Here is a 507,339-nt window from a genome sequence, read left to right as displayed (position 1 = left end):
TGCCACACTTCCCATTTCATCTGTGGAAAGTGCATTTGATTTGGATCAATGGATGAGATAAAATAATGCTTTCTCTGATGAAGGTAGGGACCCTAAAGCGAAGATAATTAAAATTTATTATTATTGGCTGCATGCTGACAGTCCCATGCGGAAAAGCTATGTGGGTAGAGAAAGTGCAAATATCACAACTGTACAATGGTATGAATAGGTGACAGGGGCAACGTTGTGTTAGTGCACAAATAAGTAAAACAGAGTGAGCTTTATCCTAGTGCATGCTATAATGACCTCAGAATGTCTGATTTGGTTACTGGGTTCAAAGGGTGCAAGCAATATACTATCATTTTAATAATACACTTGAGGATGTCAGTAACCTGGGACTTTGTTTTACATGCGGCTTGGAGATCAATTTATAAACAGCTGGAGATGGAAATATCCAGGGCCACGTATAATTACATTGCTTAGCATAGTGATGGCTTGATGCAAACCAGTGAAAACAACCTGGTAGACTTATAATGTCAATTTATTGACAAATAAGAATAAATGCATTTTTTAATGTTACATAGAAATGATTTTGTAATGCATGTTGCCATTTGCTATATAAATGCTTGTAACATTTGGCACATCTATTTCATATAATACTTTTGTTATGCCATACCTTTAATGTAAAAACATTACAAGGCAGCTCACATACTGAGTTCCTTTTTCATATTGATTGGGATTGTAGTGCAGTGCTGTTTCCAGGCATCACCAGAATTACAAGCTGTTCTGATTTTGCATTACTTTTACTTTTCACCCAACAGATATATTTGGTTTTAGATTGAACTTGCACACCATCCACAACTCTCTGTTTATTGAGAGTGTTTACTGTACCTTGTATCCAGGCTAAATGCACTCAGCAAATGATTTATCTCTCATTTGAAATCAAGCAGATTTTAGTTTTAAACATAGACAGAAAGAACTTAATCACAAATGGTGCTGGTGACAGAATGAAGATATTAAATAACAATGCGAATCATGGGAAATGAGTAGATATTGGTCTGCTCACAGTGTAATTAGAAAAAGAGGCATTCACAGTCTCCCATCTCTATTTCTTCCGAATTACTGTTTAGGCAGAAACCACAACAAAGATAAGAGTGTCTGGCACAACATGGTAGAAAGATGGAGTTTTTAGAATGGAGGTGGTCCTTTCCCTCAGCACCCTGGTAAAGGAGTCCATTTAACAATGATAAATAATATCTTTCTCAGGGATGGCCTAGGCTACAATTTCTTCCAAAGCCTTCTAAAAGCTGGGGACAAGAACTTTTCTGGGGTTGAATATTACATAAAAAGTCCCCAAATAGGCATTTGCAATTAAAATAAACCATTAAAATACTAAAATATTACAATAAATTAAAATAAGTAAAGCATATGTGCATACCTGAAGCCAGAAACAAATAGCTCAATGGGTCAGACAGTTTTCATGGTGGGAGAGGAGCTGTGATGTTTTGGGTTGAGACCCTGTATCAGGATTCAGAGTGGAGACGGACAACAGCCAGGATAAAGAGGAAAGGGGAGAGGTGAGACAGGAGCCAATAGGCAATACCGCACGAGGAGTCCTTCTTCACACTTTAATTCCTACACCACCCTCCCCCACACCTAGCTCTATCCACCTTTTATTTTCGCCTTATCTGCTTCCACCTACCACCCACCTCCCTTTGGCTCCCAATTTAAACCCTGTCCCTCCAGGACCTGGCTCCTTCAGCTCTCCACCCTTTGCACTTCCATGGTTCACCTATTACTGACTAGCCTCTGGCTCACCTCTCCCTCTAACCTCTTCATAGCAGCTATCTTCCATCTCCACTCTCAGTCCTGGTAAAGGATCATAGCCCAAAATGTTGACCATTCCTCTCCCCTTACACATACTACCTGATCCTCTTAGCTCCTCCATTCAGTTTGATTTTTATTCATATACGTGTCTCCGATGTAAACTGCAATTCTGCTTGGAATTGGCCTTTCCAGCCCTTCAAGATGCACTGCCCAGCAATCCCCCAATTTAATCCAATCCTAATCGCAGGAAAATTTACAAGGACCAATTAACCTATCAACCAGTTTGTCTTTGGACTGTGGGAGGAGACCAGAGCACCTGGAGGAAACCCACAGTCACAGAGAGAACAGACAAACTCATTACAGGCAGAGGTGGGAATTGAACCCAGGTCACCTGTACCTTAAAGCGCTGTGCTTACTATTACACTACTGTGCTGTACTGGCCGAGATTGGATGCAAAGTGCCTCTGGACCCTCACATCATTGACATTTGACTTGCAGCCCGCATAAGGAAAATCAAATTCCGGAAAACCCACATGTTTGTTCTCACTGCTGCTTTCTCTCCAGGATGAATCAGGAAAATTTTGCTTTCCTAGAGTTCAAAACATCGGTGGCCTCCCTACAGCAGAAGTAAAGGAGTTCTGAGTGGGAATAAAGGAGATCCACACAGAGGCTGGTGCTTATCTAGAAACAACGGCCAGAGGCAGTGGTAGAAACAGAAATAATACAATGTCTAGATGTTATTAGTACAGGTGTGTAGATAGGGAAGGTGCAGAGAGATATGTCTAAATGTAGGCAAATGGAATGAGTGCAGATTGACAAGGTGGGTGAGCTGAAAGGACCCATTGCTGTGTTGTATGATTCTAAGACTCTGGTTGGCTGCAGGCTGGGAAGCGTTACAGCTGAAACATATTTCAGCATTGTACATGCTGGTAGCATGGATAACTAATGGTCACCTTGATCTCAGATTCACTAGCTGGTTCTGTTCTGGGTAGTTGTGAGTCCAGTAAGAGAAGACTGAGTTAACGCAGTGGTTAACTACCATGACTGCAGTGTAAAACGCTGCTAGTTCTAAAATGCTGGATCCTCACAGCAAGCTACCACAGGTACTCAGAATTTGCTGTTAAATGCCAGTAGTTTTAGGGATTTCCAGTATGCACAGCCACAGGCACTGAATCTTTCAAGGCACTCTTTGGTGGGGAAAAAAGGAAAAAGAAACACAAACTTGCTTTTTTTAAAAAATTATTTCACATAAGCAATAAAATCACTTAATTAAACATTTAAATATTTATGTTTACAACAGATTTTATAAGATGTGTTTTGATAGTGTGATAATTTCCTTTGCCAGCTTTTTGAGGCTTCTCAGTAGAGTCTAAGGTACTTCAAGCAAGAGAGGAAGAGAAGTCTCGCGGCCTGCATCTTATTCAGCTATGTGGTAACTGCAGGAGTCAATTACCAGCACCAGCTGAATAGTTAAATCAAACAGGGACATTAGTATCAAAATGTTGCGCATTGTAATCTGCCAATTTCATATGGCTTTCCAAATCGTAAGGGAACCAGCACACCAAGTACCTGAACATATGTGACTGATTTTGCATATCATCTCTAAGAACAAAACATATTCTTTGTGAAACAATTGCCCAAAGTCAACCAGCTGTAATAATTGCAGTACATTGTATCAATCTTCACAAGTGTTTTGCCCTTTGTAGTTGCAAGATTGCAGTCAATAGCAGGTTGCATTGGAACTGAAAGCCTCATTGTGGCTCCTCATCCATTTCAATTGGCCATTACTGCTACTTGCTCAGGGACAAAATTACAGTCAGCAAAATCTTTGATAGTTGGGATGATAGCAACTGTAAAGGTGATTTATTGGTGGCACAAAATCAATAATTTAAAATAAAACAAAAAAACAAGGGGGAACATTCCATTAAATTGCTACTGAACACTTTTCAGACTGTTTGCTGCACCATCAGATATTGTAGAGTTATTAAAAGCTATCAAGAACAATGTTTATAATGGCATCTGAAAAATCTATAAACCTGTGCAACCGTACAAACACAGAATTGTATTTTATAGCATTTTGCCACCAGGGTAGCTGGTATCAGTATAAAGAATTCAGATACGATAATGCTTCTTCTCTAATGTTTAATACCAGTGAAATTTCTAATTAAAAGAGAGTGGAGGCTAAACTAAACAATCCCTGAGAAATGGTAAAATGAACACAATGTAAATTCAACTGCACTCAGTGATACCTTGTGCTTCTCATTCATTACCAGGACTGCTGTGTATAAGGTGTATTCACTGTTGTCACTGGAATCAATCTCAGAAGGGAGTAGCATTGCTTAAAATCAGTTTAAGCTACTGAACCTGCTCAAGAGTAGAGGCTGGATGATGGCGATTGTTGTCACAGTTTAAGAAGACATAGGAATGGATAAAACAGTAGATCAGGCTGGAAGATTTGCCAACACTCACTGCTCTTCTTATTTCTCTCTCCACGGATGCCAGGCAAACTTGAGGCAATTCTACGAAGTCAATGGCCAAAGGAACTGCAGCAGTTTCATAATAGGTTCATTGATGTCACCTGATCTTCAGAAGGCTATTGGACAGTGAAGAGACAATTCTGGATAAAGTTGTAAATGAACATTTGACAGCTGTGGCAGGGTTCATGTGTGGACACCTCCTACAAGGCGAAGTTAAACAGCCTCGATAGCAATGATACATCAGGCACTGAATAACAATGCTTTTATGCATGCCTTGATGGGGAGACCAATGACAGTCTTGTGCAACTCCCCACAGCACCCAATGACCCAGTGATTACTGTCTCAGAGATTCTCAACAGAGCATCCTTTAGGAGTCATAAGGCATCGGGCTCTGAAGGTACAACTGGTTGAGTGCTCAAAACCTCTGCTGACCAACTGACTGGGGTGTTCACAGACATCTTCAACCTTTCAGTTCTGGAGGCTGATATTCCCATCTGCTTCAAGATAGGATCAGCTATAGTGGTAGCTAAGAAGACCAGGTTGACTTCTCTCAATGACTACCATCCAGTAGTGTTTGCCGTCATCATAATGAAGTGTTTAGAGTGCTTAGGTCTGATTCAAATCAGTTGCTGCCTCAGTAAGACATCTCCCTGCTCCAATTTGCCTGTCAGCACAATAGCTCTACAGCAGACACTACCTGCTGGCTCTCCACTCTGCTCTGAACCACATGAATAGTTGGGGCAGGTATGTTAGGCTGTTGTACGTTGACTACAGCTCAGTGTTCAACACCATCATTCCTTCAGAACTTATCGCAAGCTTCAAGACCTAGATGTCTGTATTTCCTTCTACAAATAGATCTCAGAACCTCAGCCTTGCCTTGCATTGTGCAGCTGGATCCTGGACTTCCTGTCAGATTGCTGGCAGGTGGTACGAGTGGGCTCCCTCACCTCTGCCCCTCTGACTCTCAACACAGGAGACCCTTAGGGCTGTGTACTAAGTCCCCTCCTTTACTCACTGTATACCCATGACTGTGTCGCCACCCACAGATCTAATCTGCTAATTAAATTTGCCAACAACACTAGATTGATTGGCCTAATCTCCAACAATAAGGGAAGAAGTCATCTCTCTGACATAGTGGTGTCAAGAAAACTACCTGTCCCTCAATGTCGCAAAAACAAAGGATCTGGTTGTGAATTACAGGAGGAATGGAGACAAGCTAACCCCTATTGACATCAATGGATCTGGGGTTGAGAGGATAAACAACTTTAAGTTCCTCGGTATCTACATCACTGAGGATCTCACATGGTCTGTAAGTACCAGCTGTGTGGTGAAAAAGGCATAACAGTGCCTCTTCCACCTCAGACAGTTGAAGAAGTTTGGTATGGGCCCATAAATCCTAAGAACTTTCTATAGGAGCACAATTGACAGCATCCTGACTAACTGCATCACTGCCTGGCATGGGAACTGTGCCTCCCTTAATCGCAGGATTCTTCAGAGAGTGGTGTGGATAGCACAGCGCATCTGTAGTTGAGAACTTCCGATAATTCAGGACATTTACAAAATCCGGTGTGAAAAATGGGGCCCAAAGGATCATTGCGGACCCGAATCACACCAACCACAGTCTATTCCAGCTGCTACCATCTGGGAAACGGTACCACAGCATAAAAGCCAGGACCAACAGACTCCGGGACAGCTTCTTCCACTAGGCTATCAGACTGATTAACTCTCACTGATATGATTGTATTTCTATGTTACATTGACTGTTCTATTTATTATAAGTTATTATAAATTACTATGATTGCACATTTAGATGGCGATGTAATGTAAAGATTTTTACTCCTCATGTATGTGAAAGATGTAAGTAACCAAGCAGTTCAATTCAATCATCAACTCCCTCACTGAGACACTACACCAGTACCAATCAGTAACCTCATCTCCACCTCACTGACTATCACCATAACTGATAACTCAACTCTGGGAAAAGATACTGGCTGTCTACTCACTAAGCTTTTCATAACCATATAAACCTCTGTCAGATCTCACTTCAGTCTCCATCGCTTCAATGAAAACAATCCCGTTTTGTTCAGCCTTAGCTCATAGCACATGTTCCCTAATTGAGGCAGCGTCCCGGAATACCTCTTCTGCACCTTCTCCAAAGCTGCCACATCCTTTTTGAAATGGAGCAACCTGGACTAAATACGATATTCTATATGCAGCCCAACTGGAGTCTTATAAAGCTGTAACAAAAATTCTCAGTTCTTGAATTCAATGCTGTGACTAATAAAGGCAACATTCCATGTGCCCTCTTTATTATCCAATTAACCTGACTAGTCACTTTCGGTGAGCTATTAACCTGCACCCCAAGATCCTTCCGTACATCAATGTAGTTAAGGGTCCTCTGTTAACAGTGTTCTGTGTCTTTACACTTAATCTCCCAAAATGCATTATTTTACATTTGGCCAGGTTAATCTCCATCTGTCATTTCCACCCCCACTACCCCCCATGAATGCAACTAATTTATATTCCACTGCGCCCTTTGCAATGCGAACACCGCCAATCTTCATCTCCTTTAAAGCTTATTAGCCCAAGTATGGATCTCTGCGGAGCACCACTAGTCACAGACCTCCATTCAGAATAAGTGAAATCAACTACTATTTTGTGTCTTCTCTGGTCAAACCAACTCTGAATCCAAACACTTAATTCATTGTGGATTCCATGCCTTAATTACCTCTTCAGAAAGCTCTGTCAAGTTAATACGATACAACCTTCCCTGCACAAAGCCCAAAGCCATGCTGACTGTCCCTCATTAGGCCATGGTTTTCTATCTGCTCATGAATTCTGTTCCTATGAATCCTCTGCAGTATTTCTCCCTACCACTAACATGATACTTGCAAGACTATAGTTTCCAAGATTATTCAATTTCACTTCCTGAATAATAGAACAACAATCTCTATTCACCAATCCTCCAGGACCTTGCCTGTTGACAGAGAGAACACAAAGATATCAGTTAATACTGTAGCAATCTAATCTTTTGCTTCTTACCATAAACTGAGGTATGTGCCAGCAGGTCCTGGGGACTTATCCACATTAATATTCTTTAAGAGACCCAACATGACCTCCTTCTTTATCTGAAAATGTCCTAGCAAATTAGTATACTCCATGTTGATATATCTAATCTTAATATTGATGCAAAGTACACATTTAGGACATCATGTATACCCTCTCTCTCCAAACACATACTCCCTTCTTTATCCTTGGGTGGTTCCACCCTCTCCCTAGTTATCCGCATTCTTTCTGTGTTATCCTTTTGCTCTTGCTGTATAGACAGAATGCCTTAAGATTCTTTTTAATCCTCCTTTCCAAGGACTTTCCGTGGCCCCTCCTGGCTTTCCTAATGCTTGCTTTTTTTGAGTTACTTTCTGTCTATTTTACAATCCACAAGTGCTCTGATTGGTTTCAGTATCAAACTTTGCATACACTTCTCTCTTCTTTACTAATTTTGCCTCCTCTCTCAACATCTGAGGTTCCCTTTCTTTGCTGTCTTTGTCCTTCTTTGTTATTGGAACATACTTGTCCTGTACTCTGTGCAGCTGGTTTTCAAACACCCTCCATATGTGAGATGTGGATTTTCCTCAAAACAGATGATCCCAATTAACTTTTATTAGTTTCTGCCTAATACACTAGAAATTTGCCCTGCTCCAATTAAATATTCACCCACAAGCTCCTTAATTATTCCTAGCAATAACTGTCTTAAAACTAAAGGAACTGTGATCTGTGTTCCTTAACTTTTCTCCCACTGAAAGGGTAGTCGCATGGCTAAGCTCTTTACCCAACACTAGATCCAGTGTGACTCCTCCTCTTGTTGGACTCTGTACAGTACAGGTTGATTTAAGAAACACTTTTGGATGCACCTAACGAAGCTTGCCCCAACAAAACATTCTGCATTAAGGAGGTGTCAGAACAGATTAGGAAAGTTGAAGTCACCCACTACAACAAACTTATTTTTACATCTGTCTGCATACTTGCTCTTCAATGTCCCAGTGGTTATTGGGCAGGGGGATCTATACTATAACTCCTTCAGAACAATTGCACCTTTCTTAATTTTGAGTTCTACCTATATAGACTAAGTGTTTAAACCCTCCATTGAGTCACACCTGAGTGCAGCTGTGATATTGCTAATAGTGCAACTCCCCCACCCTCACTTTACCTCCTCTATCTTTTCTAAACCATTGAAACCCTGGGGCATTAAGCATTCACTCCTGTCCCTCTCTCAGCCACATCTATGTTATGGCCACAACATCACAGCTCCAAGTACTGATCCATGCTCTAAGTTCATCACCTTTATCCATAATACTCCTAGCATTAAATGATTGAAAGAATGCAGAGAAAGTGTTCAAGGATGATGCCCGGACTTGAATACCTGAGCTGCAGGGACAGGTTGAATAGGTTAGGGCTTTATTCTGTGGAGTACAGGAAAATGAGGAGAGATTTGATAGAAATATACAAACTTCGGAGGGGTATAGATAGGATGAACGTGAGCAGGTTTTTCTCCCTGAGACTGGGTGAGACTACAGGCAGAAGTTAGAAGTTAAAAGAGAAAGATGAAATATTTAAGAGGAACCTGAGGGAGAACTTCACTCAGAGGGTGGTGAGAGTGTGGAACAACTGCCAGCAGAAGTGGGGAACATAGGTTCAATTGCAATATTCAAGAGGAGTTTAGATAAGTACATGGCTGGAGTATGGAGAATATCCATGACGAGAGTAGGTAGAATAAGAGTTCAGCACGAACTAGATGGGCTGAAGGGGCTTTTTCTGTGTTAAAGTACTCTAAGACTCTAAATTGAAAATATTCCTAATTGCTGATTTGAACTTGTTTAGTTGTTTTGTCATTCTCAGCACAAGAAAGCAAACCAGTCAGGAATCCACCAATAAAGAGTGTTTTGAAGAATGGTCAACAAGCTGAATATATGGTTATTCAGTTATGAGCAGGTTAAGACCTACAAGTATCTGGGAGTACAGTTAGACGAGAAGCTAGACTGGACTGCCAACACAGATGCCTTGTGCAGGAAGGCACAGAGTCGACTGTACTTCCTTAGAAGGTTGGCGTCATTCAATGTCTGTAGTGAGATGCTGAAGATGTTCTATAGGTCAGTTGTGGAGAGCGCCCTCTTCTTTGTGGTGGCGTGTTGGGGAGGCAGCATTAAGAAGAGGGACGCCTCACGTCTTAATAAGCTGGTAAGGAAGGCGGGCTCTGTCGTGGGCAAAGTACTGGAGAGTATAACATCGGTAGCTGAGCGAAGGGCGCTGAGTAGGCTACGGTCAATTATGGAAAACCCTGAACATCCTCTACATAGCACCATCCAGAGACAGAGAAGCAGTTTCAGCGACAGGTTGCTATCGATGCAATGCTCCTCAGACAGGATGAAGAGGTCAATACTCCCCAATGCCATTAGGCTTTACAATTCAACCGCCAGGAGTAAGATATGTTAAAGTGCCGGGGTTGATTGTATTTAATGTATTTAAGTAAACTACTTAAGAACTTTTTAAAAGCTATTATTAATGCTTTTTGAGAGAGTGATTTAGATGTATATCATATTTTTACTGAGTTAAGTATTGTATGTAATTAGTTTTGCTACAACAAGTGTATGGGACATTGGAAAAAATGTTGAATTTCCCCATGGGGATGAATAAAGTATCTATCTATCTATATGGTGGCATTTGCAGGCTGCCCCCAGTACATCTTTAGGTTTGCTAGTTGTTAATGCAAATGACACATTTCATGTACATTTCAATTTATACATGATAATTAAATCTGAATCTGAGTCTGGTATTTTCTCCAGTGATACTATCTAACTTACCAAGTGTTGCCAAGATTTTCTAGCATTAAAACACTTACACACTCATCTCACTGGGTCTCTCCATTCCCATCTAACCACAATATGTTCCTTAATTGGTTTCTCTTCACTTTTCTTTCTTATAATATTCCATAATTTGCAGTCTCTCGTTGCTTCCACCCAGCCTATATGGTTATTTCTATCCTTCTCACACCCCCACCAACCAACCAACCTCCATTGCCAATCAACCCCTTCTCACCTGGATCCACCTATCATTTGCCAGCTCTTGCCTTTCCCCTTTCCTCACCACTATGTACAGGCTATTTTCCCTCTACACTTTTAGTCCGGGTGTCCGTTCTTGACCTCATGCATCATCCGTCCATTTCCCTCCACAGATGTTGCTTGGCCTGCTGAGTTCCTCCAGCAGCTTATTTTTCACTTGCTCCAAATTACAGCACCTGCAATTTCTTGTATCTGATTTTACTTTAGTTATTCAGCATTATATATTCCATTTAAATGCCTATTTTGCACTTGTTATGTGGCTAGGCATCTTTGTGATTTTTCCAGCATTGTGAGGATGCCCCAAGGACTTGAGGGTTGAAGTTGTAGGGAGAAGTTCAGCAAATTAGGATTTCATTCCTTGGAATGTATGAGACTGAGGGGAGACCTTACAGAGAAGTATAAAAGCACGAGGCATATAGATAGGGTAAACACATATCATTTTTGTTCCACGGAAGGGCAACTATTAGAGAGAGGCATCAGGTGAGAGGTGAAAGATTTAAAAGGGACCCGATGGGCAACTTTCTCACACAGAGGTGTATATGGAATGAATTGCTGGAGGAAGTGCTTGTGGTGGGTAAGTACATAGAAAGGAAGGGTTTAGAAGGATATAGGCCAAATGTGGCAAACAGGGCTAACAGGCCCAACTATGGGAACTTGGATGGAACAATGAATTTTCAAAGTCTGATTTTTTAATTTAAATAACTTTCTATACATCTACACTTCCATTTGAAGTATGAACAGCTTGGCACGTATATAGGTAACTCTTCTTACCTGAACATAAACTGTTGAGGCTGCACATATCTCAGATCATTGTCCAAAACACAATCTCCAGCTACTTCCAAACAAAGTCGGTTCAGGATGCCCCTGTCACAGATGATCGATAGCTTCCAATTTTTTTTTAAAGTGTGTGCACGTGAAGTTTTTCTCTGATTAGGTTTGCACAGAAAAAGCAAAAAATAAAATGCCTTCTTATTTTTTAACTTTCATCTAATTGTATTTTAATAATTATCAAAGAGTTAAAAATAAAAACTTAGCAACAATTCTCTTTTAGAAGAAACCGTGCTTGAGAAGTGAAAATTTAACTAGTATCTGGGTCTATACGGCACTATACTGATGTTGTTCTGTGGATTAATGGCTATTTGATTCATATTGTGTCCTCACATAGCCCTGATATATTATGCTCATGGAAAGCTAGGCTGAATATTAGTGATTTCTTTCAATTAGACAAATGAGGAAAGGCGATCTAACTCAATGATATAACTTTAAAAGAGCTGCAAGAATTAAATGACCTGTGTGTATCTAGACTAGACCTTGAAGACAGCAAGAGAAGGTGAAAAGTCTGTCAAGAACGTAAGTCGAACATAATGGAAGGGAACTGTGGATTGGGACATTCTGACATCTCTTTCAATGAGGAATGATATAGGCCTGAAGAACCAAATAGGTTCTACCTAGGTTTTCTCATTTCCGTATTCCAAACTAAGCTTCTACTGAAACACCTCATTGCAGGTGGTTTCAAAAGCCAGAGACTTGAATGTTCCTTGGAGAGTCATTGCCATGAAAACAAGTTTAAAAACCAAAATATTATAAGCTCATTTGAGAATATGTAGCATGAAACTAATATCACATAAATGCTTCTATGTTTACTATACTGAATAGACTTTACTCCTCAACAATAATTGTACACTTACTTTACAATCTGAATGTACTTCTTGGTGATTTTATGGAATGGTGTTGGGGTTGATGATCACGAAGTTCTAAACTCAAATGAAGACTTTAAGCCCTATTGCATATAAATGAGCACAATACTCACTAAAGGGAGATTATACTATAGCTACCCAATCTTCAATGACTAATTTACTTCCCTGTTTATTCTTCATGGTGAAATTATCTTCCAAATACCCACTATTCGAGCCCTCTCCCTATTGAGAAGATACTTCCAGCTAATAATGCAATTTAAAACACAGCTCATTTATTTTCAGTGATACACATTTATATCCAAACAACACTCTTGAAACACATTTAAAACTCAAAGGATTCATATCTTAAATATTTCCAAATCACAAACCATTTCCTATACACAAAGCACAAAGGATTTCTTAAACTCAAAGGATAAAGCACAAAGGTTATCTTGAGCAAAAAAGATACAGCGCTTCTCAAGGGCAAATGATTTCCACAACATGGGTACGGTTCCTATAAACTAAAAAGACATATCCACAATGCAGAGAAATAAATTGTCTGTTGCAAAAATAAAGCTGGAGGATGGATTGTCTTTCAGCCTGTGTTGCTTTCATGTTTCTTTTTGAAATTCCTTATTAAGCCTGAACTGCTCTCTACATTTGATATATACAGTACATTTCCTCAGATATCCTTTTAACACAAATGGTCTAAAAGCAGTTTTTGGAGACATTGATCTCAACTAAGGCTGTAAAAGCTGTGAAATCTCTTCCTTGGGCACATAAAGCCTTTCAACTAAAAATACATCAGTTATTGATATGGTAAATAGTATTATCCATCTATTCTGCAAACTTCCTTGAATGAAACAACTTAAGAGTTAGCTTGTCTGTTTGAAACAACCCAATTTAAACAACCCAATGTCTTATACTGCACCTTGGGCAATAATAAAACAGGTGTAGCAGCTGCATCTACGAGACAGAGCATCAGCAAAATACAGAGCTTGCTTGCAAAGCTGTGCTTTTTTAAACTTCAAGCTGATTAATACTTTCCATTTACATGTTAAGAACTGAAGACAGACTTCCATTTACAAGCAGAAGTTAAGTAAACTGTTAGTAAGAAGTTTACTTACATCTGTTTCACCTTACAAGTGACAATTGCTATTTAGAAAGCAAGGTTAGCAAACATGAGATTTCCTGTCCCAGGACAGTGAATATCCATCACAGTACGAGTGAAGGCCTTCCAACTGGATAGCATAACAATATGGAAAATGAATGTTGATGAGAAACTGCACAAATATTAAGTCCTGATCTGGTCCAAAATCCTTAACTACAATTACTTTGTGTATTTTTATGTTGACTATGTGCACTCTGTGTTTCAAAGAACTGGTGACTCTGCATTTTGTATTGCATCCTCTGGTGTGGTACCTTTGGAGTCAGCTCTTTAGGCATGGCATCTGTTAAGGATCACTTGCAATACTTTGACTGTTGCTGATATTGATTGGTAACCCTACTTTCCTCAGATACTGCAGGTAGAGTTGCAGCTAAAAACATCGTGTAGCTAATAATACCTCATGTTGTAAAATGGATAAGGTATTACAGTGTAAGTGTGTTTTCTACAACATGGCTCAGCTTTAAGTATTTCCTGCTGTTTTTCTTCAGATTGATTGTCGAGGAAGATTAAACAGTCCTTGGCAGAAAAGATTTTCAAACTGACAATTTTCTCTGCAATCACAGTTTCCAGGTTCAAGCACAACACCGATGTTCACATCATGTGTCTTGGAAAACTAGTCATGTGCCAAACATCATTCGAGTGCTGTAACTTCTGTCACTGAAGATTAATGCCTCATTGAAATATTCCACTGGCTGACCTGTGGAGAAAAATAAACATAGGATGTATTAGATTTTCAGACCTAATATTTTATGCGATTTCCTAAAATAATACAGAAAACTTAAAAGTAGAATTTTAAATTTAAAAGGATCAAGTGTAGAATAAAAAATTTTAAAAACGTGCCAATCCATTGGGATTTGGATGGTATGACCGAGGCCAGTTCTGTAAATTAAACTTGTGTTTATTCTTCTGCAGTAAGAATCAACAGGTACATTTAATGTCAGAGAAATGTATACAATATACACCCTGAAATTATTTTTCTTTGCTAATATCCAAATAAACAGTGGAGTCCCCCAAAGAATGAATGACATTAAATGTTGGAACCCCAAAGCCCCCCCCATGCATAAGCAACTGCAAAGCCATGACCCCCCCCCCCCCCCACCGTGTACTCAAGTGTGCAGCAAAGCATCAATAAGGACACAGACTTGCAGTACCCCAAAGCCTATTCGTTCACCTGGTATTTGACCTACCTCAGGCTCTGTCCCCAAAAAGGGAATAAGGGGTGTCCCTGTGTCCCCGTTTCACAGTGAGAGGAGGGACATAAAAACACAACTCAGTGATAATGGCGTTAAAAGTCGCTTCTTCTGAGCTCTGTATCCAAAGAACTCGGGTCTCTGGGCTCACAGCCAGCACACTGCTTTCGACCTTCTATCTCCTTCAACACTCCAGTTTTCTGCGGCGGCACCAACCGAGTCTGCCTGCCTCCAGAGCCATGAAATCCTGGAACCCTGATGGTGCGCTAGTCTTCCAGGCCGCATCCTTGGCATTTCGAATAGTAGCCAGTTGTGAGACCCCGTGAGCGGGTCCCATTTCTGCAAAGAACTCAAATCAGCATGAATCTCCAGGTCAGGGTCTTCAAAGGAACCCTGAAAGGGAAAAATAGAGATATTAAAGATAGAAATAGTGCTGTTTCTGTAGATGCAAGCAAAGGGATCACTATCATCCTCCTAAGCTCCCTAATCATCTTCCTGTGTAACAACACTAGCAGTCTGTTCCTACGCTACCCCATAAAACAGGGTAAAACTGACACAAGACACAGAAAGAGATAACATTTGACTTTGCTGTTCCAGTATAATCGCATCCTAAATCAAACTTCAGTGGCACCTGTGGTGCTAGGCCAAGATGGAGTTAGGGAATGTCACAGGGCAGTTAACTCTAGCTTGGTCACAGAAATAAGTGACTCAGAGGAAGGGAGATTGGGAAAAAGACCAAGAGGTTAAGGAGAAAATGCTAGGCCTTAGGCAGCCAAAGTGTAAATCACAATTGAAGTGCAATGAATATCGGGGGGGGGGGGGGGGGGGATGTAGGAGAACCCAGTATTTGAGTGTACCTTCACTAATGGAGATTGCAGTAACCTGTTCTCATACACTTTACACCACCATGAATTGGATTTAACCAGTCCCAAAAACAGAGTCTAAAACTTAAGTTGCATTTGCAATACATATGTAGCGTTAGTGAAATTGTGCTCCGAATTTATCACGACTCTGTTGCGATTAATAATGCAAAATGGGTGTTCTCAGATCTGTCATCTGTTGTACACTATCTATCTGAAGTGAAAAGAATACATAATTGGAAGATCTTTCTATATATTTCCTGCTTTGAATTAATGCCAAAGAATATAAGAATTGTCTCTTAAGGCCCAAACCATCACAGAAACAAAGTGAAGTAAAAAAAAATCACTCAGATAGAATAATGCCATTTCACTTGCCATCACAGATTCTGACAACAGATTCAAATCACAACATCAATGCTGATTAACTAAATAGTTTCCTACAGGAATTGTATCCTTACTTGTAAGAACTGAATGTAATCACTTCTGACACAGAAGTGAGAGTGTTTTTGGCGGGCTCAATCCGAAAGGTTTCAGTCTTCCAATAAAGGATCTTTGAGAAATGCTGACTCTTTCTCTTCCCACAGGTGTGGCTTGATCTACCGAGTATTTCCAGAATGTTCTACTTTTATTTCATACTTACCCAGTTGTCTGCCAAGCTACGCCAATTCAGCCATTAAAACAAAGGAACTGAGATGCCTTCCCTTGAAATTTTCCTGAGATTCGTGAGAGGGAATGAAGGCCTGTGCTCAGAGTGCATATGTAATTATGTCGTTCAGACTAGGCACTCGTTAGAGGTGAGAGTTCTGTATCGATCCAGCAAACCAGTGCACCACTTCAACATGAAGCAGCAGGTAGGAGAGACAGTTAAAGTAAAAAAAAATCCAAAGTGTTCCATTTAGACATTATGTTCCGATGTAGAGATGTAGAGACAACTTCCTAAAGCAAGTTGTCAATTGATTATTGAATGGTATTGTTCATAATAACTAGTTACAATTATTACATTTTATGCTTTCAATTCTCTTGAAGGTCAGATGGTGTATAGAAAAACATCAGACTTTGTAAATGGTCAATGTCTATACAGCCAAACCAGAAGTATTCAAAATCACCCCCATGCACAATGAAATCTATCTTGGAATGATGCCAATTCCTGTAGATAGATTCTCTAAGTAACTCTCAAGCTTGAGCTATTCTGTCAAGAACCAGGAAGGCAATAACTACACTGGGATCGTCAGTACAGGAAACTCATTAAATTATGCCACGCGCAATTTGGGCATCTCTAATGCATTCATTCACCAGGGCCACTGATATCAGTAGTTTATATTGGATAAAAGAGTCTATATGCTTACCATGCACATGATTCCCCAGAATACAGGGACCTGTTGTTTACTTTCAGGGGTATTACAATGCAATGGATAAATCAATGGACTGTTAATCTATAAATGCAAGCTCATACAGTATACCACCATGGCTGCTGGCAGAATTAAAATCAAGTAACTAAGTAAATCTAGAGTTAACCATGAAGCAACTTAATCACTGTAAAGTCCACTGAGTTCACTTAAGTTCTTCTTGGAAAGAAATCTGTTTCAGATTCACTAATACAATTGAGACTTAACCTCCTTGCTTAAGGGCAATTCACAATAGATAACAAATGCTGGCATATCGGGCACACAAATACTTTTTAAAAAACTTGGGTGACTAAATGCAGTACCATCCACCACTTCTAGTCACCACACTATAGAATGGATGTGGTAGCATTAGAAATAGTGCAGAAGAGAAATATTAGGATGGTGCTTAGAATGGAGGGTTTTAGTTATATTCAATAGGCTGGGATTGTTCTCATTGAGGCTTAGGAGGATGAGGGGGTGACCGAATAGAGACTTATAAAATCATGAGCAACATAATAAGGGTAGATAGTCACAAACTTTTTCTAAAGTTAAGGGAATCTAAAATAAAAGATTTTAAGTGAGAAGGGAAACATCTAAAGGCATAGGTTCAACAGACAGAGGATGAAAGATGTCTGTGATTCTGTGTACCATCTGTTATAATTATAGAAATTCACCTTCACAGGATTCATAAATCACTACCCAAAATTTTGAGACATGGAATGAATTGGCTCTTGTAGAATTTATGTGAAAAATGTAAATGAGTAAACTTAAAACGTATTTTTTTCCAATGCATGTTTCTTGACACATCAAAGTTCAAAGTAAGATGTGTTATCAGAGTGCATACATGTCACCACATACAGCCCTGAGATACTTTTTCCTGCGGCAATACTTAGCAAATCTATGGAACGGTAACTGTAAGCAGGATCAATGAACAACAAACTGTGCAAATGCAAATTTAAATAAATAGCAATAAATAATGAGCATGAAGTAACAAGATAAAAAGTCCTTAAAGTGAGACCATTGGTTGTTGGGAAATCGGAAATAGAATGAGTATGGTTATTCCCTTGTGTTCAAGAGCGTGATGGTTGAGGGGTAGTAACTGTTCTTGAACCTGGTGGTTTGATTCCTGAGGCTCTTGTACCTTCTATCTGATGGCAGCAGTGAGAGAAGAGCATGGCCTGGGTAGTGTGAGGATCTTTGATGATGGATACTGCTTTTCTATGGCAATGTTTCATGTCGATGTGCTCAATGCTTGGAAGGTCTTTACTTGTGATGTATTGGGCCAAATTTTTTTTTTTGTAGGATTTTCTGTTCAAAAGCATTGATGTTTCCATACCAGGTTGTAATGTGGCCAGTCAGCATGCTTTCCAACACACATCTATAGAAGTTTGACAAGGTTTTTGATGACATGCCAAATCGCTGCAGACTCCTGAGGAAATAGAAGCACTGCTGTGCTTTCTTTGCAATTACATTTATATGATCAGTCCGGGACAGGTCCTCTGAGACAGTGGCATGTAGGAATTTAAAGTTACTGATCCTCTACACTTCATTAGTACTGGCTCATGGACCTTAGGTTTCCCTCTCCTGAAATCTACAACAAATTCCTTGGTGTTATTGACTTTAAGTGAGAGGTTGTTATTATACCACTCAGCCAAATTTTCACTCTTCCTCTTGTAGGCAGACTCAAACCACATTTAATAGAACCCACAACAGTGGCGTCATCAGCAAATTTGTATATGGTGTTGGAGCTCTACTTAGTCACACAGTCATAGGTGTAAAGTGAGTAGAGCAGGGAACTAAGCACACATCCCTAGAGTGCTCCTGGAGATTATGGAGATGATTTTGCCAATCCAAACTGCAAATGAAGAAATTCAGAATCCAATTACACAAGGGGGTCTTAGAGGCCAAGATCTTGGAGTTTAATGATTAGTTTTGAGTGGGTAATGGTATTAAATGCTGAGCTGTAATCAATAAAGAGCATCCTAATGTATGCATCTTTGCTGTGCATATGTACAAGGGTTGTGTGAAGAGCTAATGAGATGGCAACTGGTGTAGACCTGTTGCTTTGGTAGGCAAATTGGAGCACATCCAAGTCGCCACTGAGAAAGGAGCTCAGGCACCAGCCTCTCGAAACACTTCATCACTGTGGATGTAAGTGCCACCGGGCGATAGTCATTGAGGCAGGTTACCATGCTCTTCTGAGGTAGGTGGATACCACACACTGCCAGAGCGAGAGGTTGAAGATATCCATGAACACACCAGCCAGTCGGTCAGCATAGGACTTCAGTGCTCGGCTAGGCACACTGTCCTGACTGGATGTTTTCCTTGGATTCACGCCCATGGGGGTTGCATGATGATTCCTCCCCATTCTGGTGGTCAAAGTGAGCATAGAAGGCATTGAGCTGATCTGGAAGCAAAGCTCTTCTAGCCCCTATGCTGCAAGACTTAACTTTATAGGAGTTTACGGCATTCAAACCCTGCCACAGCTGTGGAGCATCCTTCGTTGATCGCGTCCAGAATCTCCACTTTAACCATGAGACAGCTTTCCAGAGAACATACCTGCACCTACTGTAGCCTTCTCGACTTCCAGACTTGAATGCCTCTGATCTGGTAAAGTCTAGGTCCATCCAGGGTTTCAGGTCGGGGTAAACCCTGAACAATTTCATGGGGACACACTTATTTACAGCTGTTTTAATAAAGTCTGTTCAGACCCTGATGTAGCCATTCAGGTCCTCAAGTGAGGACTTGACTCTGTTCTCTGACTCAAGGCTCCAGACATCAAATAGCAAAGCATGGCTGTGACGCCCGAGTTTTATCCTATGTTCGCTAATGGGAGCCAGGTGTGCTGGAATTAGTGGAAGTGGAAATGATTGGAAATCAGACGAGGGGATTAGGGCCCAATTAAGGAGGTAATAGCAAGATGGGGAATTGCCAGATGGGACCATGATAGTACCCCCTCCCCACCCCCTCAACGGGAGCCTCCAGGCGACTCTCCAGGCTTGTCCAGATGGTCCAGATGGACGTCTTGCATGAGGGAGGATGAAGGAGCGGGGAACCCAGGAACACTCCTCTGGGCCGTATCCTTCCCAGTCAACCAGGTATTGGAGGCCCCTGCCCCGACAACACACATCCAGTAGCTGCCAGATGGTGTATGCCGGATGGTTGTCGATGATTCCGGCGGGTGGAGGGGTTTCGGTCAGAGGACACAAGGGGCTGACGGAAACGGGTTTTATTTGGGAAACATGATATGTAGGGTGGATGTGCATAGATTTAGGTAGTTTAAGTTGGACTGCTGTGGGGCTGATAATACTTTCGACCTCGAAAGGTCCCAGGAAGCGAGGGACGAGTTTCTTAGGCTTGTTTTTGAGAGGGATGTCTTTGGATGAAAGCCACAGCATCTGCCTAGGTCGATACTCAGGTGCCGGAGTCCGATGATGATTGGCAATCATTCGGTTGCGATCGGCTGATCGGAGTAGGACCGTACATGTGTCCTCCTAAACCTTGCGGCACCAATCGATATGGGCCTGAACAGATGGCACCGCAATCTCCTCTTCTTAAACAGGAAACAGCAGGGGTTGGTACCCAAGGGAGCATTCAAAAGGTGATCTTCCAGTGGCAGTACTAACCAGAGAGTTGTGGGCGTACTCTACCCAAGTGAGGTGGTCACTCCAGGTAGATGGGTTGTTGATTGTTATGCAATGTAGCGCCGCCTCCATAACCTGGTTGACCCATTCCGTTTGTCCGTTCGTCTGAGGATGGAAGCCAGATGATAGGCTAACGGAGGCACCCAGGGCTTGACAAAAGAACTTCCATACCTGTAAGATGAATTGGCGACCCTGATTGGAGATGATATCTGCAGGAATTCCATGGAAGCAGATGACATGGTGGACGAGAAGGTCTGCGGTCTCCTGAGCAGAAAGGAGTTTAGGGAGGGCTATGAAGTGCACTGTCTTGGAGCACCGGTCTATCACGGTGAGTTTGGTGGAGTTTCCGTGTGAAGGGCCTACACCAGTGATAAAATCTAGGGTGATGTGCGACCAAGAACGACCCAGGACAGGTAGGTGATGAAGTAATCTGACAGGTGGCCGGTTGGAGGCTTTTCCATGGGCACAGCTGGAACATGCCGAGACATGGGAACGGGTATCTACATCCATGGAAGGCCACCAACAGTGTCTTTTCAGGAGAGACAGTATCCGATCACTCCCGGGGTGGCAGGCAAACCGGGACATGTGCCCACACTGGAGAACCTGAGACCTGAAGGAATTGGCCACAAAAAGGGCGATTGGCGGGTCCATTGCCGGGGTCAGGGTCATCCCGTTGGGCCTCATTTACAATTGTCTCGATTTCCCAAGTGAGGGCTGCCAACACACAGGATGGTGTGAGGACGGTCTCTGGCTGGAAATGTCCTCCTTGGAATTGTACTGGTGGGAGAGCGCATCAGGTTTTCCATTCTTGGACTCCAGACGGTAGGTGAGGGTAAACTTGAATCATCTAAGAAACAATGCCAAATGGGCTTGGCAGGAGTTCAAGCATTTGGCAGTCTGGATATGTCCGAGGTTCTTGTGATCGGTCCAGACAATAAACAGGTGTCAACCTTTACAATGAATTTACGGGAGGGGTCCAGTTGGACGAGGATGAAATGCCTCTTCGGGTCAGTGAATGCCGAATCAGCCTCGGAGTCCCAACAAAAAGGTGTTATAGGCGAGGTAAGTCGGGTAAGGGGGCGCTGCCACCCGACTGTAGTGCCTGATAAATTGGCGATCGAAATTAGCAAATCCCAGGAACCGCTGAAGTTGTTTGCAGGTCGTGGGTCTGGGCCAGTCTTCCACCGCCCGGATCTTCTCGGGGTCTGCCCTCACTTGTCCACTCTCGATCATGTAACCCAAGAAGCTGACCGAGAGGACGTGGAATTCACATTTCTCTGCCTTCACAAATAACTTGTTCACCCACAGTCTCTGCAGGACTTGACGGACATGCTGAATGTGTTTCTGGGGGCTGGTGGAGAATATTAAGATGTCATCTAGGTAGACAAATACAAAGCGGTTAATAAAGTCCCTTCGCAAATCATTGATTAGGGCTTGAAAACCCGCGGGGCATTGGTGAGGCCAATCTGCATGACCAAGTATTCAAAGTGGCCTAATGGTGTATTAAACACCGTCTCCCACTCGTCTCCCTCTCTTATCCTGACTAGATGGTAGGTGCTACGAAGATCCAACTTTGAGAAGATGGTGGCTCCGTGAAGTGGTTCAAATGCCGAGTTAATGAGGGGCAGGGGGCACTTGTTTTTGACAGTTATGTTGTTTAGGCCTCAGTAATCGATACAGGGATGAAGTGACCCATCCTTTCTCTCTACAAAGAGGAAACCGGCGCCCACCGGGGAAGATGAGGGTCAAATAATGCCCGCTGCGAGAGATTCACTAATATATTTCTCCATGGCCTCTTTTTCAGGTCAGGACAAGTTATATAGGCGACTGGTGGGTAGCGAAGCCCCGGGGAGAAGGTCGATAGTGCAGTCGTACAGGCGGTGTGGGAACAGGGAAAGAGCCCGTTGTTAGCTGAATACCTGTCCCAGGTCATGGTATTCTGAGGGAACTCTGGACAAGTCGAGGAGTTCCAAGACAGGCGGGGTCACAGTAGCCTCCCTAGGGGATGGAGCCGACCGCAGACAAGTGACGTGGCAAAACGGGCTTCAGCTGGCTATCCTCCCAGTAGACCAGTCGATTGTGGGGATTGTGGTGGTTCAACCAGGGGATCCTAGAACTATAGGGACTTGAGGTGAATGGGTGAGATTAAATCGTACCTTCTCTCAATGATTTCCGGACAGGATCAAGGTCGGGGTGGTGTACAGTGGGTGACCTGAGCCAGAGGTTTTCCGTCCAACACCCGGGCCTCCAGAGGGGTACTTAATAGTTCCCGAGGTATTCCAGCCCAGGAGGCTACGTCCTTGTCCAGCAGACTTCCCCCGGCACCGGAGTCCACCAAGGCGGAGAGAGGCAGGGACTGTTGGTGGTAATTCACGGTAGCCTGGATCTGCATCTGGGTTTGGGGGGCTGAAGGGAATGTCGTCTGACTCACCAGAATGGTCGGAGCAGGAGCTATGCTAGGAGCGGAAGGGAGAGAGAGGTTAGGGCTGGTTGAAGATGGTAAAGCAGACCATGGGATGACCCAAGGAGCAGGGCGTCTGGTCTTTTCTCTCAGACGCTCTTGAAGTCGATTATCTAGCCTGGCTGTCCATGTCATCCCTCGCTGCCAATTCATCTTTTATCTTATCTGAGAGGCCCGGTCGAAACACATCTCGTAGTCCCTCGTCATTCCACCCAGAGTTGGCCACTAATGTACGGAACTCGATGGAGTATTTTGCTACGCTTCACAAACCCTGACAGAGAATTAGCAAGCACTTAGCGGCATCCTTATCGCAAAAGGGCTGTTCCAAAACCTTCCTCATTTCGGAGACATAGGAGGAGAAGGAGGAACAGACCTCTGGTCGGTTGTCTCAGATCGCAGTGGCCCAAGCCAAGGCATCCCTTGTAACAGCCCCATGATGAATGGAATTTTTGAACTGTCCAAAGTGTACGTACACGGCCGTTGCTCGAAAACCAAGGAGCATTGTAGCAGGAAGGCTCGGCACTTCCCTAGGTCCCCAGCATAGGGTGCTGCTTCGGATATGTACGGCTCTCAAGGTGATGGTATTGCCGACCCAAGGGGCTTAGCCATCCCAGGCTGTGCGGTTTGGTCAGTCGGGGTTCTTGGAAGGGGCGGAGTAAGGGGAGCGGATACCCGGTCAACCTGCTCGCTGACCTTCTTTACATCCTTGGGCAGGGCACGAAGATCTCTCGTGACTACTCCAAGCAGTTGATCATGTACGCACAGTAGGGAGCCCTGGCTGACGAGGGCCTGTTGCACGGGGTCCGTGTCTGCTGGGTTCATTCTTGGCCAGCCCGTTCTGTTGCAAGGACGAGGTTGAGGACGATCTCGAGTGCAGGACACAGGCGCAGAGGCAGAGTCGTGAGGCGTTAGCACCATTGCGAATGGGGATCCGGTATCCAGGAGAGTCTTTACACGGAGACAAGGTTTACGTAGAGTATCCAGGAAATGATGCGGAGCTTAGAACTGACAGTCCTAGGGAATCGGGAAACGAGGTTTACTCACACAAGAGTTGACCAACGAACTGGAAAAGCATGGCTGTGATGCCCGAGCTTTATCCTGTGTTGGCTAATGGGAACCAGGTGTGCTGGAATTAGTGGAACTGGGAATGATTGGAAATCAGACGAGGGGATTAGGGCCCAATTAAGGAGGTAATAGCAAGATGGGGAATTGCCAGGTGGGACTATGATGAGAATTGACTAAAAAGCACACACCAAAACCTTTTTCCTTACTAGAATTCATAGTTTGATCCAATCTTACAATCATAAAACCTTCCAGCCATATAGCTACATATTTGCTGTTAACCAAGTTTCAATGCCAAACACAATTGAGATGTTCAAGACACATTCATCGATGGTACAGTTTCATATTACAGAAAGCCAAGATACAGACCATTTTCCAGGAACACAAACCCCTCTCTATAACATGGAGGTCATTGGAACAAGCTGCTGAAGGAGGTGATATAGGTAGATATAGTCAACATGACTACAAACAACATTTGAAGAGCTACATAAATAGGAAAGGAACAGAGATTCTTTGTTTAGCTTTTGGTCATAGACAGGAGCCAATCTTCAGATCTTAAGATGTAAATGGCAAGTTTGAAGTTGGAAAGACAGATTTGCAAACAAATGTACTGTCTATAGAACACAGGATGCTGCTTCACAGCACCTGGGGTAACTGCTGAAGAGGTGACAAAAAATAAGACAAAAGATTATATAATTGGACTTGTTTCAAAATAGGCAATACTGGCTAAGTTACCTAGATCAGACCAGATGGATAATATCACTTAGCATATTAATAGTTGATGTTTTAATGGTCAGCTTTGTCTCCAGAAGCTTTTAGACCAGTTTTGTAAAAAGGTATCTGAAAAAAAATAACAGATGTGTGTGAAGACACCCAAGTGATAAAGAAATAGTATAATTCAGGACAACAGTTCAGGTTTAGTAAGAATGGTCCAAGATCATCAAGAAGAATGACAGAATCATAGGGTGAACTAGAATTGCCTTTGACTTCTGCAACAGATGACTAGTTCAACTGTGGCTTATGGTATGTCTTTTTAGCTTGGAGGAATTGTACCTGTGTTTTGGAAATCCTTTCTATTTTAGAAATGGTTTGTAATTTGTGACTCTTTATAAGATAAAAATCTTCCGTGAGTTTTAAGTATATTACAAGAATGTTGTTTGAATGTAACATCTATCACTGAAAATAAATTAACTGTGCTTAAACAACCTAGTTAGCTGGAAGTATCTTCTCCTTAGGGAGAGGCACCCACAACTCAAATAGTGGATATTGGCAACTAAACTTAAAAAAGGAGGGAGAGAAAAACTGGGGAATTATAGACCGTGTTAGTCTGACATCGGTGGTGGGGAAAATACTAGAGTCGGTTATCAAAGATGTGATAACAGCACATTTGGAAAGAGGTGAAATCATCAGACAAAGTCAGCATGGATTTGTGAAAGGAAAATCATGTCTGACGAATCTTATAGAATTTTTTGAAGATGTAACTAGTAGAGTGGATAGGGGAGAGCCAGTAGATGTGGTATATTTAGATTTTCAAAAGGCTTTTGACAAGGTCCCACACAGGAGATCAGTGTGCAAACTTAAAGCACACGGTATTGGGGGTATGGTATTGATGTGGATAGAGAATTGGTTGGCAGACAGGAAGCAAAGAGTGGGAGTAAACGGGACCTTTTCAGAATGGCAGGCAGTGACTAGTGGGGTACCGCAAGGATCAGTGCTGGGACCCCAGTTGTTTACAATATATATTAATGATTTAGACGAGGGAATTAAATGCAGCATCTCCAAGTTTGCGGATGACACGAAGCTGGGCGGCAGTGTTAGCTGTGAGGAGGATGCTAAGAGGATGTAGGGTGACTTGGATAGGTTAGGTGAGTGGGCAAATTCATGGCAGATGCAATTTAATGTGGATAAATGTGAGGTTATCCACTTTGGTTGCAAGAACAGGAAAACAGATTATTATCTGAACTGTGGCGGATTTGGAAAAGGGGAGGTGCAACGATACCTGGGTGTCATTGTACACCAGTCATTGAAGGTGGGCATGCAGGTACAGCAGGCGGTGAAAAAGGCAAATGGTATGTTGGCATTCATAGCAAAAGGATTTGAGTACAGGAGCAGGGAGGTTCTACTGCAGTTGTACAAGGCCTTGGTGAGACCGCACCTAGAGTATTGTGTGCAGTTTTGGTCCCCTAATCTGAGGAAAGACATTCTTGCCATAGAGGGAGTACAAAGAAGGTTCACCAGATTGATTCCTGGGATGGCAGGACTTTCATATGAAGAAAGACTGGATTGACTAGGCTTATACTCGCTGGAATTTAGAAGATTGAGGGGGGATCTTATTGAAACGTATAAAATTCTAAAGGGATTGGACAGGCTAGATGCAGGAAGATTGTTTCTGATGTTGGGGAAGTCCAGAATGAGGGGTCACAGTTTAAGGATAAAGGGGAAGCCTTTTAGGACCGAGATGAGGAAAAACTTCTTCACACAGAGAGTGGTGAATCTGTGGAATTCTCTGCCACAGGAAACAGTTGAGGCCGGTTCATTGGCTATATTTAAGAGGAAGTTAGATATGGCCCTTGTGGCTAAAGGGATCAGGGGGTATGGAGAGAAAGCAGGTACAGGGTTGTGAGTTGGATGATCAGCCATGATCATACTGAATGGCGGTGCAGACTCGAAGGGCCGAATGGCCTACTCCTGCACCTACTTTCTATGTTTCTATGTTTCAATGTTTAAACTCACTGTGGAGGATAAATAGGAAAATTAAATAGTCTTTGAAGATTGGGCAACCTCCCTTTAGTGAGGGTACCTGTAGATAGATATATTGGATTGAGCTTCATGGTCAGCAACACAATACCATCACAATTTATCCATGGAAAACCTAGGGATTCAGCACCAGAAGGAAACACTAATGCCTACGCTATCCCACACATTCACATAAACACACCACACACATGTTTTTGGCTGGCAGAGACATGATTAACTGAAAACCAAAGGCTAATAACTTGATGCCAACCACGATCTAAATGAATGGTAGGTGTTTGTGGGGTTGAATGGCCTTTTCCTATTCATATTCCATTTTAAAACTTAGACATCCAACTCTTCCCAATATTAATATTGACAGTGCACATGTGATACTCAGACTGTGAGCCTAAAATTTTCTGCTCTGCTCTGACTCCAATCATCCTATAAATTAGCAGCCGGTGAATGTTCTGAAAATCTTTCCTGATAGTAGTTTCCACCACTGAGTTTACCAAATTAGCATTTCACTTAACATTAATTTCATGACATCTCTGCTACCAATCTGATCAATGTAAATCGAGTAATTGCCTACAATCATCAAAAGTGTGATTCTGATTTACTCCTGTCCCTGCAGAGCATCTCAAGCATCCTTTGGATTGTACGTTCCCACCTAAGCGATTGTGCTTCCTTTCTTCTTGCAAATGGTGCCATTGAAATCATAAATTCCATCTATCAAGTGAATTTTACTTAGCTCTGTACCTGTTAGAACTTCTTGTATTTCCTTGATGAAGCAGAGATATTGACAGCCCCGTGAATTATTTCAGTACCCACCTCAGCATTCCAGTTGAAACTTTCCCCCTAGAAATTTATAGAGTAATCAACAGCCTCAATATATCCTGCAGATAATCTGACCTATGAGGATGGAACATGACAAAGTAGCATTTTACTGACAATTGCAACACTCCTGTAAAAAAAAACTCTTCACGACTTCCATCTCTTCCAGAACATCAGAGTATCTGATCTTGTCATCCATGGTCTGGTCACCTCTACTGCAACAACTTTTTAAAACTAAAATTTCAGGGACAAAACCAAGAGTTAATGATATATGAATTCAGACAATTAGGATTAGTACTTTCCACATTTCTTGATAAGTTAAACAGATAATCTTAAAGAATGATAACTGATTGAAATAAAAATGATGTACATAAAATCAGAAAAAATAAAATAAAGAAGTACTGAAATTGTTTCCATGATTCTTTCTCCTAAATGTGTTTCAGGGAACATTTAGCCTGTCTTACTTATTTCATGCTGTGTTTGTTCTGGTATATTCAAGCGTTCTTTAAAAAAATATTGATAACATCTTCAGTTCTACCAAGTGTTCAATATTCATTGCTTTCAGAAAAGAATCAATAATGGCCAAATGTTATTTACTCTAACCAGCTTTCTGTGGTTTGTTATTTCACTAGTCAACCAGCAGACATTAAGTAGGCTGCCTAAACAGTACTGGACAAAGATTTTGATGCTGGTAAATCTAATGTAAGAAAAGTTCTGCATGTTAGCCATCCAGTACCCTGAAGGCTTTCTCAGCTTTTAAGGGAAGTCTCATAAGTACATGGATGGACAACTATGGTCCAAGTATGGGTCGATGGGATTAGAATTACTGTTCGGCACAGACTGGATGGGGTGTTGGGCCTGTTTCTGTGCTGCAGTGCTCTGTGACTCTGACTTAAAAAGTTATGTGACCTAAGTCATAGGGACAAATTACCAGTCTAAGATCCCAATTTATCCTTGCCAACTACCAACCAGTACCTAACAGACCCAGGGAAATTAATGGTCAATGTGAATAGGATAAATCTCTCTGTTCATGCACCTGGTTGTAAAGAAAACTGTTTTTGCATACAGTATGAGAAGAATCAGGCAGGAAGGAGCATATAAGTAGGTTTTTTTTCCGATGGCCCAATTGAATTTGCTGTGAGAGAAGAGTCAACTAACAGTCTATGAGTGAGATTTAAAAATGAGTCTTTGTGGGTTTTGGCATTTTCAGGTGACCCAATTAAAGAGCGATTCATTAGCTAGGGTAAATAAAAATAAGTTAAGGACAATCAGAGTGACTGTTATTGGAGTGGACCAGTGTTAGAGTGGGGAGGCTTTGGCTCATCAGGCTTCAGTGAGAACGGTACATATCTGAGAAGTTTCTTCTTTATTCTTCATTTTTCATTCTTTGTCTGTTGAAACATATTTAGAGCAGTGAGGATGGTCCCAGGTCCTGTGTTGTGCTCTTTGTATGAGAAGTAGGAAGTCTGGGAGACCTTCAGCCTCCTGGATAGCCACATCTGCATCAGGCGCACTGAGCTGCAGCTCCTCAGAAAATGAGTTAAGGAATTGGTGCTGCAGCTTGATGACCTTCAGCTCATACAGGAAACTGAAGAGATGATAGACAGGAGCTATAGAGAGGGAGTCACCCCTAAGTTGCAGGAAACAGCTACATGGTGACTGTCAGGAGAGGGAAAGGAAATGGGCTTAAGTGCAGAGTGCCCCTGTGGCCATGCCCTCAATAATAAATATACCATTTAGGGTATTATTGGGGGCAACCTTCCACAGGAAAGAGGCAGTGACAGGGTCGCTGGCACTGTGGCTCAGAAGGGAAGTGGGACGAAGAGGACTCCAGAAGAGATAGGGGAATCCATAGTCAGAGGAGTAGAAACAAGATTCTGTGGACATGGATGGTACATTAACTCTCAGATGCCAGGGTCATGGATGTCTCAGATCAGGTCCATGACATTCTAAAGGGGAAGGGTAAGCAGCCAGAAGTTTTGATACACATTGGCACCAATGAGATAGGTTGGAAAAGGGAGGAGTTCCTGAAGAGAGAATTTAGGGTGCTAGGTAGACAGCTGAAAAGCAGTACCTTTAGGGTAGAAATCTCTGGATTGCTGCCCGTGCCATGCGCTAGTGAGGGTAAGAATAGGATGATTTGGGAGATGAATGTGTGGCTGAAGAATTGGTACAGGGGGCAGGGTTTCAGATTTCTGGATCATTGGGATCTCCTCTCGGGAAGGTATGACCTGTACAAAAAGGGATGGGTTATTCCATATCCACACGTTATACAGAATAAAGTAGATAATCTTGTAGTGCAGTAAGAGATTGGCAGGTATGATCTTATGGACCACTGAGTCGTAGCTGAAAGAAGATTATAGTTGGGAGCTTAAAATCCAAGGATACTCATTGTATTGAAAGGTCAAACAAGAAGGCAGAAGGGCTGGCGTGGTTCTATTGGTAAAAAAATATAATGAACTCCTTAGAAAGAGGTAATATAGGGTCAAAAGATGTAGAATCATTGTGGGTAGAGTTAAGGAACTGCATGGGTAAAAAGGCACTGATGGGAGTTATACATGTAACATGCTGTAGGGTTTCACTGCTGTGTAACATGCTGTTTCACTGATAATGTAATGGTTTCTCTGTAGCAGCAATGTTTGGGTTATGACTAGAGATAACGGGGTTTTGAATGCTGTTGTTCTTTCTTGTGAGTCAGGAAAAGAGATTTTCGCGGTCATTTACCGGGGAGAGATGAGGAGAGAAGATGCAAATGGAGAGAGTTGGTAGACCGCAGGACAGGTTGGACTTGGAGCGAGGGTCCGAAGGGCGGTGACGATCGGAGGAGGCCGATGGTGGACAATTGGCTTATTGGTGAGCTCCAACATTGCACAATGGACTGTTTAATAAGATTGGGCCCTTTTTTTCTTTCTTTCTCGTTTCTTTACTAACCATATAGTCAAAGTAAAAATTATAAAGCTTAATCGTTTAATTGCATATTGTGAACTGTTTGTTATTTCGGGTACTGCTTTGTAATGGGGACACATCACGCAGCATCCACCCAAACGAGATTTCTGGGCCAGGGGCTATAACCCCCTGTATTAAGCCGCTAACCGAAGCGAGAGTTGCAATTGTGGGGGCTTGTCCAGGATTGATTCTGTTGGATGCTGTGTGATTACCCTAAGCAATGAACCAGTGGGGCAGTTCAAAAGGATGTCCCAGGGCATCTCAGGAGCTCCTACAACCTTCCATTGGGTCATGGAGAAGACGGTGGGGGATCTGAACTTGCCTGAGTTATTGGTATATCTGGATGACCTCATAGTATTTGGATCCACCTTGGAAGAACATGAAGCGAAGCTGCTGAAGGTGCTGGGCTACCCGAAAGTTGAAGGGTTAAAACCTTCCCTGGACAAGTACCAGTTCGGCCAAATGGCTGTTAGGTATGTTGGGCAGTTACAGACCCAGTTATGATCGAGGTGGTGACCACTTGGCCAAGACACCAGACTGTGAGAGCTCTGCGCTCGTTCCTTGGGTTCTGTGGTTACTATCAGAGGTTTGTGAAAGACTATGCGAAAGTGAGTCATCCTTTGAATCAGCTTCTGTGCAGTTACCCTCCCTTGGGGAAGAAAGGGAGGCAGAGAGTATCTTACCCCGTCGGAGCTCTTTGGACCAAGGTGGGATGCAAAATGTGAAGAGGCTTTTCAGTCACTGAAGGAGCTGCTGACCCAGGTGCCAGTGCTGGCTTTTGCGGACCCCCTATTACCGTATGTACTGCATATGGATGCTGGCCGAGAGGGCTTGGGGGGCATCCTGTATCAAGATCAGGGCACCGGGTTGAGACGCTTTGCGTTTATCAGCCAGAGCCTGTCGCCCTCCATGACAAACTAACCCATGCACAAGTTGGAATTTCTGACGTTGAAATGGGCGGTGGTGGATAAGCTGAGTGACTACCTCTACGGGGCCAAGTTTGAAATTATGACGGACAACAGCCCCCTAACGTATATCCTGAACTCAGCAGAACTGGATACCACAGGCCATCAGTGGTTGGCAGTGTTGTTTGCCTATGATTTCAGCCTGAAGTATCAGCCGGGAAGCAGGAACGTTGATGCTGATGCTTTGTCCTAACGGGCGCATGGGGGACTGATCAGGGACAAGGAGTGGGAGAACGTTCCTGCCCTGGGTGTTGAAGGCCCTGTGTCAGTTTGCCATCACCGTGAAGGCAGAGGAAAAGGAGGGGCAGGGGCGAATGGTGGATCAACTGGGGGCTTCTGATGATGCCATCCCCCAAGTTTACTGTAACCTGACTGCTCTGAGGACAAATCAGCTGCTGGAATTGAGTTCTGGGGAAGTGGCAGCTGCTCAGCGAGATGATCCGGGCATTGGTACCATTTGGTCAGCGATCGAAAAGGGAGACATGGCTCAGGCGGAGAGGACGAAATGCGCATCGGTGCCTCTATTACTGAGAGAATGGCCTCGGTTCTCAGTTGGAGTTGGGGGTCACATCACCCCAGGTCAACCCCGGTGTTGCCAGCTGGTTCTGTCTGAGAAGTATTGGAGGATGGTGTTGAAATCTTTTCATGATGGTTTGGACATTTGGGGATGGAAAAGACCTATGGATTGTTCAGAGACTGGTTTTACTGGCCCCAAATGAAGTTGGAAGTCGAAGAATACTGCAAGTCATGCATTCAATGCATACGGCAGAAGACACTGCCTACATGGGCAGCTCCCTTGTCCCACCTGCAGAACGCAGGGCCCCTGGACCTGGTGTGTATGGATTTCCTGTCAATAGAACCCGATGCCAGCAACATGGCGAATGTCTTAGTCATCACGGACCACTACACCAGATATGCTCAGGTTTTCCTACCAAGGACCAGAGGGTGTCTACGGGGGCAAATGTGTTATGGAAGAAGTATTTCATTTATTACGGCCTTCCCAGGTGAATACATAGTGATCAGGGATGAGATTTTGAGAGCAGATTCATCCGTGAGTTACTGGGCATGCTTGGAGTTGAGAAGTCAACGAGCAGCTCTATCACCCACAGGGTGATTCCCAGTTAGAGAGGTTTAATTGGACCTTGCTAGACATGCTTGGGTCCCTGAAGATCAGCAAGAAGAACAAGTGGAGCCAACATATTGGGCATCTGGTTCATAGTTATAATTGTACATGGAATGAAGCTACTGGGTACTCGCCATATTATCTGATATTTGGGCACGAGGCGAGGTTGCCCATTGACCTTTGTTTTGGGACTGACGAGGATGACTTACCACTGAAGACTTATCTTAAGTATGTGTCTGACATGAGAAGAGAGTTGGAAAGGGCTTATGAATTGGCTGCGGTCACGGCTGCCCCGCAGAATCAAGGGAATAAGAGAAGGTATGATCAAAAGGTGAGGTTCTCCCAACTCCTGCCAGGAGACAGAATCCTCATAAGGAATTTGGGGCTACCTGGAAAGCATAAATTGGCTGACCGCTGGGCGGCTACGCCCTGTGTGGCGGACAGTCAGATGCCAAACCTACCAGCTTTCCGGGTGAAACCAGAGGAGGGGAATAGGCCTGTCAAGATTATCCATCGGAACCACCTGTTGCCCCTGGGTCAAGAGGTGTAGGCAGACCCAGAGTCTGATTTGGAGCCTACACCTAGTAAAAGGACTCTTCGGAAACACAGGGTGACTACCGGGTCCCCAACAGGTGAGGTTAGGCCAGCCCCCACCCCTGAGAGGGATACTGATTCAGAGGATGAGGACCAGGATGCTGCCTTTCACTAACTGCCCAGTGACTGAGGAAGAGACTCCTGGCCCTTCTCCCATTGAGACAGGTGAAGTGGGGTGTGGGCTATCAGTGGGCAGCCTGGGTTGCAGCGGGACTCTGCAGGGGAGGAAGCGGGGTTCGATCACGGAAGAGAGGTGGGCACGAGTGATAGATCAGGTAAGGCCTTGCCAGGCAGACCGGAAGTATCCCCAGTAGTGTTGGAACCTGAAGAATTAGATGATGGGATGTGGAGGTCTCAGAGAATTAGGAGACCACTAGATTGGTTGGCCCAGGTAGCAACAGGGGAACAGAGTGTGACCCCTACAGTGCTGGGGAGCTATGTCACTGCCTTTTACACCTGGATTGGGCTTTGTGTTTTGCAGGAAGGGTTGGTGAATTACCTCATCGTCATGAGGACATGACTAAATTTGGTGGGGGTAGAGTGTAACATGCTGTAGGGTTTCACTGCTGTGTAACATATTGTATGGTTTCACTGAAAATGTAATGGTTTCTCTGTAGCAGCAGTGTCTGGGTTATGACTAGATATAACGGGATTTGTAATGCTGTTGTTCTTTCTTGTGAGTCAGTACGAGAGATTTTTGCAGTCTTTTGCTGGGGAGAGATGAGGAGAGAAAACGTGAATGGAGAGAGTTGGTAGACCGCCGGACGAGGTAGACTTGGAGCGAGGGTCCGAAGGGCAGTGACGATCGGAGGAGGCCAATGGTGGACGATTGGCTTATCGGTGAGCTCTAACATTGTGCAACAGACTGTTTAATAAGATTGGGCCCTTCTTTTCATTCTTTTTCGTTTCCTTACTAACCATATAGTAAAAGTAAGAATCATAAAACTTAACCGTTCAATCGCATATTGCGTACTGTTTGTTATTTCAGGGTACTGATTTGTAACAGGGACACATCGCGCAGCATCCACCCAAACGAGATTTCTTAAGTTTGGCTGGGCTGGGAGCCATCACCCCCTATATTAAGCTGCTAGCCGAAGCGAGAATTACATAGACAAGCCTCTGGACATTAGCCAGGATGTGAAATACTACAATGTGAAATAGATGTAATTACAATGTGAAATAGAAAAAATATGTAAAACAGGCAATGCTGCAATAGTTGGAGGTTTCCATTATGCAGATAGATTGGGGAAATCAAGTTGATGCTGATTTTGGATCCCAAAAAAGAGAATTTTCAGAATGTTTACCAGTTGGCTTTTTAGAGCAGCCTGTGGTTGATCAGCTATTCTGGATTAGGTGTTGTGTAGTGGACAGATTTAATTAGAGAGCTTAAGCTAAAGGAACAGTTAGGAGACAGTGATCATAATATGATAGAATTCATACTGGAATTTGAGAGGGAGAAGCTAAAGTCAAATGTATCCGTATTGGAGTGGAGTAAAAGGGAATTAGAGGCATGAGAAGGGTGCCAGCCAAAATGTTCATTGGAAGAGCAGTAATGACTGGAGTTTCTGGGAGCTGTTTGGAAGGCACAGGGTAGATAAAGAAAAGTATTCTAAAGGATTGGGAAGATTTTAAAAACCAACAGAAAGCAACTGAAAAAGCCATGAGGAGGGAAAAGATGAAATATGAAGGTAAAGAGTAAAAGAGAGGCGAAAGTAAATAATGGACAGCTGGAAAATTATGCTGGAATTGTAGTTATGGGGAACAAGGAAATGGCAGATGAATTGATAAAGTATGTGCATCAGTCTTTTCTATGGAAGATACTAGGAGTAAGGGCAAAGTTCGAGAGTGTCAGGGGGCAGAAGTAAGTGCAGTTGCTATTAGTAAGGAGAAGGTGGTGGGGAAGCTGAAAGGTCTGAATGTAGATAAGTCATCTAGACCAGATGGACTACACCCCAATGTTCTGAAAGAGGTAGCTGAAGAGATTATGGGAGCATTAGTAATGATCTTTCACGAGTCACTAAATTGCAGAAGGTTCAAAGGAGGCTCACAAAAATGATTCCAGGATTGAAAGGCTCATCATATGAGGAGCATTTGACGGTTCAGGGACTGTAGCCACTGGAATTTAGAAGAATGATGAGGAATCTTATTGAATCCTGCCCAAAGTTGAAAGGCCTGGATAGAGTGGATATGGAGCGGATGTTTCCTGTAGTGAGGAAATCTAGGACCAAAGGGCACAACCTCAAAATAGAGGGATGTCCATTTAGAATGGCAATGAGGAGGGATTTCTTTTGCCAGATGGTGGTGAATCTGTGGAATTCGTTGCCAGAGGCAGCTGTGGAAACCAGGTCACTGAGTGCATTTAAGACAGAGGTTGATAGATTCTTGAAAAGTTTACGTGTGAAAGGTTACAAGGAGAAGGCAGAAGAATGGAGTTGAGAGGGAAATTGATCAGCTATGTTTAAATGGTGTAGCAGACTCGATGGTCTTTTATAGATCCTAAGGATATTCTATATATATTTTGAAAACATTTTTGGAAAACAATTTTGAATATAACTACTTTGAGCAAAGTATAACTGATCTGGGAACAAGTTGCAGTACTAAATTTGTGTGAGGCATTACATGCAAGAGAAACAACTCAGTATTTCCTTTGTGGTGTGAAGCCCCATCTGGTGGCTGCAAAGGGTCAAATACACTCGGTGGCCACTTTATTAGGCATACTTGTACACCTGTTTGTTAATCCAGATATCTAATCCGCCGATCATGTGGCAGCAGCTCAATGCATATGGTCATAAGTATGCAGACATGGTCAAGAGATTCAGTTGTTGTCAGGTCAAATATCAGAATGGAGGTGAAATGTGATCTAAGCGACTTTGACCCTGAAATGATTGTTCGGGGTGGTTTGAGTGTCTCAGAAATTGCTGGGATTTTCATGCATGGCAGTTTCTAGAGTTTGCAGAGAATAGTACAAAATACAAAAGGAAAAAATTCAGTGAACATCAGTTCTGTCAGTTCTGTTGGCAAAAATGCCCTGTTAATGAGAGAGTTCAGAGAATCGCTGGACAGATTGAAGTTGACTGGAAGACGACAGTAACTCAAATGACCATGTGTTACAACAGTGGTGTGCAAAATGGCATCTCTAAATGTACAACACGCCAAAACTTGAAGTGGATGGGCTGCAGCAGCAGAAGACTAAGAAGATACAGAAAGACAGAATGGTCAATGTATTGTCATTTCATGAAGATTCAGATTGGTCACACAAGGGAAAAAACATAGCCAGAGTCATTTTAAGGAGAATGTTGAGAGGCAGAGAGTTAAGAATGTAATTCCAGAGCATAAAGCCTAAGTAACTGAATGGTGAGCCACAGTTCTATGACTCTCTTTGCACATGAGGCCAGTATTATAGGTATACCGAGTTCCCACAGTTATAGTTGACAGCAAGATGCAACCATACTCATGAATTTGAAAACGAGAACAAGAACTCTAGATCTACATTAGGAGCCAAAGAATGGATACAAAAGAGTGATGGATGAATAGAATTTACTGCCGTTCTGATATGCTGGCCAAATCTTAGGTTATTATAGGGTGGAAGTCAGGTGGATGGGTAAGAATAGTCAATTCTGTGTAATATTTTTGTATTTCCTGTATATACCATAGAATTATGAATAAAGTTTACTTAAATAAAATAAAACAATAGCATTCTACAGAGTTGAGTTTCTAAGAGAAACTTATTCCTAGATTGCAAGTAGAATCAAATTGTAAACTGAGAGTGGGCTCCCCATTAGAAGCCTAGAATCATGAAAATCAGAATCATTTAATATCACTGGCATACTGTATGTTTTGCAGCAGCAGTATGTTGCAATTCATAATAATAAAAAAACTATAAATCATAATAAGAAATGTATATAAAAATTAAATTAAGTAAGTGGTGCAAAAAGAGAGCAAAAAAAGGTGAGGTAGTGTTCATGGGTTCTTTGTTCATTCAGAAATCTGATTATGGTGGGTAAGAAGCTTTTCCTGTAATATTGAGCGTGTGTCTTCAGGTTCCTGTACCTCCTCCTTGATGGTAGCAATGAGAAGAGAGCATTTCCTGGGTGATGGAGGTCCTTAATGATGGATGCCACCTTCTTGAGGCATCGCACCTTGAAGGTGTCCTCGATGCAGGGCTGGTTAGTGCCCATGATGGAGCTGGCTGAGTTTACAACTTTCTGCAGCTTTTTCAAATCTTGAACAATGGCTCCTCCATAGGAGATGGTGATACAACCAGTTTGAATGCTCTGCACTGTACACCTGTAAAAAAAATTTGCAAGAGTGTTTGGTGACATACAAAGTCTCCTCAAACTCCTAATGAAAAATAGCCACTGTTGTGCCTTTTTTGTAATTGCATCAATATTGAACCCAGGATAGATCTTCAGAGATGTTAACACCCAGGAACTTGAAATTGCTCTCTTTCTGCAGCTGATCCCTCAATGAGGACTGGTATGTGCTCCCTCGACTTTCCCTTCCTGAAGTCCGCAATCAATTCCTTAGATTTACTGACACAGCTCAACCAGCTGATCTATCTCGCTCCTGTACGCCTCCTCCTCATTTGAAATTCTGTCAACAATAAAAACACAAAATGCTGGCAGAACTCAGCAGGCCAGACAGCATCTATGGGGGGAGGTAGTGACGACGTTTTGGGCCGAAACCCTTCATCAGGAGGGAAGTAACATGGGATGGTCAAGGGGGGATAAGAAGTGGGGTGGAGGGATAAAGTAGAGAGCTAGGAAGTGATAGGCTGGAGGGAAATGGGCTGGGGGAAGGTGGAGAATTATGAGAAATAAAAGAGAAAGAAAGGTAGGGCTGGGGGGAGATTATAGTGAGGGGGGAGAAAAGAGAGAGAAAGAGAACCAGACTAAAATAATAGATAGGGATGGGGGTAAGGGTGGGGGGCAGGGGTATCAATGGAGGTCTGTGAGTTGGATGTTCATGCCGGCAGGTAGGAGGCTACCTAGGCGGGAGATAAGGTATTGCTCCATCGACCTGCGTGTGGCCTCATCTTGATGGTAGAGGAGGCCATGGACAGACATGTCGGAGTGGGAGTGGTGTGTGGAATTGAAGTGTGTGGCCACAGGGAGATCCCGCCGCTGCTGGAGGACCGAGCACCGGTGTTCGGCGAAACGGTCTCCCAGTCTGCGGCAGGTCTCCCCAATGTATAAATGGCCACATTGGGAGCACCGGATACAGTATATCACCCCAGTTGACTCGCAGGTGAAGTGGTGCCTCACCTGAAAGGACTGTCTGGGGCCAAGTTTTATGCCTCATTTCTGACTTCTAAACAACCTTGGATTTAAACAACAAAATCCCTCAGGAATAAAAAATGGCAGATAACTTAATGTAAACTAATGTAAAACTACAGGGACAATGAAGGGGAGATAGAAATTAGCATAACTATGAAAGCATTGAGAAATTAAAGAACATTAATATCAGGAGCAGGAGCAGGCCACTTAAAACTTCAGGGCAGTTTTGCTATTTAGTTAACATGCATGATCTGATTGATCTCAACTCCATATTCCTGCCTTCCCTAATAATCTTTTACCCCCTTGACTAAAAGACATCTGTGTACCTCTGTCTTAAGAGTATTGAGAGGCTCGGCTTCCACCATCCTTTGAGGAAAGGAACTTCAAACATTTGTGATATTCTGAAAGAAATAAACACCTAATTTCTGTCATAAATAGGCAACCCCTTGTATTAAACAGAAACCCATATTCTAGAATCTGTCGATCGCAGGCAAATGGGATTAGTCTAAGTAGGCAAAACAGTTGGCATAGACATAGTCAGCTAAAGGACCCATTTTTGTGATGTGTGATTTTATGACTCTAACATGAAATATCCTCTCCAAACCCTTCTTGATAAGACCTTTCACAATGCTGTGTGTTTTGATCATTCCCACTCTCTACCTTCTAAACCAGAGATATAAATCTAGCTTGTCCAATCTTCCATCATAAGACAACCCACCTATCTAAGTATCTAGGGAATGATATATTACCATCTTACTTTATAAAACAAAATTAATCCTGTACTATACCATGAAACGAAAGCCCTGTAAATCCTCAAGTCATGAACACCTACATGCCAGTATTAGAAAGAAGTGGCTTTGGAAGTAATGGTGGTCACTTTCCAAAATTCCATAGATGTTAGAATGGATCTTCAGACTGGAAGGTAGTAGCAAATATCACCGATTGAGGAACAATGGAGAGAGAAAATGGGAAATTCAGGACTAATTAGACTGACATCAATATTTGAGAAAGTATAGAAAATCTTAAGTTACTATCAGCAGAGTACTTCAAAAAGATAATGATAAGCTGGAAACAATATGTATTTATTGAAGGGAAATATTGTTTCACGGGTTTGTGAAGAGGTTTTTTGAGGTTATAGCAGGATAAAGGTGATGAAGGATGTAGTGCATTTGGAACTTCAGAAAGCCTTCAGTAATATACTGGTTCCAATTGAAGATTGATTAATGGAGAGAAGACAGAGAGCAGGAGTAAACAAATTATTTTCAGATTGCCAAGCTATGACTAGTGAGGGTTCACTGACAGGCCCCAGCTGCTCACAATCTTTAACTTTTGGATGAAGGCCTTGCCTAATATATCATATTTATTGATGAAATGAAACTAAGTGACATTGTGAGAGGTGGGGAAGATGCTGAGGGGATTCAAGGAGATATCAGCCTCTAAGTGCATCTGGAATATATTATGGAAAAATTGTGGCCATTTTAGCTGGGGAAAAAAGAAAAGCAGAATAGTATTTAAATGGCTAGAAATTGAAGAGTACTGTTTTCTCAAAGGACTTGGGGAACATTGTACAAAAAGCACCAACAATTAGCATATGGGTCCAAAAAGTAAGCAGGGAGACAAATGCTATGTGTGCCTTTCTTGCAAGAAGATTTCAGTATAAGAGTAAATCTATCTTACTACCATTATAGTGGGTTTGTTGATATTGCACCTGTGCCCATCAGGTCTCCTTAGCCAAAGAAGAATGTATTTGCGTTTGAGGGAGTGCAATGAATATTTAGCAGATTGATTTCTGAGTTGGAGACTTTGGCCCATGAGGAGAGATTGAGGATTATACTCTCTAGACTTTAGAAGAATGAAAGGTGATCCCATTGACACATACAGAATAAAATTCTTAATGGGCATGACAGGGTAGATGCAAGCTTTTTTTTCACCTAGCTGGGATACCTGATACCAGGGACCACAGTCATGAAATAAAGGTCAGCCATTCTGGACTAAGATGAAAAACAAGTTCTTCAGCCAGAGGATAACAGATCTTAGGAATTCACTGTCCAAAAAAAACCTTATGGAGGTTTAGTCACAGAGTCTATTCAAGACTCAGATTTTTTTATTTTAGCAGGGATATAAGGTGATGCAAGAGGTAAAAGATCAGCCTTGGTCCATTTGATTAGTGGACTGGATATGAGGAGCCAAAAGGACAGCTTCTTTTATCTTGTGTTTGCATGTTTATTGTGAATATGAATTCTCTTGATTCATAAAGCCATGTCTTTACATTTTAACTTAACAATTAATACAAAAGCATTTTAAACTAGACATGGCATTATTTTTTTTCTCAATTACTTATGAGCAACATCACGGAGCATCAAACATTATATGATTCAATCTAGAATTCATGGGTTAGAAAATGTGTACCGATTAAGCAGAAAGAGAAATTGTACTTCATGTTGCTGGCAATCATACTGCTGCTTTTCAGTCAAAATGAAGAGATGAAATTCCATGTAATGGGAGAAATCTTATTGTGATTGAATGATAAGTTGAAATGATTACATTTGTATTCTTGTCCTGATTAATATTAAACTAAAATACAAGTAATACATCTTTGAAATCATACATTAGAATATCAATATTTAAGGTACATCCCATCTTATAGTTCCATCGATGATCGAGCTGATAGAGCATAGAACTATCCCTTCAGCCCATCCTATCCATACCAAACATTTTGCCCATCTATATTAATCTCATTTACCTGCATTAACATGTTTCTTTCTGTGCATTTTTTTTTAAGTACCTCTGTAAATGTCTCTTAAATACAATGCTTGCGTATAACTTCATCACATGCTCAGGAACCGCTCTCTGTGTAAAAAACTCTCCCTTGTCCCCTTTAAAACTTCTTCCTATCAACTTAAACCTATGCCCCCTTTTGTTCCTGATTCCTTCACATGAAAATGATTTTTCTTATTTATCTAAGCTCATTATAATTATATACTTTCATCAGTTCATCCCTCAGACTTCTTTCTCTGGGGAAAACCACCCTAGCCTATCCAATCTCCCTCTATTACTTAAGTCCTCTAACATTCTGGTGCACATCCTCTGCACTCTCTCCTTCCTACAGTGTGGCAAGCACTTACTGCTCTAAGTTTGGTCTTGGCAGTATTTTGTGAAGTTGCAATGTAACATTCCAATTTTTACATTCTATGCTGTGATGTATGAGATTAAGTATGTTGCATATCTCCTTCCCCACCCTATTATCCAATGACACTACTCTCGGAGAACTACGGAATTAAACCCTAAGATTCCCCAGTTCATCAGCATTTCTTAGTGCCCTACCACATATTGCAAAGGTGCCCTATCTAAGTTTCCAGAATGCATCATCTACCAATTCTTTTCCTAACATTCCAGCATGGACAGGCTTTCTTACTACCTCATTATGCACAACAGCCCCACTTTTTATGTTTTCCACTAACTTGCTAATCATCCCACTTATTTTTACTCCCAAACTGTTAATATTTTTCACAAGCATGGATCCCGGCACCAACTCTTTCAATTCACCACTGTTCACACATTCCTATCAGAAAACACCCTTCCAACTTACTAGCCTCTGTATCCTATCAGAAAGCCAATTAACTAGCTCAACTTGGATCCCATGAGCTTTGACATTTTCCACCAGCCTACCATGCAGGACCGTTATCAATCTTCTTAGTTACCATCTTCTGAATTAGTGAAGATTTTCCCTACATAAAGTCATCCCTAATCAGACACAGACTTTCCAAATTGATATAAATCTTATCCCTTTGGATTTTCCTGCCACTGATTTAAGGCTCATTGACCTTTAGTTACACGGCTTATCCCTGCAGCCCTTCATAAATATAGGAACAACATCAGCAAGCCACCAATTTTCTGTGGCTAACAAGGATGTAAAAATCTCTGAACAACACATGCAAAATGCTGGAGGAACTCAGCAGGCCAGGCAGCATCTATGGAAAAAAGTACAGCTGACGTTTCTGGCTAAGAGCCTTTGGCAAGACTGGGGGAAGAAAAGATAAGGAGTAGATTTAAAAGGTGGGGAGGGGAGGGTGAAACGCAAGGTGATAGGTGAAACCAGAAGGATGAAGTAAAGTGCTGGGAAGTTGATTGGTGAAAGAGATACGGGGCTGGAGAAGGGGGAGTCTGATAGGAGAGAACAGAAGGCCATGGGAGAAAGTAAAGGAGGGTGGAGGAGCACCAGAGGGAGGTGATGGGCAGGAAAGGAGATGGAGTGAGAGAGGGAAAAGGGGATGGGCAATAGTGAATTGGGGGGGGGGGGATCTACTGGAAGTTTGAAAAATCGATGTTCATGCCAACAGATTGGAGACTACCCAGGCAGAATATAAGGTGTTGTTCCTTCAACCTGAATGTGACCTCATCACGACAGTAGAGGAGGCCATGGATTGATATATTAGAATGGGAATGGGAATTGGAATTAAAGTGAGTGGCCACTGGGAGATTCCGCTTCTTCTGGCAGACGGAGTGTAGCTGCTCGGCGAAACAGTCTCCCCATCTACGTTGGGTCTCACTGATAAACAGGAGGCCACACCAGGAGCACGGGATACAGTATATGATCCCAACAGACTCACAGGTGAAGTGTCACCTCACCTGGAAAGACTGTTTGGGGCCCTGAATGGTAGTGATGGAGGAGGTGTAGGGGCAGGTGTAGCACTTGTTCTGCTTGCAAGGATAAGTGCCAGGAGGGAGATCAGCGGGGAAAGACGAATGGACAAGGGAGTTGTGTAGGTAGCGATCCCTGCAGAAAGCAGAAAGTGGCGGGGGGGGGGGGTGGGGAGGAAAGATGTGCTTGGTGGTGGGATCCCCCTGGAGATGTCTGAGGTTCCGGAGAATTATGTGCTGGACGCAGAGAGGGGTGGTAGGTGAGGACAGGAGGAATCCTATCCCTGTTAGGGTGATGGGAGAATGGGGTAAGAGCAGACATGCCTGAAATGGAAGAGATGCGGTTGAGAGCAGTGTAGATGGTGGAGGAAGGGAAGGCCCTTCTTTTCAAAATGGATATTTCCTTCATTCTAGAATGAAAAGCCTCATCCTGTGAGCAGATGCAGCAGCGACGGTGGAATTGGGAGAAGGGGATGGAGTTTTACAAGTAAACAGCGTGGGAAGAGGTTTCATCCAGGTGGCTGTGAGAGTCCGTGGGTTTATAATAAACATCAGTAGATAAGCTGTCTCCAGAGGTAGATACAGAGAGATTGAAAAAGGGGTGAGAGGTGTCGGAAATGGATCAGGCAAATTTGAGGGCAGGGTGGAAGTTGGAGGCAAAATTGATGAAGTCTTCAAGCTCGGCATGGGTGCAGGATGCAGCACCAATGCAGTCATCAAAGTAGTGTAGGAAAAGTGGGGGACAGACACCAATGTAGGCTTGGAACATAGACTGTTCCACATAGCTTACAAAAAGTCAGGCATAGCTGGGACCCATGCAAGTAACCATGGCTACACTTTTTGTTTGTAGGAAGTGGGAGGAGTAAAAGGAGAGATTATTAAGAGTGAGGACAAGTTCTGCTAGATGGAGGAGAGTGGTGGTGGAGGGGAACTGGTTGGGTCTGGTATCCAGAAAGAAATGGAGAGCTTTGAGGCCTTTCTGGTGGGGGATGGACGTGTACAGGGACTGGATATCTACTGTTAAAATAAGATGATGACAGCCTGGGAACTTGAAATCATTGAAAAAAATCTCCATTAGAACTCAAGCTATCCCCTAACTAGCTTATCATGGTAACCTGGAATAGATATCATACAGCCATATTACATGTTGCTCAGATTTCCAGCATCTGCAAGTTTTCTCTTGTTCATCATACAGCCCTGGAGAGTTATACATCCTTATGTGCTGCACAACATCTAATACATTCAAGTTCTTTGGGAGCCTTGCTATTTGCTTGCTTGGTGGTGGGCACTGATGAGTCCTGCTGGAACAAGTGTGGAGGGGTTGGGAAGGGGCTTGCTGCTTTGCTGCTGCTAGTGCTTGAAAGTGGTGGGGGGAGTTTAGGGGTCCTAATGTTTTTCTGCCATTCATTCTTTTGACTTTCTTCTGCTTCATGGATGTCTGCAAAGAATAAGAATTTCAGGTTGTATACCATATAAGTTTTCTGATAATAAATGGAACTAACTATTGCACTGTTGAGATTAGCATTGGTGCATGAAGCAGCAGCAATGCGGTCATCAATGCAGAGTAGGAAGAACTGGGGAGTGTTACCAGTGAAGGCTCGGACTTCAAAACAGTACTACCGAAAAGACATAGCAATAATCTGCCACCCCGCCGGCCTGCGAGTGCGCGCGTACGCGTGACGACCCATCCCCGGCCTGCGCGTGCGCGCGTACGCGTGACGACCCACCCCCGGCCTGCGCGTGCGCGCGTGCGCGTGACGACCCACCCCCGGCCTGCGCGTGCGCGCGTACGCGTGACGCACAGAGCTCCGAGCCGCCGTCGCTTACCAGCTCAGATCCCAGTCTGACGAGTTGGTGGAAGGGAACGTCATTTGATTGATGTCCGAGTGCTCCAATGAAGGGAAGGGCTCGTGGTCTAATCAATGAGAAAGCGGGAGGCGGAGTCGGCGCCGGTGCTGTAGGGGTAAGGCATTAGCGGATTATGGAGGCAGGTGAGGTGGGAGAAAGTTTTTTTGGGGCAGGGGGTCAAGTTTAAAGAGCTTTCTTGTTAATGCGATTCGGCGTGGGTTCCTGATTAGTGCCCTCCGATGGCCTTGAGGTTCACGACCGACAGGGGTAGAGAAGGAGGAGGCACACTGATCAGGCAATCGCGGAAATTTGTAGCATTGTGTACCTTGCTGATCTTGAAATTTAAACAGATGTTGCACTAATCCCAAATGATAGTCGGATAGATTTCAGTAGCTGGCAATCTGAAATAACAGGAAATGCCGGAAACACTCCTCAGGAGAAGACAGCACATGAGAATCCGAATCAGGTTTAATCACTGGCATATGTCGTGAAATCTGTGTTTTGCGGCAGAGGTCCATTGCAATACATAATGATAAAAACAATAAATTACAGTAAGAGCTGCATATATGAAATAAGAAAATTAAATATGTAGTGGGAAAAGGGGGGGGGGGGTTCATTGGAAATCTGATGGCAGAGGGGAGAAAGCTGTTCATGAAATGTTGAATGTGTGTCTTCAGTCAGTGTCCTGTACCATCTCCTTGATAGTAGCGATGATAAGAGGGTATGTGCAGGGTGATGGGGGTTCTTAATAACGGATGCTGCCTTTTTGTGGTATTGTCTTTTGAAGGTGTATGCTGTGGAGGCTAGTGTCCATGATGGAGCTGGCATGAATTTACAACTTTCTGCAGCTTTTTCTGATCCTGTGCATTGATCCCTCTACACCAGACGGTGATGCAACTAGTTAGAAGGCTCTGTAGAAATTCGGGAGTGTCTTTGGTGACATACCAATTCTCCTCAAATGGCTAATCAAGTAGAACTCCTGTTGTAAAAACACAAAATGCTGGCAGAACTCAGCAGGCCAGACAGCATCTATGGGAGGAGGTAGTGACGACGTTTCGGGCCAAAACCCTTAATCAGGTGAATCAGCATCTGCAGATTCACTCGTGTTGCCTTAGAGCTCCTGTTGTACCTTCTTTGTAATTACATTAATATTTTGGGTCCCAGATAGACCACCAGAGATCTTGACACCCAGGAACTTGAAGCTGCTCACCCTTTCCACTTGAGATCCCTCGATGAGGACTAGTGTGTGTCCCCTCAACTTCCCCTCCTTGAATCCACAATCAATTCCTTTGTGTTACTGACACACAAAAAGGTAGATGCTGATCTACCTCTCTCCTGTACGCCTCCTCATCATCATCATCTGAAATTCTGCCAATCATAATTGTATTGGTAAATATATAGATGGCATTTGAGCTGTGCTAGTCACACTTGTGGGTATAGAGAGAGTAGAGCTAAGCACACATCTTTGAGGTGCATCGTGCATAAAGATTAATTTTTTGGGTGGTAAAGAAAGGCCTTTGGCATGATTACCTTCATTGTTTGGGACATCTAGAAGTTTAAAATTTGGGAACTTTTGATGTAGCCATATAAAACTATGGTTGGATCACACTTAACTTCTGGTAACTATGTGATGGGAATGATACAGAGAGGGTGCAGAAACAGGTGATCAGCATGATGCCTAGATTAGAGGTATCAGCCTCTAATGAGATGTTGGATAAACTTGCATTCATTTTTCTGGAATGCTGAATAATGAGGGGTGACTTGATAGAAGTATTTATATATTCAAAAAGGTTAAAATAGCATAAATAGTTTATTTCCTCCAGAGTGGTAATGCTAAATGCAAGAAGGCAGAGATTTAAGGAGAGAAGGGGAAAGTATAAAGGAAATTTATGAAGCAAGTTTTTGATACACAGACGTAGGTGTTTAGCTCAGGAGCATGCTGCCAGGGAAAATGTTGGAAGCACATATGATAACAATGTTTTAAGAATGTTTTGATAAGCATGCGAACGGGAGGGATATAAGACCATAGGAGCAGACTTAGGGCATTTGGTCCATTTATCCCATGTAGTCCATGTGTCAGTGGATGGAATTAGTTTGGATAGGCATCAAGGTTTGGTACAAACGTTGTGGACTGACAGGTAGACTGGGAGCTTGTACTCTCTCGGCATCTGCTGCGGGCTTGTGTCCTTTTGTCGAAAGCACTTGGCAGTTGGTGCCATCTCAAAGGCTTCTCCTGTTTTCTGTGTTCTCCAGGTGCTCTGGTTTCCTCCCATATTACAAAGACATTAGGTTTGGGCTTACTATGTTGTGGGCTGTGGTGGAGTTGGATGCCAATGACACATTTCACTGTTGTGTTTTGACGTATATGTGACAAATAAGGCTAATCTTTAATCTTTAAATGGTTATAGACTTCATATTAACACCTTGGTGGGAACTTTGGAAATTTTCAAGGAGGTTTAGAACATATCCTTGAATCATTTTCTCCAACATCTGGAAATCTCTTGCCATGGTGAACTTGTGTTCGTGTTTGAGCTCTTGTTTCAGGAATATCTGATTTTTTTTCTCTCTGCACTTACACAGAATTAGGGGTTATGGGGAAAAGGCAGGAAGGTAGAGGTGAGTCCATGGCCAGATCAGCCATGATCTTATTGAATGGTGGAGCAGGCTCAACAGGTCAGATGGCCTTCTCCTGTTCCTATTTCTCATGTCTTATGCTCTGCTAATTGTTCTACCAAAAAACATAACCTTTGTCTCTCCTACCTGCCCTGCCTGCATGATTGACTACTCTCTCTGTTATGGAAAGTAAGTGTTTACTCTTATCCAGGTCAGGTATGTTATGTGCAAATCAAAATTAAAACTCTCCTCAGGCCCATTTGTTTCAACCAGAACAGAGTCAGGATAGAAAGTCTCTTCTCGGTACCAAATTTCCAGCCCTGGTGATGTCTCCAGTAATCTCTTCAAACCTTCCAATGTTCCTACATCTTTTATTTTTTGATGCTTTCAATATCACCTTCCTGCTTTTTATTCAATGCATCATCAAAGAAAATTGTCTTGAATGTTGTTATGGTCACAATTAAATATCTGTTCTTTCATCTTCAGGGATTTATGGATCTGTACTCCAAGGTTTCTCCGCACTTGTTAATATTATGCCATTTATTGTTATTCCTTTGTTTGTCACACCATTCTCTAGTGCATGGATCTCCGTTTATGAATTCCACATGTACCTACCTACCTGGCCTATTAATATGTTGTTTGTCTTTATTTTGTCTATTATCTTTTTTTATGCGTGAGAGGAAAAAATGTTGTGAAGCAGATTGTAGTCAAATTTATTTTGAAATATTGTCCTTATTGTAATTGAAATAAAGAATCCAGTCTAAGTACTGAACATCTCAAAAATTGTAACATAGTAATCATGCAACAGTTTATCTCTTCTGATGTTTATAAAGAGAGACATTGGCAAGGGCACCAGCAATAACTCACTAGCTCACCTTTTCTGGGTGAAAATATGGACTTGATTTAAAGACACGGTTGTGAAGAAGGTGAATGCAATGTTGACATTCATTTCCAGAGGTATAGAATATAAGGGCTAGGATGTAATGTTGAAGTTCTATAAGGCACTGGTGAGACCAAACTTGGAGTATTATGTGCAGTTTTGAGCTCCTTATTTTAGAAAGGATATACTGACATTGTAGAGGGTTTAGAGAAAATTCATGAGAATGATTCCAGGAATGAGAGGGTTACCGTATGAGGAATGTCTGGCAGCTCTTGGGCTGTATTCCCTGGAGTTCAGGAGAATGAGGGGGGATCTCATAGAAACATTCCGAATGTTAAAAGGCTGAACAGATTAGATATGGCAAAATTATTTCCCATGGTAGGGGATTCTAGGACAAGAGAGCACAACTTCAGGATTGAAGGATGTCCATTTAGAACTGAGATGCGGAGAAATTACTTTAGTCAGAGGGTGGTAAAATCTGTGGAATCTGTTGCCACAAGCATCTGCGGAGGCCATGTCATTGGGTGTATTTAAGGCAGAAATAGGTTCTTGAATAGCCAGGGCATCAAAGGGTATGGGGTGGAAGCAGGGGAGTGGGTTGACTGGATGAAGTGGATCAGCCCCTGATTGAATGGTGGGATAGACTCAATAGGCCGAATAGCCTACTTCTGCTCCTATATCTTATGGTCTTATGGACTTCTCAGAAAGGTAACATTGTCGACAGTAGCTGAATTATGTTTTTAAACATGTTTGGATTCCATCCAGGAAGAAGATTCTAAGAGAAGGCCAGTAATCTGTGTTTAATTAAATTTAAAGATAGTAAAACAATATAGTTACACAACAATGGATGGCAGGTCAAAAGTCAGACAAAATATGAAATACAGCAAACAGTGGTTAAAGGGAAGAAAACATTAAAGCTTGAGATAAAGGTAGCAAGGAATATAAAAACAGATGGTAAGATATATTAAGAGTTAACAATCAGTATTGATCCAATTAGAGTATCAGTGGAATTAATAATGGAAAATTGAGGATGACAAATGCATTTTTTGCATCTTCAAGTATTTTGTTGTAGTCTTCTCAATGAAAGATGAGTAACATCTTGTGTAACTCACTCAGTAAAGAACTGATTGTTGACTTCAGGAAGGAGAAGAAGGGTGAACATGCACCAGGCTACAATGGGGAATTGGATGAGTAGTGGATATAGTCAACAGTTTTAAATTCCTGGACATTAACATGCCGGATGATCTGTCAGGGCCCAACACATAGATGCACTCATAAGGAAGGTGTGCCAGCATCTTTACTTCCTTTGGAGTTGAGGAGGTTCGGCTTGTCATTGAACACTAACAAACCTCTACAGATATAATGTTGAAAATATCCAGTCTGGTTGAATTATGGTCTGGTATGGCAGTTCGAATGCAGAGGTGTGTAAGAAGTAGAAAGTAGTGGACACTGTCCATTACTTCACTGCCACATTACTTCTCACCATTGGTGCTGTCTACACTTCAAAGTTCGAAGTAAATTTATTATTGAAGTCTGTATACGTTGCCATATACTACCCTGACATTCATCTTCTAGCAGGCATTCACTGTAGAACGCAGAAATACAATAGCATCAATTAAAAAAAATCTACACACAAACTTCAACGAACTTATATAGATGTGTAATGGGGAGTATATTGACTGGCTGCATCACAGCCTGGTATGGTAACACCAATGCCCTTGAACGGAATATCCTATAAAAAAAATAGATACGGTCCAGTCCATATCAGGTAAAGCCTTCCCTATCGCTGAAGACAAATACACAAAATGTTGTTGCAGGAAAACAGCATCCATTATCAGGATCTCCCACCACTCAGCACATTCTGTCTTCTCACTGCTGCTATCAGTTCAGGAACAGTTATGATCCCTCAACCATCAGGCTCTTGAACCAGAAAAGATAACTTCACTCACTCCATCACTGAAATGCTCCCACGATCTATGGACTCATTTTCAAGGAAACTTCATCTTGTGTTCTTGATACTTAATGTTTATTATTATTATTATTATTATTATTATTATTATTATTATTATTATTATTATTTCTTTCTTTTTGTATTTACACAATTTACTGTCTTTTGCACACTGGTTGGTGTGCACAGTGTTCTTTCATTGATTCTATTGTTAATAGTCTATTATTTATTTATTGAGTATGCCCACAAGAAAATGAATTTCATTGTTGAATATGGTGACATACATATACTTTGATAATAAATTTACATTGAACTTTTAACTTTATATTGCCAAACAACCAATGTACAAACAAACCCTAAACTAGAAATAACCTGCTTCGTGCCTGAATTTGGTGCCTAGTATCTGACTGGTTTAATTATTTAACTTTTTTCAATCTGATGCCATCCTCTTAATAGAAAATTCATCTGTTAAACGTTGCTATATTTTGTTGCCTTGGGTTTGAGTTCCACTGTGCGGTTTTTATTGTCACTTGCCCAAATCAACATGAGCACAATCTCTTTCATGCTTTTCTTCCACAACACCTCACCCCAACTATTTTTGCTTTCCATCATCAAACATAGCTGCAGCACACCACAACATATTTAGTAATCAGCTCATTGTTAGCAATCAGATTTTCCCTTTCTGAGCAATTATTCTTGCTCTATGCATTCAGTGGCATGAGTTTCATCCTTTTATATGGGAAAAAGTATATATAATGTTTACTTCAGAGCAATGCTGAATTTCTTCCTACAATTTTGGTTTCACTGAAATGTATTTTTTTCATCATCCCACTCCTTTTAACCTATGACTGTGATTTAGGGCAGCATAGTTGGCACTAACTTGGGCATTATCACTTGTGCAGTAAAATAAACCTTGAGTTTGTTACAGATTTTGTGTTGCTCTGACATTTGTGTTATTTTCAGTGAATTTCAGGTTGTGAGATCAATGAATGGGCAGAAATGTTGTCCGTGTTCCCCAAAATTTCTCTCAAACCTGAGGTGGAGAAATACCTTAGAAGTGTTTTCAGGAATAAAGAGGTAAAAATTTTAAAACCTATTCTATTTTGAGCTAATTAGTCATTTTTATATTCATTGACACAAACAACTTTGTAAAAAGTTAGAGAAAATTCAAGAAGTATGTAGTTATACAAAATGCAATGAGAAGATCCAGAACACAAGCACAATGCTGGAGGAACTCAGCAGGCCAGGCAGCGTGTATGGAAAAGAGTACAGTCAACATTTCGGGCCGAGATCCTTTGTCAAGACTGGAGAAAAAAGGATGAGTAGATTTAAAAGGTGAATTTACAGCATTTGCAGATTTTCTCTTGTTTGTGAGAGGATCCAGAATGTTGTCTACTAAATAGTTTTTAATCTTAATTTTATTTCTGGAATTATATAGTTATGGATAACGCATTTAAAGAAAAAATGTTTAATATTCCTAGCTTGCTTAATTTGTATCGACTTAATATTTATTTTCAAGAATTAAGTTTCTTGAAAATAGTGGGTATGTTTTAACAATATTTATAATTCCATGGCTATTAAGGTTTGAAGTTGTTGATTTCATTCACTTAAAAGGTTTGACTTTATTGTAGTGTTTATTTCTTATCAACAGTCTTTTGTTTGTTTTGTTTTCAGCTTCTGTCTAGTTTGGGTGCTGAGGAGTGGAATGTCAAATTTGAAACTCTTTTAAGCTGTTTGTCCCATCCTCCAGCTTTCACAAGCGTCAGAGTCAATACTTGCTTGGTTTCGATTGATCGTGCTCAAAAGTTGCTTGCTGAAGAGATTCAGAAGGTTTGATTTTGTTCATGTTTTAAAGATGTTAAGTTCCAATGTGACTCTTCCCCTCCCCCCCCCCCCCCAATAACTGCCAATATTTGATTCTATGCAGAGTCCATGGTTTGGTGCTGGTTTGATAAAGTAGTTTGATACTTGATTTGTCATGAAATCCAGCAGGGGGAGTGCAATATTGTAGGAATTCCTCACAACGATACATGCATGCACATGCAAACCAGACTGCAAGGGACTAGGAAACACGGCAGTTAATGTAAATAAAATATGCTGCATGAACACAAGAGGATAGCCGTCATCTGTAGAAGGAGAAACAGATAATGCTTCAGGGTGAAGGTTTTTCATCAAACAAGTTTTTTTTAAAATTTGAGGACAAATGGAGTATCTCTGATAAGCTGAGGCAAGAATTGGGTGGTAATAAGCTTTAAAATAGCTTGTAGAGATAATAGGAGTTAGATATATAGAATCTGAACAAGAAGTATAGAGGTTATGGGATGAGCGCATTTAGAGACTCACAAAACACAGGAAAACTTAATAATTGCAAGATAGAGAGCTGTGGGATATCTGAGGTGGTCCATCTGTGCTAATGCACAAAGAAAATTGAGGCAATGTCACAGATTGGCTAGCCAGTTCAAATACAGACAGAAAGCAAATTAGCTGAAGTTGTAGAATTCAATATCAAGTCCAGAACTCTGCAGTGTGCTCAAATGGAAGATGAGGTACTTTTCCTCAAGAGCAAACACGAGGAAATCTGCAGATGCTGGAAATTCAAACAACACACACAAAATGCTGGTGGAACACAGCAGGCCAGGCAGCATCTATAAGAAGAAGCACTGTCGATGTTTCGGGCCGAGACCCTTCGTCAGGACGGTCAGAAGGGTCTCGGCCCAAAACGTCGACAGTGCTTCTCCTTATAGATGCTGCCTGGCCTGCTGTGTTCCACCAGCATTTTGTGTGTGTTGTTTTACTTTTCCCCTAGCTTGTGTTAGACCTTGTTCAAATACTACTGGAAACTATAGGTAGGTTGGAATGGAATGGAGAATTAATGTCTTTCCACAGATACTGATGGACCTGCTGAGAGCTTCCAGTAATAATTTTATTTTGCACTTTCAGCATCTGTAGCATTTGATTTCCATAGTTAATTCAAATTACTTTTAAATGTTTCAAAGTTTTTGCTTAAGTTTTTTTTTAATTTTTGAAATTTTCACTAGTTCCTAAATGATTCTGAGTTTCAAAGATAAGCCCTAATAGCTTTTTCAGACCTGTCATATAAATACTGTGGCTGCAAAAGCAGTCAGATGCTACTTCCATGGCTGTGAGTGACTCCCCTTCTTACCCCATCCCTGACATATTTAGTTGTTTGTTTTTTTTCTCTCTCTCTGCCCATCACTTTGCCTGTTCTCCATCTCCCTCTGGTGCTTTCCCCTCCCCCCCACCTCTTTCTCCAGGGGCCTCCCATCCCATGATTGTTTCCCTTCTCCAGCTCTGTATCACTTTCGCCAATCACCTTTCCAGCTCTTAGCTTCATCCCACCCCCTCCGGTCTTCTCCTATCATTTCGCATTTCCCCCTCCCCCCACTACTTTCAAATCTCTTACTATCTTTCCTTTCAGTTAGTCCTGACGAAGGGTCTTGGCCCGAAACGTCGACAGTGCTTCTCCTTATAGATGTTGCCTGGCCTGCTGTGTTCCACCAGCATTTTGTGTGTGTTGTTTAAATTTCCAGGATCTGCAGATTTCCTCGTGTTTGCACAATGAATTTCTTTTTTTACACAGAGTGGTTGGAGCCTTGAATGCCCTGCTAGTGGAGATAGTAGAAATGGATACAATAGAAATGTTTAAGAGGCAATTAGATAGACATGAGCAGACAGGGGAGAGACGGCTATGGACCGTGAGATGGTCCACAGGGTGGTGAGGTTAGTTAGACTGGAACTGTGCCAGAGCAGACATGGTGAAGTGAAGGCTCTGTTCCTGTGCTGTGCTGTGCTGTTCTATGTTCAGATTTATCTCCAAGTCACACGATATCCTGATTGGTATTGTTGTTGCTGATATTGCTGTTACTTCTGTGTCACCCTATGCAAAATCCTTTTAGGGTATCTTCTTTGGAAATACTGTACCAGTTCAAGAAGGTGACTCATCACCACTACTGCCACCACAAAAATAATTAGGTTCAGACAACAATATCTGGCCTGTCTGTGAGACTTTCACATTCCATTAAAGAATTAACACAAATTTTTGGCTATAGGAGTAGTGCACTTATGAGCTTGTACTTACTGCCTTTTCTAAGCCACTGTCTGGTCTGGACCAAGTCTATACTTGATTAATTAACTTAAAAGTTGTCCGGAGATTATTTTAACTGCAGTTGAATTATAAAATTTGCAGATGATGATCCTGTTTATCAAGTTCAGGTTTATCATCAATAAAACCCTATACATGTAAGGTAAGCAACACACACAACATGCTGGTGGAACACAGCAGGCCAGGCAGCATCTATAAGGAGAATCACTATCGTCCTGACGAAGTGTCTCGGCCTGAAACGTCTCCCTATAGATGCTGCCTGGCCTGCTGTGTTCCACCAGCATTTTGTGTATGTTGCTTGAATTTCCAGTATCTACAGATTTCCTCGTGTTGACACGTAAGGTAATATTACCACAAATAACTTAACAAATAATAAGGTGCATTTATAACCCAGGTCAAAAAGTAAACAGTATACATTATTGTTGTTTCATGTGTGATGTGACCTGGGTAGCGGCAGGGAATTCAGTAAGTCTCATGGCCTAGGGGAAGAAGCTGTTTTCCATTCCTGTTTAGTCCTTGTCCAAATACTATGGAACCTCTTGCCTGATGGTCCAGGAGCAAAGAGATTGCTAGACGGATGGGAGAAATCATTGACAGTGCTAAGGGCCCTGTGTACACGTCTCTCCAGATAGGTGGAAGAGAGACCCCAATGATCCTGTCAATAGTCCTTGCAATCCTTTGTTGGGTCTTGCAGTCATATACCTTGTGATTCCTGTAGCAGACAGTGATACAGCTGGTGAGGACACTCAATTGGTAAAAATTGGTTAGAATTGGCGGCAGGGAGGGGGAGAAGCTTTGCTGACCTCAATCTCCTTAGGAAGTGGAGGCTCTGCTTTGTTTTCCTGGCTAAAGAGGTGGTGTTGAGGCACCAGCTGAGATCAAAGTACCGCTAACATTTTACTTTATGTAAAATATTTTTTTTAAATTCCGTGAGAAGTAATTAAACTCCGAACTATTCTAAAAACTGTGGGAATTCACAACATTCCAAGTTCTTTCATTAAGGCTGGCTACTATTAATAAATGTCCCAGTAATTTCTGCTGGTTTACCAGAACACTACAGAGAAGTGAGCCACTGGCGTACATTGCCAAAAGATTGATTAATAAACGATGTCTGGTTACCCAAACAGGTGTCAGCCCAGCTGCACGCATTTTAATCATTTGTGAGCTCCAGAGGAAAGTGGAATCTCATTGTTGCAATAAATCTTGTTAGCAGTGTCAGACATTGAGAAATTGCCCATCAATGTTTTAGGAAATTAGTTGTGATTGAAAATTTATATGCTACAATAGAGTAGAATTTTCTGCCAGTACATTCTTTTGTTACAAATTTACTGCTTCTACCTGAATGTGGATATTATTGTAAAACAGCAATCAAAATCTCACACTTAGAATTACATGACATACATAGAAGTGCAGATGTAAAGAGAATACATTTGATTTTGTTTTAACTGTGAGTTGGACATTGTACTGTTAAGTCTTTTATTTGCAGATGTTTTCTCAAGTGAATTGTAAAATCATTATATTGCTTGAAACTTTCAAACTATATGTAAAAAGTACTTTTAATAAATATAAATATAATAAATAAATATAAGTATGGTAGAAAGCTATTCTCTTCATAGTAGCAAGAGCTTTCAAAAGTGTAGCTAATCACTTTGCCTCTGATATTTGTGTTTTGAAATTTTTTTGTTCTGCAACATTTTTTTCAAATAAATATAAAATTTCTACCATGAGAGCGACTGCAATGAGATGACAGGATAGAATAGATACACAAAGTACACTGCAGATGCTGTGGTCAAATCAATACATACAATCAAGCTGGATTAACTCAGCAGGTCGGGCAGAATCTGTTGAAATGAGCAATCAACGTTTCGGGCCAAGACCCTTTGTCAGGGTAGAATAGATGATGATCAATGGAATCCAGACCAATTTATATAACCTTTCCATATTTGCCTGTTAAAAATCATATTTTACTTAATCTTTTGTTTAAGGGTTCCGAGCATAATGCAAAGGAGTATTCTGCCAGAGCATTTCTTAAGGACTTTATTACAATGGTTGAGGAAATACTGCTTCTAGTTTGAAAATTGTATTGTTTTGAAATATGCCTTTTTTAACATTGTAAGGACAGTATAATGGAATAACGTGAATCAAATTGAATAATGACAGGCCATGTGTATGGACTGAACAGTGGTTTTTCATAGAGTGGTTATCCATTTTTCAATTGGAGTTCACTGTGGCAGGGTTGATATTGTGACTGCTGAATACAGGAATAGTGTAGTTGGTAATATGGGGAAAATCAAAAGACTTGGTGGGCTGAAGGATCTGTTTGTGCTAACATTCTGGGATTTTTTTGAAGAGCAAGATAAGTTAGTAGGAGGTCGTGGTCTATATGATCATTACTATTTATATGTATATATTCCAAAACATTTAAAATATTTGGTGCTTGGCAGTAAGTGCTACAATTTCTTAAAATGTCTTTTTTGCAGGAATTTAAAGGATGTCCTATGGATGATATTCCAATATTACAGCATCCAAACCTTCCAGATGTTATTTTAATTCCTAATATTGGTCCCAGGTGTGTAAATGTGATTATTTTAAAATGGTATTTGGTGTCCAGTATAAATTAGCATTGGTTTGTTACTTGTTTGACTGTCTTCACTCAATCTGTATTCCTTAATGGCTTATTGACTTCCAGGTAAGTAATATCTCACTTTTCAAAATTCTTGAAATTTCTCCATGATTTCTTCCTAACCTATTTTAGGACCTAAAGCCCTCTGAATTGTGAATCGTGGCCTCTTGATCACTCCCAATTCATCACATCTTTCCCATTGGTAACTGTACCAAGGCTAAAAAGTCTTCCTAACCTCCTCTCAGTCATTTTATTTTAAAATCCTCATACCCTGCTTTGCCTGGTCTTTTTTTTACATCCTTCCTGCCTCATCTCTTTCTCTTCCTTTCTTCTACATCGCTTCTCACGTCAGTATCTTCGTCTCCCATCACAACCAATCATCTCAGGAAATTCAACCTCCAATGTAAAATAATGGAAGTGTAGGAATGTGAACAAATGTTAATTAGTACACAGGATCTGAGGATGACTTTTACCATTTGGATGCTGTTGGTAATCTGGAATGCAATAAACGAGAAGGAAGTGAAGGTTAGTGGCTTCACAAATTCAAGAACTATCTGAATGAGTTTATGAATTACCAAGAATAGCAGGTTATGGGCCAAGTAACTGAGGGTGTAGACATACATGGTGGATTAATGGGCCTGTTGTTGTATAGGTATCAGTATGAACATTATTTGAAAACTGTTCTGCTACTATCTGAGAAACAGTACAGCAGCATTAAAGCCAGGACCAGCAGGCTCTGGGACAGCTTCTTCCACCAGACCATCAGACTGATAACTCATGCTGATACAATTGTATTTCTATGTGGTATTGACTATCCTGTTGTGCATACTATTATAAATTGCACATTGCATATTTAGACGGAGACATAACGTAAAGATTTTTACTCCTCATGTATATGAAGGATGTAAGTAATAAAGTCAAGTTAATTCAATTCAATTATTCAGGGAGAATCTGCAAAGACATTCCTTTGAAGTGATTGTGGGAGCTCAATGTGGGAATGCAGTACTCCGAGGAGCACATGTTTTTATTCCTGGCATTCTTTCAGTTCCAACATGTGAGTTGCTTTCTTTTTATTTCTCATTTTAATTCTACATGCTGAAGTGGTGGTAACTGGAATGTTGACATTTTTGAAGGGGGCATAATCTGGTTAAGGTGTTTATCCTGGCATGAGGAGGCATTCAATGGTAATTAAGTACCATGAGGCAATTTATGCGGTCTGAGGGCAATTAAAGCAATTTCCGTGATATCTCAAGCACTCTGAGTGATTTAGAGTAGTATTGACTAGATTAGGACTTTTACCCATAACTTTACTGGATTGCATTGCTCAATAATATATCCCAAACTCTATTTACTTATTTATCAAGAAATCAGGGATACTAGAAATAGTTATTGATCAGTATAAACTATTAATTTGTAGTATGGCATATTGTTAATCTGCAATACTTATTTCAACACAAGAAAATTGTGCTTGTTGTAAATTTTTGCAGCTTTGATGATGGTGTACAATTTATAATCAATTATTAATTGGAATTGTAAGGCAAAAGAACATCCTTTAAAGCAACGTATCCAATCAATTTATTTCTGTCACATTATATGGTGCTTTGCAACACTAGCAAGCTCCTAAAAATGTAAGTAACTCAAAATATCAAATTTTAATTGAATTCTGTCTCTCCCCCACCCCCACCCCCCAATTTCCTACTCCTTTTGTTCAAATCAAATATTATCCTATGTCCTGGGTGAATCCACTAAGGTTCTTTCTTTATATACATTTCCAAATACCAAAGATATTTTCACTGACATACTAATATTGCTAACAAAATGTGATTGCGGGAAAAAGGTGGTTCTGGTATCCCAGAGTTGGGTGGGTGGGATATCAGAGTGACTTCCAGTAATTTACAAAGATTAAATACTGCCCTCAAACATTGTAATTTTAGGTTAATATCATGAATTTCTGTATGATATAGAAATTTCATGATTATTGATAAATATTCTTTAACTGTATCCCTGTTTCCCAAATAAAGTGCAATACTGTTACTTGATGCTGGGTCTTAATTATATTTTCTGTTTATTTGACTGGACAATAGATAAAGAATATGAAATTAACATTTTTTGTATTTCAGTAATGAAAGCTGGTGATACTGTTTCGGTGTATTCTGATATTCATGGAAAATGCAAAAGGGGTGCAAAGGAATATAAAGGAGCAAAAGTATTTGTAGGGAATGGAATTGCTGAACTGAGCCGCAATGAAATATTTTGCTCAAGTTGTACTTTGAGGTAAGTATTTTACAAATATTATGTGATGTTGTTCTTTAATCTGAAGAAACATTTTTCAGTTTTAAACAAAAATTAAACCGTATACCTTGATGCTTATGAATGTGAGTGAGTACTCTCATAGCTAACTTCTATCAGGTTTGGCATATTTCCCTTCAATCCAATCCACGTGTTCATGTGGAGACAATCCACGCGTTCATGCGTATTCTGTGCAGTGCCTCCACGAACTGATCCTTTTGTACAGTTTATCTTATTGATTCAAAATGTAAGGCAGTTCTTCATCATCATATTTAAATGAACAATTCTTGTTACCAATGACCAAAAAAGTTGTCAATTTCATATAGTCTATAACTTGATCAATTTTTTAAATATATGCAGAGTCAAATCATTTTAATTGTATCAGTTAGCAATTGACACGTACTGCTGCCTTTCTTGTTATTTATCAAATATTTAATTTTTTGGCCCACGTCAATGGACTTGTGCACTCTTCTGGCCATCTTATTATTTGCTTCAGTGATGCTTGCACAAATATGGAAGGTGGAAAGCTAATACCTGGGAGTATGGCACTAAGTGACCATTTTGCCAAGTAAATCTGAAATAGGATATTCCATAAGTTGAAACATTGATCACACTGCATAAAATCCAAATGCAGTGCAACCTCGATATAATTCAGGTGTTACGCACAGCCATCACCATTGTTAAAAGCTGCCTGTGTTATGTCAAACTTAGTGTTGCCTGGCTTAGGACTGCACTGTGACATAGCTAGTAACGCTGCTACCTCAGTTCTAGGGACGCATCTCGGCCACATTATCGCTGTGACCAAGAGGGACTTACCCTGGTCCTCTGTTTTTCTCCCTCATCCCAAAGAAGTGGCGGTTGGTAGATTAATTGGCTACTGTAATTTTCCCTGTTATGTACATAAGCAACAGATTTGGTGGGAGTTGATTGAAAGGAGTGTGGAATGAATAAAATGAAATGAGTATAAATGGGCACTTGATCATCAGTATTGACTTGGTGGGCTGAAGGGCCTGTATCAATGCTGGATGACTTTGACTTGGGAACTCCTCTTCAAATATCTGCTTTGTTCCATTTACACACACACACACACACACACACACACACACACACACACACACACACACACACACACACACACACACACACACACACACACACACACACACACACACACACACACACACACACACACACACACACACACACACACACACACACACACACACACTTAAATATAAACAGCTTCTCTTGTATGTACTGCTGTCCCCTCCGTTCCATCTTCTATACTGTATTCCATAACAACAATTTATGGAATAGGTCCACAGAATAAGATTGCCAAAACTATTTCATTTCAGAATCATTTGCCCCCTTCTCAGTACTGCTATTGTTAGGTGGACTCTCACAAACATTTTGCTGGGCATATTACTGCCTCCCTGTGATTCAAGTATCTCAGTGCTATGTGCTAGTGACAGTAGGAGCAGAAAGTTGCAATTCTATAACGTAGGAGTACCGCAGTTGAGTGAGGTCATATCTACTGTAATAAAATCTGAATGGTCCATGAACCTTACTCCTTTTTATTGCAGTAGTTATGGATTTTGCTCCTGCAAAACAACAATTTCTATGTCATATAAGAGAGTGATAATAAACCTGATTCTAAACACAAGAGATTCTGCAGAAGCTGGAAATGCAGAATAACACACAAAATGCTGGAGGAACTCAGACAGCATTTATAGAATAAACAGTCAACATTTTGGGCTGAAACTCTTCATCAAGACCTTTTGTCCTGATGACATTTATACAGATTTGTGTTCAGTTCTGTTCACCTCATCATAGGAAGGTTATGGAGAATTGGAGATGACACAGAGGAGGTGCTGCCTTGTTTGGAGGACTTGTGCTATGAGAAGAGGTTGGACAAGCTGATCTGTTTTCTCTAGAGCAGTTGAGGTTGAGGGGAGATTTGATCAAAGTTTATAAAATTATGCAAGGTGTAGACAGAGGAGACATTTTTTCCATGATTGAAATGCCTATTACTGCAGAGCATGTATTTATGGCCAGAGGTGGAAAATACAAAGATGTGTGAGGCAAGTTGTTTACACAGTGGTGGAGATCTGGAATGCACTGCCAGAAGCATTGTAAGTATAAATATAAATATATATATATATAGAGCACATTCTACTCTGCAAAGTGTCTCAATAAAAATAATGTGTATTTATTTATATATATTTTAAATTTTATTTATTGGTTATTCATTTTCAGGGGTGTGGGAGTCAGAATGACTGAACCTGTCTATGTTACCCCATCATTTGACAACCTAATGAACAACTTCCTGTTTTTACAGGTATAAACTGTACTTATATCTATGCTTGTATAGATTTTGAAAAAGGCCTATGCTTCTAGGATTCTCTTCAGGAAATCCTTCTCTTCAGGATTTTCTGTAATGTTATTACAAATCTTTTTCAATCTTGTAATATTGCATTCCGTTCTAGTTTTGCTTTCTATGATTAAAGATGGCTTCTGGTTTGCTAGCAACTGTGTTTGTACTGCATCTGTCTATAATGAATTATAGCTTATTCAAAGTGGTATTCATTTTATTTTAAATGATTTTTACATTTTCTTAGAGTGGTGTGAAAAGTGCCTTTCAGTTCTTTTCTGATATAAATCATGGACTGCTTTGTTAGGGTTTGGAGATCCCTATTTTAAGGTACTTAAGAATATTATAATATATGGAGTGATGTGTTTTTCTTAATACTGTATTCAGAACTTGCCGTCAGTGGTAGTGAGCCACGTGTTGGGTCCTAAGCCTGGAGAGCGAATCTTAGATTTGTGTGCAGGTCCTGGTGGAAAAACTACTCATATTGCAGCATTAATGAAAGATAAGGTAAGGCAAAACAAATATTTGCCATGGTAGAATACAGTTTAGAAAAACTGATATATGCAATTTTAATGAAAAATGTACTCAATTAAGTCCAACCTATTGTGTGTAATTGTTTACTTTAAAACTTACTTTTGTATAATCATCGGCATAGGCAGGCAGTATTAGTAAAGTTTTCAATGGTCAAGTAAGACTTGACAGTTGAGTTTATAGTCCATGGTCTTCGGATCAGGTAGGTGAGATGGGCAATAACAATTGCGAACCTGGTAAGGATTGTTGCATTTAGCCTGGACTGTTGTGTATAACAAAAACCAGGTTTGGTGATTGGGAAGGAATTACCAGTGGTGAGCAGCAGTACAGACAGAACCAGAGTGGTCTTCAGCATATGGTCCTGAATAGGAAAAGCTTTGTATGTTCATGATTTAACATGCATGACTATATGCCTTTTGTTAGCCAATGCCTCTCATTCATTAAATAGGAGAATTATGTGTGTGCACTAGTTTTAACCCAGTCCAAACAGTGGACAGGCTTCTCGGTCCGAGAGCTGGGAAGTTTGTGAGAAGCTGACTGCTGAAGCATGTCCAGCACCTGCCCTCTCAGGCTGACAACAACATTCAAAACAGATCCTTTCGAGCCCTATTAGTTTGTGTATGAATTAAGCATGTTGACAGTGATCTGGCAAATACAGTACAATATGGGAAACACCCCACTAGTTAACAGTTTGTCAACCTGAAAATCACATTCTGTCACTAATCAGGAGCGGTGGCAGAAGCAGATATAATAGCAATGTTTAAGAGGCAATGAGACAGGCCAACAACAGGCTGTGAATAGAGGGATGCAGACCATATGCAGGCAAATGGGATTAATTAGATTGGCATCATGGTCAGATCAGACACGTGGACCCAAGGGATTGTTACCGTGCTGTTCTGTATAAACGTCAGCTATGTGCAGCTGAGAATTTTAATTTCACCATCAGGCCTCCAGCAAAATTGAGGTAGAATTGTGATAGATGTATTAAATTTTTATACTGTTGATTATGAACTATTTCCTAGGGATGGTTAAAGGAAAACTCTATCAAGGGTAGTGGCTTTACATCTCAGCTCTTCGGATGTAATGATCTTAAGTTAATATAGTTTGGTTTTGGATATTCATTTAAGTTATTTAGTAAATTTTTGCATGTTAAAATTTGTATTCCCTATGATTGGAATTGAACTTTGGTGCTGTGGTGAATTGTTCTTTGGAAAAAAATCATTCAAATTCCTATCCCCATTCCCATTCCAAAGTGTCAGACCATGGCCTCTTCTGCCGCAATGAGGCCAGTCTCAGTGTGGTGGAGCAAGCAACACCTCATACTCCATCTAGGAAATCTCAAACCCAGTGGCATGAACATGGATTTTTCCTTCCCCCTTTCATCTTCTTTCATTCCCCACTTGGCCTCTTACCTGCTCTCTTCACCTGCCTATCACATCCCCAGTGCCCCTTCTTCTTCCCTTTCTCCCATGGTGCACTCTCCTCTCCTATCAGATTCCTTCTTCTCCAGCCCTTTACCTTTCCCACCCACCTAGCTTCACCTACCACTTTCTAGCTTGTCCTCCTTCCCCTCCTTTTTATTCTGGTGTCTTCCCTCTTCCTTTTCAATCCTGATGAAGGGTCTCGGCTCGAAGCATCATTTTCATAAATGCTGCCTAACCTGCTGAGTTTCTTCAGCATTTTGTGTGTGGTGTTCTGGATTTCCAGCATCTGCAGAATCTCTTGTGTTTAGAAAAGAAATGTCACTTTGAACTTGAAATGCACTGGTAAAGTTAGGTGAAGCTTGGTTTACAGTGAGCTAACCACTGCAAAATTAAGTAGGATCAGGCCAAAGAGGTGTTAGAGCAGGGGAAAAGGATGTGGGGAAGATAATGAAATGGGTTAGTGATCAAAAAGGCTTTTAGTGGAAAGAAGAGGTCAGGGATCAATGGGATGGTGGCATTAGGGCTCATTAGTCAGAAGGATTAGGGAATTGGATAGCATGGGCAGCAGAAGATGGACAGTGGATAAATTGTTAGACCAGTAGGGTAAGCCGATTGGTAGAAGTGAGTTGTCATTGTGACAATTGTGTCCAAGTGAGAGATACCACAGGGCAAGTATAATACTTAAGGAAACCTGAGCATTCTCAGCATTTGATTCCATGGGAATGTCCCTTTCCGATAACATTGGAATAGACCCCTTGGGCAATCTAGAACCTGTTTCTGCATGATGGATCTTGATTGACAATGCTGAGCATTGCAAGGATATTGCTTTTTCATATACAGGTTTCCCCCATTATTCGAAGGTAGAACGTTCCTAGGAAACCGTTCATAAGCCGAAATGGTGTAAAACAAAGAAGCAATTACCACTAATTTATCTGGGAAAAATTCTTGAGCGTTCCCAGACCCAAAAGATAACCTACCAAATCATACCAAATAGCACATAAAACTTAAAATAACACTGACATATAGTAAAAGCAGGAATGGTATGATAAATACACCGCTATATAAAGTAGAAATAACATATGTACAGTGTAGTTTCACTTACCAGAATCAGGAAGATTGAGCCAAAACTGATTTGTAGTAAAAAAGTGATACGTACACGCACACACCTGCTCGCGCAAGGCTTCACCATCATGGTAGTCTTTCTCGGGGTAAACACAAGTTTAAAGCGGGCGTCTTTTTTTGTAAAAGCGAAAATCCTCTTTCGGTTAACGAAAACAGGTACTAATGTAAGTCTTTCGTAAAAGTGAAGTTGCGTAAAGCAAACGTTTGGAAAGCGGGGGACACCTGTACCTGGGTTTTTCTATGGTCAGCACTTATGAAGCAAAGAGAATATGACAAGAAAATCACAAACTCTAGGTTACTTGCATAGGTACCTGATTCTCCTACATACTAATTCATTATTCATTCAAATGAAATTGAATAATCCATATTGCAGCATTATATATTCCATTTTCTGGGTAAGGTTGTTAATTTAGTTGGTAGGGAAATATACCTTCACAAGTTAAACTCTTCTTTATCATGGGACCATTGTCAGATTGTCTATCAAAATTACACAAACATTTTGAAATTATTTACTCTTTCTTACTTTTATCATTTCCAAGAACTTAATATTTTTCCAAATTTAAGCGTCATCTTTCCACACTGGTCTGTGTTTGCAAAGCACTGTTCCTAATCCACACCTTTCAAGTCTTGCACTGATTTTCAATGAATTCTTTGATCAGTAGAAGAAATATAAAATTAGCTTTTAGTATTGGAAACCTGAAATTCAATTTAAATCTGTGTTATACTTGACACAGTATCTGAAGCTCTCCTTATGCCTTTTGGTTTTGTCCTTGAAATAATGAATACTGTATGAAAAAATATTAATATTTTACTAAAATTTGGAACAATTTTTCTACAGGGTGAAGTGATAGCAATTGATAAGATTGCAAATAAAGTAAGGAAAATAAAGCAGAACGCTGAGAACTTACAGTTGAAGAGTATACAAGTGTTTTGTTATGATGGTACTAAAGCCCTTGCAAAAGAAGGGATTTGGAATGAGCAAGGTATGAAATAAAATAATCACAGAGTAGTGTTGGAAAATGCTGAGAATGTGATTTATATATAAAGCTGTTTCATTCTCCAGAATACCTTTTGCAACTACAGGATTTGAAGAATGTGAATGAAAATTTATAGAACAGCCAAGTATGTGGCCAGTATTTAGTAGTTAATTTCAGTAAATCAGCCAGTTTGTAATTATATTGTCCTGCCTAAAATATACTGTATGAAAAAGAGGAATATGCAAGGAATTATGGTTGATAAAGTATCCCCTTTTTGCCTTGACTATTTATAAGACAGCTTGACAATGATGAGGAATCTCACAATTGAAGTGACTTTGAAAGCTGTAACCAACAGATGTCCATTTTAATTTAAAAGTTTAATAAAACTGCAGGTGCTGGATATTTGAAATAATTAATTTCTTGTGTTTTCTTTGGAGCATCTAAGCTTAACTGCAATTTGTGTTATTAAAGTTAAGAATTCAGTTAAATATTGATATTAAACAGTTGTGGGTATACAACTGTTTAATCTGTATATAAGCTATTGTATGCATTTACTGTGATTTTTAATTAGTATTTTTTTCTTTATCTTGCAGTAACACAAAATGCTGTTGGAATTCAGCAGGTCAGGCAGTGTCTAGGGAAGTGAATAAATAATCGATGCTTTGGGTTGAGAACTTCCTTCAAGGTGGAGGAGCAACAAGTCATATTCCATCTAGGATGTGTCTTAGCCTGAAGCATCAACTGTTTATTCCTTTCCATAGACGCTACCTGACCTGCTGAGCTCCTCCTGCATTTTGCGTGTGTTGCTCTGGATTTCTAGCAGCTGCAGAATCTGTTGTTTATCTTATTGTGCTGCACTGGAGCCAGAATAACAATTACTTCGCATTCCATTACACTTGTGTACTGGAAACAATCTTAATTCTTTCAATTAATTGCAGAGGGACCTCCATTCCCCCCAGAAACTTTTGATCGGGTACTTCTGGATGCCCCCTGCAGTGGGTTAGGTCAGAGGCCTAATATGGCCTGTGACTGGAGCTTAAAGGAAATCACTTCTTACCAGCCTCTGCAGCGAAAGCTATTTAGAGAGGTAAGTGCTGTCCTATTATTGAACTCTCTATACAGTATATAAGCATTTAATTGTATATGTTATCTGTAATTGCTAAAATTCACTAGTCAACCCTTTTTATACATTTTAATGCAAAAAGGCAAATCCATTTTTTTTTACATGTTGCCTCTTGGTGATTTTGCAGAAAGATCTATTGTTTTGAAATACCCAATTATAACTGACTAATAAATATGATTTTATTTTACCAAAGGTTCATTTATCCCATTTAATGTACGGCAAGTTAAAGTGGGACGTTATTACCTAGGTCATTATTTATCATAAAAGTTAATGAACTTGCAGTTCTGATCTGAATCAGTTACCTGAATCTCCAGTGCTCTCCTTTCATGATATCAACTGGAGCTCATCGAGGCGTGACTGCGCAGGCATGTGCCTGTCAGTAAGTGAGACCGGCAGGAAGAATTTAAAAGCAGTGAGTTTTTTCTTTAGCGGTTTGATTGAGGCATGACTGCGCTTGCACGTGGATGTCACCAAGTTAAGCTACTGGGGAGAATTTAAAAAGAAGATAGCTTTATAGAGCAGGCAACAGAGTAGAGGGAGTCAGAGCAGGAGAACTTTGTCTCAACGGAGCTTCAACGATGATGGGTCGAGCGAGGTAAATTACTTGTGAAGAATAGGAATAGGAAGTATGTCTGTGAGGCTGGTGTTCTGTACTGGGTGTCAGATGTGGGATGACCGTGTTAGGGAACTGGAGATGCAGCTCGATAACCTTCGTCTGGTCAGGCAAGGAGAGGAGGTGATAGAGAAGAGCTATAAGGAAGTAGTTACACTGGGGCCTCGGAAGACAGATAAGTGGGTAACATTCAGGAGAGGGAAGGGCAAGAGTCAGATACTAAAGAGTACCCCTGTGGCTGTTCCCCTTAACAATAAGTACTCCTGTTTGAGTACTGTTGGGGAGGGTGAGCGACCTACCTGGGGTAAGCAACAGTGGCTGCCTCTGGCACAGAGTCTGGCCTTGTTGCTCAGAAGAGTAGGGTAGGGAAGAGGATGGCAGTAGTGATAGGGGACTCTATAGTTAGGGGGGCAGATAGGCAATTCTTTGGATTCAGTAAAGAAACACGGATGGTAGTTTTTCTCCCAGGTGCCAGGGTCCGGGATGTTTCTGATCGCGTCCACACTATCCTGAAGTGGGAAGATGAACAACCAGAGGTCATGGTACATATTGGTACCAGCGACATAGCAAAAGGGAGGAGGTCCTGAAAACAGACTACAGGGAGTGAGGAAAGAATCTGAGAAGCAGAACCTCAAAGGTAGTAATCTCGGGATTACTGCCTGTGCCACACGACAGTGAGTATAGGAATACAGTGAGGTGGAGGATAAGTGTGTGGCTGAGGGATTGGAACAGGGGGCAGGGATTCAGATTTCTGGATCATTGGGACCTACACAAAAAGGACGGGTTGCACTTGAATCCAAGGGAGACCAATATTCTGGCGGGGAGGTTTGCTAAGGCTATTGGGGAGAGTTTAAACTAGAATTGCTGGGGGTTGGAACCAAACTGCAGAGACGGAGGAAGGGGTGGTTGGCTCACAAATGGAGAAAGTATGTGGGCAGTGTGAGAGGGAGGATAGGCAGGTGATAGAGAGGGAATGCACTCAGACATGGTTTGAGAAGTGTCAATTTTAATGCAAGGAGTATCATGAACAAAGCGGATGAGCTCAGAATGTGGATCAGTACTTGGAGCTATGATGTTGTGGCCATTGCCGAGATTTGGATGGCTCAGGGGCAGGAATGGCTACTTAGAGTGCCAGTCCTTTGATGTTTCTGAACGAACAAGGAGGGAGGCAAAAGAGGTGGGGGTGTGGCACTGCTGATCAGAAATAGTGTCATAGCCACAGAAAAGGAGGAAGTCATAGAGGGATTGTCTACTGAGTCTCTGTGGGTGGAAGTTAGAAATGGGAAGTGGTCAATAACTCTACTGGGTGTTTTTTATAGACCACCCAGTAGTAACAGGGACATCGAGGAGCAGATAGCAAGACAGATTCTGGAGCGGTGCAGTAATAATAGGGTTGTCATGATGGGGAATTTTAATTCCCCCAATATTGATTGGCATCTCCCTAGAGACAGGGGTTTAGATGGGGTGGAGTTTGTTGGTGTGCTCAGGAAGGATTCCTGACACAGTATGTAGATAAGCCTACAAGAGGAGAGGATGTACTTGATCTGGTATTGGGAAATGAACCTGGTCAGGTGTCATGTCTCTCAGTGGGAGAGCATTTTGGAGATAGTGATCACAATTCTATCTCCTTTACCATAGCATTGGTGAGAGATAGGAACAGACAAGTTAGGGAAATGTTTAATTGGAGTAAGGGGAATTATGAAGCTATCAGGCAGGAACACGGAAGCATAAATTGGGAAAAGATGTTCTCAGGGAAATGTATGACAGAAATGTGGCAAATGTTCAGGGGATATTTGTGTGGAGTTCTGCATAGGTATGTTCTGATGAGACAGGGAAAGGATGGTAGGGTACGGGAACCATCCTTGGTGTACAAAGGCTGTTGAAAATCTAATCAAGAAGAAAAGAAAAGCTTACGAAAGTTTCAAAAAACTAGGTAATGATAGAGATCTAGAAAATTATGGCTAGCAGGAAGGAGCTTAAGAATGAAATTAGAGGAGCCAGAAAGGTCCATGAGAAGGCCTTGGCGAGCAGGATTAAGGAAAATGCCAGGGACAAGTATGTGAAGAGCAAGAGGATAAGACATGAGAGAATAGGACCAATCAAGTATGACAGTGGAAAAGTTTGTATGGAAACGGAGGAGGTAGCAGAGGAACCTAATGAATACTTTGCTTCGGTATTCACTACAGAAAAGGACCTTGGCAATTGCAGGGATGATTTACTGCGGGACTAAAAAGCTTAAACATATAGACATTAAGAAAGGGGATGTGCTAGAGCTTTTGGAAAGCATCAAGTTGGATAAGTCTCCAGGACCAGACGAGATATACCCCAGGCTACTGTGGGAAGCGAGGAAGGAGATTGCTGAGCCTCTGGCAATGATCTTTGCATCATCAATGGGAACGGGGGAGGTTCTGGAGGATTGGAGGGTTTTAGATGTTGTTCCCTTATTCAAGAAAAGAAGTAGAGATAGCCCAGAAAATTACAGACTAGTGAGTCTTACTTCAGTGGTTGGTAAGTTCATGGAGAAAATCCTGAGAGGCAGGATTTATGAACATTTGGAGAGGAATAATTTGATCTAGGAATAGTCAGCATGGCTTTGTCAAAGGCAGGTCGTGTCTTTTGGCTAACACGAGAGGACACCAGTTTAAGGTGCTTGGAAGTAGGTACAGAGGAAATGTCAGGGGTAAGTTTTCCACATAAAGAGTGGTGAGTGCATGGAATGGGCTGCTGGCAACGGTGGTGGAGGCAGATACGATAAGGTCTTTTAAGAGACTCCCGGATAGGTACATGGAGCTTAGAAAAATAGAGGGCTATGGGTAACCCAAGATTATTTCAAAAGTAAGGACATGTTTGGCACAACTTTGTGGGCTGAAGGGCCTGTATGTGCTGTAGGCTTTCTATGTTTCTCTGTAGAGCAATTGATGTAGTGTATATCGATTTCAGCAAGGCATTTGATAAGGTATCGAATGCAAGGCAGATTGAGAAAGTAAGGAGGCATGGGATCCAAGGGGACCTTGCCTTATGGATCCAGAACTGGCCTGCACACAGAAGGCAAAGAATGGTTGTAGATGGGTCATATTCTGCATGGAGGTCTGTGACTGCTGGTGTGCCTCAGGGCTCTGTTCTGGGACCCCTACTCTTTGTGATTTTTATAAATGACTTGGATAAGGAAGTGGAGGGATGGTTAGTAAATTTGCTGATGATTCAAAGGTTGGGGGTGTTGTGGATAGTGTGGAGGGCTGTCAGAGGTTACAGCAGGACATTGATAGGATGCAAAGCTTGGCTGGGAAGTGGCAGATGGAGTTCAACTCAGATAAGTGTAAGGTGGTTCATTTTGGTAGGTCAAATATGATGGCAAAATATAGTATTAATGGTAAGACTCTTGGCAGTGTGGAGGATCAGAGTGATCTTGGGTTCTGAGTCCATACGATTCTCAAAGTTGCTGCGCGGGTTGACTGTATGGTTAAGAAAGCATATGGTGTATTGGCCTTCATCAACTGTGGGATTGAGTTCAAGAGCCAAGAGGTAATGCTATAGCTACATAGAACCCTGGTCAGATCCCACTTATAGTACTGTTCTCATTTCTGGTCACATCACAATAGGAAGGATGTGGAAACTATAGAAAGGGTTCAGAGGAGATTTACATGAATATTGCCTGGATTGGCCAGCATGCCTTATGAGAATAGGTTGAGTGAATATGGAGCGATGGAGGTCATGAGAGGTGACATGATAGAGGTGTATGGATAGTCAGAGGCTTTTTCCCAGGGCTGAAATGACTAACATGAGAGGACACAGTTTTAAGGTGCTTGGAAGTAGGTACAGAGGAGATTTCAGCGGTAAGTTTTTTACGCAGATTGTGGTGAGTGCGTGGAATAGGCTGCCGGCGATGGTGGTGGAGGTGGATACAAAAGGGTCTTAAGAGACTCCTGGATAGGTATGTGGAGAATAGAAAAATAGAGGGCTATGCGTTACTCAAAGTAATTTCTAAAGTAAGTACATTGTGGGTCGAAGGGCCTGTATTGTGTTGTAGGCTTTTCTATTTATTTTGTTTTTTCTATGAAAACCACTCGCAAGTCTAAGTTAAAAGATTGGTTCAAATCCCACTTCAGGAGCCTTAAGTTTAAAAAAAGCCAAGGCTGACACTCCAGTGCAGTCCTGGAAGAGTTCTACAGTCATCTGACTCTTTTGGAAGAGTCATCTGAGAGTGCAGTTTTCCTTGATGTCTCTGTTTGCTCCTCTGTCAACAGAATTTTAAAAAAATGTAAATGTTCTTTTCACTTTGCTGTTCAGTCATCTTCAAATACTGTTTCCATCAGTTTCTGTTTTTGTTACAATCCTAACTTTGGGATTATTTTGATGGAGATGATATTTGATTTGTTCACTAATTGAAGTATTTTCTTAGGCAGTCGAGTTACTAAAGCCTGGAGGCATCTTGGTCTATAGCACCTGTACAATAACATTGGCAGAAAATGAAGAACAAGTCGCTTGGGCACTAAGTACTTTTCCTTGCTTACGGCTCCATCAACAGGTATTATTTACAGTGTTTAGATACATTGCTTAATGCTGTTCAAAAAGTACACTAAGGGCCACTCTTTTAGGTACACCTGAACAAATACTCATTAAGCAAATATCTAACTATCCAATCATGTAGCAGCAACTGAATGCATAAAAGCATGCAGACATGGTGAGGAGGTTCAGGTTTAGTTAAGACCAAGCATCAGAATTGGGGAATAAATGTGGTCCGAGGGACTTTGACCATGAAATGATTGTTGGTGCCAGGCAAGGTGGTTTGAGTATCCTGGAAACTACTAATCCCTTGGGAGATTCACACACAAGAGTCACTAGAGTTTACAGAGTACAGTGCAAAAACCAAAAAAAAATCCTCTGAGTGTCAATTTAGTGGGTGAAAATGCCTTAATGAGAGAAGACAGAGGAGAATGGTCAGACTGACTGTAACTCAAATAACCACACATTACAACAGTGGTATATAGAGGAGCATCTCTGAACGCATACCAGATTGAACCTCGGTGGATGGGCCTGCAGAAGAGCCACTTTATTAGGTACAGGAGACAGCTAATAAAGCAGCCACTGAACATATAATAATGTTTATAGGCTGATCACTTTAGGGAGATAGAGAAATATCAGTATTGACTGTTGACATTTATTGTCCCTTTTTGTTATGACTTGCCTCAAGACACCAGGGAGTATTTTGAACTAGCCTGGCAGCAGTTACTCTGTAGCTGCTAGCAGCAGTGTTTATTTTTATCTGAAGATAGGTAAGTAATCATGTGGATAATCAGAGGCTTTTTCCCAGGGCTGAAATGGTTGCCACAAGAGGACACAGGTGCTGGGGAGAAGGTACAGAAGAGATGTCAGGGTTAAGTTTTTTACTTGGAGAGTGGTGAGTGTGTGGAATGGGCTGCTGGCAACGGTGGTAGAGACAGATATGATAGGGTCTTTTAAGAGACTCTTAGATAGGTACATGGAGCTTAGAAAAATAGAGGGTTATGGGTAAGCCTAGGAATTTCTAAGGTAGGGACGAGTTCAACACAAATTTGTGGGCCGAAGGGCCTATATTGTGCTCTAGGTTTTCTATGTTTCTATGTATGTCATTGTGGATGGCCATTTCGCTATTTTACAATTAGCTTCCTGGCCATCCAGCAGAGGATTCCAGTGCAGTATTGAGTTCTTTCTAGAAGTCAGGCTACTAGGGCAAACTTCAACCTCGACATTGACAGTTGGCATCCACTAAAAGTGATCCAGACTGTTGGAGGTTATCTATGACTTGTAGCAAATACAGGTGCAGAAAATTGATTTATTGCTTGGGCAGTCAGTGCATACCGGCACAAAAACTGAATGCTCTCTCAGTCACAAACTCTATTTCACTTTAGTGTGATGTTTTTAATTATTTATGCTAAACTGATTCTTTACCTCAGTGCTACTTTTCAGCACTCACTCCTTATCCCTTGTATATCTAAAAAATTTGAGATGTTTGAAAAATTTAAGAAATACTTTAAATTTTTCAATTGTGATAGTTTTGTTTGTGAATCTCAATGACATTTGAAAACTGTTCAAAGTAACCTTCAGAATTACAGCCAGCAAAGCTTGGGGGGTGGGGGGGGGGGGGGGTGGGAGAAAGTGCAGTCAATTGTCAGCATTTTTAGGGCTATTTAAGCACTTTCATTTTGAAGACCCAGACACTGCTCATACCACATAGTTCAGCTCTGGGATGCTTTGGACCAGCAAAATTTATTTCCTTTATCTGATCAGTTTAAAGTTCAAAGAAAATTTTATTATCGAAGTACCGGTACATATGTCTCCTGAGATTAATTTACTTGTGACTATACTCAACAAACCTATCGGGAAAAATAAGTATTGAGAGCATGAGATGAAGAGTCTTTGAAAGTGAGTCCAATGGTTGTGGGAACATTTCAACGATGGGTCAATTGAAATTGAGTGAAGTTATTCCCTTAGGTTCAAGAGCATGGTTGATGGGCAGTTAGTAACTGGTCTTGAACCTGATGGTGTGTGTCCTGAGGCTCCTGTACTTTCTTCCTGATGGCAGCAAGAAGACAGCATGTCCTGGGTGGCAGGGGGTCCCTGATGAAGGATGCTGCTTTCCTGCAACAGCATTTCATGTAGATGTGCTCAGTGGTTGGGAGGGCTTTACCCATGATGTACTGAGCTGTATCTTACTTTTTGTAGGATTTTCCATTCAAGGGCTTTGGTGTTTCCATACCAGGCTGTGATAGAGCCAGTCAATATACTCTCCACTACACATCTAGAGAAATTTGTCAAGGTTTTAGATGTCATGCAAATCTCTGCAAACTCGTAAGGAAGTAGAGGCACTGCTGTGCTTTCATCAGAATTGCACTTATATGCTGATCTCAGTACACGTCCTCCAAAATAATAACACCTAAGAATTTAAAGTGGCTAACCCTCTCCACCTCTGATCTTCCATTGAGGATTGAGTCATGGACCTCTGGTTTCCTTCTCCTGAAGTCTATAATCAGCTCTTTGGTCTTGCTGTCATTGAGTAAGTAGTTGTTATGACACCACTCAGCCAGATTCATTACCAATTTTGCCTTGGCCCATAACAGCGGTGTCATAAGTGTAAAGTGACCAGAGCAGGATGCTGAGCACCCAATTTTTTGGTGCACCTGTGTTCACGGAGATCGTAGAGCAGGTATTGCCAGTCTGAGCTGACAGATCTACAAGTGAGGAAATCTAAGTACAAGAATTGAATTGTTTGAGGACAAATGGGAGGTTCTGGGCAGTGATTCCAGATTGATAGTGTTAGCAGGATCTAAGCTGATGTTGATTTTCTATTTTGAGATGTTACACTTTGTGGGTCTATTTACTTTGGAGGTTTGGATACCTTAAAAAATTAAAAAGGTCTTAGTTGCATATTGATAATTAATCTCACCTGTTCTATTTAAAAAGTAATTCTTGTATCTATAAGGTTTTATTTTATCCTCAGTTTGCAATGTTACACTTGTTATTGCATAATAATAAATTTTGTATGATAATTAAATATTTTTTATAAAACTACTTAAAATTTCCTCATTAGCATTAATTGGCTTCTTCATATGCTTGACATTGATATTGCTTAAAAGGAACTGTTTTAAAATAGATTTTAAAGGTTTATATTTGGTGAGATGTTTTTCAATGACCATCTCTTCCCGCAGGAACCTCACCTGGGTGAAGGAGGTATGATGAGTATTGGACTTTCAGAAGATCAGTTGAAATTGCTGCAGAGATTTAATCCATCTAGTGTATCTGTAAAGGACACCTTTGATTATTCTTCACGTATGGATTTCAGTCAGATGACTGATTTAATTAACTTGGCAAATAAGGACACAATAGGCTTTTTTATTGCAAAATTTATTAAGTCACAGGATGCCTAACAGTTACCAGGACTGTGATAAAAATCTACAATTACTAGAGATGAGTATTAAATGAAGTATTTTTTAATGGCCATATTATTTTTATTGTAAAGAATTAAAACTGATTTCCTAATATTTCTGGTGCATAGTCATGTCATTTGTAATAATTCCCTATATGTTTTTATAAACTGATTAACAAAAGTTCAACTGACAGCATCATCAGTACATTATTCCTCTGACAGCAAACCAAAGGCATAGTTGCCATGGTAGCAATGGATTATGCCAGCTGTTGGTTGAGATCATATACCATGTGCTGACAAAGATCATTAGAGGCTTTTGCATTTCATTTAGAATCCGGATTACAACATTTATTTAAAACCTCTTTCTCTGTTTTTACTTGAAAACAGAAATGAAATGTTGAATAAATGTGAGATACATATGTCCTTTTTTCATTTACAGTTTATATACAAGGATAACTTAATATTTTAGTAATTAATTTAAAATGGATAAGTATATTTCAGTCTTTTATTTTATGGTTGTAATACATTTTGGATTTAAACCTTTTATGTGAAGTATTTCTTTGAAAGGACATTATTGAAATGAGCTGTAAAAGCATATCACCTTCCTATCAGTTTCTTCAGCCACTCTTGGTCTTACCATTATTTCAAATTTGCACTACTCAACCATGTATCTATCTTATCCTTAGTGTGTTTTTTTTTGCATATTGTCATTCTATTTTTCCTTCCACACATAATCTTCCAGCTTTTCATTCGCTCACAGTTATTTTGCAACCTAACTACTTCCTGCTTGACCTATTCGCTGATCAGACTATGGTTCCCACTTTCCCTAACTGGAGCTACACTGCAATACTGTTCCTTTCGCTAGGTTAGAAATGTGCACTTTTGTAAAGGCAGTATATCTCAGTTCTGCCATTTCTAGCTTCATAACCATAGCCCTCCCCTCCACCCCACTACCCATCTCCGCAGCTTTACTCGTAGCTTATTAGCAACCAGCTTACTTTTTCAGAAAACGTAACTGCAGACATTAAGAATCTGAAACAAAAACAGAAATGCTGGACGAACTCAGTTCTTAGGATGGCTCACTTAGCCAAAATGTTAACTGTTTTTTCTTTCCACTATGCTAATTAACTGTTTTTTGTGGGGTTACTGTTTTAGCTCTGCTTTTCTACAGTTCTTAATCTCCTAATAAAATTTGTTACTCGCATAGCATTACTTCTCTATTTTGGATCTCACTCCCAACTCTAAAGAGTTTGTGCAATTACCCCCCCCCCCCCCCCCCCCCCCCATGACTGCTTGGATATCCTCCAGGTGCTCCGGTTCCTTTCCACAGGCCAAAGATGTCCCAGTTGGTAGGTTAATTGGTCATTGTAAATGGGTGGTGCAGCTGGAAGGGCCTATTCTGCACTGTATGAATGAAATCTTTGGATGTAGGAGGAAACCCATATGTTCATAGGGAGAATGTATAAAATCAACACAGGCATCACCGGAGCCTAAGGATCTGCTGCTGCAAGGCCATAGCTCTACTAGCTGCAAAACTCTACTGCCGCATAAAATATAGGTATCTTCCCTTTCCCATTTTATGTATCTACCAAGAACAATTTTTTTTAAAAAGTAATGTATCAAAAGATCAGAAATACTGTTGAAGATCAAATTAATTACTATTTGATAATCTTGCTATTAAATCATTAAAATTTTCAGTGATTTTAGATGCAGTCAGTGCATTTGGAAATAACATGCTCGCTGACAATCAATACTGGTGCACCTCAACGATGTGTGCTTAGTCCACTGCTCCCTCTACACACGTGACAGTGGCTAGCCACAGCTCAAACACCATCTATAAATTTGCCAATGACATAACTATTGTTGGCAGAATTTCAGATGATGTTTAGGTGGTCTACAGGAATGAGCTGGATCAACCGGTTGAATGGTGCTCCAACTATAACCTTGCACTCAACGTCAGTAAAACCAAGGAATTGATTGCGAGTTTCAAGAAGGGAAAGTCAAGGGAACACACACCAGCCCTTATTGAAGGACCAGCCGTGGAAAGGATGATCAGTTTCATGTTCCTGGGTGACAATATCCTTTAAGATCTATCCTGGGCCCAACATATTGAAGCAATTACTCAGAGAGCACACCAGCAACTGCTTTTCATTAGGAGTTTGAGATGATTTGGTATGCCATGAAAGATTCTTGCAAGTTTCTAGATATACATGCAGAGCATTCTAACTGATTGCAAAATCATCTGGTATGGAGGGGCCACTGCACAGAATCAGCAAAAGCTGCAGAGTGTTGTAAACTCAGCCAGCTCCATCATGGGCACTAGCCTTGCCAGGACCAAAGGCATCTACAGATGGCAAAATCTGTCATTGAGGATCCCCACCACCCAAGCCATGCCTCTTTTACTACCATTAGAGAGAGGTGCTAGGACCTGAAGACCCACACCAACATTTTAGAAACACCTTCTCATCTGCCATTAGAATTCTGAATAGATTCTGAACCGATTAACACCTCACTATTTTGTTCTCTATTTGCGTATGTATTTCTCATATTTGATTTTATTCTGCTGAACATCCACAGCCCAAGGATAAAGATTAAGTTTTACAAGTCCCTGCATAAAGAAACGTCTTCTCATCTCAGTTGCTTGTTGTGGACTGTCCACAACCCAACTGTACAGTTTGCAAGTCTCAGTTGTGATTGCTTCTCATTGTCAACTCCATTGAGTGAGGGCCAGTCTTCCTAAAGCTTGTGAATGATCAGCGATGATCACATTGAATGGCGGTGCTGGCTCGAAGAGCCGAATAGCCTACTCCTACATCTATTGTTTCTTCATCTTTCAGTCCTCTCATCCCAACAATCAACTTTAGAAACATGCTACACTGAAACTAAGGCCTATTTCTAGTTGTCCCTATATTGAGTGCAAAGCTACACAGTATTCCAGGGTGAGGTACAATATCACAATGACTCTTACTTTTGTCTCTAACCTCCTTGCAAAATAACATTCAACATACTATTACACATATCTGCAGGTCTGCAACATGACTGAACCAGTACATCAAGATCCTTTCCCACTACTTTAATTTTCATTCTTCCTGCCAAAGTGAACAACTTAATATTTTCCCACTTACCTAGTTGTTGCTGATTTCTTGATTCTTTACATCTTCATCACAGCTCACTTTTCTGACTACCTCTATCTTTAACAAACTTGACTACAGAGTTGATAGAGTTATGTAACAAAAACAAAGCCTTTGGCCCAAGTCATCCATGCTAAATAAGGTGCACTCCTGAGCTAATCCCATTTGCCTGCTATGTAGCCCATATCCCTTTAAACCAGGAGTTCGTATCCTTTTTTAATACTATGGAGCCTTACCGTTAACCGAGGGGGTTTGTGGACTCCCAAGTTGGGAACCCCCTTTCTAAACCTTTCCTATTCCTGAACTTGTCAATATGAATTTTGAAGTATTGTAATTGCACACAAAACTCTCTCACTTCCTCTGACAACTCATTCCATGTACCTACCGTATTGTGAAAAATCTTGCCTTGTAGGCCCCTTTTAAATCTTTTCCTTCTCACCTTAAATGGATGCCGTCTAGTTTTAGACTCCCCTACTCTTGGATAAAGACAGTGACCGCCTGCCTTATCCATGTGCCTCATAATTTTATAAATCTCTAAAGGCATCACTCAGCCTCTCTCACTCTAGGGAAAGCAGTCTTAGACTATCTGATCTTTCCTCATAACTCAAGCACCACCACCCCCCCCCCCCCCCCCCAGGTCCAACAATATCCTTGTGAATTTTGGATGCCATGTAATCCCATCTTTTGCACCAGTCTTCCAGATGGGACCTTGTCAAAAGCCTTGCTTAAGTCTACGCAGACAGCATTTACCACCCAGATATCATCAATACACTCTTCAAAAATGATCAATTTATGAGACATGATATATTACCTTCAGTTTTTCCCTTGTCATTTACATACATTGCAAAATCATCAATCTGTTCAATTGCACAGATGCCTTTTTCCTGTCAATATTTGAGTTATCTGTTGTTCTTATTGCAATAGACACCATGTGCTCCTCTTCATTCCAGTCTCTTTGCTACTGCTATTTTCCTTCTTTATAGTATTTGTTATGTTTTAAATATTTCCATCACCAGGTTTGTTCATTTAATGAAAAGTTTTATCTGAGGAAGTGGCATCTGTAAGTGGTAAATACAAGTAAAAATTAAACTGTCTTTTGAGCCTGTCCTTAAGCAATGTGTACAATGCCTCATGATTGGATTCCTGAATGATTTTCCACTTCCAGATATAGTTGAGGGAGTTCCAGTGTTGTTCATCAGTTCATCCACTAATCAAAGATTCTGTTCAAATCAATTAAAGGATTGCAGAAAGCTTCATAAACGAGAACGTAAGATACTTTGAAACAAATGGACGTGCATTGGAAGTTGGATGAACTTTGAATATTTTTAAAAATTTGAGCATATGCATACAAAACAATAAAGGATAATTTTGTTCAAACATTAAAGTTCATTGGTTTTCAAAATATCATATTTCTGCAGGGTAGGCTGATGTGTTCCAGTAAACAAAACAGGAAGTTCAGTGTAATTTTAATATACCGTAGTTAAATTATTTCATACAACTAGCTTTTAGTCAAATGTGTTGTATACAGTAAACAAAATGCCTCAGTGCAGTAGTTGTTCAAAAATTTAATGGTCTTGCAATTAATATTGAGTTGATTGAATAGGGTGAGAATCGCTGTAAATTTGTTGTAGTTTGAAAATAGGCTTCAAACAGTGTGCAAACAAAATGCTAGAGGAATGCAGCAGGCCAGGCAGCATCTATGGAAAGGAATAAATGGTCGACATTTCTGGACGAAACCCATCATCAGGTCTGGGAAGGAAGGGAGAAGAAGCCAGATTAAAAAGGGAAGGGGAGAGGAAGGAGTACAAGCTATAAGGTGATAGGTGAAACCAGGTGGGTGGAGGAGGGGGATGGTGAGAAATTGGAAGGCAATTGATGGAAAAGGTAAAGTGCTGCAAAAGGAGGAATCTGATTGGAGAGGAAAGTGGACCATAGAACAGGGAGGTATTAGGCTGTGAGGAGAAGAGGAAAGAGGGCAGCCAGAATCCATAAAGAATGGAAGAAATGAGGGAAGGGGTAGGGATAAGAAATTACCAGACATTAGAGAAATCGATCTTCATGCCATCAGGTTGGAGGCTACCCAGATGGAATACAAGGTGTTACTCCTCCAACCAGAGTTTCTATAGGAGACCTCATCATTTCTATAGGAGGCCATGGAACAATCTGTTGGAATGGGAATCAGGATTGGAATTAAAATGGGAAATCCTGCTTGTTGAGACAAAATGTCTGAGCAACATGTTAACTACTATCCTGATCACCGAATTCTTCTATTGAAATTGACCTATTGCTAGATTATGTGCAGTAACTGAATGCATATTAGCTTCAAGAGATAGAGTTTGAAAAGTGAATTTAATTTTTCATTCTACAAGGTTCAACTCCATTAGGGTGTGGAGTTACTGGAAAAAAAAGTCAGCTGTCGTGCTCTGGAGGATGAAGAGGTAATCAGTGAGATTGTCTTTGAGCTTCATTTACTGTCTCAATGATTATGCAGATAGAAAGAACACTGGCAAACCTCTATCTTTGGTTGTAGATGCTGCTTCCTGGAGAGGAGGAAAGTTGGCGGGGTGTGGGGGAGGGTGGGAAGGGAGTTTGAAATTTATCTTTCTTACTAGAAAATAAAGTGAAAATACCTCATTAAAACTGAGTATGATAACGCTACACAAGAAGTTGCAGGACCATAAATTTGCAATCTTTAATTTACATCTTTTTAAATCACTTACACATTTAGTATTTACTTTTCAAGCTTCAGATTTGGTTATTCTAAGATCAGTATGATATAATGGTGAAGAACTTCAAACACCATTTCAGTGACTGGATGACAACATTGTTCTGTAATTCAATTTGATGGTTTTTAAGATAATACCAAAGCCCAAATTTAGAACCCTGTCTAATCATTGTTCACCAACTATCAAACAATTGAAATGTACCATTTATTGTTGTAAATCATGATGGATTTTCTCCCTCATGTCTTTAAGTTAAAATCTATGCAGTTAACTGTATAGTAGATGACCTACAGACATGTTGTCACATTGGAACATTTGCTTCAAAAAGTTGGAAATATGGGTTTAATTTTCCATTCTTTTTCAACTCCATCAGTGTGTGTAGGTACTGAGAAGAATGTTAGTTTTCCAGATGTGAAAGTGATTATGTTATGTTGGCTGTACCTTAACGCCCCGAAGATGGACTGGGTGATTGGACAGAGAACAGAATGTTTGCTTCATACATAATTCAGGAAAGTGAAAAAGCACCCATCAGTTCCACTGATACTTACACCATATCTATACCAAAAGCACATTCACAAAATGTTCTCTATTGTAACAAAAATTTGTATTAATCACTAAATTGCCAGACTGAGTTTTCTTGGACTCAGGAAATCTCAACAAATGAAGCATATATAGCCACAATTGTTTAGACTCCAGTGTTTTTGGACACTCAGTGTAAAGACAACTTCAGAAATAGCAACAGTAGTCAATGAGAAACAAGAGAAACTGCTGGAAATGCACATCTGTCCACAGCATCAGTGACCAGAAAAAGAGCTAATATTTAATATCAAAGATTTTAAACTGAACCTTTTGCCTTCTGTTAAATCGTCATTGCCTTGGAACAATCATCTTTTCTCCATTTCTGCTGCTTGATCTACTAAGTATTTTATTTTTATAATAAATAAGACTGGAATGATTCTTATCTGACTGTTCTCAAGTTTAATCTTTCTGTTTATAAAGGCACTGACGAATGCTGGGATAGGATTCCAAGAAAGCCCTCAGATACTTAACTTATTCATCCACTAAAAATAACAATGGGAATGATTCTAAGGAGTACTGACAAAATTACATTATTCACAGGCTAAAGGTGCTGTCTACATGCGTGCTCTTATATTGCATTGATTAGCCACGATGTTTGCCTTTGAAGGCTTTAGATGTGCAAAATCCAGAAGCTCCAAATACCAGTGTTCAGGGTTACCTCTTTGATCTGCACGTTTATTTTTTTTTTACGCATAAACCCCAAAGCACACTCTGGCAACAACTATATTTATGTCAGGTTTCCTACCAGAAAAGTAGGAAATTGGTAAAGTAGGGAAACAGTACTTTTTTCTTTTTTTTTGAAAATAACATCTGAAATTCAAGTGTAGTTCACATTGTTGTTTTGGGGAAAATACATGGCTTGGTATATTGGAGCAGAATATAAACATCTCACATGCTAGAACTTTACATTTTTTTTTATGATAAAGCAGCAACCTATTTCAGGCAAAAGTGATTGGAAGAAAGTACATGTGTGTGTGTGCACATGCATCTATACGTGTCTTTCTATCTATTCATTATATAACAGAAGCAATGAAACATTGTGTCTGTTAATGAAATGGCATTTCTATGTTAACATGTACAGCCAACATTTGTCCATTTAAATAAATAACAGTGCGGCAGAATCAACTACTGTCAACACCTACAAAGGCAAATATAACAATATATACAAATGCATATAAATTAGATTTCAAAAATAAATTCCACAAATGTGCAAATACAGTTATAGAACAGCTTTTCTTTTTGCCCATTAAGCAATAAATCAAAGCCATTTGCGAAAATAATTTAACTTTACGGGGGGGGGGGAAAGAAACACAGAACCCTCAAGAACCCTAAATCAAAGTAATTCCTGTGACTAACATACATAAATATTAAGTATTTGGTGTATAACCTAAACTGATTAAGTAAACTGGCCATTGCCTTACCAATTAAAACTATTAATTTTACAAAAACCTAAACAGCAAGTTTTTCTATGTATATCTGTATATATATATACTTTGCATTTTGAATTTCCCAGCCCATTCATTGATGAAATGTTAGATATGTGAAATGATTGAATTAACTACATTTTTTCTAAAATAGGCCAGTTGTAGTTGGCAATGGTAAAGGAGAGAAAGTACATAAAAACAATTTAGAAGCAGGTAAAATGGCTAATTATATTTGTGAATGATTTTCAAAGTTATAAGCATAAATAAAATGATACCATACAGTACATAGTACCAATACTTAAAAAATACTTTCCTTTTAATTATATCTGATGTATAAGGCAAGACTAGATTCCCCAAATGCACCCCAACTACAAGTATAAGCCAGAGTGATCTTTAAACATGAACAGATTTCTGCATGCAGAAATTAAACATTTGATGATAAAAAAAGTAAACAATGTGCTGATGCAACTTTTCCTGAATACTCAGGAATATTGAATTTCCCAACCCCCATCCCACACACTCACACTCACACACACCCACACATACACACACAGATATGTATATATAAAAATGTTGCTTAAGAACATTAACAGTAATTTCATAGTAAAAGTTATTGTTCAGCTGGCAGCCATCTAAACCAAACCAAACCAAAAACATGTACAAGTCTAGGAGATCTGCAATTGTACCATGGACTTAAGTAAATTATATTGATTCTATTTCCATGCTGGATCAGCAACAACTGTAAGAAGTCTCCAATGTACAATAACTTTTACAGCAGACATAGCAGGTAATGTGCATTTTTTCCTTTTACACACACAAAACTAAAAGGGATGAGGAGCCTTATAGACAAAGTTAATGGCGAATGTACACGTCCTGGTTCCACTCGCTTACATCATTTCTTTTTTTAGATGCAACATCCCCATCCCTTTCACAATGTCTATCCTTTGATTTATGGCGACTGCGCTGTTTGTTGCGTTCATTATGGTCCTGTTCTCGCTCTTGTTCCTTTGAACGATGCCGTGATTCTCTGTGCCTATGCGTGCAGTCACCTTGGACTTCTTCTGTATGGTTGTGATCTTGGTGCGAGGTGTAATGATCACCATGACTATCGGTATAATCATCCTTTGGTTCTATATACACAGAATCCCTGCTGTCTTCCATTTCTGAGTCAAATGTTTCCTGCCTCTCGAGGCCCCGGCTCACAGTACCCCTGTGATTGTGGTGCTTGGCAGAGGAAGAAGTTCGGTGTTGGGGCTTTTTTACTGGCTCTGGTTGCTTTTCTTCCTCCTGGGAAGCAGATCTCTCAGGTCCTGAATGCAGATGCTTTTGCTCTCCCTGTTTCTGTTCCTGGTTAGTGCCACACCATGCAACAATCCAGTTAGTGAAAATTCCATCTTCTAACAAACACTATCTTAGTCTGATTAATGTGCAGAGTTCCATACACAACCCATCTTTCACCCAAATGTAATAGTTTAAAATTAATGCTAATCTTTTTTGCATTAAGATACTTTAAATAGCCAAGCAATTACTGTCAAATATCTTAACACAAAAGAGCACAGATACTGAATTACATTAATATGGGAAACTAATTTTGATTAAAGAAAATTGCTAACAAAAGCTACATATTATAGTCTTACAGTTATTATTCAGTATCCACAAATATGACACCCCTTCTTCACCCATGTTAACCAGGTTACAATTGCTTTTTAAGTAAGCATGCAGCCTCTGTTTACATGTGTATGAAGGCTATTTCACATTGAAGACAAACTATTTATAAGAAAACAATAGATTAATCGGTTCATCCCTTAGTCACTAAATAATTCCTCATTAGCTTCACTACTATGATTAATCACAATCACCAGAACAAAGGTTAAGTGATTTTATCATGCAAAGCTACACAAAGATATTCTGCAACATTTTCCCCCATAGATCCTAACCAGAAACTGGAAGATAATTGCATGTTTCCATCTCTAGTGAAAAGCGATTTTCACAATTTGCAGTGTTTTTTCCATTGTCCACTGCATGCCAGAACTGAAGGTTAGGTTGGAGAGAAGCAAGAACTTGTACCTGCAAGTTGGAAACTGGTGCTGGGCTTGAAGGAAGAGCTGCACTAGCCATTGTACGGCTGAGGAGAGGATTGGGAGGGTTGCTGCTCGGAGGATGGGTAGCTCTCCAGTAAGCTTCTAGATAGTCAGACAGGTGTTCACAGGCATCTTCTAGCTGATTTTCATCAAGGATTACATCAAACAGTTCCTAAGGCAACAAAAAAACCTTTAAATTAATATTTACATGAACATTCAGCTTTTAATTGCAGGTTGCATTCTCACTGGACAAATAGTATGTAGGACGAATGAAATTACTTGGTATCATACAAATTATTGATATTAGTATTGGTTTATTATTGTCACATGCACCCAGATACTGTGTAAAGCTTGATCAAATCATTACACAGTGCATTCAGAAAGAACAAGGAAAAACAATAACATTGCAGAATGTGTAATAGCTACCAAAAAAATGCAGTGCAGGTACAACAATAGGTAGATTGAGAGGCCAATGAGAGAGGGGAGAAGAATGAACATCTGGGGTGAATGGGGTGTTTGATTATGCTGGCTGCATTGCTGATGCAGCAAGAGGTATAGACCAAGTCCTTAGAGGGGAAGCTGGTTCCCATGTTATTTTGTGAATGTTTGTGCTAGTATCAAATTAATTAATTCCTTCCTTTATTAAAACCACATTTTAAACTGTCTTGCCCAAGAGATGCTCAAACCTTGGCCCATGACTTCTGATACTCTACCACACACAAGGACCTGGCATTGAATAATAGGCCTACCATGAAGACCTCACATCTCTGCAGGGATCACAATGGATATGGTTTGAAAAGAGGTCAGAGAATCAATCACAGGAGGGATACTTTGGGCGGATGTTGTTGGAGGGGGCTGGTAAGGTTGATGATAGCGACAGTGACTGGGTAATTGAAGGGATGGTAGATGATGGGCTGAGAAGGCAGTGTGTACAGGATTGGAGGAGGCCATATACAAATATGATGGGCAGAAAATTAAGGAGAGATTGCTGGAGACTTCAGCAGGATGGTGGTGGGGAGAATGGAACACACAAGCCAACTGGATTGAAGGCACGTTAAGTATACTAAACTGGTTGAAGAAAAACTCCTCAGTATCTTTAACAGCCCCCCAGATAACATGGAAATAACATAAAAGTAAGTCTCAGGTTTGCAATTAAGACTGGGTTCAGTATTCAAAGTTCTCACTAACGAATTATGTGCTTGATGGAAGTTTACACTGTGGAACCAGACACTGATAATGAATGTTCTTTGAACTTTAATGCTCTGCATGTTTTTCCCTGTTTGATTAAGGAGACAATGATAAACCCCTGCACATGAATTCATGTTGTACAGTAATACAGGAAAAGGATTTGTATTCACCTTATAACACGTGGTGAAGTCTTGTAAGCATTTTTTTCTGGGTTTAAACAGACACAAAGTAGTTCCATGTATCAGTGGAACCGTACACATCTTTATTACAGTTTGTCCTGTAACTTTATTTTCTGCTTGTGTGCTGCATGAAATCCAATTCCAGTTGCAGAAACATGCAGCCACCCCAGCATTGTGTAATTAGTGTAACTCATTTTGTAATTTCTGTATGTAGAGGTGTTGGTTTTTCCCTAGTATTTAGGATAGTCAACAACATACAGAGAGGTCATTCAGACAACAATCCTCAAGAAAGTGAATGTTAAAGATATCAATTGGCTTTCAAGGATTAAGGGGAATAAATTGCAATAAATATTTTTATGAGTGTATGAAAAGGAAAAAGGATAAAAAGTACTCACTGGAGGGCACTGAGCCAGTTTGTCTGCTGCAACCATCTGTACATTCAGGTGTTTAGCCTGGGATTTTCCTCTTGATTTTATTAATCTTTGCAATACCTACATGCAAGATAAAATGGAAAGATTAGGAAGTTGGTACATAGAAAATAGTTAAGTAACCTTTGCAAATAATTCGCCTAATCAATACAAAGGATCTTTTGTTTCAGTATAATTGCAAGAATAAAACAATTTAAATGCAGAAGAGTGAACATGACAAATACTCTACCACAGGACAGGACAGAGTGTTTTTTTCCACATGTTCCACATTACTTGGATTGAAGCTAACTGAATTTAGTTCAATGCATTTTTGGGCTAAAATAAGCATTTTTGCTTGTACCAAGTTAAGGAAGAAAACATGTACAATGCTGAGAGAACTTTACAAGAGCAAAGGTGTTGGAGGTTCTCGGCTGTACACTCCTGACCACCTTGTAATCAAAGAAGAATTTGTCTGACAGAATGATGCTGGTTGTTTGTTTCTGTGTTTAAAGCCTAGAGATGCTGAATATGCTGGGTAATATTCAGCAGCCAGAAAATGATAGTGTCTTAAAGAAAATGTTTGCTCTTGGAGAGATGTATATTTTTAAAGAAATAACTAATTTATTTTGTAGCTGATAAACCTTGTGATATTATGTTCATAGTGAAAGAAACAATAGCTACTATAACGCATCTGAGTTAAAAGTAACAGCTTCTGTCCATTTACCTTTGGAGATGAAATCTTCACATAGACTATAACAGGAGCCAAAGAGGTTTTACCCAGCTGAGCTGGATGGTTGATCGTATCTGCATCAAGAACTACTAATTGCAACGTTCTTGCCAGTTCAAAGATCCGTTCTATTTCACATTGGACCTCAGCTACAAATGAAGAAACAAACACATGTTAAGAAATGTGGAGAATAAACAATCAGTTTTAACATTTGGTTCATTTAGATATATTCCCTGTAACTTCTGACTTCTAATCATCACAAGACAAACTATAGCGGTTATAGTTCTTTGCTCGTATGAGTGACCAAAAGGTAACAAGACCCGGGGTGGCTACAAAGACAGGAAGCTTTGGAGGTAACTGAAAAATGTGACTTTTAAAATCCACACCTTGTTGGAATGTAAATATTAACTGGAATGCACAGATAATAAAATGTGGGAGATATCCAGAAGATTTAAATGGTTGCAACCACTTGATAGCTGTGGCAATGGATGACGGTACAGCAGCAAATGGAAAAATTAATCAAATGTCATCATAAATGCAGAATTGGGCAAGGTATTTAGTCACAGGTCAATTCATAATATGAAAAGATAAAATAAAAGCAAAAAAAACCAGGGCTGAGCACAAGAGATTCTAAAACACAAATCACGGGGATGCGAACGTACAAAGGTGTGGACGAGTCACTGATCCCAGTCAGAAAATATTAAAAAGGACATCAAAACTTAAATGGGAAAAGTCAGCAAGCAAACCCCTTCTGGCCTTTCAACCGAATGCAATATGGAACCTTAGCAAGGAATAGCATGCAATATAGGAAAAATCTAAATAATCGTTAATACACTGAAAGGAAAAAGGGGTGAAATTGCTTCTAGATCTAAACACATTCCTGTAATACACTTTAAATTTGGCCACTAATAAAATAACAATTGATCAAAAAAGCCTAAGGACTGGATGACATTTTCTCTCTGCCCTGTCCATTAAAGTGACCATTTAAAATCATAAGCTGGGTATTACATTAGGAAATCCAGACAAGTGAAACCACCCTCAACTATCTGATCATGAAAATAATTTTATGTCCTGTAAAACAGAAACTAGGAAACAGCTACAAAAATCTTCACTACTACTAACTATATTGATGACTTGAAAATATTAAAAGTACAACTATGCAGTACAACTATGCTATGAGTGAAGAATTTAGCTTAATAGCCAATGTGGAGAATCAGCAGTCTATTTACTAGATAATCTAAAAATCCAGATTTAGGGTTCAAATCCCACCACTGTAGCTATAAAATTGCAATTTAGTAAATAAACTAGAATGAACAATAATGCTTATAAAACCACTGGACTGTTAAGAAAACGTCTGGTTCGCTAATGCCCTTCAAGGAGAAAATGCATTTTCCTTACTTGGTCTGGCCAACATGTAGCCAGATCAACTAATGTGGTTTACTCTTAAATGCTCTCTGAAAAAGCTTAGCAATTCAGTCAATCAGGGATGGGAAAGAAATGCTGGCCCTCTCAGCATTCCTATAATGAATAAATGAACAATGCATATCAGGCGTGAGGTCAAAATGGAAAGTCCTAATTTAATTGTAAATGCTATTTCATGTAAGATCTTGTAGCATCGTGCAGAATCTTAAACTAGAATCGCATGCAGCTCGTTTCAGTCTAAAAGTAGTGCAAAGAGCACAGAAGACAAGAAGCATTCTACTTTTGTCTAAAGGTGCCAGCAGCTCTTCTGTCAAGGTCATGCCTGACTAACAGGCCATGCCACAAATTTCACAGCATATCCAGTGATAATAGAACTGATTCACTTTGCAATCATACATCTTAAGACGTCATGAAGCATCTGTCAATTATCGACTGGAGACTTTGAAATGAATAATGAGAGATTTTGGAACTTCTTCCTTACTGCACCCTAATGGCAAACTAAACTGAACCAGAATATCAATCCCATCAAATTTAAATCAATTGTTAAGCTAGGCATTGGTGCTGAATTCTGTTGAGACCGCAAGATACCCACATCATCAAGTTCTTTGCCTGCAACACCATTTCTTCCAGTTACCCTTGAGATTGTTGGGCATTTTGTCTGCAGCTGTTACAATAGAGATTTTCTTTAAAGAAAGACTGGTGCTAGTCTCAGAGTGCAATGCCAAGTGAGACTCCCCTGCTGGGACATTGTCAGCTGTATACACACGCACACACCTCCGCTCATCATCAAGGTAATCCTGCAAGCATTTAGATTCATCACAGAGTCATGCCTCAACAGTGTGCTAAGTGTCATTGCTGTGATAGTCACAGTGGCATGCACCTCCTACTTCATGCTGTAGTACAAAAAAAATTGTGTTAAATCCAGATAATCAGGTGGTCACAAACTTGTGTCTGTCTGTTATATTGTGCATCTCCTACATTACCTCAACCCCATATAAAACGATAAAAGGAAAATCACCAGTTCACACCAGCACCTGAGCACAATTATTATATATCACAGAAATTCCATTCATACATTGTGAATAAAGCCCATCAGCCCACAATGTCCACACTGACTATGATGTAAATCTAACTAATCCCATTTGTCTGCACCTGGTCTATTTCACCACTCCCTGCTTGTAGATATGTCTGTCTAAATGCCTCTTCGATATCTGCTTCTACCATCTCCACTGATAACAGACCCAGTTCTTGTCCTTCTCTTGTCCTTGGCAGCTCCCTAGTGTTACTTTGGAACACTAAAGGTTTCATTCTTTGTACCACCATCAATAAGAAAAATGACACCAAAAATAGAGGGAAGCATGAGTGGTGAGATCTTGGGGAAATTAATAATAATGAAATTCAAATTCTGCGCAGCCAGGTGAGTGGTAGAAAGCCCAAACTAAACATTGATCCAATTTCTCACAAACATCATTTAAAACCAATTTATTACATATCTTGTGACTTTAAAATTACAATGCAACTAATAATAGGCGATAGAGGTGTTGCGCTCATTATAACACTTGGTGGCCTTTTCCTAAACTTTTCCACCTTCGTGGTGTTTAAGAGCTCCATCTTAATGACAAGAGAGTACAGGAAATTCATGTAAGTAATATTATATATTATGTAGTCAAATTCCTGCTGCATTTACATGTTTGACGGGACCCCCAGGCTTTACTTTTATCAGACCGATTTGCCAGCTCAATGCTCAACCCAGCACAATGGAAAGCCGGCTGGATTCGAACGCGGGAGCCTTCGCTCCGAAGTCCGGCACTGATGCCACAACACCACCAGCCGGCTATATATATTGAATGTTTATATCCCATTTAAATGATGGGATAATAATTTATGTACAATAGATTGTAAAGGCTGAAATCTGCCCTAATAGATAATCAGAAAGCACTAGCTTTTTACAAATACTAGAAGCTTAATTACTAGATGGATGCTTTTATTTTGTTATGGCAATTTGAATTGCTCTTTGTAAGACGGGTTTGCATGACTTCCATACAGATGATTACATCACATCAATGGATTGAGGTAGTACAAGGGAGGATCGGGCTGTCAGTAAGGCGAATAGAATTTAGATTTAAAAGAGTAAATGATTATTAGAAAGTAGTAAGTAGATCTGCAGAGAGCAACTTGCAATGAATAGCCACGTTCTGACACTTGCACCACGGTGAGTGGCTTCTCACCACGAATTGAACTTACTTTACTGCCTCTATGCAATCTTCTCCATTATGATATAGTGGAAACAAAGTCAAATCAGCAGAAAATAACAATGGAGAACTTTTTCTAAGCGCTTTATATTGAGCATGTTTATTCAGAGTCCTAATACTCAGAGTTATAATCATTCCCTTTACTCCACGTTTCGTTTCATTGGCTCTTCACTCAACCCTGAAACATCTGGGGAGTGAAAATGCAAATCAGGATGCTCTCCATTGACTATAGCTCTGCATTCAACATTATCATCCCCTCAAAAGTAACCAATAAGCCCGAACAGCCAGGCCTCAATACCTCCTTGTGCAACTGGATCTTTGATTTCTTCACTTGCAGACCCCAGTCAGTTAGGATTGCTAGCAATATTTCCTCCACAATCTCCATCAGCACAGGTGCATCACAAGGCTGTGTGCTTAGTTCTCTACTCTAATCACTTTACACTTATGACTTCGTGGCTAAGTGCAGCTCCAATGCCATTGTCATTGGCCAAATCAAAGGTGGTGATGAATCAGCATATAGGAGGGAGACTGAAAATCTGGCTGAATGATGCCATAACAACAACCTGTCACTCAATGTCAGCAAGACCAAAAAGCTGATTATTGATTTCTGGAGGAGGAAACAAGGTCCATGAGCCAGTCCTCATTGGGAAATCAGAGGTGGAGAATATTAACAACTTTAAACTCCTCAGTCTTACCATTTCAGGGGATTTGTCCTGGGTCCAGCATGCAAGTGTCATTACAAAGAAAGCACAGCAGTGCCTCTACTTAGAAGTTTACAAGGATTTGGCATGTCATCTTAAACTTTGACAAACTTCTATAGGTGTACAGTGGAGAGTATATTGACTGGTTGCATCACAACCAGGTATGGAAACACCAATGCCCTTGAACAAAAAGCCTACATTAAGTAGTGGATCTCATGTAAAGCCCAGCCTTCGATTGTCATAAGAAAGCAGTATCCACCATCAAGGATCTCCACCATCTAGGCCATGTTCTCTTCTCTTATGCTTCTTATGAGGGAAGCATAAGAAGCAGCTTCAGGACCCACACTCCTAGGTTCAGAAACAGTTGCTACCCCTCAATCCTCAAGCTCTTGAACCAGAGAGGATAACTACACTTGCCCCATCACTGAAACCTGTAGATTCACTTTCATGCACTCATTCTTCTAATTTTCTCAATACTTATTGCTTATTTATTTACTACTGTTACTTTTTTTCTTTTTTGTATTTGTACACTTTTGTTGTCCTTTGTACATGGGTTGTTTGTCCGTCCTGTTGGGCACAGTCTTTCATTGATTCTATCGTGTTTCTCATATTTTCTGTGTACAATTGCAAGAAAATGAATTTCAGGGTTGTATATGGTGACATGTCTGTACTTTGATAACAAATTTACTGTACTTTGAACTTTGACAGACTGGTGAACAATCCTCTTATACTATCAGTCTGCACACATAAACTTGTTTGAATGTACCTCACTAAAATACTGTATGACTATTTGTCCAACGATAACCAGTTATCTACGGTAGAACAAAGGACCCTACAGAAAATCCTGACAATTCTGGATGATGTTTCTCACACTCTGCATGCCAACCTGGCTGAACAGAGGAGCACTTTTGGTAATATTTGAGATCACTCTTACCCTCGGCCATTAGGCTCTATAATGAGTCAACCTATAGCCGGGGAAGTGATGACCCCCTCCTGTTAGGTTGTTTGTCATAACTTACTTTTTTATTCTTCCTGCATCTTCTAACATTTATATCTGTGCACTTGTAATGCTACTGTGACACTGTAATTTCCTTTGGGATCAATAAAGTATCTATCTTTACCAATGACCAGGGAGAAAACAACGCACAGCTTAGAAACAAATACATGACATTAAACAGCCAAAAGAATTAGTTGCCAATTTTCCATCGTTATACATACCCAAAGCATCTGCAAAAGGATGGCATTAATAAAGCAAAAGAATAAAAAAGCCAAGACAATCAGGTTTGTACAAAGCACAGAAAATGTGTTAAAAGCAAAGATATACATACACCAGAAACACACAAACAATTGATCATCTGTTCTTTATATAAAGTAACAGTGAAGACACAAGTAAGAAAGTGACTTTCTCAGTGAGGTTAGTACAATAAATGCACTATCTGATTCAGTATGAAGTGTTTTTACTGGATACACTGTTGGGGCTGAGTAGGAAAGTTTGAATTAGCAGCCCCTCAGGCTAGAAAGCGAAAGTGTTAAAATGTTCTTGCCTCACATAAAAAAGGTAAGGGAACCACATTCCGAAGCTGAAAATCATTCACTTGAATGAATGACCTGTTTTGGAAACTTGTTTGATTTTTATTCAGAACACTAATGATTCATGCCTAATTAAGCACTGTTTTTGACCAAGATGCCTTGAGTAATCAATTGATATTTGCCTTCAGTGTCTCATATGCAGAGGTTGGCATTGAGGTACCGAGTCACTGCAACAGGGCGTACTCAGCCAAGGAAATCTGTGATGGTTTCTACAGGCCAGTACAGTTACAAAGTGACCTTCATTGCTAAATGAGATTGGCAGAGATCTAAGATTGAGGTTAATACCCTGATTGTAGAGAACAGTAATTAGTGACTTCAAGTAAAAGCTATAGAAAGGAATAACAGTCATAGAAAGAAACCATTTTCAAAGTTCTTCCAATAGATTAAAAAATATTATAATAATATATCATGATCTGTTGTGAAACACCTCTGCTTTTTTCTGTTTTACTGGGTTTAATTGCAAAAGATTTACAGAAATGCTTTGCATTCTATTATTTTGATGTGTCAGAGTAAGTTAAGCTTGACTACCTTTTAAATCTAATTTAACAGTCCGTTGGCAAGTAAATTATTTTTTCCAGCTTTTGCTAGATAACAAGATGAAATGAAGCCACATGATGTACCATGCACATGGATGCATTTACTTACCTAAACTTGATCTTGTATTAGACCGTTCAATTATTGCATGTTTACTAGGATTATTTAACACTGAACGTTTGGCAAGGGAGATGTCAGCTGTAACCCGTGTAATTGATATTCTATGAATAATCAAAGTGGATGATTAGGAAATGAAAAACTGTAATTTCAATATTTTAAACCAAAATATTCTTATACACAGAGTATGATATTAACAAAAATGCAATCATAATACTTATTAAACATTTGTTTTTGATTTCTTGGCAAGGAGTTAACCCATTAGTTTCCCAACGGTAAACTGTAAATTGTTTAAATGATAAAGGTTAAATCAAAATATTTGTGTGGAATAACCAATAACTGATAACAAATTATTTTGTCAAGACCATACTGAATCTGTACTTAACAGGGAGAAGAGAAAATTCCTTACATTTATATAGCAACTTCTATGTATTTAGGACATCACAAAGTGCTTTACACTCAATGAAATCCTTTTGAGTTGTAGTTCACATGGGAAGTGCAGTAGCTAATATTTGCGTGGAAAAATAACAAGTACAACCCTGTAATAATGACCAAGTAGTTCATTTAAAATAATGCAAATCAAAGAAAAAACTTCAGATGGGACACTAAAGAAACTCATCTGTTTTCAGTTAGAACAGTATGGGATCTTTTGTGCCATCATTATGACTACCTCAGAGGGCAGACAGTTGCTTCAGTCTTGAGAACAAATCTGAAAGCACAACTTTGTGAATCTCCCTCTGGTGCTGGCCAGGAGAATCAGCTTTCGCCAGGATTCCCAAACTGGGTTCCACAAACCCCTCCATTAATGGTAGGGGTCCGTGGGATTAAAAAAAAGGTTGGGAATTCCTGGCCTAGAGCTTAGTCCAGAGATCGGGGAGGGAAAACAAAATTCTGATTCAAAAGCGAATGTGCCTAAAATCTGAACACATTTCAGTCAGTTCCACGGTCAATGTACCGTAAATTGTTCCCGTTTACTTCTGTAACACCCACTCCTTTTAGAGTCTCCTTTGAAAAGGTTTGCCGTATCTGGAAAGAAACCCATGGGTAGCAATAACCTTCTGCATTCATACACAAGATGGAGACATCACTCGCAAGGCCAGCATCTATTGCTGATCCCTGACTGTCCTCAAGGCGGCGCTGTTAGGGCACCTTCTTGAACCAGTCCTGTGGCTTTCAGTACAGATACATACACACAGTACTTTTAGGCACAGAGATCCAGGAGATGCGGAGATGATGAATTTCCAAGTCAGGATGGTGTAAGACTTTGAGAGGAATGTGCTAGTGTAGCTTCCATGCACCTGCCGCCCTTGTGTATCTTGGTGATGGAAATTCTAGGTTTGCAGGAGTAGTAGCCCACATGAGCATTTTGCATATGGTAGACACTACAGTGATGGTGTACTTGGAGTACACAGAATGAGAGCTTAGGCAGGTGAATGAAAGACCAGCCTCACTCACCAACCTAAGCACTGCTTATCCAGGATAAAGCAATGAGCTGCTTTATGCTGTATAGTGGCAAATCTCTCAAATGTTGCCAGAGCAGCACTTATCCAAGAAATAACAACCTTCTCTCGCACTCCTCCTGCCTTATGACTTACTTGGATTTATCAGGATTTGAACCACTTGCCACATCATTTCCCCTGCTTTTGTAACCAGATTATTCATGTGGCTGAGACACCAGAGAGTGCAGAAACCGGATGTTGGAATCTGGTGCAACAAACTCACTCTTGGGGGAACTCGGAGAATTGAGCACCATCTGCTGGGTGGGAGAGGGAACTGCTGATATTTTGGGTCAGAGCTACATCAGGACTGATTTGGCCAGTTAAGGTTTTAGTCAATGGTGATCCACACTATGGTCACCACTGAGGCAGGAGACTTATCAATGATAATGTTGTTGAATGCCTGTCAGAAGAAGTTGGACAAGAGGCTGTAAAAAAAAATTGGCTCAGAATAAAATACTGAACACATTTTAAAAAAGCCAAGTAACAATTCAGGGGTGGCGGGGGGGCAGGACATAAGAAAAACTTGAGGTCCAGAATACAACAATCAATAAAATAATGTGTGCTTTATGATCCTACTATCAGCGAGTAAAAACACTCAGCAGGTCAGGCTGCATCCATGGATAAGTAACCGTGATGACACCTCAAGTCAATGACCCTTTGTTAGAAACACATCAATTAATGATACTGAAATACAAAAGCTTTAATATACACAATTTCTCTACAGCTGGTATTATTTCCCAAGAGTCTTGTAGAACAATACATACCTTCCTTCAAATCTATGTTTCAGAAAGTCAAACAATGCTTTTTGCATCATGTCTGTCACCTAAAAAACAATATGGAATTAAATATTTACCTTCATTTAACAATATAAATGAAACCATATTTTGACCTGAAGTCTGTGAGTAAATATAAGTAACATTCCGCAGAGTTTCCCAGGCTTTAACAGGAACAAAATGGACTCATGTGATGCTGTGTTTGTCAGTGACAGCTCCATACTAAGTTTGGAACACAGGTAAATATGATCTTGAAAAGCTCACCTGATGATCCTAGACAAAATTGATCACTCTCTAAAGCAATGGCCTAATTCAGTGTTGAAGATTTTCAACATTTATGTTGCTACTAACTTCAATAAATGATTCCATAGGTTTTCCACAACATTTTGCTGCCTGGTTTCACTAGGATGGTGAAGCATACCTGCTTGTCACCAATTCAGAGGGCTAATTTGGCGTTCTTACTATTCTATGGGAAAAAGAATCCTTATAAAACAATCACATCTAACATCCCTCCAGTACTCATTTGTATTTTCAGTTTGAAGTCATCCTTTAAATATGGTAAATGTATGCAAGACAGGATTTCCACCATATACTTCACAGTAAGATTTATTCCATAACTTATTACTTAAAGAGATGTCTGAAAGTATTGGAATTGGTTTATTGTTGTCACATGCAAAGTGAAAAACTTGTTTTACCTACTGTTCACACAGATCAAATCATTACACTGTACACTGAGGTAGAACAAGGTAAAACAATAACAGAATGCAGAATCAAGTGCAACAGTTACAGAGAAAGTGCAATTTTGCCAACGTCTTATTTCATTTTTTTGTACTAGCAAAGTCACCCATTTCCAATACCAAACTGGATACAAAATTCAAATGACTTTGGTGGGGGTGGGGGCAGGGAGATAACTATAATGTTTCCATCTGGAAAACTGCAAGAGACACACTGAATACGCAGTTCACCGCTGGAATATTCAGTATTAGCCCTGCCATTTTAGTGATGAGCTGATTGTTGCTGGCTGACTGTGAAAACGAAGAACAGGGAAACTGCATAAAGAAATATCACTTACAAAATAATTTTGCAAACTAAAGTATAGCTTGTAAACCTAGCCAGATAAAATGAACATTGCTCATTATTCATTAACTTCTGAAGATTCAGGAGGATGTATAAAACATTCCATTTATTTTAAGGAATGTATTTGTGTTCATATCTAATGTACAAAGTATTATTAACTGCTTAGATATGCTATCTGCTCTCACCCTCATGCTTGGAGAGAGATAAAATCAAAAAAATGTTGAAAGTACATGAAAGTTCAGTTGAAACATTTCATAGCAATGTTCTTTTTATCAGAACTCAGATCTTACTGATGTGGAGTGTTAATTCAGCTCCTCTTTCCACAGAAGCTAATTTACTATTGATTATATCCAGTAATTTCTGATTCCATCTCTGAGGAAAGACCACTTTGATGCAATAGAATTTTAATTAAAGACTGACCTGAGATGCCTCTCTGTGCTGGAAAAAGAGAAAAATCTACAGATGCTGGAAATCCAAACAACACACGCAAAGTGCTGGAGGAACTCAACAGGTCAAGCAGCATCTATGGAAATACGTATGGTTGACGTGTCGAGCTGAGACCCTTCAGCAGGACCTGCTCTGCTGAACATCTTCGCTAGGAACTGACATTGGTACAATGGACCAAATAGCCTTCTTTGCATGAACTGTATTGTACATGGTTCTTGCCTTGGCCTGTCCACGTATCCTCTCATTTAAGTGGTCCAACTGAGACCACACTCTGACGTTAAGCCTTTCCTCTCACTCATCTCCCCCCACCCCACCCATCCTCTGACCTCCCCCATCCTCAGCCATAATCAGCCGTAAATCATCTTGAGGTCTGATTGTTAACATTCCTCCTCTTCACCACCCCAGTCCAGCAGTTTTCTGATCATCACTGCTCCCTCTCAAAGTTATTACGGTAGTTATTACAAGTGTTGTTTCTAGAATCCAGAGAATATTGCAGAACTATCCTGCATCTGCTTACCTCATATCCTTTCAGAGAAGGCCCCACTAGAACTACCGGTCGCATAGAAGGCACTACATCGTAGGGAGGGACGTGCTCAGTCTGCGTGAAAAAAACATATTCTTGGAACATTCTCAATTAAATAACATCCGGTTCACCCACCTTTCAGTAAATCATGACAAACGGCACTTGTTAATCCTTTCTGCCCATGATGTTAGAACTTCTTTCAAAATTATGCCAAGAGCTTTAACTTCCAATCAGGAAAGGATAACAAGCCAGACTTCGATCCTAATCGGCAGCTTAGTCACACCAAGATGTGAGTGGTGCAGTTGTGTAGCGGTGAGCGCACCGCTTTACAATGCCAATGGGTTGAAATCACACCACTGCCTGTAAGGAGCTTGTATGGTCTCCCCATGACTGCGTGGGTTTCCTCCGGGTGCTCCAGTTTCCTCCCACACTCTAAAGACGTATAGTTCAGTCGGCCAACTGGTCACGTGGGTGTAATTGTGTGGTGCGGGCTCGTTGGGAAGGAAAGGCCTGTTACCATGCTGCATCTCCAAATAATTATATAATAAATAACCTTCCAAATACAACTTTAATTACAAATACAATTTTAGAAAATAAATGAAATGATTATTTATGGATTTTAGTAGCAATTTTCCTTTGAATCATTATATAGTATTTCACTGAGAGTGGGGAAAGAGCTGCCAGCACCAGTGGTGGATGCAACTTTGATTTCAACGTTTAAGAGAAGTTTGCAGAGGTGCATGGATGGGAGGGGTATGTACAAACGTAGGTACATGGATGGGAGGGGTATGCAGAGCTATGGTCCAGGTGCAAGCTGATGGCTCTAGAGAGATTAAGTGGTTTGGTATGGACTAGATGGGCCAAAGGGCCTGTTTCAGAGCTGTAGTTTCCTATGATTCTAATAGCAAAATAAAAGGACAGACCTTCTTATATGTTGCTACGTTACTGATTACTTTGATGGCTAGTGAATGGTGCACAGTAACGGATGCCATGTCTATGCCTGGCAGCCTGTTGTATGAAACCTGGCATGTGAGGCCAATGAAATAGAGCTTACTGAAGGTTTACAAGGTTGAACCCTTACTAAAGGGCAACAATTGTGGAGTAATCAACAACAGGGTGTATTTGGTCCCCAGAGATAGTAGAGACATATGCTAACAAAGTAAATATTTAGACAGCTTAAAAACATAAGGCACTAGAGACTTTGAGTCGTATTTAAGCGCCAAGTTTTAAAGGCTGTCACCTCAGATTTGGACAGAAAGAATGCCAATCCTATAATCACAATTGTAACTTGGGGACCCATGATTCCTCCAGTTTAAAAAAAAATTGCCCTTTCAAATGAGAATGAAATTGCAGATGTTTAACGATCTTTAAACTTTAATATTCTGCTTTTCCTATTAAAATGGATTGCATTGCTAAATCATTACTCATGTAATTTTATCGTGTGATCCAAAATTCTAAGTTGTGGGGAGGCCTTGAAGATGAACAAAGAGATACAACCAAACTATAAAAGTCATATGTAATTATATGAAGCATTTTCATCCCCATTTGTTTCCATGTGTATTCCATTTGTGTTGTATGTGTCTTTTGTAGCTTATTCTTCTTTAGTTGGTCTCTCATAAATAGTTATACTTGGATTGAGATGGATGGTCTAATTTTTTCCATCAGGAACTCTGAGCATTAACATTTAGAGTATATTGTATAAATGTTGCCCACTCACCTAACATTTGTCAGGCCACTAAATATTTCAGCTGCACGGACTCAAGGGAAAACCTTTATTTTTCTGCTGATGAATTAGTTGATCATAAGCAGTAGCAAACTATACAAATACACTGGGGAATTACACTTTATTTTCACATCACTCTTGCTGACATTAACATAGGAGCTGTAATCAGGAATATTTTAATGGTGATGAAATATTCACAAAGGCAATGTTGCTTCTGGACATGACCTTTCAGTTTATGTTGAAATATAGGTATGTTTGAGCTCACATCAACCATTTCTTGATACATTGAGGAGGAACAGTCAATAATGGAAACCCGTTGCTCCGTGCAGAGATGGGGCCAGTCACGACTCAAAGGCAAACAGAGTGAATTTTGTTTAATCTGACGCAGGAAGCAAAAATGCTTTCATTCTGGAACATTCAGAACGGCCAGCGACTGGGATCAGCAGACATTCCCTCTTTGGAAATATTCTAAAGGGCACTGACCAGGAGATGGAAATAGGAACTGGAATGCCAGTGAACTGCTCATCACACAGTCAGCAGCATTTGATTCCCAAAGAGGCTGAGGGGATGCTGAAAGTAGGGTCTCCCACAACATCTACCTGAGCACAGAAGGTGCAGATGGTATAGACGGTCATCATGGACCAAGTGGGGGCTTTTTTTTCCTGTGCTTTTTGACACTGTGACAAAGCAAGACCTGCATTAATCTGGGTCAAGTATCTAGACCAGGGCCTAAATCCAGCCTTCAAAAGGATACAACACTGATTTTGTTCCTTTACATTCACCTTACAGCTGCAAATTAAATTTCATGCACTTTAGTGCATCAGTTGCTGATCACAGAAAAAAAAAACTTGCAAAATTGGGATGTACTTGCTTTAGGAATATTTTTGCATATTTTTTTCTTTAAGCAGCTTTAAAGAATGACTAGTGATTTCTGAATCATGTCTGCTGGAAAGCACGTGAGCACTATAAATGTGATTTCTTCTCAGCAGCCATGTGACTGAGGAAAATGGGAGAACATTGCATATTTCATTGAAAATGGCAAGGGAGATTGAGAAAATAGTTAATAACACTTATAAGATCCTGGGGAGTTGAATAAATAAACAAGGACTTATGAAGTGCATTTATAAAAGCTGGTTCAACTATGAGTCAGTTTCTATTTAGTTCAATTTTGAGCTTCCTGGCTCAGGTGGACAACTTGGTTGACATGGACAAGTTGGGCCTAAGTTCTGTGCTGCATAACGCCATGACTCTATGTCCATATTGGAGGGTATTAGTTCCAGTTCTCTGCTAGGAAATCACTAAAGGTTTTAGAAAGGATGCAGAAGAAATTTACTTAACTCATTCCAGGGGTGAGGCACTTTAGTTATATGGATAGAATGGTAAAAACGGTATTGTCAGCAGAACAGAATATGTATTTAAAATTCATGAAGGATATAAACAGCCAAAATAAATTGTTTCCCGTTCATGAAGAGCTCAAATATTAGGGGCCAAAGAATGCAGGTGGCTGGCGAAAGAATCGAAGGCAACAAGAGAAAATATTTCACTGGGTGAGTGGTTACAGTCTGGGATGCACTGCCAATGACAGCAAATTCAATGAGTGCATTCAAACTGGAGCTTGAAGGGAATGAATTTGCAGGATCACAAGCAGAGGGTGGAAAATGGGAGCAGCTAGCAGGACTAGTATGAACTGTGGGCACTAAATCACGACCTTCTATACTGTGACCTTTCTGTTATTCCCTAGCTTCATGAAGGAAAACACAGGCCTGTAACTGGGGTGGGTGGGGTGGGTAGGTGCTGGCAAAAGAAAACTAACAGCAGGTTGGGAGTGTGGAATTATGGGGAGTGGAAGAAATCATGATGGCGAAGGGACTCAACTCTGCAGTAAAAATGTGCAAAGCTATAATCAGACCCTATCATACCCAATCAGACCCAAACAGCCAGCTCCACTCCTGAGAAAATAACAAGATAAGAATGTAGTTCATACAGGTTCTCAAGGCGGAAGCCCTACCTGGCCATGGAGCAGCCTTTATGGAGGGTATTTCTAGTCCCCCGGGACCAGAACAGCACTGAAACCAGAGATCGAGGCGGCTGTGACCTGAGGATATTTGTGTTACAGATGTCGATCTCTGCTCAGTGCTGATGGCAATGAAATTTATGTAAAAACTCAAGTAATTGGGACAGTTTTATAAAATATAATTAAAAAACTATGTCCCAACATAGCTACCTCAAATCAGGAAGGATTTTCTACTTTCAAATTAATGCACACCATGTTGAAGTGTATGTTGAAGGTGGAAATTGTACCACTGGACAGGGGTTGCTTCTGACCTGGAAGTGGCCTGTGATGCGAGTTACCTGATGGTGGAGTTTCTCCTTCAGGAATGACCCCTGAAAAAACTGGCAAAGAATGCTGGGATATGGAGCCATCCCCGGAACTTTCTAACCATTTACTCCCTTGCAAATTTCGCACATTTCTATGTTTTAAACGTTTTTATCCACACATTTTACCCTAATAACCAAACACCACAGTGCTAGATTCATTTCCAAACAGGTGCTAAACATCCAAATGTAATTAAACATCATATATGTAATTTACATTACACAGTTCTCAAATTATTTCTTAAAATACAACATCCAAAACAGCAAAGCAGAAACACAAGCACCAAGGTGACAAGAACTGAACACACATCACAAAAAGATCAAATAAGCACAAGGACAGCAAGAAAATAAAGAGCCTGTTTGCTTTTCACTACTTAATTTCCAAATTTTATACATAGTCCTGGTAGCCAGCAGGAAATGTCTCAGCTATGTAATTAGCATTTCTGAAAATTTATAATTCATACTGTGTGACACACAATCAGAATTTGTTTCAGAACAAGTGACAGTAAACTTTATTCATGTTGTCACAAAAATAAGTCCTTTTGTTGCAACTGTTTAATAAGAAAAATATTTCCTGTTGGCTGATTTGAGGATTTCAATGCTAATTAGGCAGCTGGCAGGAGAAACACATAATAAAGTGACTTACCGATTTCTGCTTCTGTTTAGCTATAGAAATGTTAAAGAAGAGACAAAGAATAACAAAGCATGCGTGTTATTGACCATTCACAGGACACGAACAAATACAAGACTTGTTGAGTAACATACTGGCGTTGAGCACGTGCGATAGACCGGAGTTTAGGAAGTGTGGTTACCTTCTTAAAGAAGGGCATTCTTTTCTCTTTAGACTGGGGAGACGTTACAGTGTTTACACTGGTTATAGGGGACCGGTGGTTTGCTGGGGGATCAGTGTCTTCTGCATCTAAGCCACTTGCATCTAAATCAATAGCTATATATGTAAAAAGGTCCAGGTTATTGGGTGAGGGGAAGGAAGGAAAACAGGAGTTGAATGAATGGGAATAATCCCAACAAAAAGTACAGAGGTAAATACAAATCAAAGTATGGCAATGTACAAGCAGTAAAGAAACAAACTCAAAAGTTTACAGAGACAAACAGGTGAAAAAGGCTCATTAAATTATACCTTAAATACGCAAGTGACTTCAACTGTCAACCTTCCCAAAAGAAAGTAAATACATTTATATTCAAACAGCAGCATTGCGTAAACTTCAATCACTTTAATTACTGCAAGATAGACCTTCAAAATAGCAGGCTGGCTGGTAGTGACAAAAATTAAGAAGTTCTGAGATTTTTATTCCCTCCTAATGGATTTCCTTCTGCTGGCTTCAGAGTCGGACTGTAGAGATCAGTTTGATCCCAGGAACATGTTGGCCTTTGCTCTGTACAGTGTGTATAGCTGGTGAACAACTGCCATCCTCCTTTGTTAACTTACAAATAAAATCAAGAAAGTTTATGACATTCAAAGAAGGCCAATGACTGATCGCCCCATACTGGCCAAAGAAAGGGTTTAGTTGAATTAATATCGTTTCCCTGCTCTTGCTACATAGAGTTCTGACATGTCACTCTTCTTGTGTGTTTTAAATGCAGTGAGTGGTTTTGTCTCTACCACACTTTCAGACAGAGATCTCTGGACTAACCGAGAGTGAAAAAGAAAATCCAAGAATGAAAGATAAAAGTGGCAAGTTTTAAGGACCCTTGGATTACATAAGACATTGTAAACTGAATGACAATGAAAAAGGGAGTTTATGTAAAGCTTGCAAAACTATAATCTGACAAGCGCCTTAAGGAATACAAAGCAAGCAGGAGTAAAAAAACTGAAAGAGGGAATTAGGAGAGCTAAAAGAGGCCATGAGGAGGCATCTTTTGCAATTAGGATTATGGAGAACACCAGGTTATATTAAAAGCAAGAAGGGAAAATAAATAGATAGGCCATTCAAGGATAATGGAGGAACTGGGCAAGATGTAAAGAGTACAACACCATGGAAAATGACATGAATGAACAGTGGGCTAAATTGATATGTCAATATAAACAAGGGGTTGTTAAATGCTTTGAAACCTTAAAGCAGACAAGCCCCTAGGATCTGATGGAAAATATATCCCAGGATGCTGAGGGAGGTAAGAAAGGAGAACACTAGAAGTTTGAGAGAGATCTTTGTACCTTCTTGAACCACAGGTGAAGTCACAAGAAACCTGGGAAATAGCCAATGTTTTCCATTGTTAAGAAGAGCAACCATGGTAATCTCGGAAATTATTGGCTGGGAGTCTTTACATCTTCTGGTAGGGAATTATTGGAGAAGATTCTTAAGGATAGGACTCACATTTGGTAAATCATTGACTTATTAGGGATAGTCAGCATGGCTGTATGTGTGGCGGGGAGGGGAGGGAGCAATTTCATAAATTTGAATAAGATTCTTTGAGGTGGTGACCATGTTGATTGATGAGGGTAAGGCAGTGGATGTTGAATACATGGACTTTATTTAAGCACTTGAGAATAGCTCTCATGGTAGACTGGTCCAGAAAGTGAATCATATGTGTTTCACAGTGAGTTTGCAAGTAGGATACAATAGAGGGTAGTGATAGATAGGATTTTTCAACTGGAGATCTGTGACCAGCAGTGTACTTGGGTTACTTGAATTTTCTCTGGAGGCTGATGAGTGATCTGACAGAAATATATCAAACTACAGGCACAGTTTGGGTAGGTAGCTGGAGTCTTTCTCCAAGAGTAGAAATGTCAAGTACTGGAGGATGTATAAGGTGATAGGAGGGAAAGATCAGCACGCTGAGAATGGTAGGTGTCTGCAATGCACGACCAAGGAAGGTGGCAGAAACAAATACAATAGCAATAATTAGTAGGCATTTAAAGTCCTGCAAATTCTCAGTGTAAATAACCAACTCAACAACTTTCTGAATGAGAACAATATTCTAGTCAGGTTTTGGAGCAAATCACAGCATTGAGATGGCCCTCATCAACCTTAGACACAACACTGAGTCAAGCATAGTCTCAGTTTTAATTCTCCTAGAGCGAAGGGCTGCCTTCAACACAATTGACCACAACATTCTCTGAGATTGCCTTGAGAACTGAGTTGGCCTCTTTGGTAGCACTTATTAATTGGTTTCGCTCATGTATCTTAGAGAGAATTTTTTGTCTGTCTTTGAGACCAATTTTCTAAGAGATATGACGTATCTTTTGATACAGGGAAGCTGCATTGGTCTCCTACTTTTCGTCTTATATATGCTTCCCTTAGAAGACATCATCAGAGAGTATAAACACGATTTCCATATCTAAGCAGATGACACACAATTGTATAATCTTAGTCGAGCCTGATGATGATAACACTATCTTCTCTGACTTCTGATATGGCTGCAATAAACAAATAGATGAGCAATCATCTGCTAAAGCTAAACAAAGATAAAATTGAAATACTTTTGGCTGGTCCCAAAGCCAAAAGAGATAAACTTCTTGATAAACTTAGGAACTTGACTCCCCTTGTAAAATCAGAAAGTAACAAGACTGGGTGTTATCTATGATTCAGATTTGCATTTTAAGTCCCACAAGAATAAGTGACCAGAGCAGCATTTCTGCATTTGAGAAATATTACAAAGGTACGTCCATTTCTGTCATGTAATGATGCTGAAAAACTAATTCATGGCTTTATATTGAATAGATTAGATTGGATTACTGCAATGCGCTGTAATTCTGGCCTTCCAAAGCAATCTACTGACAAACTTCAACTCATTCCGAATGCCACTACTAAGCCTTTAACTAAAACTAGGATGAGGGAGCATATCACTCCCATTGTAGCTCCTCTGCTTTGGATTCCTCTATCTTTTAGAATTAATTTTAAAATTCTCCTACCTGTTTTTAAAGCTCTCAATGGTCTGGGACCTGAGTATATCACAGAATCGCTTTTGATTTATAATCCTGCTTGAGCTCTCAGGTCTAATGGCGGTCTCTTAAATTTAAACAGCCTCCCTCAAGATAACTGGCAGGTCATCTTCTTTGAACTACGCTCCTAAACTGAGGAATTCGATACCTAATTCAAGAAGGGATGCAGACTCAGTTGACACTTTTAAATACCAGCTCACAACCTATTTTTTTAATCCTGCTTTTAGCAAACACCTTTTTGTCTTTAATTTTCATGTTTACATTTTATCCAATTGTAAAGCATTTTGAACTACATGGTCTGTATGAGGTGCTCTATAAATATGTTACTATAATTATTATTATTATTATAGGTTGAGTACCCCTTATCCAAAATTCCAAAAACCTCTGAAACCCAATTTTTTTTTTAAAGCGCTGACCTGAAGTCACAAAAGTAAAATTCCACAAGATGCTAGGAAGGTTCCCAGGTGGTGTGCAGCTCTCTGCACAACACAGAGCTTTAAAAAGTGTCCTCACGTATGCAATGAACAGAAGTTAATGAAAAATAGTAAAACGCAACATAAAGTGAAAAATGAAGATCTCGACTGTGTATCATCAGCGTTGGAATTAACATCGGCTGCTTAACGGTGTGCTGATCATGAAACAAACAAAGATCTGCCGTGACAAACTGAAAATTGAAGGTAATTATGAATACCTTATATAGGCTGGTTGCAGAAATTTAAGAAAAGGCAAGGCATTAAATTTTTAAAGCATCTGCTGATCATGAAAATCTAGCACCACAACAAGGCTGAGTGTTTTTATACCTTACAAAAAATCTAAAAAAATTAAAATACAGTGTACTGTAACCTTTTAACCAAAACATGGTATTGTAGCTGGAGACTGAAAGCCTGTCTCTGTTTGTTGTTGATTCAGGTATTCTCCCGATGCTGCTGAGCCGCTTTTGTTACCCTGCACACATTGTATTTTCATTATATTAATGGTATGTAATAACTTTTAATGAAGTACATCTGTGTGTCAGACAAACACTACCTCCCAGAGTCAGAAATGATGGCAATCCCAAGCTTTCTCAATCTATATTACAAAACCCAAAAAAATCTAAAATCCTGAAGACTTTTGGATAAGGGGTACTCAACCTGTATTACATTTCCGTTATTAAAATTGTTAAGTAGCACCCTGCATGTTTTCCAAGCGAGCTAATTTTGAATCTAGTTAGCAATTTCCCATGGGTTTTCACTTCCCTGATTACTCTTCCTTGTAGATCTTGGTCAAAGGCTGAGCCAAAATCTATGTACAATAACATAAATGGAGGCTCCTTGTTGTCTCCTCAAGAAACTTCCATCAATTTAATCAGAGACTCCCTTCCAGTACTGTGTTGTGTTGTCTGCAGACGCTTTTTGTAAAAATTTGCCTTCCACTGATATCAGCCTGATTATCCTATCCATCAATTGATCTACCAGTGTAACTTGGTCAGTGATTGTCCTCAGGATCTGTCATTATGTATACATAACAGTCAGGGTCAACACCTACAGCAGGCTTCCTGAGTAGGTTGGATGCAGGACTCAAAGAGATTGAATATTGCAATACTCAATTCTGTGAGTATTTCCTGCATCATTCAATAGTAGGTTGAAAGCATCTACCTCAAATGCACAAGAATCCAGCTTGTATGGGCTGGATAATTGGAGACCAGTGTGGAATGCAGAATTAAACAAAGCAAATATAAATCAAAAGGTAAAAGACTTTATGGCAATAAGTTGAATCTGTCTCAATTTTGTAATCAATTACAATGGAAAAATGATCTTAAAAATATTTCAGTTGCATCAGAGAATGTGGCTTCATCGTTTTTTAATAATAGTTCATTTTATTTCTGAGGATGTCTAGATGGAAAACCAAGAGATACAGCCATGCTGTATCAATGTTTCAAACAGCATTTAATATTTCAGCATGCACTGTTGTGTCCATGGCAACATCAAACATTGAAGCACATTAGGTCAAATTTGAAAAATATAGATAATGACATTTACGATCTGCAGTAAACCCAACTGAATCTTGAGTGTATTCTTATTGTTATATATGTCTTCCAGGGAATTTGATAAACCGGAGAGAAGCCCACTGTGTATGAAACTGCATACACGTTGTTAGGATGGATTAATTTTCTCATCCCAGAATGTTGTTATGTACAAAATCATTCCCTGTCAGACGCAGCTATACTGTCAATTCGTGTCCGGTTGGATGATTTGTTCAATCATAATGAGCCATTTGTTTAGGAACTGCTTCACTGGCTGAGATTGGACTGTGCAACCCTGGCCAGATGTAATGGGCGTTTGAGGGCTACTCAGTACTCATGGGATTCAGCACAATTGTCACGTCTTTCAAAGTGAATTGTTCACTACCACCATCTGCGTTTCCGCCTTGTAACCACTTGGCAAGGCTAGTGGGCACAGATTTGAACATAATTTTTCAAAGAGACTTAAGACATAATTCTTCATAAATACCTCAGAATAGTAAAGAAAATGAGTAAAATTTGGGAAGTGTTGATAAAGGGGCAACAGGTAGAAGGGCAGGCTGAGGATATCTGCAATCTATAACGCTTTATATAGGTTGATAGCTTGGTTAAAAGACTTGATAATTGGAGTTTATTTTGGAACAGGTTCCAGGTGGCCTACTCCTATGTTCTTATGAGCTCTTATACAACATGGCATTTATGCAATTAGATAAGCCAACATCATATTGCAAGAGTGAATGGCACTGCCAAGATCAGGTTAATGAGCTTGGTTGATCTGCTTCATAACATAATGAACCTTGTTCAAATGTGGCTCTCACATATTCCTCAAGGCCAATATTAAAACATCCCAGGAGTTCGGGGGAATCAGTGAGATGGACGGAGAGAAATGAAAAATTAAAGGATGAAAAGTGGGGGGGCAAAGGAAAGAGGACGATGGAAGGATATTGGGAAGGTAATGCACATGAAAAGGATGGCTGTTGCTAAAGGAAACTGGAGGGAGGGGAGATTTGCTTGGGAGGGGATTGTAGGGCGAAGGTAGGAAGGGAAATTCAGAGCTAAGAGGACAGGAAGCAAGGGAGGCCTAGAAAGATGGGAAAGGGCTTGGATGTGGGAGGCTCAGAGAGAAGGAGAAAAGGAAGTTTGGAGAGAGTGAGTAAGTCAAGAAGAAATGGCAAGAGAGAGAAATGAGAAAGAGAGCAGTAAATGCGAGAGAGGAAAGAAAATGAACATGAGCTCCAAAGGAAGAATATGGATATCCCTGAGTCACTGCCTATAATGCAGTCGATTCATTTATAAAAAGTAACTCTGGGGACTCCAGAAATCTACTGAATATCAGAGCAATTTTTGTTGTGGATTTTTTTTTATGAGTTAACTTAAACATTTTGTTTCATTTCAGTATTAGTATAATCCCAAAACCCCTGGGTGAAGAGTAAAGCTTATCTTCAAATATAACTTGATTTCTTCCTCCTGTGGATGTCAGTATGTTAATTTATAGATTTATCTTTAACAAGAGATTCTGCAGATATTGGAAATCAAGAGCAACACACACAAAATGCTGGAAGAATTCAGCAGGTCAGCGAGCATCTGTGGAAATGATTAAACTGTCAATGTTTTGGGCCGAGACCCTTCATCAGGACCTGATGAAACATCGGCTATTTATTTACTTCCATAGATGCTGCCTGGCCTGTTGAGTTCCTCTGGCACAGTGTGCCTGATGCGTTATCTTTAGTGGCCCAAGATATTCCTTGCATAACAACCTCTCATTGATACTGACGATTAGCCTCATATTGACAGACAGCAAAGCACAGAGAAAGGGTTTATTCGCCAGATTATCCGTCTGTAATATTAGTGATCGCAGACCACTGAGAGGATCTCACCACTGCTTTCAGCCAGCATCCCATTCAGGTATATACATCCACTCAGACTTACATCTTCAACTAGAATTCACTTAATCGCAGGAGAACCCCTTACCCAGAAACAATAATAAAGAGAAGCCTGTAGTGTAACCAATCATTGTCGCACCTAAATGTGCAATTTCTCTGTGTTTCCTTTCATTCGTAGTGTTACTTTCTTAGGTAGAAAAATGAAATATTCTCATATACAGGTATTAACCACATATTATCAACTAAATAATGCGCCTCTCAACATAATCAGGGCATTCAAATATGTTCATATTATATCTACACATTCTGCAAGAAGGGATTGTGGTGGCCCACTCACCAGATGAGGGAGGAGTGGACCGTCTGGAACTAGGAACCACATCACCTAAACTGGAAGATGAATTTCCACCTGATTTACTAGGAGAGATTCAAATCAGAAAGTTCAGTTACAAATGTCATATAGTAACAGAAATTCAAAGTTCAAAATAAATTTGCTATCAAAGTATATACAGTATATGTTACCATGTACAACCCTGAGATTTGTTTTCTTGCAGGCATACTCAGTAAATTTAAGAACAATAATAGAACTATTGAAAGACTGCACCCAACCAGGCAAACAAACAACCAATGTGCAGAAGACAACAAACTTGGTAAATACAAAAAAGATAAAAATGTTATTAAGTAAGCAATAAATATGAAGAACATGAGATGAAGAGTCCTTGAAAATGAGTCCATAGGTTGTGGGAACAGTTCAGTGTTGGGGCAAGGTGAAATTGAATGAAGTCATTTATATTTGTACAGACTCTGGACTCTCTTCAGACATCTACACAGAATAACACAACACAGAAGTAAGCCCTTCTGTCCAATTCATCCATGCAGACCAAGTTGAATCAAGTTTAATTCAAATTAAAATTTATTACCCTTCAGTTTGAAACATCATAACATACTACAAATGATCCACTCCAAATCACTTTTGAATGATTTAAAAATAGGGCACTTACACAGAAGTACAAAAAAAATCACAATGTGGAATAATAGTTGTACACTTGGCAACAACCATGGAACAACGATGCCCATCAATAAAGATTCAATATTTTGCAGAACTTTTTTTATATAGAATAAAAACCTAAGAGGTAGCCTGATTGAAAATTCAAGAATATGAATGTGCTTGTTACGTTAGGCACAGTGGAGGTTCTGCTTTCCGAAATCAGAATTCGAGAGTATAAATCTATCATGGTTACTCATAAATTTAATCAGCAAGTTAGGAGAAATAACTTTCTCCCGGGAGTAGTTGGAAGGTTATTCTCATTTGCACTGAGAATTAAGGTGCAATGATGTGGTTAAAAGAGATGATGGATGCAGGTTTGAGAGATGAAAGCTCAGAAGGGGTGAGATGAAGAACAAGGATCTCAAATGCTGCAACAACATGGGCTTATTGCACTGAATGACCTGAATCAGTGTTGCATAGCTCAAATAATATTCTGCAACTTGAGAAATTTCTGCTGCCACCAAATTCATGGCATCTGGTATTCCCAGCCAGGCATCTGTATTACAGCTGCCAAGCTTTTTCTAATGCCATTTCTGACAGCTCCTCTACTTCAGGAAATTATTTTTCTTTTACAATGTGTGTTGAATCGCTTTATACTGTACTACATTTTCATCATTAAACTGAGTTATATGGAAATATTATTTTCTTATTTGGCTAAATGCAACAAATATGTGATTACAGCTATTTTTTCCATGTTAAATGTTGATTTTGATACTGTATAATAGCATATCCAGAAGTTTTATGTTACACTAAAGTGTAGTCAAATGACTGCATTCTGAAAGAGGACTACAGAAACTTGAGTTTTTCCACCGTCAAATGAGGCACCTCATAGGTTGTTCTTTAGAGGTGTAGAAGAGACTACACATTGTAGATAAGGTAAATTTGCAGTTAGAGTAAAGCTCCGATTGTTCAGAATACTCAGGACTTTAAAACAACCTGGCAGCAACATGGAGACAGAAGATTTAGGTTCCATTCCATGTATTAGTTCAGGTATCACCTGCCAACCGCTATCTTACAAATTCACCCTCCCTCATCCCCACATGGATTCATCTGCCCTTCATCTCTCTCCTCACCTGGATCTATTTATCACATGTCAGCCCAACTCACGTCCTCCCCCTCCACTCTGTATACTGGCTATCATCCTACAACACACCCACTCCTAACTCTCAACCTGAAATGTTGCCAATCCTTCTGCCTTCACAGATGCTGCCTGACCTTCATCCAGCAGTCTGATTTTTGCTCCAGGTTCCAGCATCTGCAGGCTCTTGTGACCCCCTCAGTACTTTGATGATGCTGCTGGACTAGCAGACTTTCAAGGCTATTTGTATTTTATTTCTATTAACACACCAAAATATTTTTAATTTACTTTTTCTAATAAATGCACATTGAGTTTAAAGGGTATGCTGAGCTTAAGGGGAACAATGGGGGTGAGCTGAGATTAAAGGAAGTGTGGAACCCAACGGATTCAAAATGAGAATGGAAAACTAGGTCCCAGTGGGTCTAAAAGCCTTATTAGTCACAGGAAACTGATGAATTCAACAGGAGGGCTTTGGTGAGTTTAAAAGCAATATGAAAAACAGAGTTTAACGTGAGGGAACAACAGAACATCTACATTGAATGAATGGCAGGCAAATAATAGCAATTGCTCAGTGGTAGGAATCTGAATTAATAAAAAAGATTGTGCAGAATGCTGAAAGCTGGAAGACAGATAGAAGAAGTGTAATGACATGCTCAGATTTTAGCAAAGCAGGTGTTAGCATTATCATCCATTTCCCAAGGATCTACAATTATTTTTAACATGGCATCTCAGCTGATTGGGCAGCTGCCTTGTACAACAAGGCAAAATTTCCTGGGTAAATTCTATTTCCTTTGATTTGACTGGAAGTGTCACACTCTGACTTTAAATGCCTTCCATGCCAAGAATTTCTTGTTCGGCTTACCTTGAATGATATCTTCCCTGCTTTGTTTTTTGGTCATTCTGCAGCCTCATATTTTCTAATTTGACTGGACTTGGGATGAATCCTATTTCGCAGCCTTCTTTTACCAGCCGTCCTATCCACCAGTCATTACTGAATTTCTAAATGTGGAAAATAAGTAACAGAAAATATATTAGCAATGCTTTACCGCCTGACTTTGCACTCAATGCTGCATCAATTAACAAACTTACTTCTTTGACATGTAGAAAATCCTTTGCTTCGAAAGAGATAGCCATGCCTGGAACGGGGACATCATTGTCCAGGGCTGCGCTGTAGCCAACATTTGTCCGGACGGCAAATGCAACAGGTTTAGTCTGTTGGGGAAAATAGAACATTCAGCTAATTAATTATTCCTGGTTGGCTGATACCCTGGACAACTTTAAGGATGCTTTTGAAGCATTTCAATACTTACAACGGGAAACATTTTAGTTTGATCATATCTTAGGTGTAAGAATTTATCATTATGCACAAAACATTTCATCTGATGCCCTGCGTGTTACATCTCTACTAATTCAATTAAAACATTGCTTTAAACTCATAGTTAAATTAAACAACAGTAGCACATATTATGTACAAAAATATTCAGGTATGGGATACTGTGCAATTCAGTTTTAACTCATAGACACAGAGATCAAGTAATTTAAATAAGATTAATTTATTGAATTGAATTGAATTCATTACTTACTTCCTTCATATAAATGAGGAGTAAAAATCTTTACGTTACGTCTCCATCAAAACAATTTATAATAAATTACAATAAACAGTATGTACAACAATATAACATTGAAATACAATTGTATCAGCATGAATTAATCTGTCTGATTGATTGGTGGAAGAAGCTGTCCCGGAGCCTATTGGTCCTGGCTTTTATGTTGCAGTACAGCTTCCTGGATGGTAGTGGTTGGAATAGATTGCGGGTGGGGTGGCTCAAGTCCCCAATGATCCTTCGGGCCTTTTTTTGTTTTACACATCTGTCTTTGTAAATGTCCTGAATAGTGGGGAAGTTCTCATCTACAGATGCACCGGGCTGTCCGCACCACTCTCTGCAGAGTCCTGCGATTGAGGGAAGTACAGTTCCCATAGCAGGCAGTGATGCAGCCAGTCAGGATGCTCTCAATTATAATCATATACATAATACAGTGTAGTCATATACACCAGGGTGAAATTAAATTTCTCGCTCATGTGAAGTGAGCATAAAGAGTACACATGGCAGTAGTAAATACAACAACATGTACAACAGCAGGCACTTAAAGAAATAGTGAAAACCTGAGCACGCTGAGGCAGTATAAATGAATGTTCAATAACGGACGAGGTAGAATCAAGGGAATGGGTATCACTAACTAGACCCTTAGTTCTCTGCTCCAAGGAAAACAATCTCAGCCAATACAGCACCTCCTCGAATCTGGGATCCTGCTGAATCTCTGCTTCACTCTCCCCACATCAGTTCTGTCCTTTCAAAGTCACGCAAAGAACCATGACAAATACAATGGGCCAATATGAAGTAGTTTTAAACTTCCTGTGCTGAGAAATTCATTTTAAACGCAGACTCACGTCACAGACCGCCAAACCAGGATGAAAACCAGTGTAAACACAATGTAGTTTGCAGAACCTTTACTACTTCATCACAATTGAATCTGGATAAATATACAGAGGGCTTGCCAAGAAAATGCTATCATCAGACCAGGATTCCTGTACATAAAACATAAAAATAGTGAATTGGCAAATCTTCATTGCAGAGGGTATCTAAATATTAATCAAACCATTCAGCTATGCAAGGAACAGCTGAAAACAATATATAAAAATAGTTTATCACAGAATGAATCATTCTGCTGTCTCCATGTTACACCACATAATCAAGCAAATAATCTTTTTTTCTGGGAAATTTGCTATACTGGGATCAGGAATGACACTAACAGACTAAATGGGAATAAGTTGCCAGAGTGCAATTGTGTGCACGAGTTGGGTAGTTGTTGATGTACAGATAACAGTAGAATGCATCTGGAAGATGATGACTTAAACTGTTTCAAATGATTAAAATTCCTGTGGCTTTGTAGCTCAATCACGTTCCACAATGAACAACTAATCTTCATATTTTAATATTTATGTACAGAAGTATTTTGGAGACCACCATTACCATCCTTAAAGTAGTAATGCAAACAGAATATTTAAAAAATGCATATGGCATGCTTGCCTTCACTGCTAGGATCATAGGGCACAAAAGTCAGGTGGTCACATTGCAGTTGTACAAGACTGGTTAGGCCAAACTCGGAGTACCACATGTAGTTCTAGTCCCCCAGGAGAGGAAAGGTTCTGATGCTCCCTGCATTAGAGGGTATTACCTACAAGAGGAATTACAGAGTAATCCACAATGGATCAACCGGCCCATACTGATCACAACATCCACCCTGCTAGTTCCAGTTGCCAGCATTCAGCCTAAAATCCTCATGTCCTTCCCCATTATGTACCTATCCCAGTGCCTCTTAAATATTACAATTGTACCCACCTCAGCACATCCTCCAGTAGCTCATTTCACTGCCCTCTGTGTAATGAATTTACCTCTCAGGTCTCTTGTGTTTCTCCCCTGTTGTATCTATGCTCTCCATTACTGATTCCAACCCTGAGGAAAAGACTTTGTCCGCTCATCTTATCCACACCCCTCATGATTTTACAAATTTCTGTGAGGTCTCCCCACCTTCTCCGATGCTCCAGGAAACAAATATTCAGTGTGGTCAACCTGTTCCTGTAACTTCTATTGTTCACACTGCAGAAGTTTTAAATTGGTGCTTCCCCACCCCTTTCTCAATGATGGATAATATTTGCTTTGCTTGCCAGAGGTTCATTGTGCTATGGAGTTGTGGGACTGGAGTCTGACAACATGGTTCTCATCCAAGCTGAGTTTCAGCTTCATCCCAGTAATGTATTTCCTGCCTTTCCAATGGCATCTATTCCTGGCACAACGGGATCCTGGAGTGAGATGGGGCCTGTTTTTAAAATGCACATGCTGCCCTTTTGTGACCAACAACATTCCTGTAAAACCACTACTGGTTTCCTGTCGTCAGCCTCTCGAGATGTTGACATGGTGAGATGCAGACCATGTGCAAATAATCAAGTGAAACATCCCAGAAAATGCTACAGATCTAAATAAAAATCAGAAGTTGCTGGAAATACTCAGCTGGTTGGGCTACAGTCATTTATGAGAAGAGAAATGTAGTCAATGCTTCAGGTCAGAACCCTTCATCAGAACTGGCAAGAAGATTAAAGAAACTTGTTAAGCTGCAGGGAGGCAGGGAAAGAGGATATTTCTGATGGGGGAAACCATGGGAATAGTTGCAGATAAGGTAATCTGTTCAATGAGTGAATGGGAGCAGTTACAAGGCGAGGATAGAGACAAAGGACCTTGGTAGAAGAATGCAACAGTTCTGAAATTCAGGGCAGGAAGACAATTCTGTCAGGTCAGGCTAGGTACATCTTCCAGAGGAAAAAGAAACAAAGGGAGAAAAGAAAAGACATGTTGCTTGAATATCACAGGTGGATGTCTAATAAAAGCACAGCAATCAAGATATAGAATTCAATATCAAATTCAGAAGGCTTCAGACAGAAAATGGGGTCCTATTCCTCAAACTTGTGTTGGCTCTCACTGCGACAGTACAGGAGCCCACAGACAGATAGGTCAGAGTGGCAGAGGGATTAAAATGTGGGGGTGGGGGGGGGGCAACAGGAAAACCAGGGTAGCCCATGCAGATTGATCACAGATGTTCTGCAATGTGGTCTGGTAATCTGCACTTGGCTACTCCGGTGTTGAGAAAAGCACATTGTGAACACTGAGTACTATACACTAGACTGGAGGAAATGCAAATGGATCACTGCTTCAGCTGGGAAGAGGGTCTGAGCCCCAAAAGACGATGGTGGAAGGACAAGCTCTGTGTCACCTGCTCATGCACAGTTGTTATAAGAAAAGGGTCGCTGGTGGGAATGGAAGTATGGATCAGAGAGTCACAAAAGTAATGTTGTGATGATCTATATAAACAAAGGGAATGATAAATGCTGAAAGAGAGGAGAATGAAGATGTGTCTTGTGTTGGAATTATTTTGAAGGCGGCAGAGATAGCAGAAAATGATACGTTCAATGCAGAGACTAGTGGATGGAACGTGAAAACTAGGATCCTCTACTTCTCTCCTGTCCCAGAGAAGAGTGGGTGAGGGCTGAGGCTCACAAAATGGATGAGATGATCAACTGTAAACAATGGTAGAGAGAAAGCCACCATTCAGGAAGGAGGCCACATTCAAGCAATCCGCAATGGAAGTCTCATTGTCGGGCCCAATACAACAGACTCGGAAGCACTGGCAGAACGGAAACAGCCAAGAAGTTGATGGAACAGAGAGTAGTTGAGCTGGCTGTGGAAGTCAATAGGTTTGTAATGCACATTAGCTGCTCGTCTATATCTTAAGATGGAGATCTAGAAATCTGGAAAAGGGAAGACAGAGGGCATCTTTCTAAGGCGAGTGGAGGAAGGTTTAGGGGAGATGACAGAGGAAGCTTTCTTCTTAAAGCAAAGAATTGTATGTGGTTGGAATGCACTGCCAGGGTGATGGTAGAGACTGATACAATAGGGATGTTGGTTCATAAGTGTCTGTACTGTGCTATGTTCAATGAGTCAGCGATTGATCATGTGAAGATAAGAACAGTTTGGAAATTAGCAGCAAAAGTAATGAAATGTTTGAGTTCAGCCACGATGGAAGCGCTGTTTCATGTACCAGGAAAGATGGAGGGTATAGAAGTAGGTAGGACTGAAACAAAGACTGTTCTGATGCTCAAACCTTCCACGTGGCTGGTGTTTTTAACCTCACCACTGCATCAGACCATCTGCTGAGGTCCGCTTGCTATATCCAAAACTGAATTTTTCATATTATCTTTGCCTCATTGACTGACATCATTACACGATCAATCCCTTCCAATTAAAGCGGCCAATCTCAATTTTAAATCCATCACAAAGTTGTCCTCCATGCTTCAGCTATTCCCTGTGGGACATCAAATTCTTAGTTTTAGTAAGATGCGTAGCTTAGAGGCAGCACAGAGCTGTACATTCCAAATCTTAAAATAACCATGTTTAACATGCTGCTATTCAGAAGTAATTTGGCTTGTTGCTTGCAAATGAAAAAGAAAATCTTTTGATTCTGTTCATATATGCACTGTGCCTTCATACATCGATAACATACAGAAAGAACCAACAGGTCATGACAAACCAATAAACCAGCAGCTACTATTTCAATACTATGCTGAGGTTTTGGTCTGAACCATTTCCTAGCCTGTGTAAGCTCCCAATCATTTTTAGAACACAAAGTTTAGACCATCGGACTATAGCAGCAGAATCAGGCCAATTGATCCATTGAGTCTGCTCCATCATTTTACTGTGGCTGATTTGTCAAACCCCCCTGTCTTCTCCCTGTAACCCTTGACATTCTTATACTGCACTTCAGCAGCACACAAGTTTGATTCTTCATTTTATGACTGCTGTTACAATGCTAAATTAAGGTCATCCCGATGACAACTACTAATTTCCTCCTAAAGCCTGACTAAGTGATGCTGGCAAAGACCGAAAAGCAGGTTAGCTGTCAGCCTTCCCATCCACACAAAGTGTGCAGCTGCCAAGTGGGAAAATGGCAAGTTACAGAAGGTTAACAAAAGAATCCATTTTGTCTAAATGCTCTCGAAGTTTCCAAAACCAGCAGCTGTTGCTATAAACTTAAAAGCTTAGGGAAAGCAAACAACACATTTCATATGAGAGATATTAAATTCCTTATCACATCAATCACAGAGGAAGATCAGAAAAAGGAATCAGAGTCAAATATCTTGCCCATCAAGCCTGTTCCACCATTCAATTTGATCTTGGCTGATCTGACCATGGACTCAACTCCATCTACCTCAAGACAAGTTCATTGTCATTTAACTATATACATATATATAATGTATATAACCATAGAATGTATAAAAGTTTTTCTGAATCAGTGTGTAAAGCACAGTACTTCACATAACACATGATAACTTAAGGAGGCAAGGATAAAAATCTACAGATGAATCACACAAATAAAAAACTGAAGTGCATTAATATTAAATATTGTATGGTACGTAAGACACTGAATAAGTGAATAAGACACTGAATAATTCAGTGACACTTTGAAGAAGAAGTGGCAGGGAGTTCAGAAGCCTACTAACCTGAGGGAAGAAACTATTTCCCATTCTGACTATTTTAGTTTTTAATGCATCGTAGTCTACTGCCCGATGGTAGAAAGTCAAAGAGGATGCTGGATGGATGAGTGGGATCCTTAATAATACTATAAGCTCTGTGTATGCAGCGCTCCTGATAAATGTCCCCGATGGATGATAGGGTGACCCGTACAATCCTCTCAGCTGTTCTCATAGTCCTTTGCCTATAACTCTGAATTACCTGGCTATGCAACAATCTATCTAGCTGTATCATAAATATATCTAATAAGGTAGTCTTTACTGCTTCCCTAGGCAGATTCACTACTCTCTGGACATTGCTATTCTAAATCTATTCACTCGAAGCTTGAGGGTATGCTCCCTTGTTCTAGTCTTATGCACCAGTGGAAACAACGTGACCACCTCTATCTTATCTGTCCCTTACACAATATTTCTAGAAGATCTCAAATTCTTCAAAATTCCAGTTAATTTCTTTATTCTCAGGTAACTCAATCCCTCATCATATGCTAACATCTCTGGAATCAACCTGGTGAACCTCCTCTGTACTGCCTCCAATGCCAGTATATCCTTCCTCAAGTAAGGAGACCAGATGTGTATGCAGGTGGATCCTCACTAGTTGCCCATATAATTGCAGCATAAACTCCCAGCTGTTAAATTCATTCCTATAGCAATGAAGGCCAACAATCCATTGGTTTTCTTGATAAATTATTGTGATTCATGCATGGAGTTGAAGGCTCCAGGCCTGTTTTATTATTGAGCATCAATATACTCACTGTTTTCTCCTGCTATAAAATCTGGACCAGGAGTAGTTCAGGAACGTCAAGTCTGGAGGTTAGAGTTAGGCATTGGTTATAGAAGTTAATTGTACAAAGTTTCTACTTTTAGGTCAGATGTTAACGTTCAAGTAGTTTCACTCTGCATCATAAGAAACCTTTGCCAAAAGGAACTGGAATTGTTCGCATCCTTCTGCTATTGCGTACGTCTTTGAATTTCTAAAGTGGAAGGTTCCGTTCGCACAGACATCTGTGTGTAAATCATGCCAGATGCAGTTTGAGCCAAGGCACTGACTGCCTCTTGAAACTCCGCAGAACAGGCAAACCAGCAAGCAGCACTGACCTGATACCACATGGACAGCTTGGCGTTCAAAACTCCAGCTTACATCTTTTCTTGGTTTTACATAACTGAGCATGTATTCAACAATGAGAAGTACCACAATACATGAATATTATTTACAGCAATTACTCAACATTTCAAACTTATCCAATCGACAACACTGGATGGGTAGACATTTCCGACATAAATATTATGAAACATTATCCATTCTTTAGTCAAAACTCTGACATTAGAGAAGGCTCAAAGCAGTTTCACGAAAATAATTCCAGGATTAAAAGGCTTATCATATGAAGAGCATTTGATGGCTCTGGGACTGTACCCACTGCAATTCAGAAGAACTGGGGGAGGGGCAATCTCATTAAAACCTATCAAATGCTGAAAAAGCTCGATAGAATGGACATGGAATGAATGTTTCCGAAAGTGGGGAAGTCTAGGACCAGAGGGCACAGCCTCAGAATAAAGGAATGTCCATTTAGAACAGACATGAGGAGGAATTTCTTTAGCCAGAGGTGGTGAATCTGTGGAATTTGTTGCCACAGGCATCTGTGGAGACCAGATCAGTGGGTGTATTTAAAGCAAAGGTTGACAGATTCTTGATTAGTCAGGGTATGAGAGGATACGAGGAGAAGGCAGGAGATTGGGGCTGAGTGCAAATGGATCAGCCATGATGAAATGACAGAGCAGATCTGATAGACCAAATGGCCTACTTCTGCTCCTGTATCTTATAATCTTAAGAACTCAAGCACTAACGCTAGTATCCAGTAGTTTGCGATCTGTTTCACATTTGATTTCAAAGTAACAATCTACTTGCTTCCACCTCTATTACATTTTTCCACTCCATCAAACTATGGCTGTTCTCCTGTTGGCAACCATTCTATGCCTTTTACCTCCAGAACCACTCCTGGTCCGGATTTTACAGAAGGATAAAACAGTGACTATATTGGTGCCCAATAATAACACAGGTCTGGAATCATCAACTCCACGCAAGTACGGTTAAATGGAGAAAGGAGGACTCTGCTGAGTTGCTCTGCCACTCTGAGAGGCCGGTACACCCATAACATGTTCTACTGCCTCCCAAAGACACACAGGATGGCATGAATGTGAAAAACACTTGGGACAACTATCCTTTATCATTCCAGTGAATTATCCTTATTTGAACATAATTTGCCATTATTTTAAGTAATATCCTCAGGCTAGCTAACTTAAATATTGCTTGGCTCAGTTACATCAAACTGGTCTTTTTGACATTTGTCATTAAAAATTCTTATACTGTGTATCTATTGGAGTGCATTACAATAGTGGAAAGTGTTGTAAAACAACTATAGAGGATAGTTTGACTGATGACATGAAGATCTCAGATGAAGTTTCTGACATACATGAAATGACCTTAAAGTGATTGTCACCAAAATTGATTTTCAATATCCTAACACTGATAAAGAACAGAAGAAATGTAGTGGATATGGTCCGGTGTATCCCAGTAAAGCCCTTTTTTAAATCCCAGTCTTTTGCAATTAGTCTTAAGAACTCAAGCACTTACTCTAGCACCCAGTGGTTTACGATCTGTTTCACATTTGATTTCAAAGTAAGCAATGGGTTAGCATCCATGTGCTTACTCAATCTACCTGTTTCCACCTCTGTTGCTCTGGTGAGTATGGTTTTGCATTGATTCTATTACAGATCTTAGATTTACTGAGTATGCCCACAAGAAAATGAATCTTAGGGTTGAAAATGGTGACATATATGTACTTCAATAATGAATTTACTTTCAACATTGAATCACACGTTTGTATTTCTGGGCAAACAACTTTTTGCATTGTTAAGGTATATCCCATATACACTACCATTGCAAGTTCCAGTGCAAAGGTTCACTGAAAGTTTGGATAAAGGCAAAGATTAGCTGTGGGGAAGGGTAATAATGACAAACAATGTCCATTTGCTTCTGACAACAAAAATCCTGGCTGTTAACTTAAGGTCAATTAATCGAAACATTGGCTAGTTTTGAGTGGTGAGGGAGTGAGTGCAATTGAGTTGGTTTCAACCAAAAATTACACGATAGTGTTCCCCAGTCCTTTAATGACAGCCTAGTTCACAGTGGGGAGAACTGATGAGAATAGGATTGAATAATCGATGTGAAAACTGCTGGGAATGCCTGAGTTGTCCAACTTTATGACTGCCGAGGAAAATCCCTGACAAAGTGCTTGCGATCACACAGAGAATACAACTTGAAAAGATATCATTCACAATCTACCCTCACTGACACAAAACTTCTTGCATTATTTCCAAATACTGTCTCATCTCACTGATGTAGTTCGTTGATTATGATGTCAGGTAAACAGTGGACAGTTATAAAAAGTAAGGCTGTGTAGTGCTGTAATTCTTGATATGTCTGATATCCTCTTTTTTGCATTCTGCAGGATGACTGATTTTTCGCAACCTTGTGTAGAAGGTGGCTTGCTTAGTGCCATCACGTTACATGTGCAGAATAGTGAGAAATCGCAAATTAATTTAATATTACAATTACCCTTTAAATCAAGTGATTCAAACAACAGAATTAGAACGTTACATCTGAAAATGTAATTATCAAGTTCTGAATCATCCAAATATTAAACAAGGTTGGATTACAAGTGACAGCTTCAAATTTTAAGTAAAATTAACCTGGTGTCTTTGAAAACATAAGAATGCAAAATAATATGATTCATTAAAGCAAATTCAAACTATGACTCACCATTCTTAACACCCAAATAGAAGTCAAGATAATAGTGATAGATTATCCACTTTTCAGGAACGGCAACAATCCTGTATTTTGTTTCGCAAAAAAATCTAATTAATTTCCCAAACCTGCTTTGTAAGCTGTTATTAAACGTAAAACAGCAGGAGGAGGTTGAAAAACTAAATGAAATAGCATCAACAGAACATCAATTGCTGCATTTGACATGGTGTTTGAACTCAGGTTTAGTGGAATACAAGGATAATTTGATATTGTAATATATACTCAGAGGTCACTTCATTATTTATTTAGTGTTTAGAGATGCAATGCGGAAACAGCCCTTAGGGCTCTTCAAGCTGCACCTCCCAACAATCCCTGACAACCCTGATTTAACTATAACCTAGTCAGAGGACAATGTACAATGACCAGTTAACCTGCCTGGTACATCTTTGGCCTGTGAGAGGGAACTGGAGCACCACAGGAAAAAACCCATGCACTCCACTGACTCCTCACAGAGCACATCAGGACTGAACTCCAAAGCCCCAAGCTGTAGTAGTGTGGCACTGCTGTAACTGCCTTGCAAGTGGCACCCAGAATGAGGTACACCTGCTTGGTAATGCAAATATCTAATCAGCCAACCACGTGGCAACAACTCAATGCAGGCGTAGTCAAGAGGTTCCGTTGCTGTTCAGATGAAATATCAGAATGGTGAAGAAATGTGATCTAAGTGACTTTGACCGTGAAATGATTGTTTGTGTCAGATGGGGAGGCTTGAGTATCTCAGAAACAGCTGATCTTTTTTTTTAATATACGCACCATAGTCTCTAGTTTACAAAGAGTGGTGCAAAATACCAAAACATCCACTGAGCAGCAGTCCCATGAATGAAAATGCCTTGTTAGTGATGGAGGTCAGAGGAGAATGGCCAGACTTGTTCAAGCTGACAGGAAGGCAATAGTAACTCAAATAACCCTGCATTACAAAAATGGTGGGCAGAAGTGCATCTCTGTATGCACATGTTAAAACTTGAAGTGGACGGGCTACAGCAGCAGCAGACCACAAACGTACAGTGGGTGTAAAATACAAGCAATAAACTCAACCACTGCGTGAGAAAGTGGTTGTGCATCGTGACATTGCAATGGTGAAGTAGGTTGAAATGGCCATACAACCTATGGCAAAACCTTTTCCTCTCCACTCTGTCTTGATGCAGGGTTTTACCTCAAAACATTGATAATTTCTCCACTCCCCCCCCCCCCAACAACACACACAGACGCAACTTGAGTTGCTGAGTTCCTTCTGCAGACGCTGGGCCACGCAACTTATTCCTTCACTTACTGCTTGCTCTTATTATATACGATATGCAAAATGTCATCACCAGGAATGACTGAATATAGGTGTTACTGTACACAAGGATGCGTTGATACCTCGAGTGATGAAATAGATTAAAAGATCGCATCTTTACGTGAGAGAGATGTGTGCTGTATACATTCAGCCAGGGTGATGTATGTACACTTGATGAGTTACAAGCCACAGCAAATGTTTATGATTATATTCCTGCCACACAATAACTAAATTACATGTGTCCCCGAATCTGCAGTCAGCTTTGGATATTCAGCATTCACCGCTCATTGTGTTTAAAGCTATCAACAGACTTTTCATTGAATTAAGAGAGCAAGTTATTGGTATCAGGAATCAGGTATAGAGCATCGTCTTCCATGGGACATCAGGGACTCATATGAACAGGCTAAGCAATAGTGTTTCTTCAATTAATCAAATTAAAGGATCGTTAGTAAATCATGTAGGGTGGAAACCAGAAATTGCTAATCTTAATATTTAATTCAATGTAACTTTGTATTGAAAACAATTGAGAGATTAACAAGAATAAAAAAGTGAAAATGTGACCCTAGTTCCCCATTATATCTGAAAATTTTCTTGTCTTTGACAGTGAAAGCAAATTCAGAACATCTATTCAATGTCTCAGTATTTACTTACTATTTGCTACTCAGTTTTTATATTGTTTCAGATTTTCCAACTATTTTCATATTTCTTGATAATTTACTACTCTGCTTGACAATATTACAAGCTGCTTTTATAAAAAAATCTATTATCCATCCCCCTTTTGTTTGTTGTGAGTGGATCACGAATCATAATCCACCTCACTAACTCAAAGTGCTAACCAGCCTCCTTCAAGCTTTATCTAGTATATTAAGCACTGTTTTGGTGCCATCTCCTGCATTCATGCAGAACTCAACAGTTTTATTATATTTGCTGCCAATTACCACCCTGCTATCACCTTCAAAAATCTTTTGACTTTTCTCTTCCTTTTCTGGATCTCTCAGCATTCATCTCAGGAAGTAGGCTAAGCTGCTAACATCATTTACAAGCCTATGGATTCCCTCAGAACTTCTATTTCACACTCACAGTTCTGTCTCCGTTGTATTTGCTCTGATGATGAGAGTTTCCACATAGATACCTTTGCTGTGCTGCCTTTTCTTCCTGAACCATGACTTCCTCCCTGTCACTGTTAGCATGACCCTTTACCACATCTTATTCATTTCCCAAACCTCTTCGGGACAGAACAAGGACAGATTTCCTGGGCTACACACTCCAATCGACCAATTTCTGCATTCAGAAGATTATTCCCCACAATTTCCACCCCAAGCTTGAAAGAGATTCCACTACCAGACTCATCTTCCCCTTTTCTCTCCTTTCAACATTTTGCAGGGACTATTCCCTTTCTGAATTCATACTCCCCTTTTCTATTCTAACCAGCTAACCCGTTTCTAGGGCACTTTCCCTTGTGACCACAAGTGATGCCACATTGTCCTTTCTCTTTACTTTCTTTCTCAATATTCAGAGCCCAGTCACAAACGAGAAAATCTTCAAATGCTGGAAATCCAAGCAACACACACAAAATACGGAATTTCTCCAGCATTTTGTGTGTGTGTGTGATTCAGAGACTGGACTGTCCTCCCAAGTGAAACAGCAATTCACCTGGAGTTCCTCCAATCATGTGTGCAACATTTGGTGCTCATAGAATGGTCTCTCCTACATTGGAAAAACCAAATACAGATTGTGTGATCACATTGGGAAAAGCTGCACAAGTGTGTAGAGTAGTGGTCGCCAACCCGTCGATCGCGATCGACTAGTCGATCTTTGAGACATTCCCAGTAGATCCCGAAAAAGAAAGATAAATAAATACACAAATAGCGTTGAGAGATTGCTTCCGGGTTGTGGGGTTTTAGTTCCGTTCTTTCTGCCCAGTGAGCATGCGTGTAGCTCCCCCACCACACACTACAGTGTACTTCAGTGGTCCCCAACCACCGGGTCGCAAGGAAATGATATGAGTCAGCTGCACCTTTCCTTATTTCCCGTCACGCCCACTGTTGAACTTGAACCCACGCGAGGTCATTACCCAAGCGCGTCAGGGATCACTGGTTGGCCTCGGGTAACTGGACGCCTCGTATGGCCGACGAGAATTGCCGACGCTACTGGCCCGGAGCGCGGACGATGGGCGCCACCTCTAAACCTGTTTACCACACCAAATGTTCGCGGGGAACCCGGTGCTAAAATATTCGCGGACAACCTAGTCCGGGCTCAGGGTTTCGTAAGTAGCAGAGCAGCTACCTCGCTGCGATCTACTGAAACAAACTTTTTTCCGCCGATAGATCCTACCGGGGGGGGGCCTCAGTCAGTCGGTTGCTCTCTCTGGTCTGCGACCCGGGAACCTCCAGCCCTGACCTTGTCCTCTCACCCCACCCACGACCAGCCACACCTGGCCAAGGCGTCTGACGGCGGGCGAGCGGGAGGCTGGAGTTCGGGCCTGGAAGCAATGAAGCCCTCAAAACTGCTTCGGTACTGTAAGTCCAAGTGTCTTGCACTTAAAGACAAACCCGTTGAGTCTTTTCAGCGGAAAAAAATGTGAGCAAGCAGGACAGAAGCTAAGTGCCGAGAGCCGTGAAAATTAAACTGCAGAATAGACTGGACATAAGGAACCTGCTTCGAGTATCGCTGTATTCCTGTCGTGTTTAACACCCTCCCCCCCCCCACCCCCCCCCAACCGTCGGCCAGTCCACAATAATATTGTCAATTAAACTGGTCCGCAGTGCAAAAAAAGGGGGTGGCGACTCTCTACTTCCAGGTTGCGGGGTTGTACTACCGGTTTTTTCTGCCCCGGTGCGCATGCGTGTAACTAATCGATTTGGAGTCTATATTACCTTTCACTAAGGCCGAGGTAGGGGACCTTGGGCTTAAAAAGGTTGGTGACCACTAGTGTAGAGTGACTGAGCTTCCTATCATCTACTACTTCAACTCCTCATCCTTTTCCACTCTCATCTAAATAAATAATACTGAGAAATGAGCTGTGAATCCTTGAAAATGAGTCCATAAGTTGTGGAATCAGTTCAGAGTTGAGGTGATTGAAGTTATCCATGCTGGTTCAGGAGCCTGATTTTTGAAGGGTAATAACTGTTCCTGAAGCTGGTGGATGGGATCCAAGGCTCCTCCTTGACAGTAGGGGTCCTCAGTGATGGATACTGCTTTCTTGAGTCAGTGCTCATTATAGATTTGCTCAATGGTGGGGAAAACATTTCCTGTGATGGACTGGGCTGTGACCACCACTTTTTGTGTCAGTTGTCTATTTCTGACATCGGCTCAATGTGCTTGTTTTCTTCCCCACCTGTTGAAAGTAGAGGATATGTCTAGCCTAACCTATTGTCTTCAACCTTCTGATTTCTATTTGAGAATTCCTACATCCAGTTGTCCAGGTTGTTTTGCATACGTTTTCAACCTCTAACTGTTTCCAGTCTTTAAAGGACCAGATAAGTTCAGAAAGGTGCAAAGTATTACATCATAAAAATTCAAATCAAGGTAGGAATTTTGCAGTGAAAGATAAGCGTCCTGGCACATGTTTTGGAACAGGGAATCCATGGAGTTCCGGAACATGGTTATCTAAAAGTGGATCACCACAGGTAACGAAGGCTTGTGGAGCACTGGCCTTCTACAGACAGGGCAATGGGTAAGAAACTGGGAGTTTAGATTGCAGTTGTAAAAGACATCGGTAAGACACACACGGTGTATTTCTGTCAACCCTGTAGGAAAGATATTCTACTGACAAGAGTGCAGAAATGATTTACAGGGGTGTATCACGGATTGAGCTTTTGGAAGAATTTGGGTTGACTGAGACTTCATTCCTTGTAGCACAGAAGATTGTGTGGGTGATCTTATAAATGTTTATAAGATCATAAAGGGCACAGAATGGATGAATGCCCTCAGGACTGAGGAATCAAGAACTATAAGATATCAGGTTTCGATGAGAGGGAAAAATTAATAAGAACCTGAAGCCCAAATTTTGTTTGTTACAATTACATAAGAGTGTGATGTGTACATGGAATGAAATGCCAGAGTAAGTGGTTGAGGCAGGTGTAGTAACTTGTAAAATACAGTTGGACAGGTACATGGATAGGAAAGGTTTAGAAAGGTACAAGGGAAAACATGACCAAATGGGACCACCTTGTATGGGTATCTTGGTCAGTGTGGACCAGTTTAGCCAGAATCTCTTCATATGCTGTAGGACTATGAAGCTACTCTCGTTTACAACTTATCCTCATGGCATCCTGGTTCTACCCTTTCAGAGAAAGACCCCCTCCTATCCCATACAGCAGCTTCTTAATTCTCCTTTTCAGTTCTTCCACACCTGAAACGTTGGCTTTGGTGTGGTCCTACCAACTAAATATTTCAGCATTTTCTGCTTTAGTTTTAGATTCATGGTTTATTTATGGTTTTCAATTAATAATTTGTTCAGACACAGTTTCAAACTTACAACCTTTTGGTCTTGCAACAAAGTAGCAATAACTGGCTTAGCTTCCAAGTAACGAGAGAATGCTTACGAACTGGCAAACAAATCAATCCCATTAACAGCACTAAATGCAAGAACTTAATTATGTGGTTGTCAGCAGATGTAATTAAGTCACAGTTAAATTCCAAACCAAAGGTCACCTCATAATGCTCAGTACAGTACAAGTTGTGGACACTCTGCTGAACACACTATTTATTGATTTAGTGATCCAGCACACAGTAGACCCCTTTAGCCCCTCGAGCCAAACCATCCCAGCAACCCCGCAACGCCGATTAACCCTAACCTAGTCACAGAATAATGACGGTACGTCTCTGAACTGTGGGAGGAATCTGGAGCTTCTGGGAAAAACCCATGCATTCCATGGGGAGGACGTAGAGAGACGCATCACAGAATGGCGTCGGGATTGAACTCTGGTCTGCCCTAAGCTGTAATAGCATTGCTCTTACCACTATGTTACCATAGCACCCAAAGTGAGTAAGAATCAGGCTTATCATCACTGATCTAAGTGTCATGAAAGTTGCTGTTTTGGGCAGCAGTACAGACCAAAGACGTAAGAAATACTATAAATTACAAGTAAACCGCGCAAAAATTAAACAGTACAAATAAGGTAGCATTCATTCTGAAAACTAATGGCGGAGGAGAAGTTGTTCCTAAATCACAGAGTGTGGGTCTTCAGGCTCCTGTACCTCCTCCCTGTTGGTCATAACTGAAGAGGGCATGTCCCAGTTGATGACAGTCCTTAATGATTAATACTACCATCCAGAGGCTCCACTTATTCCAATATCCTCATTGATGGGGAATTTAAACCTATGCCAGAGAGTGGTGACTCTGTGGAATTTGCAGCTGTGGAGGCCAAGTCTTTATGTATATTTAAGGCAGAGGTTGATAGATTCTTACCTGGTCAGGACATGAAGGGCTACGAGGAGAAGGCAGATGATTGGTGCTGCAAAGAAAAATGGACTGGCCATGATGAAATGGCAGAGCCGATGTGATGGGCCAAATGGCCTAATTCTGCTCCTATATCTTATGGTCTACGCCCTCTAGCTTCTGGTTACCTTTCTCTGGGAAAAAGACTGCCTTTATTAACTCTATCTATACCCTCATGATTTTATACAGCTCCACAACATCTTCACTCAGTGTCCTACATTTCAAGAAATAAATTCCCAGCTTGCCCAACCAATCCTGTAAATCATCTTTGCAATGTTTCCAGGATTATGACATCTTTCCTATAATTAGGTGAAAAAAACTCTGAACAGAACTCCAGGTGTGGCTTCACCAACATCATGTACAATTGCAACATGACTTCCTAACTTCTGTATCTAATGCCCCGACTGACTGCAAGCCTGGTGGAACTTTTAGCAGACAGGTTAATGAAGGTGTCAATGTTGCATTCTATTGTCACTGAGGACACTGAACAACTTTCTTCTGCAACAGTGCATTTTATACTTTTGATTGGTCTCGGCGGTTACTTGTCAGAGTTAAATTTAATTTGCCATTCTTTAAACCACTTTCCCAGTTGATCTGGATCTTGCTGTAATCTTAAGTAATCTTCTTCACCATCAACTATACCACCAATTTTGGTGTCATCCGCAAATTTACTAACCATGCAAACTACATTATTAATCCAAGTGATTAAGATGATCACAATTATGGTCTAGACAATTATGGTTCCAACACCAATCCCTGCAACTCATCACCAATTTGAAAAACAAACCTCTACTACCATCTTTCAACCAAGCCAGTTTTGTACTGTGGGACAATTTTGTTTTATTGTCATACTTTTGAAACCACTCGAACGTTGCATATTTCTGGATAGCAGAGATCCACTGGATGCTTGTTCTACATTAACATTGCACAAGCAGGAAAAAATCCCTAATTACTTAATTTCCCTATCAATGATAGACCCTCATCATCCAGTCTAAAAGCACTTGGCCATGTATGGTCAAAAACTTTGTGAATCACAGTCCTGTTGAAAGTTCCACCATTGCCTTTGCTTTGGATGAACAACAGCCCCTCCATGTCTATAATAAGAATGCAATGATTAATCTATCGCAGTATTATGTAAATGAGGCAAGTTCAAAACACATACAAATTTGTGTCTCTTTAGAATCCAGTATGAAAGGTTTCTTTAAGTGTATGCCATATGCTGCATTTTAACAGCTACTGTATCCAAAACTGGAAGCCAAGGTCTTGGCATCAGCCAGAAGATGATAAATCTTCTCCTGGTATAATGTTCTTTTTGATTATCTCTGAAAGCAATAACAAACTTCTATATTAATTCAGATCTTAAGGCTTTCTTCAAACTTTTAATTTCTATTTTAAAAAATAATATTGCAGAATGCTGGATGGTCTCCAAACTATGCATTTCCACCATGACCTTTAGAGTTAGGAGATTCAGCTGCTTTTCAGTAATGTTAATATTCATAACATCAAACGTCATGCAAAAATCAGAATGCATCAAAAGAAGTAAAACTGCATGTATTCAGTCTTGGACATCTCAATAATCTTTGATGCATTGAATTGCAGTTACAGTTACAATGCAATTACATCTAAAAGCTAACTTAAGCTATATATTATTCAGTACCCATTTAATGAGGCACATTGGGACATTGATTTCACCCATAAGACACAGGAGCAGAAATACAGTATGCCATTTGGCCCATCAAGTCTGCTCTGCCATTCAATCATAGGCTGATTCATATCCCTCTCAATCCAATTCTCCTGCCTTCTCCCTGTAACCTTTGATACCCTTAATAATCAAGAAACTATCAAACTCCACTTTAAATATACTCAATCACTTGGTCTCCATAGCCATTACTGATAATAATTTCCATCGATTCACCACTGTGAGGCTAGAAAAATTTAATTTGCCTTCCTTGCCACTGACTCAACCTACAAATTAACCTTTGGGGAATCAAGCACAAGAACTCCCAAGTACCTTTCAGTTCTGACTTCTCAGATTTGATCCCCTGTTTAGGAATTAGTCTATAAATTTATTCCTTACACCAAAGTGCATGATCATACACTTGCCTGCACTACATTCCACTTCTTTTCCCATTCTCGTAATTCATCTTCCTGCAGACTCCCATCTTCTTCAAAACCTCCTGTCCCTCCACCTCTCTTCATATTTTCCACAAACGGTCACAAAGCTATCAATTCTGTCTTTCAAATTATTAATATATAACGTGAAAAGAAGTGGTCCCAGAACCAATCCCTGCAGAACACCACTAGTCACCAGCCGCCAACCAGAAAAGGCTCCCTTTATTCCCACTCGTTACCTCCTGCCAGTCAGCCAGTCTTCTACCCATGCTATTACTTTTCCAGTATACCATGGGCTCTTATTTTGTTTAGCAGCCTCATGTAAGTCACCTTGTCAAAGGCCTCCTTTCCAACATCATTTTCCAGCAGTCTATTATCCACTCTCACCTCTCTTTTAATTCTTTACTCTTTTTCTATCTGAAAAAAAAAATTGTTATCCTCTTTTATATTATTGGCTAGATTACTTCATATTTAATCTTTTCTCTCTTTATTGCTTTTTAGTTGCCTCTTGTTTTTGTTTAAAGCTTCCAAATCCTCTAGCCTCCCAATAGTTTTTGCTATATTGCATGTCCTCGCTTTGCAATGCTCCTTTTATAACACATCCAAGTATCAACCTTGCTTGTGTGTCATACTTGAGGAAAAGGCTTTAACACAAGTACTTGCAACTCAAAGGGAAGAGTATCACCAACTGAGTCAAGTCAGTCAAGGAGCTGACTCAAAATGCACGCAGAGAACCGAAGTTAGGCTATGCAAGTGCATGTGAAAATAGGATGCTAATACAAACAGGTGGCTTAATAGAAAATGTGAAGCATGTGGAGCAATTGACAGGAAATTGAGAGAACACAAAAGTGACACAGACCACAGTGAGAAAAACACTGAAAAATGTGGCTTTTATTTTTGAAGATTTAAGCCTGAGAGAATGATTGTGGTAGTGGTTTTAAGAATGAATGACTGTGCAGAGTGTTATGGAAATAGACATTGATAGCACCAAGAGATAGAATAAATTGAGTCTGAGACTGGAATTGTAACTATGCTCGTCAACACTTGCTGACCTTTCTGACTGGACTACAACCAAGTTAGGGGAGCTCTCAAGATTTGTGTGAAACATTGTTCTGCTTATGTGAATCTTTTCTGCACCCTTTCTAGCATAATCATAGCCTTTCTATAGTATGACAACCAGAACTACATATACTCCAAATGTGTTCTAAACAATATTTTGCACAACTGTAACATGACAACTCTTGCCAGGGTAAATGAAGTCAATCACTCTCCACTATGGTGACCACTGAAAACTTGGCAAAGTGCAAGCCCCCTTCACTGCCATATTATTGTTAATCCCTGCATGAAAGACTCACAGTTTTGTGGTAACTCAATGAACAAAGGTAGCTATAAAAAAAATCTGTCACCAGTCGTTGAAATGTATCCTGGTTGAACTGTGACATCACTAGCTGCACTAATAATACTGGACAGGTGACAGTTGTACAAAGGGGGATCACATATTGAAGTACCCAGGCCGTTTTACCCATATCAATCTTGCACCAGTAAATCCATTTTCAAGAAGTACCATCATGTGATCAAAGTTATCAATTTCTGGTCAGCTCCTCAATTCGTGGGAATTGTCAAAATTTAAAGTCTTCAAAATGGACTTTAATAAACCATTCATGGAGCAAATTTACAGGAAAATGAAGTTCAAACATTACATTGCACAGAAGATTGGATGTTATTTGTATATGTACCGACTTGATTGATTTAAATTATTAGACTGGTGCTATGTAACATAAGATTATTGGATAACATTATAGATAATATGGATGCTCCAAAACATGTGAAGTGACCATAATTCTTACTTTAAATTTAGTGAAAAGAGACTCTGAAGTAACTGGTGACTTGAGTTGGAGGCCACCAGCGCAGTGTGTTCCCGGCACTGCACATCCTCTGCAGGTTCTTGGCTGCAAAGTCTGACAGCTGTGCTTCCCACTTCTTTCAGGAACCATACACTGAGACATGCACAAGTGACATTTTGCATTCAGCTCAGGCGACAGTTGATACAGAAATAACTCCATTGACGCACACAAAATTTCTCTGCTACAAATGCATTGCCTCTATTAGCATCTTGTGCCATCTGTTGCCCAGTCAACAGTGCTTGTCCTTTATTTATCATGCATATGATGGATTTGAGTTAGACATGAGGATCCTCCGGCTGGACACTGCAAAGTTGGTGAATGTATATTCGATCAGTATCATGTTGAATATTTACTAAGGTGTTGAGTACTAAGTTATCTACTCACTCCCCCACCCCCAGTGTCCATATCATTGGAAATATCTCAAAGGTTTAAAAAATCTAAAATATCTGCTACAGAATAAAATTCTTAACTGAAATATTTTGAGGATTAAGAGAATGAAAACTTTGAAGCATTATGAATATATTTTACACTGATATTCCTTCCCCTTTCCCCATTCTACCCTCCATATTCCTGATGACAGGATTTCATGCTGGAGTACTGGCGACACGAGCTCTCTAATGCTCCCATCATATTCCGTGCACGAGCAGAAGGGTGGCACCCATCAGTAAAGACCGCCATCACCCAGGACGTGCCTTCTTTGCATTGTTGTTGTCAGGTAGGAGGTACAGAAGCCTTAAGGCACACACTCAGTGGTGCAGCAACAGCCTCTTCCTCTCTGCCATCCAATTTCTAAATGGACATCCAATCCATGAACACTACCTCACTTTTATTTATATTATTTCTGTTTTTGCACTTTTTAAATTTTAATTTAACTATTTAAGATAAATATATTTACTGTTATTGATTTATTTATTTTTTCCTCTATGCCAAGTTAATAAATTGTATGACATACGCTAGTGATATTAAACCTGATTCTGATGAGCTTAAGATATAACTATTAACAGGTTTTAAGAATTTGGAGAGTTCAAATCTCAGTCCCAGTCACTCTTAAGTCAGCATCCACAGCAGGGATTATTGGACTTGGTCTTTAGGGATTGTATTTGATTTTTCCACTTGCTCAGCTGGGGTTTCTCGGCCGCTCTGGATCATCTTTCATCAATGCCCATAGTCAGCATGGGATAACTCGGGGAGACACTAGATTAGATTTGGTTCAGACTGTTTCTACATGGCTGAACAGCATTACAAACTGTCCAACAACCAATCGAGTTATTTGGGGACATTTTGAAAGAACTATTTTTGGATTCAAAAGCTAAACTTTGCACAATTTCAAAGTACTATTAAGTAAAGCATCTGAAATATTGCCATTTCCTGATAAGACCTGCACATTCTCAGCTCCTCTGTAAAAAAAAAGAAATCTGCAGCATTCCCTGGAATAAGTCCCTCACTTCACACCCAAAGACAATTTTTTTTTAAGAGAAATGAAATAAGTCATTCAACCCATTTTCAGAGTCCTATAGCAAGGAAGCAGGCCTTTGAACACAAATTGTCCATGCTAACCAAGGTATTTTTCTGAACAAAGAGAAAAAAATTGTGTCTCTAGTCCCTCTAAATTTTTCCTCTCAGGCTATCCGAGTTAAGTTCCTTCTGCCATTCCTTGACCAACTTTAGCAGTTGACCAAGGTCCGGTTGTGACCTTAGGCAAACGTTTTCACTGTCACCACACCACTGATTTTGGTGTCATCCACTAATTTACTGGTCATGGCATCTACATTCTCATCTAAATCTCTATTGTATAGACAAATAAGTACCTCTGCGAATGCCATTGGTCACACGCTACCAGTCTGAAGAACTACTTGCTATTACCACCTTCTGTCTCCTTCCAACAAGCCAAGGTGGCATGCTCACCTTGAATCCCATGTGATCTAATGTGTAAGGAAGATATTGTCAAAGCTTTTGTTCAAGGCCACACAGGTCAAATCTACCACCCTGCCTTCATCAGTCCTCTTGGTCAACTCTTCAAAAGGCTCTATCAAATTCATGAGTTTGACTATCCCTAATCAATCCTTGCCTTTCCAGATGCTGGAAGACCCTGTTTCTCAGAATACTCTTCAGTAATTTTCCCGCCAATTATGTCAGGCTTACCAATCTGTATCTCCTAAGTTTGTTCTTGCAGCTTGTTCTTAAATTTGGACAAAACATTAGCTACCTTCCAGTCTTCCACTACCTCACTCATGGCTACGGATGACATAAAAAATCTGCCAGGGCAGCAATTTCTTCTCATGTTTCCTACAATATCCTAGGGAACACCTGCATCAGCCCTGGGGATTTCCCTAACCTTAAGCACCTCAACACCACCAACACCTCCACTTTTGTAATGTTGATTTGCTTCGCTGTTCTTTTTCTCAATTTCCCTTGCTTCCGCAGCCTTCGCTACTGTACATACAAATAAGAATATCCATTTAAGACTTAGCACACTCCAAGCTCACAGACAGGTAACCACACTAATCATTTGGGGGATCTATTCCCTCCCTAGTTATTCTTGTGCTCAAATTAGACTTATCGACTATCACTACCAGGCTACTCACAAAGCAGACTCCCTGAAAAATCTATTAATGTCCAATACTCTTACCTTTCACTGCCCACTTTTGTTGAACAATTTATCCACTTTTCTCTTATTTATCATTATGGACTCTGATCCAGAGGCATTTCATATCCTGATAATCATTGTTCCACAAATGTTTTTATAGTGTACTCTCTTGTCAGTAACTAAAGAACCAACGGAATATCTTCTGTCTACTTTATCAAAGCACATCAAGGTTTTGAAAACCACTCTTAGAACTCTTAATCTTGGCTGTTCTGTTAACAAAATTGTTTCTCTTCTCAATATTTTCATATTTACTAAAGTCCATATTTGCTGACATCTTTGTGGATAAGTTATTTCCACTTTCTATAGCCTTGTTACACTGAAAGATGCAATGCCCAAAACTGGTGTTCCAGCTGTCACCCATCCAACGATTGCATTCCGATGTTTTGTTTTTTTAAGTTATTATCCCATCAGATCAAGCCTTCGTCTTGAGTTGTTCTTGCTTCTAAAGTTTTGTGTAATATCAAATGTTAGTACTATAGATAAATATATAAATTCAATTAATTGCCCATAGATGATTTTGGTTCTTATTGGTATTTTATATATATGGCATAATATTACAATCTATGTAAAATAGTGCTAGGCATAGCTCAAACACCATCTATAAATTTGCTGATGACACAGCTATTGTTAGCAGAATTTCAGATGGTGATGAGGAGGCGTACAGGAGCGAGATAGATCAGCTGGATGACCTGCAGCAGCAACCTTACACTCACTGTCAGTAAGACCAAGGAACTGATTGTGGTCTTCAGGAAGGGGAAGTCGAGGGAACACATATTAGTCCTCATTGAAGTAGAAAGGGTGAGCAGTTTCAGTTTCCTGGGTGTTAGCATTTCTCAGGATCTATCCTGGACCCAACATATTGGTGCAATTACAAAGAAGGCACAACATTGGCAAAACCTCATTAGGAGTTAGAGGATAAGCGGCATGTCACCAAGGACACTCCCAAATTTCTACAGACAGACAGTGGAGAGCGTTCTAACTGATTGTATCGCTGTCTGTTATGGTGAAGCCACTGCACAGGATTGGAAAAAGCTGCAGAAAGTCACAAACTCAGCCAGGCTCCATCATGGGCACTAGTTTTCCCAACATCAAGAACACCTCAGTGAAGCAGCATCCAACATTAAGGACCCACCACCCATCACCCAGGACATACTCTCTTCTCACTGCTACCATCAAGGAGGTAGGTGGTACAGGAGCCTAGAGACACACACTCAACTTATTTCCTTCCACCATCAGATTTCTGAATGGGTAATGAACTCGAGAACACTACCTCAGTAACTTTTTCCTCTCTTTTTGCATTTTTATTTAATTCAGTTTTCACTTTTATATAGACTTATTGTAGTTTATAGTTTTTATTATTATGTATTTCACTGCATTGCAGCTGCAAAACAACAAATTTCACAACATATGCCAGTGACATTAAACCTGATTCTGGACAGTTCTGAGCAGGACTCAGTGCAGCATATTAGGAATGCAGGCTAATTACTCCTTAAGAGCAAGTCCATTGGGTCTTCTCTAACTCTTGCTCAACTCAAATTGACCAAACTTCACTCAGCTCATCTGCATTTACCTGCTGATCCTCAATCACAATTCCCACCCCCACTCCAGAGGATGCTACGTCCAAAATGCACATCAGCTTGTTGCTGCAACATCTCCCAAAATCAGAGCCCTTGCACCAGCAATTTAGTCAGACACAATCTTCCCTTAAGTCCATTCTGATCAGCTTTATTGATCCGCACTGTCCCTTTGAATGATTCTAATAATTTACCTACACATGAAAGAAATTAAACCAAGTAGCCTATAAATTGCTTATATATTCTCTCTTTCCCCCCCACCCCCAAACAAAATTCACATTTATTTAAACCACTAGCACTGCTCACGTAGCCAGGTACAGTGAAAATCTTTGAACAGAGGCTCAGCAATTTGCCCTAATGTGTTAAGGACTTTCAAATACGCTAAAGTCTTTAATACTTCCTTTTTTATCTGTTATCTCATCTGATATTTTACATTCATCTATTTTAACTGGAACATCAATATTAACTCTCTTCTTTATATAAAAACAGGCACAAAAGTATTCATTAAAAACCACATCTTCATCCTCCACCTTCAACAACAGAATTCTTTCCTAGTTCTTAAAGGACCCCATTCTTCCCTTGGTCCTAAAAATTATGGACATTTTTCAATACAGGAGAAACATTGTGCGAATGCCTATACTTAAAGACGGACTCAGGAAAGGAACTCGTACGTAACCTGGGCACTGCCTGTACAGGAGAAACATTGTGCGAATCTTCTTTGATTTTACTTACTGACGTTTTTTCTGTCTTTCTTTGTTTTCCTAATTTATTGTGCCTGCATGGTTGTTTTCCCTAAAGCAGTGGAGGCTGAAGAATAGAGTTTATTAGATTATGAGAGGCATACTCTTTAAGATCATAAGATATAGGAGCAGAATTAGGCCATTCGGCCCATCAAGTCTGCTCCACTGTTCAATCATGGGCTGATCCAATTCTTCCAGTCATCCCCATTCCCCTGCCTTCTCCCCATATCCTTTGATGCCCTGGCTAATGAAGAACCTGTCTATCTCTGTCCGAAATACACTCAACGACTTGGCCTTCACAGCCACTCATGCCAACAACCTCCACAGATTTAACCACGCTCTGAGTAAAGTACCGTAGATTCCGGACTACAGAGCGCACCTGATTAAAAGCCGCTGGCTCTAATTTTAGAAAGAAAATCAATTTTTTACTTGTACAGGCCGCACCGGATTTTAGGCCGCACCGGATTTTCGGCCGCAGGTGTCCCACATTGTAATATGAGATATTTACACAGAAAGATATTACACGTGAGGATTTTTTAACTTTTAATTAAATCCATATGGTAACATAAACAAATACATATTGCAAATGCTTTTTTTCGAACCGTGCCTGTAACGCGGCTACTTTAAAATAGATAGATAGATAGATAGATAGATAGATACTTTATTCATCCCCATGGGGAAATTCAACTTTTTTCCAATGTCCCATATACTTGTTGTAGCAAAACTAATTACATACAATACTTAACTCAGTAAAAAATATGATATGCATCTAAATCACTATCTCAAAAAGCATTAATAATAGCTTTTAAAAAGTTCTTAAGTCCTGGCGGTAGAATTGTAAAGCCTAATGGCATTGGGGAGTATTGACCTCTTCATCCTGTCTGAGGAGCATTGTATCGATAGTAACCTGTCGCTGAAACTGCTTCTCTGTCTCTGGATGGTGCTATGTAGAGGATGTTCAGAGTTATCCATAATTGACCGTAGCCTACTCAGCGCCCTTCGCTCAGCTACCAATGTTAAACTCTCCAGTACTTTGCCCACGACAGAGCCCGCCTTCCTTACCAGCTTATTAAGACGTGAGGCGTCCCTCTTCTTAATGCTTCCTCCCCAACACGCCACCACAAAGAAGAGGGCGCTCTCCACAACTGACCTATAGAACATCTTCAGCATCTCACTACAGACATTGAATGACGCCAACCTTCTTAGGAAGTACAGTCGACTCTGTGCCTTCCTGCACAAGGCATCTGTGTTGGCAGTCCAGTCTAGCTTCTCGTCTAACTGTACTCCCAGATACTTGTAGGTCTTAACCTGCTCCACACATTCTCCATTAATGATCACTGGCTCCATATGAGGCCTAGATCTCCTAAAGTCCACCACCATCTCCTTGGTCTTGGTTGCGTATACTTTTTTACTGAACAACATTCCAATATCTCCTAACAACTGGTAAAAAATATATATACTGCAGCCTACCAGGAAAAGTTATTGATCGCCTTTAACTTAAAAGCAGCGTTCGCTCAGATCCAATGCCGCTCGCGTAATGCCGCTCGCCCCCCTCCTTCCCGTTTATCGCAAACTGGCATTTTTCCCACAAGACGCGGCGAAACCGGGTGTGACGTCATAGCATCCCGCGATGTAGTACAGAAAACAAATATAGTTAAAACACTTCTAACTTTAACTAGAAAATGAATTACTAAGCGAAAATATTATAAACTAAATAACTGCCATAAAGGCAGCACAATGCTTTTCTTCGAGTGTTTTCCATGTTGATGAGGGTGAGTACAAATGACTGATTTACAATAATTTAATTGTGAAAGTGCGCTTGATTTATCGTACAATTTCATTGGACCTCTGTGAACTACTCATCAATTTTATTGGTCTACTGTTACAAGGCAAAATGTTTTTGGCGGCATGAAAAAAGTCATGCATTAGCCGCACCGTATTAAAGGCCGCAGTGTTCAAAGCTGTTCAAAATGTGGGAAAAAAGTAGCGGCTTATAATCCGACATCTACGGTAATTTGTCTGCATCTTTGTGCCTGGAGTGTGCCACCAGGGATGGTAGTGCAGGCAAATAAAAGACAGGCTTTTAAGAGACATTTAGATAGGCAAATACACTCAATGGCCACTTTATTAGGTAACTCCTATACCTAATAAGTGAGTGTAAGCTCAAGGTCTTCTGCTGCTGAAGCCTATCCTCTTCAAGTTTGTCATGTTGTGCATTCAGAGATACATTTCTGGACATCACTGTTACACTGCATGCTCACTTGAGTTACTGCTGTCTTCCTGTCAGCTTGAACCAATCTAAACATTCTCCTGAGCTTTCTCATTAACAAGGCATTTTTGCCCGAAAAACTCTGTGCAGAGGATGTTTTTTTTTGTTTTTCTCACCATTCTCTGTAAACTCTGAAGACAGTTGTGCATGAGATCGGCAATTTCTAAGATACACAACTACCCCATCTGGCACCAACAATCATTCCACGGTCAAAGTCACTTAGATAACATTTCTTCCCTGTTCCCAGTGCTTGGTCTGAACAGAAGAACTGAACCTCTTGACCATGTCTGGATGCTTTTATGCGTTAAGTTGCAGCCACATGATTGGCTGATTAAATATTTGCATTAATGAGGTGTACAGGTGTGCCTAATAAAGTGGTCACAGACTGTAAATGTGCGGAGAATGGAGGGATATGGATATAGTGTAGGCAAAAAGCATTAGTTCGGTTAGGCATTTAATTACTAGTTTAATGAGTCTGACATAACAACCTCGCTGAAGAACCTCTGTTCTGTTCTAATTTCTTTAGTCCAAGTCTATTATGCTCTTTGTTTCCCTTTCTTGCCTCCACATACTCTCCAAACACTGTCCAGAGACACAAGATTTGTCAGCCTTATCCTTTTTTTTTCATGTATTCAACTTAAAATTTCTCCCTCCCTGTATGTTCCTCAATATATTGGTGAACAGTAAGCGATATTACTTACAGCATATATGTCAAACTCAAGGCCCGCGGGCCAAATCCAGCCCGCGGTGGAATTATCTTTGGCCCGCGAGATAATATCTAATTACTATTAAAGCTGGTCCCAGTAATCGAAGCGCCTATGGCGTATGATATGGCTAATGCTGAGTTTATTCAGGTACCAGGTTTTCAGGGTTTTTAGTGTTTATTCGGCAGTCTTGCTCGGCAGTCTTCTTCATAAGAAACGGAATTTGTAAAGTGAAACACTTTGTAGTTATAGCAGAGACTGAGACACATGAGAGCAGGCTGAAAAAACGGAGGCAACGAAAGCTGCGTTCGCACGCGTCCGACTGATCCGGCCCGCATGAAGCTGCATTTTGCTCAATCCGGCCCGTGACCTAAAATGAGTTTGACACCCCTGACTTACAGACTATAAATAAGTCCAAGTCTAATTGGGACAATGTGAAATAAGTGAGGAAATAGAGCTGTTCTGATTGCCCTGAGATTTGGCATTAATTTGACGGGCTGAATGGCCTGCTTCTACATTTAACTAATTTAGACCATTCTATCCTTCAATTGCATCATGACTGAGCTTTATCCAAAATGTTCCTTATTCCTTAACCTCTGTGCTTAACAAAACTTCACAAATCTCCATTAACAACTGACTTGTCCCAAATGTAATTATGACAGGGAGTTCCAAATTCCGGGCACTTACTTATTTGCTCCCTCTAAATCAACTTTTAGACTATATCACCTAGTGCCAACTCTTGACCAGTTTTCTTTACAGCTACCACATTGGTGCCCTTCAATGTTTCAAAAACACTTGTTAGTTAATTTTGTTCCTTCTAGTAAAATCCATCTCAATTATTTTTTTAAACCATCAATTTCCAATCAGACCTTTTCAATTTGGAAAACCAAAGGAACAGTAACTTTTTTTAGATTTGTTTATGGACAATTGTTTAATGTCTTTCACTCAGTTAGTGGATAAATATAGTGGAAAATCTAATGCACACTTTTTTAGATATTTTAGGAACTTTCTAAGTAGTTTATTACCAGATTTTCCCTCGGCTTATTCACCCAATAAAATAGATACTCCTTTTCAGGTTAAACCATTTCAAAAAGGACTGATAGCTATAATTTATAAATGGTTATTCAATTTGTGTATGTTATCTAATGATAAAATTAAAGCTGAATGGGAATTGGAATTTCGAAAGTCACTTTCAGATAATCAATGGGATAAAAAATTTTATTTGGTAAATACTTCATCTATTTGTGCCCGTCATTCCTTGATACAGTTCAAGGTAGTGCATCGGGCGCATATGTCAAAGGACAAGTTAGTCCGTATCTTTTCCAATATTAATCCTATTTGCGATAGATGTAATATTGAGGTTGCTATTTTAACACACGTTTTGATCTTGTATCAAGTTAGATAATTTTTGGAAAGAAATCTTTAAAACTTTATCAAAAGTCTTGAATTTGGATCAACAACCGAATTTACTTAGGGCAATTTTTCAGATCATTCCATCAGAAGCAGGAGATATTCCTGTTTCCACTCAACAGATGATAGCTTTTACAACTTTATTGGCTAGGAGAGCCATTTTGCTTAAATGAAAGGATTCTAATCCACCTACTGCTATTTATTGGCTTACCTCCATTATGTCCTGTTTAAGTTTAGAGAAAATAAGAAGTCAGACATTTGATACATCCTTTAAATTTGAGGAAACTTGGTGATCTTTTATTCAATATTTTCATATGCTTCGACTGGTAGTTAAATTCTACAAATTCAATCCTGGTTTGTCTAATCTCATAATTAATCCCCTGGAATCCAGTATCATTCTAGTAACAATGTACCTTCTGCAAGAAGATATACTGTACTTCCTCATGCCTTCATGAAGAACTGTTCACACTATTCCAGCTGTTCTATCACCTACTAGTCCAGTTCTCCGACTAGAAAGACTAGCTCAAGCTACACAGTGTACACCCAATTTTAATCTAATCATTTTTTAAACTGCATCATCTCTGCCTTGTGATCCTGATAATGCACCTTACGCAAGGAAACCTGGCTCACATATAGATCCTTTATTTGTATCGCTCAAGTGGACAGGGTGTGATTGTTAATAATTTCACTGCTCTGCTAGGGAGTATTCATAAAGGTGCTTCCATATGGCACTGAGTAAAAGCATCATTAGCAATGTCTATGATTTCCTAGCACTGAAATGTAGGAGGGTGCGATCTGTTAAAATAGTGCTCAAGACATGATCTCCTAGGTCAGGCAGCGCCAACGGAGGGAAATGGACAGTCAACATTTCAGGTCAGGACCCTCCATCTGGATGGAAAGAAAGGGACGAGATGGCCAGTATAAAGAGCAAAATCTGGCAGGTGAAGGAGAAAAAGACTGAATCAGGTTTACTATCACTGACATATGTAATGATATTTGTTGTTTCGGGGCAGCGGTGCAGTGTAGTGCATAAACGGTTACTAAAAAATACAATACAATTTTTTTTTTTAATTGTGCAAAAAATGGAGTAAAATAGTGAAGTACTGTTCATGGATTCATGGACAGATCAGAAATCTGATGGCAGAGGGGATGAATCTGTCCCTAAAATGTTGAGGGCGACTTCAGGCTCCTGTATTTCCTTATTGATGGTAGTAATGAGAAGAGGGCATATCCTTGAGATGAGGGTCCTTTATGATGGATAATGACTTCTTCTGGCGTCACTTCCTGAAAATGTCCTTGATGGTAAGGGAGGCTAATGCCCACGATAGAGATGGCAGAGTTTACAACTCTCTGCAGCTTTTTTCTGATCTTGGGCACTCCTGGTGAAATATAGCTGTAGATGTGCCTTCTTCGCAGCTGCATCAATATGTTGGGCCCAGGATTATTCTTCAGAGATAAGAACATCAAACCATAAGGCATAGAAACAGAATTAGGCCATTCAGCCTATAGAGTCAGCACTGTCTTTCCATCATAGCTGATTTATTATCCTACCTAACCCTAATCTCATGCCTTCCCCTGTAACCTTTGCCCTGAATAATCAAGAACCTCTCAATCTCTGTTTTAAATCTACCCAGTGCCTTGGCCTCCACTGCAGCCTGTGGTAATGAATTCCACAGATTCATTACCCTCTGGCTAAAGAAATTCCTCTTCATCTCTGTTCTAAATGGACATCCCCCATTCTAGGAAACTTCCTCTCTACATCCACTCTGTCCAGGCCTTTTAATATTTGACAGGTCTCAATGAGATCTCCCCTATTCTTGTAATCTCCAGTGATGTTGACACCCAGGAACTTGAAACTGTTCACCCTTCCCACTGCTGAACCCTCGATGAGCATCGTTGCGCATTCTCCTGATTTCCCTGGTACAGTTCCTGGCATTGGAACAGTTAGCACAATGCTACTGCAACTCAGGGCATTTAGAGGTTTTTTTTATTCCAGTGCTGGCTGTACAGAGTTTGTACGTTATCCCCATGACTGCCTTGGTTTCCTCCAGGTGCTCCAGATTCCTCCAAAGAACTACTGGCTAGTAGGTTAACTGGTCATTGTAAATGGTCCTGTGGTTAGATTAGTGTTAAATAGCAGTGTTGCAGTGTGATGCAGCTTGTCAGGCCAGAAGCTGCACTGCATCTCTAAATAAAGCAACCCGCATTGAATTCTTCGGTCTTCCTGACATTGAGTGGCAGGTGAGAGTGGGAAACCTGTGATAGATGGAAGTGATGAAGGCGGGAGATGATGGCGCCTGATAGGGAAGAAAGGTGGAACATGCAATAAAGGGAGAGAGGCAGGGAAGGGTCCAGTAGGGATAATTGGCAGACCGAGTGGGTGGGACAGGGGAAAGACACAAGATGATGGAGGCCAGGTGGTTCAAGATGAGAGAACCAGAACAGAAAAAGAGTTGGGTGGGTGGGGAGGGGATTACCAGATGTTTGAGAATGCCATGAAGACTGCCCAGACGTAAAATGGAGTGCTGTATTTCTCATTCGTGTTTTTCCTGCACTTGGTGGCGGGTGAATTCAAGGGAGTAAACCAGACATGGAGAAGTACAATGATAGGCTACCTTCACTGAACTATATGCAGTTTGCAAGCTTATTCAGGACCTTTGCATACAGCAAGGATCTGAATCAATGTCAAATGGTTTTAATCGGGACATATGCAGCAGGATTACTTTCACAGTTACTATCCCACTTTTGGTTCACACAAATTCTAAATAAAAACGCTAATATCTGTCTGAGAACAGCACTCCCAGTTCCTGCTACATATTGCATTATTACCCATTAATGCAAAACTTGGTAATAGAAACCAACTGTGCTACAAATATCAACTTCACACTTAACTAAACTGAAAGGCACATTATAACATGTTCTTTCAACAAGTGGTGATTTAAAAAAAATACCCTCAAAGTTACTGTCAACAGCATTAATGGATGAACACTTGAAAATCCATGCAACATTTCTGTGTGTGTTATTTAATAGGTGGCATTAAACAACTTAAAATAAACAAGTGAGCAGATTTTTTAAAAAAACCTCAAAGAATTGTCTTTCAAATATGTGGAAAGATTAGTCAATACAATCACAAATGGTAATTCCCAGCTTCAATGAAGGCAACATGTTATAGTTTGCACTGTGCAAAATAAAGGCTTAACGACATTGCCTGTGAGAAAATAATGAATTTTTAAATATTCACTTTTCCTTGAGAAACGGGTTTGTGAATAACTGAATTGGGACAACACCGGAAACAATTTGCCCCAGCATCCTGGCTCTCAGGCAACGTATCAGCTTTGGTTCGATGACTGCACCCTCACCTCAGTCAGAACTTCATGGGCTCAATTCTTTACATCAACACTATTGGAGGGCTCTACCTTTCTAATAAAACATCGAACTGAACTACGCTTGACAGCGCTTCTCCCTATAGATGCTGCCTTGCCTGCTGTGTTCCACCAGCATTTTGTGTGTGTTGTTGGTTGAACTGAACTACTACTGCTTCCTCCAAACAGTATTTGAAAAAGAGCAATATTAGTTCTGTCACTGACCTGGCCAATACCAGGGTCTCCAAAAAGATGTATATATTGCTTAGTAAGTTCATTGCTGTTAATCAAGTCAAGTCAAATCATGTTTATTGTCATTTAACTATGCACATGTATACCGGCAAATGAGACAATTTTTCTCCAAACCAGAGTGTAAAGCACTGGAAAAAGAACGGCATATTTCTAGGCACAAACTGGCCGGCACATTTCCTGGGTTAAATTTTATAGAGAGAGGGATACGGAGTGGGGGGGGGGGGGGGGGGTGAAGGGGAGAGATAGAGGGAGAGAGAAAGAGAAATAGAGAGAAAGAAAGAGAGAAAAAGAGAGGAGAGATTTTATTTATATATATATAATTTTATTTGTCACTTGTACAGTACATCAAAGTATACAGTGAAATGAGTCATTTGCGCCATCAAGAAATATAGTCCGAGGAGGGATCGGAAGGTGCTGGATCTCAATAAATAAGTGTGCTGGGGGCAGCCAGCAAGTGTCACCATGCTTCATACACCAACATAGTCTGTCACAACTTACTAACCCTAACCTGTTTGTCCTTCGAATGTGGAAATAATCTGGAGGAAATGTACATGGTCATGCGGAGGATGTGCAAACTTCTGACAGACAGCGACAAAAATTGAATGCCAAATGCTGAAATGCAGAATTGTACTAACTGCTATGCTACTGTGTGGTTCAAAGACTGTATGTGACTATGCTTCAAACAAAGACAATGCATCAAAAATATCTTAGGTTTGATGAAACATTTTGGCTCTGAATGCTGTGGCCATAAGTACAATTACTGGTGCATTAGAGAGTGACCTGGCTTTGATCCTGTCCTCAGGTGATGTCTGTGTGGAGTTTGCACAACCTCCCCATGACTGTAAGGATTTGCCCTCAGGCATTCCATTTTCTTCCAAAATTGCAAATCCATAATGATACAGAGGATAATTGGATATAGGAAATTACCCTTGGTGTAGTTGGGTAGTAGGAGAATCAGGTGGAGTTGATGGGCAGGTGAGAGGGAATGGATTACACCAAATTAAGTGATGGAAAGGGACTGATGAGTTTGTTCTGAGAGTTACCAAAGATTCCATGGGCCAAATGGCACCCTTTGGCATCAGAAGGAAATATAACTGCTGTTTCTCGGATCCTGGTAGCAATAAACACTTGAACAGATGTTCACAAGCCAGACTTTCAAGGTGAAATGAAACTCAAGTCAACCACAGTGCAATTTCTAGTGTCCAGCTGTTCAGTGTAATATAGGACCAAACTTCATACATGTCAGCCCTCTAATAATCAGCAACATAGAAAATATCCAAAATATACCATTTCTAAGTCTACAGAAATTAAAAATTTTCACCATAAGCATCAAAAATTATTCAACAAACTGTAAAGAAAGCAACTTATAAACATACTGAGCTGACAAGTAAGAATTCAGAGTCATAAAGTGTTAGGAGAATTCCATGGGAACGTCATGTCTATACACTCATCCGATTGCCAGAAGCCTGCATTAGTCTCAACCAGAGTCATTTATCCTAAAGCAGATCTACTCTTTGCATATTTAACTTTCAAAGTTTGGCAATGAGAAACCACTTTTTCTTCGGCATTGCAGAACAACTATCAGCCTCAACAATTTGAGAAGAGCCCGGCTCTGGGCCACTGAAATAAAAATTGCACACGTAAACATACTAGATGCTGTCACTTCATGAAGGATAATTATTTGGCTTTACATATGCAAAATGCTTCCAGTGAGTTCAGCCACAAGAGTAGGTTAGAGGACACCTTTCAGCTGGAAAGCAGCAAGCTCCATCCAACTTTCCGGCTGCAGACAGTGAGAAAGCTAGAACAGCTCATCGGCCTCCTACACAAAGTCAGGAAGTCCCATGTTTTTCCAATTTGGCACCTACAACTATCTGAATTCAACACTGAGTTCAACATTTCAGATCATAACCCTTACTTCTGTTTTCTGGAACTGCAAACTGGAATCAGAATGGAATTGGAATTATTATTGTCATATGTACTGAGATACAGTGAAACTAAACTCAGTCATGCCTACTGTTCATACAGATCAGATCATTACACAACATACTGAGGTAGAACAAGGTAGAATAACAATACAAAAGAAACTATCAACAGATGCTGCTAATGCTTCTGCTGTCACTAATGACCCCTCTCTATGTGTCCATCTTCATTCCTTTATTGTCCTGCTGTCATGTGTGTATGTGCTGACCATGGTTATACTTATTGCTGTAAATTTGGCACAGGAATGAGTACATTTCCTTGATTTGCAGATGGTTTTGCCACAAAGTTCTTGGTATTGATGTGGATAGGGAATTGGTTGGCAGACAGGAAGCAAAGAGTGGGAGTAAACGGGACCTTTTCAGAATGGCAGGCAGTGACTAGTGGAGTACCGCAAGGCTCAGTGCTGGGACCCCAGTTGTTTACAATTTATATTAATGATTTAGACGAGGGAATTAAATGCAGTATCTCCAAGTTTGCGGATGACACGAAGCTGGGCGGCAGTGTTAGCTGTGAGGAGGATGCTAAGAGGATGCAAGGTGACTTGGATGGGTTAGGTGAGTGGGCAAATTCATGGCAGATGCAATTTAATGTGGATAAATGTGAGGTTATCCACTTTGGTTGCAAGAACAGGAAAACAGATTATTATCTGAACGGTGGCTGATTAGGAAAAGGGGAGGTGCAACGAGACCTGGGTGTCATTGTACATCAGTCATTGAAGGTGGGCATGCAGGTACAGCAGGTGGTGAAAAAGGCAAATGGTATGTTGGCATTCATAGCAAAAGGATTTGAGTACAGGAGCAGGGAGGTTCTACTGCATACAAGGCCTTGGTGAGACCGCACCTAGAGTATTGTGTGCAGTTTTGGTCCCCTAATCTGAGGAAAGACATTCTTGCCATAGAAGGAGTACAGAGAAGGTTCACCAGATTGATTCCTGGGATGGCAGGACTTTCATATGAAGAAAGACTGGATCGACTAGGCTTATACTCATGGAATTTAGAAGATTGAGGGGGGATCTTATTGAAATGTATAAAATTTTAAAGGGATTGGACAGGCTAGATGCAGGAAGATTGTTTCCAATGTTGGGGAAGTCCAGAACGAGGGGTCACAGTTTAAGGATAAAGGGGAAGCCTTTTAGGACCGAGATGAGGAAAAACTTCTTCACACAGAGAGTGGTGAATCTGTGGAATTCTCTGCCACAGGAAACAGTTGAGGCCAGTTCATTGGCTATATTTAAGAGGAAGTTAGATATTGCCCTTGTGGCTAAAGGGATCAGGGGGTATGGAGAGAAAGCAGGTGCAGGGTTCTGAGTTGGATGATCAGCCATGATCATACTGAATGGTGGTGCAGACTCAAAGGGCCAAATGGCCTACTCCTGCACCTATTTTCTATGTTTCTATGTTTCTTCTAGATAAGCTATAGTAAGTTGCACTGAAGATTTTGGACTACATTATCCCAGGATTAAACACAGCCTTGAAAAAGCACATGCCCATTGTTAAGAAATTCATGCTTGGTTTAAAACCAATTCAGGGAATGAAGTAATGGTTCTCCAGCAAAATTAAGGTGGTTAAAATAGCCCAAACAAGTTAGCATCTCTTCCTTCCCACAAGTTGCAATAATAGCCTTCTTTAAATAAGCAGACTGGATTTGGTAACATCCTTAGGGCAATCTGGAAGCTATACAGTGAAAAAAGCTGCAGTTTCCCTAGCAGATCATTCTGACACTAAGCGGAACAAGGACGCAAAAATAAGGAGATTTTGGGTATACGGTGTGCTAGGCCAAAAAGGAAACATCACACGTCCACAGGGCAGGTTTTCTTCTCCCTCATCTGGCCACTAGCTTCTCATGACTTCTTCTCCCAAGAGTTCTGGAGTCCATTCCTCACCCCAGGGGCTGGTTTATCAGCATGCTGCTGCTATGCACCATCATGGGCATATTGGACACCTGCTACAGCCACCAAGGGGTGGTGCACAAGGAAACAAGCACAGAAAGTGTGCCAGTATTCGTGCAAGACTAACATCGACTCTGCTTTCAAATGCTCCATCGCTGGAAAACAAACTAGATTAGCTGCATCTGAAACTGAACCAGCGTAAGTGAAGGACAGATGCAAACTCATCCTGAGAGAAATGTGGATCCAGGGCACCGCCCCTGAAGTGGTCATCCAGCTACAGGGGTTCATCTCTTTTCAGGTCAACAGAATCCCAATGACCCCTGGCAAGACCCCCAGTGGAGGTGCATGTGTATACGTTAATAAAAACTGGTGTGTGAACACTTCAGTAGTGATAAGCCGCTGTTTGCCTGTGATAGAGTGCTTAATGCTGATGTTCAGGCTCTTCCATTTAATGAGGGAGTTCACTGCTGTTGTGATTGTGCCTGCATAGATCCCCACCTGTGCAAATGCTGGGAAGCACGGCGTGAGCTCTACAGCACCATCGGCAGGCTCGGCAGGCAGCCGTCGATCCCAGGAGACCATGGGCTCATGCCTCTGGTGGACTGCAAGCCTGGGCGGGAAGATTTGAAGAACTGGCCGTTGCCCACGCAGCGGGTTCCCCCTCTCCACGTCACTGATGTAGTACAAGAGAAGGGCAAGCGCCAATACAGCTTGGCACCGGTGTCGTCACAGAGGTCACCAGAGTGAAGTTGTCGACAACGTCAAACTGTCTTAGCTTTCCAGCTCTGGATTTCTTCCTCGGGGTTCACACCCGAAGCGTTTCCCATGGGTGGGTATGGCCGCAAGGCAGCGGAGGTTTAAAATCAGAGTTTCCCTCCATCGTCAGTGAGTTGCAAACCAAACACCCCGAATGTTTCTTTATTTTTGCCGGCAATTTCAACCGTTCTGACTTAAAAACAGTCCTGTCTACGTTCAATCAGCATGTTGGCTTTGCTACCAGAGATGAGAACACATTAGACCTGGTTTATACCAACATCTCTGGTGCATATAAAGCTGCTCCCTGCCCCCAAATCTGACTCTCTGATCACTTATCTGTTATGCTAGCTGCTGGATCCTGACCACTGATTTATTGTAAACCAGATAAAGATCTGACCAGAGAAGCACCCTCAGCATCACAGGACTGTTTTGTAAACTACTCAGAGAGGCTGCTATCTACATTAACGTCAATAAACATACGAGGTCTGTGCCTGGCTGCATACAGAAGTGCTTTGAGGACGTCACCGTTATTAAACACATCGACATGAGGGCAAATCAGAAGCCATGGCTGACAGCAGAGGTCCAGACACAGCTGAGATATTGAGATGCTGACTTCAGATTAGGGGAAAAAACAGCTCTCAGGTCAGCAAGAGCTGCATTTTCCTGCACCATCAGTAAGGCAGAACAAGATAATTCACAGATATTTCTGTGACACCAGACATACGAGATGCACGTGGTTGGACATTCAGACTATAACAGACTACAAGTCCAACCTACATGTCAACGACAGTGACACTTCTTTTCCTGATAGACTGAATGTCTTCCACGCTCGCTTTAATGCACAGAATGATGTGCCGGTGAGGAAGCCCCTCTCCCCACGAGGAGCAAGCACTCTGTCTGGCTGCAACTGATGTGAGGAAGACCCCATCCAGAGTCAACCCATGTAAACCTGTGGGACCTGGTAACATTGCCGGTTAGGAGCAGAGAGACTGTGGGGCCCAGTTAACGGAGATTCTAACAGACATCTTCAACATCTCTCTGGAACAGTCCACTGTCCCTTCAGGCTTCAAGCAGTCACCATCATCGGTGCCCAAGACGGAGACAGTAATCTTCCTCAACGTGTACCATTGCATTAAATCCCATCTTCCTTTCCAGTTCGCTTACCACTCATTTGAGTCCACTGATGATGCCATAGTCTCTGCACTCCACCCTGTCCTATCCCATCTTGAAAATGGTGCCTCATATGCCAGTATGTTATTTAATCAACTTCAGCCCGACATCGAAAATGATCATTCCTCAGAAGCCAGTGGGTAAACTGTCCTCACTGGGTCTCAACACCAATCTCTGTAACTGGATCCTGGTCTTCTTGACTCAAAGATCACAGTAGTCCACATTGGCAGAAACATCACTAGCTTCATCAGCGGTACTTCCCAGAGACTCTCGCCAGCCCACTGCTGACGTACCGCTGCACTGCTTGATCCACTTCCAAACGAATTATCAAGTACGCTGATGACACAACAGTTGTTGGTCTTGTCAACAATGACAATGGGATGGAGTACAGGGAGTAGGGAGAGCGGCTGGGAAAATGAAGTGAGCATAACAACCTGAGTCTCTCAGATGGACAAGAGAGATGATTGTGGACTTCAGTAAGGTGCAGGTCGACCACTCTCAATAGCACATCAAGAGCTCTGCCGTGGAGAGAGTGAAGAACACTAAGTTCCTTGGTGTGCACATAACAGGTGACCTGATCTTTACCCTTAACACTTCCTCACTAGTCAAGAAGACACTACAGTGTCTTCATTCTCTGAGGAGATTGAGGTGCTCAAGACTCCCCACCCCTGTTCCAACAACCTTCTACAAGAGCACCATCAAGTTTCCTGTCTGGCAGCATCATTGTGTGGTACGGATACTGCAATGCATCAGACCACAAGACCCCATAGATGATAGTTCAAACAGATGAGAGGATCTTCGGGTCTCCCTCCCCCTATTTGTGACATTTACTGGGAGTGTTGTATACGAGGAGCCAGGAGCATTATTGAGGATCCCTACCACCCATCCCACAATCTCTTTGACCCACTAGTCATTAGGAAGGAGGTACAGAAGCATCAGGACTCGGACTGCCAGTTTGAGTAACAGTTTCATCCCCCAGGCTGAGACAAATGAGTACTCTGCCACCACTGAGGTTTTCCTGTTTTGCACACTATGTGCATTTTGAATTATATATTGTTAACTCACTTATGGTAATATTTTATGTGCTGTGTGATATATACATATTGTGGGTGCACAGTGGTCTGGAGGAACATTGCTTCAATGGTGAGACTATGGCATCTTCAGCAGACCAATTTGAGCAGTAGGCAAACTTGAAAGGGTCCAATATAGTTGGAAGGTCAAAATTGATAAGATCCATTACCAAGCACTTCAGAATTACTGAGGTTAGTGCCACTGTGTGGGAATCGTTTACCATCGCGCTCTTAGGCATTAGAATCCTGGTGGCTGCCTCGAAGCCTGAAGGAACAGTGGACTGCTGCAAAAAGATATCAAAGATGTCTGTTAAGACCTCTATTAGCTGGGCCGCGCAATTCCTCTGCACCTGGCTGGGTACGCTGTTCAGCTCCGCAGCTTTGTGTGGGCTTATTCTGGCTAGGATCCTCCTCACCTTGGCTGCGGCCAGACACGGTGCCCGTTCCACAGGGGAAAGGGGGCTTTCCAGGATGTCATGTCACTCATTGACTCAAATTATGCACAGAAGGCATTTGGCCTATCTGGAAGGGAAGTGTCGCTGTCAGGGACACATAGGGTTGATATGCAAGATGGAGTTCAACCCAATTAAGAATGAAGTGGTTCATTTTGGTAGGTCAAGTATGAAGGCTCTTTGCAGTGTGGAGGATCAGAGGGATCTTGGGGATCATTGAACAATCAAGGCTGCTGCACAGGTTGACTTGGTGATTAAGAAAGCATACAGTGCATTGGCCTTCATCAATCGTGGGATTGAGTTTAGGAGCTGAGAGATAATGTTGCAGCTACCGTATATAGGACTCCGGTCAGACCCCACTTGGAGTACTGTGCTCAGTTCTGGTCGCCTCACTATAGGAAGGATGTGTAAACCATAGAAAGGGTGCAGAGGAGGCTTACAAGGATTTTGCCTGGTTTGGGGAGCATGCCTTATGAGAATAGAAACATAGAAAACCTACAGCACAATACAGGCCCTTCAGCCCACAAAGCTGTGCCGAACATGCCCTTACCTTAGAACTACTTAGGCTTAACAATAGTCCTCTACTTTTCTAAGTTCCATGTATCCATCCAATAGGTTGGGTGAACTCCGCCTTTTCTCCTTGGAGCGACGGAGGACGAGAGGTGACCTGATGGAGGTGTACAAGACGATGTGAGGCATTGATTGTGTGGATAGTCAGAAGCTTTTTCCCAGGGCTGAAATGCTAGCATGAGAGGGCACAGTTTAAAGTGTTTGGAAGCAGGTACAGAGGAGATATCGGGGGTAAGTTTTTTTTTTACAACGCAGAGAGAGGTGAGTGCGTGGAATGGGCCGGCGGTGACGGTGGTGGAGGCGAATACAATAGGGTCTTTTAAAAGACTCTTGGACAGGTACATGGAGCTCAGAAAAATAGAGGGCTATGGGTAACCCTAGGTAATTTCTCAGGTAAGGACATGTTCGGCATAGCTTTGTGAGCTAAAAGACCTGTATTGTGCTGTAGGTTTCCATATAATCTGCTATGATTTATATACCTTGGCACATGCACCATGTGTCCCTGGGGCAAGGTGTCTGTGAATTTCTGTGGGTTCCTCATTTTGCCTCCCTCGTGGCACAGGACAGCGTGGCTCTTGCAGTCATCTCGTTTGCCTTGGCAGTGTCATGATTAATCATGGTAAAGGTCTCAATGTATTGTCCTATGTAACCATTCATCAATCCCGCATATCCATCAATGTCGTCATGAACTGTGAACGGTACGGGGCTATTAGCGAACTGCAGAACGCACATCCTGATGGACTGTTTATTGTCGCCGGTGATTTTAACCATGCGAACCCTTAAATCAGTGCTCCCCGAATTCCATCAGTATGTGAACTTTGCAATGAGGGGGGAGAACGTGTTGGACCTGGTTTACACAAACATTCCCGACGCGTACTGGGCAGAGACCCGCCCCCACCTCGGATACTCAGACCACATCTCTGTTATGCTAATCCCAGCATACAGACCCCCTGCAGTTTGCGTACCGTCCCAACCGCTCAACAAACGACGCCATTGCCACCACCCTCCACCTGGACAAAAATGACACAGACGTTCAGATGCTGTTCATAGACTTCAGTTCAGCATTCAACACAATCATCCCTCAGAAACTGATTGGAAAGCTGAGCCTACTGGGCCTGAACACCTCCCTCTGCAACTGGATCCTAGACTTCCTGACTGGGAGACCTCAGTCAGTCTGGATCGGGAGCAGCATCTCCAACACCATCACACTGAGCACGGGGGCTCCCCAGGGTTGCGTGCTCAGTCCACTGCTGTTCACTCTGCTGACCCACGACTGTGCTGCAACACACAGCTCGAACCATATCATCAAGTTCGCCGATGACACCACCGTGGTGGGTCTCATCAGCAAGAACGACGAGTCAGCTTACAGAGAGGAGGTGCAGCGGCTAACGGACTGGTGCAGAGTCAACAACCTATCTCTTAATGTGAAAAGAGATGGTTGTTGACTTCAGGAGGGCACAGAGCGACCACTTCCCGCTGAACATCGACGGCTCCTCGGTAGAGATCGTAAAGAGTACCAAATTTCTTGGTGTTCACCTGATGAAGAATCTCACCTGGTCCCTCAACACCAGCTGCATAGCAAAGAAAGCCCAGCAGTGTCTCTACTTTTTGCAAAGGCTGAGGAAAGTCTATCTCCCACCCCCCATCCTCATCACATTCTACAGGGGTTGTATTGAGAGCATCCTGAGCGTCTGCATCACCGCCTGGTTCGGAAATTGCACCATCTCGGATCGCAAGACCCTGTAGCGGATAGTGAGGTCAGCTGAGAAGATTATCGGGGTCGCTCTTCCCGCCATCACGGACATTTACACTACATGCTGCATCCGCAAAGGAAACAGCATTATGAAGGACCCCACGCACCCCTCATACAAACTCTTCTCCCTCCTGCCGTCTGGGAAAAGGCTCCGAAGCATTCGGGCTCTCACGGCCAGACTATGAAAAAGTTTCTTCCCCCAAGCTATCAGAGTCCTCAATACCCGAAGCCTGGACAAACACCTTGCCCTATTGTCCTGTTTATTATTTATTGTAATGCCTGCACTGTTTTTGTGCACTTTATGCAGTCCAGTGTAGGTCTGTAGTCTAGTGTAGCTTTCTCTGTGTTGTTGTTTCTTTTTTTACGTAGTTCAGTCTAGTTTTTGTACTCTATCATGTAACACCATGGTCCTGAAAAACGCTGTCTCATTTTTACTATGTACTGTACCAGCAGTTATGGTCGAAATGACAATAAAAGTGTCTTGACTTGACTTGATGATCGTAGGTAGCCTCCTTCCTAATGTCTCCATTCTGTGCTTTCAAAACAGCCTTCAGCACTGAGGTGGCACCTTCTGGCCAGTCCTGATCTCCCTGCAAACTGATTTGACTAGTTTAAGAAGTGACCTGTATGCAGGGATTAGCAAAATGGATAAGTGGTCTTGTAGCCTCTGTGGACATTGGTATAGACCAGGTCTCAAATATTCTCTCCTCCAGCTGCAAAGTTGAAATACTGCTAGTATTTCGTCAGGACTATTTTTCATGACTGAAGTCACCAGCAACCATGAAGAAACCGTCTGGGTGAGAGGCTTGGAGGACTTCCCCTGCACTAGCCGGGGGCGGGGGGGGGGGGGGTGTAAACAGCAGCAATCACAATGGCAGTGAACTCCCTCGGTAAGTGGTCAAAAGGCCTACACTTGACCATTAAACATTTGATCTGCGGTGAGCAGTGGGCCATTACCACCGAGGCGTTCACACAACACTTCGTACTGACATAGGCGCACAGGCCTCCTCTGCAGATCTCAGCCGACATCACAGCATTTCTGTCTACCCAAAAGGAGTTCAGGCCTTCTAACTGGATGGCCAAGTCTGGAGTGGGGTCCTGGAGTCATGTTTCTGTCACAACTAGTGTGCTGCAGTCTCTCATCTCACACTGGTTCAGATGCAGATGCAGATAATTCAGTTTATTTTCTAGTGATCAGACATTAGTGAGTAGAATCATTGGGAGCATGGGTCTGCAAGGATCTGCTTTTAGTCTCACTTGAATACTGGTGCACATCCTCTGCATCCTGATGCACTGCTTCCAATGTCTGTTTCCCTGAGTAGCTGTAGTAGGCTGTGGTGTGGTTTGAGGGCCCATTCTACACTTCAGACCATAACTGCACAGCACCTTTATTACCCATTTCACTAGTAAGGTCAACCCACATATTTTAATATTCTTTATTGTTAGCAGTATTTTATGATCATAGAAAAGATAAATGGACAACAAATTTCACCACTGATTGGACAGGCCACTGCAACCATGCACACCGCCATCTTGTGACGCAAATGGTTGGCACATTACCAATGTAGTTACACAGTGAGGGTAATTAAAGTTCATAAAGTTTATTCCCAAAATCCTGCTTAATCGGATAAGATATACACTCACAAATTCACTACATAAAGCTATTGGTCAAGCAGAGTGCAACGGCAATTAATTTTATCATTCCAGTTAGATTTTGGAACTGAATTGGCTGCCATCTGTTGTAAAGCTGAAGTACAAAACAAGAAGTTTGATGGCCCCATTATCCTCTGTAATAATGTCCAAGTGTCATCTGAGTCCCAAACTGGAGCTTGCCCAAAACAGCCAACTTGCTGTGTAATGTGCAGAGCCAACCAACTTTGTTCTAAATTTTGTCTGCCAAATTTAGACTTAGCTTCAAAGTGTAATATCGTTTAATTGTCAAAATTTTCTCTGCCAGAATTATATGACCAAATCGGGAATTTTAAAAGAATTCATCAAGTCTAAAGATCAGAGTATCCAAAAAATAAACACATAATTCACTTCATTAAAGCTAGTCACAGAAAGAGTTGTAGTTTTAGATAATGGAGTAAACATTCTGCAGTCATAATATAAATACAAGACTAACAAGTCCAACAGTAAACTGCTCGAGAGAACGTGGTCAATATGAGTGAAGGAAAGCTGGAGGCCGCCTGACCACGGAGCACAAAACTTCATCCAAATTTTGAGATGTCTGCACTTGGAGAGGTGAGAGATCAACAACACCCAGAAAAAAATCTTAACAAATTGTTGTTTGGAAAGATCTCCCTGCCAGTGTTCAACTATAGAAGAATCTGTGAACATAGTTTCTCTGATAACACTTCTTTTCTACGGAATAAATGAATTGGAGGTCAGGGTACTGAGATGTCCATTTAAAGTAAACTCAATGTATGCCCTGTGCATGCAGCACATATAACCCAGCAGCAACTGCAAATGTCTTAGTCCAATAAGGTTTTGAACTGAGCTGGTTATTTTGACTGGATTTACCTTGTGGATGATTGCACAACCACAGGGGACGGGGCTGAGCTTCCCTACCACGGTGTTTATCAGTATAATCTAATTAAGCTACTGCAGAAGATGTTTATAAGATTCCTAAGTCTTTACAGTTTGCAAACGCGCCCTTTGGCTTAACTCATCCATGCTGAACAAGGTGCCCACCCAAGCTCGTCCTATTTGTCTGTGTTTCACCCATATCCTTCTAAAGATTTTCCATCCACGTACCTGTCCAATCCCATTTAACATTTTAATTGTACTCATTTCTACAACAGCCTCAGGCAGCTTGCTCCATGAATCCCCAGCTTTCTGAAAAAATTGCCCCTCAGGTTCCTTCTAAACCTTTCCCTCTCAGATTACACCAAAGGCCCTCTTTTTCTTTACACTCCGCTACTTGGTAAAAGGATGGCAACTATCAACCCTATCTATATCCTTCCTGATTAAATAAACTTCTATAAAGTCAACTCTCAGCCTCCCTCGCCCCAGAGGAAACATTCCTGTCTCTCTCTATAATTGAACCCTCCCGTCCCAACAACATCCATGTGAATCGTTTTTGCACTCTCTCTAGCTTATGTCTTTCCTGTAGCAGGGAACTGGAACTGCATGCTAAACTCCAGCTGAGTTCTCACCCAAGTTGTGTACAACTATTGTGAAGTACATGGCAATAAATTCATCAGTGAAGATTGGCAGGGGACCTTTACCATTTTGCTAATTTCAGTGGTAATGGGAGCATTTGGCCTACAAGCCACATTGACTAAAGAGAGAGAAAACTATTCCAGAGGCAATTACTGCCTGGTCAGTCCTAAGTTGCGAACGTTCCCTGCTATATTGACCGAACCAATCTTCTACATGCCATCCTATGCCTGACGCATGTACCCATGGCATGTTTTTTGATCAGATTGGTTCATGAAGCAAGTCACTTATAACCAGCAGAACATGATGCTGAACATAAAGCAAATTGAGATTGGTGCTGCCAGACTGACTTGTTAAAACAACATTAACTTTCAGGTGATACAACACAGGTGTTTCATGTAACGAAAAAGGACGAACAATGTAGACAGAAGCAGTTGCTGGGGGATCAAGAACAAAGATTTCCAGATTAGTTTTATTCATCACATGTACATCAGACCATACAATGAAAAGCACCATTTTGCGTCAATGACCACCATAGTCCGATGATTGTTTTGGGGGCAGCTCGCAGTGTCACCACACTTCCCACACCAACATAGATGCGCACAACTCATTAACCCTAACCATGCATCTTTGGGATGTGGGAGGAGATCGGAGCACCCAGAGGAAGCACGCAGTTATGGATAAAACTTACAAACTCCTTACAGAGAGCGGTGGAAATTTCTACGTACAATTTGTTTTACTAGTCATTTTAGAATTAAAATATGGGAAAAATTCCAACAAAATATTGGGAAGCTAAGACTAGATTGTAGAAATAAAAGGTATAATCTGGTGATTTCTCTAAGAATAGACAGTGTCCAGCACAAGGGGTTTTGACAAAGGGCAACTGCATGCTAAACTCCAGCTGAGTTCTCACCCAAGTGAGCAAACTTAATGCATTCAGGGCTTTGTGCCTTAGATGAAACAGGTTGCTTTGAAAGCTCCTGGCACTCAAAGTCAGGGACTGAGGAAAGGAAATATGAAATTCAGCAGAAACCTACATTGCAAGTGTTCACACATCACCAGCATCAGAAGATGGATTATACGAGTATGAACCCAATGTTTCAAAGGACTTTCCTGCGCTGAAAACTTCCTGGTTCTATGCTTAACATAACAGGATTAACATGAAGGTCTTTCCTTTAAACTTAAAAACCCGAATACCAAAATCAACCAACACTGATGCCAAGGAATTTTCAATGTGATCCTAGAGAAACCTTCATTAACTATAGCAGGAAATGAATACAGGTAAAAATGACAAGGAGTGTCAGGAGGGTGAAATGCAGAGTGGAGGCGTCCACAGTTGTGGGGCTGAAGTAACGGTGGCTGAGAGACAAACAGTAATATCAGTATTTGTACGGACAAAAGCAAATTAAATGCAAGGGAATGCTCAAAATATATACAACACTCTTAGATGAGGACTTAGTGAGACAAGTACAGTAAATTGGCACCTTTAAAACTGTACTGCATACAATTTTAACCATACCTTTAAACAGTTCTAAATGAATAATTATCACTTGCTATCTCTTCAATTAAGGATATCTTTAGAGATATATCCCAATATTCAGGAAGGTTTCCAGTCAGCTCTATGGCAACCAGCTGACATTCTGGTGAATGAAAAGATTCAAGCAGATCACATGAGCTATAAAAGAGCTACATAAAGCTTTATCATTTGCTCAGATTTAGAAAGCAACAAGCTTAATTTTTCCAATGCATCCATGACAACCAAACATTTCTGGATACTACCCGGACAAAATGGTGCAGTGAAAACAGAGATTGTTTCAAGATATGTGAACCAATATGACTGAACCATTTCCAGATTTCAAGATCTCCAGCATCTTGAAATGGTTGGGTCATATTGGCTTCTGCTCAAGCAAATATCCATAATAACTAGCTTTGCTTTTTGAACTTGAGTGTTTTCTGATTTAAATAGGCTATTGGTATTTCAATGTTATAATTGTGGGATTATTGAGTAAACCATGACACATATGCCTATTAGCATTGGATTGGCCTATACTGGTGCTAAATCTATTACCACCTTGGATATAAAATTTGAATACTCATTTCCCTATCCCTACAGCTTGTCCTTCCAGATGAGCAATTCAATGCAAATCCTTCAGCTCTATAGCTGTTATAGAAAACTGCACTCATCTACCTCTGAAGCCTTGTACATCTCAGAGTACTATAATCCCTAATACAGGTCATGTCACCTTTAGCAGTCTGGGTCCTAACTCAAAATCTCCTTCTAAACCTCTCCATCACTCTTTCTTCAGTTTTTACAGCCAAACACTGAGAAAACTTGTATTTATCTGTTCCATTATCTGAGATGACTAGGGATGCTGTATCTCATTACTGTATTAATGCTAGGTGGCTTTGTTACTCAACTTGGTAGGAGTTACATTCAGATCATTCACCACTTCTACTTACCTTTAAATTGAAAACAGTCATTACAATTGGTATTTATCAATAAAGTAATATTAATTAATTAACTAACAAATGCAATAGCCAACACTTCCCCTGAAGACTTTCAAGGATATATGATTAACACAACACAAACTGTTCAGCATTAAACACAACCTATATCCGACTCTTGACAAACTGATTGTTGGAAAAAATATTTAATGCATATTCATCTAGCAAATCTTATCATGTCCCTGTGATAGCAGAAAATAGCGTTCAAATTTCAAGGACTGGTTAATGCTTTCCTGTACTATTTGGCATATTCAGCAGGATTCGGTGAGTGCAACAGGAGTTTAAAATGTTCAGGAGTAAGGGAAAGCGAGAGGACCCCTTGTGTGAGGAGGGCCAAGTCATGGGGTGGACCGACAATGCTGCTGGGTTCAACAGACTCATCAATCTATTGGCAGTGTGCTGGTGGATTGGGCAGACAAACTGGGACTCTCATGGGCAAAAGATTGAACAAGGGGACAAGAAGGGGAGTCAAAGGGGTGCCTTTTGGCTGCTGGAAGCCATCATAAAGCACTTGCACGAGACGATCACACATAAAGAGCAGAAGATGAGTCTAAAGAACGAGATGGAGATGTTGCAACAGCGCTGTAACAACATGGGCGAAGCTGCCTGGTCAGCATAGACCTAGGTCAAAGAGCTAGAAGACGAGGGTATGGAGATAGCCTGTCAGCTAGTGAAGGTGAAGCAATTAGAGGCTGTCCAATTGGCTAATTGGCAATGATCCCGTTAAGGTCCGAGTGTTGATGCTGTGAGGAGTTGACCCCCACATGTGGAAGGGAGATGGGGGATATCTGGCTTGATGATTAGGATGGGAACGAGAGAGTAGAGCAGAGTCCCATGATACTCCCCCCATGCACCAAAGACAATACAGGCCAGACCGGTTATCACCGTGATCCCATAGGAAAACAAGGAGCATGGGGGTAAGAGTACAGTAGGTCCCTCCAAGATGACAGATATCAGGAACAACTCCACAACTGGTGGGTTTGAAGGATAACTACAGGAAGAAGCTGGGAGAGTCTCTGGCCATGTGGTTGTTGACGATATGGAATGAGGAGAGTACTGGAGTGAGTCTATCTAATAGAGAGATGGGTGCCCACATGGTCAGTAATGCCCAGAGAATGCCATTCACTCACCTTGAGGATAACAAATCCTTCTGGGAATGGATCAGATACCCTTCCTTCCTTGAATGGGATTTAAAGCCCCGGGCAGAGTGGAACACAGTAGAGGAATGGACCCGAACCCTTTGCCAATTATAGTTTTATACAGTGACAGTGATAGAGTGCCAGAGGTTTCTGAACTGACCCCTGCCATGCTAGGGCATTTGTCTATGACAGCACTTCCCCACTTGAAAGTGCTGGTGCTCCATTTAATAGGACTGGCAGTCAGGGGTACTGTGAATGCAGCCATTCGCTTTTTGGGAAGGTCGGAGTACATGTAGCCCGGTCTGGAAGTCGGATTTGCAGACAGGGAGTGAGGGGATCCTGCATGACCCATAAGGAGATGCTTTTAGCGCTGCTTAGGGCAGGGGTCCCAGAGGAGCAGGTCAATGGGCTTCCCTCTCCCATCCTCGATTCAATGTGGAGGGAAGACTGCGAGGAGAAGTCAGGCAAGGGAGCTATTAAAGGAGGGGGCTCATCTTCTAAGCCACATATGCCGCCTCAGCAGCCGGAACGAGCACCCAGCCCATGAGCGTTGGCACATTGGGAATTGGCACATCACAGAAGCAGAAGGGTACTGGATGATAGCCCTTCCCCTGTATGGCTGTCCCGGGAACTGATATTACCTTCTTGCAGAGAACTTGTGCTGTTATCAGTCAAGAACACTGCACCTACAGTGGCATGCTGAGGTGGTGTTTGCTATAGCACCAGGAGAAATTACAATTGTACCACCAAGAAATTAACTGAAATTTGACATACAAATAGCAGCTGCCTTCTCTGTTTAGTTTTGAATACAGCTTGTTTCTCCAGTTGATCTAGTGAAACAGTGCCCCAATTACAATAGCACCCACGCAGCAATAAAGTTATAAACTCTTGTGCTGGTCGAAGGTCAGATCCACTCTACACTTCGGCTTATTCGTTCGTTGTCAATGTCTTGCCGTTGTTGTCCTCACTCAGATCAGTTAAGTTGATCTAAATTCACTGAAGGTGGTGATGTCACTCACTCATATGAGAGATTGATAGTGTACATACATCGTGCAGGATGCAGGCGCAGCTCCATGGTCTCGCAAGACTAACGGATCTCTCACACACGCACACACACCCACCCACCCCTTTTACAAGCTAGCATGGGCCTGGCACATGCATTATTTTGTCCAGTGTGAAAAATGGATCAATTTTTAGCAAGAAAACCACCTCATCCAGAAGAATCAGTGGTGTCTTAATTGAAAGTGACATGCAGGAAGAAGTAAGTGGGGATGAGGACGACAGCAGTTCATCAAAGGAGTGTGAGGGCGAAGCAGAGGAACAAGAAATGGAGCGGAATTCGGAAGGGAACATGCTCTTAGTGCTAGTGGGAATACTGTTAGCCAGCAGCCTGAGGAAGGACCCCATCGGCCAGCAGCCTGAGGAAGGACCCCGTCGGCCGGCAGCCTGAGGAAGGACCCCGTCGGCCAGCATTGAAAAAGTACCCTTCGCAACAGTTTGGCAATCAGCAAAGGAGTGGCTGCAAAGGATCAGCAAATCAGCAGAGGAGTTTATTAGTGGCTGGTTTAACCTGTACTCCTGGCTGGAATACTCGATCAAGAAAGACGCTACGTTCTGCTTCGCTTCAGGCATTTCCTGTGTGGAGGACATGGGTTCCATTCTGAGTCTACCTTCATTGTCACCGGTTACCGCAACTGGCGGAAAGCTACAACAGCAGTCAAAACCCATCACGTAAGTGCAGCTCATAGAGGTGCAATGGAGGCATGGGCCTAATTCAAATTGAGAAAACCAGATGATTCACGATTACACATGCTTGACAAAGGACATGCAAAGCTGGTCCAAGAAAATCGCGAGAGTACGAGTACGATCTGTCCAGCTCCTGGTAAAGCCTTGCATCTGTTGTTTGCCTTATTTGACTTTAACAACGGTGCATCTTTTGGCATTGTCCGTCTATGTAATGCGAATAGCGGTGGACATTGTGGGTTACTGTTGTGTTTTTCAGTTGAAAAGCACGAATTTGACACTGATTGCGGGATTGGTGCGTGATTCATGTTGTGCGCTGTGGGTCGGATGCTCTGTTGGTTTGTTTGTTTATGCTCTGTGTAGCCCAGGTTGTCTCCGATGTTGTTGACACTGTCACAATTCACTTCTATATTAGATCTATCAATTGCTGTTGCTTGTGAATCAACAGAGGCATTCATAGTAGGCACAAAATGCTTGAAACTGACTTTTGAACGCACGTGTCTGGCCTTGAGAATACATATTACCATACAGTACATCCGTCAGCACCATCACTGAATAATTCAGCCCCACTATAACACCAGCAAGAGAAAACCTCTGGCGCCACCGGTGTGCACCTACTTTCCTAATGAATCAGGAAACCTGGCTCATCACATCCAACAGTCAGTGGATAAGAAAGTGGGGAGACCAGTTCCACAGCCATTACAATCCTGGTGTCTTTTTGAGGTGCTAGGAGGTTGGTGGACTACTGTAGTACCTTGAGTAGTGACTGTTGGGCTTATAGTACTGGGTCTTGCAGTTTTGTGTTTTCTATGAAGTTTAGTGGGACATTCACAAGGGTTATACTGACCTGAAGGCCAACTGTCATGTTGTTGCGTCTTTCGAGGGGTGGGTTGCACTGTGATAGGCTAACTTACCTGCCAGTCGAAAGCCACTTCTGCCGTACTGGTCGCTGATTAGCGTGTTCAAAGGATGTGGCAGCTCTCTCCAACTGACTGGCTTTCGCACAAAGGCACCGGGTTCCGGTTTCAGGCACGCCAAGTTATAGGAATACTGTGTGTGGGACGCTCTGTCTCCTACCTAGAGGCTCCCTTCAGACTCAGTTCTGACCAGGGCTGAAGAAGCATTAGGAAAGTGTGCTGCAGATAGGAGCAGCCACGTGCACACTTAGTTAAGTACCTGCTTGTGGAATGTTTACTGTTGCAGTTGTGCAACTTGGGGAGAACTTAACACATCTACCTGCTCGAGTTAGAAATGTTATTTAACATTTAGTGTTGTAGCTTTGTAAGTAATTGGTTGACTTATGTAGATGCTTAGTTGAGTATTTCACTGTTTGTAAATAAATAGTTAATATACTTGTTCACAATCAGGGTCTTCTCTCCCACTTACCAAATCCGCTTCCCCGTAGTACTCCAGCATCAAATCCCCTTGCAGGCTTGCTGCCATGCAGTACACAAATATTACATGAGGTTCATACATGTGGGAAATTCAGCAACCAAAAGTGATCGACTATTTCGATTCATGACTCATTTTGCAAAGTTTGATTTTTATCTTCAGGCATAATACGATTGACCCTGTGTTCATGTGAACACTGGCTATTCTTTAGCAAAGCATTCCTCCCTCTGTCCATCCAATCAATGTTAAAATCAATGGCAATTTAATTTAATTCTCTGATTGGTCCTGTTAGTTGCAAACTGGCTGTTAAATTTGTCCACATGACTGTGAGTGCAGTTAACTGACCTCAAGCACTTGCTGGTTACTCGCACTGAAAAGGAAAATAATATTCAGTTTGATCAAAATACATGAAAGATTAGAAATGCTCTCAAAGTCACTATTTCTACTTGCTTAGCTCAGTTTTCAACATGGGCTCTAACTTCCTTATCCTCTGTATTGTAGACACCAATCTAACAAGTAAAAATGATACTCTTGTAATAGAATCTGGCTACTTTTTATACGACACAATTATATAATTTTAGACAGGAAACAGTACACACTACCTTTGCTTTCTCCAGCTGGGCTTGGGCTTGGCGTTCTGCTTCTCTCCGTACTGCCTCCCGATCTTCCTCCAGAGATACATCTGATTCAGATGGACGGCTGGTATAGGAGTCCGCCGAACCCTGCAGAAGCACACGAGAAGAATGTGACCTTTGTAAATGGCAAGTGCACTGCAGTTTGAAATGTTCAGGGAGAACCTCTGGACTTCTCAATGTGAACCAAATGATGAGGAATAAACTTAACTCAGGATAACAAAAGGAAAAATAAAATCCACTGGAAATGCTGAATTATTTTGCTTCTATTCTCATCTCTGCCTCTCCCGAGTTTATTTATGTCAGACATTTCAACATACTATTTTATGCATACACATTTGGACGTAATGGTTTTGCACTGTAGTCACCTGAATAAATTGTTGTAAGATTACAAAAGCAATGAACAATGAAGTAAAATATATAATGCAGTGACAGAAACAATGTTATATCTAAAAGATTACTAAAGTACATTATCCTGATCCCCCAACTGGCATTTTACTTTTCCCTGTACTGCTCTGCATAATTTGATTTTTTCAGACAACTATTTGCTAAATTTGGTAAGTTACCACAAATTCCTACCAGGCCTAATTAAAGATCACTCAGGCTCGATCAGTGCTCAAGCAATTATTTCAACATGAGTTACATATCATTACCTGGGTGCTGGAATAAGCCAGCTGTGTTTGTCAAACATCATCCGCTCCCCACACCAACCACTGCTGAAAACAAATTAAAACGGTTTATCCTTACACAGAGATCAGAATTCTTCAAACGTCCTCCTTTAGCTCGTTTCAGAATCCTTATCCAGGTGGCCTTCATTAGCTGGAGATCTCAGTGATAGTCCAGAGTGGCTGTGCCCAGCACTGATCCTAAAAAATAGCTGACTGCCACTGCGTGCGGCTGCTCAATCAGTGATGTTTCACTTTTAATCCATCTTGCCTGCATCCTTGCAAACCTGTTCCTTTCATTTTATCCTCCTGTCTCTCATTCTGTAATGAGTCATTCAAGCAAGAAAACAAGACAGCCAGCTTATTTGAGAGATGAAGGTTAGGTGTTTTCCATAGTTGAAATCTTCAGTAACAATTCCCCTGGCACAGCAAGTTACCTCAGCTCCTCACACAAGCAGTAATGACAAGAGAAACAAAAAAAAAATCAAGAGGAAATCTTTTAAAAGTCAAATATGGAATGTATTTACGGATATTATAGTGCAAAGTTCATTCCATCTCTCCAGGGAGACAGAGAAACTCGTCACATCAAGGAGCATGCTCAGTAGCTAAAGCTTTACGCAGATGCTCACATCATACTGTGATGTTCACCTTCTGTCAAGCTGCCATATGAAATCTCAAGGGTACAGTATGAAAATAGCAGGATCCTTGTAGAGCTGTAACATATGCAAGGCAATGGCTTCATTTTTTGTCATATACCTGTTACCACATGTTCAAAACTATATTGCTAGCTTTCACTCTATTTTTGAGATCTTTAAATCACAGATATTATACTTTCCTGTCGCTGCCTAATTAATAAGGACAGGAACCAGCAATGTTCATAAAAAAACAAAGCTACAATGGAAGCCAAGATGCTAGTCACATACACAGAATGAAAATTTAGCTGCACAAAAGCAGCTACGTTGGTTAGAAGTGATAAATAAAAATGGAAAAATTAAGTATATCTGATATCCCAAGGGCATCAAAACACGGTTGAATTTAATGATTACTATTAATACCTGATGTTAACAGGATGATCAATCGTAATCTTTAACAGCTTCAACTTGAAGCGTACACCATTATACTTTAGGCACAAGCTGCTAGGAACAGAATCTGTTTTTCATTTTAGACACCACATCCCACCCACAAGTGAGAAAACATCAATTCCTAAGAGACAGTGTTATTCCAACTGACACTTTTCAACAAAAATATAATGCTCTGACTTTCAAGATGAGAAACATAACAACCTACCATTGAATGCCAATCTACCTGGCTAGACAAAGCCAAATATCTGCAAATCTGTCAAAGACTAATTCAGAATTGACCATATTCGCAAGTACGTTTACGCACAGGTGCAATGAAAATCGCACTTGCAACAGCAGGATCAGTGCTTAGCATCAGACATGAAAAACAAAAACAAATTACACATTTTTTACAAGAAAAAGTCCACTGTAGTGCAAATACTGGTAGTCTTGCTATACTGAGATAGTGATCAGCGTTGTTCAAGAACCAAATGGTTAGCTGTACTTGAAACTGATGGTACAGAACTTCAGGCTTCTGACGACAGCCGCAAGAAGATGGCACGTCCCAGATAGTGGGTGTCATCGATAATAGACATTGCTTTCTCGAGGCAGTGCTTCATGAAGATAATGCTTCTAATGGGGAGGGATACTGCAACCACTTAGGACACTTACAACATCTGTAGAAGTTCAGTGACACACCAAACTTAACCTTCTAAAAAAGTAAAGACATTGCCACACCTTCCTTGTGATTTCATCAGAATTAGGCTTAATATACCGGCACATGACACAGAATCATAGAAAACCTAAAGCACAACACAGGCCCTTTGGCCCACAAAGCTGTGCCCAACACATCCTTACCTTAGAAATTACCTAGGGTTACCCACAGCCCTCTATTTTTCTGAGCTCCATGTACCTGTCCAGGAGTCTCTTAAAAGACCCTATTGTATCTGCCTCCAATGGCATTAATTTTGTTAACTGAGAGGCAGCAGTACAATATAATACATTATATTGAGAAATATGTAAGTAAATCAATTACAGTAAATAATACACAGGACAGGTCATCCAATGAATTAATGCCCAGGAATTGAAAGCTGTTAACCCTCTCCGTCATTGATCAATCATAATGTGGACTGACGTATATTTCCTTTCATTCCCTTCATGAAGTCAACAATCAGCACTTTAGGTTTATTAATGCTTAGCAAGGTTCTTGGGAAGTACTGGAGGAGGGTTGTCAAGGTGATGTTTAGATTTGAAATCAAAGTGGGTTGATGAGACATACAGAGACACCAGAACAGACGTTCAGAGTCTGTGACCACCATTAACCACTCAGTTACACTAATCGTACATTAACCCCTTTTTGATTCTCACAGTCCCATCAATTCCTGCCAGTTTCTACATACGAGAGGCAACTTACAGCAAACTATTAATGCACACTTCTTTGAGATATGATAGAAAATGGAAGCATTTGGAAGAAATATAAACTCACTCCGCAGTTACGATCACAACTTAACAGAAACAATGATCTGTTCTGAGCAATTACAAGGAAGGCACACCAGCACCTTTACTTTCTTGGAAGGAGATTCTGTATGTCACTAAACACTAACAAACTACTAAGGTGTACTATTGAAAGCATTCTGACCGGTTGCATTACAGTGGGCTATTACCGTTCAAGTGTGCATCCACATAGGAAGTTGCAGAGAGCAGAGGACTCAGTCCAACACATCCCAGGCATATCCCTCCCCATCATCAGTAGTATCCACAGTATCCACATTTTGGGAACAATGACCATTTTCAACTGCAACTAGCTTTGCTTTGTCTTATACTAATTCCGTATAATTTGTGGTACTTTTGTGTCTGTAATGCTATGTACCTGTGATGCTGGTGCAAATTAAGTTTTTTCATAACACCTGTGCATTTGGCAATAAACTCAACAATTTGAATTGAAGATTTCATCCTAGAAATTGATCAGATGACATTGTTTATATAAGAAAGACAGCATTGAAAATAGACTTACTGCTGCACATTAGGTAATAACAAGGACTCCACTTTCAAAATTTAAGACACAACAGACAGTAGATTCTGGAATGTAGAGCAGGTTGAATGCTGGGAGAACTCAGGAAGTCGGGAAGCATCAGTGGAGGTAATTGGATAAAGGGCTTCAGACAATGAAAACCAATAGGGTGGGGTGTGGAAATCAAATAAGGGAGGCTGGATGGTAAATGGGAGAGGGTGGAGGAGGGGGAAGAAACAAGGTGATGGATGGATGTCGGAAGAACTAGGTAGATAAGGAAGGAAGAGAAGAAGCCTGGGATTCTGAACAGAGTCAGGCTCACAACAGTAGAAATGAAACCTGCATTGTTTGATGACTGCAAAGGTAGGGTAATGAGGACTGGAGTCAGGAAGCAGATTTCACCCAAAGGGTACCATGAAAGTTGTTTGTCAAGACAAAGGATCAAGTCATTTTTTATGCATTCCTGTAAACTGCCTATAATGGAACTAGACGTCTCATTTACATAGAATATAATTTTAGGAACCCTTCATGAAACTTCAGTGCCGTAAGTGGATGTGCATGTTAATGACACTTGAGACCTAATTTAAGTCTGACCTTGGGCCTTATTGTTCAGGCCAGCATTCCATTAGTGGGCTTCTTACTGGGAAAGTTAGCATGGTTACCTGGGTAAAAATCAAGGGGCCTGTAGCAATGATCCAGAGAAATTAATTTGAATCCCACCAGAACAGCTGAGGAACTTAAAATTAATGAAGGTAATAAATGTTGAACTAAAATTTAGAAACTGTAATTGTGACAATCCAACTTCTCAATCACTGTGAAATCTTCACTAGCTCACTAATTTCATTAAGGACAGCGAAGCAGTCTTCAAATAACACCTAGAAGCAACACTTCAAATAACTCCTGAGCTGAGAATGTTCTTGCCTCCATCCCAACAGTTTCACCACAGAGCTAGAAAAGCCATATATCAACCAAAAACAAGGCCTCAAGAGCAGATGGTCTCTGTGCTTAAAAACCTGGCAGGGAGAAACTTTGGAGATAAATTAACAGTTCTTAACCCACATATGACAAGAGGATGATATGCCAGTAACCATCAGAGAACAAGTCATATAGCATGAAACAAGCCCAAATTGCCCATGTCAAAGGAAGGCACAAGAGTCTGAAATGATGGTTTAACTTCATCTTTACGAGGCACACACATATCACATGATGATGTGATGATGCATGCAATTAACGTATTTTACATATAACCCATAATTAAATATTTAAACAAGAATGCTTTATCAAATTATATATACATTTCATCCATGCCAACCAAGATGCCCACTGATGCTCGTCCCATGTGCCTCAATTTGGCCCATACCATTTTCTATCTGTGTAGCTGTCCAACTGTCCCAATTGTTGTTATTATACCTGTCTCGACCACTTTCCTCTATTAGTTCATTCCATATTCTGTCTGTGTGAAGAACTTTCACCTCAGGTCCCTTTTAAACCTTTCCCCTCTTTCCTTCAACCTACGGCCTCCAGTTTTTCATTCCCTTTCCTTTAAAGAAAGGCCAACTTCATTTACCCCATGTATGTCTCTCATTAATTTAAATACATGAGAATCAAGAAAAGAGACAAATTCTGACCACCACAAGCTTCCAGCTGCTGCCTGCAACAAAAAAGTCACTGCCTGCGTTCTCCACAAGCTTCCTCCTTGAATCTCCTTTCACCCATTCCAAGGACAATCCTCACTGCCTGATAACCAAGAAAAAATGCAGCATAAATGACTAAACTCAACCTTTATTTTCACCCTTGCAAGTGGGCATAGCTTTTTAAAGAGCTGCATTCTCTAGTCAACTGTGACTAGGGTTGCAACAGAACTTGGTGAAGAAGGTTCCAGAAGCTCACTTAGAACTGTAACCACTCTGGAAGATGTCCCATTAACAAAATATCTATGTTGATAGCTTAAATTACCAACTATTTCCAGTTTCTTAGAGAATAACTATGTGGAGGAAACAAAGATCACTGAACAATCTGAGAGTGCAAAGTAAAGTTTTTTCAGTGAATGCATTTCTCCACCTAAATCCATTGTAGGTGCAATACCATCATACTAAGATGATAAATTAAAACAGCATCTCAAGATTATACATACATGACATGCTGTGGGTTATCAGCAGTGGCAGAAATGTATTCTTCCACATACAATAAAGGCAGATGGCATTGCCTCTGGAAGCTAATGGTGCAATGCTGGGTAAACGGACAGTATGCAAGAGACAGAGACCGCATCAAGCGTATCTGAACGTGCACTGACAACCTACTGTATGTAAACGAGGAGCAACATTCATACTGAGCTGTGCAAGCCACATGCTACTGACAGATCACACAAATCTAATCAAGGCTCTGGCCTTCGCACACATCCAGTCACAAACGGTAGTGAAATACTGAAATAAATGAGCAGAGGAGAAGGCTCAGTGAACGACCACATCCTCAGAGAGGCAAGAGCCCATCACACAAGTACAAAAGTGGATGATCACCCCAGTCTCTTCCTGAGGTCCCCACAAGCCGATTGAATCAGTGTGAATTGATCGGCTTGTGGGGACCTGATGGTGCCTGACAGCAATGTGTTCCACAAAGATTATGGGCCCTGCAGAGTTGCACAGATATAGTGGTGAACTAACGGCAACTTTAATCAGGACATTCCAGCAGACATGCAACACCAGACAATAGATTTAGGTCCATCCAGGTATATCCAGTCTACAAAAAAGTTAAATTCAGTTCAGCTAATTACCATCAGTTTCTCAACTCTAAATCATCAGTGAAGTGATGGAAAGAGAATTTGGCATCGCTATAACCTGGCACAGCTTGAATTCTCACCAGAGCCACTCAGACCCAGAGCTCAGCACAGCCATAGGCTGAACACTGATAATGAAAGACGAACTACAGTGTGAAGTGGAGGTGACTGCAGTTGGCAACACGATAACACTTGTCAAAACGTTGCATAAAGGAGCCCGAGTTAAAGTGAAATCAAGGGGGAGACTCTCATGTTCTAAAATCAGTTATTACCAACCATTAAACCAATTACCAACCGAGTTTGAGCTATTGGGAATAATGGAAATATTTTTTACTCAGGAAAGTAAGTGATCAAATTATCGAATGCAGAAAAATGGAATTTATTGTATTCACCTTTGAAAGAGTTGTGAAGATATCTGACATTTCTCTTGTAAGTTAAATAAGTTGCATATATTTCATTGTACATGAGAAACTATTACACATTGGAAGAAAGAGAAACAGGCTTGAAAGCTTTCTGCACAGCAGAAAATTTACGTTTTCTCAATTGTTTCCCATGTTAAAACAAGCCATGTAAATCATCCAGGGAAGCTTGGCTGCATGGATTCAGAATTGGCTTAGCCACTGAAGGCAGAAGGTGGTAGCAGCTGGAGCTTCTGCTGCCTGGAGGTCAGTGACCAGTGGTATTCTTTTCTGAGACATCTGCTCTTTGTGATGTTTATAAATGACTTGGATGAGGACGTGGAAGGGTGGGTCAGTAAGCTTGCAGATGACACCAAGGTTGGTGATGTTGTGGATTGTGCAGAAGGTTATCAGGGGATACAAAAGGACATTGATAGAATGCAGTGGTGGGCTGAGAAGTGGCAGATAGAGTTCAACCCAGAAAAGTGTGAAGTGATTCACTTTGGGAGGCCAAACTTGAAGGCAGGGTTAATGGTGGGGTATTCTTAACAGTGTAGAAGAACAGAAGGATCCTGGGATCAATGTCCACTGGTCACTCAAAGCTGCCGCTCAAGTCAATAGAGTGGTTGAGAAGGCGTACGGTGTGTTGGCCTTCATTAGTTAGAGGACTGAGTTCGAGAGTCATGTTACAGCTCTATAAAACTTTGATTCGACTACACTTGGGATATTATGTTTACTTCTAGTTGCCTCATTATAGGAAAGATGTGAGAGTGGGGCAGCAGAGATTTACCAGGATGTTGCCTGGATCAGAGAGCATGACTTATGAGGACAGGTTGAGCAAGCTGTGGCTTTTCTTTCTGGAGCAAAAGAGATCGGCATGTGACCTGACATAAGTGTACAAGATAAATGGCACAGATTGAGTGAGAACCAAAGACATTTTCCCAGGGCAGAAATGGTTAAAAGAGGGGGTATAATGTTAAGGTGATTAATGGAAAGTATGGGGGGGGAGGAGAAAGTCTGAGGTTGGTTTCTTTTCCCTCCTTAGAGAGTGATAGGCGCATGGAATGCACTGCAGGGTTGGAGTAGAGGCAGATACATTCAAGCTATTTAAGAGATATGGAGGGTTAAGTTGACCGAAGAGTAGGTTAAAAGGTCAGCACAATATTATGGACCAAACATCCTGTACTGTTCTATGATCTATGTTCTAGGTATTGCAGCAAAACATTTCTGAGTGTTTCAAGGCTTCACAGTTATGGCTGACTGCCAGCAAATGAATCTAATCTAAACTCAACAGCAGCCATGGTGCTCCCTTACAACCACACCAAAAACAATGCAGACACCTCATGCAAACTCGTCTGTGCTAATCACGACGCCCAATGTATAAATAATACACATTCTATTGTTTAGATCATTTAGAACAGTTTCTTCTTATTATTATTCCTGCCCAGCAAATCAGTCACTCACTGTGTAAACAGAGCTTCTGCACATGATTTGCCTAGATTTTTGAAGTCAGTAAGATTCCAGGACAGTGGCTGAATTCCCAGTAATACTTACATATAAAAAAGATTGTATGCAAGACCATATAGAGTCATTACATGGAATGTCTGAAAAAGATCTCTCATTAGTGAACAAATTCTTAAAGATTTAAGCTATCTGTTTGATTTCCATTGCTATCTATGGAAGTGTCTTTAACCTGAAGTGTTAAGTCTGTTTTTCCTTCCATGGATGCTACCTGTTCTGCTGAGTCACAGAGTTGTAGAAGGAGGTTTGACATGGAAACAAGACCTTCAGCCCATTAAGTCCACACCACCATATAAACTACCCAATCACAGCCTTATTAACTCCTCCCAGATTCTACCATTCACTTACTCCCTGGGAGTTGTCAGCTAACTACCAACCTGCACATTCGGGATGTGGGAGGAAACTGGAGCACCTGGAGGAAACCCACGCATTCACATGGAGAATGTACAAGTTCCACACAGGCACAGCCTAGGGTCAGAATTGAACCTTGGTTTCTAGCAGTCGTGAGCCAATGGATCTACTCATTGTGTCACTGTACCAGCCAGTTCTAGTATTTTCTGTTTTTATTACTGACTGAGCTCAATCACTTCAGTTCAAATGCTAGGGATTAAGCATACACACTGGAAAAAAAAATCTGACTACCTGGCTCAGTTAGTTGAGATGTTGAAGACAATACTCCCGAGGCAAAACTCCGTTTTAAATTTACATTGCCACAAGTTTATTTCAGCGATTCCTTCAAAGACAGCAGACATGATTAAAATCCAAACTACTGCTGTCTATAACTGAAAAACTAACACTCAAAGTAATCCAGCTGGATAATGACAGATCTCATTGCTGAATATCCTGTGAACATTCATTCTCTTGGTTCACACATGAAGAAGTGGTGTATTGGCAAGTTTATGGAATATGGCCAGCATCAATAAAATTGTTTTCATCATACCAAAGCTGGAAATGTGAAACCAATATAGAAAATGCTGGAACGATAAAACAGACCAGGCACCTAATGAGAGAGAAAAACAAATATAATTTTTCAGTTTTATCAAAAATGGGAATAGTCAGAGATACAGGAACTTGGAAAGGCTGTGACATTGGGCAGAGGGTAGATTGATGATTATATTCTACCATTTGTTTATACATTTTGATAAAAGACAATCAAAGAAAGGAAATTGCTTTTAATATAGAAGAGTACAGCATAGAAACAAGCCCTTCAGGCCACAATGTGGTGCTAAACTAAATTAGTAATCAAATGCCCAACTAAACTAGAAACACACACAAAATGCTGGAAGAACTCAGCAGACCAGGCAGCATCTATGGAAAAGAGTAAACAGTTGATGTTTCGGGCAGAGACCTTCATCAGGATCTGATGGTTTCCAGCATCTGCTGATTTTCTCTTGTTTGTGGGCCAACTAAACTAATCCATTCTGCCTAAAAAGTGTCCATAGCTTTCCATCTCCTGCACATTTGTGTGCCTACTTAAGAGCCTCTTGAACACCTCCATTGAACTTGCCTCCACCACCATCCCAGGCAGTGCATGCCAAGCGCCCATCACTCTGGGTAAAGAAAAAGTTGCCCTATATAAATTCTTTGGACATAGCCCCTTCTAACCTTAGATGCGTACCATCGTTTATACATTTCAACCCAAAAGGAAAATACTGTGTACTCTATCTGTGTCTCTCATAATCATATAAACTTCCATCCGATTTCACCTCAGCCTCCACATCTCTGGAGAAAATAACCTGAGTTCTTCCAGCCACTCATATCCTATGTCCTCCAATTCAACAGCATCCCGGTAAAGCACATATACAGTATACATATATTAAATTGTTGGCGCGTGGCCAAGTGGTTAAGGCGCTTGTCTAGTTATCTGAAGGTCACTAATTCGAGCCTTGGCCGAGGCTTGCGTGTGTGTCCTTGAACAAGGCACTTAAGCACACATTGCTCTGCGACGACACTGGTGCCAAGCTATATGGGTCCTAATGCCCTTCCCTTGGACAACACTGGTGGCGTGGAGAGGGGAGACTTGCAGCCTGGGCAACTACCAGTCTTCCATAAAAACAAACCTTGCCCAGGCTTGCGTCCTGGAAACTTTCCAAGGTGCAAATCCATGGTCTATCGAGACCAACAGAGGCCTACACACTACACACATTAAATACAGTATAAATCTGTAACTTAAATTATAATATCTCACAAACAATGTGCATATACCACGATTACATAAATCTTGTGCAGCAACAAGATGTTCCCTCTAAAGATGCAACTGACAAAAATATTACTATGTTTTCCTAATAATGACGCAGAAAATGTTCATTCAGCTCGTCTGGTCATGCCAGTTCCAAGTGCAGCAATATCCTTTTAGTCACATTTCTTCTCAATTACCGTAACCCTGCAATTTATTATCTCACATTTGACTCACGCCTGTCCTAAAATAAAAACCTTTAACTGGAAAACAGTTGTTCTGTGTCAGCACAAAATTTATAGCAAGTGCATTTGATTATCTATACCAGAATAGCAACTTCCAAATTCAGAGCTTTCATTTAATTTGATTCAATATGATATACGAATTTGGTAAAATTATGCTACCAGGGGTTTGCCTTTTACCATTACGTTCGGACCTCATAAAATATTTGAAGAGGGACTTTGTACTTACACTTGTATAAATCATCAGGAGCTAACCACACTACATTTTTCAATTCATCTTCACTGTATATTTCTCTTCCTCTTGGAGAACCAGATAGGAAAATCATCAATTTTTTGATTTTTCCTTTCTCAGTAAGCCCTTAAAATAATTCTGAAGAGGCTAATCTTCAAATTCTGAAATAGAGTATTGAGAGGGGAGTACCTCGCCGCTGTAGCTAATACCACTGATTAGCCAATACTTGTCTTCCCATATTCTCATTTTCTCTCTGTCACAAATACTAACAGGTATGCACATGTTGCACACTCACACTGCAATATAGTGTAGCATTCCACATAGAATATTGTTTGTACTGTAAACTACTTCGGGACTGAATGGTGTGTATCTTATATTATGGAGATCCATGGGAGACTATAGATCCTGGAAATCTGAAGCAAGATATAAAATACTGGATGGACTCAGCAGGTCAGATAACATATATGAAGAGAAATGGACAGCTGTTATTTTGGATCAAGACTTTTGATCAGGACTGGTGAAAATAAAGCAGTTGGAGCCAGAGAACTGAAGGCTGTTAAAAGCTGTTGGAGAGCATGCAAAGTGTCATGGATATAGGTGGGAAGGGACTGAACCAGGGGCAACAAGATGGGGACAAGACATGATGATACAGACTTGCCTCTGCAAGACAAGAGTCAGTCCGCCAGACCATAACAGCATTGCCCTTGTCTGCAATGGGTAAAATTAGGAAGGGTGTGGAGAGAGTTAAGGTCTGTGCACTTGGAGGAGATAAAGTTGGAGTAGGTGAGGGGAGCAGAGAAGTGAAGACAGTTAATATCCCAGTAAGAGTTAAAAATAGAGAGATCTAGGGCATGATCCAAATCTTACATTATGATTCTCTTTAGATAGTGCCAATGATGGCAAAACTAACACTCTTCCACGACTATCAAGGGCCAGCATACCCATTGTGGATCAATGACCTAAAAGGTTATCTTTGTTTTGTGTCTGCATGTGCCCTCTTACCGACTAAGCATTTCTGATCATTTTTGTTTTTATTTCAGATGTCTGCATCTGCAGTATTTTACTTTAGCTGCTTATCCTCCATATCCACCAAGAGGAAAGGACTATGCTACTCGGCTGATTGATTCAGTTCCACAAGCCACGACAGACAAACTCTTTGTGTCTAGTTTCCTCTCCCAATCCCTATACCCTATGATCTCCATTACAACCAAAAGTCTATACTTTCAGATATAAAAATACTCAAATGCTGAGCATTACAGAATGTTTGTTTCCTCGTCTTACTCAAAAATGGCCAGTCCTTCCTCCCTAGTATCACACACTCCAGCCAGATGATACAGCTTCTCAACATCTAATCAGTTTCCTTCTCAACCTTTACAAGCTTCAATAAAATCATGTCTCGCCCTCCTTAACTCCAATGACTCTAGGTGCACCTTAGTGTATCTCCTCACAGACCACTGCCTATACCCCAGGAATCAAATGAGTAAAACTACACTGCAACACTAGATTTGAATTACAGTACAGAGGGAGGCTACTTGCTGAACTGAATCTGTCCCCAGTTCTAGAAAAGTAATTTTCTCTTGTGCATGAAATATATTGCCATACTTCAGCACAGCCAGATCCTTCTGCATTTATTAGTCTTTCAGCCTTTAGAAAATAATTTATTTTTCAACTCTTCTTGCCATATAATGTCACATTTCCAAAGATTATACTCCCATCAAATGATCCATAATTTTATTCATTGATATGACCTTATATTCCTTAGCTTTATTTTATGCTCAATTCCTTCGTAGTATTTATGTATTTATTGTGCCTTTCTCGTGCAAAGATTTTTATAAGATTTTTGAGTAGTGTCTGAAGAATATCAATATTGTTCATTATAATTCCTCTTCCTTTTACTTCTCTTGACTCACCTGTACATTTGAACTCTTCCGACATTTTCGGAGAACATCTTATAAATGTTTCTTAACATTTCTTTCCTGCTTCATTCATGAATTATATATTCTGTTTAATCAATTTTTTCCTCATATTTTCAGTCCTCCTCTTAACTTTTTTTTTGGCAGTATTAAAAGTATATAAACTTTGGTAACTACTGCACATCCAACTACATTTGGTAATTTGGTTTGCTGAATCTATGTGAAGATTAAATTCCCCAACTGTTGCATTTCATTTGCTAAAGCATTTGGTTAGCATTCTCTTTAACAGTATAGAAGCTGTTGCTTTAGATTTCATATTTCACAATGACAGAGAAAGAACATTCTGTTCATTGCCTCTGCTAGCTCTCTGAGCAATTTCATCCATCACTTTTCCCTCCTGTTTCACCATAACCTATTCTCTCACACATCATCAATTGACTTCTTCTACCAGCCAATTACCAATGAGAGATAGAAGATGGACATTCTACACAGAGTATCAGGGATCAGGATCAAGTCTGGGTCATAGGAGCTGTGAGGGACAGCACTACCTGCTGCACCATTCTGGCTACAAACTATTCTTATCAATGTTTTGGGGAAATGTTACCTCTCATCATTGAGAATATTGGCTCTGCTTCTTAATCTGAGCCAAGATTATTCTTCTCTCTTTTGCTCTAATAGTAAGCTTGCCGTTAGGGCTGTTTCTGTTTCTGGTCCATTTTTCCAGTCCTGTCTAAACTTCCTTAAATGTCAGTTAAACACAAACAAATCCATTTCTGTTGGATGCTCTTATACTGTCATACCTTCAGCTCCAGAATCACTTTGGTAAATGTTCAGTCTTGTTTCTCCAAGACCAATTACTAATTCTGAAGAACAAATCTACATGGAGCTCTTCAAATGCAATCTGCCCACTACACTGCTGAAAGCACAGAAACAAGTAAGCAATGAAATTCACAAATGATTTGAGCAAATGCTTCCAAGTGCTGAAATGCTGAGGACACTTGCCCCATTCACTGTGTAATATGCAACTCAATCAGACTGATGATGGAATATGAGATCACTAAGCATAGGTCGAGCTGTCAGTCAATAACCAGTCCCCAAAGACCTCCATCCTACCATCACCACTCATACCTCAATCATTGTTATGTGCTTACTTAAAGCAATGTAAATGTACAGTGTCCAGGTGTGGCCTCCTGTTTATCGGTGAGATGCGACATAGATAGGGAGACTCTTCGGTGAGCACCTACACTCCAACCACCAGCAAAAGCGGGATCTCCCAGTGGCCACCAGTTTAATTCCACTTCCCATTTGCTTTCTGTCTATCCATGGCTTCCTCCACTGTCCGGATGAAGCCACACTCACATTGGAGGAACAACACATTCCGTCTGGGTAGCCTCCAACCTGATGGCATGAACAATGAATTCTCAAACTTTCACAAATGCCCCCCACCCCCTTCACCAGTGCCCATCTCCTTTTCCCTCTCTCATCTTAGATCCACGCCTGCCCATCGCCTTCATCTGGTGTTCCTCCCCCCCTTTTTATTCCTTCCATGGCCTCTGTCCTCTCCCTTCTCCAGCCCGGTATCTCTTTCACCAATCAACTTCATAGCTCTTTACTTCACCCCTCCCCCCCCCACGTCAGGTTTCACCTACCACCTTGTGTTTCTCTTTCCCCTCCCCCCAACTTTTAACTCTGACTCCTCATCTCTCTTTTCCCTAGTCCTGCTGAAGGGTCTTGGCCCGAAATGTAGCATTGACTGGGTGTGCTGCTTAAATGTACATTGCATAAGTAACTGGGGCATGAATGTACGCAGCCGAGGCTGATTCAAGTCTTTGTAGCAAGATACTATAATTACTACTTCCAAACGTATTGCTGAAAGTAAATAAATCAAAATTAAATTGTGATCATTTGATCTATATTTTATTATTTCTACCATATTTGAACAATTAAGACAATAGGTAATAATTAATGGATTGTTATGGGCATTTAAACTATACAGAAGACTAGGAGGATGAGGATACTGTCAAGATTAGGTCTGAACCAGCCAGGATCTAACTGACTGGTGAAGAAGCACGTGGTGCTGCTCAGCCAACGCATGCTCCTAGTTTTTAGTTTCTTAGGGCTTACTCTTGGAGAGTTAGTTTTAACAAAGATTTCCTACATTTGGCCATCATGCCCCTGTTATGTTGTCACTTCCAGGAAACTCTGAAAACAAAAGACTAAGCGAGGGAGGTGAGAGTGCTAGCAAGAATGGGAACGAAGGAATAAATCTATTTTAAAAAGTGAGTTGAGTACCCATTAGTTTACCATCGGCTTTTGCCATCATCTGTTACTTACTTATGACCTAATATTTTCAAAATTGAATTACCCCACTATAGAATTGTCTGCTGCAATTATACTTTGAAGCATGCAGGGGTGAAGGTTCTTACTCACTTTGTTTTAGCAAAACAGAAGCTGAATAGGCACTGAGGAGAAAAACTGCAAAGATACTAGCAGCACTGAGGTTTCTGCAATGAGGAAAACTATTTGTAGTCATTAAAATACAAGGCGACACAGCAAGATGCAATGAATTGCTGGGAGATGTTTATGTGAGCATTGTTATTGTGCATTGTTGTTTTTATACTCAGGTTATTTCCATTACTGAGTGCTAATGAAATCATGTTATCTGGCGTTGCACTCTAAATAATATTCTTGCTATTTGAAGATTCGTTGATACAAAGGAAAAGGAAATAGATCAGTAACTGTGGGTGTTTAACAGTGAGAATGATCAAACTGAGCCCAGTCCCAATCCTTTTCAATTCTAACGCTCCATTTAATTAATAATCATCCCTATAACGATCCAGAGGCTATGGGGACTCAGAAGAAGAAACAGGGACTCCAATCTACCTAGCCTCAAACCTGCTCTTGTAGCAACAAAACTTGTTAACTGGTTAAAATTCTGGTCAGTGTATGTCAAACAAGCCTCTCAACGTTCCAGAACGCATTTCAGCAAAACTCACCACCACCTCTGCTTTCCGAGGAGGCTGAACAGAGCTGGACTATGTAGATTGATACTCACGTTATTTACAGAGGCACAACAGAAAGCATCCTAACTGGTTCCATCACGGCAGGGTACAGAAAATGCTCTGCAGCAGACAGTAAGCCTCTACAATAGTCAAAACTGCCCAAAGCATCACTGGCACCAGCCCAGACATCAAGGACATATATAAAGGTGCCAGAAGAGGGCCAGTAACATCACGGAAGGTTCCACCCAACCTGCTCATGAAGTGTTTGTCTCACTCCTATCAGGAGCACCAGACTCCAAAATAGTCACTTTCCCCAAGCAGTGAGGTGCTCAACATCTCCACCCACTAACCCACCCCTCCATAACCCCCACCAACACTAATCACCTTATGTACAAACACTTCTATGCCTATCATCATTTTATGGATATTATATATTTATTGTTTTTATTATCATTGTGTTCTTTATCTTATTGTATTTCTTTTGTGCTGCATTGGATCCAGAGTAACAATCATTTCACTCTCCTTTACACTGTGTACTGGAAATTATATAAAACCATCTTGAATCTTGAATGATAGCTGTGCATTGTCTATCAGATTAAACCGGGGCATTATCTAGGTCTTGTTTAATGCAGAAACAGTCTGTTACATTATCTGACTAACTGCGAATGGACCTGAACAGAATGCATTTTCTTGATTTTACAATGCTATTATCTCCATTTCTGACCTTCATGACAGAGAAATTACTGATGAACCAGGGTGAAGTTGCTTGGCCTAGGGCGAAAAATTCCTACTGAAAAAAGAAATGGCCTACAACAACCAGAACCTATGTGCTTGTTGTGATCAGCCAAGAGAGTGTTTCCCTGGATTTCCATTGCCTTCAGTTGAAAGAGGCTCCTTCATTCCAGCCTTGGTCAGATGTTGGTCTTGCTCTCAATGGCATTTCCTATTGTTTAATACGCACACACGCACGCGCGCACACACACACACACACACAGAGTTACTGATTCAAAGTAACAGCTCTCCAAGGAATGAACTTGGGGAGTTCAGGAATACTCATACAAACAATACACTTAATGCTTGATCAAAGAGTAAAATAGAAATTATTTGAATATTAAGCCCATTTTTTCCCATTTAGTTCTCAACATTACAGTGGGCTCTGCCCATCAGATGAATGTATTGAGGGTAAGTTCTATATAAAGCTTACCTATCACCATCATGGAAGTATTCATAAATCCCTACACCTAGCCTGCTGATATACAACAACCAATTCCACTTTTACCCCATACTCTCACTCCTCTTGTAAATGTATTACCACAAACATAACAACTTCAAAAACACAACAGTTCTGACAGATGCTGGAAATCTTGAGCATCACATGATGGAGTAAAGGGATAGGTAAAAAGGGGTATAGATTAAAAGACAAAGATTAGTTAATGATCAATTACCTTATGTTAGTTGTTGGACAGCCAAAAGAGAACCTTACCCAGCAACAAGTGACGTACCTGACATTGTTCCCTAATAGTGTTAGACATAGGTCTAAATAAAGAATTGTCTGGTCGCACAAAGCATTTTGAGGTATAACATAACCAAATAGGGGAAGGATGGCGTGGGGGGGGGGCTAGAACGTTCAAGAGTAGGGGGAGGTGTCAACATGAGGAACTGAGGTTGTATCCAGGCTAGTCTTGGCAGAAATAACTATAACTAACCAATAATGATTTTACATCTAATTGTATCTTAGCATGTGATCGAAACTATTCTAAAACTGTATTAACTAGCATAATTATAATATTTCCTGTAATGATGAATGTTATAAGTAGTGTGGAATTGTGTTCGGGGGAGGGCAGTGCCTCTTTGGGAGGTCAGTCTGTAGCTTCCCCCATAGCATGCTAAGAATAAAAAGTGAAGTTTGACAAAGTATCGCTTGACTTATGGTTTTATTGAATTTGTGGTACCTTGCATTATTGCATCGGGTCGATCCCTCTTTCACACACACACAAAATGCTGGAGAAACTCAGCAAGTCAGGCAACATCTATTAAGAGGAATATAGAGTCAATAATTCTGGACAAGGCCCTTCATCAAGTCTTGTCAGGCAGCATCCCCATAGCTGTTGTCTGACCTGCTGAGTTCCTCAAGCATTTTGTGTGTATTGCTTAACAACGTCAACATTGTTTCCCTAGATATTCATGTATTTAGCTAGTTTAACATTAAGTCTAACTTTGGCAACCATATCAGATTGCAGCCAAGAGGTAATTTCTTCTTGAGAATCGGAGCGAAGACCAATCAACCTGCAGAGAGTGGAAAGTCTAATTTCTTCAACAATAACAACATGGTTGTTTTTGAAAACGAGGTAATTTCCAATAAACAGTAGCCACTTCTCTAGAAGAATCTGAATAATGCTTAAAAATTTGATAAACTGATCATAAGGATTTATGGTTTATTTAATTTTCTACATATTAATGATCTTCATATTAATATTCGATTGCATCATTTCTTGGCTTAATAATGCTAGGTTGTGAACTGCTGAGTTGCTTGAAGTGCCAATGGAAGTTTATACCATACACTTGATTTCAATCAGTAATGATCTGTTGCAGGATTCCTTCTAGTTGAAAATCAAAATGCTGAATAATGTCTCCTACAGACACTTCATTTCATGACATCAGTACTCACAGTAAAATCCACAATACAAGGTCATAATCACAAATAAAACACATCACATTTCAATGTTAAATTTAAACTATACAAGATAATCTGAAAATAACATTTCATCAATGCCTCAACAGGTAAGGCTGAGAGAAAACAGTTCAGACCAAAATATGCAGGAAGGTGCCATCTTTGTGGAGAAGCACGGCAATCTCTTGCAGTCAGCCCCAAGTGTAACACAATTGAATACCATGTATGTCTTATCCTATTAACTCCAATTGTAACTATCTTTTATTTCAGTACAAAACTACTACAAGGATTTGCACCTTGATAGCACTGGGCGAGCGAGGAAAATATAATATTCCAAGTTTGAAAAGCCTGTTTAAATGGGTTCTTTAGAAAAACTGGCAGGACCAGTCATTATCTCAAGTGCAGATCTCTGAACAACAAAAAAAAATTGTTTTCATCCTTTGACCAGCAAAACTGTTTCCCGTCAGTGTGAGCATTCACTGTAAAAATAACAGCAGCAACATAAATATATAATTGAACTCTTGTGTTTCACATATGTATTCACGATTGAGATTGTGTTTTTTGGACTACAGGAATCAACAGTATGGGGATCAAATAGTTTGTCTGTTGCCTCATTTCCAACTTACTGCTCAACCTAATTAGTTTAACTCTAGCATACTTTCTTAAGCAAATCCATCACCAATATAGAATCCAATCTATTCTGTTGCCCATCACTACATAAAGAGCGTGACATGTGGACACTATGAAAAGTATTACCATACCTCTTTTACCTCCCTCTTTGATCTGCGTTTTTTCTTTTGCTAATATTGAATCTGATTCCGCTATGTCATCTAACAATAGCCAGTCAGCCTTCCTTATCCACAAGGGATTGGTTCCGGGATCCCTCGCGGATACCAAAAACCGCTGATGCTCAAGTCCCTTATTCAACCTGTCTCAATACAGTGGACCTTAAGACCCAGCGGAACCCCAGACCTTATTTTAACCTGTCTCAGTGCAGTGGACATTAGGACCCGGCGGTTGTGCTCTGAATCCACAGTGTTTCTGTCCACAAAAATAACCACGCTCACAATTGAAAATAAAATGGAAATAATAATGCGATCGGAAAGAGGTGAAACGCCATCGGTCATTGGAAAAGCATCAGGCTACAGTCGGTCAACGATCAGAACAATTTTAAAGGATAAAGTGAGAAAGGCCCTGCCCCGATGAAAGCTACAATTATTACTAAGCAACACAGTGGTTTAATTATTGGGTTTTGGGTTTTTGATCCTCCACATCAACCAGGCACAGATGAAGAGCGCGCTCGGAAGTGGTCTGTCACTGGATCGAACACGGGAACTTCCCAAGCCTGGCGCTGAAACATACGTTCTTAAGTGTTTTATATGCATAGAAAGGTAAAATCTATACTATATACTAAGACAAACGTTTGACTAACTGACGCTAAATAATACCGGATGTACCTGTTCTGACTTACTTAGTAAGAGAACTTCCGAATTTTTTCAATCCCGATCCACGGTAACCTACACACATCCCCTGTATACTTTAAATCATCTCTAGATTACTTATAATACCTAATACAATGTAAATTCTATGTAAAATAGTTGTTATACTGCATTGTTTAGGGAATAATGACAAGGAAAAAAGTCTGTACATGCTCGAACAACAAGTGCTGGAAGAACACTTCCGTGCTTTCTTGATTCGCAGGTGGAACTCGCGCATACGGAACTTGCAGATAAGGAGGGCCGACTGTATCCCATAAAATAATACTTTTAGGATAGAATTCACCTCAACTTCCTTCAAATTTCCCTTGTCAACTGCAATCCCTATTTTCCTACATCTTTGGTTTATCCTTGGTATATTCTGACAATTCAGCATCGATGAACTATTTATGTCAGTGTGAAGTCCACCTATTTTGAATATGCCAGGAACAGTTGGTTGAAGCTGCCTGAAGATTTCACTTTCCATCTGCTATAGTTAACTGTATTCACAGATGATTTTAATATTCAGCATTTCTGATCAGATGTTTGCAAATGATCTGTATCTAAGAAAATCTATTCAAATTCTGAATCACTCTAATTGTAATTTACAAGAGTCACACAATTTTTAAACTAAATTTGGAATCTTCCCATTGCCAAGTGTAACAGTGCATGGAGTCAGATAAATTTAATCATCACGAAAAGTGGGCAAATCAGGTTCACACACCCACATGTCTGCTACACACCATTTGGTTTATACACTAAATTTTTATCTTCTGGTTGGTGACATCCCAAAGGTGGAAAGTTGCTCCTTATTTATTCTTACAAGAGCTGTTTCAAATTTTGAATTTTTTCCCCAAAACCTGCCTGTTCTGAGCAGACAATCATTGCTTCCTACATACAAGCGCTCTACATTAAATTTCTTGTTAAAACCTGGATCATATTTTGTTAAATAATAGAGCACCTAAGTTAGCTTTCATTTCAAATGCATTTTCATTTTGAGAATGTATAAAGACAAGGGAATGATCTCATCAGTGTAGTTCACCTCACAGATCTTTGTTACTATTCTTAAATAATCATCTTGTAACATACACCCTGGTTCTAGATAACCTATGTCGACAATGAGTTTGAATTATTGCCTTCAGTGAGTCAGTTGGCATACGGTATATACTTGAGTCTTTTCTTCTCCTTCTGAAGCATTCCCTCAGGTTTGAGGATGACTTGCTTTCATTTTTTTTTGGTTCAGAGGTGACTGATGAGACCAATGTAGGATCTGCAGACTCTACCACAATATGTAGGCAGGAGGTGCAGAACGGGACAAGTGGGTAGATAGTTGGTGAGACATTGGGGTCCCTTTGCCATTTTTACAAGGTTCCCATATGCTTCAACACAGGACTTCAAGTTTCCCAGTACCATTCAGAACAATTCTTTTCCACTTTGTGTGGTCACAGGGCTAGATTCCTAGTAATAATGAGAATATACATCTTGAAAGTGACTTTCAGCACACTCTTTTTGTACTGCTACTCAGAATTGAGTTATGTTAGGCCTGGGGATAATGTGGCCTATCCCTTAGGCACAACATTGCATAAAGAGATCATCCTTGGTTCAGTAGTTGATCTGGCATACAAGGGCCACATTTGCACTTGTGCACATTTAGAGGCGTATTTCCCAATAATCATCTGCTCATTTTGAAAGCATGAAAGATGATGGACCTTGGCATTCACAAAACAGAGGCCCTCTATTGGACAGCTCCCACTATGCAATTCAAACTTGAGAAATGAAGGCTCATGGTGAGATCCTGGAAAATATGGACCAGTTCAAAGGAACCACCTCTGAATGAAGGCAGATACCAAAGATGAAAACTGCAATCAGCTTCAGTACGCCACCTTAACCTTTGACCATCTCAGAATAAGGGTGTTTGCAGCTTAAGTCATCAAAGCTATGCAAAACCCTAAACTGCTCATTATTAACCTATCAAGTTAACAATTTCATCTGGAGGAGCTGCAGTTGCCTTGCACTTAAGAGAAAAAGCTTAAGTCCATAATACTACTAACAAAATGACAAATAATGGGACTGTCTGGTGGACTCAAAATAATAGACCATTGAGCTGCATATCAATGGCGAGAATATATCCCTACACAAAATATTAGGCTCATAAACAAAATATGGGAAATAATAAAATGCAATTTACAAAATTATTACTGTGCTTTTCAATCAATAATTAAATTTGACTGTTGCATTTCAGAACAATTGTGAATGGGCAGTACACTGTTACTAGCAAAGCCCTTAAAGTGCTGATGTACAGGAGTCCATGGAGAGCTGAAAGTGGCTGAACAGGTTGGTAAGGTGGTTAAAAAAAGGCATAAGCAAGGCCTTTATTAATGAAGGAACTGAATTCAAAGGTCAGGAAATTATGTTGGAACTTTACAAAACTCTAGTTACCACACACATCTGGAGTACTGCATTCTGTTCTGGTCACCCCATTATAAGGAAGGAGGTAGAAGATATGGAGATGGTGTCGGAGAGGTTCAATAGGATTCTGTGCTAGGATTCTTCACTAGGATAGAAGAGGTTGGACAAACCCGAGTTGTCTTCTCTGGAGCGGGAAGACCAGGTGAAAGATTTTGATAATTACGTTTATCCACACCCGTTCCAAAGTTAAAACAAAAATCACACAGAAACTTAAATACCACGGATTCTGGAAATCTGAACTGAAATCAGAAATGGGTGTAAATAATCAACAGAAACAGGAGTTACGATTTCAAAGGACCTGTTGAATTCCTGTTTTCACTTTACGTTTCCAGAATCCACAGTATTTCGCTCATGCGTGGTGGCATTTTAAGAACTTTCACTGAGATATTTCTTAAAAGCGGAAAAACGTTTGTAGCGTATAGCTGGCTTGATGAAGAATTCCACCTGGGGACAGGGTTTAAAACAGAAAATGTTGGACCTTCTCAGATCAGTCATGTTGCGGACTAATATATTATCTCCCCGGCATTTCCAGCAGTTCACCATTTCACTTACTTAAGCTATGCACTCCGTGTATCTTTTATTTCCAACTCAGCAAGTTGTGGTTATAACGTCAATTGATGTTTTTTTTAAATTATTCTCTCAGCAATGTGTGCCTTAGGCGAACAAACCCTTGCAAATACATTAATGAAGGAAGCAAGCGTGTTTTAACTAGGAAACACCGGGGCCGTCCTCTGTTTTCGGGACTGGGAGATGGATGGTTGTTTTGTGGAGTTCGCTCTCTTGGACTTTGGCCTTTTAACTTCCTCCCCTCCTTCCCCTGCTTACCTCTTCAGGCTCCTCCCGGCCGTAGAGGTACATGTCCCCGCCGCAAAGAGGTCTGCACTCAGCTCTCGGCTGTTTCCATGGGGTTTCGAAGCAAAGTTAACGGAGACTGAATGAACCCTTTCCCTTCGCTTCCCTCAACTTCTGCAAACTGGGAACGGAAAGGCGGTGCCAGTCTTTGCAGAGAGAAAAAAAAGTGTTCCCACCCACCAGCCTCCAAGCCCCTATGTCTGTCGGACCGCGACTCTGCATCTAATTTGAGTCCCAGTCTGGCTGTGGCCAGGGAACAGCCCCCGGCATTGACAATTGACCTCAGTCACCCAACTGGCCTGGAGACTTCAACGAGAGCCCGCAGCTGCCTGCCAAGTTCTGCCCCAGAAAATTGCAAACACCAATCACCGTCTTCCAGCTTGCACGTACCCTGACAATACCCTGGATTTTTCGCTTCCACGCCCTCTATCTCTTTTTGGTACTCATTCTGCCCAACCATTGGCTTCCAGCGGTGGCGCCGCATTCAGATAATCGAGGGGGGAGCTGGCAGCGAACACTGATTGTTTTAGATATGCATGCCGGAGGAAACGTAAACGCTGACGCCAGTATTGGCTATTCCCCTTCGTTGTCGCTCGGAGTGCGTGATCTTATTATTAGTTCAAAGAGAGAATTCTCCAACTAAAAATAGTAACTGCATTGGTCCAAGATCCCGAATCAACAGGCAGGCATCACAGGATTAGGTTTGAATCGATTCAAACGCTCACAGAACTTACGGTCAACGTGGATATAAATTGCACGATGGCAAACAAAAATAAAATATTTTGAATTTTTCATAATCTACGTAATTGTAAAGTATACTTTCCCGAACACCCTCCCCCATTCACTCTTCCCAGTCCCAGAAAACATACACTTAGTCGAGGTTCCAGGCAGTTACACTGTGTTAAATTATCAAGCCTTTTCCTCAACTACAAAGTGTTCAGTTTTCATAGCTAGAATTTCAGGCGTGGACTATAGACAGGGTTTTTTTTGGATGGGGAAATATGCTAAATATTTCTGGAATAGCAATTCACCGAGTGTAACCAATCAGCCAAATGCTTTGAAGGATGTTTTTCAAATGCATTCTTTTAAACAAGCTTCTTAGTGCTGTGAAGTCCTGTGTAGGGAAAGTTGCAGACTTCAGTATTGACAGAAGTAGTCAGGCAAAGTCAGATCCAGTTGAGATGCCAAGTAAGGAAATTTTATCCAGATGACTAAATGAAGGTTCTCAACATGAAACAACTGTCCATTTCCCTCCACAGATACTATCTGGCTCACTATTTCCTCCAGCATTTTGATTTTTGCTCTGGTCTCCAAAATTAGGAGACTACAAATAAACTATAAAGAAATTGGAAGTAAAATAATTTACACCTAATGAGTAACACCACATCATATCTTCCCAAAAGACTACATCTATATAACTTATCATGCAGATTAGACTTCACATAGAACTTAGAACAGTATAGCACAGTACAGGCCCCTTGGCCCACAATGTACTGAATTTATCACCTACTCCAAGATCAACCTAACCCTCCCCTCCCACATAGCCCTCCTCCAGGTGCCACTTCTGTTTTTAAAGCAGATTAACCCCAGCTCTCAGCCAGATTCCCTAACCTCTCCGTGTTATCATGTTCATGAGTTTTCTCTTCATGATTTTTTCCAACCCACATCCCTCCCTGAATATTACAATTTGCAGTGGATTGGCTAAGTGACATCCTTTTGCTCCTAAGCCAAGGTTTCCTTTAAAAACGTGGTGACCCTGCAACAGAGCATGGAAAACTATTAATGATTTAGATGATAATGTGGTGAACTGGATTAGCACATTTGCAGATGACACCAAAAGTGGGGGCAAAGTGGTCAGTGAGGAAGGCTACCAAAGCTTGCAAAATGGTCCGGAATAGTCGGAAAAGTGGGCTGAAATACAGCAGATGGAATGTAATACAGCTAAGTGTGAGGTGTTACACTTTAGGAGGACAAACAGGGTAAGACTTGCGCAGTGAATGGTATAGCACTGACGGCTGTGTTAGAATAAAGGGATCTGCAAACACAGATCCTTGAAATTGGTAGACAGTTGTAAAGAGAGCTTTTGGCACATTTGCCTTCATAAATCAGAGGACTAGGTAGAGGAGTTGGGATATTATGTTGTAGTTGTACAAGACATTAGTGAGGTCAAAGTCTGAGCAGCATTTGCAGTTCTGATCACCTACCTACCGAAAAGATCACTACATTTCAAAGAGTGCAGAGAAAATTCCCATGGATGTTGCCAGGATTTGAGGACCTGCATTACAGGGATAGGTTCAATAGGTTAGGAATTTACTCCATGGAGCTTGGAAAACCATATAACAATTACAGCACAGCAACAGGCCATCTCGGCCTTTCTAGACCGTGCTGAACGCTTACTCTCACCTAGTCCCACCCACTTGCACTCAGCCCAAACCATCCATTCCTTTCCTGTCCATATACCTATCCAATTTTTTTTTTTAATGACAAAATTGAACCTGCCCCTACCACTTCTACTGGAAGCTCGTTCCACACAGCTACCACTCTCTGAGTAAAGAAGTTCCCCCTCGTGTTACCCCTAAACTTTTGCCCCTTAACTTGTAACTCATGTCCTCTTGTTTGAATCTCCCCTACTCTCAATGGAAAAAGCCTAACCACTTCAACTCTATCTATCCCCCTCCTAATTTTAAATACCTCTATCAAGTCCCCCCTCAACCTTCTACACTCCAAAGAATAAAGACCTAACTTGTTCAACCTTTCTCTGTAACTTAGGTGCTGAAACCCAGGTAACATTCTAGTAAATCTTCTCTGTACTCTCTCTAATTTGTTGATATCTTTCCTATAATTCGGTGACCAGAACTGTACACAATACTCCAAATTTTGCCTCACCAATGTCTTGTACAATTTTAACATTACATCCCAACTCCTATACTCAATGCTCTGATTTATAAAGGCCAGCATACCAAAAGCTTTCTTCACCACCCTATCCACATGAGATTCCACCTTCAGGGAACTATGCACCATTATTCCTAGATCGCTCTGTTCTACTGCATTCCTCAATGCCCTACCATTTACCATGTATGTCCTATTTTGATTATTCCTAACAAAATGTAGCACCTCACACTTATCAGCATTAGACTCCATCTGCCATCTTTCAGCTCACTCTTCTAACTGGCCTAAATCCCTCTGCAAGCTTTGAAAACCTACTTCATTATCCACAACGCCACCTACCTTAATATCATCTGCATACTTACTAATCCAATTTACCATCCCATCATCCAGATCATTAATGTATATGACAAACAACATTGGACCCAGTACAGATCCCTGAGGCACACCACTAGTCACCGGCCTCCAACCTGACAAACAGTTATCCACCACTACTCTCTGGCATCTGCCATCCAGCCACTGTTGAATCCATTTTACTACTTCAATATTAATAACTAATGTTTGAATCTTCCTAACTAACCTTCCATGTGGAACCTTGTCAAAGGCCTTACTGAAGTCCATATAGACAACATCCACTGCTTTACCCTCATCAACTTTCCTAGTAACCGCTTCAAAAAATTCAATAAGATTTGTCAAATATGACCTTCCATGCACAAATCCATGTTGACTGCTCCTAATCAGACCCTGTCTATCCAGGTGATTATATATACCATCTCTAAGAATACTTTCCATTAATTTACCCACCATTGACGTCAAATTTACAGGCCAATAATTGCTACAGTTACTTTTAGAACCCTTTTAAAACAATAAAGCCACATGAGCAATACACCAGTCCTCCGGCACCATCCCCATTTATGATGACATTTGAAATATTTCTGTCAGAGCCCCTGCTATTTCTACACTAACTTCCCTCAAGGTCCTAGGGAAGATCCTGTCAGGACCTGGAGACTTATCCACTTTTATGTTCTTTAAAAGCTCTAGTACTTCCTCTTCTTTAATCATCATAGTTTCCATAACTACCCTACTTGTTTCCCTCACCTTACACAATTCAATATCCTTCTCCTTAGTGAATACCGATGAAAAGAAATTGTTCAAAATCTCCCCCATCTCTTTTGGCTCCACACATAGCTGTTCACTCTGATTCTCGAAGGGACCAATTTTATCCCTCACTATCCTTTTGCTATTAATATAACTGTAGAAACCCTTTGGATTTATTTTCACCTTACTTGCCAAAGCAACATCATATCTTCTTTTAGCTTTTTAAATTTCTTTCTTAAGATTCTTTTTACATTCTTTATATTCCTTGAGCACCTCATTTACTCCATACTACCTATATTTATTGTAGATCTCTCTCTTTTTCCGAACCAAGTTTCCAATATCCCTTGAAAACCATGGCTCTCTCAAACTTTTAACCTTTCCTTTCAACCTAACAGGAACATAAAGATTCTGTACCCTCAAAATTTCACCTTTAAATGACCTCCATTTCTCTATTACATCCTTCCCATAAAACAAATTGTCCCAAGCCACTCCTTCTAAGTCTTTTTGCATCTCCTCAAAGTTAGCCTTTCTCCAATCAAAAATCTAAACCCTGGGGCCAGTCCTATCCTTCTCCATAATTATATTGAAACTAATGGTATTGTGATCACTGGACCCGAAGTTCTCCCCAACACATACCTCCGTCACCTGACCTATGTCATTCCCTAACAGAAGATCCAACACTGCCCCTTCTCTAGTTGGTACCTCAATGGATTGCTGCAAAAAAACTATCCTGCACACATTTTACAAACTCCAAACCATCCAGCCCTTTTACAGAATGGGCTTTCCAGTCTACGTGTGGAAAATTAAAATTTCCCACAATCACAACCTTGTACCACACACAAAAAATGCTGGTGGAATGCAGCAGGCCAGGCAGTATCCATAGGGAGAAGTGCTGTCGACGTTTCGGGCCTAGACCCTTCATCAGGACTAACTGACAGGAAAGATAGTAAGAGATTTGAAAGTAGGAAGGGGAGGGGAAAATGCAGAATGGTAGGAGAAGACCGGAGGGGGTGGGGTGAAGCTGAGAGCCGGAAAGGTGATTGGCAAAAGGGATACAGAGCTAGAGAAGGGAAAGGATCATGGGGCAGGAGGCCTAGGGAGAAAGAAAGGGGGAGGGGAGCACCAGAGGGAGATGGAGAACAGGCAGAGTGATGGGCAGAAAGAGAGAAAAAAAGGAGGGGGGAAAAAAGCTAAATATATCAGGGATGGGGTAAGAAGGGGAGGAGGGGCATTAACAGAAGTTAGAGAAGTCAATGTTCATGCCATCAGTTTGGAGGCTACCCAGCCAATATATAAGGTGTTGTTCCTCCAACCTGAGTGTGGCTTCATCTTGACAGTAGAGGAGGCCACACTCAGGTTGGAGGAACAACACCTTATATACCGGCTGGGTATATATGTGGATATGGATTCAATTGCAGCACTGGATTCATATGTGGATGAGAGAGGTAGGGATGGCTATGGTCTATGCTATGCAGGAAAATAGGATGAGGTAGAAAACCAGGCTGATAGGCCAAATGACTTGTTTTGTGCTGTAGTCCTCTATGACTCTATGCTTCTAAGACTCTTTCCAGAAAAGATATTAGTGTTGGATGCAATAACATCTTCAACTATTGTTCACAGTGTTTAAATGTGCTGTGTGATGTGACGAGTCAGATAAGGTACCTATACCACTTGCTTTTCCTCAGACTGGGGAATGCATCCAATTTAACATATCTATTATTGGCTCAACTCTTTTCAAGATAATGCCGCAGATAAAATTACATCACAACTGGTGTCTTAATGAATTTAATGAGTCCATGAAAATCCTTATGTGAAGAGGCTTGCCTGAACAGAATAGAAAGAAAACTCTGCACAGGTGCTGTACTATTCTATGTCCTATTCTTCCCCCATCCCTCAACACTTGCTGCGAGGAACCCTCTTCCGATGGCAATCAGCCTTTTACTCTGCTGTCACTCCTGGCATTGGGCCAACATCTAGTAGTGGTAAGACATTCTCTCTGTTGTCATTCAATGCATAGCTACAATGTCAGATGTCCATGGTGATGTCTATTTAAAATTAGATGCAATATGCAAAACAATCTTTCTAGCAGCCCATGAAATGTATGCGTGTATTTAGAAACCAGGCAAGGCAAGATATATATAAAATGAACAAGCAACATGGAGGGCTAATAGAGGGTTGCATATGAAGCAGGTCTGTGCAACTATCTACATGGCTCTTTATTGCATCTGCACTATGAATTTACATCTTGCTTTACCATTTTTTTTACCAATTCACTGTGTTTTCATTTTCTTAGAGGAGTTTGCTTCATGCTTAATAATAATTATTATTAATAATAATTTCATAATTTATATTTTTGTCCCATACCAATCTTACCTGCAGTAGTGTGGGGAAGGGGCCATGTTGGAGGCCTGTCTTCTCCACTGTCCCTCCACAACGTTACAAGGTGGAGCAGTCTGCTGGTTGCTAACAGGTCAGACTTTGGGACCAGAAGCGCCTCAGCAGAACCACGCTGTTGAATTTTATCAGTTTGATAACGCCAAAAGTATTTTAAAATACTTATTTTAAAATAGATAAGATAAATGCTAAAGCATTTCTGATAAAAATTGCATTAAATTGCAATAGGTTTATTAAACACATTAAAACAATGTTTAACCTATATTTATCTTTTAAAATCAGTGAGTGACCCATGCCAGTAATCATTTGTTTAAATGCCCAGTCTCTTTTTTGCTTGTACTGAATGATGTAATGGTTAATTTGCAGGATGAGTGGGTGGTGAGGAAGGCAAATGCAATGTTAGTGGCATGGTGTCATGACAACAGCCTTTCCCTCAATGTCAGTGGAACAAAAGCTTTGGTCATGGAGTACAGGAGCTGCTAATGTCAAGAGGTTGAGAGCTTCAAATTCTTAGGAGTGAACATCACCAATATGCCTGTCCTGGTTCAACCACATAGAGGCAAATGCCAAGAAAGCACATTAGTGCCTCTACTTCCTCAGAAGGTTAAACAAAACAGGCATGTTCTCTTTGACCTTCAGCATTTTTTTTTAAACCAGATGCATCACAGCGAGGAATGACAACTGCTCTGTCCAAGACTACAAAAAATCTGCAGTTGTGGAAAGAGCTCAATGCATCACAGAGACTAACCTCTCTATCTACATTTGTACTGCCTTTGTACAACCTAACTACACTGTTGTAATTACTTGATCCACAATTTTTTAAATTTAATGACAATAGTGGCCTTCTATTTTACCTGCCCTTGTGTCAGTATTTTCAATATTTTGCCCCCGCATATTTTGAACTTCATAGTAATCCTCATTAGTGGTGCATTGCTAAACATACTACCCGAAACTCTGCTGCTGTGTTAAAGCTCCTGTTTATGCATTGTCCTCAAAGAGGACCACAACATTGTTGTGGTTTGGAGGCATACGTGCCTCAATAACCTGGAAAGCTTTGTTGGCTGGAATCAGGGCTTTATGCTTTTGCATTTGGTAGGATCACACAGACCAAGAAGGTCATAGGGTGGAGGACACTCTAAAAATGGTCCACCCGGTCCTCCAGGTTCGGGGGTTCAACCCTAACTGGTAAAGCAAAATTGTTATGGAAACAGCAAAGGATAATCCTTCTACATCCAATTCTGTACCTGGGACTTGCAAGAGTGGCAGTAGTGAAAACTGAGAGGAAGCTACTGACATGATAAAGGAAGCCCTGAACACTGACATAGACGGAGGACTTTCATTGCTGCCCTAAATGCCAGCAGCATAATGGACAGTAATCATTTATTCATTTTATACATTGTCTATTTGCCATATACAGTATCAGCTGTCATGAAAGCTGGATAAACCCAAATCTCCATTCTCCACACTGGCTCCTTTACTTGCTCAACATTACTTAATACTGGGAAAAAATTGTTTTGAAAACATCGCACTCCTAGAATAGCTTTGATTTGATGCTTTGGCCCTAGATTTGCACTTTGATTTTGGAATACACTTTACTTCTGAGAGTTAAATCATTTTGCTGTTGGAAGTGGATGAGGATAAGGACATGGTAGCTGGAAAATCCAGGGATGAGACAGTGAATTTCTGGAACATCTTATTGTGAAAATAGGAAGGAGGCAATTGGTGCTTAAAGGCAGATAAATTCCTAAGAACTGATGAGATGCACCCCAGACTTCTAAGGAAGGTAATAGAGATCGGTGGGATCTTTCTAAATTTCTTCTTAGTCCTGCAAACAATCATTTTATTCCTCTCCAAACATATTAACTCCCCAAGTCCTAGAAATAGAAACTCAAGATTACTTGAAATCCTTGCATATACTTTATCCACCATAAAATTTGCCATATACCTCAATCAGTTCCTAATTGCCAATTAAGCTTTCTGAAATTGAGGGTCAGTCACTTATATAGTATTCTGTACTCAGAGCTGGCTGTTAGTCTTCAAAAGAACTCCCAAAAATATTCTACAACCATGGCTTCAGTCTTTTCCTATTAATGTTTCCCCTAGAGTGAAATGGTTTAAGGTCCCTCGTGGCCTAGATTAATTGATAACAATGTTGTTTCCAAGAGCATAAGTTTATCTAAATTGTGATTGGGCTCACTATGTAATGCTGCCTGAACCTCAGCCAAACTCCAAATCTAATAAAGGACTACAGTATGAGCAGCGAATATATTAAATTGAAGAAACTGCACATATTGCTTCACTGACTGCATGTGACGTACTAAATGACTCCCCGACCACTCAGTCCATCTAAACTGAATCATTCATTGCTATTTTTATAAATATTACAGGGCATGCATCTGTGTCTGACAGAGACATTTAAACTATATCAGACCTTAGTGAGACCCCACTTGGAGTACAGTGTTCAGTTCTGGTCACCTCACTACAGGAAGGATGTAGATACTATAGAGAGAGTGCAGAGGAGGTTTACAAGGATGTTGCCTGGATTGGAGAGCATGCCTTATGAGAATAGGTTGAGTGAACTTGGCAGTTTCTTCTTGGAGCAACAAAGGATGAGAGGTGACCTGATAGTGGTGCATAAGATGATGAGAGTCATTGATCATGTGGATGGCCAGAGGTTTCTTCCCCAGGCTGAAGTGACTAACACGAAAGGGCATAGTTTTAATGTGCTTGAAAGTAGGTACAAGGAGGATGTCAGAGGTGAGTTCTTCACACAGAGAATGGTGGGAGCATTGAATGAACTGCCAGCGAAGGTGGTAGAGGCCGATACGATAAGGACTTTCAAGAGACTCTTAGATAGGTACATGGAGCTTAGAAAAAAGAGAGGGCTATGCGCTAGGGAAATTCTAGGCAGTTTCTAGTGTAGGTTACATGGTTGGCACATCATTGTGGGCCGAAGGGCCTGTAATGTACTGTAGATTTTCTATGTTTTATGTTCTATTGAATCTAGTTGAGAACAGTTTTTTAAAAATTCAGTAGAATAGTGGAAGCAAAAGTTATGCTCTTATCACATTGGTCTCATAAAATTTACACGTGGAACTAGGAAGAAATGTATAAGCTGGAAATCTGAAACAGAACTAGTCACCTTTCTGCTGCATGTTATCGAGTTGAGATATATGTACTTCACACAGTCATGTATTTCACACTTTATACTTCTTTGTAGGATTCTCTTCAAATGATGCCCACTGATCCATTGATCAGAAGACTGTGATAACTTATTGCCACGGCAATGATGGCCTCACCTTGTCACAGATGCTCACTTTGTCCTATACATTCCTCCTGCACCTTCTCTACAAATAGAAACTAATTTGTTTTTTTCCTCTCCTGAAGAAGGGTCTTGGACCAAAATGTTGACCATTTACTCTTTCCCATGGATGCTGCCTGGCCTGCTGAGTTCCTTCAGCATTTTGTGGGTGTTATTTTGGATTTCCAGCACCTACAGATTTTTTAGTGTTTGTTTTTCTCTCTATCCCAGTTTTGGAAAACGGAGTTCAACCTGAAACCTTAACCCTGCTTTTCTTTCCGCAGATGCTACCTGATCTGCTGTGTGTTTGCTGCTTTTATTTTTGAACTAGAAAGGCTGTACAGGAAACTGACACTGTTAGCTAAAACTCACAAGCTGGCTTCACTGAAACCTCATCCCTTCCCACACACCATCAGGTTTATTGTTTAACACATCTTTAAGCTGTCCAACTCAATAAAAGTTCAGTGGAAGTAAATATTAGATACATACTATTGACATTAAGTGTAGGAACTTATATTGGATAAAGTTTTAAAATTTCAGATACAACTGTTACATTTTATTTTGAATTTCTGTCCTGTGTTCAGGACTGCCTCAAAAGTAGGTAAACTTGAATACATTTAATTGTCCTGAAATGCAAACAAACTTCATGGCATACAGTACCCATGTATGTAACAGCGAGGTACTTTCAATTTATTCCAGCATTTGCTTCCATGGGTCATTTTTCTTCAGAACATGACAAAAGTAAATGAATGATAGCAGGAATTGTCTTTAAGTTACATAATCAACCTCACGTGTACATAATCCCTGTGAGAATTCAGTCACCAAGAACTTAATGGCCAGAAAACACTTACACCCCGCTTTCAGTCTTAACATTTTACAAGCAAAGTATAGTACAGATATACCTGACATGAATATCAGTATGGGTTTAATATTCATTGTGCCAATGCCTACAACTTAACTTTTATTTGCCAATGTGAAATGCAAAAAATATTTGGATTTTGAATTAGTCACCAAGTGGAAATGGTTGATGCCAAGTATACTGTATGGCACTTGATTAATTGGATTTACAGTATATGGTACAAAAATTTCTGAAGTGAAAACAATTTCAGGTAAGAAGCATTAAAATACCTTTTGAATTCACATCAGTTGAATACAGTTAAGGTATTTTTATAACACTCTAGGTTGTATTTTAAACATCAAAATTGTAGACTTGCATAATGAATCAGAAGAAAATGAAACTCAATCATCCTCAATGGCTCATAAAATATATGTGTTTTTCTCATATGCATGATTGCAATCAGAGCAACAGAAAGCCATCATTTAAATTAGATCATATCAGCTATTTTCCCCCAAATAAAAACCACCCAATTTTTAGACTTTCCATGAACAAATTAAACTGCTGATACCTAGCATCCACTTCATTGCTTACCGATTGTTCTTTCATATCATTCTTGGTCTCCAGTGAGTAGGCATTCATACATTTTTCGGTACAGTTTCAGCAAAACCCTCAGGCATCAGACATTGTCTCTTGTATTGTACTCTATGCCCTTTGTTAATGCTGACAATTCATAGATTAATCCATTCTAATCCCTTGATCTCTGTTCTGATCAGCACACTGAACTACCATTCCAATTTACTGATATACACTTATGATGAATGAGTATATATATATATAAATATATACACACATGCATACACATTGCATTTTATATAACGTGCTTGTAATATTCTATCTAATATGAAAAGGTTATCCATCCATTAATTGAAAATGTTAATAGAAGCTTTCTGGAACTGTTATTAGTCTGGATTGTACCTGACCAAGCCTGGAACTCACAAGATATCCCAATGGTCACCATTCTACTGGGTGGTTGCATGACCCCTTTTGAACTTTTGGCCTGCTGTTTTGGTCATTCCAAAATTTGAGAAGGCAGCAAGCATTGGTAGGCCCCAGGCAGAGTGAATATATAAGTTAACTTAAATCACTAAGAATAATAAAATCAGAATTTAATTGGAGAGAAAGCATAAATATAAAACAGAAGCAAATGCACTTGCTGAACAGTAAATCTGAGAAATAATAAAATTGTAGAAGAAAGACCCAATGTTAAATTTAAGTACAAGTTAAGCAGACAGGGATGAAGAAAGTGGGATGTTCATATAAGACCACAGGAGCAGAATCAGGCTATTTGGCCATAAAGTCTGCTTCATCATTCAAGCATGGCTGATTTATTATCCCTCTCAACTCCATTCTCCTGTCTTCTCCTCGTAACCTAACCAATGAAGAACCTGCCAACCTCCACTTTAAATATACCCAATGACTTGGCCTACACAACCATCCGTGGCAATAAATTCTACAGATTCACCACTCTCTGGCTTAAGAAATTCCTCCTCCTCTCTGTTCTTGAGGGACCCTCTTCCATTGTGAGGCTGTGCCCTCTGGTCCTAGACTCCCCCACTATAGGAAACATCCTCTCCACATGCACTCTATCTAGGTTTATCAAATATACAAGACATTTCAATGAGATCCTCGTCATCCTTTAAACTCCAGAAAGTACAGGCCCTGAGCCATCAAATGTTCCTCATGTGTTAAGCCTTGCGCTCCTGAAATCATTCTTGTGAACTTCTTCTGGACCATTTCCAATGCCAGCACATCCTTTCTTAGAAAAGGGGCCCAAACTACTCATAATACTCCAAGTGCGGTCTGACTAATGCCTTATAAAGTCTCAACACTACATCCTTGCTTTTATATTCTAGTCCTCTCAAAATGAATGATAACATTGCATTTGCCCTTCTTACTACCAACTCAATCTGCAAATTAATGTTTTAGGGAATCCTACACAATAACTACCTTTGATTTCTGAAACTGCTCCCCATTTAAAGAAAATAGTTTAGGCCTTTATTCCTTCTACCATGGTGTATGACCATTAACTTGCTGACAATATATACCATCAGCAACTTCTTTGCCTATTCTTCTAATCTGTTTAGGTCCTTCTGAAGACTCCCTACTTCCTCAACACTACCTGCCCCTCCACCCATCTTTGTATTGTCCACGTACCAGGCCACAAAGCCACCAGTTCCATCATCCAAATCATTGACAAATAATGTGAAAAGAAGCAGTTCAAACACCAATGCTTATAAGACCTTTATGAAATGTATGTATGGTCTGGAATCCACAAACTTGTTAGAATACCCATATTTCAGCATCCATTTCATTAGATTGCCTGGAAAAAGACACTAGAAAGATATTGAGACAATGTAATGGCAGAACCCTGCCCCTGAGTTTTCTTTTTAATCGGAAAAGGTGAATGAACTTAGGGCTAAAATGCCCTAAATTTCTGAAAGTTTCCAGTGTGTTGGAAAACAGTAAATGTAATACTGTTATGCAAGAAAGGAATGAGAGTGTGAAGGGAGAACTGTAGGCCTGGCATCAGTTATCAGGAAAATACTGAACCATGGGTTACAAAAAATAGCATGTATAGAAAGTAGCCATAACTTTTTAGCAATAGAATTCCTGAGCAGGTCAATTATTGAGGAGAAAGGGTGGAATTAGTAGGCAATCAGGGAATAAAAGCATTTTTACCACTATATGGCTATCCCATAGAAATCTGTACTACCTTGTTCCTCTAATCAGTCATTAGCTGGAACCTTTTCTTGGGACCAATTCACATGGCTGATGATTTGGTCCTCTATTACAAATAGCAATATTTTCTATATCAACTTATTGTCTGAATGCCTTACTTTACTTTAATATCGAATTGGGTTCCCTTGCCCTTAAATTCATGACCTTATTCCAGTTTATGGGTGAAGTTAAATAGTAGAAAAAGTGTGGGAAATAAACCAATAAACAAGATGTTGGTGATTCCACACTTGGAACCTTTTGTGCCAGACTGTAGGAAGGAAGGGATTAAACTAGAGACAGTGAAGAAAGCATTCACTAGGATGTTGATAGCTCTGGAGAGCTTGAGCTATAAGGAAAGACGGGAAGGCATGGGACCAATTCCCTTGGACAAAGGAAGCTGAGGGCCACCTTACAGAGGCTTAAAATCACAAGAAGCATAATGTTTTAACCAGGCTAGAAAGCATAGATAGGTTTAAGTTGGGGGGGGGGGGTGCAGAATCGTGCAGGAAAGATTTAAATGGGACTTGGTAAGATTTTCACACAGTAGGTGATAGGTACATGGAATAAGCTGCCAGGTGAAGTGGTAATGCCAGATGAAGAGGAAATATTTACGTGCCAAATGCAGGCAAGTGGTACGAACTTACGAAGGCACTTGGCCAGTATGAACAAACTGGGCATTTCTTTTCTTTATAACTATGACTTTATGACTCAAATACTTCTTAATTTATAACAAATCTAGTCCTGTTGAGGTGCTCCTTAGATGTTTAAAATGGTGAATGTAGATATTGGATGTGTTAGTTGTGATGATCCTGAAATTGAATGGATTTTAGTGTTTTGCAAAATACTAAATATAATGTTGCTATTCACAAAAAGAATAAGCAAAACTGCAGGCCAGTTCCTTTGACTGTTGGGATTTGTTGGGAAAATACTGGAATTAGTGATTCAGGGGCAGTTACGATGGTGGCATGCTTGGTCACAGCAGCTTCTCTGGATCCTATAAATGGTGCAAATGTTTATTTTAAATGATTTTCTTGTGATTGCAAGACCCTGTTAGATATTGGCCATACCACATCCTGCTAGTCCGATTCATTGGTTCATTGGCGAGACCAATGGTGGAGAAGCTGCATGGCCTCAGTGTGGACCAGGCTCTCATGCCATGCATTCACCTGCAATAGCCACCCAGGGAAGAAGATGCTACAGATGGTGAGGGAGAGAATAGAGAACTGATGGGCACTCTGGAATCCATCCGTATTTGTGACTGGCCCCTGCAGGCTGGCTCTCCCATCAGTGCTGCTCTTTATTGCTCATTCCTCGGAAGACAAGCTAATTTTCCTTCATATGTGACTGACCCAACGTGAGACAAGGAACTACAGTGTGCTTGTTCTTGCAGAAATATGGCTCCAGTTCACCATCTCATTCACCATCAAACTCCAAGCCATGACACTCAGGTATTTAACAAACTTATACGTACTTCATTAAACTTATATTTAACAAACTTATATGTGCTTTATTAAAATTTCTATTTATCAACAGACAGGTTACTAGGGAAGTGTGAAGCTGAGTTATTCAATTATCAAGGCTAAGGCCAGTGTTCAGATTACAGGGATTCAGGTGTAATGGGGATCTGATACGAAAATGGAATGGAAGTCAAGATCAGTTCTATCAAGTTCTTACTGAATGGTGGAGAAGGCTGCCAGTAGACCCTCGCTCCTGCTCTTTTTTTCTATGCGTACACATCATCCAACCAGAAAGCAAAGTTAACCTTTTCCTTATAACTCACCCTTCTAAATTAAGAAATTAGCTCAACCATACATTCAGCAGCAATTCTGCATTGCATGACATCTTTCTTTAATTTTGGAAAAATGTTAAATAGGTAATATAAAAACACATTAATGATCAGCACCACAAGCACCTTGTAGCATTCAGTACAAGTGAAATCCATGCAGATCTAGATATTCTGAAGAAAGCCATTTTAATTACCCAAACAAAAATAACAATTACTCAAAATACCTTGTAACATTTTTGGGGTGCACTAAAATGGTGATTAATGCAAATTGTCCATTTTTGTTGAAAGAATAATTCTCAGTAGGAAGACTGAATAAGAAAGGAAGGAAAAATAGGAAGGATAGAAGAGTGAGAAAAAATTTGATTTAATAAAAAAATTGATGTTTAAAATCTGCAGCTGAAGTCAGAATCATTGTCAAGTTTATTATCACTGATTTAAAAGATATGAAATTTGTTATTTTGCAGCAGTATAATACAAAGATATAAAATTACTATAAATTACTAAAATTACATAATGCAAGGAATAAGGAATGGAAGGAATAATGAGGTACTATTCATGTCTTCATGAACTGTTCAGAAATCTGATGAAGGAGTGGCAGAAGCTGTTGCTAAATCATTGACTGAATATTAGTCACTGAGCTTTATGTGACAAGTATAAATCCTGCGGAAATGCAACAAGTTCATTAAATCAAGAGCTTAAGCAGAAGATGCTACTTTCACCAACACCAATTTACAAATGACGGCCACTTTTGCCTTAAGTTGCTAGCCAATTTGCACATAATTAATTTGCACAGCATTATTTCCATGCCAACCTTTCTCTGCATGAAAATCTATACAGCAGCTCCTGAAGAGCACATGGAATGTATTATTTTTCACTCAGCATATCAATATTAAATTATGAATTAACATTAAAGTTTAATGATTTTCTCCAGAATTCTACCTTTTGGCTGGGGACAGTAGAAATGTAATGATTTTGAAATATGCCTTTCTCAGAATCCTGCAAGAAATTTGAAAATTAAATACATTGTTTTGAAGCTTTGGTGTAATCAGCAAACTTGCTGATTAATGGCCACATGAAGAGCAGAAACGTCACTGCCAGTAAATGTATTTCAGGGAACATACCAGTGGTTCAGCTTCTGATAACTGCAGTATTCTACTGATATGATTGGTTGCACTGTTTAGCTGCCATTCACTCTGATTTAAATTGCATTCATGCATTTCAAAAAGGACAGGAATGTTGGACAAACAGCAGCTGATAAAAGATAAAGCACTGGAGTCAAGTCATGGGTTCTTTCAAAGCCACTGTTAGAAAAAAATCTCATTTTTCCATTGTGCACTTTCTAGATGAGGGTGAACCCCACTACTTCAGTTGCTGTCCAATTATAAAGTATTTTAGTGTATTCAGCTGACACATGATATTAAATAGATAACATCCACTTAAGTAAATCCAATGGATGAAAGTTATAGGTGAAACAACACCTAAAGTTAATTTGGAAGAAAATAAAATAATTCTAAGTGTGTGTTGAAGTCAAACTTTCACAAACATTCACAAATGTGCCATATGATACTTGTTCTACAATAAATTCAATATCCCCTATTGCATTTTATATTCAAATGATTTTACTACAAAGAGTAAAGGAAAAGTTAGGCATCAAAGGGGCAAAGAAGCTTATAGAGTGAAAAAGAAAACCAGCAGTTTCTTTAACAACTTCAATCTTCCAACCTAAGTTGTAAGGTCCTTCAACAGCATTTAACAGTTCACCAAATAAAGCCATGGTGTTTATTGAGGAACAGGTGTTAGACAACTGTTCACAGACACTTCAAATACCTAACGTGATTAATTTAACAGCTTCAGATTCCACCTGACAATCTTTAATTTGAAGTGTCAAAAATCACTTCTAAAAACAGTCGTTGAAAATGGCCGCTAACACAAACCAAAGTTAGAAAAGCACAATTTCTACAAATAAAAGGACGACTCTAGCAAGATTATTGGACCTTCGACCAGATGTGATAAATATGACACTAACGTTTCATATAGTGAATAACCTGTACTGGGGATTTTAACTCCCCAGATCTAGGATAAAATTTGAAAGATAGGAAATAATCACATCTACCATTTTCACAGAACCCTCTGGTTTCAATAAAGGTGTGTTTGAAAAATTACTTTTAAAGTAAAATATGTTAAAGATAATTCCTGGTTCAGACTTCACTACACATTTAAGTAAAATAGTTATGAGCAATGATTTCCAGGTTTCTGAAAATCCATTAGCAAGTTGGATATTTCAGTAGTATTAAACTTTTCCAGCTGTATTTGTGGCAGACCAATATGATTTAAATTAGATTTCCTGCCAGATCTCCAACATGGTCTGATCAGATTCCTGACACTTTGCACAATGTGGCTCTGCCATCAGGACCTCAAGTAATACCATCTCAATCACACTCCCACCTCCGTGAGTTGATCCTCTATACCTCAAACCCCGTGTATCACCTTTGCAAAGAGATTTAATGAATTATCCTGCAAATGGAGCCCACAGATATTTATTAAAAGCATTATTAATATAAGTGAAGCTGTACAGTGCTTTCAAGAGAGAATGAGTGTCCCATAATTTATCCCAACCCCTGTTATTGCAAGTGGATGCCTGATCCTAAAGCATTCTGGCCCTTCAGTCATTCATTCAATATGTGCCATGTCATGTGATGTGGGTGATCATGGTCCTTTTGACCATGCTTGTTCTTGGCAAATTTTTCTACTGAAGTGGTTTGCCATTTCTTTCTTCTGGGCAGTATCTTTACAAGACAGATGGTGTCTTTTACTGGATGTTTTTTTATAGGCTGCCCAATAGTAACAGGGATATCGAGGAGCAGATAGGTAAGCAGATCCTGGAAAGGTGTAATAATAACAGAGTTGTCGTGGTGGGAGATTTTAATTTCCCAAATATCATTTGGCATCTCCCTAGAGCAAAGGGTTTAGATGGGGTGGAGTTTGTTAGGTGTGTTCAGGGAGGTTTCCTGACACAATATATAGATAAGCCTGCAAGAGGAGAGGCTGTACTTGATCTGGTATACAGAAATGAACCTGGTCAGGTGTCAGATCTCTCAGTGGGAGAGCATTTTGGAGACAGTGATCATAATTCTATCTCCTTTACAATAGCGTTGGAGAAAGATAGGAACAGACAAGTTAGAAGAGCGTTTCATTGGAGTAAGGGGAATTATGAGGCTACCAGGAAGGAAATTGGAGACTTAAATTGGAAACAGATGTTCTTAGGGAAAAGTACAGAAGAAATGTGGCAAATGTTCAGGGGATATTTGTGTGGAGTTCTGCATAAGTATGTTCCAATGAGACAGGGAATTTATGGTAGGGTACAGGAACCATGGTGTACAAAGGCTGTAATAAATCTAGTCAAGAAGAAAAGAAAAACTTATAAAAGGTTCAGAGAGCTAGGTAATTTTAGAGATCTAGAAGATTATAAGGCTAACAGGAAGGGGTTTAAGAAGGAAATTAGGAGAGCCAGAAGGGGCTATGAGAAGGCCTTGGCGGGCAGGATTAAGGAAAACCCCAAGGCATTCTACAAGTATGTGAAGAGCAAGAGGATGAGACGTGAAAGACTAGGACCTATCAAGTGTGATAGTGGGAAAGTATGTATGGAACCGGAGGAAATAGTGGAGGTACTTAATGAACACTTTACTTCAGTATTCACTATGGAAAAGGATCTTGGTGATTGTAGTGATGACTTGTAGCAGACTGAAAAGCTTGAGCATGTAGATATTAAGAAAGAGGATGTACTGGAGCTTTTGGAAAGCATCAAGTTGGATAATTCGCCGGGACCGGATGAGATGTACCCCCAGGCTCTGTGGGAGGCGAGGGAGGAGATTGCTGAGTCTCTGGCGATGATCTTTGCATCATCAATGGAGACGGGAGAGGTTCCGGAGAATTGGAGGGTTGCAGGTATTGTTCCTTCATTCAAGAAAGGGAGTAGAGTTAGCCCAGGAAATTGTAGACCAGTGAGTCATACCTCAGTGGTTGGTAGGTTGATGGAGAAGATCCTGAGAGACAGGATTTATGAATGTTTGGAGAGGTATAATATGATTAGGAATAGTCAGCATGGCTTTGTCAAGGGCAGGTTGTGCCTTACGAGCCTGACTGAATTTTTTGAGGATGTGACTAAACACATTGATGAAGGAAGAGCAGTAGATGTAGTGTATATGGATTTAGGCAAGGCATTTGATAAGGTACCCCATGCAAGGCTTATTGACAAAGTAAGGAGGCATGGGATCCAAGGGGACATTGCTTTGTGGATCCAGAACTGGCTTGCCCACAGAAGGCAAAGAGTGGTTGCAGTCGGGTCATATTCTGTATGGAGGTCAGTGACCAGTGATGTGCCTCAGGGATCTGTTCTGGGACCCTAACTCTTTGTGATTTTTATAATTCACCTGGATGAGGAAGTGGAGGGATGGGTTTGTAAATTTGCTGATGACACAAAGGTTGGAGGTGTTGTGGATAATGTGGAGGGCTGTCAGAGATTTCAGCGAGACATTGATAGGATGCAAAACTGGGCTGAGAAGTGGCAGATCGAGTTCAAAGCAGATAACTGTGAAGTGGTTCATTTTGGTAGGCCAAATATGATACCAAAACATAGTATTAATAGTAAGACTCTTGGCAGTGTGGAGGATCAGAGGGATCTTGAGGTCCAAGTCCATAGGACGCTCAAAGCAGCTGTGCAGGTTGACTCTGTGGTTTAGAAAGCTTATGGTGTATTGGCCTTCATCAAATGTGGAATTGAATTTAGGAGCCGAGAGGTAATGTTGCAGCCGTATAGGACCCTGGTCAGACCCCACTTGGAGTACTGCGCTCACTTCTGGTTGCCTCACTACAGAAGGGATGTGGAATCCATAGAAAGGGTGCAGAGAAGATTTACAAGGATGTTGCCTGGATTGGGGAGCATTCCTATGAGAATAGCTTGAGTGAACTCGGCCTTTTCTCCTTGTAGCGACAGAGGGTGAGAGGTGGCCTGATAGAGGTGTATAAAATGATGAGCGGCATTGATCGTGTGGATAGTCAAAGGCTTTTTCCCAGGGCTGAAATGGTTTCCACAAGAGGACACCGGTTTAAGATGCTGGGGAGTAGGTACAGAGGAGATGTCAGGGGTACGTTTTTTACTCAGAGAGTGGTGAGTGTGTGGAATGGGCTGCCGGCAACGGTAGTGGAGGCGGATACTATAGGGTCGTTTAAGAGACTTTTTGATAGGTACATGGAGCTTGGATAAATAGAGGGCTATAGGTAAGCCTAGTAATTTCTGAGGTAGGGACATGTTCAACTTTGTGGGCTGAAGGGCCTGTATTGTGCTGTAGATTTTCTATGTTTCTATTATCAGAAATCCTCACATTCGCACTGAGTGGAACTCCATGTGCATGACTGGCTACCTTGATTGGAGACCAGAATTAACCCTGGAGCAAGCAGGCCCCCTACCCCACAATCTCTATTCCAATTACATTTCTTGGGAATGAACTTGGAAGACCTGTTAACCTCATCATTGGGCTCATGATTTATCATTCAGCAGAGTTCCTCCAACACATCCTGCATTGGGAAGTGCTATGCTCCTGAAAACTCTTCTCTGACTACCCTTCTAGTCTGTCCAATACTTTCCCCTTGCCACCCTACTCACTGACCTTGTGATTGGACTTATAATCCACTAAACTCTTGGATCCACAACCTCATCTGCAAAGCCTATCCATATTGCTCCTTGCTTTTGTGATCTCCACCCCTTTGTTCTGATCTTTTTCATCCCCACCCCTATTCTGATCTATTCGCAGCTTTTCCTTATTCTTGAGATTTCACAATCTCTTTTGTCCTTCTCTTTGCTCTGTGAGCCAGCTCCAGCTCTCAGTTGGGCTAACTGCCAGAGAATAAACAGGGAAAAATGTTTTAAACATGGTCTTGCTCGAAGATCTGATAGGTTCTCACTGCTATTTGTGCTCCACTGCAACTCCCCACCCCTACTCACTCATTGCCAGTAAGGGGCCATCGTTCCTGTCTGCATTCCAGATTACAAGTCTTCTTGATAGTGTGTGGCAACAAGGACAAGAGTGAGATTTCCCATGAGAAAGAGTTCATTTTTAATTCCAAAAATTAGGGTATTAATTACACATAAGCCACATGCTTTGTATTTTTGTATTCATTTGTGGATCCATATCATTTTAATGAGTTTTGGGAATAATTTTTTGTTAAGATAAATAAATATAACTTTTATCTTCCTTGTCCAACTGGCTGACAAAAGTTTTACAAACATCGGATGTTGCACAACAATTTTCTGAAAATAATGATTTTTCAGCATGATTTACATCATTTAATTTTATTGTTATAAACAGAATGAAAACAGGTAAAACCACAACCTTTGAGAAAATTAACCTGTTTAAGTTCATCATTAGTCAAATATATATTTTTTTTCAGATTCATCAATCTCAACTCATAATTTTAGGATTCATATAAGCTAGCTGACCTGCTGAGTTGCTTTAGCAATTTGTACAGATCTCCAGCCTCAGTAGAATCCCTCATGTTCAGATGGCTCTTGACAATTTTCAGGAACAAAGGAAGGTCCGTGCAGCTTGGATTATCAAACCAATAATATAACACTACATTTTAACCCACTAGCTATATTTTAATATGAAGTTAGCATTGAACAAGACCTTAAGATCTTTCATCTACATATTCATCAGACAGAGAAAATTGAAAGATATTTTTCATTGACTACAATCTGACTGGGAAAAGGCTGTAATTATTCTCTAATTATTTGCAAAATGATAGCCAAAAAAGGGTCTATCTTTGGGTTTACTTTCAATTTATGAGGATTATTTATTGTTCCCCGTGGTATTGTCAGAATATGTATTTAATACAGAACTTAAAGAAATGTTGTCAATCATTAATCAGCAGAACTGAGTGTTACCTTCATCCAACAAGTCATGCTGAACTAGGCTTATTGTTGACCCTCCAGCCTACAGTAACAAACCACATACTTACCTCAGAGAAAAGGTGTTCAGGGCCAGGTGTCATTAGATGGCGATCAAGCATACCAAACTAGACACAAATGTCTCGCTCCTTCTGGCACAAACAGCTGTCTCAGATACGGGACACAAGTATATCCACCACTGCAATGAGCCAGAACTATGTGTGGCTGGTTTTGTTTCCCCAACACCTCCTATCTGAGTTCCTTACTTCCTGTGCAGAATATGGACTGTCTCGCAGCTGCCGGAACCCTCTCACAGAATGTACTGGTGACCCGTTTCAGCTGTTTATTTGATCCAGCTTTAAATATGAACAGAACGGGAGTCCTGTCAATGTAAATTAAGAGGCAAGGTGGGAGGAACTTACTGCACTCCCAATGACGTTGATCCACTCAGCAGTGCTGACAGCCAAGAATAACATCTCATTAGGGTTTAATACCTGCCTCTGAGCATACAGATGTTGACTGAGGGTGATGACTGCCCAACCTTTGACCTCCTCTTAATAAACAGCAACGAGAAAACAATAAACTCGGCCAACCAGAACAGCAATACCTGTGATTGATGGCATTGGCACATCCGGCTGTAACATGCAAGTAATTTTATTTTATTACTGCTGTTGAACTATTTTTTCTTGCACAATGGAATAGTCAGGCACCATCCAAACAATGTAAATTGTGAAGGCTTTCTGGATTTCTTTGTTGCTTCAAATAGCCTGAACTTTGTAAATGCTAGAACTCCTTTAGAATTAATGAGTTATGTTTTAACCTGTAACAATCAGTGCTGATGCAGGGTCTCGACCTGAAATGTTGGCAATTCCTCTGCCCCACAGATGTTGTTTGACTTGCTGAGTTCCTCCACTTTGTTTTTTAGCTGTGAACAACCACCTCTGCCAATAATCTGATGACCCGGGAGCAGTGAATGAATCAAAATAATCCTGAGATGAGACATTAACCCACCTAATTCATATCAATCAGTGCCTAAAGATCTCTTTATTTAAACACAAAGTAATGTGTAGCTTGCCCTCAAACAGAATTTCATAGTTCGTTCTATTTCTTTTGCAGTTCTGACAAACTTGAAATGTTAACTTTGTTTTTGTTGCTGCCTGACCTGGAGAGTGTTTCCAGTAGGTTCTAATTTTATTTCATATTTCAACAGTGCCCATATTCTTTTCATTGTTAGATAATATTTCACAGTGGCTGCTGAGTGCATTATCTATGAAATGCAGCTTAGTTACCCGTCAGGGTTTGTCACACCAGACCTACAATCTCTATCACCGACAAAGACAAGGACAAGAGGGGCAAGTTATCAGTCAACTCTGCAAGTTCCCCTCCAAGCCACAAGGCACCTTATCGTAGATATTTCATCAACGTTCAGTCTACATCTTGAAACTCCTTTAGGGTAGCAATGTCGGAGAAGATCCAGTGCTTGACAAAGTTACCTAACACACTCCTTCTCAACAGCAATTAGGAATAGGCAGAAATGCAGGCTTTATCAGCAAAACCCACTTTCTGTAAACAAATAAGGAATACTGATAACTGGCATCTTCCTGAATCACTCTACATTGCTATATTTTTCTGTTTTGAGAAATTACTGAAATCATCAGGGCAGTCCATCAAACTAACTATGAACTTTTTAAAGATACGAGTTAGTGACCTGCATTGTTCCTACCCTCACTATTCTCGGGACCTCAACCAGGTTATGAATAGTCCCAACATCATTTGCTGGAATCTCCCACCTCTATCCCATCTTGTAATTCTTCCTACATCATGACAGAAATCCTGTTATATGTGCTTATAGTTTTGATCCTATAATCTGTTTGCATTTTTTTTACATTTGAAGGGTTCTACATTTGTGGAGATTTTATCAAAAGCTCTTTTTGGATTCAAATGCAGACAATGGCTATCGTATTCCATGACAGTCATTACTTCCACAAAAAGGTTGAGGCATGAACTCATAATGGCAACACATAGATTATTGTGATAAGATTAGTCTTATAGTTCAATTTTTATGAGTAATTTATTGTTTAACATGGAACAGATGTAGTTGAGCAAAAAAGGTGGGCAAGGACTTGATGGGCCAAATGGACTGTTTCTGGGCTGTGCAGCTCTATGACTCCACAACTCAAAAAGTGCAGTTTAATGGATCTTTCATAGTTTTCATTCCTTCTTGAACTACACTCCAGCGGTTTTGCTGACCTTTGGGTCAAAGCCTTTCTCTTCCCCTCACCATTTCACATAAGCACTTTTTTTTAAACTGATACCTCACACTCTTTTGTTCCTCCCTGAGCACCTCTATCCATGTTTCTCAACCAGATCTGTAAAAGACATGATTAATCTTCATTTCAGCTTTAATTGTTCATAAAGAATAAAAATTCATTTGTGCCATGTATTCTTGGTACATCTCTTCCTTAATGGTTCGCATTATGCCTTTAAAGGGACTTGCACTTGTCCACTTATGAAATATAGCTGAAAAAGTTCCACTATTCTATTTTCTTTAACTATTCCCCAAATTCACTGAACTCAGTCTTCTCAAAGTTTATATAACTGCTTCAAGGCTTGTAGATATTTGACTCGCAAATCGTGAGAAATTTTATCATGCAACACTTGTTGCAGCATAGATCCTGAAACTTCCACTTTCTGTTCTCACCTTCCAAAGCTTTTACATCACAGATCATGATGTATTGACACTTTCCTGAGCACAGGATCACAAGCAAATGATAGTTATTGGACTCTGTCTTGTGGCAAATTGGATTTTCCTTATTTATTTTAAAGCTTAATGAAATTGTTCATAAAAATAATTTTCTTAATGTAAGATTTCCTTCCTGTTATTTTGAAAATCAATTTAGTGTTTTCTTAAACAAATAGCAAACTGTTGTGGATATCAGCAGGTCAGGCTGTGCCTGTGGAGCAACTGAACTGTCGATATTTTGGGTCAAGACCACCTATTTGAACTGAAAGAGAGGAGGGGAGATAACCATACTACAAATTGCCAATTGACCTGGAATATAGGTAAGTAAAGTGATATATTACCAGTGTGAAAAATGGCACATCACGTTCTTAATGTTCTCAAAGTGAGACCCAAGTTTAAATTGACAACTATCGCTAGTTTACACTGTAACCTGTGCAACTGGGCTCTTTTCTTCAGTAATTGATTTATTTTTATTCATAGGCAAACAATTCCACCAGGGAAGACCATTTATATTGGATTATTAAACCAGTTTTTCCTCATTTTAACGAAGGATTACCAAACTGCAGGAACACCACTCTTTCGAAGATTGTCTTGTATGTCTCCCACTGGAAAAACAAAACAGGGAAGTTCTAATTGCTGGATAACTGAAATAATAACAAAGTATTCTAAGTATACACCCAGTCAGTCAGCAGATATCAGGGAAAAAAAACTGACAAACATTTTGGATACATGCCATTCCTCAGACTGAAAATTAGACGCAGTTGGCAGGAAAAGTAGTTTGATTCCCACACTAAAACAAACATTTCATTTTTTTTCTTGAAGCCTCAAAAAGATCAGAAAGGAAGCACAGAAGTAAATTAGGGACATCAGTCTAATAGAACACTTTTCATTTCTCTTCAGGTACTCAGCCCTGGCTTTGCTGAGTTGGCTGGTGACACCAACTGCTTTACAGTGTCGTCTGGTTTTATTTCTGATTTTCAGCAGCTGCAGCTTTTATTTAATATCACATTAAAATAGGATCTATGCATTTTTAAATAGCATCTTGTTAGAAATAGGCTTTGAAAAAAATAAAACACAACACATACACACAGTGGCCCCTTTATTAGATACACTTGTACACCTGCCTATTAATACAAATATCTAATCAGCTAATCATATGACAACAACTCAATGCAAGAGCATGCGGACGTGGTTACGAGGTTCAGATGTTCTTCAGAACAAACATTAGAATGGGGCAAAATGTGATTTAAGTGACGTTGACTATGGAATGCTTGTTGGTGCCAAATGGTGTGGTTTCAGTATCTCAGAAATTGCAGATCTCCTGGGATTTTCACATACAACAGTCTCTAGAGTTCACAGAGAATGGTGTGAGAAACAAAAAAAAAACATTCAATAAGAGGCAGTTCTGTGGGCAAAAACATCTTGTTCATGAGAGAGGTCAGAGAAGAATGTCCAGACTGGTTCAAGCTGACAGGAAGGCAAAAACTCACTCATTCCACAGGGAGGATGAGAGAGACTCCTTACAAAAAGGAACCAGAATTGAACTCTGAACTCTGGAATAACCTAAGTCGTAATAGCATCACACTAACTGCAATGCTACCGTGGTGGCCAAAGGTCTGGATAGAGTGGATGTAAGGAGAATGTTTCTAACGGTGGATGTGTCTAGGACCATAGTCTTTACGGAAGCTACACTGAGCTTTAGTGCATCCCTCAGCACATATTGATGGAGTGATATGGACGATGGAGTGATGGAGTGAAGGGATTAGATTAGTAAGATGTTATTAATTTAATTAATTTGGCACAACATTATAGACCAAAGGATCAGTTCTTGTGTGGTACTGTTCCTGTACCTTGTATCATGCCCTTCAGCAGAGATTTACTGACAGACAACTCCTTACACTGAAAGGCCAGCAAGTTCTCAGAGAAGCAAGGTCCCACTGCTTGTTTTTGTGTTTTGGGAATGAGCCATTCTGCCAAATGTCTTTGCCTGATTCAGGCTGGTTTACGGACACATGGGTGATTGCTTAAGCCAAATGCTTTCCATTAAGGTGAATAAATATAAATAGGAACTTTGAGTGATTATCCATCTCCTCTCAGGAAATAAAAATTTCAGCTGTAGTATACCATTGCTTCTCATGGCTTCATTTAACCGTTAATTTCAGAAACTCAACGTTACACCTGACAGCCTTTTTATTTAGTTTTCATCCACTGTTCTGGGTGCAAAGGTGCTGTTTACATTAGCTTGATACAGCTGAGTCTAATAGGAGACATTTCTAGCAGATCAGAGCTAACAATCATCATATATTGGCCAGACAAGATAAAGGCAGTAGGCTTCCTTCTCATGAATTTACAAGTCATCAAATTAACTTCATATGACAATCCATTAACTTCACTATTTTTGGAGCAACTTTTCACTTCCAGGCATATTTAAATTGAAATTAAATTCTTAAGGTACAAAAGTCGGCTAACAGGGATTAGTACCAAAACTTGCAAGTAAATATTATTTGAAATGGTAGGAGAAATAACCTAAAGACAGCTTTCTTGCTCTCTTCAAATCATTGTTTTTAAAAGCAGTGATCCAAGTAAATCTTGGTTAGGCAGCTAACAGCAAAAAACAAAGAAAGGAAATGCTTGTAATAGTCAATAGGCCAGGCTGCATCTCTGGGAAGGAAAATGAAGTTAGCATTTTAGGTTAAAGGGTTTGAGTATTTGCAGCTTTTCTAGTTGAAATTTAGATTTCCAGCAGCTGCAGTTTTTGCTGGATATTCAATGAACGAACAAACTGAGTTTTATTATTTTTGTATAAATCCTGATTAAGAGGAAGTTTGGGCTGCTGATGACTGAGTATCCTTGGAACATATTTTAGTTTGCTCAAGCTTATGCAACAAACACTATTGTTGCATCAAACACTAACAGTTTCGGTAGATGGTGGTCAACACTAAAGAGCCATCAAATTTTAAACCTTTCACTGCATTCACTAGGTAAAACATCATTTACTGAACAAAGGATATAATTTTTCATTCCCTGTACATACACTATGCAATTGTCTCTCAGATTCCTCAAGTGGTTGCTCCAACCTACAAGCTCTTAAAATTGCCTCAGGATCCTAAAGATCCTAAGGTCACGTGGATGCACGAATCTCTGACTCATAAAGTCCCTATGAAATAGTATTTAAACGGGGGAAAAAGACGCTCAGTTTTTGGTAGCGAATATAGGAAGGATGTGTAGGCTTTGGAGAGCAAACAGGAGACACTTGTTTTCTCTGAAGCAGCAAAAGCTGAGAAGTTTGTAAAATAATGAAATACATCAATCAAGTGGAGAGTCAGCATATTTATCCCAGGGCATGCATTTTAAGGTGAAAGGTGACAAGTTCAAAAGAGATGTGCAGAGCAAGTTACACAATGAGTGATATAGAATGTGCTGCTGGGGTAGTAGTGGAGGCAAACATCATAGAGGCATTTAAGACGCTCTTGGATAGGCATGTGGATGTACAGAGAGTGTAGGGACATAGATATAAGAACAGGAGTAAGCCATCTGGCCCGTCAAGCCTGCTCTGCCATTCAATAAGGTCATGGCTGATCTGGCCATGGACTCATCTCCACCTACCTGCCGTTTCCCCATAGCCCTTAATTCCCCTACTATGAAAAAACCTATCTGACCATGTCTTAAGTATATTTACTGAGGTAGACTCACTGGACAGAGAACTCCACAGATTCACCACTCTGGGAAAAGCAGTTCCTACTTATCTTGGTCCTAAGTTTACTCCCCCGAACCTTGAGGCTATGTCCTAGTCTCACCTATCAGTGGAAACAACTTTCCTGCCTCTATCTCATCTATCCCTTTCATAATTTTATATATTTCTTTAAGATCTCCTCTCATTCTTTTGAATTCCAGCGAATACAGTCCCAGGCAACTCAGTCTCTCCTCAGAGTCTAACCCCCTCATCTCTGGAGTCAGCCTGGTGAACCTCCAATGCACCTCCACCAAAGCCAGTAAGTAAGGAGACCAGAACTGCATGCAGTACTCCAGGTGCGGCCTCACCAGTACCCTGTACAGTTGCCGCATAACCTCCCTGCTCTTAAATCCCTCTAGCAATGGATTTTTTTGCCTTTTTGATAGCCTGCTGCACGTGTAAACCAACCTTTAGTGATGCATGCACAATCAAACCCAAGTACCTCTGCACAGCAGCATGCTGCAAATTCTTACCATTTAAATAATGGTTATTCCATTTTTTTCTTCCAAAGTGGATGATATTGCATTTACCAACATCGTATTGCATCTACCAGACCCCCTTGCCCAGTCACTTAACCTATCTATATCTCTCTGCAGACTTTCCATATCTTCTGCACAATTTGCTATTCCACTCATTTTAGTGTCATCAGCAAACTTAGATACACTACAGTCTGTTCCCTCTTCCATATTGTTAATATATATTGTGAACAGTTGTGGGCCCAGCACCAACCCCTGTGGCACACCACTCACCACTGATTGCCAACCAGAGTAACACCAACTCTCTGCTTTCTATTGGTTAACCAATCCTCTATCCATGCTAATAAATCACCCCCCAACTCTATGCATCCTTATCTTCAGGATAAGTCATTAATGTGGCACCTTATCAAAAGCCCTCTGGAAATCCAAATAAATAACGTACATCTGTTCCCCTCTATCCACTGCATTCATTATATCCTCAGAGTTCGAGTAAGTTTGTCAAACAGGACATGCCTTTGCTGAATCCATGCTGTGTCTGACTGATGGATCCATTTCTTTACAGATGCCTCACTATCTCTACTTTAATTATAGCTTCAAGCATTTTCCCAACTACAGATGTTAAACTAACTGGCCTATAGTTACCAGCCTTTTTGCCTACCTCCTTTCTTAACAGTGGCATGACATTCATCATCATCATCCGATCTGCTAGGACCTGCCCAGAGTCCAGAGAATTTTGGAAAATCATCTCCAAAGCCTCTACTATAACTTCTCCCATTTCGTTCAGTACCCTGGGATGCATTCTATCAGGACCAGGGAATTTATCTATCTTCAGGCACACAAGTTAGTTCAGCACTACCTCGCTAGTGATAGCTATTGTATCGAGGTCCTCGCCTCCCAATGCATCCATACTATCTCTCTTTGGCATGTTAGATGTGTCCTCTGATGAAGACTGACACAAAATAGTCATTCAAAGCCTCTGCCATTTCCTCTTACCCAATATCAATTCCCCCTTCTCATCCTCCAAGGGACTTAGATTCACTTTAGCCACCCTTTTTGGTTTATATAATTGTAAAAACTTCTACTACCAATTTTTATATTTTGTGCTAGTTTATTTTCATAATCTATCTTCAATTTCTTTATTGCTTGTTTAGTGGTTCTTTGTTACTTTTAAAGTTTTCCCAATCTTCCAGTTTCCCACTACTCTTGGTAACTTTGTATGCACAAGCTTTTAGTTTGAAGCCTTCTTCTATTTCCTTAGTTATCCCAGGCTGCCTCTCTCCACTCTTACTATCTTTGCTTTTAACTGGAATATATTTTCATTGAGTACCATGAAAAATCTCTTTGAAAGTCTTCCACTGTTCCTCAACTGTCCCACCATATAGTCTGTGTTCCCAGTCTACACTAGCCAAATCCTCCTTCATCCCATTGTAGTCTCCATTGTTTAGACAGAATTTACTGGTTTTAGATCGAACTATTTCACCCTCCGTTTGTATGAGAAGCTCAATCATATTGTGATCACTCTTTCCAAAAGGATCCCTAACTACAAGATCACTAATTTTACCTGCATAGGACTGGATTTAAGATGGCACGTTCCCTTGTAGGTTCTGTGACATGCTGTTCAAGAAAGCTATCATGGATGCCTTCTATGAAGTCCTCCTCAAGACTGCCCAACCAACTTGATTCACCCAATCTATGTGCAAGTTAAAGTCCCCATTCTGACATGCCTCAGATATTTTTCTGTTCATTGCCTATGCCACTGTAATGTTATCGTTCAGTGGCCGATAAACAACTCCCACCAGAGATTTTTTTCCCTCTACTATTCCTAATCTCTACCCAGATGGATTCAGCATTCTGCTCCTTAGGTATTAAATCGTCTCTCACTATCATCTGATCTTATCTTTAATTAAGAGCGCTATTCCACCTCCCTTACCTTCCTGTCTATCCTTCTTTATTACCTGATATCCTTGGGTATTTAATTCCCAATCCTCTCCACCCTGCAACCATGTTTCTGTAATGGCCACTAAATCATACACCTTTGGACTGATTTGCGGCACAAATTTACTGACCTTATTTCGAATACTACGGGCATTGACATAAAGTTCCCTTACACTCATTGCACTTTTAAAATCTTCTAATCTTTTTCTCTTTTGTACTTGACATTTCTTTACTCCACTCTCACTTTTCTCTTTTTTATCTTTTGCTTTTCTTTATCTTTATCCACACTTTTCTTTTTTACTTGATCCATACATCTCCCATCTGTTGAACCCACCACCCTACTATTTAGTTTAAAGCGTTATCCACAGCCCTAGTATGCAGTTCACCAGGATCCAGGTCCCATCACAATTCAGGTGGAGCCTGTCTCATTGGTATAGCTTCCTCCTTTCCCAATACTCTTGCCAATTTCCCATGAATTCAAACCCACTTCTCCCACACCAATTTTTGAGCCATGCATTTAACTCTCTACTGTTCTTGACCCTATGTCAATTTGCATGTAGCTCAGGTAGTAATCCAGAGATTATCACTTTTTGGTTCTGCTTTTTAATTTAGTCCCTAGCTGCTCAAATTCCCTCCTTCTTTGTTCTACCGATGTCGTTGGTACCCACATAGACTGCGACAACTGGATCGTTCCCCTCCCACTGCAAATTCCTCTGTAGGTCAGATAAGGTGTCCCAAGCCTGGATATCAGGCAGGCAACAGAGCCTTCGGGACACTCTATCCTTGCGTCAGAGAACTCTGTCTATTTCTCTGACTATACTAACCCCAATTACCACAACACTTCTCTTCTCTCCCCTCCTGAATGGCTCCCTGAACTACAGTGCCACAGTTAGGTTGCTCACCCTTCCTACTACGCCCACTCCCATCCAGGCAGGGAGCAAGAATCTCAGACCTGTTGGACAAGGGCTGAGGCTCCTCCAGCACTGTCTCTTGGATCCCACTGTCCACCTCTCTCACAGTCACACCCTCTTGTCCCTGACCGCAGACCGAATTTGAATTTGTGTCTACCTCCTGAAACAGAGAATCCAGATAACTCTCCCCCTCCCTGATGTGCCGCAGTGTTTGATGCTCAGATTCCAAGTCATCAACTTTGAGCCTGAGTTCCTTGAGCAGCCAACACTTGCTGCCGATGTGGTCACCAGGGACCACAATGGGGTCCACCAGCTCCCACATCATGCAACTACAGCTGCAGGATATTGTGTTGACTGAAAGAATTAGTTTAGTTATGCATCTAATTAATAGTTTCATTAGTTGAAAACAATATCGTGGGCCAAAGGGTCTGTTCCTATGCATTACTGTTCTATATTCTTTAACTCCAGTTCTACAATGTTTTAACAAAATAAAAGGAGATACAATTCCCCTCTCTTTGTAAAATTAAAGCAGACATCTAATTTTTGTCAACTACCTGAAGGCGAATAACAGGGACAGTTTTAATTTATTTAATTTATTCAATTGAGCTTAAATACGCATTCTATAATTACCAACATGTACAACACTGCAACAGAATGCTGTTACCCTCAAATTTATGGTTTACAATCAGTATTGGAATCAGATTTAACGTCACTGGCATAAAGCATGTCATGAAATTTGTTGTTTTGCAGCAGCAGTACAAAACAATACATAAAAGAACTAAAAATTACAATAAGAAATATATTTTTAAAATCAACTAAATAAGTAGTGCAAAAAAGAGCAAATAAAATATTGAGGTAGGAACATCGGTTTATTGTCCATTCAGAAATCTCATGGCTGAGGGAAGAAGCTGTTCCTAAAGCATTGAGGGTGTGTCTTCAGGCTCCTGTACCTCATCTTGGTGATCAGAATAAGAGGATTCATGTCTTGGGTGATAAGGACCATAATGATAGAAGCTGCCATTTTTAAGGCATCGCCTTTTGAAGGAGTCCTTGATGTTGGAAAGGCTAATGCTTATGATGGAGCTGGCTGAACTTACAACTTTCTGATCCTGTGCGGTGGCTGCTCTTTACCAGACGGTGATGCAGCCAGTTAGAGCGCTGTCCATGGTACATCTGTAGAAATTTGCGAGGGTCTTTGGTGTCACACTGTAGGTTTTTGCAGAGGCATTTTATGTTTCAGAAAAGCTGTCACAACTCATTCATTGAACACCAATAAGCTGAACTTAAAGTATAGTTTAAAAAAAAACCTTTACAGAATTACATCATACCAGCTCCTTTAGAGTGAAACTTTAACTCAATGTCAGACTGGCTTGTCCAGTGGTGTGTTGACACATTCGTAGTCATGTCATGATGGCAGGGGCATAGTGGTGCAATCTTCGATCTCGGTGGGCCGGTTTAAGACAATCTACAAAATGCGTTCCGGTTTACCCTTCTTACCCAGGATATGACTTTTGTCCCCATTCCAAATGCAGAACGGGCCATCGTAAGAGGGCCTAAGGGGATGTTCATGTGCATCATGGTGGATAAAAACAGACGAGGAGGAATGTAGGTCAACAGGAACCCAAGAGTGCTGTACGCCATGATGGGAGGTAGGAATAAGGGAAAAGGAGTTGTATTTACTAAGGAGGGTGGAACGCTGTTGAGAGATCGACCAGGCAGTTGTGGCGTCAGAAATGAAATCACCCGGCGCTCGTAATGGCTGCCCATATAACGACTCTGCCATGGACGACTACATGTCCTCTTTTGGAACTGTTCTGAGCCGCAGCAGGACCCACAGTGACTATCATGCTATCACGTAAGAGTCAGGGAAGCCCTCAGAACAACCTTTAAGGAGCAATGAAGCTGCACACATAGGCCATTGGACTGGAGGTGATACGCCGTGGTGTATTGTAGCCTAATGCTGAGGTTCTGGGCCATCACAAGCCAGAGGTTCGATATGAGTAGAGGTCCGCAGTCAGAGGAAATATCAGCGGGTGTGCCAAACTGAGAAACTCAAGTGCTGATGAACGCCTGAGCTATGTCTGCAGCCATTGTCGACGCTAGGGGGTCGTTCTCTGGCCATTTGGTGGTACAGTCCACCATGGTAAGGAGGTATGAGAAACCACAGGGGGAGGTAGGGAACAGGGCCAACAAGGTCCGCATTGACATAATCAAACTGTCACTCAGGGACCTCAAAAAGGTGCCAATGGCACCTGAACACAAAGGTTAATTTTTGCCTGTAGCTCTCCACGCAGGCTGCAGTCCAATCCTGTCCTTTCAAAGGCCATGCCATACAAACTTTAGTGCAATTAGTTTCTGTGAGGCCATGTGTTACGACAGTAGCGGAGAATGTGGGCTTGGTGAGGTTTGGGCATTCACCCAGCGGTTGAGAAAACTCACAGGTCATGGTGCATGCACTTGACAGAGTACTTACTGGGGAGTAGGTTAATGGCCCAAAATCCTTGATATCCATGAGCCAGAGGTTCTTAAGATCGAACAACAAGTACACAGGAAATCTGCACTGAGCAGAGGTCTAGCCACTTTAACCAGGATGAGGTCCCTTGTGTCACATCGCCCACTGAAGCAGAGTGTCACCCATTGTACCGTATCTTGCTACCGTAGGTAGCCTCCAGTGAGGTTTTGTCACTCTGTCTTCTCATCTAGAGATGATGTACCTATGTTTCACAAGATGGTTGCCCCGAAAGGGTGTCTGTAAGGAACAGCAGATGACCTGGTAGCTGGAACCTATGATGTTCACAGACCTCTGGTGTCCTTATGCACTGGTACTGTTGAAGTTGCAAGGTGGCCAGCACTTCTTAGCATTCCCACTAAAGCCAGGGTGGTAAAAGCACAGACCCAGCATCAACTGTTTCACAGGTGTGGGCATCCTTGCTGATCATGCTTATTGTGGTACTCCAAAAGCCTGTAAAAGATGAGTTTACAGCGATTGGTATTTATGGCATTCAGGCGGGTGTTCAACCAGTTTCACCACTCTTGTAGCCATGGAGTTGCTGAGTGCTACATAGAAATATTTGGTGTTGCCAGCGGAGACTTCTCGAAGCGTAAATTGAACCTCCACTTGGACGTACCCGGTGATGACATTTTGCTCCCAAAACTCAGTCAGTTTCAAAGTGACTACACTGGCCCACATGTTCGATAACTCTGAAATCGTCCTAGAGCATGCAGGCTTGCACAAATAAAACGACAGAGGCATTTTATGTTTCAGAAAGTTATAGTAACTCATTTATTGAACATCAAAAAACTAAACTCAAATTGCAGTAATAAAAAACCTTTACGTAATTACGTCATCATGTCAAACCAGCCTCTTACAGTGAAACCACAACTCAATGTCGGTGGTTTTGAATTATGTCCACTTCCACCAATTACGTTCCCTTACAGTTCCAATTCTCCCCAAACTCCTTATTAAATATAGCCACTATTGTATTGTTACGTACTTGTCACGTGACAGTGGTGTTGAAGCTATACTGGACTGAAGGTAGTGGTCTTGTGATGGTGGAGTGACGTCATTTTCCCCGCCAGTAGAGGTCATGTGACAGGTTTTTTTTACAGGGTATAAAAGGAGGACCCCTCCCTCTGAGGAGGGGCAGTTCGTGGCTGGATTTGCCATTTTGACTCCATGCTACTGCGTGGTCCAATATTATGAAGCAGTTTGATTGAAAGATGGAGTTTTATTTAATGCCTAAAGTTTAAAAGGTCATTGCCAGCAGTTTCTTTATAATACTGCCAGTTAAAAAATCAGTGGAGAGTGAAGATCGGAGTTCGGGAGCTAAAAGATTGAGGAAAGTCGATTTTGACGGTGAAAAAGGTTCGACCTTGTTTGATCCTCATTCGGAAGGAATTCGTTGGCTGTGCCCATGTTAATCCCTGCAAATAGTAGCAGAAAGGGTTGGGTACAGTTTTGTCAAGGAAAGGGTCAGTGCCTTTAAGCCGTTTCATTTTCATCTTCGTAAATTCTCCATGGGAAAAGTGTAGTTCGACTGGGAACTGCAGCAACACGACGTGAAAGAGAATTTAAATCATCTAAAAAGTCTCTCCTTTAATGGACAGTAAGCATTTTGAACTTTTGCAGTACTACCTTGAAGAACTGTTTTTGCAACATCGCTTTAAGAACTGTTTTCGCTTTATTCCTTTAAGAACTGTTTAAGGTGCCACACAGCAGCTGATTTCCGGTTATGTTAGTTGTTTGTTTACTTTTGGGGGTTTGTTTTTCAGTGTTTAATAAATGTTTTGTTTGTTATAAAAACCCTGCCTCACTTGTATATTTATTGTTGCTGAATCCGGAACAGTATCTTCTTTATAATTGCATCAGCTTGTCAGGGACAAACAGTAGTCAAAATGATAATTATAATTAAACAAATATGAACAATTACATTTTCTTTCTTGCTGAAACTCTTGATACTTCTTTATCTTTCTTTAATAATAAGGGACGATGAAGAATGAAGACATTGGTCTAAATTTTGCTAAGTATAACACATCACACAACTCTTCTGAGATGAGTTTTTCTCCCAGATATATCTTCAATGCATCTGTAAAGAGGAATATACGGTAGCTTTCTGCAAAACTGGAACCGGTCAGTGAGAACCTGTGTTACGTTGGGTCCTTGCAAAATACAAGCTAGGTGGCACAAGAATGGAGAGTTCCTAAGGTATATCAGCACACATACACCCGCATGATATGTGCTTAGCCTACTGCTCTACTCTACACTTGTGACTGTGCAGCTAGGCATAGCTCAAACTCCATCTTCAAACTTGCCGATGATACCATTGTTGGCTGAATCCCAGATGGCAACAATGAGGCTTACAGTAGTTGGGTGGTTTTGCAACAACAATCTTACACTCTGCAACAGCAAGATCAAGGGATTAACTCTGGACTTCAGGAAGTGGAAGTCAGGAGAACAGACACCAGTCTTCATTGAGGGGTCAGCAGTGGAGGGAGTGAAGAGCTTCAGGTTCCTTGGCATCTACATCTCAGAGGATCTATCTTCGGGCCAACATACTGATTCAATCACAATGAAGGCACAGGGCGACTATGTTTCATTTGGAGTTTGAGGAGTTCTGGTATGTCGCCAAAGGCTAGTAAATGTTTATGGATGTACAGTGGAGTACGTTCTGACTGGTGGCATTGCTGCTTGGTATGGAGGCACAACTGCAGAGGGTTGTGGATTCAACCTGCTCCATCATGGGCACAATCCTTTTCACCATTGCGGACATATTCAAAAGGCACTGCCTCAAGGAGATCACCTCCATCATTAAGGACCCTCACCATGTGAGTCATTACTGAGAAGGTACAGAAGCCTAAAGATCCACACTCAACATTTTAGGGTCAGCTTCTTCCCCTCTGCTATCAGATTTCTTAATGATCCATAAAGCCATGAATACTGCCTCACTATTCCGCTTTGCAATATTTATTTATTTTATTTTTATTGCAAATGCAGTGGTTTTTTAATGTCTTGCACTGCACCGTTGCCACAACAGATTTCAATGCATATGTGATTCTAATTCAGATTCCAGTTCTGATGTGGAGAGTTGGTTGAAGGTGGCAAAACAGGTTAAGAAAGTGACTAAAATGCACAGAGGATTCTTGGTTTTATAAGATAGGATGCAAGAGGGGAGAGTCATGGTGAACTTTAGTAAAATTATTGCTGTATTGTAATCATTTTCGGATGCCACACTTTAGCTCAGCAGAGAAGATTTTTGAGAGGATGCAGAAGATATTTACGAGGATGAACTGGAGAAAAAGGAGGTTATCCTCCAAAGGATAAAAAAAGTTACGAAGGAAAATAATACAAGTATTTAAAATCATGTAAAATACAGATAGAGAGCAATGGTTCCCATAAATGAGAGTATAAACAGCCAGTGAGCTTAGAATGGACAGATGAGCCGACTTCCTTAGTGAACAGTCTGGGTTGCAACAGTTAAGGTTTTGTAGTAATCGCAGATTCAAGTCTAGCATTCAAGAATGACTGGATAAGGATAGAAGCAAAACAGGATGAGCAGGACTTTTGAGAGAGATCAGAGGAGTAGGATGGTTGTATTGTTCTTATATAGAGCTAGTACAGACTTGATGGACTGAATGTTCTCCTGGTGGGAGGTCTGTAAATAGTATTTTGTAAGTAAGGGCATTTCAGCAGCCAAGAACCAACCTGGCCAGGAAATGCTAAGAAAACTACAGCCACTTGGCTAACAGTTGAACCTTAACCTTAAGACCATACGATACAGGAGCAGAACTGGGCCATTTGACCCATTGAGTCTGCTCCGCCATTTCATCATGGCTGATCCAATTCCCTCTCAGCTCCAATCTCCTGCCTTCTCCCTGAATCCCTTCATATCCAGACCAATCAAGAATGTATCAGACTTAAATATACGCAATCACTTGGCCACCACAGTTACCTGTGGGAATGAAGTACACAGATTCACCACTCTTTGACTAAAGAAATTCCTCCTCATCCCTATTCTGAGGCTGTGTCCTCTGGTCATAGACACTCCCACCATAGGAAACATCTTCTCCACATCCACTCTGTCAAGGCCTTTCAATATTCGTTAAGTTTCAATTAGGTCATCCCTCATTCTTCTGAATTCCAGTGAACACAGATCCAGAGCCATCAAATGCTCTTCATATGACAAGCCATTCAATCCTGGAATAATTTTCATGAACCTCCTTTGAACCCTCTCCAATGTCAGTATATCCTTTCTTAGATAAGGGACCAAAACTGCTCCAGTGAGGCCTCATCAGTGCTTTATAAAGCCTTAACATCACATCCTTGCTTTTATATTTTAGTCCTCTTGAAATGAATGCTAACATTGCATTTGCCTTTCTCACCACTGACACAACCTATGAATTAACCTTTAGGGAATCTTGCACAAGGACTCCCAAGCACCTTTGCACCTCAAATGTTTGAATTTCCTCTCCATTTAGAAAATAGTCAACCCTTTAATTTCTTCTACCAAAGTGCATGGGAAAGATGCCAACTTGACATGAAGATGAGCAATAGGTGAGAGGAGGGAGTTAAAAACAATCATTCCCGAACAGCGTCAAGTTGATGTTTTCAATATGAATTCAAGTTAACATTAGTGAAGTTCTTTGAGAATACTTTGAGAGTTGAATGCTCTTCAGTATTGATTGAGGACTAAATGGTGAATCATCAGTTATTTTCAAAGAACATCTGTGGCAATTGAACTGTGAGGCACAGATTGAAATCAGATCTTCATGAGATGAGAAACAGAGTTCCAAAGTAGCAATCTCACAGTCTGATTATTCTTAGTAAGGAGTGCCAGGTTTTTACTGGTGCTCAAAGTCTCATGTCTAAGACACTGACAACAAGACAGTGCCATTTCAATGCACTGAGTGAAAGAACTCCGAAACATCTAGAAGTTTTAAAAGTAAAGTAAATTTATTATCAAAGTACATATATAAGGGAAGTGCCCTAATCAGGAATCGAACTCAGATCACTGGTTTAAAAGTCCACTTCTATTACTGAGGTTTGTGAGAACCCAATTGCAGAGACCAGAATGAAGGGAGGAGTTGATGTGCCGGTTCCAAGCAAGTTTTACTCTTTTAGCCAAGATTGGGGGGGGGGAGGAAAACAGGCATGGGGAAAAACAGGCAACCAGTCCAACTCAAAATGCAGTAATCCAAGATCTTGGTACACAAATAAGATCCAGAAATGGCAGGCAGTAAGCAAACACCAAAAAACACAATCAACTCAAAAAATACTAGAGGCTTTTACTACTTACAAGATGACACTTTAAGACTGAGCAGAGTAAGGTATAGGAAGCAGGGTTTAAATACACATATGTTAACTGGGATTATATGCAGGCAGTGATGAGTACAAGAGAGTCCAAACAGTTCTGAAAAAACCCTTAGGGAACTATGTCTGTTCCTGTTGGCCAATCCCAGAATAGACTGGAATCCTAAATATGTATGTCACCTTAAGATTCATTTTCTCGTGGCCATTCACATTAAATACAAAGAAATACAATAAAGACTATAAAAAAGCATACGAGGTGAATGAACAATGAAGGTGCAAAAAATAACAAATTTTTCAAAGACAAAAAGAAAATAGATAGATAGATAAATAAATAAATAAATACATACATATTGAGAACATAAGATAAAGAGTCCTTGAAAGTAAGACCATAGTTTGTGGGTACAGTTCGGCGTTGGGGTGGATGAGGTTGAATGAAGTTATCTCCTTTGGTTCAAGAGCCTGAGGGAAAGGGGTAATAACTGTCCCTGAACCTAGTGGTGTCAGTGGTGAGGCTCCTGTATCTCTTTCTTGATGGCATCAGTTATTGAAGGCGGTCTTTGATGAATGCTACTTTCCTGCGATGGCATTCCTTGTAGATGTGCTCAGTGATGGGCCGTGCTTTCCCTGTAATGGAGGGGGCTGCATCCACTGCTGTTTGTAGGTTTTTCCAGTCAAAGGCATTGGTTTTCCCATACTAGGCCCTTTGCCATTGGCATTAGATGCCTAAGTTCGGCAATGAACTGCCTACGTGAAAAAAACTTGATCCTGAAGCGCATGTCAGAAAACTACTAGGAGCATGCAGTTCCACATTCCCCTGTGTCTCATTGACTGAGATATGGGTTATGAAGCCCCAGCATTCTGAAGTATTTGATGCAAAACCAAATAAACAAAGAACCATCATGTAGCAATGTACATAAACAACAATGCTCTGGGAACTACTTTCACAAAAAGAAGACCCTTGACTTAGTGTAGACTATGTTCCATTGAAACAAGCATGGCTAGTTCATCTCACATATGGTGTTGTCTGAGTCTTGGTCAAGAACTTTGTATTTAGTTGGCAGCTACGAAAGTGAGTTAAATGCAAGGTCTATAAGAGTTATAAGGTTTGATTGAATACCTATATACTTCCAACTAAATTAATATATTAGGTCTGAGTATTAATAAAAATTTTAGTTTTAGTGGACACCTTGTCATATTGGTTTGACTACCATAAGGGCACAAGAACCACAAAACCTTTGATTGTTAATAAATCGATGTCCTCAGCTTCACTGTCAAAGTTGGCAGGAGTTTTCAACATGTGAGAATGTTCCTCACAGTAATTAAACATTTGAAGAATAAAACTAATTAAATGAATTTGAACACACTTATAAATGTTCAAACACCAACAAAATGGTTCAATACTGCAGACATAAGGAAAAAGTTACTGATTTTTAATTTGATAATAATTCCAGACGCTTAAACTTCATGAAATGAGTGTGCTCACAGATTCCACACAAGGTCCATCTTGGTTCAGGATGCTAACCAATGTAGGTGAAAGATGATGTGAGGTAAGGCAGTGTGATGTGAAGTCCTAACAGTTTTCTCATCCTTTCTTGCTACAGAGCAGAAAGGTACAGAAGTTCCTCGTTTACTTGGAACATAGCCAATGACTCTACATGGCCTCCTTCTTGTGCCTCACTCATGCTTTTGACTCCATCAGTAGGGAACGACTGTGGAACAGCCTCCTCAAATTGGGGTCCACTCAGGAACTTGTCTCCATTTCATGCTTGCTTCTCAAACCATGATATTAACCAGCAGGCTACCACAAAACCAATGTCAATGAAGAAAAGCTGTGTCATTGCCGTAGCATTGACCTAGTGTCATCCTCACTCACTACAAAGTTGACTGTTCTAACTAGGTAGATTAGGGGAACAAAAGGGACAAACACTTTGCCGGTGGTATATGAGACAACCAGCAAGAGGTATAAAGAGAAAGATTCAAATTTCAAAGCATCTTCTATGTATATTGAGGACAAAGAGATAATCGGGTAAAGTGTAGAACACGTTAGGGACCAAATTGGCACATTATGCATAGAACCAGTAGACACAGGTAAGGACTCAACTGAATACTTCTCATTTGTATTAACTGATGAGAAGGACATTGTGGGCGTGGATGGGCATGGATGTGGTGGTCTGAAGGGCCTTTTTTTGTGGTGTATGACTCTATAAATCAATGTCAGTGTCTTTTCCAAAGCCAGCACCTCCTACACTGTGTGCCTAGTTACTCTCAGTCAGCTATACCGGACAGGCCATCTGGTTTGTATCAGGCTCCTGAAAGGAGTGTTTTGTTCAGAGTTCTACTGTGGGAGGAGATTATCAAACAAATAGAGAAAAAGAATCAAGGATCTATTACGACTTTCCTCGAAAATGGGTAATATCTCCACTGACTCCTTGGGAGTCTTGACTCCATATACAAATACTCGTTGAAAGTGGGCTCTTTGGCCCATCAAGTCTGCACCATCCATTTGCATTCATCTTACACTAATTTCACTTTTTAGTTGTCCCTCTTCCTCTCCAAATCCCTCTAGATTCTATTATTCACAATATGGGTAATTTATATAAGCCAATTAACCTACATTTAACCACACATTTTTAACCACACGTCTTTGCGATAAGGGGAAAGCAGAGCTTCTCTGTTTCCACAGTGAGTATGCTCTTATTCAACACAGGCAGTGCCCCTGGTTCAGACGGATGCCAGAAAGTGTAAGACAGAGGCTCTCCGCACTGGGCTTCCGTGCCACCCTAACCATCTGTCCAAATTGGAAAAGCAGCATTTGAACTCGGACAGCGAACCTATCAGTCACACATTAGGAGCAATCAGTAACCCTCTCTTACTGGTAGAAGATGTGGATCATGCACCTGCCTAGTTAACCCCATTTGTGGAAGTGTCCGTGGTTCCCACATTCGCCTCTTTCGTTACCTCAGAACATACGAAAGGACAGTGGAAGTACTGGATGCTTAATTCCAAAAGATACATTTAGAAATAGACCTGGGTAAATGCCAGCAGTTAAGGAATTGCTGGCAAATTTCAACTAAATCTGGGCCAATGCTATACAAAGAAAACTATGATGTAAAAATAAATAGATTAACACTTTTGTTGAAGAGGAAATTTTTGAACAGGCACATGAAGCATTTACATTCAGTAGCCAGTTTCTTAGGTATCGTTGGTACCTAATAAAATGGCCACTTAGTGTATGTTCATGGTCTTCTGCAGCCGTAGACCATCCACGTTAAGGTTTGACGTATTGTGTGTGTTCTTCGGCACACCATAGTTATAACACGTGTTTATTTGAGTTACTGTCGCCTTCTTGTCAGCTTGAACCAGGCTGTCCATTCTCCTTTGACCCCTCTCATTAACAAGGCATTTTAGCCCACAGAACTGGATGTTTTATTTTTGTTATTTGCACCATTCTCTGTAAGCTCTAGAGACTGCTATGCGTGAAAATCCCAGACAATTAGATACCCCAACCACCCCGTCTAGCACCAACTATCATTCTACAGTCAAAATCATTAATATCACATTTCTCCCCAATTCTGAAGTTTGGTTTGAACAACAACTGAGCCTCTTGACTATAACTACATGCTTTTATGCATTGAATTGCTGCCACCTGATTGACTAATTAGATATTTGTTTGCATTAATTAGCAGGTGTGCAGGTGCACCTAATAATGTGGTCACTGAGTGTAGGTCATAGCTATATACAAAGACTGGGATCTACAGTCAACTTGCTATTAAAAGAAAATCATTTTTATGCAAAGTACAGGAATACAACCAATTCCAATTTGATATTTTAATTCACATAGAGACAAATACTGTATTTCACTGGCCCTCCCACCCCCGCTTGCTGGTTGAATGATAATACTCTGACCTTTCCCTCTCATGATTGAAGATTGAATGCACACAGAACAGCTTTAGATAAAATCTACCTATACTTATGAGCATATGTGCACTGACGATTTTTTAAAAAGTATAATTGCACTAGTGCATATATGTACATAAGACTAAATGATTCCAGTTTGATAACTTATTTGACAGCATGCTTCAAGTACAAAATATTTAATTAAACCTTGGATTTGTAAGTGAGGGTGCTATATGTAATTAACATTGCTTCCTGCTTGGATTGGAAGCATGATGGCAAGGAGGAGCCAGGCGATTGTTTCATTGTAAGGAGATTTGGAGAGCTTGTGTCAATCCAGGATTTCCAGTATGAGATAAATACCATCCCCTTTTAATATTCAGAACTGCAGGCAGCCCGTCCTTTTGGAGAATTCTGTATAATTATGAAAGAGGGTAACTCAAAGAATATTCTTCAAGACAGATACTTGAGAAATGTTTAACTGCATTAAGTTTGAACCTTTCCTGCATCTGATGGATTAACTTTTCTAACCATTGAGTCAAAAGCATTCAAGTACACACATTCACAAGGTATTATTTTATACTCTCAGTGAAATCAAGATACAAAAATGTGATTTAAAAAGCACAGGATAGCCCTTGTGATTTCACCCACACGTTGTGGAGACACAAGAGACTGCAGATGCTGGTATCTGGAGCAAGTCTCTTTCTAATTCAGGATTTTCACTGAAAATGTCAATGATCCTTTTCAAAAACATAAGAAAATCTGCAGATGCTGGAAATGTAAGCAACACACATGAAATGCTGGAGGAACGTGGCAGGCCAGGCAGCATCTATGCAAAAGAGTAAACAGTCGACGTTTCTGTCCTGATGAAAGGTCTCGGCCTGAAAAGTTGACTGTTTACTTTTTTTCCACGGGTGCTGTCTGGCCTGCTGAGTTCCTCCAGCATTTTGTGTCTGTTGCAACAATCCCTTTCTTCCCACTGATCCTGACTGACACATTGAGTTCTTCCAGCAGATTGTGTTTTGCAGCTTTATGAGAGGCACTGATCTAGGTGGTAGACTGGATGGCCCTTGATATCGGGAGAAGCGGATAAAGGCTTGCATTTATTGCCCATTCCTATATGTCTGGGAAGATGGTGGTGAGTCACCTCCTTGAACCACTGAAGGAATTTCAGGATTCAGATGCTATGAAAATGAAGGAAAGCAAATCCTGCTGGTTGTGAATTGGAGGGTACCCTGCAGGTGATGGTGATCCCCTACACCTCAAGCTCTTGTCCGTGTTGCAGTGGCTGGTTTGAGGTTTTATCAGAATAGCATGGATGCATAACCATAGTGCATCATATATGTTGCAACCACTGTAGCCACTATGTGCCAGTGACGATGGAAATGGAAGTTTAGGGTGAGGGCTAGGGTACTAATCAAACCAGCTGCTTTACCATAGAGGGGATCAAGCTTCTTGAAAATTATTGGAACTGCACTTGGACTCCAGACAAATGGAGATTATTCTGTCACGCACCTGATTACAGTCTTACATAGGGAGGACAGGTTTTGGAGGGGTTGTATTCAGGAAGTTAGTTATTCAAGACAGGGTACCCAGCCTTTACTGTTCATGCAGGAAAACTTATGTACCTGATTAGTCCATTTCAGTTTTTGTCAAATAGTGATTCTCATGTTGTGGAACTCAGTGATAGTTATGATACTGTATATTGAGGGTAGGTAGTTAAACTCTCCTTTATACTGTATTGGTCATATCTGGCATTTTTGTAAGTCAATGATACTTGCCATTTAACAATATTAGACCATGCCTGAATGTTGCCAATGTCTTGCTACCTGTAGGCATGAACTTCTTCATTTTCTGAGTGGCTGCATGTGGAATAAACACAGCAATGAATATCCCCAACACTGGCCTTAACATGAAACAGCTGTAAATGGTTCAGCCGAGTTCAATGCTTGAGGCTACATTTCAATTGTAAAGGATGATAATGTACATTAATACTTTTATTTGTCACATGCACATTGAAATGTACAGTCAAATGTGTCACTTGTGCCAAATGAAATCAGTGTATTTATACAGTTTTTATTAACAAAGCTCTGAGAGAAGTATATAGCTTCATCAAATTTTCCCCTGACTATTGAGGTAGAACTCATTCAGCAGAAGGAACTTTTCCAAATTTCCTCTGAGTTTGCTAACAAGAGGGACTCTAATGAAAGACCACTGATGCCAAAGCTCTTGGACATTTCTACCCAAGACAGAAACAAGGAAGGCGGGCTCTGTCGTGGGCAAAGTACTGGAGAGTTTAACATTGGTAGCTGAGCGAAGGGCACTGAGTAGGCTACGGTCAATTATGGATAACTCTGAACATCCTCTACATAGCACCATCCAGAGACAGAGAAGCAGTTTCAGCGACAGGTTACTATCGATACAATGCTCCTCAGACAGGATGAAGAGGTCAATACTCCCCAATGCCATTAGGCTTTACAATTCTACCGCCAGGACTTAAGAACTTTTTAAAAGCTATTATTAATGCTTTTTGAGATAGTGATTTAGATGCATATCATATTTTTTACTGTTAAGTATTGTATGTAATTAGTTTTGCTACAACAAGTGTATGGGACATTGGAAAAAAAGTTGAATTTCCCCATGGGGATGAATAAAGTATCTATCTATCTATCTATCTATCAAATGTATCTTAGTTTCTAGCATGGGGAATTGTCAAAAGAATCTAATACTTAATAGTATTTACTTTTGCCATGTATCTACAAAAAGAGAAATGACATGGCCCACAGCCCTTGTGTAGGTTACACAGCAATAGCTCAGGCTGCTGCTGTAACTTAGTACGCTCACCCCAAGCAGATACCATCGCAGAAGAGAACAGTAATTCACTTTTTCCAGCGCCTTATTGATGTTTGCTTTTGAGCAGGGAATACCGACCGGAGTTCCTGATATATGGTGATGACAGACACTACACCTGCTGGGTGTACTCTTGGTTTTTTTTTAACAATGAAGCTGTTTAGTGCCTTTATAATGAGGCTTCAATCAATTGCTATGGAACAACATAATATTAAATCATATCCAATTATCCATTTTGCAAATACCATTAATTTTCCCCAACTCCCCTGAAGGCTGTGCTGGATTACAGATCAATATTTGCTGGCACGTATCTGATAGATCCCCCCAGACAGCACAGACAACTGGGTCTGGTAGGAGACCTTTCAAGCTACTTGTCACTCACACACACATATTTTCCAAAAATCTACAATTTCTATTTTGCTCTTTTATTTATGGTGTTTAGCTCAAATCATTAAATAATCAAACTCAAAGTAAATTATCAAGGCGAGATGAATGTTAGGCAGATGGGGAGATCTGATCAATTACTGTGGAACTTACTGCCAAGAGAGACTAATCACAATCTCTGTAACCACTATCTCTGCAGATAACTTAGTTAGAGCGTGCACATTTCCAGGAAAATTACCACTAACCAGGGCAACAGAAGGCATATACAAATAGGCGTGTGTAAAATTTATGTGGGGGAGTCATTGAGTGGGTGTGGGGGGAAATGGGGATGTTGAAAATGAGAAGATTGGACAGAATGTGTTTTATAAATCCAATGAATTAATAGAGATAAAGAAGTATAAATTACAAGAAGATGCCAAAAGCATATAAATAGATTGTAAGGTAGAGACAGAATAAACTGCAGATATTAGAACCTGGAGCAACAAGCAATTTGCTGGAGGAACTTAACAGGTTGCACTGCATCTGAGGGGGTAAGGAAAGGAATTGTGGACGTTTCAGGTCTAAGCCTTGTATCAGAATTGAGAGTGGAAAAGCAAGATGAGCAGTATTAAGAGAGAAGGGCATAGGTGAGAAAGGATTCTGAGATAATTGAGAGGAGGGGTGTTGTACCAGATAATAGAATGAGTGGGGGTAGAGTTGGGAGACAGTGGCAGGTGAATAAGAGATGGAGAGATGGAATGAGAGATAGATGGAGGGTGATGGAGATGGAGAAAGTGATGAAAAGAGAGAGATAGAGAGAAAATATTAAGGGGCAGATGAAGTGGGGGTGGTTATGCACAGATGGGAGTCAGCTGCAGGAGGGAGATAAACAGAAACACAAAGGGGGACCAATGTCGTTCTTTGATAAGTAAAGGAGTTAGTAATGGGCAAGAGGGAAGAACAGAATGGTAGTTAGTTAGGGTGGGGGAAGGGTATGTAGTGGATAGATGGAATTAGGAGGAGGAAAAAGATGAAGATAGATAATGGGAGCTATGGATGCAGTTTTGGAGGTAAAGGGGACAAAATGGATGGACTAAAATGAGAATTATAAGGTTATCTATTGATATTAAAAAGCGACCATTGGTCTAAGACAAAGTGATATTAGAAATTAATAATGGAAAATAGGGAGATGGCAGATTAATTACACAGGTATTGTGCATCATCCCAGAAATGACTGTAATTCAGGAATTGGAAAGGAAGGAAAATCACAGGGAGATTACAATCGCCAGGGAAGTTATGTCGAGGAAATTATTGGAGCTGTGGGCTGACACATCTTTGCATCTTTATGGACATCAACCTGGCAGCTCAAGAGGATGAGCAGGTGAGAGAGTTTATACATTGGTTTTAATTTTCAAATTTCACTAGATTTATGAAATGTTCCATTGGGTTGGAGAGTTATAAATGTAACCTTTTATTGGAGAAGAAATGGAGACAGGACACAAATATTTCTGGCCAGTTAGCACAGTATGTCATAGGGAAAATATTAAAAGCTGTTAAAGACCTCAGAGCAGAATACTTGGAAATATTCAACATAATCTCAAATAAATCAAGACAGTTTCGTGAAAGAATGATTGTTTTGACCAATTTATTGGAGTTCTTTGAAAAAGTAGCTATTGTGTGTACTAAAATATCTGAAAGGCATTCACTCTTGGACATCACATCAAAGATAAATGCACAAAGTAAGAGTTGAGCTGGAGTTAACTTTGATATTGATAGAAGATTGACTGGTAAATGGGATGCAGGGAACAAGCATGAATGGCAATTTTCTAGCTAGCAAGATGCAATGAGTGAAGTGTTACAACGTTTCTACTGAGAACTCAACTTTCTTCCATTTGTATAAATAACTTGGAGTGCCCAGTTTGTTAACAACAGAAAAACAGTTATGAAATTAAGTTATGAGAATGAGGCAAGGAGGCTAACTGGGATATAATGAGATAAGTGAATGGGAAAAGACATGGCAAATGGTATATAAGGTGAGAAAATGTGAAACTGTCCATTTTTCCAGGAAAAAATGAGAAGTCTGCAGAGCTCTGAGATGCAGAGGGATCTGGGAATCTGTATGCATGATTCATAAAAGGCTAGTATGAAGGTACTCCAAGTAATTAGGAAAGCTAACAGAATGTTATTGTGAATCACTAGCAGAACCCAATATATTACAGTTATATTATTGAGGCTATATTTTGAGTATGGTGCACTGTATTGGATTCTTATTTCAGAACACTGTTACAAATTGGAAGCAGTTCAGGGAATGTCTATTCAACTAATCTCAACAGGCTTGTCTCATGAGTTGAATTGAGTTGACTTTATTTCTTACATACTTCACATATATGAGGGTTAAAAATCTTTACATTACATCTCTGTCTAAATGTGCAATGTGTAATCGTAGTAATTTATAATAAATAGAATAGTCAATGTAACTTAGAGTACACTCAAATCAGCGTGAGTTAATTAGTCCGAAGGCCTAGTGGAAGAAGCTGCCCTGGAGCCAGTTGGTCCTGGCATTTATGCTGCGGTACCGTTTCCTGGATGGTAGCAGCTGGAATAGATTGTGGTTGGGGTGACTTAGGTCCCCAATTATCCTATGGGCCCCTTTTACACATTTGCTCTTGTAAATGTCCTGAATCATAGGAAGTTCACTACTACAAATGTGCTGGGTTGTCTGCACCACTCTCTGCAGAGTCCTGCAATTAAGGGAGGTACAGTTCCCATACCAGGCAGTGATGTGGGCAGTTAGGATGTTCTCAACTGTGCCCCTGTAGAAAGTTCTAGGGATTTGGGGGCCTGTACCAAACTTGCTGAACCGTCTGAGGTGAAAGAGGTGCTTTTGTGCCTTTTTCACCACACAGCTGGTATGTGCAGGCCACGTGAGGTCCTCGGTGATGTGGATGCCAAGGAACATAAAGCTTTTTACCCTCTCAACCCCAGATCCATTGATGTCAATAGGGGTTAGCCTGTCTCCATTCCTCTTGTAAACCACTAGAAGACTAATATTATTTTTGCTGGAATTTAAAAGAATGGAAGACTAGATTGAACTACATAACATTCTGAAGAATCTTGGGAGGATGGATGCTAAGGGGATGGGGGGAGGGAGGATTTTTTTTTTACAAAGCAGGTTATTGACTTCTGGAAATTGCTGGCACAGGAAGTGGTGGAATCGGATATAATCACTATGTTTAAGAAAAGAATACAGGCGCTTGAATAGGCAAGGTATGAAAGCTATAAACCTACTGCAGGCAAGTAGGATTTGTGTAGTTACAAAAGGTTTGGCATGGGCACAATGGGCAGAAGGACCCATTTCTGTGCTGTGTGACTCTATTAGTCCAGGATCCTGATGGTAGTCTGGATCATCTCCTCAAGTCCCACAGCAGGAGATAAATTCTTCACTAATTTATGATATGACATTCCAGTACAAACTCCAGTTAAATCCATAAGTTATGAAGGCAGCAGAAGAGTATTTTAGAGTTTATTCTTTTTGAAGAAAATAAAACTACTCTATGCTTGAACTTAACAACTTTTAGGTGTTACTTCAAAAGTAAGGTGAATTGAAATACATTGTTCTGTTGGGATAGAATTTTATGTAGATCCATTTCTGAAATGGGTGGTTAGTAGCAGCAATCCTTTCTTGCAAAGTTTATTTCCATTTATTCCAAGTAAGTGAATCTTAAAAAAGGACAATATGCAGCCATTTCTAATTTGCACATTCAAAGAATTTTGTGTTAGTATTTCTTTCAAGATCTGTATAAGTTAAAATTACTGTATTCGATGTACCTATAATATATTCAATACAAAATGGGATTGGGAATCTCTGAATTCAGTATATTATAATATTCAGTATATTAATTTATCAAAAATGTCAAGTGACAATGCAGTTTTGCATAGGTTTACAAATCAGCAATGTTATATAGAGGAATACTTAATGCAGACCTATTACTTAAACTGAGAAACTGCTCGTTTCCCCTCAAGCAGAGTTAAAGCAATTAAATTTATTTGAAGAAATTCTCCACTCTGTTGTAACCATGAGGAACAGTGTTTTTTATTGACCATTTGTCAGACATCTGTCTCTGGTGCTTAGCTTCTCCCACACGCTGAATAACACACAAGAAGCCAACTTAAAACCAGGCGATTGTTAAAGAAGAAATCTCCCATCTGTGCTTCAGCTGTCACTAATTCTCATTTTTAATATCCCCTCAGACCAGTGATTATGAAACATAAGCAAACATCATGTACTTATTTATGCATTTATAAAATATATACAATATTTTAATTTTTTAAATTTGTGTTTTTCTTTGGTTTATTTGGACAGCAATTTAAACCAAATTCCCAAGCATTTGCACAAAATATCAGGTTGGATCTTGCTGTCCCTGGCCTGCTGCCTGCAGTCCCCACCTGTCTGAATTGGAAATGGAATATCAATCTCACTGGCCTGCCACACATTCAAGTTGAATACTGAGGGTTGAATACTCCTCATGGCCTCAGGAGGTGCAGGAGAACAAACACCCTGCCTACCCTGATAAACTGCTGCCTGTGCTTGACAGATGTTAAGGCAGGTGGGCATAGCTTTATTTTCCATCAAAATTAAAAATAAATTTCACAGGTTGTAGACTTTTCTGAAAATCAAAGATAATTTAAAAATGTTAAAATTGAAGTAACTAATTCAGACAAGTTACTTGCTGAATGTTTCCTATGTTGTCTGCTTTTATTTTAAAAACATACCTCATCTTGTGCGGGGTTAGAACTCACTGAAAGCTCTGATCTTATGCCAAGCTGACCCGCCTCCACGCGGAGTGCAGCAGCTGAGGACGGTGACGTAGACCCGACTCATTGAGCTCTGTATCATGCATCTACCACTTCACTTCCCATGGCGCATGGCGTAGTTTAGTGACATCAGTTGTCATTTAGTTAGTACAGGGAATTGCGAGCCAGATAGCTCCCTGAGTGGTGAATGAGATGCAACAGAAATCAACTATTCTCAGGAGTACTGGAATGCCATGAGCCACTGATTGAATAAATCCAGGGCTCTCATGCCCCCGTCAATAACTGAGAGGCCACCTCAGATTAGATTAAGTAAACATTTGAGGCTGATGAGGAAGTGCTGTACATTTCTTAACAACCATGCTCTCCAAGCATCACTAACCCTATGATTACATGTCATTTTGTCATTGTTTATTTTAATGTATCTTTATCCTTTTCCCCATTCTCCCATGATCCAAATTGATCCTTTGGGAACTCCCTAACCCAACCTTTTTAAAATACATTTCCTTTCCATCCTGTCAGACTAACCCCTTGTTGCTAGTCCCTTTACTGGCAGCACTGCCCCTCTTTCTTCTCTCTGTCGTTTCCTACTGAGCTAAGGAAATCTGAATTAAAATCTGCTTTATTATCTCTGACATGTGTTGTGAAATTTGTTGTTTTGTGTCAGCAGTACAGTGCAAGACATTAAAATACTATAAATATTAAAATTACCAATAAATAAAAAAGGAGTGCAGAAGGACAGTGACAGAACGTTCATGGGTTCATGGAGCATTTAGATATCTGGTGGTGGAGGGGAAGAAGCTCTTCCTAAAATGTTGAGTGTGCATATTCAGGCTCCTGTACCTTCTCTTTTGTGGTATCAATGAGAAAATGGCATATCCTGAAAATTGAGGTAATAGCTGACATAGTGATAAATCATGAATCAGGTCCACCAGAGGTAAAATAGCCTTTGTCAGGTGAACAGAAATTTTTCCTAAAGCAACTATATAGGTACTTATGGATAAGAACATGATGGTTAGCCAGTCAACAATGTCTTGACATTCAAGTAGCTTGGGGCTAAAATTCTTTGTCTTCAGTTACATATCTTAACTCCACATTGTTTAACAACCTTCCTAAGAAAATGTGCAGCCTGATAGATTCTCTCTCCTGTCATTATAGAGCACAGTTCAGATGTATAACTGCAGAACCAAGAAAGTTTTGGGAAATCATGATTAATATATCAACCATGATCTCACATATATCAGTTAATACTCTAAGATACAAACCGTCAGGAGTTTTCCCACCTCAAGTTCCAATACTTATCCAATACAAATTTTGAAAAGTAAATTGAATGCACTAACTTACTCCAAATAACTTAGCATTGGTGGCATCCTATCTGCAAATCAATAACATTTATTGAACAATTCTGCCACTTTCTTACAGTCATCACAGATTCAATACCTTTGGCCTTTAATGGATTTACATTTTCTCATACCACCTTACTTTGTTGGTGGCTGAGATATTCCTTGCAATATTTTTAATATTCTCTCTTAAACATTTATAATTTTCATTGTATCCCTTTGATTTTATTCTTAAACCTTCTAAGTGGGTTTCTATCTCCCCTTTCAATCGAGTTTACTTCAGATAAGCTGCATTTTGGGAAGCCAAATCAAGGTAGATTTGCAATGAATGGTAGAGCCCTGTGGTGTGTGGTAGAACAGAGAGACCTTGGAGTACAAGTCAAAGTTCATTGAAAGTAGAGTCACAAGTAGACAGAGTAGTGAAGAAGACTTTTGGCATGCTGGCCTTCATCAGTGAATTCAGGAGTTGCGATGGCAAATGAGCAACAACATCACACTCAATGTCAGGAAGACAAAGGAATGGGTTGTGGACATCAGGAAGGGGGAGTCAGGAGAATACACTCTGGTCCTTCGTGATGAAAAGGGAATGCAGCTTTCAGTTGCTGGCTGTCATCATCTCAGAGAATCAATTCTGTGCCCAATACACAGATGCAGTCACAAAGAAAGTGCACTATTGGCTCTGCTTCATTAGGAGTCTGATGTGACTTGGTATGTCACCAACTCTTGCAATTTTTAAGTTCAAGTTCTTTTTATTGTCTTTCAATCATACACATAATACCATCAAATGAAACAGCATTCCTCTGGGGCCAAGGTGCAAAACACAGTGCCAACAGCTAACAGCACATATAGCACATATATTTATGATAACAGAAAAACATACAGTCAAAAAAACATATAGCCCAAGTCCTTCAGTGGCATGGCCTGTAGATTGATTGTTTCAAGTTTCAAAGTACATTTATTACCAAAAAATATTTAAATGACACAACCTTGAAATTAGTTTGCTTACATGCAGCTACAAAGCAAGAAACCCGAAAGAACCCAATTAAAAAAATAAAACCTTACACCTGATGTGCAGAGAGAATTCTGAACCAAAATGAGTCCTTAGATCTGAACCCTGGAGCAGCCCAAGGCTTTGGTATCAGTTCATCACATTAGTGGGTACGGAGCTCAGCAGCCTGGGCAGTCTCCATAGTCTCAGTGCCAATGAGAGAGGAGTGAACATTGTAGAAGAGCGAGCAAAAATCATCTCTCGCCTCTGGTCCTGACATCCCGCCTCTCCAGTCTATCTGGGCTGGCATTTAAATTGTCCAAACAGTATATCATACCTTACTCAGAGGAAGGCTCTGGGCCTAGACTATACTCACTCCGGGCCCAAATTTCGCCACCCAGCCACTCTTGATTTCTCCAAACTGGCTTGGCACCCAGTGTGATCCACCTTGCACCCAGGCCAGTTGTACAGGCATTGAAATCCTTCTGACCTGACGTCTCCTCTCTGAATGGCTCACTCCATGTGTGTCGACTGTGCAGCATACCAGTATGGTTCACCCCTCAAATTCACTTCACCTTTGCTCGCCTCTTCTTTGTGGTGATAATTTACCACAGTTTACTTCAGAAAAGTTGTTATTAGTAATGTTTTTAGTTGAATTTTGACTTTTGACTTTTAGTTGACTTTTGAACTACCAGTGAACTATTGCACACATTTGGTAGCACCATCTTAAACCAGAATGATGGTGTATGGGATCTTGTCTTGGTCCAGCTTGTCTTCCCCTGTGCAAACGCTGGAAGGGAGCACTGACGGGATGAACCAGACCAGGCAAGGATTCCAGCACTCTCACAGAGGCCTCTGCTCTCTCCCGCATCAACTTCAGCATCTTCTCTCCTGGGTGGCTGTAATAGGCAGGGCCACGGTATGAGGGGCTAGTACATACAACAGGGAGCCAACAAGACCCCCCCCCACCATTGGTGTCACCAATGAACCAGTGAACCTGTTTGGACGTTAACAAAGTCCAACAGGGTCTGGCAATCACTATAAAAATGGCCAAGACGTCATTTACACAGACTGTTGGACCGCACCTCACTGCTTCACAACAAAGGTATGCGCCAAGTCTAGGTGACAACACCATGTGCAATATCCCTGCTCTAACGTGTGGATTGATACCTGGAATTATGATGTTGTAGCTATTAGTGAAACATGGTTGCAGGAAGGGTGTGATTGGCAACTAAATATTCCTGGATTTAGTTGCTTCAGGTGTGATAGAGTAGGAGGGGCCAGAGGAGGAGGTGTTGCATTGCTTGTCCGAGAAAATCTTATGGCGGTGCTTTGGAAGGATAGATCACAGAGCTCCTCTAGGGAGTTTATTTGGGTGGAATTGAGGAATGGGAAAGGTGTAGTAACACTGATAGGAGTGTATTATAGGCCACCTAATGGGGAGCGTGAGTTGGAAGAGCTAATGTGTAAGGAGATAGCAGATATTTGTAGTAAACACAAGGTGGTGATTGTGGGAGATTTTAATTTTCCTCACATAGATTGGGAAGCTCATTCTGTAAAAGGGCTGGATGGTTTAGAGTTTGTGAAATGTGTGCAGGATAGTTTTTTGCAATACATAGAAGTACCGACTAGAGATGGGGCAGTGTTGGATCTCCTGTTAGGGAATGCGATAGGTCAGCTGACAGATGTATGTGTTGGGGAGCGCTTCGGGTCCAGTGATCACAATAGCATTAGCTTCAATATAATTATGGAGAAGGACAGGACTGGACCTAGAGTTGAGATTTTTGATTGGAGAAAGGCTAACTTTGAGGAGATGCGCAGGGATTTAGAGAGAGTGGATTGGGTCAAGTTGTTTTATGGGAAGGATGTAATAGAGAAATGGAGGTCATTTAAGGGTGAAATTATGAGGGTACAGAATCTTTATGTTCCTGTTCGGTTGAAAGGAAAGGTTAAAGGTTTGAAAGCGCCATGGTTTTCAAGGGATATTAGAAACTTGGTTCGAAAAAAGAGGGATGTCTACAATAGATATAGGCAGCATGGAGTAAAGGAATTGCTCGAGGAATATAAAGAATGTAAAAGGAAACTTAAGAAAGAGATTAGAAAAGCTAAAAGAAGTTACGAGTTTGGTTTGGCAAATAAGGTGGAAGTAAATCCAAAAGGCTTCTACAGTTATATTAAAAGCAAGAGGATAGTGAGGGATAAAATTGGTCCCTTAGAGAATCAGGGTGGTCAGCTATGTGTGGAGCCGAGGGAGATGGGAGAGATTTTGAACGATTTCTTCTCTTCGGTATTCACTAAGGAGAAGGATATTGAATGGTGTAAGGTGTGGGAAACAAGTAAGGAAGTTATGGAACCTATGACAATTAAAGAGGTGGAAGTACTGGCGCTTTTAAGAAATTTAAAAGTGGATAAATCTCCGGGTCCTGACCGGATATTCCCCAGGACCTTGAGGGAAGTTTGTGTAGAGATAGCAGGAGCTCTGACAGAGATCTTTCAGATGTCATTAGAAACGGGGATTGTGCCGGAGGATTGGCGTATTGCTCATGTGGTTCCATTGTTTAAAAAGGGTTCTAGAAGTAAGCCTGGCAATTATAGACCTGTCAGTTTGACATCAGTGGTGGGTAAATTAATGGAAAGTATTCTTAGAGATAGTATTTATAATTATCTGGATAGACAGGATCTGATTAGGAGTAGCCAGCATGGATTTGTGCGTGGAAGGTCATGTTTGACAAACCTTATTGAATTTTTTGAAGTAGTTACGAGGAATGTTGATGAGGGTAAGGCAGTGGATGTAGTCTATATGGACTTCAGCAAGGCCTTTGACAAAGTTCCACATGGAAGGTTAGTTAAGAAGGTTCAGTCGTTAGGTATTAATGCCGGAGTAATAAAATGGATTCAACAGTGGCTAGATGGGAGATGCCAGAGAGTAGTGGTGGATAATTGTTTATCGGGATGGAGGCCGGTGACTAGCGGGGTGCCTCAGGGATCTGTTTTGGGCCCAATGTTGTTTGTAATATACATAAATGATCTGGATGATGGGGTGGTAACTTGGATTAGTAAGTATGCTGATGATACTAAGGTAGGAGGTGTTGTGGATAATGAGGTGGGTTTTCAAAGCTTGCAGGGAGATTTATGCCGGTTAGAAGAATGGGCTGAACGTTGGCAGATGGAGTTTAATGCTGAGAAGTGTGAGGTTCTACATTTTGGCAGGAATAATCCAAATAGAACATACAGGGTAAATGGTAGGGCATTGAGGAATGCAGTGGAACAGAGAGATCTAGGAATAACAGTGCATAGTTCCCTGAAGGTGGAGTCTCATGTAGATAGGGTGGTGAAGAAGGTTTTTGGAATGCTGGCCTTTATAAATCAGAGCATTGAGTACAGAAGTTGGGATGTAATGTTAAAATTGTACAAGGCATTGGTAAGGCCAAATTTGGAATATTGTGTACAGTTCTGGTCACCGAATTATAGGAAAGATATCAATAAATTAGAGAGAGTGCAGAGACGATTTACTAGGATGTTACCTGGGTTTCAGCACTTAAGTTACAGAGAAAGGTTGAACAAGTTAGGTCTCTATTCATTGGAGCGTAGAAGGTTGAGGGGGGATTTGATCGAGGTATTTAAAATGTTGAGAGGGATAGATAGAGTTGACGTGAATAGGCTGTTTCCATTGAGAGTAGGGGAGATTCAAACGAGAGGACATGATTTGAGAGTTAGGGGGCAAAAGTTTAAGGGAAACACAAGGGGGTATTTCTTTACTCAGAGAGTGATAGCTGTGTGGAATGAGCTTCCTGTAGAAGTAGTAGAGGCCAGTTCAGTTGTGTCATTTAAGGTAAAATTGGATAGGTATATGGACAGGAAAGGAGTGGAGGGTTATGGGCTGAGTGCGGGTAGGTGGGACTAGGTGAGATTAAGAGTTCGGCACGGACTAGGAGGGCTGGAATGGCCTGTTTCCGTGCTGTGATTGTTATATGGTTATATTGATATCAAACAACTCACTGACAGGCTAGACTTGCAGTACTTACTGTTCTTAATATCCATCAGTGTCTTGAGATTGAAAAATGATGTAAAGGATGGACAATTACACTGTGGGTAACCGTGGAACCGTGCACACCACCATCAGATTTCTATAGAAGGTGGTGGGGAACATTCTGACAAGCAGCATCACAGCCTGGTATGCAGCCTCCAACGTACAGGGTCACAAGAGGATACAGAGGGTTGTTGACTCAGCCAGTTCCATCATGGGTACAAATCTCCTCACCAACAAGAACATCTTCAATAGGCAATTCCTGAATAAGCCAAATCCATCAGTAAGGACCCTCATCATGCAGGACATGCCCTCTCTTGCTTTACTACCATCGGGGTGGAGGTACAGGAGCCTGAACAACCACACTCAATATTTTAGAAACAGCCTCTTCCCCTCCGCCATCAGATTTCTGAACAGTCCATGAACCCATGAACACAGCCTCGTTATTTCTCTCCTGCACTATTTATTTAATTTTGTAACTTATAGGAATTTGTATGTTGTGCAGCTGGCAAAACAACTAAGTTCATGACATAGGCATTGGAAAAACCCTGATTCTGATCCTGAGGATGAGGGAGAAATTTTTTAGGAATTTCAGGGGGAGCATTTTCACACAGCAGGTATGTGGAATGAACTGACAGAAGGAGTGGTTGAGGCCATTTCAGCAACAATTTAAAAGGTAGTTGGACAGATACATGGATAGAAAAGTTGTAGAATGTTAAGGACCATACATAGCAAATGGGATTGGCCTGGATCAACATCTTGATTGGCTTAGCCTGGTGGGCCTAAAGTGTTGCTTGAATGCTGTATGTTGCCATGACTATAATTGTGTATGCATTTCCTTTAACTTTTATACATTCTCTTACCTCACTGAAAAAAATAAATCTTGGATCAGTACAACCCACCTCTGATTCTGCAGACACAAGAGACTGCAGATGCTGGAATCTGGAGCGACAAACAATCTGCTGGAGGAACGGATGCTGCTCAGCCTTCTCAGTTCCTCCAGCAAATGGTTTGCTATTTTCTGATCCTTCTTGCCCACCATCTTCCAGACTCTCCTCCCCTATTCTACTGATTCTCCCTTTTAATTTCCAGTCGTTTTCATGCCCCTTGTCCATGTTATGCTCCACTGCATGCATATCCACCTTCCTTAGCATCATTTCACAAACATGACTCAAGAGTTCACTGTAAAATGCAGACATCTCAGTGTGCTGGTGAAGTGATGGAATGCTGTACTATATATTACCTTCCCTCAGATGAAATGAAAAGATTTTGTCCAGACCAAAATTTATTATATAAACTATATCACTCAAACAGTTAAAGTTATAAAAGTGTGTATAAATGTAAGTTCAAAATTATGTCCATCAGGGAATTCCACAATAGTTGCCTAGGCTTCCTGCAGATATTTTCCCATGGTAGCAGAGACCCTCAGGCTCTCAGAGCCAAGTCCAAGTTGAGTAAGGACAGGGTTCCTTGTAGTTATTAGTTCCTAGTGGTAATTATTTAGAGAAACTTCTGGGAAAGGAACATTCACTAAGAGTGTGTCAATATCTGCAAGGAATCCAACTATGGAGAAATTCAAATCTGACTGCATTGCATGACTCACTTGCCAACTAAATTGAAGGAAACCTTAGCTGCATTGATCTTTTGCAGACTCAAAATATCACACTCCACAAGTGAAAGCTGAACATTCCACTGGACACATGAAGATAACTTTTTTGTTTATTCTTACATTCTTGTCACGTTCTTCTGAAATAACTGATTAAAATGCTTATCTTATTGCCTATATTACAACACACCGTATTGATGCTGGAAGAGGAAAGGTCCCTAATAAACAAGCTTCATAAGTTAAACCCCATTGTTCTTTGAAAATATTTATGGGAATGAAATATCTCAGAATGTGTTTCCCCCCCCCCCCAGTAGGAAGAGCAAATAGGAGCATATCTGCTTTTTATGTGATGAATTCAGAATGTCACTTGACAGAAATCTTTTTGATAGATCAGACAAATGAACAGTACCATTTCCCACGACTCACTAACATTTAAACAAAAATAATTGTTAACCACTCTCAAGTTTAAACCCAAATTCTGGGAACTTACGATGAAAGATATTAAGAATATTGAAAGAATCCATAATCCTTGCTGTAATAAGTCAAACCTGAATAATGCTTGCAATACTGAACAGGTCATATGGTGTCTGTGGAGCTAAACTAGGAGAGGATATAGACAGAATAGCAGGACTGTAGGGAGTGTTGTAGAACAAAGAGACCTCAGGGTACAACAACATAGTTCTCTGAAAATGTTATTTTAAATAGTGGGTGAAGAAGGGTATGGCTTGTTTGCCTTTATCAGTAGGGGTATTAAGTACAACAACTAGGGCATCATGTTACTCTCAGAGATTTCTGTATAGTTCTGACTGCCACACCACAGGAAAGATATGATTAAACTAGATATGCCGAAAAGATTGACAAGGATGTTTCAGGGTCTGGAGTGCTTGAGATCTTGGGAGAAACTTGATAGGCTGGGATGTTTTTCCTCAGTAAAGAAGGCTGAGGGGTTACCTTACAGAAGTTTATCGAATCAGATGGGAGCCTAATGAACGCTGAATAGTCTTTTTCACAGACAAATGGGACTAACTCAAGTAGGCAGTTTGCTCAGTATGGTTGAACTGGGCAGAAGGGCCACTTTCTGTGCTGTATAATCCTGTGACGCTGTGACCCGATAAACACTTTTATTCCTGTAAATGCTGCATATCCTTCTGAGTATTTTTCAGCATTTGCTGTCTCTATTTCAAATCTCCACATCCAGAGTATATCATTTTCATCTTGGAGAATACTTCATACTTCTCAATTGATGCCATAGGGTAATCCTTTTATAAAAAAACCTTTGCTGGAAAGGTTTTATAGCAGGTGGGTATTGTCACATGGGAGGTGATGAATGAACTTTTTTATTCAACTTCTCTTCCTAAAACATTCATACATTTTCAACAGATAAAAGAACTGTTCATGGTTTTGACTACTTTTGTGCTTGCCAAGTTAAAAAGCTCAAAGAAAAGCCTTCATATAAAGCAGATGTCAGCAATTATAGCTGCTGCTTAATAATTTTCTCCTGACTTCCAAAACAAAAAGGCTGATTATTCGAAGATCATTAAAACTGTCATATAAGTGACATCTGTCAGATGTAACTGCAATAAATAATTTGCTTGGAAAGGTAACAAAAACATTTTCTGTTCTTAATCAAGTTGAATATATTGAATAAGATACCAAGTCTCAATTTTATCTTTTGACAATAAGTGCCATTGATAATGCAGTGGCATGAAAAAGATATTTTAATGCCATTTGAAATGAACTTCAATCTTCTTGCTTGCCTACAACAGATTCTTAGTTAAACAGGAAACCAAATTGATTAAAATTCATTTAAAAAATGCAAAGCACTAAAGTGATGAAATTAAGTTTTATGATATTGATGTGTATTGACCAGGCTGTTCTTTGGAATGTTGTAGAGTTCAAGAAAATGTTTTCCCCTTAGAATACTTAATTAAATATTCTGGCTGGGCTTTCAAAATTGGCCAGGCTATGCTTTAGTATCATAACTTCCTGCAGCCTTGACGAAGGACATTCCATCCCTCATATCTATCCTAGTCCTTTAGAATCTTCTACTTCCATCATTTTGCCCCCAAATCCTCTGAAATATTAACCCATTGAAGACCTGCATAAGTTTGAGAATCATTGAAAATAGATCCGGAAAGAATCATTCACAGTATTCAAGTGTTTGCCAAAGAATTCCACAAAGCATCTACTTAACAGGGCACAGAATAAAGCGTAACAGTTATAGTGCGGAAATCGGTGCAAGGTCAAAACAAGGTAGATTATGTGGTCAGGAGTTCATCTCATCATACCAGGGAACTGGTCAATAGTCTTTGAACAGTAGGATAGAAGCCTGGCAGTGGATGCTCTCAGACTTTTGTATCTTTTGCCCAATGGGAGGAGGGAGAAAAGAGGTTGTCCAGGGTGGATGGGTCTTTGTTTATGCTGGCTGCTTTACCAAGGCAGCGAGAAGGGTAGGCAGAGTGTATGGAGGGGAAGCTGGTTTCCATGATGTTCTAAGCTGTGTCCACAACTCTTTGCAGTTTCTCACATCATGTGCAGAGCTTGACTGCACTGGTAGGTCCAGTAAACTGATAGATCAAGTTCGCTGATGATACAACAGTGGTTGGCCTCACGAACAACAATGATGAAAAGGAGTCATACAGAGGGGAGATGGCCAGGCTGGTAAAATAGTGTGAGCAAAACAATTCGTGTCTCAACATGGATAAGACCAAAGAAATGATTGGTGGACTTTTGGAAAATGAGACTGACCACTCCTCACTGCGCATAAATGGCTACTCTACGTTGAGAGTTAGGAACACCAGGTTTCTGGGAGTGCACATGATGGTCAACCTGACCTGATTCCTCAACACCACCTCTTTTGTCTAGAATGCACAGTGGTGTCTCCACTTCCTGCGGAGATTGAGGCATGTCAGGCTCCCACACCTGCTTCCACCCCCATTCTAACCAATTTTTACAGGAGCACAATTGAGTGTGTCCTGACCATCTGGTAGGGGAAATGAAAGGCATCTGACCGCAAGTCCCTTCAAAGGATTGTGAGGACTGCTGAGAGGATCATCGGGGTCTCTATTCCACCTATCAGAGATATTTATCCAGGGATCACTGATGTCTCCCACCTGTCCAACAATCACTTTGATCCTCTTGGGCAGGAGGTACAGAAGCATATTGACAAGAACTGTTAGGATGGAAAACAACTTCTTCCCCTGGCTGCAAGACTGATGAACTCATTGCCTCCACCTACTTTTTATCTCGTGTGAAGCCCCAGTAGCCTAACTATGCTTACTTTTTTCATTTGCATTATAAAGGCATCTATTTATTTGTTAATTTATTGTGGTAGTATTACTTGCAGCTTGAGCAACTGCCGGTCTCCCACACAACCCTGCCCAGGCCTGCGCCCTGGAAACCTTCCAAGGCACAAACCCATGGTCTCACGAGACTAACTGATGCCTATTCAAGTATTACTTCATGTATTATGTGTGTGAGTTGTATGTACTGTGTTGTGTACCTTGCTCTGGAGCAACGTTGTTTCGTTTGGCAGTATACACATGTATGGTCCAATGACAATAATCTGAACTTGAACCAAGCTGTGATGCATCTAGATATGATACTTTCTATGATGCATTAATAAAGATTGACGAGGGTCAAGGGGCATACCACATTTCTTTAGCCATCTAAGGAGGTAGAGACACTGGTAAACTTTCTTGGTCATGGTGTCTGTTTGGTTAAACCACGACAGGCAATTGTGACGTTCACTCCTAGGAACTTGAAGTTCTCAGTCCTTTCAATTCTGCACCATTGATGTAAACAGGAGTATGTATTATGCCCCCTTTTGTCCGATCAATGACTGGCTCTTTTGTACTGCTCATACGAAAGGAAAGGTTGCTAATATGACACCATGTCCTATACTCTGACCCCTCATTATTTGAGATATGGCCTACTACAGTGATACCATATACAAACTTGTAAAAAGAGCTAGAGCAGAATCCGGCCACAGAGTTGTGAATGCACAGGGAGCAGATTAAGGAGCTGAGGAGACAGTCCCGAAAGGACACTGGTGTTGAGGATAAGCATCATGGAGGTTGCTGCCTATCCTTTCTGATTATGTTCTGTTGATCAAGAAGTGAAGAATCCCTTTGCAAAGGGAGATGTTAAGTTCTAGGTCTAGAAGGTTTCAAATGAATTTGCAAGGAATTATTGTATTGAGGCCGAGCTGTAGTCAATAACTAATAGTCAACCATAGGTGTCTTTACTGTTCAGATGCTCCAGAATTGAATGCAGGCTAAAGATGAGTTTCAGTCATAGGTGAACTGCAATGGGTTGAGGTTGGCTGGGAGGCTGGAGTTAATGTGTGCCATGCTTAGCCTCTTTAAGCACTTCATGATGGTGGGTGGATGTCAGAGCCACCAGGCGATAGCTATTAAGGCACATAGCCTTGCTTTTCATAGACACTAGGAAGATGGTAGTCTTCTTAAAGCAGATGGGAACCTGTGATTGAAGCGTGGAGATATTCAAACTGTCTGAAAATACCCTGTCAGATACCTGTGCAGGAGCTAAGGACAAGGCCAGGGACCCTATCTGGGTGACAAGCTTACCGTGGTTTGTTCTCTGGTAGAGTTACCTTACATCCGCAATGATGACTGTGGGTTCTGATACATAGGAAGTTATTGCCAATGCCCTTGAGTTCCAAACATGTAGTGAATGCATTAAGTTCATAGGGAAGCTATGTGCCATTGTTGGCGATGCTGCCAGATTTTGTATTGTAACCTATGATAGCAATTAATCCTTGCCACAACTGACGGCTAGTCTAGGACTACTGTCTCCCGGCATCCCTGATAGCTTTATGGAGATCATATCTCACTTTCTTGTAAAGGTCAGACTCACCTGATTTCAATGCTGCAGCCCTAGGCATCTGTAGGGAGTGGATATTCTGATTCATCAATGGTTTCCTGTTTAGGAACACCCGTATTGTCCTCTTGATATGCAGCCCTCCACACACTTACTGATGAAATCCTTGATGGTGGTGACGTACTCATTTAGGCTGGCTGCTGAGTTTTTGAAAGAGACCACTCTACCAACTCAAAGTAGTCATGCAGAAATTTAACTGTTTCCTCAGACTAGCACTATAATACCTTCTGTACTGGAGCCTCGCTCATTTTTCAGCTTCTGTTTGAATGCAGGACAAAGGGGTACAGTCTGGTGCTTTGACCTGCTGTATTACCAAAGTGTGGACAGGGTTGCGGGCGGAGGTGGGAGGTTTAGTGACTTGGAAGACACTTAGATGCTTGTGTTGCAATCATAATTGTCAAGGGTGTTTGGGTCCCTGATGGGACAGGAGACATGCTGATGATATTTTGGTAACACACTCTCGAAGCTGGCCTGGTTGAAGTCGCTGGCAGAGATGAAGAGGTCTTCAGGGTGTCCCGTTTCAGTGCTATTGACTGCAGAGTATGGTTCATTGAGTGCCAGCTTCATCTCTGATGTAGACCGCCATCAGGACTGCAGAAGTGAGCTCCCATGGCAGGTTGCTTGAGGAACATTCTACCATTAGATACTCTCAGATGGGTGAGCAGGAACTCAGTAGGCCCATCAGGTATGAGTGCCATGATTTGGTAGCTAGGAAGCAAACCCCTCAGCCTCCTGCTGGAGGAACTCAGTGGGTCAGACAGTAGTTGCAAAAGCAGAATCAATCTTCTGGTTTTAAGCCAAGGTGCTGACTATCCCTTTATGTCTGACCTGCTGGGCTCCTCTCACAGTTTGATTTCTGAACCACTCGCTGGAGATTACTTTAGCACTGACAATTTACATTTCTATATTTAGACGTGTTCTACAGATGGTTATAGAGATGCTTCTATTTCTTCAATAATATTTACTGAAATGTCATTTGAAATATCATGGAACATAGAACATAGAGGATTAAAACACAGTACAGGTCCCTCAACCCAAGATATTGTGCCAAATGACCATAAGACATAGAAGCAGAATTAGGCCATTTGGCCCATCAAATCTATTCAACCATTCCATCATGGCTGATTTATTATCCCTCTCAAACCCATTATCCTGCCTTCTCCCCATAATCTTTGATGCCCTGACTAATCAAGAACCTCTCAACTTCTGCTTTAGATATACTTAGTGACTTGGCCTCCACAGCCATCTGTGACAATGAATTCATTGCCCTCTGGTTAAATAAATTCCTCCTCCTGTGCCCTCTGGTTCTAGATTCACACATTCACCCATTCTAGGAGGAATTTCAGTATTCAGGAGATTTGAATGAGATCCCCCACATTTTACTAAACTCCAGTGAGTACAGCCCCAGAGTCATCAAATACTTCTCATACATTAACCCTGCTGTTCCTGGAATTATTCACGTGAACTTCCTCTGGACCATTTCCAATGCCACCACACGCCGCTATCATTGTACAGGGCCTATCATCAGTGTCAACAGAGCTCTATCAACAAAATAAAGTACAGAAGGGATAAGCAGAGCGGCCACTGGTGGGAGAAGGCCGGTGGCAAGAGTAGAAGCGATAGGCTTTGGCTCGGAAGAGGTGTCGGCTCTGTGTAAAGCATCTGTTAAGGTTTCCTTTTAGATTTTTTTTTTCTCTCTAACTGTACCATTTAAATGGCAGTGTTGTATTCTCCGTGCCGGATGTTGGAGAACTGGGAGACCCAGAGTCTCCCAGGGAACTACATCTGTGTGAAGTGCATCCAGCTGTAGCTCCTTGAAGACCGTGTTAGGGATTTGGAGCAGCAGCTGTATGACCTTCGGCTTGTACGGGACAGTGAGGAGATAATTGATCAAAACTGCAGGGAAGTAATCACCCCGAAGTTGCAGGAGGCGAGTAGCTGGGTGATTGTCAGGAGAAATGGAAATGGCAGTTGGGGCAGAGCACACCTGTGGCCATTCCCCTCTAAAATAAGTTTTGGATATTTTTGTGGGGGCTAACCCCCCCCCCCCCCTTCCGGGAGAATGCCATGGCAACCAGGTTACAGGCACTGAGCGTGGGTCCATGGTGCAGAAGGGAAAAAGAGAGAAGAAGGGAGTGGTAGTGATGGGGGATAGAGAGAGATTGAATTGAAGAGCAGGGAGGTCATGCTGCAACTATACAGGGTACTGGAGATGCTGCAGCTGGAGTACTGTGTGCAGTTCTGGTCTCCATACTTGAAGAAGAATATACTGGCTTTGGAGGCAATGCAATGAAGGTTCACCAGGTTGATTCCAGGGATGAAGGGGTTAACCTATGAGGGGAGATTGAGTCGCCTGGGACTATACTCTCTGGAATTCAGAAGAATGAGAGGGGATCTTATAGAAACATATAGATAGAAGTAGGAAAGTTGTTTCCATTGGTGAGTGAGACTAGAACTAGGGGACATTGCCTCAAGATTCAGTGGAGAAGATTTAGGACGGAGATGAGGAGAAATTGTTTCTCCCAGAGAGTGGTGAATCTGTGGAATTCTCTGCCCAGTTCCTCGCTAAGTATATTTAAGAAACAGCTGGATAGGTTTTTACATAGTAAGGGAATTAAGGGTTATGGGGAAAAACCAACTAGATGGAGCTGAGTTTACTGGCAGATCAGCCCCGATCTTATTGAATGGCGGGGCAGGCTCGATGGACTGGATGGCCTACTCCTGCTCCTATTTCTTATGTTCTTATGTTCTTATAAGGAGAACAGATAAGAGATTCTGTGGATGTGAACGGGACACACAGATGGTATGTTGGCTCCCAGGTGCCAGAGTCAGGGACATCTCAGATTGTGTCTACAGCATTTTGGAGGGGGAGGGAGAGCAGCCAGATGTCTTGGTACAAATTGGTACAAATGACACAGGAAGGAAGAGCAAAGAGGTCCGGAAGAGAGATTTTACTGAGCTAGGTAGAAACCTGAGAAGCAGGACCTCCCACATAGTAATTTCTGGATTGTTGCCTCTGCCATGCACCAGTGAGGGTAGAAACAGGATGATATGGCAGATAAATGTGTGGCTGAGAAGCTGGAGCAGGGAGCAGGGCTTCAGGTTCTTGGACCATTGGGGTCTCTCCTGGGGGAGGTATGGCATATGCAAAAGTGACAGGTTGCACCTGAACCCGAGGGGGACCAATATTCTTGCAGGTAGGTTTGTTAGGTCTGTTGGGGAGGATTTAAACTAATTTGGTGGGGGGGGGGGGTGGGATCCAGAGTGAAGGGACTCAGTATAGGACGGATAGTAAAAAAGTAGAGACTGCATACAGTCAGCCTGTCAGGAAGGGCAGGCAGGTGATGGGACTTAGTCGCAGCCAACAGGCTGAGTATCAAAACATTAGGGATGCAAAATCAGAAAGGATAGCAAATATGGTACTCAACGTATTGTCTCTAAATGCATGTAGTATAAGAAATAAGGTGGATGATCTTGTTGCACTATTACAGATTGTCAGGTATGATGTTGTGGCCATCACTGAATTGTGTCTGAAGGATGATTGTAGTTGGCTGCTGAAGTCCAAGGTTTCATGTTATATCGGAGGGATAGGAAGGTAGGCAGAGGGGGTGGCGTGGCTCTGCTGGTAAAGAATAGCATCAAATCAGTAGAAAGATGTGACATAGGATCAGAAGATGTTGAATCCTTGTGGGTTGAGTTAAGAAACTGCAAGGGTAAAAGAATGTTGATGGCAGTTACATATAGGCTTCCCCAGAGGGCTGGGAGGTGGAGCAAAGATTACAGCAGAAAATAGAGAAGGCGTGTCAAAAGGGCAATGTCATGGTAGTCATGGGAGATTTTAGCATGCAGGTCCATTGGAAAATCAGGTTGGTAATTGATCTCAAGAGAGTGAATTTGTTTAATGTCTATGAGATGGCTTTTTAGAGCAGTTAGTCATTGAGCCTACTAGGAGATCAGCTATACTGGATTGGCTGTTATGTAATGAACTGGAGGCAATTAGGAAGCTTAAGGTAAAAGAACCCTTAGGAACCAGTGATCACAATATGATTGAGTTCAACTTGAAATTTGATAGGGAGAAGGTAAAGTCTGACATAGCAGTATTTCAGTAGAGTAAAGGAACTTACAGTGGTATGAGAGAGGAGTTGGCCAAAGTAAATTGGAAGGAGCTGCTAGCAGGGATGTCAGCAGAGCAGCAATGACGTGCATTTCTGGGAAAAATGAAGAAGGTGCAGGACATGGGTATTCCAAAACTGAAGAGATACTCAAGTAGTAAAATAATACAACATGGCTGACAAGGGAAGTCAAAGCTATTGTAAAAGCAAATGCAGGATGCAGGAGGACTTAGACAGATTAAGAGAGTGGGCAAGAAAGTCCCTTTGTATTTTGGAGTTTTGAATTTTCTCCTCATTTAAAACCCATACTATGTTTTTATTCATGTTACCGAAGTGTATGACCATGCACTTCCCTAAACTGCCAAGTCTTTGCCCATTCTTCAAATTATTCTAACTCCTTTGTCGACCTTTAAACCTACTCTAAGATCAATCTAACCCTTCCCTCCCACATAGCTCTCCATTTTTCTATCGTCCATGAGCCTAAGAGTCTCTTAATGTTTTTGCTGTATCTGCTTCTACCACCAACCTGGCAGGGCGTTCCATGCACTTACTACTCTCTGTGTAAAATTCATACATCTGACATTCTGCCTATACTTTCACCTTAAAATTATGCTCCTTCGTAATAGCTATTTTCATCCTGGAACCACCCACTATCGTCGCGAACACCCAACGGTATAAAGAGAAAAGTTATTTTTGCACTGAGTCAACTACTGACACAGAAATTTCTCTGAAAATAATGAATAAATTCTTCTACATGCAGTATATGAATTTGTTACAGGATTATGTTGAGGCATGTTTTTCATGCACACATTTTATCAATAATAATTTGAGCAGCTATCCTTCCTTCATTTGTACTGAAGAATTAATGTTAAAATATGATTAATTAAAATTAATATGGGTCTGAATTTGCTGGAATTCAGAAGGTTGAGGGGGGAATCTCATTGAAACCTATTGAATGTTGAAAGGCCTAGACAAAATAGATGGCGGGGGAGTCTAGGACAAGAGGGCACAGCCTCAGGATAAAGGCACCCTTTCAAAACAGAGATGTGAAGAAATTTCTTTAGACAAAGGGTGGTGAATTTGTGGAATTTGTTGCCACAGGCAGCTGTGGAGGCCAGGTCATTGGGTGCATTTGTCAGAGATTGATAGATTCTTGATTGGGCATGGCATCAAAGGTTACGGGGAGAAGGCCGGAAAGTGGGGTTGAGGAGGAGAAATAAAAAAGGCTCAGCCACGATTGAATGGCGGAGAAGACTCGATGGGCCAGATGGCCTAATTCTGCTCCCATGTCTTATGGTCTTATACGGTATTTTGTGGTTCAAGTCCGTCTCAGTCAAAAGCTGTTAGATATCCTTTCACAGTTACAAGGCTGACCCATTCTTACTAAGTTATTAAGATAACTTTGTATGACTGCTCCTACATATTATCATTCTATTTTTATGCAATAGGAAGAAATATAGAAACACACCTTTGTGTACGGCTGTAAGCTGTGTTATTCTCTAATCTTGATATATAAAGTTCGAAGTATTTCCATCCCTCTTCTGCCTCTGTACTTTGGGTTGCAACCAGTGATGTGCAGGTGGGAGAGGCCACTGTGTCTGTGTGCACCACCATCTTCACCAAACCTGCATTAAATTTTATTTTCCATATCTCTAGCCATTCCATCAGTCAGTGTATATTTTGGTGAAGTCAATCACTTCCTTGTTTTCAATAAAAAAAAGCAGGTTTCATGTTATCTGCACATTTTGTATATCTCCTCATATTCTAGGTCAATGTTATTCACAATAACATTGACTTGTAATATGAGGCACAATTTCAAAAGATCCAGTCCTGTTCCTTGAGAATGCTTCCATATAATTTCCTCCAGTCCAAAAACAATCATCTCTATCCTTGAGACAATGTGTATCTATATTGCTACTGCTCCTGTTTCTATGGTATTACTCTCATAGGTGACTCATGGATGGCTATACGGAGCTTATCAAAAGTAGAGGGCTATGGGTAAAGCCTAGGTGGTTCTAAGGTAGGGACATGTTTGGCACAGCTTTGTGGGCCAAAGGGCCTGTACTGTGCTGTAGGTTGTCTATGTTTCTATGTTTCTATTTGAGTTTCCTCTTATGGTCATTGTTAGTCTACTTTTGTTGTTACACTTGCCCCGTTCTTTGTTTTATCTTCCCCTCTGAACTTTCCACATTCAGACTGGTTCATATTTGCATTACTTCAGAAGCTTTGCTGTTCACAATGTTATAACCTCAACACACTTTGGTATTCAGCACTTCAGTGAGAACAGCGAGAGGTAGCCCCAAGGTCAAACTCGAACGGAGGGAGTTGCCAGGTTGTTAGAGGAGTGTTTCAGATGATGGAGGGACAGCTATGAATAGTCACCAGGATGACTGAGAAATGGTACCAAAGGAGTGTTTGGACTGCCAGAAGGACAGCATCATGAGAGGGACAGAAGTGAGGGAGGAGCGAGGGTGACTTTTGATTAACTTCCATTTGTCAATTCCAGAACATGATGGATAATCGAGCTTCAACCATGTCACACTTTATCGTTAACAGCTGCTGCTGCAGTGAAATTAATCATGATGGCTTCAGGAATCTGGCCTGAGAAGGAGCAAAAGTTAAAATCCACTAAGGCTCCGAATTGCTAACTCTATTCCTCTTTGGAAAATTAATGGATATGAACATCAGATGCTCTCCTGATTCCCAGATAACTGCTAGGATGTACAGTAGAAAATAGGAGGGCAACAGTGCTTGTGCACGAACAGGGAAGGAAAAAAGGCAGTAACTGTAAAAACTGAAGAAATTCATGTTCCATATGTAAAACAGCAACAACTAAAGACAATTGGTTGTGATAGGGTAAAAGGAACATTCATCGAAAATTAATTTTGATGGAAATATTGTTGCTTGACTTGACTCTCCAGGACTAAATTAGATTTAGAAAACAATTTTCCGTAAGCTGAATATCAAGCAAAATTGCGGAATGTAGATCTCAGAGGGCAATCGGCATCTGTGAAGACAACCGGTATAAGTCAATGTTTTGGGTAGGGACCATGCATCAATCTGTTTCTCCTTCCAGATTCCAATACCTGCAGTCTTTTCTCTTCACTCAGCAAAATTAACTGTAGTTGCACCATGGAGAGCATTCTGACAGGCTGCATCACTGTCTGGTATGGAGGGGCTACTGCACAGGACTGAAAGAAGCTGCAGAAGGTTGTAAATCTAGTCAGCTCCATTTTAGGCACTAGCCTACAAAGTGCCCAGGACATCTTTAGGAAGCGGTGTCTCAGCGTCCATTATTAAGGACCTCCAGCACCCAGGGCATGCCCTTTTCTCACTGTTACCATCAGGTAGGAGATACAGAAGCCTGAAGGCACACACTCAGCGATTCAGGAACAGCTTCTTCCCCTCTGTCAACTGATTCCTAAATGGACATTGAAGCTTTGGACACTACCTCACTTTTTTTAATATACAGTATTTTTGTTTTTGCACACCTTTAAAAAAATCTATTCAATATACATAATTGATTTTCTTGTTTATTTATTATTATGTTATATATTTTTTTATTATTATTTTCTCTCTGTCTGCTAGATTATGTATTGCATTGAACTGGTGCTGCTAAGTTAACAATTTTCACGTCACATGCCGGTGATAATAAACCTGATTCTGATTCTGAATCATACTACTGATAAAATAACTGAGTAAATATGTGAACTTCAAGGGGCAATTTTAAGCTGCTGGGAGCACAGAGCACATTTTAGTTGCAGAGATCAATGAGAACAGTAGGTCCCAGAGCAGCATTCTGTGTGACAGCTGATCTCTGCACGGGAAATCCTTACATGCACTCTGTATCAGAAGCACAAATTCAGTTTACCTTTGTAAGACAAATGTTTATTAATTTAAATAAAATTCTCCTCTCTCTCATTGCCAAATGTTATATTACTGTTATTCAAGCAATGTAACAAATAATTTGGAAACATCTGCAGACTTATTAATAAAGTGTTCCTTAAGGTTGTTATAGCCAGGGGTGGTACTGATGATAAGCCCCCACTACCTATTAAATACTCCCAATGGTGTGCATCTCAAATAGTCTTTGATAACCAAGTCCAGCTCCTGGTCTTCACGTGTCGCTTAGCTACTAACCCCAGCAGACCCTTTTCTACTGACAGAAGGGGCAAAGGCAGGCTTTTGGTGTCTGAAAACCAGTCACTTTGGGCAGATGGGTCTTATCAGCTGTGGTTGGTAGTTTATCCAGGAGAAGAAAAGCTCTGATCTCAAACCTTGCAGCTATACCCACTCATGGGGAAGGCCTCAGGTAATCCCCAAGGGAAAATCTAAATTTGGAGTCCCTAAAACAGGCCTACATTGAATTCAGCGCTGAATGGCAAAGCCTGCGATGTCGCAAGTGCCAAACCATTTCAGTCTCTGCCGTTCCTTTAGATTCATCAGCTGCATGAGGTGGGGGAGGGCTACTCCATGGACAATAGCTTGCTCTCCATTTTGTACTGCCTTGGCTTTTGTATCACATAAATAGCTGGGACGCAACAACAATGGTCAAACCCAATAGAGGGCCTCAATTAATAAAGAAAACAGTCCTCCTTTCACTTTGAAGTTACACATTTAAAATATTGGCTGCAGACCAATCAGGAACAAAAACAACTCAGTAATATATTATTGACCAACCCATGATGGTTGTTTATTTAGGACTGTAACCCATGTAATGTTGTTGCTTTATGTAACATGCTAGATCAATAAACAGAATTATTTCAATGTCTTTAAATAGTACAGATTATTCTAATTCGGAAGAACTTTAACATCTAGTCAGGTAAATTCAAAAACGGGATTTGATTTGCGTTTGCATTCCTGCCTCTTTTCTAATTACTACACATAATATCTCCTATTTCTCTAAACTACTTTCCAACATGCATTTCTGAGGAAGCCCAAAATATATACTAGTTCAGACAAAGCCACAGAGTCCTAAGGGAAAAACAGCAATCAGTAAATCCAACTGTAACAGAGGACTAAGCACCAGAATCAAGATTTTTCAATGGTGTGGGAAAATATCGGAATTAGGATTGTGGGCAACATCAGTTAAAAAGAAGTGAAACACAGGAGATGGCAGATGCTGGAATCTGGAACAACAGACCTCTCTCCCCAACCCCCAAAACAGGACATACACCAAAAGCGCTTCATTCACTGTGCCCTTGGCATTGTTCAGGACACCTCCCATCCATCTCACAATCTCATTCACTCTTACCATCAGGCAGTGTAAGAGCAAAGACTGCTAGGTTGGGCAATTGCTTCTTCCCCCGGCTGTGAGACCACTGACACCCTGCTACACGTTATATATAATTCCAGTAGCATTACACTGTTGTACACTTAACAACATGTCTTATATGCACTTTATGTCAACTTGCAAGTCTACAGAATATTTTTAAATTATCTGTTAAAGTTATTGTGTTAATATTAATACACCTTCTGCATGTGACATATGTGCTGTGTTTTGAACCTTCATCCCAGAGGAAAGTTGTTTCATTTAGCTGTATACATATGTACACTTAAATGACAATAAACTTGAACAAACAATCTGCTGGAGGAAATGACTGGGTCACCTGCATGGAGAAGGAATTGTCAGCATTCTGGATTGATCCTTGTATGTCCTTGATTTACTGTGAAGATAATGTCATTACTGAATGATGCTCCGGTCTCCTAATGCTCCAAACTTATCTGACTCAAAGAGGGAAGGCTGATCTTGGAGGCCTGAAGAATCCCAGTACTGAACGGCAGGACCAGGAGTTTATTGTCACATGCACAAGTACAGAGAGAGATACAAAAGTGTATCACAGGTACCTAGGTTCAGACAACACCCATGATATAAATTACCGATTATCTATACAAGACAATGAGTAAAAATAAAGGCTGTACAAAATTGGATATGAGTGCAGAAAAACCACAATCAGAGACAGATCCAAGGTAGTGCAAGACTTAGACCATAAGACATAGGAGCAGAATTAGAACATCTCACCCATTGAGTCTGCTCCACCATTCAATCATGGTTGATCCTGTTTTTTATCTCCTCCTCAACCCCAGTTCCCGGCCTTCTCCCCGTAACCTTTGATGCCATGTTCAATCAAGAACCTATCAATCTCTGCCTTAAATACACCCAACGACCTGGCCTCCACAGCTGAACGTGGCAACAAATTCCACAAATTCACCACTCCCTGGCTAAAGAAATTTCTCTGCATCTCTGTTTTGAAAGGGCGCCTCTCTATCCTGAGGCCCTCTTGTCCTAGTCTCTCCCACCATGGGAAACATCCTTTCCACATCTACTCTCTCTAGGTCTTTCAACATTTGAAAGGTTTCAATTAGATCCCTCCTCATCCTTCTGAATTCCAGCGAGCACAGACCCAGAGCCATCAACCGTTCCTCGTATGATAACCTTACATTCCTGGAATCAACCTTGTGAAGAGTAGGTCCATAGTGTTCCACTGCTGAGGTAGGGTTAGGGGTTGTGCTGATAAATACAATAACCTGATGGTTGTAGGGAAGTAGTTGTACCTGAGCCCGGGGGTGTGGGACAGCAGGCTTCTATGTACAGTTTATATCCTGCCTGTCAGTAGCAGTAAGTATAGGCTCAGCCTTTTCATACATTTGTCATAATCTTGAGAACCTTCTTTGAGCTGTCTCCAAAACATGCACATCTCCCCATAAATAACACGAGTCAAACAACATATTTTAGTGCAATACAATATGGCCCCCTTCATCTATGTCAGTGAAGTCCTGGCAATGATCCCTCTGGCACTCCATCAGTTGCAGCTTGCCCAGTAATCCTACCTTGTGTTTCCTGCTGTTGGCTAATTTCTGTCCATGCAAAAACATTACCTACAATATTGTCTTGCTTTCTCACCCAATGTAGGAACACTTTAAGTGGCACCATATTTGTTGATCCAAATACATATTATCCACTAACTTATTAAACCCATAAACAGGATTTTCCTTTTATGAAAACGTTTAATTGTATTGTGATTTTCCAGATGTTTTTAATGCTCCTGAATAATGAATCCCAGCACCTTCCCAGTTACAGATGTTCAACTTCTTGTTTTATGCATTCACATTCAAAACTTTTATTGAACATCAAAGTCAGGAGGTCATGATACTGACATATAGGGCTATGGTCAGACTACATCTGGAATACCGTGTAGAGTTTTGGTCTCCTTAATTAAGGAAGACTAATAATGCATTTGAAGTGGTTCTGAGCACATTTACTAGACTAGTACATGTGGTGGGTGGGCTTTTGGTTAAGGAGATGTTGGATAGGCTAGTCTGATATCCAGTGAGATTTAGAAAACTAGCTGGGAACATGGTATAATTACATCCTGAGAGATTTTGTTAGGTAGGATGTGGGGACAATATTTCCCCTTCTGAGAAATATAGACCTATAAGGAATACTATTTAATAACATGGGTCAATTATTTAAGACAATGACGAGTTGTGATGTTTTTTTCCCTTGGAACTTTGTGAGTCCTTGGAACTTTCTTTCTTAAAGATTGGTGCAAGCTTTGACTATCTTAAGGCAGAGGTAGACAGAGTTTTGAAAGGCAAGGGGCTGAAAAATGACCAGGGGCTCACAGGAAAATGGGCGCAAGCAAAATCACCCACAATCTTATTGAAACACAGGGCAGTCTGAGCAGCCAAGTGGCCTAGTTCTGCTCCTATATTGTATAGTTGCATGTTTGCATTGCATTTAATTACTTGATTATATTTTAACATCAATCTTTATCCATGAGCACAGCCAAACTTGCAAGCTGTAGAACATTTAAGATATTAATTAAAAATGGGTTATTTATTGCTTGGTTTACAGTTCAACATGATGGGCTGCTTGGCTGGTTGCTGACATTGCACCTGCTGGACACCAATGGACTAAAGCCTTCCAGCAGCTGGTTTCAGGGATACTGTTAAACTCAGTACTCTCTACGCCTTGGTGGACAGTTGGCGTTGCAGGTTTGCTACTGAGTTTACATGTTCCTCTGCTATTGATCTTCTCCATTACTATGCATGGGAATTTTTCACCTTAATTAGACCCAGTCCTGACTTCAACTTTTGTTGAGTAGCCTGTTAAGACAACAGCTAAAATTTAAAAAAAATATTTTCTTTTAAGGATTAGATGCTTGCTACAGTGGCATACTTGTCACAGACAGAGAAATGCATTACTGAAACAGTCATGCTGAAGTTAATGCAAAGAAATTCAGTTATAAGTTTATGCCATTATTTCAAATAGATCTTTAAGATACAGTTTTGTTGAGATATTTTGAAGAATCCTCCTTTTTAAATGCAATTCTACTGTCTGTGAAACTGATCTGCTGACAACAGAAAAGCTAATACGTTGCTTGGTTATGGAGCTGTCCCTCATTACACCTGCTATGATCTCACAACCATTTTATCTCAATTTGCAAAAGCTTGTTTATCCCCCCACACTGAAGTTGAAGTCATGGCCTGTACAAATAATGCAATATCTTCACTCCCTCTAGCTTTTAAATTTAACTACAAGAAATTTCATTTCAATTTTGTTGTTTATATTTCAAATAACCTTTAATTCCTGACCCTTTAATTATGTTGTTTTGTTTAATGCAAGCTGTGAGAGAAGGCAATGCAGCAGCACAATACAGCAGCCTATCTTCATGACAATTACTGTTCTTTTCTAATCAGAGTAATCAGTAGGCTTGTATGAAGTAGTTCTGGCACAAAAGTAGATTTATCTTCCTATTCCTATCAGTAGTATATTGACATGTTTCTCTGCAAAAGTAAATGGTGGATCTAGATAAGATGTTGCCAATGTTAGTGATAATTTTACTTTAAGGAATCATGTTCAGGAAGTGTATGTGAGTTCAAATTATTACTTTGTGTTTTATCCATTTGAGATCAGAAATTTAAAGTAGGGGAGTTTTTGGCATTGAAGATGTGTCCAGCTGTTTTCATGAGATCATCAGGCAAAGGTTGGAGGTGAAGTTCTTTATTCTTTAGAATGAGCCAGCAGAAAGTTTCAGTCTGGCCAGTTTCCATGTAGAAACCCTATCCAGGGGTTTTGATGAACAAACTGCTTAAGTTCATTGTATTATTACTAATTCACAAACATCCATTCAGTGTATAAGGTTACACAATATTTGAATCCACAATTAGAACTCTGATAATGTCCACTCAGTATAAATGTCTTACAATTCATCTTTCAGTTCAAGATTAATACTTTGCCATAGCTCTGGGTTTCTTTAAATAGAATTAGCTTCACCCTGACACTTTCATATCGTAATCAGAATTAAGATAATATTTTGGACTAATATTTTATATTCTCAATTAAAATTCATTAATCCAGTATAACCCAGCTAATTTGAGTGGAAAAACAAAATTTCTGCCTGAACAGCTTAAAGGGCTGTCAGAATTACTCCTGCTCTGGTATATTTGAAACTTAAATGCCTTCATATTCACCCTTGGCCAGTAGAACTACACTTGCTATATGGTCTCATCACCATGAACCAGGTACTTCAGAATCAGTTGTTGTAAACCTAACATACACAACAAAGGAGAAACTCAACGAGACAAGCAACATACATAGAGATATCTGCAGTCAAAGTTTCAGGTCGAGAAACTTTTGTCTGAAAAATTGCAAAGCTAGCTTTATGTTGAAATAAACAGCAGTGAGAAAGAGCTTAAGCTTTCTGACACACAGTATTTTTTTAGTCTTGGAACTTTGGAGGAATCCATTTATTAGGGAAGGTTCCAAAAACAAGGGAAGGTGCTGGGAATCTGGCAAGCACATTCCCACTTTAAAAAGGAATAGCTGGCATTTTGACAGGCACACAGGAGAACTGGTTTGATTAAGCTTAGCCCAGGAAATGAGCATGCATGGATTTGCATGCAATACAGTAATAGGATGTGTTAAAAGGAGTTGCCAGCATAATGTTAGCTATTGTTAACATTTTGCACATCAAAGGATCGTCAAAATGAACATAAAACAACTATGGCAACTTTCCCAATGTACCCTGAACTCTAATTAAAGAGACTATAAACAGAGCCTCTAGTGTTTATGCCAACAATAATAGGTGGTCTTATATTTACATCTTCAAAATGATTTATTTTGTCTTGCAACTTTCCTCAAGCCTAATGAAACTTTGTGGGTGATGCTAACGTTATACTGCTTGTGGAACAGGACAACAAGCATTCTGAAATTTGCAAGAGTATTATGGGAATAAAATTAGCACACTTTGCTTTCATCAACAATAAAATTATGGAAATAGGAAGTATCACCTTTATGGTTTTGAGGGATCCATGTGAAATTCAGAATCATGTCTTATTAACACTGACATATGTCTTGAAATTTGCTGTTTTGTGGTAATGACAGTGCAAGACCTAAAAATTACTATGTTACAAAAATAAATAAATAGCAGAAAAGATAAATAATAATGTCATGTTCATGGGTTCATGGACCATTCAGAAATCTGATAGTGGAGGGAAAGAAGCTATTCCTGAAAGCAGTCGACTTAAAACTGAAGTAGAAGATAGTGCATCATAAAGTTCCAAATGTTATGTGAAGCTTCCATTTTCTAAATAGATTCTTACTTTCGTATGTTCTGATCCAGGCCAAATGCAACGTTTGGTCCACTTGGCTCTTCATTGCCCATAACTCTGAATGTCTAATTTATTTCTCACTGCCTTTTGATTGTCAGCATTTCTGTTTTAGATCATGAAGGTAGCAGCTGAGCCCAAGGCTAAGAGGAAAAATCAGAGACACAAGAGACTGTAGATATTGGAGTCTGGAGCAACAAGCAATCTACTGGAGGAACTCCAGGGCTCAAGGACCATCAGTGGGGGGAGAACAATTTGACAATGTATAAACTTTGACTGCCTAATGGGAAGCGAATTTGAAGATTGAAACCTGAAATTTGTTGTGGTAGTTAATGGGTTAATCCTATGCCACTCAATTAGCCGCTCCTACATGGGTGGAGTTTACATATTGCACAAGCAGCCCTATCAATAAAGTTCAGTCAGATATCCTGCACAGCTGGCCTCCAGGTGTCTCTCTGCACTCTCCCTCAATGTCAAGCACAACATAATCCAGCACAAAGTTCATACCACATTAAGCAGTAGTAGCCTCTGCCCTCCTATTTGCCTCTGAGAAATGTACTACATAGGACAGGAATCATGAAGTACTATAGATGTTCCACTAATGTCTCCACAAAATCCTCCATTCCACCGGGAGGGAATGCAAACAAAATCAACATCCACTGACAGGATGAGCTCAAGATCTTCAGCATCGAGGCCCATTGGCACCATCAGACAGGGTAAATCATTTGCAATCACATCACCAGTCTCTGAAACCTCTCAGTCGATACAGAGCACCATCCTGGCACGAGCATATCTGATGCACAGAGAAAATGATTCAAGTATATTCTCAGAAATGATGATTCCCTGACTGGAGAAATGGATCTCTAAGCTTCTTTAGGTCAGACATGCAGCAGGCATGTCAAATTCATTCATGCGAATGAAGAAGAATGGCTGCACATATATTACATCATATACTTTTATCTTTTCTAGTTGAGTTTGTTGACATGTTTTTAGTTGTGGTCTGATGTGTCTTTCAGCCCATGAACCCAGAGGGCATGGTTTAGCTGGCTATCAAAGTTTTCCCAGATGGTTTCGTGTCAGCTTTGTTCTGTTTCCTCTCCCAAAACTCTGCATAGTCCTGTGCTCTTTTCTCAGCCCTCGGGCACTCATGTGACGACAGCTTCAGCAGCGAGGATCTACTGCCAAGCCAAGCCTTATTATTGAAGGCTGGAATGGCTTTGGGAGGAAAGTTGACACCAGGAGACCTTCAAAGAATATGATTTTTATCATGTTAGGTCAGGAGTTCTTTCAGGAAAGCTATATTATTTGCTGTAAGAGACGAAGACTTCATATATACCCTGCAGTTCATGAATATCATCATTGATCCCCAAAAAGTCGACTTACTAATTCTCCTTTTAAGGTCATATACAAGTAGGTTTGTGTCACTAATAATAATCCGCTGTAGATAACAGTGGCACGGTAGTGCAGTGGTTAGCATGTGTAAGTACCAGTGACCCAGGTTCAATTCCTGCTGCTGCCTGTTAGGAGTTTGTACATTCTCCCCATGACCATTGAGGTTTCTTCAGATGCTCCGGTTTCCTCCAACGACATACCAGTTGGTAGGTTAATTGGGCGCTGGAAATTGCTGCATGATTAGGCCAGGGCTAAATTGGGGGTTGATGGACAACAGGTCTAGAAGGGACAACTACATGCTGTACTCAATAAATAAATAATATGCCCATTTTTTCCATGTATAAAGTAGGCTGTTTAAAAATTATTGGCCTGTTCTTTAGCATGTTTCCATTTGTTTAATTTTGAAGGCATATATTTATAGTACATTCTTAATATTGACAACAGGACAGCTGAAATGATTGTAGACATAAGCTAATTACCCAAGTTCATTCCTGGTTCAAACATATGGAGAATATTTGTTCATCTGTTGAGTCATAGAGTAATAAAGCATGGAGAAAGGCCTTTCTGCCCAACTTGTCCATGCTGACTGTAGTGCCCAGCAAGCTGGTTCCATATGCCTCTAATTGGCCCAGATCCCTCTAAACCACTCCTGTTAATGTACTCATTTGCATTATTGTTTTATGTTTGAAGCTAGTATCTTTGACAGGATCAATATACAGTTTAATATACAGGTGGAAGGTCAACTGAGGAAGATCTGTACCAGCAAGGCGGCTGGACCGGATGGAGTTTCCCCACGATTACTGAGGGCCTGTGCGACTGAACTGGGAGAACCACTACAGCGCATCTTCAACATGAGTCTAGATCAGAGAAGAGTACCCAGACAGTGGAAAACATCCTGTATTGTCCCGGTACCGAAGAAACCACAACCAAAGGAGTTGAATGACTTCAGACCTGTTGCCTTGACGTCGCACGTGATGAAGACCATGGAGCGGCTGATAATACAGAATCTGAGGCCACAAACCAGGCACGCCCGGGATCCGCTTCAGTTTGCGTATAAGGAGAAGGTGGGAGTGGAGGATGCTATCACGTATTTGCTGCACAAATCACTCTCTCACCTAGATGGGGTCAGTTGTGCTGTGAGGATTACATTCCTTGACTTCTCTAGTGCCTTTAACACCATCCAGCCCAAGATCTTAAAGCACAAACTAACGGAGATGGGAGTAGACTCTCACATGGTGGATTGGATAGTGGACTACTTGACAGATAGACCTCAGTATGTGCGGTTGGGAGACTGTAGGTCTGACACGGTGGTCAGCAGCACAGGAGCGCCACAGGGAACCGTACTCTCTCCGGTCCTGTTCACCCTGTACACATCTGACTTCCAATATAACTCGGAGTCCTGCCATGTGCAGAAGTTCGCTGATGACACGGCCATAGTGGGGTGTGTCAGGAATGGACAGGAGGAGGAGTATAGGAAACTGATACAGGACTTTGTGATATGGTGTAACTCAAACTACCTGCGTCTCAATGTCACCAAGACCAAGGAGATGGTGGTGGACTTTAGGAGATCTAGGCCTCATATGGAGCCAGTGATCATTAATGGAGAATGTGTGGAGCAGGTTAAGACCTACAAGTATCTGGGAGTACAGTTGGACGAGAAGCTAGACTGGACTGCCAACACAGATGCCTTGTGCAGGAAGGCACAGAGTCGACTGTACTTCCTTAGAAGGTTGGCGTCATTCAATGTCTGCAGTGAGATGCTGAAGATGTTCTATAGGTCAGTTGTGGAGAGCGCCCTCTTCTTTGTGGTGGCGTGTTGGGGAGGAAGCATTAAGAAGAAGGACGCCTCACGTCTTAATAAGCTGATAAGGAAGGCGGGCTCTGTCGTGGGCAAAGTACTGGAGAGTTTAACATCGGTAGCTGAGCGAAGGGCGCTGAGTAGGCTACGGTCAATTATGGAAAACCCTGAACATCCTCTACATAGCACCATCCAGAGACAGAGAAGCAGTTTCAGTGACAGGTTACTGTCGATGCAATGCTCCTCAGACAGGATGAAGAGGTCAATACTCCCCAATGCCATTAGGCTTTACAATTCAACTGCCAGGACTTAAGAACTTTTTTTTAAAGCTATTATTAATGCTTTTTGAGTTAGTGATTTAGATGCATATCATATTATTACTGAGTTAAGTATTGTATGTAATGAGTTTTTGCTACAACAAGTGTATGGGACATTGGAAAAAATGTTGAATTTCCCCATGGGGATGAATAAAGTATCTATCTATCTATCTATCTATCTTTAAACAGAAATATTTAGAAACATTCAAATGTGTACAAGAATATAAAAATGATTATGCTGTTAACTTCTTTGTTAGGGAGATTTGATATCGTTTATAAGCAAATAATTATAGAGGGTCAAGTTTCCAGGCCACCAAAGAAATTTAGATTACAGTAGAGAACATGGTCGTGCTTTGATCATTACTGTAACACTGTTGGCATGGATGGAAGAATTGATCTGGGCCAGTTTTCCTTGCCTCCTGCTCAACTGAAACTTAAACTTAACTTCTGGCTGCTTTAGATAGGTGAGGAAAGTGAGTGAGTTAGCTGCATGCCCCTTAGCATTTACTGATTTAGGGGCCTCAACAACAGTCAGCTATTTTTTTCCAAATGATACAAAATCATTCTCCAACAGTGAAAGATTCATTTATTCCATGTGTTAATTCATTGACTTACTCAATTATAGCAGCAAAGATAAACAAGTGCTGGCCATTTCCTAATTTTCTACCGCATCCACAAAGGGTAGGCATAAACGAGATGCAAAGTGATCCAAACACGGTGATGTGAGCTGTCACAGTGCAACAAAAGGTCCAAATCTTTTGAATTTTTTATTCTCTGAGCCAATAGTGATCAGACACCTGAGGAAATCCACACAAGATTTTCTGTTTTCCACTCTCTATTGCAATATCCTGCCCGTATTGTTAGCTCGAAACACTGGAAAAATAGGTGTGGAAGACTTGATTTCAGATAAAGCCTCTGAACAAAAAACTATTGCTGACAGCTTCTAAAAGGGTTTCATAGAGTCACTCCACTCAGAATGCACCAAGAATGGATCACAGATAAAGCAGATTAAAAACTCACAGATGTGAAACAGCTACTTTTATTCATGTGAGAATATTCTGCACCTGCTCCTTCAAATGCATTGAGATACTGAGAACAGGTCCATTCATGACTAGCAATACATATGTAGCAGAAGTTCAGTGATGAACTCACAGTGCTACAATTATTCACCAGTTAGAGTCCTAGAGTGCGGAAACAGGCCATTTGAGTCCTAAAGAACAATCAATCACCCATATAACTAATCCTACACAAATCAGTCCTGCCAAAGAGAGTCAGCCTGAAACGTCGACTGTACTTTTTTTCCGTAGATGCTGCCTGGCCTGCTGAGTTCCTCTAGCATTTTGTGTGTGTTGCGACACAAATCCACTTTTACATAAGAGCAGGAGTAGGACATCTGGCCCTTCGAGCCTTCTCTGCCATTCAATAAGATCATGGCTGATCTGGCCATGGACTCATTTCCACCTACCTGCCTTTTCCCCATAACCCTTAATTCCCCTACTATGCAAAAATCTATGATTTAAATATAGACCTTGCCTTAAATATATTTACTGAGGTAGCCTCCACTGCTTCATTGGGCAGAAAATTCCACAGATTCAACATTCTCTGGGAAAAGCAGTTCCTCCTCATTTCCATCCTAAATCTGCACCCCCAAATCTTCAGGCTATGTCCCTTAGTCTCATCTATCAGTGGAAACAACTTTACTGCCTCAGTCCCAGGTGACTCAATCTCTCCCCTTCATCTCTGGAATCAACCTGGTGAACCTCCACTGCACCTCCTCCAAAGCCTTCTTCAAGTAAGGAGACCAGAACTGTGTGCAGTACTCCAGATGCGGCCTCACCAGTACCCTGTACAGTTGCAGCGTAACCCCCTGTTCTTAAATCCCTCTAGTAATGAAGGTCAATGTTCCATTTGTCTTCTTGATAGCCTGCTACACCAGCAAACCAACCTTTTGTGATTCATGCACAAACACTCCCAAGTCCCTCTCTGCATGGCAGCATGCTGCATTTTTTTACCATTTAACTAATAATCTGCTCTTTCATTTTTCCTTCCAAAGTGGATGACCTCGCATTTACCAACATTCTACCTGAACCTTGCCCACTCACTTAACCTATCTGCATCTCTCTGCAGACTCTCCGTATCTTCTGAACAATTGGCTTTTCCACTCAATTTAGTATCATCAGCAAACTTAGATACACCACACTCGGCCCTGTCTTCCAGATTGTTAATGTATATCATGAACAATCGAGAGCCCAGCACTGATCCCTGCAGCTCACCACTCACCACTGATTACCAACCAGAGAAACACCCATGCATCCCAACACTCTGCTTTCTATTAGTCAATCAATCTTCTATCCATGCTAATACATTGCTCCCAACTCCATGCATCCTTATCTTATGGATAAGTATTTTATATGGCACCTTATCAAACGCCTTCTGGAAATCCAAATACTGTAAACAACATCCATCTGTGTTCCTCTGTTCACTGCACTCCTTATATCCTCAAAGAACTCCAGTAAGTTTGTCAAACAGGACATGCCTTTGCTGAATCCATGCTGTGTCTGACTGATGGATCCATTTCTTTCCAGATGCCTCGCTATTTCTTCTTTAATGATAGCTTCAAGTGCATTTTCCCAACTACAGATGTTAAACTGATAAAGTTCAAGGGATAAAGGGAAGTTTAATCTATAAAGTTCAAGGGACAAAGGGAAGTTTAAGGGATATGTCTGTGTATTTTTGAGTGACTGCAGCGTGTCTGAATAATGTTTCACAGCTGCTTCTTTGAAGCAAGATAAGGGTTAAAGTTCACCCAGATCCACGTAAGATGTCTCCTGGCTTTTCACACCTTTTGGTTTTGACAAAAGGAAGTACCTGATGGAAATTAGACAGGATATTCCTTTCTTAATTAAAGCTTAAATTTGATGGATGTTCTTAACTTTGTAATTAAATTGTGGCTCCAACAAACCAGGTAAGACAATCCTTTCTTTAATTAAGGTGGCTGGAGTGTCTATCAAACTGACTGTTCTTTTGTATCAATACTGTAGTCCATTGACATGGCTGGAATGCTTATCAAACTGATCATTCTTTCGTATTGGTGGCCTTATAACATCAGGCAGTGAACTTGTTGAACCACCGGAGGGATGAGAAGCCTTCTCCCCCTGATGTTGGGGCCGAGTTCACTTGCCGGCTGAGCTCGAAGAAATAAACGGGTGAAAAGATAAGTAACAATCTTTTTGTGCTGTCGTTATTTGAACTGGTAAATTTACGTTTACAAAAGTACTGGCCTATAGTTACCTGGCATTTACCTACAACCTTTTTTGAACAGTGGTGTGACATTCACCATCTTTCAATCCACAGGGACCTGTCCAGGGCCCAAAGAATTTTGGTAAACCATCTTCAAAGCCTCTAAGATAACTGCTGCCACTTCATTCAGTACCCTGGGTTGCATTCCATCAGGACCAAGGGACCTATCTATTTTCAGGCCCACAAGTTTGCTCAACTCTAGTAACAGCTATTGTATCACAGTCCTCACCTCCCATGGCATCCATAACATCTCTTTTTGGCATGTTAGATGTGTCCTCCACCATGAAGACCGACACAAAATAGTCATTCAAAGCCTCGGCCATTTCCTCATTACCCAATATCAATTCCCCCTTCTCATCTTCCAAGGGGCCTACATTCACTTTAGCCACCCTTTTTGGTTTATATAATTGTAAGACCTTCTACTATCCCTTTTTATATTTTGTGCTAGTTTATTTTCATAATCTAGCTTCCATTTCTTTATTGCTCGTTTAGTGGTTCTTTGTTGCTTTTAAAGTTTTCCCAATCTTCCAGTTTCCCACTACTCTTGGTAACTTTGTATGCATGAGCTTTTAGTTTGAAGCCTTCTTCTATTTTCTTAGTTATCCCAGGCTGCCTCTCTCCACTCTTACTATCTTTGCTTTTAACTGGAATATATTTTCATTGAGTACCATGAAAAATCTCTTTGAAGGTCTTCCACTGTTCCTCAACTGTCCCACCATATAGTCTGTGTTCCCAGTCGACACTAGCCAAATCCTCCCTCATCCCATTGTAGACTCCATTGTGTAGACAGAATTTACTGGTTTTAGATCGAACTATTTCACCCTCTGTTTGTATGAGAAACTCAATCATATTGTGATCACTCTTTCCAAAAGGATCCCTAACTACAAGATCACTAATTTTACCTGCATAGGACTGGATTTAAGATGGCACGTTCCCTTGTAGGTTCTGTGACATGCTGTTCAAGAAAGTTATCATGGATGCCTTCTATGAAGTCCTCCTCAAGACTGCCCAACCAACTTGATTCACCCAATCTATGTGCAAGTTAAAGTCCCCATTCTGACATGCCTCAGATATTTCTCTGTTTATTGCCTATGCCACTGTAATGTTATCGTTCAGTGGCCGATAAACAACTCCCACCAGAGATTTTTTTTCCCTCTACTATTCCTAATCTCTACCCAGATGGATTCAGCATTCTGCTCCTTAGGTATTAAATCGTCTCTCACTATCATCTGATCTTATCTTTAATTAAGAGCGCTATTCCACCTCCCTTACCTTCCTGTCTATCCTTCTTTATTACCTGATATCCTTGGGTATTTAATTCCCAATCCTCTCCACCCTGCAACCATGTTTCCGTAATGGTCACTAAATCATACATCTTTGGACTGATTTGCGGCACAAATTTACTGACCTTATTTCGAATACTACGGGCATTGACATAAAGTTCCCTTACACTCATTGCACTTTTAAAATCATGTAAGCTTCTTCTCTTTTGTATTTGACTTTTCTTTACTCTACTCTCACTTTTCTTTTTTTTATCTTTATCCCCACTTTTCCCTTTTACTTGATCCATACATCTTGTGGTGAACTAGATATACCTGTCTGACTGCTCCTGTGGCTCCTCCCACAGACCCTGCTGACTGCTCCTGTGGCTCCTCCCACAGACCCCTGTATAAAGGCGACTGTGGGCTGCTGCTCTCCCTCATTTCCCCCAGGATGTAGTGTTGTTTATTCTTCCAGTCAATAAAAGCCGATATCTCTTTTCCTAAGTCTCAGCGTGAGTTATTGATGGTGCATCACATCTCCAATCTGTTGAACCCACTCCCCTACTATTTAGTTTAAAGCCCAATCCACAGCCCTAGTTATGCAATTTGCTATGATCCAGGTCCCATCACAGTTCTGGTAGGTCCCATTGGTGCAGCTCCCCCCTTCCCCAATACTGGTGCCAATTTCCCATGAATTCAAACCCACTTCTCCCACACCAATCCTTGAGCCACACTTTTAACTCTCTAATCTAATTGACCCTAGGCCAACTTGCATGTGGCTCAGGTAGTAATGCAGAGATTACAACCTTTCTGGTTCTGTTTTTCAATGTAGTCTCTTGCTGCCCAAGTTGCCTCAGCAGAACCTCTTTCCTTGTTCTACCTATGTCATTAGTACCCACACGGACCATGACAACTGGATCTTTCCCTTCCCACTGCAAATTCATCTGCAGGTGAAATAAGATGTCCCAAACCCAGGCACCAGGCAGGCAACACAGCCTTCGGGACGCTCTATCCTTGTGACAGAGAAATCTGTCTATTCCCCTGACTATACTACTCCATTTGCCACAACATTTCTCTTCTTTCCCCCCTCTTGAATTGCCTCCTGAACTACGGTGCCACAGTTAGGTTGTTCATCCTTCCCACAGCCCTCACTCTCATCCGCACAGGGATGGGCAAGTTCAAGCACGGAGGCTCCTCCAGCACTGTCTCTTGGATCCCACTGCTCACCTCACTCACAGTCGCACTCTCACGTCCTTGCTCACAGCCCGAATTTTCACACAGAGGAATAGAACCTTCATCAGCCTATCAGTCAAAATGATTATCAGTTAAACTATGTTTGTAAATCACTTTCTCTGCAAGTGATCCATATCCTTCCATTTCCTGCATATCCATATACCTACAGTATCTTAAAGCCTCTCACATGCTACGATCATGCCTGATTCCACCACAAACATTGGTAGCCTAATACTCGCCGTGACCCGCACATCTCCTTTAAACTTCCCCACCCACTCACCTCACCTCAAAAACAGGCTTTAAACATTTTTTTTGATACTTTGTGGAATAGGCCCTTCCGGCCCTTCAAATCATGCTGCCCAGCAATCCCCTCCCCACCCCCAATTTAATCCTAGCCTCTTCATGGGACAATTTACTATGACCTATTACTCGACCTGCTGGTATGTCTTTGGACTGTGGGAGGAAACTGGAGTTCTTGGAGAAATGCCACATGGTCACACGAAGTACACATAAACTCATTACAGGCAGCAGCGGGAAGTGAACCTGGGCCACTGGTACTGTACAGCCATGTGCTGACCACTATGCCACCATGCCGTATCTAAAATGATGTATATATGTGTGTATGTTTAAGTATGCATCACATCAACCTGCTGGTGGTCTAGTTGTATCCGTACCAGACTTTGAGGCAAATGGTCCTGGGTTCGAATCCTGTCAGCTCCCTGCACACTTTTAGTTCATGCTGGGTTGAGCATTGAGCTACTAGCTCGGCCTCGTAAAAAGCAGACATAAACGCTAAAGGAACAGCAAAGTCGCTGCCCGATGCGCCACAAGGCATGGAGAGGAACATATGTGTATGTATCCATATATATGTTATATTCCATATCTATGAGCAAAAATTATTCATCTTAAATCCAACTGAAATTTTCAAAGAAGTTTCAGACCACTCTGCATTACAAGTCATTAAAGATCAACATGATTTTCAACATTATTCTTTAATGTTTATCTCTGAGATGCACCATACAGTCTGCAATTTCTGATTCTCCTTTGCCATATGCAACATCGTTTGCCAATGGGCAAGCAGATGGTCTTTCACTCGTGTTACTTTGAGGCCACGCAGGGTGATTCAATCCTATGTCCCCAACCTCCTTGGAAAGCATCTGCCATCTTCACTGGCTTCTCTAAGGCAGGCGGCTCGGATAGGAAATTGCCGATGGGTGGGAGATAAAAATGAAATCCTGTGCCCACCAGTTCATGCCACAGATCCTTGCAATTATATTGTCCCTTTGGGCATTACTGTTGCTCCTGGTGTAAATTTAGCTACAAAAATGCTCATCTGTTATTTCTAGTGACATTTGAGCTGTTGTACATTATTTAAGACGTTCTTTGCACTTCGTAATTTGCACTATGAGTAGGTAGAGGTTTTTAATTACCATTCTCACTGATGATGTGTCATTGAAGCAGCTGAGTCAAAACAAAATTTCACAAGCCTTCATAATTTTTCTTTTAGAATGTTTCAAGGGGAAGGTAATTTTACAGGAATGTATTGAAACTGTTTTCAACACATTAATTTGCAAGGATAGCTCCAGAATGGTAATTTTTGATGAAAGCAGAAAACATTGCCACATTTAAATATTACATACAATCATCTAATTTCAATTTTAAGTTCAGCAAGAATTTTTTATCTTCCCTGACTAACCTTCATATTGAATTCAATGTGCCTTTATCCTCTATTTCCCTATTACAACAACTGTGAAGATTTTAATACCTTAGATGATATTTGACCACCAAGCTTGAAAATTCACTGCTAACACAATGCCTATCCCCACTAACAGAACTGATACTTGAAAAGCAAAGTAGGTCACCCTGTTTAATTAAAGTCATGTAATAAGTTAACATGGTGCCCATCACCACAACATCTGGATCACAGAATTACTGCATACAACTCATAATAGGAGGCTCACAAAGAATGACCAAATCAACTTGGATTTAGGCTGTGGAGCACTTTATATTAAAAGAATTAATCTCTAACTAGAACTGGCATCTGTTCTTCCTGCTTTATATCCTATTGCAGGAACTGGCTTCATTTAGAGTTGGTTGAGATGGCACATTTATAAATATAAAAAGCAACAAAAGATTCATAGAAAGCCATTGATGTTTCATTTACTGAATGAAAAAGCATTAAGGTATATACGATCACAATGAAAGGATTGAGTGTGTATATGCAGCTTGCTTAATCTAAACTCCTTTCCAATTTATAATCTATCCATCTGTTTCCTTGTATTTTTTGGTTCAGCAGGTGTAGTCTCAAAGTGTTCAACTTCCTCATTTTCGGAAACAATCCGTGTGAGGCTGAGTGATCCATATACACTGCTTTTCACCATTCCCTCCACTAGAAACACAATCTACCTCAAATCTCTTTTACAAATAAAATTAATCCATTTTACCTAATTTCCTTTCAGCCTATTGAGCAGAAAGGTGTAACAGATATTATCACACTCCATGAGCCTTTAATTAAACTGAAATAAAATCTGCAGAATCTCTAATCAGTTTCTAGGTTATCATTAGATATATATCTTCCAGAGATTTCATTACTTTTAGAAAAAAATCGAAGTCCATGCAATAATAAACTGTAATTAATGAGATAGGTTTCACTATGGTTATGTTTACTGTGTGACTAAAATGAAAGAACATCTTAATTTATCACACATCAGGAAAACATATCTTGTCAAAAGTTTGCCTGATAGTTTTGAAAACTACTAAAGCTGCAAATTTTGCCAAATACTAAACTATATTTATAAAGTAAAAGATTGAGTTACCCTATTAATTTACAAATAAAAATCTGAAAGCAAACACCAGCTGAATATGACAATATTGCATTCTTAAACTATAAAATATCTATATTCTAGCCACAAATTTGAACATAATGTACTTACCCAAGAGACATTTTTGGCCTTGGGTGCTTTAAGCATGGCAACATGTAGAGTTGTGATAACCAACAACAGCCCCACCAGCATGGAGAGCTTGGTGGAGACGTCCACTTGCACCAATTACCCAAATCTATATAGTTCTCTGGCCTGGTTAACAGAGGCACAGCGGTAGTTAAACGAAATACCAACACATTGAGCCATGTCCACTCTTGCTGTTAACAAGATACAGTGGCTGTCCCGAAAATATCATTTAAATTATCTGTCCACAGACCGTTTGCAATGATAAGTCCTTTATCTCCACCACAGAAAGGCTGATTCTTCTATCCCACTGAAATTGTCATAAATACAGAGTAGGGATGAGACACATCACATATTTTTGACTTGCCAGGGGTGGAGTTGGAGCTAAGATGGACACGGTTGTGCCCAATCACACACCAAGCTTTAATGAAGACTTTGAGCCTGTGGCTTACGCAAGCATTAAGATATAAATAAATACTGAAAAGGACTACCACTGGGAAGACCTTGAAGAGCTGCTGCTAGGCTCTTCTGTTTTCAGTACTGAATCCCACAACAATGCTAAACTTCAGCCTTATTCACAATGATGTAAGCAACCCGTTCTACACTCATTTAATAATGCATGGGCAAAGGCAGTTAGATCCAGCTAATTTTTTTTTTACCTGTATTACTCCCTGGTAGCTGCAGAGTCACGTGGTACACCTGATGCGAGCAGAGCCCCACAGATCTAGTCAGATAACCAGACAGCAACAATTTTCAGGAGAAACAAAACATTCAGAATCATCTGTATTTCAATTTTCCCTTCTTTCTTTCTTTCTTCCTTGCTCCCTCTCTCTCTCTTTTCCTCGCTTACTCTCTATCCTTCTATTGCTCTGTTTTACCTCATGTCAATCTAGATTAGTTAAGTAGATCCAGGCTAAATTTTACAACTATCAGTACTGATTAGTGTGGTTTGATTGAAGGCAGATTAAAGGTGGGTGGGGGGGCGGGGGGAATCCTCTGCCTTCTCATTTAACAAGCGGGTCAGTACTATTTACAAAGTTTGTAATTTGTAGTTCCCCTCAGCAGAGCCCCTGGATTAATCCATTTTGAATCAGCAATTATCACTGGTTTACAACTTATTTCCAAGGAAAGCACTAAGTTCAGAAAAATATTACAGATAAGTTAAAGCAAATTAGGGTACTTGTACTTAAAGCAACAATTTAATACGTTAAAAATTGTCTAAATATCTAATAGTTAATATTCCTTGAATTAATTATTGAGTAATGTTTTATCTGCACAAATTACAATATTTATACTTTCTGTGAAGAATATACAGAATGTTATTTAACAAGAATATTGTTTTTAAATAATGGAGTTTCAGTATGGAATAGAAAGTTAAATTAAATTGATTGCTTTGGGATGCTAGGTTATATAAAAGCATGATATGTCACCTTGCTCCAGACCGATCGGTGCACCATTTCCCAGCCTCAGAAGATGCTCACAGTCTGTAGAGAAATGCCAGGAACACAGCTTCGCAACCAGAGGGTGTTTGTTTCCATGGCAATGCTCACCAGATTCCAGCGACGAAGAATAATTCAAAAGCACCAATGATAGAGGGGTAATGAATTTTCATTTCCCAGTCATTAAACATGAGCATATAAATATTGGAGCTCTGCTCCACACTGAAAATGTGGGACTTCCAGTCACTTGTTTTAGCCTCAGAACCTGTCTCAGTATAAGTTCCAAGAATGGAGTCATTTACATAAAAGGGGTGGAAGCCTGCATTTTAAATGCCACTTCATGGTCCTTCAAAATCACAGGATATTCACATACTTGTTACCAACTGGACAAATAAGGGTAATGCAAGTCAACACCGAATAATTTTTAAATAAAAAAAAACATGAATTATTTTACTGCTTTAGCCTGCATATGTACATTTTTATTCATCTGCAGAAAAGTTCAGAGTTCCATTTTGGCCATCATTTCTTGGCTCTGTGGTCTAATCTGTCTTCAATTAATGGGTCATGTTCTTGCTTCTTTCTTCAGATCTCTGTAAGCTTTCTTCATCTATTGTTTGGCATTTTGTTTAATCCCCTTCTTTTTGCACCCTACCACCTGAGTCCATTCCGATAAATGTTCAGAGACTCAACAATGAAACCCCTTCAGAGCCTCTGCTTCTGACTCTTACAAACAAGGGCACGTGCAGGGCAGGGAATCGGAAGGCATGGCCATAGGAAGCTCAGTACAGGCCCTTCCCAGGTCATCATCTCCTGACACATATGTACAGGTGTTTGGAGGACCAGCAGGATGACAGAGAATAAAATTGTCGGTTCCTACAGGGGTTAAGGCATCTTCTGCTGTTTGGGAACAGGGCACTTTCATGCCTGGGCAGAGCTGGTAGGGTTGGGCAGAATCCTTTGTGCAACTTCTTTATCGCCCATCACAGCTCTCCCGCACACATCACTTTTGTTCATTTCTGACTCATGAAAAATGTGGGGTATAAACGGTTTTAGGAATGTAAGCACTGAGTGAACTGTTGAATCCAATGAGTGCATATCCATTCGTGTGCATTTGTATGACTAGCCACTGTTTAACACACCCCTCCAAACATGGGTAAATTTAAATTCTTCCCCACATTCCTACACTTGGCACAGTTGATTGAGTTTCCTTGCTGATATCTCTATCTGATGATCAACATAACACTTCTGTGATATTGCTGTACTAAAAGCCAGATAAGAATGGAAGTTATTATTTTTCAAAAATTTCCTCAGTTTATTCAACTATCCTTCATTTCAGGCCCCAACTCAACTCAACCTTTGGCAATTAAGTTGGAATGTTTGGACTTTGTATCAGGTGAAGGGTAAGTGGGCTGATATCATCTCTGAAGGAAAGCATCATTAATCTGCAGAACCTAACTCATTGGTACAGTAGGATAGTGTTTAGCCTAACGTTTTACAGAACCAGTGACCCTGGTTCAATTCTGCCAATGTTTGCAAGGAGTATCTACATTCTCCTCATGACTCTTTGAGTTTCCTCTGGGTACTCTGATTTCGTCCCACATTACTAAGATGTATCAGTGAGTAGGTTTTATGGACACATGGGTATAATTGGGTGGTGTGGTCTCGTTGGACTGGAAGGGCCTGTTACTGAGCAGAAAATCAAACAAACAAATAAATAAATAATAGATGGATAGATAGATAAATAAATTAACATCATGTTAGAATGAAGAAAGATGTCAAAACCACCTGCCCACCAAGAGAAGGTACTCAAGATCCTCTCCTAATCCCTTCCATTTTCCACCTACTTGAACCATATGCCGGTATCAAAAAACAAAATCCAATAACACTGCACAACTAGTGAATGGTTAGTGACCAAACATTCCCCTTAGAGAAGAGGCTATGTAGCATCTACATCTGGAGCACCCGACTCAAAGATAGTTACTTTCCCCAAGCATTAAGGCACATAAGGGAATCATAGGCATGTGGGAGCAGTTAATAGGCATCAGAGAGGGATTGGTTTATAGAAGGCAATAGAGGATGGGGGAATGGTCCTGATGGGAAATCTCTGAAGGTGGCATAGATCTGAGGGGCCAAATACCCTCTTTCTCTGTCATAGGTCACATAATATCCACAACAGGACCACCAGACTCAAAAACAGTTGCTTTTCCCAAGCAGTAAGGCTAATCAACACTCCCACACACTAACCTACCACTTCTTTATAATTTCCTATCAGTCACCTTATGTTCAGACACTCTTGCACCTAGTGTCACTTTACGTATGTACATATAATCAACCTATGCATATAAACTATCTTATGGATATATATTCATTGTTTTATTTATTACTGTGTTCTATATCTTAATGTGAAATTTTATGTGCTGCATCATATCCAGAGAAACAATTATTTTTTTCTTCTTTACACTTGTGCACTGGAAATGACATTAAACAATCTGATATGAATGAATGACCTGGAAGACTTTGGCTTCAAGACAATTAAGTAACATTATATTCCTTATCACCACACCAGGTCCCAAGACCAGTGCTTTTGGTTCACATTTTACATTCAATTTGAATGGTAATTCAAAGGCTTATGTAGTAAGGAGGGGTTGTTGAAGGGGTTTTCAAACCCAGATCTCAGTGCATGACAAATCTGAATTGTCCAAAGCTCCAGTTTTGAGGCTGGAATAATTTGGAGCAGGGTTTGAACTTAGCACCTATGTCATCTGGCATATTCTTACATACAGTAGAAGAGCAAAAGAAACATTACTCTAGCTCCATGACCCTCATTCTCTTTGTGATCACTTATAGACAGTATACAATTGGTCATTTTAGGTGCATCGCCACCCACAGCTCTAATCTGCTAATTAAGTTTGCTGATGACACAACATTGATTGGCCTAATCTCAAACAATAACAAGGTGACCTACAGGGAAGAAGCCACCTCTCTGACACAGTGGTATCAAGAAAACAACCTCTCCCTCAATGTCGCAAAAACAAAGGAGCTGGTTGTGGTTTACAAGAGGAATGGAGACAGGCTAACCCCTATAGACATCAATGGATCTGGGATTGAGAAGGTAAACAGCTTTAAATTCCTCGGCATAAACATCACTGAGGAATTCACGTGATCTGTACACACCAGCTGCATGGTGAAAAAGGCACAACAGCACCCCTTTCACCTCAGGTGGTTTAGGAAGTTTGGCATGAGCCCCTAAATCCTAAGAACTTTTTACAGGAGCACAATTGTGAGCATCCTGACTGGCTGCATCACTGCCTGGCATGGGAACTGTACCTCCCTCAATCGCAGGACTCTGCAGAGAGCGGTGCAGACAGCCCAGCGCATCAGTAGTTGTGAGCTTCCCATGATTCAGGACATTTACAAAGACAGGAGTGGAAAAAGGGCCTAAAGGATCATTGGGGACCCGAGTCACCCCAACCACAGTCTATTTCAGCTGCTATCATCTGGGAAACAGTACTGCAGCACAAAAGCCAGGACCAACAGACTCCGGGACAGCTTCTTCCACCAGGCCATCAGACTGATTAACTCATGCTGATTTGAGTGTACATATTTCTATGTTACATTGACTGTTCTATTTATAATAAGTTATTATAGATTATTATGATTGCACATTGCACATTTAGACAGAGACGTAACATAAAGATTTTTACTCCTCATGTATGTGAAGGATGTAAGAAATAAAGTCAATTCAATTCAATTCAATTTCATAAGTGAGCAGTGCACCTATATACCGAAAGCTGAGCAATGCTTGTGAAGCACTTTAAATGGTACCCACAGAGAAACTCAAATTATCAGTTCCAATTAACCTGAGTGATTACAGCAGTAAAGAATGGTAATCATTTCCTGAGAGATTTCAAAACAAACAGTTAAATCTGTTGAGGTAGATACACAAGTCCAGAATCACGTACTTCCCCTTCAAGTACCACTGTACACACACCTGTCCATATCCATCGGGAGCAGGGCTAGGCATCAGGCTTCAGGTGATGCAATACCTGACATCCCTTTACACAAAAATTGGTGATGTTGTGGATAACAAGGATGTTTGTCGAAAGCCACAACAGAGATCGACCACATGGAAAATTGGGTAGATTGAAGATCAATCATAGCAGATTCAATTTAATCCTGACAAGTGCAAGTTTATAAACTTTGGAAAGTCAAAGATGGGTAGGACATATAGAGTAAATGGTAGAGTACTGAGGGATGTTAAAGAATAGAGAGGTCTTGGAGTTCAAGTCCAGAGTTCCTTAAAAGTGATTACATAAATAGATAGGTTAATAAAGAAGGCATATAATGTACTTGCCTTCATAGGTTCGAGCATAAAATGTGAAATTTTGCATGTCATATTGCAACTTGTAGTTGGGTGCACATTTCTGGAGAATGTGGTTGTACATAGAAGATCAACCAGGTTGCTTCTTGGACTGGAGGACCTTCTAATGGAGAGATAGTGAGTTTGTTTTCCAAGAAGTGAAGAAGACTGAGGAGTGACTTGATAGAGATATACTCAGATTATAGAGGGCACAGATATGGTAGGTGGTAAGGTCTTCTTCCCATGGCAAGTGTATCAAAAGTAAAAGTAGATGTAAGGTGAAAAGAAGGAATTTAAAATAGATTTGAAGGGTAAGTTTTTTTTAATGCTGGATATCTGGGATATCATCAATAGAGGAGATGAAGGTGTTATTTACAATTGGCAAGGTGTAGAAGAATACAGAAAATGACAGCAAACGAGATGAGTGTAAATGGACAAAATGATCAACTTGGATCTGATGGGCTGAAAGGGGCCTCACCCGTCTTGTACAATTGCACAATATGAACAACTTGTGTTTGCATTCCATACAACAGAATGTAACCATAAAAATGCAACTTTTAAATGAGGTTTTGTTGTATCAGGAGGGTATGATTATTGTGTTATTAGAGCATCGTTAGATCTGGTGGATTAATACCCAAATCTCATGACCTCTAGGGAATATAATTTCAAACAATTAAGTAAACTTTGGAATAAAGGTCTAGTATGAGTAATGATGATTATGAATCAACCACATTGTTATATAAATATCCTTTCACAGTTCACTGATAATCCTTTAAGGAAGGAAATTTGCCATTCTTGCCAGATTCTGTTGCACGTCAGGCAGCCAAACAAGTACAGTGTCACATAACAACGAAAGAGGCCTCCAGTTCACCACATCGACGCTGACCCTTAAGCATCCATCTACACCAATTCCATTTACCAACACAATCCGAGGCCTTCTATGCCTTGCAGATTCAAATGCTCGTTCAGCCCCGATGTTAAACAGACGCTATCCAGTTATAGATAACTGGACTAGAGGAGAAAACTTCTCACTTTCTTACATATCTGCGCATCTCATAACTAAGATGTAAGTGGCATAGGCAGGCTAGATACTTGTGACCCTAGACCTGTGGTTTACTCTGAATTAACGCTTAGAAAACCATTTGAGGATTGACAATAAATACCATCCTTTCCAGCAACAACTTTCTGTGAATGACAAGAGTAAAGTGGGTGAAAAGTAAAAGGGAAAGTCATAATATAGGCTGCTGGCTTTGAATGATGTGAGTTTAATTGGAAATAGGCTAGAGGCCATCTAAAAATGAATATTTGTAAGTATTTTATAGGCTTTTGAGGCCTTGAAAGGCACTATATAGGTGTTCATTGTCTTCTGATCCATGATGTTGATGAATTGGCAAAGTATATATTGCGAGATCTGACTAAAAATCAAGATGCCATCTTGATTAGAACCATTAGACAAATAAGCATAGGCAAAAATGATTGGAATAATTGCAGACGTTCAGAATGGAGCTGCCTGACGGCTCCTTGACTGTAACGAGTGTACTATGTAAACTAAGTAAGTCTAATATGATCAATGTTTTTTTTAAAAAAAACTATTTTCAGGGGACCAGCAACTAAGGGGACCAGGGGTCAGGTGACCCCTGTTTCCATCCAAGGGGTCAGTGTGAACATGATGGAGGATTACAAATACCTGGGGATACGAATTGACAATAAACTGGACTGGTCAAAGAACACTGAGGCTGTCTACAAGAAGGGTCAGAGCCATCTCTACTTCCTGAGGAGACTGAGGTCCTTTAACATTTGCCGGATGATGCTGAGGATGTTCTACGAGTCTGTGGTGGCCAGTGCTATCATGTTTGCTGTTGTGTGCTGGGGCAGCAGGCTGAGGGTAGCAGACACCAACAGAATCAACAACCTCATTCGTAAGGCCAGTGATGTTGTGGGGATGGAACTGGACTCTCTGACGGTGGTGTCTGAAAAGAGGATGCTGTCCAAGTTGCATGCCATCTTGGAAAATGTCTCCCATCCACTCCATAATGTACTGGTTAGGCACAGGAGTACATTCAGCCAGAGACTCATTCCACCGAGATGCAACACTGAGCGTCATGGGAAGTCATTCCTGCCTGTGGCCATCAAACTTTACAACTCCTCCCTCGGAGTGTCAGACACCCTGAGCCAATAGGCTGGGCCTGGACTTATTTCCACTTGGCATAATTTACTTGTTATTATTTATTTATGGTTTTATATTGCTATATTTCTACACTATTCTTGGTTGGTGCGACTATAACGAAACCCAATTTCCCTTGGGATCAATAAAGTATGTCTGTCTATCTGTCTGTCTGTTATTGTTCACTTGACAAGTTAGTCATGATTCACTTTGAATCATTGCAGTCCTTTTGATTAAAGGACTGTCGGGGTGGGAGGAATTCTAGGATTTCCTGCGTGATGGAGGAACAGCGATGTACTTCTATGTCAGCAGGTCTTGGGGCAAAGATGAGCCTACAGGCTGTGGTGCTCCTTGACGTTACTGCCTTTGTTGCTGGTCTTTTCTGCATCAGGCAGCAACCTCGCCATTTCTTAGCACTTGTCCTTTATTTACAATTCCGAGTTGTCAGCTCGACAATCAACCCAGCACTATGAAAAGCATGCAAGGAGTCAGCCGGATTTGAACCTGGGACCACTCGCCTTGTGCAAATGCCACCAAACCACTGACTGGCTTATTACTGCCCTTGCCTTTCCTATATTTGAGATTTGGAATAACCTGGACAAGTAATTCTGTATGCAACACAAACAAAATGCTGGACGAACTCAGCAGGCTAGACCGAATCTATGGAAATGAATGAACAGTCAATGTTTTGGGCTGAGACCCTTCATTAGCAATTCTGGTTGTAATGACTTGGCATCACAGTTGGGCATTAGAGTCTTTGTGATCACCATGGTAATCCAGGACAAAGGATGGATCAATCTGTTGAACACCAATGAATAGCATCTTAAATTGTAAAGAATAATAAATCTCTTGAGCATATCCTGTTAAAATTAAACCCAGGAATATCAGAGCGAGCGTTCCATTTGGAACAAGGCACGCGCACCCACACATTCCCCATGGGCGATATGAAAGTAATAATGTGGGCAGAGCTGATGTCACAGTTTGATGACGTGATGAAGAATTTTCTGTGAAGTAGAAATTTATCAGTATCAGCATCAAGAACCTGGACGTACGTGAATAGTACCATATTTGGAATTTTATATGTAAATCGTGCTCTTCTTACACTGCTGCATGAAGCAGCATTTGTTACTGCAGAAATAACATTTACTGACAAGAACAAAGTTGTATTCACACTCTGATTTCATCTTTCCACAATGCTGTTTCCTTTCTTACTGAAACAGAGAAGTGATCATGTTCTATTTTGTATGGCATTATTGTTTTATAAAAAACATATGCATACACGTCAAGATCTTTGCAGGGGTATCCAGTGTGTGGATCGCACACAAATCTGCAGCTGGAAAACTGGCTTCTGCTCAGACAGCCGTATATTAAACAAAACTTTTAGAAAGATGATGCTGCGAGCCTTTTGCCAACAAAACGTTCCCTCATATGAAGATTAAGCCCCGTAGCACACACATCAAAGTGTTGGTTTAACAGTCCTTCATCAATAGGTTTATCATTCAGAGACTGACAAAAACTGAATTCATTGCTTTGCTCCCAGCTCTTCGGAATATAATATAAACAAAATCAAGAGTGAATCAGAAAAAAGAAATACTTCAAATGACTTTTTTTTGTTTTATATCTATAATTATCCCTAAAGAAACTATGCAGACCATACAGTGATCCTCCTTGTGCTCAGCACAGCAGCGTAAAAGATAATATTTATTGTTCTTCCCCACTGTGTGACTTAAGTCTTTAACCAGCTTCATGGTAGGGTCAGTTTATAAATATATGCTTCCTTATAATTAACATTCCTGTTACAGCTGAACTGTTTAAGTTAAATGTCAGGCATAGACAAGATATCAACTCACAGAAGGGAATGAAAATTATAGGAGCTGGTGCGCATATTATGTGACAGAATATTGGCCAACAGCCAACCAATGCTGGCGGAGATCTGGCATCTAATTGCAATATGCTTGTTCAGGCAATGACACTTTGATGCACAAAGTGAAACAACTTCAAAGTTATGAAATTAATCCACTGCTGCACATATCTCCATTGTTGAGATTTATTCTCCTTGTTTTGAGTAATACTGCAGTTGACAAGCTTTTATAAATGCAGTGGCATAACATGATATTTAGTACTGCCGGTATGATTCACCATATGATATCCTCGCTTTCACTCTGATTCTTGTCCAACCTTCGAGATACTTTATCTCGAGTCTCACAATACATTGCCAAGAGTATCTAATGTTCAGCCTATAACAAACTTCTTCCATTGTTCAGTTGCTAATAGAAAGAGTATGAAGTATCTCTTTACTGCATGATTTTGTGTAGTTTTCAAGACCTGTTAATGAATCAATTCTAGTACAGAATAAGTAGACTGTAGGGTGATGTAATTGATGGGAATGCACAGAATTCACAAGCACTGACATTGGGTTGGGATTCATCTAAAGAGACTGTTTGACATGATGAAGTAATTACCTAAGGGACTTTTACCATGCTTCGTGTTCAGTTTTTTGGTGTTCAGTAAATTAGTTGCCATGTTTTTTCTTAAACAGGAAATGTCTCCGCTGTTTTATTTGTGAAAACTTACAAGACTAGAACCTTCAACATAAAACAAAACTCTAATCTTCTTACCTTTTCTCCTAAAACCAGGCACAATCCTGAAAGTTGACTTTGAAATGACTTTATTTAAGAATCCAGACAAAGAAATTGCTGTAGGATAAAAAAGTTAGAATGGGAGTGCAATGAATAGGAGCTATTTTGTTGGGGGACTGGCGAGGACATGGACTTCAGGAATTCTGTCATATTCAGTGCATATTCTGGGATGACACCAAGAACTGATCATTTTTATTTACTCTGTAGGATAATTCCAGGGAACCTTTACAAAGGTTGTTAATGCCTGTGAAGTGAATATAATGTGAATCTTTACCTCCATGGGCACACCTGACATGAGCAGCATGACCTACTGCCAATTTTTTACAAAGAATGTGTGAAAATTGCTAGAAACTTCTAGCATTCCCCCACTTTACGTGGCAGCAAGACCCAAACATGATGACAGGGAATGTGTTCTGATGTTGAGTTTCTAATGGTCTCCAGTACTAGACAAAAGTTTGGCAACTACAGTATAGGTTTGGAGTATTTTGTAAAGTATTTGGAGTATTTGTAAAGTTTTGGCCACTCTATTATAGAAAAAACGCAGAAAAGATTTACCAGGATATTGCCTGGACTTGGGGATTGAGTTACAAGGAGAAATTGCACAGATTAAGATACTATTCCTGGAATGTAGCAGGCTGACTTGACAGATTATTTATTGTTATTTGCAGTTTGTCTTCTTTTGCATATTCACTGTTTAGCAGTCTTTGTTTATGTAGTTTTTTCATAAATTCTATTGCATTTCTTTATTTTCCTGTAAACATCTGCAAAAAATGAATTTCAAGTTGGTATATGGAGCCATCTCTGCTCTTCAAGACTGCTTTGAGCACACTGACTGGCACATGTTCAGGGAGGCTGCAACCAATGGCGACTCTACCAACTTAGAGGAGTACACAGCATCAGTGACCAGCTACATCAGCAAGTGCATTGATGATGTTACTCTGTCCAAGACCATCACTATATGCGCTAACCAGAGGCCATGGGTGACCGCGGAGGTGCGTGCGCTGCTGAGGTCCCGCGACTCCACCTTCAGAGCAGGTGACAAGGCAGCTCTAACAACGGCAAGGGCCAAACTGTCCTGAGCCATCAGAGGGGCAAAGCGTGCACACGCTCAGCGAATCCACAGCCACTTCCAGGACAACGGTGACACACGGCGCATGTGGAAGGGCATCCAGGGCATCACCAATTGCAGGACAACATCATCTGACTGTGCGGGTGATGCCTCCTTCCCAGATGCGCTGAATAAATTCTACGTCCATTTTGAGGCGGAAAATGATGAGGCAGCGAGGAAGTCCACCCCAGCTACAAATGACCAGGTGCTGTGTCTCACCGTGGCCGACGTGAGAAGAACCCTGTGCAGGGTCAACCCACGGAAGGCTGCTGGACCAGACAACGTTCCTGGTAGAGTGCTCAGAGGATGTGCAGACCAGCTAGCAGATGTTCTCACTGACATCTTCAACATCTCCGTGAACAGCGCCACCATTCCAACATGCTTCAAGGCTGCCACCATCATCCCCGTGCCGAAGAAGTCTTTAGTGTCGTGCCTAAATGACTACCGTCCCGTTGCACTTACATCCATCATCATGAAGTGTTTCGAGAAGCTCGTCATGAGGCATATCAAGACCCTGCTGCCCCCCTCACTGGACCCCCTGCAGTTTGCGTACCGTCCCAACCGCTCAACAGATGACGCCATTGCCACCACCTTCCACCTGGCCCTAACCCACCTGGACAAAAAAGACACAGACGTTCGGATGCTGTTCATAGAATTCAGTTCAGCATTCAACACAATCATCCCTCAGAAACTGTTTGGAAAGCTGAGCCTATTGGGCCTGAACACCTCCCTCTGCAACTGGATCCTAGACTTCCTGACTGGGAAGCCTCAGTCAGTCTGGATCGGAAGCAGCGTCTCCAACACCATCACACTGAGCACGGGGGCCCCCCAGTGCTGCGTGCTCAGTCCACTGCTGTTCACTCTGCTGACCCACGACTGTGCTGCAACACACAGCTCGAACCATATCATCAAGTTCGCCGATGACACCACCGTGGTGGGTCTCATCAGCAAGAACGACGAGTCAGCTTACAGAGAGGAGGCGCAGCAGCTAACAGACTGGTGCAGAGCCAACAACCTGTCTCTGAATGTGAATAAAACAAAAGAGATGGTTGTTGACTTCAGGAGGGCACGGAGTGACCACTCCCCACTGAACATCGACGGCTCCTTGGTAGAGATCGTTAGGAGGTCCAAATTTCTTGGTGTTCACCTGGCGGAGAATCTCACCTGGTCCCTCAACACCAGCTCAATAGCAAAGAAAGCTCAGCAGCATCTCTACTTTCTGCGAAGGTTGAGGAAAGTCCATCTCCCACCCCCCATCCTCATCACATTCTACAGGGGTTGTATTGAGAGTATCCTGAACAACTGCATCACTGCCTGGTTCGGAAGTTGCACCATCTCGGATCGCAAGACCCTGCAGCGGTTAGTGAGGTCAGCTGAGAAGATCATCGAGGTCTCTCTTCCGGCCATTACAGACATTGACGCTACACGCTGCATCCGCAATGCAAACAGCATTATGAAGGACCCCACACACCCCTCATATAAACTCTTCTCCCTCCTGCCGTCTGGGAAAAGGCACCAAAGCATTCGGGCTCTCATGACCAGACTATGTAACAGTTTCTTCCCCCAAGCTATCAGAGTCCTCAATACCCAGAGCCTGGACTGATACCTTACTGCCCTATTGTTTTGTTTATTATTTATTGTAATGCCTGCACTGTTTTGTGCACTTTATGCAGTCCTGGGTTGGTCTGTAGTCTAGTGTAATTTTTTATCTGTGTTTTTTTTTACGTAGTTCAGTCTAGTTTTTGTACTGTGTCATGTAACACCATGGTCCTGAAAAACATTGTCTTATTTTTACTATGTACTGTACCAGCAGTTATGGTCGAAATGACAATAAAAGTGACTTGACTTGACTTGATATACTTTGATAGTGAAGTTCCTTTCAGATAGAAAAGACCATGAGGGATATAGACAGGGTTAATGCATATCGTCTTTCCTAGGATGGAATTCTAAAGATGAGAGGATAAAGGTTAAATATCAGGGGTAGATTCTTGCAAAGGGTGTTGCACATTTAAAAGGAGCTGCCAGAAAAAGTGGTTAAGGCAGACACAGTAGCAAACTTTAATAGCCATCCAAAGTTTGGATAGGAGAAGCTTGGAGAACATTGAGCCAAAGACTGCCATATTGGACTAGTTCACTGGATAACAGTCATCAAGGCTGATTTGGGCCAAAATTGCCATATGACTATGAGTCTGATACTGTAGCATTTCTCTAAAAAGTTACAGCCATTACTTCGTGTTCCAATGAGCATCAGGCCTTCTTGAAGTATACTAAACACATGCACAGGCCCAAACCAACAACAGAAGGAGTGGAATTCAAGTTCTACCCTGTCAAGAAGTCATAGAGTAATACAGCACGGATATTGGCCCTTCAGTCCACTGAGTCGATGCTAACCAGTTGCTCACCCAGCTAGTCCCACTTTCTTGTGTTCAGCCCATTATCTCTCTAAGCCCCACCCTGCATGTACATATCCAAGTGTTTCTTAAATGAGACCACTGTACCTGCCTCAATTATTTTCATCACAAGTTCATTTCATATATTCACTATCCTCTGAGTGAAGTACTTCTATCATCCTAAATCTGTGGAGTCAAGACTATTACCATCAACTCTATGTATGCTTCTCATAATTTTAAATACTTCTATAAGGTGGCCTCTCATACTCCTACATTCCAAGTAATAATGACCTAGTCTGCCAACCTCTCCTTATAACTCAGGCCATCTAGACCTGGCAACATCCTTGTAATTATTTTCTGCACTCTTTCTATTTTAACCAGATCTTTTCTATAACAGGTTGACAAACTGCAGCCTCATTAATGACTTAGACAACTGCAACGTAATGTCCAAACGCCTACACTCAGACTGCTGACTGATGATGGCCCGTCGGCTAAATGCTTTTTTTAATCATCATGTCTACCTGCGACACAGTTTTCAATAGACCATGCACTTGTATTTCTCGAACTCTCTATTCCATTACACTCCCTGATTTTACCGTTCATGGTATAAGTCCTCTGTTGGTTTGACTTTCCAAAACACATAACGACACATTTATTTTCTATTGAAGTGCATTTGCCACTCTCTTAGACCATAAGACATAGGAGTAGAATTAGGCCATTCAGCCCATCGAGTCTGCTCCACCATTCCACCATGACTGAACCCGGATCCCATTTGACCCCATACACCTGCCTTCTCCCCATTTCCTTTGATGCCCTGACCAATCAGGAAACTGTCAACTTCCATCTTAAGTATCCCCATGGATTTGGCCTCCACCACAGTCTGTGCTGAGCATTCCATAGATTCACTGCTTTCTTATCCATGTATCTGTCTTAATGTCTTTTAAATATTATAATTATTTCAGCTTTGACCACTTCCTTTAGTAGCTTGTTCCATATATTGGCAACCCTCTATGAGAAAAAGATGCACCTCAAGTCCCCTTTAAATCTTTCCCCTTTCACTTTAAATCTATATTCTCCAGGTTTAGACTTCCCCGCCCTGGGAATAAAGATTGTGCTTATGCTCAAGTGTACTCCATTGTGGTCTATTGGTGAAGGAGTCACCTGAAAATGAAAAAAAAACAAGCTTTTGACTCTACTATTGCTAATCTGCCTTTTGCAGATACATTGTTATATTAATAAGGAGACATTGAACTAGTCCACATGGACTCAGTTGTATCTTCAAAGTGAGGACTAATCCATGGTGTTATATAAAACAACCATCACACTAAATATGATCTGGCATGTCAAAATTGGGCACCTAGTTACTATCTATCAATAATAGCATTTAATTGTTTCTCCATGAGCTTTGATCTGTGATCGCAAGATTTGGCATATTCGATTAATAAAACTAAACAAGCCAGTCTCGTTGAATAAAGAGTGGAGGACCATGTTGGAGCAGCATCAGATGCAACTAAAAATGGAGTCCCAGTACAACGACACTAAAATACAAGTTTGAATAAACAGAAGGCTATCAATGTACCTGAACAGTTCCAAAACCAGCAAGTCCCACGAAGGTCCTGCAATCCTTCCATACCCAGTGGTGGTAAACAATTAATTCCAACAAGAGTAAAGCCAATAAAATCCCCTTTCTCAATGTTAAACCCCAGGATATAAGACAAGCTGAAAAGATTCCAAAATATTTTCAACCAAAGCACCAAATGGACAATTTGTCTAAGTTTACTGTTGAGGAAACTGCATGTGGGTGAGGCAATAATGAAGGTACTTGTCCAATAACAGAAATATACAGTGTACTTCGTGGTCTAAGTCAAAATAATCGACTCCAAAAATCTGAAATCCAAAGCCAGTGTAGACAAATCCTTAACATCTATTTGGAATAACTACAAGAGAAGCTAGGTGATACAGCTGCACAAGATTCAGAGGATTTTCAGAACTGGTATTTTCCATTTACATTCTAGGTTCTGCATATTACCAGATGGTGGGAGTCAGAGGAGATGAGTCTCTTGGTCCCTATGCACCAAATTCCTGCCAGAGGAGCCAGTCCACCACCCAAAAGATTGTTTTGCAGAATTTTATTTAGCATCTGAGCTGGGAAATGGTGAATATCACACTATTAGATGTTGAGGTAATTGGCTTATTGACCTGTTGAAGATGTTGACCACAAATATCCTGGCTAAAGGACAAGGACAAATGATCTTAAAATGCAATACCCTGCCACAAGATTTTTGCCTTTGCACAAAATCATATTTGTGTCATAGAACTTATGATGAGTTTACTGTTCAAGATCTTCTTACGTATCTGTAAAGAAATTAACCTTACCATTTAATTACTTGATTGTCATCATTTCCAAATGCGTTCTGCATTATGAAATGGACACTTTTGATAAAGGTAATTTTAATCCTTGTTGGTTGCTCATTTGAAATACATCATAAAGATCAGAAAATAATCCAAAACACTCTATTACAGTCCCTTTGCTATAAGTTTGACTTGGAGAAGGACTGAACATTATCAATAGAATAGAATATAGCAAAGTACAGCAATTGACTGGCCATTCATTCCATGATGTTTCAGACGGGACTTAAGGATCCAAGTTAGAGTGAAAGCCTGAACAGAGGAGGACTTTGTTCCCTGGAGTGTGGGAGACTGAGGGGAGATTTGGTAGAGGGATATAAAGTTATGAGGGGTATAGATAGTGTAAATGCAAGCAGGCTTTTTTTTCACTGAGATTGGGTGAAACTAGAACTAGAGGTTATGGGTTAAGGGTGAATGGTGAAATGTTCACAGGGAAAATGAAGAGGAACTTTCAGTCAGAGGGTGGTGAGAGTATGCAACAAACTGCCAGTGGAAGTGGAGGATGCAGGTTCTATTTCAACACTGAAGAGTAACTTGAATAGGTACATGGATGGGTGGGTTAGGAAGGCTATGGTCCAGGTCAATAAGACTAAGCAGAATAATAGTTTGGCACAGACTAGATGGGCCAAGGGGCCTGCAACTGTGTGGCAGTCCTCTATGCCTCTATGACCAATAAGATTGGGCATTATTAATCAAATAGGGTGTTGTTTCTATTGGATCGTGTTAGGGAATCTGTGAGAGAAGCATTGCCCTGATTGAGTTAATTAACTGAAGTATGAGGTTGAAGCCAGGTGATCCTGTTGGATCCGGTTTGTGGTCAGAAATTTAGCTCTAGATTAAGTCAGGTCTGGCCAACCCTCATAACCACTTGCCTTCATAAACCTCAGCTCATCCCATGAAATCAATTGCTACCCAGTTCCTGATACATTGGCTATCAGGCACCAGACCCTTGAATCTAGAACTTGTATCTCCTACTAATGTGTTCTATTGTCTATATCCTAAAGTTTAGAATTCCCTTTTTAAGCCTCTCTGGATCTTTTTAAAGATGATTTTTAAAACCTACCACACTATTCAAAAACCTCCATTAGTGGCACCATTTTAGATGTAACTCAATAATTCTGTTGTTGTTGGACTTGAGAGGTTTACAGAGAAAGCAGACTATTTGAATGCAGCGGCTTATACTAGTGTAGAACCTATAGAATACATGGGGAAAACACTCGAGAGAAGCATCACTGTCCTATCCACTGTCAATGTTGGTCTCCTTCACCTCTCCAAATCCCTTAGCTTTCTAGAGACCAAAGTGGGGAGTTGGGTTTCTAAATCACTCCAGAACTCACTTCCCTTTTAGCATTCCCTATCAAAAAAACTGTTGAACATGCTTTTGTTTAGAGGTCTGAGTATGTCCAAGAACACTGCATATCCTGGAAATTTGAATAAAAGAACATAAAATCTTGTTAATACCTATAAAGTCAACTAACACCTGTGGAGAGAAAAACATAACTAACATCTCAAGTGCTGACCCTCCATCAGAATTTCCTAACTTCTTTGGTTTGGTGTCAATCTATCTCAGACCCTTCTGTGATCTGCTATATTACAATCTTGTTTCTGGTGCTAGGGTAACAATACCCAGGATGAGGATAACTTTTCTGAAGTGACATTATTGTTAGCAAAGATACCAGAAAAGACAGGGTTGGTTTTTCATGTGGAATAATATTCAAGATACTGAGGGGAATAAAGCTGAGGTTCACCCTGGGTTTCCAAACCCGTGAAAATACACTTTGCATGAAAGTAAATCGCATTGCTTTATGTAATCTGGCTCATTTTTATTAACTTTCGTATCTTTGAATTTGAAAAACAAAATGTCCAAAGTAATATAAAGTATCACTAAAAGAAATATCACTTAGCCAGTCTAACATATTTGTTCTAAATATGTGACAATTAATGGGACTAATTTCAGGCTCTTTCCTTGTTCCAACCTGTTTCAATTGTTCATTTGCTAAGCTTCAGCAGTTGATTAATGCAGATTACATACCCTGGATTATATCTCAAGTATGTGTGCATCTCCATACATATAATTAAGATTTGTTTATTTTCCTAACTTTAAATCAGCTATTCTCCCTGAAAAACTGCTTGAAAAACCTGCCAATAAAATCATGCAGGCAATAAATCTCAACTATTTCGAATTTCCATTTCCATTAATTTTGCCTTCAGAATGTTGCAAGAGATTTCAAATCAATCTCATTTGTATTTAGTAACAACTGTGGTTGATTTGAGTTTCACTGTAACAGAAATTTAATACATCTGTTGAGATTTTTAGCACTCAAACGTGCACAATTTTCCTAAGTGCTAATACAACAAAGATAAAACTGAACTGAATAAAAATTAAAACTGGTAATGTTCAAGCAGGCATCTTGTTTACCTGCGTTGTAAACACACCTGAATTTTTAACATTGCTCCAAGGAAGAATTTGCACATTTATTTAATCTGTCAATTCTCTTGATGGATAACATAAATTGATGAGGCTCAGTGTGTACTTTCTCCCCAGTTGCTGCCTGAACTTCTTAATTAGAAATGGATTGCAGGCTTCCTAAGAAGATATAATTCAATTGCAGATATGCAGGAGTTAGAATTTAAATATGATGCCTTTAGCTACCAAGACTACAACAGCCACTGAATTTGTTACAGAGCCCAACTAACTATTAAATTTATCCAAACTTCCCGGAGATCAGGAGATAACCATTTTCACCCTGCATTGAAAAAGCTTCCAAACACAGGCTTCCAATTCTTCTGATGTGAACTCATATTATACAACTGATATAAAGTTGCACATCAGAAGCATATTGAAGTGAAAGCCAAACAGATCGTTCTTCTGTGGCAGAGCTGCAAACAATTACTTTAACAAGGTGAGCTAAAATAGTCAAGATTAAGCAGTAAGGTCCATTGTTCAAGAAGAATACAAGAACAAAAGGAGAAAAAACAAATTATTAATAAAAGTAATGATGGAACATCTTTCTTGGACATCAGTCTCTCCTTAACTGGAGAAATATCGTCACCATTTGAGCTGGTGAATTACAGGCTGCAGTGTGAGTGATCTGAGAACATAGTTATTCAGATTACAGTTAAGAGCTGCCAGTTATCATTATGATTAACATTAAACATTAATGACAAATGTATATGGAGATAAACACAAATACAAATTTGATAATTACATTTGTTTCAATTTTAATTGAATTGAAATGTAAAATTTACTTATGTTGCTTAGGAAAGGCTTAATAAGAAAATTAAATATAGTGTACAAATACATTTATACTTTAATTATGTAAATATGTAAATTTCAAAAGGGGGAGAATAATTGAAAATTATTGACTAAAATTATCTCTGTTAGAATTGCTTTGAATGAACTGTAAGTAATACAATTATGAAAAGTAAGTAGTGCAACAGATGTGAACATTCCCCAGTTTGTGCAATCATCAGTTTGCAAGTATTGGCAAGCATTTATGACAACATGCTTGAATCTCCTCTGTGAGGAATTCACCAGTAATTTTAGTGTGAATCAATAATGACTACCATTGCTGTATACTATTGCAAATCTCTGTGGCAAGGACATGCTTCAATAGCTATTTCACTGGACTAAGAAGCTTTTATGTTTAAGTATTATGCTCCAAAACAGCAACAAATAAGGTTTATCTTTCGTTCTGCACCAACATATTTAGCACGGCTCGTAACGGTGATGGTTGTGATTTACTATCAACAACATTCAAATTTGACCTTGCTTGTCCTCACTTTTTAAATAGGATTAACTTTACTATTTTAAATTAAATCTACATAGTAACCACCCAGTACTCTTTTTTTACACTTGCTTATTGATATCCTTGAACAAATATGAACAAAAGTAAGCAGTGAGTTTGAAGCTTAAGCAAATAAGCAAAATTATGCTTCAGTTTTAATGATACCTCGTGATGAGATTTCAAATTGGCGATGAAACCAATTAGAATGACAATAAATAGCAGTCGGTTAATGAATAGATTAATGCAGAGATCAGAACACTTACATAGAAAATCTGTACTTGCCGGCGATGTCCCAGGCCACAGCACTGCATTAAGAGGGTAGCAGAATACAAACAGCAAGCAGCTTCACAGAGCCTTAAGCTGTGTCACTGACTCAAGTGAACCATTGTCGAGGTTCAGCTTTCTTCAGGGTAAGAAATCCGTAGGAAATGGACTGCTGATCCCAAAGATCTCAGAGGTTGCTTTCAGGAGGGGATGAAAACTTATTATTTGATGTAAACAACCTCTTCTTATATAAAGATGCATTTTTGGATGTCACAGGTCCTTTCAGTTTTAAACAGAATTCTGAAGATGTGATACAACTTGAATTTATGTGTCACTTAACACAGCTACTGTTTAAGTCTTGTGACTTTCATCACAAAGCGGTTCTAATTTCTCAACTAATGAGTGTAACTACAATAACTATTCATGTTTAACATCTGCCTCAGCGACTCTAGTACACTTTGCAGTCCGCAAATTATTAGCAGCCTTGTTTCAGTGTTATCTTTTCAGAATCTGATCCCTCTATCTCCTGCCTCCCTTCATGTTTATCCTAGCCTGGATCTGAATCACTGTCAGAAGAGCAAGATGCTGGGCCTGCTGTACGTGTTTCAAATTATATACAGCGTCCTTACTACCTGTTCCCTGAGAGATGCAGCAGTGTGTTTGATCATATAAATGAGAATTCCCAAGGACAGTTCAAGATGTTGCCCGACAAATATCTACAGATAGCACACAAATACCTGTCACTGACGATCAAATTATGGAACATTAAGGGAACAAACATATCTTTATTAATAACTAACAACTTTGGCAGCTTGATTCCTCATTTCATAGGCTGCAGCTGATTTGCATGCAAGTATATTTTATAGAAATCAGTTAGATTTCAATTGCCAGGTGCCTGACAAGTAAGATAGAAGGCACTGTTTGTATTATGACAAATTACTATATTCAGTACTGTGCAAAAGTCTTAGGCATTTTTACATAGCTACGGCACCTAAGACTTTTGCACAGTACTGTAGTTTTTTTTTGTATTACATTGCACTGCTGCAACAAAAAAGACAAATTTCATGACATATGTGGGTGATAATAAACCTGATTCTGATATGGGTCTCTGTTGTGGAGTGAGAGTGGGAAGGGACTGGAACAGGAGAGTCATGGTAGGGGAAAACAGGAAGGAAGAGGAGAGGAAGCGGGAAGCACCAGAGAGACGTTCTGTAATGATCGATAAACCAACTGTTTGGAATCAAATTACCTAGCCTGGTGTCTTAGGGCTGGTCGTGTCTGCACCCGCACTACCCCTCTGCCCCTGATATTCCTTCTCTGCCACCTGTCTCACACCTCTCCTGTGGTGCTCCACCCTCACCATACCCAACGTACTTTGCTCCTGCCAGATTTACAAACTCACTCTCCGCAAGTACCATACTGTCTTAGGCGCCCTAGCTAAGACTTTTGCACAGTACGGTTACAATGTACCGCTAGGCTTTGCACCAGACTTGGAGGGCCAAGGAAGACTTGGACAAGGAAGACTTTAAAATAGTTATTGATCCCAGAGAGAGAAGAGACTGGAGTGGTAACAGCTTAAGTTATTCCCATGGAGCACAGAGCAATCCCAATAGAAGGTAGTTCTGACATCTGCCCTTTCTGTAGTACTAACAGAATGAGCAGACTGTCATTCCTGGATACCCCACCTTGTAGGATGTTAAAACTGCACTGAATTCTTGTCTTTACCATGGAATCAGTTAAGCAGTGAGGCTCTCTGCATTCAGATGGGTTCCTTGGCTGCAAAGCAAAATGCCCTGAGGCAATAATGATGTTGGAGTGACAAACTAAAGGTGAATCAAGACAATCAGGACAATTGCCCTTTAAGCTGATTGTACTTGAATCAACTTTATGTTTATGTTGAGGAATCAAAAAGAGAACATTCATTTTTAATGAAGAATAAAACAGAATGGAAGATCAGGAATTACTGCAGGGGATTTGTTTTCTTTCTGTTTTTTCCGTGCACCTGAAGTGCTAAGGTGTGGAGAAATTCAGACACATACAGCAGCAATGAATGGCAGATCATGTCTGCCAAGGTGGCAGTGTGACCCACACCACTCAAGCATGTGATGCTTCCTTCAGCACAGTATCTGCCTGGGCAGCCTGTGGAACCTGGCACTCAGTACTCACCGCAGTGAGCTCCATTGAGAGTAAGCTACTTACCAGAATGTCTGTAGACTGCACCATATTCTAGTGCTTGGATTAGCACTGCACTTCTCTTCCAACCATGTGGGTCTTGCACAAGACCCAGCTACTGCGCTGTCCAAGCCAGACCCAGCACTCTGCCAACCACCCTCTGGCACCTGCACACACAGATCTGGTCATCCATTCCCGGTATCGTCACCAACAATCTATCTACAAAATATGAATTCAACCCATCATGTTTCCAACCTAACTCCAGTGATGAAGTCATTGGTCTGCTCCCCCCCAACAAACCCTGACCCATGGATCTGCACTGTACTTAACCACCTAGCCCGACCTCTCACCCATCATGGCTGTCACCACAGCCTCAGCACCTGTACCTGCTCATCTAGTGCTGCTGTACAAATCCAGAAACCCACTCATCAATCTGCCAACCTCCCTGAAGCAATCTGTGAGCCAGTTCCCGTCACTACAGCAAACAAAGTACTGCCACTGTACTACAATTGACATGACCCAAGCACACCCACACAGGGACCTCTCCATTCAACAAATACAACCATGCCAAATGAACAACTGAACAATCCCAAGCACTCTCATCCATTGATCCCCAACCCGTCTCCAACATTCCCACCCATTGACCTTCCAACTCAACCGAAACACTCCTATTAACCAAACCCCCGCCATTTGCTCTACACAGTTCTTGGCCAGGCACGCTATCTGAAACAGGCACTTCTCATGGATTCAACCTGTTGTCTGCCTCAGAGATTGCAATTACAGTAGTATCAAAAATGTGGGGCACATGAGGGTGGAACAGTTCTCCCTAACAAATTTTACCTAAGAAGCACTGATCTCATCAGGAATGATGGGTTGTTGCTGTTATGCTACCTAATCTTGCCTTGTAAGATGTTACATTGTGCAAACTGTGCCATAACCATCGAGTGTCCATATGTGATTCTAGTTTAATCCAAAATTGCCTCTCTGCATTCATAATGGCCTTCCAGAGGTCATAGCTGTACTTCATATAAGGTTCTTGGTCACCAGCCTTAAATGTCACAGATCTAACCCTCAGCAGAATATGAATCTCCTGGTTTATCCAGGGCTTCAAATTGGGAAAGACTCAGAATGTTTTTGTGCTTACACACTCATCCAGACTTGTCTTTATGAAGTGAGTAATGACTATTACACATTTAATACTTGAACATCGTCCAGTCCACCATCTCAAATCAATCCTGCATGTAATCTTCCAGTTCAGTTGTACAGCTCCTTGTAGTCCTCTTTACTGGTGTTACACTCTTCAGTCTCTGCCTGATCGCAGGCAGGAGAAGCACAGTCAGGTGGTCAGATTTACCAAACTACAGGCAAGTAGACATTTTTGAAAGTGGTGTAGCAATGGGCGAGTGCAATCCTACCCTGCAGTCTTGTTTTCAGAGGCAACAGAGGCCTCCACAGCGTTTCCAGAATTGTGTTTATATAACGCAAATTCTTTGCTTGCATTAAACATTTAAATGTTATCGCATGTTGGATTATGGCCTAGATTTTCACTTTTCTTGTAGTTTACCTTTCCTCATGCTTGCTTGTCCGTTGATATAATCTGTTTGTTTCTAAATGTTTGGTGGATGTTTAGTAATTTGTAGTATAGCTGGTTCTTTATTTTATGTAGCTCCTTTTACTGCAACCTGTGACATGCCATAAATCCAACAATCTCATTGGCTGCTTTTATCAAAGAATTTCCTTATTTAGCTAGTTTGAGTTAGTTTTCAATATAAGACGGCCATGGTTTCTTTATTCTTTGTCTTCTTCCTTCAGTTCTTACAGCAGAGAAGGTTGGTTATTTATTTTTATTTATTTAGAGATTCAGCACAGAAAAGGTTCCTCAGGCTCACCAGGTTGTGTCGCCCAGTAAACCATTGATTTAACTCTAGCCTAATGTCGAGACAATTTACAATGAACAATTAACCTACCAGCTGGCATGTCTTTGGACCATGGGAGGAAACAGGAGCACCTGGAGGAAACCCACCTACACACGGGAAGAGTGTAAAAACTTCCTTACAGAGGATGCCAGAATTGAATTCTGGCGCCCCAACCTGTAATAGCGTCGCCCTAACGGCTACGCTACTGTGGCACCCCACTGTTCACTGTTGGTTACTGTTCTTTGTTATGAACACCAAATAAAATGGCTAACATCATGAACGTTACACCTTATTGTTGACTTCTGTAGAACCTTCTGGAAAATATCATCTCCAGGTCCAACATCCTTGATGACTGAATGACGAGAAGTGGTAAATAAATAATTCATATTTCTATATGCATTCTGATAGTCAAGGCATAACTCCAGTTTGGCAAGAAACAATAGAGAGAATGATGATTGGGAGAAAGAAACTGATGGTAGGGCCATTCAATAAAAGGAAGGGTAAATGACCAGAGGAGTTCATTTGAAGAGGAGGATTGTGTTAGAAGACAGAGGAAACATGATTTTTAGAGGAAGCATGATTTTTGATAGAAGTTAAATGTATGTAGAAAATGACAATATGTGATCCAAGTTCTGTAGGTTCTCGCTTGTCTTTTAACAAGGTCCAGCATTGCTGTGAGTACTGGGGACCATGGTTAAAGTGGTTACAAGCAGAAACAGGACTGATGCAGTGTGCTCACACATCACATGGCTGCAATCAATATGAGGGATATTTTGCGTTCTGAATCAGCAATCAATCAGCACTCATTAATTTCAAGGTGAAAATTACATCCATTTTCTTTTGAAGTAAGTGTTAATCAAAGTTCTATTAGAAATTCAATGTATATGTACAAGACCCTACAGTCAAAGAAATGACCTCACCAAAATTCTTCTCTGAAACTCATTAAAAGAAATGGCATTGGTTGTTTTGTGGGCGCTACAATGCTCAGACTTAGTTTCTGGCTTCTTCCCCCTTCTTTTCCATTCCCGATGAAGGATCTTGACTCAAAAATTCAATTGTTTATCCTCCTCCAAAGATGCTGCTTGCATTTTGTGTGTGTTGTGCAAGTTTTTCAGCATTTGTAGTATCCCTTGAGTTTCAGATTTAGTGTTTGCTAATTCTGATTTGCCGAGCAAAGTTGAATGAGTTACCGTGATTCCTACCCGCCTTCAATACTAACATCTTCAAAATCCACCTGAACCAGAGGAGCAGGTAGGAAGGTCCTTGATTAAATTACTTCTCAGCACATGAGCTGTCCAGCTAATGCAATGAAATGTCAGCCGAGATTATTGTAGTAATTCCTGTCATCCCTATGCAGAGCTCTGCTTAGATAAAGCATAGGTCAACGAATCAAGGTTACATAAAACAAACTCACACCCACTCTCTCCACAAGCAAAGCTTTATCCTGGGTGTTTGGAGTCACAGAATTGTTCACAATATTTTGAAATCAAAAGTGCAATAAATTTCAAGATCCCACCAAAATTATGGACAATAGATTATAAATGAATGTAGCTAGACGAGGAACGTGAACATGCATTTGGGAAATATGCTTCAATACAATCAAGTTTGCTGCTGCATAATTACAGCCATTTAATTTAACCGTAAGACATAGCAGCAGAAACAGGCCACTCCGCCCATTGAGTCTGGTCCGCCATTCCATCATGGCTCATTTATTGGTCCTCTCAACCCCATTCTGTTGCATTCTACCATAACATTTGACACCCTTACTAATCAAGAACCTGTCAAACTCCACTTTAAATATACCCAATGACTTGCCACCACAGCTGTCAGTGGTGATGATTCACCATCCTCTGGCTAAAGAAATTCTGCCTCATCTCTGTTGTAAAGGGTTGTCCTTCTGTTCTAAAGCTGTGCCCTCTGGTCCTAGACACTCCCACTATAGGAAATATCCTCTGCGAGTACAACTACCTAGGCCTTTCAATATTCAATAGGTTTCAATGAGAACCACTAATTCTTCTGAATTCCAGCGAGTACAGGCCCAGAGCTATCAAATGCTCCTCATAAGATAGCTCTTTCATTCCTGGAATCATTTGGCCATTGAATATAAATTAATACATGTACACAAACACTGCAGACAAGGCCAGCATTTAAAATCCATCCATGATTGCCCCAGAGCTAAACGATCCACTGAACCATTTCGCAGGCAGCTAGGAATCCATTACATTGCTGTGGGTTTAAAATTATATACAATGACCAAACCGAGTAACCACCACAGATTTCTAAGTAAAATGAAAGAACTAGCTAGTTTTCTATGGCAATCCCATGTCTTCTTGAACATTACTATGCATTTGCAGTTTGGTCTGTGAGCTAGTAAATGCATCTGACTTAATGTCTAGGAAATCTAAGGCGTTTCAAAGTATATATCATTGTGGACCAACGAAACCACCATATATTCTTATGTCTAGTGAATTATGATGGCATTGTGTCTTGACACATGTAACAATTTGACTGCTTACAGCAGGTTCTCCCAACCTGGGGTCCATGGACCCTGTGCTTTGGTCCATGGCATAAAAAGGGTTGGGAACCTCTGGCTTAAAGAAACAGATTTGTGACTTCTGTAATAGGAAGATTCCTCATTTGCACTTAAAGAGTGCTTGTTCTGTTTCAGGATAGTACTTTGGCTGCTGTCTTCTGATTATAAACTACTGGTTGATTAGTTGCATCGTGGCCTTATAATTACAATATATATAACATTATAATTACAATATTTGTAGGAGTAACTATATTTAAGTGTCCTACCTGCTATGACATTTGAACTCATACCCCTCAATAATATACGTAGTTTGCTAATTCACTGACATAACGATCTATGAGGTATGTTAGAAATAACAGGGCAGGAGGAAATATTGTTAACATTTCTAAAGATCTTCAGTTTTAAAGGCTAGTGTTTCCCTTGTATGAGTGTGGTTCAACTCCAGAAGTTTCAGCAAACATTGCCCAATATTTTGTAATAAGCCAGTAGGCGAGGAGAAGAAACAAAAAAAAGATTCTGCCAGAACTCCACAGTTGAAAGAATCTATAGCCTATTCTTCTATTACAGTAGGAAACACCCAATAGCCCATAAATGCCAAACTAAAAGAGAGTGAAAATGAATATTTTTCCCAGACGGTGATTACTATATTACATTCTCTGATTCCAATCAGCTGGCAGCCATTGAATATTTTTCTTCACTGATAAACTTGCATCAATCTGAAAAACTAACATCTGAAGACTGATGAGAATATTAAATAAGGTCCATAAAACAATGAGGGATCTGGAAATAGAAACTGGGAAACATTTTAGAGGAAATTTGAGGGGAAAAAACACTCAAAGAGTTCTGCAACCCAATGTCAGAAGGACTATTGGAAAAAGAAACAGTCTTCATGTTTCACAAGATGTGCCTTTACCTTTTATGTACTAAGACCTTGGAGGTGGGATTGACATAACTATTCCATTTGGCTGACACAGCACATTGAGACAAATGACTGTACACTTTGCCATATATTCATATGATCCTATAACACATTGACCCATCTCACACCTACTCCCCAGCCAAGGGAAACATTGTTCTACATCCAGAATGACTTGGCCCTGTCAGAGTTTTTTATATTTCAATAAGATCTCTCGTTATTCCCAGATAGAACACTGAACTTAGTTCTCATTACTCTCAGACACAACACTGTACAGTGCAGAAACAGGCCTTTCAGCCCACCATGTCAACACTGACGTTGATGACAATCTAAACTAATCCACTCTGCCTACACCTGGTCCACATCCCCTTAGTCCCTGCCTCTTCTTGCATCTGTCTAAATGAATGTTAAACATGGCCTTTATATCCGCTTCCACCACCTCCCTTAGTAGTGGTTCCAGACAGTTACCACTCTGTTTGTAAATATCTTACCTTGCATATCTCCTTTCAACTATACACTTAATTGACTTACTATCTCCCTGTACTACAAATCCTCAACCCAGGAATCAATTTAGTAACTGTTGCTGAATTCCTTCTAATGCAAGTACCTTTCTTAGGTAAAGAAACCAAACCAGCATTCGGTGCTGCTGATGTAGCCTCTCTTAAGCCTGTACAGTTGCAGTGGAACATCACTGCTAACTTATACAAAACCTCTTGGAATAAAGGCTAGGGTACTATTTACTTTCTAAGCTGCTTACTGCCCCTGAATGTTTGCTTTTGGTGACTGTGTACAAGAATATCCAGATATAATTTTACATCACTATTTCAAAGCCATCACTATTTAAATAATAATGATAACAATAAAATGGGAAATACTGGAAAGAGACCAGTTAGAGTATTGTGTACAGTTCTGGTCACCAAATTATAGGAAAGATGTCAACAAAATAGAGAGAATACAGAGAAGATTTACTAGAATGTTATCTGATTTTCAGCACCTAAGTTACAGGGAAAGATTGAACAAGTTATGTCTTTATTCTTTGGAGCATAGAAGGTTGAGGGGGGACTTGATAGAGGTATTTAAAATTATGAGGGGGATAGATAGAGTTGACGTGGACAGGGTTTTTCCATTGAGAGTAGAGGAGATTCAAATAAGAGGACATGAGTTGAGAGTTGGGGGCAAAAGTTTAAGGGTAACATGAGGGGGAATTTCTTTACTCAGAGAGTGGTAGCTGGGTGGAATGAGCTTCCAGTAGAAGTGGTAGAGGCAGCTTCAGTATTGTCATTTAAAGTAAAATTGGATAGGTATATGGACAGGAAAGGAATGGAGGGTTATGGGCTGAGTGCGGATCAGTGGGACTAGGTGAGAGTAAGCGTTCGGCACGGACTAGAAGGGCCGAGATGGCCTGTTTCTGTGCTGTAATTGTTATATGGTTATATGGTTACCACTTAACCTGAAGCATTAACTTTGCTTCACTTTCCACAGATTCTGCCTGTCAAGCTGAGCGCTTCTACTTTTGTACCAAATTTCCAAACCTGCAGCTCTTTTGATTACCATTTCAATAAATATTGTGTCTTACTGCATTTTCAACTAAAATGGATAACTTCATATTTATCCATGACATCAGTCACATATTTGCCCATTCACTCAGCTTGTCTAATTCACCTGGCATCTTAACTCACAGTCGTAGCCTCACAACTCACAGTCGTACGCAGTTTCTTAGCCTCTGTATCTATCTCCACGAAACCATCTCTTTGACCAAACTAGATGGTGCTCATTCTATTGTGATCTTTGGCTCAGCATCCTTTCTCCCTCTTTCACCTTATGAGATATTTAGGAGCTCTTTTTCTATGGATCAACTTAAATGTGTGCTCTTGTGTTGTTATAGAAACAAAATCAAGTGTAATAATTAATTGGTATGCAATGTACAAGTACTTTGTTGTGCTGAATTTATCGGTTGTGCTACAGGAGAACTCAAAAATGGTTATAATATCACCTCATTAGGTACAAGAGGTGCCTGATAAAGAAGCCACTAAATGGATGTTCTTGGTTTTCTACTGCCGTAGCCCATCCACTTCAAGGTTCAATGTATTGTCCCTTCAGAGATGCTCTTCTGCACACCACTGTTGGAACATTTGACTTACTTTTGTCTTCCTGTCAGCTTATACTCTTCCAGCCATTCTCCTTTGACTTCTGTCATTGAAAAGGCATCTTCACCCACAGAACTGTTACTCAATAGATTCTTTATGACCTCTAGAGACTGTGGTGTGTGAAAATCCCAGGAGATCAGCAGTTTCTGAGATAGTCAAAGAACCCCATCTGACTGTAGATCACATTTCTTCTCCATTCTGAAGATCAGACTGAACCTCTTGTCCATGTCTGCATACTTTTATACATTGTGTTGCTACCACATGATTGGCTGATTAGATAGTACATTATGAGTAGGTCTACTGGTGTATGTAATCAAGTGGCCTAACAGTCCAAACAGTCATTTTAGTTGGTAATTAAGAATTAACCATAGGGACTTCTGCTGATAAGTAGAGCAGACTTACTTTCCTAAGGGGTATTATTGTGACCTTTCTGTTTTTTTACAATAGTACTGCAGATTCATGGTAATGATTATTGATACTATCTTTTCTGAAAAGAGGCTCTTCTCAGCAAAAATTGATGAAGATCACTGCTGCTTTCAATGTGCCAGAACAACTCTAAATAGGTCGAGGAAAATGGCATTTGAAGATCAAGTTCTCCAGCCAAGTTCAAAACATATGTTCTAGCAGGCAGCAGAAAGTCCTACTCTATACTTTTGTGGACTGCTTATAGCAAGCACCTCAAGGACCTGGAGAGGTCTCACCATTGCTGCCTCCATTCTTACAAGCCTGACACCTGATACCTAAAACAGACTCTATTCCAAGCTCTGTCAGAGTACCAAGTTTGCAGAAGAAAATATGCAAGCATATATATCCTCCCTAAGAAAATGCAACATTCCCACTTACTATTAGGAAATCTGGCCCATGACCATCTAAAAGGCAGGTAGGCGGAGATGAGTCCATGGCCAGTTCAGCCATGATCTTATTGAATGTCAGAGTAGGCTCAACAGCCATATGGCCTACTCCTGCTCCTATTTTTTATATTCTTATTTAAAAGAACTTTTGAGGTACTACTCAAAACCATACACCCACACATTGGCATCAGATAGAAACCCAATATAAACAGTGAAGGGAAAACTCCACCTCACTGTCTACCCACCTTCCTGCCCCACCTATGGGACAGCAGTTCACTCATTGACATCATCAGTCACCCCAGGATCCAAGGAACTGGAGTAGAGGCAAGTTATTCTCAAAGCCGAGACTACCTGGGAAGATTATTGATGCTTTTTTTTAAATAATATATCTACTATCTATAGATTCTTACTCCAGTAATATACCCAAAAGCCAACTAACCTGCACATTCTTTATAATTGAAAACTGGAGCTTGGTTTTCAGTGTATTAAGCAGCTGGATTCTGCTCTCAATAAACATGATTTGAATTAAATTTGGCATTGTTCTTCAACACTTGTATAAAGGTAGATACGTCAATGTACTGATAAAAGCTTGCTTCATTAGTTGCCCCTGTCTACCACTTGGTGGGGTGCTTGGCCATATTTCAGATTCCCAGCCATTCGGCGACAAAAGAAGTTAACAACTTTATTGCCTTGATGCTTATTTTTCACATAGATTCTTGAAAATATATCATTATGTGTAGAAAATTATAATGAATACTGATCTCGGATTCCCCCGTTTATCATGGCTGTGCTGCCAGATCAGGGAGAAGACTACGTTCTTTTCTAAATTAATAAAGTAATCATTTTGGCCATTAGCCATTTGCTGTATCTATATTGCATCTCCCCCAGTTCCCATTTACTGCTCCACTTATTGCCACTACCTGGTGAACAAACTCCATGTCTCTTCTCTTCACAGAACCCCCTCAACCTTTCTCTGTCAAAGGGGCTCATATTTGAATGGCCCAGTGAAAATCTGACATTTATGGGCACTCAGGCCTCCAAGCCAGTCATATCTCATCTACCATAGTTTAATTGTTTCGTTCTGATGACCGTTAAAAAGAAATGAAAACTTCTTCTCCCAACATCATGCAGTCCTGGGTAGGTCTGTAGTCTAGTGTAGTTGTTGTGTTTTTTTTTTCTCTGTGTTGTTTTTTGTGTCTAGTTTTGTAATATGTCATGTAACACCATGGTCCTGAAAAACATTGTCTCATTTTGACTATGTACTGTACCAACAGTTATGGTCAAAATGACAATGAAAGTAACTTGACTTGACTTGACTTGATCAGAATGTTAACACCATGAGCAAGAGGAGTCATGAAGTTGTGACCACTGGTTGACTGGAAGAACCATCCGAAGGGCAGTGTATATTACATCCTGAGGCTCAGAAACTTTTCAGTCTTTGTTAGGCTCAATACTTGGAATGGGTCAGTGCTTACGTTACAACTGATATTTGATAAATAACATGCAGTTTCCTGATGAAGGCACTACATGCTGCATATATGAAACAAGTGCTCATGGAGCTCCATGTGGTTCAATAAATAGTCAATGCTGACACCATACTAAACTCCAGCTGCTGGTTCTGGGATGTCCACCCATCTGCTCTCCTTCGTTGAAGGGATTAAGCAAAATATTTCCAGCATTCACACATTAAACAGTAGCTAAGAATTCTGGCTAGTCCTTTGGATTTTTCACAAGGTTATAAAGTCACACAACAGCAATCAGTAATTGGAGTAGGCTGCACGTGCATTAATAATCTATGCACCTGCTCATTCATCAAAGGATGCCCCAGTGCAATTAATTGGCAAGGAAAGAATCCCACTGTTCCTGAAGCTGAGAATACAGAAAAATGTCAGCAATTCTCTTTCTGTTCTTGTTGATGGACTTGACTTCATCTTAAATTTTATCATCGTTGTCATTTAAGATTATATAAAACTCCCAATGAGGAGGGGCTGGAGGAGCCCTTATTCCTCTTTTAAGGAACCTTATGATACAACTTCCCTTGAACCAGAAGTAGCAAAAGTACAGAGCTTTTCATCACCAGTGAATGTTTTGGATCCAAAACTGCATGCTCACATGAAGAGAAGGCAATCAGCAATATCTTAGCTGGCTTCAGGGTACAGATTTTTTCCCTGCACAGGTTAATATTTAAGGCCAAGAAGCAGGTACTAAAACAACATGAGTTGCAAAAGATTCTTCCCACAGGCAAGTTAAACTGATCAACCATTCTACTTAGCACCCACCCCACCAGCCTCTATCAATTACCTCAGTCACAGCACTGCACACTAAACAGTCAAAACCCCTCTTTATAATGCTTTTTACATTGAAAATGCATGCTGATATTTGTGCATTTATGCACATTTTATTTCATATCCACACTTTAACCTCTAATTTTATTTTATATAATTCATTATTCTTTATAATTGTTGAATATTGCTGTTTTTGTTGTATACCATGCCTACACATTGCAGCAAATTCCAAATACAGTAGATTCCAGTTAATTGGGACAGATTGGGACGAGTGCATTTTGACCCAATTAAGCAGCTGCCCCAATTAGTCAAAATTTCATGGAAATCATTAAGGAGGTATAAAAAAAGACAAACTGAGTAACAAATTAAGTATTTAAATGAAATACAGAACAAATTATAACACTACAATACTATAAAAATATGTATTAGTTCCTAATAGTTATCAGTGGAGGAATTCATCCGCGTGACGTTCTTTGACAGTAAATAAATAAAATCAGTGCAGACATCTAGTACAGATAATGGATTACCTACATACAACCCTGCCGATGATTGCATCTTCCGAATGTTGATACCTTTAAATTCTTCAAGTTCCTAACTTATTGAATTAGTGAAATTGTTTCATTTTCACTGCCGGCCTTTTCTGGCATCTCCAAACCTGCATCCTTGAATCCACGGTGAGCAAAGCAGTTCTGAATTGTCTTACTGCTTACTTCTTACTAACTATGAGTGACACAAATTGCTACTTTTAGAAGATAAACACATGCAAGTGATGCTACTTGAAAACCGTTTGCTCGAAGCACAGTGTAGTGTTTAAAGGTCACATAAGTGCACATGACTGACTCCAGTTAGAAACTGTTCAGCAACAGTTTCCTGCCTCAATTAAGTGGCATAGTGTCACAAATAAACAAAAGGAATCCTGGCTATTTTCTTAATAAAGTTTTGTTCTTTAAGAGTTGTCTCAAATAATGGCTGCCCTGATTAACCGATGGCTCTATTAAATGGAATCCACTGTGCATGTAAATATATATGGTGAATAAAGTTGACCCTAAATCAAACAAGGATTCTTGATTGATGTATTATAAAATAAAGCATTAATTTGACAATACAATTAATGTACAGAGAAATGTGTACTCATTGATTTGCATTTCCTGAATTAATAAGAATACCTTTGAAGTGAAAATTGAAAACAACTTTCTTTCCTCAAATACTATGTATGAAAATTGCAATGCTATATTACTAAAGTTATGCTGTCACCAATTTCAAGCCCAAAGATAAGATGTTCCCATTTGTGTGGAACTCACCCACAAGTCTTCCAGTGGGATGGACAATCAAGTTGTACTCTGTTTTCACAGAGAGACCCAACAAAACCTAAATTCATTATGCTATTAGAAAGAGAGTACAGTGAAAAAATTAATTGTAAATTAGCTCTGGAACTGTATACAAATTTTTGCTTTTGATCTTAATGTTAAAAGGGTAATTCTGACACAGTACCGCTTTAAATTTAAAAGCAAACTTTTAACACTCAAACTTGGCGCAGATAATCTCCTGTTAAATGACCAAAATCAGGAATTTATTCTCAGAAAATTTTACCAAATAGATATAGCTTGCTAAATGCTGCCAGCCTGTAAGATAATGCTGGAGATCTGAGGACCATGACTCTGGTAATAAAAACAAACATAAAACTAGCTTCCTGGTTAACTAACACTTGACTGTTTAAGGCCTGTGCTTTACTATTAGCAATATAGCATTTCTTCAGAGTTCTTAGCAACTACCTATACAAATATTAGGTTGTAAGTTTGTTTTTCCTGCCTTGGAAGAATGTGTCAAGTGTGTTAGCTGACTGTGATTTGGGGATTGTTCTGGAAGGAAGTTGTGTTTTTCTATGCTGACACTCTCATTTGGGTAGAAATTTCAGAATGGGCTGATGTAACATTAATCTGGCAAAACGTGAAGAAGCAGTCAACACCACAAGGGGGAGCATCAGCGAATGTGCGAAAGACAGTCTCTGCATAAATGTGAATTGACAAGGGCTAATACATTAAGAAAATTAAAACTGACTTGTCGAAAAGGAATGAAGCCCCTACAAGGCACGTATGCTTGAGGTTAAAGGGCAAGATTGAGAAAAGAACTGAATCTGGCTATTTGAATGGATCAAATTAACTAAAATGGTTATGAATGCACTATTGAAAACATTGGGAAAATGGTACATTATGCCAGAACAGAGAAAAGGACTGACAGAAGTCCCAAGAAGTGAAAGAAATTAAAGCCCAGCTGTTTGAATATATGCTGAAGATTCAGCTTAATTTGTGTCCTGAGTTTGATAAATAATATGGAAAGAAGATCATTCCTCAGTTTTGGAAAACTCTGGAATTTGGATTAGGAAAAGGTTCAAGGTTATGCTTAAAGTCTACCTTGAAAGAAATGTTCAACATCAGCAAAGACTCTTGCAAATCCCTTGTCAATGGCAAAAAAACTGGGATTGGTGGATGATGAGGAGTGGAAAATGTTTGCCGGATATCTGTAAAATGGAGTGTTAAATGGGTGTTCAGATAACTGATTTTGTTCCATCTAGTTAATACTTAAATGAAGGCATCTACAGAAAGGAAATTGGGTAGCTGCTTTGTCGAACATCTCCATTCAATCTGCGTGGATAACACTAAGCTTCCAGTTGCCTGTTACTTTAGCTCACCATTTCAGTCCCATTCTGAAGTCTTCACCTTTGGCCTCCTATACTATTGCAGTGATGCCTAAAATAAACTTGAGTCAGAGGTTCACCTTCCAGTCAGGGGTTCTCAAACTGGGGTCCATGGGCCCTCTGCTTAATGGTATTGGTCCATGGCACAATAAAGTTGGGAACCCCTGCACTAGATGGACTCAAAATTAAATTCAACAGTTTCAGAGCAGACTTCCTGGTTTACCTAGAGAGGAAGGATGCTTTTGTGAGAATGCTATTCTTGGACTACAGTTCAGCATATCATAATTCTCTCCAGGCTCGACAAGAAGCTCAGAGACCTTGGCCTTCACCCTGCCTTATGTAGCTGGATCCTGGACTTCCTGATCCCTGCCAGGTGGTAAGAGTGGGCTCCCTCACCTCTGCTCCTCTGACCCTCAACACAGGTGTACTAAGGTTTACTCATCTCTTGGAATGGGTTTTATAATCAACATGATCATAGAAACATAGCAACATAGAAAACCTACAGCACAATACAGGCACTTCAGCCCACAAAGCCAGGCCGAACATGTCCTTACCTTAGAAATTGCCTAGGGTTACCCATAGCCCTCTATTTTTCTAATGTTTGGTCATCCATTTGCAATGACACCTTAGCTTTGCTTTCTTCACTAACAGGAACTAACTTTTTTGTGTATTTGCTGCAAGGCTATGTTCTGCATCTCATAGTACCAGCATGTTCTTTTCTTCCCTTTTTTCTCTAACTTCCCCAGTTAATCTATTAACCAGATGGAACCAAAAGTAATTATGTTACCCAAACAACCTTGATCTCCAGCCTATTTCTGAACACACCCTATGTTCTTCTTATCCGGCTCTTTCTCTGAATTAACTTTGCAGCAAGCTGCCAGCATTTCCTTGCATAAGTGCCAGCAAGTCTATGATTTCTGTGCAGAACTTGGAAGCTGCTGGCAGCTGTTGACCAGTAATTCTCCAACTATGCTTCACTCTGACATGGACTGTGACGATGACCATGATGAACCTTCCTGTTTATCTGATGTCAGTGTTGCCCGCACCATGTTGCTTTTTGCTTACGTTCTCTGTTCCACTAATGTTTCTCTGTTTCTCCCCCTATGTATCTTTCCTTGGCTCTTTAAATTCTTTTTCTCTCCTGTCGTGGTAGCATTGCAGTTAGCGGTTAATACCGACTGTAAGATCCAGATTTGATTCCCTCTGCAGTCTATACGGAGTTTGTACATTCTCCCCTTGACTGTGTGGATTTCCTGCCGGTACTCTGATTTCCTGCCACATTCCCACGATGTACAGTTAAGGTTAGTGAGCTTTGGGCGTGCTGTGTTAGCGCCAGAAGTGTTGTGACACTCGATGATCTGATTGGGTGCAACTGCTGCATTTCACTGTATGTCTCAATGTACGTGTGACAGATAAAGCTAATCTTAAGGTCCTGTTGGGCCACCAGCTTACACACTGTTGGTATAGAAATGTCTGACTATCTATCAGTAGCACAGGGATGAAAATATGTCTTGGTGAAGTTATTATCCAGAACAATGTGCCTCTAATGAATGGAGGATTTGCACTGGTGCTAGTACACACATCATAATACAAGGGTGTAAGAAGGTATGTTGGGGAGAAAAATTATCAGCAATGATTCACCAGAGGATTAGAAGATTGGGTACAATCTGATGCAGGAGGAGTAAAGCAATGATTGCTAATGAAAACTGCAGATACTGTAGACGTTGAACATGGAACAGTATAGCACAGGATTAGACACTTACACCTGTATTGTCCTTGCCAAGTTAAACTAAATTTGTTTTACTTGTATATGATCTACATCCCTCCATTCCCTGAATGTTTTTGTGTCCAGGTAATAGCATTTAAAGCACCACTATGGTACCTGCTTCCATCACTACCCCTGACTGCCCATCCCAGGCACTTGGTGTTAAAAAAAATCTGCCCCACATAACTTTTATAAACTTTCTGCCTCTCAACTTAAAAGTATATCCATTAGTACTTGACATTTCTCCTTGGGGGAGAAAGATTCTGATTGTATACTCCTTTTATACCACTCATTATCTTATAAACTCCTGTCAGATCTCTCCTCAGCCCCCATCACCTGGACAAAACAATCCAAGTTTGTCTAACCTCTCCTTATAGCTCATATCTCTTCAGTAACCTTTCCAAAATCTTCATATTCTTCCTGAAACCTGAATGTAAGAAAACCCAGAAAATACTACAAGCATTTAGCAGTGCAGGCAACATCTATGGAAAGAAAAGCACCGTTAACATTTCAGGTATATGACCTTTCATCAGATCAGCAAAGATGTGGTGTGAAAATACACAAGAATACATTGATCTACTGGGGGAATGAAATGCTGTCCCACTGTGGAAGTAAGGAATTATAGAATGGGGATACTAACAGTCAGCAAATTAGGTCTGAATATCAGTGGCAACTACAAAAGGGGCAGAAGGAAGCAGGAAGAGCAGCCTTGTCCATGAATGCAGTGGGGCCTCATTCATATTCAGCTTAATGCATTAATAGCAACTTGTATCAGTTGGTGAGCACTTTGCCTCAGCTAGATCCAGCAAGCAGTGGAAGCTAAAATGCGCTGCAATTCCACTCAGTTTGAGGAACCTCGGTTCGATCCTGACCTTGGGTGCTCTCGTGATGCAGGTGATTCCTGCTTCCTCCTGGATCTCAAAGGTGGGAGAATTGCCTACTGTAAAATACATATTAGTAGACAAATGGAAAACAAAATCAATAGGCAGTTGGAGGGCAGGTCCGAGAGAGGATAAGTTGCAGGAGTGTGGGTAAATGAGAAAAGGAATGATACCAACAGAGTTGCTCCCTGAAGAGAGGCATGAAATTGATAAAGCTGGACATTCTCTTTCTGACTCACTAGAAGTGTGAAGAAAGCCAAGTGAATCACAGCTAAAGTCAAGCAGTGGAAATATTTGTGGAGGTTCAAGAAATCTTTAAGAGGATAAAATATGATTAATATGTTATCCTATTTACAGTGTATAACTCCTACTTCCACAGTGTATCAATGCTCAATGAGACCACAATGAGTGTATGGGGCTGTTAACTGCATGCAGACATGTTTCAGCAAGTTCAGCTTGGAAAGTCATCTGGCCTTGTCCTACCTAAGAGAGTGGCCTTGACAATTCCAGAATGGGGTTTCCCCTTATCAGATCCTGAGTTACCTATCTATCTATTTACTTATTTGTTTGTTTGTTTATTTATTGATACAGTGCAGAATAAGCCCTTCTGGCCCTTTAGGTTATGCCATCCCAAAAACCCCTGACAAACCCAATTAGACCTAATCTAATCAAGGGACAATTTACAATGGCCTGCTTCATTTTTGGACTGTGGGGAGGAAACTGGGGGACCCGGAGAAACCTCACACTCTCCTGAGATTCCAATACAGACAGGCACATGAATCGAACTCTCAACTCTAGAATGCCCGACCCGTAATAGCATTTTGAAACTATGTCAGGGCAACTAAGCACTTTAACTTATGATGATAGATTTAAAGTCATAATCTTAAAGCCATTGGCTAGATGACTTTAGATTGATAGCCCTTAGCTTTAAGTTAGATTTAATTTTGGTGCACAGTCGCTGAGCAAAATATGGGACTGATAGACCAGGGATTCCACAGAGGAAAAAAGGATTCTGTTTATTAATGCATGTGATACTTACAGTTAGTTACATCTAATGCTAGATGAGTTTGAATGTCAATTTTAATTAAAATTACAACATTGTCAGACTTATACACACCCTTCTGAACAACTTGTTTCTTTAGCATGGCATTTAAGCAAAAAAGGTTCTGAGAATCCTCGATAATATTTGGTTCTGAAAAGGCATGACCAAATTGTAAATTTCTTGATGTTTCACCCAAGTTCTTTGTCACTTGCATTGTGAAACTCCGGCTTAATTTTTTTGTACTATAAGTGGCTTACAACTGCTTTTTATAGATTTCTGACATTTTCTAGACAGCTGAAAACTTACCTTTGATGTAAAACATATTTCTCGTTCTATCAGGATGGGTCAATATTTTTAAGGTCTTCAAACACTAATATTCCATAATACAATCAAACATATCAAGTTAAGCTGTAGCCATCTCCAAAAATAACAAAATTGGGAATTTCCAAAATCAAGAACACTATCTTGCTTTGCCTTTTATGGTGTATCATTAGTTCCAAACAAGGCAACATGAGGATGTTTGGAAAAAAATCCCTTCCTTTGTTTTGTGAAGCAGACGATGAAGATTCTGATGTTCTGGTGTTTATCACTCTATCTTAATCAGTAGAGTCTATTAATAATCTCAATTTAGTAAGGAATTTATTCTCCTGTCTTTTCTTTTAGGCTATGAATGAAAGATAAAGTAATACCCTTATGCAACTGCATGTGGAGCAGCCTCCAGCCTTTGCTAACAAGTTTCTAGCCTCAGTCGAGATTAATACTGTCAGATGCTGATTATTTAAGGAAATATTTCTCCTTGGTGGACTCCAAAATTTCCAGCCATGCAGATAAACATTGAATGTACAACCAATGGCAGAGGGGGCTTCGGGACTATTACAGAAAAATAGATCCAAAATGAAGAAGTTGATAGCCTGGAAGAAAATATCTCACCAAAGTCAAGAGCAACGGTCCTTGATGCATTTGATAGAATCAGGGCTCTATTTTAAAAGCAAGGATGCTCTTGTGTGCCTGTTCACAGTCAGATTATGGGCACTTCATGGACGTCAAAGCTCACAGGAAAAATGCTGGGACATCTGGAAAACTGAGGAGTGAAATGCCAACTTCTTGCTGACCCGTGTTCCTCCCCTCCCACCATCTCCCAGTAAACGTGATTAAGTTCAATTGATCCTTGCATGAGTCATACAAAACACAAACAGTTGTGATGCGTAAAAGCTCCATTTCTCTTGGTAACGCTGTAGAAGTCAGGAGTTTCCCAGCCTCCAGGGAGTTTGTTCATGCTCGTATTTCATGATCATGAGTCAGTAGTTATGAGCCATTGAAACTTAGGGAAATAAAATTACTGAGATAACACACAGCTCAGTAACAAAAACAATATTTTACACATCAGAATACTGTAGAGTGAGCATTCAATAAATATCCACTATGGTAGAGCTATCTGGGAAAAAAACTCTGAAATGTAGTAATAATCCACTAATCAACTAATCTAGAAGTAAATAGATAGTAAACTTCTTGGAGCCACAAGAGACTGCAAATGTTATGATTAAGAGCAACACAGAAAATACCGGTCAGGCAGCATTGATGGAGAGAAATGGACATCACCACTGCAGGTCAAGACCATTCTCCTGGACTGAAAGATAGAGGGGAGATAGCTAGTGAAAGAAGGTGGAGGTAAGGGGTGGAGCAAGAGCTAGTAGGTGATAAGAGGATCCAAGTTGGGGGGGGTGATAGGCAGATAATTGAAAGGGGGAGAGATAGAACAGCATCAGAAGTTGGGAGGTCACCATTCCTACACAACCCCCTTCCTCAGCTGCCTGTCACCAGCACCCCCTCCCCCCCCCCACCATTGAACATGTCAGCTGCCAGCTCTTGTTCCACAAGGAAGATTTCAGTATGGATAGAAAATTGGCTGACTGGAAAAAGCATGTCATAACAGTAATGTCACAATTGTAATGGGGGACCTCAATATGCAAGGAGATTGGGAAAATCAGGTTGGTGTCAAATCACAAGAGAGGGAATTTGTTAAATGCCTACAAGATGGCTTTTTAGAGCAGCTTGTGCTTGAGCCTACTTGTGAAAAGGCTATCTTAGATTGGGTGTTATGTTCTAATGCCTATTTCATTATGGAGCTTAAGGTAAAGGAGCTATTAGGAGGCAGTGATCATAATATGATCGAATTTTTGTAATACCATGAGCTTTTATCTTAAGCAACATTTTGTCAAAGACTTTCTGAAAATCCAAGTCGACAATGACCACTCTCTTTTGTCTATTCTGCCTGTTACTTCCTCAAAGAATTTCAAGCAAGACCCCCCACTCTCAGCCAACAGGGAGCACCAGTCCCTGATCTGTTGGATTCCTCTGGGACTCCTGTCTCACTCACTCACAGTCATACTCCCTTGTTCCTGGCCTTGTACTGAATTTGAAGTAGCTAATCTGATGGGCATGACTGCCTCCTGAAACACAGTGTTCAGGAACTCCCCCACTCCCTCATGCATTGCAGTGCTTGAAGCTCAGATTCAGGTAATCAACTTTGAGCCTGAGTTCCTCTATCAACTTGAAACTGTTCACCCTTCCCACTACTGATCCCTTGATGAGGACTGGTGTGTGATCCACTTCCTGAAGTCCACAATCAATTTCTCGGTCTTACTGACATTGATTCAAGCTTGTTGTTTTGACACTGCTCAACCAGCTGATCTATCACACTCCTGTATGCCAACAATAGTTGTGTCTTTGGCAAATTTGTGGATGGCGTTTGAGCTGTGCCTAGCCACACAGTCATGAGTTAGAGAGAGTAGAGCAATGGGCTAAGCACACATTCTTGAATTGGAGAGGTTACGGCAGCAGAAGACCATGAATATACAGTCATCCCTCCTTATCTGCAAGGGATTGGTTCTGGGACCCCTCACAGATACCAAAAAACTCGGATGCTCAAGTCCCTTATTTAACCTGTCTGAGTGTGGTGGACTTTAGGACCCGGTGGAGTTCTGAGTCAACAGTGTTTCTGTTCACAAAAATAATCACAATCACGATTGAAAATAAAGTGGAAACAATAAAGCGATTGGAAAGAGGTGAAACGCCATGAGTCATTGGAAAAGCATTAGGCTACAGTCGGTCAACGATCGGAACAATTTTAAAGGATAAACTGAGAAAGGCCCTGCCCTGATGAAAGCTACAATTATTACTAAGCAACGCAACGGTTTAATTATTGAAATACATACATTTCTCAAGTGTTTTATATGCATTGAAAGGTAAAATATATGCCATATACTAAGACAAATGTTTGACTAACCAACGCTAAATAATACCAGATGTACCTGTTCCAACTTACTTAGTAAGATAACTTCTGTTTTTTTCCAATCCCGCTCCACGATAACCTACGCACATCTTCCCGTATACTTTAAATCATCTCTAGATTACTTATAATACCTAATATTATGTAAATAGTTGTTATACTGCATTGTTTAGGGAATAATAACAAGAAAAAAAGTCTATACATGCTCGAACAACAAGTGCAGGAAGAGCACTTACGGGTTTCCTCAATTCGCGGTTGGTTGAATTCATGCATGCAGAACTCGTGGATAGGGAGGGCCAACTGTACACTCAGTGGCCACTTTATTAGGTACATCCTGTACCTAAAAAAGTGGGTGCTGAATGCAATTGATTCTGGTTAGATATGTCAAAATCCTTTTAATTCTCAGGTACCCTACATGCCAGAATAAGGAACTCTATAGAAGTGATATTATAACCATTTTTGAGTTTGTATGTAGCACAACCAATGAATTCAACAAACCAGAGTACCTATACATTATACACCAATTAACTATTACACTTGCATTTTGTTTCTATATCAACAAAAGAGCACACCTTTAAGTTGATCCGTAGAGAAAAGCTCCAAAGTACTTCACAAGGTGAAAGGGGGAGAAAGGATTTTGACCCAAAGATCACAATAGGATGAGCACCATCTAGTTTGGTCAAAGAGATGGTTTCATGGAGATAGATACAGAGGCTAAGAAACTGAGTACGACTGTGAGTTGTGAGGCAAAGAAGATGCCAGGTGAATTAGACAAGCTGAGTGAGTGGGCAAATATGTGACTGATGTCATTGATAAATATGAAGTTATCCATTTTAGTTGAAAGTGCATTAAGACACAATATTTATTGAAATGGTAATCAAAAGAGCTGCAGGTTTGGAAATTCGGTACAAAAGTAGAAGTGCTCAGCTTGACAGGCAGAATCTGTGGAAAGTAAAGCAAGGTTAATGCTTCAGGTTGAGTGGTCTCCAGTATTTTCTGTTTTTTAAATTATTATTATTTAATATAATAATAATAATAAATTGGCTTTGAAATGTTGATGCAAAACTGGATCTGAATGTTCTTGTTCATATATATATATATATATATATATATACACACACACATAGATGTACAGATAATTGCCAAGCTCTGCAATAATTTAGAGGCTGCTGGCTGATGCAGTGCCAAAGCTGTCAGCATCAATGGCAGCAGTGTGGTCTCCCAGTCAGCAATGTTCATAGTTCCATGCCAGAGATGTGAGTGCATAATTTATGCTGATCCTTCAATGCAGAGTTGAAGAGGCTTAAAAGTGACATTCAACCCAGATAAGTGTGAACTTTTGCATTTTTGTTGTCACACCGAGGTAGGACTTTCATAGTGAACAGTAGGGCTCTGGACAGTGTTGAAGAAAATAGGGACCTCAGAGTACACATACATAGTTCCAGAAAAATGACATCAGAGGTGGAAAGGGTAGTGAAGAAGGCTTTTGACATGCTGGCCTTTACCAGATAGGGCATGGAGTATAAAAGTTGGGATGTTACACTGCAATTTTACAAAATGTTGGAGAGGACCAGACTGAATACATTATAACTAGCCCAGACTTTTAAAAAAAGTCCACGTATGACTCCTAGAAACCCTTTGCACTTGCAAAGTGGCAATTCTGGTCTAAACTTGATTCAAATAAAGATGCTCAGCAGGGATAGGGCTTGAAAGACATCACCACCTACAAAGCAAAACCAACCACCATCAATAACAAGAAGATTTCACTCCCAAATTAGCTCAATGCCCTTTATGTTCACTTTGACCAATAAAACAAAGACACACCTTAATAAATTTCTACAATCCCTAATGACCCTGTCTGAAGCTGACATGAGAGAATCCTTCAGCAGGGTAAACCCATGGAAAGCATCTGACCAGATCGTTGTAACATTACACTACGTGGATCATGGAGACATCTTGGTAAGGCAGAAAGACAGAGAGTCCAATTAGCTACATAGAACTACACAGTTTGTTTATTAGTGCAGAACAGCAAGCAATAAAACACTTATCATAGTGCAGCATACCCCCCACTCAATCCATGACTCCATGGATTGATGGACTGATGGACCAGCCCATCAGTGAGGCTTCGAAGACTACTCTACTTTTATACCCATTCCACTGATATGAAACGTTGCAGTAAGTGGAGCAATACATTACCATCAGCTCAGACTACTGAACTGCAACCAATTGTCACTTGTCACCACACTTCATGGGTCCCATCCCTGCGTTCACTTGGCTTCCATGTTCTCACAGTTGTATTCCCATTGTCATATTGCATTCTCATGGTCCCAGTCACGTGTATTCAAGTGGTGGTGAAGACATTTGACATGCACAAAGGTTAACTCTCTACAATAGAGAGGTGTAGCTGACCAGATGTTAATCAGCTGAAGATATGTACTATTCAGCAGGCTGGAGTGTTTATCGACATCTTTAATCTCTTGCTTTGGCAGTTTGAGGTACCCAGCTGCTTCAGTCAGGCTTCAATTATACCAATGCCCAAAAAGAATATGGTAAACTGCCTCAATGACTATTGTCAAGTAGCACTTACACCCACTGTGATGCAATGCTCTGAGAGGTCGGCCGTGAAGCACATCAACTTCTGTTGAAGGAGTGACCTGGATCTACTCCAATTTGCCTACCATAACAACAGGTCCAGAGCAGATTTCATTGGCTCTTCACTCAGCTCTCGAATACGCTGCTATTCAATGAATACAATTCAGCATTCAACACTTTCATCCCCTCAAAACTCATCACTATGCTCATAGACCTGGGCCTTGATGCTTCCCTGTGCAAATGGATCCTCAATTTCTTCAGTGGCAGACCCAAGTTGGCATGGATTAAAACAAATCTCCTCCACAGTCCCCATCAGCACACCAGGCTATCTGTTTAGTCCCCAGCTTTACTCACTTTATACCTATAAATGTGAGGCTAAGCAGAGCTCAAATGCCATATTTCAGTCTGGCAACAATGCCCCTGTTGTTGGCTGAATCAAATGTGGTGAAAAAGCAGCATATAGGAGGGAGTTTGAAAATCTGGTCGAGTAGTACAACAAGAACCTCTCATTCAACATCAGCAAATTATCAACCACAATTGGAAGAAGCCATGAATCAGTCCACATTAGGCAATCCTAAATGTTTGCACCCTGGCCTGGTATGGAAACACCAATACTTGGGAACAGAAAAGACACCAGAAATTGGTGGATACAGCCCAGTCCATCACAGGCGAAGCTCTCCCCGCCACTAAGTATATTTACACGGAGCACTCCCACAAGAAAGCAACATCTATCATCAGAGATCTCTGCCATTCAAGCCATACACTCTTCTCACTACTACCATTGGGTAGGAGGTACAGAAACCTTAAATCCCACACCTCCAGGTTCAGGAACAGTTATTACCCTACAACCATCAGGCTCTTGAATCAGCATGGAAAACTTCCCTCATCACAACACTAAACTGATCTGACGACCTACAGACTCACTTTCAAGGGCTCTTTGTAACTCATATTTACATAGTTTCTCTTTTTGCACTTTGGTTTTCAGATTTTGTTATGCATAGTATTTTATAAATTCCATTGCATTTCTTTATTTTTGTGTAAATGCCTGCAAGAAAATGTTCGGTAACCTATATGTACCTTGTTAATGAATTTAATTTGAACTTTGAGTATTGTGCTCAGCTTTAGTCTCTCTGCTATAGGAAAGAAGGAGTGCAAAGGGGATTTATGAGAATGTTGCCAAGTATTGAGGGCCTAAAAGTTATATGGAGATGCTGAGCAAGCTAGGAATTTATTCCTTGGAGTGTGGAACAATTGGTCAGGTAAGTTAATAGGAAATGTTTTAAGGGATATGGGCCAAGTGTGTGCAAATGGGGTTATCTTAAATTGGCACTTTTCCTGGGCTGAAGTCATTATTCTATGACTCCAAGTGCTGTCTTTCAGTTAATATATTAAGCTAGGCTGTTCCTTGTTTTGCATGCAGATATAAAAAATTCTGGTGTAGAAAACCATCCTCAGTCACTGATGTGAGACAATAAACTAAGCTTACGAAACAGTTTCAGGATCAGAGTTTGGTACAAGTAATGACAGAAAAATCTCTGTTGACATCACCTGCATCCTCCACCTCCAATATACCAGTTCTGTGACAACTATGGAAGTTATATCTGCTGCTTTGGCCCATTGCTCAGTCAATATTACTAAAGCAAATTGTCTCATCATTACCATTGTACTATTTTGTGAGACCTTGCTGTTTACAAGCAGTGACCGTAATTCAAAGAGCATTTTTATGCAATGTAAAGCACATTAGGCATCTTACAATGTGCAAACCATCAGGATAGAAGTTAAGTTTTTAAACAAATGGAAAGATTGCTGTTTGTGTTGAGATTGGACTATTGGAAAGAACAATAGACAGGACAGAAAGTGATAAATGAAAATCAAGAACTGCAGATGCTGGAAATCTGAAATAAAAACTGAAAGTTCTGAAACACTGGGTGAGTCAAGCAGCATCAACAGAAAGACGTTGCTGTCAAATGCTGACAAGTGTAGGTTGTCTTGCTAAGTGCTTCGAGCAATTTCTGTCCTTATTGGGTATGAAGCAGGCTGTCAATTTTTTTCTTGTCTCTTCCTCACAATCCAAGGAAGCCAATTTCACTTCTATTGGTTCCTGAAAATCTCCATTAATTTCAAACTACAGTTGCCATAGCAAAATTTATTCATGCACTCTCTTGCAGTGAGGAGTATATACAATAGAAAAGCAGCCCTCACTGATAATTTATATTTAGCACACTCAGTATGGATTTATAGCTCTTGGCTAATCTGACTGTAGTAAACCAATATCCACTTTAAAGCCTCCAATGATGAGAAATTGAATGGGTAGTCAATTCTTTGGTTTACTTCTAGTTATTTCTTGGTAATTTGGAGATTATTTTTAAATGGGGCAGGCAGGAAATTACCAGAACTCTGTCCCCACTGGATTATTATGTAAAGCAGGGCTGTCAAACTCATTTTAGGTCATGGGCCGGATTGAGCAAAATGCAGCTTCATGCGGGCCGGATCAGTCGGACGCGTACGAACGCAGCTTTCGTTGCCTCTGTTTTTTCAGCCTGCTCTCATGTGTCTCAGTCTCTGCTATAACTACAAAGTGTTTCACTTTACAAATTCCATTTCTTATGAGGAAGACTGCCGAGCAAGACTGCCGAATAAACACTAAAAACCCTGAAAACCTGGTACCTGAATAAACTCAGTATTAGCCATATCATACGCCATAGGCGCTTCGATTACTGGGGCCAGCTTTAATAGTAATTAGATATTATCTCACGGGCCAAAGATAATTCCACCGCGGGCCGGATTTGGCCCGCGGGCCTTGAGTTTGACATATATGATGTAAAGCAACAGAGTTGTAACAACTAAATAAGCAAGAAAAGGGAAGATCCATATAGAAATATTGAGGCACTGGTTCACCTCACCACCTGAAAGCTCCACCATTCCATTTTCATCTAGTCAGGATTGAAAATTGCAGTTTAATTTTAAAGCTACAGCTGCTAAAATTCCACCCATAACAACAGATTTTTCTGCCATTGCAAGTTTGCAACATTTTGCAATTAATAAAGAATAAATTATACATTTTGGAGTCAATCTTCTAGCCAAAATCAATATTTCCTTTTTAAATCTGGGAAAAAATGTTGTGCACAGTTTGAGACAGGACTCTAATCCATTATCACTGGATTTATCCAAACTGTATAAATTTAAATGAAGCCCTCTTTCTTTCAAAGTCATGAGCTGCTATAGGATGTTCATTTCTGTTCAAAACAGGCACAGTACAATTTTCTTCTTGCTAATTTCATAATCACTCCCTCAAAGACATCTGATATAGTATGAATATGGATTCAAATTTAGAAATATTAGATGGGAGCAATCTGGCTCCTATGTCAACTTAGCTAAGAGCTCTATACAGGAACTGGGAGTATCAGCAGTAGTCAAAATAACTACATGTTGTTCTGCAAAGCTTTTGGAAGATTTTTGTTTGATGGACTGCCTCAACTTAGCTCTCCAAAACTGCTTTGCAAGGACTACAATGTTAATAAAAAAGTATAAGGAAAAGAGATGCATGTTAAAATAGGCTATTTTGCAATGAATATGAAAATCATAATGTTCACATACTGAGCCTAAAATTATTAATCATTTATTCTTTCAAGTTCCAAATACCTTGCTGTGTATTCAAAAATATTCTGCATTTGAATCATCTTTCACATTACAGTTATTAGTAACTTAGAAATTAACAGAATTAAGAGGCTTACTTGTGCAGTTTTAAAAGAAAATGAAGAGACCTTTGTATGGAAGGGAGAGGTTTCCTGAAAAACCACTGTGGAGCAAAAGGAAAGGCTGAACGGTATGTGGGCAATGCCAGACAAAAATTGTGAGTGGATGATCCACCTAGGCCTTCTGCTAAGATCATCATCACCGAAACCAGTTTGTATACACTCCAGAGATATTGTGAAACAGTTGAGTGCTTTGTATGTATCAAAGACTACAGCCCAAGCTAAATATATGCACGCTCCAGAACTGGCCCTGCTGTTATCCAAATTATACCAGATTAGCTACTATATTTGCATGATACAAAATTATTCAAATATCTAAAGTCCCAAAAAAAGAACCAAGACATATCTCATTTGGCAAGGTACTGCTTGGATAATCTATTCTTTTTTTTCCAGCATTTTAATCAAAGACAATTTGACAATGTAAAACAGTAATATAAACATTTAAAAATCTTGTGGCAATCTGAAGACAATGAAAATCCATCCAGTATCTGGAGATCCAAAAAGCTCAAAGAAAGAAGATAGTGCATAATAATCATAGCTGCCAGACATCAGACAATAATTCCTCAAGAAAGAGATCTAGATAACCCATCTTCAGCTCCTTCATTACCGACATCTCTTCCATCACAATGAATTTGCTGATCAGTTCACCTTATTGAATTCAACTCACAGTCATAGATAATAAATCAAATCACAGCTCTGGATCACATTTGGACTTTGTCTAATCAAAAGCCAAGTAATATTCAATTTACACAAATGTCTAAAGATAATGATTTTCAACAAGGGAGAGTCTAGCCATCTTCTTTCAATGACAGATATGTTACTATCTCCATCACTAACTTATCAGGTAGAGCTATTAACCAGAAACAATTAAGTTGTCACATCCAGTAGATCCTGTGGCTCCAGAGCAGATCAGAGGATAAGTATGCTGTGGTGAATCATTCACTTTCAAACTCTTTGGGGCCTTCACCATCTACAAGACGTAAGTCGGGGAAAGAAAGGATATTCGTCATGTTTGCATAACTGCAGCCCCATCAAAGAGGAAGAAATACAATACTGTCAATCCATTGATTAGTCCTGATCTAGAGACTCATCCTGAAATGTGGACAATTGAACTGAATTGAATTGACTTTATTTCTTATGTCCTTCACACACGAGGAGCAAAGACCTTTACGTTCTATCTCCATCTAAATGTGCAATGTGCAATCATAGTAATTTATAATAATTTATAATAAATAGAACAGTCAATGTAACATAGAAATACACTCAAATCAGAGTGAGTTAATCAGTCTGATAGCCTGGTGGAAGAAGCTGTCCTGGAGCTTGTTGATCCTGGCTTTTATGCTCAGGTACCATTTCCTGGATGGTAGCAGCTGGTATAGATTGTGGTTGGGGGTGACTCGGATCCCTAATGATACTTTGGGCCCTTTTTACACACCCATCTTTGTAAATGTCCTGGATCATGGGAAGTTCACAACTACAGATGCGCTGGGCTGTCCACACCACTCTCTGCAGAGTCCTGCGATTGAGGGAAGTACAGTTCCCATGCCAGGCAGTGATGCAGCCAGTCAGGATGCTCTCAATTGTGCCCCTGTAGAAATTCCCATTTGCCCGCCCCCCCACAAATGCTGCTTGACCCACTGACTTCCTCCAACAGCTTGTTTTGCTTTTAATCCCTAACGTGCATTCAAGCAACAACCCTCAAGGTTCATGTTCTCCTATTGGCACTCCATAGTACCAGCAACTTGCCAGGACTTCTTCAACAATGTTTTCCAAACAGGAGATTGAAACCACCTTGGAAGACAGGGGCTTATCAGATTGTTACATCCTGGTCACACACCACTCTGGCTTTGAAATATATTGTCTTCCCCTTTGCAATCAGTTAGTGAATACAATGAAACAATGAGTCCACAGCTGTTCAGCGCTGAGGCGAGAGAAGCTGGTCCAGTGGTCCAATGACGGCTCCTGAACCTGGCATCGTGGAGCCCAAGATACCTGCACCTCCTACTTAATGATGGTGGTGAGGATGGAGGGAGATTGTTCAAACACCGGAAGATGATTTGTTTTTTTGTTCTCCGCTCTTGGCCATGGATGCTTTAATCTGTCTTGACAATTCAATCAGTGCAGAATAATGGCATTGAACATGGGTTCGTTTTCCACTCCCAGGCCTCGACGCAGCGTCTGCCCACGGCAATGGCTGTCCATGCTGCGCCTGTATTTTCACGAGTTAAGCTCACCAAATCCTTCAGCTAGTTTGCTTAGATAGTTCATAAGTATATTTCCTAAAGGAAACTTACAGGCTGCAGATTGCAGTGATCATAGTTCCTAAGTTTACCTAGTACACGGTAGTTCTGTGAGCTGCCCGCTAAACATTGCCAGCACCATCTTTTAACTCACCATTGCATTCACAAAGACCATAACAGTTGAGGATGCACAATTAATGTTGGCTTTGATAGTTGTAGTCTTGTAAGTGAAAAAAGACAATAATTTCTATACAAGAATATTTGGCACACCAAATACAATTTTAACATCATTAACTATATATTCCTGTGGCGCCTGCTGTCGAGACAACTAGACTATTTTATTTTGCTTGTCAGAGGCTGAATTTTATTAGGGGGCAGTGGGACAGGCAATCACATTTCCAAGCACAGTCCTCGTTTTGTACTGGACTGGTTACAAAACTTACACAATTCATTAAATCACAGACTAAGGAGGGTGGATAATTCTGTTGTAAACTATGCTCATTTTCTGTGGCTGTTTGGTATTTCATGAGTTTATAAACAAACCACTTACTGATTCTTGTTATTAATGGAACTGAATATGTCTAAATTAAAACTGTGAGAAATAAAGAATATCTAACCAAAGCTCAAAATGTCAAATGAAGATACAATAATCACTATTCACAATGATTTTTAATTGTAATGATCAAAATGAATTATGCTTCCTAACAGCTTTGAGTGCATTGATCTTCCCAACTCCAGTAGCAGACACTTTAATCTCTTTATTCTCTTGAATTCAACTCCCTTTTGATATCTTTACAACACATCAGGGGATGCCTAAAGCATTAAGCATACAATATAAGTACAAGTCATTGTTGTCAAAATAGCATCACAAGATCAAGCAGAAATGTCAGATGTGCCTACATTTAGCCCATCTTTGTAATACCTCTCACATACAGACACTGAAGGTTTGGAAAATCATGTTCTTTTATGAAGCAGAGTGTGAAGCAAACTAATTTTTGCATCAATTTTCAATCACAACTGTTCCGAATGTTTTGACGTTGTCACATTCGAAGATCCATAACAAGCAGAAAATCCTCATTAATTCAGCCACAGTGTTTAAAGTGTAATGACCCAAAAATGTTGCAATTTGTATCTTTACCTAATGTAGACTCTGTATTACTCATAAGCTACCTGCTAAAATAGGGTAACTCATCGACTTACTTTCACCTAACTAACTAAGCCTTTTTATGCATCTACAGGCTGAGATGAATGATTAATAGAACAAGTTTCATGTCCAACAAATGCAAACTGACTCCACTGAAAAGTACTGAAAAAGAACTCGCTTGTATCAGCATTTCAGGGACCTACTTTTAACTGAACATTAATCACCATAAAGCACTTGATCTATATACACATATGTGTGCTAAGTAACACGAGATAGCCCATCAATATAGTTAATGCTTAGATCCTGAAATAAAATTAATTGGCTATTTATTTTTCAAAATTTTGCCTGTTGGCCTCCTCAATAGAAACAAGGCATGAATGGTTCAATGTGATTGGAGAGTGGTAAGGCAAGTATGATGAAAACAATATAAAAGTAATGGAGGTAATTTGGAATTTGGTGCAATTATTCACTAGAATTGCAAGTTATGAGATGTATAATTTTTTCCTGTCAGATCGCAGGAAAGAACAATTATTGTGATGCATATGTATCAGAGAGCTCACTCAATAAATTTTTGGGATAAGTAAATCATTCTTCAGTTAACTAGAGCAACAAAAGGAGCATATCGTGCAGTTTTTTTTGCTCCATGTCTGTTATTGTCTGAATTTTCAACTCGTTTTCCAGGAGTGGCGGTAATTTACTTGCTCTTCTTCCAGTCCCAATACCGCATCTAGCGCTCACAATAAGGTCTCCTCTACAATGGAGAAATCAAATGCATACTGGGTCACAGGAGGGGCCTTGTTTTTGCCTGCAAGTTTAATTCCCCAATCCATTCTTACTTTCAAGGCCTTGTGAACAATTATAGCAATCCCCAAAACCATCCTGAGAAACACTATCTCATCTTCGACAACGGCACGAAGCAGCTTTCAGGATTTATGTCTCCATCTTTACCTAACACACACTGTCTGCAAGCAAATTACCTATTTTTGTTGCAAGCCATCCATTTGTGATATTGCCTCTGATTTTCTCTCCCCATTATTACAGATTGATCTGATAGAAATATCCCACAACCCCTCTGTACATCATCGTCACAGACAAACTGCTCTCTTTAACCTACATTATACAACCTGTGGCCATGCTCCCGGCACACGGACAACAACACATCAAAGGCCTCAACAGTACGCCACTCACTGTAGTTGCTTCATTCATCATTCATTCCAGATTAGCTAGACACTAACCCTGTTTTTTTTTACCAGTGATGTCCAAAATCACAGCACTGCTATTTTCACTTGTTTACATTTTGTTAATATGGTAATTGCACACAATGAAAAGAAATGACTGATTGCAAGATCTATTCAAAATATATAATCACAGGTGTACTGAAGTTCAGAAGTCTTTTTCTCAATTACCCCTTAACAGAAAGTCAATGGAATTCTTTGAACAAATCTGATAACATACACAGTATTTATTCATTTATAATAGTAGCAATCATACAAGAGATGTATAAAGAACTGATACATTTCCTCACATTTTTGTTTGCTTTGCAACAGAGATATTACAAAATGCTTGAGATCGAATGAGTATCTCAGGTTCAGCCAATCTGATAGCTCCTCAGGAACTCTCTCAGGGTATTTACTACAGAAGAGATTAATGTTGTGTCCTTTGATATCAGATGGTTCTGGGGCTAGTATCAATGCAGATGGGATCACTGACCACCCGAGAAAAGTAAATGGAGATAAGCCCTTGGTGGGAAGACACTTAATCTGGGACCTTCCGCTAAGAGTTGTGAGATACTGTAAATGTAATGGAGTTATTGAGAGAGATAGCATGGAACAATGTCCCTTGGCTGTAGGATTCTGCAGCAAACATCATGCGCTCTTTTTTTACACCAATCTTACCCTGTTTCCTATGTTCCCACTATCTCTCCACCATATTCCTACTCCCCTACCACTTACCTACACACTAGGTGCAATTTACAGTAACTGATTAACCTAGCAACCCCACATCTTTGGGATGTGGGAGGAAAACAGAGCACTTGGAGGAAATGCACATAGTCACAGGGAGAATGTGCATCCTCTACACAGATGTAGAGTTCTTGGCAGGAAGCAAACAAATCTGGCATGTATTTTCAAGAAAGTGGCAAAATATCTGGACAATAATTTTATATACCTTACATGACCAGAATTTGATGTTAGTTGATAATAGAACAGAAATAATTATAACACAGTATGCGCTCTTCAGCCCACCATGGTGTGTTGAATTATTTAAACCTGTAATCTTGATTAGAAATGGAAGTATCAGCAGAAGTAGAAACAAAGACTAAACAACCTTCTTGACTTCTGAGTGGAAGTCACTGTAGACTTTTCAAGTGGAATGGCCTTATGTTATGGTATACCATTGACTTCTGAAGAGCATCTGCAAAAGGTCTGCTCAAGAGGCTCTCACTTTAGACTTGTGTAATGGCCCCTCTGCAATGTTTCATTGCTAATGTAATGGTGTCTCTACAGTAGCAATGTCTGGGTTATGACTAGAGTTAATGGGGCTTTGGAATGTATGGTATCCAATGGGAGAAATGTTGTCCTTTCTTATGTGTCTGGAAGCGAGATTTTCGCAGTCTTTCATCGGCGAGAGAAGAAGAAGGAAGACACGTGTGGAGAGAGCTGGTAGACCACCAGATGGAGTGGACTGGGAAGCAAGGGTCCGAAGTTCAGCGACGCTCGGAGGAGGTCAATGCATAGCCGTAGTAGTGAGCTCCAACTGGCGGATTGATTCAGTTGGATGCTGTGTGATTGCCCTGAGCATTGAACCGGTGGTTGTGTGTTTAAATCTGTGCTGGTGTGGATGTAGCTGGGGGCAGACACTTCAGAGACAGAGTTGTATCGCTTCTGAGGAGTGAGGGGAAACAGTGGTCAGATTTGGAAAGTCTAATTAGTCCCCGTCCTTCAGTGAAGAGTGAGAGTTCTGAGTTGGCATCAGCCCTTGTCTTCCTGGCAAATAGTGCACAGGCAGACGGTCCCCACAGGAAGCTAAGAATATTCTCTGGAATAATGCCCCCTCCCCCCGAGGGGGAAGAGGAGTATGAGACGGGGGCGCAGCAGTTGTTAGATGAGTGGAATTGCTCTGATGCTGTATTGGTTGAAAGTTTGAAGGGGTTGGCGGCTGACGTGGTGAGAGCTGTGAAGACTCTCCAACCCTCCGCTACCCTTGCCCAGTATCTAGATGCATTGGAGAGTGCTTTTGGCCCAACTGGAAGCCCACTGGAGCTCATGGTGCGGTTTCAGAACATGCGTGAGGGGAAGGGGGGAGAAGCTTTCCACTTTTATGTTTCGGCTAGAGAGGCAGCTAAGTTGCTTGCAGTGCAGAGGGTCATTCAGGCGGCTGAGGGGGATCAGTTAAGAATGGATCAGAGAGCCAGGGGCACCCAGTCCCAGGACATGATTGCTTGGCTCTCCAACAGTCCCATAAGACATGCCCCCCTCCTTTGTTGAGCTGATTAGAGAGGTACGGGAGGAGGAGAATGTATCGGAGGTGTGGGAGGGCTTCATCAGCAGGTACAGTCCTCGGCTGTAGCCCCTTGTGGTGAGGTGACCATGGCTAGCCCAACCCAAAGAATGGTAAAGGAGATTGTGGCGGAGCTGAGAACTGAGATGTCCTGGGTGTTAACAGTGGGGGTGGGCCCCCCCATATGGTAGGACGGGTAGAGAGAGGGACCCCCCAAGGGGACAGACTATGCCAAGGGCTGCGAGTGGCTGGGCTTCCAAGAGAAGAGGGGAGGCTGGTATCGTCTGCTATAACTGTGGTGAAGAGGGCCAGTTCAGGCGGGAATGTGAGCAGCAGGAAGCCCCTCAGAGAGTGAGCCCCTGGGTGCCTAAGCAGGGAGAGGCATGGGGAAACTTAGTGAGGGAATGGCCTTGTGTCCCAGCAGTATATCAAAGATACCCTGAAAGCTGAAAGCCCAATTCCTGAAGGCTTATTGGGTCCATGCTTCAGTGTGTCACTACGGATAGAGGGTATTGATGCTAAAACCATACTCAACACCGGGTCACAGGTCATGTTACTGTACCGTTCGTTTTACAACTGAATCATTTACCCTTGCCCCCATTCAGAGCACTGGAGGTCTGGGGTCTCAGTGCAGGTGATTATCTGTACAATGATTATTTGTCAGTGGAGCTGGTGTTCTCAGAGGCCAATGTGGGAGTATCTGAGGTCCTTGATACATTAGTGCTGGCTTGTCCAGACCTCGTTGAGAAGGGTGGCGTTTCAATTCTGGTGGGAACCAACACCCCTCTTGTGAGGAGGCTTATGGGGCCTGCAAGGAGATAGCTGGGGAGAGCTTTCTGGAGGCATTGTCTGTGCACCCTGTGTTTCGAGCTGCTTTTGAGGAAGTGCGTGGCAGCATTAGACTCGATACTGAATTTAAACGAGGGACTGTGTGGTTCACCCAGTCAAAGCCACTAGTGGTCCAACCCGGGGAGGTAGTAACAGTGATGGGGACTCCCAAATTTCCCGGAGTGCCTGAGGGCGAGTCCCTCTTAGTGGACGCTCCAGAAGACCTCGAGGGGGAGTTGGGATTTCCTGCTGAGGTACCGGTGAGGCCCGAGCTGCAGAAGCCCTCGGTTGTACAGGCAGTGTTTGTCAGGAGCACTACAAAGAGGGAGGTCACGTTCAATCAGGGGATGCCCTTGGTGCACCTGTTCCCAGTGACGGTAGTGTCCAGTGTCCCAGTGAGACAAGCCAGGGAGAAACTATTGGAAAAAGGGGAAAAGTTGACAGTGGAATCATTCACCTCTGGGGACTCCCTAGTGCCTGTGGTGTGGAAAAGGAGATTGGTAGAGAAGATGTTGAAACTGGAAGCTGTCTTTTCCACTGATGAGTTTGGTGTGGGTGGTTCCAAAAGCAGTCATCACACTATCCGGGTGACCAAAGACTCCCCGTTTAGAGAGAGGCCACGGCGACTGGCTCCTGCAGACGTGGAAGATGTGCGGCAGCATTTGTGTAAGTTGAAGGAAGTTGGGATCATCACTGAGTCCCGAAGCCCCTATGCGTCCCCAATAATTGTGGCCCGGTAGAAGAACAGGAAGGTACAGATGTGTATGGACTATAGGACCATGAACAGTATATGGTCCTGAGGGTCAAAGATGCGCTGACCTGTCTGAGTGGTGTGAAGTGGTTCAGTGTACTGGATTTGAGAAGTTTATATTACCAGATCCCCATGAGCGAGGCTGACAAAGATAAAACAGCATTTATATGTCCCCTGGGATTCTTCCAGTTCAAAATGATACCCCAGGGAATCTTGGCAGCCCCTGTAACCTTCCAGTGGGTCATGGAGCAGACAGTCAGGGATATGAACTTGCTTGAGGTATTGGTATATCTGGATGACCTCATAGTATTTGGATCCACCTTGAAAGAACATGAAGCGAAGCTGCTGAAGGTGCTGGGCCACCTGAAAGCATTCCCTGGACAAGTGCCAGTTCTGCCAAATGTCTGTTAGCTATGTTAGGCACATAGTCTCATGATGGAGTAGCTACAGATCCAGCTAAGATAGAGGCAGTGACCACTTGGCCAAGGCCCCAGACTGTGAGCGCTCTGCGCTCGTTCCTTGGGTTCTGTCATTACTATCGGAGGGTTGTGAAAGGCTACACAAAAGTGAGTCACCCACTGAATCAGCTTTTGTGTGGTTACCCTCCCTTGGGGAAGAAAAGGAGGGGAGAAAGGAAAGCAGGGTGCAGAGTACTTGAACACGTTGGAGTCCTTCAGGCCAAGGTGGGATGTAAACTGTGAAGAGGCCTTTCAGGCGCTGAAAGAGTTGCTGACCCAGGCACCGGTGCTGGTTTTTGCAGACCCCCGATTGCCATATGTACTGTACAGAGATGTCAGCCAAGAGGGTTTAGGGGGCAGCCTGTATCAGGATCAGGGCTCCCGGTTGAGGCCCTTTGCGTTTGTCAGCCGGAGTCCGTCGCCCTCTGTGATAACATATCCTGGATGAGCCCCCACAACTGTAACCCTCAGGCTCGGGCAGCACATGTTCGTCTAGGGCAGGGGTGACCAACCTTTTACATTTCATGCATCAATTTTTTCACGTATGAGTTCAGATGTGGTTTTTTCACACATGAGTTCTACATTAACATATTTTTACAAGAATTGAATGGGGGTACAAGAGTTGTATGGCGCATCTGAACTCGTGCGTGAAAACATTGACACATGAAATGCAAAAGGTTGGCCACCCCTAGTGTGGGGAAAACAACTTCTGGCCCCACCAAACTGAGAAATCTTGTTTGTGTGAGTGCTATGTGATGTGTTGCCTGATTACAAATCCACACCGCAAAATATCCGACAGTACACCATATGCAATTAAATGATTGAACTTTATAAATCTTAATCTGGATAGAGGGTTAGTAAAGAAAATAAAAATAAAAGGGCCCATTTTAAGGAAAAAGTCAAAAGTGCACGTTGGAGCTCACTGCTACGGCTGTGTATCAACCATTGACTTCCTCCAAGCATAGCCAAACCTTGGACCCTCGTTCCCAGTCCACTCCATCCAGTGGTCTCCCTGCTCTCTCCACATGCGTCTTCTTTCTTCTCTTGCCAAGAAAAGACCATGAAAATCTCTCTTCCAGGCTCACAAAGAACAACTTTTCTCCCATTGGATAACATACATTAGTCATAACCCAAACATTGCTGCTGCAGAGAAATCATTATACTGGCAGTGAAACATTGCAGAGGGGCCATTACACTTGTGTTATTCAACCTTTGAAAGTAAAAATAGATTAAGGTGGGAAGTTACATCTCCTGGATGTAGAGGCGGAAGGATGGATGAGTAAGTTTGTGGATGACACGAAGATTGGAGGAGTTGTGGATGGAGCTGTAGGTTGTCGAAGGTTACAAGAGGATATAGACAGGCTGCAGAGTTGGGCAGAAAAATGGCAGATAGAGTTCAATCTGGACAAGTGTGAGGTGATGTATTTTGAAAGGACCAACCAGAAGAATGAAAACAGGCTTAATGGTCAGTTACTTAAGAGTGTGGATGAACAAAGGGACCTTGGGGTTCAAATCCATACATCCCTCAAGGTCACTGCTCAGGTTGACAGGGTGGTTAAGAAGGCCTATGGGATGCTAGGCTTCATTAACAGGGAGATTGAGTTCAAGAGTAGAGAGGTCATGTTGCAACTCTACAAATCTCTGGTGAGACCACACTTAGAGTATTGTGTTCAATTCTGGTCACCTCATTATAGGAAGGCTGTGGAAGCTATGGAGAGGGAGCAGAGGAGATTTACCAGGATGTTGCCTGGTTTGGAGAACAAGTCATATGAAGCAAGGTTAGCAGAGCTGGGACTTTTCTCTTTGGAGCATAGAAGAATGAGAGGGGACTTGATAGAGGTCTACAAGATTATGAGAGGTATAGATAGGGTGGATAGTCAGTACCTGTTTCCCAGGGCACCAATAGCAAACACCAGAGGGCATATGTACAAAATTAAGGGAGGGAAGTTTAGGGGAAACATCAGGGGTAAGTTTTTTACTCAGAGGGTTGTGAGTGCCTGGAATGACTTGCCAGGGATGGCGGTGGAGGCTAAAACATTAGGGGTATTTAAGAGCCTCTTGGACAGGCACATGGATAAAAGAAAAATGGAGGGTTATGGGGTAGTGTGGGTTTAGTACTTTTTTTTTAAGGATTATATGGGTCGGCACAACATGGAGGGCTGAAGGGCCTGTACTGTGCTGTAGTGTTCTATGGTTCTATGGTTAAGGGAATAGGGTGATTTGGGAGATGGAAGAAAGAAGTATAATTAGACGGTCTCATGAGCACCACCTGGATCTCACAAAATTTATCATGTGTTAATCACCAAGAATTATTTTCTTTTGATTCTTTTCAAGCTAGCTAAATGATGAATCAGTGTTCCTTCCCTGAATTCAGAAAATCAATAAATATATGCAAATTTGCAGCAGATACCGAACGGTGGCAGGGAAGAGCTTCTGTTGAGACAGTTGGGTCTGAACAGGCATTAAAGGCCTGTCGAGTTAGATTAGACCATTCCCACTGATTGCAATGAAAGCACATGCCAAGGCTGTGTTGCCTCTTCATTATAGTGATACAGATCTTCTGGTCAAATGCTGATAGGTCTACTCAGTTTTGACCTCAGAAAGCTTATGGAGCACATCCTGCAATCTAATGGGGTATCACTGCCAGGTTTGATATTTTGCAGGGTGGGAATTCTGCCCATTTAATCTGGTGCTATACCTGTTGCCTGCATTGTGGATTCAATAAATGAAGGAAATCAGTTACCAGTGCAATGGTAGGCAGATCTTTAAATTTGCTTTCATTTATTTATTTTCAATTTGTTTAATGTGCATGCAAATATTGAGTGCTTTAATTATTTTAAATAAAATATTGTAACTTCATAGTTTTACTTTCTAACTTCAAATAGTTCCTCTTTCATGAATGGGGCAAATATCAAAAACATTCACAAACTATTGACTTAAATAACTACTGGGAACATGGGCTCCCTGGTTCACAAATCTTTTCTGGGAGTGCACCAGCCATTTGTACTCTATTTCTGAGCTGTTGGGCCCTCGCTAACCAGATGGAAAACATCTGGAAAATAACCATTTGAAGGAGGAAAGAGAAAATCAAAGTGGTCCAAAGGGAGGTAAACACCAAGCTGAGGCAGTTTGCTGGGCAGAAGCTGATCTGGATCATTAAATTCTGCATGCAGCCAATGCTAAACATCTTGTTACTTGGCTGCATGCATCAACAGAATACCCGATGTAGTAATATGCCGTATTCCAGTTAAAGTAGTCTATATTGCTTAATGCAACAATGCAGCCTCTAACAGTAGATTGATCTATTGAAATTAGTCTAAGAAAATAGTGAAGGCTTTCTAACAAAAGATGGATGGTAGGAGGGACATGTTGTATCTGAGGAGTCCAGAAAGTTCTTCAGCAGATGCTGAAAGAGCAGTGGAGATCAGGGGATACTGAAGCTCCAAGGATTTGGAAGTAGTATCGTGAGAATTCATGACGATATGTTGGTGGTCAAGGTTAGAAAATGCATCTTCAGTACAACAGAACCACATTACTTACACATCATCAATCTCTGCCTCACGTCATACTCTTCACTGTACACATTTAGCACTATTGCAAAACTCCCATGTCTCTCAGTTGGCACATATTTCAACAATACAACCATAACAGTCAAATATATTATAGGAGACTCACTGAAACACTTCAGTCAAATATTAATCAAGTGACATTAAAATAATTCTAAATTTTCAGCTTCCTTTATTTATTATTATTTATTTATACTAAATATGTATTAACAAAATACACTATTGTATTAGATGACATAACATTATAGTTTCCTTTGAAAATAATTTCATTTGATATAACTTTATAAGATTACTATTTCTGTTGTATTTCAAGTACAAAGTACAGTATAATGTATGAAGGTTAACACCTGAAATTAACAGATACAGGCAGAAAACAAGAGGTCATTACCAGAAAATTTCTAACTTGATTTGAAAGCTTGTTAAAAATAATAATAGACGAAACACTAAGCAGAACACATGATTGATGAGCTTCCTGGTTAGTTTCATGTTAACAATGTTCTGTAAAATATTAACCCATTAAATCAGGGAATGGAATACTTCCCAATTATTATCAGATTGTTTGGTAGGTAATAAATCCACTTTAATGTTCTAATTCTATATTTTTTGACTCTGTTCTGCAGATGATTCCCAACATGTACGTAACGAAGACAAAAAAGCATGCTTTAAGTGTGCTTCACTCTGTACTTAACCTCAAATGGGTCCCTCCATGGCAACCACTAGTTGCAGACTGTAAACACCAGTACCACAAATCAATTTTACAAACCTCCCTGGAGTCATAAACTGTTCTATGAATAACCCAGTCTTGTCAGTTTAACATCACTTGTTTTAAGTTCTTGGAATCTGCCACCCAAGAACGGAGCAACCAAGCACTTTAGCAATTAGGAGCTGAAAGCAGTCAGTCAGTGAGGAACACCACGTTTGGTTAGTGTAGATGAACTTCGTGAAGGAGTCATTGCTGTAGTGGGTAGGCATCTGTCCCTAGGGGCTATATGGATTGACTGAATAAATTTAATAATGTGTCACTCATCAGATTATTAAAAAAAAACAAAAGCATGTAGCACTGAAGGTGTTCTGGTGACATATGATGGCAATTGGTCAGAAGGAAAAAGAAGAAGCGTTGGGAGGGAGAAAGTTCCTAAATACAAAGGATTTGACAACATGTGCTCCCATAACAGGGCTTCAGAATTTTGTGACTTGGATGAATAATATCTTTATTACAGGTGTAATGAGCTTAGGGAAGAATAAGTTGTCCAGTTGGGACAGGAGTTGACTAATGTAGACCATCTAAGGAGGAGGGCAAAACTGTGAGAGATGGCATATAAAGTGGGGAATTGAAAGTCATCCACCTGAATCTAAGGGAGATTACTGCACTGTGACTTGTAATAATGAGGCACAGGCTGCTAGATCGCTGACAAGGACATAAATGACTTAACTAGCAATGTACCAAAACAACAAAAAAATTAAAACCATTGTCTTTTATTTCAATGGGTGGTGAAAATCAACAGTGAGGAAGTTTTACAAAGTACTTTTGTACTGCTTTAAAAGAGACAGCACGCATGCAGGAAGTGGGTATACTGAGGGCAATGTGATGCTGGGCATATTTCTGGGTATTTTATCATCCACTAGAAAATTTGGCCACTTTATATTTTTGCATGGTTTTCGTTTGCATTGGAACCTGTCTTCCAAGAGAAATACTTCCTCAAATGGCATTAGCAGCCCTCAACATTCCTATCTTGTGTGATTTTCTAAACTCATTGCTGAAAATTTACAGTTATATTTCTTCACAGAACAACTGTCACTTATCTCTGTTTCACCAGAAACCCTGCTTTGTAAAAGCACACCTCATACTGAATTATTTGTCCTCCCTGAGATCTAGGACTTTCAATGTCCTCAAGTACGGCCTCGCATTGTGCCTGAAATGGTTTGCTTCTGAAGATCACCTTTCCAGTTTGAGGATCATTCCAGGATATTACTGTTGATCACAAGAGCATTGGGGTGGTCAACTCAACACCACGTTCGAGTGCAATACACGTTAGTTCACAGCGGCAGACGGAGCAAGCACGGGGGCTGCTTAAGGTTGTAGACTTTCCCAAAGAACTAATAATCATAAGCTGTATGCATGCAATACCACTTCTTGACAACTGCTGGGAGTGCCTGGAGGATTTCTGAAGCACCACTGCACAAAATGAATGTCATTGCTGGACTTTTTCACAGCATGCATGGGCTCCTCTGTTCCTTAGGTACACTGCCACACCCTCTCATCATTGCAACACCTATTCCTTAAGTAGTATTTGGAAGCATGTTATTTGCTTATGTCTTTCAAGGACTGGCTGCCAAGACTGAAGTTGTGAGGCTTACTGCTAATGGCTGAGATTTCATACATAGATCAAAACAAAAACACATGCTGAAGCCAAATGCAGTGTGATGTTATATGGAGAAACTTGACAACGTTCCACAGGGATCCTTGCAATTGAAGATCATAGTTTAATGATAAAAAATGTTTCAAAATAGCATTAGGACATTAGAGATGGCACTTTTCATGCCATTACAACATAGTTATGCAATAACATTTAGAGTATTGCTTTCAGTTTTATGTGCAACACCATGGCAGTCGATTAGGGGCCAAGTTGATGAACATTTACGCTCCATTTGCAACAGGGAGAATTTCCCAGTGGCCAGCCATTTTAATTCCACTACCCATTCTGACATGTTGTTCCATAATCTCCTCAATGATGAGGCCACTCTCAGGTTGGAGGAGGAACACCTCATATTCTGTTTGGGTAGCCTCCAGCCTGATAGCATGAACATCGTTTTCTCCAAATTCCAACAATTTCTTCCCCCTTCCCCCTTCTCTCCTTTTCCATTCACCATCCTGGCTCCCCTCTTACCCCTTCTCTTTTGCTCACCTGCCTATTACCTCTCTCTCTGGTGCTCCTCTTCCTTCCCTTTCTCTTATGGACAACTCTGCTCTCCTGTCAGATTCCTTCTTCTTCAGCTCTTTAACTTTCCACCTACTACCTCCCAGCTTCTCACTTCATCCCCCATCTCCCACCCACCTTCCATCCTCTCACCTGCGTTCACCTGGCACCTTCCAGCTTGTACTCCTTCCCCTCCCACAATGTCCTTATTTTGGCTTCTAACCCCTTTGTTTCCTGTCCAAATGAAGGGTCTCGGCCTGAAATGTCAACTGTTACAACCTGCTGAGTTCCTCTTGCATTTTGTGTGTGCTACTCTGCAATGAAAAGTTTACATCCAACAGCATCACAGACACACAGCATCATATAATCAATATTTGAAAAAAATATATAAAGTATACATAATTTTTACAAGAAAACACAATTGGAACAAAATGTAAAGTCCACTTTAGTGCAAAATTTTCATAGTGTTTCATAAAAAGTAATGATAAGGATTTTGCTGGTTGGTCCAAGAACTGAATGACTGAAGGAAAGTAATGTTTTTGAACCTTGTGGTGTGGAACTTCAGACTTCTATACCCATTATCTGCTTATTAAATATAGGCACAGATATATTTTACACATAATTAACATATCCATAGATTAGAACATTTGGATTGAACTGAAGGTATTAGTTTGCTCTTGAAATCAAAAGCATTACATTCAGGGAACATCAGAGAAGGATCTTTGCCTTTCGTTTGTCTAATTTAATCAGAACAATATATTCCCATGGTTACAGAGCCGAAGAGGAACAATAATTGAGTAACAAGAAATTGTTCACCAAATGGCATGCTGTAGGTTTTGGCCCTAGTGATACTCAGGATGGGTTTCAATCTTCACACTGCTTTCTGTAGCTGCGTAACTGTTGATGCTAGTATTTAAAGACACTTCATGACTATGCACACAGAATTTCAAACTGCAGAAAATGAATGGCAGATGATGAAAAGCAAGCAATCTTTTGCTAAAATGACAAAGCTTTAAATGCAGCCCGCACTACAGATTTACTATTTGGGTAAACCACTAAATACTTGACTACCTGAGATAGTAGCTGCTTTGCAAGAAAAAAGATAGGACCTAGAAAAGTTAGGCAAAAACAAATAGATCCTTTGGCTCACCATGTCTGCACTAACCATGATACTAATCCCATCTATTTGATAGGACACAGATCCCTCTATCCTCTAGCTGCTGATGTGTTGTCTGAGTATGTCTTAAAGATCACAATCATATTTGCTTCAGCCATTGCCTCTGGCAGGGCATTCCAGACGTCTGCAATACTTTGACAAAAACCTTGATTCACACATATCCTTTAAACTTTCCTTAAGGCCATACCCTCGGAAAAGGTCTCTGACTAACTGTGCCTATTATCATTTTATATACTTGTATCAGGCCACCCCTCAGCCACCAGCACTCTAGAGGAAAAAAATCTAAGCACATTCAATCTTTTCTTTTAACTAATAGAGGAATAAGGAAGTAAGTAAGGAATACTTACTTTTCCCAAGGAAAAGGAAGTATTCTAAAGATAAGATGACGCAATTGTGGTTGACAAGAGAAGTCAAAGCCAAGATAAAAGACAAAAAGTGGGCATGTAATTGAGCAAAAATTAGTGAGAAGTTAGAGGATTTTGAAGCTTTTGAAAAACAACAGAAGTCATAAAGAAGGAAAAGATGGGATATAAAAGTAAGGTAGCCAATAATATTAAAGAGTTTACCAGAAGTTTCTTCAGATATGTAATATGTAAAAGAGAGGTGAGAGTAGATATCAGACTGCTGGAAAGAGATGCTGGGGAGGTAGCAATGGTGGACAAACTGAATAAGTACTTTCCATCAGTCTTCACTGTGGAAGACACTAGCAGTTAGCTGGAAGTTTGAGAGTGTCAGGGGCAGAAGTGAATGAAGTTGCCACCACTAGGGAGAAGGTGCTTGGGAAATTGAAAGGTCTGAAGGTAGAAAAATCACTTGGACCAGATGGATTGTACCTCTGGGTTCTGAAAGAAGTGGCAGAAGAGATTGTGGACACATTAGTAATGATTTTTCAAGATTCACTATATTCCGGAATGGTTCTGGAGGGCTGGAAAATTACAAATATCACTCCATCCTTTCAGAAGGGAAGGAAAAGAAAAAAAGAAATTATAGGCCATTTAGTCTGACTTCAATGGTTGGGATGGTGTTGGAGTCCATTATTACGGATGAGGCTATGGTGTACTTGGAGGCACATGATAAAGTAGGCCAAAGTTAGCATGGTTTCCTTAAAGGGAAATCTTGCTCGACAACTCTGTTGGAATTCTTTGAGGAAATAACAGACAGGATAGACAAAGTAAAGTAAAGTAAAGTAAAGGAGAAATGGTGGATGTTGTGAACTTGGATTTTCAGAAGGCCTTTGACAAAGTGCCACACATGAGATTACTTAACAAGTTAAGAAACCTTGCATATTACAGGAAAGATACTAGAATGGTTAGAGCACTGGCTGATTGGCAGAGGCATAGAGTGGGAATGAAGGGAGACTTTTCTGGTTGGCTGCTGGTGACAGGTGGTGTTCCACAGGGTTCTGTGTTAGGACCAATCCTTCTTACATTATATATCAATGACTTGAATGACGGAATTGGTGGCTTTGTGACAAGTTTGCAGATGATACAAAGATAGATGGAGGGGCAGGTGTTTCTGAGGAGGCAGAGAGGCAACAGAAGGACTTAGATTAGGAGAATGGATAAAGAAGTGGCAGATAGAATATAGTGTCGGGAAGTGTACGGTCATGCACTTTGGTGGAAAAATAAAAGTGTAGACTATCTTCTAAACAGAGAGAAAATACAAAAATCTGAGGTGCAAAGGGACTTGGAAGTCCTTATATAGGATTCCCTCAAGGTTAATTTGCAGGCTGAATCTGTGGAAAGGCAGGCAGATATGATGTTAGCATTCATTTCAAGAGGGCTAGAATTAAAAAGCAAGGTTATAATGTTGAGGCTTCATAGGCACTGGTGAGGTCTCATCTGGAGTATTGTGACATTTTGTACCCCTGAGGAGTGTTTGATGGCTTTGGGTCTGTACTGTATTCACTGGAATTCAGAAGAATGTGGGGAGGGGGGAAAGATCTCATTAAAATCTATTGAATGTTGAAAGGCTTTGATGGACTGGATGTAGAGAGGATGTTTCCTGCAGGGGGTGAGTCAAAGAGCAAAGGATACAGCCTCAGAATCGAGGGATGTCCATTTATAATGGAGATGGGAGGAATGTCTTTGGGTAGAGAGTAGCAAATCTGTAAAATTTATTGCCACATGCAGCTATGGAGGCCAAGTCATTAGGTATACTGCAGGCAGAGGTTGATAGATTTGTCATTAGTCAGGGCATGAAGGGTTACGAGGAGACTGGGGCTGAGAGGGAAATGGATCAGCCATGATGAAATGGCGGAGTAGATTTGATGGACCTAATTTTGCTCCTGTATCTTATATCTTCCAATCTAGGTAATATACTGACAATCCTCTTCCACATCTTCTCTAAAGCCTCCACATTGTCCCCTATAGTGAATCACACAACACTCCAGATTACAACCTAACTAAATAAAGATTTACACAGCTCCGTCACAATTTCCTAACTTTTATATTCAACATCTTAACTTGTGAAAGCAAACATGCATGTGTCTTCTTTGCCACTCCCATCACATGAGTTGTTACATTCAAAAGGCTATGAACTTAAACTCATAGATCCTTCTGTACATTAATGCTTCTAAGTTCCTCCTGTTTACTGGTGTTAGTTAGAGGAGTGACCAAATAAAATTAAAGCCCTTCACACTTATTATATATCCCCGAGGAGTCATAGGGAGAAGTAGCATATATTTGCATAATATCATTAGTAGCAACTTTGAATATGAAGCATAATTATTATATTAATCGTAATGATATAAATTATTACAACTTTTGATGTAGTTAAAAGAATATGATAAAACATAAACCACAAACAGTAACATTAACGCAGAAGCAGCATTCTACAGACATTGTAGCATGCGTTCCAATCCTAAAACCTATTACTGAAACCTATGGATGCTAAAAGGCTTTGAGAAAGTGAATGTGGAGAAGATGCTTCCATTAGCTGGGAAGGCTAGGATCCGAGGGCACAGCCTCAGAATAAGGGAATGTCCCTTTAAAACCACTCTGAGGAGTAATTTCTTCAGTGGTGAATCTGTGGAACTTGTTGCTATTGAGGGCTTTGGAGGTCATGTGTTTGAGTGTATTTAAGGCAGAGATTGATAGGTTCTTAAATGATAAAAGGGTTAAGGGCTATGGGAAAAAAGTAGCAGAATGGGGTTTATGTTCTTAAAAGCAAGGCTCCATCCATAGCCAGGTTCCTAACAAATGAGGGATGAATCAAAATGTTTCATTTCTTTTCCCAGTCAGATTCACACCCAATTCACTCTGCCAGATTTAACACAAGCACATGGAGCTTGCAAATTACACTAACACTTTGAGTCTATGAGTCAGATCTAAATAATGCCACTTTTAAAGATGGTAAAACACAACCATAAAATGCAATCAATCCAGTTAAACATACTCAACTCTGAGTTTTTAAGTTTTTGTTTAAGCTCCCACTGCAAAGACATGAACCCATAATCTAGGATGACATTTTTAGAGGCGCCAACTTTCAAATGAAGCATCAAACTGATAAACCATCTGTCCTCTAAGGTAGATGCATACAATCCCATAACAGTAATAAGAACAGCATAACACTCCTCTATAACAAGCCCAAAAACACAGGCAATTTTTCTATCCTGCATTGTAACATTAATTACTTGATAATGTGCTTATTGTTTATAAAGTATTTTGGGGCATTCTGCAGAAAATAAAAGATGTATACTTATAAGTTTTTTCTTTCTAACTTTTATCTAAACAATCAAGACTTAAATCATCAATTTAAACCACTTAAATCATCAATAAAATATAGTAACACACACAAAATGCTGGTGGAACACAGCAGGCCAGGCAGCATCTATAGGGAGAAGCACTGTTGACGTTTCGGGCCGAGACCCTTCGTCAGGACACCTAAAATATAGTATAAAATAAAATATAGTAAATGGTTTTAACAATAAAATGAAAATCAAATTAAAATAAATGAAAATGTTGTAAGTAATCAACAGGTCAGTTTGCACCTGTGGGAAGTGAAACAGAACTAACCTTTACCTCAGACATTATTTGTTTGCAGAAACATTGAGATACAAATGGACTTAAATTACCTGAAACAATTACTTATAATTATTAAACAAGATAAATTGTTTTTTTTAGGTATTTTTACTTATGTTTTGTAGGTTCGGTTCAACAATTTCATTAATTTTATTGTTGGACTTTGATCCAAGGTTATTTCTTCTGAGAATGCAGTCAAAGCTAATTCAATTGTTGCCTGCTATATAGTATCCTATTACTAATCAGGCCATAACATCAATGGGCAGAACTAATATACAAACAAATGGATTCCTGAAAAGGAGAGCTAGTTGGCTATTGCCAGTGTTGTATCTCTCAAATTAGCAAAGGTTCCTGGATGATGTTAGCAAGATCTGCTTAGGAATAAAAGGATATAACAACTTTCAAATAATAAATAGGGTCCATAGTCAAAACACAAACAAGAGAAAATCTACAGATGCTGGAAATCAAAGTAATACACACAAAATGCTGGAGGAGCTCAGCAGGTCAGGCAGCATCCATGGAAAAGAGTGAACAGTCGACATTTTGAGCCTAAAATCAGAAGTGTCCTAATGAAGATTTCAATAATAAACTGTTTACTCTTTTCCATAGATGCTACCTGGCCTGCTGAGTTCCTCCAGTATTTTGTGTATTTCTTCTATAGTCAAAACTTGATTTTGCATTAGTCTCCAATGAAAACAACTCCTTGAAGATCACAATTTCAACAACAGTTGAAGATTAAAGTTCCAATTGCAAAATTGGCTTAGCAGAATGGAATATTTGTTAATAAGAGATTTCCACCTTATATTTCATTTTGAAAAATGTAATAAACATTAGTATTGTGACTAACTTGCAAGGAAACATGTTGTATATAAGTTGGACAAAATCTTTACTAACATGCACTATATATGTGCACCAGTTCTAAAGCAAGCCAAATTACCTTTGCAATGGTCAAGATATTACACAGATTAGGAATAATAAATAATGTTCATTAAAATATTATTGAAAAAATATTCAACTATTATAATCCAGAATTGCCCATGCTAAATATTTTGTCATACATTTGGCATATTTACTTGCTGACAGCAGATAGGTATAGACAAGTATCAACGTTATATAAAATGGGAATCAGGATTGGTCACGACAGTCTGGAAACTATTCCGTATGCATGACTTGCAACAAACATACGATAACATATCCAACACCAAATTTGCATCAAGTAATTTGCTTCCTTTGATATTACTAGAAAGTCAAAAGAGAACAGTGAAATAGGAATAACAGAACAAATATAGAACTGTAAAAGGTCACTTTTGGCCCATTTTAGTCTTCTCCAAAATTCAAAAACAAGAACATAGATTATTATTGATATTCTTCAATTCATTCTCTCATCAAATGCATTTCCAGCCCCATGGAGAAATGACTAAACTACTCAGCCTTTCTGGCAGCCAATTAAAAATATTCATCTCCCTCTGTGTAAAGCAATTATATCTAATCCATCCATTTCCCCTCATTATCTGGCCTGGAGCTGGGAAAAACAGTTTTGCAGGGTTCAATGTCGAAATAAGAATCTCATTAGTGTCTTGAATACAGCCACTTGGTCTCTGATTTAACAAACATTATTTTCTCTAATCTGTTTATTATTCAGCTCTTTAGTTTCAGAAATCAACTGTATATCTATTTGTTACCTGTTTTTAATTGTCATATTTTAAGTACAACTAATCAGTGTTCAGAAACCCAACTGGTGAAAGAGGCTCATTATCTCATCCCACAAATTGTGTTATATTTCATGGGTTATACAAAATCCCACTGGGGTTGTTTCATTGGGAAGGAATAAAATTAATGGAAAGAAAAATAAGCTTAGCTATATTTTGATGCCTGTCTACAATTGCCCACATTCTGACACTGCATGACAACACTCAGCCCTCATTTTCAATTATATTCACTGTTACTGACAGTTCAGGTATCCTTGTGCAGTTTATCATACACCAGCACTTATCAGCCAATAGTTCCAATTTTTAGCCACTTGTGACAGTCTTGTAGTTTTTGACTCCTTTATATTTATGTTTATAATAGCTTCTGGCATAAAGTAGGGGCAAAACAATCAGCCATTGTTTTACATCATTAGTCTTTCCAAGAGGAAGGTCAACACCGCATATACAACCAGTGTCCAACTCCCCATTTACTTATTTAAAAAATTCTCTAGATTTTAAAATCACTGATAAAGAGGCTCTTAAGCAGACACAAGAACGTGCAGAGAAAGTAGTGGACTTGGCCCGGTTCATCACGGGTAAACCCCATTGAGTGCATCTACTTGGAGTACTGTCACAGAAAAGCAGCATCTATCATCGTAAGCCATCACCGTTCAGGCCCAGTTATGCCTGCCTTTTTGTTGGCTTTGTGGAACAGTCCATGTTCCAAGTCTATACCGGTATCCGTATAGATATCTACTATAAGCCTACAGACTTTCACAGCTACCTGGACTATTCTTCTTCCCACCCTGTCTCTTGCAAAAATGCTATCCCCTTCTCACAATTCCTCCATCTCCGCCGCATCTGCTCTTAGGATGAGGCTTTTCATTTCAGGACGAAGGAGATGTCTTCCTTTTTTCAACAAAGGGGCTTCCCACCATCAACTCTGCTCTCAAACGCATCTCTCCCATTTCCTGCACATCTGCCCTCACCCCATCTGCCCGTCACCCCACTCGGGATAGGGTTCCCCTTGTCCTCACCTACCACCCCACCAGCCTCCAGGTCCAATGTATAATTCTCCGTAACTTCCACCACCTCCAACGGGATCCCACTACCAAGCACATCTTTCCCTCCCCCCCCCTTCTGCTTTCCACAGGGATCGCTCCCTACGCGACTCCCTTGTCCACTCGTCCACCCTAGCCCTTCCCACTGATCTCCCTCCTGGCACTTATCCTTGTAAACGGAACAAGTGCTACACCTGCCCTTACACTTCCTCCCTCACTACCTTTCGGGGCCCCAGACAATCCTTCTAGGTGAGCCAACACTCCACCTGTGAGTCGGCTGGTGTGGTATACTGCGTCCGGTGCTCCCGGTGTGGCCTTTTATATATTGGTGAGACCCGACGCAGACTGGGAGACCGTTTCGCTGAACACCTACACTCTGTCCGCCAGAGAAAGCAGGATCTCCTAGTGGCCACACATTTTAATTCCATGTCCCATTCCTATTCTGATATGTCTATCCATGGCCTCCTCTACTGTCCAGATGAAGCCACACTCAGGTTGGAGGAACAACACCTTATATACCGGCTGGGTAGCCTCCAACCTGATGGCATGAACATTGACTTCTCTAACTTCTGTTAATACCCCTCCTCCCCTTCTTACCCCATCCCTGACATATTTAGTTGTTTGTTTTTTTTTCTCTCTCTCTGCCCATCACTCTGCCTGTTCTCCATCTCCCTCTGGTGCTCCCCCACTCCCCCTTTCTTTCTCCCGAGGCCTCCCATCCCATAATCCTTTCCCTTCTCCAGCTCTGTATCACTTTTGCCAATCACCTTTCCAGCTCTTTGCTTCATCCCACCCCCTCTGGTCTTCTCCTATTATTTCGCATTTCCCCCTCCACCCACTACTTTCAAATCTTTTACTATTTTCCTTTCAGTTAGTCCTGACGAAGAGCCTCGGCTCGAAACGTCGACAGTGCTTCTCCCTATAGATGCTGCGGGGCCTGCTGTGTTCCACCAGCATTTTGTGTGTACCGTTCAGACCATGCTGTCTTCTTGCTGCTGCCACCAGGAAGGAAATACAGGAGTCTCAGGACCCACACCACCATGAATAGTTATTACCTCTCAACCATCAGGCTCTTGAACCAATGAGGATAACTTCACTCAAATGCACTTGCTCTATCATTGATCTGTTCCCACAACTGATGGACTTGATTCCAAGGACTCTTTATCTCATGCTCTTGATATTTAACTCTTATTTATTATTATTATCACTTTTTTCCTTTTTTGTATTTGCAGTTTATTGTTTTTTTGCACATGATGCTTGTCTGTCCTGTTGGTGGTGGTCTTTCATTGACTTCCCTGTGTTTGCTGACATACATGTACCTTGACAATAAATTTACTTTGAACTCTGAGACTGGAGGACTGACTTTGTGTAGGCGGAAGTAATTAGCTCAGTTAGGCATTTAATTACCAACTTAATTAGTCCTGCACAACATCATAGGCCCGAGGGTCAGTTCCCATGGTTCAGTGTTCTATGTAACTGCAGAGTTGAGGAGTAACTTACAGAATTTTGATCCCCTTATTTAACAAAAGATATACTGGCAATAGAGTTGTTACGAAGCAGATTCAGTAGGCTAAATCTTGGGATAGGAGGATCACCCTATCACGAACCGCTAAAAATATTTGATCTGTATGCTTTGGAGTTTAGAACAATGATGTGTGATATTATTAAAACAAATGGTCTAGTGGAAGAACATACAACCACGAGGGGCACAAAGATAGTCAAAGTCTTTGTCCCACGGTGGAAAGCTATAGCTTTAAGGTGAAAAGGGGAAAGTTTAAAGGAGCTATGTGAGGCAAGTTTTTTTAAACATAGGAAATGCACTGACAGACTTGGAGATGGAATATGATACAAAAGCAACGTTTAAGAATCACTTGAACAGGCACATGAACAGTCATGGAATTGAGGGAAACTGATCATTTGTAAACTGATGGGATTACCGGTAGTTTAGTGGTGTCATTGTTAGCACAGACATTTAAGCTAGAGGGGCTGTTCCGGTACAGTACTGTTCCATGTTCTATATATGCATGAGAATGCAAGACAGCATAGATGTAGAAATGCTTCTACTAGAATCTGGAAGGAGGTGACATACAACAAGACTCCTTTAACAGCCACACTTGATGATGAAGGATGGGCAGATTTTCTGCTCTACTAGAGCTATTCCTATTAATATCATAACATACTTACAATTATCTTTCAAGTCAAATCAAGTTTATTGTCATTTAACTATATACATATATATAAAACATATACAACCATAAAATGGGCATAGAAATGAGGCAATGTTTCTCTGAATCAGGGTGTAAAACACATAACACACATTAACCACAATAACTTATGAAGGTAGGGATAAAATTTATAGAAGAATCATACATAAATAACAACCTAAAGAGCATAAATTAAATATTGTAAGGTGCGGGACAGATAAACCAGAAGCCTGATGGCCTGGGGGAAGAAACTGTTTCTCATCCTGACCATTCTTGTTTTTATGCCTCGTAGTCTCCTGCCTGATGGCAGAAAGTCAAAGAGGATGCTGGATGGATGAGTGGGATCCTTAATAATACCATAGGCCCTGCGTACGCAGCTCTCCTGATAAATGTCCCTGGATGGTAGGGAAACCCCTATGATTCTCTCAGCTGTTCTGACAGTCTTTTGTAGGGAGTTATGGTCCAATGTTCAGCTGCTCCCATACCAAATAGAGATACAACTTGTCAGGACGCTCTCAGTTGTGCTCCTGTAAAATGCATTTAAGATGACGGAGGTTATCTTGCTTGCCTCAATGTTCTTAGGAAGTGGAGGTGCTGCTGTGTCTTCTTGTTCAGGGAGGTTATATTAAGGGTCAGATGAGTTCATCCATGAGGTGAACAGCCAGGAACTTGGCACACTTAACTCTCTCTATGGAGCAGCCATGTATTTGCAAGGGGGATAATTCATCTGCACCACATGATGTTCAAAATTATTTCCTTGGTCTTCTCCACCTTTAGGCTTAGGTTGTTCTTCTCACACCAATCCACCAGCTGCTCCACTTCCTCTCGAAACTCTGTCTCATCATTGTTCTCACTGTGCTGTCATCTGCAAACTTGGTGACACAGTTTAAGCTGGATCCAGCGACTCAGTCATAAGTCAGTAGTGTGAAGAGCGGTGGGCATGCAGCCTTGGGGAGTGCCAGTGCTCAGCGTAATGGGACGAGAGACAGTGCTGCCACATCATGTGGCCTTACTGTTTATATTACACAGTCATATCATACACACTCCAGTGATGCAAATGAGTTTCGAGAGGGCGCAGGAAATGGTACTCTGGTGATTTTCAAGATAGTATTGCAAAGGAGGGGGGCTGGTGCATTTAAAGGGACCTTGCTAAACAGTGTCATAGTTCATTTGAAAAGATCACTAATATAACTATAATGATCCACCTGCCTTCTGCGGATGGTTTGATTTCTTACTCCCCATCCATCAAGCCCAGAGCTTGGATAGTTGGAATTATCTCAGGAGAGGGTATTAAGTTTTCAAATATTTTAACTTCATGTTTAACTCTGATTAAATTAGTTTTGGAAATTAAATGATTCTTTGTGACATGATAAGCATTAAAAAGGGTTTACTTGCTCTTCTGAATATATTCAAGAATAGATATTACTCCTCAATCATCAGGCTGTTGAACAAAAGAGGATAACTACACTCACCTATTGAGATGTTCCCACAAACAATGATCTCTCTGTAAGAACTCTTTATCTTGTTATTTCATGCTCTCATTATTTATTGATATTTATTTATATTTGCATTTGCACAGTTTGTGATCTCTTTAATGTTCTTGCTCGTTCAATAATCCTGTTTATCTATTCTATCGATTTGCTGAGTATGCCTGTAGAAAAAAGAATCTCAGGGTTGTATGCGGTGACATGTATGTACTCTGCTCTGATAGTGATAAATATTACTTTGAACTTTGACATATTTCCTATATTCACCAAATCGATTTCCTTCAGTTGTGGTGATCATCAGGACCTTACTAAAGAAACATTATTTATGTGGAAACCTGCAGAATGAATATATCAGTCATATTTTATCTGATTCTTTCCTCAGTTGACTATCAATTACTTCTGATCCTCAAACGGGGAGAGTCAAAAGATCGTAAAGAGTTAGAGCTGCAGGAGGGCATAAAACTGTCAGGTTTACTTGGCTATTCGGTATGATTCTGACTGATCGTCAACCACTGCCTAACTCACTTTCCTATTCAATCTCCGTGCCCCTCTATTATCTCCATTCCCAAAAATCCATTGATCTAACTCTGAAATACATTAATCAACTGAGCACCCCAAGGGGCAGAGAACTGCTGAAAAGTCACAACCCCCCAGAGTGAAGAAGTTTCTCCTTTCCTCTGTACTGAATAACCAACCAATTGTCCTGAGACTATGAACCTTTGGTGTGGACTGTCCAACCATGAAAACAGCAAGAAATTCTGCTTCTTTGCATTTCTAAATTGTGGTGTTCACTTTTGACAGTTCTAGACAGTTGAATCTGGCTAGAACAGAAAAGATGTGGGGATGGTAATTTTTTAAAAATACCAATTAATCAAGCCAATTTGGAGAGAGATCCACGTTCCTTCATTACTGTCTTAACATTTGTCTTTCTTTACTGATTTGTTAAATTATTTTAAAGCAAGCAAGATTGTGACTGAAATGTCTTATCATAGTGATGTGTTTGAACTTAGTAATACATGCACTGAAGTGGGTGTTGAGACTTGCTGTAGGGAAGAGGTACCTCCTACTCCTCAGCATCCTGGAATGATGCACGTCATCCTCAACCCTAAGCAATGTCAATATACAGAAAGGGGAAGCCAGAGCAACTAGTAAAATGCTGGGTCTGTATCAAGCAAGATAGCTTGCAAACATAATCTCTCATGTCTAATTAAAACAAAGTAAACTGAGCCAATAGATTTTAATATTTAAGGTCATAAGTTAATGCCAAAGCAATCCAGTTTGATTGAAACCATCTCAATTTATTTTCTAAACTAAAATCTCCATATACTCCAAACACCATTTATTTTGGCAATAAGTATAATTAATATTTTTATAATAAGTTCATACATATTCATTGGTGTAGAAGTGGTTGGGAAGAGTAGGGGTTGCTGAGGATTGAGGTGAGGCTGGTAGGAGTTAACCAAGTGTAATTTAAGAACAGATTTTAAGAGTTAAAAGTCATGAAGATCAAGTCATGTGAGCTTTTCTGCACCTCATTATTTCTGCAAAATGTTCATCTTTTGGCTTAATTTGAAGCTTTTATCTTATGAGTTTAATTGTGTTGATGAATCCAATTTTCACTTTCCAATACTGCAGAAATCTCCTCCAATCCGCCTCTTCAAATGGTCAGGCATGTGAAACATACAGCTTACTGTCAACTCCATAAATGCATTAACATCACTCATAGAACACTTGACTAAGCGGTTAACAGAGGGAAGGTCTGTACCAGGCTCAAACACTATTTGCTAGGAAGGCCAGTGGAGGGTTAATCCATGTGGATAATCCAATTGTTCTAGCCTTCCATTCCCAATCCCCAAATTCCAAATTTCAAGCCACTACAAATTAGCACAATAAAATTACCAAGATTGTAATATTCATCATCTGTGGGGTCTTGCAGGAACAAAAATAAAATTAGGGAATTAATAAAAGGAGATTAAAATTCTGTGAAATCACATTTCCAGTGTTGCATTTTCACATTGAAAGCCAAATCAGTGTCTCTTGTCTCACTTTCATTCTGATCCAAAATTTTCATATTTTATTCCACTTGGCAGAAATACGCAGAAAGAGCAAAGTGTCTCTGCTGATGAGATTAGTCCAGAAAAAATAGTGCACTCTGCTAGAAATGAGATGGCAGAGAATGCACACTGAGAAATATTGTTAGAGTTCAGACTTTCAACCAGCTTCACAGTGGGTAGCCTGCTTCTGTAATATGCCCAGATTCTGATGAACTGAAAACTTGTAACCTTATCCATGATATCAATAGAACAACCAATAATAGGATTGTTACGCTTTTGCACTGGAGACCAAATAGATTTCAAAATATAGTCTTTTGCTTACCCTAAAAGATCAAGTTGTACATAGTCTGAAAATTTAACCTTAAGCCAACAGGCAGATATACAAAAATATAAGAAAAGATCGGCATTGTAATGCTGATGTACATGATGCTTAATCTGCTTTGAAACAATGAGTCTCAAGTCTTAGTTATTTTTACCCTTAGTTTGTTCATATTAAATCCTCAATGATATGTTTTGGTGGCTAAAATTTTTGCATTGCCTCTTGTGCAATTGGTGGTTTGAGAAATGATTGAAGTAGACTAGGACAGCCATTCCTTTATATGTCAGTGCTTATAGCAGAACCGGGCTCAGCCAAAGATCAGATAGATTTTTTCAATGTTCCAATGGTTGGATAATAAATATAGCAAATTATCTTGATCCCTGAAGCAGATAAGGCTTGAACAATGGCCTCCTCACCATCTGGTCAAACCTTTACTTAAAACACTTCATTATATTTATGTTCCTGTCCAGATCTCAAATTTGTAAATACATTTTTAAACAAAGTACAATCACCTGACCCTGCCATCTTCCATCCCATCTGCTAACTTTCATCATTTGACATCCAAAATATGACTGACCCAGATGTCCAGTAATATCAATGACAAGGCAGGAAAAGAAACCTTTTCCAAGATACAGTTAATTGACATCATCTGATAAAAATGCTTTTCTGCCATATTAGCTGAAGGATTGCTGTTTCTGGCTTTAACAGAGCTGGCTGGCTTCCAATTCACATGTACTGATTATAGTCTTGTGATATGATCATGCTCTGACAAGGAACTACATCTTATAAACTAACATAGGCTTCCCACTGATTTAAAGACTGGACGGAGAAGTGTGAGATGAGGCAAGGTGAGAGGAAGCTTGTTGAAAGCATAAACATGGATATACTCCTTTAGGGCTGATTGATCTAATTCTATGTTGTAGAGGTTACAATGAACCTTCATTAAGAAAGGTCATGGTGTAACTGTTGAGATGACCTGAAGTTTCTGAGTGACTGCTGCATTATTCCATTAGGCCCCAGCTTTGCTTCATGTTATCAATTCAAATCTGTTATCACTTGCCTCATTCAACTTTGGCTTTTCCTTCATTATTTGCTTGTCTTTGGTTCTTAAACCTTCAATGCTAACTGGAATGGTATTTGCTGTCTAAGTCTGAATTAAACATCAGAATGACTGAAAGGTGTTGTTTTAACAGGTTACCTCCTGCTGATGCAATCATCAAATCAACAATATGGTTAACACGAAATGGAAGCTGCAATCAAACGAGTGTGTAGGCAGTGTGTCACAGGCCACCCAGCTGGACATTATTTACATGCTGCAACCTTTGCTGCTGATAAATTTGCTTTGTTTCCCATCAAAGGCAATGTATGCAGGAGGTCCAGCACATAAAAGGAACAGGCTATTTGCCCCTCATGCCTCCTTTACTGTTACAAAAGGTCCTGGCAGATTTTATCTTAGTGCCACTTTCCTACAATAAGGTTATTTTACCTTGACAGTCCCTCCATTGGTCGGGGTTGATCATGGACATTGCGTCCTAGCTGTCTACATGATACGCAAACCCATACGCAAGTTAGGGTGATACAATATGGAGAGCAAGCTGTTGCCCATGCAGCCTGCTACCCTTCTCCAAGCAGATGATGAACCTAAAGCAAGGATTCCCAACCTTTTTTATGTCCATGGACCAATACCATTTCCTCGGTGTTTACTCCCGAAGCCTTCCCCACGAGTGAGTATAGCCACAAGGCAGCAGAGATTTGAAATCCGAGTTTTCCTTCTTCTAGATGAATTGCCAACCTTGGCTGATAAGCCCCATCTGCCTGAAGCAACTGGTTTTAAGGCACCAGTGACCCACCTTTGCCCCTTCTCCTGTCAGTAGAAATGGTGCCACTGAGCTTGGTAGCTTAGGCACACGTGAAGGCCAGGAGCTGGACTTAGCTGCCAGAGGCTGTATGAGACGCACACCACTGAGAGCTTTTAACAGGTAGTGGGAGTTTATCCCCACTACCTCCCTCGGCTATTGCAAACTTAAAGGACCACTATTTTACCAGATCTATCAAATAATTCAAACCTTACTGAGCGCTTTCTTTAAGACATGCAGAGACAGAACCTTGAATAGAAAATTCCAAAAATTTACTAGTCTCGGATGAAGAAGTCTCCTTTGATTTTCATCCTGTATATCCTACCTTTCCATTTTTAAACTGGCTTCTGGTTCTAGATACCCCAGTTAAGTATATTTCATCTGGAACGAAGAGAAGCCTATAATACTTACATATAATACTATAATACTATTTACCCTTTGATCACGACCCACTAAGGAGCACCAGGCCACTGTCTCCTATACCATCACCAACCTTATCAGCTCTGGGGATCTCCCATCCACTGCTACCAACCTCATTGTTCCCATACCCCACACTTCCCGTTTCTACCTCCCACCCAAGATCCACAAACCTGCCTGTCCAGGTAGACCTATTGTCTCAGCTTGCTCCTGCCCCAATGAACTCATTTCTGCATACCTTGACACTGTTTTATCCTCCCTTGTTCAATCCCTTCCCACCTATGTTCGTGACACTTCTCACTCACACTTTGAACTTTTTCAATAATTTTTAGTTCCCTGGCCCCCACCACCTTATTTTCACCATGGACGTCCAGTCCCTATATACCTCCATCCCCCACCAGAACAGTCTCAAAGCTCTTCGCTTCTTTTTGGATTCCAGACCTAACCAATTCCCCTCTACCATCACTCTCCTCTGTCTAGCGGAATTAGTTCTTACTCTCAATAATTTCTCCTTTGGCTCCTCCCACTTCTTCCAAACCAAAGGTGTAGCCATGGGCACCCGCATGGGTCCCAGTTATGCCTACCTTTTTGTTGGCTTTGTGGAACAGTCCATGTTCCAAGTCTATATGGGTATCTGCCCCCCTCTTTTCCTTCGCAACATCGATGACTGCATTGGCGCTGCCTCCTGCACACATGCTGAGCTCGTTGACTTCATTAACTTTGCCTCCAACTTTCACCCTGCCCTCAAATTTACCTGGTCCATTTCTGACACCTCCCTCCCCTTTCTAGATTTTCCTGTCTCCATCTCTGGAGACGGCTTATCTACTGATATCTACTATAAGCCTACAGACTCTCACAGCTACCTGGACTATTCCTCTTCCCACCCTGACTCTTCAAAAATGCCATCCCCTTCTCGCAATTCCTCTGTCTCCACTGCATCTGCTCTCAGGATGAGGCTTTTCATTCCAGGACGAAGGAGATGTCTTCCTTTTTTAAACAAAGGGGTTTCCCTTCTTCCACCATCAACTCTGCTCTCAAATGCAGCTCTCCCATTTCCCGCACATCTGCCCTCACCCCATCCACCCACCACCCCACTTGGGATAGGGTTCCCCTTATCCTCACCTACCACCCCACCAGCCTCCAGGTCCAATGTATAATTCTCTGTAACTTCTGCCACCTCCAATGGGATCCCACTACCAAGCACATCTTTCCCTCCCCCACTCTTTCTGCTTTCTGCAGGGATCGCTCCCTATGCGACTCCCTTGTTCATTCGTTCCCTCCCTATCCCTTCCCACCAATCTCCCACATGGCACTTATCCTTGTAAGCGGAACAAATGCTACACCTGCCCTTACACTTCCTCCTTCACCACCATTCAGGGCCCCAGACAGTCCTTTCAGGTGAGGCGACACTTCACTTGTGAGTCGGCTGGTGAGGTATACTGTGTCCGGTGCTCCCGGTGTGGCCTTTTATATATTGGTGAGACCCGATGCAGACTGGAGACCGTTTCGCTGAACACCTACGCTCTGTCCACCAGAGAAAGCAGGATCTCCCAGTGGTCACACATTTTAATTCCATGTCTCATTCCCATTCTGATATGTCTATCCATGGCGTCCTCTACTGTCAAGATGAAGCCACACTCTTGTTGGAGGAACAACACCTTATATACCGGCTGGATAGCCTCCAACCTGATGGCATGAACATTGACTTCTCTATCTTCCGTTAATGCCCCTCCTCCTCTTCTTACCCCATCCCTGATATATTTAATATTTTTCTTCCCTCCTCTTTTTTCTCTCTCTCTCTCTGCCCATCACTCTGCCTGTTCTCCATCTCCCTCTGGTGCTCCCCTCCCCCTTTCTTTCTCCCGAGGCCTCCCGTCCCATGATCCTTTCCCTTCTCCAGCTCTGTATCCCTTTTGCCAATCACCTTCCTGGCTCTCAGCTTCACCCCACCCCCTCTGGTCTTCTCCTATCATTTTGCATTTTCCCCACCCACTCCTACTTTCAAATCCCTTACTATCTTTCCCTTTAGTTAGTCCTGACGAAGGATCTCGGCCGGAAACATCAACAGTGCTTCTCCCTATAGATGCTGCCTGGACTGCTGTGTTCCACCAGCATTTTGTGTGTGTTCCTATAATACTCATATCCTTTCAAGCACTACAAAATGGTTTACATTTCAAAGAGATCCTTTCTCATTTTTACAAATGTTGCAGTGTATTAGCCCAGCCTGCTGAAGGTCTCTGCATACGGCAATCCCACACGCGCAGGAATCAACCTGGTGAGCAATCGCTGTCCTTCCTCCATCACAGGTGTGAACGTTCTTCAGCAGGAAGGACAGACCTGTGCACGACATTCCAGATGTGAAAGTCTCAGATATAGGTAAAATGTTTGTTTATAAAAATATTTCAGCTAGGTTTGCCTTTAACCAAAGACAAGGGAAAAAAAGTTCAGAAGTAAATCAAAGCAGGAACTGAGATGAACATGTAAAATATTACTGATATAGAAGTAATGGAAAGACAAAATACATTGGTTTCAAACACACTGAGCACCAGTCTTTAAAATGCACAGGACAAATTGAAATTATACACTTCATAACCAGTATAACCTCTGGGTATGTATGCGATATATTTTCTCATCACGTTCAGTTTGTCTACTTCACTGTAAAAAATGACATCAATATTCCAGTCAGACCTCCAAATGAGTTTCAGTTGGGTGATGGCTCTATCAGAATCCACCTGAACATCCGTTTTCTGAGCACAGTTGTTTCTGATGGATCAGCTTCATTTACATATTGTGTTTGGCCGTTGGAAGCTTGCCGAGGGCAGGACAAGAACTTACGTGCAGGCGGAGGAGGCTCACAAACTTCAGCATAAGTAGGTCAGACTGAGCTTAAAACGCTTGTAATCTTTGCAAAGCCACATAATATTTTAACATTTATTTCAGCCTCTGAATAATAAAAATAGCTGGTGAAATCCACTGGCTTGTATAATAAATGTGGAGAAAGGAAAACTGATCTGCAGCTAAAGTGTAGGTTAATGATAGATTCAACCACTCACCCCTGCTCTGCCTCGCACTTTGGATAACAAGAGGACATAGCTTTGAGGTGTGGGAAAGGAATTTTAAAGAAGATTTGGGAGAATAGTTCTTTTTTTATATGCAGTGTGGTTGGTATCTGGAACCCACTACCAGAAGAGGTGGTAGGGTCAGATGAAATCGCTAAGCTTAAGAGGTATTTAGACAGGCATTTGAAAAGGCAAGGGTTTGGACCTAATGGAGGCATAATATTTGGCATGGATGTGGTGATGCTATACAACTCCATGACACTCTTTCTCTTTATGACAGGTAGATGGAGATTTTATACATCAATAATAGTAAGAAGAGGTACTATAGGAACTATTGCGTAATGTCTTGAATGAAGTAGGTGCAGAAACAATAGAGGCACAGATAGTCATCTTACTAACTGCAGTAGTTGGTCTTTATACTAGACTGTAGCTGCAGAAGCTCAGGCTGAGGCAGTGATGGTGGCCCTGTTTCACATCTTCTCCATCCAATGCAATCACCTGCTCCTGAATCTGGAAGCGTGGCTATAAAAGGAGAGTGCTGCCAGATAAAGAGAATGCAGTCTGACCTGCCTACACTACCTTTTCTGCAAGAAAGGAACCAGAAGAATTAGGACACTCCTGTGGGATTGCTTGTGCCAAAACTGCGGAAGTCCAAGTAAGAGGGAACTCTGAAATACTTGGCACAATGCCTCCTCTGCAACTCAGTGCTAACAGACATAAAAGGAAGATAAATGAAATAAAACTTTGAACATAGGCTTCACTATAGAGCTAGATCTTTTTAACAGCCTTTTAAATCACTCCAGAATTAAGCATTGCCACCAGCAATTCTGAATGTCCATTTTATTTGGGTAGGTTTATGATTCATTGCTATCTTAACAGAAGCTCCAAAGAACTGTACAACATTTTAAATGGTGCAATTCAGGCCTTGTTTAAATGCTTCATAGAAATAACCAGTGAACAATCCTGGCATCAGGGTTAGTGCCCGGCAGCACTTGCAAAGTAGACTGAAAAATCAGGAAGGCAGGCAAATTTCAGATGTTGGACTTTTTTTGGATGTTCTTTACAGCATAAAAAGGAAGCCATTTGCCTCACCAGGTCTAGGCCAGATCTAAGAGTAATTCCATCAATCACATTCCCTCACTTATTTCCCTGGAACATGTTCTTTATCACATGGGCATAATTGCCTTTCTGACTTTCCTGCAAATCTTTATATTAGAAATGATTTACATAATCCAATGAACTAATCATCATGTACCACTTTTGGGAGGAAACTAGAGAACTTGGAGAAACTCTACACCATATATGTCAAACTCAAAGCCCGCGGGCCAAATCCGGCCCGCAGTGGAATTATCTTTGGCCCGCGAGATAATATCTAATTACTATTAAAGCTGGCCCCAGTAATTGAAGCACCTATGGCGTATGATATGGCTAATGCTGAGTTTATTCAGGTACCAGGTTTTCAGGGTTTTTAGTGTTTATTCGGCAGTCTTGCTCGGCAGTCTTCTTCATAAGAAACGGAATTTGTAAAGTGAAACACTTTGTAGTTATAGCAGAGACTGAGACACATGAGAGCAGGCTGAAAAAACGGAGGCAACGAAAGCTGCGTTCGCACGCATCCGACTGATCCGGCCCACATGAAGCTGCATTTTGCTCAATCCGGCCCGAGACCTAAAATGAGTTTGACACCCCTGCTCTACACCATCACAGGGAGAGTGTGCAAATAGGATTGAACCTGGATTGCTGGAATGGTGTAACACTGCTGAAACTGGTTCAGTTCCCATTTGAAGTGGAATACGAAGAAAGACAATGAAAAGATCAGAATTATTAGCTGGATAACAATAAAAACAGATAGTAGCTTGGAAAAATTGTTCAGTTAATCACTGCTTATAGATTGATGACCGTTGTTCTTATATATTCATATGATGCAAATCATATACTCTACAATACATTTTCCCAACTTAACACACATTACATATTACATGATGTTCTGAAGTGGCACATTTAGTGTTTCTAAATGAGGTCATGTGTATAATGAACCGTGCTATTGCAAAACGACAAACATTTCATCTCTGTGAGACACCAGCCCTAGATGAGAAGAAAATTCAATTAATTGCTTCTCATCTGCTGGAGGTCAGTAAATTCATTTCTTTGAAGCTTGACTAAATCACCATTCTGATCAATATAATTAATTACAGCAGCATTAAATAAAAAAATTAGAACCCATAGCACTAAATAATAATTAAGCAAATGAGTTCGAAACTGGTGATACTCTGAAAAGCAGAAGAAATTGAAAAATTCTATATTATATTAAATATAAACCACAAAAGGAAATCAACTGATCTCAATGTCATCAAATTTAATTGCTGAGCAACAAAAAACATTTATTTAACAGATAGTGAACCAGCTACTTATTTAAATATTAGTAAAGACCAGTAACAAATATGGCCTCACTTCATCATACAATAATGTCGGGAAAGATGCTATTTGACATTGTTGATGGTAAAATTTTGCGCCACCCTAATTTTAAGTATTGTTGTGACTTCTCCCATATTTTCAATTGTATAATGTGTGACTGAGCTTATGTTGCTTCCAGTTTCGACTATGTAATACTTTCCTGGATGGATTCCCATTTTGCATCTACCATAATTGAGCTTTTACGGATTTTTTTTCCTTTAACTGACTTGGACTGTGTCATGTTCTCCTTGCCCTTCTACTCACTGATCTACAATGACTTCAGGTCCACCAAAGCTCAATTTTAAAATTCTTCCTTTTGTCTCCTCATCCCTTCTCATCTTTCTGGATATTAAAATCTGCATGCTTCTCTAGCTGAGGGTCATCTTCCACTAGCCCACCACCCTCCCCCCAATGCTTCCTGTCTACCTCTACATTTGCAGCCAAGCTGTCAGCAGCCTTGTTCGTAAGTCATAAATTTCTGTCCCACTCTTCTCCATCTGTCTCCTCCTTCAAGACACTCCTTTAGCTATCCACCCTTGTCCTGTTTGTCAGTTGTTTATGAAGCCACTAAACCATTATCCAGCTGGATAAAACCATTCCCGCCTTGTTTCATAATTAAACATCCTGTCACAGCCAGGGATCTTTCCTTAACTGCTTTGGATTCCCCATCTACTTATTATTTCTCTGCAACATCGTCTAAACTGTCCGTGCCAGCTTTCACCCCAGGAGGGATAAATCAGAATTAAATGAGGTACAGAAACTGAAAATCAGATCAGACCACACAAGATGGCATGAAAGGAAAGTCATATCTAAGGGACAGAAGAACTAAAAGAAAATCATTATTTTAATCTTTTGCACGTAATTTATTTTGGAAACCAAATCAAACATTACATTATTAATTATTCCGGATCACAGTGGCTATTAAACAATACTAAATTGGCTTGGTGGAAGGAAACTGACTGATAGTGGAGGGTAGTTTTTTTGAATTTAGAGGCCTGTGACCAGCATTGTACTGCAGGGATCAATGGTAGGTCTTTGTTACTCACGGTCTATATTAACGATTTGAATGAGAATGTAGTTGGCATGATTTAGTTGGCATGATTAAGTTTGCAGATAGCACCAAAATTGGTGATAAAGTGGTGAGCGACAAATGTTATCTAAGATTGCAATGGGATTTAGATCAATAAGAAAATAGGGCCAAGAATTAACAGATGGAATTTAACTTGGACAGATGCACTGGTGAAAGACTTTGATGGAGTGCGTGTGGAGAGGAGGTTTCCAATGGTGGGACAGTCTAAGATCAGAAGACACAGCTTCAGAATAGTGGGGTGTCCTGTTAGAATGGAGATGAGGAGGAATTGCTTTCACTAGAGAATGGTGCATCTGTGGAATTATTTGCTACTGGCAGCTGTGGAGGCCAAGTCTATGTATAGTTAAGGCTGAGATGAATAGATTCTTGATTGATCAGGGCATGAAGGAATATGGGGAGAAGGCAGGAGACTGGGGCTGAGAGGAAAATTGGATAAGCCAAATGGCCTAATTCTGCTTCTATAAGAACATAAGACCATAAAAGCAGAGACCTAAGGTACAAGCACATAGTTCTCTAAGAGTGGCAACACAGGTGGACAAGTTGAAGGCAGCATTTAGGACACATACCTTTATCGGTCAGCACATTGAGTACAAGACTTGGGACATCATTGTGCTGTACTGTACAAGATATTGGTGAGACTACACTAGGAGTACTATGTACAGTTCTGGTCACCCAACTATATGAAGGATGTCAGTAAGTTGAAAAGGATGCTACCAGGACTAGAGGACTGGAGTCATGAGGAGAGACTGGACAGGTTGTGCTTTTTTTCCCCCCTCTTGGGGCATAGAAAGCTGAAGGGTGACCGTATAGAGGTATATAAACTCATGAAAGGCATAGAAAAGGTAAAGAGTCAGTCTTATTTTAAATCTGAATGAGGTAACCTAAAGCTTGAGGACAGAGATTTAAGATAAGGGGGAAGGAGACCTGTGGATAAACCTTTTCACTCAGATATTGCCGTATATGTGGATTTTGCTGCCAGAGGAAGCAGCGGACATGGGTAAAATTACATCATTTAAAAGACAACTACATGGACAGGAAAGGTTTAGAGAGATAAGAATAAATGCAGGAAAATGGGCCTGCTCAGGTAGGCATTTTGGTCAGTATGGATGTGCTAGGCTTAGTTACAGGCCTGCTTCAACATAGATATAACTCTATGCTCCTATGAATTTAAGATGACAATTATCGCTTATCGTGGATTAATAATGACCTCAATGTCAACGTTATTGATGACCACAAAAGTAACAGAGGAGGTGTAGTGACTTTATTTGGCTGACTCCATTTTATCATTTTAATGACAGCATCAATCCATGCAGCAGATATTCCCCGTAATTATGCAGAGTTGGAAGATCACATCTGCCTGCGAGCAACACTTCTTAGAGCTTAATGCCACTTCCTAAACACAAAGGTGGACATGGAGTAAGGGACAGGAGAAACTCTTCTCCCAGTCAGCTAGTTGAACAATTGCACATTACATATTTCAATTTCTACTGACTATTTCTATACTTCAGTAACTGGTTTGTACTCTTGAAAGCCATTTCACGTTATGAAGCTCTGCAGGAAAAAATATGGCAAGTGTTGTTGAATTTCCCAATGGCTGGGGAACGGTGTGATCTCAGTTATGGTAAGGAATAGGCCTCATGCCACAGGCTCACTTGTTGCAGCTATCCGGGAGGGGAGAATCCAGAGTCAGTGTTGTGTGGTGTCCATGCTGGATTGCCGGCTGACCCCTCCAGCCGGTGCTCCAGTGTTCACTCAGCGGAAAACAAGCTGGACTGCATGCATGCATGCGTGCATTCGCCTGCGGATTGCTGAGGGCTGGTTCTTGAAAACAATGCCCATGCACCATCAATTTAAATTACATGTAAACCATATATACAATATATATTCTGTGACTGTATTTTACTGCTATTTTATATGTGCTATAAGTACCTTGTGCCTTGTGTGACTGGTGGTACTGTGGTTTGCACCTTGGCCCCAGAGGAAAGCTATTTCTTTTGCCTGTGTTCATGGGCGTTCATGTATGGTTGAATGATAATTAAACTTGAACTAGATTTCGAGCTTATGTCCAGCTTAGAGCACAAACCGTTTGTTTACAGTCTCTGAGCCATTCCATTTCTGGGTTGAATGTCAAGAATCCTCCGGGGAACAAAGGCAAAATGCTTGAAGAAGAGGAGAGTGAGGAGGAGAACTTTTCCTGACAGAGACTCTAAATTGTGAAGTGCCTATACTTCCAGTGAAAACATTCTTGTTAAAATCTGTCGTGCTGCCTCAGGCAATTAAATTCTTAGAGATGGTCAAGGGCTGCACTGTCAATATGACTGACTTTCTTCTTCCAGCACCGGAGATATTTTCAGCATCTTACTGTCCATTGTGTGTGGGTAGAGACTGAAATTTCTTATTCAGAGACAGCCGACTTCACATCATTCCCTCTTGTCAAAGTTAACGAACAGAAAGCGTGCAGCTTTTCAGTTGCGGTGACTGGATTTGAAATTGCTTCAATATTAATTCTGTTAAAGCAGAGAACAACAGACTGGTGAGCCCAATACTGGCAGTGGATAAGTTACTGAAGGGGACAGGTTCTACCAGTATTTCGATAGCTAAGGTTTGATTAAGGATAATCTGCATGTAACAAAGAGAATAGAGATGACCAGAGTGGTGGACATTGTCTCAGTGGAATTTAGGTAGGTCCTCCTACGTGACAGGTAAATTTGGAAGGTTAGATTGCCTGGGATCCAGGGTGAGCTAGCTAACTGTATTTACATTGGCTTGATTGTATGACGTACAGTGAAAGTGGAAGTGAAAGGTTGTTTCTTGGACTGGAGTCATGTGCTTAGTGGCGTTCCAAATCAATCAGTGCTGGGGCTTTGGTTTTTTGAATATACATTTTGATAAGAATGTGCGAGACCAATAATAAGTCCCCTTAAAGATCAGCGTGGCCATCTATGTCTGGAACCAAAGGAGAGATTTGTACAAAATGCTTCTCATCAGTTTTTATTGTCAAGAAGATCATGGATGCGAAGGCATTGAGGCAAATCAGTTCAGATGTCTTGGACCACATACAAATTATCAGACAGGATGCATTGGCTGCCTTAAAGCACAATAAGTGGATAAGTACCCAGGACCTGACCAAATGCATAATTGAAACTTGTGGGAAGCTTGGGAAGAAACTGTGGAGGCACTTGCAGAAGTCCTTGTTTCCTCCTTAGCCACAGATAAAATTTTGGAAGACTGGAGGAAACAGTAGACAATGAAGAAAGTTAATAATACTCACATCAGGATTTTGAAGTGAGCCGAGGACTGGAAAGGTGGCAGACAAATGAGGGATGTTGCACTTTGGAAAGTCAAATCAACATACGACCTATATTGTGAATGGTAGGGCCTGGTAAGGTGGTAGCTCATTCAGTTGCAGCGGCTTCTACAGGGTCAATTGAAGGTGCTATTGTCCTTTTTAAGTATATTTTTTATGATCATGAGACCTTGCTGAACATTAAGAACTTAAAGTACAAGAGGTCTACTCCATCAAAGAATTTCTTGTTGGTGGAGAAACTGAAGGAGTTGGACTTGGTGAGACCATGATGCTGCCTGCGACAGAGAGGCGCCAGTACACGAAGGAGGTGTGTAGTCTAACAGCGAGTGATCAGAGGACCAGGCCTCAAGCTGTGGTGTGGCCTGTTTACAACCACCCAGGAGAGAGGTCTCAGCATTGGTGAGCACCACCAGAGATGATTTGGCGTGGATTCCAAGCTGGAGTCATTGCTGCCCCTAGCATTCACTTGGCAAAAGACAAACTGTATTGTGTTTGACTGCAGATTTCTGCTACATCCATGTGCTTGGGGTCTTGGAGTATATATTATTTGTGTGACTGTATTTCACTGATATCTAATATGTGTTTGCTATCGTATACGTACTATATGTGTTTGTGCTGGGTGTGACTGATGGTACTGTATTTTGCACCTTGTCCCTGTAGTAGTGCTGTTTCCTTTCGCTGTATTCATGGGCATTCATGTACGGTTGAATGACAATTAAACTTGAACTATGAACTATGTAACAGAGGGACTAAGAAAAATGTTCACATAGTTCACTGTAAGTTAGATCACAGTAGGAACGGTGGTGAAGACAACATTTGGTATGCTGTCATTCATCAATGGAGGACATTATATATAGAAGTTAGGACATTATGTTGTGGTTCTATATGTATTGGTGAGACTGCACTTTGAAACATTCCTCTGGTCATCCTGTTATTGGAAAGTATTAATTAATCTGGAAAAATTGCAAAACGAAGATTTACAAGAACGTTGCCAGGACTAGAGGGGTAAAGTCATATGTAAAGGTTGGGTAGGTTAGGATTTCACTTCTCAGAACCTAGGAGACTGAGGGGAGACCTTACAGAAGTGTATAAAATGATGAGTGGCATTGATAGACACAGTCCTTTTCCCCAAGGAGAGGGAACCAAAGACTAGTGGGCATAGAGTTAAGTTCAGAGGGAAAAGATTTAAACGGGGCCCAGAGAGGGTATGCATTCGTGTCGAGAGCAGTGCATATATGGAATGGGCTAGAAGAGAAATAGTTGAGGCTGGTACACTGGCAACTTTTAAAAGCAACTTGGAGAAGTAAGTGCTTAGAAAAAGAAAATAAAAAGAAATGGGTCAAATGCAGGTGAATGGGACTGGCAGGTGAGCACCTTGGCCAGTATGGGTAGTTTGTTGCAAAGGACCTGCTTCTATGCCCAGTTACTCTATGTTAATAAAGGAAAGCATATCAAATGCCTCCCCAACTGAATTATTGACATGTCCTGCTAGCTTTAAGGGTCTAGGGATCCATCAACAGCCACTTCAAGATGTCGTTGTTCCTCCACATCTGTTGACGCCCTCCATTTGATTACATTCCTTGACTTGTTTCTACCCCTCATATCTGCTCCCTCATACTTCTCTGTATTAAATTCTATTTGCCATTTCTTCAACTCAACTGTCTGGAGCATTTTTATTTCCCTGCAGTGGAAAGCATTTCTTCACCTTCCAAACCACTTTGTCAATGTTTCTACCATTTGCAGACTTCTTCATCATCTTCCTTGGGTACCAGTCTAAATTATTGTTAGCTGCTAAATTACAGCTATCACTCTGGAACCCTACTTATAACAGTCACAAGCTGTTAACTTTTTACCGTTTGCTTCCTGCCACCTGAAGCAAAAATAAACCAGTGCAGTTAACCAGTAAGAAAGCTGACTATGCCATCAGTAGAAATGTGTTAAATATGCGATGTTGGTGGTACAATAGCACTGGTAATAAATTTATGCACTTTCATCTCTAAAGATCACAATGTTAATTTTGGCTCCAAATATCTGTTTCCAGTAAGATAGCATCGGTTTTTATGCTTTTGACTAGCCTGTCATCTGGAACCTTTTCAAACACTTTCTAAGATCCATGTACGCCATATGAAATGCAGAGAAAGTCTGGCTGATATTGCTGTAGGATTGAAGTACTGGCAAGACTGGGACAGGTGGGCAATGCTGTCCTCTGAATTAAGTATGGAAGGTGATGGCAAGGCATACAAATATCAGCTATGAGCCACAATTGATAAGGTCTGTTAATAAGCAAGTGATGAATTGAGCACAGCTTGAGGCTACTTTTGAAATTGTAGGCTGTGGTATTTAAAAGAGCTTGCACTGGTCCTGAATTTAGGCCCAGATGAAGAATCTCAACACAAAACAAACCATCAATTTATCTCCACAGATGCCAGCTGACATGATGAGTTCTCCAGTAATCTTTTCTGCTCCACTTTCTAACATCCGTAGTCTCTAGTGACTCCCTAACTCAGCCTCTTGCATCCAATACCATGAAGCTCAAGACCCCTCTTAACTCCAGGATTATTTGATTATATTATTGCCCTCTGAGTGTGAGCATGAAAGCATGTTCCTCCACCATAGATACATGATCACCATAAAAAAACAAACCATCCAACATTTGATAATTCCCACATTAGATTCACATATAGATCAAATTCCAACAATTGTCCCAGTCACATTGTGGCAGCCCTTTAAGAAGAACAGGCTAACTGTACTTAGTGCAGGTTATCTTGCTCACAGTATTAGCCCCTTGTCACTACTTTATCGCACTAACTTTGGATTATGTATTTATTTAGTGATACAGTGTGGAGTAGACCCTTCTGGCCCTTTGAGCCACCCCAATTAAACCTAACCTAATCACGGGACGATTTACAATGCCCAGTTAACCTACAAGGTCTGTCTTTGGACTGTGGCAGGAACCTGGAGCACCTGGTTAAAAAAAACCCACATTCCATGAGGAGTATGCACAAAAGCGCCTTATAGAACACCAAACTCCAGAATGCTGCGTTGCACTAACCACGTCATTGTAGCACCCAGTGATTACAGCAGCACTAGCCATTTCAAGTGGCTACAGGTGACTAGGCATTCTAAGGACACCACCGTAGCATGGTAGTAAGTATAACATTAATACAGCTCAGGGCATCAGAGTAGCGAGTTCAATCCTGACACTGTCTGTAAGGCATATCAGTTCAGGTACTACTGGGGGGAGGGGTGGTGATCTAACAGAGAAAAGTCACTGTGATTGTGTCTCTGGCACTGAGTCTGTCTCTGTGACCAGGAAGGGAAGGGTAAGAAGAGGCATGCTGTGGTGATGGGGATTCGTTAGTTAGGGCAACGGACTGGCGGTACTGTGGACGAGAATGAGGTCCCGGATGGTATGTTGCTCCCAGGTGCCAGAGATTGGGATATTTCAGATCGAGTACTCAGCATTCTTAAGTGGGAGTGTGAACAGCCAGAAGTCCTGGTCCATGTAGGTGCCAATCACATGGAGGTTCCTCATAGGGAGTTCAGGCAGTGAGTTGCTAAGGACAGGACCTCCAGGGTTGTGATCTCAAGATTGCTACCCACACCACGTGCTAGTAAGGGTAGAACTAGGAAAATTATACAGTTTAATATGTGGCAAAGGAGTTGGTGTAGGATGGAGGACGTAAGATTTTTGGCTCATTGGTCTCTCTTCCAGGGAGGTGGGACCTGTACAGAAGGGACATTCTGCACCTGAACTGAAGGGGGACTAATATCCTAGTGAGAAGGTTCGCTAATGCTGTACAATAGGGTTTAAACTAGAGTTCCAGGGGGATGAGAATCAGTGCCAGAACAGTTAATGGAGTGATTGCGAAGGAAGATGTTGGTAAGACCTCAGACAAAGTTAGGAATCAAAAGGTTGAGCATGGTGTGACAAAATTGAAAAGGATGAATACAGGACTGAAGGTGTTATATCTGAATATGTGCAGAATATGGAATAAGGTAGATAAACTTGCAGCACAGTTGCAGATTGCCAAGTATGATGTTGTAGGTAACACGGAATCATGGCTGAAAGATTATAGCTGGGAACTAAATGTCCAAAGATAGACATTGTATTGAAAGGTAAGGCTCTGTTGGTAAAAAATTAAATCAAATCATTCATAAGAGGTGACATAGGGTCAGAAGAGCTAAGGAACTGTAAAGGTAGAAAGACCGTGATGAGAAGTGTATATAAACACCCAATCAATAGTAAGGATGTGGCCTACAAATTACAACAAAAGATAGAAAATGCATGCCAAAAGGGCAATGTTACAATAGTCATGAAGGATTTCAATTTGCAGACAAATTGGGAAAATCCAGTTGGTGCTGGATTACAGGAGGGGGAATTTGTAGAGTGCCTATGAGATGGTTTTTCAGAGCAGTTGTGCCCCCCAGAGGATTAGTTATTCTGGACTGCGTGTTGAGTAATGAACCAGAACTGATTAGAGAGCTGAGAGTAAAAGAACCCTTAGGGGCAAGTGATCATAATATGATCAAATTCATTCTGAAATTTGTGAAGAAGTTAAAGTCAGATGCATCAGTATTACAGTGGAGTAAAGTGAATTACAGAGGCATGAGAGAGGAGTTGGCCAGAACTGATTGGAAAAGAACACTGGCAGGGATGACGGCAGAACAGCAATGACTGGAATTTCTGGGGGCAATTCAGAAGGCACAGGATATACACATCCCAAAGAGGAAGAAGTATTATAAAGGAAAGATGACACAACTGTGGCTAACAAGAGAAGTCAAAGCCAACATAAAAGACAGAGAAGGTGTATAATAGAGCAAGATTAGTGGGGTTAGAGGATTGGAAAGCTTTTAAAAGCCAATAGAAGGCAACTACAAAGTCATTAAGGAGGTAAAGATGGAATACAAAAGTAAGCTGGCCAATAACATTGAAGAGGATGCCAAAAGTTTTTTCAGATATATGAAGTGTAAATGAGAGGTGAGAGTGGATATCAGATCACTGGAAAACAATGCCAGAAAGATAGTAATGGGGACAACAAAATAGTATATGAACTGAATAAGTATTTTGCATCAATCTTCATTGTGGAAGACATTAGAAGTATGGTGGAAGTTCCAGGTGTCAGGGGGCATGAAGTGTGTGAAGTTACCATAACTGGAGTGAAGGTTCTTGGGAAACTGAAAGGTCTGAATGTAGTAAGTCACATGGATCAGACGGTGTACAACCCAATGTTCTGAAAGGGGCGTTTGAAGAGATCATGAAGCCATCAGTAACGATCTTTCAAGAATCACTAGTTTCTGGAATGGTTTTGGAAGACTGGAAAATTGCAAAAGTCTCCACTTTTCAAAAGGGGAGAGAGGCGGAAGAAAGGTGGCTATACGCCAGTTAGTCTGACCTCAATGGTTGGGAAGGCATTGGAGTCAATTATTAAGGATGAGGTCTCATGGTACTTGGAGGCACATGATAAAATAGGCAGTAGTCAGCGTGGTTTCCCAAGAGGAAACCTTACCTGACAAATATGCTGGAATTTTTTGAAGAAGTAACAAGCAGGATAGACAAAGGAGAATTGGTTGATGTTGTGTACTTGGATTTTCCGAAGGACTTTAACAAGCTTCACACATGAAGCTGTTTAACAACTGTAATGGTATTACAGGAAAGATTCTAGCATGGAAAAGCCAGTGGCTGATAGGTAGGAGGCAAAGATTGGGAATAAAGGGAGCCTTTTCTGACTGGCTGACAGTGACTACTGGTGTTCTACAGTGGTCTGTGTTGGAACAAATTCTTTTGACATTAGAGGTCAATGATTTGGATGATGGTATTGAAGGCTTTGTTGCAAAGTTTGCAGATGATATGAAGATAGGTGGAGGGGCAGGTGGTTTTGAGGAAGTAGAGAGGCTACCGAAGGACATATAGATAAGGAGAATGGGCAAAGAAATGGCAGATGGAATACAGTATTGGGATGTATATGGTCATGCACTGAAAGAAATGAAAGGGTAGACTATTTTTCTAAATGGAGAGAAAATACAAAAACTACAGATGTAAAGGGACTTGGGAGTCCTTGTGCAGGATTTCCTAAAGGTTAATTTGTGGTTGAGTCTGTAGAGAGGAAGGCAAATATAATGTTAGTATTCATTTCAAGAGGACCAAAATATAAAAGCAAGGATGTAATGTTCAGAATTTATAAAGCACTGCTGAGGCCCCTCTTGGAGTATTGTGAGCAGGTTTGGACCCTTTATCCTAAAAAGGATGTGCTGAAACTGGACAGAGTTCAAAGGAGGTTCACAAGAATGATTTCAGGATTGAATGGCTTGTCATATGAAGAGCGTCTGAAGGCTGTGGGCCTGTATTTGCTAGAATTCAGAAGAATGAGGGGTGACCTAATTGAAACCTATTGAATGGTGAAATCCCTCAATACAGTGGATGTGGAGAGGATGTTTCCTGTGGTGGGAGAGTCTAAGACCAGAGGACACAGCCTCAGAATAGAGGGGCCTCCTTATAGAATGGAGATGAGGAGGGATTTCTTTTGCCAGAGAGTGGTGAATCTGTGGAATTCTTTACCACAGGCAGCTGTGGAAGCCAAGTCTTTATGTATGTTTAAGGCAGAGGTTGATAGATTCTTGATTGGTCAGGGCATCAAAGGATATGGGGAGAAAGCAGGAGATTGGGGCTGAGAGGAAAAATGGATCAGCCATGATGAAACGGCGGAGCAGACTCGATGGGCCTAATTGTGCTCCTATACCTTATGGTCTTATGTGAGGAATTTGTGCATTCTCCCCGAGTTCACATGGGTTGCCTCCCACAGCTCAAAGATATACCAGTTAGTAGGTAAATTGGTCATTGTAAACTGTCCTGTGATTAGGCTAGTGTTAAAGAGTTGGGTTGCTGGGTGGCACTGCTCATTGGCCTGGAAGGGTCTGTTCTGCATTACATCTCTGAATAAGTAATAAATAGTGGATTAATAGTGCAGAACATGATACTGCAGTCAGTTTGTTCTGTAGTATATCAAGAAGGATGCAGCAGGAGGTGGTGTTGAAAAGTGGGATTATCTTGACATCAGCTCCAGATATCCGAGTAACTGTACATGTGTGTTGGACAGAAGCTGCTGCCCAATTTACTACATCATAGCTGTAAGCTCCAGTAATCTTTCATGATGGTAGGGCGGCAAAGACTGAAGCTTCTTGGAAGACGCAGGATCAGTTCATCACAAAGGAGAAGCAACATTCTAAAGGGAGCCTGAGGCAACTAGGGCTTACAAGGGAAGCCAAGGCAGCATAAAAGCATAAACAAACAAGAGAAGTTCTGCAGATGCTGGAAATCAAAGCAGCACCCACAAAATGCGGGAGAAACTCAGCAGGGCAGGCAGCATCAATGGGGAAAAGTACAGTCGACATTTTAGGCTGAGACCCTTTGGCAGGAAAGCAAAAGAGAGGGCATACAAAATAAGAAAAAATATTGGTAAGCTAGAGGATTGGGAAGCTTTAAAAAACTAACAGAAGAATAGAAGAAGAGGGGAGGGAGAGGGATTTTTTTTACCAGAAGGAATAATTATGCCATCAAGTTGGAGACTACACAGACAGAATATAAGGTGTTGTTCCTCCACCTTGAGGGTGGCCTCATCTTGGCACACACAGAGGCCATGGATTGACAGGTTATAATGTATACAGGAATTGGAATTAAAATGTTTGGCCGCTGGTAAATTCCACTTCTGGCCAATAGATGAAGTGGTCCCCTAATTTACAACCAGTCTCAGCAATATTGAAGGTCGCATTGGGAGAACTGGACACAATAGATGACCCCAGCAGACTTGCAGATGAAGTGTTGCCTCACCTGGAAGGACTGCTGGGGCCCTGAATGGAGGGGAGGGAGGAGAAGAATGGGCAGGTGTGTGTGTGGCCGCTTGCAGGGATAAGTGCTGGGAGGGAGATTAGTGGGGAAGGATGAACGGACAAGTGAATCACAGAGGGATTGATCCCTGTGGAAAGCGGGGGGGGGGGGGGTAATGATATGTTTAATGGTAGAAACTGACTTTACAAATATATAAAGAGTAGAAGAGTGGCAAGGGTGGACATTGGACCACTGGAAAACGACACTGTTGAGGAAGTAATGGGGAGCAATAGGCGGATGAACTCAATAAGTATTTTGCTTCATTCTTCATGATGCAAGACACCAGCAGCATGCCTGAAACTTGGGAGTGTCAGGAAGTGAAGTGAGCATAGTTGCTATTACTGGGAAGAAGGTGCTTGGGAAGCTGAATGGCCTGAAGTTAAATAAAATGGACTACACCACAAGATTCAGAAAGATAATTGAAGAGATTGTGGAGGCATTAGTAGTGATTTTTCAAGAATCACTAGATTCTAGAATGGTTCTGGAAGCAAGGAAAATTGCAAATGTCACATGACTGTATAAGGGAGGGAAACAAAAGCAGGAAATTATAGGCCAGTTAGCTTGACATCAGTGTTTGGCAAAATATTAAATTCCATTCTTGGCGTGCATGGAGCCAAAATAGACCAAAGTAATCCTGAGCAAACACGAGGAAATCTGTAGATGCTGGAAATTCAAACCACACACAAAATGCTGGTGGAACACAGCAGGCCAGGCAGCATCTATAGGGAGAAGCACTGTTGACATTTCAGGCTGAGACCCTTCGTCAGGACTAACAAAGTAATCCTGATTTCTTTATGGGGAGATCTTGCCTGTTGGAATTCTTTGAGAAAATAACAAGCAAAGTAGACAAAGGAGAGCTAGCGGATGTTGCTTACTTGAATTTTCAGAAAGCCGTTGACAAGGTGCCACACATGAGGTTGTTGAAAAAGAATCCATGGTGTTACAGGAAAGATACAGGTCCATAATCCCTTATCCGAAATCTTTGGGGCCAGTTGTATTTTGGAATTCAGAATTTTTCGAATTTCAGAATCTCTCCTTATTGGTTCTGGGACCCCCCCCCCCCCCCGCGAATACCAAAAAACACGTATGCTCAAGTCCCTTATTTAACCTGTTCAGTGTGGGTGGACGTTAGGACCCAGTGGAGCTCCAGACCTACGCTCATCCTCCCGTATACTTTAAATCATCTCTAGATTACTTATAATATCTAATACAATGTAAATGCTATGTAAATAGTTGTTATACTGCATTGTTTAGGAAATAATGACAAGAAAAATATTTTATTTCCAACAAAAACATTCAATAAAACATAAAAATATACAGCTTCAAACGAAACGAATCAAACACATGGTAAATGACTTATTGGAATAAATGTAGAACATCACTGTCACTATAAAACTTCAGTAACTTGTCTTTCTGTTTCTTTAAATCATATACAGTGGTAGTTCCGACACCATATTCTTCAGTAAGATGCCGCACAGACACACCACGATCAAGCTTCTGCAATAACTCCACTTCCTGTGATATTGATAATGATAGATGCTTCCTTCTCTCTTTCTCATTGTTACTCATAGGGGTATCACATTTTTGACATTTTCACAGTGAAATTAAACACAAGTCAACAGTGAGCACAAAATATCAATGAACAGTAAATGCACGTGTAACCAGTATGAGCGCTGAACCACAACTGACGTCTGGCGGCCTCTGCTAGTGCTGCCACGTCACACCTGAGTGACGTCAGCTGTTGGCAAAAAGAACTTCGGTTTTCAGAGCTTTTTGGATTTCAGCCTCTTGCATGAGGGATTGTGGACCTGTACTAGCATTGACAGAAGACTGGGTAACTAAGGAGGACATTTTCTGGTTAGATACCTCTGACCAGTTTTGTTCTACTGTGGGATCAGTGGTGGGTCTGCTTCTTTTTGTGTAATATGTTAAATAGCTGGAGAATGGAATTGATGGCTTTGTGATCAAGTTTGCAGACAATACCAAGATGATAAGAGGGGCAGCTAGTGTTGAGGAAACAGGGAGTCTGCAGAAGGACTTAGATGAGGAGAATGGGCAAATAAATGACAGATGGAATACAGACTCCATCTGTAGAGAAGTGCGTGGTCATGCATAGTGGTAGAAGGAATAAACACACAGAGAGTTTTCTAACTGGGTAGTAAATTCAAAAGTCAGTGGTGTAGAAGACTTGGGATTCCTAGTGCAAAATTCCCTGAAGGTTAACTTTCAGGTTGAGTCGCTAGCACATAAGTCAAGTGCAATGTTAGCATTCATTTCAAGATTACCGGACAATAAAAGCAAGAATGCAATGCCGAGACCTTATGAAGCTCTGGCTTGCATGCATTTGGAGTATTGTGAGTAGTTCTCAGCCCCATATCTAGCAAAGGATGTGCTGACATTGGAGAGGGACAGAGGAAATTCATGAGAGAGACCCTGGGAATGAAAGAGATAATGTATGAAGAGCTTTCAATGGCCCTAGGCCTGTACTTTTTAGAGTTGTGAAGAATTGGAGTGGATATCACTGAAAGATATTGAATACTGAAAGGGCTTGATAAAGTGGGGAGTATGGAGTAGTTGGAGAGTCTAGCACCAGCGAACACAGCCTCAGAATAGAAGGTCCTAAGAGAGTCTGCTGAGCAGCTGCGTGGAGTTCTCCACCACATTTTCAATCAGAGTCTCAGCCTGGAAAGGGTCCCAGCAGTATGGAGAACATCATGTGAGGTCCCAGTGCCCAGGAAATGTCAACCGGAAGTCTTGAATGATTACCATCCAGTGGCCCTGACCTCACACATCGTGAAGACCCTCATGAGGCTGGTCCTGGCTCACCTTCGACCCATGGTCAGATCATCACTCAGTCTCCTGCAGTTTGCCTACTAGGAGCACAGTGGAGTCGACAATGCTGTCATCTACCTGCTGAACAGAGCTTAGTCCTTTTTGGATAAGCAGGACAGAACGGTGAGGATCATGTTTTTTGATTTCTCAAGTGCCTTCAACACCATATAGCCCTCATTGCTGGAGGGAAAAAACTCCATTTAATGCAGGATGGCACTTCCATTGTATCGTGAATAATGGACTAACAGGCTTGCAAACCACAATTTCTGCAGCTTCAGAACTACCTCCTGGGTAGTAATTTCCAGATTACTGCCTGTGCCACGCATCAGTGAGGGTAGAGACAGGATGATTTGGCAGATAAATGTGTGGCTGAGAAGCTGGTGCAGGGGGCAGGGCTTTAGGTTCTTGGACCATTGGGATCTTTTCTGGGAGAGGTATGGCATATTCAAAAGTGACAGGTTGCACCTGAACCCGAGGGGGACCAATATTCTGGTGGGCGGGTTTGTTAGAGCTGTTTGGGAGGATTTAAAATAATTTAGCAGGGGGGTAGGAACAGGAGTGAAGGGGCTCAGGATAGGACGGATGGTAAAAAAGTAAAGATAGTGTGTAGTCAGATTGTAAAGAAGGGCAGGCAGGTGATGAGACTTAGTTACAGCCAACAGGCTGAGTGTCAAAACATTAGAGATGCAGAATCAAAAAGGATAGCTAATACGATACTCAAGGTGTTGTATCTTAATGCACATAGTATAAGAAATAAGGAGGATGATCTTGTTGCACCATTACAGATTGCCAGGTACGATATTGTAGCCATCACTGAATCATGGCTGAAGAACAGTTGTAATTGGGTGCTGAATGTCCAAGGTTACACATTATATTGAAGGGATAGGAAGGTAGGCAGAGGGGGTGGTATGGCTCTACTGGTAAAGAATGGCATCAAATCAGTAGAAAGATGTGACATAGGATCAGAAGATGTTGAATCCTTGTGGATTGAGTTAATAAACTGCAAGGGTAAAAGAAAGTTGAAGACAGTACAGGCCTCCCAACAGTGGTTGGGAGGTGGACCACAGATTGCAATAGGAAATAGAAAAGGTCAGTCAAAAGGGAAATGTTCTGATAGTCGTGGGAGATTTTATCATGTAGGTCGACTGGGAAAATCAGATTGGAAATGAATCTCAAGAAAGTGGGTTTGTTGAATGCCTAAGAGATGGCTTTTAAGAGCAGTTTGACATTGAGCCTACTAGGGGATCAGCTATACTGGATTAGGTGTTATGTAATGAACCAGAGGCGATTAGGGAGCTTAAAGTAAAAGAACCCTTAAGAACTAGTGATCACAATATGATTGAATTCAACTTGAAATTTGATAGGGAGAAAGTAAAGTCTGCTGTAGCAGTATTTCAGTGGAGTAAAGGAACTTACAGTGGTACGAGAGAGGAGTTGGTCAAAGTAAATTGGAAGGAGCTGCTGGCAGGGATGTCAGCAGAGCAGTGATGGTGTGCGTTTCTGGGGAAAATGAGGATGGTGCAGGACATATGTACTCCAAAAATGAAGAAATACTCAAATGGTAAAATAGTAAAACCATGGCTGACAAGGGAAGTCAAAGCTATTATAAAAGCAAAGGAGAGGTCATACAAGAAAGCAAAATTAGTGGGAAGATAGAGAATTGGGAAGTTTTTAAAAACCTACAGAGAGCAACAAAATTCATTAGAAGGAAAAAGATGAAATATGAAAGCAAGCTAACAAATAATATCAAAGTTTCAAAGGTTTCAAAGGTACATTTAATGTCAGAGAAATGTATACAGTATACATCCTGAAATGCTTTTTCTTTACAAAGTGGATAGTAAAATTTTATTCAAGTATTTTAAAAATATAAGTGAAATGAGAATGGATATAGGATCGCTAGAAATTGAGGCAGGAGAAATAAAATCGGGGGACAAGGAGATGGCTGATGAACTAAATGAGTACCTTGCATCAGTCTTCACTGTGGAAGACACTAGCAGTATGCCTGATGTTGTAGTGTGTGAAGGAAGAAAAATGGCAGCAATTACTATTACAAGTGAGAAGGTGCTCAAAAAGCTGAAAGACCTAAAGGTACATAAGTCACCAGGACCTGATAAACTGCACCCTAGTGTTCTGAAAGAGGTAGCATTAGAGATTGTGATGACATTAGAAAGGATCTTTCAAAAATCATTGGACTCTGGCATGGTGCCATAGGACTGGAAAATCACAAATGTCACTTCACTCTTTAAGAAAGGAAGAAAGCAGCAAAAAGGAAATTATAGACCAGTTAGCTTGACCTCAGTGGTTGGGAAGTTGAGTTCGAGCCAGTTGTTAAGGATGAGGTGATGTAGTACTTGGTGACACAGGATAAGATAGTACAAAGTCAGCATGGTTTCCTTCAGTGAAAATCCTGCCTGACAAACCTGTTATAATACTTTGAGGAGATTATAAGTAGGACAGATAAAGGGGATGCAGTGGATGTTGTATATTTGGACTTTCAGAAGGCCTTTGACAAGGTGCCACAAGTGAGGCTGCTTACCAAGTCAAGAGCTCATGATATTACAGGAAAGTTACTAACATGTTTAGAGCATTGGCTAATTGGTAGGAGGCAGCAAGTGGGAATAAAATAATCCTTTTCTGGTTGGCTGCCAGTGACTAGTGGTGTTCCGCAGTGGTCGATGTTGGGACCACTTCTTTTTATGCTGTATATAAATGATTTAGATAATGGAATAGATGGCTTTGTTGCCAATACAATGATTGGTGAAGGGGCAGGTAGTGTTGAGGAAACAGGTAGGATGCAGAAGGACTTAGACAGATTAGGAGAAAGGACAAGAGAGTGGCAAATGATATACAATGTTGGAAAATGCATGGTCATGCTCTTTGGGGATACAAATAAATGTGCGGACTATTTTCTAAACAGGGAGAAAATCCAGGAATCTGTGATGCAAAGGAACTTGAGAGTCCTTGTGCAGAGCATCGTAAAGTTTAACTTGCAGGTTGAGTTGATGGTGAATAAGGCACATGCCATACTAGTCTTCATTTCAAGAGGTCTAGAATACAAGAGCAAGGATATGATGCTGAGTTTTATAAGGCACTGATGAGACCTCACCTTGAGTATTGTGAACAGTTTAGGAATTCCCATCTTAGAAAAGATGTGCCGGCATTGGAGAGGGTCCAGAGGAGGTTCACAAGGATGATTCCAGGAATGAAAGGCTTATCATACAAGGAACGTTTGATGGCTCTGGGTCTGTACTTGCTGGAATTCAGAAGGATGAGGGGGGAATCTCATTGAAGCTTTCCAATGTTGATAGGCCTAGACAGAGGAGATGTGGAAAGGATACTTCCCATGGTGGGAGAGTCTAGGACAAGAGGGCACAGCCTCAGGATAGAGGGGCGCCCTTTCAAAACAGAGATACAGATTCTTTAGCCAAAGGCCGGTGAATTTGTGGAATTTGTTGCCACATGCAGCTGTGGAGGCCAGGTCATTGAGTGTATTTATGGCAGAGATTAATAGATTCTTGATTGGACATGGCATCAAAGGTTACGGGGAGAAGGCCGTGAACTAGCATTGAGAAGGAAAAGAGAAGAGGATCAGCCTTGATTGAATGGCGGAGAAGGCTCGATGGGCCATATGCCTAATTCTGCTCCTATGTCTTATGGTGTGTCAGACATAGCTATAAGCAGCATCAAGGCCCCACAGGGGACTGTATTGGCTCCCTTCCTCTTTACCCCATATACCTCAGACTTTAGATACAACACTGAGTCATGTAATCTGCTGAAATTCTCTGATAACTCAGTTGGGTGGATAAATACAAGGCCCTGGTGGAGGACTTTGTCAAATAGTGCAAGCTGAACCATTGGCAGCTCAACATTAGTAAGACAAAAGAGATGGTGTTGGACTTTAGGAAGACTGAGCCTGCATTGCTCCCTGTTACCATTGATGGTGAAGAGGAGAATGTACTGAGGACCTACACATACCTGGGGGTGCACCTGGATGACAGACTTGAGTGGAGCACCAACACAGATGCTGTGTACCAGAAGGCTCAGAGTCGCCTTTCCTTCTTGAGGAGACTGTGGTCTTTTGGAGTATGCAGGCCTCTCTTTCACATGTTCTACCATCTGTTGTTACCAGCATAATCTTCTATGCATTGGTGTGCCAGTACAATCTTCTATGCATTGAGCAAAAGAAGTGGCAGATGTGCTGGGGCAATGGCATCAACAGGGTTGATGCCAACAGGCTGAATAAACTGATTAGAAAGGGTGGCACTGTTATAGGAGCCAAACTGGACACACTGGAGGCTGTGGTAGAACAAAGGACCCTATGGAGAACCCTGGCAATTCTGGACAATGCTTCTCACCCTCAGCATGCCACCTTGGAAGAACAGAGGAGCACTTTTAGTCATAGACTAAGAAAACCTCGCTACTCCAAAGAGTGCTACATGAGGTCATTCTTATCCTCAGCTATTAAGCTCTATAATGAGTCAACCTGTAACTGGGGAAGTGATGACCCCCTTCTGTTAGACCACAAGACATAGGACCAGAATTAGGCCATTCAGTCCATGAACTCTGCTCCACCATTCCATCATGGCTGATCCCGGATCCCACTCAACCCCATACACTTATCTTCTCACCAATCAGGAGACTCTTCATTTTCATTTTAAATATAACCATGGTCTTGGCCTCCACAGTTGTCTGTGGCAAAGCATTTGACAATTCAAAAATATCTGGCTAAAAATTCCTCCTTACTTCTATTCTAAAAGGTCTCCCCTCAATTTTGAGGCTGTGGCCTCCAGTTCTGGATACCCCCACAATAGGAAACATCCTCTCTACATCCATTATATCCAGTCCTTTCAACATTCAGTAGGTTTCAATGAGATCCCCCACCCCCCGCATTCTTCTAAATTCCAGTGAGTAAAGCAGCCAAACCCTCCTCATATGCTAACCCCTTCATCCCCAGAATCATCCTTGTGAATGTCCTCAGGACTCTCTCTAATAACAACACATCCTTTCTGAAATATGGGGCCTAAAACTGTTGACAGAACTCCAAGTGCGACCTGACTAATGTCTTACAAAGCCTCAACATTATCTCCTTGTTTTTATATTCTATTCCCCTTGAAATAAATGCCAACATTGCATTTTCCTTCTTTACCACAGATTCAACCTTCTGGGAGTCTTGCATGAGGATTCCTAAGTCCCTTTGCACCTCTGATGTTTGAATTTTCTCTTCATTTATTTAGGTAATGGTCTACACATTTGTTCCTTTTACCAAAATGCATCATACATTACCCAACACAGTATTCCATTTGCCACTTTTTTTGCCCATACTTCCAATTTGTCTAAGTCTTGCAGCAATTGCATTGCTTCCTCAGCACTACTTACTCCCCCACAAAGCCATCAATTGCATTAGCTAAGTTATTTACAAACAATGTGAAAAGTAGTGGTCCCAATATTGACCCCTGAATAACACAACTAGTCACTGGCAGCCAACCAGAAAATGCTCCTTTATTCCAACTCGCTGCCTCCTGTCAGCCATTCTGCTATCCATGCCAATATCTTGCCTGTAATGCCATGGGATTTTATCTTGTTAAGCAAACTCATGTGTGGCACTTTATCAAACGCCTTCTGAAAATCCAAGCAATCCACTGCCTCTCCCTTGTCCACCATACTTGTTATTTCCTCAAAGGATTCTGACGGATTTGTCAGATAAGATTTCCCTTTCCAGAAACCATGCTGACTTTGACTTACTTTATCATTAGTCTCCAAGTTCCCCAAAACCTCATCCTTAACAATGGACTTAAGCACTTTCCCAGTTTTAGGCTAACTGGTCTGTAATTTCCTATTCTTTTACCATCCTCCTTCTTAAAGTGTGGAGTGACATTTTCAATTTTCCAGTCCTCCAGAATCATGCCAGAATCAAGTGATTCTTGAAAGATCATAACCAATGCTTCTGCTAGCTCTTCAGCAACCTAATTTCGAACTCTGGGATGTAGTCCATCTGGTCCAGGTAATTTATCCACCTTAAGACTTTTGAGTTTGCCTGGCACTTTTCTCTTTATAATGACAATAACACTCAGTCCTGCTCCCTGACTCTCATGGACCTCTGGCACACTGCCAATGTCTTCCAGAGTAAAGACTGATGCAAAGTACTTATTAAGTCCACCCACCATTTCATTGTCCCCCATTACTACCTCACCAGCATCACTTTCCAGTTCTCCATTACCAGCTCTCACCACCATTTTACTCTTTATATAATTGAAGAAAACCTTTCAGTATTCTGCTTTATATCATTGGCTAGTTTGCCCTCATATTTCATCTTTTCCCTTCTGATGGCTTTTTAGTTGCCTTTTGTTACATATTATATCCCTTTCTTGGCTTTTATGCAGTCCTTAACTTCTCTTCTCAGCCACAGTTTCCTATTCCTGCCATTTGAGAACAACTTCTGTGGGCCATATCTATCCTGCGCCTTGTGAATTATTCCCAGAAACTTCAGCCACCTCTGCTCTGCTGTCATCCCCACCAGTATCCTCCTCCAATCCACCTGGGCAAGCTCCTTTCTCATGCCTCTGTAATTCCCTTTATTCCATTACCATACTGATATATGTGAATCATGCTTCTCCCTCTCAAATTGTAGTATGAATTCAATCATATTATGATCACTGCCTGCTAAGGGTTCCTTTGCTTAAGCTCGCTAATAAGATCCAGGTTATTACACAACTCCCAATCTAAGATAGCCTTTCCCCAAGCAGGCTCAAGCACAAGCTGCTCTAAAAAGCCATCTTGTAGGCATTCAACAAATTCCCTCTCTAGCAATCCAACACCAGCCTGATTTTTCCCAATCCCCTTGCTTATTGAAGCCCATTACTATTGTGACATTACCCTTATTACATGCCCTTTCCAGCTCCCTTTGCAATCTCAACTCCACATCTTGGCTACTATTTGGAGACCTATATATGATTCCAATAATGGATTTTTACCCTTGCTGTTTCTTAACTCCACCCACAAAGATTCGCCGCTCCCAGACCCTACGTCACCTTTTTCATACGTCATACCAACCAATCTTTAATTGTGCACGACTTTGTCCACCTTATTCAGAATACTACGTGTATTTAACACTGCGTCTTTCCCCTTTTGAACTTTACCTCTGTGGTACAATGTAACTATTTGCACTGTCTCCATTTATACACAATCATTTGTTCCTTCCTGACATTCATATTACACCCATCATCTACTTGTAAACCTGCTGGCTCATACTCAGCTCTATCATACTGGTTCCCATCCCCTTCAGATTCAAGTGCAAGCTGTCCCTTTTGTTCAGGTCACACCTACCCCAGAAATCTGAAGCTTTGCCCCCTGCTCCAATTCTTCACCCGTGTTGACTGCTTCAGGTTCCTTATTTTTTATTGTTTCTTATTTCTCTTTTAATATTTGTATATTTGTATATCTGTACAATTGCAATGCTACTGTAACACTGTAATTTCCTTTGTGGCCAATAAAGTTTCTATCTATCTTGGATATCTCTTTAGAAGAGATTAGGAAAAGTTTCTTCAGCCAGAGGGTGGTTAATCTGTGGAATTCATTGGAGGATGGTGAATCTGTGGAATTCATTGCTAGAGACAGCTGTGAAAGCCAAGTTATTGGGTACAATTAAATCAGATATTGACAGGTTCTGGATTAGTAAGCATGTCAAAGTTTACTGGGAAATGACTGGAGAATGGGGTACAAGGAAAAACTAAATTAGCTGTGATTGAATGGCGAATGAAACTCAGTGGGCTGAATGACCTAATTCTGCTCCTCTATCTTATGGTCTTTAATTTCAAAATTTAGACTATTGCTTTCTTATGTTCAATCAATCTGAGAAATATTAATCTTTCACAATATTCATCTTTTCAACACATTGCCTAGACACAGACAAGTCTCCGTCCTGTTTTAACATCTGCAAAAAATGTATTAATATAGCCCTTTAAATGTGAAATTATGTCACATTCTTTCTGTTAAAGAGTTATATTTATTAGTATCTTCATTACACTGGGTTAAAATCTTTCACAAAACACATTTGTTCAAGTAAGTGAAAAATTCTTTTTCTATAGGCGCATAAGGCAAACATAAATGGACCTATAATTCTTATACTTTGTTTTAATCCCAATTACTAAGATATTAACTTTTGCAGTGCCGTGCAAACCTAAACAATTTATGTTTGAATATTGACAAATGATTATGAAACACTTCGTCTTCTGAAATGCAATGTTGTTTTATTGCAAGATTCATTAAATGTTAAGAAATATGTTATATCAAAAGGGAAGATTTTCAACCTGAAATAGCTCAAAATCTATTTTCTTTATACATTTGAAAAGCATGTTATTTTACTAAATATTTAGCTTATACACATTATCGAAATAATCCTTTGATACATTACGAAGGAAGTGAAACATCATCAACAGTATTGCTTTTCGGTTGTTATATTAAACATAATTACTGTTCAGCTACATTTTTAAATTCCCATGAAAAAGTGTGACAAGATTTTCTCGATATCCAATGTCACACGAATAGATTGCCTGTTCTATCATTGCTTTTAGTGGACATTTTTTATATGTATCATTTGGAGTATTGCTGCAAATAACAACACTACAGTAAATCATGTGAAGTGCCTTGAAATATTTCTTAGACGTGCAATAATGTGTTGTGTGAATGATACTCTTTGCTGGAATTAATCTTAACGCTGAATACAGGTACAGTAGATGAAAGTTGAACTGAACAGCTGGAATCAAAATCTGATTTATTTTCATTGACAAGTGATGCCAAATTTCATGGCAGCAGTACAATGTAAAAACATGAAAAATCATAAATTATGAAATAAATAAATAGTTCAAAAGAAAAGCAATAACAGGGCGGCATTCATGGACCATTCAGAAATCTTTTGGCAGAGGGGAAGAAGCTGTTTCTAAATCATTGAGTATGTGTCTACATCCATTAGAAACAGTAAGCAGTATTGAATAGAAAAGCAGAGAGTTCATGGTGATCGTGTTGACAGTTGGAGAAAACTGCGTTACTTTGGATCCCTCCCTGTAAGAGGAATATTATAAATCTGCAGCAAATGCAACACAACATTAGCATACTGACATCAAGCACTAGAGACCAAATTATCAGAAAAGGCTTGAAAAAGTAGATTATGATTGAGATAGTGTAAGTTATGAAAAAAATATAGGTATTCCCAACAGAAATAATTGCAGATTCTGGAAATCTGGATCACCAGTTCTGCCAAAGGGCCTTTATGACTATCTGAAATGAAAACAGAAAGTGCTGCAGATACTCAGCAGATCAGGTAGTAACCATGGAGAGAGAGAAAATGCATTAACATTTCAGGTTTATAACCTTCCAGCATTTTCTTTTGTTCTTATTAATCACAGGTAGATATATCAAAAACAAGCAATAAATATATGATAAAGCAGTAGATTACAATAACATTTTTCAATGTAGTTGCTGTTTAGTATGTAGTTATTAAATTCTGTAAAGCTTTACCATGATTAGTGCAGCATTTATATTTGCTGTGTTTATGACACAGGCATATAGAATTGATATTTTGGGATGGGCTTGTATCAGCAAATCTATGACCTCTTGTTACAGTTGCTTCAATCATTTAATGAGGTGAGTAACATGAGGCATTTCCCTGTGAATGACAACTGGTCATGAAGGGGACTGACCAATAGATAAAGTTAGTATGAACAAGTTATAGAATCCTCTTTAAAAGAGGGAGCAACTTGGCCCCGTCATGCATGTGCTGGCTCGTAGAACAAACATCAATGTCTATTTCCATAGTCCTGCTTTTTTTAAAACCCAAAACACATTATGTTCATTTTCAAGTGTCTACCTACTTCCTTCTTAAAATTATATATTTAAAAAGTTCCCATTGTGTTTTCAGGTATAGCCCAATTCTAATGATTTGCTGAGTGAAAAGAAAAAATTCTTTTCATTGCCTCCCTAGATCTCAAGGGAGATTAACTATTCTGCAAAAATGTTGAAACTTTTTGAAACTTTAACTATGCCTGACATTTATTTTTTCACATTGTAATGACAGCGATTAGAGTCTAACCGCTCAAATCTCACATTCTTGCTAACAATTCAGTAAGCATCCTCCATAGGGTCACAAAACACAGAAACGAGCCCTTCGGCCCACTAAAACCATGCTGATCATCAACCACCCATTTACACAAACTCCACAGTAATAGAATTTTATTTTACTCTTCCCATACTCCTTTCAACACCTCTGGTATTCTATCCCTCATCTACTCAGGAGGGCAATTTATAGGGGCCAATTAATCCAACATACCTTTCAGATACAGGCATAAACTAGAGCACCCAGAAGGAACTCAGCCAGTCACAGGGAGACCATGCAAACTCTACACAGACAGCACAAAAGATCAGGATTGAAACTATCACTGCATGTGTATGATATTCCAAATTGTCCATTGATCTTCAGCTAAGGCTAAGTAATTCATAAATTTCTAAACTTTATTTTTTCCAAAAAATGCATATTACTGCATTTTAATAACAAACTATTAATTGAAGCAAAAGTGATAAACAAGGTTAATTTTTCAATTCTGTGAGCCTGTGAGCCTTATCAGAGCTGACTCACTTGTGTTAGTGAAAAGTTAAGACTTGAAACCATGACTTCGTTTCTCTTTCCAGTTATCCTATGTGCCCTGGTGCCTATTTCTAGTATCTGGAGAATTTAAGTTAAGCAAAATATACTTTGTTTATATGTAAAATCAGAGGCAACCTGTTTGGTGAACAGTGTTGGGCGATTTTGATAATCAATGTACTGAGAGGAAATTAAGTGTGTCCATGTTGTCAGCATTTCTTTATTACAGCTGACAGTAAATTATTTCCTGACAGTATGACTAACTTATTAACATGATTTCACACTTAGCTGCACTAGATGTTGTCATTATAAATTTTAGACTAAAAGCAGTTGAAGTACATTGATAGCTAGTTTCAGATGTCTGTTGACTACAGTTTAAATCATAACTGAAGTGGAAATTGAAAAAGCTGGAACAGATTTCAAGCAACTGGGTATTAATTTGAAAAGGAGAAACACACACAAAATGCTGGAGGAACTCAGCAGGCTTGGCAGCATCTTTGGAAAAGAGTAAACAGTTGACATTTTGGGCTGAGACCCTTCATCAGGACTTTTCAGATGAATTTGAATAGTTAATGATTTCTAAGGCTCTTATTCAAAGTCTTGGGATTTTATTACCCTTTGCTGAACACCCTTGGCCGAATATTATGCTCTCTGCCGACAAACACTGTCTAATAAAGTAACAATACTGCCTAATAGATAGACAGATACTTTATTGATCCCGAAGTAACCATTAGCATTAGTCACAGTAGCATTACAAGTTCATAGATCTACAATATTAGAGTATTGTACTCTATACAATATTAAATAGGAAGAATAAATAAAAATATGTTTTCTGAAGCAGACTAATGAGAGGGAGTCATCACTTCCCCAGCTATAGGTTGACTCATTATAGAGCCTTTTGGCCGAGAGTAAGAACGACCCCATATAATGTTCTTTGGAGCAGTGCATTTGTCTTAGTCGAGAGGAACACTTAATAGAGAAAGTATACTTGTTGGTGTTGCTAACGGCATTCCATGTCATTGCTGTGATGTTATGAACCAAGTGGTGGCTGGGCTAGCTTATTTTTGTTTTCAATTAAATGTATGAGTTGAAGGAACTAAAAGGTGAAGAGGTTAGGCATAGGTACATAGTAGAGTAAAATGTGCACATGTTTTATACACACCATAAAGCCAAGAGTTTTCTGAAATGGTAGTACAGATCTGGATCACTACAGACTCAGATAGTAACTTTATTCTTTAAGATACCTACATATTTCACTGAAATTTGTTGAAAGTACAACATACTATAAATATCACCAGTATGATTGACCTGGATATGGAAAGGTATTTATTATGTTGCTGCCTGTGACTATTGCTCAGCCCAGCATCAATACAATAAAGAGAGTTAAACAGAGCTGGATTTGTTTTATCTTTTGTCTTTTGGCATAAATTCTGCCAAATTTGTGCACTTATTTTCAGTCACTGTTTCACAAATAATTCTTCATTCCAAGCTTACTTTTTTTCCGCTTGCTGCTGCTTGTGATACATAACCTTTCTTTCGTACAACCAGCTTCTATCCAATATTCATGTTCACTTGGTTGCTTCCACCTCTTCAAGTTTCAGTGACAAAAAAGAGTCAGCCATCAAATGCTGAATTATTTTATGAATACTTGAATATTTTCTTTTTGGTTAAAGGAAGATATATCACATTCCCTCGTTTCTCCCTTTACTAATTTGCCTAAAATGGAGCAAACGTTACATAAAAAAAATAACAATTTGACAGCATATCCATCAGTATATATGTTATTCAGATGGCCCTTCTAGGCAATTGATATTAGACAGCCAAAATCCACATATTACACAAAGCATCAGAAAGTATTATTACTGGTGTTAGTTACTTTCCTGTGTAAATGTAAAAACTGATCCACTAAATTATATGCATGAGAAAAACGAGAAATTGAGATGAGAATTTGACTTTTCTTATGATTAAAATGTGGAAATGTGACTGTGCCACTAGACTTAAATTTGTGATGATATGAACAATGGAATATTGCCCATGGTCTAGTAATGTATACAGACAGTAACTTTCAATATGCCTTTGTTTTAATAGTTACCATCTTTTCTTCATTATTGGCCATTGCTATTAGTCCAAAAGCACAGAAAACACAAACAGTTAAAAAGCAGCATACCTGTCTCACAAAGCTGTTGGATGTGGTATCTGATGAGGTACTGCCTTCAGATCCTTTGAACCTGTTTTTCCTTATTGCACCTCTCCCAGAATACTAGGGAGAGAAATAATGCAAGATTATCATCATGTAGACTGGCTTCAATACTCTAATTACTAAAATTAAAAGCAATAAAAATCTACAAAGCAATATCTTTCCTGAATTGACAGTGCATTAGGAAAATTGAAAACTGCACCAATACTATATTATTAATCTCATAGAACATTCAAATTTAAGAAAACCTCCGGACTCAGCAGATATGCATACACTGTAGGGAATTGGGCAATATTGAAGTCTATTTACTGAAGAAAACACAATAGCATCTTAGAGAATTTCTTTGAAATAATTGCTTTTTGCCCAGTTTAAACTGAGGAGATTCAAGGTCTTGGCACATTATTGATTTTACAAATAACTCTTTAATGTTGGGTGCTTAAATGTGATCATTATGGGATTTAACTATTGTGCCAAAAACATAAAAGCAACTTTAGCCAAAGAAAAATAAAACCTTTGTTTTCAGAATCAGAACCAAATTTAATTTGTTAAATACATGATAGATATAGAAAAAAAAACAGAGGTAGTTTTCATGGGTTCAATGTCCATTTAGAAATCAGATGGCAGAGGGGAAGAAGCTGTTTTGAATTGTTGAGTGTGTGCCTTTAGGCTTCTGTACCTCCTTCCTGATAGTAGCAATGAGAAGAGGACATCTCCTGGGTGGTGGGGGTCCTTAACGATGGACACGGAGTTTCTGAGGCTCTGCTTCTTGAAGATATTTTGATACTACGGAGGCTAGTACCCGTGCTTGCATGATGGCATTAGACAGTGTTTTTTGAACAAGTGTTTCCACACTCTTCAAAAGACAAATTTCAAATCACTTGCTGATTTGGTGATTTCAGAATTATGTAGATTAGTTCCTTTCTGGGTACCTGCAGACCATATCATGGAGCTTCTTGGTTATCATCCAAATGCCATCATTTTCACCAAATGTGAAATGAACTTCAATTACTGGAAAACACTTCAGTCATTGGGCATTTGAATTAAGAAGTACCTACCTTTAAAGGCATTGGGAAACTATTCATTTAGGGATGAAGAGAATCGTAATTCTTGTCTTTTGTTTGTTTCAAATGGAGGACTAGGTTATTTTAGTTTTGCATCACATGCCCGAGAAAAGATATTGGGCAGTCCAGCTGGAGCCCGATTTCCGTAAGACGTTTATTTTGCGGTGAGACTAGTATAATAGCAGTCAATATGGGAAAATAGGTTTAATGTTGAAAGGAATACGATGTGGATTACAAAACGGATGCCATTATCTTCTAAAGAGCCAATATATCATCTTAAGGCTGGACTCCAAGCCCTGTCTCCAACCAGGTGACAAGGAGCCCTGACCGTAAGAAACACGCCTTTGCCACCATCCTACCAAACTTCTCTTTAGCAGATATCCTCATTAATTAGGCAGGTACTTGAGCTTAAAAATGCACTGCAGCCAATAGCAGGCAACTTCTCATTTCATTTTATTATTCTATAATTACACCCTCGAAGATCTCTTCTACCGGAGCCTTTTCTCCGTTAAGTTTGATCCCTGCCCTCATCAAATGAATTAAACCGAAATTAATATTTGTACAGCAGAGCGGACAACACCAGTATCCAACAAAGTGTTCCTTGTGGAGTGCAAGTCTCTCATTGATAGAGAGCTACACACACACACACCACATACATGCACATATAACACACACACACACACACACACAGAGCACAAATTGCAATTTTAAAACTTGGGCGATTAAATGCCTTAAAGACAAGACATGACCATCTTAAGTTACCTGAATGCTTGGGGTTTCTAGGATACCCATCCGAATCTCTTGGGTTTTGGACATGTTGCCGCGAACCATTTGAAAGGCTGGGCTGTTTCTCAGAGACGGAGATTCTGGCTGTGGACAAACACTCCGCAGGGCAGAGAGGGAATGGTCATTGCTTCCCGTCTGCTTGCGGGAGCCGGTTAGGCACTGAGAGCTGGCATCCCTTCAGAGAGCAGGATCCCAGCCCGACGCTCGCTGGTGGGCGCCTCCGAGCACTTTGCTCCCCTCCTTTATTTGTCTTTTTAACCAGACACTGTTGCACCTTCGGTCGCGGTGCCGTCGCTCCGCACGGTAGCCGGTGTGGACAGACGGCGCCCGCCTTGGTTGCAGTTGTGCCGGAGACGGGAGATGCCAACTGGCAGCGGTGGGCTGTAGGGGCGGAGTGAGGCACGTCAGGCTTCCTCTTCGCATCGGGGGAGAGCGCTGTCAACTCATTCACGCCCAGCCGCTCCAAGCCGGGTTATAATTCTACTGGATTTTCAAAATAAATAACGCATTTAACCGATCGGACTGATACACTACATTGGCGTGTGAACAATAGACATTAACCCCAGAAAGCACCGTCAATAAATCACCCACAGAGAAACTATCTTTGGGTCTGCAGGGCACGCAGCATCTGTGGAGAGTGAAATAGAGTTTACATTTCAAGATAATCAACTACCACCCCACTAGCCTTCACGTCTAGCACATAATTCTCCGTAACTTCCGCCATCTCCAACGGGCTCCCACAACCAAGCACATCTTTCCCTACCCACCCCCAGCTAGTCGCAGGGATCGTCCCTTGCCCACTGACCTCCATCCTGGTACTTATTCATCCAAGCAGAACAAGTGCCACACCTGACAGATATCTCTCTCTATATACCATTCAGGTCCCCAGACAGTCCTTCCAGACGAGGCGACACCACCTTTGAGTCTGTTGGGGTCATCTACTGTATCCGCTGCTCTCGATGTGGCCTCTTGTATATCGGTGAGAGCCGACGTAGATTGGGAGACCGCTTCGCCGAGTACCTACGCCAAAAAAAAAAAGCGGGATCTCTCCGTGGCCACCCATTCCAATTCCACTTCCCATACTCATGTCAGTCCATGGCCTCATGCACTGCCGCGACGAGGACACACTTAGGTTGGAGAAACAACACCTTTTCTTCCGTCTGGGCAACCTCCAGCCTGATGGCATGAACACCGATTTCTCGAACTTCTGGTAATTCCAGGACCCTCTCCTTCACCATTCCTCATTCCAGTTTCCCTCCCTCAGCTTATCTCCTTACCTGCCCCAAACCTCCTTATGGTGCTCATCCCGGCCCATTTCTTCTATGGTCTTATGCTCTCTCCAATCAGTTTCCCCCTTCTCCAGCCCTTTATCTCTTTCACCAATCAACTTCCCAAATCTTTCACCTCCTCCCCCTCTCCTGGTTTCATCTATCACCTACCACCTTGTACTTTTTCCTCCCTTCCCCCCACCTTCATCCTCTGACTTCTCCTCTTCCTTTCTAGTCCTGATGAAGGGTCTTGGCCAGAAACATTTTTTTTACTCTTTTCCATTGATGCTGCCTGATCTGCTGAGTTTGTGTGTGTGTGTGGGGGGGGGGGGGGGGCTTTGGATTTCTAGCATGCACAGATTTCCTCATGTTTGTAACATTTCAAGATGTCTATCTCTTGCTGTGTTCAGGTGTCATCTGATTGGGTGGTTGTTGGAATTGAACCTGGGCCCTACTGTGACACAGCAAGAAGACCCACTGTCTTGTGCTCCCAGAGAACCTGTGGGTAGCTGACAGAAACTGGGAGTGGGAGGTTACTGCAAAGAAGGGGAGAATAAAAATTGGATAAATGTAGGATTAATGTGTGATTGGTGTAAGTGGGTAGTTGATGGACAACAGAGACTCAGAGTATTTGTCCTGTATCACTTTTTAACTCTAAGATGATTATCAGCCAATATCCTCACTTCTGATTTTATAATAGACTATTTTATACGTTTCAGTGAGATCTCTTCTCAGTCTTTTGAACTCCAGCAAAAACAAAGTCCAATTAACCTAATCTCTCCTCATACATTAGCCCTACCATTTTTGACATCAGTCAAATGAACCTATGTTGTACTCCCTCCATCTCAAAAACATCTTCCCTCAGATAAAGTAACACAATTGCAGATGGGATCACTGCAATACTCTGTAGACTCCACCTTGTAGTCAACTCCTCTTGCAATGAAGGCCAGCAAACCAGCCAAAAGCTGCTGGCTATAACCGAATACTCTGTGCCTTTCATTGCCCAGTGTACAAGGAATACTAGAATTTGTACCAACCCTTTTCCTAAACAACCACTATTCAGATGTCTTTTTCCTTTTAGAATGATACAGGTCCTCTCCAACTTACAAACATCCAATTTATGCACACCCACTACATCCAAATGAGGGTATGGGAAACCAGTGGCATGAATGTGCCAGTTGCTATGGAGCTGCAGACATCTTTTGCCACATGTAAACTTGGTTTGTAATCACATTTCTGACTTGCAATCAGCCTGAGTTATGAACCATTCACAGGAATGGAATTCTGCCATATTCTGGGCCAACTCCTAGTGGATCCTTTTATTTATCCCCATTGTGCTGCATCTGCCACGCTTTTGCCCTCTTTGATCAAATCATATTGGTGCCTCTGTGCATTTTATTTAGCGCTCATATTCCATCGTTGCCCTATTCTCTTTCCCAGTTTGTGTTGTCCACAAAGTTGAGAAAGTTACATTTACCCTCACTGATGCATTGATATAGGATTTGGATATATGGTGTCCAGAATGACTGTTGATTCAGCTCTCTATTTCTTGTCTATCAATCAGTTCTCAATATATCCTAGTATATTACACTTGCCCCATCTGCTTTATTGTGTGGGACATTATCAAAAACATTTTGAAAGCTCAAATGCACTACATTCACTGGTTCCCTCTTATCAGTTTTACCAGTTACATCCTCAGGAAACTCCAATGGATTTGTTAAGCATGATTTCTCTTTCATAAACCCATACAAACATCCACTCCCTGTATTATCCTGTTTCCCATCACGAAGGCCTGAGACTGTCTGTAGCATTCTGGAACACAGACACAGGCTGTTCTCCTCCACTAACATCCTCCTCCATCTGGCAGGCCTATTTCCCCGCAATAACTTCTCTTTGGGATCCTCCCACCTTTTCTAACTCAAAGGTGTGACCACTGGCACTCACATGGCCCCAGTTATGCCCGTGTTCTCATCGGCTACATAGAACATTCCATGTTCCAAACCTACCCCAGCACTACTCCTCAACTCTTTCTCCATTACATTGACGATTGCATTGGTGCCATTTCTTGCCCATGTGGATCTTGTCAATTTAATCAACTTCACCATCAACTTCCTCACCAGGCTCAAGTTCTCCTAGATCTTCACTGACAGCTCTCTGTCTTTCCTTACTCTTTCTCTTTCAGTCCATCAAAGTTAACAAATCATCCACCAACATTTTCTACAAACACACTGACTCTCACAACTACCTTGACTACATCTCCTCCCACCAAGGCTTTTGAAAAAATGCTATTACTTTTTTACTCAGTTTCTCTGTCTCTACCACATTTGTTCTCATAATGAGATCTTCCACTCCAGGACAGCTGAGATGTTCTCCTTTTTCAGAAAATGGGGCTTTTCCCCACTGCTATTGACAGAGCCCTCCAAAATCATCTCTATTCCCTGTACTCTGTCCTTATCCAATTACCTCCCCAGGACAAACATGAATAGAGTTCCCTCAAACTCTTTTATAGTTGAACTGACATTTTTCCTCACTCCTATTGTAGACTTACCAGTCTGTGATTCCTTGTTCTTTTTGAAAGAAGGGATTACTTTTGCAGGAACTGTTACAGAGTCTGAAGAATTCTGGATAATGTCTATGAATGCATCCATTATTTGCTGGGTCACTTCTTTGGTATTCTAGGATGAACATTATCTGTCTGTACAGATTTATCACTGTTCAGATTCATTAATTTCCTGAGCATTATTTTTTTTACTATATTCATTTCTTCAGTTTCTTTGTTCCCTATCAGACTTGGGAGTTTATTTAGATCCTTCTTTATGAAAACTAAACTAAATCATGTGTTTAATTCAGCTCCTATTTCTTTGTTCACTGTCATAATTTCCCTTATTTCTAACTGTTCAGCCCCTTCTTCTTTAAACCTTTGTCTTTTCACAAATCTGTAGACATTTTTACAGTTTTGTAGCTTACAGTCATTCCCTATCTTTTCCCCCTTAGTTGATCACTGCTTTCTCCTTTGTTTAATTCCAAACTGCTCTCATCTTCAGGCATGCTGCTTTTCTGGTCAACTTTATATATCTCCTCTTTGAATGGAATATTATACTTCCACAATTTCTCTTCTAAACCCAAGACGAGCATTCTTTCCTGACTTACTTGTTTGGCTAGACAGAAATGCTTCCTAAGGTTGTCATAGCTGAGGGTAGTAGTGGGGATAAACTCCCACTACTTATAAAGTGCTCCAAATGGCGTGCATCTCTAACAGCCTCTGACAAACAATTCCAACTCTTGGCCTTCACATGTGGCTTAGCTGCTAGGCCTGATGGAACTGTTTTTACTGACGAGAAGAGGCAAAGATGGACCACTGGCGCTCAAAACCAGTTGCTTCGGACAGGTGGGGCTCGTCAGCCTTGGATGGCAGACAACTAGGAGGAGGAAAACTCTGATTTTAAACCTCTGCTGCCTTGCAGCCATACTCACCCATGGGAAAGGCTTCAGGAGTAAATCTGAAGAAGAAATCCAGAACCTAAGGCATTTTGATGTTGCTTACAACTTCACTCTGGCAACCTCTGCAACAACACTGGTGCCAAGATGTATCAGTGCTCGTCCTTCCTTTGGACTATATCAGTGACGTGGAGAGGGAGAGTCCACTGCATTGGCTTCTTCAAATCTTCCTGTCCAGGCTTGCACCCTGGAGAGGACACAGTCTACCAGATGCACGAACCCACGATCCCCTGGGATCAACGGCTGCCTACACGTAGACAGAAATGAGTAATTCTCTATCCTTTATCCACCATTCAATAAGCTCCTCTTTCTATCATAGTCACATCATGTTTTACAGTTTCCTTTGCTCAGATTTAAAGATCTAGATTCTCAAACTACTATTTCACATTTCATCACAATGAAAAATCATATAACATCTATCATATAATGGTAATTTTTCATTAAGGAACAATATACACTGCAAGATTCACTGAAGTTGATATGCAGGTGCAACATGCAATTAGAAAAGTTGTTTGTATGTGGATTAGATGCTACCTGGATTTGAGAGCATGCCTTTGAGGATAGGCTGAGGGAGCTAGCACTTTTCTCTCTGGAGCGAAGGAAGATGAGAGGTGACTTGATAAATGTGTACAAGATGATGAGACATGGATTGAATGAATACCCGGAGGCTTCTTCCCAGGGTCTAAATGACTTATATGTGGAGGCATAATTTTAAGGTGATTAGAGGGAAGTATGGGGGATGTTAGCGTAGGTCCTTACACACAGAGTGGTGGATGCATAAGATACCCTGCCAAATGTGTTGATAGAGGCAGATATATAAGGAGCATTTAAGAAACTCATAGATAGGCACATGGATGATAGAAAACTGGAGGGATGTGTAGGAGAGAAGGTTTAGATTAATCTTAGAGCTGGTTAAAAGGTCTGTAAAACATCATGGGCCATAGAGTTATGTTCTATGTATTTTGGTTTTTGTTACAAGTGTATCTGTGCACATCTTGCTTCTGTTTTATACTCTCAGTGGCCACTTCATTAGTGCATTTGTACACCTGCTTGCTCAGTCAATCATGTGGCAACAACTCAATGCATAAAAGCATGCAGACATGGTCAAGAGGTCCAGCTGTTGTTCAGACCAAACGTCAGAATGGGGAAGAAATGTGATCTACGTAACTTTGACTGTGGAATGATTGTTGGTGCCAAACAGGGCTGGTTGAAACTGTTGATTTCCTGGGATATTCATGCACAACAGTACCTAGAGTTTATAGAGAATAATGCAAAAAAAAAAAGTTTAAAACATCCAGCAAGAGGCAGTAATGTGGGTTAAAATGTTAATGAGAGATGTCAGATGAGAATGGCCAGGCTGGTTCAAACTGACAGGAAGGTGACATAACTCAAATAAGCATGCATTACAGTGTTGGAGTGCAGAGGAACATCTTGGAATGCAGAACGTACTGGTCTTCTACAGCAACAGGGAGGTACTTAAAATAACCACTAAGTGTAGATCCCTTGTAAGATTGTATTGGGAATATTGTACAATATTGTTGTTTCCTACCCAAGAAACAAGGTAGTTGTAGTGGAATGTTCAGGCCCAGAATAGAAAAATTATTCTATTATAGAATAATAGAATAATATAGAATATAATAGAAAAATTATTCAATTGAAACATATAAGATTTTTAAGGGGATTGACAGAGTAGATATAAGGATGATGTAATCCCTAACTGTGCTCTCTAGAACAAGGTACACAAATGTAAAATATGGTGTCAGCTACGCAGAAGAGCAATAAAACAAATTTTCTTCACTGGAGGGTAGTGAGCTTTTGGAATTCTGTATCGAAGTTTTATACGGAGGTTCACCCATTAACATGAAAGGAATTAAGAAACATTGGAAGTAGTACAGTAAAATGGTTTATAGATGAAAGATCTTATCGAGATCACCTATGTGAAGGCCAGAGGTATCATCAAGGATACCTGCCACCCTGGCCATTCCATTTTTTTCTTTTCTACTTTGTTGGAGAAGATAGAGGATCTTGAAAGCTTGGACATCCAGACTTCTCCACTGCTATCAGACCACTGAACCAATCACCTCTTTCACAGTCCCTTAATGCGGTTGTTGTATTTATTATTACCACGTTTACTGTTTACTGTGCCTTGTGCAGGAAGGCACAGAGTCGACTGTACTTCCTTAGAAGGTTGGCGTCATTCAATGTCTGTAGTGAGATGCTGAAGATGTTCTATAGGTCAGTTGTGGAGAGCGCCCTCTTCTTTGTGGTGGCGTGTTGGAGAGGAAGCATTAAGAAGAGGGATGCCTCACGTCTTAATAAGCTGGTAAGGAAGGCGGGCTCTGTCGTGGGCAAAGTACTGGAGAGTTTAACATTGGTAGCTGAGCGAAGGGCGCTGAGTAGGCTACGGTCAATTATGGATAACTCTGAACATCCTCTACATAGCACCATCCAGAGACAGAGAAGCAGTTTCAGCGACAGGTTACTATCGATGCAATGCTCCTCAGACAGGATGAAGAGGTCAATACTCCCCAATGCCATTAGGCTTTACAATTCTACCGCCAGGACTTAAGAACTTTTTAAAAGCTATTATTAATGCTTTTTGAGATAGTGATTTAGATGCATATCATATTTTTTTTACTGAGTTAAGTATTGTATGTAATCAGTTTTGCTACAACAAGTGTATGGGACATTGGAAAAAAGTTGAATTTCCCCATGGGGATGAATAAAGTATCTATCTATCTATCTATCTACTCTATGAGCTTCATGCAAACAAGAAATTTCATTGTGCACTTGTGTATGTGACAATAAACTATTCCAGTCTAATCGAACTGACTTGCAGAGCAGAAATGGGGAGATGAATAGTTTACTCCCACTACAGCTACTAATGCTTTAATGCCCTAGTCTCATAATATGGTCCCTAACTCTCAAATTCAAATTCTCAGATTCAGGTTGATCATCACGGCCCTATATAACATGAAATGTGTTCTTCTGCAGCAGCAGTACAGTGCAAGGATATAAAATTACTATAAATTACAAAATAAATAAATAGTGCACAAAGAGGAATAATGAAGTAGTGAATGTAGGTCTTCAGACTCCTATGTCTCCTTCCTATTTGTAGTAACGGAAAGAGGGCATGTCTGAGACAGTGAGGGACTTTACGGATGGCCACCTTCTTGAAGCACTGTATCTTGAAGATATCCTTGATGGGGGAAGGTTTGTGCTTGTGGTGGAGCTGGATGAGTCTACACATTTCTACAGCCTCTTTTGGGTCTGCGTATTGGTGGCTCCATTCCAGATGGTGATGCAACCTCTCAGAATGCTCTCCGCCATTCATCGATAGAAATTTGCCAAAATCATTGTTGACATAAAAAGATCTCCTCCAAATCATAATGAAGTATAGCTACTGGGGTGTTTTCATCATGATTGCATCAATGTGTTGTGCTCAGAATAGACCCACAGATATGGTGACACCCAGGAACTTAACACCAATCATAGATGACCCCTCACTGAGGACTGGTTTGTGTTCTCCTGATATCCACAATCAGTTCCTTGGTCTTGCTGAGATTGAGTGCAAAGTTGTTGTTGCGACACCATCCAGCAACCTATCTAACAATATGATCAATCTAATATCTGTACCCCTGCTCATTGTCATCAGATTTTATGCACAACAGAGGTATCATCTGCATATTTGTAAATTGTGTTGGAGCCGTGCTTAGCCATACAGTGATGTGTGTACATACAGCAGAGCAGTGGGCACATTGATGTCATTGAGGAGATGTTATTCCAAATCCATACTGAGTGTGGTCACACAATAGTGGGCCGACAAGAACTGTGCACATACTTGAAGAGTGGCCTAACCAAGGTTTTGTACAATTGTAATGTGATTTCTTCACTCTTACACTCAATGCTCCAACTGATGAAGGCAAGCGTGCTGCATACATCCTTTCCCACTCTATCTACATGTGTTGCCACTTCCAGGAAATTGCGAACTTGGACACCAAGATCTCTCTGTACTCCAATGCTGATAAGGGTTTTGCCATTAACTGCTTACATTCCCTTTAATCTAAAATTCAAAATCTTATGATTTTGAAGTTAACTCAACAACTGAAAGTTCAACAGAAATTTAGTTTAAGACAAATAAAATATCCAATCATGACTACTGACAAGTTCCACCAAAATTTTGACAGTATGTTATTTGATGTGTGGAATGGTTTTTTTTAACCTAATAAGAAGCAAATTGTTAGTTGTGTCACTTATTGAAGAAACTGGGAGCAACAAGGACAAAGTAATTGGGTATATTTAAAGCAGAGGTTGAGAGGTTCTTGATTAATCAAGGCATCAAAAAGGTTATGGGGAGAAGACAGGAGAGTGGGGCTGAGAGGGATAATAAATTACCCATGATGGAATGATGGAGCATAATTGATGGTCTGAATGGCCCAATTCTGCTCCAAGTTCTTATGGTAGTAAAGCATACCAATATAATGAAACCTAATACTTTGTGAAGACTTCAAATTGTGTTTTCCTTAATTAGTTTTGTTTGCTTGAAATTTTCACTTAGTTCCATAACCCATCTGTTGACTAAACCCTTGGGTTTTCAAATTGTATTTGGTTCCTTCTTTTCCTTAAGTATGCAAAAAAAAACAGTAGCTTCCATGTCAGCAGGTTTGATCCTGCATACAGAAGCAGAATGAGTTTTGCAGCCTCATGCAAGGTGTATCTATTTCAAGTACTGTATATAAATTTCAGTTAAAAGGGGACTGGGTGAATGCATGAGACTGGCAAAAACCTTCACAAAATCAAAGATGTGTAAGTCATTGCAGCAGGTGCAATACTGCAATATCAGTTCTTTACTTGGTAACTTTATGTAGTTGGGAACAAAATGTCAGGGTTTTCCTCTAGGTCAACATGTATGTTTTGCTCAAAAGCAAAATGTTGTGGTTGCTGGAATTCCAAAATAAGAGCAGAAATTGTTGGAGACACAGGCATCATCAGTAGAGAAAGAAACAGACAATGTGTTTGTTCCCACATTTTGCTTTCCACAAAGATGATATGATTGCATATTTACAACTTCATCAAAAAAAGCATATGCATCAGAGAGTCAAAATAGAAATGGAAATGATGATGATTTTAATTTCCGCTATGCTAGAATGGAATACTTTTGAAATGCCAGCCGGCATATTCTTGACCTTTTTGTTTCATACATTCAGTTATGATAATTTCAAAGATAAATAGAAGCTGGAATATTGATCATCATTGGCAAATTCCCACCAAGTTGGCAGTACATCAAATTCCACCTGTAGTTTATAGCAGCTACCTACTTAAAAACACGCAACAGTTTCTTGGCTCATGGGTAGTGACTGATCTGACAGAGGATCTTTAACCCAAAACATTAACTCTGTTACTCTTCCCACTGACTTGATAAGTATTTCCAACTTTCTTTGGTCTGCTATTTTTCTAATCTCTGATCCCCCTTGACTTATTTACTTCTTTTGTAATCCAGTGTCCAGAATTTTTGACAAATTATGCACTGGAAAAGTCACAAGAGTTATGCATAATACTGGACTTGAAAAATAAATGGATCTCACAAATAATAAAAGACTAGTTTGAGTGGGCTGTGGTTGGGATTTAACCACTGGTAGGTAAACATAGCCCAGTTTTACATGGAGCCACCACAAGTGCAAGGCGACCTGACTGATGTACAGTGGTACATGTGTCCTCCACACCATTACTAGATTCCAGATTGAATCTAATTGCTGAGCAAGGACGAACTGGAATTATATAGAGAAATCCTCTTCAAAACAGTGCCAACCAGTTCTGACGTATGTTACTGTATGGCAATTTCTGACAATTTATAAGAATTTATTGATCAATGCAGGTTCTCCCCAGGATGTGATAGGGTTCTGCTCTTGAGATAAGTCTGCAAACCAACAGGCTTGAAAATCTGAAGTGTGGCCACCTGAAAAGGTTTTGATCAAGGAACGACTGCGCAGGTGCAAGGACATCAGCAAGTAAGACCAGCAGGAAGAATTTAAAAAGAAAACAGCTTTAAAGAGTGGGTGTTAGAGTAGAGGGAGACAGTAGGAGGGCTTTGGCTCAAGGAGGGCTTTGGCTCAAGAAGTCTTCGGCGATAACAGATCGAGGCGAGGTAAGTTATTTGTAAAGGATAGGACTAGGAAGTATAACTGTGAGGCTGGTGTTTTGTGCTCGGTGTCAGATGTGGGAGGTCTGGGAGACTCCCAGCCTCTCGGACGGCCACATCTGCACCAGGTGCGTTGAGCTGCAGCTCCTTAGGGACTGGGGTTAGGAAACTGGAGATACAGCTCGATGACCTTCGTCTGGTCAGGGAGAGTGAGGAGGCGATAGAGAGGAGCAAAAAGCAAGTAGTCACAGCGAGGCCTCAGGAGACAGATAAGTGGGTAACAGTCAGGAGAGGGAAGGGCAAGAATCTGATACTAGAGAGTACCGCAATGGCTGTTCCCCTTAACAATAAGTACTCCTGTTTGAGTACTGTTGGGGAGGGTGGGTGACCTACCTGGAGGAAGCAACAGTGGCCGTGCCTCTGGCACTGAGCCTGTGGCTCAGAAGGGAAGCAAAAGGAAGATAATGGCAGTAGTGATGGGGACTCTATAGTTAGAGGGGCAGACAGGCGATTCCGTGGATGCAGGAAAGAAACAGAGATGGTAGTTTGCTCCCAGGTGCCGGGGTCTGGGATGTTTCTGATCACGTCCACAATATCCTGAAGTGGGAAGGTGAACAGCCAGAGGTCGTGGTACATATTGGCATCAATGACATAGGTAGAAAAAGGAAGGAGGTCTTGAGAAAAGACTACAGGGAGCGAGGAAAGAAGTTGAGAAGCAGGATATCTAAGGTAGTAATCTTGGGATTACTGCCTGTGCCACGCGACAGTGAGTATAGGAATAGAGTGAAGTGGAGGACAAATATGTGGCTGAGGGATTGGAGCAGGGGGTTCAGATTTCTGGATCATTGGGACCTCTTTTGGGGCAGGCGTGATCTGTACAAAAAGGACAGGTTGCACTTGAATCCGAGGGGAACCGATATTCTGCCAGGGAGCATTGCTAAGGCTATTGGGGAAAGTTTAAATGAGGATTGTTGGGGTGTGGGAACCAAACTGGAGGAAGAGGAGGCACACAAATAGAGAAAACTTGCAGACAGTGAGAGGGCAGATGATAGAGAAGGAATGCACTCAGACTGATGGCTTGAGTTGTCTGTTTTAATGCAAGGAGTAACATAAACAAGGCAGATTAGCTTAGAGCGTGGATCAGTACATGGAGCTATGATGTTGTGGCCATTAGAGACTTGGATGGTTCAGGGGCACAAATGGTTACTTAGAGTGCCAGGCTTTAGATGTTTCAGAAAGGACAGGGAGGGAGGCAAAAGGGGTGGGGGCATGGCACTGCTAATCAGAGATAGTGTTGCAGTTGTGGAAAAGGAGGTGGTCATGGAGGGATTGTCTACCGAGTCTCTGTGGGTGGAAGTTAGGAACAGGCAGAGGTCAATTACACTACCGGGTCTTTTTTATAGACCACCCAGTAGTAACAGGGACATAGGAAGACAGATTCTGCAAAAATGCAATAATAACAGGGTTGTAGTGGTGGGAGATTTTAATTTCCCCAATATTGATTGACATCTCTGTAGAGCAAGGGGGTTAGATGGGGTAGAATTTGTTAGGTGTTCAGGAAGGTTTCCGGACACAATATGTTGATAAGTCTACAAGAGGAGAGGCTATACTTGATCCGGTATTGGGAAATGAACCCATTCAGGTGTTAGGTCTCTCAGTGAGAGAGCATTTTGGAGATAGTGATCATAATTCTGTCTCCTTTACCATAGGATCGGACAGCAATAGGAACAGATAAGTTAGGAAAGCATTTAATTGGAATAAGGGGAAATATGAAGCTATCAGGCAGGGACTTGGAAGCATAAATTGGGAACAGATGTTCTCAGGGAAATGTACTGCAGAAATGTGCCAAATGTTCAGGGGATATACGTGTGGTGTTCTGCAAAGGTACATTCCAATGAGCCAAAGAAAGGATGGTAGGTACAGGAACCGTGGTGTACAAATGTCATAAGGTGGGTGTTGGGAACAGACCCAAACACAAGACACAGACACTGAAGTACTAGGGAGAGGACTAGGTATATCAAGAAAGCAAGGGAAGTGGGGAAGAAACAACACTGGACAAGACACAGGCCCTGGACAAGACTAGGAGACAGGGCATAGTCTAGGACTACAGCAGGAAAGTGGGACCCAGACGAGGAACTAGGAACTAGGAACCTGGACAAGGACTCTGATCCAGAGACTGGACAGGGACCCGGAAGCTGGCTCTTGACTCGGGCTCAGACTCTGGATCCAGGCGAGGACTGGACGTGGCAATGCAACAGGACTGGACATGGGGGCAGGATGCGGAACTGCAGGGCTGCACAAGGACATGATGCTCAGACTTGGACTTGTCGAGGGAGAGCAGGAATGCAGAGCCTAGGTCAAGGGAGAGGCGTAGCTGGACATGGACACTAGCCCTGGATGAGACCAGGACTCAGGGCCTAGGCCACAACTTGGACACGGACTGGAACCGCCTCGGATCCTTGGACACGGACTGGAACCGCCTCGGACACGGACTGGAACCGCCTCGGACACGGACTGGAGCACAGGAACACAGAACACAGAGCCAGGACCCCTCCTTGGGAACAGGACATAGGGCCAGGACTTTACACAGAGTCAGGACCCCTCCTTGGGAACAGGACATAGGGCCAGGACTCATACACAGACACTAAACACAGGGACACAAAGAGACAGTTCCAAGCTCAACAATAGATAGTTCCTTCTGTTGGCATGGCAAGGCTCCAGTCTCACTCCAGCAACTGAACTAGACAGCAATGCAGGCAAGGCTACAGGCAAAGGTAGCAGAAAGAAGGGGAAGGGAAGGGAACAGTCCAACCTCAGGGTAACAGCAAACACAGCCTAACTTACCCCACAGAGATGAGGACAGGATACTGACAAAACAAACCAGCCACCACACTTGAATCCTGGGCCACTTATATTCCAGTTGCAATATGAGAATCAGGTGCTTGTGATTAAGCCCAACGGACAGCCAGTAGACCCGGAGTCTGGAGTCCACGGACCGGACCGTGAACTGGAATGTGGACTTCACGGACCGGACCATGACAACAAAGGCTGTTGTAAATCTAGTCAAAAGAAAAGAAAAGCTTATGAAAGATTCAAAAAACTAGGTAATGATAGAGATCTAGAAAATTATAACGCGAACAGGAAAAAGATTAAGAATGAAATTAGGCGAGCATGAAGGGGCAATGAGAAGGCCTTGATGAGCACGATTAAGGAAAATCCAAGGCATTCTACAAGTATGTGAAGAGCAAGAGGAGGAGACTTGAGATAATAGGACCAATCAATTGTGACAGTGGAAAAAACGTGTATGGAACTGGAAGAGATAGCGAAGATACTTAATGAATACTTTGCTTCAGTATTCAATAGGGAAAAGGACCTTGGCGATTGTACGGATGATTTACACTGGAATGAGAAGCTTGAGCATATAGTTATTTAGAAAGAGGATGTGTTGGAGCTTTTGGAAAGCATCAAGTTGGATAAGTTGATGGAGAAGATCCTGAGAGGCAGGATTGATGTACATTTGGAGAGACATAATATGATTAGGAATAGTCAGCATGGCTTTGTCAAAGGCAGTTCATGCCTTATGAGCCTGAATGAATTTTTTGAAGATGTGATTAAATACATTGATGAAGGTGGAGCAGTAGATGTAGTGTATATGGATTTCAGCAAGGCATTTGATAAGGTACCCCATGCGAGGCATATTGAGGAAGTAAGGAGGCATGGGATCCAAGGGGACATTGCTTTGTGGATCCAGAACTGGCTTGCCCACAGAAGGTAAAGAGTGGTTGTAGATGGGTCATATTTTGCATGGAGGTTGGTGACCAGTAGTGTGCCTCAGAGATCTGTTCTGGGACCTCTTCTCTTAGTGATTTTTTCACAGCATTGTGGATTGAAGGGCCATATTGTGCTGTAGGGTTTTCTGTGTTTCTAAGATATAGATAAATAAAAACAGGCCACTGAAAGACAAGGTGTAGTTAAAACCAGGGCATTTAACTCAACTATTCAAATTTATTTGTAAGATGCAATGATATTGCTACAAAGTGTATTTCCTCATGGCAGATGCTGCTTGGATCTCTGTGACAGCTGGCAAATCCATCCTACCAGTCTCCTGTACTGTAATGTTCATCTGTACTGTATGTATAGTCGGCTCATAGCTGGGTGTTTATAACCTGCAGAGGACGTGTATAGTGTGTGAATACTGGGAATGATGGAGGGGTGAGTGGAGGTGGGGGGGTAGCTGGTGGTTGCTAAGTTGAAATAAGCATGGTTTAGCTCATTTACTCAGAAATGATGACCTGGATGAGGAAGTGGAGGGATGGGTTAGTAAGTTTGCTGATGACAGAAAGGTTGAGGGTGTTGTTGATAGTGTTGAGGGCTGTCAGAGGTTAAAACAGGACATTGATAGGATGCAATACTGAGCTGAAAACTGGCAGGTGGAGTTCAACCCAGATAAGTGCAAAGTGATTCATTTTGGTAGGTCAAATATGATGGCAGAACACAGTATTAATAGTAAGACTCTTGGCAGTATGGATGATCAGAGGGGTTCCAAGTCCATAGAACGCTCAAAGCAGCTGTGCAGGTTGACTGTGGTTAAGAAGACATACGGTGCATTGGCCTTCATCAATCGTGGAATTGAATTTAGGAGCCGAGAGGTAATGTTGCAGCTATATAGAACCCTGGTCAGACCCCACTTGGAGTACTTTGCTCAGTTCTGGTCACCTCACTACAGGAAGAATGTGGAAACCATAGAAAGGGTGCAGAGGAGACTTACAAGGATGTCGCCTGTATTGGGGAGCATGCCCTATGAAAACAGGTTGAGCGAACTTGGCCTTTTCTCCTTGGAGTGATGGAGGATGAGAGGTGACATAATAGAGGTGTATAAGATGATGAGAGGCATTGATCATGTGGATAGTCGGAGGCTTTTTCCCATGGCTGAAATGGTTGCCACAGGAGGGCACAGGTTTAAGGTGCTTGGGAGTAGGTACAGAGGAGATGTCAGGGGTAAGTCTTTTACGCAGAGAGTGGTGAGTGCATGGAATGGGCTGCCGGCAACGGTGTTGAAGGCAGATACGATAGGGTCTTTTAAGAGACTTTTGGATAGGTATATGGAGCTTAGAAAAATAGAGGGCTATGAGTAACCTAGTAATTTCTATGGTAGAGACATGTTCGGCACAACTTTGAGGGCCAAAGGGCCTGTATTGTGCTGTAGGTTTTCTGTGTTTTTATTATTGTGATAAAGAAAAGCTTTTTTTAAGTTGAAATTAAGCTTAATCTTTTGATGTTGCTCTAGTTAATCAAGCATCTCATAAGAATGTACTGATACTTTGTGTGCAAGCACATTGAAAGAATTAGTTTTAGTTTGGCTGCCCATTGTACACCACAGCCACTTTCCCTCTTTATGGATGTGAGTGAGTTTGAAATGTGAACTACTTTTCTGAGTGCCTTTGATTCCTGTTTAACTGCAGAGGAAGAGAGATGAGCACAGATACAGGCTGCTGATGGAAAGGTTGTTGGCCTTTGCTGATAAAATAGAACTGGAGGGTTTTTTTTGAAGCTGTTAGGCTTGGACTTGTTGGAAATATCTCACCTCCCATCATTGTCGGCAAGTTTTCTCTGCCATGTGATTGTGAAAGTTCCGAACTTGCACACTGTGTTCTGACACAGTGGGGGAAGAACTTACCGGTTTCCTCATAAGGTGATGAGAGTCCTTGACAAGGATGGTTTGGGCCAAAGTCCTGGAGTATAAAACCATAAGACGTAGGAGCAGAATTAGGCCATTCAGCCCATCGAGTCTGCTCCGTCATTCCATCATGTCTGATTCTGGATCCCACTCAACCCCATACACATGTCTTCTCGCCATATTCTTTGATGCCCTAACCAATCAGGAAACTATGAATTTTTGCTTTAAATTTATCCATGGTGTTGGCCTCCACAGCTGTCTGTGACAGAGCATTCTACAGATTCACTTTTCTCTGGCTAAAAAAATTCCTTTTTACCTCTGTTCTAAAGGGTTGCCCCTCAGTTTTGAGGCTGTGTCTTCTGGCTCTAGAAACATGGGGACCATCCTCTCCACATCCACCCTATCTAGTCCTTTCAACATTTGGTAGGTCTCAATGAGATCTGTCCACATTCTTCTAAATTCCAGTGAGTAGAGGCCCAAAGCTGCCAAATGCCCTTAATATGGTAACCCCTTCATTCCTGGAACCTCCTCCTCCTCTGGACTCTCCAATGACATTATATCCTTCTGAGATACGGGATCCAAAACAATTAACAATACTTTAAATGTGACCTGACTAGTTTCTTAAACATTTCAGCATTATCTCCTTGCTTTTATATTCTATTCCCCTTGAAATAAATGCTGACATTGCATTTGCCTTGTTTGCCACAGACTCAACCTGTAAATGAACTTTCTGAGAGTCTGGTGCGAGGACTCCTCAGTCCTTCTGCACTTCTGATGTTTCAACCATCTCCCAATTTAGATAATAGTCCACACTATTGTTCATACATTTCCGAACACTGCATTCCATCTCGGTATTTGAGGCTAGGATTGAGACATGGAATGAAACTGAATTGAGAACTGAGCACAAAGCAAAACTCTAGATAATATGATATCTCTGGTTAGGTTTACGATTGAGCACTGGGTCTCCATTCAGATGTTCTTTAAATACTCAATTCTTGATGCCCAAACAATGATTATCAATTAGCGGGACAATCCTGAACCCTTAAAAAGGCCGCACCGGTTATCCATATTCTGGAGAGTTAGAGCATCTAAACACCAGAAGCTGGCGCAATTGGGTGTGGCTCATAACAGGACCTGGATACTGGGAGCGACGGTAATGGTCGTCGTGGATGAGAACTGGATCCAAGATGCCTCTTTCATGAACCCAGTGCCTTCCCTCGGGTCTGAATCACTCCCAGTCCATGAAGTATTGCCGAACACTCTGAACAGTTCATGAGTCCAAAAATCTTCTCACGGTGAAGACCTGTTACCCCCTCGATAAACCTGGGTGGTGGTGGGGTGGATGGCTATGGGACTAAGGGACTGGTACAGACAGGTTTTCACTTAGGAATGTGGAAGGTGGGATTGATCTTTAGGGTCTTGGGGTGCTGAAAGATGTAAAACACCAGGTTTACTTCCCTCAGGACTTTGAAGGGTCCAATAAATGGGTGCCACCATTTTAGACTCCACCCAGAGAGGCAAATCATGAGTGGACAGCCAGACCTGTTGCCCAGTCTGGAAGCAGGTCCCCATCTTCTTTTTTGGTTCACCTTGGTCTCTGCCTTCTGGGTAGAGGCCAGCAAAATCTCTCTTGTCCTAATCCATTTCTGCTTGCAGCATTGGTTAAGATCTTTAGCCACAGGAACTCCAACATCGACCTCCTGTTCTGGAAAGAGAGGCTGAAGATATCCAAACCGACAATGACAATGACAATAAACTTGACTTGACTTGACATGACTTGACTAATGTTCCCATCATTTATTTACTTCCACAAACTGAATTTATCTTTTCTATCAATGGTTATAAGCTACTTTTTATGTAAAAAGCAATTCCCCAGTACTTTGAAACACTTATCTCATTATAACTCTCTTTACTAAGAAGCATTTTTTGGTTTTACTTCAGGTTTCCAATATCTGTAGCTTTTTGCCATCTAGATTATGTGATTATGGTAGATTGTCATATAAGTGCATTTTCAGAAAACATTTGATAAAGAGGAACACTAAAATCTGTGGAAGAGAGGATAAGAGGTTGGTTAGGGATAGAACGGTTTGGTTAACTTGTTTTTGTTTTTTGACTTGTTGGAGGAGGGCTGTGGTTAATGATGGACATGGAGAGGGGAGACTTGCAGCTTGGACAACTGCCGGTCTTCCATATAAAAAAAACCCTGCCCGGGCTTGCGCCCTGGAAACTTTCCAAGGCACAAATCCGTGGTCTATCAAGACTAACAGAGGCCTACACTACAGTATTATGACCTTCCTGGTCCCTTTGAAAGGAAGAAAAAAGCCTTGGGGATAGTATAGCTCACTGCAACAATTCCTGGGAAAATAGATTTCAATTAAGAGGATAGGCAATGGATTCTGAAGCCGTACTCCTTTGAAGAAAGAAGACTGAGAGGACATTGAAGGGAGTTTACAAGATCTTGAAGGGTTTAGAAAAGATAGCTCATGAGAAAGGCACAGATCACAAACCAGATGACACTGATTTAATGTAATGAGCAATAGATAAAAACGTGGGCTAATGGATGAGCCTCATGTTGGAAAGTTATAACTCTATTGCTTGAATTCTTTGACCCTGACAGATTTGGATTTAAGTTGCAGCCTGACAGGAAGTAAGCTGTGGACAAAAACAACTTAAATCAGTGGTGTCCAGCCTCACTCAATATTTTAACTTTCATCTTGCCTCCTAAAAAGATTTGGTATCTCAGTCCCTGTTTTGTTGCTGCAAAGCATGGTAGTTGGTGGGGTGGATTCCTTTCCTGATAGGATCAGAGTTTAAAATCCAAGTCCCAGTGAAATCCACATGTTCAGCCATGTTAAAATCATTCTTCTCTGGTCCTTGCCCCCTACCATGTCCAGGAGCTCTGCATTGAAAGTAGAATTTTGCATAAGTATGGAAGAATAGCACACAGTCTGAAAAATTCATTTCTTTTCAATACTTTAAAATCAATTTAAACATGTTATTAATTGTGTGAGTGAGCCCAGTATTATATTGTGTGAATGGGCAATGTAGAGTGGCCAGGCTTTGGCTCAACAGGATTCTGCGAAAACATGTGCAGAGTAAAGGTGCTGAGTTATTTGTTATCATTTATTTCTGATTGTGGAGCTTAGACATGAGAAGTTGGAGCCAAAGGTATAACAAGCTGTGGGAGAAGAGGCTGAGTAAGTGTTACCCAGAAGCAGATTTGCAGATTTGGTAAGTGAGACAGAAGGCACATTGCGAATAAGCACAGGCATTGAAACACTCATCCAAACATTTAAGTCAAACAAGTACTTGTCTAAGCCCTCCTAACTTTTATGACACCAAACATTCAATAACACCTCTAACCCAAAAAGTTCCTTTGTTAAATCCTCCTAAGCACACACAGCTACACCAATTTCAACAAATGGGTACGGTACTTATTTGTTGGTTATCTTATCTAAGTTTGTGTGTAGGCTCTCCTTTCTGCAGTCCACTTTCCCAATGATCCATCAGCCCTGGTCGTGACCCAGTCTGAAGGAGTGATCCTAGCAAAAAGACACCGAGGGTCTCATGTGCAGTATTCTTATGCCCCTGGGGATTCCTAAGCCAGAAGTCAGTGCCATGATGTGAAAGCTAGTCTATGGAAGAGAGCTGCCACATTCTTTGAATGGTCCAATCAGCAACTGTGGGTTTGGACTACCAAGTAAGATAACTCTTTGCATTATATTTCAACCCTTGAAAGATGTGACACGGTGACAATTCGGCCCTCAGGCTAGTATAACTTCTGTGGCACCTCACTAAACTACATATAAAATGCAAAATTACAACACCCTGTACTGTAAGTCGATATTCATTACCCATTGTACAAGGTAGTCCATGACACTCCTAGCACCCCAAAGGACCACCAGCTTCCCCCCAGAGTGCAATAGCTTTGGAATTAGTCTCTCACTTTCTAATTTTAATTTTATCTACCAAATGTTGGATGTGATCAGTCAGGTGAGTGGGTTTCCCTGACTCATCAGGAATGCAGGTGTAGCATTCTTGATCGATTACAACACAAATGCCACTTTTCTCTACAAACAGGTAGTCTTAGGGAATCAGATTCTGCAAGACAATCATTCAAATAACCATCATATTGGCCAATACTCTGATCAGCGCATCCTCTGTGTGTTTGAGAGCTATAGCCGTCTCATTAGCCAGCGTCATTAGCCAGAGATCATACATATCCGTTTCTCGGTTGATCTAGCCATACTGTACTAGGGAAAGGGTATTATCCAAAACCTTCCTGACTCTGCGATAGCCCTCTTATTACTCTGACCATCATGGGTGGAGTGCTCTTCCAGGGCCTGAGGTGGTGTATGTATGGCACAACATACCCCAGATAGCAGAAGCTGTACCACCCCATGGGGAGCCATGGATAGGGACAGGTCCCACATTTCCAGTAAGGGCCACTCAGTGTCCAGGGTGCGCCCACCTTCACAGCACCATTCTACGTAGACTGGTGCTGTGAAGCAAGTCGTAAGCAGGGTAATACTGGGCCCTTAAACACTCACTTCACTGGGGTCACTAATGCTCGAATTCTTTAAGACTGTCATTATACGATTGGGTGCGGTTGCTGGACTGGACTACCCCCTCTCTGTTACCCCCAAAACAGAATACAAAGTCAGTGAGGCTGGACAAGATCCCCTTCTTCCCTCGTCATTGAAGGGGCTTGGTATTAATGGTATTCCTCCTGCGGCTTGGGTTGAAGTCCTCATACAAATCAACATTCCAACAGGATGTTCCTGTTTGTGTCTTCATAAGCCAATCACAGGAACGTGTTATAGGACCTCCCATCACAGGTTAGCATCATCATCACTGCCGCCAATGGCCACCACTTCACCATTCTGCAATGTAGGGAGACACACACTCAATTTCTCCTGGTTAATCACTGAGTATTCAGACATGACATTCTTGGTTCTCTCAGTAAGGCCACCCACCACGTATTCCCCAGTCTACATGACACAATCTCCCCCCTGCAACACCCCCCCCCCCACGCCCTCACACTCTCCCCGGTGGTCCCTGTGGTTGCTGCTCCCAAACCTCCCTGGATTCCTCTTACAACTCCACCTCCTCTAGCTTCGGAGGGTGGACACTGCTGAATGCTGGGAAATCACAGATCTACCCAGACTTGCTTGCCAGGAGTTCAGGAGGTCCACCACTTACTTCAGCATACCCAGCTACTCCTCAGGGGTACAGGTAGGGGTCAAGACCTTAACCTATGGCTTCAACAACCAATTAATTGATTTGAACAGCCTTGTTGCCTGCAAATGCCAGATTCTGTGGCCTAATCCTAGACCTTAGCTCTCACAAAATGTGAGGCATTGTCTAATTGAATCACTCAAGGGATCCCATTCATGGACGCTGTAACCCTTTTATTGTGTTTTTCTGGTCAGCATGATCACATGTCACTGGCACCAGGACTCTGCAATACGTATTAACTCTTCCAGCTTCTCCCTGTAGCTCTCCCCCAGGTCCAGCAGTTTGCTGGAGGAGAACTCTCTGATAGCTGCCTGATAGACCCATTACCTGGTATATCTTCCACGTTCCTTGTCTTCCTCCTGTCCCTTGAGATTCAAAAGGTTCACGTGCCGAAGCCTCTGATGCCAAGAATGAGTCCACAAGGTCACCGACATGGCTTGTACTTTCTTGGGTGGGTGATAATTTTGAGAGACAATCATAGGACTCTTCTATACTCTCTCTTCACCATCCTCATCATCCAGTCTGATATATTCCCATCTCCCATCCACATGTTAGGATCATTTTCCTTCAGCATCAAGGCTTGGACCTCAGTTGGATCCTGTTGCCAATTAGCCCTTTGGGCAGTCTGTAACTGAAGCACTTTTTCTAGCTGAAAAGCTCTCTCTGCACCCTTGTCTTCTAGCTCTTTGACCCAGGTCAGTGCCACTCAGGTAGCTTCCCCTATGGTGCTATAGCGCTGGTGCAGCACCTCCACCTCGTTCTTTAGATTTACTATCTCCTGCCCCCTCTGTGTGATTGTCTACTGTTGGTGCTTTGCAATGGCTGCCAGCAGCCTAAGTGTACTCATTTGACTCCCCTTTTTGTCTGGTAACCCTACTTTGATCAACATGGACACGATGTGTTATCAGTCTTCTCCCAATTTGTCTGACCAATCTACAGGAGTGCTGTGATCTGCCAATAGATTGATGAGTCTGTTGAACCCAGCAGCGTTGTCGGTCCACCCCATGACTTGGCCCTCCTCACACGAGGGGTCCTCTCGCTTTCCCTTACCCCTGAACATTTTAAACTCCTGTTGCACTCACCGAATCCTGCTGAATATGCCAAATAGTACATGAAAGAGGATTTGCAGATTCAGTTAGTGGGACAGAAGACACCAATTGCAAGTAAACATGTTAACTGTTTATTTACAAACGAACAGTGAAACACTCAACCAAATATCTAAGTTAAACAAGTAATTGTCTAACCACACCAACCCCCCCCCCCCCCATTCAATAACATTCAATAACACTTCTAACTCAAACAGGTTCTTTGTTAAGTCTCTCAATTACTCAAGTATAATACTAAACATTCAACAAATAGGTACTTAGCTAAGTGTGCACGTGGGCCCTCCCACCTGCAGTACACTTTCCCAATGGTCGTTCAGCCTTGGCCACAACACAGTCTAAAGTGGAAAAAGAGACAGAGGGTCTTGCACACAAGTATGCTTATACCTCTGATGTGCCTGAAACCAAAAGCCAATGCCATGGCGCAAAAGCCAGCCAATGGGAGAGAGCTGCCAGATTCCTCTGAACAGCATGGTCCTTCCTTGATCCAATATGCTTTCCACCTGGATGGGCAGATGTTGGCACCAACTCCTTTCTGCCCTCTCTTTGGCAATAGCTCATGGAGTACAGCATGGAAACAATTGTTGCATAATCCAGTGCCTTCCTTAATTTGTTTTCAGTTAGTCTATTGAAGGCTAAATGATGAATGGATCCAATACAAAGTTGTATTTGTCTCAGCTGCTCATGTCCCCACAGTGCTGGGCTCCTGTTTTTACTTTTACTTCATACAAGCCAAAAGTAGCTTGTTGGTTGTTACATTTCACTGTTACAGATGTCATTCCCATGGAAATTACTTTTTTCTCTTGTAGACAATAGACAATAGACAATAGGTGCAGAAGTAGACCATTCGGCCCTTCGAGCCTGCACCGCCATTCTGAGATCATGGCTGATCATCTACTATCAATACCTGGTTCCTGCCTTGTCCCCCTATCCCTTGATTCCCCTATCCAGAAGATACCTATCTAGCTCCTTCTTGAAAGCATCCAGAGAATTGGCCTCCACTTCCTTCCGAGGCAGTGCATTCCAGACCCCCACAACTCTCTGGGAGAAGAAGTTTTTCCTTAACTCTGTCCTAAATGACCTACCCCTTATTCTCAAACCATGCCCTCTGGTACTGGACTCTCCCAGCATCTGGAACATATTTCCTGCCTCTATCTTGTCCAATCCCTTAATAATCTTATATGTTGCAATCAGATCCCCTCTCAATCTCCTTAATTCCAGCATGTACAAGCCCAGTCTCTCTAACCTCTCTGCGTAAGACAGTCCAGACATCCCAGGAATTAACCTTGTGAATCTACGCTGCACTTCCTCTACAGCCAGGATGTCCTTCCTTAACCCTGGAGACCAAAACTGTACACTATACTCCAGGTGTGGTCTCACCAGGGCCCTGTACAAATGCAAAAGGATTTCCTTGCTCTTGTACTCAATTCCCTTTGTAATAAAGGCCAACATTCCATTAGCCTTCTTCACTGCCTGCTGCACTTGCTCATTCACCTTCAGTGACTGATGAACAAGGACTCCTAGATCTCTTTGTATTTCTCCCTTACCTAACTCTACACCATTCAGATAATAATCTGCCTTCCTGTTCTTACCTCACACTTATTCACATTAAACGTCATCTGCCAAGTATCTGCCCACTCACCCAGCCTATTCAAGTCACCCTGAATTCTCCTAACATCCTCATCACATGTCACACTGCCACCCAGTTTAGTATCATCAGCAAACTTGCTGATGTTATTCTCAATGCCTTCATCTAAATCGTTTATACAAGTTTTCTGTTCAGTATCTTTGAAATGCCATTCAAACTCATTTTGTGGAATGAAAGAAAAAGCTGAGCCAGTGTCGAATTTTATCTTAATTAATTTGCCATTCACTTCTGATGTTAGTCATATTGCTTGTCTATAGATAGTTTTCACATTGTATATCTTAAGTCTACTTAGTCATATGTCACACTCATCATTATCAGCTATTTCATCAACAGCATGATATTTTAAAAACTGCAATTTGACTTTTTAGCTTTAACTCCTCCCTGTGCAGTCCATTTACTTTTTTTGCCTGAAATGATTTTTGTATGTGTCCCACTTTGTTACATTTTCTACAGGTTTTGCCTTTAAGCCTGCATTGGTTTCCTGTATATGAGCCCCTACCACAATAGGAACACAATTTGTTCAGCCTGAAAAATACTTGTTTGGATGTTGCAATGTTGTTCATACTGTTATGCCTGCAGCCCCCTCCTTTGTGAGAATCGCAAGATCACTGTTGGGTTGGGTCAGGGGGCCCAGGAAATGAGAGAGAGATGTGTGGAATGTCTCGTTCCCCGGCGATGTAAAGCTACTGGACATGGCCATTGTCTCCGGAAGGCGAATTTGTGGATTGGAGACTATGCTACGTGAACGCCCTCAGGCAAAGTGGGCTGGTTTAGGGAGGGATTGCATCACCCTCAACCTGATTGACATCTGCGACCCTGCGAGTCAGGATAAAAGAGGGTCTGTGGGAACAGCCCCTCAGACGCACCAGAAGAAACGCTAGCGATCCCGTAATAGCGAAAGCCAGTGGAAGGCCACGTGCTTCCACTTCCATTTGCCCGGAATCGGTGACCTTTGTCACGGAAAAACGGTTTTTAGCTAACAACGGGGAACTCAACTCTCAACGACTCTCGAAGGATTGACATCATAAACGGAATGGGCAAGTTTTAACCCGTCTCTCTCTCTCTCTCCAACAATTGCCACACAGGGTCCCCAACGGCTGCAGCCTGTATGAACTGAACAAACTATATATTTCCATCGGACAATTCATTATCCCCTAGACCAGGGGTGTCAAACTCATTTTAGGTCACGGGCCGGATTGAGCAAAATGCAGCTTCATGCGGGCCGGATCAGTCGGACGCGTGCGAACGCAACTTTCGTTGCCTCCGTTTTTTCAGCCTGCTCTCATGTGTCTCAGTCTCTGCTATAACTACAAAGTGTTTCACTTTACAAATTCCGTTTCTTATGAAGAAGACTGCCGAATAAACACTAAAAACCCTGAAAACCTGGTACCTGAATAAACTCAGCATTAGCCATATCATTAGCCATAGGCGCTTCGATTACTGGGGCCAGCTTTAATAGTAATTAGATATTATCTTGCGGGCCAAAGATAATTCCACAGCGGGCCGGATTTGGCCCGCGGGCCTTGAGTTTGACATATATGCCCTAGACAATGATACAGCTTATTTCTTATTGATTATTATTATACCCGCGCTTTTAGATTTAGTATTGACGACGTATATTATCTGTGTGTTTGCATTGATATTATTTTTGTGTATTTCTATCAATAAATACTGTTAAAAATAGTACCATCAGACTTCAATGGACCTCTCTATCTTTGCTGGTAAGTGACCCAGTTATGGGGTACGTAACAATTGGGGTTCTCGTCTCGAGATTTGATACCAAATTGGAGGGCCAGTGAATTGGGCTTGTAAGTCCAAACTTGGATCTGGTTACATGGGTAACCAGACGGGAAACCAGCAAAGATGGACGTGGGTGAATTTATAGAAAACCCGACTCTGGAGGCGCTGGAGGCAGCCACCAAATCAGACTTGATAAATTTGGCGAAGGGGTTAAACCTCGCAGAGGTGAGGTTGTCAATGAAAAAGCGGGAGGTGCGAAGGGCAATATCTCAGTATTATATTGGGAAGAATGTGTTTACAGCTGAGGTATTGGAAAATATCCCTGAAAAGGTACCAGCTAGTGGGACGGCTCAGTTAGAGTTGGAGAAATTAAGGTTGGAACATGCAATTAAGTTAAAGCAGCTGGAAGCAGCTGAGAAGGAGAATGAAAGAGCCGACAAACAAAGGGAGCATAAGCTCCAGCTAAAGGAGAAAGAAAGGGAGCATGCGCTCCAGCTAAAGGAGTTAGAGGTGAAACGGGAGCAGGAAAGAGCTGAGAAGGAGAAAGAAAGGGCCGAGAGAGAAAGGGAGCATGCGCTCCAGCTAAAAGAGTTAGAGCAGGACAGAGCTGAGAAGCAAAGAGAGCATGAACTTCAGTTAAAACAGCTGGAAGCAGCTGAGAAAGAGAAGGAAAGGGCCGAGAAGGAGAGGGAGGCAGAGAAACAGAGGAAACATGACTTTGAGATGGAGAAGTTAAGGCAAGAGAAACGAGTTCAGGGGTCAGACTGAGAGGAGCGGTTTAATGTTAGTCGGGAGTTGAGATTAGTACCTCCATTCGAGGAGACGGATGTTGATAGTTATTTCTTGCTTTTTGAAAAGGTGGCAGTGAATCAGAAGTGGCCCAGAGATCAGTGGGTGGCGTTGTTACAAAGTGTGTTAAAAGGGAAGGCACAGCAGGCATATACAGCGTTGTCCACGGAGGAGGAAGAGGAGGAGAGTTATGACAAAGTAAAGGCAGCCATTCTCTGGAGTTATGAGCTAGTACCTGAAGCATATAGACAAAAGTTCAGAAATTTAAAGAAAGGGTGGAATCAGACGTATACCGAGTTTGCCTATGAGAAGGGTGTGCTCTTGGACCGTTGGTGCACTGCAGAAATAGTGGACGAGGATTATTGGCGTCTCAGGGAGTTAATTCTGATTGAGGAATTTAAAGGTTGTGTTTCGGAGGATATCTGGATGTATTTGAATGAGAAGCCGAATAAGTCCATCTCAGAATTTGCTAGGTTCGCAGATGAATATGCCCTAACCCATAAGACAAAGTTTTCCTCGAATAAAATTTCCCAGAAAGACCGTGGGAACGATCGAGAAAGTCCGCTGGATGAGGCAGAGGTCCCGCCGGGAGCTAGTGGTAAAGTTGAGGGGGAAAGGCCAGACGGCCAGAGATTTCCGGGCTTGACCTGTTTTAATTGTGGAAAGGGGGGGCATATTGCATCTCGGTGCTTTGCTCCGAGGAAAGAGACAGGAAAAGGGAAAGCAGCAGTCCCTATCAGATGTGCCGTGGTAATCAGTAAATCGACAAGAGAGCCCCGGGTAGACAGAGTACGAGAAGGGTCTGAGACTTGTCTGTCACACGGAACCGTGTCTGTGAGGGAGGGAGACCCACCAGTTCCCATACGGATCTGGAGAGACACGGGGGCTGAGCTGTCGTTGATCAGCAGTAAGGTACTAGAGTTTGGTTGCAAGACGAGAATGGTAGCTGTGAAAGGAATAAGTAAAGGGACAGAAATGGTGCCCTTACATAAGGTCATTATGGATTGTGAGCTGGTATCTGGACCAGTTGAAATAGGGGTGCGATCAGAATTCCCGAGAACTGCCATGGACGTCCTTCTCGGTAACGATTTAGCAGGTGATAAGGCTTGGGCAGCCATGACGATGACAAGCCGGCCGGTGAGTGCTGCGGCCCCGCCCCTTGATTCCAAGATCTATCCCGCATGCGCGGTCACTCACAGCATGTCGAGAGAGGCAGCTGAGAACGAGAGCAGTTTAAATCTGGCCAGTTTCGATTTGGCAGAGACGTTTTTACCGACCCTGTACCACGAGGGTTTAGAGGGTGGTAAAACGAAGAGTAGTAAAGTGAAAGAGGGTAAGGGAGAGGAGGTAGATCTTCCCTTAGCGAGGAGAAAGGTTCTAGAGGCAGAAAATAAAGATGAGGAACCGTTGGAGCGGTTAAGAGGTCCAGAGTTGGACAGGGATGATCTGTCTGGTTTGGCAGAACTGTTTGAAGAAGTTGAAAATTCTAAAGGTGTTCCCGATAATGAAATGAGGGCAATCCTAGATGAAAAGGGTGCCCTTGCCTTGAAGAGGTCTGCTGGGTTGGCAGATGAGGTTGTTTCAGCCCGCGGGGTTGAGTTTACTCTGGAAGGGAGTTGCCCAGAGAGTAACTGGGAGGATCGGGGGAACTTAGAATTTGAAAAGGGTACGGGTATTGAAAGCCTGGAAGAGGCCAATGTCCCGTTTGAGTGTGTCCAAGATGGGGATGCACGTGGCACTGAACCTAGTAACGGAGCTCAGAAAAAATCTGAGGTATTGGATTCAGTTGAATGAGATGGCCGTCCTTGTGGGTCAGATAGACTTGGTTCAGTGAAGAAAGGGTTAACCTTGGTAATAGTGGGAAGTGAGAGTTCCCAGGTGTTTGTGCTCGAAGGTGTGTTAAAAGTTAATGCGGAGCTCAAAAATGGGGAGATAAATATTATTATTGAAGGAAATGGAAAATCTGTAGTTCCCAAATCGAATGAAGAAATTTTAAACCTTGCAGATCGCTTACAGATTAAGCCGGGAGATGACGGGGGCCCCCCGTACTATTGTTATTTCAGAGTGTGGTGTGAAAATGCAGAATTTGAAATGCTGCTTGAACAAAGAGTTCGACCTGAAAACACATAGCCTGAAGGGTCCTGACGAGAGGGCTAGCCTCCTGTGTAAAATTAAAGAATTGGGTGGAAATTCAGAAGATGGTCTAAGTTTGGGACACGGTGTTGATAAAATAATTCCTATGGAAAAAGCGGGCGAGAGTTTATTTCGCCAAAGTACCCAGGCTCCCCACGTGGGAACTCACCGGAAAAGAGGCGACGGTTCATGGGGACGCCATTTTTAAATAGCAAAGCCGGTTGTACGGGATTTCGACAAAGCATGTGAATAATAAAGACAACCCCCTGGAAGCCTGCCTGTTAAGTTTGAAAACGACTGAAAGATTAGTATTTACATAAACTTTTGTAGATGCACGTAAGCTAAGATCACACCTCCTTAGTTTTGTTGCTGAGGGGAGGAAATAAAAACAGGTGGTTATTAAATTGAAGTCTGATGCTACAAGACTTTAGTAAGGTACAAGACGTTAAGATATTAAAGGAAGTGACACTGTAATCATTAACTGTTTAGATGCTGAATTGACTGTATAACTGTATTCCTCTGTAGTGAAAAGGAAAAGCTTTTGTATTGTGTTAGATTCCACAATCCTGTAAGACTCTGTACTACTTCATTTTAACCGCTAGTAAAAACACATTGAAGAAAGGGGGTGCTTTGTCTGCAGCCCCCTCCTTTGTGAGAATCGCAAGATCACTGTTGGGTTGGGTCAGGGGGCCCAGGAAATGAGAGAGAGACGTGCGGAATGTCTTGTTCCCCCGGCGATGTAAAGCTACTGGACATGGCCATTGTCTCCGGAAGGCGAATTTGTGGATTGGAGACTATGCTACATGAACGCCCTCAGGCAAAGTGGGCTGGTTGAGGGGGGGATTGCATCACCCCCAACCTGATTGACATCTGCGACCCTGCGAGTCAGGATAAAAGAGGGTCTGTGGGAACAGCCCCTCAGACGCACCAGAAGAGACGCTAGCAATCCCGTAATAGTGAAAGCCGGTGGAAGGCCACGTGCTTCCATTTCCATTTGCCCGGAATCGGTGCCCTTTGCCATGGAAAAACGGTTTTTAGCTAACAACGGGGAACTCAACTCTCAATGACTCTCGAAGGATTGACATCATATACGGAATGGGCAAGTTTTAACCCGTCTCTATCTCTCTCCAACAATTGCCACACAGGGTCCCCAATGGCTGCAGCCTGTATGAACTGAACGAACTATATATTTCCATCGGACAATTCATTATCCCCTAGACCAGGGGTGTCAAACTCATTTTAGGTCACAGGCCGGATTGAGCAAAATGCAGCTTCATGCGGGCCGGATCAGTCGGACGCGTGCGAACGCAACTTTCGTTGCCTCCGTTTTTTCAGCCTGCTCTCATGTGTCTCAGTCTCTGCTATAACTACAAAGTGTTTCACTTTACAAATTCCATTTCTTATGAAGAAGACTGCCGAATAAACACTAAAAACCCTGAAAACCTGGTACCTGAATAAACTCAGCATTAGCCATATCATTAGCCATAGGCGCTTCGATTACTGGGGCCAGCTTTAATAGTAATTAGATATTATCTCGCGGGCCAAAGATAATTCCACAGCGGGCCGGATTTGGCCCGTGGGCCTTGAGTTTGACATATATGCCCTAGACAATGATACAGTTTATTTCTTATTGATTATTATTATACCCGCGCTTTTAGATTTAGCATTGACGATGTATATTATCTGTGTGTTTGCATTGATATTATTTTTGTGTATTTCTATCAATAAATACTGTTAAAAATAGTACCATCAGACTTCAACGGACCTCTCTATTTTTGCTGGTAAGTGACCCAGTTACGGGGTACGTAACAATACTCACTTTCATTCCTAACTGCAATTCAAATGTCTGCTGTTTCCATTGATTCAGCTATTTCAACTGCTCTTTTAAATATAAGTTGCGCTTCAGTTAGGAGCCACTTTTAAATGCTTTCTTGTAAGATTCCATAAAATAAACTATCTTTCAGTGCATCATTAAACCCATTACTGAACTGAAAATACTCAGATATTTCTTTTCCGATTCAGCTGAAATGGACTGCTCTTCCTTTTGATTTCACTTATGAATCAACCACATCCTGCAATCAACAAAGGTTTCAGTTCTAAATGTCCTTGAATTACTTTTTACAATATCAGCAAAGTTCATTTCGGCTGGCTTGGTGGAAGCAGTCAAGTTTTTAAGCAAACTGTATGCTTTTAAACTCAATGCACTCAGCAAAATTCAACAGTTCAATAGTTCCAGTTATATCAGAGAAATTCACACACAACCAAAAGTTCTTGTTCTTCGCTGACATCTACAAAAATAGAATACTGTCCCAAAGAATAAGTGACAATAAAAGCGATAGAACCCCAAAGCCCTCCCTACTCCCCCCATGCACAGGCAGTAGCAAAGCAATAAGCTTCCCCCTAGCCCCACCCACTTTTGTAAAAAAGCATCAGCACCCTCCACCCAACAAACATGCAGTAGCAAAGCCCTCAATAAAGACCATCATCTCTAGTACAACAAAAACTAATTGTTCACCCACCAATTCTATATGCACAGGCTCTCTCTCTCTCTCTCTCCAATAAAGGGCCATAGAGGTGTTCCCCTTTCACAGTCACAGGGGAGATATAAACAAAGCAACTCGCAGATTTACAATGATAAAATTTACTACATCGCTTTTTTTCCCTGAGTTCTACAATTTGAGAATTGGCAACAAACTCTCCCCACCAGCGAGAAAAGAAAGAGCATGAGATTTACCAAGTACAGGGCCCCTGACAGCCGATCTGCTGTTCCCAATGTTACGTTTTCTTTCACAATGCTTCAGTCGGTGGCACCGGTATAGAGTTGACTCGTCCACAGTGCTGTGAAGCCTTGGAACCCCAAAGGCATGCTCGTCTTCTCCGCTGCATCCTTCAGATATCAAAAAGTGGCTGGTCATGTGCCACCCATTGTGGGTTCCACCACAGCAAAGAACTGAAGTCTGAGTGTAACTCTAGGTCACAGTCTCCAACAGAACTCCATCTACCCTAAAACGAGAAAAAAACAGAAATATTTAAGGTAGAAATTAATGTGTTTCCAGAGAAGTGCTCAAAGGAGTTGCTGTTAAATGTCATTGTAGCTCCGCCACTCCACTTGGTACTTGTAATTGGCTATTCCATTTGCTTTAAAATACTGCTCAATCTATTCAGTATACAATATCCAGTTATCCTCTGTGTAATCAAACATCTATCTTTCCAATGTAGCCAGCCACATCTAGTTTTTTATTTATGTGAACCTGCGAATTTGTCCATTTTCTGTCTTTTTTTAAACTTCACCATTTCTCTCTATCTCTTCCGAAGAGACACGTGCTCTGCTGATTTATTTTTACCCAACCATTTCTCACTGCACTTTTTAAAAATCTTGAACATGTCAGTGAGCTTCAGCAGTTAGGTAATTACCTTTTGTTTGTTTTAAAACTTACTCTTTTCTACGGTTATGCTTTGTAACTCCAAAACATTTTTAAAAATTGCAAGGTAAAGGAGGAGTAAAGTAAAGTTGGGTCTGTTAAAGAGAGTTATGGTGAATAAGTCCCCAGGGCCTGATGAGATGTATCTCAGGTTATTGAGAGGGGCAAGTAAAGAGATTGCTGGGACCTTGACCAATATCTTTGAGTCTTTCCTAGCTACAGGAGAGGTCCTGGAGGACTGGTGAATAGCTAATGATGATGATGGCATCTGTCTGTCCCAAAGAACAATGAAAATAGCAGCACTGAAGGGACCTCTCAATGGCACAAGCCTGGAGGGAAGGTATGAGGATCTTGGGATGCCCAGATGTCAAGATCCCACTCTCGGCCTCACCAGTGTAGTCCAAAAGAAAGCAAGGCAATACTTTTGGCATCAGCTTGGCTGCAGGAGCTGCTGGCAGACTGTTGAGTGATGTCCTGCTGCCTTAGGGATCCCATTCCAGATTTTTGGTCTAAGTTTACTCACGTAGCCCTTATCTCTCCTGAGGCTCCATTAAGACAGTTTAAGGCTATTTATCCATTGCTGGGGATCTGGTTCATGAACACGATGAGTAGCTAATATTGTTCATTATTCAAGAAGTTGACCAGGGTAAATTCTGGAAACTATAGACTGGCAAGTCTCACGTCAGTGGTAGGGAAGTTACTGGAGAGAATTCTGAGAGATAGGATCTATGAGCATTTAGAAAACCATGACCTAATTAAAGAGAGCCAGTTTAGCTTTGTGCAGGACAAGTCATGTCTTACTAACTTGATTGTGTTTTTTGATGAGGTGACGTGTGATTGATGACAGTAGAGCTGTAGAAGTTGTCTACATGGATTTTAGAAAGGCACTTGACGAAGTCCCTTGTGGGAGGCTTATTCAGAAGATGAAGGTGCATAGGATTAATAGTGAATTTGGCCATTTGGCTTCAGAACTGGCTTTCCCAGAGAAGACAGATGACAGTGGTTGAAGGGCTTACTCTAACTGGAGGTCTGTGATTAGTGGTGTTCTGCAGGGATCTCTACTGTTTGTGATATATACAAATTACCTAGCTAGAAGTGTAACTAGGTGGGTTAGTAAGTTTGCAGATGATACAAAGACCTGTGGTGTTATGGATAGAAAAAAGCAACATATAGATCAGTTACAGATATGGGCAATGAAATGGCAGCTGGAGTTTAACCTTCCCAAAAGTGAAGTGGTGCACCTTGGTTGGTCAAATGTAAAGAGACAGTATACTGTTAAGGGCAAGACTCTTAACAGCGTTGATAAGCAGAGGAAGTTTGGGGTCCAAGTTCATAGCTCTCTGAAAGTGGCTACACAAGTTGATAAGATGGTTAAGAAGGCTTATGACATGCTTACCTTTATTATCCAAAGCATTGAGTTCAAAAGTCAAGAAATTATGTTGCAACTTTATAAATTTCTGGTTAAGGTGAAATTGGAGTATTGCATATAGTTCTAGGCACCCCATTATAAGAAGGATGTGAAGTATTTGTAGAGGATGCAGATGAGGATACTACCTAGATTAGAGGGCATGAGCTATAGCAAGAGTTTGGACAAACTTGGGATGTTTTCTCTGGAGCAGTAGAGGCTGAGGGGAGACCTGATGGAGGTTTATAATATTAAGTGAGGCATAGATGGAGTCGACAGAAAATACCTTTTTCCCCAGGGTTGAGATGCATAAAATCAGAGGACATGCATTTAAAGTGAAAGGAGGTGATTTCAAAAGAAATATGAGGGGCACGTTTTTTACACAGGAAGTGGTGGGAGTCTGAGATGCATTGCCTAAGATGGTGGTAGAGACAGATACATTAGGGATATTTAAGAGATGTTTAGTTGGACACATGAATGTGTGGGAAATTGAAAGATGTGGACATTATGTAGGCACAAGAAATAAATTTAGTTGGCCTTTTGATTATTTATTTGGATTGGCACAATACTGTGGATTGTAGGGCCAATTTTGCTGTACTATTCTATGTGCTATGACTGAGTACAGTTTGATACATCAAGAAAAATTCTGACTCAAGCATTTGCAAGACTACAAACATAATGTGTATTCCTTCAGGTAATATTACATATATATAAACTAAATATTCTAATGAAAAGTCTTTGTGCTGTATATTAAAAAAATATCTACTTAGAATTGACATAATTGAAATGTGCTATATATTTCTTGGCTTCAGTACAGTAAATTTAAAGCATATTGGATCTCATGATTGCATCAATATCCAACTTTGTTTGTAGAAGAGATTTTATAAATAGGATACAGTTGTCTACTATACTTTATTGCCCATCGATTGGACTTTGTCTATGTGATTACAGGTAAAGTGTGGAGCAATCTCGGTCAACAGCCACCTAAGATTCACTTTTAAGAACATTCACCCTTGCCTACACACACTTGCACAGATTTCACAAGTAGTAAATTAATGCACTTAGCAGAAAATACAGAATATTTTCAGCATTGCCTTCAATTATACAACATAAGCAATTTGATAGGTGGTTTGTGATTATGGAAATAACATCTTATTCCAAATACTGCTTAAACAAAAATTGTCCCCAAAACCAGATTATTTGGTAATCTATTGAAGTGAAAGCACTCAATGCTAGAAATGACCTGTAAATGATTGATCCTTTCTTTAAAGCTATTTTAAATTGATGTACAAGTTGCAAAATCTTTTAGATAGCATGAACAAATGAGCAGTTTTTAAGTAAAGTTACCATATAAACATGATACCAATCAAATATTCACATTTATAGGACACGAGGATTAAGTATGGATTGAGTAAATTTCTGGCTTTCATTCATGTGAAGCACATTTTCAAAAGGTAAGGGAGTAATATATTGATTTAAAACTAATCCTAGTGCAACTTGGAGGCTAAGCAATCCTGGGGGATTGGTTTCAAGTAAAATTGATATTTAATAAATAAGATTTGAAATGCCAAGTCACCTTTTCATTTGGATAAAGAAACATTCAGAAAACGCATTTGCTAATTTAACCATGTAATATTATTTAAAATGTTATGAAGCAATATGAAGCCAGTACAATGTTATTAGTATAAGTTGTTAATAAATAAGGAAGGTTCTGTTAATTAAACCACTGAATTTATATTGGTAGGTTAGAGTTAGATAGATAGATAGATAGATAGATAGATAGATAGATAGATAGATAGATAGATAGATAGATAGATAGATAGATAGATAGATAGATAGATACTTTATTCATCCCCATGGGGAAATTCAACATTTTTTCCAATGTCCCATACACTTATTGTAGCAAAACTAATTACATACAATACTTAACTCAGTATAAATATGATATGCATCTAAAATCACCCTCTCAAAAAGCATTAATAAATAGCTTTTAAAAAGTTCTTAAATAGTTTACTAAAATACATTGAATGGTAACTTAAGCTCAGTCCTAACCCCGGCACTTTAACATATCTTACCCCTGGCGGTTGAATTGTAAAGCCGAATGGCATTGGGGAGTAATGATCTCTTCATCCTGTCTGAGGAGCATTGCATCGATAGCAACCTGCCGCTGTAGCTGCTTCTCTGTCTCTGGATGGTGCTATGCAGAGGATGTTCAGGGTTTTCCATAATTGACCGTAGCCTACTCAGCGCCCTTCTCTCTGCTACCGATGTCATACTCTCCAGTTCTGTGCCCACGACAGAGCCCGCCTTCCTTACCAGCTTATTAAGACGTGAGGCGTCCCTCTTCTTAATGCTGCCTCCCCAACACGCCACCACAAAGACCACAAAGTCTATTCTTTTGAAACTGTGCATTATATTTAGGTTTACTTATTTAAAATACACATTGCAAACTGCCCACAGCTCAGTTTATGAATAATATCAAAAGTTAGAAGAATTATAAACTCAATCTTTGAAAGTGTCTACTGGCATTGTGGAAGATAGTAGTGCAAAATGAAATTTCCAGAAGACATTAGTGCCTCTAACCCCCTAGATTTATGTTTGTGGGAAGATTAGTGATTCAAGTATTGTTTCCTGACCCAATATAAAGATCTACCAACAATTAATGGAAATATTAGTAGTTCAGTAAGAAATGTTAGTTGGAAATTCAAAGTAAATATTTGTCACCATATATGACCATGAGATTCATTTTCTTGCGGGCATTTAGAATAGGATAGAGAAACACAATAGATTTACTGAAAAACCACACGCAAAGGCTGAAGAAAACAAACTGTGCAAAATTAAAAATGTAAGTAAATAAATAATAGTGAGAACATGAGTTGTAGTGTTCTTGAAAGTGAGTGCAGGGGTTGTGGAATCAGTTCAGTATTAAGCTGAGTGAAGTTATCCACAGTGGTTCAGGAGCCTGGTGTTTGATGGTAATGACTGGTCCTGATCTAGGTGGTATCGGATCTAAGGCTCCTGTACCTCTTTCCCGCTAACACTAGTGAGAAGCAAGCATTGTGTGGGTCTTTGATAATGCACACTGCTTTCTTCTGGCAGTACTCCAGAATCTAGACATTCTCAATGATTGGGAGGGATTTGTCAGTGATGCACCGGCACATTTTGTAGACATTTCTGTTCCTGGACTTTGTGTTTTCATGTTTTCATACCAGGTTGTAATGCCACCAGTTAGAATATTGTCCACTGTACATCTGTGCATCTCTTATTAGATGAGTTCCAAACAATGGAACATAACCAAATGTCAAATGTTAATGTTTAATTAAATGTTATTAGATGTGTTCCAATCATGAGAACATATCCAGAAAGACAAGTTTCTCATTTTCTTAAAATATTGCATTTTTATCTCTTTACGATAACACCTTCCAGTCTTAATGCTCAACATATTCAATCATTGTTCAAGGATAGTTCCTTTACCACTGTTTTAAGACTATTTAATGGTTCCCAAGTGCAATAAAATGGTGTCTTGACCTCAATCTTCCTCTTTATGGCCTTGCACTTTATTGTCAGTCTGTTTTGCACTTTCTCTGTAACTGTAACATTTTATTTTGCCTTCTGTTACTGATTTTCCCTGATATTATCTCAATGCAATGATGTGATGAAATGATTTGCATGGATGGCATGCAAAACAAAGATTTTACTGTAACTCAGTACATGTGACAATAAGAACCTAACTAACCAATTTACCAATTTAAAGGCAGTAGAGTATTTCATTCTGTGGTCATAATTTAGGCATGTTCATACACTACAGTATTCAGATTGCACCCTGAATAGTGTCTTTAAATTTTGTGACTTTCGTTTAGGTATTCTACAGCTGGAATTAAGTGCAAAGAAAAGGCAGAAAGAAGATATTCACTCATTGCTCAAAGATTTAATTTAATAGGGTGTGGATGATGTGCCATTTGCCCCTTATTGAGATAACCAGGAAGAATTGTAATTGTAAAGATTACTATTTTAAATTGCATTCAATATTGTTTAATGTCTTGCACACAAGCGTAAAGAGCATGAAATAATTGTTACTCCAGGTCTCTTGCAGCACAAAAAAATGCAGAAGATAAAGAACACAATATAATACTAAAAAACTCACAATATATATAAAATCTTAAGATAGCTTATATACATAGATTGACTACATGCCCATAAAGTCACATAAAGTGACTGACAGGAAATATAAAGTAGTGGTGGAGTTAGTGGGTGGAGGTGTTGATCAGCATTATTGTTTGGGGAAAGTAACTGTTTTTGAGTCCTGGTGTGGATGCAATGAAGCCTCCTTCCTGATGGGTGTGGGACAAACAGTCCATGAGCAGGGTGTATGGGATCGTTCATAATATTACTGGCTCTTAGAAAAAATATGATAGGCAAACAGGGCTTAAGCTAGTAAAAAGCAAAGTTATGAATGATAAAAAAATATGGCAGTCTTCACAAAGTATGCCACTGGGGTTAGTAGAGGAAATATAGAGTAGATGTTAGTAGAAATATAGGCCATGATTTTATTGAATGGCAGTGCAGGTGTGTGGGGCAGATTGTTTCTCCTTTTGTTTCTTATTCCTGTGACTTCCAGTTATATCAAACTACAGGTTTAAAGCAGCTCAGGGATATAGTCCATCAATCCCTGTTCAAGGCAGCGAGATGAGGTAAAATAAATAATGACTGGTGTTAATCATGCTGTCATTGCCTTACACAATACCAACTGGCAGCAGGTATTTAAGCAGATATAAAACAGGCCATAAACCTTGTGAGAACCAGTCAATTATACTCTTTGCTTACTTCCCCAGCACTGTTCCTTTCTGATAAATTCAGCAGTAGCCAGTGGAGTCATACAATAGAAGCATACCCTTCAGCTGACTGAGACAACATTGACACTGAAACAAGCACTCATCTATTATCCTATATATCCCTCAGATCTAAATTCTACCTCTCACTGACACACTAGGGCCAACTAACCTACCAACCTGTACATCTTTAGGATGTGAGAGGATATCAAGTCATGAGGGGAATTCACATGGCCACAGAGAGACCATACAAAATCCACACAGAGAGTCCATTAACTAGTCTGAATGCTGAACTACGAGGCAGTGCCTCGACCAGCTGTGCCTCCATGCTGACATGTATGCAATTGTCAGTAGATGTTTCATTCTCAGTGGCATCTCACTGACTTCAATGTGAGGACCCAGGTACTGGGAAATGTAGCTTTGATCATGGTAAACATTAAATAAAATGACCGTAATCTCTTTGTAATCACATTTAATGATTTTTTTTATTATGCAATAGCATGTGCTGTTAAATCTGAATAATAATGCCAAGAGTCAGACTTAATAGACATTTTAAATTAATTTTCAACCTTTGTGTACTTAGGAATTATTAATGATTATGAAAAAAGTGAGTAATAGCCAATTTACCCTAGAGCTTTATTTTGTTCTGATGAGGTAACATTAAATAGTTCACCATCCTGTGATCGCAGTTAATCTCTGTTTATATAATGGCCAGTAATTGATGCCTACCTTCAGCTAGGATCAATAGTGACTCGTCTGATCTTTACAATAAATATCTATTTTAAATTACACTTTACTTTTTTTGCAAGGAAGCATACAGTGCTATTGTTTTGCATCTATTATGAAGAACAATGATCTCCTTCCATTTTTGTTAGTTGCCTTCTTACATTGCAATACTTTAACATTGAATACAATTTATTCTAGTTTGTTTTTTTCCCAGCTTTTTGCCCATGGCTGTTTTTTGCAACATAATGAACACCTCAGATAAAAATCCATGCTGAATTCAGTTCATTCTGAGCTGGGAATTAGCTGCTATGTGACGTCAGTAACCAGAAGGTAAGGAGGTGGAAATTCTGTAAAGATTTCCCCTCTCGGTCCCTATCAAAAGTGTGTATAATGGGCTGTGGAATAGAAACTGAACCCCATTCTTCCATTTTAGGAGCTTGCCTGACCCACTTGAGATTCTTTAGCAGCGACACAAAAGACTGCTGGAATTTGGAACTTCACAAAAACTGCATTTCTCTTACCCACTGTTTCTCACTGAGTTAATCTTCCACTAAGTCTTCTTTATGAGTATCATCTTCTCATGAAAACTATTATCTTTATTATTAGCTTAGAAATTATCTATTCTTATTCTGAAGTGATAATTTTCTAGTCTTAATGTTCATACTTTCTGAAGGTGTTGCAATAAATCAAACTATAACTAATTTTCAAAGGCATCAAACAAATCCTGTGGAAAATTGGATCTGTACTGATGAAAGGACACTGAACTGTGTCCTCTTCCACAGATGCTACCTGGCATGTTGACTTTAACCAAATGTCTTATTTTAATTGAAAATGTATTTTTGGGTAAAAATATACATTTGCTATGCAAAAATGCATTAATTTTGAAATGAGCATATTCTTAAAATGGTTTGAACTTTGCAAAACACCAAAAGCAAAAGCAAGTTATAGTTGCACTGATACCAAAATAGCTAACGCATTAAGAAATTACCTGCAACCACAAATTATTGGGTTGTGTTAAGTTTTCAAACTGAACTTCTTAGCTGTGATTGTTTAAAAATAATTTTAAATAAATTATGCCAAATTAGTTTGTGTTAAGATTTTTCTATTATATTCCTTCCAATATAATTTCTAAACATACAAAGTGAAAATTGCAATTTCTTCCAGATTCCTGTCAGCGTTCCAACAAGCAAAGTCTCCTGATTCTCAGTCTTAACAGTGATTAAAAAATGAAAACTGAAAATAAATAATTTGAAGATTCTGGAAATTTAAATTAAAATCATAAAATATTGGAAATACTCAGCATGTCCGGCAACAAATGTTGTCAGACAAAGAGAAATAATGTTTCAGTTTGAAAACCATTCTTCAGAAATGAGAAAGAGAGAAAACAAGTTGATTTTTAAGTTGCAGATAGGATCAAGATGGATCAAAGAAGCAAAGAGAATATTCTTGATAAGGTAAAGCCAGTGTTGCCATGGGAATAAGCTGTAAACAGGTGATCCGGTTGATGGGTTAATGGGGGCAGTTAAAGAGAGAGAAACTGAACAAAGAAACAGATACATAAAGACCATCACTGTGATAAGAGCTGATGGGATAAATTTTATGGATGATATCTTATTGATCTAACTGACAGGTCATTAAACCTGAGTTGAATTTGAGACAGCCTGTGGATTAAATTCTGTGCACAGATGTCTATTGTGAAGAGACCTTTCCATGCAAACTTAAAAATTGAAAGGAATCAGTACAGAGAGGGAAAATGTTCAGATTTCGGAAGGCCAACAAATGGCTTGTTTGAGAGAGCTCTATTGGGAATTCAGTGCCACATGAATGATGGTACGAAATGAAGGTAAATATTAATTATCTTATGGAATGGCATAGTGGCGTAGCAGTTAGTGCGACACTATTATAGCTCTAAAGCTCGGAGTTCTATTCTGCTGAATTCTGTAAAGAGTCTCTGAATGTCCTCCCCGTGAAATGTGTGGGTTTTCTCCGGGTCCTCTGATTTCCTCCCTCAGACAAAAGAGGGAGTTAGGTTAAAGAGTCATCGTAGATTGTCCTTGATTAGGTTAGGGTTAATCGGGTTTGTAGGAGGTTGCTGGGGTGCTGTGCCCCAACTGGTTGGAAGGGCCTACTCCACTCTGTATTACTAAATAAATCAAATCTTCTCCTCATGGCAGAGATGCATCAGAACAAGAGAACGTACTGTAGGTTTAAAGCAAAGAGTGAGAGGGGATCTGAGGAAAGACGTGTTCATCCAGAGGGCGGTTGCAACCTGGAATACACTGTGTGGTCAGGTGATGGAAGCAAGTGCTCTCAAAGCATCTACTGATGCATTCAATCAACAAGGCATAGCAGGCTATTGACCAGATGCTAGTAAATACGATTAATATAGATAGGTTCCTGATGGTTGGCATGGATACCGGAAACCAAACAGCCTTTTTCTGTGGTGTATGAGCCTATAATTATATAACAGAGCAGGACTTACATGCAGAAGTTGCTTCTAACGCAAGCTCCAGCATTGTGGAATACGCATTAATGTATTAGGAAAATCTAGGCTTCAGCTGCCCAGGGACATGGAAGGCAATGGGGATCAGAGCAGGTTTGGAGCCAAGGAATTAGTAAAGGGTCAGGTTTGGTGTTCATGGAAAAGGGTTTTGGGTGGTGTGGGTCAGTTTCAGAGGATGCCTTGCCATGAAGCCAGAGGAGTGAACTGGAGACAAGTTTGTTTTCTTTCTCATTTTCTGTCATAACATAAACATAACAGTTGGCCCATCAAATGTATGCTGGTCCTTAACTCAATCTGATCAGCCTCATTCTACCTCTTATCTCTGCAAGCTATTCTCTTTCACATGCTTGTCAACTTCCCTTTGATTGTCCTGCCACCCCCATCTTCCCAACCTTCCTCCTGCCCTCTCCCTTCTCAGCTACTCTGGGAGCCATTTATAGAAGTTATTTAATCCAGGGTCATGAAGCATACAGGCTGAATCGTTGAATATGTTCATGGCTAAGAAATGCTTTCTCGTTTATAGTGGAGAAAAAGTTATGGGGAGTAGGCAGAGAAGTGGAACTAAGGCCAAATCAGAACAGTCAACTTGAAAGTGAGTGATTAACCCTTTCTTTCATACAGACATTTTCTGTGAACACAACTGTGTGTACAAGCACTCTCTTTAAATACATATTGGTGTATTCATCCATAGGACAAACAAATTAACATGGAGAAACACATAACCATTCACAGTGAACACAGCAGGCTGAACAGCTCACAGCCATGTAAACAGGCATTGCCTTTGAGTACACTGGGTGTACCGGCTCACCTTTTGAATACAGCTGATTGCAGTTAAGAGGAAAGATAGGTGTGGTTAGTATGTATGCAGATAGCACTGAAATCAGGGGTATTTTAGATTGTGAGAGAGGTTATCAAAACTATCACAGATCCTAATCACGCAAAATGCTGGAGGAACTCTGCAGGCCAGGCAGCATCTATGAAAAAAAAGTATAAACAGTCGATGTTTCAGGCCGAGACCCTTCAACGGGATCTGCATCACTTGGAAATTTGTTCACCCCTACTGCATGGCTTAATTTACACAACTGATTGTGCAGATAGCAGGTCTTTCACCATTATTTTTAGAAACTAGTTTCATTCTTGGGATTAATAATGGCTCGTGTACACTTTATATTTTGTTTCTTCTCTATTTCATATTTGACAGAAGAAAGCCGCATTTAGTCAGAGAGATATTTGATAACAAGAAGTTCCCATTAGAAACTTTGCCATGGTTACCAAGCTGATCCATTATTTTCTCCAGTGTCCCTTTAGATGTTCTGAGTGCAGCTTCTGGTTGCTATAATTAAGATCAATGTGTTCCTGAGAACAATTTTCTTTCAGTGTGTTATTAAAATTTATCAATATGTTTTTAATGGTGTGTTGTAATATCAAGCTTGGGGGGACTCTTCAGATAACGGGTGCTTTTAAGGAATTTGTTGCCACTGATATGCAATGACATTTGCTCTCTTAAATAAAGCCCTGCTTACAATCCTCAAAATCAAAGGTGTTAGGTGTCAAAGTATTGCCTATTAGCTTGATATTTTTTATGTTAAAATTAGCATTAATTATTAGACCAACTTTTCTGGAGGCTTGAATACAAAATTGTCTTTTCAAGCCTGATGCTGAACACAGTACAATATGTATCAAATCTCTCTCAACCCAACAATTAGTACGAGGGGGATTACAAAGAAACTGAAAATCTGTAGCCATGCATTAACATCTTTAAAAAAATCTCTGGGATTTCTGTGATCGCTTGTTACCCACAATGGATAATAATACTGAAATCTGTTCAGGAAACAATGAGAAAGTATAAATCTGATCTGTGCAGTTTAGTTAAAGGATATGTAAGTGCACAGGAAGTTCTAGCGATACCAAGCAGGTCAGAAATAATCTGTGGAGGGAGAAACATAGTTAATATTTCAGGTCAATTGCCTTTTATTGGAAATAGCAAAGAGAGAAAACAGGCTTGTTTTAAGTGACGAAGTAGGATTGTGGAGACAGGGAATGTTTGTGATGTGGTGGGGATTAAGGTTGTCTTGGCAACAATTGCTTTTGGTGCTGGCAGTTAACGAGAGATATAGGAGCAGAAGAACAGTTGGAACTGTCAGATGCAGAACACAATTGCTTGAAATCTGAAGTAATGGGGAATGCTGGTTAGTTCCGGTACAAACTAGAAAGGTTGACTATTTGAAACTGTTGTATTCAATACGCAGGATGAAGGATAGTCCTTAAGTTTATGTTGGACCTGTTTTGGAGGCCAGGAGTCGGAAGCAGAATTAAAGTGACAGCTGACTAAAAATTCAGGGTTGCATTTATAAACTGATTAAAAACCTGCAGTCTTAAAGCAACAATGATGGCATACTGGGAGAATGAGAAAGGAGAACAATTTCACATTTCGTATGGCTCTTTATTTCTTTTCAGAACATTCTACAGATAATGCTGGGTATAAATGTGCAGAGATTTCTGGTACATTCAAGACACCCATGCAATGGTAAATTTGACTGGTTTTGTTTCTGTTTCTGTGCACCTACAGCTACAAGCCACCGCAGACAGCACTGCACCTACTGTGAGGCTGATAATCGCAGTGCGGTTGACTCAAATGCCATTGTATTATCATAACAAAAGTAAATTGTATTTACGTTGCTCCTCTGACACAGGAAAATGCCTCAAAGTATTTTTCAGGAGTAAACATGAGATTTTTTTTCTGGTACCAAGCAAATAAAAAGTAGGAGAAAGAAACTATGATCATTTGTTGATGTTGCTGCAACCTCAGAATGAACTCTCTGCTTTGTTCATTGATAAACATCATAGGCAAGGCAAGTATTTTAATGTCTATCCCTCACTGTCCTTGTGGCGAGCAGCTTGGTAGAACTACTACAGTTCTTCTGAGGATATAATATTCATATCGAGCCTAAATTGGGAGCTTGAGGACTTCAGCCAATAGTATTAAGACCACAACAACTAAGACATGGAGCAGAATTAGGCGATTTGGCCCATTGAGTCTGTTTTGTCATTCCATCATGGATGATTTATTTTCTCTCTCAACTCCATTCTCCTACCTTCTCCACATAACCTTTGATGACCTTACTAGTCAAGAAACTATTAACTTCCACGTTAAATATACGCACTGACTTGCCCTCCATAGTTGTCTATAACAATGAATTCCACAGGTTCACTACCCTCTGGTTAAAGAAATTTCTCTTCATCTTTGTTTTCAATGAATATCTCTCTGTGCCCTCTGCTCCTGGACTTACCCAGTATAGGAAACATCCTGTCCACATCCACTCTATCTAGGCCTTTCTATGTTTGATAGGTTTCAATGAGATCCCCCCCATTCTTCTAAACTCCAGTGAGTACAGGCACAGAGCCTTCAATTGCTCCTCATACGATAAGCCTTCCATTCTCAGAATCATTCACATGATCCTCCTCTGAACCCTCTCCAATGCCAGCACATCCTTTCTTAGATAAGGTGCCCAAAACTACTCACAATACCTAAAGTATGGTCTGACCAATCCCTTATAAATCCTTGCTATCAGATTGTAGTCTTCTCAAAACGAGTGCTAACATTGCATTTGCCTTCCTCACCACCAACTCAAATGGTAAGTTGATCTCAGAATCACCGGCATGTATCGTGAAAATTGTTAACCTAGCAGCAGCAGTTCAATGTAATACATAATATAGAAGGAAAAATGCAAATAAATAAGTAAATCAATTATAGTATATGTATATTGAATAGATTAAAATTGTGCAAAAACAGAAATTATATATATATTTAAAAAGTGAGGTAGTGCTCATGGGTTCAATGTCCATTTATGAATCAGATGGCAGAGTGAAAGAAGCTGTTCCTGAATCGCTGAGTGTGTGCCTTCAGGCTTCTGTACCTCCTACCTGATGGTAACAGTGAGAAAAGGGCATGATCTGGGTGCTGGAGGTCCTTAATAATGGACGCTGCCTTTCTAAGACACTGCTCCTTGAAGATGTCCTGGGTACTTTGTACGCCAGTCCCCAAGATGGAGCCAACTAAATTTACAACCCTCTGCCGCTTCTTTCAGTCCTGTGCAGTAGCCCCCACCCCCCTCCATACCAGACAGTGATACAGCCTGTCAGAATGCTGTTCACAGTACATCTATAGAAGTTTTTGAGTGTATTTGTTGAAATACCAAATCTCTTCAAACTCCAAATAAAGTATAGTCACTGTCTTGCTTTCTTTATAGCTGCAATGATATGTTGGGACCAGGTTAGCTCCTTAAAAATCTTGATACCCAGGATCTTGAAGTTGCTCACTCTCTCCAATTCTGATCCCTCTATGAGGATTGGTATGTGTTCCTTCATCTTACTCTTCCTGAAGTCACAATCAGCTCTTTCGTCTTACTGACGATGAGTGCCAGATTGTTGCTGTGGCACCACTTCACTGATTGGCATATCTCACTCCTGTACACCCTCTCACCACCACCTGAGATTCTACCAACAATGGTTGTATCATCAGAAAATTTATAGATAGTATTTAAGCTATGCCTAGCTATACACTCATGGGTATAGAGAGAGTAGAGCAATGCTTTATGTACACAGCTCACCAGTGTTGATCATCAGCAAGGAGGAGATGTTATCACTAATCCACACAGATTGTGGTCTTCCGGTTAGGAAGTTGAGGATCCAATTGCAGAGGAAGGTACAGATGCCCAGGTTCTACAACTTCTCAATCAGGATTGTGGGAATGATAGTATTAAATGCTGAGTTATAGTTGATGAACAGCATCCTGACATACATGTTTGTGTCGTCCAGGTGGTCTAAAGCCGTGTCGAGAGCCATTGAGATTGTGTCTGCCATTGACCTATTGTGGCGATAGGCAAATTGCAATGGGTCCAGGTCCTTGCTGAGGCAGGAGTTCAGTCTAGTCATGACCAACCTCTCAAAGCATTTCATCACTGTCGATGTGAGTGCTACCGGGTGATAGTCATTAAGGCAGCTCACATTATTCTTCTTAGGCATTGGTATAATTGTTGCCTTTTTGAAGCAAGTGGGAACCCTGCACGATCACTCCTAAATCCTTTTGCATCTCTGATTTTTGAATTTTCTCCCTGTTTAGATAATAATCTACGCCCTTATTCCTTCCACCAAAGTTCATGATCATACATTTCCCTACACTATATTCAGTCTACCATTTCCTTGGTCATTCTTCCAATCTGTCTAAATTACTCTACAATCTCTGCTTCATCAACAAGGCCATCAATTCCATCATCCAAATCATTGAGGCAAAACGTTCCTTAGGTTTTTCATAGCCGGGATAGTAGTGGAGATAAGCTCCCACTATTTATAAAGTGTTCCAACTGGCGTGCAACTCTAACTGCCTCTGACAACCAAGTCCAACTCTTGGCCTTCACATATAGCTTAGCTACCAGGCCTGGCGGAACTGTTTCTACTGACAAAAGAAGGGGCAGAGGCTGATCAGTGGTGCCTCAAAACAAGTTGCTTTGGACAGGTGAGGCCCATCAGCCTTGGACGGCAGCCCACCTAAGAGAAGGAAAACTCAGATTTTAAACCTCCGCTGCCTTGCGGCCATACCCACCCATGAGAAAGGCTTCAGGAGTAAACCCCGAGGAAGAAATCTGGAGCTAAGGCAGTTTGAGGTTGTTTACAACTTCACTCTGGAAACCTCTGCGATGACACTGGTGCCAAGCTGTATCAGCGCTTGCCCTTCCCTTGGACTACATCAGTGACATGAGAAGGGGAATCTGATGCACGGGCAACAGTCAGTTCTTCAGATCTCCCTATCCAGGCTTGCACCCTGGAGAGGACACAGTCTACCAGAGGCACAATCCCATGATCCCCTGGGATCGACGGCTGCCTACTACTACTAACATGAAAAGAAGTGGTCCCAAACCCAACCCTTGCAGAATACCTCTAATAACTGGCAGCCAATCAGAAATGGCACCATTTACCTCCTTCCAGTCAGCTAATCTTCTGTCCATGTCAATATCTTTCCTGTGATATCATGGGCTCTTCTCTTATTCAGAAACCTCATGTGCGGCACCTTCCCAAAGGCCTTCCGAAAATCCAAGTAAACAACATCCACTGACTCTCTTTTGTCTATCCTGTCTGTTATTTCTCAAAGATTTCTAACAGATTTGTCAGGCAAGATTTCCCCGAAAGGAAACCATTCTGACTACCACCTGTTTTATCATGTACCTCCAAGTACCCTGAAACCTCACCTTGTAATGGACTCCAACAACTTTCCAACCACTGAAGTCAGACTAATTAGCATATAATTTCCTTTTTTTTCCCTCCCTCCCTTCTGAAAGAGGGAGCAACATTGACAATTTTCCATTCCTCTGGAACCATACAAGAATCTAGTGATTCTTGAAAGATCACTGTTAATACCCCAACAATCTCTTCAGCTACTTCCTTTGAAATCTGGGTGTAGTCCATCTTGACCAGGAGTGTTATCTACCTTCAGACCTTTCAGCTTCCAAATACCTTCTCCTTAGTAATAGCAACTACAATCACTTCTGCCCCCTGACACTCTTGAATTTCTGGCATTTTACTTGTGTCTTCCTCAGTGAAGTCTGTCACAAAAGGCTTGTTTTGCTCAAATGCATCTCTCCCATTTCCTGCACATCTGTCCTTACCCCATCCAGCCGCCACCCCCACTCAGGATAGGGTTCCCCTTGTCCTTACCTACCACTCCACCAGCCTCCAGGTCCAACATATAATTCTCCGTAACTTCCGCCACCTCCAATGGGATCCCACTACCAAACACATTTTTCCTCCCCCCCCCCTTTCTGCTTTTCGCAGAGATCGCTCCCTACGTGACTCCCTTGTCCACTCGTCCCCCCCATCCCTTCCCACCAATCTCCCTCCTGGCACTTATCCTTGTATACGGAACAAGTGCTACACCTGCCCTTACACTTCCTCCCTCACCACCATTCAGGGCCCCAGACAGTCCTTCCAGGTGAGGCGACACTTCACCTGTGAGTCGGCTGGTGTGGTATACTGCATCCGGTGCTCCCGGTGTGGCCTTCTATATATTGGTGAGACCCGACGCAGACTGGGAGATCGTTTCGCTGAACACCTATGCTCGGTCCACCAGAGAAAGCAGGATCTCCCAGTGGCCACACATTTTAATTCCACGTCCCATTCCCATTCTGATATGTCTATCCATGGCCTCCTCTATTGTCAAAACAAATCTAAACTCAGGTTGGAGGAACAACACCTTATATACCGGCTGGGTAGCCTCTAACCTGATGGCATGAACATTGACTTCTCTAACTTCTGTTAATGCCCCTCCTCCCCTTCTTACCCCATCCCTGACATATTTAGTTGTTTGCCTGTTCTCCATCTCCCTTTGGTGCTCCCCTCCCCCTTGCTTTCTCCCTAGGCCTCCCGTCCCATGATCCTTTCCCTTCTCCAGCTCTGTATCACTTTCGCCAATCACCTTTCCAGCTCTTAGCTTCATCCCACCCCCTCCGGTCTTCTCCTATCATTTTGCATTTCCCCTCCCCCCACTACTTTCAAATCTCTTACTATCTTTCCTTTCAGTTAGTCCTGACGAAGGGTCTCGGCCTGAAACGTTGACAGCACTTCTCCCTACAGATGCTGCCTGGCCTGCTGTGTTCCACCAGCATTTTGTGTGTGTTGTTGTTTGAATTTCCAGCATCTGCAGATTTCCTCATGTTTGCTCTTTTGTTTGTCCTCATTTCTTTACCCTCTTCACTATCTCTCCAGCATCATTTTCTAGCAGTCCAGTATTCACTCTCAACTCTTTTATTCCTTATATATAGGCAAAAAACCTTTTGTATCCTCTTTTGTATTATTGGCCAGCTTTCTTTCATATTTCATCATTTCTCTCCTTATGGATTTTTAGCTGCCTTCTGTGGGTTTTCAAAAGTTGCCAAGCCACTTACTTTGCACTTTTTTTTGTGATATTATATGCACACTCTTTTTCTTTTTTGCTGTCTTTTACTTCCTTTGTCAGCCATCATTGTGTCAACATCCCTTTAGAATAATTCTTCATATTTAGGATGTATCTATCTTCTGCCGTTTGAATTGCTCTCAAAAAATCCAGATGTTGCTGTTCTGCTGTCATTCCTGCTAGTGTCCCCTTCCAGTCAACTTTGGCCAGCTCCTCTCTCATGCCTTTGTAACTCCCTTTACTCCACTACAGTATGGATACATCTGACTTACCTTCTCAAATTGCAGGGTGAATTCTATCACATTATGATCACTGCCTCATGAGGAGGAATGGGTTGAAGTTTTCTGGGTTAGGATAACACATGACTTGCATGGAAACCAGCAGATGATGGAATTCCCATAATTACCAATACTGATAAGTTTGAATTTCTCATAATTCCCTTAATTTTTTCTGAACTTAATATTCTAAATGATAGTGGTAATTTGGGCACTGTCTTTGAAGCTGGAAGCTGTTTATTGCTGCAATGCAGATTGTAAGTTACGATGTGTCATTGGTGGATTGTAATGCTCAATTTAGTACATGATTATTTTAGACCATAAAACCTTAAGACATAGGAGCAGAATTAGGCCATTGAGCCCATCACATCCACTTCTCTGTTTCATCATGGCTGATCCCAGATCCCATTCAACCCCATACACCAATTCTCTCACCATATCCCTTGATGCCCCAACCAATCAGGAATCTATCAACTTCCACTCTGAATATACCCACGGACTTGGCCTCCACCGCAGTCTTTGGCAGGGCGTTCCAGAGGTTCACCACTCTTTGGTTTAAAAAATTCCTCCTTACTTCTGTTCTAAAAGGTTGCCGCTCTGTGTCCTCTAGTTCTGGATACCACCACCAGAGGAAATATCCTCTCCACATCCATCTTATCTGGTCCTTTCAACAGTCAAAAGGTTTCAATGAGATCCCCCCACATTCTCTTAAATTTCAGTGAGTACAGGCCCAAAGCTGCCAAAAGCTCCTCATATGTTAACCCCTTCATTCCCAGAAACATCCTCGTGAACCTCCTCTGGACTCTCTCCAATGACAATATTTCCTTTCTGAGATATAGGGGCCCAAAAACAGTTGACAATAGTCTAAGTGCAGCCTGACTAGTGTCTTACAAAGTTTCAGCATTATCTCCTTGTTTTTATATTCTATTCCCCTTGAAATAAATGAAAGCATCGCACTTGCCTTCTTTACCACAAACTCAACCAGTAAATTAACCTTCTGGGAGTCTTGCATGAGGACTCCTAAGACCCTCTGCATATCCGATGTTTGAATTTTCTCCCCATTTAGATAACAGTCTGCACTATTGTTCATTTTACCAAAATACATTACCATACATTTCCCAACACTGTATTCCATCTTCCATTTCTTTGCCCATTCTTCCAGTTTGTCTGTCTTGCTGCAATCGCTTTGCTTCCTTAGCACTACCTAACCCTCCACCTGTCTTCATATTATCTACAAACTTTGCCACAAAGCTATCATTTCCACTATCTAAATCATTGTCAAACAATGTGAAAAGTAGCAATCCCAATACTGACCTCTGAGGAACGTCACTGGTCACTGGCAGTCAACCAGAAAAGGCCCCCATTATTCCCACTTGCTGCCCCCTGCCTGTCAGCCATTCCTCTGCCCATGTCAGTACATTTCCTGCAATATCATAGGATTTTATCTTGTTAAACAGCCTCATGTGAGGCAGCTTAGCAAATGCCTTCTGAAAATCTAAGTAAATGACATCCACTACCTCTCCTTTGTCCAAGCAGCTGGTTAATTCCTCAAAGAATTCGAACAGATTTGTCATGCAAGATTTCCCTTGACAGAAACCATGCTGGCTTTGACTTATTTTATCAATAGTCTCCAATTACCCCAATACCTCGTCCTTTTAAAATTTTATTTTATTTTTATTTTATTGATTTTTAATGCATTTCTACAACACTACAACAACAAAAAACCCAAGACTAAAATAAGAGATTAATACAGTGCAAGATAAACATACAATGATAATATGATTCAAAATAATGATAAAAAAGCACTCAAACTAAAGTCGTGTAAAGTTAGTACCCACCCCCCCCCACAAGAGAAAAAAAAACTCCAGACCAACCACAGCAAAATGTAGGAAATATAAATCAGAACATTCAAACCCCCAAACCTGTACATGAGAATAAGAACAAAAGATAATAATGCCTACTACCAAGAAAAAAAAGCTGTAAGTAAGGGACTGAAAAAAAAACTTAATCTAAGGAAAAGTTATGAAAATATTCCAGAAAGGGTCCCCATACCTTATGAAACTTTATGTCTGAATTAAGAAGTGAGTAGTGAATTTTTTCAATGTCTAAACAGGACATAATATCATTAAGTCATTGGGCATGTGTGGGTGGGGCAACATCTCTCCACCTAAGAAGAATTAAACGTCTAGCCAGAAGAGAAGCAAAAGATAATGTTCGACACTCAGTCGGACTCAAATGTATATCTGTCTCACCCAAGGAACCAAAAAAAGTGATCAGAGGGTTAGGTTCTAAGTGGCAATTCAGAATATGGGATAAGGTTAGGAAAACATTTCTCCAAAATATCTCTAGACTAGGGCAGGTCTAGTACATATGAATAAGAGAAGCCTCGCCACTTTTGCACTTATCACAAACAGGACTTAGGTTAGAGTAAAATCGGGACAATTTAGATTTGGACATGTGAGCCCTATGTACAATCTTAAACTGTAAAAGGCAGTGGCAAGCACAAAGAGAAATTGAGTTAACTGACTTGAGAATTGAGTCCCAGACCACATCAGATAAGGAAATATTTAAGTCATGCTCCCAAGCCGTTCTAATTTTATCAAAGGGGGCGTGCCGTAAAGGCACTAATTTATCACGAATAAAAGATATTAAGCCCTTACCCAGTGGATTAATAGAAAGAAATAAGTCCACAGCACTTTTCTCTGGCATCTCAGGAAAGTTGGGTAATAAAGGATTAATGAAGTGTCTAATTTGGAGATCCCTCGTTCTTATTAATGGATTCCGACGCTTTCCAACCATTTAGGTTAGGCTAACTGGCCTATAATTTCCTCTCTTCTGTCTTCCTCCCTTTGTAAAGATTGTAGTGACGTTTGAAATTTTCCAGTCCTCCAGGATCATGCCAGAATTAAGTGATTCTTGACATATCATTACCAATGCATCCATTATCTCTACAACAATCTCTTTCAGGACTCTGGCGTACAGTAAATCTGGTGCAGGTGAGATCCATCTGAAGACCTTTCAGTTTGCCTGGCACTTTTTCCTTTGTAATAGCAATGGCATTCACTCCTACCCGCTGACACTTACAGACCTCTGGCATACAGCTAGCCTTTTCCACAGTAAAGACTGAAGCAAAGTACTTATTAAGTTAATCTGCCATTTCTTTGTTCCACACTACTACCTCATCAGCATCATTTTCCGGTGATCCAATATCAACTGTCACCTCCCTGTTATTTTTTCTATAACTGAAAAAAAAACCATTTAGTATCTTGTGTTATATTATTGGCTAGCTTGCCGTCATATTTCATCTTTCCCCTCTTATAGCTTTTTTAGTTGATTTTTGTTGGATTTTAGAAGCTTTCTATTCATCCAACTTCCCATTCACTTTTGCTACATAATATGCTCTTCCCTTGGCTTTTATGCAGTCTTTAACTTACCTTGTCAGCCATGGTGGCCTAGCCCTGCCATTTGAGAACTTCATCTTCTGTGGGACATATCTATCCTGTGCCTTGTGTAGCCACCTCTGTTTTGCAATCATCCCTGCCAGTATTCCCCTCCAGTCAACATGGGCAAGCTCCTCTCTCAGGCCTCTGTAATTCCCTTTATTCCATTGCGATACTGATGCATGTGACTTATGCTTCTCCCTCTCAAATTGCAGTATTATTCAATCATATTATGATCACTGCCTCCTTTTGGTTCCTTTATATTAAGCTGACTAATAAAATATGGATTATTAAATAGCTCTCAATCTAAGACAGCCTTTCCCTGAGCAGGCTCAAGCACAAGCTGCTCTAAAAAGCCATCTCATAGGCATTCAACAAATTCCCTCTCTTGCGATCCGACACCAACCAGATTTTCCCAATCCCTTTCCGCATTGAAGTCTCTCATTACAATTGTGACATTACACTTATTACATACCCTTTCCAGCTCACTTTGCAAACTCAACCCCACATTTTGGCTACTATTTGGAGGTCTATATATGATTCTCATAATGTTTATTTTACCCTTCCAGTTTCTTAACTCAACCCACCAAGATGAGACATTCTCTGACCTTATGTCACCTCTTTCTAAAGATATAGTTCCATCTCTTCCCAGTAGAGCCACACCACCGCCTATGCCTTCCTGCCTGTCCTTTCGATACAAGGTATACCCTTTGATGTTAAACTCCCAACTATGACCTTCTTGCAGACACAATTCAGTGATGCCCACAAAGTCATACTTACCAATCTCCTTTTGCGCCACGAGATTCTCCACCTTATTTTGAGGTGATACATGTACTTAAGTACAGCACCTTCAGTCCTGCAGTCTTTGCCCTTGTGATTTGTGGTATCAGCAGCAGTCAAATGGCATCTTGCTATAAAGCAGATTTTTCTGATCATACCTCTGGAATTCAGCTCTTTTGCCCATAGCTGGATCCAGATACTATTACATTTGAAGGCAGATATTCCTGCATGCACCATTCACGGAGTCTTGGTGAATGTCCAGTGTTCAACACTGGAACTGAACCCTTGGCTTGCATGTAGTCAATCACAGCATTAATATATGTGCCACTAATTCTAATGAACATGGCCATTGATCCCTTCAGCTGCAGATATACAAAACATCTAAACTGCTTGTAGTACTGACGGTACATTTTGTTAATGCTTTGGATTCCCTCTTTGAATCAAAATCAATTTTATTGTTACTGATATTATATTGTGTGACAACATAAAACTGATGGGGAAAGGGTGTTTGTCTTTTGAACAATGCCCATATCCATTCTATAAATGGTTAACATTTAACAGCAAACTTGATCTCCTTTTATTCCATTGAGATTAATCACAGCCTGCTGGAATTCCTTTCTCAGAGACAGAATCAGTATTAACAATCACATCCTGGATTCTGAACATTCAAGGCCATCTGCTCTCTGAGCCTTGACTTAACTTAATTTATCGGTGCAGTCTGAATTATTGGAACTGTAATAGGTTATGGCTTTTTTCTTTGAGAAAGCAATGATTTTCAGAGAACTAAATAGATGTCTTTGTACTTATGGATGTATTCGACTAGCAGTGATCCAAACTTATGGTGCTAAAATCGAGTGAGGAATTAAAGAGATGGTGAAGAATATGAAATTTGCCATCTTGGAAAGTAGCTTAGTCAGTGGTTTGTGTGATTTCAAAAAGAAAGGAAGGAGAATTTATGAGCAGATAATTTATAAATGTAATAAGAAACAATGTGGGAAAAATCATCAGCAAAGATTATTTGGCTGGTTTGTGCCTGCAGTTAGACAACTGTAAAAGATTTAATGGCATCCTCAAGATATTTATGTTGGTGTCCTGGCCACATTCATGCCCGAGGTACTGATAATTCACAGTTTGTGGGAACTTGCTGGTATATTTGTCACTTTTGCTGTGTATTTAATATTTGAGTAATATTGAAAAATATATTGTTTTATTAATCATTCTTTTTTATTTACATAATTCATTGCAGGCTATACAATCAAATTGTTGAGGTTGTGGCAGGGGCTCACACACTGTACACCAGACCAATGTAAGTTTAAAGGTGGAATTTTCAGAAAATGCAACAAAGTAGGACACATACAAAGAGCAATCTGGGCAGACAAAAATAAACGGACTTCACAGGGAAAGAAAATAGGTAAAAGGTCAAGGTACAGTTTCAAAAAGAGCACCAGTCTGCAGGCTGTTGATGAAAAATTGGATAATGATGAGAGACACACAGGATTGTGCAGCATTGAGGTTCATAATGTGAAAACTAACAAGAGACAAATAATATGGCTTGCAACAGAAGTAAACAGCAAATTAAATAAAATAGAATTGGACACTGGTGTAGCTTTTTCAGTCATTCAGCAAAATGAGTTTGAACAGCATTTCAAAGATACTGAAGCTTGCAGATATGCAACTAAGAACTTACACTAGAGAAAGTTAACTTCTGGGTGTAGGACATTTGTAACAGTGAAATAGAACAATCTGCATGCCACACTGGGCTTGTAATGTGTTAAAAATAGGAAGCCCAGCAATGTGAAGCTGAGATTGGCTCAGACTATTATAACTCGATTGGAGATCAATACATCATTTGTGTGCTACATCTCCTGCAATAGAGTCAACTGAAAGTGGATTAAGAAAGTTACTGGATGATGCCACAGCAGTGTTCAAGACTGACATTGGAAATGTCACACATATCAGGGTAAAATAGTGTCAAATGAAAATGCCACACCCAAGATTTAGAAAGCCCATCTGGTTCCTTACACTATCCACAATAAAGTAGCCAGTGAGCTAGATTCATGGAGGCTGAAGGAATTCTTTCCACCGTTGAGCAGTGTCCATGGGCAATGCCAATGATCCTTGTAGCCAAGAAAGATGGGACTGTCAGGATTTGAGTTAATTTAAATGCCAACCCAGGACTAAAAGAAGATCAATACCTATGATAGAGGATATCTTTGCAAACCTTTATGGAAGGTAACACTTCAGCAAAGTTAACTTAGCTGAAGCTTACCTAAAGATGGAGATAGAAGGAGAGTCCAAGGTGTTTCTTTCCATAACCCCCCTCCCCCCCCCCAGAGGGCTTCATCACTATAATAGGCTTGTACTTTGTTCAGTATCTGCACTCTGGCAGAAAACTATGGACCAGGTGCTACAAGGCTGACCAGGCACTCAATGTTACCTGAATGGCATCATTGTTACTGGTGAGGATGACAAGGAACACCTCAAAAATCTCAAGACAGTGTAAAAGAGGTTGGAAGATTATGGGTTCAGAGAATAACACAACAAGTGTGAATTCTTTTAAACAAGCATCACTTACAGTGGTCACACCATTGATGTATATGCTTACATAACTGTGCTGAGAAAATTCAAGCAGTGGTGGATTCCCCAAGGCAAAAGGACATGTCACGACTGATCTCTGGGTCTTTGTATTTTCTTTCAATTAATTCAATGTTTTGGAATTAAAAAGCCTAATAACTTTGTTGTTCTTTTGTCATGAAATGTCAGAGGTAAGTTTTTTATGCAGAGAGTGGTGAGTGCGTGGAATGGGTTGCTGATGACGGTGGTGGAGATGGATATGATAGTGTCTTTTAAGAGACTCCTGGACAGGTACATGGAGCTCAGAAAAATAGAGGGCTATGGGTAACCCTAGGTAATTTCTAAGGTAAGGACATGTTCGGCACAGCTTTGTGGGCTGAAGGGTCTGTATTGTAATGTAGATTTTCTAAGTTTCTATGAAATGTTTTGAAAGATGCTTAACAGCAAGATGTACCACTTCTTTCTAAATGCTGCAGAATAAAAAAGGGTTCCTAATAAATTTTACTTTATTTTAGTTACTAGAAACCTATCAATTATAGAGGCCAGTGTTTGGTTTGCAACTGTTTGCAATGTGCATTAACAATTTGGAAGTGGAGGACAAGTGTAGCAAATCTAAGTTAGCTGATGACATGAAGCCTGCAAAGGATGTGAAGTGTCATAGAGACATCTCCTTCCTTGCCTCCTACAGTAGCCTGGGGTATATCTCATCTGGTCCCGGTGCCTTATACAACTTGATGCTTTCCAAAAGCTCCAGCACATCCTCTTTCTTAATATCTACATGCTCAAGCTTTTCAGTCTGCTGTAAGTCATCCCTACTTTTCCGTAGTGAATATTTTATCAAAGTACTCATTAAGTACCTCTGCTATCTCCTCCAGTTCCATACACATTTTTCCACTGTCACACTTGATTGGTCCAATTCTCTCATGTCTTATCCTCTTGCTCTTCACATACTTGTAGAATGCCTTGGGGTTTTCCTTAATCCTGCCCGCCAACGTCTTCTCATGGCCCCTTCCGACTCTCCTAATTTTATTCATAAGCTCCTTCCTGCTAGCCTTTTAATCTTCTAGAACTCTATCATTACCTAGATTTTTGAACCTCTATTAAGCTTTTCTTTTCTCTTTGACTAGATCTACAACAGCCTTTGTACACTACAGTTCCTGTACCCTACCATCCTTTCCCTGTCTCATTGGAACGTTCCTTCTCAGAACTTCATGCAAATATCCCCTGAACATCTGCCAGGTTTCTTCCATATATTTCCCTGAGAACATCTGTTCCCAATTTATGCTTCCAAGTTCCTGCCTAATAGCCTCATAATTCCCCTTACTCCAGTTAAATGCTTTTCTAACTTGTCTGTTCCTATCTTTCTCTAACGCTATTGTAAAGGAGATAGAATTGTGATCACTATCTCCAAAATGCTCTCCCACTGAGAGATCCGGCACCAGACCAGGTTCATTTCCCAAAAGTAAAGCCTCTCCTCTTGTAGGCTTATCTACATATTGTGTCAGGAAACCTTCCTGAACACACTTAACAAACTCCACCCCATCTAAACCCCTAGCTCTAGGGAGATGCCAATCGATATTTAGGAAATTAAATCCTCCCATCATGACAACCCTGCTATTATTACACCTTTCCAGAATCTGTCTCCCTATCTGCTCCTCTATGTCCTGTTACTATTGGGTAGTTTATAAACAACACCCAGTAGAATTATTGACACCTTCCTGTTCCTAACTCTGTTCCAGCCACAGAGACTCAGTAGACAATCCCTCCATGACTTCCTCCTTTTCTGCAGCCGTGACACTATCCCTGATCAACAGTGCCATGCCCCCACCTCTTTGCCTCCCTCCCTGTGCCTTCTGAAACATCTAAAACCCGGCACTTGAAGTAACCATTCCTGCCCCTGAGCCATCCAAACTGTGTAATGGTCACAACATCGTGGCTCCAAGTACTGATCCACACTCTAAGCTCATCTGCTTTGTTCATAATACTCCTTACATTAAAATAGACACATCTCAAACCATCAGTCTGAGCGCATCCCTTCTCTATCACCTGCCTATCCTCACTCTTGCACTCCCTCCAAGCTTTCTCTACTTGGGAGCCAACTGCCCCTTCCTCCGTCTCTTCAGTTCGGTTCCCACCCACTAGCAATTCTAGTCTAAGCTTTCCCCAATAGCCTTAGCAAACCACCCCGCCAGAATATTGGTCCCCCTGGAATTCAAATGCAACCCGTCCTTTTTGTACAGGTCACACCTGCCGCAAAGAGGTCCCAATGATCCAGAAATCTGAATCGCTGCCCCCTGCTCCAATCCCTCAGCCACACATTTATCCTCTAGCTACCTCATTCTATTCCTATACTCACTGTCACATGGCACAGGCAGTAATCCCGAGATTACTACCTTTGTGGACTTGCTTCTCAACTTCATTCTTAACTCCCTGTTGTATGTTTTGAGGACCTCCTCACTTTTCCTACCTATGTCATTGGTACCAATATGTACCACGACCTCTGGTTGTTCTCCCTCCCACTTCAGGATATAGTGGATGTGATCAGAAACAGCTGGGAGGCAAACTACCATCCGTGTTTCTTTCCTGCATCCACAGAATCGCCTGTCTGACCCCCTGACTATAGAGTTCCCTACCACTGCTGCCATCCTCTTCCTTTCCCTACTCTTCTGAGCTACAGGGCCAGACTCTGTGCCAGAGGCACGACCACTGTTGCTTCCTCCAGGTAGGCCATCTCCCCCAACAGTACTCAAACAGGAGTACTTACTGTCAAGGGGTATGGCCACAGGGGTACTCTGTAGCTTCTGACTCCTTCCCTTCCCTCTCCTGACTGTTACCCACTTATCTGTCTCCCGAGGCACTGGTGTGATTACCTGCTATAGTTCCTCTCTATCACCTCCTCACTCTTCCTGATCAGACGAAGGTCATCAAGCTGCATCTCCAGTTCCCTGACGTGGTCTCTAAGGAGCTGCAGCTCGATGCACCCGGCGCAGATGTGGCCATCCGGGAGGCTGGGAGTCTCCCCAACTTCCCACATCTGACACTGAGCACAATACACCGGCCTCACACACATACTTCATGTCTGTATTCTACACAGGCAACCTACCTTGCCTCGACCTGTTATAACCAAAGCCCCATTGAACCAAAGCCCTCCTACACTGTCTCCCTCTACTCTAATGTCCGCTCTATAAAGCTGAATCCTTTTAAACTCTTCTCGCCGTTCTAACTGGCTGACATCCACATGTTTGCGCAGTCGTGCCCCGATCTAACCGCTGAAGTAATAACCATCTCCTTTTAAACTCTTCTCACTGTTCTAACTGGCTGACATCCACGTGCTTGCGCAGTCATGCCTCGATCACACCGCTGAAGAAATAAGTCTGCAGAGAGATATACAATAGATAGATAAGTGAGTGGACAAGGGTCTGGCAGATGGAGAATAATATTGGTAAATTTTGGTCATCCACTTTGAAAGGAAAAATAGACAATCAAATTATTATCTAAATGGTGAGGCACAGCAGAATGCTGTTATGCAGAGGAACTTGGAAATTATTGTGTATTAATAGCAAAAGCTTAGTATGCAGGTGCAGCAAGTTATCAAGAAGACAAATGGAATGTTGGCCTTCATTGCTAGAGGGAATGCATTTAAGAGCAGGGAGGTTATGCTACAACAGTGGTGAGAGCACACCTGGGGTATTTCGTGCATTTCTGGCCTCCTTATTTGAAGAAACACATACTGACTTTGGAGGTGGTGCAGAAGAGTTTCACGAGTTTGATTTTGGCGATGAGTGGTTAACCTACAGGGACGGATTAAGTGGCCAAGATCTATATATGCTAGAATTCAGAAGAATGAGAGGGGTTTTTATAGAAACATCTAAAATTATGAAAGGGATGGTTAAGGTAGAGGCATGTAATTTATTTCCACTGGTGGGTGAGAATATAAATGAAGACATAGCCTCAAGATTTGGGAAAATAGATTTAAAATGGAAATAAGGAAAAATTGTGTTTTTCCCAGAGAGTGATGAATCTGAGGAATACTTTGCCCACTGAAGCATAGAGGCTACTTAATTAACTGCATCTACAACACGGTTTGATAGATATTTACACAGCAAGGGAATTAAGGGTTATGGAGAAAAGGCAGGTTGGCGGAGCCACTGCCAGAGCAGTCACGATCTTATTGATTTGCAGAGCAGGCTTGACCGGCTAGATGGCCTACTCCTACTCCCATTTCTTATGTTCTTATGGATTTGCTGTCCATCACACTCAATGTCTGCTCTGATGCCTAACACGTTGTCCAGTGGATGAAATGGTCAACCTCACACCATCCCACAATGTTCTTTTCCACAGAATGCTGGCTCCATTCAAGTGAGAACAGTTCAGCCTGATTATACTGGCTTCAGTGGATGGTAAGAAACTACCTTCAACTTCATTTCATCACATGTTTAACAGAACTCTACTGGCTTATCTATTTACAGCAGAACAACTGCTGTCTATAAACTTACTTACACCAAGTAGCAGTAATCTCTCACCTTTCTGCCCAGTGACCCCTGACCTTCAGGGAAAAGGCAATTTGATTTTAATATTTTCTTCTCCCTTTTCCAAATTACTCCATAGTCAGAATCTGCCAAATAGAGCTCAACAGTAAAAATATAACAAAGGAAATAAACACTTTCACTATACCCATCTTTTGTCATAATAGCTTGGTCTAGAATTGAGCTGGAGAATTTACAAAGTAAAATTTAAAAAAAAGAAACATAGAAAAGCTACAGCACAATATAGGCCCTTCAGCCCACAAAGTTGTGCCAAAAGTGTCCCTATCTTAGAAATTACTAGACTTACCCATAGTCCCCTATTTATCTAAGCTCCATGTACCTATCCAAAAGTCTCTTAAAAGACCCTATCGTATCCGCCTCCACCACCATTGCCGGCAGCCCATTCCACACACTCACCACTCTCAGCATAAAAAACTTACCCCTGATATCTCCTCTGTACCTATTCCCAAGCACCGTAAACCTGTGTCCTCCTGTGGCAATCATTTCAGCCCTGGGAAAAAGCCTCTGACTATCCACATGATCAATGCCTCTCATCATCTTGTACACCTCTAAAAGGTCACCTCTCATCCTCCATCGCTCCAAGGAGAAAAGGCCAAGTTCACTCAACCTATTCTCATAAGGCATGCTCCCCAATCCAGACAGTATCCTAGTAAATCTCCTCTGCATCCTTTCTATGGTTTCCACATCCTTCCTGTAGTGAGGTGACCAGAACTGAGCACAGTACTCCAAGTGGGGTCTGAGCAGGGTCCTATATAACTGCAACATTACCTCTTGGCTCCTAAATTCAATTCTACAATTGATGAAGGCCAATGCACTGTATGCCTTCTTAACCACAGAGTCAACCTGCGCAGCTGCTTTGAGCGTCCTATGGACTCGGACCCCAAGATCCCTCTGATCCTCCACACTGCGAAGAGTCTTACCATTAATACTATACTCTGTTATTTCACACTTATCTGGGTTGAACTCCATATGCCACTTTGCAGCCCAGTTTTTCATCCTATCAATGTCCCGTTGTAACCTCTGACAGCCCTCCACACTATCCACAACACCCCGAACCTTTGTGTCATCAGCAAACTTACTAACCCATCCCTCCACTTCCTCATCCAGGTCATTTATAAAAAGCATGAAGAGTAAGGGTCCCAGAACAGAGCCCTGAGGCACACCACTGGTCATCGACCTCCACGCAGAATATGACCCATCTACAGCCACTCTTTGTCTTCTGTGGGCAAGCCAGTTCTGGATCCACAAAGCAATGTCCTCTTGGATCTCATGCCTCCTTACTTCCTTAATAAGCCTTGTATGGGGTACCTTATCAAATGCTTTTCTGAAATCCATATACACTACATCTACTGCTCTTCCTTCATCAATGTGTTTTGTCACATCCTCAAAAAATTCAATCAGGCTTGTAAGGCATGATCTGCCCTTGACAAAGTCATGCTAACTATTCCTAATCATATTATACCTCTCCAAATGTTCATAAATCCTGCCTCAGAGGATCTTCTCTATCAACTTACCAACCACTGAGGTAAGACTCACTGGTCTACAATTTCCTGGTCTATCTCTTCTCCCTTTCTTGAATAAAGGAACAATATCCGCAACCCTCCAATCCATAGGAAACTCTCCCGTCCCCATTGATGATGCAAATATCATCGCCAGAGGCTCTGCAATCTTCCTCCTTGCCTCCCACAGTAGCCTAGGGTACACCACATCCTTCTGGGTGACTTATCCAACTTGATGCTTTCCAAAAGATACAGCACATCCTCTTTCTTAATATCTACATCCTCAAGCTTTTCAGAACGCTGCAAGTCATCACTACAATCACCAACATCCTTTTCCATAGTGAATACTGAAGTAAAGTATTCATTAAATACCTCTGCTATCTCCTTCGGTTCCATACACACTTTCCCACTGTCACACTTGATAGGTCCTATTCTTTCATGTCTTATCCTCGTGCTCTTCACATACTTGTAGTATGCCTTGGGGTTTTTCTTAATCCTCCCTACCAAGGCCTTCTCATGGCCTCTTCCAACTCTCCTAATTTCCTTCTTAAGCTCCTTCCTGTTAGCCTTATAATCTTCTAGATTTCTAACATTACCTAGCTCTTTGAACCTTTTGTAAGCTTTTCTTTTCTTCTTGACTAGACTTATTACAGCCTTTGTACACCACGGTTCCTGTACCCTACCATAACTTCTCTGTCTCATTGGAACGTACCTATGTAGAACTCCACACAAATATCCCCTGAACATTTGCCACATTTCTTCCATACTTTTCCCTGAGAACATCTGTTCCCAATTTAAGCTTCCAATTTCCTGCCTGACAGCCTCATAATTCCCCTTACTCCAGTTAAATGCTTTTCTAACTTGTCTGTTCCTATCTCTCTCCAATGCTATTGTAAAGGAGATAGAATTATGATCACTTTCTCCAAAATGCTCTCCCACTGAAAGATCTGACACCCCACCAGGTTCATTTCCCAATACCAAATCAAGTACAGTCTCTCCTCTTGTAGGCTTATCTACATATTGTGTCAGGAAACCTTCCTGAACACACCTAACAAACTCCACCTCATCTAAACCCTTTGCTCTAGGGAGATGCCAATCGATAATTGGGAAATTAAAATCTCCCATCACAACAACTCTGTTATTATTACACCGATCCAGGATCTGTTTCCCTATCTGCTCCTCAATATCCCTGTTACTATTGGGCAGCATATAAAAAACACCAAGTAAAGTTATTGACACCTTCCTGTTCCTAACTGCCACACACAGAGACTCCGTAGACAATCCCTCCATGATGTCCACCTTTTCTGCAGCCATGACACTATCTCTGATCCACGGTTCCATGCCCCCACCTCTTTTGCCTCCTTCCTTGTTCTTTCTGAAACATCTAAAACCCGGCACTTGAAGTAACCATTCCTCTCCCTGAGCCATCCAAATCTCTGTAATGGCCACAACATCATAGCTCCAAGTACTGATCCACACTCTAAGAAGTTGAGAAGCAATACTCCTTGCATTAAAATAGACACTTCTCAAACTGTCAGTCTGAGCACGTCCCTTCTCTATCACCTGCCTATCCTCCCTCACACACTGTCTCCAAGCTTTCTCTATCTGTGAGCCAACTGCCTCTTCCCCAGTCTCTTCAGTTCATTTCCCACCCCCCAACAATTCTAGTTTAAACTCTCTCCAATAGCCTTGGCAAACCTCCCCACCAGGATATTAGTCCCCCTGGGATTCAAGTGCAACCCGTCCTTTTTGTACAGGTCACACCTGCCCCAAAAGAGATCCCAATAATCCAGAAATCTGAATCCCCGCCCCCTGCTCCAATCCCTCAGCCATGCATTTATCCTCCACCTCATTCTATTCCTATACTCACTGTCACGTGGCACAGGTAGTAATCCTGAGATTACCACCTTTGCAGGCCTGCTTCTCAACTTCCTTCCTAACTCCCTGTAGTCTGTTTTCAGGACCTCCTCCCTTTTCCTGCCTATGTCATTGGTACCAATATGTACCATGACCTCTGGCTGTTCTCCCTCACACTGGTAATTATTCCAATGAATATTCTATTTGCTTCTGTTGTCTTATTCACTTTTTCACTTGTTATAAAGTGTTACACTTAGAGATTCATCCCTACTTGATCATGCCAAATGTGTAGCACATTAGCAGTAACATGTTGTTTGCTGTGTCTGAAATTTATATAATTGACTTCAAAGCATCTGACTGCTAATGCATAGCATGTTTAGTGCAAATAATCTGAGACAGATTTCCAGCTGGCATATCTTGCAAAATATCAAATTATCTTTCCATTCTTTTATGTCTACACACTCTCTCCCTCTGGTGACACTCTGTCTTATTACAACAGCAAAAGGTAACCCTGGCAACTGTGGTAATGAATGCATCAGCAATGATAATGAATTATGCGATAAGGATAAAGGCAACTTAATATTTTAAGTATAAAAAATTGTTCTGCTCTGTAAAATCTAGACTCAAGACTTTTTATTAATTTTGCTATACCGGAATTCTCAGTTCAATTCAAATCTGAAATTCTTGGCAGCAACAATTGATACAGAAAGCAGCCTGCACAGAAGGTCCAGGCTGCTGGAATGACATAGCTTTGTTCATCAAAAACAGCATCAGAATTGTCAGTTTGCTGCCGAGGTTTCACTCCAAAAAGATGCTAGAGGATTTGAGTATTTTATCTTAAAGATCACTGGAAAGACTGACTATAATGATGACTTAAGGTAAGGAAACTTCCCCAGCATGCATTGCACATCAACCACTCTTCCCATCCCCCATCTGTCCCAACCCACCACCTCAGTCCTGAGGTGAATTTAAATCGAGACAGCATATTGAGTTCAGTAAACAGCTGGTGAGCGCTCAGCAGGCATATTACCCTGTACTCTAATGTCTAGAGATATACTCTAATCTTCTTCCATTTAGTGACATACATAAAATACAAATGGAATTTGGCAAGTCAGGGAGCATCTACAGAGGGGAATAAACAGTTGACATTTCCGACCAAACACTTCATTTGGACTCAACAGTGGTTTAATTATAATCTGGATGAAGTTCAGATGAAGGGCCAAGGGTTAAAACATTGACTGTTTATTTCCCTCCATAGATGCTGCCTGACCTCCTCGGGTCCTCCAACATTTTATTATGTTGTTCAAGATTTCCAAGATTTGCAGTATCTTTTGTATTCATGTTTGGTGATTTTGCTTTTCCTTTAAAAAGGTGGTCCTGTATCTGACAGCCTTCATGATTCTTAATGTTTCCTCCTCATAAATAGTCCTTGTGAATTGAGGATGTCTTTCTTCCATTCTGATTTTGTGGGTTCTCTAAGAGGCCAGTGTGAGAAATATAGAGGCTTCTATAGATGGAGCAAAAGACAGGCTGCAGGAGGTCAGGCAGCATTTGTGGAGAGAAATGAACAATCAGTGTTTCAGGTCAAAACCCTACGCCTGAACTTTATGAAAGTTTTGGCATAATTTTCATTCCCACTCAACTGATATACCCTTCAGCAGGGTTGTTCCACCTCTTCAAATAGACAGCCCTATGCTCCAGTAGCTCTAGAGGCAAGACGTGCAAAGCTGCATTCAGGAAAACTGTCATTAACCTCCTGCTCTAGTCGGTGGTATATCATCCCTTCAGTAGGAAACCAGCCTTAAGTTCCTTGAAAGCACTTGCACCTTTACCTTACTCACTCTGTGGCAAGGGTTCTAGAACAATTGAAAGGGTTTGTCAATGCAGACTGATGTGAATCGAGTTAGAACAGCACTTTCCGGTGTGGCACAAGCACAGTGAGTTTGTATAGATCTACCACATCTCTGCATGCCCTCCAGGTCAGGTTCTTCATTGAGAGGAAATTTACTCCAAACATCACCTTATGATGACACACCAATATAGCTGGTGCATTGTGGTGTATTTGGCCGATGGTACAGTAATATAGATAATGCTTTCCAGTGTATTTGGCTGATGCCAGCAGAGCACAGGATAGTGGAAGTTGCATTGAAGGAGATTGAAGGTGGGTAATGTATAGATTGCTGGGACAATTATGCACTTATTTAATTACTTGACCTAGCTTAACATTTAGTAATTAAAAGCTCAATCATACTTTAGCATCTGAATAGAAACAGATGACTGGTGAATCAGTTTTTTGCTTTTGGTGTCAACATCATCTTTTGCTGCCAAAATAGAAAATATCTTTAAGAGAGGTTGGTAAGAAGGACAACTCACCCTCCTAATATTCCATCTGATTCTTTGATGAAAATTTCTTTGTTTTCTTCCTGTCATTGAGTAATACATTAAAGAAACAGGTCTTCAGTCCACCATGCCATATCAAGCTCACATCTATCCTATTTTCGTCTATGACCACTTGGTCTGTAGACCTCTGTCCTTTAGTAATTCAAGTACTTATCTTGAAACCTCTTATGAGTGTACCTGACTCCACCATCCCCCCATGTGGTGTGTTCGACAATCTAACAAACTCTGGTGGTAAAAGAAATGTTATCAGAACGTCTCCAACCTTTAACTCTTTAGTTAAAAACTATGCCCACTAGTTTAAGATACTTTGCTAAATATCCTATCTATGTTGCTCATAGTTTTGAATATCTCTATCAGATCAACCCCCTCCCCCCACCCCCGCCCGGCTTCCTCTGCTACAGAGGAATGAAACACAACCTCATTAATGAAACAATCCATCCTATGGAAAATCAGAGTGAATCTCCTTTGTATCTTCTCCAATGTGATTTCATTAAGTGTGGCAACCAGAGACATCCATAATATTCCAGCTGTAACGTACCAGTATTTTATAAAGTACCATAATCTCTGTGCTCTTATTTTCTGTATCCCAAATAATGGAAAAAAGTACTCCATAAGATAGATCTTATTTCTCTATGCTGCAACCTTTATCAATCGTCATATTTGTATATCAAGGTCTTATTGTTTCTTATTTATCCCAAGACCCTAAGAATATATAAAATACGAATGGATTCACTTACCACTGTCATCAGCACAAAATCATAATACCCCAAATCTTGTTTACCTATATTTTAAGGTACGAAAGTTGAATAAAGTCACCAAAATACGCATACATAGTAGATATATTATAACATGGAACCATTCTTAACCAATGCACAAGAAGAGAATTGAGATCTGGAAAGTGGGGATTTGGTATCCAAATCTATTTAGAGGAGAGTTCAGTATTGTTAACAGATAGAAATGAGATAGAGGCATTAGGTGATCAATCACATTGACCTGGAAAACCTTTCCACTGTCTCTAAATTTTCAAGTTTTTTGATTGGAGCTCCATTGTTGGAAGAACAGAATTCTTTGACTTCAGTTTTTATCACTGAAATAGCTCCTTTGTCATGTACGCTACCTCTCTCCTTATTAATTCTGCAAACATCCTTGGTGTCATATTTGATTCTAGGTTAAACTTCAAGTATATCTGTACTGTTACTGACACTATAGCCTGAATTTGCTCTGCCTCATCTTATTAACCAACCCCAACAGAAATACGTACATCTTATTCTTTCAACCATATTTAACACAGTCCATTTCGCAATGCTTCTCCCATCTTCCTTCTCCACATATCTATCTTTTCCTTTCTGATTTTGTCTTAATTCAGGTTGTGAGTTAACATTGCACATTGAGTTGGACTCTAGAATAGCTGCATCTCCTAGTCATACTGTCCATTCATTTCTCCCTGAGGCACTCAACATGGATGGGAGGAATTAATATATATGCAGAGGTAGATTATGGGAAGGAATGAGGAAAGCAAGCATGAGCTGAACCTGATGGGCAATGTGTTAGTCGATTTAATTATTGCAAATGAATTAGCAGAAATTATCCAAAAAGTATCTGCCAATCACTGCTTTGTCTTGTACTGGCTGTTGCCTTTAGTATAGGACCTGCCACATCCCCTATGAACTCTTGGCAGAAGAACATGCATTTTCTGAAACACTTGTCTCAAAGCTGACTATTGATCCTTGTTGAATCTCTTGATCTGAACCACAGTGATGAAAAGTAATCACAAGGGTGGTATTTTGAATTTTGGTGTGCTGCATTTATCAAATGTGGAATCATAAGAAATTGCATTGAAAAGTACATTGCTACAACATCTGAGGAAAATTGGTAGTTAATTTTGTGCACTATAATGACTTATTAAAAATATGTTCTAAATAAGTGAGCATAGGAACAAGAGTAGATTATTTAGTCTTTTGACCCTTTTCTGTCATTCAATGCGATTGCCCTCTTTACACTCACCTCCATATACTCAGCTTTTTTTTAATCATATTCCTTGATACATAAGGTTAATAGAAATATATTGGGAAATGTAGAAAAGAATGAAAAGGAGCTTCATGATGAATTCACACAAATCTCTATTCAATCCTTTGCAGAAACATTAAGGGTTCTATGCTCAAGATCAACATCACTGAGTTGCTAGGATACAATAACAATAAAAGATATTTGGCAAAGCTAAACCTGCCAAATACTGTATACAGTTCCAATGGTCTGCATAACTGAGAGGACACTTCTATCTCTGTGGCAACATATCACAATCATGTATGGTAGTTATTAATCATAAATGATGTTACCAAATGAGTACAGATTTTATAAATTGTATAGTTCATATTTCTTTGTTGTCTCTTATTAGCCTCAGACAATTTAACATGGGGATTAGATACATCAATGCCAGTGCTTTCTATATCTCAAGTACATTTAATTTTAAATAATATAAACAGTGCAGAGAGTTGTGAATGTCAGAATGCTACATCAAATTGTTTGAGCCTACGGGATAGATTTTGACTGTGCAGCAATATAAATTGGCTGATAAAGATTTGGTACACTTATATAGTTTTCTAATTTTCCTTCTTCTTCACGTTGATTGGAAATACAAGCCAATGTGCTACTGGCTGGGAAATGTTCACTTTTACACTATCACACAATGTCAAAATCTACTCCTGGGGTTCCTTAAATTGGCTTGAAACTTCATATAATTCAGTGAAAAGATTTACTGATGTTCATGATAATATTCTACTCTTCCGACTGAAGCTTGCAAGCAACTGAAAAGACAAAAGCTTCTTATACTTGTTGATGCTCCAGTGTTCCTCAGCTCTTTATGTTAGTAATTTCAAATGTCATCAAATGTGTACTATGTCTTCCAGATTACTGAACAAATAATGCTGCAAGCCTTTGAGGACTAGCTTGAGAGTTGCTTCTCAGTCATGATCTTATCATTTTGTCTGGTGCTCAGAACTGTACTGCTGGTGCTATGGTATAGACAACGTAGTTGATTTTTTACCTTAAATATCCAGCTCTCACTTGTCTTTGCAGATGGCTTCCTTCTTAAAGAAATATATACATACTTAAATGACTCATGAAATTATCTGCAAAGGTAAATTTCATTTACATATAATTGAAGGTGATTTCATTTCCAGCTCACTGTGTCAGCAAGGTCACAGCTTTGTAGATGTACTGAGGTACCCCATCTGGTGGACTTCAGGTCTACAAACAGAAGTAATATGCCATTTGGCAGGCTTTACGGATGTACATTAGCAGAAGGTCCATTGAGAGCAAAGACAGGACCAACTCCAAAAAAACAGCCTCAAAGGAGGTTCAAGGTTTCTTTTATTATCAAAGCACATATCCATATACAACTCTGAAATTTGCCTTCTCTGGATAGCCCCAAAACAAAGAAAGAACAAGAAGGTGATTCAGAGAGAAATATCAAACCCAACCCCCGCACAAAAAAGAACGGCATCCCAATCATCAACCCCCCTCCACCCACAAAAAATGGAACAGGAACATTGACCCCAAAAACAACCCCTTCCCGCACAAAAAACTACCAGAACACAACAGAACATCAACCCTCAAACACCCTCTCCCTCGCACAACAAAATGGAGAAGGAATGGGTGATAAAAACACAGAATATAAAAACAACAAGTCTGAAAAAGTCCACAGTCCATAAAGGCAGAACCACAATACCAACTTATGATATCACTGGCATTCACTGCAAGAGAGGGACACCACACGAGGCATGGAGGCCTACTCACTTGCCACAGCAAGCCGTATAGCAATTGCTCATTCACAGATTCCTTCACTGACAGTGATCAAAAAGGAAGGTAGTCAGCTCTGAACTCTTGCCTTCAGCATTCGCCTCGATGTCTCAGCATCCTTGATGCTTGGTGGATAGTGATATGGAGTTGAACATCAGCTTGTGTCCTGTTTTGAAGCCTCTTCTAACCGAGGCCATCTGAGTACATGCTCACTTCCTGGAATCCTCTTGGAGACAGCGAAGTGTTTGATCACTCAAACTGTAAACCATGGGCTCTGAAAGTCCCAGAAACTTAAGGTGCAAAACAGACATAAAAGATGTACAGGAGTTGGAGAATTGATCTATTACTGTCACATATACAAAGATGCAGTGTAAAGTGTTAGGGTTAGGTTGCATGCTATCCAGATAGATCATTCTGTATGTAAGTATGTCAAAGTAGTAAAAAGGAAGAGTCTAATAACAACAAATAGTGCAAGCTTTTGTACCTTCTGCCCAATGACAGAGGGGAGAAGAACGAATGACTGGATTGGGAGGTGTCCTTGATTATCAGCCATTTTTCCAAAGCAGCAGGAAGTTTAGCTGAAGTCAATAGAAGTTGTTTACACACTTGAATGCAGATGCTGGCAACATCAAATAAAAGGCGGAGCTTCGAATCACCTTTATATTGTTAAAGGTTTAGCAAAGTCTTACCCAGAGATAAAATTTGTACAACCCCAGACTGGATGGCAGGGCATTGGTGTCCAGTATACTTAGTGATATCAGTGTATTATCTTAATTGAAACTTATACTGAAGAACAACAAAATAGAAATAAGTTAAGACCATATAACCCTTGAGCCTGCTCCACCACTTCAAAAAGGCCATGGATGATTCACTTCCTTGTTTATTTTCCTTAGACTCAAACATCTTCTAATTGCCTGACACTTCAAAAATCTATTGATTTCAACTTCATATATATTCAGCAACTAGGCATCTGTAGGTAGAGATTTTCAAAGTTTACAGACATTTACATTTACACAGAGGAAAATTCTTCTTAGCACTCTCCTGAAGTTGTGTATACAAGTCTAGACCTGGCTATTGTGGCTGGTGGTTATGTTCTTGAACCAATTATGATTCTGAGTTATGCACTTAACTCCGACCACAATAGCTAGGAGACCTAAAGTCAAGTAATTCAATAAATTTAGAATCAACAAAACACAGCATAGTTGTTGATAACTGTGAAGCTATTGGATTTTTTAAAATCTACTAATGACCTGACTGAAAAATTGCCCAAACATTTCCATCCTTTGTTTTCTATTGGCTCGTGTAATACATTTACTTTCCATCCAGGAAGGTAGCTCACCACTCCTGCACCCAACTCCCATGCCCAAGGGTACAGTGAGCCAAGCTTCCCAAAGGAGATAGATGCTTAAATAAATCCCGAGTGACAACAGATGCCTACTCATGTCACTTGGATTGGCTTGTATTCCCTTAACCACAAATGCTTAATATTCAGAGGAATTCTAAAGTATTCAAAAGAGCTACTGAATTAAATTTATAGCTTAATATTATTTTTGTATGCACTTTAATTTATTAAAATTGATTGAATTTAAGATTCAACCCATTTATTAGTAACAAATAAACAGTATTATGGTTAAAATGCAACTACTTTCAGCTTTCATATCTTGATTTATTCAGTAAATTTGCCATCTTGACAGAAGTCTACTCATGCTTTACATTTTGCTGGAACTTATTAAATTTTTGAAACTGATTTTTACACCAGACAACATTTATTTCCCTTGTTCCATTTGTTTTAAAATTCCTTTACCATTGGGAATTCTTAATGTATTATCCCTCAGATGATTAAACTAACATAAATAAAATTAAGATTTGAAGATGAATTATTGAATCCCCAAAATGAGACATTATATCAGCATTTGTCATGAACTCTCTATCATTTTTGCAGAAAGATTTGGTGCATGACACATACAGTATTACTTTCATTCATTGCTGTTGGGCAAGTATCCTGAACTCCCATGCAAACACAGCAACAGTTTCTGAAGCCATATACTGACTGATAAAAGTTGACGTACCACCGGGCTTAAGGACAGCTTCTATTCTGCGATGATAATTCTTTTGAACAGACTTCTTACATTATAAAAATGGACTCTCAGTCAACTTCACTATGGCACTTACATATTTTATATGTATTTTTTCTACCTTTTGTTCTAAATCAAAGTACTTTTGTATGGAGTGATCTGTCAAGATGAATGCAAATGAAACCTGAACACTGTATCTCACTACTTAGAAGGCAGCACAGTCACATCGTGGTTAGCACAATGCTTTACAGTACAGGCAATCAGGGTTGAATTCCTGCTGCTGCCTGTAAGGTGTTTGTACGTTCTCCCCATGACTGTGTGGGTGTCCTCCGGGTGCACCAGTTTCCTCCCACAGTCCAAAGACCTTCCAAATAGGTCAATTGGTCAATTTTCCCACGATTAGGCTAGGATTAAATCAGGGAATTGCTGGAAAGGCCAGCGGGGCCTATTCCGCCCTGCATCTCAATAAGTAAATAAGTAATGAACCAATTACTACATACCACATAAAACATATATTTTAAAATATTTTATTTATATAGTTAGAGTGTTCCCTCAATTCCAATTTTTGTAGACTACTACAGAAACTTAGATAAATTTAAGGAGGTGACCTCAGATGCATGACAACTCTGGCAGGGTCTGCAAGATATTACTTCCTACAAAGCGAAACCCAATAGCATGAATGGCAGTGATGTTTCAATACCAGATGAACTCAATGCCTTCTATGCAAGGAAGAACACAATTACAGCTGTGAAGATCCCTGCTGCACCTGTTGACCCTGTGATCTCTGTCTCAGAGTCGATGTTAGGCTGTCTTTAAAGATAGTGAACCCTTGCAAGGGGAAGGTCCCGATGGAGTACCCGGTAAGGCTTTGAAAGCCTGTGCCAACCAACCAGCGGGAGTATTCAAGAATATTTTCAACCTCTCAATGCTATGGGCAGAATTTCCCACTTGCTTCAAAAAGGTAACAATTATAACAATTATACTAGTGCCTAAGAAGAATAATGTGGGCTGCCTTAATAACTATTACTCGGTAGCACTCACATCAACAGTGATGAAATGCTTTGAGAGGTTGGTCATGAATAGACTGAACTCCTGTCTTAGCAAGGACCTGGACCCATTGCAATTTGCCTATCACCACAATAGGTCAGTGGTAGATGCAATCTCAATGGCTCTACACATGGACTTAGACTACCTGGACAACACAAACACCTACGTCAGGATGCTGTTTTTCCACTATAGCTCAACATTTAATACCATCATTCCCACAATCCTGATTGAAAAGTTGCAAAACCTGGGCCTCTGTACCTCCCTCTGCAATTTGATCCTTGACTTTCAATCGGAAGACCACTATCTGTATGGTTTCAGAAGGCATTTGATAAGGTCCCACATAAGAGATTGGTGGGTAAAATCAAAACTCATGGCATTGGGGGGAAGACATTGACATGGATAGAAAACTGGTTGCGGTGAATGGGTGTTTCCCGGAATGGCAGGTGGTGGCTAGTGGGGTGCCACAGGGCTCGGTATTGGGACCACAGCTGTTTACGATTTACGTCAACGATTTAGATGAAGGCATTGAGAATAACATCAGCAAATTTGCTGATGATACTAAGCTGGGTGGCAGTGTGACATGTGATGAAGATGTTAGGAGAATTCAGGGTGACTTGGATAGGCTGGGTGAGTGGGCAGATACTTGGCAGATGACGTTTAATGTGAATAAGTGTGAGGTAAGAACAGGAAGGCAGATTATTATCTGAATGGTGTAGAGTTAGGTAAGGGAGAAATACAAAGAGATCTAGGAGTCCTTGTTCATCAGTCACTGAAGGTGAATGAGCAAGTACAGCAGGCAGTGAAGAAGGCTAATGAAATGTTGGCCTTAATTACAAAGGGAATTGAGTACAAGAGCAAGGAAATCCTCTTGCATTTGTACAGGGCCCTGGTGAGACCACACCTGGAGTATTGTGTACAGTTTTGGTCTCCAGGGTTAAGGAAGGACATCCTGGCTGTAGAGGAAGTGCAACGTAGATTCACGAGGTTAATTCCTGGGATGTCTGGACTGTCTTACGCAGAGAGGTTAGAGAGACTGGGCTTGTACACGCTGGAATTAAGGAGTTTGAGAGGGGATCTGATTGAAACATATAAGATTATTAAGGGATTGGACAAGATAGAGGCAGGAAATATGTTCCAGATGCTGGGAGAGTCCAGTACCAGAGGGCATGGTTTGAGAATAAGGGGTAGGTCATTTAGGACAGAGTTAAGGAAAAACTTCTTCTCCCAGAGAGTTGTGGGGGTCTGGAATGCACTGCCTCGGAAAGTAGTGGAGGCCAATTCTCTGGATGCTTTCAAGAAGGAGCTAGATAGGTATCTTATGGATAGGGGAATCAAGGGATATGGGGACAAGGCAGGAACCAGGTATTGATAGTAGATGATCAGCCATGGTCTCAAAATGGTGGTGCAGGCTCGAAGGGCCGAATGGTCTACTTCTGCACCTATTGTCTATTGTCTATAACATATCCTCCTCACTGGTGATCAATACTGGCGCACCTCAGGGCTGTGTGCTTAGCCCACTGTTCTACTTTCTATATACACATGACTGTGTGGCTAGGCATAGCTCAAATACCATCTATAAATCTGCTGATGATACAACCATTGTTGGTAGAATCTCAGGTGGTGGTGAGAGGGTGTACAGGAGTGAGGTATGCCAAGCAGTGGAGTGGTGCCCCAGCAACAACCTGGCACTCAATGTCAGTAAGATGAAAGAGCTGATTGTGGACTTCAGGAAGGGTAAGATGAAGTAACACATACCAATCCTCATAGAGAGATCAGAAATGGAGAGGGTGAGCAGCTTCAAGTTCCTGGGTGTCAAAATCTCTGAGGATCTAACCTGGTACCAACATATCGATGTACTTATAAAGAAGGCAAGACAGCGGCAATACTTTATTAGGAGTTTGAAGAGATTTGGCATGTCAACAAATACACTCAAAAACTTTTATTGTTGTACCAGGGAGGAGCATTCTGACAGGCTGCATTACTGTTTGGTATTGAGGGGCTACTGTACAGGACCGAAAGAAGCTGCAGAGGGTTGTAAATCTAGTCAGCTCCACCTTGGGTACTAGCCTACAAAGTACCCAGGGCATCTTCAGAGAGCGGTGTCTCAGAAAGGCAGTGTCCATTATTAAGGACTTCCAGTACCCAGGGCAGGCCCTTTTCTCATTGTTATCATCAGGTAGGAGGTACAGAAATCTGAAGGCACACACTCAGCGATTCAGGAACAGCTTGTGCCCCTCTGCCATCCAATTCCTAAAGGGACATTGAATCTTTGTACACTACCTCACTTTTTAAAATATACAATATTTCTGTTTTTGCATGTTTTTAAAAAAATATTCAATATATGTAATTGATTACTTGTTCATTTATTATTATTATTATTATTATTTTTTTTTATTTTTTTTTATTTTTTTCTCTGCTAGGTTATGTATTGCATTGAACCGCTGCTGCTAAGTTAACAAATTTCATGTCACATGCCGGTGATAATAAACCCGATTCTGATTCTGATTCTGATTCTGAAGTATAATTAAGAATACACACAGCCTTTGTCCAGCAATTTCACCCCAAAATGGCAGAAAATAACCAAGAGAACATCTACAGATGACTCCTGGCTGGTGAAGTTGTAGACAGTGTGGAGGGTTGTTGTACATTGTAACTGGATATTGAAAGGATGCAGAGCTGGTCTGAGAAACAGTGATGGAGTTCAATCCAGAAAAGTGTAAAGTGAATTTTTAAGAAGATTGAATTTAAAGGCAGAACAGAAGGTTAATGTCAGGATTCTTGGCAGTGTGAAGGAATGGAGGGATCTTGGGGTCTATGTCTATTGCACAAGGTTGATGGGGTTGTTAAGAAGGCGTATGGTGTGTTGGCCTTCGTTATACGAGGGATTAAGTTCTAGAGTAATAAGGTAATGTTGCAGTCTATAAAATTATGCTTAGACCACACTTGGAATATTGTGTGACTCAGACATCAGGCCTTGAACACCAGTCTTGTTGATTCGTATACCTTGGAGTGCACTGGCCCTCATGCCTCCTGCCTGCACAGAACTTTGATCCCGGAACGCTCTGATAACTCACTGTCCTGGTGGATGCACTAGTCCTTGTCCTGGACGGTCTGCCAGACTTACATACAAAGATGGATGTCACATGTCCCTGTCACTGGTCTTCAAACGCACAGTGGATGACGTGACTCCAGCCTGAGCTGGATGCCTTGATTATTCTAGGAGACAGTCGTATGGAACCTGACATTGAATGCACCACAAGCCTGACGAATCATGTAGATGGGGCACACAAGATATATTTGCTTGCTTTGCAAAGCAGAGTTGTGTGTGTTCCTGCATTCAGGAAAAAGAATAAAAGGCCAGTTATAGTTTTTTTTTTCCCCTTTTCCCTAAAGGATTTAATCTTCAATTAATATATTTTCTCTAGTGACCTAGCAAATAATAGATCTTTGCTATTAACATATCTGATTCAACCCTTGAACCTTGATCCTTTTGATCAAGTTTACATTGAATATGTATTTGCATTTTATTATAGTAATTAAAAGCTAGTGTATTTTCCTAATTTTTTTATTTTTAATACCCAAAAATGCTTATTGGTAGCAGAAGGTAATGATAACTGAGAAAAAGAAATGCTTAAACTGAACCAAAAATTAAAGGCCCTTAATATGGTCCCTAGTTTTAGCATTGCACAAATGGAAATATTTCTTAATGCTTCCAATCTTAAAGTGTTTCATGCAGCTCCGGCAGGTTACCTTTACCCTTGGGCTGCCGGCAATGGTGGTGGAGGCAGCTACGATAGGGTCTTTTAATAGACTCCTGGATAGGTACATGGAGCTTAGAAAAATAGAGGGCTGTGGGTAACCCTAGGTAATTTCTAAGTTAAGGACATGTTCAGAACAGCTTTGTGGGCTGAAGGGCCTGTATTGTGCTGTAAGTTTTCTATGTTTTATTTAATGGACTTCCCTTGTCAGCTATGGTTACCTTTTCTTTCCTTTGGAATACTTCTTCATCTTTGGGATGTATCTATCCTGTGCCTTCTAATTTGCCCCCATAAACTCCAGTCATTGCTGTTCCACCATCATCCCTGCTACTGCCCCTTTTCAATCAACTTTGGCCAGCTCCTCTATCATTCCTCTGTAATTCCCTTTACCCCACTTTAATAATGATACATCTGACTTTTTCTTCTCCCTTTCAAACTGCATGCTGAATACTGTCATATAATGATCACTGCACCTAAGAGTTCCTTTTACATTAAGCTCCCTGGGCTAATTTGGTTCATTACACAACACCCAATCCAATATAGTGGGCTCAAGCACAAGCTGCTCTAAAAACCCACCTTGTAGGTATTCTACAAGTTCCTTGTCTTGGGATCCATCATCAATCTGATTCTCCCAATCTACCTGTATATTGAAATCCCTATGACCTAACACAAAATTACCCTTTTTGCATGCCTTTTCTGTCTTCTATTGAAATTTGTATCACACATCCTATCTACTATTTGAGGCCCTGTAAGTAACTTCCTGTCAGGGTTGATTTTTTTTTTAACCCTTGCAGTTTTTTAAATCTACCCAGAAGAATTCGATATTTTCTGATCCTATGCCATTTCCTTCAATGAATTTGATTTCATTTTTTACCAACAGAGCCATCTCACCACCTCTCCTACTTGCCTGTCCTTTCGATACAATTTTGTTCTATCACCTACCTGTTTTTCATCAAGCCTCACCACACAATGCATGAAGTTGTATGCCAACCAACTCAGCCCTATCACTCTGGTTTCCATCCCCCTGCCAGCTTAGGTTAAACCCTCCCCAAACATGTCAGCAAACCTGTCTGCAAGGATATTGCTCCCCCTTGGGTGCAGGAGTAACTTATCCATTTTGTACAGGTTGTATCTTCCCCAAAAGAGATCTCAATGATCCAGAAATCTGAAACCCTATCCCCTGAAATGCTTTATAATGAATTATAAAAAAAGTTTAGGATAAATGTATTGACCATGAATGTAAAATCTTTGCAGAGCTTCTTCTTCTAAATGTATGTTTTATTATGAATAAGGTTTATCTTTGAAGTAGCTGAATTAACATTCAGCATCAGGAACTACCACCCACCCAGCACACACTACATAAGGATCCATTTGCCACTTGCTGGTTAGTTGGTGGCTCATTAGGTGCTGTGATTCTCTAAGTCTGTTGGCTGGAAGCTTCCGATAGAAACCAAATTTTAAGAGCCTATCACTGGTTAATGTTAGGATATAATTCTTATTGTCAACCTGGAGGTACAATATGATCAGTGAAGGTACTAGGAGGCATGGCAAGTTGTCCAGAAAAGGAATGCAGATATCTGGCACATTCCAGGCTGCAAGTGTACCCATTCAGCGATCGCTGATGCTTGGTGTTGCTAATGCAAAGGCTTTGTGGGGAAGGAGCACAGTCTGGACACATTCTGCTACCACATATGCACTGGCTGAGTTGGGTGGGAAAGCTCCTCAAATACTGAAATGCTGCATGTCCCCAGGGGGCACATTTGAAAAGTAACCTTGCACGGAGTAAATGTATTGATTGTGAATGTAAGAACATTGTACTGTTTCTTCTTTTGTATGTATGTTTAATTATTCATGAAGTTTATTTTTGAAATATAGAAAGGTTCCATGAAGTATAACAAAAACTCCATTTTGAATGCTGTATCGTAGGGTTTGTGGAAGGAAAGAAGGAAGAGTGAACTTTGTCTGGGGGAGCGTACAATCAGAGGCAGTGGGAACAGATAGCCGAAGCAATCAATTGAAGCAGTATGAATCCAAGGCACAAGAAAGTGGAATGACGTCACATGAACAGTTATCATCCACCAATTCCACAGTTCAACTCATCACCCACCAAACTCCATCCAATTCGCACCTTCCAGCAATTTCTATCCACATGGAACAATGGCTGGCATTCATACATTTAAACCCCACCCCCCTCACTCCCAACACACTCTACACTTTCCCAGCTCCTCATCTTGATCTTACAGACTTCATGTCACTGCAAATTTCACACACATTTTTCATTTTGGATCCTTTACCATCTCTTCAGTCCTGTCAAACAGGTCAGCAAACGGCCTGTTAGTATCGAAACAGTATGCAGCACTAATTTTTAGTTTTAACCTTTTATCACCCTCCCTTTGTGATAAATAATAAAAAGAATTATTTAGTAACCACCATTCCCATTAAAATTTCCATTTAAATAGCTGGATTGTTATTTTATAGATATGAAAATTTAACTATATAAAAGTGACTTGAACGTAAGTGCTCTGATTAGTAAAAATCGGAAACAACAGGAACATCGGTGGAATTGTTGACAGCATAGATGGATGTCTGAGGTTATGGCAGTGCATAGATTAGCTGGAAAAATGGGTGGAGCATTGGCAGATAGAATTTAATCCAGCGTAATGTAAGGTTATTAGTTTTGGACAGATTATTGTAGGATATATAAAATCAATGGCAGGGACCTTAGGAGTATTGATATACAGTGAAACCTTGTTGCCAAGCTACGCCTCCCTGAGAATGGTGGTGGACAGAGGAGTGAAGAGGCCTTTGCTTTCGTAAACTGAGGTACTGAATATAAGAGCTTTAATGCTGTGCTTCAGCTGTACAAAAGTTAGTTAGAGTACACTTGGATTATTGTGTACATTTCTGGTTGCCACACTAGAGAAAGGACATGATAGTGAATACTGAATCAGAATCAGGTTTATTATCATCGGCATGTGTTGTGAAATTTGTCAACTTATCAGCAGCATGATAATATAGAAAAAAATTAAATCAATTATATATACACACGCACACACGTATATTCAGTAGTTAAATTTTGTGAGACACCCTGGTTTCCTCGGCTGCGTACATCTAGGGAAGACAACCTCCGGCCTCGACAAACTCGTGAGATTGAGGCATGCTGTTTGAGACCCCTGTTTGTGTGGATGTTGTGTCATTTACTACACTGTTGCAAATAAATGCCCTGAAATAACAGACAGTACACTGAATACGATTACAAAATTATATTTATGAATCTTAACTAAAGGGTGAGTAAAGAATAACAAAAAGAAAAGGACCTATTCTGATTAAACAGTCAAATATGCGCAAGTTGGAGCTCATCTTGAACTTCTCTGTCACTCTCGCACTGGGCCTTCAGTCAATGTGAAAGCACACACCACCTTCTGAATGTCGCTCGCAATCCATCTTGAACAAATGGGTCTCCTACCAATCGTATGCTACGACCGGTTCTCCCCAGCATCTTCTCTCTTCACTGCCTCTCAGACAAAAGCCCTAAGCCCAACCTTAGTGTCCCTCTCCAGTGAAGCATCCTCTTGATCCGATCATCCTAATAGGATGGCACACGTTTCTCCTCATCTGTGATCTTCAGCAATAACACAAACAAGCATGAAAGCAGAACAGACTGCTCTTACAGAACTGCCAAAATTAAATACTTACAGCATAACAGTAAAACTAAGAACCAGGGTATTACATTTGTGAAATCAGTAGAATGTTGCACTGACTCTGCAAAGAGAGATTGGAGGTCAGGGATGATCTTATAGAGGTTTATACAATTATGATGGTGAAGTTAGATAGATGGAGTCATTTTCACAGGGTAGGAAAGACTAGACTAGAGGTCACAGGTTAAAAGTGAGATAGGAGAAGTTTTAAGTAAACCTCAGGAGTAAGATTTTCCACACAAAGTGGTGGATGTCTGGATCAAGCTGCCAGAGGAGGTGGTTGAGGCAAATATGATTACAATATTTAAAGGGCATTTGGACAGGTACTTGGATTGGAAAGTCATAGAGAGAGACGGCCCCAATATAGTCATTAAGGATTAGCATTACAGTTGACTTGGACAAGGTGGGCTGAAAGGGTTGTTTCTGTGCTGTACAATTCTATCATTAGTAAGCAGAAGTTACCCCTGTTATCTGAATTTCTGTGAGGGCAGTTATATTTCTTGACTTTGTTGCCAAATATAAGCTCCCATCTCTGAATTATACTCCATCTCTTTCCTGCGGGCCTCTGCTCCTGAATACTTGCTCCATGTCATTACCTCAGGAACTGATATCTCCAACACTACTTGCTATCTCTCTGTATTGAGTGATCTTGCATCCTGTCAAAGTAACATTCCTGTCCACGTAAAGATTCACTGTCACAGAAAATTAATATTTGCATAATTCATTTTTGTGTATTACTTCAACCATAATTGGCTTCTTCTATTTTTCTGTCCTCTTGCAGTTTCTAGTACTCAATTGCTTGTATTTCTCTTTTCCCAGTTCCATTGTTTAATTACAGAGAAAACAGGGAATGGGAATAAATGAGTCTTAATCAGATTGGAATAATGGATGAAGTATCTAGGGATCAGTTCTTGGCCCTCAGTTATTTACTATTCATATTAATGACCAGGAAGAGAGTCAGAATGTAAAGTTTGCTAATGAAGTGTAATTGGTGGAAGGACAAGTTGTGATGAGTATAGTGTGACATTGCAAGGGAATATAGATAGATAGATAGATACTTTATTCATCCCCATGGGGAAATTCAACTTTTTTTCCAATGTCCCATACACTTGTTGTAGCAAAACTCATTACATACAATACTTAACTCAGTAAAAAAAAAATATGATATGCATCTAAATCACTATCTCAAAAAGCATTAATAATAGCTTTTAAAAAGTTCTTAAGTCCTGGCGGTAGAATTTTAAAGCCTAATGGCATTGGGGAGTATTGACCTCTTCATCCTGTCTGAGGAGCATTGCATCGATAGTAACCTGTCGCTGAAACTGCTTCTCTGTCTCTGGATGGTGCTATGTAGAGGATGTTCAGAGTTATCCATAATTGACCGTAGCCTACTCAGCGCCCTTCGCTCAGCTACCGATGTTAAACTCTCCAGTACTTTGCCCACGACAGAGCCCGCCTACCTTACCAGCTTATTAAGACGTGAGGCGTCCCTCTTCTTAATGCTTCCTCCCCAACACGCCACCACAAAGAAGAGGGCGCTCTCCACAACTGACCTATAGAACATCTTCAGCATCTCACTACAGACATTGAATGACGCCAACCTTCTTAGGAAGTACAGTCGACTCTGTGCCTTCCTGCACAAGGCATCTGTGTTGGCAGTCCAGTCTAGCTTCTCGTCTAACTGTACTCCCAGATACTTGTAGGTCTTAACCTGCTCCACACATTCTCCATTAATGATCACTGGCTCCATATGAGGCCTAGATCTCCTAAAGTCCACCACCATCTCCTTGGTCTTGGTGATATTGAGACGCAGGTAGTTAGAGTTGCACCATATCACAAAGTCCTGTATCAGTTTCCTATACTCCTCCTCCTGTCCATTCCTGACACACCCCACTATGGCCGTGTCATCAGCGAACTTCTGCACATGGCAGGACTCCGAGTTATATTGGAAGTCTGATGTGTACAGGGTGAACAGGACCGGAGAGAGTATGGTTCCCTGCGGCGCCCCTGTGCTGCTGACCACCGTGTCAGACCTACAGTCTCCCAACCGCACATACAGAGGTCTATCTGTCAAGTAGTCCACTATCCAATCCACCATGTGAGAGTCTACTCCCATCTCCGTTAGTTTGTGCCTTAAGATCTTGGGCTGGATGGTGTTAAAGGCACTAGAGAAGTCAAGGAATGTAATCCTCACAGCACAACTGACCCCCTCTAGGTGAGAGAGTGATTTGTGCAGCAAATACGTGATAGCATCCTCCACTCCCACCTTCTCCTTATACGCAAACTGAAGAGGATCCTGGGCGTGCCTGGTTTGTGGCCTCAGATTCTGTATTATCAGCCGCTCCATGATAGAATGAATACATATAGATAGAATGAGCAAGTGGGTGAAATTTTGGCAAATGGATTTCACTGTGGGGAAGTGAGAGGTTATGTATTTTGGTAAGTGGAATCAAAAGTTGAACTATTATCGAAATGGAAAGAAGCCTCCAAATGGGTAAATAAAGATGTTCTTATGCAAGAATCATAAAAGGCAGATGCAGCGAGTAATTAAGAGGGCAAATGCACATTGGTGTTGAAGAGAGCTTGGAGGTTAGAAATGGGGAAGTTTTGCTTCAATGGTTCAGACCACACTTGGAGCATTGTGCACAATTCTGGTCTCCTTACTCAATAAGTGATAAAGGAGCACCAAATGCAGTCTAGATGGGATTCAAAGGATGCTAATTCCAAGGATGAGAAGTCATCCTGTCAAGAGAGGCTAAATTATATTATCTGGAGTTTAGAAGCGTGTGAGGTGATTTTATTGAAACATAGAAGATCCTAACATGGCAAGATGTTTTTACCAGTAGGAGAGTCTCAATTGTCAAGACATAATTTAAAAATAAGGGGCCAATCATTTAACATTGAGGTACATTGAAACTTCTTTTTCCAGAGGGTGGTGAGTGTCTGAAATTCTTTGTCAAAGAGAATTGTGAAGGTTAGCTTATATATTTAAAGCAGTTTTATATTAACTTTAGGAGGATATGGAGAGTGAGGGATTTTAGGATCTGGCCCAGAAGAGAAGCTGAAGTTCTGGATTAATGATAATATTGAATGGCAGGTGGACGTAAAGGGCCAGAAGGACTTCTGCTCTTATTTTCTTGAATACTGTGCTTAATGACAGCTTTACTCTTTTATCTATTTTAACAAACCTACCTGCCAACTTGCTACTTCCAGGAGCCCTAAGAAGATCTCTCTTCAGCTGTGTTTTGATTTTCTTTCCTTTAACATTTCAGCTGTGTTATTTACTTTAATGAAGTAAAGCGCTGTGCAACATGAATTCAGGGTACACGTGAGGAATTGCAGAATTGCTTTAGTATTCAGGGAGACCATTCAACTGATCAACCTGTAGCAACTCTCAGGGAAATCTCAATGCTCCTATTTTCCATTCATCCCTAATAACTATTTCACTTCGTGCCTATCCAATTTCCTTTTAAAAATGTTTCTACCCTCTTATACAATGAGCTCTAGAATACAATTATCCTTTACTTAAAAAGAAGCTTTCCCCGATCCATCTTTTGTTTCCTATCATTTTAGAGTAAAAGGTGGATACAGCATAGAAATAGGACCTTCAACCTAATTCATCAATGCTGACCCAATTGCCCACCTGAATTAGACCCCTTTGCATGGTTTGCCTCCCTAAAAATTTCCTAACCATACATTTATCTAAATATTTTAAATATATATTTATTGTTTCTCTCTTTATATTGCACAGTTAGAGAAGTAGTGATACCATGAAGGATAGTTGAATGCAAGCTTTGTGGGATGTGGGAAGTCAGGAAGACCTCCAGTGTCCATGATGACTTGACTTGCAAGAAGTACGTCCAGCTGCAGCTTCTAATACTCCATGTAAAGGACATGGACCTGGAACTGGATGAACTCTGGATCATTCAGGAGGTGTGGGGTGGGGGGGAGGGGAAATGGTAGGACGGACATATAAGGAGGTAGTTATACTCAAGGCGCTTGGAAGTTGATAGCTGAAAGACAGAAGGCCATGGAGGAGAGAAAAAGGGGGAGGAGCATCTGAGGGAGATGATGGGTGGGCAAGGAGATAAGATGAGAGAGGGAATAGGAGATGGGAATGGCGAAGGAGAGGGTGTGGGGGGCATTACCAGAAATTTGAGAAATCAATGTTCATGCCATCACATTGGGGGTTACCCAAATGGAATATGAGGGGTCGTTCCTCCAGCCTAAGTGTAGCCTTATCACAACAGTGGAGGAGGCCATGGAGAGACAAATTGGAATGGGAATGGGAATGGGAAGTGGAATTGAAATGGGTGCCCACTGGGAGATCCCGCTTGTTCTGGTGGACAGAATATAGGTGCTCAGCGAAGCAGTCTCCCAATCTATGTTGGATCTCACTGATATACAGGTGGCTACACTGGAAGCACCGGACACGGTATATGACCCAAGCAGACTCATAGGGTGTCAAGACTTTCAAGGTGTCGCCTCACCTGAAAGGACTGCTTAGGGCCCTCAATGGTAGTGAGAGAGGAGGTGTAGGGGCAGGTGTAGCACTTGCTCCGCTTGTAAAGATAAGTGCCAGGAGGGAGATCAGTGTGGAGGGATGAATGGTTCGAAACATCAACTGTACTCTTCTCCATAGATGCTGCCTGACCTACTGAGTTCCTCCAGCATTTTGTGTGTATTGGTTGGATTTCCAGCATCTGCAGATTTTCTATTGTTTGTAGGGGGGGAGATGAGTTGAGCTGTGGTGATAGAGGATGCATTTGTTAAGAGAACAGAAATCAGCTTGTGTGGACAGGAGCATGATTCCCGGATGGTATGTTGTCTCCTGGGTGCCATGGTCTGGGACATCAAGGTTCAAATCCTTAGTATTCTTAAGTGGGAGAGGGAGCAGCTAGAGGTTATGGTCCATGTAGGTACCAATGACATAGGTAGGAAGATTGATGAGGTTCTGCAAAGTCAGTTCAGGGAGTTAGGTGCTAACTTAAAAGGCAGAACCTCCAGGGTTGTGATCTCAGGATCACAAACCGTGCAACATGCTAGTGAGGCCAGAAATAGGAAGATTAAGTTTAACATGTGGCTAAAGGGAGCAAGAGGGAGGACATCAGATTTTTGGAATATTGGGCTCCCTTCCAGAGAAGGTAGGACTTGTACAGAAGCGATGGTTTGAACTGGAGGGGTCTAATATCTTAGTGGGTATATTTCTTAATGCTGCACAGGGGGAATGGGAACCCAAGTGCCAGAACAGACCATGGAAAGGTTACGGAGACAGATGTTGTTAAGACTCAGACAAAGTCAGGAATCAAAGGGTTAAGCATGGTGCAACAAACGTTCTGAACTGCATATAAGGGGCTGCTTAAGAAGGGGCTGAGGAGAGCAAGAAGGGGGCAAGAGAAGTCCTTGGCGAGTAGGGTAAAGGAAAACCCAAAGGCATTCTTCAATTATGTGAAGAACAAAAGAATGACAGGAGTGAAGGTAGGACTGATTAGAGATAAAAGTGGGAAGATGTGCCTGGAGGCTGTGGTAGTGAGCGAGGTCCTCAATGAATACTTCTCTTCAGTATTCACCACTGAGAGGGACCTTGATGACGGTGAGGACAATATGAGTGAGGTTGATGTTCTGGACCATGTTGATATTAAGGGAGAGGAGGTGTTGGAGTTGTTAAAATACATTAGGATGGATAAGTCCTCAGGGCCTGATGGAATATTCCCCAGGCTGCTCTACGAGGCAAGGGAAGAGATTGCTGAACATCTGGCTAGGATCTTTATGTCCTCATTGTCCACGGGAATGGTACCGGAGGATTGGAGGGAGGCGAATGTTGTCCCCTTGTTCAAAAAAGGTAGTAGGGATAGTCCAGGTAATTATAGACCAGTGAGCCTTACGCTCTGGTGGGAAAGCTGTTGGAAAAGATTCTTAGAGATAGGATCAATGGGCATTTAGAGAATCATAGTCTGATCTGGGACAGTCAGCATGGCTTTGTGAAGGGCAGATCGTGCCTAACAAGCCTGATAGAGTACTTTGAGGAGGTGACCAGGCATATAGATGAGGGTAGTGCAGTAGATGTGATCTACATGGATTTTAGTAAGGCATTTGACAAGGTTCCACACGGTAGGCTTATTCAGAAAGTCAGAAGGCATGGGATCCAGGGAAGTTTGGCCAGGTGGATTCAAAATTGGCTTGCCTGCAGAAGGCAGAGGGTCATGGTGGAGGGAGTACATTCAGATTGGAGGGTTGTGACTAGTGGTGTCCCACAAGGATCTGTTCTGGGACCTCTACTTTTCGTGATTTTTATTAACGACCTGGATGTTGGGGTAGAAGGGTGGGTTGGCAAATTTGCAGATGACGCAAAGCTTGGTGGTGTTGTAGATAGTGTAGAGGATTGTCGAAGATTGCAGAGAGACATTGATAGGATGCAGAAGTGGGCTGAGAAGTGGCAGATGGAGTTCAACCAGGAGAAGTGTGAGGTGGTACACTTTGGTAGGACAAACTCCAAGGCAGAGTACAAAGTAAATGGCAGGATACTTAGTAGTGTGGAGGAGCAGAGGGATCTGTGGGTACATGTCCACAGATCCCTGAAAGTTGCCTCACAGGTAGAGAGGGTAGTTAAGAAAGCTTATGGGGTGTTTACTTTCATAAGTCGAGGGATAGAGTTTAAGAGATGTGATGTAATGATGCAGCTCTATAAAACTCTAGTTAGGCCACACTTGGAGTACTGTGTCCAGTTCTGGTTGCCTCAGTATAGGAAGGATGATGAAGCATTGGAAAGGGTACAGAGGAGATTTACCAGGATACTGCCTGGTTTAGAGAGTATGGATTATGATCAGAGATTAAGGGAGCTAGGGCTTTATTCTTTGGAGAGAAGGAGGATGAGAGGAGTCATGATAGAGGTGTACAAGATATTAAGAGGAATAGACAGAGTGGACAGCCAGCGCCTCTTCCCCAGGGCACCACTGCTCAGTACAAGAGGACATGGCTTTAAGGTAAGGGGAGGGAAGTTCAAGGGGGATATTAGAGGAATGTTTTTCACTCAGAGAGTGGTTGGTGCGTGGAATGCACTGCCTGAGTCAGTGGTGGAGGCAGATACACTAATGAAATTTAAGAGACTGCTAGACAGGTATATGGAGGAATTTAAGGTGGGGGGTTATATGGGAGGCAGGGTTTGAGGGTTGGCACAACATTGTGGGCCGAAGGGCCTGTAATGTGCTGTACTATTCTATGTTCTATGTTCTGTATCTCAATGCAAGAAATATTGTAAGAAAGGTAGGTGAGCCCAGGGCATGGATAACACATGGAAATAGGATACTGTAGCCGTTCATGAGACTTGTTTGCCGGAAGGGCAGAACTGGCAGCTCAGTATAGACTGGGAGGGATTAATGGGGAAGGGGTGTTGAAAACTACTTATGGAAAATGTCACAGCAATGTTCAGCCAGGACAGACTGAAGAACACATGTAGTGAGGCTTTATGGGTGGAACTGAGAAATAAAAAAAGATATGACCACGTTAATAGGGCTATATTATAGACCACCTAACACTCCATTGGATCTAGAGGAAGAAATTTTTAGAGAGAGCACAGAAAACATAAGGCTGTTATTGTAGGTGATTTTAACTTTCCACACATTGACTGGGGCTCCCATACTATAAAAGGACCAGATGGGATAGAATTTATCAAATGTGCTCAGGAACATTGCCTTACTCAGTACATAGAAGTCCCAATGTGTGATACTTGATCTGCTATGAGGGGATGAGACAGGGTAGGTGACAGAAGTTTGTGAAAGGGAATACCTTTCATCTAGTGATCAGAGGGCCATTAATTTCAAAGTAAATGTGGAAAAAGATAGGTCTGGTTCACCGGTTGAGATTCCATTTTGGAGAAAGACTAATTTTGTTATTATCAAAAAGGATCTGGTAAATGTGGATTGGGACAGGTTGTTTTATGGCAAATGTGTACTTGGTAACTGGGAGGCCTTCAAAAGTGAAATTCTGAGAGCACAAAGCTTGTATGTGCTGGTCAGAATAAAAAGTAAGGATGATAGGTTTAGGGAACCTTGGTTTTCAAGAGATATTGAGACCCTTATTAAGAAAAAAATCGAAGGTGCATAGCAGGTATAGGCAGGTAGGAACAAATGAGGTACTTATGGGTACATATGGAGTATAAGAAATATAAGAGAACACTTAAGAAAGAAACAAGGAGGGCTGAAAGAAGACATGATGTTGCTCTTGCTGACAAGGTGAAGGAGAATCCTAAGGGTAAAAGAACATAATAAATTCTCTGGAAGATCTGAATGGTAATATATACATGAAGCTAAAGGAGATAGGGGAGTTCTTAAATGGACTTTTTGCAACAGTATTTACTCAGAAGGTGGACATTGAGTCTATAGTAGTGAGGCAAAGTAGCAGTGAGGTCATGGACCTTATACAGATTACAGAGCAGGAGGTGTTTGGTGTCTTGAGGCAAATTAGGGTGGATAAATTCCCAGGGCCAGACAAGGTGTTCTCTCGGACCCTGTGGAAGGTAGGTGCAGTAATTGCAGGGGCCCTGGCTGAGATATTTAAATCATCCTTAGTAACAGGTGAAGTATCAGAGGATTGGAGGACAGCTAAAGTTGTCACACTGTTTAAGAAAGACTCTAAAATTAACCCAGGAAATTATAGGCTGGTGAAATTGGCATCAGTAGTGGGAAAGAAATTGGAAGGTATACTACTTGACCGGGGATATATGAGTATTCAGAGAAACATGGCCTGATTAGAGAAAGTCAACATGGCTTTGTGTGTGGTAGGTCATATCTAACCAATCTTATAGAGTTTTTCAAGGAAGTTACCAAGAAAGTTGATGAGGGCAAGTCAGTGGAGGTCATCTACATGGACTTTAGCAAAGATTTTGACAAAATCCCTCATGAGAGCTTGGCCAAGAATGTTAAATTGCTTGGCATTCAAGATGAGGTAGTAAATTGGAGAAACCAGAGAGTGGTAGTAGATGGTTGCCTCTCTGAGTGGAGGCCTTTGACTAGTGGTGTGCTGCAAAGATCGGTGTTGGGTCCTTGGTTGTTTGTAATCTATATTAATAATCTGGATGATAATGTGGTTAACAGGATCAGCAAATTTGCAGTTGACACCAAGATTGGAGGTGTAGTAGACAGCGAGGAAGACTACCAGAGCTTGCAGCAGGATGTGAACCAGCTGGCAAAATGGGCTGAAAATGGCAGGTGGAATTTAATGCAGACAAGTGTGAGATGTTGTACTTCAGTAGGACTTACACTGTGAACGGTGGGTGCTGAAGAGTACAGTAGAACAAAGGGATCTGGGAATACAGGTCCATAATTCATTGAAAATAGTGGAACAGGTATTTACGGTCATAAAGAAAGCTTTTGGCACATTGGCCTTCATATACTGAGTATAGAAGATGAGATGTTATGTTGAAGTTGTATAAGACATTAGTGAAGCCAGATTTGGAGTATTTTGCTCAGTTTTGATCACCTTTCTGCAGGGAAGATGTAAATAAGGTTGAAATAGTACAGAGAAAATTTACAAGGGCATTGTCAGGACCTGACTTATAAGGAAAGATTGAATAGGTTGGGATTTTATTCCCTGGAACATAGAAGATTGAGATGAGATTTGATAGAAGTATGCAAAATTATGAGGGGTATAGAGAGGGTAAATGCAAGCAGGCTTTTTCCAGTGAGGTTGGGTGTGACTACTACTAGAGGTAATGGGTTAAAGGTGAAAAGTGAAATATTTAAGAGAAACATGAGGATGAACCTCATCACTCAGAGGGATGTGAGAGTGTGAAATGAGATGCCAGAGCAAGTGATGCACACAAGCCCGATTTCGACGTTTAAGAGGTTTAGATAGATACATGTACAACAAGCTGGAGGAACTCAGCAGGTCGGGCAGCATCTGTGGAAACGAGCAGTCAATGTTTCGGGCCAAGACCCTTCATCAGGACTGAAGAGGGAGGGGGCAGGGGCCCTATAAAGAAGGTGAGAAAGAGAAGGCTGGTAGGTGCCAGATCAAAAACCAATCAGAGGAAAGATCAAGGGGTGGGGGAGGGGAAACAGGGAGCGGATAGGCAGGAAAGGTGACGAAGGAATGTAAGGGGAAAGCACTGTGTAGTAGAAGAAGGCAGAATCATAAGAGAGGTGATAGGCAGCTGGAGGAGTAGGCAGAGTGAAAGTGGGATGGGGGAAGGGAGAGGGAGGGAATTACTAGAAGTTGCAGAATTCAATGTTCGTGTCAAGTTCCTGCCCCCTCCCTCTTCAGTCCTGACGAAGAGTCTCGGCCTGAAACATTGACTGCTCGTTTCCACGGATGCTGTCCGACCTGCTGAGTTCCTCCAGCGTGTTGTACGTGTTGCTTTGACCCCAGCATCTGCAGTGTATTTTGTGTTTACTAGATAGATACATGTATGGGAAGGGTATGCAGGGCATTGGTCCGGGTGCAGGTTAATGGGATTGGCAGTTTAAATGGCTTGGCATGGACTAGATGGGCCAAAGGGCCATTTTCTGTGCTGTACTTTTCTACGACGCTATGTAATTGTATCTAGCTCTGCCACATGCTCCAACTGCTTGTTCCACATACACACCATCCTTTGTATAAAGAAGTTGCCCCTCAATTCCCCTTTAAATCTTCGCGTTCTCACTTTAAACCCGTGCCTTCTAGCTTTAGACTGCTCTATCCTGAGGGGGAAAAAAAGGAATCCACATTCCTGGTATTGCACTAGTGCTTTGGTTATCTGCTTGTCATTAAAAATGAGTTGCACTTTTATGTTTGTCTCTGAGTGCCTTGAAGCAGAGGACAATAGAAAATCAGATGCACTTGGAAAAGATCCTCACAATTTTTCCAACCATTCAATTTTATGCTCCACAAATTAGTGAGTTCTTTTATTATGCAAATAATTCTCCCCAACTTCTTTGCTTTTATGTTCCTCCAAGATTAAAGCATGATGAAAGGAAATTCTGGACGTGATCCAGTGAATAAAAAATTGCCTCAACTATTATTAACCAAAATATAATAACAATGTAAATACAGGTTTCATTATCAAGAAATAGGGTGGAATCCACAATGTTTGGATATAATCTAACATGTGTTCATGGTCCACCTTAGGGATACAGAAGTTATGGAAATATTTGAATATACCAGGCATTAATTTACATGAGACTCAATCTTCAAATCTTAATTGTTAGTTTGAAGTAACAGGACAGGTTTGTAATCAAACATGGCACAGGCTGCTGATCCATAGCAGGGGGCTGAGCAATCAAGAGAAATGGTTTTCAAAGTGAAGTGACCATAAGATGATCTCATGTGCAATAGCCAAGCGTAAGACAATGGGCCTACATCAAACCGGACATCACTGGCTCAGTTATTTTCCATTATTGTTACTGTGTTTAATGACTGATGTTTGTCAACTAGCTCATCCAACATGGTCACAGGCATACTTGTTCTATCAATAGTTGATATATTTGAGTACTCAGAGAGTCAACTCTTTCAGCATTAATTTTGGGTGACTGGGATCTCTATCTTCAGAGTCTTATAGACCACACTTGGGAACTGCACTGTCCCAACAAAAGTGTTTGAACATTCAGATGTGTCTCCAGTTGTAGATATGTAACTCAATGGAAGCTTTGTCGCGCTCAAAATATTGAAGTAAATGATGTCTTAGTTCATCCCTAGCAGCTTTGTAACAGAGGACACACTGATAAATTGACTGTTTCCAAGGCAACAAGATATCAAGCATTACACTAATTGATGTAAGACGCCCTTTGATCTGCCTGAAATTTGTTGGTCTTGCAGCACAGCGAAGGATTGTAAGGGACTGCTGCTGAACGGCTGCAGGAGTGTATGCTGAGGGATACACTGAAGCTTGGTGCAGCCGATACAAAGTCTCCATGTAAAGGACCACAGTCTAAGCTCCCTGCTGAGCCAGGTGGGGAAATCCTGCAAACAATGAAATGGTATATCACCCCAGGGCCATGTGAGTGGCATTGGTGGTATGGGTTTTAAAAAAGTTAGTTAACACTACTCAATGTATTGACCACAAAAGTAAAAGTTTTTGCACTGTTTACTCTTTTATGTACATTTTTGTTATGAATCTGGTTTATTTTTGAAATTAAAAAAGCTCGTCATGATGCACAGACCATTTATATCAGAGTAAATTTATTATCAAATTACATATTGTATATGTTATCATATACAAACCTGAGATTTGTTTTCTTGTGGGCTTACTCAATAAATCCAATAACTATTATAGAATCAATAAAGGAGTGCACCCACCAGGGTGGACAACCAGTATGCAAATACACAAAAAATAATAAATCAATAAGAAATAATTATCCATAACATATGATGAAGAGCCCTTGAAAGAGAGTCCATAGGTTGTGGAAACAGTTCAGTCATGGGACAAATGAAGCTGAGTGAAGTTTTTACTTCTAGTTCAAAGGCCTGGCAGCTGAGGGGTAATAACTATTCCTGAAACTGATGGTGTGAGTCCTGAGGCTCTTGTACCTTCTTCCCGATGGCAGCAGTTAAAAGAGAGCATGGCCTGGGTGGCGGGTGTCCCTGATGATGGATGCTGCCTTCCTGCAACAAAAGTCTATGCAGATGTACTCAATAGTGGGAGAGTTTTGTGAATGATGACTTTTTTATAGGCTTTTCTATACATTAGTTTTCCATAGCAGGCTGTGATGTAACCAGTCAACATAATCTCCACCACACATCTAGAGAACTTGGTCAAAATTTTAGATGCCATGCTGAATCTTTGAACTAACTTCAGTGGCTTGGTGGTGACTTAGTTTAGTCACAACAATTCACAAGTGCTGCTGTGAATTCCAAAGATGAGTCATATTGTCAGAAGCAAGAAATGCAAAATAGATCTGCACCTTTTGAAAAGAGCACTTGTAGTGTTTATTAATAGCAGGTTCAATGTTAATGATTACAAGAAGGTGTAGTGAGCAATCGTGAACTGATGTACCCTCCCAGGCAGACACTGCTGGGGAGGGGCTTCCAGTACTTGGACAACTAGCGGCAAAGGAAGAATGGCAATAGGTATCTAAGTCAGGATGGTGCTTGACTTGGACTGGATTTTGTCGATGACAGTGGAGATCCTGTTTGGTTAGGAACATAACTTCTTTGTATTTCATACATGATACATAGTGCAGCTACTGTGTACAGCTGGTGGAGTGAATGAATGTTTAGGATGGTGCGTAGGGTGCCAATCAAAGGAACTGCTTTTCTTGGATAATGTCAGCTTCTGGACTGTAAAATCAAAACGAAGTGCTGGAAGTCTGAGGCAAGAGCAGAAAATGCTAGAAAAATACAACTGACAGGCAGCATCTGTGGAAAGAAAAATGGCCAGTGTTTCAGGACTGCCACATTAAGTTACAACAAGGAAAGAAATAGATCCAACTTATATTTTAGTGTTCAGTGTCACTGGTGCCTGGACTGACACCTTGCCCTATTGTCTTGTTTATTATTTATTGTAATGCCTGCACTGTTTTGTGCACTTTATGCAGTCCTGGGTAGGTCTGTAGTCTAGTGTAGCTTTTTTTCTGTTTTGTTTTTCATGTAGCTCAGTCTAGTTTTTGTACTGTGTCATGTAACACCATGGTCCTGAAAAAACATTGTCTCTTTTTTACTATGTACTGTACCAGCAGTCATGGTCGAAATGACAATAAAATGTGACTTGACTTGGTGCTGAACTCATCCAGGCAAATGGAGAGCTTTCCATCACAGTCCTGACTTGTGCATGATGGAACGCCTTTGCAGAGACATAAACAGAGTTGTACACTGCATGAAACCTACCATCTGATCCACACTTGTAGCAATGGCATTTATGTGGCTGATCCAGTTAACTCTTATATACCTGATCCATTTGTTTCAAGGTAATGGTGATGCCCAGTGTTGAAAGTGGGGTCTTGTCAATGGATGTTAGGTAGTTAATCCTTTTCTGGAGATGGTCATTCCTTGGTGCATGTGTACCATGTGGTTTCAAAATACTTTCTCTCTATGATTGGATGATTCCTGGAATTGTCAGTTGAGGAGAGATTAAGCAGACCATTGAATCAGATTAATTGGAGGAAACTTCTTTCACTACCTATTCACCAAACTAAACATTCATCTCCTCCTCCATCAGTGCTGCAGGAAATTTCATTGGAACACATACAATTATTACGGGGTTTAGCAAGGTAGATGTGTGATGATGTTTCCATGTCTGAAGAACAGAGTCAAAGTTTCAAACAAATGTCAGCCTTTCAGGTTAGTGGAGGGAAGTAGCTCTGAAGTAAGAATTTGGCCATAATCTTGTTGAATGGCATGATAGGCAAAAATAGACAACTTCTGCTTCTGTTTCTCATGTTCATTGTTCAATCTAAATGCCCTCATAACAGTAACATAATAAAACCTTACATCCATGGACGATAGTTTTCAGGACTCTGAATCAGGTCTATTGTAATGGATCTACGCCATGAAATTTGTTGTTTTGTTATTGAAGTAAGGGGTGAGACAAAAAATGTTTCTAAGTTACAATAGATTATATGAGCACCAAATAAATAGTGTAAAAAGAAAGCAAAACATTGAGGTAGTGTTTATGGGTTCATGGGCCATGCAGAAATCGGCTGGAGAAGTGGGAGGTAAAGAAGCTGTTCCTAAAACACTGACTGTGTGTTTTCAGGCTGCTGAACCTCCTCCTTGATAAGAAGTGGTCATGCTACCTTGGGTCAGTTTGAATTTTATGAGCACTGCTGTTTCCAAAAGTAAAGCACTGATTTAGACCATCTGTGATAGGGGCATAAATCTGCAGGCTTCCATGCATCTAAGATCACTAATATTCATGATAAAAACCTGAACCTACTTTAGTTATTTTTACAAAAAAAGGAAGATTTTGGATAAAATATAATCAGTATTGAAAACCTCTATAAATAACTTAAAAGCTTTAATGGAATCTTTTTGGACATCCAAAATGCTAAACTTTTATTGACATCTTCCAAATTCTTAGTGTTGACTTTACAAATTCTTTTTTGTCAGAGTCGCAGCCAGTGAAACAGTGAGAAAATTTCACTTGCTGGTTTCCTTCATCTATCTTCCAATATGGTTGTGTATCCTATCTCTTTATTAATTCCTGGGAACTCTGATTGATAACACTGTGTTGCTGAGGTGTTGCAGGTGGCCCTGAAAGCGGTAGAGCCATTTTAAGTAATGTTCACCTGATGGCAATATGAACCTGACTGTCAGAAGCCTTTTTTGGTCTGTGCTGACATGCCAAATCAACAGTCACTGACTAATATAAGCTTAAGTTGCAATTCCTTTTTCACAGGCATGTTTGCAGCTTTTCCCTGTGGATTTTTATTTTTAAACCAAGAAGCTGCTCTCTTATGGAGAGCTCTACCTCTAGAGATTGAAATTTGTCAGCACCAAGTAACTGGGACATACTCCATCCCATCAAGAACTTGGAAGAGCTTTGCAGTGTAAATGGTATACTAATCTTAATGGTACCAGCATGCTAACTGCATTATGAATTAGCTCAATTTAGATTTTTTAAATATATTTTAATGTTTATTTTCATCATGAAGGGAGAAAAGATTTGACTGGCAATAGGATCCATTAGCTAAACTTTTCATGCTCCAACTATTAATTTCCACAAGACAGAAACTTGGGACACTGGATCAGGCAAAAAGATTGTTTCATAACAAGAGCCAGTCCTTTTCTCACGACAGAGATAATTTGTCCTTGGGTCAAAAGTGCAGTGTCCATTTTTTTTAAACAAAGGCAGCTTTTTAATATTCAACTCTAAACTTTATGAGAGCCAAAAGCTTTTAACATAAAATTATTCTGTCATTGAAGGCTAACTTAGCTAATTACAATCAGCGAGTAAAGAATGGTGCAGCTATTTGAGACAACGTGTTGTTTTTTTTCAGACTCAGATAGGTGTACTTTGTGTACCGCCTTACCAAATTAGTAATTCTAAAACAATTTAATCATTACTTCCTTTGTGAGTGAAATTATTATACAATTGATATATTTTAGCAAAATTTTATGGTACAACTTTTGCTAGCATGATATCAAAAGTTAGATATCCTCTTGCAGTGTGCATCAATTTATTTGTACTTCTTTCAGCTTACCACACAATATTTGCTGCTATTGATGTGATTTCCAATGGGGAGCCAAAGGGCAGATTTATGACTGTTTTGCAGAACTAGCATGTTCCAGCTTCTTGTCACCTGTCATCAGAATTCTCTGAAATGAAACAGGACGCTCTGGAAATGTTCAGGCTAGGCATCCGTGAAGAGAGAAGCAGAGTTAATATTTTAGCAAACATTCTTTCTTCTGATACTTCTCTGTCCCAAAGAGAACCATCTTAAATTTACCAAATGGCTCTGTACCTGAAGCTCCCCCATCTGTAGAGATGTCCTCACTTAGACACTCACCATACCTTCTAATGGTTTAAAATCTTGCCTGACCACTGACTCCAAGATTATCCACAAAATGCCTGGTATACCATAACTCAGTGATTGATAAATGGGTAGTGCTAGCTGTGTTCATTTAGTCAGGTGACATCAGGTGGGGACGATGGAGGATTGGTTAAGGGTTGTCAACCTGCACACTAGCTCTGTTACTCTTAGTGGGTGCTGCATATTTTGTTTCCGATATCCAGCATCTCCAATTTATTTGCTTAGTGTTCTCTGGTCAGATTTATCATATGTCATTGACATATAACACTAAATCAATTATTCTCTTCTACAAGTGCAGTCAGGCTTTTACAGCAACCTCTTTTCTTTCATATTTCCTGTAACTGAGATGTTTAATGATTGTGCAATTGCAGCATTTTGCTTGTATTTTTCTCCTTTCTTCTCTTTTCCATCATCTCCCTCCAACTAAAATGCCACCAGATACATTGGCTGACACTAAGAAACTTTCACTCTAATTCAACTAGCATTTATCTCTATTATTTTCAGATTGTTTCAATTCAATCACAGCCATCCCCTTTCCTCCTTCCCCTGTCCAATGTTTCCCCCATTCCTTTCCTGTCCAAATAGATAGATCCAATTACAATGTTTTAGAGGCATTTGAATAGGAACTTAGAAAATGCATAAAGGGATATGAGCCCAATGCCAGCAAATGGAGTAAACATTGATAGGCATCATGGTTGGCATGAATGAGGTGCACCTAGATAATTCTCTAATTCAATGATTCTATCTAATGAAGGACCGTGGACATGAACCATTTACCATGTTCAACCTCCCCCCCCACCCCCCCATAGGTGCTGGCTGACCTGCTAGGTATTTCCATTGTTTTCTACTTTTATGTCTGAGTTCCAACATGTTCTGTTATTTTGCTATTCAGCAATTAACAGAATTCCTTTCTAACATATAACATTAAATGGAACTGAACTCTAGAGTCAGAGTGTAAAATAATGTCCCTGCAATATTGCTTGCTTAATGCTATTTACCAGAGATGAACATTTTTTCCATATTGATCCTCCAAACTATAAAGCTTTACACTTCTGTGCATTGAAATGTCTGCCATTTTCTGTCCTGTCGCTATATTGACATTAATGTTTATCTTCATCACCTTTTAACAAGATGATAAATTTAAAACCATCTGCATTTTTAATACAGTCCTATACACAAAAGTTAGAAGTATGTAGATATTGTTAGGAATAGTAATTACTGGGATATGCAGATACACCTGCACCTTTGAAATCTGTTGGAGTTGACAATAAAAATGGAAACTGAAAAGCCACAACTTATTTACAGTATCAGTGACTAATGTTTCATGTGAAGGCCATTCATCATGACAAAAACAAGGCGGTGCTACAGTATCATTGAACATGTAAAGTATTTAAATATTCCATTTATTTGATCTCTAAGAAAGGTAATAGCTAACATGTATGCTGCTTAAAATACCTCATGACATAAAAAAACATCCAACATGGCTGCCTACGATATGTTTCTCAGGCTGACTGAAGACACTTACACTCAGTAGCCACTTTATAGGTACCTCCTGTAGCCCATCCACTTTAAGGTACAATGTGTTGTGCATTCAGTGATGCTCTTCTGCACATCACTGTTGCATTGTGTGGTTATTTCAATTCAATTTCAATGGTTCAATTTAATTTCAGAGAATATATACAATATACAGCCTGAAATCCTTACCCTTCACAGACATCCACAAAACAAAAAAAAACCTCAAAGAATGAATGACAGAAAATGTTAGAAACCCAAGACTCCCCCTCTCCCTCACATACAAGCAGCATCAAAGGCATCAATTCCCCCCCACCTACCATGCAAGCAATATAGCCGCTGTTGTACCCTTGTCATGATTGCATCAATACGGTGGGTCCGGGATAGATCCTCTGAGATATTGACACCCGTGAACTTGAAACTGCTCACCTTTTCCACTGCAACACACATTGTATTTCTTTGTCCCCTCCTCCCAACTCTTCTCTTGACTTCTCTTTCTTTCCAGTCCTGATAAAGGGTCTCACCCTGAATCATCAGCTGTTTACTATTTTCCTTAGATGTTGCCTGGCCTGCTCAATTTATATTTGTATTTTATGCACTGAGTTAAAAGCTTATTTTTTTAAGTTCAATTTGTTCACCTGTAGTATTGTAGGTGGTTCAAAAATTAGAAATTGGACTTTTTCATCTTCAAATGTGATATTACTTTTATAGGGGGTGTGAACATTAATCAAATATTTCCTAGGGGTGTGGGGCATAGAAAAGGTTGGGAACCACTGGTCTAAGTGGTACCAAGCCCAGCAGAGAGTCAGTGAGATTGAATCCACTGTAGATCTGTTGTGGCAAATTGCAGGGAGTCCAGATCCTTGTTCAGATAGGAATTAATTCCAGCTATGAGCAATCTCACAAAGTACTGCACCATGGAAGATGTGAGTGCTACTGAGTGATAGAGGTTGAGGTAGCTCCACCTGCTATTCTTGGGGACCTGTATGATTGATGCCTTTTTGAAGCTGCGACCCAGCAGATTCATTGACAATGTAAAGGTCCCTTAACATGATTTTGTTTTAGTCAAGATTAAATTCCTTTGTATGGTTTGCACAGTTGAATGACCCGTCAATGCACATCAAGGAACAATTTCATTGGTTTGAGTGTAGATAAGGACAGCCATGAACAAAGCTCTTTTTTTTCATACATAAAATCTATATCTATTAAAATCATAATAACTTCCAGATGTCCTAAACAGAATTTAATTTTGAAATCAACCTCAATTGGGTAAGCTAACATTTTGGATAACAACAGTCCCGTATGTCATATTTATAGTAAGTGACTTATTATCCAGTACTTTACAGTCTGGCAGGCTCCAGTAGCTGGCAGCTCTGAGGAGCGGCCAGGATGATTGAAAGTTAACCAACACATTTGATTAATTAGTTCCTACTGGGCTCTATTTCTATGTTTAATATTTGGTTAACTCAATCCTCAGCTGAGATGATACTTTGCTCTAAACTATTTGGCATTGGGTGTTGTATGACAATGTTAGAATAATGGTACACTAGAATCTTCCAGTTGATCTCCAAGAGTCAGGTCTATTTTTTTAATGCTAACATAGTATTTTTACTTTAACATTGGTGTCAATGTATTTAACATTTTACATTCTGAATATTTGAAACCTTCCTATTTTACAGAACATAGGACAGTAAAGCACAGGAAGAGATACTTTTGTCAGGCCTGCACAGGCAAGCACTTCCCAGTCTCCGCCTAGTTAACAGGAATCACATGCCAGTAGTTTCTAACTCATTACATGCAGCCTATTTAATCCTATCTCTCACCCACTGCCCTTGTTCACTTATTTAAACCACTCAGCCTCAACTAGTTTCTCCGAACCTTCAGTTACTTCATTTCCAGTGACTTTAGTGTCTGTTCTCTCTTGCTTTCTGGACCCCTGTGGCTTGTTATTTTGCAGTTGATTATTAAAGTTATCACTCACTGCTAAATCATTTCTGCTGCTCTGTTTTTGGGTCAAGTGTACTCTACATATCCTGACACGATAGGTGAATCATTGATTGACCCAGCAGAGTATGCTCACCTAATGAAGTCATGAGTGCATGATCCAGAAGCAGCAGGAAACCATTGACCACCATTCTCTTCCAACTCTCCATCTTCATACAGCAAGCCCATGATATTCAACCTTCTCCCTCTGAGCCCCAGATTCTGGTGCCCAAACGATCTGATGGATCCCCAGCCTGTCCTGGTGCACCTTACACTTGGAGCTCCATTCATCTCTGTACTCTATGGATCAAGCCAAGAACACCTTTGCCATTTCTCTCTTGACTGGGGGAGATCTGATCTGGGCTGTTGCTAACTGGGACAATAACTCCACATTTGCAATAAATATGAGGATTTCCCTGTTGAGACGCAACAGGTTTTCAACCAAGCAGGATGTGGAAGGGGGCAATGGATCAAATACTTTGCCTGTGTCTGGACTCTCGCTCGGTACTAGATTACACCGTGGAATTCGAAACTCTTGCAGTGAAGAGCAGCTGAAATGTAGAAATGCTACCATCATGGCTTTTTGGAAGATGAGCTATCTACCCAGAAGATGCCCACAGACCTCCAAAGCCTCGTCATTCTAGCCTTTTCTCTTCCCAAAGCCATTTCAGGCTGCCAGGCCCTTGTCATCAGCACCTTCATAACCCATCCAGTTAGGAAGAGCTTCCTTAAAACCCCAACAGCATAAACATCAGTGAAGAAACAACTTGTGCACTTACTGTGGAGCTGCCAATCACTCATACATCAAATACTCACTGCGTCTGGGAAATGGTACCACCAGGAAGAGACAAGGGGCCTTCCATCTTGTAAGTTCTCCCCGGCTCCCAAGCATGACTCACTCTTTCTGTCCTTCTCCACACCCCATCCACTCAATGCACACAGGAGGCTCTTTCTTACAACTTTCTGGACCGGACTCTGTGTGTGCAGCCTGGACTCCCTACTGAGCTTGTCTCTCACCTCTCTGCATCATGGCCATTGATGGATGTCCTTTGGGGTCTGGAATGGTCAGAGTGTACACGTGAGCATTGGAGACCACTGTGAGTCCATCCAATTCCTCCTAATCAACTCAACCAAACTTTCCTCATCTTGGGTTATGACTGGCTCGCCACTCATGACCCTCACTTTGCTGGTCATCTGGTCTACTGCTGAATTGGCAATCTGCCTGACAGGCCACATGTCTGCATACTCAGATAACCTCACCTCAGAACTTCCCGGGGTGGGTGGGGGAATGAAAAAAACTCTTGACTACACTAAACTCCCACAGGAATACCATGACTTAGCCATAACCTTCAGTAGAAGGGAGGCCAAAGCCATGCTGATTCACAGACTATATGACTGCACTGTCTCTGCAGATCTCCACTCAGGCACCACCACTCTCCAAGGTAATCTGTTCCTCCTTCTCCTCCTGAGACTCTAGCTGTCAATGACTACATCACCAAAACACCAGAGCATGGCTTCTTTCGACCATCCCAGTCCCCTGCTCGTGCAGGATTCTTCTTTGTCAAGAAGAAAGTGGGGGGGGGGGGGGTCCTCTACATTTGCATCAGCTGCCATGGTCTCATCAAAATCACAATGAAAAACTGTTAACCTCTCCCCTTGACGGATAGCGCATTCAAAACATTCCCAGGGCCCAGATCTTCACCAAACTGGATCTACAGAGCGCATACAACCTGATCCACATTGTCAGGGGGGTGAGTGAAAAACAACCTTCATAATACCCTCTGGCCAGTATGTATACATGGCGATCCCTTCGGACTATCCAACAGTTCAGCCATATTCCAAGTTTTTATTAATGAGATCCTCCAAGACATGCTACACAAGTATGTGTTTATCGACCTCAATGACATCCTTATCTTCTCTAAGGATTCCCAAAGCCATATCTGTCATGTCCATTCAGACTTTCAATATCTCCTTGAAAACCAGCTCTGCTGCAGATTAGAAATGCCGGTCCTACACCCCAGTCATTTCCTTCTGGGGTTACGTCCTTTCATCCCATGGACACAGAAAAAGTGTGCACCATCATTGAATGGCCCTGACTGTGCTCCCACAAGAGCTATAGTGCTTTTAGGGCTTATCAACTTCTACTGTCATTTCATCAGAAACTACAGCTAAATCGCCACTTCTCTCACTAACTCACCCACATCACGGACAACCTGGTCTGCTGCCCCAGACCCTTTGTTCAAGTAGATCTGGAGTCACTTCCATTCTCTGCCATCCAAAGCCCTCTGTACCTTTTGTGGGAGAGGTGGACACATCTGATATGGGTGCCAGTGAACACATGCAAAGTCCTCACAGAATAGGAGGGCAGGACTGAATGTAAACCTTTGGCACGGTGAGGCAATGCTTCTACTGGCTTCATCAACATTGATTAAAGTAAATTAGAAGAATCTTGAGCTTTATTGAAACACGTCAAGGGTAGTTATTAGCTTTGGCTACATTTATGTACGACTTAATTTATTTTATCTTATATTTCAGAAAATCATATCCAAGATTAAAATACTTTCCTGTTAACTTCTGGAGTGCTTAGATGTGAACGGACTTACCATGATTCGGAGATTTTATGGGAAAGAATATGCAGAATTACTGGGGAAATAAGACTTCTGGGATTATTGTATGAACTGAATGGATGGGCTGAATAGTTAATGATCCTGTGTATTTAGTTGTCCACATAACATTCTTAGTTTTTCAACTAACTGTTAAAGCAATGTGCAGTGGAGTTTAAAAAAACAGAAGCCTGTGTGCTGTTGGAGAAAATTAAGCCTCCTGCTGAAGTGAAAAAGATGAAATTGAGCCTGATTTGAGATGGCAATTGACAGGATGCCAGAAATTTAAGAAGTCGTGAAGAAAGCTGAGGATTTAAAGATTCACAAGGAATTTTATGAAACAGAATAACTACAAACAGCAATTACCTAGTGACAGGCACATGATTTTCTAACTTGCAGCAAAAGGCCTTTTGGGATCCATTTTATTGAAAAAGATGTATCACCAATCATGGTCGGTTCCTGCAGACTGTATAATAAACCCCTACTTCATAGTTTATTGACTGCAGAAGAGGATAATTGCAAAAAAATCCTGATTATTTGTATTGGTATTAACAAGTAGTATATTTAAAGTCACTGCCGTTTCAGGTGAGTTATGGTTTCAAAGTGATTCCACACTACAGCCTTCACTGTAATGCCCAGTCAGGTCTTCTCAGGCAGATGATAAACCCATATGCCTCAACCCACAGGATCTTCTTGTCCAAGCCCCAAGAGAACTAGTTGATTTCTGGCAGCTGAGAGCAGGATTTTGAACTTTGCTTCATTGATGTAACAATGTTGCTAGGGATGCAAAGGAGTTGTTGTCAGCCTCCTACTGAGTATTTGGCTTGGTGTAGTTGGTTAGGAGAGCATCATAGTCAGGGAGACTGATAGAAATGTTTGGCACGAAAAGGTCAAGTTTTATTTTTGAACGGAACTAGATGAGAATATGTTATCTGGATTTATTGTGGCCAGAATAAAGAAAATGACAGTAACACCCCTTCGTCAGTCCTGCTCTTGCCTATTTAATTTCTGCCAGTATTTCCACCAGGGCTTGTAGCAAGTTGGAATTACAAATGCAATGGCATAAACCAACTGAGCATATGGGACTTGTGTGGAAATGGCCAACAGCAATAAGACCATAAGACCACAAGACAGGAGCAGAACTAAGCTATTTATCCTACCAGCCTGATCCATTCCATCATGGGAGGTCTGTTTTCCTTCTCAAACTCATTCTCCTGCCTTCTGCCTGGAACCTTTAAGCTCTGACTAATCAAGAATCTATCAACGTCCACCTTAAATATACCCAACAACCTGGCATTCACAGTGGCCTCTGTGGCAAAGAATTCCACAGATTCACCAGTAGTGTATCTCCTTAATCAGTGACATTGTTGGAAAGGCTGACATTTATTGCTGAATAAAATTAATCAAAAGAGCTATTGAACATGGAGTTTGAGGACAGGATGGTTTGTATCTTGAAGGGAAAAATAAAGGCCATGCTGTTTTTACGTGCCCTCTTCTCATTGCTACCATCGAGGAGAAGGCACAGGAGCCTGAGACACAGGCTCAGTGTTTTAGGAACAGCTTCTTCCCCTCTACCATCAGATTTTTGAATACACAACAAACTAATGTACAATCTCTCACTATTGTTTTTGTCCTTGGTTTTTGCACTACTTACAGCATTTAAGAGCCGGCTGGTGGCGCAGTGACATCAGCGCCGGACTCCGGAGTGAGGGTTCCCGAGCTTGAACCCAGGCACGCCTTCCATCTGTGTTGGGTTGAGTGTCGAGCTCGCAACTCTGCCTCGTAAAAAATAACAACTGCGCTGTGAGATGGACGTGAGGGACCACTGACAGAATCTTTCCTCTAAGACAACCACCTGAAAAAAAAGTGGTCGTCGAGGCTCTGGTAGAGTATGGCACACAAAAAAAACAGCATTTAAATTTATATATATATAAATAAAAGCTAATAAGGCTAATAAAATGGCTTCTTTGTTATGGTAACTGTTGAGAAAGTGCTTTTCTCTCGCAGCTTGTTTGGGTTATAATTACTGATAATGAGAATTGTATTCATTTGTTAACCAATTGGGATAGATGTTATTCTTTCTTGTGGGTCTGTAAGCTTTTGTTTCACGGGCTTTGGGGAGAAGACGCGATGGGGATAGAGAGAGGAGATGCAATGCTGTAAGCTGGGCAATGGAATGGACCCCGAGTGGGAGTCCAAGGCCCAGGGTCTTCGGCGAGGAGAGGAGACGAGGACAGATTCATCTGGAGCGTCTCATCGACCACCGTTGTTGGTCCCAGGCAGCGGGTCGAGGAGGTCGAAGGGGATCGAATGGTGGCAAGAAGACTTCGTTAACTGAGCTCCAATAGTTGTGCACAAAGTGACTAGACTTTGATAAGTTTGGCGCCTTTTACTTTTCCTTTTATATTGTATCTCTATTAAGTACATAGTTCCAGTAGAATCTATAAAGTGTAATCATTTAATCGCATATGGTGTCCTGTTTGTTCTTTGGTGAGGTGGGGACATCACACAGCATCCACACAAGCTGATTATCCAGTTTGGCGGAGCCGGAGGCTGCTCCCCCTAGACAGAAGTGAGCTGAGCGAGCCTGAGGCTTACCGGGGGGCTACAGTTTATTATGTATTGCACTCTACTGTTGCCACCAAAAACAAGAAATTTCAGGACATATGCCAGTGATATTAAACCATTCTGATTCTGCTTGCTTCCTTCGTTTTCTAGATAGAGGATGCAGGTTTAGGAAGGAATGCAATTTTGATGAACTGTATGAGTTATAAATGGTAAACAGATCACCACAGTGTACAATAGTAGCTGGAATGATTATCTTCTGTTAACCACAACTGTCTCCCTTTATGTAAGTTATGACTTAAATGTTTCAAACATTTTTGATGCCCAGTGAGTTTAGTTTTTTTCAAACCTCATTAATGCTACACTCAGTCAAGTGATGCTTTGATGTCAAGGGCAGTCATCCTCTTTGATCAATGTTTAATTATTAATTATATGATTTTAATAATGCTTAGTCAAGTATTGCCACTTCACAGCTTGCTTTTTCTGGATTCATACAATCTTGCAGAATGGAAGCGTTCCGTTCAGCCCAACTCGTCCATGCCAACTGTTTTGCCCAGCTGGCATTGTCCCCTAAACTTCCCGATATAGATGTCCTGTAACATTATTAACATGCCTGGCTCATTCCTAGTCTGTGCGATCTCCCCTTGTTACTCAAACCCCTGAATCCTGGCAGCAAATCTCTTCCGCACTCTTTCTAATATAGTAACATCTTTCCTATAACAGGGTAACCAAGACTATACGCAATCCTCCGTGAGACCTTACCAATCTCTTATATAACCACAACATAACTTCCCAACTCTTGTAGTCATGCCCCAACCAGTGAAGGCCAGCATGCCAAATGCTTTTGTTAACTCACTGTCTACCTGAGATGATACTTCCAGCAAATAATCCACTTGAGCTCCTAGGTCCCACTGTTCTAGAACACTCCCTGAGGCCCTATTGTTCACTGTTTAAAGTTCTGATTTTAATTCCAAAAATGCAATAAGACCATAAGGTATAGGAGCAGAATTAGGCCATTTGGCCCATTGAGCCTGCTCCGCCATTTCATCATGGCTGACCCAATTTTCCTCAGCCTCAATCTCCTGCCTTCTCCCTGTATCCCTTTATGCCCTGACCAATCAAGAATACTCCACATTTATATGGATTGAAAACCATTTGATACTCCTCAGCCTTAGACATAACTGATAAAAATTTCCCCAAAATTATTCATAACTCTCTACACCTTCTCCAATACTAACTATTTTAGTATCATTCACAAATTTACTAGCCATACTTATTGCATTTATATCCGATTTGCTTACAGACAATTAATACAACACAGTTCCTAGCACCAATCCCTGTGACACCCCACAAGACAGAGGCCTCCAATCCAAGAAGCAACCCTTAATCATCACCCTCTGTTTCCTGTCACTGAGCCAAATATGAATCCAATCAGCATTCTCCCCGGATCCTATGCAAACTAACTTTCCTGATAATAATACAAAAGTATGATGAAATCAGTTGCATTATCCTTTAAAACCTAGGGTACAGTTCAAATTAACACATTTAATCAAAC

General features: G+C 40.8%; 2 protein-coding genes across 14 annotated transcripts; one reads left to right on the top strand and one right to left on the bottom strand.

Annotated features, from left to right (window-relative positions):
• The first annotated feature begins 44,805 nt into the window (after window positions 1-44,805).
• On the top strand, window positions 44,806-75,459 carry nsun6 (NOP2/Sun RNA methyltransferase 6). Of its 4 annotated transcripts, XM_073054619.1 has the most exons (12): window positions 44,825-44,947; window positions 51,209-51,322; window positions 51,920-52,075; window positions 56,849-56,937; window positions 57,936-58,045; window positions 59,112-59,265; window positions 61,537-61,618; window positions 62,039-62,158; window positions 65,567-65,711; window positions 66,644-66,792; window positions 71,841-71,966; window positions 75,127-75,459. In XM_073054619.1, the coding sequence occupies exons 2-12, from the start codon at window positions 51,245-51,247 to the stop codon at window positions 75,343-75,345; spliced, it is 1,428 nt and encodes a 475-aa protein (XP_072910720.1). In that variant the 5' UTR covers window positions 44,825-44,947; window positions 51,209-51,244; the 3' UTR covers window positions 75,346-75,459. The 4 variants fall into 4 exon arrangements, with proteins under 4 accessions (XP_072910722.1, XP_072910720.1, XP_072910721.1 ...); XM_073054621.1 differs by lacking the exon at window positions 56,849-56,937 and having other exon boundaries at window positions 44,806-44,919; window positions 51,996-52,075; XM_073054620.1 differs by lacking the exon at window positions 56,849-56,937 and having other exon boundaries at window positions 51,996-52,075.
• Window positions 75,460-81,142: 5,683 nt separating this feature from the next.
• Window positions 81,143-399,262, bottom strand: LOC140732254 (voltage-dependent L-type calcium channel subunit beta-2-like). Of its 10 annotated transcripts, none has more exons than XM_073054608.1 (14): window positions 398,845-399,262; window positions 396,992-397,084; window positions 167,605-167,724; window positions 113,813-113,935; window positions 113,586-113,722; window positions 110,938-111,014; window positions 103,630-103,763; window positions 98,713-98,793; window positions 96,663-96,721; window positions 94,394-94,503; window positions 87,781-87,932; window positions 87,045-87,140; window positions 85,269-85,454; window positions 81,143-84,548 (listed from the first exon to the last, which is right to left on the bottom strand). In XM_073054608.1, the coding sequence occupies exons 1-14, from the start codon at window positions 398,911-398,913 to the stop codon at window positions 84,054-84,056; spliced, it is 1,932 nt and encodes a 643-aa protein (XP_072910709.1). In that variant the 5' UTR covers window positions 398,914-399,262; the 3' UTR covers window positions 81,143-84,053. The 10 variants fall into 10 exon arrangements, with proteins under 10 accessions (XP_072910709.1, XP_072910710.1, XP_072910714.1 ...); XM_073054609.1 differs by having other exon boundaries at window positions 103,630-103,751; XM_073054613.1 differs by lacking the exon at window positions 103,630-103,763 and adding an exon at window positions 103,464-103,483 and having other exon boundaries at window positions 398,845-399,261.
• Window positions 399,263-507,339: the final 108,077 nt, after the last annotated feature.

Source organism: Hemitrygon akajei, chromosome 8 (assembly GCF_048418815.1).
Source record: "Hemitrygon akajei chromosome 8, sHemAka1.3, whole genome shotgun sequence".
Classification (NCBI taxonomy): Eukaryota; Metazoa; Chordata; class Chondrichthyes; order Myliobatiformes; family Dasyatidae; genus Hemitrygon; species Hemitrygon akajei.
This window is presented reverse-complemented; position numbering and strand designations above follow the sequence as displayed.

Bases quoted from the DNA above. Each gene is read 5' to 3' on its own strand.
- nsun6 (XM_073054619.1), top strand. From the start codon at position 51,245: ATGTTGTCCGTGTTCCCCAAAATTTCTCTCAAACCTGAGGTGGAGAAA. The intron at 58,046-59,111 runs GTGAGTTGCTTT...TTTGTATTTCAG, and splicing joins CATTCTTTCAGTTCCAACAT to TAATGAAAGCTGGTGATACT. The intron at 61,619-62,038 runs GTATAAACTGTA...TACTGTATTCAG, and splicing joins ACAACTTCCTGTTTTTACAG to AACTTGCCGTCAGTGGTAGT.
- LOC140732254 (XM_073054608.1), bottom strand. From the start codon at position 398,913: ATGGTTCGCGGCAACATGTCCAAAACCCAAGAGATTCGGATGGGTATC. The intron at 113,723-113,812 runs GTAAGTTTGTTA...TTCCACATTTAG, and splicing joins ATTTTCTACATGTCAAAGAA to AAATTCAGTAATGACTGGTG. The intron at 87,933-94,393 runs GTAAGTAAATGC...CTTCATTTGTAG, and splicing joins TAATACAAGATCAAGTTTAG to CTGAGGTCCAATGTGAAATA.